This window comes from Vidua chalybeata, chromosome 6 (genome assembly GCF_026979565.1).
Source record: "Vidua chalybeata isolate OUT-0048 chromosome 6, bVidCha1 merged haplotype, whole genome shotgun sequence".
NCBI lineage: Eukaryota > Metazoa > Chordata > Aves > Passeriformes > Viduidae > Vidua > Vidua chalybeata.
Window position 1 is genome coordinate 53,429,695 of NC_071535.1, and position 433,214 is coordinate 53,862,908.

At 40.6% G+C, this 433,214-nt stretch overlaps 2 protein-coding genes across 6 annotated transcripts; one reads left to right on the forward strand and one right to left on the reverse strand.

Annotated features, from left to right (window-relative positions):
• The first annotated feature begins 31,919 nt into the window (after positions 1 to 31,919).
• Positions 31,920 to 35,418, forward strand: DBX1 (developing brain homeobox 1). The gene is made up of 4 exons (XM_053946856.1): positions 31,920 to 32,271; positions 32,749 to 32,850; positions 34,491 to 34,693; positions 35,047 to 35,418. The coding sequence occupies exons 1-4, from the start codon at positions 31,920 to 31,922 to the stop codon at positions 35,416 to 35,418; spliced, it is 1,029 nt and encodes a 342-aa protein (XP_053802831.1).
• Positions 35,419 to 46,774: 11,356 nt separating this feature from the next.
• NAV2 (neuron navigator 2) lies at positions 46,775 to 418,312 on the reverse strand. 5 transcript variants are annotated; one of them, XM_053946232.1, is made up of 40 exons: positions 249,457 to 249,714; positions 193,377 to 193,494; positions 190,093 to 190,145; positions 176,344 to 176,416; positions 171,128 to 171,359; positions 169,492 to 169,560; positions 165,969 to 166,126; positions 147,958 to 149,065; positions 144,545 to 144,657; positions 141,110 to 141,218; positions 138,186 to 138,581; positions 126,429 to 126,551; positions 94,706 to 94,844; positions 89,309 to 89,600; positions 87,689 to 88,391; positions 83,947 to 84,414; positions 82,858 to 82,923; positions 81,607 to 81,651; positions 79,180 to 79,340; positions 76,734 to 76,922; positions 69,860 to 69,912; positions 68,569 to 68,592; positions 68,385 to 68,459; positions 64,930 to 65,013; positions 64,227 to 64,338; positions 63,750 to 63,895; positions 61,799 to 61,807; positions 61,236 to 61,408; positions 59,231 to 59,384; positions 58,614 to 58,773; positions 58,043 to 58,143; positions 56,632 to 56,727; positions 56,314 to 56,482; positions 54,361 to 54,596; positions 53,060 to 53,214; positions 52,523 to 52,594; positions 51,849 to 52,045; positions 51,534 to 51,652; positions 48,188 to 48,391; positions 46,775 to 47,858 (listed from the first exon to the last, which is right to left on the reverse strand). In XM_053946232.1, the coding sequence occupies exons 1-40, from the start codon at positions 249,712 to 249,714 to the stop codon at positions 47,733 to 47,735; spliced, it is 7,338 nt and encodes a 2,445-aa protein (XP_053802207.1). In that variant the 3' UTR covers positions 46,775 to 47,732. The 5 variants fall into 5 exon arrangements, with proteins under 5 accessions (XP_053802207.1, XP_053802209.1, XP_053802210.1 ...); XM_053946234.1 differs by lacking the exon at positions 169,492 to 169,560; XM_053946235.1 differs by lacking the exons at positions 61,799 to 61,807; positions 169,492 to 169,560; positions 249,457 to 249,714 and adding an exon at positions 418,238 to 418,312.
• Positions 418,313 to 433,214: the final 14,902 nt, after the last annotated feature.

Sequence of the window (433,214 nt, forward strand, 5' to 3'; positions counted from 1 at the left end):
AAAAGAACAGCATAATCAGTATGCAAACTAGTATTATAGCCTCACTCGTGTGACCCAGGGTGTTCTGCAGTCATCAAAGGAAAAATAAATTTATTATTATTATTGTTATTTTTATTGTTATTGTTATTACTATATCTAAAATATGCTACAGCCTTTGCAAATCAGTAAAGCAATGGCTGTAGTCTGAAATCTTGTCCTTGGATGAGCATGCTGCAGAATTTATGGGGCTGTTGGTGTATGAGAGCCTGCTTTGAAAATGATGAAGTCTGAGAGACTATAGGTAATTGTGGCTTCTGCAACATTTACTTCTGGGAAGTCCTGATATAGGGCTAGTTTATGGCAAGAAGAGCCTTCAGACTGAGGCACAGGAGGGCTGGAAATGCAAGGGGTGATTTTCCACAGGGAACCTCATTCTGGGGTTACCATCACAGAGGCAGCACAAAGTCGAGCTCAGTGTTTGAAGGCTGAGCCACCACAAAATGCAGCCTAAGCAGAACAGTCACACCCCTTCAGAGCTTCTGTCCAGGCAATACAATGAATCTGAGACAATTCTGCTAGATCTTCTCCCAAATCACACCACCAACATAAAATAATGTCTTTTCCAAGAAATTAGGACAGATTTCCCTTCATTTATACTGTGGCTCAATTAGTCTCTCTGATCCCCTTTGACTGTGGGCTTTAGCACTTCTCTTGGTGCATTAGCATTGAGGTTTACAACTTTTGCTTCAAATTAATCTAATTAAATTAATGAAAGCAAATTAAATTCAACTTATTAAATGTCCTAAACAAAAATTATCCACCAAACTGTCTTACAAGTCACAGGATTTTAGAACCTGAAGAACCTGCTAAAAAATTGGATCATTCTAGGCTTGAGGGGTTTTAATACTTTTCAGTGGACTTTTTATACCTTTGTGTTTCTTGGAAGAAGAAAAGAAATTAATAGACCTCACAAAACTCTTCAAAAAACATCAAAGAACAAAACACACAAACAAAACAACAAAAAAGAGAACTCAAACCCACACAACTTTATGTTTCTCTGACACTGCTGATGTAATTCTGCCAATCAGGAGATAAAGTCACTTGGCAGCAGTAAATCATCTTTTTTGAAGCTTTGAATTTTTTATCAAGCACAGGCATTATGTGTACATGAAGTAGTCAAAAAGAAAGGAAAAGACAGCAAAGCTGGTAATCAACAACAGGTCTCTATTGTGTGCAAGAGTATGGAATTGTCAACTTGTAAAGTTTATTTAAAATCCTATTCTTGTTTTAAACTGCTGAAACAAGTAAGCAATAATTATAGTCAGGAAAAATAAAATAATTTAAAAATTCAGGACCCTGTAGACCATCAGTTTCATATGAGCTGTGAAATTCAAGTGAAGGTCACAAAATACAAGTGTGTGAATAATATACATAAAGGTAAGCAATTCACTTGATGGTTTAGCTGCAAAAATTGTAAATGCCCTTGAAAAAACAAACAATTCTCTTTCTATAATAGAACATACAGAAAAACACGGTCTAGTATACTAGATCTATTCAGTCCTTGCTGCAACAAAAAGGAAATAAAAACAGAGGAATATACTAAATAAAATAACAAAAAAATTTAACTTCATAATTGAAAGAAAATTATAAACATAAAGTTACATCTGTAGCATTCTATACAAGGATATAAACCAGGCAGAATTCATTTGACATAAATGTTTGGATTGAAGAAGCTTCTGCTTGGAACAGGGGAGTGGAACAGGCATTTGCTGTAGTAAAGAGCAACTTGCCAGTGCTGTGAGTCCCCACTGATGAGATTGTGCCAAAGACTTGACTGATACACCATCCTAATGGATGGACTCATTTTCCCCCGAGAATCTTCATGTTTCTCTCTAAAATGTAAAACCCAAGGACTTCTCTCAATGCATATGTTTTTAATTTGGTTATGCTTTGCTGGCAGCGCCCCTTCACATGCATGTTGATTTAGAATATGATTGTGTTGCTTAAGTCTCTTTATGTTTTTGCTTATTATTGACCATAAGTCATGAAAGAATTATGAATTAATTACTTTAAAAAGAATATTTTTATTTCCTTGTAGTCATGTCACACTTTCATCCACCATACTCTAATTGCATACTTTTTATGTACTTTACTGTGTTACAGTGACTTTCAAGCAGCACCATGCATACTTCCTTAGATGTTACCAGAGCTGAGAAAGATCAATAAAAATCCTAATTACTTGGACCCTAGTCTGGGGAGGCCTAAGGCAATGTATTATCAATTCAAGCTCCCCTGTTTCAGCAATGACTGAACAGACTTCTCACCTCTTTTGTGTTTGTGGAGTCACATCTCTGCCATTGTCATTCCAGCCCAAAATCCAGCATGGGGTGAATCCCCACCTTGCTGCTCTCACTGTAGTGGAAGGATGAGAAAGGTGATGGGGAGCAAGGGAAAGGTGGAAAGTCATCCTCCATTCCCAACAATACAGTGCCTGGAGCTCTTTATGCCAGCACATTGCATTCCCAAAGGCCAAAACCATCCCATTCCCAAGAAGCCAATATTCTTTGTGCTCATACCAGTGGTGGTACATAACAAACAGTCATGGGTTTATAGGAAGCATTTACAAAATACTGCTAGGAATGGTCCCACCTATTGATCCTAGACATCTTTGCCCCCACTTGATGCTGTTGAGCCAGGGACAGGCGAAATGACTCGTATAATTTCAGAAGACAAATGAGTGTTTATTCAAAAGCACTTCTCTCTTTTATAGAGAACATCATGAACATTATTTCTATTGGTTTTAGAGTAAAAACATTTCACCTGATTGGTACACTGGACTTAGGTCAATGTGGTAGAACATAAACAATAGGAACAGAAAGCAAGAAAATAGGTGGTTTACATTCTTCTCAGACTTTTTCCCAGGCTTAGCCTGGCAGAAATCTTTCTCTTTTTCTCTCTGACTGAACTGAGAATATCCACACCCACTAGGTCCAGTAAGAATCAATTCCAAGCAAATGTACAAGAGAAAGGTAAATCTGATCATATCAGCCTAGATGAAAAAGCAGTCACTTATTCTGGATACAGGATAGTATTAAATCCTTCCTGTGGTAATTGCAGACTTTGAAGCAAAAGCTCCACAAGTAGCGAAGATCTGTACAGTCATCTGTAAAACCTCACTCTTCCTATTGTCCCTAACAATATTTTGGTGATGTTATCCTTAGTATAGCACTGGAGTAGGTGTCTGAGCAGTTTATGTTTTCCATGGGCTTTTTCTTTTTTGCACTGTACTGAAAGATTATGGAAAGGGAAGAAACAGGACATCAATCAAGGCTCAGCTGTCAGACAAGAGAATAAATATGGGAGTCTGATTTAATTTCATTTTCACAGAGAGTAAAACTGCTATGCAGTTTTGTAGCCCAAGTCTTCCCACAGGAATTATTTGTTAGGTCTTGAAATGCTTTTGCTTAGTCCAGCTTTATGTTTTAGGAGATGCTGACCTGAGTAAGGTTTCTCCTCATGCACACCAGCACAGCAGCATAGGCAGCCAACTCCAACCCTTCCAGTCTCAACTGGAAGTGCTCCATGGGAAGAGATACACAGCTATCTACCAGCAAACAGAGCAGTGGTCTCTGTCTCACACTTGCTGGCTCTATGTTGTTGCCTCAGAAAAGCCAGATGCATTTCTTCCTCTTACTCAGACCTTCCTTTTGATTAACAGCTAAAAGAATTTCCCTGTTCAATCATGAACTGATTAACTAAATACAACTTCTGCTAGAAATGCAGAAGACCCTAAAAACTCAGCATCCTCAGAGTTAGCAAACAAGAAGTGTAGCACATTCTAAAAAGGATTTATTGAAGTCTTAATACATCTTGGCTGTTCTTTTACACAAAATTGTCTGGTGGCTTGGGAAAGCATATTTGCATTATCACATCCCCACTGGCAAGCAAGATTCTATAGGCTCTACTATAGCTTCCACATTCTCCATAAAAATAGACAGGAAAGCTCTCCCAGTCTGGCTCAGTTTACTCTGTGTGTAAGCCAGTCAGGATACATATTTCACCACGTACAAAAGCAATGTCATGTACTCCCTTCACAGAGTCACAGGAAAGTGCAAGGACAACTGTGACAGAATCATCATCACCTCTGTGTCAGAGATCAGGAAAGAAGAAAACAAGTAACTTGGGCTGCAACAAGTCTGAAGTTTTCTAAGGTCACTCAAAAACATCCTGTTCATTATTATGGGTTCAGATAATGGCCAGATCTTCCTGGCACATTAAATCCACATTGTAAAGTAAAGAATGTGATATCCATCCAAACCCACCTGCCTTTTTGTTAGGACACTCTTTGCAGATGGTTCCTGTAATGTACTGGGAAAATCTGTGACCTAGAAATATTTGGAGTTACATCTCTGCCTAGCACTAACCAACACAGCCCCACATTTATTCAAATTGCCTGAAGGTAGAATCATGGAATGGTTTGGGTTGGAAGGCACATTTAAAGTCCTCTAGTCCAACCTCCAAGATGAGCAAGATCTAGCCTTGCAAATATTTGTGTGCCTTCCAAATACCCATAGCCCTAAACATTGCATTCATGCTAAATCTGAAACGTTTAACCACATTTACTCTGAAATCTAATAAACCACCCCTCAGATGCAAACTAGCAAACAGTTAAAGTAGAAAAGCTCTGTGTGACTTTTAGTCTGTTCTAAACGTGTAACTGATGACCAACCCAAAACATACAATACAAATTTCTCCACAACACCATCTTGCTGTGGAACAAAGGGCACTGCAGCGCTCCGCAATTTGGCTGGCTTTTCACGCTTTCCCTATTCTTCTAGGGAAATCTTAAGCCATGAAATTTCTTTTTTGTTAACGCAAAGACATGGTAATGTCAAGCATTCATGACCATAAGCATGGAAAATTGATGAAATTACAGTGTGTTCAGGAAAATAATGCAGTGATGACAGAAAGAATCTCTGCTTGTATCTGTGTCCTGGTGGCAGCTTTTTGAACAGGTGAACATTTTTTCCTTCCTCTGTGCAAAACATCTCTTTGCATGAATACATCAAATAGATGCCCAGGGAGAAAGGTCAAAGGGAAACACTCACACAAATAATTAAGATATGAAGAGACAGTGTATTATTAGGTTCAATAATGTTTTCCACTGTCTTATTCAGTTGAGGTGCACCTTTCAACCTGACACAGGAGTCTGTCTGCGAGGCTCTATAAAAATGGAAAACAACAGAGCTGGGCTTCTTGCAGCCACAAAATCAGGACAGGCAGAGTGTGGATAAACAGGGTATTCCTCTTTGTCATGGTTTGACACTGGCGCAATGCCAGCACCCCCATGAAAATGCACCTTCCCTAAATAAATGCTGTGAGATGTTATCAGGGACAGAGCAGAGCAGGCCCAAGCTTAATAACAAAGGAAAAAAACTTTATTAAACTACTACTAATACAGAAAACACATAAACTAAATCCAGGATGAAGACCTTTTAAAAACCACCCCTCCTCCTCCCAATTCCAAACACACCCAGCCATGAAACATCACCCGGGATTCTTGATCAAATTACCACCCTTCAGGTAATCTATGCTTAAACTATCAAGGGAGAGAGAAGTCTCTCTTGCACCACAGGCCCCCCAGGAAACACAGCTGCCCCCCTGTGTTTCCCTGTCACACATGGCAACCACCCGGAAGAAAAATCTGCCAGTGTGACACTCTCCTTTCCATGTCACAGTGCTCTCACCACCGTGCATGGACAGACTGCTCATAGGGCTCCTTTAAGGATTTGCCACAGACCCAAAGATACAACAGTTCAGCTTCTCATCCTGGGACTACAGTCCCCCCCATTTTCCCCTGGGGCCGAGGGGTCCAAAAACAGGACTCATCTTCTTCCCAAAGACAGAGGGTATCACCATTCCCTCTTCAGCTCTCTTCGTTTCTCACCATTCTTGTGCTGTTCGAAGCTGAAACAGGTCTCCCTGGGTCACCACTGCATCCCCCTAAAATGCAGTCTCTATTGCAGGAGATTTTGGTTCAGTCCATGGCTAACAAGAAAAGTCCAGCTAAAAGCTACTTCTTCGTCTCCTCCCACCTAAATATTTCTTCTTCTAACATCTCAGGTCCCAGACTATCTCTCTTCCACTACAAATCAAGGAGGAGTAATACTTTTAAAAAGCCCTCATTCCCTCGAAAGGGTTAAAAGTTCAGACTCCCTGGACGGCCGATATCTCAGTCCGACGTTCCGCCTCCCACGCTGGGCATTTCCCCCCCCCTTCTCCTTCTCCTCTGCCGGCAGATTTCCAGGTGCTGCCAGGCTCTCTGTCTCTTTCCCACATGGGGGGGCAAAGGCATCTCCGCTTCTCTCCACCCTTCCGTCCACAGGAGCTGGCTCGGTTCCAGACCCTCAGCCCCTCGGCCTACCTGGACAAGGCCGCGTGGCTTCCCCTCCCCCACCCAGCCCATGGCTGGGCAGGGGGGAGTCTGCACTCTCTGACGACCGGAACCAAAAGAGAGAGTTCTCCTGGGAGTTCTTGCTTTTAACCCCCTGTGTTCTCAGAGGCGTGTCCATACTTTCAGTGGTCACTCCAGGTGCCAATATCCAAACCTGACCACTGATTGGTTTGACCCAACTTCCTGGAAAAAATTCACTTCCATGTCAAACCACGACACTCTTCCAGAGGTCTCCACAACCTAGCAAGGGCCACCTGGAAGCTCCACAACCCATGTTCCCCATATTCTGGGCACTCCTGGTTTGGTCCTGCAGCTACAGTGGGATCTTCACACACCTTGCTCCCACAGAGTGGCCAGGTGAATAAATAAATGAATGAATACATCAGGCCCAACAGTCACATGTGACACTATCTTGGGCAGTTCTTGAAAGAGTCGAGAACTAGTTGAAACATTAATTACATTAAGAATTCCATCAGTAACATTAAAGGCTAAAATTAAAGCCAGAAGACTAGGAAAAAAAAGAGTTAAAAGAAATAATAAGGAAAACTAGAGAGAATGAATACAGGTGAACACTTTACTGTAAAAGCCTGCCAGGATCCCCTCAAACTGGGGAGAGCACTTGGCTATGTCCCCATCCAGCTCTCCTATCAATGGGAGTTCCTCCCCACAAAGAGTGTTCCCCTAATTGGTGTGTCAGTGTGCTCTGCCTGGGGACAGAGTCTTCTCTGCTAAAGAGCAAAGCTCACAAGCCCTGTCCCCTTCTGACCAGCACCTAGCTTTCATCAGAGACCAGCAATGTGGAGAACTTGGTCGTAAATAGGAATACTATCCCCTCAAGGATGGGATTGCTTTGCTGGGAAGATATCCATCATAGTAACTTCAGACACTCACATAGAGAGGGTCTCCTCCTCTAAGGGTACCCAGGAAAATGCATTCTCTCCTGTTTTCTTTCCTAAATTATTCTTTCCATTAAGGCCACACCCTGATTTTAAAAGAGTGGTTGCAAAGAATCACAATGACCATGCTGAAAGCATAAAATCAATCTAATATTAACACCATTTCTTCTAACTCAAATTTATCAGGGCAGGAAATACTTCCAGATATTTCTTTGAAATCCTAGCAGTAATATGTAGTTTCTTACAACTTCTCAGTCTTACATGAATTTCTAGATTTCAGATTTTCCACAGAGGTATCTTTTCCCCAGGCAGAGAGAGCACACTCCTGTTTATGTGTCTTTTCTGTGTCCAGTAGGTGCACAAGTATTTAGGAAGGGGTCACAGACTCTCTCTCACGCCCTGGACAGCTCAGCTGCAGCTACTGAAAACACAGTCTGAGGCAAACCTGCCACCATTTACCTCCTCTTTGGGGTTCAAACAAGAGACTTCATGTCACAGAAGCTCAAGCCTATATTCATTAAGGGGAAAAGAAATGCATGACTAAATTTCCCCATGGTTCAGCTGCTGCAGCCTGACACAAACCTAAGCTTCAGTCTTGTTTTAAGGCCACACTTTTGCCACAAGTTTGCTTCTCATTCAGTCTCTGGGCAGGACTCTACAACAAAAGCTGCAGTTCCCTGGCCCAGTTTCCATCTGCGCTCCAGAACCAGCCACCCAAGTCTGACACATCCCAAGGTTTCCTTGCTGGGGATATTTTCCTGAGCTGCTTAGCCAAGCCAACATAGGACTGATTTTCAGGCAGCTGCCATGATACTACTACTTTTATAAATCATAAATCCTTCTTCTTGTCTTTTTAGTTGAAGTAATATCTTAATGATTTTCTGCAAGGGTCTGAGGAACAGGACTATTTTCATAAAATCTGAAATTCATATCTAATCAGAAGGGTCCAGAAGCAGATGTATCTCTCATCTAAATGTCTGCCATAAACTGGAGAAAAGCAGCACCACCACTCCAGATCCCAAATCTTACACAACCTCTGCCTTTGGAGAAAGCAGGAGTGAAACTTTATGCCATGTAAGACAGTCATGCTTTACCTCCCCCGGGCTTTAAGTAGCTTCCCGAAGCATGAGGCAAATACCAAATAGGGAGAAGTGCTATCCTACCCTCCCAGCACATGAGCTAAAGGCAAGGCAGGCTGCATAAGATTATGCCGCAGGAATTGCAAGTTATGTTTCCATCACCGATTTCTTCCTTACCATCACTCTTTGTTGTGCTCATGCTCGTGTTGCCCTCTCGTGGCTGCTCTGACAAAGAGGCAAGCCCTACCTCAACCCACTTGGAGTGAGCTGTGATTATAGATATATTTTTGGAAGTTTAAGACCAGCTTTTTATCCCTAAGAGTGATCCATTATAGCAAGAAATTTTTATGCTGGTGATTCTACAAATATCCTTACATATTTCATAGAACCACAGGAGGTTCTATGGGGTTGGAAGGGACCTTAAAGCTCACGTAGCTCCACTTCCCCTGCCAAACTACACCAGTTTGTCCAGAGCTCCACCCAGCCTGGCTTTGGGCAGTTCCAGGGATGAGGCAGCCACAGTTTCCCTGGGCAACCTGTGCCAGAGCCTCACCACCCTCACAGGGAAGAATTTTTTCTGGATATCTCATCTAAATCCACCCTCCTTCCCCTTAAAGCCATTTCCCCCGTCCTGTCACTCTATGTCCTTGTCCAAAGCCCCTCTTCCTCTCCCCATCCCAGCCTCATCTGCTTCCACACACACCCACATACAGAGCACCATCACCTTTGTGTCATACAGCACATTAAGCACATTTTATTGATTTTGCTGTTTTGCTCCACTGCTTTATCCCAGCACAAAAATTCAAAGGCTTTTCTCACTGACACCAATGAGTTTCCTTGGATCAAGTGCAAGCAAGGGAAGGCCCACAGGTTCTCAACTGAGGTTCCTCTGTCTGTGCAAGGGAAGCCATGGAAAGCACTGTCAGAGCAATGATCCTTCAGAAATAAGAACTGGTCTGTAAGGGCACCACCAGCAAACAGCATCCAGGGCCTCAGGATTTTTTGACAGGCAGTGACTGCCACTCTCCCTTCTCCCAAAAGCTATTCAAGCTCTCAAAGCCCTACAGCTTCCTCTAAAGCCCACTGATTTCACCCGCAATTAGCTGGCTTACCAAATACTCTGGAGATGAGCCTTAATCTCCTGGTGGGTCAGTGATTAAGGCAGAAAGTGTGAATAAGCCCTTATAATCAGAAAGTGTTGTGAAAGAGGACACTTAATATACATGAGGCGTAGATACTGTATGCAAAATAAACTTTGTTTCAGCAACAAAAAGAGCATCAGGATGTGGTGCTCAGGGGAGAAAAGAAAAGCAGTTTCATTTCTGAGAGGTTTTAGTTCTTACTAAAAGCTGTCTAAGTTAATTCAGGAAGATATATAATTGCTGTAGATGGACAAAGTGCCAGAAGAAACGGGATCCAAAAAAATACAAAATTGTCAGAATTAGACAAAACCTGCTATTCATCAATTTTGAGCCCTGAGAATACATTGAAATTATTTTTCCCAAACTATTTCTATAGCAGATGCTGTTGCATTTCTCTCTGTAAACACAAAGAAAGAAAATAGATAAATAAATAATGTTTACAAATAAGCACAAAACTTTAGAAAAAAACAGTGCTGTGTGACACTGACCAAGAAAAAAAAATGCACATAAAAAATCAGTGTGAAAGCACATTAATTTATATCCCCACAAAAAACTAATCGTGAAGAGAACTTTCATATGTTTGCTAAAGCAATATTAAAACTTCCACAGCTAAAGCCACTAAGTAAGCATTGTTTACAATTCGATTCCACCACTACTTAAAAGACTCAGGAAGTTAACTTGAAGAGTTTCCACTTCAAAATTCCCTTTTAAATATTTCTCCCTGTAAGGTTTGACATTTCTTAGAGCTCTCGTTTTTGCAAATACATGGGACAGTCTGCCTGTGGGACAGTAAATGGAATGAAGTCTCTTTGGTCTAGAAGGATGGAAGACGAATTAGAAAATGTCTCAATTCTTCCCAGTTTGTTTCAAAGCAGCTGACAAATTTTTGGGGGGGAAAAAATTAATCTTGTTAATTGGCAAGGCATGACATATTCAAATGTTCAGAATCACAAGTCCATGGCTTTATCCAAACTCACTGTGACATAAAAGAGAATTTGTAACCACTCCCAAGCCTTTCTTTTTGATACTGGGCTGATACTCTTTGAACTCATACATTACTAATTAAAACTTGAACTAAATCTACACCAAGAATGACAATTTGAGGGAGGAGTGTGCTACAGAAACAAGGGCCACCAGCTGCAAGAAAGCACCCATAAACATGGAGTGCCTTGATGAGCTCTTGGGTCGCTACAGGGTGCTAACTCTACTCTAATGAATCACTCCAAATAGAGATACAGTCTTGTCATTTTCTTAAGCATGAGGAGAAAATTGGTGAGTTTAGAGTGAGCGTGTGGTTGCCTTTAATATTTCATAGCATTGTCGTCATCATTATTTTCTCCACCCCTGCCAAAACATATGAAATCTGATCTCAGTCTGAAGCAGTCAGTGGTGGATGAAACACTGGAGTGTTCATAAAGTACATAGGCCAGCTCTCAAACAATGAATTTCATTGATAGGCAGTGGACGTGGGGTTTTGCTTCAGGAGCCAAATCCTCCCCCACAAGAGGAAACATTCTTTTCTTACATGTTCTGGCAAAAAATTACTGTGCAGAACACAGAAACTGGTTAGAGTCTGTAGATTCATGAGGACTGGGAACCACCTTGAGACTTTTTGTGCTTCTGCATTAAGTTGTCTGTGGTTGACACAACTTTGCATCATTCGCTTTGATTTTGATTTAAAGCTGTCCTCAAAAAAACATTTAAAGTTCGTTATGAGCAAACCTCTGCAGCACTTCAGCTGAATTATAGCAGAAACAATTTGTCACAGCAACAGCTGGAACAAGATGTGTCAGCAAGATGAATGTCTTGTTCATGCATACTGCAATGCTGATCGGCACCAGAGGGAAAAAATCAGTCTGTTTCTAGCATATTTTAGGCAAGAAGAAATAGTAGTGAAACATTTTATTTCAGTAAAGATGGGTAAATGTCTGTATCTTATCAGATTTCTTAAAATAATCTCCGGCTAAGTAGAGTCTAAAGCTCCTGAACCAAGTCAAGTCTATTCATTTGTATTCTCAAGACCATGAAATGATGATCAGGCAGATGTTATCCAAATAACCAAAAATCTCCATTGAGGGGGCTGCCTCTTTCTAACAGAAGTAAGTAGAGGAATTTGATTTCTCAAAGTGCTCACTCTGAGTTAATTTTTTAGATTTCATATTTATTTTCTGCAGTTATTTAGCACCTATTTTAATTGCCAAGTACTATCCCTACATAGTCTTAAAAATTGCCTGGGTCTTTATTGCTAAATGAGATTGTTCTCAGCCTGTGTGACAGGCTTTTGAATTGAAATTTCACACACCATGTTAAAGTAACTATGGTTCTGCAGAAGCAGAGCACAGAGCATATCTTTTACTTTCTGGAAATTAACATACACCTCTATTTGTCACCAGGCACTAGACAAGTCCATAAACAGACCAGTCTCTGCAGCTTTTGGCTCTATGCACTCAAAACACACTCACTGAATTCCAGAAAAAGAATAAAAACCCCAACATTTTTGGACCCGTACCAAACATCTTGTGGCCAAATGTAATTGAATGCAAATTTTGCCTGGTTTTAAGTTTTGTTTTGTAACATTTGGTCTGGTTCTGAAATCATTAAATTTTCTGTTTATTCCCCGCAACTACCACCTATTGCTAGCAGCATTCTTACTATTTTTTTCTTCACCTAGCTTACTTACTCTTTACTAATTAAACTTGCTCTTTATGTCTATTCACCTTCTTTATCTCACTCCTCCTCTTAGTACATCTGTGTTCCTTTCCAGCGCAAACCTAAGGCTGGCCCAGGGCATTATTTTCAGATGAGTTTCAAATCATGTGAAATTTGAACTTGACTGATGTGGGAAGTGGATAAAGAATAGTTTGGGAGATAACTTTTTGACTTTTGCCATGACTGGAAGATGAAACCATTGTATCTTCTTGCTCTTGGCTCTGATGTGCAGGACAAGCAGAGGAATAGAGGAAGACATCTCTTTTTACAGCTAGATTTGTTATTACTTCTAGATTAATTAATTCAGTAGGATCCTCTTCATCTCCTTCATGTTCTTTCTGCCTTTCTCTTCATTTCTTTGCAACTCTCAAATACCCCAAACATTAAAAAGTCAATTAATATTACCTTGAACAAATCATTCAATCTTGAACACTAATTCTTAGACCTAAGAGATATAGATACAGATATATAGATATCTCCATCCCATATAAATGTCTGAAAAGAGTAATGAATTGTGAAGCTATAATTCTATTTTTTTAGCAGGATATAAAATCAATATTAAATGCCTTTCTGCTAGCTTTCCTGACTCACAGGTATCACAGCTCAAGATTTTTTCGCTAGCATCTTAATCCTCCATCCTACACCATGGATTTAGAAGGAGACAAGATAACCAGGGCAGCTGCCTTCAAACTTCACGTGCTTCAGTATGCTACAATCACCAAAACTGTAAAATCAGTGCAAACACACAAAGGCAGGCTTGCTCACTTTTTGCCTTCTAAAACTTCATGAGGAAGTTTTGCAAGGTTTCTGCAGAATACAAATTATCACACACACAGTCCAACCTTCCTGCTTTGCTGCTGCTCCTCTAATCAGCTTTGCCAATTGCATCCATGCAGTAAAGATCCTGATTCCCTTGGACTCACCACCCCCAGTCACCAAGCTGGAGATGACAGGGTGGGAGTGTGCCACCTCAGATTGTCTCAGTGGTAAAGATTTGTGGGAAGTAATTGGGATCAAAAGGCATTTGCTTAAATTAGCTTTATTATTATTATATAAAGCCCAAGAAATCTTCACAAGGGAGAAAGTTTTCCTTGAAACTTTGAGCTTTAGGGGTATTCAGGCCCTAAAAATTTCCAAAATTCTCCTCATAATTGGTTTCAATGTACATATGTCATTAAAAATCATCCCCAGTGTATTTGTCCAAAAAAAAAAAAACTTAGAAAATTCCAAGTTTTTGCCCTTTTTGACAGAAATCATTCCATTTTGACCACCTGATGGGCCCTTGGGGTTAATTAGAAAATCCCCATCAAGAGCTCAGAGGCCAATATCAGCTGTCAAAATCCCACATTCCCCTCTTTCACCTCTTTCAAGTGCAAAACAACCTGTGTCTGAAGATGTGCCAGAGAATAAAAGGGCACACCACAACCACTGTGGGCTCTGACTTAGACCTATTCATGGCCTCACTACTATGAATACAGCAAAATCTCAAATGAAAGTTTTAATCTCCTCACTGCATTCAATCCAAAGAGAAAAGGGCTTCCCTTTTAACAATTTCCCTCCTTAAATCTTTTGTGTTGCCGTGCTCCTGAAAAAGCTGAGATTTTGCTCAGCCCCAGCGAGGGCTTTTGCCACAGAAAGCACTGCACCTAACCCCTTTGTGCTGACATAAGAGTAAAGGTCTGCTCAGACCAAAAGTAACTCATGCAAAAGGCCTTCAGAGGGTCTAAATACAAACTGAACAAGATCAGAGTTAAAAGTGCAGGCATCTGATCTCACCCAGTTTGCCTTCCATGCTCCTTTCCCTTGTTCCCAAAGGTGCATGGTAAATACAAAGATGAGAGGGGAAAAACAAACATTGGCAAAAAAAAAATTTAAATCAGATGCTCTAATGCTGGAAGATGAAGACAGACAAGTCCTGTTAATCTGTGTCCTCTGCATCTGTGTCCAGATGAGATGAGATCTCTCTCACATGTTCAGGTGAATACGCCACACCAGAAAAGTGCAGGCTTGTTGTTATCCCAGCCATCACCAGCTGCTTTCCTCTCCCTGCAAGCAGACACCCCACTTACAGGAAAGTCAGTAATAACTTCACTTTGTGCTCAATTTTATGAATGAAGGAAAACAGCAAAGGCTATGATTTCATTAACGGCTCAGCCACGTGCGGGCACATTAATGGCCTGAAATGAAAACGAGAACAAGCACTGAGGATCCTCAGATGTGCTGCTCCATCTTTGGGGCTTTGGGGAGCTTTTTTGCCATTTTACCACACTTTTCATCCCATTTCACTCAAAGCAGAACACTTCTTCCCCAGTGCCCCCGGCCTCAGAGAGCACCACCCAGCCTCAATATTTGTGCCCGGTCCCTCTCAGCCACGCAGAGGCCAGGAGGTTTTCTATCCCTGGAGGGACCGTGCTTGCCCCCCTGCCCAGGACTTGCTCTCCCCCCTTCAAATGATTCTTGTTTTGTTTTTTTCTCCTCGTGAGCAGCAACACCTACATTGTATGGGCAGAGACAGGGAGCATTCATACCCCTCAGAAAGCCATTCACTCCAGGGCAGCTGGAGAGGCTCAGTGCTCGGCTTGCCCTCTTCACTCTTGGATGAGTTTTGTGCAAAGCTCGGGCTTGGGGTCCTTTCCATCCCAGAGCCAAGCAATTAATGAGAGGTGGAAAAAGGAGAGAAAATGTTGCAGGGTTTTGTCTTTCTTCACAGTTGGTTCTTTTTATGTTTGTTTGTAGCTAAATTATGTTATCTGGTTGCCCTGGAAGAATATAAAAGCATACTTGGGGAGGAAAAAGGGAATTATGTTTAATTAATTAATATGTCCTTGGGCTTTTTGCTTTTATACTAAAGGTTTGGAAATAGCACCTCCTATTTATGGAGCAGTGAGTGGAACTGCTGCTAGAAGAGAGACCACTGGCCAAGCAAGATTAGGGGTGTTTTAATTTAGTATTGTCCTACTTCAGATAGTGGCTCCTATCTTTTCAGAGAACGTTTTTGCAGATCAGAGTTCTAAAGATCCTAACAGGCTGCTAACAACTTTTGTCCCCTGAGATCAGTGCTGTACTGACCAGGATCACATTCTAAAGCAGCACTATGGACCTTTACACAATAAAGCCTGTGAAAAAAAGTGATAAAAAAAGTTTTAAAAATATCCCCCCCCTCACAGCTTCACCCATCATCCCATCTCCTTTCCACTTTATTTTCTGTTGATGCAAAACCCTTGGATTTCCAATTTCATGTTATCATCATGCTTTATTTCTATTAGAGATGCACCAAATGCCTCCCACCACCTCAAAATTACATGGGACACCCTTCACTAGGTAGTTTAAATTTTCGTGTTCTGTTTAGTGCACGAGAACCTATAATAGTGGAATAAATAGTGTGGTTTGTTTCTGGTGAGCCAAGCACTAAGATCAATTAATTGGTTTTGTTGGTTTGTTGGTGATATAATTTATCATTTGTTTTTAGGAAAATACTGAAGTGATGTAAAAATATCCATCACTGGTGCAAAATGAAAACAAACACCAGGAATTAATTACATTCTTGGATTTTCCTTTGGAGAAGCTGACTGTGTTAAGCCACTGAAATAGCACAGTGTAATCGTATTGGGATGAATCCAGTAAGGCAGGATCATTTAATGTAAGTGTCATGGTGCAGCCATTTCCTACTGGTGGCCAAACAATGTGCTTCACACCCAAATACAATCACTGCAAAATGATTTTACTGGGAAGTTGATCAATAGAAAATGCTGTTGTGTCCCATATGACAGCAAAATCTTTTTTTTTCTTCCTTTTGCCTTTACTAATACTAAAATAATAAAATATTAAATAATTATATCTTTAAGACTAACAATAAATAATGTGAGAACTAATTACTACAGAAAATAATTTTGACCTGTTGTTTTCCATAGTAACATAGTATTTTGCTATTCAAACCTAAAAATAAAAGTAAGTAATGGCAGATGTTTCTGGATGATTTAGAAGGCTGTGCAGCCTTGTCCTGGTTGACACTGGAACCAGGAATATCCCTGTCAATCCAGAGTAAGAGTCAAACAGTCAGTGTATTTTGTAAAATACAAACAGTGTATTTTGTAAAATACAAAACTCCAAAGAGTTAAACATCCCTTTATTCCCATTGCACAGACAAATGAGGGCAAAGAAGGAAAGAGGAGCCTGGAGGAGATGGTGGTTCACTGTGTCAGGTGCCAATAAATACAGAGCAAATGGGAATCTTTCTTCATAGCTTGTGTAACCAAGCAGAAAGTCTCTCAGTTCAGTTTGAAGGCATGAGTTCAGCTCTTTCCATCCTCTCTCTTTCCTAGATCCTGAATTTATCAGACACCATTAAAAATCATCAATTACATTTCACAGCTGGTATAAGCAAGCCCTAAGTAGGGTAGATATAAATAAGCTGGTAAATTGTGTTTTGTGATCCTCTTTGTTACATAATTAGACACCTGATGGTATAGGACAGCAAATGGAAACCGAGACATGTTGGTCTGGATATACAGAAATATCTTCAGTGATTATTCTCGAGGGGCATTTTAGGTATTGGTTGGACAATTAAGCTGCCAATTAATGATTTGGGAGATATGATGGAAACAAAGTTGTGATCAGCCTCTGGTCACTACAGCAAAGTCAAAATCTAGACTTCCATTCAGGTCTTGAGAACCCTGGGAGGAAAGGCATAGTATCAGCAGAGTGGGATTTGTTGGGATATGCCCTAGCAAAGGAACCACTGTGGCCAAAATTACAACTCACTTGGCCCTATAGCAGGATTTTAACATATATCTTACATTAAAAACAACCCTCTCAGTGAAAGGCTCAAACTCATAAAATTTTATTGCAGATTTTATCCAATTACTTTTGGCCTCCAGAAAATTTGAATTACTCTTCTAGTATGACACAAAGATTAGATTTGGCAGTAATATTCTAAATATTACTCCTTTTTCCTAAAGCTTTTGAGAATCTGTCAGCTCAAAAAAAAAAAAAAAAAAAAAAAAAAAAAAAAAAAAAAAAGCAGGTGGATCTTCTCTCAGAATTGAGTTTGATGAGCTCTGACTATTGTACTGAAGGGAGGTAGAGAATCAAGAGTACCTTTGACTTGGATCCTTTGCTGGTTCTGTAACTAAGTCTGTTGCCATGATTTTGGACTTCCATTTAGCCACCATTTGAACATCACTGCCAAAACTTCCTCTCTGGGTGTGATCAGAGCAACGCTTCCACTCTTCTGTAGTTTCTATATCCTAGAAGAGGTGAATGGCACTTTTCTATTTTGTGCATGCAAAGTGTTTTAGGTAAGATTGCGCCACAGATGTGGCACAAACTCCACTCCCTCCAGGAGAGATTCTCTGTCAAATAAAGACAATTCAGTGAAAACTCTAAAGCTGTCTGTGTCAGTCACAGTGATGGGCACAGGATAAAAACAATAGATAAAGACAAACTGAGCAATATGGCAGAGAATTACCAGGGGATCTGCCTGTTTGCAAAATGTCTCCTGTTTGCAAGTGAACACTGCTGAGAAGACAGAGCCCTTGCTTTGGACTGGTTTAATTTATATGCCCTCAGAATGAGGTCATATCCATATCATGCATGATCTCTATTAGCTTTACAGATGCCTTAACCTGAGAAGGTTCAAGCTCTGTAAGAGCTATTCACACTTGGCAGATTGATATAGTAACTGACAATTCACTGCCATCCAAGTGTATCTGGGAACACAAAGCTCACATAAATATTGTCGAGCATATCCCATTGTCAGTCATTCACTTCTGCCCTTCAGCTTCCTGCAGCCCTGAGAGGAAGATCGTTTCTTTCAGTGTCATATGTCTGACTGACCCAGCAGACACAAAACTGTTTCCTTTTAACCAGCAATGGACTGTGCTCAAAATGTCAGACACAGGTTTGTTCAACCAATAAGCAATGTGAGACATCTGAGGCCGGGTGGACAGAGACTGGGGAGAAAGCCTGGAACAACTCATAGTGATGTTCCTACACTGAAAAAGCTCCAGGAGGAAGAATGAAGGCCTACTTGATGTTTTTTCTTCTGCAGTTTCATAGCTGACCTGCCTGCTTACTCAACCTAAGCCCTTACCAAAGACAACTGTGAGCAGACAGCAGGGTTTTCATGCTGTACTCATGGCTTTCCAGCCCAGAAATTCCCACTTGGTCCTTTGCTCCAGATTTACTACTCTCACCTGAGTCGTCCCCCCCCCCCTCTGTGACAGCTCTCAGATAGGAAGGCATGAAAAAAATAATAAAGGATGAGAAAAACAGGAGAAATAAGTGTGCAGAACTCATGGTTTTCAAACTTAGCCTGGACCAAATTTTCTGGCTGATAAATCTGGTTGAAGAAGGTCAGATGTGCTCCATTCTAAATTTGGTGAGTAGTCTTTCTTTCAATTGCCTGACATGCATCTTTCTCATACACTAATTTAACCTGAAAAGAGTAATCAAATTAAATTGATATATGCTCTTAGCTGCACTAATTCCTTTTATTCTGCCATAACCCCCTGGTTTTAAAAATTGCTTTCTTTTTCCCTTGATGAACTTCCAGTTGAGTTAGTGAATGCAACTGGTTCACAAAGAAGGCAAATGAGTGGCAGAACTGCCACAAGTGAAACCACAGACTCATGTGGTCCAAACAGGAGTGTAATTCCACTTTCCACCTACTGCAAGCTGCTGGCAAAGCTCAGTCTCTTTGTCTAAGCATCACCTTCATCTTCAGCTGGGCAACCTGGACAGATTGGTTTATTGGAAGCACATGAAACAACCTGGGCACATCAGCAGTGCCCACGGAACATTTTACTTTTTCATCCTAATTATTGTCACATGTACTGTTATTTGACAAATTTGACATGGCAGACACAAAAAAATTGCCTCTTTTCTTTTCTGCTGCTCCCCTCTAATGCAGTGAGAGTTTCTGGAAGTAAAATCTGTTCATATCTAAACTGCAAAAATTGTATACTGAGTACCAAATGTACTAGGGAGAAACAAGAAATCCAAAACTAAAGCTTTCCTTTAAGCTGTAAGCACAAGTAATTTAATGTCTATTTCTGGTAAAGTATGGAAAAAAGCAAATCCATTACTTCATTGTCAAAAAACCTTCTTGATTTAAGTACTATGAGCAGTATAGCCAGATCTGATGGAAGGAACAAGAGGGGCTGAGTGAAATTTACCCATTTACATAATTTTGTGTTGCAGATGGGACCATGAGAAGAACCCAGGAGCCTTGGTGCCCTGTACTGTCTTCAGTGCATCAGGCACCTCTTCCTTCCGTGGCATCAAGGTAGACAGAAGTCCTGGATTTGCCTGAAGTGCTCCTGGCTAATCCAGAGGGGTACGTTACATCACTCAGGTCAGTCAGACAGGCACAGAGGCTCTGTTCCCTTTGCCTTCAACTTCCCCCAGATTAAACCATCAGACCCACATCAATCACTGGCTGTAAAAGACATGGAGTAATTGGACTAGGAGGTTGTCAACAGGCTGAGGGCTTCTGTTCAGAAAACAGATGTCTTGGCTTTTCCTTGGTCTTGTTTATTCTTCATAAATACCAGAGCAAGACAGCAGAGTCACCATTCTCTCCTAACAACGTTCTGTTAATCAAGCATGTCATTTGCTTGTATGGCCCAACCTTCTGCAGATCCCAGACATTCCCCTTCCACAAGAATTAACCACAAAAATACTGCAGTGTAGCTGCTTTATGACCATGGATAGGATCAATTTGTTTTGTGCTTTCAGACATTGATCTTGCAACAGCAAACATACAGACACTATAGCAGGCCTTTTTTTTACATAAATAAGGGGTTTTGACCAACACCTTTCCTTTTTCAGTGGCAGTTTGTCAAGATCTTTTGCCTAATTCCCAGCTTTGTAAAGAGACAGCACTGAACTGAGGGACAGCACATCCTTCCCAAATGGCTCTGAAAAGCAATCAGCAGAGTGAAAGCCAGGTTAAAATAATAATTAAACCAGGAGCATATTATTGATGGGCTAAAACCAAAAATGAAAAGGAAAAAGCAAAAAAAGGAGAAAAAATGAGAGAAAGGAAAAAGGCAAAACAAAATCAGGAGTTAAAAGAGGTAACCAAAGAATTCAAGAATAATTATTAAGTTACAAATTGCAGCCTGAACTCAAATCATGGCAGAGAGGATCCATGGGCTTTTGCAGAAATCAGAAACAAGGACCAAGAAGGGGATGAGGCAGGAAGAACCCAATTTTCCATCTTTGCGCATACTTCCAAGTGATCTACAAATTACAGTATTCCTGCCTAGAATGCAAACTCTTCTTACAGTGTCATTTGCTTTTGCATAACTATAATCTGTAACATCAACTTGATTCCCCCAAGTATCTGGATTCAGAGGTTTCATCAGGAATAGCCACTGTGAGCTTCCTCAACTCCTAGCTGAAGGGGGTAGGTGATACATTTCCTATCCTCGCTGTCCGTGATGGAAATCTTTATATTTTAGCAGGAATGACTGAACTCAGAGTGAAAGCCTTGGTATTCTGCAGTGGGGGCAGATTCACCACAAAACCCTGACATCTTTCATCTCAGTGGATGCTTTAAAACTCGAGTGAATCCAAGTAACAGCTCAGCTCTCCTGCAAATACTCAGCTAACTCTGGCAAATTCTCAACTAACTCTGGCAAATGTGGACCTGGAGGTTGCCTCCCACTTTTCATATGGACTCTGCTCCTCTGTAACTCCATCCTGACATCCTTGCTAGAAGTTTCATATTTTGCTTAATTAGGGCATGTGTTTTTCTTGCTGGCAAAATGTCTGCAGACTTCAATAAGAGCAGCTATTTTTTGAAGCTTCTCCCTACTGTGTCTTGTGAATTTTACACATTTCTGTCCTCAGAGGTCACATGATTCAAAACCAGTCTCAGTATCTGTGTGCAAACATAACATTCTTTGCCAGCCAAGCACTACAAGTGTGTGGATAGTAAAGGAAAAAAAAATATAACCAAAATCAAAGCTTACACTGTGTTTTATACATGTGATGGACATGCACAATATTTAGGAAAATTAAAATGGGATGTGATAGAAAAACATTTGTATGACCACACATCTGTGGGTGCACCTCCTCATATCCTGTCCTCTCTAGGGGTGTGCCTCAGGTGTCATCTCCAAAACTGAAATGGAGAGGCTTGGTAGGAGGGGAAGCAAATTTTAAAAAAAACTTTTTTCCTCTTTGAGCCTCTGCTTGGTGCCAGCACTGATGTTAGACCCACTCCTCCCTCAGCACACTGTGAAGTGCATGTGGCCAGCAGGACTGGGATCTTTCATTCCCATGTCTCACAGGATAGCCAGGCTTTCACACAAACAGCACTTACATTTCAAGGGCATTTGTCTCTCCTAGCTCTTTATCTCTCCACTGAGCTCCACTCCAGTCAACATTTACTCTACCTACACATGCTGCAATTTTGTTTAGGCTTCATTTTTATTAAATATCAAAAACTATAAAGGATGCCATTGTTATAATTACAATGAGAGCAACATCAAACACAAAAATGTAAGTGTAGCTAGACATCAGAACACAGGTTTTTTTCAGGAGGGTGTCAGACTCCCCAATGAACAAGTTTAGCTTTCAGTTTTGCACATCAGGGTTGGGGGGAAAATGGCTTGAGGAGCCCTATAGAGGTGCTTTTGCTTCCCTGACTTCTCACACAATATTCTTTCAAATGAATTTAAGGCTTTTCTTGTCCAAATCCCCACAAAAGTAACCACACTGCAGTTTTTCTACTATTATGCAAATAGATTAATCAGCCAACGCTCCAGTGAGAATTAATTTATATTTGAATCAAATGAGGCCTTAGATTCTTTATAACACAACCCCCAGGCCAAGGCCTGGGCTAGGTAGCAACCTCATATTATTCATTTGACGAAATGTGAACTGACATAAATACCATGGCTAACTTTCAATCCGATTACCCCGTTACCTCACATCAATGCTCTCCCAGCCATCAGCCTCCAGCGTCCCTCCTTTCAGCAGCGCAGCCAACAACTGACAACTCCTCCCTGATAAACAAGCACCCACGCTGCCACCTCGGACCCCCACTCTTAACCCATCATTCCTACTCAATGGCCCTTATTCAACAAGGTACTTTATTTTGTTTGTAGGAATCGGGGCACTAAACAACACAAAAATACTGTTTTGCTGGGGCTGTGATTCAAAGCTGCCCTTTCAGAGCTGCTGAGCACTTGAGGCACGAACAATAAACATCCAAAAAAATATATGGGAGCAACGTGTCCAGCCATACATAGATATTTATAACACTCATGCACACAATTTAATACAGCCACTGACATGTGTTATCTTTCATACTCTCCTTAACCCTTAAAAAAAAAAAAAAAAAAAAACAATGTTTGGGGCTACTATGTCCAAAGGTCAATGTAAAGTGAACCCTCATTTTAGACAGCACCCTTATACTAAACTCGTGTTGACAACCACTAAATTCTTTCTATTGCCTTGCACAGGAACTTGTTTTTTAAAAAGGCTTCCCTCCCCCCCCCACTTTAAAACTGTAAGCATTTAAAAAGCCTGGCTAAACAATCCACCAGGTGTGAGAAAAGCCTTTTCTGTGCAAGCAGCTCTGTGTCAGAAACCTACACTTTGTAATTAGATTAGCAAGCAAGGACTGAATAGCTCTGATCAAAACATCCCCCCTCTGCATATTGTTTATAGTGCATAACTGATAACAACTAAGCTTCTCTAGTCATGGTTAAAATCTACTTTAAAACAGGAGTCCTGTGCACTCTGGAATTTAAATGAAGAGGAAAAGAAAACAAAGTGCAAATTCTTAAAAAGCTATACGTAATTACTTGCCTTTCTTGCTTAAACACAGCTTGATTTGAAAACATGTCATAAAACAAACCCTATGATTTAGCAGCAGCTGCTCATGAAAACATCACTTAAAACACAGCTCAGAAAGTTAGAGATGTGGGTTTTTACCTTAAAAACATTCTTCATGGTGAACTCGGGAAGAGAAGGAAGAAAAACCTCTTGGCCACATGGCCCCAGCACTGAGGGACATCCCAGATCCCTGTCAGCAGAGCCAAAAACTCCTCAGCCCAGGAGGATGACTTGACTTGTCTGTCTTTGTTGGATTTTTTCCATGTGGACAGAAAATCTACTTGCGTACTGGAGTCAGTTTCCCAATGTAAAGAGCAAGTTTGAATGTGCTGACTTCCTGGGCACACTAAAGTGGGATGAAAAGGAGTTGCAGTAGGTTAGAGAGCAGATCATGCCTCCTGTTACTTCAGAGCAGAGGCCTACACTCACCTGGATATGATGCTAAATGGAAAATAAGGTTCTCCCTAAACCTTTCATACAAAGCTTATATATTTTTCTTAGAAATAGTGAGACTGTTTCACAGCCCTATTTTGTCTGCCCAGAGTACAAATATCCCAGTTTTCAATTTTGAACACAGTCTGACATCAGTCCCCTTTTGCACTGTGGGGCCTGGGACCAGATGCAAATCCTTGTGTGTACCAATTTTTCCAAAGAGAGACCTCTGATTACTGGTGCTTCCTGATAAGGTCAGTACACCTCATAAATCCCATCATTATTTCATTCTTCTTAAAGCAATCTTTTAAATATTAGGACTGGACAACCAGAACTGAGACGAAAAAGCTGCCTTCCCTTTGGCTAGTAGATACTGTGGAAATAGCAGAAGATAACAAGACCTTCTCTGTTTTTCCTCTCACAGATCTGGAGACAGTTACCATATATACAGCAGTGGATGGAAAATTTTCCAGCTGTCCAGCCTGCTCCTGCTTCTGCTTTAAGTGCAGAAGCAGGGAAAAGGCCCAGACATGTGCCCATTCTGTCCTGGCACAGAAGTCCTGCCTTATTGCTTGAATTCTCCTGAGAGAGAGGGTCTGATCACAGCCAGCAGTGTAGTCCTGTCTCTACACATTCCCCCCTGCTGATTTATTTATCTTTAAGAGCAGGAGATATTCACCAAAAAAGGAGGATATAAATTTTTTTGTATAGTACCATTAGGGAAAGTTACATAAAAGTTGATAGGTGAGGGACTAAATTTCAAGTTAAGACCTAAGGCAGAACAATTTAAAAGACACCAGAGAAATTCCCCTCATTCCAGTACATTCATGAATCAGGAGGCTGCAAATGTAGCTAAAAGCTACATTTCCTCCTCCTGAGCTTTCTGGGTCTGACAAGTCACAACCAGATTATGGGTCCTCAAAAAAAGCCCTGTCCTGTGCCAGGACAACATGACCTTATCAGATTTCATCAAGTCAAACTTTAAATCTGCTAAATCCCACCTGATTCCCCTAAAGATCTTACTAGAGACATATAATTTGATGTTCTCTACCCTCTTACATTTTTAATGGACAAGGAAAAACAGAGAAAAAAAAGATAAAAATCATGACATGATGAGAGCCAAAAATGTGACTGCAACCACTAAAACCTGTTTTTTTTTTTTTTTGTAAAGTAGTTCTCATTGCTACAGGTATGACGAGAAACCTGAGAAAAGCTGTTTCATCTTATGAAGATCCTCTTCAAACATCCTGGCTGTCTCATTCTAAACTTCAGTTGTCTTTGATATTTCCCCCCTTGCAGTACCGAAACAACTCCTGACAAAGTCCTGAAAGGAGACAAGTACATTCAAATTCTTCTAGGGCTTAACCCCACCGCATTGAAATTACCATGAGTTTTGCCCCTGACTTCAGCCCTGACAGAACAAGCAACATTCTCAGGCCAAAGGCATGGGGAAAAGCTTTTCTACAACTCTCTTTGCATGCTCACACTCTCCTTAGTCCCAGAGATTTCTGTTTGTTTTCAGAGAGCTGAAGGCACAAATGAGCAACACACTTCACTGTGTATCTGTCCGATCTCAGGGCCTCTGGAATGCAAGTAGGGCATTTTTCTTCTGTTTGCCAGAAAGAAACACGATTCTCTGAGAAGGGATGTAATTTCTGCAGGCTGGGAAATCTCCCAGGAGAAAGGCCTTGGCTATTTCAAGAAAGATTCTCAAGGTCCAGGATTCATCAGCTTTTCTCAATGATGAAATGGAAGAGCCCTTCATCTCTGGACATCAGGAAGATGCACTGGTTGCAAAGCAAAGCCCAGAAGAAGGGTGGTCCTGTTCTAGTCTCCAGGATGAGCCAAGTGTTTTCTGAAGAGAGCATCTCTTTCTCACAAGTGGAAAATCTCCTGGTTCTGCAGGAATCCAGTCATCCTGAATTTAGATACCTACCCTTAAGAATCCTGAGGCATTATTACTTCCCAGGTTCATTCCTTGGACATTATTGCTCCTTGGTTTTCTGTACCTGAAGCAGCTCGCTTGGTAAAAGCATCCACAAGGGACAACAGAAATACAGCAATTTTCATTCATCTCACTTCCCATTTTACACAAAGTAACTGGGAGCAGAGCACATGGACCATATGGACCAGGGCTTGCTAATTTGGTTCTATGAAGGTGAAATGTGAGGGGTAGTTTGTCATCCTTCTGTCAGAACTCCAGAGATCAAACACACTCCACATCAACATCTACAAGAGCAGCTTAGTATTTCTGGAAACCAAGCATTCTGTCTTTATTAAAGAGGTTCACAGTTACTCTCATCATCTATGGATGCAGCACCTTGTAGACATGGACATGGCTGTGGTCAGTACATGGTCTGTAACTGAACCATTTAACTGCAAACCCATCGCCTCAACGGACAAGGTCACAAATGTAATATTTACAAGAAGAAAACACTAAATGCCCAGGGAATCTGATGATCCAAAAACCTTGGAAATCATTTTTTTTTTTTAAGATATTCCCCCATTTCAGTTGTGAGAGCATTAGAATATCCCCATGTCCCCCTCAACCAGGACACCCAACAAGGAAATTTTGCACTTGTGTTTACTAAAGAACTGTTACACAGTGTTTGAGTTTCCTTTTCTTCCTTATCACACAGCTTTGGGTCCCACCAAATGAATCACAGGTTAATCCCTGTTAAAGGACCTTTCAGCACCTTCACATAGGACTCAGAGAGAAAAACATTCACCCCACAACAGCTATTTTCCCCTCTAAATCATGACGTCTGAAGGTATTTTCACCTAGAAGGAGCAAAGTGAGCCTGCCAGCCTATCACCATCCTTCTGGCTACCAGCACATAGCTTGGGGAGGGCTTTCCACTGGGAAAAGTGCTTACAGGTACCTGGGCTCTCATCATCATCCCTCTTCTGAGTCTCCCTCTTAAACCTTCCCAGAGAGACTTAAACCCAAAGGAAGCGAAGCATCAGCTGGCTGGCACGGAAGAATTCAAGGGGTTGAGGGTTGATGTCCTTTTAAGAAAAGGTACAAACAAGAGAAGGTCCTGGTTTTATCCTACAGGTAGTCAAATAGTAATTCTGCTCTTTCTCTGATACAGAGGTCTTTGTGTGGTGTTCCATCAGGCAGAGGGGTAGAGAGCAGCCTTTAAATACATTCTTGTGGCAGACATCAAGGGAGTGTGTGGGCTCAAGGACCTTCAGTTCAAGCTAACACCAAACTCTCAGATTTTGTAAAATCCACCCCAGGACATACTCATTCTCCTGCTGAATTGTGCTGGGAGTCCTGTCCTCCAAAGAAAGTTGTCGTTCCTGTCTTTTCTGGAAAACAAGGAACAGAGCTGGGTCTTAATGAGTGGAAAAGTTTCAAATCACAGTACATAAAGGTGCCCACTGCAAAGAGATTTCAGTGGATCAGTCAGCAGAGAAATTTGCCACTGCCATAAGCAAAGGATTACAATTCAGTTTGCAGTGAGGAGGCAGAAGTACTCTTAAAAAATTATTTGAAAGACAAAATGATTTTTAATTTTCCTGACCTACTTGACCAACATGAGAGAAATATGTTTTTGAGAAAATAAATGGGCAAGTGTTGTGTTCTGTCATCCTCCTCCACATTTCACCTGCACAGTCTAGTATGGAAACCCGTGGGACAGAAACCACAACTGAAACAAGCACCAACATCTGAAGTCCAAACTGCCTCTGTCCAATTCCCAGCAAGGTTCCACTGGGACAAGAAATCATGAAATTGAGACAGCAAATAAACCAGCATGTTGTATTTTGCAAATCCTAGCTCTCCAAAATGTGCCCATCTTAGCTCATGGAAGGAGTTATTTTTAAGTTGTGTGGTTGTTTATTAGACAGATCAATGGAGAAGAAAGAATAGGGATTGTTCAACTCCAGATTAATTTTTTAAAACAAAGGTGGAGGTTGGGGAAAGGATAAAAGGACGCAATGGACAAAAATAATCAAATTTGGAAGAAAGGATAAAAATTAAACGGGCTTGGAAGGAGTTAGTAAAGTGCAAACAAGACACAGAGACTAAACTAAAGTTAATTACTTTTGACATGATCAGATCATCTGATTGCATTTCAGGCTGTGTGCGCTCTGGGCTGGCCAGCATGAATGGCGAGGGAAAAGAAAGTAACTCTCCCCTCGAGGTCCCTTTGCCAAGTCTGGGCTGTGCGCTCTGTCCGAGATCCCTCTTTCTTTGGGCAGAGAGAGAGAGGGGGAGAGGAGAGAGAAACACAGTTAACCACCTGTCAGGGCTGAGAACACAATAAGGCAGCCCCCAAAAGAGCTTTTCATGCATGCGTAATATATTTGTTCAGCTATTCACTTAATGAAGCTGATAAATGTGATGCAAAACAATAGTCAAGTTAATCTATTTAGTAAAATGTTTTGAGACTCTCAGGCGATGTTAAGGAGGGTAGTGTGCTCGGGGACATTTTCATTTCAATACGCTCATCTCTCCCCTCTTAGGGGGGTTTCAAGCAACCTATGTGAATATAATTTCTTATAAATGTGTCTTTAATGGGTTTAATTCACCCTTGCCAGCTGTTTTTTAGCTATTTTGTAAGAGCAAAACAAACGTGCCAGGCTTGGAAAGCTAGTTAAAATTAGTTTCGGTCACTGGGGCCAAGCTATATTTCCTGCAAACCATCTGCTTGATTGGCACAATAGAAGGATTTTCAAGAAAAGGGGGGATCTAGAAGAGCTTTGAACGAACCAACAGTTACTGTTCCTTGTGCTTGAATTCTAAAGGTGAAGACTTAGGTGTCTTAATACAGCCTCGCCCCCGCAGCCTCCATTCAAGCCGCCGGCGTGGTCGATGAGCATCGTTAGGGGGCTGGGACACAGCAGGGAAGGAGCATCCCTCCCCCTCTCCAGCGGAAAAAAAGAAAACAAAAAAGATTTAAAAAAAAAATGAGTGGGGGGAAAATAAGAAAACAACCTAAAAGGCGCACACACACGCTTGCACCGCAGCTTTCGGGAGGAAGGAGCGGGCACCGTGGGCCCGGGCAGCCCTGCGGGGTACGGAGGGTACCAGCTCGGCCGGTCCCTTGTGGAGCGGCTCCCGGCTTGGGGAGGGAGGACCGAGAAGTTCAGCATCCACCTGGCTGCGGGAAGCGGTCCGGCGGGGGCAGGGGCTGTCCCGCAGAGGGTGTCCCGCGTGGGGCCGCGCCGTGGAGGTGATTGAGACGTCCGTCTCCCGGGGCCGGGGATGCGGGAGAGCGATGAGGCTCCGGCGCGGCTCCGAGCCGCCGGGGGGGCGCCGGCCCGGCCCTGCCCAGCCCTTTGGTCTCCGGATTTGAAGTGGTGGCTCTCCCAATTTCATGCGGATTACCAGCCTCGGACCGGGACACACGCAGCTTCAACCCTCACCTCCCCCTCCCTACCCCTTACCCGCCGGCGGTTTTGGGTTTGGGCTCTTTTCCTTTTTTTTTTTTTTTTTTTTTTTTTTTTGGTGGGTTTTAGTTTGGTTTTTTTTTTTTTTTTTTTTCCGTGACAAAGAAAGTGAGTGACTTTTAAGAAATAAATTTGAAGATAACGACATTAAAATGAATGGCAGGAAACACAAAACTGCCCGAGCATAGGTCAAACGGCATTAGTCACAGGTTTTATCCTGAGACATTAGAATTCCCTTTCTCTTAAATGATCACTGCCTTTGAAAAGAAACTTCCAAAGAAGATCTCTTAAAATAAGATCCTTTCGTCTGATTTCTTGGTTTCTTATGGTCTATCTTCCCTTTCAATAGATGTCTAGTCCCTTTTGCCGTGGTGCTTAAGGAATTCTTTATGAGTGTGCTCAGACGCATCACAAGGAACCGGGTCCACGCGTGCCCCAGCATGCGTTTGACCCAACCTTCCAGAAAATGTCAGCCCCTCTTTTTTAAAACCAGAGAAATTAGCAGCAGTTGGTCTATAGTGAGACAAAATGCCCGCAGTGTATATGTAAAGAAAGGAGTAAATCATCTCAAAGGAAACGTATAATGACTGTTAAAACGAAGTGTTCTCGGAACAGCCCGGGCGGAGCTCATTTGGGAAACGCCGGGATCGGGGGGCGGCTGCGAGAGGGGCAGGGAGCAGGGGACAGAGATGGGACTGGGAGCTGGCGGGGTGCCAGGTAATTATTTTATTGGGAAAGACTCGTTTGCTTTTTCCTCTCGCTACCGTCACGCTCGCCCACTAAGTAACGCCCCGAGAGCGGCGCTTGAGAAACGGGGCTTGAGCTAGCCCCGGAGCGCCCTGGCTGGGGGCGAGCGGGGAGCTGAGCCCGGGGCAGGGCGGGGCAGCCCCCGCTCCCCCGGCACCCCCGCACCGCGGAGCTCGAACGGGGCGAGGGGCAGGTGGCGCGACCCGTCCGCGCCCCCTGCGCGCTGCCCACGCCTTCCTTCCCCTTTTTCTTTACCTGCTAAGTATCGAGACCAACAAAACTGGGGAGCGGTGGGGGGGGGGGGGGGAAACTCCAGGGAGGTTTTATTTCAAAGTGATACTTTCAGACGGCGGACCTTCCAAATCAGGTCTGCAGGTGCTCGTATGCTGGAGGCCGGCGAACAGCACCTGGAAAGCTTGTCAGGATCATAAGAGTTTCCAGGGCTGATTCCGTCCTCTCCGATAAATAACTTTTTGATTTGAATCAAGGGAGAGGTTTAACAGACTTTCTTTCTTCCCTAATGTGATATAAATCGCAGATGCACTTTTATTGAATGGTTAAAGCATCGACATGGAGATAATCAACACAAAACGTCCGGACAAAAACCATCGAGAGAAATAAAGCTGGTTAATAAGATTTTTGAGAAAGCTTTGTGTTAAAAAGTAAAAAGGGAAAACAGCTGAAGGTGACAGTTAGTTCATGGTTAATAGGATAAAGGCTGCATGGTTGAGCTGCACACTTCTGCTTGCAAAGGTTCAGACACACCAAAGGGCTGAATAGGGTGCTTTTAAAACATAGGACATTTAACACATCTGTTATAGTCTTTAACAGAGAAATCAGGTAAAACTACTATCAATAATTGCTTTCATCACGCACCTCCAAAGGAAACTAACTACACTTGCGCCTATTTACATATTTGCCGCCACAAACAAACCCTCTCTGCCAGAAAAATTTCTATTTACTACTTTCCCGTTAGACGATGTCATTTGTCCCTCACACCAAAGTTAGGGGACTCCGGGCTCTGTCACAGAGACACCTTCCTTCTGAGCAATACACCTTCCGAAATCTCGCACACACGCGCGGATAGAAAGCAATATCAGGTGAATTTGGCTGCTTCGAGCCATGGACACCGACACAGACCAGAGTAGCTCAGACAACTTCAGCCAAAAGGATCCAAATGCTTCAAAGTTGTCTTCATTTTCACAGATGGAGGGCAGCGATTCTCACTATTTTGTAGATAAGCTATAGAGGAGCAACAGACTGCGAACCCCGAAGGGGTTGCTCTGGTCCCACAGAGGTGCCCAGATCTCTCCTCAGATTTTGTGGGAGCAGAGTTCTCACTGCTCAAGGCTCACATTTCAGTCTGGGCAAACCTCTCGCTTGAGCACAAGTACACGAGACTTTTACTAAGCTCGGATCTTGAAAGGAGAGGTTGACACCGCAAATATGCCTTATTCCGGACCTTTGATGTGCAGATAGAAAACCATCCCCATCTACACGCACTAATTCTGCCTCATACTAATAGCAGGAGCAGAATATGTTCAAACCACGGTGGGACCCACGCTCCAAACGCGTTTCTCCCTCAACAGAACTTAGTTCCACGTTTTCTAATTTGTATTTTCAAATCCACAAAACCCGTGCTTTTCTGAGAGTCCGCAGATAAGTTTATATGAATATTTATTGATTTATTTCCTAAACTCAGCAGGGGAGCGGCAAATAAATTTAGTGCTTTCTTTAAATAATTCCCTTTCTACGAGGCAAGATGTCATTTGAAACTTTTAAATAGGCATTTAATTAGCCTGTGTGTGTTGCCTCTGAACAAAACCCTGCTGGGAGCCTTTGGAGCGCTGTATTCCAAAGAGGCGGTCAATATGCAAAATTGATGACTACACTTTCTTTGTGGCGGGACCATTGTGCCCCGGTTGCTTATGAAGTCTAATCCAATCATAAATTGCAGCCCCGGACCAATGGAAAAGCCGGGAGCTCGCCCTGAATGAAGCTCAAGTGGAGAACTTTGTTGAACCTCATTGTTGGGGCTGTCACTTTTGAAAGAGCCTCAGCGGGGCTGACCACTATAAAACCCACGGTCCAGGAGGAAGGGGCAGAGAGAACTCCGCCAGACTCGCTGGCTGGATCTTTACCAACCCAGGTTTGCAAAGCAGAAAACAAAAGCAAACAAACAAACAAGCAGGCGAGCGGCCCCAGCCCGGCTCCGCGGACGGCCCCTGCGATGATGTTCCCCAGCCTCATCGCCCCTCCAGCCGTCTACCCCAGCCTCCTCCGGCCGACCCCCACCCTCACCTTGCCTCAGTCGCTGCAGTCGGCTTTTTCCAGTCATTCCAGCTTCCTGGTAGAAGATTTGATCCGGATCAGCAGGCCCGCCAGCTACCTGCCCAGGACTGCCCCCCCGCCCAGCATGTCCCCTCCAACCTCGGCGGCCAGGACGGACTCGGGGACGCCGGAGCTCCCCAGCTCCACCACCGCCGGCTCCAGGAGGATCTGTTCGCCACAGACTTCCAGAAGCGACTCCACTTTCCTGAAGTTTGGAGTCAACGCCATCCTCTCTTCCACGCCCCGAGCCGGTAAGCGGGGGACAGCCCGAGCTGCCGCCGGCCGCGGCTCCGAGCGCTGGGGACACACCGTCCGCAGGAGGGGGTGGCGGCCGAGGGGTAGCGCAGGGACCTGGTTCTGGAAAGGGAGGCAGGACCCAGTCCCAAGCTGCAGAGCCCTCTGGCATCGCTCGGGTTTCAAGGGCGAGGGGCAGCGCTGCCGGCGGCCGGGACGGACGGGAGGAGCAGGCGGAGGGAGGGGTCCCAGAGACGAGAGGTCCCCCGGCCGTGTCTTCCGGCTGACCCTGTCCTCACGGGTGCCGCTTTGCTGGCAAAACCAGCAAAAGTGCCTCTTTCCCTCGGCCCTTCCGAGTTCGGTCTGGCTCTTTTATTTTTTCTAAAAGTACCACAGCGTTGGTCTCCGGACCGAGCGACAGAACCCAGCCTTGCCGTCGGTCGAGTCCAACTGGCGGTTACTCTCCGATTAATTTGATTTTATTTATTTACTAGAAACCTCCCCTGCGTTGCTTCAGAGCGTCCCGCCAAAGACTTTCTCCTTTCCCTACTTTGAAGGATCCTTCCAGCCCTTTCTCAGATCCTCCTATTTCCCAGGTAGGTGTTTGAAATGTCCCTGTGTGCGGGCGGGCCCCTCTGCCGGCACAGCCCCGTGATTTCTCCCCGTCCCTGCGTTCCTCCCGCCGGGGTTATGCTGCAGTTCAGAGGTTGGAAGGAGTACAACATTCAAGCATCAGTCGCGCCAATTTGCTGCCCGATTTAGCACAGGCAGTGACTGCCTGACATTCCCTGCCCGCTCCCCCCGCTGATCCGCAAATTAGCCGGGATTGTCACGGTCCCGAGGCGAGGCTGGTCCCCGCTCCCGCCCTCCCTCCCTCCCTCCCGCCCGACCCGGGGATGTTTCAGCACCACGAGGAGCGGTCAGCTCCCGCCGCCCGCGCTCCGCGCCTCCGCAGAGCGGGCGGGAGGGAGCGAGGGAGGGAAGAGGGAGGGAGCCCGTGGGTGTCCCCCAAACCTTTCCGCGTTACGGGCGGGTCCAGCGCGCTGCGGGAGCGGTGTGACTGCCCTGCTCCACCTCCGCCGCTTCCTTATCCTCTGCTCCATCACCTCCGCCTACTAACCCTTCCGTCCTCCACCTTCCCGAGTGCACTGTCAAAGCATAGGAAAGGAGAGAAAGCAGGCCACGGAGCTGTGATTGTTACAGCACCGAAATATTATGATGCTGAGAGAACAGTTAAAAAGAACCCACCGAAATCTAATTACACAAACAAGCTATGAATTTAAAAAGAAAACAGGGAAAGGGAGAGAGGGAAAAAAAAAATAACCCAAGCTCTTCTATTCATCCTCTGGATAATGGAATTTGCTTCCTTTCTCCAGCATGTGAATAGCCTAACAAAAACAACTTGAGCTTTATAAATAGCTTTTCATGTCCATTTAATGAAAATGATTTGGGGAAAGAGACGATTGTGCCATCAGTATTCTCCGGAGGAGCCTGGCATGCCGTTGTGTTTAGTTTGAAAGTGTAAATCTCTTTTGTTCCAATAATATATGGCGTTAGCTGCTTGTCCTCAGTCTTTTTCTGTTAGTTCATTACTACACAATTACCATTCACGCTTCATTAGCATCTCTGTCTCTCTTGGGGAGGTTCCCCCCCTCCTTTTTTTTTTTAAGGCGAAACTCTGCCCTTTTTTATCATACTAATGCCATTGGGAACCAGGCAGTGTGCTAATTAGCTGCAACTTTTCATGTCTTCGAATTGAATTCTCCAACTTTGGAGCAGGGGGGAGGGAGAGAGAAGAGATTATTATAAAAAGATGAATACTGGTTGATCAAAACTGCATCTGAAGAGGAGTTGTTTTGTTCGGAATCAGAAAAGTCCTCATTTTCATCTCTAGCATAATAAAGCATCTGAAATGATAAAAGCATCTGAAAAAAAAAAATGCTTCTGAGTGGGAGGGAGAGCTTTTTTATTATACCTCTATCTTAGCCGGTACGCCTCGCTTTGCCTTTTCAGGCCGGAGACCTTTGAATCTCCCAACAAAACCGGCCACCATTGACCCATTTTCCACATTTGAGTTGATAGATCTAATCCCGGCGATCACTGCCTGAAAAGGGGACGGCTGGTTAAGCCTAAAGCTCCTTTTCAAGGCCCCAGGTTGATGAGTGCCCGCCCGAAGGGCAGGGAGGGATGGTGGGGCCGGTCCCACTCCGCTCAGTGCCATGTGTCCCTCCCACAGCTGCCTCCGCCGTGGTCCCCATCCCTGGCACCTTCTCCTGGCCGCTGGCTGCCCGGGGCAAGCCCCGCCGGGGGATGCTGCGCCGCGCTGTCTTCTCCGACGTGCAGCGCAAGGCGCTGGAGAAGATGTTCCAGAAGCAGAAGTACATCAGCAAACCCGACAGGAAGAAGCTGGCAGCCAAGCTGGGCCTCAAGGACTCACAGGTGAGAGGGGCCCCAGATGGGGGAGGGCAAAGGGTGTGTGGGGAGCCAAGATCCCCCACTCCCCAGGGGCAGCTTGAGAGAAGCAGGGGAGAAGGGGACGGGGAGCAGGGAGAACACCCAAAGCAAGTTACAGGTGATCAACAGAGCCAAAAATATCACGATTCCCAGCTGGGTGAGTAGGACCAGCCTGATTGCCCCTGAGCTCCCTCCTAGGCTCCTCCAAAGATCAGATTATGTGGCTCCTGTTAGCTTTAGTATGGGCATGTGCAGGGTTTTGAGAGTGCAGCCAAAACCACCTTTTCTGGTCCCTGTTTCACTGAACCGTTTCACTTCTTTGTTGCTTTGTCCCCTAGGTAAAGATCTGGTTCCAGAACAGGAGGATGAAATGGAGGAACTCCAAAGAAAGAGAGCTCCTCTCCTCTGGTGGCTGCAGAGAACAGACCCTACCCACCAAGTTCAACCCTCACCCAGACCTCAGTGACGTAGGCAAGAAATGTTCAGCAGAGGAGGAGGAGGAAGTTCCCCCTGTGTGCCCGCCCAGCCCCCAGCATCCCCTAACCTACCACCAATCCCCAGAACATCTACACCTGAGGGACAGACTGGACTCCCAGATGTCTCCTTCTCCATCCCATTCTAGCAGCCCCAGCAAACCTTCAGACTTCTCAGACTCAGAGGAAGAGGATGATGAAGGGGAAGAAGAAGAGGAGGAGATAACCGTCTCTTAGATCACTTGCCTGCCCCTACCATCACATGAGGACACTGCAAAGATGTAAATAAACCAGAGTGCTATAAATTGAAGAGGTGCTGTCCCACCCCAATGTCCACATTGCTTCTTTATCACAATAGCTGCTTCCTTCTCACTGGTGTTCCTCATTTGTTGCCCTGTGTGGAGATTTTCATGTTCATAATATCTGCCCAGCTTTTCATAACTCTCTCTGCTTAGCAATCAATAGCTGCTCAATTAGCTACCTTCTCCCAAAAAACAGACAGCAGGCAGCTCCTGTCTGTACAGTAGGGAGGAAAGAGAAATTTCCCTGTAGGAAAGGAAACTTCTTCCCCCAGATAAAAAAATCATCAAAAATACAATATAGATGGCGTGACCATTTCTATCAGCTCTCAAGTGAATTTCCAGCTACTGTATTACTTCAGGTGCTACTGAAGACTTGTCTGATCTAGCAACACTTTCCTCCAAAATAAATAACCTTGAGGGACCCAGACCAAGCTCTGCCTCCCTCCTCACCCCAAATGGCACCATGCTTGTGCAACAAATCCATTGAAATCCCTGGAATGACTTTGAAGTATAATGCAAGCATGCCCTGTGTAATGAAGATCTTATATATTTATGGTTTTCATCTTAATTTATTAATCAATATTGTGTTCAAAGCACTGTCTAACCCATCTTCTTGCCCAGATTTGTGCTTATTTTCCACTTTGCTTCTCCTATTCATGGTGTGGACAGAGGAAAGTGGATACATCTCTTTGATTTTTAACTGAACTTTGCTGTCTTTGCACAGCTTATATGAACTGTACACTATTTTGTACACTTACTCTGTATGGGTGTTTTATACCAAGGTTATTGTCAATGATTATAACAATGGCTCAACAATGCTTCTCTCTTATTTTTAATTAAATGGCAGCTAAACTACAGGTGAACGTGGCTGTATAATTGTGTAACTTATAAAGAAACACTTTTATTTTGTATTTTACCATGTACAGACTCTAAATATGTGTATATATTAATGTGGATGATTGTCAAATAAAAAAAAAAGTAGATTTCCAAATTTGATCATTTGGTAGTACTTGGTTTTAGATAATAGGTTGTTGTAGTTTGTGTCTGGGAGAGGAATCTACCTTATTAGTGATTCAATAAGAATTTATCAGTCTCTAATTAAGTGATTTTACAAGAATACTTACCTGCCTTTTAGCTAGGGAGCAACTCTTCAGACATCACTAGGATACTACAGCTTATACACTGGGAGCAGGTAATTAATTAATTAATTCTTACAGGGTAGAGAAACAGAATGAAAGAAATAAATTTTACTCTTCAACCTCAAGTCCACCCAAGGATCATTACTACAACACCAGGCAAATCCGTAACCACCCACCTGCTTTTTGTTTTTACATTTCTGCTATACACTACAGAAATATCAATGGGTTTTGCCTTGCTTACAGGCAGCAGAGTTTTTCTGAAACAGAGATTTCATTACAAAATTGCATTTATTTTCTGCTCCATGATCTTTAATGCCCACCATTCATGACACACCAAAACAAAAGAAACAAATGCAGCAGATGTCCCCCAGATACAGATCTCCCTCTGTGAGAGGAGAGCTGTCTCCCCCTCCACTTCACTGCCACAGCCACAAGGGAAGGTGTGAAAGGAAGAAGAGAGTGATTCCATTTGGAATGGACCTACAAAAATCATCTAGTCCAGCTTCAAGGCTGGCCAAAAATTAAAAGTGTTATTAAAGGGCATTGTGCAAAAGCCTCCTGAATACTGCCAGGCACAGGGCATGACTACCCCCTGCTAGAAAGTCTGTTCCAGGTCTTTAACCTGTATCCAATGGATGCATCTGAGCTGGGACACATTGTCACATTTCTCATCTTCTACCTCTCTGACACCTTGAAGCCATTAGCAATTGATAACATACACTTGATACAGGTGGAATAGAAAAAGAGATGGAAAAGACACAGACAGTATTTATCCCACAAAATATAGTGAAACAGCAAAAGAGCTTGTTTGGTTTGTGTTTGTTGAGTTGTTGTTTTGTAAAAGCCATGCACAAAAGAAAAGCTAAACAAGGAATTAATTCAGTGCTTCCCATAGGCAGACAGGTGTTCAGCCTTCCCAGAAGAGCAGGGCCCCATCACACAGAATGGTAACTTGGGAAGACAAACATCATCACTCCAAACAGCTCCCTCCCCTTCCTCCTTCCCCCCACTTTATATCCTGAGCCTGATACCATGTGGTCTGGAATATCCCTTTGGTCATTTGGGGTCACCTGTCCTGGCTGTGTCTCCTCCCACCCTCCCAGGCACCCCCAACTCCCTCACCAGTGAGGCAGAACAGAAAGCAGAGGAGGCCTTGGCTCTGTGCAAGCCCTGCTCAGCAATAACTAAAACATCTCTGTGTTATCAGCATTATTATTAATGTCTGTATTATTGTGCATTCTGCACAAATCCAAAGTACAGTCCCCTACCAGCCACTGAAAGAAAATTTACTCTGCCCCAGCCAAAACCAGCACATCCAGTAAGAATAAGACTATAGTTAAGTAACTTATAAAGACAGAATGAATTCAAAACACAGCTTGTTTTAAAATCCAGTGGCTACTCCAGAGAGCATAGATGCCATCACACACACTTCAACACTCTAGAAAGGAGCAAGTCCAAAATAAGAACATTACTTGTACAAAACCCTCCCAATTCATTGTTCAACAGAAACTGCTGATCTTCCTAAACCCTCAGCTCTTTGCATTTTCTCTGCACTAGAAATGCTATCAAAAATAACTTCTTAAGACTGCTTCTTTCAGCATGAGAGCTATTACATCTTACACTGCTAGACAAATAGCCGTACTAAAGGAAAAAAATAATGGAATTGTCATTTAACAGGGAAAAATCCTTACCCAAAATGTGACATTTATTGATCCTGTGGGAATCAGAAAACTAGAAACTTCCACAGACACAGAAGAGTTTAATTTGCAGCCTTAGGAGAAGCTTAGATTGATATAAAAATACAATACACAGACATTAGGAAAATCATAAACTTATGTTTCTATAGTTGTAAGAAAGACTATACCTTAAGTAAGAAACTGTTTAAGTAAGATGATGAAATGTTTATAGTGCAGTAATGTAATAATATGAAATAGGTTAGGAATTTAGAGGTTATAATAAAAGCATATGTGTACATGTGAAACAGAAGCCCATTAGGCAAAAGTATCCACAGTGCAGCAAAATAAAGTAAAAGTAATAGGTTAGAAAAGCAAAATAAACCCTGTAGCAACTATCTATTAGTTTAGAAAGTTATATATTGTCTTATAACAAAGAACTTGCAACCACTCTTGAACTATAGCTGACAGCTTGCTCCTTTAAAATCTCCCAGCCTCTGAGACTGATGTTTATCTGAACAATAAATCATTCTTAGCCCAAAACCAGTGCCATCCCTTCATTAAAGGCAGCAACAATAATAAAGCTGACACTTCATTCTTTTCTCCTTTCAAAGTCTTTTTTTTTTAATAGCAAAAAGAACATTATGTGACTACTAAGCACAAACATTTGAGATTCAGAGATACCTTAATATGAAATTAAAGGGCTCGTTTTTATTTACCAACAGCTGTCAGACTGCATCTGTGGCTGCAGGAAGGGGACCTCCTTCTCCAACATTTCCCTTGTACACTTTGAATGAAGAATCCAGAGCTCACAGCTACCATGGGATGACTCACGTGGCACAGCTGCACCAAGGGAAGTACTGCAGAACTAGCCATCCTTTTTGGAGGTCTAATGTCAAAGGCATAAACTTATTCTCTTTCCTCAAATGTGGATAGATACTAGTCACATTAGGAGGATCTAGTGGCAGCTGGGTTGTCCTGGTGTGCATGGCATTGGGAGTTCAGTTTGGGTGTATTTCTGAGAGCAAAATGGTCCATAATTTGCTGTTAACAGCCAGAACATTGGAGGCGGCCTCCCTCCATTCCCTCAGCACTCTCTCTTTGTCTCTATTTTTAATGCAGCCATCTGTATGCTTTGGGAAAGGAGGGAAGGTGACAAAAAGCCTTTCTTGCCTTCATGGAGATGGAATGGTTTCCATAATGACTAGCAGCATCCAGAGTTTTGGAAACTCTGGTAATTCCATGTGTAATACACTCCCGTAACAACCTCTGCTTTAGGATATCAGAGCTCTTTTTAGTGACCCAGCAGTCCAGAGGTCTTGTGTGTATTTTCTTCCTTCTCAGAGACAAGAGGGACATCTCCCAGACTGGGGAATGGATAAGGCAGAGAGGGGGACTTAACTTTGGTGATGTGAGCTCAGGGCAGCAAATTCTCAACTATTTTATCCATTAAGAAACCAGCTAGTTCTACATCTAGCATGTAGAACCAGCTGGTTTTTTAAGGGATAAAATAGTTGCCCTGCACAAATGGGGAAGTGTTTTCACCCAGCCACAGCCAGGCAGACAAGGTTCCTGCACAGCCCTTTACTGGGAGCAGGTTAAGTAAAAAATAAATTAAAATAAAATAAAATAAAATAAAATAAAATAAAATAAAATAAAATAAAATAAAATAAAATAATCTCTTTTGAAGAACACCTTTCATCCAGGAAAGTTTGAACATTGCAATAATCTTAAAGAGGTTAAGTAGAGCACATGATGCAAGACCATAGTTTCCAGAAGCAACCAGCAAAGGCTGAGGGTGATGACAGGACATTAACCACAACCAGTCCTAAACCCACATCCTACAGGAAACTAGCTTGGTTTGAAGAGACCCAAGTTCAGTCCTGGAAAACACTGATAGCATTTAAAACCCTTTGCTGGGAAGTTCAAGGGTGGGTTTGACAACAAGCTCTGGGCTCTGTTATTGTGAGGAGCAGCAAGGCAGTTTCACTGCTGGCTGTGCTCCCTCCCCAGCCTGGCCATGTGCCAGTGCTGGGAGCAGAAGTGATCAGACTGAAGAGCAGAAATGGATCTGTTCCCTGGATTTGCTTTTCTAGCAGCTGCAGCTGCCCCGCTGCTGTGCCTGAGGAGCACACAGCTCAGCAAGGATGGCAAAGGTCATCCCTTCTGCTGGCCCACATCAAGTGACAAAATTGGACATCTTCAGGGCTCTTGTGGTTTTGAACCAAGATTGAATTGATACAAGTAAATAATGTCCTTCAAGCTCCAAAATCCACACCAGCACCACTTTCCCAACCCACATGACAGGGATTTAAGGCCTGGGAAGCCCAGCAGAGTGGGGCCTCACAGGAGTGCCTTTATTTGACATGCACAAGTGCCAGGTGTGCTGCTTTTACCTAATTTTCCCTCCCATGCAACCAACAAAGGGCTAAAATACTTCATAAAATCATACAACAGCACAGGTTGGAAGACATGGAAAGATCCTCTGGTCCAGCCTTTTGTGGGAAAGGGAATCTAGGTGAGGACTATTACCCTGATCAACCATATTTTGGAAAACCACCAACAATGGGGACTCTACCATATCTTTGAGGAGATTGTTCCACAGAATGATTATTCTTTCTGTAAAAAATGCCATTGAGGTAGCAAGATAAATCCTCTCCTGGTGCAACTTGTACCCATTGTTCCTTGTCTTCTCCATGTGGCTCCTTGTGAAAAGGGAGCATCCATCTCCTTTGTGGCTATCCTTTAGGTACTGAACTCCTACCATGAGGTCCTCAACAAGTTTTTCTTCAGGAGGAGACTCAACTGCTTAAGTCTCTCTTCACAGGACAGGTTCTCATACCCCTCCTAGGTTCAGCTAAGCTTAGCCTTCCTAAATACAACTTTGTATACCCCGCCAAGGTTCTTGTAGTCCTTGGTGGTATTTGGCCACCTTCCAGTGGTCAGTATTTATCTTTTTTTGGTGTTTACACACATCCCAAAGCTCTCTGCTAAGCCAGGGTTGTCTCTTGCTCTGCTATCTCCCTCTCCCTTTGTAGGGGTTGGACTGTTCCTGAGTAACTCCCAGCCCTTATAAGCTGCTTGTGCTCTCCATGGATGCTTCCCACAGACCCTCACAGGTGGGCTCTGAGCATATGGAAGTTTCAGGAGTGGAAGTTTCAGTGCTTCTGAAATCTAGGGGTTTTGTCCTATCAGTTATCTTCAGTGTTCTTAGCAGGATCTGAAACTTCACAATGCTGTTATCATTATATCCAAGGCCACCACTGATAGTTATGCAGTAAAGTAAATATTATCAGGTAGGTTGTGAGCACTAAATCCAGCCAGCAATGGGCTGTTCTGAGTCAGCACGTCCAGCATCTGCAGTAGGAAGCATTTCTCAGAGCTTTCCAGGATCCTCATGGATTACTTGGGCACTCCTGTGCAGAAATAGATTGTTTAACAGTCAGGACTGATTTGGGACTGGAGGTTGGTGGTCTGGCAGAAAGTGTGAAGCTGAAAATTGTGCAATAATATTGTCAGAAATCCTGTTGTGGATGGGGTTTAGTGGCTCACACAGATCTGAGCTCATGAGCTTGTTCCTTCCCCACTGGCCTTGGGCTCTGTGTCCTAACTCCTCTTTTGCACTGGGTGGTGCTGGTTCATCACAATCCCGATAAAAAGGCACTCAGGTCTGGTGAGGGAGGCATCAAACGGTATTTGTTAGAGAGAACACTGCAAGATGGGAACAGCAGAGACAATCTTCTGTCCCTTAGATGCTGAGAACCCCCAGTGGAGCAACATCCACACACAGCATCCTGGCCACACCCCACCCACAGGTGTGGGCATTCAAGATGTTACAGGAGGGGGTTTTCTCACAGCAAAAGAACTCTATTAACCCTTTCTGCTGTCAAACAGAAAGGATGTACCCATGAGACCTTCTTGCTGCATGGTTAGACAAAGCCAAGGACACACAGATGGCTCAGCCCCATGCCCAGCAGGAGCTGCATGTCTCTGTTAGAGTGGCCTGAGCTGATCCTATGGACAAGGGCTCTGTGCATCACAACCCAGGTCTGGAGGGCAGCCTGTCGTCGTGGCACAGGGCAGAGCAGCACAGCACCATCCTGGCCATACTCAGGCTCCCTGACATGCAGATCACCAGATCCTTGGTCTACAAAGGGCTTTCAGTCAGGATCTCAGTGGAAGCACAACCTCTTCCCATCTGCCCGTGGATTCCATTTCATGTAAGGTCCTTCAGACTTCCTAATTGGCCAACCCCACATGGGTGCACTTGCTGGAGGAGGAATTACCCATATTTAGCCAGAGCATGGTCTCCACTCCCTGTAACATCTCTCAAGCCTTGGAGCAAATCAGAAATACCTGTGACTGAGCAGCCTGCTCTTACAGGAGATGTCTGAGCAGGGGGTTGGACTAGATGATCTCTAAAGGTCCTTTCCAGCCCAAACCATCCTATGATTGAGGAAGGAGACGGGAACATGCATTTCTGTGTGTGGCTAAGCCAACAAAGATGATGATGGGGAAGGATTTGCCTACAGTCAGCCCCACTGCCAGGGGCAAAGATGGAAGTTGTCCTCAGCTGCTGTGCTCTGCTCTAACCCCCAAAAGCCCAGATTAAACATCCACATTGGAAACCACAGATAACCATTGGTTACCACAGAGATCAATGTCAGAATCCTGGCATCATTTATGTGGTGAAATGGACAGAAAGTGTGGAATAGAGGATGGGGCACCTGCAGGGTATCAGGAGGAATTTCCTCTCTGGTTCTTGAGGCGACTCCTCCAAAGTACCAGTGGAAAAGGGCAGAGGAATAAGAAAGGTGTAAATACGTGTCACAGGCTGCAGACTAAGTTTATAGAATGACTCCAGAGAATTTCCTGTTTCCACTGCAGAAAGGAAGTCAGCACTGATCTTACGGAACTGAGAAATGATGAGATGGATCCAGGAAGGACATAAAATGAAATAGGATGTTGGAAACAAAAAAAAGCAGGAAAATAAAGGTTAAAGAGAAGATGAGGTAAAGAAAAAGTCAAGATAAGTGTACAAGACAGTGTGCATAGAACAGAGAAAAGAATAATGCAGGAAAGGGACAGGGCAGCCAAAAAGGAAAAGAAGGGAAGAATTCCTGAGAGATAATAAGCATTTTGGCAGTCCAGTATGGATTCAAAAATTGTCCAAGATATGGCTGAAGCATTTTCCAGAACTAAGTCCAGGACATGCAATTCTGTGAATCAAAGGAAATTTACAGAACACAGAAAAATGTGCTTGAGCATGTCCAAAGCAATTCTGCCTCTGGAAAACTGCTGTGGAGGACAATGCCCACACTACAGACCACCTCTGAGCTACCATTTACACTGCTGTGTCATTAAGAGCATTTTTGGATTGAACAAACTTGAATGCAGATCATAAGTTTTCAGCAGAACTTCTCTATTTTCTTTGAAATTTTCTACACGTGAATCTGTCCTATCAACATTAAACATTCAAACAGGTGATAAGTGGACAAGGAACTGTCAAAAAAGAAATATGAAGACAGTAAGTCTCCAGGAAAAAAAACCCAAACCCCCTCGATTTTAAGTGCAGAGGTGTTTGCATTTATCCTTTTTAAATAGAGAACTTTAACTTTTTTTTTAGTCAGAGTATTTATTTGTCATGAAGGATAATAGTTTCCTACATGTTTTTACTGACTGTGTATTTATTACTGTATAACCATAATGTCTCTATCAAATGGGTGAAGAGAAAATTGGAATACTGTGTGGAACGCAAAGGTTGTCCAGAAGGGTGGGAGATGCCCCTGGAAACATTCCAGGCAAGACTGGATGGATAGGTGAGGGCTGTTGGCACCTCCTTACAAGTACTTAATAAAGCCTACAAAACCAAAGGAGTGAACCCCACGATCTGCAAATAAAAAATTATAAAATGGTGCTTAGGAAGGGATAAAAAGTTCTGGGAAGCCACAAATCTGAATAAATAAGCATCAATTTTATTGAATCATGAATAATTTAAGACTGGTACAATCATCAGCTTTATTCTCCATGACACAGGGTGGGGAAGGGGTAGAAACGGGGAGAGTGAGAAAGGGGAGGCATGATCTCAAACAGACCATTCACAAATTCCAATCCTAAATGAGAACTGAAAATTAAATAGGGAGAGGAGCAAATGGAAAACATCATAAACGTACACAAAATACTCAATTCCTAGTTTTCTCTTTAAAAATGGCTAGAAAAAATTCATCAAAATGCAGCACTTTTAATCAAATATTTACATTTCTATGTTACAATGAAAAAATGTACATCTTATAGAACATATTTCATAAACTGTTCCACTGGAAATGACTAGATCAAAACAACAACCTTCCATTTAATATCAACAAAGATTTTTTTTGCTTTGTTTTTGTATATTATTTTTTTCTTGAAAGAAAATTGCCACATTTAGACAAGATTTCATACACATAATATCGAAGTTAAGCATCAACAATGAAATATCAAGTTTGCTTCTTTCAAAATGTACAAAAAGGCTAACCAACCCCCTCCCTCCCCTTCCTCAAATAAACCACATCTCATTTATGGCCTGTATCATTCTTGGCAGTTCTGAAGGAAAGAAAATGGTTTATTCTCTCAATTTATAACTCAACACGAATGTTGCATAGAATCTTGCATTTCTTGTTGATATTTCTTTTAAACAAGCCAACTTTGTAAGGAGGAGAAAAAAGGAAAAAAAAAAGGAAGTGTTTTGAAAAAGTCTTAAATGAGAAGAAAGTCACATAAAGAAAGACTTAATCTATGAAAAGTCTTGATAAAAAACTAAGATGTGTGCACAACAGGTAACCCTGCTTCCCAAAGTTTCAGAAAAGACACGGAATATTGTGATGCTCAGAATGACTAGCCTATTCAAAATTGCCTATCTCACTTTAAGTCAAGCTAGTGTCAATAAAAAAGATGAGATAATAGAAATTTCTTCCTGAGCTTAAGCACAGGATTAAACATGAGAAAAAAAAATACCCCGTTCCCCACAAATAAAACACTACTTTAAACATGTCTTTTAGCACTCAGTTAAAGGTCAACTGAGACATTTTCTAGGATATCAAGTCCATTTAAAGCCCTAGCCCTGCAACTGGATTTTTTTTACAGGCACATGCTCTGTCTGCATGGATTCAGTTGGGGGATTAGGTACCAAAATTCACAGTAGTAGCAGGTAAAGTCAGTGCTGGGAAGCAGAATTGTCAAGACTACTGGAAAAATTAACTTTTCTCAAACTCATCATCAGCATGCTATGGATTTGATTCCATACAGATCTAACCCATTTTTTACAGTACCAAGAACTGGATTAGGAAAATTGGCTGAGTAACCTTTGTTATTCTATTCAGTGAAATAATGAAATCAGAGTTCATAAGGTTAAAACAGTAACAACAACAAGCTCTTCTCTCCATCATTAAAATATTTAAATTTTTCCTTTTACAATATTTTTCTTAAAAAAAAAAAGTCATCAGCACTTAAAAGTTGTAACAGGAGCAGATTCAAGACCAGCTTAGTAAGACAAAGTAGTTATATTACAGAAAGTCATGAGGTATAATAAAACCATCTTCTCAAGCTGAGCCACAGAAGCATGAACTTGTTTGTTATGTTCCTTTAAACCCACAAGCTCTTGAAAAAGTGTTTGTAATAAGATTTCTTTCTGTACATTGAAAAAACAGCATATTCCTGTAATTTATTAGAGTTGAAAAGCTTCTTTTGTCCCTCCTGCATGGATAAAACAGCTCTTCAGTGATTTATTAGCTGGGGATTGATATGAACCTGAAACATGATCTCATTTCTCTCCTTTTTTTGTCACATTTAAACAAATTCTAGTATCTCATACAAACAATATTCACAGCAACTTATGATATTTAAAGAGATGACTTTAGCCCTGTTTCTTTAAATAAAATCCCATAATATACAGCACTAATTTAATCAAACACAATTAGTACAAAATAAGGCATCGCTTTTAAAAGTCAGCACCAGAGGAGAGCTGGAAAGGCTCGTACAAACCCCTCCTGAGGAGTGAGGTGTTGGCTGAGGTACAGCTGACATGCTGGGGGTGGTGGTGTCACCAGGAAAGTGCAACTCTTTGGGAGGTGTTCTTATTCCCCAACACAAGTACAAGCCTTAACACTGATCGTGTAGGTGTGTGCGTTCACAGAGGAGGAGAAACCAAACCAGGTTCACAGCTCTGCCACAACTCAAAAGCATGGCACAGCTAAACTCAAAAGATGCAGTACTCAGTACCTTATCTTTTTTTTCCAGACCTGAATACTGGAATACTGCTGAAATGCTTTTTTTTTTTTTTTTTTTTTTTTTTTTTTGCAATTAAAAAGAAAAGTCATGGAAGTAAGTATTGTCACCAGAGTAGCACTGGAATGCCACAGAGCTGAATTTTAATTTACCCCCTTATGGTTGTGTTGATTGGAGAAAAACCTCGGAACAGAACCCAAACAGAACCCAACAGAGCTCACCATACCTGTGCACTGCCAAGGGTCCTCTGGAGCTGTAGGACTCCATGGGGCACAGCCCTGCCACTGACTTCTGTGAAGGTGGGAAGCCCCCTCTCTTCAGGGTGGATTAGTGGGGTGTAAATGCCACAGAAGTCAGTCCAGCTGGTGGTGTAGATGTAAGTGGGAAGAGAATTGGGCCCTGACTAGCAAAAGGCTACCTGATCTTTCACTTGTAGCAGGAGTGATTGCTACACAGTGTTTGAAAAAAACCTGATTTGTTCAGATTCAGACTGTATATATATTTTTATATATTCCTATTTATATATATATAATCTTTATAAACACACAATGAAAGAAAGCCAAGGTCTCAGACTGGCAAGGAGAGCAGCGCTTTTTGTTTTAGTTTCTTTTTCTCCTTTTCTCTTTTTTTAATATTTATTCAAACTTTCCTGTTTTGCAGCTTTGCCTTCATTGAGTATTATTATAGAGGCAAGCGATATTTTTATAGCACCAGAAATATATGAAGCTGAGTTTAACCCACAAAGCTGATTTGTAATAGTCCAGCCCTCACGTAAATGTGTTTGGTCAGAAGCAGCATAGGCAAATATTCCCTCTCCCCTCTCTTTCCAGACAGCACATGGCACAAAGCTATTTGCTTCACAGCTGTGACGTTGCCCCCCACCCCAGTCCCTTCGACTTAGTAATGATGACTATTTTTAATATCTTCAGGATCTTAGGCATGAGAGCTTACAGCAACTAAAAAGAAGGAAACAAAGAAGTAGTGCAGTTCTCATCATCGCCAAAATAAAAACAATAGAAAGGTCACTTGGGTTGCCTGCACCCAGGTTCAAGATTGCTCCAAGTGTCTTGTTCTTGCAGCTCTTAATACTGAGATTCCAGCCCAGGAACATATTCTTTTCATCAGTCTGTGATCAGGGCTCTTGCCAAGTGGAAACAACTTCTGTCTGAGGGAGATCACAATGTTGACTCCAGAGAGGAATCCAGGATGTCATCGTGATGGCTGTTGCTGTTGGAGTCGCTGTCATAACTCTGGGGACTGGAGTAGTTGGCTGCCTCCTGCAGTCTCATTAGCATGTTCATCTGCAGAGGCAAGGAAGTTCATGATTATTTGTATTTTGAGGTAGGAACAACATAAACTCCATGTGACAGCTACAGCGGTGTTCGCTTTGCCAGTGCGCAAGGAAGGAAAGGGAGAAACAAGCAGGGTCAATAACACTGAGACTCAGAACAGAGGTATTGACTGTAAATCATAGCAGCATTCAAGTTACTGGTAAAATGCAGCTTTTCCAGTAAAGGAGAAAATGAGATGACTGAAGGGATTTAGTCTACAGCCACAGACCAGTTCCTGTTTCTAATCCCTAGAATCAAGGCAAATGAAACAGTTCTGCTGTTAAGAAATGAGAGCTTACCAGAGGATCTCCTTCAGCATCACTCACTGGAACTTGTTTGCTGGTGGAGCCTTCCCGGGACACGGAGTAGCCATCAAAGCCCACATCCTCGGGCCGCAGCTGGAGCAGAGGAGGCCACTCGTGGTGCTGGGGGCTGGCTGCCCAGGGGTAGGTGTCCATGACCCACTTGGCAGGATCCTCCCAGGGCGCTCTCCTCCCATACAACTGAAAGAGCACAAAACCATGTCAAATATTCCAACCATCTCATCCACCGACTACTGAGCAAAAATGAACGTGCCTTGGTTCTTGGGCTGCAGGAAACACTTTGCAAGCACGGCTGAACGTGAGAGTTTCCTTACCCTAAACACACACAAAACCTTTTGTCATGGCACTGATTTGGAAGGAGCAGACCACCTTCTCCAAGATTGCAGTGCCCTTCTCTTGGCACCAGCTGAAGGAAGAAATGCCTGAAAATAACATCACCTAATTAAGTCAACTTAAACAACGTCAGCACACAAAAGAAGCCATCAGTGCTGACATCTGGATTGCACTGGCAGGTGCCTTACAAACTGCCATCCATGGAATGTGGAGGAGGAAACATGAGATCTGTCATCAGGCAAGAGTGACGGATGTCAAGGCATAAAGCTTTCAAGTCAAATTTTTTTCGTATTCAACCAAGAAAAAGCACCAGCAGCATTCGTCCATGCTCAGGCTCCTAAGTAGGCAAAGTCTGCTCCAAAAACATTTTTTCTGGATGGAACAGACTGCACTACTGAATCCAAACATATTCTCCCTGTTCTATTCCATTTGCCTTAGCTAGACAACACATTCATTTGAATGCCTCATGACTTCCAAAAGCATAAATACAACTACAAGTTGCTTTAAAACATTTATTTCTACTTTATAAATATCACCATCAACATCCTTCAGCAACTGGAGTTTGTCTCTGACGTTTTGTCACTGTCCCCTTCCTTTATCCCCCTGCACAAGGGTAAAAACAATGGTCTAGCAAAGAAATTTACCAGCTCTCTGATGGATCTAGGACTATCTCCCTTTCCTCAATACTATTTCTCCGTGGTATGTTTTTTGTGGGTTTAGATTTTGCATGCACAAAGTATTACAGTGCTGTGAATACCAACCATTGGTGTGCTGTGAAGCAGGAGGGAGCAGAGGTGCCAGCAGATGGTGCTAGGCAATCTGAAACAGAGCCTCCTCCACAGCCCGGACCCTTCATCCTTCAGCCCTGCTACCTTATCTTCCCAGCTTCAAGATGTGGCAAACCAGATTTCCTGTTTTAACCTTGTTCTCAAATTTACAGTGATACATGTCATTTGGTAAGTGGCAAGGATTTTGTATTTTTCACATCTTTTCTCCTGCAAAACTCTGAGTGGATCTGAGCTCAGGAGAGACTAAATGACTCATGACCCTCTTCCATGGCAACCAGGTCTGTCCACCCCTCCCACTGGCACATTTTCTAGGGAGCAAGTCATGGGACAAGGATGGAACAGGTTGCTCCACAAAGCATGAAAGAAAAATCACTGGAGTATGAGTGACAGTGGCAGGAAACCACAGGGACTCTGGGTCCTCTTTTTGCTGGTGCTACATTCTGTACTGATACACCAAGAAGGAAGAACTTGGTCTTACACAACCTTCTAATTTTCATGTCCCTGTTTTGAAGACAAAAACAAGTCAGCTCCCATGGGAGCAATTATTATAAGGATTCATTTGGCTTGTTTGTATTTGATCCAAAATAATTCTCTAAATGAGAAAAAGAAATATAAAAATAGCTGAGAGCAGATCCACAGAGATCAGAGCAAAATTAGGAGTCCACCTTTCCTTTCTGGCAGGCAATTTCAGGAAAGAAGATGTGCTCTCTTTGTGGGCGTGAGGAACAGAAAATAGCCCCAGATGAAACCCACCTTTCTAGCATTAGCTTGTTTATTAGCACCACTCTGGCTACTCTTCAAGTACTAAAGTGCATTTTCTTATCCATCAACCAAACAAAAGAGAACTTATTTAAATAGGGATGAATTAGTGCAATCTGGGGAAATGGGGCTGAAGGGGATAAAGAATCTAAAGCACAGTGAGAAACTGAAGTCCTTACACCTGGAACACAAACCACTCAAATACACTAAAAGATGGAGATACTGGGCAGAACAAGGAAGCAAAAGGATGGTTTTATCAATTGCTCTCTCTCCACTTCCATTACTAATTTTTCAATGCTTTCCACACATACTGATTAATGACATGAGAGCTCCAAAACCCAGTACAAGGAGCCCATGCATTACTGTGAGTATCAGTTTTCTCCATTTCAAGAGCAAGCAAAATCACCTGCTCTCATTTCTCTTGTTTTAGATTGGAAATATTCCTGGCTCCCATTACCTGCCTTTAAAACAAGTTTCATGTAAAATGGTTCTCCTGTTCTATTTCTGGCAAAGTTCCTGAGTGTGTTTTGTACTCCAGGACCTATTGTTTTCCTTATGTCTAAGAGTCTACCACAATTCCAAAGAGAATGAGGTCTCCAAGTACTGACAAATTTCAAACGGCAGCTGCCCAAATTGTACCCAAAACTTGGAGAATCCAAGTATTTCACGATTTTTTAAGAAGCCATTAGTAAAAACTTAGTTCTAAACCATATTTTAAAGTAGGTGCTGCTGGGTTTATTCTGTGAACAAAGAGCTGGTTATTAAAAAACCTCCTTTTTTTCCGTACCTAGATGGCAAGTCCATAGCAATTCTCTGCTGAACCCTCCTCCTGATTCCAACAAGCTTCATAATCATACAGACACCAAAAACTATTCCAAATTGCCAGATTATTAATCAATTACTAAACACAGACAATCAATGATGATTTAACTTCATCCTCTGAAAGAATTATGAAGGAATCTACTAAAAAAATCATCTTATATACTGAGAAGTATCAAAATGTCACTGATACTGCTCCTATCACTCATGTAAACATTCTCTCCATGCAAAGCTTTGTTCCTATGCTGAAAGATTTGATTTCCAAAGGAAAATCCTGTGTAACAAAGTTAATGATGACAAGCATATTTTTCTGCTGCACAGGATAATTTTAAGGTGTGCTTCTGGAACTCAGTATTGAAAGCTATTTGTATGTCTAACTCCCCCCACTGCAAACATCAGCAGTTTGGCATCTAATCACTTCACTTCTTCTACTCTCTATTTCAAAAGTGCTTGAAGAGACTAATTCTGCCTGAGATTATTGACAATTCTGGTTACATTTTCACAGACATGCAGATATTCAACATGCAAGGTTGTATCTACAGAAAATGTTGCCACTGCTGAGTTTTGCTGTCTTTTGAACAGATGCCATTCTAGACCTATGATTTTTCCCTTTGCCTGCTCACCTGTAGCCCTTCTCTTACTGCCTCCAGAAGATATGGAATGATGGAGTAGTTCCACAAGTCAGTGAACCAAACTCTAGAACCATCTACATCTATTGGACAGGAAAGGAAGAGCCGTGGACCTGGAGAGAGAAATTCAGATATTACACTCAAATCACAAGCACAATAAATATAAAAAATAGGGTGATGACATCTAAAAGTAGGGTTTTAAAGAATGCCTTTTTTACATGACACAGCACAAGGAAGTATACAAAGATATGCCTGATATACAAGGAAATAAAATACGTATATTTACACATGCCTGGGCAGAGTACTTACCAATAGTAACATCAGAGGAGCTGTGAGCCTCCAAGAATTTGTTCAGATGTTGCCAGACCTTGGGAATCCAATCAATAATCTTAACCAGCTCTGCATTCCTCATCCTGCCACTGATCTCTGTTTCAATCAGTTTTCTTCTCAGGAAACGGCCGAGAAAGCCTTTGACTGGCTCAGTGTGGTTTGCACACAGCACCCATCTATGGCACAACAGCAGAAATGGACATTATTTCTCTTCCATGCTACTAAGTGTAACTATTCCTGACTACATTTCTCTTCTTATTCCCAGATTATCAGGATCAAAATGGGCTATTCCAGTCATACATGTTTTTCAGCAGAAGTTACTTTGGAATATTTCACTAGATGAGCCGATATTTGTTGTGCATTGTTTCAGCTGATTTCTCATTAATCTGCTTTGCCTAAATATTGTCGTACTGAAAATCTGTTAGAAAACCAAATATCTTAACAATCCTCTATGAAATAAAAGTTTTATGACCCCAGTTCCTTTAATGACAGCACCATAACCAAGCTGAACATGTCAGGGCAACAACCAGGAGCAAATGGCATTTCTCTCTCACTTTGCTATTTCAGCTGATAAGAACAATTTCAAGTGACTCAGTAACCATTACTCCTTTTCCAGCCCACAAACACAAATGAGAAACATGAATAAACAGTACCTGAAATTATGGTGAAGTTGAAGATTAGGTGTGGAGGAGGTGGCTTGGTTCATTGTGCCAATAATATACGGACTATTGGGAGAAAAAAAAAATCAAGCAAATCAAACTTGCGAACTTCAAAAAACAAGTTTTAAGTAAAACCTGAACATTAAAAAAGGTCATTCAAAACTCTTTTGTCAAAGGTTTTGTAGTTACTTATCACCAAATTCTCTACTGAGATTCTGTGAACATCAAATTCTGGAAGTAAACCAGAAGTCCCAAAACAGGACCTTTCACTACAAATGGGGTTTTACTACTAATGATCTACATCATGAAGCAAATACAACTACTTTTAAATTACTTATTTCAGAAAAATGGATAATTTTATGAAGGAAAAAGATCCCTCTGAAGCACTGTCCACAATATGGACAACTTGGTCATCTTCCTCCACATTACTAAATTAATGCAGACTTTGGTTTTGTGTGATTGGATTTTGCAGGAGCAGTGTTCTGAGTACAGGATTAACATTTGCAATGTGTTCTGATACTATTTCTTTACCATTTGTGGTACTTGCAGTTTAGGAGTCCATTAAAGATCTCTCCTAGGGAGCTAACATGGTGCAAATTATCCAAAATGATGACAAGAGGCATATCCACAGCATTATTTTCACTGTTGCACTGGTCTGCCAGGTTGGACAGGTACTGGCGGAGTTCCTGCAAAGCAGATATAAGGAAGAGAAGCAAAAAAAATTTTTTTTCTTCACATTTCTTAAAAAAATCAATTAAGGTAAATAAGCTCGGTAACAAAATCTAAAGCAAAAGAGTCTGATATCTAACAAATCACACATTTTCTATGAGAAAACACAAGATGTGGTTTTCTTTCTCTTTTGTAGCTTATGCTGACGACTCAGAGACTGTGCCAGAAATCCTATGTGAGACAAGGGCTTAAAGAGGGGTAATATTTTGTAATTTAGTTTGTGTTTTTTATTCATCAATATCAGACCTAAGAGGTCTAAAACATATTTTTGTTTCTTTTCAGGAACTTGATCAACCATACCAAACCAAATTCTGCATTCCAGCTAGATTTGTTGTATCATCTTGCAACTGTGTTTCCATCAAAATACAGATGACAAAATTAATCTAGAACAAACCATCCCTCATCAGAGGCCAAATTTGGACGCCTTCAGTAATGCTGGAAAGAAGGACGAGCTTTTGGTGCTGCTGCTGACTGGTTGAAATGCTCTCAGCAGCTTTAAAGCACGTCTGAAATCATACCAGTGGCTGAACCACAATTTCAACCATCCTTTTCTTCCAGAGGAAAATATGCCGAAGGCCATCAAATACACAGTTTTTTTTTTTCCTTCTCTTTAATCTAGATGATCACTGGAAGTGTATTCAGCAAAACCAGCAGCACACAAAAAAGCAAAGACACGCCTTACCTGCCCAGGAATGTGTCTGCACAACAGCCCCTCCAAACCCAGCACACGATTACAACTGCTGATACCTGCAGCTGCAGAAGCTCCTGACAGCCTGGAGATGCATTTGAGGGTTTTGGGAAAAGTGCCCACATGCAATAGGGATTGCTCAAGTCTCTGGGAATTTTATGCAGGTGTTTAACTTCCTGGGCAATTCTCAGGCTCCTAAACATTTGAAAATTGTGACACCTTTAGGTGTTTAAATACACACCTGGAAGCCTGCTGTTCCAGACCCATAATCAGGTGAATATGAAAACCTTTAAGTATTGTTTCCTTCAGGATAAACATAATGCTTTGAAAATGAAGCTGAGTTCAAAATGACAGATTATGAAAGGTCTCTCATTTTGGACTTGTGGCTGTGCAAGGAGGGTTTGTGCATGCTCACCTTGCTGGATTTGTGGTCGACGTTGAAGGTGGCGATGATGCCCTCGGCCAGCTCCCTGCCCTCCCTGAGCACCATGTACTCAGACAGGCGGTTGGCCAGGTAAGTTTTGCCCGTGCCACTGGGGCCAGACAGGATGATCCTCCTGTGCTCCATCAGCAGGGACACGTAGCGCTGCAGGATGGGCTTGGGGATCAGCGACTCAAACACCAGCCCGTCCAGGCTGTTCTCACAGATACCTGCAGCAGGGAAACAGGCCTCTCTTAGGTGGATTTCCAGTTTTTGTCCAAATGGACCTGATCAAGCTGCTCTTCACTTCAGAGCTAAACCCCTTCCCCACCCCAGTATCCCTTGTGGTTGAGAGAGGCACACATAAAGCTGGAAAAAAAGTGCAGGGGTGACCCGTGGGCTTAGACTGGATCCTCCTGCAGCCTGTTTAAGTCCTCAGCTGCATCCCTAAGGCCCTTTGGAAGCTGCCACACCAAAGGATTCCAGGCCACACTTTTCATGCACAAGCCATCCATTTACAGCATTTCACCACGCATTCACCCTGAATGTACCTGTTTACTTTTGGATCACTAGACAAAGAAAAAACCCAGCTATCATCAACTCCCCCTACTTTCCCAAATGCTTGTAATTAAACTCCTCCTCTGTATGCCGATAGTTATCTCCTCTAACAGAAAACTCCTACTGATAAGCATTTATGCCATGTCAGCAGTCACTTTAGGCAGAATTGGCTTAGGGAAAATACACAGTGCTTCAAAATAAACAGCAGGAAGGGAAGTTGGCAGATCACCCAGAGAAATGTTTGCACCTCAGTGGTTACTTGGAATATTAAATATTTATATAGGCAGCTTTATATCTCAAAGGTATATGCAAGTGATTTTCCATAAATTGATTAAATACATTTCTATTTTATTGAAAACTGTTATCACTTATGAACCTTCAAGGCACAAGTCGAGTCAGTGCAAGTTAAATATAAACTCAAACTGCAGCTTTACAGACACAGTTAGACCTTATGCAATATTTCAGTTAGGCTTTGTGACTGGACAATGCATTTTATATAAGCAGAATATCCTGGGTTCATGTCAAGCCTTAGTAAGTTGATGTATTTCACAGCTTATTTTGTCTTCCTGCTGAATGCTTTGCTATACAAGGTAACCTAGTTTTTACACCAATATTCAAAAATCTGTTTTCAGTCAAATTTCAAAGTTGATCTGAAGAATGTTTGGCACTGCTCTCAAAATACCATCTGTCTGCAGATTTCACTGGTCTAACTTTGAGCAAACTGATATATGTTCAAAATGCAGCAGTTGAGGGTTTTACCCCTGAGCTTAGTTTCATAGTAGAGTTTTCATAAAAAAATTCTTCCCTGAGAAACCAAATGAGAAACACAAATACTAAATTTTTATCAGTATTACAGAATGAAATCAATGGGAATTCTGAAAACCATACATTTTGAGAAATCCAGATTTTAAGGAGTTTTGTAAAATTTGGGCTCCCTCCTTCCTGGAATTTAAGGAGGGACCCTTCAGTGAGACCAATCAAGCAAATGAGTCAAGATCTATTTTTTTTTTAACCCTGCATGAAGGAAATAACAACTATAGCTGTGATAAAAAGCTAATGAAAATTTGACGTTGACTCATTTGGAAAGTACTTTGCTGCTCAAACAGCTCCACTGCATCCCTTGTGGTGTGAGGTCTTCTCCAGGACAACAGAAGATCTGTGGAGAGTGTAATTTTTCCTAGAGTTACAGGTTGAAAACTTGCTGAAATTACAGACTTAGCATACCCCAAGTGCTAGCTTTATCAAATGAAAATAGCAGGAAGTAAATAAAGGGTAGGAATAGGAAAAAGCAGCGCAATAAGAAGTCTCTACTCCTCTGAGTTTCTTGACATGCAAGCTCTGATAAAACTCAATAGTGAAAACTCCACCAGGCAGGTCAGGTGAAATTACCTTTGATGGTAACTGAGATAGTGTTGTTTTCTCCAACCAGGTACCCACAGGGCAGCAGCTCCGGGGTCTCAGCGCTGTTGGTGCGCCTGATTTCCCCGATGCTGTAGCCCAGAACGCTGTCTGAGTTCAGCCCCAGCTGGCTCACGGGATCCACGTGGATGATGTACTCCTGGGATGGGAAAGGGACACGGGAAGTCAGGCAGCACTGGGAGTTTGCTCTCTGCTGTGACAGTGCTTAATGCACAAAGTTAAATACAGCCTGGTACCATCAGAACCCCCCAGGAGAACTCGAGCTCGCAGCATTTTGTACCCACTGACCTTAAACAGGCGTCTTACAACCCCATCCAGAACATCCCACTTGGTCTTCCCACTGACTCCAATGCAGCCTATGAGGAAGGTGCGAGGCCTGGAATCCTACAGGTACAGGAATAACTCTATCAGACAAGTGTGGTTAATGTAATTAAAATGCTGGCTTCCCTGCCCCTTCCCCTTTTACTTCTAAATAATGGTGCATCCTTACTACTCTATATGGTGAATTCTGAATAGCATGTGGAATTCTTTTCACACGGTAAACATTTTCTACAGTGTTGGAGTCACAAATCTAAACGATACTCAGGTGGCTGCGATGTTAAGTTAAAGGTATTTATTAATCAATCCATGAACAATTCAAAAATCTCTGAGAGGATTACAGTTTAGCAAAGAGACAGGAAGTCTCTTAGGAATATTGTAGACAGAAAAGTAGATGTCAAGTTCATTCTTCCACGACTTCACAATCAAAGATGCTACATTTGCAAGGTTTATGCTATTTATTTTTAGAAATTCTGCTGTGGGCACAGAAACCTATATATATAGATCAATTATACATGGCTCTAATGTATACATGGTTCTAGTAATATAGAAAGAGACTTTATATTTATATACTATATTTGATATATCACAGCATTTTGTGTTTTTAAGTTATTTTTAAGGAAGATAAAAGAAATCAGAATAAATATAATTTTTCTGCTTTTCTACAGCTGCACTCACTGTGAAGCATTAATTGAAGAGAAAACTAATTTCTATCATAAGATTTGAAGTGTTACTAAAACTTGCTGTGATTGCAGTCAATCAGCAGCAGTTTTACTGTTTATCCACGGTTGTAATAATTAATGCAGAATAGGTATTTAATGGAAAGAGCTGCTGAGTCCATTTTATGTCTGATCATTCAGATTTTTGTCCAGCCCTCAGGGAGACATGAAGTTACTTCTTAAACACACTTTTACAGGTGCTCAAAAATGTGAGATAGCAAGGCCATTGCTTGGCAAGAACTGTGTAATACATTCATGCATGTAGTACGTTAAACACATGAGACAGGATGCAACTTTAAAATATTTGCAATTTGTTTGGGTATTTAGGATTCTTTCACGTACTTGTGGATGGAAAACATCTGAAAGATGTCATTCCAAACAGAGTACTTGTGCCAGAGAGGACAACTTGAACTAGAATGATATGGTATAGATCTCCCAGTTTGAATTTGTCTAGTTCTTCCATAAGATTGGTGCTTCTGGCATTTCAGTCCCTCTCAGCAGCTCCAAGGAACCTGGAGGTAGCCAAGTGGCTTCTCTATCACTATCAACACACCAATGAACTGTTTTCCTGAGAAAATCTTGAAAGTCCTTTGCAAACTTGAGTTCCCTCACACATTCCGAAGTCACCTACATTTCAAAGCTGGGGATGAAACATGACTCACCTCCTTCCATTTCATCTCGTCCTGGAAGTTGACAACTATTTTGACGTGCCTGCCGCCTTCTTTCCGGGCAGAGCCATCTCCAGTGTCATCCAAGAGCATGTCTGTGGACAGGAAACATCAACAGCTTCACAGCTGGAGCTCAATTACAATGGAGACTATTCTGGTTTATTGTAGTCGAACACAACCCGTCTGGGCGTCACATGCCCCAAGGTAAAACACAAGAAACAGGCTGACTTCCCCGCCACATATCCCCCTCAAAAAGGGAAGGTCATTGAAAACTATTAGCCAGTTACTCTGTATTTTCCTTCCTATGATATATCCCCTGGCAAATGTGCACCATTAAATGGCTTTAAACATGACTTTTCAGAGCTGAGGTCATAATTGGACACCTCTGACCGAGGGTGTAGCAGACCTACGATGATATTTAAAAGAAGGCTCTGTGCCAGCTCGTGACATATTTCCACACCTCAGCTGTTAATAATCCTCATGCTTTCATTTTTCCATGGCTAACCAACCAAGCCTTCCAAGTGCAGGATAAAACCTGCCTCACCACCCTTCTCATTAAACTCACCGAGACTGGTTGACTCCGTGAGGTTCAGGCTGTGTTGAGAGAGACCCACTGAGTGTCTGGGAGAGGAGGAGATGGAAACCTGAGACTGAGCCCTGCTACAGCTGCCGTGGTTTTCAGATTTCAGCCGATCATTCTCTGCTTTTAACTTTTCAATCTCAGTCTTGAAAAGACAAGTCAGACATTAGAAGGCGCAGTGAAAACATGATTATGAGATAGCAACATAAGAAACTTAAGAATAAATGGCAATTTAGCAGAAATGCTGTTTCCATCACATTTTAATTAAAGATTTTAATTATTAAAATGTCCTTTCTATGAAACGTTTCCAAGTATCCTAAAATACCTAAGTATGTGGGACTTCACTAACACTGAAATGCAACTACCTTAAGGCAGAGAGCCTGGAAACATTTTGAAGGCAACAAAATGCTGTCCCCAAAATCCTGTCCCCCAAAATCGTGTCTTGGGTGAAAACAGCTGCAGCTGAAGGCAGCTAAGTCAGGTGTTCAAGCTGACTTTTAGTGAAGGTTAAACACAGCCTTTAGCAAGCACTTAGATCTGTCCTGTGGGGGTGGCTGGCCACACCAGCACAGGCTGCAGGACGTGGGGTGGCTGTTCCTCACCTGCATCCTGTTCATGGCCTCGCGCAGCTGGTCCAGCTGGTGGGCAGAGCTGAGGGCCTCCAGGCGGATGTCTGTCAGCTTCATCTCCTTGTCCCGCAGCTCGTTGCGCAGCTGCAGCACCGTCTCAGCCTCGCTGTCCGTGCACTCCGAAATACTGCAGGACACCGACAAACACACGCTCGTTCCTCTCCTCCTGCTGCTTCTCCAGCATTTATTAGCAGAAGAGGAATTATTCTTTTTATTCTGCTTGAAGCAGGTAGCAGTTTTGGCTTATTGAATTAGTGATGCCATAAATCAGATATTAAACAGGCCATGGAAATTTAGAGTCTGATGAAACAAAGATGTCTGAGGGTTATTTTCTTTTAATCAGCATCTGAAACAGAATTCTCTGAAATCATCTACTATTGGATAGTCTTCATTTTTTTTACGGTAGTTGCTATAAAGGAAAACTTCTAAAGCCAAAATCTAAATAAATTAAGGGGGTGCAGGCATTTAACAGCAGTTGGTTGGAGATTGATGAGTTCACAGACAGATTTAAAGCTCACCAGGTGTGCACAGCTGGGTTTCCCTAAACTGCTCTGGAGGGCTTTGGAACTCTACACCTATTCAAGCATGATAAATTCCTGCTCGCTTTAAAGAACTTACGCTGAAAAAGTTTTCAGAGGCATTTTTCTTCCCTCCACCCACAAAAAAAAAAAAAAAAATCTGAGTGAGTAACAACATTTCAGCACATTTGTAACTGTATCTGTATAAAGATCAACCACACAGCTGCATAATTTAAGGGAGATTTTACCTAACATGTCTTTCCCTAAATCAGTTTCATGGGTTTTCCCTACCAAAAAGTCAATTAGCCAAAACACACCAGTTTTACTTGTGCTCTATCTTCCCCCAGTTCACATATTTACTCTTTGTTCATGTTTATCTTTTTGGCTTCCATAGCAAGGTGAGATGTACCCACATAGCATTGGGTGGCTGATGACAGATGAGATCATAATTTGACTATTTTCTGGCCTGAGAGTTGTAAAGCAAAAACTTGCTGTAGTCACCAGAAACACACTGAGTTAGGCTCAAGAGACAGAACAAGCTTTGAAACAAAGATCATGGGGGATTATCTTCTGCTACTGACATTTCATCACTGTTATACAGCTGGAAACTATTGCTATTGTTATCACCTCTTCATGTGAAAACAAGTGGAGAGGAACTACTCCAATGCATTTGTTCTGAAATCAGGCTGGAAGCTCTGCATGACCTCCCAAGGTCAGGAGGCTGTCTGCTAAATACAGGCTTCACAATACTGCCTGTTACAACTTTCTGTATTTATTTATCCTGCTCAAGTGACAAAGCTACTGATGGATTTAACATAAAAGCTGTTTTACTAAATTTTCCATGTACATTCTAAAATGTGAGCTCATACTCAAAACAGCATGGCAAGGGAATTGTTAAACTTTATTTCACAGGTGGCTGTGGAAAGGACCAGGCAGAGGTGGCTGGGGAGCTACAGAAGGAAAGAGGAATGGATCATCTCCATCTACCAGGCACAAGCAGTTAGATGAGTTCATCTGTATCACTAAACCACAGTGTCTGATTTCCTTTCCTTTATCTGAATTTGTCAATAGAATTGGGAACATATCACGGCAGATTAATACAATATGTGCTATTTTTAGACAAGAGAAACAAAATCCCAGATTTGACCTGGTTTGTTTAATTAACAGCAAGAGATTCAATTAATTTGTCACCTCAAGGTCACCCTGGTTATAAATATTCTTGATACTCAGTACATTCTGCTGAGAGAGCAACTCAATGAAATATTTACACTTCACTACTGACGCAATGATTTTTGGCTTTCTGGACACTAATGGAAAGGCACTGGGTTGGGAGTCAGCTCATGCATCTTTAAATCTCTGAATACATGAATTCAGCATTTCTGTCCTCTGCCTTTCCTCTACCAATGCAGCAAAATGCCTTCCATGGTGTTTTCTGTCTAAAAATTACAAAAATCACTTACAGGGAATTGGAATGGGAAGCTCTCAGCAGTGGTGTTGAAACAGTGGTGTTGTGGTGTGGTAGCTTTGGTGAGGAAGGTAAGGAAGAATCAGTCATCTCCTCAATGTCTGAATGAGAAGATGCTGACTTGGGAGATTTCTTTTTCCCAAAAGCTTGCTTGAAGGAGCTGCGTAACTGAAAAAAAAAAAAAAAAAAGACCATATCATTAAAAGTGAAACCAGGCAAAAAAAGCCACAGAGTAAGAACCCTCAACATGCAAATACTTCAGATGCTACAGCCATACTCACATACACAGTAACATGGATGAAAAATAAAAAAGCTTTTTTTTCCTTAACTATTTTATCAGATTAATAAGGTCAATAGGAGTGGCTGTGGATGCTTCCTATTTTTTAAGAGCTATTTGACAGCAAACTCTGTTCAGTGCAACAAGCTTTACAGCGGCATGGTGACAGCTTGCAGCTGTGCTGGCACAGGGCCCAGCCCAGGTTAAGGGTGCTGGAAGGGTTAGTGGTGTCAATGGGGGGTTAGCTTTGTACCTCCGAGTTTAAAGTAGGTCCTCCTTACCTCATTGACCTGCCGGAAGAAGTGCAAGCAAAAGGAAGTGGGGGAAGGAAAAAAGACATGTTTTAACAGATAAAGCCACTGATAAGGGAAGTTTTGGATTTCTGAGACAAACACGACCAATGATTAACAAAGACAAACAGTTACTTTAAAACCAGAACCCTGTATTTTCCAAAACCAGGTGTCTCAAACCACATTGCATTGCATTTGCATTAACTGAGGAAGACACCAGATCCAAACTCTCTTTTACATTTTCTCCTTAGCTCAGGCAGAGTGCTTTGGCTAAGAGCCAAGTTAATAACGTATTTTTCCTTGCAGGAACAGGTATTTCACCATGTGAAAAGACTGCAACTTCTCTACCTGCCTGCAACTAAAATAACCTTCAGTAACGTGACTGCCATTTTCCAAACAAGAATTAATATTCAAGTCATTAAACTGCTATGACCCCAAAGTTACAATTTAACAGGTAGTTTCAAGAAGCATTTGGACAATGTTCTTAGATATATAGTTTCACTTTTAGGGAGCTATAAAAGTTAAACCCCCATGGAATCAAGGTCTGGACTTGATGATCCTCATGGCTCCCCGCCCACTCAGGATACTCCATGTACACCTTCTAATGCCATTGCAAATTACATACTGTACACAGGCTGGCTTAATATGAGACTTTATTTATTTAACTTTATAATAAGAAAATGTTCCCTTAACCTTCTTCAAAAATAGTTATATGATGAATGAGAAATGTAGGCTGATGTAGGACTATATCCACTAGGTTACAATAACAAAGAATAGAAGGTAAACAATAATTTAAAAAAGTGTTTATCTTAAGCAAGGCTTAATGACTACAAAAGTTTTGTGCCACAAACTAAGGGTTGCTAGAAATTTAAAAGTTACAGCAATTTACTTTGTCAATATACTAACGTACAGTACAAGAAGGATTTGGACAAGATGTTGTTTCCATTCTACCAATTATTTAAGGGCCAGAGTGCAAATGCTTCTTTTGTGAAGCAGCTGGCAATACCAAAAGATACCAAAATGAAATCTCTGAGATAAGAGAGAAATATAAACAAGAACTTGTTAAGGAAGCTCTTCCTTACAGTTCAGGAGTTTCATCAACATTTCTGAGAGAATACTGTGCAAATATAAATCAAGCTTTTACCAGCTCTAACCACATTTTGCATCTCTGCAGATTTATCTGTACACTCAAGAGATCCAGGGAGATTTAAATTCAGTGGGAAGAAAGGAGTGGATTGTTTTACTGGCTATAATAAAGGATCCAGGGACTTCAGTCCAAACTACAATCAAACTAGGTCACTAAGGCAGTTATGGTCTAATTGAAAATGGAGTTGAAGATAATGTACCTTTCCTCCAGTACAGGGTACCTTGTACATAGTACATGATGAGCAAAGAGGGAAAAACGGGAAAGGACAGGTAAGTAATGCAAAAACTTCCAAAAGAGATGTCTGTCATGAAAAAATTTTAAAGATCAGTATTTTTTAATATTATTCTTAGCAGTCCAAGTTCATGCTGGGCAAAGAGTTCTTAAACTGTTTAATATGTTCACTTACAAGAAAGCCCTACGAGAGACAAACAAAAGAAGACCCACAAGAATTATCTTCTCTTGTGGGTTTGTTTTACTTTAATGACAGATACCACATTTTCCTAAAGGGTCTGGACACTCTATTGGCCAGAACTAATATTTGACAGCTATTTCTAATTTAAGACTGGCCTTTTAGCTGTCAAGCTAAAATTCAATCTTATGCAGAGTCAACACAAGGATATACATCACTTACAACTCAATTAAGCCTTCACAGGAGAGTTTACCCAGGATTTAAGCAGTGCACAGTCCTTGTGCTGACCTGCTGCACGAGGCAGGAAGGAGCAGCCGGGTGGATTTCACCGTGCATGTCCTGACAATTTCACAAAAACCTCACACAGTCTGCTAAAACATACTCACCCAGTTCTTCCTCTTCTTTTTCTTGGAGTCGCTCTCGATGTTGCTGCCCACACTGGAGTGGCTGGTGGCACTGTTAATGCTGGAGACACTGTCCGAGGAGTGCTGCCTCCGGATCCGCAGGTCCGTGGGCTGAGCAGCTCCAGGACCTGGGTATGAATGGAGGCAGCAGTGTCAAAATTATCTAGGAAATTTGATGAATGGCATTAATCATCCATTCCTGAAGAAACATTTTGGGAAACCAGCACTCTGACAATCACTTATCCCAATGGATGGATTGCGTAGGTCAAACCCTTGTTTCTCGTGACGAGATTAAAATCTGAGATGCTTCAAACTTCTCCTTCAGCAATTTATCACAGTGTAAATTAGTGGGTTACTCTGGTCTCTGGGTAACTCTGATGGTCACATCAGCTATTACCCAGAGGACTGAGGTCTCATTGGAGAGCCCTGGAGTCTCTGTACGTGGTGCTTGTCTCTCACCTTTGCAGTTGAGCTCAGGTGTGTTGATGACTCCATTGATGGCAGCCTGAGCAGCAGCATTTTGTTTCTTCAGGAGCTCAATTGTCTTCCTTAGCTCATTCAGTTCCGAGTCCTTGAATAAGGGAAAAAAAACATATGATAGTAGATGGGAGAAGAACACCAAAGAAGCTACTTTTCCATCTAAGTTTTGGTAGTTCATAGTGAATTTATGGAATATATATGCATAAGGAGGTGAAAATGAGGTTTGGGATACCAGGGGAAGCACACCCTCAATAGGCTGCAAAACAGCTTGGGTATTATGAAATGCATGTATTCTGTAATGCAGAAATAATGTCTATTCAAGCATACTGTTCAAAAATACAATGCTGCCAGTCTTGTAAGTATTCTTCTTGGCATTTCTTTCAAACATGCCCATGTATGGATGCATTGGGATGAAATATATTACAGAAATATGCAATACTGATGACTTGTGTCCAAAGCAACAATTGATAGGAATAACCTGATTAGTTGCCACAAAATCCCAGTGCAGAAAATTAGTGTTTTATACAAATTATTTTTTACATTTTACTCTGTCACCACAACTGAGGAAGCTAAGTCAAATTGACTTATGTTTGCGACTTTTTCCCCCACACAACTACAGAAGGAGAACAGGCAACAATGCTGGAAACAGAAATGAAGACTTCCAAATCCTTTTGAAGCTTGCCTTTTGTTCTGCTGTCATGGTCAGGCTCTGCAATCGGATTGTCATGTTCCCCAGGCTCTGCTCAAAAGCTGCCACCAGGTGAGCCTGAAATCAAACCACAAAGGAGGAGTCAGCTCTCTTCCCCCAAAAAGGAGTATTTCTGCAGGTATTTAATCAGTCCACCCAGTGGACTGATTGTTTGTTGGCATTGTTTGTTGTGTAAATGGTTCAGAGAAAACAATGCCGCTTAGAAAAGGTCAAATGAGTAGAGCACACATATAGGAAATGCTTGCCAACAATAAAACACAAATCAAGCTTTTGTATAGAGAAGAGTCAGGTACAAATTTCCCTCCAACTAAATCACTATTTTCCTTGTGGATAATTAAGGCAAAAAGATGTTGGCAGTCAAAGGGGTGGAGGTTCTCACTGTGCTTATCCCACCAGGAGAACAGATGCTTTGCCAGATGATGCACCTGCATCTAACTCTCCAATATTTGAGCGCACCTCACTTCCAGCCAAGGTCAGCTTGCTGTATATCATCCAAAATTCCTGCTGCTTGGCCAATTACCCTCTTTTCTTTTCCCAAGAAAGAAAAAAATGTGCTTCCTGGGAAAAAGATTTGACATTCTTCTCCCAAGAAGCACAGAGAACACAGTGTCCATTACGTTAAAGACATCAGCTAGGAATTGAAAATGACTGAGAAGCAAAAGGAAGGAAAAGTAGATTGAGAAGATGGAAAAGAATGTAAGAAGCTGTATTTCTAGAGCCATGACATGGCACTGTTTTATGGGTATTCATGTGCATACATAACTGATCACAGGTGCATTTCAATATGTATTTGTCTCATTAGCCATAATAATCTACACAAACCATTAAAAAATAGCTTTTACCTATTAAAATAATTCTATATGCACAATGACAAATAAAACAGTAAAATCTTTCCAAGCAGAAAAATATATTTTCTCACCTAAAAAATACGGAATACCAAAACCTTTCACAGAGCTATTCCAGACTCATTCAGCAGCAGCACACAGTTGACTTATCCTAAATAACTGTTCTCACAGTCACAATGAAAACAAACATGAGCAATACAATAACTTGGGGATGTGCAACTCTCATTCCCATCAGCTCCTATGAAAATAAGCAGAGCTGAGACTGTGAGAAAATGGCAAAAAGTAATTCAAAACCTAACACTACACACGTAGGAAAATCTAAATATTTATTTTAAAAACACAGAGTGCACAGCTTCTGTTGGGGAGGATGAACAGGGAACAACAAAGCTGATATTCAGGGATCCTCACCAATGCTTTCCAAAAGCAAAAAATAAATGGGCAAGCAGGACTGCATGGATTAGTAACAGATACAAACCCTTAATGCTTTGACCTGAGCCTTAAAAACCAGTTGCCCTTTCAAAACTGGATCTTGCAATTATTCCTATCTCAAAATAATTCAGTGAGCTATGGAAAAAAATGTATCTTAATTTTCTATAGCTGGAGCAAAATGTTTTTCAATTCATGCCCTTGATGGCTTGAGAAGCATCAACAACTGCAGTGTCTGTGCAAGGAAATTCAGGAAAAAAACTAAATTGAAGAGATTAATTTGAATTGTTGGAAGTTTCAATTGCCATTTATTAAAGGAATCATGTCTAAAGGCAATGTCCAAGTGTCTTAACTAACAGCATTTATTAATCTCAATCTTTTTGGGAACAGACCTTGCCTTTTACATGGAAAAAGGATGTTTTCTGGAAAGAGGTGGCTAAAGACTGAAATTTAATACTGGGACAGTTATAACAACATCTCTGTTGCCAATTTATGGACAGATCAGGGGCAGGCTCAAGTCTAAGAAGTTTAAATAGCATGAATAAAACACTGCAAAATTTTAGCAAAGTGAAATAAGCTAAAATGGAATATTATCAAAATAATAAATTATGTGCTATGTTGTTTTTTTTTGGGTTTTTTTTTGAGAAAAGCCCACAAGAAAAACCCACAAAAACCCAAATTACCCCAATCCAAACAAAAACATACAGGAGTGTACACTAAAAACTGTTCTCCACAAAGAGAGTAATAGTAATCACACAAATTCTTGGGCACATGAAGAGCAGCTGGGCCAGGCAGTGAGCAGCCTGTGCTGAGCACCAGCCCAGTGACCCTGAACTGTGGGAAGGAGAATGCAATAAAGCCAAGGCAGAGCCAAATGAGCTGCTCAGCTGACAAGTTCTTTGTTTGAAGGACACAAGCTGGGTTATTTAACAACATCATTAAAAACCTATACAGGAGAATCTGGTCCTGCTTTCCCACAAGTAAAAGAAGCTTCTGGGGGAAAACCAACTCCTGTATCCATCCCCTTTCTATTTGAAAGGCAAATATAAGATTTAACTTTTGAAAGATGTTTAAACTGTTTTCTTTTCCACTTGGGACAGTGACTAAGTGGTTTCATGCAGCCAAAGCCCTTTTATTTGATTTTTCTGTTATAACTGTGTTTTTGGTTTTCTGGCCCCATTTTCAAGCTGGATGAAGCACTGTGATGCCTAGAGTGGACAGCACAGATTTCCCCTTGAACCTTTCCTGTGATACTGCTCAGGTGAAACTTGTCCTTTCCTGTCCCAAGCTTTGCACTCCCCCAATTCCAAGAGCTGATGGACAGGGAAGTCCCCTTCAAGCAGCACATGTTCTGATGTTTATTCAATCCCATAAACCAGGATGTCAGTATGATCTGATCTGCTGACTATTCATCTCCAGCTTATTTTCTCTAGAACTGCTTATTTTCCTTGCAAGCTTCTGTGTTGCAGATTCCTACTATCTGTGACTGCAGCACAGAACACAAAAATAAACTTGCACAGGGTCATACAGTATTGCCTCAACACCTCTGGGATTCCACGTATTTTTTTTTTTTTTTCCCTGAGTGTCTTAAATTACTTATCCCTCAAATTCCTGAAAGGAACAAGCACAAGTACTGTCTACACTGACAAAAAGTCAGGTATCTCAGTTCTTCAGGCTTAACTTTAAATCAGTTTCCAGAGCCCCTTATGCCAATATAATTTATCATGCCATTAACCCACATCTTTATCAACAGAAAAACATAATGCATTTCAGTCCAAGTTTCTATTAACTTTTATTCCTACCAGTTATAATCTTTATCTGTATCTCACCCCAGCCAAATATCAAAACAAGACACTGTTTATAAAAAAAGACTCTGTCCTCAATGATCTTCTCAGGACCTTAAGATGTTTACAAAGGTACAAAGCCAATTAATATTACAACTCAGTTTTTAAAGAAAGATGTAAGATAATTTAGTAGAGCAGAGGACGCTATTTTTGGACACATCTCACACATGCATGCAGTTATTTCTTTAAACCCATCAGTAATATGAACTGAACGTTATGCACATGAAATCTTTTTGTCACTTAAAAAACCTGGGTGGTAATTGTGGCATTAAATGCATTCCAGGTTAATGTTTGCTCTCAGAGTTTGACTCACATTAGCAGTCAGCTGAGTTGTCAGAGCTGACACTTTTTCTTGGGATGCATCCAATTCTCTCCGCAGCTTGCGAATCTGTGGGTTTTAAGAGAGCACTTTAGTGCATCATAACAAGGAGAAACAAAACAGCAAGAACCACAATGCACAGTGTCGTTTATGCTTGTCAAAGAGGATGTGCTCTTACCTCTGACTGGCACTTCTCTTCAGGCTGTAAAATAAAAGGAAGTATGTGAGGATATTACAACATAACCAGCCTGACAAATTTATGCAAATTATCTTTTTGTACTTCAAGAACTCTAATGTGAATTCCCTATTTTGGATTCCCACATCCATATTCGGTCTAGTTTAATCTCCTAATTTATTTACTCTCAAGGAAAAAAAAAATAGGCTGCTGGAGGTACTTCCTTCTGCAGGAAGGAATTTGGGCTCCACCTCAGCCTTCTGACCAGTGCACCTCTGATTTCAGTCACGGAAGCGTGAAGAAGTCCTGGCTCTGTCCATAAGGGACTGCACGAGGCTCTGAAGAACCAGGACTGCCACAGAACTTGGCTAATCCTGGGCAATTCCCTTCATCCCACGCTCAGTTCTCCATGGGAAGGAGGTCATATTTTTGCATTCCAAAGTGATGTGAAAAAAAAAAAAAAAATTCCTCCCACTTGGGTGCTGCCTAGGCACTGTGGCAATGAAAAAGTGAGGACACACAGCCAGTTGTGAGGATGCCAAGTGGATGTACTGACCATTCACTGTGGTCAGCATGATAGAATTGTGGCTACTATGGGCTGTTTCTAACCACAGTTATCAGCTAAGGAGAAATATGAGGTAGGAAGTCACACATTCTACTGTTTCTAAGAAAACATGCCCACAACCAGCCACCAGGAAAATTACATCCTTCCAAACACACCACTGGGGCCACTCGTGAAGCAAGCACAGGAACCTGAAGCTCTGAGTGCTCCCCTGCTATTTTCAAACTCCAGTAAGCCTTATTTTAGGATCAGATAACCAAAATGAATACATACTTGTGGAGAAAATGTTACTGGCACAGTGACTAAATTGCCTTTTTTTTAGAATTATTAATATTTGTGCATTGAAAAGTGAACTTAAACTTGTTTAGTAGTAAATCATTAATATAAGGATGAGATGACTTTATTCAGCAAATTTTGGGATGCTATAAGTAACAAAGTTCAAATTTCCTCATATCTACAGAGGTGCTTTGTAGCAAAACCTACTTAGCAAGGCATAACATACAGACTCAAAAAATCAATGGCTGCTTTTAGGCCATTGAAGTCTGTGTTTAATGTGCTAAATATCACAGGCATCTTCAAGAACATAAACATTCCTGTCCTAGATAGCATTCAGAACACAGTCAAATGGAAACTGCTTTTTTCCTGCTCCTTGAATGGCAAAACTGGCATAGCAAGACCAGCCAATTCAATAATTTTGATGAATAAATAAACATTTAATTTCATTATACTCACTGTAGAATAAATAGATGATGTACTGGACACCAAAGAGAGAGAAGAGCCATGCACTAAAGGAAAGAAAATAAACATAATGAATTTAAGTGCACTAACCACAGGGTGGAATCATCATAAATCATCCACTGTCAACCACCAATCTGCTGAAGAAATACTTTCACAAATTTCATCATCCATCATAAAGTAAATTATATATTGGTACCAATAATGTATGGTTTGAAGCATGCATTGCCAGCTGATACAATCCATAACCTTGGATTTGGTAAAGCTGTTTTAAAATTCTCATGATGCTTGTTTTTTTGGGGGTAAATTAGGTGTGGCCAAGAAAGTTTACAGAAGTTTGATGAAGGTCTGTTCACAGATAAATATTTCTCTGGATAGTTTATACTAAAATTCTTGGAAAAAAGGGCTTACTCAAGATTAAAAAAAAAAACAAACAAGAAATGCAGAAGGGATTACAAAATTAAATCTAAGTATTTAATCCTCAATTTTGGGTGAGATTGAATTTTTTTTTTTTAAAGCAGCAGACCAAGTTGGGAGTGTCCAGAGAAAACCACAACATCCAGCTCCAGTGTGTAACCAGATGCTCCAGGAGAAGATGTGGAGGACCCAAGATAAAAAAACATTGTCTCATTATGGGGCTGTGAATTGTCCTCTAAATGCAGCTGTATCTTCCTTCTGCTGACTTAAGGGAGCTGCATCAATGAGCCCAACGTTCCCTTTCCGTGCAGGGTTTCTTGGTCTTTCTTTAAAGAAAGGACATTTTTTTAACAAGGCAAAGTTTGTTCTCTCATAAAAAAATTAACTACTGTACTATGGATTAGTACTATTAACTACTATGTGAAAACATAGCTACAAAACTTCCTGGAAAAGGATTAGTTTCAAGCAATTTTTGCATTTAAATTCAATAAAGGATATACACTAATGACCTAGATGATTTTCAGAGGTTCCTTCCAACCCTAACTATTCTGTGATTCTCAAGGCTGTTACCATCACTCAGGCATCAGGATTTAAATATAGCATAATTTCATTCTTTATTATACTATTGAAAATAGTACCTGAAGCTATTCTTTCTGCTACTGAAACATGCAAAATTACTTTTCCCTTATTTTTATTTTTAGAAACAAATAGTACTGAACTGAAACTTTCATTGAAAATTCAGGTAACTGAACACAAAACATATGAAATAGCATAAAATCACTTTTTCTTTCTTCTAAGTACTCCAGCAAGAAAAAAAAAGTTTAGAAAAGCTGCCATTTTGCTTTAATTACCTATTGTAATTCTACATTTGTAATAAATGGGTTCTGCTTTCCCACTGACATTATATCCTAAGGCAATACTGGAAAGAGAAGTAAACAAGGTCTAAGCTGGCTTCTGAAGGAATTAAAGACAATTTAGAAAACCCACAAGAAAGTAAAAAAAAAACCCTCACACACATTTGCTTTCTCTGGTTAATCATATTTTCAATTAAAATGATCTTTCTAGTTAGACATTAAGGATTATCCTGCACTAAGAACATTAAAAGTAAGTGGTGTAAGTCAGAGCCAGGCTCTGTCTAATGGTGTGCTCCAACCCTGGCTGCAACCACAGCCCACCTTTACTGAAAAGAATGCAAAGAGGAGACAGATACACAGTGATTACTCCCCAGGCACATCTTTGCACCTTCTGGGAATCAGCAGAGATGGAAATTCCAGGGGTGGAAACTGCAGTCAGACCATTATTTTGGCTGCTGTGACCTGTCTGTCATTAACTCCCTTAACTGTTACTGAATCCATTGACACATTTTGTCTGTAATGAAAACTTCTCTTGTGTTCAGAAATGTAATTCTTTGCAGTTGTTTTAGACCTGCTGCTGAATCAGTCAATAAGTTCCTTGAGTGCCTCCATGCCACTGTGCTAAGAGAAGGAATGGATGACCAATCTCTTCATAACAAACAAAAAGTCAATACACATCCCTTCAGCCATCAATTTCCAAGCTGAAGATTTCTATTTTAACTTTGTGTCACAGATGTTCTGTGCTTATGATTTTCTTCTCACTTTTCTTTACTTGCATTTTCCCCTTAAGATTTTCAAGATGGAAAGCCCAAAGTGAGGCAATATTGTACAAGGTCACAAATGGACTCACACAGGGAATATAATATTATTTTCTGGTCTGCCTCACTATGTTCTTCCTTGTTGAATTATTTTCCTAATAGAGATGTAACCAAAAAAGAGCCCTACCAACTGGCCAGAGAGGAAACAGAAACTTTACCAGGGACTTGGTCAGACACAACACGGAGTTAGCATCAGCTGGAATTTTTAAGATCACATTGGGACTTTAATACAGGAGAGAAGACGCAAAATAAGAAAAAAAAGAGAAAGAACATGTAACTCTGGGAATCCTACTCCTGCCTTGTGAAACACCACCATCACATAGAATCACAGATTTATTTAGGTTGGAAAAGATCTCTAAGATCATCAAGTCCAACCATTAAGCCAGCTCTGCCAAGGCAATCAGTAAACTATGTCTCCAAGTGCCACATCTACACAGCTCTTCAATTCCTCCATGAATGGTGACTCACGTGCAGCATTTGAACATGTACATCATTTCAGATTTCTCATTTCAAGGACAACTAAGGAGTTAATATACTTGTGCAATTTCTTTTTAAAGGATCTGCAGATGGCTACTTGAAGGCTATTTAATTAGGAGCCTGAAGGTAGTTATGCTCTTGATGCAATTCCTGTTTCTTGCAGCCAGCATGCATCTGCATGCAGCCTACAAACCTAAATTGGTCTGGACCTATTATTTTAAAGCACTGTAAATGCACAGGCAAGCATGTATCATTTTTAATGCTAGAAAAGAAAGGCTCTAGCCATGACCATCTGCCCAGAGAGCAGAAAATAAAACTGGTCTTGTAGTCAGTAGTACAAAAAGGAATAACAATTTATATTCCCACAATAATGGATTTAACTTTTTTTTCTCTTGGAGGCTGAAGTATCAGGGTGGAGCCCAGCTCCTGGGGAAGACTGTTGGCTGGAAGAGTATGGAAACTGGAGAGCCAAGAGACCACTGTACGAGCCATAGCGAGGGATGTGGGTCTCCAGGCAACTCTTCAAAATGCAGTTTATTGTATCCAAGGCATTACAGCAGTCCAGGGTCGTGGGCGACAGAGCCTGTGCCTACAGCTGTCAGCTCCAGCTGCAGACAAGCCTGAAGACACTTTAATTTTGGTTACAATGCACTATATACTTTTCTTTGCAGAGCATCTTAATACAGAAGAACCAATCTATACCTATATTTTTACCTATAGCCTATCATAACTACTATAATTACCATATTCATGTCACTATTCTCCAATCACAAAAAGTTAGTATGTTACAGTTTAAGCAAGAAGTTTTTCAGTTTTCTTGCAGTGGAAAATTCTGAGACTTTTTTTCTACTTGCAGCATCAGCAGTCTTGTTTGTCTGTGGTATCTTTCTGCTTGGTAAAAACATCTTCTTGTTTGAGGTGGGTTTATCCTTTGCTCTGGGCCATAAAAACTCCTTCTAACTAACATACCCTTTGCCTTTTTAGTCATCCACTAAGACCGGATCAGCAATTTTTTTCTTATATATCAAAACTTGCTTTCATTTCTATTCCTTCTTCAGATTCTACATTCAAAGATCTTTCTGCCAAGCATACAGATCTGTTAATTTTTCTTGTCAAATTTTCATCCTTCCCAACAGACCACTCAATTTTTATACTGCGTTTTTCCCCTGTGAAGTTCTGGCGAGTTTGGAGGCTGCTCCTGCTGGCACCTCCACAGCTCTGAGCCCTGTCTGTCTGTCTGTCTGTCTGTCTGTCACAAGAGTTATGTACTGCAAGGCTGACCAACCTCCCCACCTACATGCTGTGCTGTGAGAGAACATGACTGTACTTCACACCCAGAGACAAGAGAAGAAAAGGCTTTAAAGAATAAATCCTAGCCCTGATTTGAAGTTAATGAGAAACAAAGGCCTTGTAATATTATGTGGTAGGAAATAATTAAGTAGGTTGGTAAGCTTTAAGACCTGGATTTATGCTTCATTGACACTGGATGATTGTATAAAATCAATTTGTTCATTAACCACAAATTAAAATTTCTATAATACTTTTAAATCTATTCTCTCAAGGTGAAGGCAAACCTCTGCTATATTCAGAAACACTTATCCACTTAGACCTTGTGACTCCCTGAGAAATAAGCAGGAGCTAGTAAGCAGGTAACTCCTGCCTTCTCTACAGCCAGGGAAGTGATGGAAGACCTTTCTCCTGAAGACAAAAATACAGAGACTTCACCTAGACATTCAATCCATCTGGTAAAATATTATTATCCTCTTAGGTATGAAAAATTGAGGAAAATCTGAAAGAGATCTTCAGTACGTCCCTTGTAGGGTCAAATTCCTTCCTCAGATACAAAAGTGGTATTTTCCAACCACTTTCAAATCCATAATTTAGTGGATATTTCTTGGACTTCATGTTTATTACTTTTTTCAAATTAATAAAAAGCACTTAATAGAACATTTCACCTAACTCTTTTCAAATTTTCCTTTTCTTCTTTTTTTTTAATGGTTTGTCTTCAAACATGCAATACTTATTAAATGCTTATCCAAACCAGGCTCTCTGCTGGACAAGAATTTCTGAACTATAATAGAGAGTTTAACCTCCAATGTGCCAAAATGGACTTGCTGCAATCTTGAGAACAGTTAAAAGGCTACAGTTTTTTGGAGGATGTCTTCAATAAAACCCAAGAAAATTTTGCTGCAGTAGCTCTTCTGGTAAATCACTGAAGCATAACACAGATACAGTGACTCAAATTCCTTCCCAGATTATACTGACTGACTGAGCATGTGGCAGTCTTTGACTGTTTATGATCGTTCAGCTTTCTGAGAGCAAACAAAGGTTAATTCCTGCAATGACCCAGCTTTTAGCCCTACAGCATTATTCTAATAATTTTCAACCCCTAATAAAAATCCTTAGCCACAGACCTCTAAAATACAATAAAATGTACTGAATTCTGACTAAATGACTGACTAAATTCAATAACCAATTAATTAATTAATCTTTCCAGAGACATATCCAATACATATTTTCTACCTTCTCCAATGGCAAAAAACATGATGGGATAACCAGAATCTCCAGGAAGGCACTTTGTGGCTCTCAAAGGCTTCTGCAAGCACTGAAGGTGGCTCCCATGCATGCGTGGTGCTTGACTTTTCAAAGTGCAATGCTTGAGGATTTTCACGTGTGCTCACAGCCACTCCTCCTACAGCCACAAGGATGCCTGATGGGCAGCAACTGAACTAAATATTCATTTATAGGTAAATGCTTTTTCTTATTATATTTACATGGGTTCTTTTTATCAGGTGTGGTTACATGTTTGAAAAGATGATGAAGCACTAAAAAGACAAGCCTAGATGTTTCAAAGAACTACTCAATTCCCTTTGGAATATCTGTTGTATCAAGCCAGGACATTCAGCAGAAATGAAAAGCAAAGGCTATTTGAGTACAGTTTAAATACTGAAAGAATTACTGGGATAGAAACAGCCCAACTGATATCACTTATCTATACTATAAGCAGAACTGTGGAGGTGCAAGTTCAGAATACCCCTATTGAAGAAGCACTGATGTACTGCTGACTCTAAGCATGAATTAGTCATTCTGAGAGCACTAAAATGAACCACAGGATATGTTTAAGTAATTTCTTGAACTGTCAAGGTCTAAGTACAATACTTATTTCCTGTGTCTGACCAACACAATCACTGAATAAACATCATCATTCCCTTTGGTGACCAGTGACAGGACCCGAGGGAATGTCCTGAAGTTGTGTCAGAGGAGGTTCAGGTCGGATATCGGGAAAAGGCTCTTCACCCAGAGAGTGACTGAGCACTGGAACAGGCTCCCCAAGGGAAGTGGTCACAGCAGCAAGGCTGGCAGAGTTTAAGGTGTGTTTGGACAATGCTCTCGGGCACATGGGGTGATTGTTGGGGTGCCTTGGTCAGGGCCAGGAGTTGGATCTGATGATCCTCGTGGGTCTCTTCCAACACTCTGATTCTACAATCAGAACAACCACCACTAGGACTACAGTTTTAGCTAACACTGAGAGCTCCACACTGAGAGAGCTGTGTTTGAATTGAGAAGTGCTCAGTTACCAAGCAAAGGCCACCCTTTGTGTTGGAGTTCTGGATACTGAGAATTTTAGACTTTCTGTGCTGACAGACTCTGACTCCTAGGAGAGCACTGTATTTGACCTGAGGCCATGGAAAAGGCTTCCAAAATTGACTGATAGCACTGGGATTACAGGTGTGTAGTTGATTAGAAGTGTGTGATATCATAGGGTGGAAAACTTAAGAGTTTGGAGTTTTAGAATATAGAAATATATATATATATATAAAGTAAGATGGAGGGTTTAGGGTGGAGGCTGGTCACAGAATCACAGAATAATGAGGTCGGAAGAGACCTCTAAGATCATCAAGTTCAATCTACAGCATCACAAAATAATGAGGTTGGTCCTTCTTTACCTTTTTCCTTCCTCTTCATGGGTTTGGGTGGTATCTTGTAATTGGACAGAAAAGTCTGCATTGTGGACTTCGAGTGATTAGTTATTGGGTTAAAAGTGAAAATAATTTAGGCGTCATTTCTTAATTGGATAGTTTAGCCTTAAAAGACCTTGTATAGAAAGATAGTTAGCCATTTTGTAGCTTGTTAGTAGAATGCTGTAGAACTCACGACTTGTAACACAGATAAGAAATAATAAACACTTGAGTCTGGACACGAAACACCATCTCTAGCGCGTCAATCCCGACCTTGGCAGAGACAGAAAAAGAAGCCGAAAACCGGCACCTTTGAGCACGCCCAGCCCCAGGGGACCGTACTGACCCTCCTCGAAGCCGTCGCGGAAGGAGCCGGAGCGGCTCATGGTGCGGCTCTTCTCGTCCAGGGACATGGAGCTGTTGCGGAGGCGCGTGTCGCCGTAGGGGTCGTAGGGGCCGTCGGCGTTGGACAGGCTGTGCGTGCGCAGCATGCTGGGGTTGGACAGGCTCATCTGCGCCGCGCTCGTGGGGCTCGCTGCAAAGCCAGCAACAAACACAGCCTTACTGCCGCGAATGCGGGCTTTCCTGCCCTCCTTTGGTGATCCTCCACCAGCCAAGGTTCTTTCCCCCCTCCCCCATCCTACTTTAAGACGCAAATTTTTGGTATCACCTTCTCCAGGCTTCATTGGTTTTTAAGTAAGGGGTATGAAAAGTAGGCTAGTGAATGTGAAAACTCAAGTAAAATAAGGTCATTTTAAACACTGTCCATTTGTCCGTAATGTCCATGTGTCCTTAATTCAACATACAAGCTCAGTCACCTCACTAACACCTCTGAGGCATGGGAGAATGAAAGAAATCTATCATGTCAGTAACTAATTAATGAATTAGAGAATGAATGAATGAATTCATTAGTTAATGAATTAATTAATGAATGAATATTAATTCCTCATTTTAAGGAATATTAATTCCTCATTCCTCATATTAATTAATTCCTCATTTAATTTGGAACTGTTCTTCCACAAAAATTGTAGTATTTTGTCTATATAGAGCAGGACTTACCTTCTTCAAAGCTTTCAAGTTCTAAGAAAATGACATTTTTCTATGTATTTTAGTCACAAATATGAAGAGCTTTAGTTTCCTAATAGCTGTACAGTTCAGAACTTTCTTTCCACTATGATGTCCTGAGAACTGTAAAATACTAATTTTGCCTTAAAAGCCAATTTTCTATCAACAAGTGTTTAGAGTACAAAAGTACTGCAATCTCACATTTCTCAAAAGAACTTTTGTGCTAAAATTTTGCCTGCTATTTACTAAGAATTAGTTCTTTTGTGAGTAAAAAAAGAGAACAAAATCATTGTTCATCTGGGCAGGTTCCTCTTGGTGTGCTGTCAGTGCCTGTTTCTATATAGACCATCAACTGATACAGACTATTGTAGAAGACAGGATAATTCAGTTCACAGGTGCTTGACTTTCATATCATCATTTGCTCTTAAATTAAATCCAGTGACCTCTCTTAACTCCAATATCTCTGAGCTCTCATCTTAAGAACACAGGAAAACATACTTCCTTTTTTTTTTGGTGTTCATTGCAGTTTGTAGCCAAAGAGCTTTTGAAGCTAATAGAAATAATCCCCAATACTGTACATAAAGAGTTAAGTTACTGGGCCTATGACAACACTTTTGGGTTTTTTTTTTTTTAATTTCATGAACTTTCCAGACAGTTTGTTAGCTGATGGAAATGTAGCCATGCTGTGTGTATATTCAGCTGAAATTTTGCAAAGTGTCAGTTTATTTAAAGCCACTTACTGAATGTGTTTCTTTCCATAATACTCAAGGAAAGGCTCTAGAATGTCATTACTGCAACTCAAAACTACACTAAAAATAAGTGACTGCGCAATCTGCTCCAAATTTGCACAAGAAGTTCACAACTGCAAGCTTAACTATTTTGCACATAATTATTATATATAAATTAGTTATTATATATAAGTTATCATAAACAATATATTCATTTTAAATAATAATATTAATTATTATGGAGGGGCGTTTGAAAGTCATAAACAAACAGGCATTTTCTTTCCAAATGTCACTTCAAGATGAAATTTTTTACAAACCTGAAGAAACTGCAAAGCAACGAAGTCATATTTAACCAGCCCAACAGAGATGAGCACCACTAGCACTTTAAATCAGGTTATTTCAACTGCTGATACAGTCAACTAAAACCTGCAGTGCTTCATGGATCCTGCCAAACAGCATTTATTGTTTCCTTCATTTAAAATGGGTTTATCAAAGAAATTAAGTGAAGGAATGGCAGTTTTTCTGACTTGAAACTCCCCTTTTACATATTGCTTGATTGAGCTTTCTGCAATTTTCCAATGAGCCACTTGAAAAAAACAAAGATATAATACCAAACTGATGAGATTGGCACACAGTAAGTAAAACACTTGGATTTTAGAGAATTATACATGTTGCAACATCTGCAGGCAACATCTTAGGTCCTCTAAGCACCCCAATGTGTGATATCAACCGACAGCTCTACTGAATATTTTACAGAGTTCACAATTTATATTAAGGAATCTGATTACTCCCAGAGAAGCAGTTTCAAAGTTACTGCAAGAATGGCACCTTTGGGCATAGGAGATAATAATGCTAATTAATCACATTCATTTCAATGAGAGTGCTTTCTCAGGTTCAACGTGGGCCTTGGAGCGGCTGAAAGAAAATTATCTTGTGCAACATGATGTTTTCAGGACACACAATGCATTGCTGTGATTATTCAAACAGATAATTATTCACCAAGCTGCGAGAAGTTGAATCTAGTTCCAGAGGGTGAAGTTATGCTGGATCCAGATGAAAATGGAGAATTGGCAGCAGTATCCTGCAATCCTCCTGCTGAATGGGACCGGAGCCATTCCTTTGCATCCTCTTGACTGCGGAGCTGGGAGGATGGAGTATACCTGCAAAAACAAACAGGTTTTTCACCATGAACTTTGATATATTTGACTTTTTTGTTAAAAAAAAAAAAAACAACATGAAAAACAACCATGAGATGTCACAAGGCTTGGGGTGGGAGAGAGAGAGAGAAAGAAAAATGGAAGAATCCTCATATGAAATTAAAGAATTAAATAATCTAAATCAAATAGAATTCTGAATTAAGGAGCTGCTCCAAGCTCTTCCAACATGTTCCTAATTAATTTCACCTCTGCTTGAGGGGAAAAGAAACAAACCACAAACTTCTTTCCTATGGCTTCAGGTGTAACCAAACCAGAGTGAACAAAAAGTTACAGGTAGAAGTTGAGTTGTATAGCACTGTAGGATAAAATGCAGTGTGTGCTACATCATATGATTTAAAACTGTAACTTGGAAAACCTTGCCCTAAGTTATGCCAAAATTCTAACATTATTTAAATATTTTGGTACATCAATAATCTTAGCTGACTTTTTGTGATATTATAACCGAATTCAAGTCAACAAAGCCATTAGCAGGTTTTTTTTCAACAAGCTGTGACCCAATATTTCATATTCCAGAGACATCTATATAAGGCCTGTGGAGACATATCCCATTTAGTTAAAAACTAACAGCATTAGAACATCATGAAGGACACTATTTAGCCTTTTCTGAAGGCAATGAAAATAGCAGAAACATGGTCTATGCCAACATCAGTGGCAAAACATCCCCTGGCTTCAGCTAAAGTTTCATTTATTGTGTCTGTGTGTGAAAAATAAGTATGTCAGGACAGGTGTTATGTGAGCTACGTGATGGGGTACAGGTACCAACAGCCAGAGCACCATGGCAATACTCGTCTGCGATGGAATTCAGTGTCTGTTCTGGCTGTGCCATCGCCTTTGGACAAATATTTATGAGTTACTAGCTCTCCTTCCAAAAACTTAAAGCCTATTATTTGCTGATATTATCTATTTAATTAATTTGATTCCCTTCAAATAAATGCCCTACAGTAAGACATCACTTATTAAGACTGTTTCAAATCAATGGGAACGCTGCAATAATTTAAAAAGTCAATCTGCTTTCAAAAAATACATTCATTCTCCTGCTTATGCCTCAACACTTCAGCAGCAATCCCTGACAATCTGCATTTCTTAAACTTTGCATATGAATAGTTTATTTAGAAAGGGGTTTTAAACAGTCATGTTACCTTAACACACTACAGATTTATTTTTATTGTCAGCATTAATACCTACCTCTTCAGCACTCAAATGTTCTGGTCTTAGAAGAGAGTATTTATTAGAGACATAGTTGAAGACCATAGAAACATTAAAACAAATTGCCATTTTAAGAAAGGTTTTTAGTACTCAGCTTCATGGGACAAGGCTGCTCTGAAGAAGAAGATGCACAGCACAGAAAAAAATCACAGCTGCAGTTTCAAGGCAGTGAGCCCAGATGCTGAATTAAGCAATTCAGAAGCTGAGTTTCCTAAATTGTCAAAGATACCTTCTGTAAATTCTCTAACACATAAAGTATTTAATTAACATAGCTAATAGTAATTCTGGCTAGAATTGCTTGTATCAATGGAAAAAAAAGTATGTTATAAAAATCACTACCTTACAGATGTACAAAATATGTGAGAAAACAACAGCTGAAAGTCCATTTGATGATTTTTTTTGTTATTTTCTATGAGAGTAGAAAATAAGGTATAGATTATAAACCATAGATTAAGGTATTCTGATGCAAATTTTTTAAAATTAATATATCCAATTTAATCCTGAAAGGTTTCGTGTGATCTTTTAGATCTTTTTTATTTATATAACAACACCAAGGTTCCTAAGGTTAAAAAACAATTTCAGGTCATTCCATGTAACAGCCACAGAAACAGCAACATTATTGTTTTTTAATCAAGCCCAGGGATGCTTCGAGATGCTTTCCAGCAATTAAGCCAGCAAAAGCCACAGTTCTTGCTCAAGCAGTGAGGCCACTGGATGAAAAAAGCACAGTTGTCAGTGGCCTTCTTTGAGGACTGAAAGAAAGCAAGAAAGCAAGCAAGAAAAAAGGAAGCAAAAAGGAAGCAAAAAGGAAGAAAAAAGGAAGAAAAAAGGAAGAAAAAAGGAAGAAAAAAGGAAGAAAAAAGGAAGAAAAAAGGAAGAGAAAAGGAAGAGTATTGTTGCCACCTCTTGCAAACTGCGACCATCACCACCAGCCACAACAGAAACACAAAGCAAAGTCCAAAGCCACCACAGAAGATGTTAAACCATGTGGAAACACCAATACCTGAGTCCCTTCTTAGGCAAAGTGTTCCTATCAAGATGTGGGTCGCTGCAGAAAATTTAAAAGAAAAGAACTTCAGAGAAGAACAAAAGGGAAGGAATAAGATCAGGACGAAGGACGTACAAACATCTGCATCACCTTTTCAGAGGAAAAGGTGCTGGGGCCTCCCTAACAGAAACATGCACAGCCCTCCTCACCCAGGTGGGGTTTGCACAAACATGCAGCTGCTACCATGCCAATGAACCACATCTCTTCACAACCTCATTTCACTGTTTCTCCTACCCACAATGAACAAAAATGGCTCTTTAAACATCAAATAGGTGTTTAAAAATACACTTTTCAGCAGGCTACTGGTAAAACCTGACAGAAATATTCAAGTCCAAACCACCTTCCCATCATTTCTTTCAGCAGACACCCTTTAGGGAATGCACCTAACTACTGCAAAGAGGTATTGGAGCCCAGACTGTTTAAATTTCCAAATCTTAACCTAAGTTCCATTAGCAAAGTAAAATGGACCGATCAGTTGCCCAAAACTCAACTATTTCAGTTTATGTTTTTGCAACTGATGAACAGAGCCTGTTAATTTGTTTTTAAAGAAAATACCCCTGTGGTTAAGTAAATTAATTAAATGACAACCCTTATAGCTAAGTTATAGTATGGAACTGATAAAAAATTACATCAGTGAGCAAAAGTGAGCTGGAATGTTTAGATTTGTGTCATCTTTTCCTAACTTTAACATTCATTTGTACTAAGGATGACTAACTACTTGGAAAACACTCATTAGCCAAGCTGCAGAAAGAGACTGACAACACTGAATGACACAGGGACTTCACAACAAAATGGACAGGCCAGAAAGGCAGTGGGAAAAGCAGCATGCCAGAAGAATGCTGAAATGCTAGTGAGAGTTTAGATTCACAGGAAAAAAAAAAAGGGCATGATTTTCAAATTGCCTTTGGCAAAGATATGAAGGGTGGGTTAAAAATAGCTCCCCCAAACCAAAGGACATTCCCAGAGACGAGAGCAACACCAAAAACATGCCAACTGTGCTGTATGCCACTCTCCAGACTGATTTGGGTGGGTAGATGCGTATTTGCAGGGACTCTCACTGGCATGTCTTTGTGTCAGTTCACACCTGGATGATGAACACAGCAGAGCACCCAACTGAGCACAGTCTGGCACAAAACAATTTGCTTCACTGAGATGGGCAACAAAACCTGCAGCCTTGAGCATACTCCTGTCCTGAGACAGCATTACCTGTCCTGTCTCCTGGGCAAAGTATTTCGGCAGAATTTGGGGCTAGCAGCAGGGGAAGAAAGAGGGCTAGAAAGAGCAGTTCAACAAGACAGAAAACAAGAAAAGGAATATTAGAATGAAAAGATGAGAAAACAAAAAGGAATTATAATAAAACACAAACAGAACTACAAACTATCAGAACATTACATTCAGGTGCAATTTTCTCCATTGAGACACAGCTGCAAAAATCTTGCTACCTGAACTCATCACTACACATGAGGACATAGCTGATTTCCAGTGCTTGGAAGAGTTCTACTGCCATCTACAAGAGGCCCCTCAGAGACCACTGTAGAGTTCACTCCAGTGTCAGTTCAGTGTGCCACCAATACAGCTCTGATGCTGGAAAAGCCCTGTTCCCTCCTCCCTGCTCAGCCTTCTCCCAGGTCCTACCCTGTGTCCACACAGGTACCAAGGAATCCCATCGTATACAGAGCTGGGGAACTGATCAGTATGAAATACAATTCAGCTGATTGTTTTTCACTTGGATCCAGCTTCCAATAGGATTCACTAAGCATTCACACGAATGCTTGTACTGAAATATTGTAGTGAACAATTGGAGATGGGACAAGACAGCAGGGAGAGGATGAGAAGGGATCAAGTGACTACAGAGATGGGGACTTTTCTTTACAGCATCATCTCCAGTTTGAAAGTCATCAAATTCTATAATCAAAAAGTTTAACAGAAAATGGTTGACTTTTCAAATCAAAATTGGAGGGTTTTTTAAAATACCACTATCAGCTCAATTAACAGCAGATCTTCGGAAGGATAATCTACGATGCAAAATTCAAGTATTAGGTACCATCTGGTAGCAAAAAAAAGTTGTCACATTGGCTATGACAGCAAAATAAAAACCTCTTCTGAACCCATCCTCCTGCTCTAAACTGGGCTCCTTTTCTGGAATAACTTTCTCTACGTTCTAGTCCTAGAGTTATCTGCACTGTCTGGTAAGAGGCATTACTTGATCTGTATCTGCAGCATTGGCTACTGCTGCCAGGACTTCTTTCCCACTTGAGATACCAACATATGGAAACAAGAGAAAAACCCACCAACCTTTCAGACAACGTAGTCTTAACACTGTTGGTTCGGACGAAGGGAGTCAGAGAATCATCCTTGGAGGCTGGAATCAAGCCACTGGAGGAGTTGTGGCTCAGCCCACCTCCACTGCTCAGGGAGATGTCTATGGATTCGCAGCTGGTGTGAAGGCTGCTGACAGACTGGTATCCAATACCATCCTTGCTAACTGCAGAAGAACTACTGGCGTTGGTACCCCATGTCAAACTGTTGGAAGGAGCCGAGTGTGCAGAACTGGGGCTGGAAGCCAGTGGAGACTGGTTGAGATCAGTGTTTTTACCATAGAGGGGACTGCTGCCCCCACTGCTCAGCACACCACTGCCAGATGGGGAGTCAAGGTTACCCTGCTGATTCATGGTAGCGTGAGGGTTGGAGATCACTACTGAGTTTTTCATATTTTCAGCTGTTGTGATGGGAACTTGTTTACTAGGCTTGCCACCAAAAAGTCTGTAAAAAAGAAGACAGCATGAAAAATACATAAAATGGAACAGTTAACACGACAATATCTTATATTTAATCTTAGCTTCAGAAAACAAGTAATGAGTACATGATCCCAGACTGTATACATTTGCAAGTATACATTTATAATCTTGTGTTCACTGTCCCTGTCAATGAAGCCCAGAGGCAATTACAACAGCTCCAAATCTAGCTCAGGTGTGTCACCTTTGAATCATCAACCAATACTTCCACAAAGCTAAAATACATCTTCACAGAACTAAGATACAACCATATTGTCTTCTGTTCCTTAAGGAAAAAGGACACCAGAGAAACAATCTGATGTATGGAATACTAGAGATTGGAAGCTTACTGACCTGGTAAATTCTGCACAAATCGACAAATGCTCTGCACAGAAACTGCTTTTGCTGGGATGCAACAATGTACTCATACCAAACATAGGCCTGTTTCATTCCACGAGCCAAGCTGGCTGGAGACCATATTTTTTAGTGAAGAATGTGATGTTGTTACCTACTTTTTGGCACCTGGCATTGGCTAGTAAAAAACTAGGTGAGTTCCACAACTTGGGGAGGGAGGGGATGGAGGTGGCTAACTGCAGCATCACTGCTGCCTGTGATGCAGCTGCACTGCCAAGGAAGCAAAGATCCCAGGTCCCTCATAAACAGTCAGTGGGAAACTTCTCAGAAGTGCCCAGGTGCCTCAGTAGTAAACATGCTTCGGACTAAATTATCAATCATTCCAAAACCGATCTTCAAAATTAGGAAGGAAGCGTATCTTCCGCACCAGCTTCAAACACCCACCCCAAAACATGGCTTTTGTTTCTGCCTCTTAGCTCCTGTAACTACCTTTGGAACCTTGGTTTTCCTCACACATACCTGTACGGATTTGCTTTTTTATCATTCACTGTGGAGTACAGTGGGTGAAACCTTTCAGAATAGAGAAGTTCAGAAGTTCAGAACACTTATATACAAGTGCTCCTGAAGACTTAGGGGTGGGCATGCACCAGATAGAACTTTCTCTGCTTTGGAGCATGCCCAGGTTGATGGACACATCGACACTAAGTCACTTTGTCCATCGCTTCCCAGAAACACAGGCTGTGCTAGAGCTGGGCACCTGCAGCACACCTGGAGCAAGCCCAGCAGCAGTGTCCAGGCTGCACAGGTGATTCCTGCAGCTCCAGTGCATGAAACACACTTGAGCTGGGTAGCTGCTGCTACATACTTGCCACAAGGCACCTGGACAACACCTCCAACTCAGAGGGCAGGTTTAGATCAGACATAAGGAAGAAATTCTTCCCTGTGAGGGTGGTGAGGTCCTGGCACAGGTTGCCCAGGGAAACTGTGGCTGCCTCATCCCTGGAAGTGTTCAAGGCCAGGTTGGGTGGGGCTTTGAACAAGCTGGGATAGAGGAAGGTCTCTCTGCCCTTGGCAGGGGAGTCAGAACAAAATGATCTTCAGGGTCCCTTCTGACCCAAACCAGTCCATGATTCCATGGCCCTCAGCAGCTATACCAGCTTAGTGTATTCCTCAAGATATTCCTGTGCCAGAGCATACAACCTCTTCAGCTGCACTGGGGAAACCACTCTTAAAGAAAGCATCCCAGAGCTTAAAAAACCACAAACACCCACACAACAGTTTTATAAGCTGTTTTTAAGCTAACCCCTGTTTATGACAACATATAAATTACATATAGTCGCAAACTTATAGGTAAGTCTGTATCATTACAAAGGTATGGATTCCAATTCACTGTGTAATACCAAAAAAACTACAGGGCCAAGAGGAAATATGCAAAAAATAAAGTCTGCAACTCAACTGACTATGAAAATTAAGATCAAAATCTTCTTTACAGTCATCCTAGAAATCAGTAATAAGCAGACGAGGTCCAATTCAACTCTGACACATTTCAACACATGACAACTTTGACAGGCTGGTGAAAATTCAAGTGTGAAATTGTAAATCAAATGAGGGAATAGTTAAATTGAGCCTCAGTGTCTGCTCTTTGAAGTTTCATGTATTTCTAATGTAGCATTTCAATTACACAGCCAGCACTGCAGCTTTTTAGTAATAAAAAATTCCCAATCACATTCCTACCAATGTGCCTGAGGCACACTGAAATCATTGAAAATGCTGAAAATCTGCATTTCTAGTTGTGTACCCTATAGAAGTGAAAGGCCTACTGGAGTTTTTAAGTGCCATTGATGAAAATTACATGTTCCAAAGTACATGGCTTATCTATTGTTAACCAGGTACAAAATAAAGTATCTTCAATTACCCTCACACAGATTCTTCAAATAAAACCACCCATCTAAAAGCAGTTTACAGCATCAGCCTAAGCTGCCATCACAGCCATTATGCTTGCACTGGTGCTTCAGATGGAATGTGGCTTTCTCACATCACTGGAAGCAGGATGATGGAGCATAACTGTATGGGTATTATGGGCATCACGACAAAATGAAATGCAAAACACTGCAACTTGAAACACACAAGCTACTCAAATTCAGTTGAAAAATAATATTAACAGAACTTTTCACCAATATCAAGGCTTTGATATACACTGCATTAACAAATTAGCTCCTCACCAACTATTTGTTAATGTTAGTGTGGGGGTACTCTTGGAGAAATAGAAGACAGATAGGATTTTTGTCCAAAAAATAGCATTAAAATAAGAAAATTTAACCCAGCTTAGACAGTAACTTTATTTAGGGTTCTTCTACACAGGCTAAAATGTTGAGTCTTGCAACATACTGGGCTAATCCACACAAGTTATAATAGTTTGCTTTGGGTGAATCTAAGCTTGGCAGGCCAATGCCACTGTCATCATGAAAATCTGCGATAACCCTCCAGTTGTTGGTTTACAATTTGATCCACGACTAGAATATTTCCAGGTTTGTTACATATACATCTGTGTAAGAACTCTTCAGTAACCTTCAGGTAAGAAAATTCTTGTGTCTGTGATATCTGCATGGATAAAAGCCTCCAGGTATGATTTCTGCAGTAAGGAGACTCAAATTGTAAGTGCCAAAGCTTCTGCCAGACAGGTTTGTTTTTATTCCTGAATGTTAGACTTCTGCTGCTGTCGTGTGATGTCCTAAGCATCCACAACACTGGCCAAACCGCTTATGTGAAATTAAATGTAAACACCAAGACTTTGAAGTAGGACACTAAATAGTAAGTGCTGCATCAAAGCCAGCCAGGCCTGGCTGGCAGAGTCCTGCTCATTCAGCTCCCACTAACACCACTGCACAACCGAGGAATTTGTTGCCTACCTGCGCAGAGTGGGAGAGGCCACATCGGGGTACTTGACTCCTTGCTGGTGGGTACTCTGAGCTCCGCTAGCAGCAGGCTGTGATGCAGGGTTCACTTTAACAGAATTACATGAAGCCACGCTTTCGTTGTCAGACGAAATCCCTTTCTCTTTATCAGTCTGATTGACTAATCCTGGCAGAGAGCTTCCAAGGATAACCTTGGCAGGCTCTCTGATTTTAGGGACAAGCAACCCAGCTGACTTGCTGCTTATGTTGGAGTCTATGCTACTCGTGCTAGATCTATTCCCAGCTCCACTTCTGCTACTGGATTTACTGGGCCGGGGTAAGCTACGGTACTGCAGATTAGTTCGTGCACTAAGTGCTAAGTAGCCATCATCCTGGTTCTGGGAGCCATCAACACTAGTCTTCCGACCAGTGGTCCTACCCATGAGTCCAGATGACTTGGGGATCTTTCCCAAGGTAGCCGATCTACTGGTGAGAGTTGCCCCACTGGCAGTGATTATGGTCATGCCTATGGCTGACCCACTCTGTTTCTTAAATCCAAAAGTATTAGCATTAGCAGCAGCTGTCCTAGAGTTACTTGTGGGAAGCTTTTTGGATTCATCACCACTGCTGCGTCCTGCATCTGATGGGGAACGTTTAACATGTCCAGCTTTAGGAGATAGTCTACCCTTTTCTGATACCTTGGCGTCATCAGTTTTCCCTACAAAAATAGAAAAAGAATTCTAATATTTAATGACTTGAAAACATCAAGCAAATGATGAAACTCAAAGCAGCATGAAAAGCAAAAGCGTGTTAGCCACTGGAGTGCGGTTCAAAGTTATGATCTAGTCTGCACTGAACTTACATGCCACTCTAGTGAGTTACACATGCAGACTTGCCAAAGGAAGTATGTGGTGCCTTTGCCTTAGAGAATATGAAAAGCAGAACAGCCTTACGTAATAGTGACAAGATAAGAAAAAAAATTTTCCCTCTGTAGCTACCACAGATCAATAATTTCTATCATTACACACTAGTAGTGTTAGGCTGATAGTATAATTTTCCTAAAAGGCATTGTTAAAGCATTTGTACTGTTCAAAACAGTATATAACTTTAACTTTTTCATATACAATTGTGTACAAGACAATAAAAAGAGAGGTATTAAATTATATTGCTTGATTATGCAAATTCAATTTTCATTCACACATCTGCAAGTGCTAAAGTCATTAATACACTTACAAGAAAAGCCAGATATCATGTTTAGTATAAACAAACATACTTGTTTAGTAAGGGGGGGGTGGGAAATCTCCTCAACCATATATATTGTATGCTCTTGGTTAACAGTGACTTCAAAAACTAAAATTATATTATTTATTCTTCACACAGCAATACTGTGCCAAATAAATAGCTTGGCTTAAGACCAGAGTTTTCACGAAAACAACTGGCAAATGTACTAATCTGAAATATACATTTTCAGACAGAAATAGAAATGGGGACATAGAAGTTGCTGCTTAGGTTAAAGCAATGCCTAAAAATACAGACAGGATTACCTGAAGTTCAGGTTCTGCCTCTGCAAAGTATTTAAACTGTTTTCACACTGAACACATTTTTGGCTTGTTTATATCTTATGCCTTTTCTCACCTGTTCCAGGTGTCTTTAACATGCCTGAGGTGGTTGAAGGTTTAGGCCTTGGTGTGGTAATGCCAACCTGAGCTGACATGCCCCGTCGCCAGGAGCCCGTCTGGGAAATAACAGTGTTCTTCCTACCAGAAGTGCTTTTATCAGACTCATCTGACACATCAGAGGGATTCCGCCTCCATTTGGATCCCGGCTCCATTTTTATGCCGCTATCAGATCCCCCATCAGATTTCTTGACTTCATCACTGGACCATAAGGAATTCCGCTCCACCTGGGAATGCTTTTCTGCATCGGTCTAGGACAGATAAGGAATTGCAAGACAACTTTCAGAGCAAGTCTTTCTTTTAAGAAGCTTTGTAAGTAGGAACCATCCCCCTGATTAATCAGCTCAGCAGTCATCTCTGAGTACCAACAAACATGACATGCCTTTGATGAAGAAATGTCACAGCAAGAAATTAACCCCAGCAATGACATATTTTTTAAATATCCTTTGTAAGAAAAATACAAAAAAACACAACACCCATGCTCCTTAGAATAAATAAAGGGGAAAAAAAACCTACTTGATTTATAAAGGACATATTCAGCTCCATGACATTTATAATCCTCCATCTCAAATTTCTGACAAACCCTTTTACTGCAATGCCAAAAAAGCATTTCAAACTTGTGCAGCCAGCCTTCCTTTGTTCCTTCTGCTTTCTTATCTCTTGTCTGGTAATCTGATCTCCAGAGCAGGAGGAGGTAGCTTTTGGAATACATCTGAATATGTGGAATACTGTTAATTCTAATGTAACATGGTAGAAGGACACCCAAGGACTGAAGAAAAACTTTCTAACAATACTCAAGATTGACTTGAGTACATAAATTACTTTAGTTTCTCTTGCAGACTATTTTTCCCCCTACTCTTTGTACAGATTGATTGTGTTACCAGTCTCTTATGGAGAATTTTGCTAAGCTTAATATTCAATAGAAAAATTTCTCATTAGCAAACCTTTGCCAAAATCTCAGATATGCTTAAATTAAATATATTACCCTAGATATATATATGTGTATATTTTATACATTCCCCATGCATTAATATTTCCCACTGCTAATGAAAGAATTCTACTCCTGTCTAATGCTGTTGATTAAATTTGATGAATGTGGTAACACCACAACCAACCATTTTGTGATCAGGCACAAATGACAAATATCCACACATTTGACTCTGATCAGGATAAAAAATTCATAGCTGAAGTGTTCTCCAACCACCACAGCATCATGAAAGAGACTGACTGCAGTTCCCAAGTACGGGCTGATGGGTTTTGGTGAGGTGTTGATGGTGAGGCACCTCTTCTGCCCTGCAGCCTCATCAGAAGATAAATGTGCTCAGAACTGTGCGATAGGCAAAAGGAATAACTTATTTAAAAGGAAATTATTTAAAATATACCAAAGCATTATAAAGCTCACAGTCTTTATTCATTTTGGATCATCAGAAAAACACAGCACAGGAGAAGCTCGAAGATTATTTACCACGCTTTTCAGCTTTTAAGTTCCTAAAGAATGTTTTAAGTTTATGACTTTTCTTTACCTACCAGATCACACTATTAATATTAAAGAATTTAGGGGAACCGTGCTTGAATTTCCTCTGCTTTTTACTGTAACTACTTTTTTTTAAAGCCTGAAAAACTAGTTAAGCGATCAGTATGTGAAAGCTAACACCACATATCACAATGGTCTTTCTTCAGTTGGGAAACAGGGCTTGGGTTATTTATCTACATATTGAGTCATTAGACTAACATACATTTTGAATTATGGATTTATGCAATATTATATTCTTGTACTTTCCTCGTGCTACGCAAATGTTGTTTCCCTCTCTCTCCATTCAAAGAGAGCAACCCAGTGTAGGCTTGAATGGATCTCTGCTTTCTAACTCCCTTCTCTTCCTGTGCCTGCCAGGTTTGGGGCTGGTGGGTCACTTTTCTATTTCTGACTATCAGTAGGTGTTTAATAAATTCACAGTGTAACTGTTCCTATGTCCCGTGCCTCTCCAAAATCACTGTTTCATGCAAACAGCTCCTACATTCACAGATCTTGGAAGAGAGCACAGGCAAAAAGTACCAAATAATCAACCAACAAAGCCACCTCAAAGACACCATTCCTCATGTGGTCACTTCAGTATCTTGTTCCAAGCTCCTTGTCTGGAATTGTGCGTATGCACTGTTAGTGTTCAAGAACAAGAAATACACCTACCTGCTAGCAAAGGCCTTATTCTAGTTTTGGTTGACTAGGAAATATTCCTGTACCTTCTATTTCTCCTCCCCTAATCTGTAAGATTAGTACAGTCAGTCTCCACAGAGAGAACAGCACTGCAAGAAGTCCTCTACCATTGCTCTCCTCCCTTCTATTCCACTACTACACCCACGGCCAAAGCTTTCCTGCAGCCTTTGAAATGCTGCACCTCCACCTTTGAAACCCTCTGGCCAGAGGTGCTTCTGTTTAATGGTAAACACTGAGAACAGCACAGAAGCATGACTAAGGAATCAAAACCAAAACACAGTGAAACCTGGCTTGGGGATTGCAGCTGAAACTCCACCCGCCCAGAAGGGTGAAAGTGGAAATACTCTTGGATGGAGGTCATGGCAAGACACAGTGAGCATGAGCTGAAAGCAAAGCCTGAGCTAGGAGGAAACCACCAGGATTTCTCAACTCACTCATAAAGTTTTGTAAATCTGAAGCTATGAACAGACCAAACCCATCTTTGCTGAGAAGATGTCTTATCCAACTGCTCAGGGATGCTGCAGTTTTCTATTTAAAGGAACCTTTCTACTTCCAATCCTTTTACCTTCACATGATTGAATTTGTTACTTGGTCTCCTTCTTCCATCTTATTTCAGTTAAATAAGTTATTTTCAAATGCCCACCAGGTCTTAACTTCTCCTTAAAGTATGCATATGATGTGACTTTAAAGGCACACTATATGTAATACTGTGATAAAGGTAACTTACCTAATTCTGTGCAATATGAAGGAAAAATAAGAGAGTGCCAAAATTCCTCTAACTACATTAAGTGGTTTGGTACTTGGCATGATCACAGCAGGACATGGGAACGTGGCAAGGCAAATTCTGGTTTCCATCACTAGCTTGTTCAGAAAAAACTTGCAAACTTCTTCACTGCATTGCTATAAAAAGGGGCTACAGCTATGAATGTCTCTGAAGACGGAGTTAATATCATATTTAAGTCCTGTTTCTCAAAGATGGAGAAACTGCAGCTTCTGGAGTATGGGGTACTCATCAGCCCTGAAAATCATCTTCTCAACAGAGATTTTTTTCCTACTGCAACTATGCCTTTCTTTGCAGAGATGATTCTGCCTGAGTTACTGATTTTATCAGCAGACACTGACATGTTCAGACTCTCTCCCTTTGATGTTGCTGCCATTATTTGCCTGGACTCCCAGCTGCACATGTATTAGCTTCAAGCTCCCTCCTCAATTATCTGAAATCCAACTTCTGTACCCTCTCAAAGAGATTGACAGAATCACAGCAGCTCAAAAGCACCTACTGTTTAGGATAACCAAAGCAAGGGACACCCTGAGAAGAAAAGTCCATATCCCTCTGCAAATGTGTGCTAGTTCTTTGTGGCTCACCACTCTGGGAAAGGCAAACATGAGCACTGGCCACCACAGAGTCCTTCAGGAAAGACAGAAAAGGTGTCTCTGCAGCATTCACTGCACCATGAGCTCTGAGGTCTACAATTGGCAGCAAAAAATTAACCCTGCAAGCCACGCATTTCAGCACTCCGTACTGTTTTCATTCCCTTGGCTGACAAGATTCAGGTAGTTTGTTCCACTGGAAATTAACTATTTTATGGGCAATAATTTGCAGATAACAGAATACCTGGAATAAGGATTGTCATTAATGAAAACTGAGGAGAGAAGCAGGTCAGAGATACACATTGCACCAAAAGACTGCGAACACCACTTGTACATTCTTGGCTCCCAGCTTCCTCTGCCAATAACTACACTCTACTGCCTGAACAAGCTCCAGCTGCTTTTCTTCTGGTGTCTGTCTGCACCCTCTTGGATACTGTAATAGTTGTGGAGGAGGAAGAGGAGTTTGTCAACACAGATTTTGATCTCTCAGAGGTGTTTCCAAGAATCTGATCCATCAGAAGATAGAAGTCACATGAGTTTCTATTTTTTTTCCTTAGGTTAATGTTTAGTCACATCTCCCCAAGTCTTCCTTTTCCCCCCCGCAACAGTATTACAATGTTGAGACAGTAACAATTGTCAAAAAATACTTCTGGTTGCCCATCTTACTCTCTATCAGGTACTGAAAAACATGCTTGATAGATCTTAACTCCTCTCAGCTTGTATGGGGCTTGTATTAGCAGTTCCAAGTGCCTGTGCAGGCACTGATAGGCAAACAGAGGCTACCTGGAAACGCTTCATGTAGGCTCAAATATGCACTGCATGGCAAGGGAACAAAGACTACTCTGTGCTTGCACCACAGCTCTGGAGACAGAGCAATACTTCACAGCAACCACACGTCTACATCAAAACTGATGTCAAAAACAGATTTAGGACCCACTGATGAAAAGGACTGGAGAAGATTAAAAGGGGGAAGAAACAGAGGAGCAGGTCATATCGACATCCCTCTCCACTACCTGCAACACTGCCAGGTCACCACATCCCAGTGGCTGCAGCACACAGCACCCGAGTCCCTTGAGCAGGACCAGAACAAAGCTGGACTTTGTAGTCCTGCACTTTTCTCAAACAAAAATCTATGGAATTGGTAAAAAAAAGCAGTTTGTATTAGTGCAAATCTCTGTGTTATGCAGTTTGTTTGATCAATGAAAAACTGTTAGATGCCTTCACTTGTTCCACCCTCTTTGGATGTGTGGTGTCTGAGCACAAACTGTACATGTATCTTGCTGATGGAGGCAAAGTTTATCCTCCTACGAAATGCTGGCAAACACAGAAAGCCTTCAATAACACACAGCTCTGGAAATTTAATAAAATCAATTTCATTTGCATAACATGCTTACATTTCTGATAAAAGTGTAAACAACTGTTGAACTTTGATGTTTACTTTATTGTATTCTATTATTTAAGAGAAAAACATAATACCATTTCAGACCTAAAAAGAAAATCTATATAAAATCCCATTTACATCTGTTTTCTGTGCAGCAGTGCCTTTAGGAAGACAAGACCTGATTGTTTTGACATCACCATGGCAGAGATGCCTCGGGTTCCACACACAGAGGAAATATTTGTAAATACCATGGATGACAAGGTGGTTATTATTGATAATGTCTGTACTGAAGGCTGGCTGTGTGTTCAAGTTCAGCAACCTAAAACAATTACACCTCCTGCACAGAAAAAACAATAAATATCACTATTAGTTGAATAAACCGAAGCTCTTACCTGTGCATCTAAGTTCTTGCGGGAGGAGGCAGGTGTGTTGGCATAGGAGCTGATAGAGGAGCTGGTGTTAATGTCATCAGTACTGAGATTATCTATTGTGTCACTGATCCCACTGCTGACAGAGCTGCTGTCATCCCAGCTGGAGAAAAAGCACAACAGAGGGAGAAAACAAGGGTCAAAAGACAAGACATCATTCAAAAGGAAGACGATTATTTCTACAACCCTTAGCCCACTTGTGGTTGCCAGAAAGGCCAGTGCATGCCATCACCAAGCCAAGGGCATCAGTGACACAGCTCTTCCTGACTCAGCTGAAATGTGTGCCTGCAGCCCCAGAGCAGGGTAAAGTAGTGGCATGAAGGGATATTAGCAGGGAATTTTTTCCTGTGGGGGTGGTGAGGCCCTGGCACAGGCTGCCCAGAGAAGCTGTGGCTGCCACACCCCTGGAAAGTGTCCAGGGCCAGGCTGGATCGGGCTCTGAGAGACCTGGGATCATGGCAGGTGTCCCTGCCCATGGCAAGGGGATGGAACAAGATGATCTTTAAGGTCTCTTCCACCCCAAATCATTCTATAATTGTGTGATCTCCAAGAAGGCACAGCACTGACTTGCTAAGCTGTAACACAGAGATGGAACTTAAATGCAAGGAAAAAAAATCACCCTGAAGCAACCTTGTGTACCTGGGTGTTCCAGAGACCTGGGCAACAACCTGGAGCTACCATCAACAGGATCACCAGCCTCAAAGAACTTTACCAACTAAAAATTCAGTCCTTCAGACAGTAAATAACCCTCCTGAGCTGCATCACCCTTTTCAAGAAAAGCAACTACTCAGGACTACCTTCTTCCAGCATGTGATAGCTTCAACATTTTCCAGTAAATGAGAAATGTGTCACTGGAAGTTTAGGACAAACAAAGCAGCAACAAAATAAAACCAAAACAAACAAACCAAAAACCAACCAACCAAACAAAAAAGACCTTGCCTGAGTCAATTTGACTGTTAGAACAGAAAGAATCAAAATTATCTAAAAATGGAGCCAGATGCTCCAACTTGTAAAATGCCTGTAAAAATAAGCTGCTTAAGGAAGAGATTTATAAATTGGCTTACAAGTGCTCCATCTCCAAGAACAATGAAGCTGGGACTGAAATATTATCCTGGAAGGAGCTCTGTGAAGACGTTTCAGTCCACTGGATAACTATTGCTGGAAATCTGGAAATGTGTATACATATATATATCTATCTATATATCTATATATCTCATAGGTCATTTGCAAAAGGTTAAGAGCTCATTACCTGGCAGCTCTCTAGCTATTTATAACCTCAGCTTCAGATTTTGGGAGCTCCAGACTCTCCTCCCTGTTGCATTTCTGTTTGATTTACAAACTTGTAACAAAGAGATTGCAGAGAGATTCTGGCTGCACAGTGAAAGCTATATTCACAAAACAATATACTGAGCAATTAACATAGGCATTTAAACCTGAATTGTCTTAACCTGTGTTAAGAGAATTGTCTAAAGAAAGGCAACCTTTCTCTGTTTGCTTGAACTTCATTCATAGCTTCACCACTGATTTACTATAGCCTTTCTACATAAACTTTGTCAGCTTTGAAATGGAAAGCATTTCATTTTTTTCCATTTAGCACTACAAAACACTTTCCTGCACAACTTTTAATGCTGCTTTAATAATTTTAATTGCTTTTTCTTACTTGGGAGTACTGTGTTCACCCACAACTGTACAAGGCCTTTTAGGGAACTGAGCACAGCTTGAAGAGCAGCACAATTTGCTAAACCACAAATGAAGTGTGGCCAGGGGGACACCTTCCTCTGCATGGCAGCTGCTCCTTGCTGACTGCTCTGTTTCCAGTGAAGGTCCTCATCAATGTGTCAGCACAGTCAGTTGTGCCCCTTCTCCCATATCCCTGTGGATAAGCCAGCTGGGAGGCTCAGATCAACAGCTCCAGCAAGCCAGGAAAGGAAATCTGGAGTGTTCAGCCACACTGCTCTGCTGGAACAGGGATGGGCAGGGACAGGGACACGCTGCTGGCCCCTGCCACAGGCCCTCTTTGATGGAGCCTTGGGGTCACCCTTCATCTGGCTTTCTCCAGCTCATGAGAATTCACTCCAGTCAGCCCTGACTGACTCTCAGGAGTGTCCCAGTTACAGGATTTCCAATAAGATTTTCCCAAGGGTATTTGATAAACCTGCAGACACTCCAGCTCTCAGATTGGAAAGGAATGCTGCAGTCTACAGTGTTGGTGATGCTACAGTTCAAAGGAAAGAGATAATTTTTTTCCCAGATTTGCCTTCACCTGGATAAAAGGCACAATACAAAATAGAAATCCATGTTAAAATAAAATTCACAGTGTGAGACTTCCTGAATCTGAGAAAGCCAGGCAGGCAGATTTGACACACCAGTTTTATTTGTTGTTTTGAAAAATCTTTTCCAGCATAACTGAATGAAAGATGTGCTGCCCATGCCAAGAAATGTTAGGGGGGGAATTGAAAATCTGGAAAAGGATTGAAAGACTTCTTTGAAGCACTTTCTTATTTAGAGTAGGCAATTAAATATCACAAGGCAAAATATTGAAAGCCATATTACTTCAAAATTTCAGTTCTGAAAACAGGTCCTATAACTGATATTTATTTCTCTTTCCAAATCTACCACATAAAGCACTTACATTTCCTAGGTAAGTCTACAAATAAGGTACCAAAATATTTAATAAAATCTCTGAATAACAAAATATGCTTCTTGTTTTCCAAAGTTTTGTGTAGCAAAAAACTGTTCTATTTCTGAACCAATAATAAAATAACAATCATAGCAGTAATAATATCATCAATGCCAATGCCTTCTGTGCTTAATAGTTTCATTTCCTTCTTATGGAGATGTGGCAGCGGGCAGAAAAAAATATTAAATACAATGATTTTCCTCTGTGTGACTCCTAGTCCCATCCTCAATGTATAGAAACTGAAACACTTCATTTCTGAGCACTCACAATTCTTAAACTACCATAGTTAATCAGCATCTAAAGAATGTCTTTAATGTTAATCATAAGTAGTTTTTCTGGCATCAGCCAGTCCTGTTGGCTGCAGTTGGGCAATCCAAGGCATTATGAAAATATTTGAGTGCCCTTCTGAACTGGGACATGTGCCTGAGGACAAAGGTAGAAACATGCACCTGAATACATTGATGGTTGTGGCTTCCCCTCCTGTGTATCCTGGCCTTTAGGTCCTTTATGTTCTGGTGGAAACTATGAACTATTCCAACTCTTTTCAAACTTACTAATCTGTTACTAAATTAAAAAAGATTAGCTATTCTGAGGTCTGAAGAGAGATGTCTGGATAGATTTTGGGTGCCACAAGCTAAGCAGCACAGCTCTCGTGGGCATGCTGGTGACACTGGTGTCCAAGCTGTTCTGACAAGGTAGGGTGTGTAAACCCACATATCTGTCTAAACCCAGATAGCTTTAGCTTTAGTTAATAAATATCACTTCAGCTCAGTTTCTAGCTAGAAAAAACAACAGCATGTAAGAAAACATGAAAACACCTTAAGAAACTGAAAATAATTTTGTAAACCTGTATAAACCATTACTGATGCTGCCCTTTGAAACAGCACTAGAGAGGGCTGGTAGAATTCACTGAACTCTGTAAACTAAATGCCAATGCACGCCACTTTATGAGCACCCAACATATACAGCTACAAAGTAATGCAGTGAACCCACAGATTCTGGTTAAGGCTGTGGCTCCTCCAGGGGACAGGACCAGTTACCAAACTGAGGCATTTGTTTCACACTGCTCTTGAAACCACCCCAAGCCCTCCATGTAAATAAGTTCATTTTTACCTGGATCCAGTGCCTTGATGGTTAAAGTCAAAAGTGAGGAAGCAGAATGGGGCATCTAACAGCCCTAATTACAGTGTCCTTGGCTCCCAGAGCCCAGATAGCATCTTTGTAATTTAGCTGGTGTAATTAATAATTTCTGATGTCAGCAAAAGTCTACTCAACCCTAACCTGAAGTTAAAATGTTTGGGTTTTCCTTTCTTTATTTGATCAATCACATGAAACTTTACTTTGATTACTGAAAACTGCAAATTAAAAAAAAAAAATTAAAAGTGTATTACATATGAAAATTAAATATCCACCCACTTGCAACCCACCCCTGCCACCACTTAAAAACTCCCACGATGCTGCCTCCTGCTCTCCATGAAACCAAGCATCCCAAGCACCTTCCTCTGCCTCCCCACCTCACTCTGCTCCCCCTAATGCAGCACTGCTACTACACATCGCCCACATGCAGCACCAGATCAACTGCTCAAAGCTGCTTTTTCAAACAGGTTTGCAAAGTTGTTAGGCTCAGACTTGTATTTTTCCACAGTCTATCAGCACTTTTCCATCTTGCATAATCATCATCCACAGAATTGGCTCTCCTCTGTCAACTTGGACAGCACAAAAAGTCATTCTGTGATCATCAGCACAGCCCCTCTCACTGCAGAAATCTTCCCTCTTTGCAAAGGAGTCATTAAAATCCTTCTAAATAAAGCAATTGTTGAAGGCTGAAAATGCACCTTTCTCTACAGATGGGTGTGGATTTTAATTTTGTTGGATCTTCACTCAAAACCACAATGAGCCTCTGAAAAATACATTTGTCTGAGAAAGGGCCTTGGGGGTCTACAATATTTCAAGTGGAAACATGGCAATTATCCTCTTCTATTTAAAAATTTAACTATTTATGAGTTGATAGGTGAACAACAACAACAACAACAAAAAAGATCAAGGTACAAAATGATTTAAACATCACAGCATCTTCAAAGATTTAAAAGGAAAAATTAAATGTGCTATAACATGCGACAGTAAATACCACAGCTTCCACTGTTTTCTCCTGGGATTTCCTGGGCCAGAAACCCAGAAAGCACACACAGACCCTTGCACAGTTTTCCTTTCAAACTGTTCTGAAACTGAAACAATTTGCAAAAGAATGGATGGAAATCTACCTCAAGGGAAGTTCATTTAATTAATGTGTTTTACACTGCTATTAATCACCCACCTCCCCCATGTCTCCAGTTACTCTCTTCTTACATCTCACTATAGGTATTTTAACATAAACCACTTTGTTTCTTACCAAAAGAGGAGCCCAGGGACAGGACTGTTACCTTGAAACACTTAGTAAAGTCAAACCAAGAAAAGTAAACCAGGAAAAATGAATACAGAGCCGTTCCAGTTGTTCTTTCTGGAGCAGAATCTAATATTTTAAAAGACATTTTTTGGTGCAGAGTTGAAGTGCTGGAAGTGTGCTGTGAGCTACTCAGACATTTTCATGTTTAGTGACTATTGGGGTTACTGCCAGCAAGCTGAACTGCAGCTCTCTGTCAAGCTCTATTTAGAATTCATCCAAGATAAGGTTTCAGGATTTACATTTAAAATACCTATTTGTAAAGGGAATAACTCACAGAACAAAATGATTCAGTGTTGAAAAATTTGGGTAAGAAAAGATTTGGAGAAGCTAAAAAACTGCAAATGCTCTTTTCATTTAATCTTCTTATATCAGTGCTAATAACCTTATAAAAATGACACTGGATTTTATTTTGTCCCTTAAAATGTAAGTTTGACCAAGTGATTGACAAACATGAACACAGCTGAGCACACACACACACACACAAAGGACCTCCTAAAAATCCACCTCATCTCAAGGAATTAGAACACCCTAAATTTTTATGAACTGATTTGACTTTCCACCAAAACCCATCACATCCTGCTCAGAAGCTGAAATTCCAAAGGTCCCTTCTTCACCTACACCTTTGCACCGTGCCCCTTCAGCCCACGGCTGTCTGGGGTCACCAGCCAGCACAACTGTATTCAGTTGCAAAACGCCTGACTGGTGGAACTTGTTTTTTTGGCCATTGTTCACAACCAGGGTTCCTCTGGTACCTCCACAGCCTCGGGGAAGGGGAGAAAAGCAAGGCACTGCATGTGACCCAGGTGCTGGAGGAACTCCCAGCTAAGTTTGCAAAATTTAGTGTACAATACTACAACCAGCTGCCAGCCCCTTTTTCTTGCACTCACAACCTAGAAACCATATTTTGCCAGCTACTATTCTGTCTGAAGACTTACTGTGTTTATAAAGCTGTTTACACACCAGCTCTACACTGGGTGCATAGAGCACCCCTTGGCCAGCTGCACTCTCACCTCCCTGCTCTGGAAGCCATGGGAGTGATGTTCATCCCTGGTCATGTCTGTGTCACTAGGATGACTCCAGAGAAAACTGGAAACAGAATCAGAATCTTCATATCACAATAAGGTCAGTGTTAAATCTCAGTCATCACGCTAAAAAAATGTGCTTTGTTTGTTCTGCCTCTGTTTCCATGACAGTAAGAAGTGCTGAGAAAAGTCTTCTAATCAAAATCAGAAATCCTTGTTTATATACAAAGCCTCGGGTGCCTTCCAGAAAAGAAATCCCTGTAAAGTGTCCATGTGACAGCAACGGTCTGAACAAATCCAGAGGTCAAGCCCAGATGACTGTGGATTCAGGGACAGACTGCCTCAGCTCCCAGCAGTCCCCCCGGGATGAGAGGATGAGGGAATGGGGAGGAGGCCCCTGGCAAAGATCTGGGTGTAGGTCACCACTGCAATATGCCTCCAACTCCCTCTTAGCAAGGTCCCAGCCCAAACACCTCCTCACTCCAGGTAGGCAGAGAAGCTGGCATGCCCAGGGGATAGAGAACTGTGAAAACCAAACACAGGTTTGGTTTCTTACCCTGCCTTACTTACCAGTACTTCTTTCTTACTACTTACTTACTTCTCCCCCAGAGAAGCAGATACTCTGGATCACATCACCTCCTCGTACAAAGACATAATTTAAGACTTAAAGAAGGGGGAAGCATCCACTGAACACAGTGACAGTTTCTGACACCCACCTCAAGCTCCTCCAGCACTGGGCTGAGCTGGTGAGAGCTCAGCAGCAAACCAGCAGTTACTGGTACCTGGCAGAGGCTCCAAAACATAATAAAAACAGAGTTAAACACCGAGAAGAAAAAGAATAGATTAGCTAAATTCTTACAGGAATGATGTAACAAAAACATGGAAGGAAAGGAATGAAGGGCAGTATGGAAACAAAGCTATGCAAGATGTATTTAAATTCCCTGCTGCCGAGTGTGCTTTTGAAAGACTCAATGGTCTGGACCCCCCTGCCTCGTGGCCATTTGCCTCTTGATCAGGGTCACTCAGCCACCCACAGCCCCAGAACAAGTTACCAGGTGGGACCACTGGACATCCTCAGCCAGGAAGAGGTGGATACTGAACACCCCAGAGCTAAAGCTGCAGCTGGCAGGTAGAATATGGCTCCTTTGTTTCCCATCTTCTTCTAATCCATCCTAACACAGTATCTACACCTCTGACACCAAATCTTTCAGGTCTGCAGACTGCAACCCCAAGCAAAAAACAGACAGGCACAAACTGAAGACAAGACATATATGCACAAAGACTCAAAGCAATTCTGCTTTTCCCTGCTCAGAAGACACTGCAAAGTTCTACATAAATTTATCAAGGCCAAAACCTGTGCACAGCATGACTGATTTCACACGTGAGAACTGCTCCTGTCTCACAGCAGCATCAGCTGTAGCTGAGCACATGGAGACAAAGATAATGCACATGGTTCTCCCATCAGAAAAAAAGGAGAAAAACAACAGAAATTGTCTTTCTGAAAGCATGACAGCCTGCTGAAATATGCCTTAAAATAAAAGCTGAACTTGGCAATAAAAACGTGTTAATTTGATCACAGGGCAAAGCACTATCACTCAGAAAGCCAAACCACTGAAAAAAACAGTTGTTATCCTACCAGTGATTTACAGAATAAACAGACACATAATCAAGTAAAATACTTCATTCTTTGCTGCCGGGAAGATGTCAGCTACTACCAACCCTGAAAGAAGTTTTTTGTCCTAGCAGAACTGCAGCTTTCTAGATAGTATCAATAAGTCCTGGTTCATGTGAGCCTTTAAAATTAGGCTTATTTGGAAGGAACTACAAAAAGGAAAGAGATCTTACAACCTTACTCAGACAAATTAGGAATCCACCAGAAATTTGCACAGGAGTGAGAATAAGAACTGGATATTATGTACTAAAAAGCAAGTGCACTCTGGGCTGGGATCTGGCCTGAAACAGACTCACACACGCCTTTGTTTCCTTGCAGTGTGAGCTCATTCCCACAGAGGTTCCTCCTTTGCACAGAAACCAGACTTACAGCACTAAAATATAACAAAGCCCCATAGTTTTCTGAGGCTAAAAGCCTGCAACACTAGTGGAAAGATAGCCGGCTAGATTGCAACCTTTGAATATCAATAAACCTCACGGAATCACAAAATTAAGCCAGAAAAAGCAAACACAGCAATAGCTGTCAGTCCTCACATAGGAAACTTTCTACCATGTTATTCAAATATTTGCAATCTATTAAAAATGTATTGATGTCATACAGCATGCAGAGATTGAAAAGAAATAGTGCAGGGAGAAAGCTGCTCAGATTTATCCATCATCTAATGTGTTTCCACTGCCACCAGTATTTGCAAAGCTAAACCTCCTTACTCAAAGGTGTAACACAACACACTCCCATGTTTTCAAAAGTGCAGAAAATCTCTTACCTTGCAATATTCCCCAGCCAAAGCACTTCTCCACCTTGTTGCCCATGAAGAATTCCAGGAAAGGGGCTCAGATTTATTTTACAGGTTGATACCTTCATTAGGCTACCATCCAATGCCCCCCCTTAAATAAACCAGCCTGTAACTTGACTATCTAGGAAGAGATTGGAAAAAAAAGTTGCAGCAAGGTTGTTTTCCAATAGAGCCCTCCACAGAGAGTCAGCAGCTCTGAGAGACACTGGAAAGTAAAACCAGCTAGAAGGTGATCATCAGAAACTTCCCCTGGAAAGAAATCTGATCCCTCAACAAAATTAACCTCTGAAGTGCTGAAAAAGCGAGAGGTCAAGACTTTGTGCTGGGACTAGGTCATCTGTGAAAGCTGTAAGCTGATGGCAGTAACCAGGCAGACTGGTGCCTCCAGATCAGGTACCGTATCCCACCAAGTAAAAGCTCATGTCAGCAACCCTGGACTTGGAGGTACTAAATGGCACTGTTTGATCTCAGCTGAAAGACTACAACCTCTAAAAGCATTTTTTCCACTCTGCTTCTATAGAGGGGTTCAACAATGTGACTGCTGAAGTAAGTATTGTTTTTTGTGAATGTAGCAGGAGACATACCTAAAATGTTTTAATACAAAATATTTGGAATACTGGGTTTTTTTTGTTGGTTTGTTTGTTTGTTTGTTTTTGGTTTTTTTTGTGGGGGGAGTTGTGGTATAGAAAAACATTTTCAATAGGAACGGTAAAGAAAATAGAAATTTATCTACTGGTATCTCCAGCTAAGAACTTAACAAACTGAGACAAGATTTGTAATATTAATCTGATTCTTCTTTATTTAGCACTGTAGAGCAAGGGGGGGTTATTACTTCCTCTTATTTCAAATAGAATAGAGATGACTATTTAGAAATATAAGGTTGATAAAAAATTCTGGTGGTTAACATTCAAAATTCTTATTTTATTCTAATATAAATATTTTCTGACAGGATTCTTCCAAGATCTCTGCATTCTGATGAACATGCGTGGTTTTTTTTTTTTTTTTCCCTAATATGGGGAATCACACCAGCTGAGTAGTGCCAGGATAAATTTCTGTTGCCAGCGAAACCACCAGCGAGGGATCCTATTCTGGAAAGGAGATGGGAAGCCTTTAGGATGGAGAAAACGGAGAGGACATGACACTGTTGCCTTAGCCTCACCTCAAGAAAATCATGGATCATTCAGCCCAAAACCAAAAAGAAGAGTAGAAAAGACTAGTGAGAAGTCAACCACACCATTATATATTTATTAACTCAGCTTGAGTACCCTTATCTTAAATAAAACCTACCTTTTAGCACAACACTGCAATGTTGGTTGAAAGAGTTAAAATGCAAGAATTCAAAGGTTATAAAACAAAGACTTGTGGAGATATTCTGCTGCCAAAACCTTCAAATAAATGAGTCGCAGTCTGAGCTTGCCTTTTTACACTGGAGCCTGTATTTTAGTGGCTACTGTGTAACTATGGCAACACAGAGGACGGTAATTTAGAGGCTGGTGGATGTGACAACTTGCAATTTTGAACAATGCTAATAATAAAAGTGGCTTGGGAAAAGCATCATTTAACACAAATGTTTGTGGTTCAAAATGAAAAAGGCCTGTTCACTTAATTTAAAAAAATTTTAGATTTTTTTTTTCCAGCTGGATGATTACCTATATTATGTCAGTCTGATGACTAAAAAAAGGTAGGAACATGACTCTTGTGTTTTTTTGTTCATCTGCACCTTAGAGTGCAGCCAACCCTTTGTGATGTGCACGTGTACAAATGCAAAGCTGCTGATGTCACTATCTTTGCTGAAGATTAGACAAGAATCACATGGCTTTTTAAAAAGAAAGCAATGTATTATCCATAAAGAAAGAGGGAAAATATCCTCATGGACTGCTATTACTCCTTTTTGGCCTCTGGTGCATTTTAACTGCTACCCTTTACCAAAGAATCCTGCAAACTGCTTCTCATTCTTTATTTTAATTGCTGAATAGTGAGTTGATGTAACTCTCAGATATGACAGGTACTTAAAAGAATCACAACTGCAAGAAGTAAAGCTTTCTTTTCATCCCTAACACCCTTCCTGTCCTCCTCTCACAAGTGATACTTCTCAATTATCTGTCTATGCAGTTGTATAGGAAATTAGTGACTGACCCACTGCTAATGGCAAGTAAGAACAGCCAGAAACACTGAAACAAAAAAATCAAATCTGAAACTGTAATCTAGGGAAAAAAAAATAATCAGGACACTGCATCTGTTGAATCACCAGCTCCAAATAAAGCCAAATTCACAATATTAAGGTACAGCACTATACTAACATTCATCTACAGCCCCATTGTCCTTCCCTTCCCTGGCAGTCCTTCGACTGCAAAGGAGGGATTTTGCAATGTAATAGCCATAACGCTAAATACAGAGGGATATTTCCAGATGAATTTTACATGTAGCAATAATCACAGTTTTATGGGTCAGGAAGTTCAGAAGATTAGTGTGTTATGGCTGCAGTGTACAAAAACGTTTGTGTTAGAAGTTTCACATAGCAATGGGGTGAGATAAGCTGTGAACAGCTTTACATTAAGTTCTTTTATGGTAGTTGAAGCTGGGGAGAAGTAAAGAGACCCCACATATTAATTTACTTAAAGAACAGCTGCTTAGAAAAGGCTGCAAAGTGTCCTAATACTCAGTGTCATAAAATCACTGTGCCTCCAATCCCTTGTTCCTTCCCCCCACACCCGTGTGCTATTCCCATTAACCTCAGGCACAACTGTGATCCTGGTCAGAATTGATCTAAATCTGCTTGCAGCAAAACAAAAACTTATCAAAGAAATGCCTCGTTCCATTTTATTTGCAAAGGCCTAAACCCACAATTATAGGTTTGCATTCTATGTTAAGGCAGCTCAAATCTTGCTGCATTTCAAATACTCCCTTGGAGAACACCAAAATGCCAGACAATTGTGGGTTTATTGCAATACATAAAATCCTTTTAATTTTTGTTCCTCAGTAGCTGAGATCTTTTAGTTAGGTCTTTATAAAATGTCTGCATTTGATAACTGGAACAATTATAAAAGTAACACAAGCTGCACAGGCTGTAAAGACATCTCACTTCACAGTCCTGGGAACCTGCTAGGTAATGTGTGGCGTGAGGCATCTGCCACATCTTGCCTGGAAGAGACTCCACTACCACTGGGTAAACCAATGTCTTAAAATAATCTCAACAGCAATTTTTTAAGATTTCTTTTTCATTTCTTTCCTCCTAAAGGACATTAAGATTATTTAAATAATAAAAAAACCCCAACATTTGTAATACCAAAACATATTCTGAACAGACTCAACACATGCGTTTGAACACACTTCTGTCCTTTGAAGTAGAGCACATGGAACAAAAATACACCTTTTTAGAGTACTTTCATTGATTATCTGCATGAGAAAATAAAAGCAGGACTACAGCAGCACTGCTGCACCATTACAACTCTTACACATGATACTACAGGGCTAAAACTCTATGTAACTACCTAAACAAATGACCTTTGCATTAAAGTAAAGGAAAAAAAAAATCAAACAAAAACCACAAAGAAGCACAACCCAGTGAACTCATTCTAACTGTTAATCCAAGGAAGGTATTTCTACCTGAAATCAGAGGAACACTGGCAGCAACATAAACTCTCAGGAGGAAGTATAGTAGAAAATAAACCCTAGCTGCTACAACCATGTGGGTTTTAAGTGAGGTTCCAAAGGGATCCTGGAAGACAGGAAAAGTAGGACTGGAAAATGAAGCTTCATTTTTAATTCCTCTTATTCTTCAGAGGCACTGAGTTTGCAGGCTGACCAGGGATATGTGCTCTGAAACACTCCTCACATCCTGAAATCTCAGTGGGAAGAACCTTCTGTTGCCTCAGGCTTTCCTGAGAGTAAATAATTGTATTATGGTGGTGCTGTGTGGATTTATTTATTTTTATAAGTGAACACATGAAGTGTAGAATACTTTGGGGTTTTGTTTAAATCACTCAGATGTTATCACACAGAAGAAGGTAAAAAGGAACCATCAGTGTGTGTTGCTGCATGGGCATGTATTCTAATGCATAGGAGCTGGGGAAAGGGGATTCTGACCCCCAGGAGACTGTGAATTTGACCAGAAAACTCAAATACAGGGTAATATTAATAATTATTGCACAATATGAGATGGACTTAGCATCCTCCTCCAAGGAGCTGCTTTTCACTGAGCAATCATTAAGGAATGCCCCAGCTTCCTCCAACAAGGTGACATGCAGGCCTGGTGGAGAAGAAAAGACTATTTGTGTGTGTGTGATGTATGATTAAAAATGGCTTTATAACATTTTAACATGTACTTCAAAGATTGTTTAAAAATGCCAATAGCCTCCACAGAGCACTTGTGTTGACACAGTTGTGAGGCATACTTTTCAGTATGCCCACTTCAAATGAATAAGCACATCAGAGTGAAAAACACAAATGGCCACTTTCTAAAAAGAAAAAAAAGCAGGGAACAGGAGAAAATCCTATAAAAAATGGGGGATGCTTAACAGCAATTTAGCTTGCATATTCTTATCTGAGAGGAATTCCAAATGAATGCTGAATCCAGGGCTTATACTGGATGATCCAAATGTTTACTATAGAAACATTTTGGATGATCCAAAATGTTTCTATATTAAACACATTACCAAGTCTCAAACTCCTTTAGTGAGAAATATTATCAACATATTAACTATATATAATGTATTTGCTTTTACATCTATGATTTCTATGCTAATACTTCCAGATATAACAAATAAACCCAACTAAAATTATATAAGACAAATAGCCCATTAGTAAGAACAGTCTATCGATGTTCTGTCATACAGAACAGTTTGTCCATAACATGGACAAAAATCTGATCTTAAAGTGCAGTTAATGTGGTGAAACACAAGAATGATGTATCATTCCCATTGTGTTAAATGCAGTTTTCTTTATCTCCTTCTCCAAACTATAAAAATCAGTGCTCTTTACAAAGAACGTAACACTGCCAAGCATGATTTTAACACACATGCCACTCACTAAGGAAAAAAATGTAATTCTTCCAATCTAAGCTGCTGAATAGGGTCACAGGCGTTTAAAGACTTAACTGTCTCCTGCAACCATTAAGATTTTAAGTTTGATCCCTACCAAATGGAATCATAAACATAGTGCAGCTGGCATGAATTCTTTTTCTCAGGACTCTGAAAAAAATGCTTTGGGGTGAATCTCTGACAGATGTTCATATTTCATTTACAGTTTGTTTTCTGAGCTTTCTAACATCATGTCTGTGTCAACAAGTAATAGAGTGGAGAACAGAAACAGATATGAAAGAAGCTAGACAAATCATCAGCTAGGAGCAGTGAGGTAGAGAACAGCTCAGAAAGAAAGAAAATTTGAATTACAGGTTCTGTTTTGGCCAGCAGGTACGAGGCTCTGTGTCAGAGGATGCATTCAGGCCCAAGAAGAATATGCCAAGTGTGATAGCTACAGAATTAGATATTTCTGGCTGAAAAAGCAGCTCTCCAAGTGTTTGTAGTATGGTTTTGAGAAGCCCTATAATACTTGATTTAACCTTCCTACCCACGCTCCCCCAATAAAACACTAAAATCATTACTGCTAAATCAATAGCAGTCATTAACCATGTCAGGGCACCCACTGTAAAACCACTACTGTCATCTGTATGTATCTTGTTCAGTTATGATCAATAGAGTTTACCCATCTTAATTGCTTCAGCCTTCCCCTAATTAGAGCTGTCTCTGAATTTACAGTTGTTTATTGTTGCTGTGGATGTTTTTAAGCTTGCACATCCCACTAGAAAGGTAAACTCATTTATTCTAATGAAAATACCACTACTACATCAAGGTAGCATCATTGTAGTGTTTGCAAATCCTCTGTCTCACTGAGTCTATAAACATTCAAACCATATAAACACTTCAACTGCACAATCTGCAAAGAACAAAGACACAAACTCTCAACTTCAACAAAAAATTATTTTCCTTTAGTTTTGAGAGTCCATTTGTGTTTTTTCTTATAAAACAAAAGGATCTACTCCACCCACCCAACACTAGGATGTTCCAAAGACTGTATCTGAGCCAAAAGACATCACTCCTTCTCAGGTTACCTTGCAAAGTATTTCCACTCTTATGGATGTGCTTTTTCATACGATTTTTTTTTTCCTTATTTTTATTCTTTCTGTCCATCAAATAGACTAACTTGCCATTTCTAAATTCACAGTAGACTCTTGATGAAATATAGAATTTTGGACATTTCCCCTGCCTGCCACTGTTATTTATGTCTGGTTATGTAAACTAAGGTTTTTTTTTTTAGAGTTAAAATATTCCTTACACAAAATTAATTGACTCAAACCACTTACCTACAAGACAGCTCTAACCAGTGCATTCTTTTAAAGAAAAGTTGCTCCTAGGTATTGTCTAAAATGCTGACAACTCTTATGGACTCACTGCTCTAGAAACAAAATAGAAATTCTTAATTAAGCAGCAAAAAAGCCCAACCATAAACGATAAGGCACTAAATCTAAACTAATATTTAAAAATTGCAGCTGATGTGTCCTCCATGAAAATCCTTATCTCATAAACGTCTGTGGTAATAACAACTTGCCCAGGTGAACTTCTGACCTCAGCTAAGCCCTAATAAAATCGTAGCTGAAAATCACCTGGGAAGGGTTCTTCAGATCAGCTGCATTTCAGAGAGCTACCCAGCTTCACTCTTGACTGGAGAAAATTTCAGCTGGCAGACTTGCTTTTAACAAAAGGTCAACTTTTTAACTACTCCACCACTTCCATTGCACAAAGATGACTTCCATATAGAGAAAACACTCCTCTTTAAACATAAACATAACAATGAAACCTCTTGCTCTTACTGACCGGGAGATACACATGTTTAGATTGCAGCGGGACGGGAAAACTGATGGCAATAACAACTGAATATTGACATGCCGAGCCACTGCATGTAACAGAAAACAGAGCTGTTTTCTTTTGAAACTGAACTGATTCCAAACGCCTGAGCCTTGAAGGGCCCAGATTATCTGATGCCTGACATCGTTATCTGATACCTGAAAAATTAACAAATTAACCTGGTAATGAACTTTTATATTATATTGTTACAGTTTCCTAACAGGTAAATATTTCTTTCATATACCTTATGAACTATGTTAAATATTTAGTCCGGAATGTCATATAACTCAATAAGCATTTTTTTCAGGGAGTAACTCTGCCCACATTACCCCACCTCTCCAAAGACCCAGGTCGCACCTATTTGTTGTCCCCTGCCCCCAACTCAGAATAAAACTATTACATTCTGTGCTCTAGTAAAAGGTGCAGCAATATTCACAAGCATGCACCTAGTAATTAACCAACAAGGGGTTAATTATTATCATGCCTCATGGCATTATCAGGCAACCTTTTGTTTCATTTTATTTTCTTTACAATCAGGTGCAAGGACAGATGTTGTCAGAGCCAGAAGTGACACTAATCCCGGGCTTCTTCCACAATTGCCCCAGGTATTCCTGCTTATCTCAGGCCTGTCTGGCTCTTTATTCTATCAGCTATTTATTTGCACGTGAAAACGTTGCAATATTCATTTCCATGCTGTATCACTTTACACATGAAAACGCTGAAGACAGGACCTAAGATGTGTATTACTGGTTGTGTGCACAGCGTAATTAACATGCATATGATCTGTACGCAAATCAGGCCATTGGAAATAGTGACTATTAGCATAACAAGCGCTTATTATTTATTGAGATGCAACTCGATCAGGCATCCTGCTGGGGTCTGACATCCTCCGTCGCAAGGGCACCATCTTTTCTTTCTTCGTTTACACATTCGTCTCTCCTCCTGCAGATTACCAGCACGGAAAACAGGGATCCTCCCTCCTGTGCCTTTCTTTAGGGGTGGAAGTCTTGGGAGCTGAATTGCCCTCGAGCATCTGATGCAGTTCAAAGCCCAGCGGAGCCGCGCTCCCCGCCCGCCCCAGCAGCCTGCCCAAACCACCCCTTCACCCACTTCATCTAATTCCCAGCTGATAACAAGTTTAAAGCAGCACCTAGGCTTCTTTCTCTAGCCTTTGTTTTTTTTTTAAAAAAAGGAATAAAATGTGAGAAAACAAAAGCTCAACTGTGCAAAGTCATAAATCTTTCCCAATATCATGTCTACTCCTCCTATCCCACTTCAGAAGAATTTAACCTTTTAATTGTCCCAGCCATAACAGGAAAACACAATTTTACTATTTTTCCGCAGGTGAACAAGGCTTGCTTGCTAGATCATTTCATCAGCCGTGCCTGCTAAGAGCTCTAGGTCACTGCTGCCGGCACTGCTCCACTCCCTACCCCACTGAAGTCCCAGGGTCTCTGCAGGACTGCTTAACCTTTCCTAGCATTTCTGTGAGAGCAAAAACTTGCAAAACAGTTCCTGGCTCAGTAATCCCTTCCCCAGCCCTGCTGGGCTTCACGGCATATGTTTGCTCTCTCACAGGCTACACCCACTGCTTCAGAGATGGCTGCATTACAGAAATGAACTAATTAGCAGGGGGAATGAGTTCAATTATTTATCACTTTGCCAAAACTGAAATATTTGGCCTGAAATTTTCCAAGCTGCATGCCAACCTAAGGATTGACTTTGGTATTGGTTAAAAACAGAACAATTCCCAAGAATCATTAGAAAATAAGACACAATTTTCCTATTGAGTTGTATTGATCTTCCTTGAGAAACCTTGTCCCGCAATACAAAATTCTTATTTGGTTCTGGAAGGCCCTGGAGAACAGAGAGGGTAAGACATGAAGTGAAGGCAAGAATGTGAAAACTGGAAAAAAGAAAAGTGAAAACCAACTTAGATGGAAAGTCTGGAGCTGAATGTTGGGCCTGCTGGAGGTGGTGGATCACTGCTCTACAGTGATAAATGGCTGTGACTCAGGGAACCAGCACAGAATCATACAACACCTTGGGTTCAAAGGGACCTTAAAGATTGTCTCGTTCAAACCCCACTGCCAAGGGCAGGGCCACCTTCCAGTAGACCAGGTTGCTTAGGGCCCCATCCAGCCTGGCCTTGAACGCTTCCAGGGAAGCATTCACAACCTGTGCCAGGGCCTTACCACCCTCACAGTAAAGAATTTCTACCAAATATTCCTTCCAAACCCACCCTGTCATTGTGAAGCCATTCCCCCTTGTCCTGACACTCCAGGCCCTTGTTCAAAGTCCCTCTCCTGTAGCCACTTTAGGCACTGAAGGGACTCTCAGTTCTCCCTGGAGCCTTCTCTTGTCCAGGCTGAACAAACACAACTCTCTCAGTCTGTCTTGATCAGAGACACCTTTACAGCACAATGGTGTCACAAACACAGCTGAGAAGTGTCCAGAAATGTCCAGAAGTGACTGGAATCCTGTCAGAAATGTATTTTGTTCAGAAGAGGCTTTAAGGCACTGTCACACTACCTCTAGTTTGGCAAGCTTTTAGCTAAACCTCTCCAACTGCCAGCTCTGCTACTGCTACAGCAAGCATCTTTGCTTTAGAGAAATTTGGAATTTTTAAATTAAATATCCTGTTGGTTTATGGAAAAATGTGACTTCACAACACTAAGACAACTCCCTTGGATGTCCTTTTAATTTTCACAGTTAAATTAGCTGGGGGAGATGTGGGAGTTCAAGGATTTCAACCGGAATTCTTTCCATCCCACTTCCTGTTCTGATTGCTCCACAATAGTCAAGAGTCCAATCAGAACCTTTCAGTAACTTATGTTGATATTATTTCCAGCAAATAATTTGGCAAGAGATACAGGGAGAAATATTCTTACAGAAACAATCCTAACACAAGAAGCCAAAACAGACATCCTTGCTCCAGTGAGGCACAGCAGAGACCTCAACTAAACTTTGTACATTATGACCTTAATCATTGCATCACTACTCTGTAAGGAAAAAAACAAGACCAAAACCCAAGCCCTTACTTTCTATTTTATCCATGTGCAATAATGAAATAATTCTAAACCTGCCTCTCGTTTCTCTGTCCTATTTTAACATTGGCAGAGTGTGGCCATCTGGTTAAGGCTGAACTGTGAAATGGTGGCTCACTTTGCTATCAGAGACTTAAACTAGGACTGATAAACAGAGCTCTGTTTCAGTGAATTCCTCTAGATTTAAGGAGTGGTCATTGGATATATTTGTTTAGAGACTTCAATGAACTGAACCGCACAAGGGAAGACAGGATGAAAGGACAAAAGTCAGTAGGTGTATCCTGCCCCCCCCCCAGTTAAAAAACCAGATAACTAGTTAGATTAATGCACACACTCATATTCAGCATTTTAACAGGCACACCTAACAAACTGAAGAAACTCCTTGCCTTCAAGATTAATAAAGAAATAAACAAAGATTCATCTGGAAAACCCCTTCTTGGTTATTCCCTCCACTTTCTCTCTAATGTGTGATTGTGCTTTGGTTCAAATAGATTTTTAAAGAAACAAAGAACAGAGTTCTCAGAGATTAGTTTATAAGATAGTAAGTCCACAGAGGCTTTTCTTTTAATCACCCTGTTCTTCTTGTCTGCCTTGAATCCATTCTACTAAAGTTATAGCTACAGTTCATTACTATTCCTGAAAACGTCCAAAGAAAGTTTCATTTGCCTCCTATGATCTTACCCAGTCTTGCTTAGCCAAGTCATAAGTTACCTTTGGCTCTCATTTTTTAATTTCTAAAATAATCCCTTGTTCCTAAATGATTTGATAACATACACATTGCCATAATAAATTCAACCACATCCCCATATATTGCAAACCCCTCATCTTAAGGGTGTTAAAATCTAGAGGTGAAATCAGAGCCCAATGTCAATAAATAAGAGAAGAATGTACCCAAAGTGGGGAACAACTTTAAGATTCAAACACATTTCATGGGCAAAGCTGGGCTGCAGTAATGTGCTGAGGATACAGGTAGATGTGATGAAAGCCCACCCGACAGCACAAAGCATTGTTTGGAAAGAGACGGATGGGTGCAAGGGAAAGCAAACTGGTGGCATAGAGGGGGATCATGCAGGAAAGGTAAAATAACTCTCAGAAAAGAATGACCAGAATTGTGGTAGTGGAGAGAGGGAAACATATGGTATGACTCACAGAAAAGTGATTATTTTATCAGTCACATGTTTAGCTCACTACAGCTGATGTAAAGTCAGCCCATACAAACATGGTGTGAGAAATGAGAATGTCACTAAAATCAAAAATTGTCAGAAGTAACAGCAGAAAGGGACCAAAACTCTTAAGTCACAGTGTAGAAGACATTGATTTTGCCCTCTGAGTGTTAGTGGGCATCACCAGCACACTTTCACCTAAAGGAATAACAAGCAACTTCTTGTTGCCATATGGCATTTTTACTTTTAACCTCTATTAATAAAGAAACGACTCAGTGGTTATAGTTAGAAGCCAACAGAGAATTTCAACAGAAGTTAGAGCATGAAACTCACAGACTGACTTCAGTTTGAAATCAGTCTTTTGATTTCAGAAAATTTCTGTCTTTCCTTTGCATGCACATTTAACTCATTAGAAATGTGTAAATGCTGATTTCTTTCTACCACCTGATCCTTCTCATGAGTCCTTTGCTTCAAAAGTGTTCTCAAAGCACAAAATTAATAAATTCTCTCCCTAGGAGTAGACAGACGATACACACAGTCCCAAAACACAGGTTAAGTGGAATTTAAGGCTTTCCTGGGTGAATGTAACCTCTGGGGACTTGACCTGGCACAGTATACTCATATTTCTTTCCCGTAGGCTCATGTTGGTGATTCTTCCTTCTCCTTTTCCCTCTCATCTTTTTCCATAGAGATACACAGTTGCCTATAAATACATTTCCAGCCATTTCCTGATAATATTCTGTTCATCCCTTCTGCATTCAAAACAGTTTCAGTTCTGCAAATGCAATATTATGTTTCAGATATCCCTGAAAACAAAAATTAAGTCTTTGTGTAAAAATGCAAATGAAACATGAAACTATGCATGTGCATATCAGATGGTATCAAATAACATGAATAGTTTCAAAGAAATGTTTAAGGCATTAAGTCATGTTACAAAGAGTATTTCTAGCTGCAAGTTTCATAACAAGAATAAATCAACCTTGACAATGAACATGAAAGAGGGAATGAAACCTTTTTGAACACTCAAGGTGGTTTGCTCATTTCCCCCAAACCAAAACGAATGAATGAATTAGTTGCTATATCTGAAAATTAACTTAAACTAACAACATAATCAGAAAAGATAAACTTTAAAGTTAGAATTAGATTAAAAAGATTAAAACATTACTTGGGGCTGATGAAAGCACATTGTAGGTAGCTCCACAGTAGCTGCTGAGCTGAGCCTTTGTAAGTTAAGGAACAACAGAAAAAATAACATTGTTAAAAAGAGCTGACCTCAGCCCTTGGACTTTGCTCAGGCACTAATCAGACTTCCAATGTTTAGCATTTATCCCCTGGCTACTTATTGACCATCTATACCTGGACACACATAAACAAACCTCTAGCAAAGGGGTGGTTACTGAGGCTTTCTGTGCTACCCTGCACACGGGTTTCACACATTCCAATGCCACTTACATCCAATTAATTAGCTTCAAATTGCAGCAATCAGTTTTAATAAAATTAGATGTTTTATTTATAGTGAGAATATATTAAAAAAACTTTGACTAATAAAAACAAATTACATGCCTTCTTACAATACTGCTGTAGCAGCATAATGTCACTCCAAGTGTTTCCACTGTGGGGTGTGCAATTACTTATCCTGGCCAAATGTATATTTAACTGCATATACTTAAGCAACATAAGAACATCATGTGGAAGCCTTAATGCCTGTTTATACAATAGCAGAGTGTTTTTAAGCCCCATGGAGCTGTGTAACACTGAGCAGTTTAAGCCTCAGGATGTTGGAGCTCAGTGCAGAAAGATCAGGAGCAAAGTGACTGCTTGTTCTGTGGAGTCTCAACGTCACTGTGAATCTTATTAGCTATGCCATAAAAAGGTCACAAAGTCACCTTATCATACTGCTGAAAAATCCCTACGTCGTGAGGAAGCTGAGGAATTGAGAGGGGCAGGATAGGATCTACAGATAAGAAGTGTATGGACCCCCAGTATGGAATATCTAGTTGGACACCAGGGAAATTATCATGACACCAAGGAATGATCTGACATAAGCAGCAGCTCCAAGAATCCTGGGACAGCAAATAAATAGTTATAGTCTTTTATCCCTGTCCCTCCACTCTCCAACTAGTAAAATGCAGCACAGCTGCTCCACAGAGGGGAAATTTCCTTCCATTGGGCACAGACATTAATTCCACGTGGTCCATATACTCTGTCCTCAGTACTTCTGTCTGTGGACATACGTGGGAAATGAGACATTCCCTGCTCTTTGAAAACCCCATTATAGGTGACAGATAAGACCTGTGTCAGAAGGGGAAAAGAGTGTACCTCTTTGTCAAGTGCCATGGAAACAGGGAAGGAATGCTTCATTTTATCTGAAGACATCTTCTGCTTCCATAACTGCCAGGTCAGGGATGCTTTTACTTCCTTTGGTATCAATAAGCCCAAAAACACCCCCTGCTTACTTCATTACCTTCTAGAAATATAGGAGCTGCCATTCAGGACAGCTGAAGGAGATAACTGCAAAATACAGAGAATTTCAAATATGAGCTTAAAGTTGTGGATAACATACCTTAGAGCTTCTTCTGCTAAGCTGCAGATGTGGATATTTATTGGATATACCAGGGTAGTAGTACCATTCAGCTTCAGACATTTAACTTAACTGTCCAATTTAGGAGTCTCATTCCCGTGTATATGCAATGGATCAAAGCATCCAGATATTCTGAATTCCTTGGAGGGGTATCAGTGGTGGAGACCCTTCACCCCACCTGCAGTGTTTGAAATCTCTTCACTGGAGGGGACAAAAATGGGAATAAATGACAGAGGGAGGGAAGGGAAGGGAAGGGAAGGGAAGGGAAGGGAAGGGAAGGGAAGGGAAGGGAAGGGAAGGGAAGGGAAGGGAAGGGAAGGGAAGGGAAGGGAAGGGAAGGGAAGGGAAGGGAAGGGAAGGAAGGGAAGGGAAGGGAAGGGAAGGGAAGGGAAGGGAAGGGAAGGGAAGGGAAGGGAAGGAAGGGAAGGGAAGGGAAGGGAAGGGAAGGGAAGGGAAGGGAAGGGAAGGGAAGGAAGGGAAGGGAAGGAAGGGAAGGGAAGGGAAGGGGGAAGGGAAGGGAAGGGAAGGGAAGGAAGGGAAGGGAAGGGAAGGGAAGGGAAGGGAAGGGAAGGGAAGGGAAGGGAGGATCTTATGTTGCAGTGCAAGATGTGGCTGGGGGAGTGTATTCTATTGCCATCTGTTACATGTGGGGATGTTACCTTCTGTTAATTTGGCCACCTGTTAAAAATAGGTGGGACAGTTTTCTTTTTCTCTTCCACAACCAATCCTCCCTCCAGAAAATATCCTCTGTTAATGTGCCATTGAGTGTCACTGCATGACTGATAAAATTCCATCATCCCATTGGGAGATGCTCCACCCAGGGGGAGGAGCCAAGCATTCCTACGTGGATATGATCTGAGATATGGAACACCACAGTGGCTTTTCCCCACTGGATTCCCAGAGGAGCAGCTGCCTTTTCCACTGGATTCCCAGAGGAAGATCAGGCCCACTTATGCCACCACTGGACCTTCAGAAGAAAACTACACCATTCTACAGGATCACTGCTCCAACAGAATCTGTCACTCCAGGAGGACTCCAGCCACAATTTAATGGGACTGCTAACAACACCTTGACCAACAGGGTGTCAACACTCTGACTCTGTCAGTGTTGTTTTGTATTACTGCATTTTTATTTTTATTATTTTTTTTATCCTAATAAAGAACTACTATTCTGACTCCCATACCTTTGCCCGAGAGTCCCTTAATTTCAAAACTGTAATAATTCAGAGGGAAGGGGTTTACATTTTCCATTTCAAGAGAAAAAGGCTCCTGCCTTCCTTAGCAGACACCTGTCTTTTCAAACCAAGACAAAAAGAAAAGGAAAGTATGAAAGAAGGAAAGAAAGAAAGAAAACTCCAGCAAAGCTCAGAACAGCATGCATACAGGAAAACACATGCATCTTACATTTAGACTCAGAATTCTGATATAATTTTCTAAACAATACCATTACAGGAAACATTCATCTGCTAAAAAGGAAGCTTAGATCCTGGCTATTAACATTAATACTTCTATTACCGTAGAAGCAAATATTAATAAACTATTGTTATAATCACAAGACAATATATAGCTGAATAGTAGGAGGAAAAACAAATACATATTGAAATTTACAATTAGAGACAACAAAGACAAACAAAGGTCAAAAGGCGAACATTTAGGTTTCCCAGTAATGAAATATTTAGTAATAAACACAATATTTGAAAAAAATGATCAGTCTAGACATTTGCTTTAAAGCCACAATGAGCTTCCATGCTCTTCAAACAGCCCCAAACTGGGATTCTGCTTTGGGAGCCTGACAGCAGTCTGCTCTTAGTTTTATCTAGTCAATCTCCAGATCTCAAACTCAGAGGTTGCTGGTGTAGGTCAGTCGTAAGACTGTGTTGACTCTCTTGCCATTTGACATGGAAAACCAAACAACAAAGTTGCTCTGTGTCAGCAAGCATTTCACATTCTTCGGTTTGTCATGCAAAGCACAAAGACCCTGATACAGTTTAAAATGCCCTTTGTATCTACAGTCATGTTTACCCTTGGAATACAAGCTTAATTTCCCACAAGTCTAAAGTGTTTTGAAAACCACTTCATACAACAGAAAAGACAGGGCTTATCTCTGACAGTGGAACCAGAAATAGAGGGTTTCAGAAGAGCCTCTAAATCAGCACTGAGATCAACTTTATACTTACACACTTTGAGTGGGGTGTATGAAAGGAAGCATCTCTTCAGGAAAATCTAGTTCCAGTGGTGTAGGATTGTGGTTTTGCCATACCTAGATGTAAATTATTCAGCTGCTTGAATGAGGCAGTTTTCCCTGTTTTCACAGAATCAGCACCAACAATTCTGGAAAAGGCAAGGTCCCTTCACCTGTCCACATGCCCAGTGCAGCCTTCCAGGGAAGCACAAACTGTTTGCATGGGCAAAAAGAAAGGCCTGGCTTAGTCACCATGAGTTGCTCCCCTGAGGGCACCTCCCACCTTCCTTTAGCTTTGTAGTGAACAGCAGCTGCTGGCCTAAACATTTTATTTGGATGCTACAGGAGAGATGTAAATATGCCCTAAAATATAAAGGAATGCAGAATGAGAATCACAAATTCAAAAGCAAGGGACATGGCACCAGGGGAAAGATTTCAACAAGAAATGCAGCTCCTAAAGCCTAGGTCCAGACTATCTCTTACATATATTTACATCTAATCAAAACAGGCAATTCTGAAGAGGATTAGAACTAGAGTGATAACCAAGCACTTGAAGATCGCGCAATCAAATGACTTTGGAGGGAAGAGCTTGCAGTTGTAGGGTGCTTTGTTTGGCTGGATTTAGTATGAGTAGAATTCTGAGAAGTGGCACTTTCTCGTATGAAGAATTCTTGAAAACGGCAAAGAACTGCTCTCAGTGTCTTGTCAGCCTGTGGAGCTACTAAACCAGGTATTAGGGAACACCTGAATACCTGAGTAAGAGAAGAATAGGATAATTTTTGGCTTCTTGAATGCACACAGGTCCTTACTGCAGTAAAATCTGCTCTTTTTTTTTTGTGGCCATGAATATACAGAGAAGGAATTGTCCCCAAGGAAAACCAATTCTAATTTTACAAAAAAGTCAGTTAACTAAAAGGCATAAAACTGCTTCAACAGCTAGCTTCCACAGGTCAATCATACATCTACTATTGCTACATGATGTGGTATTTTGGAGCCTGGATAGAATTTTCTACACAAACACAATCTCAGCTGAAGAATTATCTACTTCCTTAAGTCATCCCCTCCTCAAAACTCTCTCTAGCCTTCCAACAGTTTCCAACCTCACTAAGTTGGTTGTTGGAATCACACTCTTAGCTGCCATCATGCAATGAGTAAAATTAGACCAATCCTAGGAAACAAACAAAACTTTCAAACCTATCTCCATTCCATTATGCCTCTCTGAACAGAATTAACACTACCAAATCCTACAGAAGAACTGCCCAGAATAGTTCGTCCAGTGTACCACATGTATAGTCCCCCAAAAAATGTGTAAAAAGAAAAAGGAAAAACATTGTTACTGTGTCTACTGAACAAATTCACACAAAGCTTGTGTTACGTAATGAAAATTTTTGCTTCTAGACCAGAAGAAAACTTTACAAGAAGTTTGTCATCCTTTAGACTACTGATAATACAGATCTGTCAAAGACACTGCTTCCCTTGACTAACCTTGCCATTTTTGTATGTCCTTTTCTACCTTTTGGTAATGCTCATTTCAGCCCCCTGGTACAGCTACTATACCTTTGTTTTGAACTACTATTTGTTGCTTAGCTTTGCAATTACTTTATGAAATCTAAAACCACTTTGGATTGCAGCTTGTGAAAAGATTCCTTGGAAAATAAAAGTATGAGGTATTGCGATTCTAATCAGCAGATCCCAGGGTCATAAACTTCAAAGAATCTTTGCAATGTGAATTTCCCCTGCTTCTGAGAGTCAGTTTTCAAGATAAATGTGGGATCTTTCGAAGACAGAGAGATAGATATCTACAGGTACCAAGGTACAATTTGCATATTTAGAAGCAATAGCATTTTTTTCTAATTTAGTGATAAAATCCAAACAGATGGTCAAACAGGGCAGATGATCTGCTAGGCATGAATCAATCCTGTGACTTTGCTGCTAAGCAACTCGAGATGGGTATATATACACAAACTGCAGTGACTCACAGCAGAGACACAGCAAGCAATGAACACTCAAAACCACTTTTTATCTATATTATCCTAAAAATACTTGGAGAGTTTAAGTTATTTTTAGAAAATTATGCTTATTTATGCTTATTAAATAAGCATAATTTTTTAAAAGTAACTTAAACTCCCCAAGTTTTTTAGGATCCTTATAGAGGAGTGTTTCACTCTTCCACAGTAAGGAAAAGAAATGGGAATAGTGGAGCTTTTAAGTTACCTTAATTGTAGCAACTTAATGCAAGTGCAACTGCTAGGATGTTCTGGAAGTGAAGGAGCTGTGAACTGATGGCATGTAATCTTCCAGGCAGAATGGAAATAGTGTGGCAGCAACTTCCTCAGCTGAGACCTCCTGAGCTCTGTAGATGACTTCAATGGATGTAGTTACTCCTTCTCCTGATAGAAGGGACATCCTCCCTCTGCAAACTCATTCACACACAACACCAGAGGAATCTCCTCTCCCTGCAATTCCTTTACAGGGAAACTCCACAAACAGGTCAATACTCCTGGGAGAGCACTGCAGGGCAGGGAGATGCTGCAGGGGAAGGAGATGAGGGGAATTCCACTGCCATTACAAGGCAGGAATATCTATTTCTACATATTATTATAGCAATTGGGTCCATCTGAAGCTTAAGATATAACCCAGTCATGTTCTAACAATTTAAGATGAAGACTATCCAGTCTATGTGTCTATAGATATGTATTCCAGAACCGTTTTCTCTGGTTTGCCCCTTTTCTTATGTATTGTGCTACCACTGCTAGAGCAGTAGAACTCCAGCAATGATGGGATGGGGAGTGATGGAGTAGTTCTGCTACACCTTCATTTAACTTCAGCTTCACTGTCTCAATTAAGAAGAAAAACTGAGATCACAGTCAGGACTTTGAGCTGTCTTATCCTACCATAAAACTACATAAAGAATATCTTAACAAAAATTTCCTTTTTCTTTTCCTTATATTATTTCCCATTGTCTAGAATAAATCAGCACATGACAGAAAAAAAAAAAAAAAAAAAAAAAAAAAAAAAAAAAAAAAAGCTGTAATATCTTCTCTCCCCACTTTCAAAACAGGCCAGTATTTCCCCCAGCTTGATGACTTGCTTCAGCTTGCTTTTCAGCCCTTCTGAACTGTGATCCAAATCCCCTGGGTTATGAAGGCAATCCAACAATCTCCCTCCACCACCAAGAACTAGCCCATCTTTTAGTAATCTCATCACTGTAGCAGGATTCAAGAAATTAAATTGCAGTTAGTGCATTTAAACATACTGCAGACAAAGGGGTTTACTCCACAAATGTGAAATACTGTTTACTACCTGAGCTGAGACATGTAAATAACTTTAATTGGTTTTTATAAAATGCAAAATAGCAGCAAAATACTACTCTTCAGCTATTTTTGAAAGCCATCATTTGTACCATTCGTACTGCACTTAATGACATTCTTATTAATAGCAAAATATGTGTGCCCTGCATGGAATGTCCTCTGGCTTTCTGTTCCATTTGTGCTTCACTTCAAATTCTTCTTTCCTGTCCATCTCCTGTCCAGGGTCCACAGTCTCCCCTAGGATTATTGAAAGATCTTTCCAAAAGCAGGAAATACTTCTAAAATGCTGACTGCCAGGAAGCAGCTTCAGTCACAAATCTGCCTAAGAGTTAATCTGAATGTGGACTTGTTTTTAACCAAGCTGCAGTCATCAGATGTGATCAGGATACAGACACACTCTTGAAGAGCAAGTTCAGCACTGTTTTTACTGTTTTACCTACGGTCCACCAACACTGTAGCTGCTGGAAGCACCAAGACAACACAATCCACTCTTCAACAAGTCATTACAATCAGGAGTGGGAAGACCTTTCTATGCCTTTATGCAAAGCCAGGTAAATCATGCAACCTCAAATAGAAATGTAAAAGGGAAACAGTCGAAGTTAATCATGCTCAGCAGTAGGTTTTTAAGCACTTCATTACTGATGATTTTTAAAAGGTCATATAGGCCACACTTCCCTAATAGCATTAAAGTTACACTTGACAAGCTCACATTCAGAGTCTCCTGTCCCAGCCACAAGTTTGTGATAAATCAGGTCTGAATTACCTCCTCTAAATAATAGCTTACACAGGTAAGCAACTACAGAAAGATTAATTCAGATCTAATTTACCTACACATATTACAAATTCAAGTTATATATATGAAGGCAAGGGCCAGATTTAGTCTCAGATGGAGCAGCTGTGTCTGACAATGTGAAATCAACTTAAATAACCAGATGGCACACACCATGTCCATGTATACAGAATGGACAAAACAATAGGATATTTATTTCCAACCTTGAAAAAAAAGAATCCAAAACTAAATTAAAAAAGCAATCACAAACTAAATTAAAAAGTATTTAATTGCTTTTTTTTTATTTAAAATGCCTTTGTTCTAGGGAAACTGAAATTTCAGTTTCAGAAATTTCAGAAACTGAAATTTCTTGAAGTCAAAAAGAAAGCTCAGCTGTGTTGGGCAATGATTCCATTAACATTGCAATCAAGCATTAAATTAAATGCCCTTGTTTGGATTTCCCTGCTGCAGGGGAAAGTGTAAATGTAAGGTCTGTGCTTTACCTTACCAGAGCCAATGAGTAAAAGTCTCACAACTAAACTTCTACAACTAATAGCATAAGGAACTAAAGTAGCTAGCATATTGCAAAAGTTCCTCTGATAACTTTTTAATGATTAACCTCATGCTCACAGGTTCAGTCTTTCACACTTGTTCTCCCATGCATTCAATTAACATCTGCTTTGAACAAGTTAAATAGAATCTTAATATGTTTTCTGCATGTACCAATAAAGCAACTCAGCACCCCTGCTCACTGCCTCACAGAATGAAGAAATCAATTAGATACTGCAGTTTTATTCAACTCTTTTTTCTTATGCCCATTTTCACCCCAGAAAATACCTCGAACTAAGATTAATGTTTTGTTTAGATTGCACCCAGCAAGCAAAGAGGAGCTATTTTTAAATCATTGCCCTACTGTCAGAAACCCCTCATCTCCTGTATAAGGTATTATGTTCTAAATAGAAAAGACTAAATCAAAGCAACACATCATAGTATCACCAGCTCTCGGACCAAGGGTAAATTTTTCTGCCATGCAGAGTCTTTATTGTGTATAAAGTCTGTCCCCCTCCAAGTGAACTGAAAGGATGATTTTTGAGCTGAAACAAATGGCAACCTAGGGATTGCATTTCAGTAGGTCACAGCCCCATTCTAGGTGTAATGCATTTAAACACACAAATAATCCCTCTTGTCAAATGTTCCTAATTGGAGTCTGATGTGTGGCATCTTCAGGAAAGGAGTTCAGCAAACAGGAAGCATTGCAAGCACATAAAATATTGGATGGGGGAAGGAACCAATGACAGGAATTTATGACTGGCTCTCCAGAAAAGCTGTTACTTAAACAACAATATACTTTATCTTAGACAAATGCTGAATTTTAAACAGATGCTTTTGCTACTGTGGCAATACTGGTTCAAAAGCCACTGCAGAAGAGGATGACACTTGATTCGTCTCCAGCTGCATCACAAGATGGCAACACCCTCACCCATAGGACCAGCAGTGAGTGCTGGTTGGGTTTCAAGCTACAAATTTCTGAAAGAGATATGAGCTCCTGGAAAAATCCAGGCATATTTTACAACTGGCAAGCATATGTTGACCTGTAATTCAAACTGAGCCGGGATTCTCTGAGAGGTTTTAGTTCTTTTGTTTACATTTGACATCCTGCCCTTTGCTAATATCACAAGGACACCAGAGCAGATTTAGTTCTAAATCCTGGCAGATTTAGATTTAGTTTGCTTAGAAAACAAGCCTAGATTTTCCATCACTTGTGTTTCCTTAGTCATATATGTGTCACAATGAATAAAGTATCAGTAATATCAAGCTCAGTCATGTCCTGGGAATGACTTCTAGATAGCAAAAAGAGAAAAAACCTTTAATTCAAAGATTGAACTGGTCTGAATGTGCACCTTAAAATAAATTTTTTATACTTAGAGGCCCCTCATGGAAGAAAAAGGATATGGCTCGCTCACTGCATCATCAGTAACACTGATCAGGCTTTGGAAGGGAAAGAAGCAGTCATGTGCTGACCTCATTAAAAGCAACAGTATTTAACCCATTTATATCAACATTAACAGAATATTTCAATGGGCTCTTTTGAGACTGCACTCCCATAAATTATGGATTTCCAGTCCTCTAATTCTTGACATTTGGCCTTGACTGTTCATATTGAACATTGAGAATCAATGGACATGAGGAGAGAACTTGGTCCTTCCTCTTTCAAACACTACTAAAACAGGAGTTCAACACTTTCTTGTGCTGCCTCCCATCCACAGAAACGCGGTGGAGATCCCAGCAAAGCACTCAGGAGACACAAAACCAGCATTTCTCCCAACACCTCCATGAACACAAAACCTAAAATACTCCGGTGTAAGAGCCTGAGACAAGAGATGTGAAACTCCAGGCGGCTCTTCAAAATGCTGCTTATTGTATACAGCAGTCCAGGGCTGTGTATGACAGAGCCATGCCAACAGCTGTCAGCTCCAGCTATAGGCAAGCCTGAAGACCCTTTAGTTCTGGTTACAATGCATTATATCTTTTTCTTTGCTGAGCATCTTAATACATAACAACCAATCAGCATCATATAAAACACCTTTACTATTACCTATAGCCCATCATAACCACTATCATTACCATATTATGGTCAATACTATCCAATCACATGAGTTAGTATGTTAGAGTTTAAGCTTAAAGTTGTTTTTCAGTTTTCTTGCAGTGGAAAATTCTTAGACCTTTTTTCTACTTGCCATATTGGCTTGTCTGTTTGCCTATGGTATCTTTCTGCTTTTCCTAAGACCTATTTCTGCTTGATAAAAACATCTTTTTTGTTTGTGGTCAACACATCCTTTGCTCTAGACACAAAACCTCCTTCCACATCGACCTAACCTTTGCTTTCTTAGCTGTCCAGTAATGACTGGCTCAGCAACTGTCAATTTAGACATCTATTGTTCTTCTACATCAAAACTTGCTTCCATCTCTATTCTGCTCTCAGGTTCTACATTCAGAGAGCTTTCTGCCGAGCATACATATACGTGAAAATTTCTTGTCAAACTTCCATCTTTTCCAAGACTCCTGAGAAATTCACATCCAGGCATTGAGTGCCTGGATGGCCAAGGGTGTTCAGCCCCCTACCTGTCGGCGTCACCAAGCCTCAAGGCCGTGCTGCGCTGCAGCGTCTCCCGCACCGTGGCCATGCCTTCGGGCAGCCGGTTCAGCCGCCGCGTGTACAGCCCCAGCCCGCCGTCCGTCAGGTACCTGACAACAGAACACCGTGTTCAGTATTGCAGTAAAAAATTCACATATCGCAGGAGCACCTATGTTGCGGTTTCCCCATTTTTAAGTTAAGGATGTTACATGAAATTAGAAGCAAGCAAAACGTCATTCTTGATTACATTGGCGGTATCCTCCACTGTATTCTCCATTACACCTTGCACGTTCTCTCATCACCAAGACTCTAATTTCAACATAAATGTGATAAAGGATGCTTAAAGAAAACCTAATTTTCATTAAGGATACCTATATGGAAGTAATTTAATATTTGTGAGCGCTGTCATTAATGATCCCTTCTTGCCCAAAATACACATGGTTTGTACCACCCTGAATTTTTCTGCATGGGCTAAAGCACGACCAAAATTTCAAAACTTTTACAAGTAAAGTGCAAAAATCACATTGACTTAATCCCTAGATTTTGTCAATGAACAATATACCTAAAGTATTCCACAACTTACAGAAGTCATCATGGATGAAAAGTTTTTTGCAGCCTTCTTTTGGTTCCTACATTCTACTCTGGCTACAACTGTGACCTAGAGACACCTGCATTTAAAAATTACTATTTACTATTACTATTCTTAGGCATTAATAAGTGCCAGGTGTACATATGACACTTCAGAAATTGCTAAGATAGCACATTTCTTACCTTCTGGTTCAGACAAATGAAAAATTAATGTTAAATTGAACAGAGATGCCGGACAATGGCACGGAGCGAGCCCTGTGTTACTACCATCAGTTCATCAGCTCATGTAGGTGTACGTGAGCAGCACTGACAGCTGAGTGAACACACTGTGAAGATTTTCACACACCTGAGACTGAAATAGCTCCAACAACGCCGGCACTACAGTCGCCGTTTCCAGCACACTGTTGGATAAGCACCATACCCCACAGAGACAGGAGCTGACAGCACTGTATCTCCTCAATTCCTTAGCCACTCTTAGCAAATCGACAGCAGACCACAGAATAATATCCACATACTCAGGACACCTTCCTCTGGCTTAAGAAAGCACACAGCTTTCTCCCTGATAGTGAGACAACCCTCACCCACAGCAGCAAAGAAGGGATGCTCCGATGCTCCAAGCTGCAGGCAGCAGTGTCTCTGCTGGCAAGATCTCACTGTGCACACGTGTTTTATCCAACCCAAATTTGATTCCTACATGTATAAAAATGGGATGGTGAGCAGTTGGGAAGCCTTGCCCAATCTACTGATTAGCATTGCAGTTCAGTGTATAAATTGGTACAGAGCCATGCCAGCAGCAACCCAGGAGTCTCTGTAGAGTCTAACAAAGAGGTTGCCAAGTCCATCAAGTCAGACACAAGAGTATTCCCCATTCAGCAAATCTGTGGGGATTCTCCCAACTCATAAACAAAGACTGTAAAAAGCACGAGGAGCAGTTGCACTGTAGCAGGTAGAATTTGCCTTAGGTTTGGCATTCTAACTTGTGTTTGACAGTTTATAAATATTTTATAATGGAAGAATTTGTTTTTTTCTTAAGCTACTAAAATAAAGGGGAAGAAGAAAAAAATGGAGCTTCAGACCATAGTGTTATACAAACATGCAAAGAGTATTTTGCAAAAGCATCTAATGTACGTGCACCAATTGGTTTACTGTAGCTACATGTCTGCACACGAAACAAGTTTCTTTATGAATACTCTTTGCACGTGTGCTGGAAAACGCAGCTTCTGGCTTTGCTGTCAGATTCCTGGCATATTGGTCCTTTGATAAAAAAGATCTGTTACAGCTGAAATAAATTGTTTTTCATACCTATCACTCAGAATATGTGGAAATAAATCTAGTACTCTTAGGAGTTAGCCATGCTGAAATCAATGCCTTTTCACCAGCATATTTCATCTTCTACACAGAAGCCCAGCGAGCTATAAGATTAGAATAACATTGCAGTAGCTCAAATTGAAAACTGGTTTCAAGCACTGATAAATCTCACATGAACCAATGGAAGATGAATGGCTTTAGCACCTCTGACAACTAGATCATTACACTTTTCTAAACAAGTCCATGTAAAAAAACACAGCCATAAACAATGACTTTTACCCCCATACCAACAAGACAAGTTTCTTACATGCCAGAACAACACAGGATAGAATTCTGAATTTTGAAACAGGCTTGCAGGCTTGTGTAATCACAGTTTGAAAGCTTTATATCTTATTTTTATTTCACATAATATCCTATACCCAGGAATGTTTAATTTGGAAAAGATGCCAAGACCAATGATGCCTGGAGTCCTGCATGCAACAGCAAGGTGAAGGAAGAAGGAAAGGCTCTAGCCTCTAAAGCCTGTGGAGAAGAACACACTTAAAATAAATACACTTTAAAATAAATGAAAAAACCCTCGTAATTATCCATTGGTTAGTACAGAGGAGATTCAAAGCTACTGGTGCCACAAACTTCCAGCCATTGCTTTCATTTCCTTTCCCTTCACCCCTTCAAACTTCAACTGTCTTGGCTTTAAGAAACTATCTTGCCCTTATGAATACATTATTGCTGCAGATTTTTGCTTTATGGGAAAGGAGAATATAATGAAGGCACATTTTCCTAAAGAAAATCTTCCAGTGTTTTACTCAGGGGAAAACAAGACCAAGAAAATATTATCCTGTATATAACTATAACAGTACTCAGAGTTATTGGAATTTATTGTCCTATCACATCCACACAATGTGGAACCCAAGAATATTGGCCTCTCCTCTACAATGACACATTGCAGTCCAAACAACTGTACTAGGCCTAAGTGTGATTTATCTGACTTTTCATATTAAAAATCATTACAAAATTTACACTAAAGCCTTGCTAGCTTCATGACAGCTAAGAATTCTGCAAGCATATTAATTGAAAAACAGGACTTAGAAGTATTCTTTTACCTGCCCCAAAATAAGAAAAAGTTTAAATATATTATTTAGGGAAAAGCATAGTATCCAGACTCTGACTTTTATAGAGATAGGTAAATTGTACAAAAAATTAATCTCACAGATGCTTTATGACTGGTACCAACAGCCAGAGAGGAATGACTGCCTTTAATGAAGCTCAATATAATAATATTTAATAAATGGACAGCGAAGCAGTGATGAGGTTGGTTAAAAGGAATTTCTGATCTTTCCAGGAATTAATGTACAAATACTCATCACTATAGCTTTGCTCTTCATCAGTAAGGAAAAAAAAAAAACATGAAAATATTCAGGTTAAACAAGAGCAGTATTATGCATTTCTAACATACAATTAGGACTTCTAGCCCACTTTCTAGATGACACTTTTTTCGTATTAGAAAGTGGCTCTCTGCCCTGCATTACAGGCATAAAGTAATTTGCTTTGGACAACCTGGACCTTTAAGCTTCTCTTTTCTTTAGCCAAATACACCCTTTATGTGCCTCTCAAATTTTGAGTGCTGTAACAAGCTCCTCCAAGTGTAATATTTTTAGGGTATTTCTGATGCTGAAGTGATTTATTCCCCTTTCCTGAAAGGCACATGGAGGAAACAGGAATGGGTCATGCCAAGGATCAGCAAAATCCAGTGGTCTGAATCACTTGCACTCCCTACTAACTGACAGATGCAGCCAGCCAACAGTACACTTACTTTTTATGGTCTGACAGCTCTACCACTTCATATATATTCATTTCACTCCTTAATGCATGAATATGAATGTTCCAAGTTTGAAAATAGATAGTCAAGGGAAAAGCATTCTTTATTTAAAGATGAGGAAGAGAAGGAGCAGCAGGTAAATCAGCAACACACAACAGACCAGGCAAGCCTACCCTGACCTGCTCTGGATCCTGTAGTTCCATAATCCCAATCCCACAAGCAGAACAGCAACGTGCCTCAAATGGGACCTGACTCTGGCAGCTCAGGTGCTCCTGCCTTCCTCTTGGTGCTTTGGATTACAGGCTGGTGTGGAAAAAGCTCCCCAGGTGTCTCCTGGGCAGAGGACTTGCCCAGCAACCCAAAAGCTTTAAACCTGAAGAAACAAAAAGCTTGAGGGAATTATTTCACATATCAACATCGGCTTTGACATAAGGAAATGTTCTCTTATTGATGTAGCAGAAACACTGTTAACCTTAATGCTTTCCTTTAAATCTCCATTTTCACTAGGCTTCATCTATCTCGTCATTAAAGTCAGTTAAATGAGATCAAGAGGCTTAACGAGCTTTGAGTATCAAAGAACAGCTCTGACTTTGCCAGTGCTGAAAACCCACAGCAGAGAATTCCCCAGTGCTGTTTCTGAAATATGCTGAATGGGATCAAAACCATCCTGTTATTGCAACTACGAATATGTCCTAAATCTGACTTAAAAAGAAATGCTACCCTAACAGCTGGATGATGACAACTGCAAATTTCTCAGTTTAGTATCAATTTGATCTGCATTTTTCATCATAACACTGGCATTAGACCATATGGGCTTTTCCCATGTTTATATCCCCCAAAGTCTTTCCAATCACTATTCTTGCCTGACTTGAATCAGTATTTGGTAAGTACTTGATCTCTCTAGCCAAAGGGTTGAACACAGACACTGTCTACAATTTAAATTCCATTATTGATCCCTGTGAATTTCAACAAGAACATTCAAGAACAGGATTAGTTCCTGAGGTTGCAGGTAGGTGCTCCAATACAATGCCTAAATCCCTAATATTAGACCAAATATTACAGTTCAGAGTCACAAGAAGGCAAACCTATTGCTCAATTAATAAAATTGAATTTATATTTAAGGTAGCTTATAATTTATCAATTAATAGACTTTTACCCATAATCAGTAACTATTTATAATTAACAAACTAATGAATGAACTATGAATTGTTTTGCAGATGCTTAACCCAAACATGGAGTAAGACCTGAACAAATTACTTGCAGACTCAAAAATCCTAATCACTGCTGGAAAGGAGGAGATACCTATTCTACCAACAGGTAAGACAGGAAAAAGGAGAATATGCAAAACTTAGTAAGTATATATTAGTTTCATAGTTTATTTAGAGAAACCTCTCACGTGTAAATCACTAATAGCATAAATGGTGCTGCTTATTCAATCTAGAAGTGAAACAAGTTAATCTCATTAACTACTTAATGCTCAGACCTTTTTCCATGATTAAAAAGAAAGAGAAATCTGCAGAAATAAGTGGCTTCTGTGAAATTAATATTCTTCTGTCTGGAGATGTATTAAAGTTGCCTGGCACGTAAGTCCTTCAGCAGCCATCAAATAACGATTTTTGGGCACCACTGTCCAAGGCTAATTTTTTTCCTATGTCTTCTTATCTTCAAGCAGTCTGCAGGCAAGGAATTTGAAGGACAGTGCAGCCTGTAAGGGAGTTGGGTGGCTGCTGCTCCTCCACATCCATCCCCACATCCAGAACAACAGCTTTTGACAGAGCTTTTGAAGAAACCAGTTTCCTGTGGAATGAGCAGTCTTAGATACACATAGCCAAAAAGAAGCTGTCAATACTTAAAAGAATATTAGACTGAAAGGAAGTGTCTCTCATATGGCTGCAGCCATTCCTGTTCCAGAGGAGAGTCTCCAGTGCATGATCCTCTTTCCAATGCTCACTCCGTCTGTCAGCCAAGGGCACCTTCACCACAAATTCACCTTCACCTCAAGAAGGAGGCATGCTCCACCATAGCTTTTAAAACTCCTTTTAAAATCTAGTCAGCCCAGACAGACTGGGCTGGAGTCAGACTGGAAAGCACTCAAGAGGTCAATCCTTTCAGGTGTGCAAATGCCACTCTGGATCCCCAGGAAACACAGGTGGAAACTCACACCCACCAAGCACCACCACCACCAGGCTGCTAGCAGCTGAAGGCCCACCAGAATCAGGCAGCTGTTCAATGGGGCTTTGCACGTGCCAATTTTGATTTCAATGCCTAAATTCTTTCTCAGAGTCCATTTCAATGAAAATCATAGCACTAAGCTATAGAATAAGTGATCCATTTTTCACCACCCTCTTCAATTCTGTTCAGGAGAGGAATGACCTGTGACTAAAGAGGATTAAGGAGGGGGTGCAGCTTCTGCAGAGGCTCTCAGCAGCGTCACAGCAGAGCAAGAGTAACTCCACCAGTGACTTTGAATTATTCCCTCCTGCCCACTCTTTCCCTGCAGATGATCCACATGAACACAGTGTGAATGACTGCATCCCCCTCTACTGGCTAGCCCCAGACTGGGACCCTATTTTGTCCCTTAAAAGCTGTCCCTTCACTCAAATTACAACAATCTGTTGGTACTGATGCAGCAGTTCAAACACTGCTGAGGTGTTTCTTACAGAAAAAAGCCCAAAATGGGATAACTGCTATTAAATGGTGTTTTGGTAATTGCTAACAGGAGGTTGGTGTGTAGAAGCAAGCAAAAATACAAAACACCACAACTATTGCATTCATTTTATTGATTAACACTACACATGACCTAACATGGGTATCTTACCATAATAATGAAAAAAAAGCTGATGTATAAGGTTATAACTCATAGGCCTACGTTGTCTTCCTATGCTGAATCACACTGCAAGAAAGGTTCTATGAGAGCGTGTGATCTGAAATATCACTTGAGATAAATTATAAACACTGTCTTATTGATGAAGCTGACACAAGAACTACTCCTGAAGTGGGTGCAATATTTAAGAATACTTAAAACAATATACAAAATTCATAATATTGAATATGCTTGTGCAATATCATACTCACGTCTCCTGCAAAGAACTGCAAGTACAGTTCTTGGAATAAGAATACTATCTTTATTTGAACATCTGCCATAATTTTTTCTTTTCATTTTTACAGCACCAAGTCATCTCTGACTTTTAATCCAAACTCAGTTGAAACCTTGTTTGCTATAAAGTCAGAAGTTAATGTTTCCTTATTCCTTTTCATGAAAGTCAAACTTGTGAGTTTGCTTGCCTGACCCCTTCATTATGGGTGCTAATTATCCATATACCATATATAGATACTATTCTGCAATGTTGAAAAGATCATGATGTAGAAATAGTCACGATGTAGAAATAGCCCTAGCAAGATGAAAGGCAGTTCAAATAAACACTGCTCAAACACAGAAGAAAAATAAAATAAACCTCCTAATGAGTCTTAGTCATGTTGAAGTGCTAGAGCCATAAAAGGAATGCAGTTTCACCCATCCACTGCATTTAGATGAAAGCTTATCACTAAAACCATATCATTTAAAGAGCAGCATCCAGTAAATCACTAATACACTGTAACCCAAAGTGTACAGAAAAAATACAGTGGTAATAACTATGGAAAGAAATAGATCAGAAAAGCCTAGAGCATTGAACCAATGCACAGGTTACCCAAATTCTCACTCAGCCCAAGATTAGATCAGGCACCCCTGATTTCCAGCTAGCCACAAGTTACCTGGAGCAGGAACCACTCCTGCTGCAGACAGCTTAGAAGGAAAGGGTTTCTCTCACTGTTACCAACAACAAATTCTCATTAGCAGCAAACTGCAGAGTCCTCCTCCTGTGAAACCTCAGCCCTACAGGAGATCTGTTATACCTCCTGTGACCCTGACATCTAAAGAAAATGCGTCACTGTCTGACTTTTAAATACAACAAAACCAAAGAACACCTGCAAGAATCCTACAAATACCAACTACACTTAACACTTCAACACTCAGTGAAATCAGTCCTCAATTTCAGCTCTTTTTTGCCTCCCAACAGATGTAACTCCTAAATGTAAGCCTACTTCAGAACTCTATTTCAAAGATGGTCGTGGTCCATGCAGGGCACAGTGCTTCTGGGTGAGTTTGAGATCTAAGCAGAAGCAGGGGCAAAGTCTGAGTCCCCATCCCAAAGTGGCCTGTTCTTCCTTTTTAGCATCCTTCATGCATGTTCCAAATTCAACTGCTTCCAGTGCTTGTAAAACAATCCCCAGGGAGCATAAAGGTTTGAATAAACAAGAAGCAATCATAACCCTATGAGGATTGTGCATGCAAACACATTAAGAGGTTGTGGAAACAGAGATGTGGAATGGGAATATATCACCACCAAACCATCAAATATGGGGAGATTAATAAAATAGTAAAATGTAACCCCCCAACAATAACCACTGCACCCACAGGAGGTGACTGCAAAGAGAATTTTAGCACAATGCCCCAACCACTGTTAGAACACAGCTGGAACAGCAATGCTTCTGCAAAAAATTGTTTTGACAAAGGTGTGTTTGCAGACCCAAAGCCATTTCCTGAGAAAACTTGTGACCAGCACTAATCAGTATATCCATGCTGTTAATTCTGCATAGAAAGCTGCACACTTAAGGTAACGAAAACAGGGACAGAGGATTAATCAAATGAAAAGAATTATAAAAGGATTTTTTTTTTTTTTAGACCAACAGCCCTGTTGCTACAATAAGAGATATAAAGGAAATTAACATCTCATTAGAGAAAACTGGGGCTAAGGAGACAAAAAAAAAGGCAGGAATATGTATGTTAGTAGCCAGAGGGAGACTGAAGTGGACAAAAACCTTCTGAATAAATGCAAAAAATCCTTGAGAATGAACATCCCCACCTGGGACAATCTTTGGGGTAGAGAGGGGAGGCAATTCTGGGCTCTGAGGTGCCACCTTCCAATGAGGCTCTGAGCGTCCAGCTCAGCCAGCCACCAAAAGGAGTGAGTTGGGGGCTCTCTCCCCAGCTCACACAAATCCTGCTCCTGTTGCTTCATCACTGGGTTATGTTTTAGACCCTGCAAAAAGGCAACTTCTTACCTTTGATCCACCCCCTGGAAACTTGCTTAGTTTAAGAGCTGTTCTCTGTCCCTTTGGCAAAGATTCTCTTTCTTAACCCTAAGAAAGCAATCCTGGTGTCTGCCAGAGCTCTGCTTGAGCAGACTCATTAAGGGAGGCCAAACGAAACTTCCCATGACCCAGTACATTTCAGAGAAAGCACCAGGATCACAGGGCTAAACTAGTTTTTCTTGGCTATTGGATTTATTTTGGCTGTAACAAATATTTTGGCTTCCTTCCCTATCAGTTTGCCAATGAAAACACAGATCCAAGGTTTTCAGACTCCGGGATTGTAGCAATTCTGAAAAATGACAAAGTGAAACACATACCAGCTAATAAAGAGCTATTCATGCTCTAAATACCCTCTTGTGCTGCTCTGCACAGAGTGTAGCTCGGCTTCTGGAAATGTTGAGCCTGTTTGCCCTACCATTGATCTTGGTGATTTGTTCTGCAGCAAGTCACACGGATGCTTTCTTTACAAGCAACCTCTCTGATTTCTAAGCAGTTTATTATTCCTCTCCCACAAAAAGAGAATGCCATCCTATTTCTTCTTACTATTTGAATTAAACATACATTGGGGAACATAACTTATAGAAAAGGCTACCAAACATCTGTTCACACTGGAGATGGCAACCCAGTGTCATTAGGGGTCACCAAAGGTAACAACCTTATATTTTTATCCTTTTCCATTAATATTGGAATGCTGTTATTGCAATTCAATACTGCAATATTCCCTTCTCAAGGAATCCAGTCACATGATTTCCCTCCATAGACTGCAACCCCAGGCTTGTGGGGCTCCTTGTAGCAACGCTCCCTCCAAATGCCCATGAGTGCAGCAAGTAGAGGAACCCCAAACTGCCCATGTCCAAACCCTGTCCACCAGCTGGAAATGAAGCTGCATCTTTCCAACAGTGGATTTACCTACAATACCAATTCTGTCCTTGGAAATTAGTCAATTACTCCAACAGTGCTATAAGAATTGACAAATCAACTCACACTATTTAGCAAAACAGACTTCTGTAGCTGAAGGCAAAAGATGTGGAAAAGAAAAAGTTACTTGTACACACTTCTTGTCCTAAGAACCTTAAATTGAGATTTCATTTTTCAGTATGTGGCTATTACATGAGTAAAAAGTGAAAAGAATCACACTCCTTTAAAAACTAGTGGGGAAAAAAAGAGTCAGATACTCAGTTAAAGACATCCAAGCACTCAGGGCCAGAAGTGAGGTAGGGTGCAGTATATGACTCTTCTGCTATGTTAATAATTCTGAGTGTATAACTCACTGCTTTGGTGACAGAGCTACCAACTGGCAAAACCATTTTCTTACCCAGAATCTAAACACCACTCTTGTACTTTCAGACTATGGAGACTCCCAATTTTTACCCTGCAGGATGACCAGACACAGAAAAGGAAATGATACACATAGATAAGCAAAGATACAGATTTCTCTGGCTAAATCATTCATAAATTTGTCAGCTTTTCTATTCTTTCCTTTTCCTCAACCTGGAATCTGAATTTTATACACTAAGTAAAGGTCTGCAAAGACTGGGGCTCCTCTCTGAGCAGCAGAAGGCTGAGCTGACACAGTTCTGCCAGGGGTAATTCTCAACTGCCACTCAAGGTATTTTACAGAAACCATGGTGCTACTTAGAATTTACTTTCCTCACTTCCAGACCAAAACTACAACCACAAATTTAAATAAAATTCATAGTCCAGAGGAAAAGCAGTAACTGTTCCTAGAATAAACATTACAAAACCCAGGTGTAAGTTGATTTATATGAGGAAAACACAAGGTGCTTTAGTGATTTGATGCATTATTAATGCAGCAACAGCTACTGGTGTTTCATCTGAAACAGAATTTCATACTGATTTTTGCATCAGCTACTTTACTATATGTTTCCCTAATGCAGCATATAAAGAAGGTGTCTGACTTCTCAAAAAGTGTGAAAATATCCTAATATTCATAATGGACAGAATTAATGACTGCTTCCAGATGGTGTAACTGAACTGGTTAAGTTAATGACAAAGCAGCAGCTGGATTACAGTAAGACACATTATGTCTTTCAAAAAAGCCAACACCACTAGAAATGTCACTAATAAAAAAAAAAATTACAAAAAAGCAAATGATGCAAGATGGTCAGATGGGACTGCCACAAAAAAAAATCCAAACCAAACCAACAAACAAACAAAAAAACAATCCCACAGAAACAAAAAAACAAACAAGCAAAAATACCCACCAAACCAAACCAAAAAAAAAACAAACAAAACACCAAACTACTTAAATCTGAAAGATAATTTTTAACATCAATCCAATGTTAATGTACTTGAGCTAAGAAAAAATTACTTTTATAGTAAGAACTGAAAGTAGACAAATTGAAAACTGACTTTGGAGCAAAGAACAAATGCTTTTTCCACTCAAGGCAGAGATAAAATGCTGATGTAAAACCTTTTTAATAATTGTCTATCAGTTCATATTTCTGCACACTGACTTGCTCTTTAAACGTTTTCAAGCATGTACTACTATTTTACCTAACGGAGATACAAACTCATTTCCTTCCAGCAAACTAGCCCGTCAAAGTTGAGGCAGCAAAAGAGTTCAGCTAAGTACAAAACGTGCCTCACTCCCTCCATCTCGTGGGCACGAATGAATGTTGCAACCACTGTGAGTCGGCCCTGGAAAACGTTTAATCACATGCCAGAATATCTTCACATCTAGGGATACTTTCTTAACGTGCACTTAAAAATTTGAATTTTGTTTAAATCCCTCTGTAACAACGAGCTGTCCCTCCAAAGGCTATTGAAATGAGTAGAATATCTTTGGTGTTGGCTTTTACTTCTCAAAATAACCACGGAAACACAGGGCTATAGACATAACAGAAGAGTCACATGAAGCAAGACGTTAACTCACCCACTGGTGATGTCATCAGCCCTGATGTTCTTGCCCAGCACATCACCGTCGCTCATGTAGCCAGTGGCATCCATGGCGATGCCTTCGAGGTCGATGTCGTCGCCAGCCTTGTCAGCGATGTCCACGTGGCAGATGCCGCTGCCGCGCGTGGCCAGCTGCCGCCGCAGCGGCGCCGAGTACAGGTAGCGCGTGGCGCCCGGCTCCGCGCTGACGAAGCGGCTGGCGTTGCCCCGCGGCGGGTAGCCGTTGCCCGTGGATGGCGCGTCGCCGGCCTGCAGCCGCGGGCTGGACTGGCCCAGCCGCCAGGACAGCGGCGTTGGCCGCCCTGTCAGGCTGAGGATGCTGCGACCGCTGATCTCGGTGGTGACGTTTGTGTCAAACGTGGTCTCCAATGTGCTTGAAGGGAGAGATGTGGATAAAATCACTTAGGGTTTTAGCTTTTATGTGTTTCAAACCATGTACTGCTTTAGTGTATAACCCTAAACTCCATATGGAGTGTTAGTTGACGGTCTTCACATTTTGGTCAGACAAAACGATCTCTCTAGGCCTGAAATTCAAAGACACCTCACTGCCTCAGGCCCCGAAAAGTATGAACAAAAGTGAATTGAGCGGGAGCAAACTGGGCCTATATGACTTCATTACCTGAAGCTGTAATTGGAGAATTAACTGCCAATACGTAAATGGACCAAACTTATGACTGTCTGAAAAACTCATGGCCATCATCCATCTTGGGTGTAGCCTCTGGAAGGCTTCTGACTGCCCAAGGGGTGCCTGTTTGAAGGCCTTTAATAAATACCCACTTTATTCCCTTAATCTTGTCTAGCTTTGTTCCAGGTGGCCACCCCAAGGCATCAGACACACTGGATCAAATGTGGCTCTTACATGGAACACTGTGTGAGATTTCGGGTGCTTCCAAGGCCCTGAACGCTGACCAAGTTACTGACTGTATGTAACAGCACTAACAATTGACTTCTGTAGCACTCGGGGAGATCCTTTCTTTTCACTTTTCAGGTCCTTCCCCCATATTTGTAAAGAGACTCTTGCACCCAGGCCACCAGGTGCTCTACATACATGTGAGAGACTTAAGCAGGACTTTTTAATGGATTATCCATGGTATCAAAGTGTAACTTTCTCATCTTCAAGCACACATAACTCCTTTACACTATGGTTTTGCCAGTCTAGACAAGGGAGTGGGGATAATAAGATGACTAAAGGAAAACCTGCTGAAGTTCTATTTTTCTGATATATTTCCTTTTATTGTCTGCATTCATGATAATTTTAATTCTGGAGATGTGTCCAGCACCAAATGAAAGCTATTCTCTACCATGAAGAGGAGTAAGTGAAAAAAGTAAGAAGAAAGGCAATTTTTTTTTTCTTCAGAATATATTTTGTATACTAACCAATCAATAATGAACTATGAACTGCTTTGAAGATGTTCAAACCCAAACCAGAAAAAACAATAAATGACTCATATATTCATGAGTTATGTATATTTTAAAAAATATTGGTAATATTTATATATTAAATCCTAAAACTGGGACTACACTCTGAGTTTTCAGGCTATGTGTACAGATTGCAAGACTACACCCTACTCATAGCTGAATTGCAGTGAATTTATTTGAGGCTAATCCATAGCTACAACTTCTCTTACCCACATGAGTTCCTCATTTCCTTTCCTGCTCAACTAAGTGCCATCTTTTTTATTTATTGTGGATATTAGTAAAAATAAACAGCATTGTACTATTTCCAATGTAACATATAAGCAAAAACCTCTGTATTCTCTGGTTATAGTAATTAAACCATGAAGAGCTGTCACATTAATTGAAATTTGCAAAGAAAAACAGCTTTGGGAGTTCATCTTTGCAAGCTCTGCTTCAGTTTTAGATACAAAGCCAAAACACAAAGCGTGCCCCCAATAAACTTATGTAGGGCTGGGGTACATAAGGCACCAAGCATTAGGTAGGACCCCAACTTCATTAGGGGCCAAACAGCTTATTCTCCAAAACTTCCTGTTCAACACTGCAAAGATCTAACTCACATAATGTTTAAATGTAATAGCAATCTTTCTTTATTTACAGTATATTTTAAATATTGCTGAAGATTTCCAAATGCTGCTTTACAAAGAAAAAGCAGTTACATTCAGGGGATGACTAACAATACTAGAAGAACTTGTTTGTCCAAAGTTTGGTCAGGAATTTAAGTTATGCACTTGATAATGTGGGTCAAGCACAGTTCACCTCTTATTTAAACAAAATATTACACATAGGGGGAGAGAGGTGTAATGCACTGAAGTTACTCAACAGTAAGATGAAACATTTTAAACTGTAACTTATATTCAAACATCACCTCACACATTTAACAAGAAGTGATTTTTCTTGACCTTTGAGTCAATACACACCCCATCCCATCAATTCTTCTTCATACATCTCAATAACCAGCAAACATTATTCAAATTCTGTACATTAAAGACAAAAATTACAAGATCAGTATCTTCCACTGTCAATGTTAATCATTTTTTCTAAGGATACAGCCCAGCCAGGTGTAAGAAATGTAAAGTAGGAGCAGAATTCACAGAATGACTAGGTTGGAAGAGACCTTCAAGATCATCGAGTCCAACCCATGCCCCAACACCCCAACTAAACCATGGCACCAAGTGCCACATCCAGTCTCTTTTCAAACACACCCAGGGATGGTGACTCCACCACCTCCCAGGCAGGACATTGCAGAACTTTATCACTCCTTCTGCAAAAAACTTTTTCATAATATCCAACCTATATTTCCCTTGACACAGCTTGAGACTGTGTCCTCTGGTTCTGTCAGTTGCTGCCTGGTGAAAGAGACCAACCCCCATCTGACTACAACCACCCTTCAGGAAGTTGTAAAGAGTGGTTTCCATTTTGTTGGGAACCCAGAGGTGCCTTTACCTGTGGGTGACCTGGGTTCCCCGCAAACTGGACATGGTTTCCTCCAGGTTCTGCCGAAGGTCAGCGATGTTCTTCACAGTTCGCAGCCGCCGTGTCTCCGGATCCTCTCCTGCAGGGAAAGGAAGCCATGAGTAAGGACCAGGCAAGGAACAGCACAGAACTGAGCTGCTGCCTATGCCTGACTCAAATGCACTTTTTTCTGACTTTCTAAGCTGGTTAGGATTGAGATTTCATTCCCCTTGGCAGGCACCTGCTGTCATCACATCCTCACTGAAATGAGCTCTGCAGAGTTACCCTCATTGCCCGGGCTGCCTTTGAGATGTTGCTGACCCAGTTTAAATTCTGGTTAACTTTCAACCTCATTAGAATATACACTCCATCAATACCACCCTTTCCATCTCATATATTGGCACAATTAACATTAACCTGACACAGGCAATTTCTCCAATGCTGTGTTTTCACTAGATCTTCTTTGTCCTACAGTAATATCTTTCCATAAACTAAACTGTGCTGACTGGGTGGCTGCTCCATGCTGAGTGATGTTTCAGGTAAAATAACAAAAGGTTTTGCTTGTCAACGTAACACAGTTACTGTTCCTAAAATGTGCTACATGACACAAAGTTGGTGGATTACTTAGTTTTCATGGCAATTAGAAATCCTGTTCTTTAAACACTTTGTTCTAAAACACATTCATGTCCTGCTCCTTAAAAGTAGAGTTTATGTACACAAAAAATAAAGTCTTCCTACTGTTTCAGCATAATTTCATTTTATCAAATTAATAATTTAATTAGTGCTTCAGTATAATTTATTTATGTGCTCTCAGCTGTCAGTTCAGAAATGCTTTGGTTGCTACCTCAGCTGATCTTTATAGAGTTAAATCCTCTAAGAGGCTAAAGAGAAGTGAATTTCTAGTAGTGCCGGCCTATTCTTTGTAAGCTGAAAGCTGAAACAGTAGACCTCCAAAAAACTGTCAAAAAGCTTCTGCTGGGCACAGAAGGAAATTATTTCATTCTAAAGGGTTTACAAATCATGACTAAAGAAAATACTACAGTAAATGTAAAACTTTTCACATTTTGTATCAGTCTTCTCTGTACAATTGATGCATTTTTGAGCTGCCAGGATGCTGGACACCCACACAATTGCTAGTTTAGATGGATATCTGTATATGACACACATCAGAGGTGTGAAGAACCAGATAAAAAAAACTGTAATTGGGACTTTGTACATTCTATGCTTTAAATTTCATGTTTCTAAAAGATGCCAGGTTGGTGGCATAGAAAAACCCACTCACACACTGTTGCCTACAAAGCAGCAGTGCTACACATAAACTAGTGACCAAAGTGCTTAGTCCCCATGTGAGCATTTTTTAATCAGTCTCTAGTCTCTGGGAAATGATCTCCCTGAGTTACAATTCACTTAAGCCAGAGGGTCAAACAATTATGGTCTGGCTGGACTGAAAACATCCACCTAACAAGACTGTTTACTTTAGCCAATGGGTCTCTGGGACAGAAAACATTTTCTATACTCATGGATCAACAAATTTTTGTAGTAAAAAACATAAAATATTTATAGGCCTTTAGCTTAACAAAGGTCACAGTGCTCTTTTACAGATCATTTCTCTCATGTGAAGATGTGAAAGCAAATGGTAGGTAACTTCTTAGGAAAACACACAGGAGACAAACTAAAGCAATTTCTACTGAGATCACTCTTATGCCTAAACTGATACCAAATTTTCACTTAAATGACATTCCACTGCTTAAATCAAAAGTATACTTTGAAGAGAGATATTGGATAGTTGGCTCCTAGAGCTTAATTCTGAAATCACTTAGCTCCTCCTGAGTAGGCAGCATTCTGCTGCCTACTCAACAATTCTGCTTCCATTTTTCCCTACCTATGCTCTCTTTTGTTTTATATATGCTTTTAAATTAACAGCATCAATAGCTGCTATCCAGGGAGAGAAGATATCTGTGCCTTATTTCTTCTAATTCATTTGGGCTGAGGGACTGTTTTGTTTAGTTTGCTCTGTTTCCCCCAAGGCCCCTCCATGGATGCTGCTGTCTGGTCTGGTTGTGCACAGCTGGTGTTTGCATCTCCCTTGTTTGAGTTTGTCAGCTGTCTTCCGCCTCTGGATTCCAAAACTTACATATTCTAGTTGAGTAATAGTTTGTACTTACATAACATCTGTCATTAAAGACTGAAGACCTTTTGTGATCTAGAAGTTCTTCTCAGTTTGCAGGCTGAAATACATCCAGCCCAGCCAATATGATGGTTAAGAGGTAATGCTGAAAAAGTTTAAGCAGCTGGACATTGTGTTTTTTACTTGCAACTCTCATATTTAAATATGAATGCAAAAATGTTCTCAAGGATTTTATCCCTTGTGCCTTTTATCTGCCTTTTAAGTACTTAATCCACCTATGTATAAATTCTACACACAGATATATTCACTTAGGCATCCCTGCAGCCCCTTTCCTCACCAGTGACTCTGCCTCTCAACCTTTGCTTTCAGCACACGGGCAGCATTGATGGAATATGCAATGCAGCATTAAATGAATCTCATTGTGAAACTTTTAGCCACATCACTTTTCCAAGGAGGGCATTTGGCTTCAAACCCCACATTAAACTGGGGGATGCCAAGACTAACCAGATGGAAAAAAACTGAGAGGTTCTATAGATGAGATATCCAGCAATAGCATACAGTAAGCAAAGTCATAAATATTGCTGAAATGGGGACAGGAGGAGATCAGATTGTGACTTTAAAACCACATTTTAGATCACATTAGTAGAATCTAGTATTTTCTAACAGAATATGGTTGCAGAAAATCATTTTATTATATTGGTAAGCTTGATTTTTTTTTTTTTTTCTAACTAGCATATACTTCTTACTGTAGCAGGAATTCTAGAAAAATATACCCGGTACTTTCTAATTTAGACTACTCATATTCTAGCCACAACCAGTTTCAGCTTCTGTATGCTGGACACAATAGAGTGTAGTTGGATTTTGGTGCCCTACTGCTGCAAAGGCTGTTTCTCAAATTGATCAGATTCATGTGAGTGATATTAATATTCCTCCAAACCAAAACATCAAGGAAATTAGCACAGTCTGTTCTGTAAGCTCCAAAATGAAGTTTTTAAAATGAAACAATGCATATGAAATGCCTGAGAATGCTTAGGATCCTTATAGTAGTTTAGTCCTAAAAGATGCTGCACATCTCATTAAGCAGGCAGAATTCCTGGTGATTTCAAGGAATTTGGGAAGCACACTTGTGCTGAACTTAAGCATCTAGAGTTAAAATTTTTGACACCCGGTTCATTGCTGAAGAGCTGAAAGAAATACAATTATTAAGAACGAAAGCAGTAGGAATAAAATCAACTTGCTCTAGCCCATTCTTATTTAACCAGACTATAGCCAGTAATGGGTCATGCTGCAAGACTTACCTGAGAGGTCCTCGAGGGCAGGCTGGGCAGTTTTGACATAAAGAGCAGAATCCATGCTGACCCCTCCTGTGCTGGCCTCAGCTGTTACATTCCCTTCATTGTCTGTCTGAGATCTGGAAAGCAAAACAAAACAGGGATGTGCAGCCACTCTCCATCCAAAGTATCTCAAGTATAACGAACGAGTGCACCTGCCATCAGCCACTCTGTCTCACTCTCCAGAATACACTAGCAGACTGATTTTACATAATTCATTAGTCCCATGTTGAATTATGTCCCAGAAATGGAAACAAGCACTCAGCTGTAAAAAATAAAAAATTCATAGTTGAAGATAGGCTTCACAGCTCATCAGATGGGGTCTTAAAACACTTGGATTTCCGGATGTTTCTTAATTATCAATAACATCAGTTGTTGTGGCTAATCTGATCCTCTCCAATAAAGTCTGTATTGCATGACAATAAAGCAGGGAGCATGTGATGTCATGTTACACTCCTGCTAGGTTGTCTTCAACATCACTTCCATTTTAAGAGAAATGACTGGGCAAAACCAACTTCAAACTCCAATTTATTGTCTGATATTATGGCTGCCAGGTAATGAAATGTGATGTAAGGATCTACTGTCAGATTTGAGTAAGATATTGTGACTCATTTCACTTTACTAATTGTGCTGTGTTTTGCTCATAGAGCCACACCAACAGGCAGCTGGAAGTTCTCCTGCCCAAAGGGTAAGAGCTGCTGTAAAAAAGTAAAGACACTGTGGGGAATTACTATTGCAATGCTCTTAATTTCACTTGACTCTTGCAGCAGGATGCTCTGCCTGGAGTAGGGGTAGAACAACTGGAACAATGCCCTGTTTACAGAGCTGTCTGTGGCAGAAGGAGGAGGGGCCTCTTACTGCTTTTGGTGTTGAATAACACTGAAACTAGCCTGACTCATCAACTCCAGAGTTCAACCTCCTGACGGGGAGGTGAAGATGTGGCAGACCTGGTAAAGTACCTGATAAAGGAACCAACAATGACACCACTGAAAACTGGGGATGCTGGGCTGGCACAGCTGGCCAGGACACACATGACTGATGGTCACTTTATACTATAAAAGCCCAATCCCAGGCTTTAATGACAAGGTCTTCTAACACACCCCCCCTTGGAGTGTGTGCAGAGTCCTCCTTGAGTGGGGACATCCTGCAGGGTGAGCAAAGGAGATGTGGCCACCGTCGTTGGCATGGTATATATAACATCAATCTCTACTGAATAATTGTTTTTAATATAACTTCAACATAATTCCTTTGATATTGTTTCAAAAAGAGTGAATTATATTATACTAGTAATCATGGCTGCCTGTACTGTGTAGTAAATAATTCTGAGAACGATTAGTCTAATCGTTATCAAAATTAATCATTTACTTTCATATAAATATATGGGGTTTGCCACCCTTAATCCTACAGTACAGTTGAGTTATATGAAGTTCAATTACATCTATACAATCCTTCAGACATGAACGAAGTCTGGTGCTAAGCCTGGATCCAGCTGCATCAAGAACTCCTCTCTGATGAAGAGGAGTTTAGAAATCAAGGGAGTCCTTTCTGCATCTCCTGACTCAATGGGAGAGCTTCTCTAATAAAATTTGTCTGAAGGTCCCTTTCTGCCAGTGACAGCCCTATACAAAATGCAGGATAATTTCTTATGTCTTTTGCTTTTAAAACTGCATCAAACCCAAACAAAAAGTCTACAGGCAGCTGAAAAGTATAAATTAAAGTAATCTAACTGATGTCAGAAAACACCTGAGCCTTCTACTACAATGCATTAACAAGTGCATTTTGCAGACTGAAATAATGTCTGGATAGTAAATATAATAATGTGTTATGTTTGTCTTGCAAACCAAAATGATCTGACTTTTCTCTTTCCTTTTAAAGCTAACATGACTACAGAGTTTGGCCTTTTTTCCTCCAGTGCTGAAAATTAAGCACTGTTTTTCAATTTTCCAGCTGCCAACAGGTAGTTTCATTCCTGGTTTTCATAAAAGGTCAAATAAATACTGTGTGGAGTTGATCAGTATGTTTAGCTTATAGAAAATGTATGGACTGCATCTGCCTTTACACATTAGGTGAAGGTATCTGTGTTCAGACTAAAGATGAATACCAACAATGAGGAGACACTGTGGTGATAAACTTAACAACCCATCTCCAAAAATTTCTGCTTCCCAGGTCCCCTGGCATTTAATTCCATACACACAAGGAGAATTCTCAAAGGAGCCAGAAGACTCAAGGGTTGCTCTTGCCATTCTGCATTCCTACACAGGCCTTTGGCATCCCTCTCCTTCAGGTTCATACCACTGACATTCACTCTTATTCAAAAAATGTGACTGACCATTTTTTATGCTACATCGGTCAAGAGATCCAAGGCAAAAATGTGCACAGTAGAGCTGAAAAAACCATGGGACAGGGCAACAAAAATGATCAAAGATCATGAACAGCATCTCTACAAGTGAAAACAAAAGAGGCTAGGACACCTTAGCCCAGTAAGAACACATCTTAAAGAAGGGAAGGAATTGAGAAAGGTCTTTCAGATCATGAGCAGCAAGAAGATGAAGACAGAGCAAAAACTGCATCCTCTTCCTATGAAAGAGCTAAGCAGCGTCATAAAACCCCCATGAGATGGCTGTCCAAACCAAAAATCCCATCCTCTGACTGAGAAACTTCTTGTGTCCTAGTCATGTTGTGTCCTTACGAATCCCTGCTACTGATTTCCCTCTTGTTACTTCCCTACTATCCCTAGGATACTTCCCTATGTATCCTCTACTGCCACTGTCACACAGAAGGTGCTTCAAATAGAAAATGGACTAGACAGAGCTTAGCTGTGACTTCCTTTGGCTGCTCTTTTCCTTATCTCAGGCTTAACACATACAACAGCACAGACTTCTTGTCTGGCCTTACTTAAATGAAAGGTTTTTTTTGTTTGTTTGGGTTTTTGGGGTTTTTGTTTGTTTGGTTGGTTTTTTTTGTTTGTTTAATTTCCAATTCCTACTTATAGTGAGGCAGCTCCACCACTGTCAGCTACAATGAAGACCCCGAGAGTGTCCTGGCATTGTTACAACTTTCAAAGCTATGGTGCACAAAACAAACCTGATACATGTTCTTGTACCCTTCAGAAGAGCAGCACCTGGTCAAGGAGGTGTTCAGATTGCCATCTTTCCTGCTAGTAGGGTTGGACACAACCATTATTCCCCCTCCTGTCTATCACAACTTCTCACACAGTCTTCACCATGAGTATTTGTGAAAATGCATCAATTGCCTATACTCTTGAAGCAAGACACTTCTCCATGAGGCAGCATTTACCTTGCTGCTTCAACCCCCTGGAAGTGTCCAGAATGACCCTTCTGGGCACCCCACTCCCACAGCCCCAGGGGCGTGTCCTGTACCTGTACATGAAGGGCGCGACGGTGGCGGTGTTGGGGTGGCTGTATTGCTGCTGGGGATGAGGTAGCTGCACGCTCACGGTGTTGCTGCCCGTGGTGTGCGTGGTCACCGCGGGCCCGTTGACAGCCTGGCTGCTGCTGCTGCTGTGCAGGCCCCCGACGCCCTTCCCCTCGGAGGAAGCCAGGCTGGAGGAGGAGCTGGAATGACGGCTGTCCAGCTGGGACTTCTGATGCGAGAGCCCTGAGCTGGCTTTCCCGCCACGGCTCCTCTCGCCTTCCTTTGCAGGAACAGGGGCAGTTGAGGATTTCCCTGTGGTGTTTTTCATTCCTGGTTTTGGTATTCCGCTGTGCGAAGGGGCAGAGGCCTCCTTCTTGGCACTGTTCAGCTTCCCTCCTTTAGGGATAAAGCTTGCGATCTTGGAGGACTTTTTTGGCATCTCTGTTGTTGTTGTTAGTGCTGTCTGTTCTTCTTTAGGTTCCGCCTTCAGCTCTAGCTTCTCGGTGATAGATGTTCTCTTTGTAATATCTTTACTTTTATCCTTTTCTTTCTCTTTTTGTTTCTCTTTCTCCTTCTCATTACCCTTTGGAGAACTTTTCTTATTAGTCAGTGCGCGGCTGAAAGTCCTTTGTGCAATTCCCTTGAGTGCAATTTTGGGGCTGTTGGACATCGATCCCAGGTTGTTCACATTCTGGTTGGTGGTATCAATTTCTTCGCTCTCCTCAAAGCTGAGAAGCACCTCCAGCTTTTCACAGCTGTTGTCCCGAGAGCCCGGACACTCCAGCGTTGTCCCGGACACTCCTGCTTTGGAACCCCCTTTGCTGTTGAAGAGTTTTAGTTTTTCCAGCATGGATTTTTGACCGTTGGGAGCTGTTTTGGCGATTTCCGAGGGCGGCTTTGGAGGCTCCACTGCTGGCTGCTTCACGGATAGCATGGAAGACGTCGCTGTGTGCTTGGCACTGAGGGACTTGCTGCGCCAAGGTTTAATAGCAGAGCTGGGCTGAGGGATGGCTGAGGAGTTATTGCAAGGAACAGCACTGCCGCAGCTTTGTACTGAGGATGAGACATTTTCATTCATTCCTGTGGGCTGGGAGGCCGTGCTGTCTGCAGGCTCTGGAAAAAAAAACACAGAAAACAGCCCAATAAAACAACAGAGTAGTACCTCGTATTAGAGTTACTATGAGATTCTTTCTGCAATGAAGCATCAAGAATTTCACACTGATAACATTAAAAAGACACATCAGTATTTTCAATATCAGTGAAATGCAGAGAAAATAAAAGCCAGCTTTCTTTTCCTACCCAGCAGAGCAGCAATGAGCTCCTACTGTATAATTTACATTTACTTGCTGTTTCAAGAAAAAGAAGGAAGAAAAAGAATCTCTTCCAATTCAAACCAAAATGTGTTCTGCAATGTGCTCTCCCTTATTAAGTCCACAATACTTTTTCATTAGCAAAAACACAGCACTATTTTGTAACTAAGGGTTCCCTCTGCTTTTGGCAAAATACTTGCTGTCCAAGTTCGATTCTTAGAAAAACCTCAAACATAAAAAAAATGCAGGAGTAAGGAAAAAAGTAAAACTAAAGTCCTTTCAGTTATTGGGGGTGGGGGTGGTAGTATTTTCACAATGCAAAGGTAGAAGAAAACTCCATGTACAAAAATAAAACCAATTGTACCCTTTTGTAAAGAAGCTAATTTAAGTACTACCACATATCCTAATACAGCTGTAAGAGAAACTTGTGGCAGTAACTGTGCAGCCCTCCCCCACAGAGAAAACAAATCTATTATTTAGTTAGTTCCTCCTAATGTTATTTGTTATTAAGAAACTAGTTTGAGCCTAAAGAGAGCTTGAAAAATCATACTCACCTACCAGTGGCCACTTCTCTGAATCAGTTCCTCTTTGCAGAGTTTCCCTTTTGGAGATGTTACTCTCTCAATTATCACAAATATGTTTTCTGTTAAACTGCTCATGTTTCCAATTAAATTTTGTCATCTGTGTCTGTTTGCCTGCCCAGCAGCCTGCTGGGGATTAACGGCTCTTACCTATATTTCCCTGCCCTCTAGCACGAAAGTAAGCTGTGTACAAAGCTGCATTTTTTTAATTCAAAAATCAACAGCAGTGGAGAGCGTGCGTTCTCGGCAGCAGAAGCAGCCCTGTGAATCCAGCCCTGTAAATCACGAGCTGCTGCAGCCACACAGGGACTGTTTTACTTCACTTTCAGTTGCTCACTGAAGATACGGCTCTGTTAACCTCCCTCCTCTGATCCAAACCAGATCTACTGAAGATTTAAGTCACGTACATCTTCCTGACTTAGCAGAGAATCGAGTTTCTAAGAGTATTAGAGACTCCTTAATAATAAACTCAGCCATTTCACATGGTTATGGACAAAGTGAAATAGCAGGAACTAATGATACTTTTAAAACTATTACTAAAATCAGAAGGTTTCCAGGACTCTTAACCAGTAACTATTATACTGGCTGGTTTTGCTAGTCCTTTTCCTATGGCTGAGTACCCACATGGAGCTGGAAGGAATCAGGAGCTGGATTACAGACACAGACAGGAATCATGCTGCTTTTAAACTCGTGCCAGCCTGCTGACTTCCAGGGTATTGCTCCTGTTTAACACAGAAGGAAAATCAAGCCACCAAATATCCCAAACAGTGATACCATCTGGCCTCTTGCTGCTCTGCTCAAGCCTGATGAATTCAACCCAATGTGTTAAGGAGGACCAAAAAGATAATGGCACAGGAATCAGAGAATCACTAAGGTTGGAAAAGACAATCAAGACCAAGTCCAACCATTAACACCAGACTGCCAAGCCCACCACTTAATCACATCCCTAAGCACCACCTACACCTTACTTTCAGCTCTTCCAGGAAGCTGTGGGAGGAGTCCCAGTGACCCCTAGTGTAAGCAGCAACAGGGACCTGACACAGTGCCCTGACACAGACACAAAGAGGAAGGAAGGTGACAACCTCTTCACAAGATGCCAGCAAAGCTCCTCACTCTGCTTTAAGAAGCTGCACCACTGCTCTTTCCTTCATGCCTCTTACCATACACTGCTGTTTTGTTTTTGTTTTCATTTCCTGAAGTCCTCCTGCTCATCACAGTCCACTTCCCATCCCCACACCACACCAGGCTCCTTTTGCATACTCAGAACAAGCAAGCCTTTGTCTCAGCCTGCCTTCCACAGAAGACGTTCAGCAATGAAGTGAAAGCTTCATGAACATCCCAATTGTGTATATTGTACAGTTAATTTTTATAGATTATTTTTTAAAATAGTAATAGCCCATCTCAATACTGAGATATTGCTATAGGAACTGGAGATTGACAGTACTTTCAACACAAAGTTCCTAATCCACATATCTTCTGGCCTCATCATGCTAAACAAAACTCAGCACAAAGAACAGCCATGCCCAGAAATCATCATAGCTGTCTGGGATTCATTAACATGCCTTGGATGGATTTACAAACAGGTCCCAGGAGGGACCCAATGTACTGATCAATATGGGCAGGGAAGCCTTCACTTGCTCAGAAAAACAGGACTGGGGCAATAGAAGGGTGACAAAAGAAAAATGACCAGTAAGGGTTGTATCCATAAAGTAGAAGAGCTGGTTGTACACCCTGTTAGTATAACATATGCAGGCACAAAAACTCAGCTTGTGGTCTGAGCACGCAAACAACTGAGCAGATTTCTTAGGAAAGAAACCTGCCTTCTCAAACAGGTGCTTCACAACAGTCTGAGAACAATACAGGAAATGTGTGTATGGGATGAACAAAGCCAGCCTGCATTCCCCAGCACTCAGAGCCTACACAAAGTCACTCACCTGAGACTAGAGGGACCTGAGAGCCAGGTCCATAACCTGGCTGTGAAGTCTGACCCTGTCTCAGACATGAGTTGGCTGTTAGGTCACTGCACAGCAGCAGAAGCCACCACATCAAATCAGGGTTCTAACCAGCTCCACCAATTTCTTCTGGAAGTGAATGGAAGGGGTTGCTTGATTTGGGACAATCCTAACAGCACAGATGAATGCTCCAGTTCACAGACCTCTGGGAAAAGATACTTGGCTTAGATCAAGTGAAATGGCTTGTTTTCCAAATTCCAAAGCATTGCTCAAAATTTATTTCCCAGCAAAATCCATAACTTTACAATTTCTCCTTTTTTCTTTTTATGTTTTCAGGAAATTTATTTATTTATTTATTTATGTTTGGTCACTGACTAAAATATGTTTTTCCAAGTTTATTTGTTTATAAACACAACGCTCTCTTTGTCACGATGCGCCCACATACACCCTCCTGTCTGGAAGTGAATTTTGCTTCCGTTGCCAGTGGCGTAGGAGGAGCACAGTGCAGCTCCATTTACAGACATGTCAGAGAAACCAGAATTAAGACAATACTATGAGTGTAACATTAAAAAAATAGAATATATTGCAACAGTAATGTAATTTTCAGAGTGTCCACTTAATGTTTTCCACAAAGTGAATTCTGTGAATACTGGATGCTATGCACCTGAAATTAATAAAAAATATTCACAAAGTCTACAGTTAAGCAGCAACAGTTTGGGAAAGGAAAGAAGGTACTTTCTCACACAGCTGTGGTGGATTTTGGTTTGTACTTGAGTCAAATACAGTGAAACTGGAAATTGAACATCCTCAAGTGATTTATTATCACACCATGAAGTTACTGCAAGAAATTAAAGGTTACCCCTAAAACACATGAAAAATTGCTCCAGCTTAAGAAAACTTCAGTTTTTCAGACTCTCTGTTTCTTCCTTATGAACAAGTGCTGGCTCTTCTACTCCTCTGGCCAAGTTTGGTAAGCAAAAGGAGTTCTGCTGCCAGAATGCAGCTTCAAATGCTGGGTTTCCTAATGAAGCAGCAACATCAATTCGTGGAGAACACATCAGCATGCAAAGAGGAAGGTTTTATTCAGCATAGCATAGACCCTTCTTTGATGAAAAGGGGAGCAGGTTTCATGCATTCAGTTAATAAGCTTATTATTTCCCATGTGTTCCTTTGTGAGGGAGGTATTTTCTTTCTTCAGCAACCTGCATTAACTAAAACTGACTATAAAAGAAATGTTTTCAAACCCAAGCTACAGTCTACAATAAATAACGATCACTTTCCTCTTTTCAAAGTCAAATCTTGGCCTGAAATCTATTTTGTTCCTAGTGTTCCTGTTAAAAAAGATGTTGGTGGTCCAGTTCCAATGCCAACAGACACTGTAGCATGGGTAAATCTGATTTCAGCTGCTCCTGCAAAGACTGAACTGCATCTGCAAACCCACCCGTGTGTGAAGAAGAAAAAAATAATCTGAAGGCTTATGATTTAACTCTTCCACAGAAGTCTTTGAGAGCTTATGTTATAATAAGGTCAGGAGAAAATATATGCAATTTCCCATCATTTGTCATGTTCACGCTAAGTAAGTGGACTTTGATTTGCTATAACTGAAAACTTTCAAAATCCATCATTATAAGCATGAAAGGCAACACACAGACAAAGGATGTTCTCATAGTTACTCTCCTTAGGAGGGTCAAGAATATAATAGCATTTCTACCCATTTTTGAATGAACAAACTTTTATTTTTTATTTCACAACTATGGGAAAAATTCTTATGAAGAGAAATATATTTTAGTCCATCCTATAGATTAGACAACAGATGTGAAAGCAAATCCACAACCAGACTCTAATTTAGGAAATAAAAGCAGCCCTGCTCCACGACATTACAGTGTCAGAACTGCAGAAACCACCGTGACAGTTTCATCATTGCCCACCTAGAAGAATAAATGGCGAATCTTGACCCTTCCCATCCACCCACCAGAAGACACTCCTTTAAAGCACTATACATAAAGTCCTATAGAGAACTTTTTAGCTGAGCTGTTCTCTTCTCCAATGATCATTTATCAAATCCTGTAAGTATGGAAATGCCTGCATTCCTGCCAGGAGCCAACTATAAAATTCCCAATCTTTCCATAACCCAAACCACAAGAAGGTAGAGCAGAACATTCCCAATAAGAGCAACCTGGCACTCAGTCCTTCCTCAAAATAAGCATAACTCTTGTGGCCCACAGAAATTTCCATTTCAATTTCCATTGTAACACTGGGAGAACTGCAGCTGGCAGGAAGACACTGGCTGAGATATCATCTGGATGGGCATGGCCTCCACCCACAGGATAGCTGAAGCTTTCTGTTCTCTCTTCTATTCTGGACCACAAAAAGCCCAACAGAAATTATTTTTTTAAAGCAGAGATTGCCAGATAGGGAAATTCTGTATAATCTGAGAAAAGCCCACACTTTTGCTTTGCTGAGGATAAAACCTTAGAATCATATCTGGAACCAGAGTTGGAAGAGACCTGAAAGATCATCTCCCTGTCATGGGCAGGAGCACCTTCCACTAGACCAGGTTGCTCAGGACCCTTTGTAACTGAGCAGAACTGTTTCCTTCAACTTCTGCCCACTGATTTTCCCTTTAATGGTGATTAAATTCACTGTAACCCAACACAAAAATTACCTTTACTCCATGACATTTTTCTTCCCTTCCGTCATATCTACTTCTTCAATCCCAGTGCTGTAAACTGTGTAACTTCAACAGCAGCTCCATGCATTCACAGAAATGTGTTCTATCTCTGAAAGCCCTCACCAAAGCCCGGGGATATGTCAGAAACTCAACTTCCACGTTTCTGTCAAGCTGCCTCCATTCACACAGAGCTCCAGCACATGGAACAACGGCTCTGCTGTTGGCTAGCTCACTTAGCCAAGACTCAGCATTTTTGCTGAGGTGAGGGAAAATAAAACTGGAGCACAGGCAGCCCCTTTTCTCATTGTCTCACCATAACCAACTAAGACATTTGAATTCCTTGTTGTTTTTGTTTAGTTACTGTAAAATTCAAAATGCTGTTGACACGAATGCTTAAGAAAGGTTGGAGAGACCTCTATTGACACATATCAGTTAGATAATCATAAAAATAATGAAACCAAGTTTACTGTGCCATTCAAAACAAGTTGCACTCTCCATTTTATACTAGACAAATGCCATTCTTGTTAATTCTTCTCCATTTCCTTCTGACTATTTGTACAATTTAATCTCCCAAGACTTCTCATAACAGACTTATTCAAAAGCATTAATGAATTCCAGGCAGGAAGCTGTTATGGAGTCTTTCACTAGATTTAAACTTTGCTGGAGTGGACAATATGTACAGTTAGCAGCCTTGCCCTGACACATCTCTCCTGCAGGCTGTATGAATTCAGCACTATGAAAATCAGTGGTCTGAGAATTGCAGCCAGGAAATATTGCCCATTTGTATCAAAACCAAATGACAGACACATATTGCAATTTATGGTGGGGTCTTCTTCCTAACAGTTTTTTGCTGCCAGTCACAGATTCTTCAGGAATATTTGGTTATGGATGAGGAACAGGCAAACGGCTCAACAGAGAAGCCATAAATGGAAGGGCTTAGGGAGGCTGAAAGTGCTCCTACCCAAGGAGAAGGGGCTTTTACAGATGTGGTAAAAACATGCCAGCACTTGGGGAAGTTTGGGATGTAGCACCACTGCCCTTTGCTTTCCCATGATTTAATAGTGAACCTTTGTTTCCATGGCTGTTTTTCTAGCACACTGCACCCAGCAATAAATTTATGAGAAATTGTAAATATTTATTTTAAAAGGAAACATGTAGGCACTGCAAAGGCCATGAAATGCTGGACCAGCTCTTCAGCTGGTATAAATTAATGTGGTTCCACCACCTCCAATGCAGCTATGCAGATGTACACTGGGCAAGAAGCTGTTTCTCAAGGTTAAATTTTACTTCAAAGCTCAGTATGTTTATCATCATGAACTGTACTGGTAAGAACATGTCACTGGCTAATATTTTTTAGGGTATGTTTTTCCCCTGAAACTTTGTTTAAATATCTTTTTGCCTCATTTCTAAAGCTTATACCAACTATGTTCAAAGTCCTGTGGTCTTGTAAAGCTCCACTTCAGCCATGATTAAGTCTTCAGCCTGGCTTTGTCTAGGTAGAAGAGGACATATTTTAAAATGCCAGATTCAGTCAGCTGAACAGTTGTAAAATTAAGCACAAATATGATTCACTGCATACTCATATCTTGTCCTATAAACATGCCATGCTGCTTGCTATTTCCTGACTGTCTTTAAGCTGTTTGATGGTCACACACCCAACATAAATATGTCACTGAGGATTTACTAAGATGAGCCAATCTTTCAAAACCATGTTTGATTAGAAAAGTGAAAGGGTGCAAACAATACCCCAGGATACACATATATCTCAGCTGGCCAAAGATGAGTATTTTGTTTGACACTAATGACTATTATAAGGGTCACCTTCTGAAACAAGGCAGGAGCCTTATGTCTGGGGAATTTCTCAGCATTAATACATTTGGTAAATTGGAGAAAAAAACTTGAGTCAGTAAGATTTCATTCACTGCGGTTGACTGAAGAGGTGTGTGCTGAGAAAGAAGAAACTCAATGCCTAAATTTAAAAGGTCAAACCATCAGCTGTGCAACTTCACTGCAGCAAAAGGAGTCCCAGCAGAATGCAGCTGCACACTTCATAATGTGGCACTAAGGGAATACAAATGTCACTCAGAAATGCTTTAGGAGTATCACATATGAATCAGAGGTTTGGAGAATCATAGGATAGAGGACAACTTAACTACTCCATGCTGTTCAGCAGCAAAATAAGGCATCAGGTGGAGTGCTGTGTCCAGCTCCAGCAGCCCTCTAAAAGAGACTAACAGACTGGAAAGGGGCCAGTAGAGACCATCAAGACATAAAAGAGATTTATCACATTAAAGAGATTTATCACAAGGAACCTATAAGAAAAAGGATGGAGTAGTAAAGATTGCTTAATCTAGAAGAGAAAAGGCTGAAGGAGATATTTTTAGCCTTCAAATACATGAAGACTCTTATAAACAGGACAGAGATCAAGGAAGAGCAAAAGTATGCCTTATTTTTAGCCACACAGAATGGTTTTTAATGTATGTTTTTAATAGCAACTTTTAATACCAAATGGACACTGGAAGGAATAGAGTTCAAGAGATGGTCACGTCCCTGTCATGAGACGTTTCAGAACAGACTTGTGAGCACCTGTCAGCTGGCTGAATCTGGCATTTTAAAATATGTTCTCTTCTACCTAGACAAAGCCTGGCTGAAGGCTTAATCACGGCTGAAGTAGAGCTTTACAAGACCACAGGACTTTGAACATAGCTGGTACAAGCTTTAGAAATTCATAAAACAATGTAGAAATTTTTTCTACATAGATACAGTTGATTTTCCTTCAGAGCTGGAGCACAGACTCCCCATGTTCTTTACAGATGCAATTCTACAAATATACAGTGTAAGCTGCAAAGCTGTGAAATTTTTAAGCAGAGTTAAAGCCAGGAGCCATATCTGTACTTCAAAGTTATGACTCAACAAAATAAAGTACCAGGTTCCTCAGCATATTGTTCAGATTTCCTCACAGTCCTTCCTTTCTCCCTGTGTTTTTGTTTTTACTCTTGCATCATCAAATTCATGATCACTGTACTATATTCAAGGCAAAATAAATCACCCTGAGCATTTGGTAAATACCTTCAATGTATATTGTATTTATAAAACTGCATAGGGTTACTCCAGCATCTGCTTTTGGTAGTGCACACAGCAGAACAACAGAAATCACCCATTACTCTCGTAATGGATTTAATGAGACAAATTCTGTAAATTTATTTTACATCTGTCAGACCTACAGGGAAAAAACCCTTGGTCAATAAAACCAGAGCATCTCTTGAATGTCAGCACAGAGGAGCACAGAGGCAGCATCCTAAACTCTAAGCAGAATATGATGTTTGCTTCATGTCTGACCTAAATGAAGCACTGGAATATTTTTACAGGGTGGGATGACTGAAATTTAAGTAATTATCATATTTTCACACTGTTGAGACAATCACACTTATTTCCCAGTAAAAATTTGAAAGTGTGGGCAAACTGGTTTCATATTTTATGGACTTATGGCCTCTTTAAAATATAAAATCTTTTCTACTTTTGCAATCCTTTTAATCTTACTGAATTTTGCACAGTCTTTACCAAGTCATCATTTCAAAAGCAAATTTAAGATTCATTCAACATTAGATTCGTTTCTTAAGAAATTATTAAATTCATTTCCAAAGAAAGAGAGGCCTAAAAATAATGCTACCCCCAAGATGGATATAGAACAAGAGTAAAAGTAACTGTTTCAAAAAGTCAAAGATAAGGTAATTTTTTCTAAGCCTATAAGAACATTATTTCCAGTTATGAAGAAAGTTATAGCTACCCAAAATTTTAAATAAACAAACAAACAAATAAATAAAATTTAGCTTATTGTTATCTGTTGCACGAGCCAACTGTTTCATTCTGTAAAATCACTTCCCATCTTTCTGACATCCATATACTATTCATTCATAAGTACAGGGATCTTTCAATCTCATGAACTCTACCTGTTTTTGCTAGTCTCAAGTGAATTGTTAAGATCTTTCTGTTGCTCCTGGTTTCCAAAACTTTCCTCACTTCACCTGTCCCCCAGCCTTCCCAGCAGCCTGGCAGAGCTGGGCCCAGCACCAATCCACTGGCACAGCTGAAAACAGGTTCAGTGATGAGCTGGCAGTTGGTACCAAAAGGGTCAATGCCTTTTCAGTAGCAACTTTAGTGCAAGAGAGTCCTCTGCTGGAAATCCTCAGCCTACAGAGGACATAGGTTGAGACACCAGGCTTAAAATTTCACATTTATAGCCTGTCTGTGTGCCACTGGATCCTGCAGTGACTCACTCAGCAGGGAGCACTGGAAAAACTAACTTTGGGGATTTGTATGGACTCTTCCCTTCTACAAGACACCAAGCACCTGAGCACTTCAGGACTAGCCAGTCTTTGATTAGTAAAAGATGTAATTCAAAATATTACACTTATTGTAACAATGGTTATGTAATAATAGAATCATAGGACAGTGGCTGGGTTGGAAGGGACCTGAAAGATCATCCAATCCCACCTCCTGCCATGGGCAGGGACACTTTCCACTATCCCATTTTGCTCCAGGCCCCATTCAGCCTGTCAATGAACAATTCCAGGGATGGGGCAACCACAGGAAAAGCCATGCCAGTGCCTCACCACCCTTGCAGTAAAAAAAAAATGTTCCTAATATCTAATCTAAACCTACCCTCTTGTCAGTTCCAAGTCATTCCCCCACCTCCTGTCACAAGCTGCCCTTGTCAAACAGCCCATTGTAAAAAGAGTCTGTTCAGCCATCCCAGTGACCTTTTGCCAGCACTAGGTCAGCTGGCTCCATGCCACAGGAATTGCATCCAACATCCCAGCTCCCTGCTGCAACTATCCTGATAACTATCCCTGCACCTGAAGCCATAAAAAGCCTTCTCTTTCCCATTCAGGCTGAATGCTTCTATAAATGGGTAGAAAAAAATTTAAATGCCCTAAGACAAATTTCTATCATGCTTTTGTAAGTCTCAGAGCTCTTTTTTCACCACTTCTACTGGGTTTTGTAGTTCTTATACTGTTACTGGGCACAAAGGCAAAAGCCAGGGTTTTGTCTCTCTTTATAATTATTAATTTATTTGGAGTGGAAAAACTGCATGAGATTAAATACAACGTTTCCAGCAAGGAAGTTTGTGCAATGCCACTTGATCATCCTTTACTTGGTACAGGATCCAATCATTCAGAACATCAAATATTTCATCTCATTTTACATAAAGCTATAAAAGAAGGCTTGTCCTCCATTTTAATGTACTTGAATGAAAGACTTTTCATTCACTTAAACCTTCCAGATCATCTATGTTGATAGTAAAGACAAAAGGGATCAGTAATTTCTCAGCCAAAACTGGAACCTCTGTCTGAACACCAGCTCTAGGCAAATATTAAATTTTGACTCATTATGTCTGATTTAATCTCTTCCAATGGCTAAACACCCCTATTCTTAAAATTTCTATCCAATTTGTGGTCTTAATTGTGTTAATATCAAATTCCTGAGAAATGGATACCCACACACTATCTGTTGAGATAAGAAAGAATTGTTACTACTATAAATGTCACTGCAGGTATCTTGGAGGTAAAAAGGGAACCTTGTAACCTTTCTTTTAGACAAAGAACATAAATTAACCTTTTAAGTACCAAACAGCAGAAGAGATTTTCCAAAGCTCTATTTATGCAGAGCTCTTTCTGTTTTATGAGCATGCCTCTGTTTCAAAGCCCATTTAAATACTACTGAGTAGCTTAGCCTTCAAGACATTACCCACAAGAACTCTGAGTTTTGATCTCCTTATGCACATTTCTTGCCTTGCTCCACATGAAGATGAGAGTTTTTCCCCTCAGTTGCTAAAGTAGCCTTTTTAAATTGAATCTGAGGGTTTGACATAATCCAAATCTGCCATTTTAAATTACCTTAAGCAATGCTGAGTTCGAGACAAGCTCAGTATCACACAGAACCAAGTCATGGAAGGGTATTGTCATGCATTTTTATATCAATACAGGATTGAATATGAAACATTTTTATCATCAGGAATAGAAATTCTAATGGCTCATTTCCAGATTTAGGATTTTCTACTCTTTCACAAGAGGGCATTTAGAGAAATATGGATTTCCTAGTACAGTTGACATGAAGATACTGATTTAACTCTGAAGAGCCTTCCTGCTAAAGCTCTGACAAGAACTGCCACGGCCCCTTGAACTGTGCCCTTGAACTTGGTGCCCTGCCCTCTTGAACCTGATAAATATAACTGCCTACATACAGAGCGCACACATTTTTAGCACACATGTGGCATGTGTAACCATACACCAGTTTGCTCACTGGAGTGGGGGTGACATTTCCTTGCTAACATTTTACTGATGGTAGTCAGTCCTATTTTGATAACACGAATTTAAAAATTTAAGAGGAAAGAAATTCCTTAACTGTCCTTCAAAATGCCTTAGTAACTCTTCCTATTTAAGAAGTTTACACTTAAGAAAAAATTTAAAAGAAAATAATATTTATAGGTATCAAAATGTGGTAACAGTCTAGGTCACAAGAACCCTCTAGAGATATTCCTTCCAACCTTCACCTGAATGCAGGAGATGGGGATAGCCTGGGTAACCTGAGATGAGGTAATCCAGGGCCCTGTCAAGGCAAGTCCTGAATACTTCCAAGCAAGTGAAATCCAACCCTTTCCCTGGATGAACTGCTCCAATGTTTTATTCTTCTCACAGTGAAGAATTTTATTTCTATTTCCAGACTTTGTGATTTCCCCTAAAGGAATGTGTGCTCCTTGAACTGTCGTCACACATCCTTGTGAACATAGTGACTACCCTTTACATATTAAAAGACAGTTATTAAATACACACAGTGTTCCACGTTAAAAAGGTTTAAAGGAAAGGGAAAGGGAAAGGAAAGGGAAAGGGAAAGGGAAAGGAAAGGAAAAGGAAAAGGAAAAGGGAAAGGAAAAGGAAAGGGAAAGGAAAGGGAAAGGGAAAGGGAAAGGGAAAGGGAAAGGGAAAGGAAAAGGAAAAGGAAAAGGAAAAGGAAAAGGAAAAGGAAAAGGAAAAGGAAAAGGAAAAGGAAAAGGAAAAGGAAAAGGAAAAGGAAAAGGAAAAGGAAAAGGAAAAGGAAAAGGAAAAGGAAAAGGAAAAGGAAAAGGAAAAGGAAAAGGAAAAGGAACACACACTTTTCTTATCTCCTGCCCATATGGACACTGCTATTAAAACAGTTATTTATTTCACCTCACTGTCTGAATCTGTAGGCATGTATTCTTGGTTTTTTCCTTTTTCTGATACTATCTAAGAGAAACTTGACATCAACCTACCTTCTTCTGAGTAATAAACATTTCTTTTGATCTCAAGCAGAAATGGGCAGTCTGGTAATACCTTTTTTTCTACTGATATTTTAGTTAACATTCAACCCACAGGAAAATGTAAATTTTCCCAGAGATATCTACTGCCCTCTGTAGGATTATTTTAAATATAATATTAGGAACAAAGTAGAAAAAAAAAAAAAAAAGTAAGCCTGTCACAGTACTGTATCACATCATCAACATGGTGGAGGTGGCTTATTAAATTGATGTCTCTTGGAACTTTGTAATTTCATTGATTTTAAAGATTTGACACAAGTAATAAGAAGAATATTCCCAACCAACACCATCAGACTTTTGAGACTGCAAAGTGCAAACTGAGTGCCTGAAGAACAGTGAAGACAATGGGTATATGAGGGTGTTCAGAGCAAGTCAAAAATCCCCACCATTTTGCAGAACTGCAGGCTGCTTTCAGAGCATGTCTCAAGAGGCTCTACACTGTGTGCAAGCAAAACACTGACATAAACTCATGAGAAAACCTACTGTATCAAGGTCTTTACTAAAGTTGTAAGTTTCACTATATTTAAGTTTCCTTCTTGATACTACCTAAGACACAGTTCTGGTCCTCACTGCCATGGAAGAAAGTAGATTCATGTATTTTAAATTGCATATGCAAATCAAATTTTGGCTGTGTTTTATCTGGTGACCCTGTCAGACAATTAGAAAGACGTGGTAATGTGGAGCCTCAAGATAACGATTAACTGCACACAGGCATAGAAACGCAATGTTTCTATGAGATATTACACATTTGCTTCTCTACATTCCTTAGAAAAGCTTTTGATAACTTAGATGAGTTCAGTAGTGACATGGGAAGTGTCTGATGCCTTTCATGCCATAGTAGACCTGTGGTGTTCAAGGGCATTAAAGGACAAGGAAGTAAACCAAAGCTATTCCTACATAAGCATGGGCTAAGCAATTCTGACAATTCTGAAGAGAATTGGCTCCAGTTGTATGAAGGGATTAGGATGACATAAAAAAACCTCAAAACCCACAAGCCTAAGTGCTCAATTCCCCACAAAACAAAAATACAATTAAGACTTCAATGGCATTTTTCTTTAAAAAAAGCCTGCAACGCCAATTACACACTTAAAAATACTCTGTCTGGAATGTAACTGCAATTATAAATGGCTAATTATTGTGACAATAAATAAAAAAACATACTACAGCACATTTTCATTTTATGATGTAAGGAATGAGGGTCCTGAAATCCCTGTGAGTTCAGGTAAATTCCCTATAAAAGAGAAATTTTGCATATGAACTGAGGTTCTAACTCCAAAAAGCAAGTTAAAGCTATCAGGCCCTAACCTCAAAGAAGGTGCCCATAGGTCTGAACTAGATGTCTGAGTGATCCTTACTAGAGAACACTTTTCTCTAAATATTGAAAGTGGTGTCAGACAGCAAGTGGAGATTGAGAAAAAAAAATACTGAGGGCACAAGGTCAGCTGTGGGGAAGAGAAGATTTGCATCTCTTTACACATTCCTTTGCTAAGAGCATGTGTGCACCTCACATCAAACGTGCATCCATCCAAGAACCTCTTATTTTTCTGCAGTGGTGCAATAATTTTTGATATTACACAAATCCTTTCCTCAAGTTTTCTAGAAAATCAGTGGTCTCATCAGTAAGTGATTTACAGAATCTTTTGAAAAATCTAGGTAATTTATTTCCCAGTAGTTGGCTGTTCTTCCATGCTCCTTTTGCTGTCCTTTTCCTTTCTGATGCATTCTATTTCAATTAATGCACTTTCATCACCACAAGCACAGACCATTGACTAACAAGACAATTTGCATTTGGAGGGAAAGGCCACAGATTAATAAAAGCTAAAAATTACAAACTACTTTTTGTAAGAAATGACTCAAACACTCGAACACTGAAGGCCACCTTCTATCACAAAGTGACCAATCATGCCAAAAGAGGCTGATTTTCATTTCTCCATTTCATGCCTCAAAAGCACAACATCTCCCTACAGGGTAGAGAGGTGAAAACTTACCAAGCCTGGTACACAGCACAGTCATGTAAGTCTCATTTTCTTAGGCAAAACACAGGATATGGGTCAGAAAACCTGAATTGTCTTAGCACTTTGACAATAAACTTTGCCTGGCAATGTTACAATTAACTTCAAAATAAGCCAAAAATTTGTCAGACCAATGGCTTTTGTTTCTCATGGATGCAGACCAACTTTGTGTCATGATTATACCTTTAAGAAAAGTTCAACTTTTCATAAGCCTTTTTTTTTTAAGACCATAATTTATGACTGGAAATTTTAACCAGAGCAAAAGTCTGAGTAGTTAATGCAACTTATGTAGATTGTCAGCCTAAGAGCCAGCCTTGTTTCCTTTAGTCATTTGTAATATTTGTAGGAAGCAGTTCATCTCATGTGCTTCTTCAGCAACCAGTTTATCTTTCTCAGGAGATTAATTACAGTGAGGAATGAGGGTTCCCAGAACTGACTGTCTAAAAGCAGTTGATATTTCAGTTAGTTTACAAATTATTGTTATTTCTCTGTATGCATAAGGACTTCTTTCTTTTTCTTTTTTGAAGACTAAAACCAGTAGTTAACTTTCCTTATTTAGTAATCTTAGTTAACTGAGAAAACAGCTAAAATAGATGGAAGTCCTCTCCTCCATGCAGCATAACATCACAAATCCCATATACAGTAGGGATCATCTAGCCAACCAACCCATGCTGTAGGACTAAACAAACACCACTCCACCTCTCCCCAGTCCAGCACTTATGGGACATGAGCAGAAGACTATTCACAAGAAGGACAAAGAAAGAGACGGGGAGATATTACACAGGAAAACAAGGTTTCTACTGCTTAGACTAAAACCTGTTAGCTTGTTCTTTGAACTGAAAGCCAGACCTAATTCAGATTTAGAGACAACTATTACATGCTGATGTTACAGTTAAATCATTACTGTACCTTCTAAAAGAGTACACATGGATTTGCCAAGGTAGAATAATGCTAAATTATTAGCTTGTTATGCTAATATATTAATCTGTAATATAATTATATTAGACAGAGGTGAATTTTATTTTTCTGTTATACAAAATATGATCAGGGTGTTTCAGAATGTCCCTGGAGAATGCTGAGGGTCCTCTGCTGCCATCATAACTTTTTTGGGGTAATATTCCAAAACCTACTGACACGCAGTCCTAAGACAACAATTTCCAGAGAAGGAAGAGCAGAGTTTCCTGGAAAGAACCAAGCATAAGAACTACAGAGAAACTGACCCAGACCAGTGCTTTTCCCTGGAGGAAAATGCTCATTACTGTTATCAGAACCTCTGCACGGCCAGCGAGGAGACTTGAGCCTGAAGGCTGCCACTGTCAAATCAGTGCAAGGAGCCTGTGCTGAGGCCCAGTGCTGGCCCCTCCTAGTCAGCAGAATGACTTTGGGAATGTGGTATTTGCTGCCAGCCCATGCTGGCAATCTGACCATGGCAGGCTGGAGAGATGCGCTCAGTTCTCACCAGCCACAGCCCCTCAGCCCCACTCTGAGCTACAAACTGAGGCTAATGAGTGCTGTCAGGTCACTAAATTAGTGAATGGACACAAAGTCAATAAATGCCATTCAAAAAAGCTCTGCTTCACAGACAGCATGGCTCTGAGTGCTCCTGATGCACTGTCACAGGCATCATTTCACTGCAACGTTTATAAAACATAGCATGTTCCTGCCTTCACACACAACACAAGAGGATTCTTGAAAATAGATTGGAATTGTGTAACTTTGTCTCTTACAGGATAGTCCATAATAGCGATGGAAATGAAAGCAAATTGTACTATTTATCATACAGAAACTTTGCAGAAATCTTTAGTGGTCGTTTTTCATTCTTGTCAAACTACTCATCAAAATGTCTTGTTTCATGATTAATTCATTCCCCCTTATCTGTGCTTGAAGCAAAATGAAAAAAACATAGTTCACTAGTGCCAGGACTTTTTAAAGTTATTTTCTGGATGTACCTTCAGGCCAGCAAGTCACAACTTCAGATATATTAAAGGAGGACTATACTTTTTTCAAGAAGAGACAGCTGGCTTTTGGATTATAGATGTCATGTTTACAACACACAGTTTGAGACAGTCTTACAACTTCTGGAGATCAACAGAAAATCCAATCTCCTCCAAATGAAGCCAGTATTAAGAAAAATCCAAATTATTAATTGCTTACCTTTGTCATTGCTGCTTGTTGGGGTTGGAGGGAGAAGCCCAGGCTTAGATTTGTCGTAGTTGTTAAAGCTCTGGCTGCGTCGGTTGTTGGCACTGATGGAACCACGAGCTTTGGCCTCGCTGCCTGCAGCGGACACCCTCATGGTGGGACCTGGAAGTCTGGTGGAAGAATTTACAGCATGTTTAAACATAGGTAAAAAGCACTCTGGGCAAGAAACTATGGGACACCATGCATAAGCTGAAAATATAAGGATCAACAGCACAAGTATAGGCTCATAAGGGTCTTTCTACTTCCGTAAGAACAAATCAAAGGATCATCTTAGATGAAAAGTGTATGTCAAACAAGCTGCAGTCTACAGGAAAATGCGCAGGACCCCGGAACCAGGGAAGAAATGATGATGTTTGCCTCTAGATTAGAAGGCTGAAGGATAGCTTTATTAAAACTATACTATATTACATTAATATACTATTTAAAGAGATACTATACTATTTTACATATTTACTTCTTACTTACCTATCTAACTAACAAACTTGTGACTCTCTGCTGAAAGTCCGAGACACAGCTGGATCTGATTGGTCATTGAACTCAAACAACTTTTACTGGAATCTAATTAAGCAATTACTTTAGCTAAACAATCTCTATGCTACATTCTACATGGGGAAAACAAAAGAGCAGAGATAAAGATTGTTTTCTCTTCTTCTCTCTGTGTTTCTCTAAGAAATCCTGAGAGACAGAATTATGTTTCTCTGTCCAGAGAATGTGAATGTCACAGCACTCTGAATTGTTTTACATGAGAAAAAAAGCCCTGAGACAAAATTAACAGTCACCTGCCATAAGTCTGGTGAATCAGAAATAGTTGCAGGTAAATTCAGGGGAGCAATACCACTGGCAAAAGTTTAGGACTAAGTGAGGCATTTCTGTTCTTAAACCGAATTGCTGGACACTTCATCACATGCTGACCACATAAAAGCTATCCTTATTTCAGAAATAACAATTAGATGGAACTTGGCAGCCTTTTCCCTTCTAGAGAAACACATCACATCTCTGCCCTGACAGCTACAAAGCTCAGCAGCCAAGCCCAGCAAGACCTTAACCTGATGTAATTATTTGAGCCTATGCAAAGCTTCAGTACCCTCTCCTAGAGTAACCACATTATCAGTGAGCTGGTATTAGCCTCTGGTTTAAACTGGGCATCTGCCTCTTCCAGCATTTTCTTACCATAGCCTGTACTTACCAGATTTAGCTGATTAACTAGGAAAAAAATGTAGTTATTATGGAGTAAGTAAAAAAACTTTTATGCTTTTCAGGCAAAAAGGAAGGTGGAAGACTTCTCTAAAAAGCCAGACAGAATCAGGAAAGCCAGTGGCATCACATCTCAGAACACTTCAAAGCCAACATTCACACACAGAATCTTTTTGAGGCTTCTTCATGTAAAATACAAAAATCTATTCAAATAACTTGTGTCAATAATAAAGTAAAAGTAAGAGCTCCCAATTGACAGAGAGTGGGGATGCAACTGACCAAATCACCATTGTGCCTCTGAGAGAAGGAAGCCAGGAAGGAACCTGGCAGGGCTTCCTAAATAAACTGATTTAGCCAGGACCAGTGAAGAAATAGAAAATATGGAAAGAAACATGGAGAAAAAGCCAAAATGTCAGCAGCTGCATGCACATGCTTTCAAAGCTCAAAAGAGTCTAAGACAGGAGGGCATCATTCAAATACAAACCCAAAAATTAATTTACAAGTTCAAAACACCACAGCACAGCACATCATGGTTCTGAGGTTGACTTTTAGATCAGTCTCTCAAGTTATCCAGCTTTTTCCAGCACTGGGGGGTGCTAAAAAGTTGTCCATACTCATCATTACAGCAAAGGGTCCATGACAAAACCCCTGAGGGGCTTCATCCACTGCAGAGGAGACCACAGGGGAAGAAGCTGAGGACAACCAGGAACAAATAGAACTTTTTGAGAAAGTCACCAAGACAGGGAAGTTCATGAAAAGTTTATTTTGTTTGACAGGAAATGAGCTAGGTTTTCTACAAGGTACCTCAGCCCAAAGCTGCCATCCAGTTTTGAAATACCGAGTATGGGGCACCCACCCCAGGATGGCTACAAGGGCCCCAGTATGGAAGGGGAGTTTTCCAGCAGCAGGGAAAGGACAATCTTCCCATAGTGATGGATAAGAAAAAGCTCCCCACACATATCCACACAGGTTTTGCAAAGCTGTCACATTTTAAAATAAACAAAGCTCCTCAAACCGTGTGACCACTTAAGAAGTAACAAGTTTTTTTTTCCATCTGAGTCAGTATTGTCACTGCCAATAAAAACACTCTGAGAATAAAAAACCTATGTGCCAAAAGCACTCTAGAAGACTCTAGCCTTTCTCTTAAGGCTTTTTTTTTGCCCCCACTGTAGTTTAACTAACTGGTTTTAAGCCCCTGCTTTTGATATTATGTCAAGACACTCCACATCGGTGTCTGTGAAATCTAACGAAAAAATCACGTTCAGGGAGACATTTCTGAGTTCTTGCTATTTAGAGAGAAGGTACTGAGCTTAGAGAACACACTCTTTTACTACTCTTCAGCACCTCAGTTAAGCAAATATGAGCTGTCAAGCCATAATTAAGATAAAGGAAGAAAATGAAAAGGAAATGTGGAACTTTTAACAGGGATTATTCTGCAGAGATTCACTGTTAGCATACAAGAAGTAAGATGTGGGAAATAAATCGAAATTATACAGCAGAAAAAATAATCTATACAAACTGAATAAAGATCATAAGCTATAGCTCACAAGCTTGGCAAAAAATGTACGGTATAATTTACAAATGTAAAACTATATTCTAGTCTAATATTTAAATATAATAGTAAACTAACACGATTATTACCCAGATTAATAACCACAGCAACCCTTAGGATCACTGAGATGAGATGGACAGATGAAATGGCATGCAAATCATGCTGGGATCCAGGGAGAAACGGGACTGAAGTGCCTCTGATTCACTTCCAGAGAGGTTTCAGGTGCTGGGTGTAAAAGCACTGGGGACAGCAGGGGCTCTGATCAGCAAGAGCCACACAGTGCTGTTGGTGAGTGCTGTCACCTCACAGCATGCAGGTGACACTCTCCTCACCAGCTGAGCCACTGGCCTGATGCAGCTCAGATGTGGGATGGAACTGGGTGATCTTTAAGGTCATTTCCAACCCAAAACATTCTATGATTCTACGATTTCAATAATGCAGGTCAAAATATAATTAATACAGTGGGGCAAGAACTCCCAGAACCATGTTTTGTTCTCAAAAGCAAAAGCTCCTAAGAACAAAAAATCAAATTATTTCCTTGAGGGCCAAAATGCATTCCACAGCTCATTAAAAAAAAGGAGAAAAAAATTAAATCCATCTAAAACTTTCCCATTTCAGCCATTTGCAAAGGCCTAGTTACAAACTGTTTTTGACAGGAACTCTAAACATGCACTCAGAAATATTGCAAAAGGATTATTCATGCTTTGCAGAAGATGAAGAAATGCTAACCTAGAAGACCTTTTCTGACCAAGAGTGAATTGGATGATTTTGCTTTGAGATGAGTCCCTGGGAGATGCACTGTGACAGGAAAGAAAAAGCGGAAGAGAACATTGAACAAAGAAAATTTTGGTTTTTTTTTTTTTAAGCCACTGAACTTAGTAACTGGTTTTAGGGAAAAAGGGGGTTTTAAAATGAATTTCACAAGAATATAAAGCTTCTTGTCCAAGTATGACTTCAGGTCAAAACCACTACAGTCTGAAATTAATTTTTACAGAGTAATGAACAAATCTGCATGCAACCCCCAACTCTATTCCTTTTTTCCTTCTCACTCCTCTATTATATGTATTTTCTGTAGAGTCTGAGCAATTTGACTTTACTTTAGTACACATTAAGAAAACATTGAAGATCTTCAGGATATACATATTTTTCAATTACTTGAAACCCAGCCCAATCTACACAATGGACTGAAAACAGCATCTCTGCATGTTTGACAGAAAACTTGCAGAAATCTCTTCAAGTACATCTTTATTTTACGGTGATTATTTCCTGTTTATACATGCTGTAGAAACACTATGTTTTTCAACTATGCAAAACTATTGTTTACACCCAAATGAGCATAATTTGTGAAGAAAGACATAAAAGCCAAACCCAAATAACCTCTGAGCAGTCCCACTTGGAAGGCTTCAGTTAAACTGTTTATATCCCTCATAAGGCAGCATTTAAGCCAGCGTTCACCACAAGGTGTGTTAACACAAGCAAACCTCAATATGGGATTTGTAAGAACAAGAAGGCTTCATACTTTAGTAATTGTGCAAATATGATTTCTGCTTTTAATTCTCCTTCTTATCCCCTAAACCCTCCCTGTTTTAGCAGTGCAACAGTCAGACCAGTAGAAAGCTGCACATGCATTTACTGTGGTACTGCCTCAGAAGACTGCTTTTATTCCAACCTGGGCAGAGCACTCCTAGTATTAAAGACATTCAAGGAACAAAACCCCTTTCTATTCATCTGTACTCTGATCTAGGAGTGCCAACAAACACCAATGATGAAAATTATTTTTCATGTAAAGCCAGCAGCATATTATTTTTGACCAAAAAGTCTAGATTTGATTTTGACTGCCACCAGGCATTATGAGCTCTATTTCTTTTACCACTGTCAGAGTAACCCTTCCCCACAGTGGAAGGTAACCCTTCCATTTCTTAGTGAGGATTAGAACTTTTGTAATCTGAGAACTGAAGTTGGCTTTCATATACCTAAAATGTATGTTTTCTAAAGGAAACAATGTGCATGCTTTGTGAGTAGAAGGAAGCAAAAGGAATAGTGAGAAAAACGTCCTTTTACAATTCTGTGGTTACTTGGTCCAGCAGGGATGTTACACCCATTGGGCTGCAGATTTCCAGCACTGAGAACATATTTAAACACATGTGTTTTGATTTCCAAAGGCTTGAAGTCAATTGCTACCCAGCATTCCATTCCCAACATACTTTATTCTAGAGCAGAACTAAAGAAAGGAGTTTCCTTGGCTTTTTAAGACCTGCAATGAGAAGAAAAAAAAAAAAAAAAAAAAAAAAAAAAAAAAAAAAAAAAAAAAAAAAAAAGAGATAAATACTAAAAAAACCCTCCAATTTTAAGGAGATTTCCCCACCTGGACTGCATTTCTGGTTGTGCTTTGAACTGATGCTGCACAGCTTGTTGGGGCTGCTGGCATGGACTGTGGAGCAGAGCTGGCACCTGCTGCTGAGGGACCCCCACCTGGCACTGAGATGGAGGCCCTGCTTGCTGGGATGGATGGTGCTGGGGCTGCTGCTGCTGCTGCTTGTACCGAGACAGGCTGAAGAACAGGCCCAGGATGGCCTTTAGATTCCCATTCCTGATTTCTGTAAGGCAAAGTGGAGAAGTCACTCGTCAGCCATCAGTGGGTGCTTTCTCTCCGACAGTGCAGCGGGTCAGCCATTGCATCCCCAGAACACTGTCTGAACTGAGCTTCTTTGGGATATCCTTTAGGATAAGTTTCTTTCTGCACATCTAATTGGCATTACAGTTGATTGCCAGTGAGCACCAACGAGAAATAAATAACTAATCTCTCCCCTGCAGCAACTGAGCAATAACTCACATTTCCTCTGCAGTCTGTGTTAATGCCAGTGTGCTTAAAATGCAAGTCCCTTTAAATCTTTCCTTTAAATTAACATAGCTAAAAACACCAAAACCAGAACCCCCACAACAACAATTGTATTAAGGACAGCACACTGTAAATGATTTCTCAGTCCTAAATTTGCACAAAGAGGAAACTACTTTATTCTGACACGTATTTTTGGAATATCAGAATAATCGTTTCCACTAAGAAAATTTGATGCAAGTTTTGCACTAGAAAATATGGTTATTGAGTGACAAAGCTGTATTCAAACATAATTACCATCTTTGATACTATCACAAGCTGATAAGGGATGGGCACCCAATGTACCTAAAGATAGTTTGACAGTCAATGTATAAACTTTTCAATTCCTGAATGTCATCCTCTTCTATGCCATATCAAATGCAAAAGTGTAAAAGCAAACAGAAATACAAAGATGAAGAGGTGTATCAGACCATGCACTTAACCACTGTATGATAATTAATACACCAGAGGGAAAATTCTTCCTTGCAGACAACCTTAATGTGCTGTGACTTAATTATTCAGCATGTTTAATTTCCTAAATTTAAAAAGTGAATTTAAAAAGCTACATCGAACAGCTGAACTTCTGCCTGTGTTGTACAGATCACTTGAACTAAAAGCTGACTGTTGCCCTGTGAGAAAGTAAGAAGAAAAGGACATGTGGCAAGACACTGGGCAAGCACAAAGGCAAGAACCAGAATTTTCATTTGTTTCCAGTTCTGGCTGAAAGGTTGCTCTGCGTTTGTGATGAGCCCCACTCCATCCTTTACTCCCTCTCCCAGCCACATTTCTGTGCACATTGCTTATCTTTGCTGTATAAACAAGCTTCTGCTCCTAATCCTAAGCACTTTACCCAGCAGATCTGAGGCTCAAGGTTTAAAACTGTTCTTTCCCGTTCTGTACCAGCTCCCAGCTTTGAGCTCCTTGTCTACCTGCACCTCAGTCTACTTTCCCTTCCCAGCCACTAATATAATTTACTTTCTTTCTGAAATTTGTCTCAACCCATGCCTACATCTTCAGAGAATATTAGCCCTTCTCTAAGTGGCCCTGGTCATCACCCAGACCCAGTGGGATTATGACCCAGGATATTCCTTTCCAGATATCCAGACCCAGGATATTCCTTTCCTCTCATACTTCTGGATTCAGTTTCCTAGCCATTTTTTTCTTCCCTGCAGCCTGGCTCCTCCATCAGCACTCTCTCCCACCACTGACCCTTCAATCCTTGTTTATAGGATTATAATTCCCAGAACCCTCCAGCAGCCATTTTCAGTCTTCCTTTGTTTTCTTGGCCAATTGTAGTATCTTCCTAAGCAATGGGGTCCCAATTAATCCTGCCTGTTTCCCCTTTCCCCAGCCCACTCCTGCTCCCATGCAGTGCCATGCACAAACCCAGCCTTCTCTCACTGCACCAGGCAGGTTCCTTCTCTAACCCGCAGGTTCTCTTCAATAATCTGTGTTTAGCTTGGGAGGACAGGGATAGAAGTAGAACAGACACAAAATACAGCAGAACACAGTAAAAAGGATTTCCTTATCTCCAGCAAAGAAGTCAAATTACTCATGGGATCTGTAAGGAAAGTAGCATTTAATCACACGTCAAAGCATAACTAAACAGATCCAGAGACACTGGGAAGCTTAACTGCACAAATACAGGTCAGAGATAAAAGAAATTACCATGGGCCTGCTTGTTTAAATTTAGCAAAGCTATATGCAACTGGAAACTGATTTCTATGTGAAGTGAGAGGCAATTATAACAATAACCCACCTACGATGTGTTGCTGCCTGTTTTCTGCTGCATTTATCAGAAGGGCAACCTGCTTTTGACCAAATAATCAGAAGAACACTTTTAATGAGTCTCTTCCCCTCTGGATTTGAAAAAAAAAAAACATTTTAAATTGGACTTTCTGCAGTACCTCTGTTTCTTTTATCTTAAAAACTGAGGTAATTCTGGCAGTTCTACCTTGCACTTCATACAGAAGGAGTATTTCAAAGATGACTTCAGCCTCACTGCACTCTGCACATCAGCAGAGTCTCAAATGCTTCCTGCTTCAAGTCCTCTCCAGCCCATGGTCAGCTCCAGTATCATACTGACTTAGATAAGGACGTCACCCAGCCACTCTAAATGTGGAACCAAAAATTACTGTCCTGGATACTGGAAACAAACACTCAGACACTTGAAACTGGAATTTGGTTTTCATAGGAAACCCCACAAATCCACTCTTTGGAGATTTCCATCCTGAGATATTCCTGCTGCTGCTTGTTTCCCCTACATCATTGTTCCAAGATGTGTTCAGCTGATCATTATCCTGTTATCCAAAAGATGTGCAGCTGCTTATCTGTGATATCAATTTGAATTTCTACTGCACATTTATGTCCTCCAATATCTTCAATATCTTGAGAGCAAGGAGATATTGTGTGAAGGAGAGCAAGCTCCTCTGGGCAGCTGCAATTCCAGGAGTCTAAAACAAATCTAAGGGCAGGGGTATAGAAAGACAGTTCAAAGAATGAACAATAAAAATTTGCAGCAAAAAGTGAAAAGAGATCTCCGGCTCTCCATAGCTTTCTTCAGTAACTAGAAATGCAGATTTTAGATTTTTAAGAATCTTTGATAAGGGGATGCCTTTTTGCCTCCACATTTCTGGGGAAGGGGAGCCTCTAGCACAGCACAGTCATCATCAGTGATTGCAGATCCTCAGCATCTCCACTGCATAAATCCATCAGAATAGACTCTGTGTCAGTGGCACACACATATCAAAGCAGGATTTTTCAACTCTGGAAGGATATACATGTGCAGTCCCAAATTATTTCAACATTTAGGAGTCATGAAAATTCCAGTTTTGAATCATTAACTTCCCTCCACACTGAAGCTACACTGTTGAAAAATACGTGCTCTTAACAAACCCAGGAGACTTCAGTGATTATTCCCATTTGGAAGCAATCACAACCTTTTCCTTCCTCCTCGATGAGGATCTGCCAGTGAAGTAAATAAAGTTATTTGCAGTTGACCTAGCAGGTCTTGGCAATTTGCACAGAAACACTGGCTTGTTTGGTAACAACATTCCTCACTTTAAATGGTTCTTTGTTCCTCAACACAGTGCTGGAGCAACTAGAAAGAGAAATTCACTTTACTGTTGCATTCAAGTCTTTTAACTTATTTTATAAAAATATATTCATTCCCTCCCCCTCTCTAGTTGTCACTTTCTTCCTTCAGTATTAGTGGTGGAGCCAGTAAATGCTCTCATTTATATGCTGGCAGCAAACATTGCTGGTCTCTTCTTAGCTTCCACGTGATTTAATACACTAATTCCTAGATAGTGTAAAAGAAAGGCAGAAATCCCAAACCAGTGAAGCCATGGGGTAACATGTCCTGCTGGGCCTGACTTGTGACTTGGCCAGAGAGCTCTGAGCATTCATCATGCTGTCCCTTCCCCAGCGTGAGCAACACCATGTGAGCTGCCAGCTCTGTACACCCAGGCAGTTTTCTCATCACTGATCTGCTGTTTCACTTAGATTTTCCCTTCTAGCATGACAGTTAAATCATGTGAAATGTATTTTTACAATATTTCCATGCTAAGGTCAAAATTGGTCTTTACAACCGACTCAGCTGCGTTTTCTTTTTAATCATTTCCTTGCAAACAAATTTCTGCCGTTTGAAGTTTTAGCTCATGCTTTCTTTTCTTGACATGAGAATCCTTCTGATTATAACTGAGCAACTGAGGCATGTAATGCTGGCAGCACTCAGGTAAAGCTTCTCTTTGGAGGAAAATATTTGTTATTGCTGTTCTAATCCAGCATAAGAATACACCTAACATTCAGCCTCCTCTTCTGCTAGCTGTGGTGTACTCAGAGCACTAAATATCTGCTATTTTGCTGCAGCCTCCTCCTCCAAACTAAGTTTGAGAAGAGCCTCAGTTATCAAATGTAACTTTGAAGTTCATGTGATGACACACATTCAATTATTTGTTCTGCAAAACACTGATGGAGATGTCATATCATACATTCAGCTACTGAACCCAACTGCTTTTCCAGCATATTTAAATGAAAATACAAGAGAATGCTGGTGCTGAGGATGACAGAAATCTGTTTGATCTCTTAATAAGATAATAGCTAAACAGCTTCTGAGCCAACAGGTACCACACATCCTGGCATAAAGGAACAGAGTTAACTTAGTTTGCTTTCAGAAAATTCTGATGCTCTTCAAAAGCAGAGTGATTAATTAGAGGTCAAAATGTTTTGTTTTGGCTCAAAACATTTGGATTTGATTGTTTTGTGCACTTGGAAAAATCTATAAAATGAGAAGCAAGCAGGATGGTTGTTCAGGTAAGAGAATAATTGAAGAATAAGGAAATAAATTTTTCTCTGAAAGGGCAAACAACTGACAGCTGTTCACTTATATCTGTAAAATATACACTGATCAATGTGCAAATTATAGAACTGAGATAAGAAATTTCTGGTTTTAAACAGAAAGTAGTAAAGAAGTGACTGAATTCTAATTTGGTCTCATTGATTACTGTTACAAGTCAGCTGTGTAGAAATTAGATACATATTTTATCTACCTTTCACACTGAGATGGGGTAAAAAGAAATAAAGATTGCCAGAAGTTTGAATTGACCTTATTAATCTTCCATTATACTCCATGTTCTAGTTGCAATCACAGGTAGTAATTCAGGTTCCTCATTCAACATGAAATTTTAAACAACCAATGGACTCACCTTCTGCTGACAGCCCCTGGATGTTAATCCCCTTAGCAGCCAAGAAACTCAGGCATGCGTCTATGTTTTCAATCTGTTCAAGAACAAACAAAACAAACAGAAAAAAAGGAGACACAAAAAGAAAATGCATTGTAATAATTATTTACTTCCATCTACTGCCACTCTTGAGTGCACTCAGTCTTTGCATCCCATCAAAAAATCCCTTTGCTCATGATGTGGAAACCATAGCATGAAACCCTATCAGTTACTGAGGTCCTAAATGGATTATTCCATTGATTATAAACTGACTGTTCCACGGGTCAGGGCTTTCTGTTATTTGCATTTGCATGAAGCGGGTTAGCTCAAGCCCCAGTCACAACAGGCGATCGCTGCATTTCTTACTAGAGGGTCAAGGATGCTGTGCCAGGATTCGTAACCTACAACAATTGTAACAAACATGAAACCAAAAATAAACATGGAGGCCATTTGTTTGGAAAGGCAGATTGCCACTTGCTCGGAAGCTGACAGCTGGCAGAAGTTTCCAGCCACACCAGGATTTGAATACAAAAGCTGTAACTGGAAACCCCAGCTGGAATGTGGAATGCGTTCCCTGGCGGCATTCCCCACGAGTCAGAAACACCAGGCCACTCTGGGCACTCGTTGAGGGGCATGTCCTGCCTCTCACAGAGGTGGGACAATGGGAACAACCTTCATGGGATAAAATCAGCTTTCACCAGGTAGGGACTTGTGCACAACAGGTCTGGCTGTCAGTTGCTTTACACAATTATTTTGCTATACACAGAATGGACTCAAACCCTAGCTAAGAAAGTGAACTCCAGAGAGGCTGGACGGGTCAGGAATGTTTTTCACTCTATCTCAACATTACAGTAAGAATCTTGCAGTAGCCTCACACCTGATTTCCCACCAAGCTCCCACTGAAGCTCTGCTGTTATAACCACAAGATGCAGGGAGATGCCAGCCCCCACCCCAGACTAAAGCACTTCCATGCAAAAGCCTAAGCTTGGACACCTCGAGGGGCTGCAAAGAACATTTTAGGAAACACCATGTTTTGTGTGTGGTTACACAACAAACTCTTAGATGATACTGTTGAGCAATTCTTTTATTTAGCCATGGTAATCAGCAAGTGATAAATTAGAGTCTTTGTGTTTGAACATCTCTCAAACATAATTTATTAATTCCTGAAACATTGCAACCAAACACTGCATCCACCATATGGATAAGGAAGGAGACAGACACCAAGCCCCACACTTGCTCTCATATAACTACCTTTATTCTGTGAAGTATGGAGACATCAAAAGGAAACATGAAAAATCCAGCTGCCCTGGCAGCTCCTGCCTGCCCTCAGAAAAATACACAACTGAGGGCTAAGGCAGCATTTCAGAACTTGAGCTCCCAGCACCTGACCTGAGCTCCTTGACCGTCTCAAAGCAATAAAAAAAGTACCAGGGAAGCTGCCAGGAAACCTTCCACATGGATTTCTCTCAGGGTACACTAATTTATTGTCAATAACTATAACAATAAAAACATTTTCTTCTGTCGGGGTGGAGGTTTAGTTATTGGCATTGCTGAACTGTGATTTCAACAATTAGAAACACGTTTATCAACCTCATTATACTTTGAGATATAATATAAAGTACACAAAGTATATAGTACACTTTGAGTGTACTCCAAAACCCAGAGAGGTACCAAAGAATACATTTCCTGTACTGCTCAGACCTTAAGGCTTGGAGCAGGGTACAGTTCAAAGGTTCATTTATCCACAGTTCAATATGATCCAACAATCAATTGATCCATTTCCTTCTTCAGTACTCAACAACCCTTTCAAGTTTCCAACACAGATCTTTTATTGAGGCGACTGGGGACTCGGCTGGAAAACCAAAGTTCAGCTTTTCAAAAATAAACACTACATAAAAGGATCAGTCCATTCCTACTACCTGCACTTAACAAGCTGCATCATTCTAAGAACACTTCCAGACTTCCACAGCTGTGGGTAGATGCTTCCTCTCCAAATAAGCAGGTTAGTGACTAAAGATAAGCAACATCTCACCTTCACTCCAGATCTGCAGTAGCTCTCTCAGTCCTGCTCTGCTTGCTTCTCTTCCCAGGCCCCTCATCTTTGCATAAACTCTCTTTTAGGACAGAGTGAGCAGAAGATTAAGATTTACATCTGGGAGTGAGTTCCTCACCCATGTCCTCATTCTTGGTGCTATATAGCAATCTTCGCTGATGTCCTAATCTCATCCTCTTCAGATTCAGGAAGCCCCCTTTAAAATAATTCCATTTCTCCTATGGGATAACCCCCCAGTTTTTCTGAGCATTGTAGCCACTGAATTTAGGTAATTCATTCCCATCCTCAGACTGATGGATGACTCTCTGTCACAGGTCTGTATCTGAACCATAGGCTGAGTAACCTGGAACCTCACTGCCATACAAAAGGTCAGATGGGCTGCCTTGCCACACCAGTGGTAATGCCTGGCTAAAAACTGTGAGAAACAGGGGCTCTTGGTGCTCTACTGGGATGGAAAACACCCTAATTTCATCAGGCATGACAAAACAAAGTGGGAGTAACAGGGATGTGCAAAAGTACACCCCTTTACATTCAGAAAACAACTAGGATAAGATCCTGTGGGGATGTACAGCACTGCACATATGAGAAATTCACTAAAAGAATAAAACTGAAAGATATAAAGGTGTCAATGACTGTCTAAGATTTTCACAGTATCTGTGATACTAACAACATTACATGGCAGCAAGGCAGGAATGAGAGTATTTGGTGGATTTTGAAGGAAAAATAGAGCTCGAAAAGGAAAACGGAAGGAAATTAGAGAAAATCCAAGAAGGAAGTAGAACACTGAATGCAGGACTGTAGCTGAAATTATTAAAATTTATTGCTGGTAAGAATTCAAGGTCCTTCCCACACATCAATGGCTGGCCTGAGTCAAGAACCCTGACTTGGCTGAATCAGTCTAATGCATCAGAAATCATCTTGCTGTTTGAAGAGATAATTTCCCAGCAATGCAACATGTCATGAATTTCACTCCCAGGAAAAATTCCTGCCCTGTCCCCTGCTGTATTAACTACTAGTAATACAAAAATATTGTTTTATGATGCCCCCAGTGCAGACAGGGCTGGAGATAGCAAGCTATGATAATTAGAGCATTTAGATGTGTGTAGGATAGAAGTGAAATTTCTTGATAGGTCTCAGCTGGATGGCAGGAAAAAATTCTTCCCTGTGAGGGTGGTGAGGCCCTGGCACAGAACTGTGGCTTTTCCATCCCTGGAATTGTTCAAGGCCAGATTGGACAGGGCTTGGAGCAACCTGGGATAGTGAAAGGTGTCCCTGCCCATGACAGGGAATTGGAACAAGATGGTTCTTAAAGTCCCTTCCAACCCAAACCATTCTATGATTCTAAGCAAAACCCCAATGACTCTGCATCCTGGTGACTTCCAACACAAAACACAGTTGCCTCCTTGTAATTACAGTATTCAGCAGCAAATCATCACCCAGACTCTATAGGCCCCTTTTCTGCCAAGTCCACATATTGCTTAAACCCTTTAAGCAGATGTGAAAGGACTGGATTTGCCAAAGGGGAGTGGATATTTTCTGTTTCACTAGTGAGCTACGGTTGTTTTTCTGGCTGACAATTCTGATTTCTCATTTGTTTTGTCAGCAACATTTAACGCAGCTAAAGCAAAGCAGGAAAGATGGCAGCTGGATACTCTCATTCCCTGCCTACCCAAAACAGGGAAAAGCTGTGCAAAAGAAGGAAAACCAAGCACAGCTGCCCACAGTGATTATCTCACTCAGAAACATTACTGGGGTATCCAAAACTGAGCCTTATTAAACCTCCCAGCCAAAATATTAAAATGAATTTGCAATTTTAGATTGCCACATTTAAACTACTTCAGGTGTAATCTACTATCAACATGTGCTATCAGTCCCACATCCTTTTATGATGGGTATTTATTCTGAAATGTCCCTAAATGCCAACCAAGCACAGCTGAGCCCACACCAGAGGGGCTGGCAGCCTCTGGGGTTCCTCCTCCTCCTTTCTTTTAATTAGGAGATTATGAGAAAAAAACTACAACAACACTGTAAAATTAAATTTCTGCTCAACATAATGTATCAAGTGTCATCACTCCCATTCTCATATTCAGAGAAGGAAAACCTACCTGTAAACTTCCTCTTAACATGAATAACCTGACAAAGTGGGAACAGAAGGCATCATGGCTAAGTGCTGCACATGGAGAACTGTCCAAGACCAGATAATCACACAAGACTTTGTGCTTGTCAAATAACAGCAATTTCAATTTCTATTCTTGCCAGTGCTAGAGAGAAAACATGCCCTGGCCTGTATAAGCAGAACAGGATATGTCAGAAACAAATTTAAAAAAAAAACCCAAGCCAAAATATCCCCATCCTGTAGCCTATAAATGGAGACCCACAGGTGGGCACTGACGTGTTGAACATTGACTATATCAGACAAAAAGCTGAGTATGGACACAGCTTCCAGCCAAAGCTGTCTGTCCAACTCTGCCAAGTCAAATACACGAGGTAAAGGATAACCAGTGCTGCCCCGGGCACAGACACAGATTTTTTTTTTACACAAAAACCAGAATTAAACTTATTGTAGGTTCCTTCACTTACAAGCCAGGGTAAGTTTCTCACATCGTGATGCAAGACCTCTGCTCCCAACTTTTACAGTTATAAATGGGGAGTTTTGATGAGCTTATCCAGAAAACCCACTTCTTATACTGAAACCAGTGCTTTCCACGTAATCTGTGGTTCAATGTTATGTGTAGTATATTAATTTTCAAAAGAAAAAATAATGAATTAATATGAAAGCTTTTAAGGCCTCATAAAACCTTTATGCAATATTCCAGCAGATTTCACATACAGTGCAGAAACAAGCAAATAGCCTAAGAAACACAAGCTGTTCCTTAGGACAAAATCTATTCCTTTTCTGTATTTTTGAATAAGGCTTTTACTCTCATATTTTTATATCCTAAAGTTTGGAAAGAGCCTTAAAATCTTGAGTCATTACAGTGACAATCCTTAGAATCTTGGAGTTTTGGGGGAGGAAGGGTTCTCCATTCCAATAATATCTCATTTCCTCTATTTCCTAAATATAATTATATACAAAAAATACCAAAGCAGAACTGCAAATTCCATTTGTCCCAGAAGGATATAAATACTAACTCTTATTGCTCTGTTTAAAATAAATCTTCATTAGCAGTTATCTCATTCAAAATGTATCTTTTTAAAAAGAAAATAATACATTGCTCCCAGTGTTCATCTGCTGCTCCTGGCTACTTGGATAAAACTGTCTCCCAAAATTAAGTTTTAGGATTTTGACATAACTTAGTGGGCACCTGAGAAATAAAATAAAAGACGTAATGGAAGGGCAAATGAAGCTAATCCATATTCTGAAGACAGGTTGTGGCAGATATACCCACAGAAACAAAAATCTGCTCAACTCATGAAGAGTTGAGTCTTCTCTTATAATTGCCTTACTTTGGGTTTTTAAAGACAAGGAGAGTTTGGGCACTAGTCTAAGGCTGGAGAACCAGCCTAAGCCTCATCTCATGCATCCTCTTCTCTTTGACCCTAGTAAAACCTTTGCTATCCTGTGTTTGCAGCTCTTCCTGCAGAAATAATGGGAAAAATATTCAACATTCACTCCCAACATGCCCAGTGTAAATAGAAATGAGGGCAGTAAACCACACTGGCCAAAATTCCTAATGACAAGCAAGAGCATCCAAGGGGCATGCTTGTATTGTGAATGGATTCAGGCCATCCAGGGCAACTCCCAAGGTTTGCCAAAGCTGATCTGCTCAGGGAGAGACACATAGAGGGTGGTAGAAATGCTCCTGCTTTATTCAGCCTTCTTTCAGGTTTGTTTTTTTCAGGTTTATTTATTTAAAACTGAAATTTTCCCATGAGGAAAAACAAAAGTAAAGAGCATTTTCTTTGAAAAATATTCCTGGAAATATTATTTTTTGATTAGCTCTTCAGAATCAGACCTTTGAAAAGTTAAAGTGGGTAATTTGTGAATAAGTTGAAATCTTGAGATGTTCTAAATTATGATTAAGCCACAACAAGCTCAACTTTGCAAAACAAATATCAACAAAGAATCCTGCCTCTGGAGAATCATTAATTTAGGATATAGATAAAACTCACTTGACAATATTTTAGCATATCACAGTAATTGTATTTCTTGGCACTGAATCTCTGTTCCTGTGTAACTGAAAAGAGGAAAAAGTAGGGAGAAGCCATGGCTGTGATCAGCAAACCCATAATTAGGACAGCAGTGACTCTCATGGATGCATTACTTACACCTTCCCTGGCTGCTCACGAAGACCCTTTTCTATCTGGGGCTCCCAGGCTAAAAGTTATGTTCTGTGCAAAGGGAAAAGGGAATGGCTTTAAACTTAGAGAGAGCAGGTTTAGATAAGACATTAGGAAGATATCCTTCCCTGTGAGGGTGGTGAGGCCCTGGCACAGGTTGCCCAGAGAAGATGTGGATGCCCCATCCCTCGGAGTGTCCAAGGCCAGGTTGGATGGGGCTTGGAGCCACTTGGGATAGTGGAAGGTGTCCCTGCCCATGGCAGGGGGATTGGAACTAGGTGGTCTTCACAATCCCTTCTAACCCAAATAATTCCATCATTCTATGATTCAATCTAAAATCTCACCAATATCTAGCAAGGGTGGACTTCTTCCTAAAACATCCTTGAAATTTACAAAAAACAATATTTTTCAGAGTGCACAAATGCTCAAAAGGAAGGACTGACACCAACATCACTCAGTGCACCAAGCACTGGCTGCTCTCTGTCCTCAAACACCAGCTCAGATATTGAAGGCTCTGTGTATCAGTAACTTGAACTTGCAGCAGGAATCCAGAATTTAATGAAACTTGTTTGGAAAGTACCTCCTGCAATGCAGTCGCTGACAGTTGTTCATTTCTAAAAAAGGTCCCTGGGCAGGGAGCTGTGGCCAGAGCCTGTTCCCAGGCGCTGCACTCCCTCCCTGCTGGCATTCCTGTGTCTGCAGGCCTGGGGCTCTCAGCCTCACCTGTTCCCAAGGGATTTCTTCCAGTGCCACCAACACATATGTGCCCCCTCCTTCCTTGCACCTGGATAACATCTCCTACTGAAATTCCCCTGCATAACTGCTCAGAGCAAGTGCAATAATACCGCTTGTGCATGTAAAAATAGCTCTGCACAAAAACCAGAAGAATAAAATGCTTTAGACATGCACTACCATCAAGGAATAGCTAATTAAAATAACCATTATCACCCAGTTCCAGTGTATAAGCAATTGCTGCAAATGAAAGATCTGTGACAAGACACAGAGACAAAAAGTTCATTTCTCTGGACTGTTTAATTCTTTGTAACAGCTGTGATGTGTTTACACAGATATTCCACAGTGAAGAGCTCATCACTGCATCTCCTGTAAAAGAAACACCCAGGCAGGAGAAGTAATTTCCATACAAACAGCCTTAATTCTTATAGCACCAAGCTGAAGGAGAATAATAAATTAATTTTTACTTCTACCTGTCCTCAAATCAACCAAACTTTTTCTTCTCAGTTAGAAAAGGTTCTTGTCCATGATTTCACAGTTTTCCTCATTTATGTCAAGCATAATAAGAAGCTGTGTGTTTGCAAAGTATTGCATAAAAGGTATATTTATGTAATAATTTTATATCAGTAATGGACATGGCAGAAAATTATGTTAGTGGTGCTTCTAGACTTTGGTGTAGGTGTAAATATATAAGTGGAAGCTACAGACACCTACATATACACATGTGGAATGACCCTGGCCCCTCAATCCATTCGCTGTTTCATGAATACAGGGTGGGCAGAACCATAGGTATTCAAAATGCAGTAATTTCATTTAACTGTAGCGTAAATGATCAAATAGAATCTAATTCTGTCTTTATACCGAAGCTCATATATTGCATTTTTTAAAATAAAAATTACTTTGTTGCTCTTTATTGAACCTCACACTGTTTCAGAGACAGATGATGTACAAATTCTTGCATCACTGTAAAGGCTGAAGAATTGAGAGCAGCCCACTGGGGACCACAAAGGTGATTCTTTATGGGACTGAAATGAGAATGTCAACAGCAATGTCTCCAAAGGCACCCTAAACACCCATCCAGTGCAGGAGGCACACACTGCCTTATCACCCATCCTCACAAGCAGAAAGAGTTCTGGAAGCCATCCCTTCCAGAAATGAAACAAATCTCTGTTTGGTGACACTGCCATGCCTCATGGCAGGGAGATGTACATATTGGTCTTTCCTGATCCTGTCCAGCTCTATTTATCCTGTCATTTTCTATGTAGGATGATGGGGGGGCCCAGTGGGGGGCTTGTGGTTTTATTTGGACTGCAAGCTCTGCAGCACAGAAACCTCTGATCCAGCCATGCCTGTCTCACTGATTACCATGCACAAATGGGAAGCATGGCAGCATAACAACAGTCTGGGTATCTGGAAAAAAACAGAGACAGTAAAATCAATCTTATCTTGGAGCAAGAGTCATATAAACTGAGGCTGAAGGACAGCTAAGTACAAGCAACCTGGCAGATCTTCTCTGTAGTAAATCATTCTTGTCTATATCACAGCGTGGGTTCATACATGACCAACAGAAACCCTGAGAGCTTAAAGAAAATTCTTTTAACATTCCAGAACTTGCTGTTTGGCTATGTCCCTGCACGGGCAGTCACAGCAGCTAAGCTGGTGTCTGTCACTGGCCAGGCTGGCACAACACTGGGGGATGTCTTCTCCCTCAGGTGACCTTCAGCTGTGTGGAACTGCACCACAGGCTAGGGCCAGAATACACCCATCTGTTATCATGGTAGCATCAAACCAGATTAAATTTCCAAACATATGTTCCTGGTAAGTTCCAAGCTCCCCAGGCAAAGTGGGAGAAGGCTCAGATGATGGGAAAGTTCCCTTTACTACATTTGCTCAGCCTTGGAGTTGGATTACTTGAAAATACACAGCTATATCTAACCCCTGGGATACATTTCCAAAAATCCCTACGCTAGGAATTCACAGAGAAAAAATGTGCTTGTGATGCTTTTGATCTTCCAGCAGGGCTGCTCCCCTGAATTAGCAGCACATGCCCCGGCAGCAGAGCCCTGCTTGGCTTTGGGACTCAGGGGCTGGAGCAACAGCCTGGCAGATTTATTGCACCTTCCTATGGCAATGTTTGGACAACACTGGTTGTATAAAACTGCTCAAAACTTTTAAAGGAGCAGGTTAAAGGGGGTGCCTGCTCTCGAAGAGCAGAGACAGAATTATTTTCCATGAGAAAACAAGCAACAAATAATATTTTTTTTTAATACAGCAGCTGTTTTTAGCTATTTGTACATAACACAGCAGCTCCCTCCCTTAGTGGGTATTGCACACACACAGAGAGCTGCTTGGATCATGCAGATGGTTTCAGTTTGTATTATTCCTTCCAACCATGAATGTGTGAGCCCAGCTCCTGTAAGTATGAGCCACATCATGGCAGCACTCACATCCATTACATCAATTCATTAAAGTGCCCTTGAGAAAAATAACACAGAAATATGGATGACACATGCCATATAAACAAATTAGCAATGGAGATTTCAACATCTATGCTCTTTAGACAATAAAAAAAAATAATTTATGGAGCTGGCAAATCACACTGAGGAGGGGAGTGGATACCTGTCTCCAACAGCTGAATTAATATTCTCAGTACTGTTCAAGTCAAAACCAAGGTCCCCAACAGGTTGGAAAATTTCCATACAAACTGTTCCTTAGGTGTCATACACTTTACAAAACAGCTCATTATCAGAGCTCATTATCACAGCACAAGAAATCAGTCAAATATTAAAATAATAGTCAAATTCCCATCACTGGAAGTAAGGTTTCCTTGAAAACTAAGTTATTGTACTGAAAACACGATCTTCATCCCAACTTCCATACAGTTCTTGGGAAGAAATGCTGGCTCTGATCTGCAGTCAGTACAAGATCCTTTATTTGCAAGACAAACAGCAGTAGGAAGACTGAGTGATACCAGTTTACCACTACAGCTTGGTATCTGCACAAGAAAGAGATGATTCTTAAAAACTTCTGTCAACACATTAAAAAAAACATAAATACCTCCCTGTTGCTGTTTGAGAGCAGATACTTACAGACACAAAGTGATCTTGAAAAATATTAAAGCCCAAGCACCAACCCACAGTAGGCAAACCACAGTAATTTTCTCCCCTATTTATAGGAGGTGCTGTGGTGTTTGTTAAGCCTACGTGCCTTTCTGCTGCTCCAAATTCTTGTCCTGGGTGTCCCACAACTTCCCCAGACATGGGAAGATGAAAGTCTGGTGTATCCACCCACAGGTTCCCCAAATCTCTTCCTTTTAGCACTTTTCAGCTTTGCTATATTCATACATATATAATGTAGCACAGACAACTCATACACTTCGGGTTTTGTTTATCATTTTACAAATGTAAGTGGTATGAAGAGGTAGCATTCATCACTTGCAAAGGCACCCACATGAATAAGAATAATCTGTAGTACCTAGGAGGGCAGGTACTAACCTCCCATAATCTGCAAGATGCCACGTGTTAAACTCTAAAATCATGCCCTAAACAAGAAGCAAAAAAGAAAAAAAAAAAGGAAAAATATCTCTGTTTTCCTATAAAAAAAAAAACATAGCAGAGATAGCCCTACTCAGGTTTATTCACCTAAGTCTTCTTTTCAGAAGTGTGCAGGAGAGAAACTGACCTTGATTTATTGACCTTCACTCAGTTACCAAGAACTATGCCAACATTTTCTGCGTGTTTTTTTTTTTTTTAAACCCAAATGCTGCGATGCTCTCCAAATATTCTTGGTCCCAGAGCCTGTGCTCCATACAAGTACATCCTCTCTTATCCACAGTATTTTCTGCATGCAGCTGGAACTAATCACCAGAATTACAGGCTTTTGTTTAGACAAATATATACAGTACGAAAATATAGAGGTTTGGGGGAAAAAAAAACCTGAAACAGATTTTATGCAGAAGACAAGCTATAGAATAGTCTATAATAGATTATATAAAAGCCAGCCAACTCTTATCTGGAGCAAAGGAAGACAGGGATACTCCCCTCAGCAGAAGAACCCAGACAAGATGATGATGGGAGGAGAGGTTCTCACCTAAGTGATTTTTCACGGAGCCAGTGGGGTCCTTGTCATGTCATTTTTGACGCTGGGCCAAGCTTGATAAGCACTGATGGTCCCACATGGTTCTGCAGTACTAAACTTCACTTGACAAGGCTTATTAGCAGTGGCTTGGAGCCTGACAGACCCAAGCTGTCTCTAATGCTCAGTTTGGGCCAATTTGTCTGATGCTCTCCAACACAGGGAACAAGGCACAGAGGCCTGATCTGGCTCTGCAGAGAGCTCCCTCAGGTTTGGCACCACCAGCTTGGGACTGTGCCACATGGAAATGAAGACACTTCTTTTCCCCATGTTCTCGGATGGATTTGGGAAGACAGATTTGGTCCAGCTTTCTAAGCTGATACACCTGGCTGGGAGTGAGCTGATTCTTCACAGCTCAGCTCACATGTGTCTGCTCAGGGCATTGGGGTTCTGCAAAGGGTGAAGAGGATGGTAGACGGCTTCCTTCCCTCTGAGATCTGCTGTATTTCTATACAATGAGCAAAGTTAAATCTCCATTTTTTGGTGCTATTTTTTTTTTTTACATCTCCCCAAATCTTCTGATCGTGCTGCTCACCTTTCAAGCACTCTAATATGGATATGGACACTTTGAACTGAAAGATTCATTTGAAAAAAGAGTGGACATTACCTAAGCGTCTGGATGGCCTTGCCTCTGCCACCTCTCTGAGCCAGAGTTACCAGACACAAACACCAGCTCCCACACTCTGCAGGACCCTGTAAGCTGTATTCATAGAGTGCACTGAAATGCAAAGGATGAAGACTGCTGTACCTAAAACAAGCACTGCAACACGTCTGTCCTGTCTCTCTAAACACTGAAAGTAACTACTGCACAAACACCATCTCTATGAAGATTCCTGTGTTCTGCCTTAGAAGAATCATGGAATGATTTGGGTTGGAAGCATCCTTAAAGATCTTCTGGTTACACCTTTCACTACCCCAGGTTGCTCCAAGCCCCCTCCAACCTGGCCTTGAACACTTCCAGGGATGGGGCAGCCACAGCTTCTCTGGGAAACAACACTATTTTTATAGTCAGACAACAAAGAGCTCTGTAACCATGGGCACCTGATAAAAGCAAGCCATAAGCATAATTCTCATTTTTCTCACATGAGGAAAACTGCTGGGGATGCCCAGCTGTGACTGCAGGTCTGGTGAGTGGGGGGTTCAGTCCTACCCACTGCAGCCTCCTGAATGAGCAAGTGGAGTAACATCAGAGAGGCAGCACAGACCAAATGTGTCCTTCCAGCCCTGTCCAGCATTCCTGACCCAGCACATGCCCCCTGCATGCCTCTGGTTATAACTTGATCCAGCTACCATAAGCAACATGCATCCCACTATCCAACAGGGCAGCACTTTCTCTTCATTGAGAATAATGACTTGAAGTGACTTTTTTAGCTGCAACATCCTGGAACTGGTTACAGACTCCAGTCCTGAATGACAATCAGTTCTCATGACACACTTGTGGAACATTAAATTATAGTAATTGTCAAAATTTCCTCATTATTTATACTCCAGACAGCTGCTGTGGCTACAGCAAGAACAGCAACACCCCGTTCAAAGCAGCAAAAAGGAGCAATGATAAATCTTCCTGATGGCTTGCTTTTTACAGAGCGCTTGCTCCATGGTTTCAGCAAGATTGATAACCTCCAAGAAACAAAAAGCAAAAGGAGAAGAGCAGAACAGAGTGTGAGTTTTGACTTAAGATGTCAAGCTCTCCTTAAACCTTTATTTCATTTTACTACATGAGTGGCTGTGCTCATGTTGAAGTCATGAAAGTAGGGGAAGTCAGAAACACTCATAAAAATAAAAAACATTAAAAAACTTCCCACAGAGAACAGTTATCCAAGTGTCCCAAAGCAAGCATTTGCAATGCCAAAGGAAGAGAATAGAATTTATGTTGCAAAATGACTTTTTCCTCAAGATACAGAAGGAAGTAACCATGTTTGAAGTATCATAAATTTTAAAAGCTCTTCATTTAAATGCATTTTAAAAACAATTATTTGTGTTCTTTGTAAAATTCTGCTATACCTTTAGCTTCAGCAATACTCACAGCAAATATATTCCTGAGGTATTATTATACTTTCAATTTTCCTGGACTGATTTTTGGTTCTCCAGATTTGAATATTAAACACAATCAAGATACAAACCAACTTCTTATCTGTCAACAAAATGCATCTTGAATTTTATTAATTTTTTTCATTTCATTCATATTGCTCATTTACTTTGCTTCATTTCAAAAGATATAGAAACTCTTAATCATACTTTCAAATATCTAATTCTTCTATATATTTCTGTTTAATTATGTGATATTTCAGAAATATAAAGTAACAATGTAAAAATAATCTCAATTGTAAATATGTGATAAATTATAAGGCCTCATTCAACTACTGTGGATTACAATGGGGCAAGAACTGTAATATTAACATTCTGAAGATTATACTTTTAGTCTACTACTGTGAAAAATTAATTAAAAATTGGTACTAAAAGTCTCAGACATTGAAGTCCCACCCTGTCACTCAGCCACTCACACACAAACAACAGACCACTTCACTACTCACCATTTGAGACCTATTTTTTGGGCAGCCATTGATGTCTTCAATCTTCTCATTTGCTGAAAGGCAAGAAAAAAAAAAAAAGAGGCAATAAAGCAAAAAATCTAAACCAAGGGCATTTATTCCAATGATCTCCTGAGCACCTGCTGCCAGCTCAGTAAAGGGGTTTTGGATTGTAGCTGTCCAGACCAAGTGAATGTGTGAAACACTGAGAGCCACAAAAAGAAAAAAAGCAGCTGGAGTTCTCTACTGGGTCGTGCCTGCAGAGACAGCTGGGGCAGAAGCCAACTGCTCTGACAACTTCTTGTACAGTGACAGGGAATTCCTTTAAACTACAAGAAAGATGTGAGCTCTGGAAGCTGAATCACTGCTGGGTGGCAAAGCAAGCACTACACATATAGAGATGTTAGCATGGCAGATGGTTTGCTTGCAGAGTGAATACAGGTTTTAAATCCAAATGGAAAATTTATGATTAATAACTAATATTTTTTTTCTTTCTTTTCTTAAAGCACGTATCATGAAACAACTTTTCAAGATTCTTGACCATGGCTCACATGCTACCCCAGCCTGCAGAAGGGCACAGTTTCTACCTTTAAGGTCAGAGGTAAAACAATGAAATCCCTGAGGTGGATAATGTTTGCCTTAGACTCTGAGTTTGCTCTGTTTCACCTTTCAGCCTTGGATAATGAAACGACTTTGTGTTTGAGTCTGAAGAACCAGTTACAACTAAAGTTCATTTTCCCACTGCTTTTTCACTGTAATACAGGCAGGCACTCACATCCCATTTGATTCAGGCATTAAAAGCTGTATTTTCTAGCAGTCCCATGTATTCTCAGGACAGCAATCAGAACTCCATCCACTTCATGGATTCCCTGTTAGGAGGATCACATTTGGCACAATATTCCAGTAGCAGTAATAGCCATGAGAAACAAAGCAGCAACACAGATTCACTCTTGGATAGTTCCAATTTTACACACCCATGACCCAGCACACAATGCAATGAGAAATTGCTGCTACTATGAAAGAGACTGCAGCTGAATTCACAGTGTGCTCCCCAGAGCGGTCCATCAGCCTCCACACACGAGAAGCCCACACTGCTTCCAGGAATGCCATCTCGTATTTGGCCATACAGAAACAAAGATTAATTCATTAAATCCCATTTTCCATGTCCTGTGCACCCATCTCGTAATATTAAATTTATAACACTTTTAAAAATTAATAGCTGTATTCCTATAAATTGGCACCATTCATAACTACTTGAAAGCAGACTAATGAACTTGTGAAGGAGCTGTCTCCGGTTTGGGACATATGTACAGAGACACCTGCAAGAACCCAGGTCACACCCAGTGTGTCTGCATTCATGGATTTAAACACAGCTACTATGTTTATATGGCATTACTAAGGCATATAGTACTTACATATTCTTTTACAGGCTCATAAATTTTGAACTGAAATGAACCAGAATGATGTGAATGCATTTTAATTGACTTGCAAATAGCTGCTTTTGCACATAGCATACCATAACATAAAAAACCCCCTCTCCTGCATTGCATATCAAAGCTTTCTTACTATGTAGTTAGGAAAAAAGCTTGGATTTTGCAGGCTACAGAAAAAGCTGCTTCAATGTGTAAAAGCCCTCCTCATCTTTGTGACAATGAGATGCAGCTGCCTAAAGCCATACACAGCAGAAACAAATTACTTTTCTGCACTATTAAGTTGCTGGATTAAACTCTGAATGTTTAAATATGACCTTTCTTTCACATGAAACAGGTTCTTCAAAAAAGAAATCCTTTCCCTCATACTTCAACTTTTGAAACCCTGCAGACTGTATCTTAAAAATTAGCCAAAATGCAGCCATAAAAACAACAAAAAAAACCCCAAAAAAAAACAAAACAAAAAAAAAAAAAACCACCCTGCAAAGGTGATCAAAGCAATAATTGGGTATGTATTTTAGACTGAATAATTTGAATTTTGTAAGGGTTTTCACAAGTCAGTACTCAAAGAGCTACATTTAAATATTTGGTAGAAGGAACCAAGTCTGCATTTTGATGGTGGTATTCTTGCACATGTGTTCTCATACAGAAGTTTCCTACAACTGTGTTAAGGCAGGGTAGCCAGACAGGCATGAAAGGAATCAACCCCAAAAACCTTTCCTATTAAAGGAAAGGGATATAGGAAGGAGCATTGCTCATAGTGAATACCTACTGTCAACACACAGTCATCAATTATTTCATGGCCTGTTTTTACACCTCTGTAACTGCACAGCAGATCTACAATGCTACTGAGATATAGTGTTGCTCTACAGCAGAGAGACAAAATCCTTTTTAACATATCCCAGTAGAATCACTGGAAGATGCTTCACAGTGTCATCCCAGAACAGGGCTTGCAGATCCTACCTCAAATCCAGAACTAGCTCCCTTACAGCATCTCAAACACACATAATAAATATGCATGCACTGATGTCCTGTTCTTCATTGCTGGCTTCTTCATTTGCATCTCAAATCTGTCAGTTTGCTCCTAACAATGGTTGTCCTAATTCCCATTAGCAGGCTTTCCCATTCTATCCATCTCCATCGGCCCATACACGTGTTTTGTGGCATCCCCAGCACCAGATGGATGAGCCTCTGAAGGAACTAATGAAGGATCCAGGCCCAGGGGAAGAGGGACAATATGGAGCTCTACACAGAGAAAATTGTTCAGAACTTTCATTATCCATGAGCATTAATGCACTAATTTAAGAGAACTAAAGGCTTTGGATAAAATAACTGAGCCTGCACTTGAGAGTTGTCCTAATGGTAAGTGACTTTCCTCATCTGAAAACTCGTTATGAAAGATTTATTTTTCTGCCACACAAAAATTACACTCTTTCTCCTTTCCCAGCTGTATATACAGATCTCCCAAATCCAACTGGAGGTGGGAGGTTCAGCGCAGGAGGCAATATCACTGTGAATTATATTCAGACCAGTACCCAAGAGGTATTAGAAATAGTGAGGGCTAACAGCATCCTAGCAGAAAAAAAATATCTCATGAGTTGGTTTTTTTTAACATTCAGCCATGTGGAGTAATACTGCTGTGTCAGGAGATCTTATCAGCAACCTCCAATATTTTTCCACTATAAGACAAGGCTTTTTCAAATTAATTACCAAAGCCTCCGAAGGAAAATGATCTACATAATTCCATGCAGTTTGATGGATAGCCCCCTATGCTCTCTGTGTTAGTGCAGAAGATAAAAACAGGGATTGTCTGACTGAGCTGGTGGATACTTGGCACAAACACAGAAAGTCACTCACCTACAACTTCGATTATTTCAGCTAGCAGGACTCCATCAGTCACATCTTGCTGTAGATCCTTTATCAATCTCTTGTGACCAGATTTTGCTAGATAGTGATTAGCCCAATCCGTATAAATCTGTTAGGAGACAGATAAACAAAAACTGTTAATCAACCTGAAAAATGAGAATTCTTTGTTTTTCCCAGTATCCAAAAGGCTGGTTTCAGATCACTGCCTTTTTCTTTCCCCTCTTTGAAACAAGTCAACAGCATTAAAATTCAAGGCCTTGTGCAGATCAAGTGTTCAGCTCACTGTAGTATGGATTTTTCTATTCAGCAACCTGACATCAAAGCCCAGGGCAGATGACAGCGAGCTCCTGAACATGTTACAGCTTGAATGGACCATCAGGAGGTCAGTGGAACATTCTACAGCAGCAGTGAGTGTGCACAAGAGATTTCAATTTCCACCCAAGCTTTTTTTTTTTTTTTTTTCCCTTTGACATTTTTTCTTCATAGCTGTTATTGAGAAAGTTTTAAAGGCTCTTTTCCCAAAAACACTTCTGGTGGATATTAGCCATACAGCAGTTTCATTGTGAGGAAACTCCTACACTGTATTACCAAAGAAACCTTTAAAGGTCCTAAATATCCACAAATTTTAATAAATTCCACCTCACAGGTTAAACAGGCCCATTAAATAACTTTTAATCTATTATGCAAACTTCCAGCTGTTGGGATTTATTTCAAAATGTATTACCTGAAAACTAAGCACACCAAGCAGCCAAAATCTCTCTTTAATTTGCATTAAGTACTGCTCATTATATGCCAGCACAACTTATTCAAGATCTCCAAAAAACCTATAAAAACTTTTCATGCTAGGTTATCAAAAAGAAGCTAAATTACTTCATTATGAATTTCTGCTTATGAATTAAATAATACTATTCTTTGCATAGGACAATATTCTGAATTAAGATTTTGTAAAATTACCTATTATGTTCCCAAAAAATAGGGTAAAAACAATTAAATATCAGGATTTTACCTTTTAAACATATAAATATTAATGTTCACCCCTACTCTGAAGAGTGTCTAGAATACTGGAAACACATTCATCCCAACCCAGTCTATCAGTAAGTAGATGTAGATTCCATGTGCTTCCTGGAGCATGAGCCATCCCAACCCTCACAGACCCTACAAAGCCCTGTGGGGATGACAAATGCCTCAACACCAGGCTGTGAGTCACTGACCCAGAGGGAACAACAGTACTGAGTCCCCAAAAACCCAGGGAAAGCCCTCCCTGTGCACTGCCCAGGAAATGCTGGCTTCCTTCACAGCTACTGATAGGTGGAAAGAAAAGAGCACAAGGAGAGGTGTGGCTCTCCAAGCTGAACAAGTCCAGCTTCAGGAGAGGTGCTGCAGCCCCCTGATCATCTCCATGGACCTCCTTTGCACTCCATAGCTCCACACCCTTCTTATCCCACGGGCCCCAGAGCTGAGCAGTACTGACCCACAGCTCTCATTTCAGAGGCATCTCCAGCCTTGCATTTCCAGTGTGGTGATGATGTCCTCCCTCACAGGAATCAAAAGCCAGCTACCAAGTCTAGGGGGATAGTATTTAGACAGAGGAACCTGGATGTAATAGAAGGATTGTAATTTCACACTTCTCTTACACTTGCTGATTCAATGTTAACGTGATAAAATGAAGAACAGAGGTTTTGACTAGAGGTGTTTTTGTAACAAAGTCTTCATTGGAATTTTTTTTAAACCTGTAAAACACAACTGGTAGCAGCCATGAACAAATCACTTAATATCTGAAAGATGTGCTGCTATTTTCCACCATTTATCCTTTACTTTCCCCTTCAGAGCAGCAGGATGTGCATTTCCTATGCCAACAATGTCATGGCTTGAACAGAAAAACACACTGGAACACCTCCATGAAAAAAAAGCCCCAGAGCTGAAAAACATCTCAATGAAATAAAGGCTGAGTACACAGGAGTGATTTCCCCAGCTGAACGAGAAAGGAAAAGGGGCAAAAAACCCACGCTGCACAAACCAGACATTGTGTTCCTTAGCTCCTTTTACAAGAAAACATTTTCCATAACAGGAAAATATTTTAAAAGATTCAACGACTTCAAGGAACTGAGGTTGACTTAACCTACTTTCCTGCCACATGGTTTTAGCTTTCTTATCTAGGAGTGAAGACATACGAGGAAACAAGTTATAAACCATTTACTTTGAAGGTGCAAGGGTCCATCCCCCCACACACCATCCCTTCAATTCAGCTGACAAGGAACTTATCAAACACAATAACTATGTTTCCTTTAATGGGAGGGCTGCAATGAATGTCCTAATTTATCACTGAAGGACTTTCAGAAAATTTCAGATTATACTTCAATGCATCAGTTCCATCCTGGATCATTTCCATGATGTAGATCATCATACAGTCAGACAAATCCTTGGATCAGCCCTAAGTTAAAACAGGAGCAGACTCCTCCTAGCAGAGCCTAAAATCACAGCAAGACCTTGAGAGCAAGTTAGGATTGATTTTTAAGTCAAATTACAGCATGAAAATGCTTGGCTAGCATTGCAAAACTGCTATCCTGTACCTGCTTCCTGCTGCCCTAATTCCTGTTGCACCCAGGAACACCCGATCTTATATTCATTACATTCTATATTCATATATTCAAACAGAACTGCATCAAAGAAATTCCTGAACTCCCTTAATTCCTCCTGGTAAAGGAGACAACTTGAAAAACCCCAAATACCTGCTGCCTGATTCACTGCCTATGATAACACATAAATAAACTCCCTCTGATAGCAAATTATTCTTGTAAACCCCACTTTGGATGCTGAAGTCAGCCTGCTACAAGCAGAGCTTTTATGCTTACTATGAAATGCACACCAGTATGGAGGAACTATTTGTTTCTGGGGTATTTAAGGGTGTGGAATATTATTTCATTCCACCAGTTGATTAGGAAAGCATTTTACAGGAAAATATAGATATAATAAACCTGTGTTTCTCTTACAAATGCTATCACACAACATTATTTTGCAATATGTGTAACATGCAAATTATTATTTTTTAACTGCCTGGGCTATATGTTTACAAGCTCTGAAGCATTCCTAGGCATACAGCATTATCCAGGCTTCTTGTAGCAGCTCCTCATGGTCACCACTGATTTTTATGGCATATATTAAGCAAATCATTGAAACTTCCCAGGATGTTTTTGAAACCTGTTTGTTACAAGTCTTTGTAATGTACTACACAAATAGATTTCTAATGTTTCTTTTCCTTTTCCACAAAAACAAGTAAAAAATGTAATTGCACAATGGCTGCTATTTCTAGACACATGAAATACGTTTCAAAGCACACAGTGTTTTCAAATGTTCAAAACCATGCAAATAATTGGAAAAACAATAATAAAAGAAGTAAGAAAACACTGCTGAGAAACTTTCCATTTCCCTATCTCTGCACATGAATTATGAGTGTTCCTCAGGTATTTTCAGCAAATAGTTATGAAGTCACATGTTTGAATATTCATGTGAAAATTACCTAACAGATGTCTAATTAAAAATATAAAAAATCTTGTGATATGAAATATTCAACCCACTACAACCCAAGAGATATTGCCTTATTATACACACCAGTATGGGCTTCTAAAACTTTTCAGTGATTTCACACAGTACAAAAATTACTGGAGGCAGCTTCCTTACTTTGGTTACAAAAATCAAGTGAACATGGTGATTTGGGCATTACCACCATAAGCAGGTCTTTGTGTTCAAGGCAGGTTAATGTTTAACTCGGGTCTAAGTCCCAGCTTTTGTTAAAGGTGGACTCAGCTGTTTGGTAGCTGTTTTTTCCCTCTCTTGTGTACAATCTTAGGAATCCAATTATCTGGGAACAAATTAAAATCTTATGTGAAAGACCTTTTTCTTCTCACTTTTTCTCTGCCCTTTTGATCCACCAGATTTGAAATAAGAGCATTACAGTTAAGTATCAATTTTGGAAATATTCAGTCCATTATGAGTCATGGCTAAAACACTAAAATGTAATGCAAAAACCATGGAGGTTTGGCAGAAAAGGAATCCAAATTCTAAAGATTTTGAAATCTGTCTGTAAAGAAAAAGGCCTGAACACTATCTTCCATCAACAAGATTGAAGAATTTTGAAATTTAGTGGGGTTTCTCCCTACTGCCCTTTCCTTAGCCTCACACCTGCTTCTTTAAAGCACATTTCAGATGAGAGAGGAATCTTGCTTTCCAGCCAGGAGACCCCTGACATTCCCTGGCACTCCAAGGTTCCTGCAGCATTTCTGGCTGTGATGAGAGAGCACATCCACCACAGCCCAGCACATCTGAGCCCACCTGCCCTGTATCTGACCACTGAATCAGTACAAAAGTACTACTTTTGCAGAACTGCTTGGTTGTTCGAGCCCACACAGCCGCCCCCCCCCCCTCCCCCAAGCACCTGAAGAAGGCTGCGGAGCAGAACTGATCAGCAAAGCCAGGATACAAAGCATGAATAAAGTCATGCGAGCAATGAATCCAGGAAGATCCTTTAGAGACCCAGTATATCCCTGGGGCTGCAATTACGTTAACTGGTATTATCAGTACTCCAGGGTCTCCTTTAAATGGCAACTACCTGATGGTTTTGCCTCTGAGTCAGTATTTTGAAATTACACTCATGAAAAGCAAAGGATTCACAAGAAACTGCTTGAAAAGAATGTCTCTCTTCCATGCACCTGTATCTCTTCCTTGTTTCTCATTTCCACACATACACACAAATCTAGTTCTAATCAATGCCCAAGTAAATTTTCAAATCTTTCTCTCCTTCCCTTACCGTGTCAGTTCTGAACTAATCAGACTGATTGTTTTCTCCCAATAATTATCATGAATCAGGCTTTCATCAATCTGGTAACAGCTGAAGAATATCTTTTTGACATCATGCAGCATAATTAGAGCAGAGCAAGGCTTTTTTCATGATTGAATAGCAGGGTTAGTCACACTGATGAGGTCCCATTGCACAAGAGCCACCACAATGCAGTGCCTGAGCAGCTGCTAACCAAACCACACTGCCTGCTGACCTTCACAGGGAAAACAAAAACCACCCCAAAACCTAAAAATAGCCACAACACACTGAGATGACATGAAGGGGAATGCCTGCAGTCCTTACAACACTGTGGGGTTTTGCAAAAGCCTGTGAGATACTCACTGCTGCCCAGTGTCCTGGGGCTTGCACATGTGGAGTCACAAAATCCCAATTTTTGACTGGCAACATTAATTGCAGTCTCATGCTGATCCATGTTACAGTCCAACACAGTGATCTCATTAACAGATATCACACTGCAAAGCCCAGAGCTAAACAGCTAAAGCCAAAGGTTTTGCTGAAAAACTCATCCCTCTGAAGTATCTCTGGTTCCAAGGAAGCACAGGAAGGATAATGGCTATTTTGAAACTGCATAGAGATTAGGGCCCTGACAATATTTTGCTGAGTTACTGGCAAAAGGACAACAAGGAAGCAAATGGGTAAAAAAAAAAACAAAAACAAAAAACAAAACAAAACAAACAAAAAAAAAAAAAAAAAAAAAAAAAAAAAAAACCAAAAAAAAAAAACTAGTTTAACAGCATTTGTCACAGACCTTTTTTCAAAGTTTTCTTACAATTTGTGGCCTTAGTTGCCCCTAAATGCTTCTTAAACTCTGTAGAAGTCTCTATCTGTACATCTGTACCAAGACACAAATCCCACTAAAAGGGTAGTGCTGACTCCTCCAGATTGAATTAAACTTTGCACTGCCATCCAAAAATACTGTCATGCTTTTTTCCCCCAATATAAGTTCTTGCAAAACAAAACAAAACAAAAAAAAAGCTTGAAAAGCAGGACACAGGATACAGCTGAGGGTACAAAGACAGCAGGACTCAAGGCAAACACACACTGTCCTTAGGGGTGCCCTTGAATCCCCAGTGACCCCCAGCCCAGAAGGAAAGGACACATGAAGCAAGGACTGAATCACTTCTCCTCCCTGCTCCAAGATACTGGAAACATCTGGAAAGCCAGGATGGAGGGCTGGAGCTTTGTTTACTCATTCCCACCCAGCACATTGGCACCAAAGCCAGCTAATAAAGGGAGGAAACCACCAGAAACTCCAAGTCTGAGGCAGTGATGGGCTGAATTGCAGGTGGATTCCTTCCAGCAGGCAGGTGAGACAGCACAATTACCTTCCTGAAATGCCACCTATGGAGAACAGGCCAGGCTGGATGGGGCTTTGAGTGACCTAGTCTAGTGGAAGGTGTCCCTGCCCATGGCAGGGGGCTGGAATGAGATAATTTTAAGGTCCTTTCCAACCCAAACCACTCTCTGATTCTATGACTTGCAATCCCCTAAACATAGCTGTCACACATATGCACATACACCTACTAATTAGTATCTAACATGATGCCAGTATTCTCAATTACCTAAAGTGCTGGAACTTTGGAGTTATCATCAACTATTGAGAACTGAGCTACAACCATCTGCAATTCCCACTCAGTTCCCAAATTTCTGGGGAAACAGAGGTAACGCTGCTTCTTTTTTTTAATTTCTTAAGGCAACTCAACTAAATTATTCATTCTACTCAGATGTGCAAGTGTTTGTTGCAACTGCTTTGAATTATTACCGAGTTGGTGGGGGATATTCTTCTGAATATTACATTTTACTGTACACTTGTGTACATTAATTAGCCTTTGGAAGTTAAATAGATAAATGGGTAATCTAAACACCAGCGGGACTACTTATTTCTCTCTCTTTAAAGCCTTATTCCCAGCTGAGGAGGTCTCTTCTCATGCATATGACTACTATTCAAAAGTAGTATGGGCTGACTCACAGCACACAGAGCCAAGCATATGTGTCAATTTTAGTAGCCTTGCAACCTTTCCAGGAATAGAGCCTTGGACTGTCCACACTTCAGGCACTGAGTGTGTTTAGAGCAAATCTTTGGTGGATACTAAACAAGCACCGTGCTTTCAATTGCCCAGCTGGCACCTTTCCTACTCTTTCCACACTCAACTTTTTACTATATTTAATATAAAAGAGGAGCAAAGAGAGAATTCCTTGTTTTCACCCCAGTTGTAAAGTTTCTGAACCCTTCCACTGACAGGTGCTGCCTACACAGAGGGCTCGATATTTCTCACCAGAGCAGCATTCTCCTCTGGAGCAGCCTCTAAGGTGAAGCAAGGACAGCGATTGTGCCGGCATCCAGCATGCTGCACCCTCAATGCTCCCATTATCCATCCACGTTTGCCACACACAAATCCCTGTCAGGCTGGAGCCACACACACCATGCCAAGCAGGTGGCCACTCTCTGATTCCCCCTTGCAGAAAAAACCCCGTGAAGGCCTGTATAAAATGAGATTGCATTCACACCTGCAGCAATTCCTTCGTGGATCTCAAAGTGAAAGAGGGTTTAGTTTGCTGAGCTGATCAGCAAAGCCCATTCCAAGTCACATTTGGCTGCAGTGAAACAACTGAGCTGATCTCACACCAACAAATTATCATCTACCTCAAAGAACAAAAGCAGCAAATGCACTATTTTTTTCAGTGTTTTCTAAAAAGTTACCTGAAGTGCACAGCAAGTTATTTTCAAATATACAGTTCTCATACACAAAATATACCCATTTACATCTACTACCATACACAAACAGCAACAGAAGAGGGCTTATCTGAAGTGGTGATACATATCTACTCCAAAGTGAAACCACAGAAAATCCTAAGAAGCTGCAGAAGAAAGGGAAAAAAAAAAAAGAAACAAAACAGCACTTCTAAGGCTGAAGTTAGTTACTGTTCCAACAGCACCAGTGCCATGATCCAGGAGCCAAGAGCTGCTTACTGTTTTATAATGGTCACAGGAAAATCTACTTCTCCCACGAACAGGGACCTGGAAGGTCATACTACTTATTGGCATATTTAACGTGAATGTATCTGCTGGAGTCCAGCTTGCTCTTCCTTCTCAAGGGGTCCACAGTTAAATGATTATATATATATGCTGGCATGTGAAGCTTGGGTGGTTAATTTTAGCTGAAGACACACATGCAGAGTGCTCAGATTTCTGACACAGTCAAACTTTACAAATCCCACCCCTGCTGCAGCTCTTCCATTACACCCCCCACTGCTCCCTTCTCTCTGTGTTTAACACAGAGTTCCAATGTTTGGCATCAATTACAGACAGGATCAGTATATTTTATCATATCAAAGCTATTTACAGCAAGAATAAAGTTTGGCAGGTCTTTTGTGTTGGACAACACAAAAGAATAATTTAATCATTAAAAGAATGATTAAAGAAATTGTTGGGATTTTGTTTGACTGTTTTGTTTTGTTGTTGTTTTGGGTTGTTTGGGGTTTTTTACACAATCAGGAGGCTTTCTACCTATTATAGAGACAACCCCCTTCCTGTAAATGCTCCTAACATCTATGGAAATTTATGCTCTGAAAGGAAACCCAAGATTTTGCATGACAAAAAACACCAGGTACACCTCTTTTTAGAACTTCAGAGCATATTTGAAGGTTTTATCCATCACAAATGCAAGCTAAAAAGCATCAGGCTGAATGAGACCTGGAATGGACACACACAACCTGGTGCAGCAAGGGCTGCCTGCTCTCTGGCAAGACCCCACCATGTGCAAGTCAGCCCTAATTCCATGGTCTGACCACTGTTGCTGGCATTCCTTAAAAATACAGAGAATTGGCACTTGTAAGACACTTGGCTGGAATTCTTTCTATTAAAAAAAAATAACACAGCCGATGTTGCCAAGGTGAGAAGCGACGGCTTCTTCATCCCCCCTCTTGCCAAGCTGAAGGATAGATGTCTGACATTTTCACTGTTGATTTTTCAAAAGGCACACTCCTGCCAGAGTCAGATCCATGGGGCTCTTTTAACTGCTCCATGAAAAGCAAACAGCCTGGGAGCCACAGTGTCTCCACATTAGCTCTCCCCCCAGCAAAGCCCCCTCACCCTGCCAGAGGTGGGTGTTTGCTTTGGGGAGGTGGGGGACGAGAGGGGCTTTGATGGAGTTTGAGGAGAACATGATGTACTGTGACATGAAGTAGCTGCTTTACCCAAACAGCGCCGAGGGCTGAGGCTCTGATGTGCTCAGCACTGTGCTGTGAGCAAGAGCTCTGCTGATGCAGACTGGCTGAGTGTGAGACGGGGGGAAGTTTGCATGTGTTCCCCCAAAACCCTGACCACTGGGAGAAGGATCTAACTCCAGGGTGCTACAGCCTTGGAGCCTCTGCTGTAAGCACCCAACACTCAATGTGATCAGTTCCCCAAACTCCATGTAGTCTTGGCTTGTGACACTAAATAAGTCTTCTAAACTTTTCTAATAAAGACAGATTCATTTTTGCTATTTGGAAAAGGTATGAGAGACTGTTCCAAACAGCTGCTGTAATTTCATTGGTATTTTTCACCTGGGGTCACAAATCTGTGTGTTTGCAATATCATCTCCTCTGGGCAGAAAGCCATGGCCACAGGAGGGATCAGAGCAGATGAACCATCACTGCTGGATTGGACTCTGAGAAACAAAAGGCAAGGAAAAGATTCCAGGAGATAATAATCTGAAGAGGGCTGGAAATGGAACCTGATTTGCCATGTAGCATTTTAAGAACAAACTCACTCCTTTGTTCCATTTTCTCTTGATTGCTTAGAGGATTAATTTGTCAAAAAAACCTTCACAGATGTGAAGCCACTCCAACTAAAAGTAAAATTGGTTTCTAAGGCACGTGATAAACTAAACCCATTCAACTCCTAGCAATGTATGAAGATGAAAGTTATCTGATCCAAACACTGAGGCCAGGAAACATTGCAAAAGCTTTTCTTAATTCTTAAAAATCAGTTTGCTGTGGGGATTAGAGAATTACAGAAATTGGCCTTGGTCTCGCACCAAATCCTACCCCTCTTTTAGCCAAGAGGGACCAGCCAACATTCCCTTTTGGGTCTGCTTAGTGCTTGATGGACAAAAATGAGACTTCAAAACCAGGGCCTGGGTATGCTCAAGTCCATATCAACACTGCAGTCACCAGCCAAATATCCTCCTCTCCCACAAACAGACCATCTAATGCCACTCAAAAAAGAGTAAGTCAGCTGCACTTCCTTCCTCACTCTGTAAAATGAATTTAGTTCAGTGTCCAAGGCTTTTGACAAGAGGCAATGCCTCTGGGCTGCCAGAAGCTGGCAAGAAGCAGTGCTCTCTGACACCTGGAACAACATAAAGCAGCAGGCAACCAACACATGGATGAAAAATCACTGCAGCTGAGTTAGGAAGGCCAACAACTTATTCATCACTTTATCTGCCAAGCAAGATCAATGCAAAATCTGGAGATGGAAGGAACAAAAAAGGAGGAAACAAGACCCAAACTTGAGCAAGGACTTGACCACATGATTGCTTCAACCATGTACTCAGGTCTCAGTTACTGAATGCACATTTAACTCTTCTAAACAGGAATGCTGAGGTACTGAACAGTACTGAAGTTGGTAGTTAAAAGAATTACATATTAATTCCATTATTTCTAAAGCTTATTGATGGTAAGAGTAAGAAGGAGAAGAAACCAATTACCTTTCCAAAGACTTTTTCCTATATTCTGCCCATATTTTTAATGCTCCTCCAGCTCCTGGGCACTATCAGAAATGGGACAGTTGGCTAGACAAATCCTAGGTGTGACCTACTTTCGAAAAGCCCGTTTTTATTTTAAGCTGCATTTTTAAGATAGTGAAAAATATTTTGTGACAGCTGAGCATTAATTTGCGTGGCAAAGACTCCATCCCAAAGACACACAAAAAGACCAAGAAACTCAGAAGGACCCAGCTTTTCCCATTAGAAAAGATTATCCCAAGAGCTCATCTTCCTCCTAGCCATCAAAATAAACAACCAATCCTTCAGAAAACTTTAGATAGTTTAAAAAAAACTAAACAAGTGCCAGATCTCCAGCATTTTTAAAATCTGGTCCTCGCTTTTCAGTAGAGAAAAAGGAAATATTCATAAATATTTGTATCAACATACAGATGAGAGGATGCAGCCCACACAGGTGTCTGGCCCTAAAAAAAAGTTTTGTTAATGAGATCTTGAGGTAAAATTCTTGCATTTGAATATACTAACAACCATCTATATACATAGGTGGAAGCATTTTTGGTTTTGTTACGTCATTCACTATATTGCCACACAGCCCAAAAATCAGGCTACAGAAAAAAGCTTCCTCCATACCTGGGATCATGATGGGTTCACCATATTTTACAGGAAACGAGGCCAATTTTATGAATTGTTCCTACTAACCACTTACAAGTTGTTTCTTTTTTCCTTCCCCAAACAAAAAAAAAAAAAAATAAAGTGCTGAATTAATTTCCACAAACATAACAAACCTAATCTAATGGTCTTGCAGTTGGCCATCTGTTTCACAGATACAAATCTAACTGAATCTCCCACTGGCTGATAACTTTCTAAATTACATTAAATTGTCAATGCTGACCCTGCTTCCAGCTTAGTTCCTCCTGCTTCCATTTAGGAGGCTGGGTGTGCTTTCTGTATCATGATCTATATGACAATTAGACAGAAGAAAATTGGCAATAGATAAAGCTACACATTTGGCACTAGATCAGATTTAAAGGGGCAGAGAAGGGCAATGTCCCCAGCTCTGATGCAGACTAAGGGAGTATAGGAAAAAAGCTCTAGAGTGCACATGTTATAGAAAAAAAAAATTGGTTCCCCCTTCTCCACTACAGTTTGTGTCACAAAAACATTTTCAATCAAATGTACTTGTATATTCATAAATAATTAAGAAATACCCCTCTTAACAGGAAGGAGCAAACTTCTGTACCTAAGTTTAGCTTAGCACTGTCTAAACAATTAGTAATTTTTCCCTAAAGGCCATTTACAGGCAGGCTGGCCAAGACCCTGGTTACCAATTCACTGTCTTTGGGATGAAGAATGATTCCCTGCATGATACATGAGGAAAATTCTGCTTTTCCATTGCCCACTGACCTTATGCCTTGTTGGGGAAGGAGGAAGGAGGGATGCTATTTCCATCAGAGCCAGCTGGTGTGGGCATTGCTGCAGGCAGGATGCTCATAGACTCAGTAAACCACTGGCCTGATCTGTGATGGCAAATCCTATGCTCCTAATTAGAGAGGTTCACTAAAGTGACACCAGCCTGTGCTTTCATTGATCTGGCAATTAAAATCAATGCTGTAGGGTTTTGTTAAAAATTCTGATACTGAACTTTTAACACCTCCTTTTACATTAAAAAAAAAATCTGGTAAAGTAAAACTTACAGCAGGCCAGAATGAATAATTTTAACGTATACTTTATGGTTGATCAGGAAGTGACAGTACAGGCACAATTCCCATGGGCACAGGAGATTTGGGCATCTCTGTCTGGGAGCCCCCTCACACAGCCATCAGCCACTTAAAAGCCTCCTGTACCTTCCTGAAAAAAATCATTCAACCAAAAGGAATAATTCTTGCACTGCTCCTGAAGCTTTCTACAGAAATATATATAGATATATATAGAGAGAGCACAGTTCTTTAATAGAACTGTCACAAGGCAGATCAACTGTAGGCTCCATCTATTTCCAGCAGAAAGAGTTTTAACATAAAGATATTTAATGGGAATTTCCATTAAACAGCATGACCTATACCAGGCTAAGACTATTACCAGTTCCTTATGATTTTTCTTCATACATCCCTTTTTAAAATGCAGATGGTTGAAATACTTCTATTATTATTAATAGTCCTTCAAGAATTATATGGCAGCAAGGAGACTGATGAAAAGACCTGCAAGCTCTGGAAAATTTAGAAAGCACAAGGCAATGACAGCAGCCTGTCCTCACTGGGGCCTCCATCACTCAAATTCAAATGTAATTTTACACACACCTACACAGTCCCTTTCTGTTTGATATGCTGCATATAGTTTCCTATTTAGTCCTGCTTTTGCCTGAACACCTACACCTAGGAAAGCGTTACTCCAGCAAACTTCTGTTGCTAAAATTAGCTGAATAAAAGGTTTAGTGAGAAGAAAAATTATATGGAATTTACAGGTAATAAACTCCTGCAACTAATCCTTGTGGTCATTTTACTGGGATTCCTAGAAATTTAACATTTGACCTTTAAGAAAAAATAAAACAACTTGGTGAATGCTCAGTTTTCCTTCCGATGAGAACATTCATTTTGATCCATGCTATAGACGTGGTCAAATGTTCCCATGGGATGAAGATGAAAGCCCACCTATGTATGAAAGTAAGCATGGTTTAAAGTAACATCAGATAAGAGCAGTGGCTTAGCTGCAGATAAAATCAGAGCAATTTACTGGCAATCATTTGGAGGACAGATCCTACACACAAGGCTTAGGGAACATCAGCAACATCAGCTATTCCTTTCTGCCTGGAGCAAGGGTTGGAGGAATGCAGAACAAAGAGCATGCTGCCAGTTTGAAAAAGTAGCAGAAAAAAAAAGAATTATGCACTCATATAAAATGTTGATTCAGAAATTAACCGCAGAGATGCTAATACTAGGAGGGGGAAGAAAAGGAAAAAAGAGCTATCAGGACTGGCAGCATGTTATCCTGATTGAACAACTATTATTTACAGTAATACAGTTACTTATCCAGTTCTTTGTTAACTACAGTTCAAGCTCTGTAATCTTAAAAATTCAGAAATAACAAAAAAAAAAATTAAGAAAGGAAAAAAGAAAGCTGCAGCAGCTGTTGTACCACTACGTTGAGATTTAAGGTTACAGGCCATTTTTTTGCAAAAGGCAGGCTAAGAGTACAATCTAAAAGCTAAATTGTAACAAATTAATTAAGCTATGGGCAAATGGTTGAGTTGTGAATGAAAATTAAATCTACTGTTAAAACAACCTGAAAGAAAAGCAGCTCACCACTTGGATTTGGGGCCAGTTGTTTGTTTGAGGTTCTTCTGGTTTTGCGAGTGGTTATTTTTGTCTGGTTTTGTTGATGTTTTTTGAACGAAACAATTCTATTGCTGAATTTCTTAGAACTGTCATTTTTGCAGTGTTTGTTTTATACCTTTGGCAACACTTGCGTAGAAAATTCTGTTTATGCAACCCCACAATGATTATGAGGTTACAAACTCATTTTTATCTCCACAAATAACCTTCCCAGATACCTCCTGCTGTTTTTTTCCTGAGCCATCACTGCTGGACTCTTGAGGAGCAAGACTGCTAGGCATCAGCCTTTCACCTGTGGCTGCATCTGGAACTAGAACACGCACAGCAGCCTCAGCAAAATGACAAATCCTTCCATGGAATACAGGCTGTGACACCCTGGGAACATCGGAAGGACAGATCCAGGCAGATGACAATTAGTGGTTCTGGGCCAGCTCCATCACTCTCAAACATGGACATCATTTTAAGGAGGTGAGTGACACTTCCAGGCACAAATCAAGGGAGTGCAGGCTTGTGCCCATCAGAGTGACTCTGACACAAAGGCCAATGAAGAAAAAACATCTTACTGAATTATACTGGAGCTGACAAAGGCAGCAGCTGCTCTGCTCCACAGGGCAAATTTGTATCTACAGGAGGCATTGGGAAAAATGGATCCTTAGGAGAATTACTGTCAGTTCATCCTCTCTCGCCACAATGCTGTCTAAGAGATCCCAAAGAAGAAACCAAGCAAATCAGAGCACAATTTAGTTTTTAAAACATGAGAAGTTCATAGACTCAGTCAGTCGCACACAGAGGTATTTCTGAAGAGCATACAGAAACACCAGGAACTAACATTTCCCAGTACACACTGTAAAGAATATTAGTAAGTTGGAACAGTAGTGCCTTCAAAAGATATAGATCTCTTTATTATGATTCAGAAGCTCCTAGAGGATTTGAAGGATGGATGTTTTGGCATGAGGTCCTCAAACCTCATTATTAGTGCATAAGGGAAAAATTTACTACTACTTACAATGCAGTTGGCCAAAGAAATAATTAGAGTGTGAACTAGTTTAAGCAATAACTGGTAAAAATCAGGATTACTTGAAAAATGAGCAATCTTACATACTGAGATATTGGGATTGCACAAAATCAGACAAGTGAAAAAGGCCCCAAGAGTCCATGTGCTATAAAACACAGTATGGAATACTGCTGCTGTTTGGTACGCTAAATCAGGCTTCTCCATGGACTAAGGGACAAAGTCTGTGCAGTTTTATATGCTGACATTTGTCCAGTGTTTTGCAAATCAATAATGCAGAAAGTAAGCTCTCAGCAACACATTCTGAACACATTTACAAACAATATAACTCTATTTAGCATATCTGTTCCTGTATTTCTACACCATCCATTTTTCCTTTTTTTAGTACAACTAGTAGTAAATAGCACATTAAAGTATTCTGATGGTTTAAATGAGTTTTTGTAGCGTTTTAAACACTTGTGTCTATTTAATGTGACCCCTTATTGTTTAATCTTTATATAAACCAGGATGTGACAATGCTTGGGTAAGAGATAAAGGTTAGGGGAGGGCTTTGCACATTCTTCATGGACACCTGCTTTGCACTGACAACATTTTGTTCTCCCAACTCTCTGCATATGCTTGTCTCAAAAAGCAAATAACCCACAGATCAGATTAGAAGCCTGATATTTCCATGAGGGCAGCTAAGACTGGCAGACCTATAAAAGTACTGAGTAGCCCTGAGACCAGCCTCCACCCCCAAGAAGGATTAAACACAATTAGCATCAGGAAAACAGATGTCTAACAAAGTAATAAACCATAACTTTTACATAAGGTTAAAAATTTCCCTCTCCTTTCCTCTGTTCAGCAAATGATCCATGGCTCCCAAATGTATCTCTTTGCTGCTTTATACCACCTTGAGACTCCCTTATTCTCTCATCAGTCAATTCATTGGCAATTACTTGTCAGCAAAAAAAGGAAAAAAGGAAAACAACAAAAAAGCTTGTTGAGCAAATGTCAGAGAACATTAAATTAACCAGTCAAAGATCAGCAATGAACAGCTGACACCAAATTGAACCCAACACATGGCCCCATTCACATTATTGTTAAGCACACATAGCCAATCACTCTGCCTTCAAAATGACATTAAAGGATCTTTATTTTATCAAACAAAAATATTTGCTTGTGCATGAATAGTCAGCCTAACATTAAGTACATCATAAAAAGTAAGCTATTGCTTTCATGCAGTTTGGATTAAAGGTACTGTTTTACCTCTGAGTACAAAATAAATTATTAAGCATTATTATTAAGCATTTTGTCTTTAGCTCAAAGAGACCTGAAGTATGTTTCTCTGTACTTCTATTTGTGTACAAAGTGTATAGTCTTACAGGAAGGCTTCCCAAGCACCCACTCAAGACTGTATGAAATTTCTTGCCTGCTTGGTGGAGTCACCTTACACTCCCAGTACACCAAAGGAGGATGTGCTCTCCAGTGCAGGGCAGCAAAGTCTCCCAGGGCCCAGAGCTCATGGGGACATCACCTGGCCTTAGCAGAATAGGTCCCAAAATGACCCAACAATCAGCAGCACCTTTATGTTTGCTTCTCCCAAAACCATGATTTCAGCTTCTCCCATCAGTACCCACCACATGCCTTCCCCCAAGAGCACACACATCTTCTTCAGCTTTGCTGAGGAGAAATGGCATTTGGCATGGCAATTGCCGACTCCAGAATGGAAAAATCAAATACCACACAACACAAATGCATTGAAGGAAGTGAGAAACCTGATGGCTTTCTCCCCTGGAAGGGCCATTCTGTGCTGGACATGTTAATCAGTTAAGGACAGGTTATGTGGGGACAGAGATAGAACTGGATGTGGATGTGAGGGCAAGGAACCTAATTAAATACACCCATTCTCTCTCAACAAAGGAAAAAACCAACCAGGCAATATTTGCAATATTTTAAACACAGGGTGTTGAAATGGCACATGAAAAGAATCATATTTACGAGAGACTTAGGTACCCAGAGTGGCAGGTGTGCTTCCTTTTATTCCTTGAAAAGGATTTTTTCAGCACTGAGTAAATCTCTCTCTGCCTCTCACACCTCCCACTACTTGTCTTATTTAGGTAATAATTCTCAGACATGTTTATGCTACATACCTCCAGAACAAGAGCTGCCACTTTAAGTTTCAGCAACACCTCACACAACTTGGTTGTGATCTAAGTAAATCAATCAAGGCAATCTACTCAAAATTTAAATAATTTTTTCAAAAGGGCACAAACTTGCCTCCTAAATCCATATTTAGTCATGAAAACGTTTCTACAGAAGGCCAGAACAGACTACTTGTTCCCCACAGACATCTCATCCTTGTCAATCCCAGTATCCTGTATTGTGGAACCTCTCCTGATGTAAATGTTTCACTGCAATGTCTTAAACCAAAATCAAACAACAAATACTTCTACCTTCTGAATGCTAAGGCATGTATCACAAGAGAACAAAGTAGCACCTGTGTGTAGCACCTGTATGGTTTTGGAAGTCTCTGCCAAAACCAAGCCACAGTCAGGTAAGCCTTTGGAAGTGCTGGTCTTTTCACATGCCCTATACTGAATCCACTGGTGTAGAATTCTGAATTATTTACCTGCATTTTGGTCATTAAAAAAAAAAAAAAAAAAAACACAAAAAACAAAACAAACAAAAAAAAACCCTCCAAAGATTTCTTAAAAAAAGGAAACAGCCTGTAGTATGGCAAATCTCTGAATGCAGAGCAGAGAAGAGAAAATCCATTGCCTTACAATGCCCAACTGTTTCACAGGTGATCATTATCACATTCCAGTGTGGGCACAAGGGTGAGATGCCAGAACACCGACACCACTTCACCACTTGAAACCGGATACTCAGGAGTGCTCTAGAAGCACTCCAGTGCTTCATTGTAAAAGGTACTGAATAAAAAAGAAGAGATGTACAATTATTGCTTAGTTCAGAAGCCTCGTTAAACCCTTCCCCACCAAAATCATCCTCTCTCCTTCACTTTAACAGTAGTCACCCTGATAAAAGTTCTCTAGGGTCGTGATTCTTAAACATCGAGATGAGGATTGTTATAATAAAATTAGCAACTGTGCAGATAATCTATAAGGAATTTATGTTTGTCATTTCAAAATAAAAAAGCAGATCCACTACAACAATGAACAACTGTATTTGAAGTAAGACTTTTCAGACAGAAAGGTAACACAGAAAACATCTGAGCAGTCACAGCCTCACCATGATGACCCTAATAATGAACTATCTGCTAATAAAAGAAGGCAAGTACTGGTCGCATGAGAGACTTAATCCTTACTCACATGCAAAATTTTTAAATTAAAGATATATTAAAACCCTTGTGCAATGTGTGATGCACTGGGAAGACTTCACCTGAAACATCTCATCTCATTCTTGCCACCTGTGTTCAAGAAGGAAGAATTCAGACCAGAAATGGTACAGAAAATGACCTTGGAAACGAGGAGAAAGTCTTGTGAAAGAAAACTCTTGGAATTATGTTTATCTGAACGTCATAGTAAGAGGTCGTTTGCCCAGAACACTGAGGAGAAGGAGCAGAGCAGGCAGCAGACATGCTGGCAACATCCCCCCAAAAGCACACAAACAGGCTGTGAGAGTCAGAGCAGATGAAGCTGGAGGAGAATCAGGGGCATCTTTCCACCAAGAATGAGAGATTGCAAGCCAAGTGTTTTCAGATTTTATAGCCATGGAAACGGCGAAATTGTTACATTAATAAGAATACTGTAACAGTAGAGTCTGACATTGATTAAAACAATAAACCCTTCCGTCTCACATGCTATTAAATATCATCTGCATCTATCCCTATGTGGGATAGGATGACTGCAGAGCAAGACTTTGCAAAAAACCACATACAACAGGGAGTAAAAGAAATAGTAAGGCTTTTAGAAAAGTGTATGGAATTTTTAATCATTCCTCAGTGTCCTATGAGGGAAAGAAGTAAATAAACCAAAATCAAGCTGCAATCCCAAAATGCATCCTGTACCAGAACAGGAATGCTTTTTGAAGGATCACCTACCTGAAATCCCTTTCCAGTCTGTTTACTGCCATAATCCCAGAACAGAATTAAATGAGGCTCAAACCGTTACACCTGAATTCTAAATTAAGACAGACAAACATATTAATCTGGAATATTTCAGAGAGCCTAAACCAAGCAACATACAGCATCTACGTATATTTTTAGATTTGCATTTCTGAAACTCCTTATATAAGGATTTTTAAAATGACATCTGCAGTGAAATGTGGGATGCACAGTTTGTAACAAAGCAGTTACAATATGGTGTTTATTTATCTTGACATATAAACATCTGAATATGCAGTCATTTTCATGTGATTGTTTCTACTTTGATTTCTGTAATGACATCAACTCCTTAAATAACTAATACAATTTAAGATATTTAGATTTTTATAATATTTAAATATCTATGTATTGTACAGAAAAAATACACACTGTGCTGGGCTGTCCCTGGCACATGTATGCACACACACAGTACTTGTATCTGGGAATTTAATTGTGTGATACAAGTGCTGTCATAAATTATCCAAGTCACTCCCTAGAAGGTGTGTGGAGGCTTCCCTCTTTGAAAGAGAGCCTGTTTCAGTCCCTGCTGTGGTGATTAGAAGCACCTTGTTGTATTTTGATTGTCTTTACAGAGAATTCTCATATGCTCACATTGTCTTTTTTTTTTTTTTCTTTTTTTCTTTTTTTTTTTTTTTTTTTTTTCTGGTTAGGAGTGCCAAAAAGTCAGATTTTTCTCTATCATGGTCAACCCAACAGCCCTTTTTACCTTTGCACTGATCTTTTGTAAATGGTATCACAACTGTGTACAAGATTCTGGGTGAGGTTTCCCCTGCCTCCTCATAGTTTCACTGCTTTCACACCTCATTATCTCTACTGACACCTGTCAGGAACAGGTCTGCCTTTTGCACAGCCTTATGATGCTGCAGGTCACAGTTGTGCTGTCCTTTCCTGACTGATCCTTGGAAAAAGAGGTTATGTGCTCTTGCAACAACACACTGTCTGCTCACAGGCTTCTGTGTCAAAAGCCTTTTTCAGACATAGCCTAACCTATGAAACACTGAATTATGCTTTGCTATTTATTTTAATCTTGTGGAGTGCCAGCAACTAAGCCTTCGATCTAGACATCTAACAACTGGCTGAAGTTCCATGCTTTTTGGCTTGGAAAAGCTGGGTAACAGGCTGTGATTCGATTCCAACACCAAGTCAATAGTCAGCTGCAAGATAATGCTATGATCATTCCAATAAACTGCTTATAAGCACTAATAGAGATAGCAAAAGCTTAGGGAACTGCAGGAATTCTTTCCCTTACTTAATGAAAAGTATTGCTAACTCAGCTAGCAAAAATAGGCCTATCAAATCATAACTTTGCAAAACTCTTATCATCCCAGTCAATTCTTCTCTCTCAGTTTTTAAGTTAAGCACTTGAAAATCTCTTCCAGAATGAAGTGTTTCTTCCAAATAAGTATGTCCCCTTTGCTGTATGCTCTACATCAGCCCAGAAGGCACATAGAGATAAGAGCATTAAAGGGAAATGTTTAATAGAAGTCATATGTAAACCAGAAGTGAAATTTTACACATAGAGATAAACCTTTTAACACTCTCTTCACAGAGAAAATTTTGAATTAGCTCACTATTTTACAAGAATAACTTTTTTCCCCTTTTTTTTTTTGCATGAGCATGTTTTAAAAATCCAGTGATTTACCCAGCTTTGGGTCTGTTAACTTGTGCAAACCTCAGGTGTTGATCCAGCTGGCACCACTCACCCCTGGCACATGTTGGGGTGGTGCAGAGCAGGAGTCATTCCTTCTTCCCCAGCCCATATGGACATGGTCCATCTCCTCCTGCACCTCCTGACCTTCTGCAGGAACGATTTTCCTGCTCCTTGCATCTCAGGGTCTCCTATGGAGCAAGGGCAAGGATAGGAACACTAAGGGGCATCCACACCCAGAGCCTGTCTGCTGCTGTAGAAATGAGAATTTAGTCCTGCTCAAAGGTTACAGCACAAATACAAAGTGCTCATGCAAACTTATGCACCTTTCTTTTCTCCCATGTTATTCAGTGTTTTAAAATCGAAGCAGAAAATAATTATGGGGAGAGAAAAGTCATTAAAGAATTGTATCTGCTTAATAGTAAGTACCATTCAATTTTTTCAGACTGAAAACAGAAAGAATAAAGGTGACAGTGAAAGCTGAGCAGCCTTCAGTTTTCTCCAGCTCTGTATAATCCATAAGTCTGTTCTCAAATGAGAAAAGGAAAAAGCTACAAAAGTTACAAATAAACTACATTAAATAAAAACCTAAAAATCTCAAATTTTTGTGCATCAAAAACCTGGTTTTGAAACACTATTATGGCACATTTCACAGTAAAATGCTACAGCCTCTGCTGACATTACTGTGGCTCTTCAATCAAGTTTCTTTTACTCAATTCAAAGAAACAAATCTTTCAATACAGGCTTATCCTGGGGTCATTTATTACACCATGTCAGACACAGTTTCATCTTGAGAACACATACATAGGGTTTTCATTCATTAGTTTCTTACAGTCTCAAAAAAAAACAAACGAGCAAACACACACAAAAAAAAAAAAAACCAAAAAAAAAAAAAAAAGCCAAAAAAAAAAAAACCAAAAAAAACCCATCTAACACAAACCCACCAAATCACAAAAGAAAACCCACCCTGGAAAGGTTATCTACTGCCAACATACTGACAGGTATACTGCCAACATGCTGACAGGTTAGTTAACATGTTTTTACTGATACAATAGCAGGAAAAACCTTCTAAAAGGCTGCAACATTCTCATATTTGTATACGTTGTATACACACACTACAAGGCTGGGGGCTTGTAGGATATGTATGAGACAATTTGAACTTGGCAGAAAGAAACAGGATCACATGCTTTTTACAACCCCTCGTGAATTCTCAAAGCCATAAAACAGTGAGTGGGAACGATCCTTGTTTTGATTACATTAGAAAAAGGTGTTTGCATTAAGGCGTGAAGCTGACTCAGAACAGTTAAACAAAGAGTGAGGGAGGTGTTGCAGTCTACCCTGAAATATTGTTAGTCTCAAATGTAAAATGGAAATAAAATCAAAATTAAACATTTGTTTTTAGAAACCCAGGAATAAGGAACTCTGAGGTCAAAATAATTTTGTTTATCAGCTGCACACAGGTCACTCAGCACAAATAGGAGCAAGCTACACAATTCATTCTTTTTCTCCCATGAGTTGGCAATACCTTAGCAAGTGGACATAGTCTATTCAGCAAGAAAATTATCTTGGTTACTGTCTGGCCACTCTTCTGAATATCCAGTGATAACATCAACATGCTCCAGAGAGACTGGCAAGAAACCTGACATGATTGACCAGGAAACATACCAACGATGAAAGCAACCTTGTATTTTGCAGCTAATTCAAGATGACAAGATGGCAGCTGAATGGATTGTATAGTGTGTGACAAAAATTAGGCCACCATCCCCCAAAATTATTCAAGGACAATATTATGAAAAAGTAGTTACCAACACAAAGTTTCAGCAGAGTTTAATACTTATTCCACATTGCACCCTTATGGCAACATCACAATTTTTACGAGTTTATCTAAGTCTTGCAGGATCTGATATTTGGAGATTCTGTGATAACAGCACGCAGATAGATTTATCCCTGGCTGCCTGAAAAGCCCTTTATTACAAATCTGAAAAAAACCCTAAGCTTCCACACTCTGAATCTTATGATTTCAACCACCAAGTGATTTCTGCCATCACCACCCAAAACTCTCAGCAGAATGTATCTGATTTTTGTCGGCATAGCAGCCATAATCAGCTCACCCTAAGCAATGACTGGCAAGCATTTTGTCATTCTTTTTTCCACAGAAACCTCAGTAGACCAAAGGAAGGAGAAGGAGGATAGAAAGTAGAAAGGCAAGGTCTGAAGTATTTACTTTGACACTCACTTAGCTGAGGATTATTTATATATATATATATAAAAATATATATATAAAAGATAGATATGTATAATTAAATAAATAATATATCATTAATCCTTAAATAAATAACATATATTATTTTTATATATAATTTATATATAAAAATAATCCTCAGCTAAGTGAGTGTCAAAGTATAATAATAGATATAATATCTATATAAAATTATAAATTATTTAAATTATTTATATAATTTATAAAATTATAAATTATATGTATAACATAAACAGTAATAAATAAATAAATAAATAAATAAATAAATAAATAAAAATTTAACAAGCTGTGTTTCCTTGATCCATTTTATCAAGACAGACCAACCAAGGCCTCTGGAAGAGTTCTGCACAAAGCTGAGCCAGCACCCAGCAAAGCAAGCCAGGCAGGAGGCGGTCCCACATAGCAAACCTCCGTAATTCCCGAGTTACAGGGGCAATAAATGTCTGCTGCTTGACAGGGAATGTGGGTCATGAGCAGGGGATGGAGTAAAGGATTTTATCTTTTCTGCTCCTGCCCAAGGAATGGGTAAATCCAGAACTTCTACTCTGAGCATCACCTGGATTTCGTTGGACACCACCAAGTATTTGATTTCTCACATCTTCTCTTCTCTGCTTGAATTCACAGCTCAGTCCTCACAAGTGCTGGTGCTGCTTGCGCAGCCCACTGGGGGCGGGTTTAAAGGCCAATGTATATGCAAGACTTTGCAATACACCTGTGTACATAAGCTCTTTCTGCTTCCTAAAGGGCTCTTTGCATATGAAAAGCGAGAGAAACGACTCACTTTAACCTCCCTCCCAAAATACTTGGCTTCAGCTGGAACCAGGCTCGGGCAACCCCCACACAAAGCCGCCAACTTCCACTGCCAGCTCGCAAATTCATTATTCCAGAGGCTACTCATGCGTGAAATATCCGAAACTATCTGATCCCACGCGAAGGGCTGCTGCTGTATCGAGAGCTGAATACTCCTCTAACACGTGTTTATCACCTCATTCCTCGCGAGGAAAATATGTAAAAACAGAGATTGTTACATTACCAGCCGCGCTATAAATTTCTTTGACTGCAGAGCCTGATAGGAAGATGTGCTGGGAACCTTTAACTCCCACATAGACTTCAACAGAGTTTTCACACATAAAGGCTAAAGGATTAGACCTGTCGCAAATCCTGCGGCTTTATTATAAATTTCTCAGGAAAATAAACCTTTCCTCTAAAAATTGCATAAAAATGCAATTTTCTGTGTTTAAATAATCTGCCAGACAGACAGAGAAAACACATTTAAAGCTATCTTAGACAGCCACTGTCTTGAGATTCTTTACATCAAATAGCTTAAAAAAAAGCTGCTGATGAGAAGTCTAAGTTTTGATCAGAGTTTATATCTTGGTACAGACAGTAATTCAAGCAGACAGGCAGATATGTGGGTTTTCTGAGCTGATTTATGCTGCAGGAATGGAGCAACCACACACTTTACACTTACAATGCGCAGTGGGGTTTTTTTACTTTTCAGGAAAGGAGAAGAAAGAAAAGGGGATGGGGGGAAAGGGGAGGGGGAATTTTAAAACAAAAACTATTGAGCAAACAAAACTCCAAATGCTCCCAGGCGACAAAATTATTCCAGCAAAACTGAAGAGAGAAAATTGCTTCCAAGAAGAAGAAAACAATAAGAAAGACAGTAAATAAATGAAGATGAGGGGAGAGGGCTACACACATAACTGATGCTTCGGTTCTTAGTTTTAAACGAGCTTAACTACAGAGATGAAACAGCAAGCAGACCTAAACAAGCCCAAAATATGAATTAATAAGTAACAAATCCGGCTGCGACTCCATAGCAAAAGAGCATCCGCTTGGAGAGCACTTCGGTCCAGCACCAGCCCCCCCACCACAGGTACCCCTGCTCGCTAACGAGAACCGTGCAAGGGGAATTTCCCCTCGATCAGCGGCAGTCCCGGGATGTTCCCGAGGTCCTTACCAGCTTCATGGTGCTGTTGTTCTGCTCCCAGCGCCACAGCATCACGCTCATGGTCCGGCCGGCACCTGCCGCGCCCCGGGGCTGCCCGCGAGTGTCCCCGGGCGCGGCTGGCGGGGTCGGGCCCGGCCATGCCGGGGACACGCGGGGCCGGGCGGTCCCTCCGCGCCGGGGGAGGATCCTCGCACCCCTCGGGGCGGGGGTGACCCCCGGCCGGCCCGGCCCGGGGAGGGGTTTAGCACAGAGGCGGGGAACTCGGGGGAAGCTGAGCCCAGAAACAGTGGAAAACAGAGATTAACCGAGCGCCAAGCCGCGTTTTAGCGAGATGCTTAAGGGTACCGGGCGCATTTTAAAGCAAAACTGCGAATTATAGGGGTTTCTCCCCATTTTGACAGCCTGGCTCTGTTAAAAGCACAGGTTCTGAAGCTGTCGTGTTGTATCCACATTTGCCCGAGCTTCTTCCACTCAAAAGTGGATTTATACTTAAGTCTGCTAGGGTGGGAAAGGACCATGCTTGCCCTGAGTGAAAGGGAAGAATATTCTGCCTTTAAAATTATTCAACACGTGGAGCATCACAGATTGTCTTCAGGATCATAAACAAGCGAATAGGGAAGAGTGTTCAGGATAATTACTGTATCGGAGTTTGCCACATTGTATTTGAGGTACAGCTATTAAAGATCTTTGTAAATGCCAGGCTATTCCATAGGTGCTCTCCTGCACCCATCTGAAACAGCTCCCCTGTTCCCCCGGAGCACCTTGCCCAGCAAGCAGCTCAGACAAGATACTCAGCTGTGGGAGGATTCATGCCTGCTCTTGCCCAAGGTCCTGTGAAATCATCATGAAATCAGTGGGAACCACACTCCTCACCCTTCTGCTCTGCAGAAGGTGTTACACCTGATAAAAGCCAGGGAAATATGGGGAATTAAAACACCTTTGAAGGAATTCCCCAGGCCACCCTTTTCGCACCCTCTCTCCAAATACAAGTTTTGATTCGCACAAAAGGAACTTTGCTGGCTGCAGGACAGGAGGCAAGAAATGACCACAGGTAATAACCCATAGCTAATGGGTTCAGAGCCCACAAGCATTTCAATGTCATTTTCTAATTGTTAAATAATTTAATAATCCAGTAAAAAGATATTAAAACATTAAAAAAAATTTAAAAGGGACCAAATTGTACTCAAAGTGATCACTTTCTTATCTGAAAATTCCCCTTTTGTATGATTTTACTGGCAAGGCTGCTTCATCTATCCACTTGGTATGTTACTGAAGAAATACAATAAATCAGTAAACTGGTATTTGAAATTCTGTAAATATCCTTTTCCATAAGAAAAAACATACATACCTTCTTACTGAAGTCTTTTCCTTAACAGTTATGCTTCCACAACTTAAAAATTTAATTTTTTCAGTTTGTAATTGCTCTCTTGTTCTAGTTTATTGTTTTAAATGATAATGAAGAAGGAATAATTATTCAAACAAATAATCATATATTCCTGCACTGTAAAAATAATTGCCCTACCAAGTCTGGTAGCTTGAATGGCTATGTACAGAGAAAGAGCTGCATGTTGAAAGCACTCAAAGATTTTATGCATACAGGTTACCTTTGAACCACAGAAGTAAAATCTGAATCCTCTTCTGAGAATAAAGAACTCTTGTTCTTTCCCTTCAGGCCAATGTGGACCAAAGCCCTAGCACAGCCAAATCTCCCCAGCCAGCCCTCTACGTAAGCAAGTACCCTGCTGAAAGGTCATTCCTACAACACTCAGAAGAGGGGAAGGTCACAGCCCATTCCAGGGTTTGAACATAAGATGTATGGTTTTCAGAAGGGTCACAGGCTGAGACAAAAACCTGCTGACAGACTCATGAATGAGAGAATGAATGCATGCACTGGGAGGGAGAAGCCTGGGTGTGATGCCAGAAGGATTTTCTAAGAGCATCTCACAGCACCTTGGAGGAGCTGCCAGTGCCTGCGGCATGCACTCCTCGCTGAGCTTCAGTTTGTCCCTTCCCTGCTGCTGGCCCATAGGGAGCATGGCCAGGGCTTCCCATCAACCTGCTGGCATGTCCTGAATATCATGACATGATGGTGTTCTGCTTCCAAAAAACACACCAGCTTCAGGCAAAAAACCAAGGGAACTGAGACAAGTGGAGCTTTACACTTGTAGGATTACAGCCTGTACAAAGGGCCAAGACAACCCACAGCATAAGTCAGCGTTGCCTCAGACACTTCCTAAGCCTCTTAAAAGGTTGTTGATGATCTACTCTGCTAGTTTGAATGGCCAAATACTCTCATTCAGCACTCAACCTGGTGCCAAAATCAGGAACTGCAAGAAACAAAGGAGAGGCCTCAGAAAACGGCGGATTTTTGTCTACCATCACAGGGAAAAACTCCATTTCTGGGACCCAGGGAACAGAGTAGACCCAAACTGCCCCAGCTAAAAAAAGCAGATTAAAAGACCAGATATGGATGGAAGGACTCTCCAGCCAGCCAGGCTTGTTTCTTTGATCACTGTTTGCTGCCAGTTTTTACATTAACTGAAGTGTGGCTCATGCTTGAGTATTTTCTCATTTTATCCCTGTTTGAGCCAGCTGAGCACACTGAATGTGGACAGAGACACCCACATGTAATCAGCCAGAAATATTAATAAAGCAAAGCTCCTGAGGTTAAAGAGTAAGCTCAGTGCCTCCCAATCACTTTTTAAGCTAATTAATATCCTAATTAATATAAACCTGAGAACTAAAATCTGTGTTGCTTTTAGATACTTTTATTTAATGGATTTTCCGAAGCCAGCCTTGATTTGGGATGAAGATCCCTCACTGATAGCGTTGCCACGTGTAACCGGAATTTATTTCTTCCATTAAAAAGTAAGACTTTGGAGCTGCCTTTCATCCTCCTATCTCCCTTCTAGGCTCCCACAACACAGTGAAAGAGATAAGGTTAGAACTGAAGCTGCTAAAATCCATGCATGACCTCTTGCCCCCTGGCAGAATCACGGCAGGAGTTCCTCCCCAGTTGCAGTGCCCCGGCTTTGCTGATGGATCCAGGAGATGCCTTTCCCATACAATGCCCAATTTCAAAAGAGAACAAGGACCAGATATTTGCTTGTGTTTGAATCATTTAAAACCATAAAGCATCCAAGCTCTCTAAGCCTTTATTATGATCTTCAGCAACACATACATGATGACATGGGGTCAATATTAAGTTGAACCTTTAGGAAAGGACATAATTTACAGCCCTAATGGGCATCTAAACTTCCCTATTAAAGTGCTGAACAATACACTTGTTATTCACCAGCAAGCCTTCAATGACACAGAAATATGTGTCCCCAGCAAACCTTGTGCTCTAATGAGACATCATTCCAGTTTCCAATGCTTTCCAAATAAATCTGCTGGCAAAACAGGAGGAAACAGGTGTTGGAGACATTATGAATGAACTCAGTGCACACAGTCATTGTCCATGCAACGTTTACTATAAAGAAAACTTGGGGAAATCCGTTCAGTAATAATTCATTGTTTGCCTATGAAAAATATGTGTGCTAACAACTTGCTCTGCAGTCATTAAACAAAGCCACACTCCTGTATTTACCCATTACTTTTGCTTTTTAAACACATCAACATTTTGCTGGTTTTTTTGGTGGTTTTTTGTTTGGTTGGTTGGTTTGTTTTGTTGTTGTTGTTGTTTTTTGTTTGTTTTTTTTGGTTGGTTGGTTTTTTGTTGTTTTTTTTTTAATCTGGAAAAGAAAGCGTATTAGAGAGTTTTATTAATGCATTTCAATGCATTTTGGTCAAAAAGACTACAATCTTCTGTTCACTGAAAGCTGGGGTTTTATTTGTTTTTTACTATATAACATATGTCTTTCTTTCATGCATTACAGAATGGAAATATCTACAAATTATAATCTTGAAAGCATCCTAAAAATCTTGAAGCTGTCAGTAACAGTATTTTGCTAAGCATGATATGGGAAAGAACAGGAGCCTAGCTCATGGAATCATAACAGATGCTCAACCATTTTCATTCCAAAGAAAGCTCTCAAAATGGTGTTGAGCAGGAGCCTCTGAATACAACATTTTCTAAACCAGCAGAAGAGATGCCTTGCATTGAGTAGCACCATTAGAAGACCCATTGAAGGAGCTGCCCACATGGCTACTCTTGATTTTCAGCAGTTGTTGGGAGGTTCTGGAGGACATAGAGACAGCTGGTGCTAGGTACCAGATCAAAGAGAACGAGATGGCCTTGATAGTCACAACCTCCCACCAGTCCCAGACAAAAGTACAAAAAGAGACAAAAACTCAATCAACAGCCAAAGCAGACAGTATTATTACTGGCAAATGTACATCCTTTCTCTGGAAAACATGTCTTGTTGAACTGGTATTTTCTGCTGAGTTCACAGGAGCTTACGAAAGTGATATCACAGATGTGATTCTGTGAGGAGGCTCTTGCCTCATTTTCACCTGGCATGGTGAAAACCAGAATAATAACAAATCAACCCAGCAAACATCTGGTGGACTGAAAAGGACTTAACTGGTTTAAAAATATTCTATGTGAGAGATTATCTTTACGAAAATAAGCAGCGTGACTGTGTTTCACGAGAATAATTTCCAGCCCTACTTTTCTGAGCAAGCCCTAGAAGGGGCTACGAAATTTGTTGTTGGCACATCAGTAATGGAAGAAGTACATGGTAAAAATAAGAGGAAGATCAAAGCAAAAGAATCTCATCTATACTGACTAGAGCCATGAAAAGGTGTTAACACAGCAGATGCAATCGTGTAAAGAGGAAAACCTAAGAATGTCACAGAGCAAATGATTCTCCATGAGTTCAGTGCACCTGGAGAGAGCATCACAGCTGTGATGTGCCATCAGAATGCTGGGTTTGTGCTCTGGTGTAGGGGTGATGCAATACTTACACATAAGAACAGGGGGTTATCAAACAGGAACAGGCTTTATCACCTGCTGGGTTTAATGCTGGTTGTGTAAAACAGTTCAACAGGTTGAACCTTTGGAGAGGCTTCAGAGAGGAGCCGCGAAAATGACTTAAGGACTGAAAAATGCAGATCACAAGATCCAAACAGCTCCTTTTCATTTGTCAGAGAAGAGTAAGGGCAAATATGAGATCATAACATGAACTAATTTTAAAAAATGAACGCAAGTCAGCAGAAGTCATGTGGACTGTTTTATGGAGGAAGTCAGAGTGAATTATCACATTTATTGCTGTCTTATTTATCATCAAAGGTTATTTCTAAGTTCCCCATTAAAGCATATCAGTCAGCCACAGATCTGTTCCTGCCGACCTTGAATCTCTACTATCACCTGACTCCTGCCAGCAACCCAATGTAACATACAGAAGCCTTCAAGGATTCCAAGGAATATACAAGTAATGGAAACATTCCTGTGCTTCATCCCAAATCCCAGTCTTCTGGTACTCAACAACTCACCAATTGCTGAGTTGCAGTTGCACCAAGAAATACCTGGGTGTCCTAGGGTGACTTTATGATGCTTGTATGCCCAATTGTTTGTTTTGTTTATGCTGGATATTATATTCTGTGCCTTCAAGACTGGTTCTGAGAGTGAAGGCAGGGAGAAGACGAAGCATGGAGTTTGTTATCAGAGACTGCACTCACTCCTCTAAAAGCAACACTCCTCCACATTCTGCTGGACTGTGCTGTCTGGGCATGGATGGAGCAGAACAGGGCCCTCCTTTGCTTTTTAGTTAGTTTAGCTAGCTGAGGCAGAGAAGTTTTCCCTGGACTGGCTTTTTCTCTTTCCCTTTTCTTGGAACTGTTGGAACCTGCTCCAGACCGGGACTCGTGGAGCAGCAAGAGCTTTCACTTTGTGACCTACTCTGGGCAGCAGCCTTTCCCAGAGCCGGAGGGACTGTTAACAGAGCAACCAGCCACAGGAGAGACTTTCTGAATTTGTCATCTCTTCAGAGCAGCAAATGAGCTTTGTCATCTGCTATGGTTCATTTTTTTTGTGCTGGGGACTGCTTTGCCTGTTAAATCAACAGGTTTTTTCCACTTCTCTCCAAGGACATTTTTCCTGAACAGGTTGCGGGAAGGGGCCATGTGGGCTGGCTTTCAGGGGAGAGGGCCTTTTTGGAGGTTTTCTCCCAAATTTGCACTAAACCTGGACAGAGGGATTTTTAAAAATATATTAAATTCTTTATTCAGAACACAATGTGTTGGGGGAAAAAAGCTGCTAAATAAAGTAACAAAAATACCAGTACACTGAATATGGACTGGTTAAGCAATGTTGACAATATTAACAATGCCACTCAGATGATGGAGAGCAGCAAATTCTCACTGTGGTCTGAGGGATACAAGTGCTCAAATCGTCACTTCCAACCACTCTGGTCCCACAGTCCAAAGGTCTGAAAAGGACAGTAATCCAGGGATTATTTTTGCCAAGGAAACCTATGGGTCCTCCTCCAAAAGTTGTAGGGCAGTGTTGTCTTTGGATTGGAGCATAATCCCAGCCCACACTTCCAGCTCTGTGACCTGACATGCCTTTCCCAGTTTCCCAACATGTAAAAAATAATAGTATGATATAATAAAATAATAGTATGATAAATAATTTTGATATCAAACAAAAATAGATTGACTTACTACATTTGAGACTAATTCTTGAGTCATATTCTTTTAATAGGCAGACTAAAATACAGACAGGAAAATGTTATTTGCTCTGTTTCTGCTGAGTCTTTGCCAACTACCCTGAACAGCAAGAATTTTAAATTAACTAAGCAATTCTACTTAAGCAGATGCAGAATAGTACAAAAAGAGTGATTCAATTCAAAAAGTAGTCTGTAGACAAAGCTGCTCAGTGCTTACAAAGGATCACTCACCATAACTTCTGAAACCTGTCCCACAAAAGAACACATACCAAGATTTAATTTAAAAATACCTGTTACTTATAGCCTTGATCAGCCCCCTGGAACACTTGATAACAACTGGTATCCACCAGATCCTTTTGCCAAACTCTTTATACTTCACTTTTAAATGAAGTGGTTGCTAATTCAAGAACAAAAATATTTGTGACCCAAAGAGCCTATGTGGCAGATTTGAGTTGAAATTTATATTATGAAATTTGTATGCATACAAATACAGAAGTACTGAAATATATAATGATTTTATTAGGGGTGCATTTATTGAGGGTGGCCTTCCAGTACCTGAAGTGAGGCTAAAAGACAGATGGAAAGAGACTTTTTACATGACACAGGGGAATGACTTCAAACTGACAGTAGGTTTAAAATGGATATTAAGGAAGAAATTCTTTACTGTGAGGGTGGTGAGACCCTAGCACAGGTTGCCCAGAGAAGCTGTGGCTGCCCCTTCCCTGAAAGTGTCCAAGGCCAGGTTGGATGGGGCTCTGAGCAATCTGGTCTGGTGAAATGTGTCCCTGCTGAGGGCAGAAGGGTTGGAAGAATCTGATCATTAAGGTCCCTTCCAACCCAAGCCATCCTATGGCCCTATTTAGAGTTGAATCCATCAAGCAGTTTGCCTGTAATAGCTGCAAGTTATTAACCTATTATTGGTGGAAGTGCCATAATCAGGTCTTCCCAACTAATTTGATTTCAAACATGTATTTCCAGTGTCCACAGAAGGTTCTGGATGCTGCTGTTCTCCTCACACTTAGGTTTCCAGCACTGCCTTCTGAACCCGTATCTTCATTTCTAAACAAGTAAATACAATGCCCAGACTTGTTCCGAGTTTGTTGACAATGGCATGGAACAATGCTAATGGATTAATAAAGGCCACGCCATTAGTTTTTGGTTGTTTATTAGAGCACCAGCTTTGAAAGCTTCCATGCTTTGCTCATGGCATGGCCCTGAGTCAGAGGCTGGTTTCATCATGGGCAGTCCTGCACAGCTCCCCTTGCTGTTCCTGCTGAACCCAGAGACAGGAGGGAGCTGCTGCCAGCCCCACAGAACCACCTTCTGTGTGCCCCCCTCCCCAGCCCCTAAGGCACAGGTGACTTCAGGGATGCACCATTCTCCCTTCAGTCATCAGCCACAATCAGCTCCCAGAAGGCAGCAATCTGGAGATATAAACAGAGGTTATGAAATGCAGTCCAGTATTTTCATGATAAATGCTTCTTACTCTGGAAGAGCTGGTCAAAGACCAGCACCACTGGGGACAGCAGAGCTGGGGGAGATCTCATCTCTTACCCAACATGGCAGGTGACACGATGAAGAAAAGCTCTTAGCAGGCTTGTAACTAGAGCAAGGCACATTGCCAGCTGCTGCACAGCAACAGTTGGTTTTGAAAGCCCACACATAAATTAATGGGCACGTGGAAACAGAGGAAAATCCCAGCTAGGGATGCCCAAGTACCCAAGTAGGATGCCCAACAAGACTCTCCACTCTCTCCTCAATAAATTCACATTTCATTCAGCAGCCCAACCAAAATTGATTTTTAGTTCCCATAAGAGTTCTGTACCCTCAGTGAACCTTCTACTTGAGCTAAGAAATTAAACTATAGTGAGAAACTGAGAAACACTTTGTTGTCTTTTGGGGCTTTTTGTTGTTGTTTTCAATACAGGGGACACTTGTGAAAAATTCAATTACTTGACATGATCATACATAGCAAAAAGTAATTCTTCTTCCTCTGCATCCTCAGAGTCTGCTGAGTTGAATGCACCAATTCTTCAATTTTTTACAGAATAATACTCATTGTGCATGTCATGGGGGAATGACAGGTTGCAGCCAGAGCAGCACTAATTTGACATTACAAAACAAAGATACAAGGAATTAAATAATTAGAGCCTTAATGACAGAGTATAATGCATGTCTCCTTTGATAATCTCTTGAACTCTGAAGATAAAAGCAGGGTAGAAGCGTGCACACAAGATGTTCAATAACTGAGAGTTTCAAAGCATAGTGGAGCACATTGTGGTGCACCCTTCCATAGTATTCCAATATCTTAAACGATGAGCCTTTTAGAGCAAAAGGTCTCCAATTGTCTGGGCTACTTCTGCTCCTTTTTACCTCCCTTCCAGCTGCTCTTCCCTCACCTCCTCTGCCAGCCTCCCCTTGGCTCACTGCATTTATGGGCAGCTGGAACTTTTCTTGCTCTACTAGTGTATGATAATAGCACAAGTAACAAGAAGTAACTTACTTCATGTTTCTCCCTACTCTTCAAGATCATTAAAAAAATTAATATATATCATCTATTAAGTCCATTGACTGGAAAACAATTTTTCCTAAATTTGCCTCTTTTTTTTTTTCTTAGTTATTATTTCAAATATTATCCTTTCTGCTTGCTTTCAACCTTTCTTTCAGTTTTCATCCTGCCACATCATCAACCTCATCAGTTAGGGGGGAAAAAAACTGAGATCCATTCAAGCTCAAGAGTTTGCAGCAGTCTAAAAGTCAACTAAAGATATTACTTAGCTACTTTTTATCTACTTTTCCCCAGTACTCTGAAATTGAGGACAGAAACAGAAATAATAATGACAAAAAATAAATGAAGATGCTGATATTTATCATGAAAGACTGCTCTAGGCTGTATCAAATATAAATGTAAATTCTTATTCACAATGCTGGATACAGACAGCCAAATCTCAACATATTCCTGCTACTTTAAAAGAGAGCGCTTTCACTAAAGTGTAAACGAATGATGAGCTGCCTAAGATAGGGTTTCTGAAAACAAGTTTTATCTAAGAAAAGCTTTTCTAGTCCCTGGAGTTGATATCCAATTAATGCTTCTGGTACTTTAAAGGCATTATCACTTGCTTGAAAATAAACATAAAAATTCTGCTAACAAAACTTGGTTTGTGTTTTTGATGGATTAGTAAAATAGCATAGAGTTATGAATATAGGCTTTTACTTTAATATTATTTTCTCACATATTATCATCATCAAGGATTACTCCCATGGCTTACTGACACTGTTATTCTTCTGTATCTCAAAATATGAGACAAATAGAAAATATGAATAAAGAAAAAGAAGCTACAGCATGCCCCACTGTAAACAACCAGAAGCATTTTGCTGAGTTCACCTTATATTGCACTAATGAACAGAGCACATCCTCACCTCATAAATGTCAAAAAGAGTTTTATTACCATTCAAATCACTCTAAGAACTGGACTATATTTTCGTGATGGGGCAAAGAAGTGTGTGTTACTTTAATCTGCTCCCCAGACTGGCCCAATCTAGACTATGTCCTATAGCCCAGTCTGACTTGAACTAAATAATTAGCATTTACTAAGATAACTCAGTTATCAGCTTCAATTTGAGATGCCTGTCTAAAAGCATACCATCAGCATTTTGACTGGGATTCACTTAAACTGTTAACACGTTTTCAGTTATAAAGTTCTACTAGAATACAAGGCAATTTTCCCCCCTACTTGCAACATTTCCTATCACTTGTGTGTCTAGCTTATATCTCAGTACTAAAAATTATTGCTGGCCTGTTCTCAATGTACCTTAATATGATGACCAAAGAAAAAAAGAGAAAAATCCAATTAAGATTTATGGGATCTAACTCTTCTTTGCCTTTTAGTTTGACCATGTAATTTAGTATTTCATTTTCATATTCAACTCGTGTAACTAGCAATTACATAAGCTGCAAGGTATAAAAGAATCAGACCTGTTTGATTACATGAAATTAAATATTTCTCATTTTTATTAAGCATTCTTTCACCGGTGTCAGGCCATGCCCCAAAGAGGAAATTCTAATACTGCTTTTAAGCTATTTAGAGACTTTAAAATAGTGTCAAACTATGCTCTGAATGTCCTAAAATGTGGTATTGTGAGCACAATGTTATTTTCAGAGGCAAGGAGCCTCTGAAAACAAGATTAGTTTCCAACCTCTAGTCTGGTTACACAGAGTTCAAATCACAGACCAAGCAAAAAAAAAAAAAAGAAGACTCTGCTGCTACTGTTACAGCACTTCACTAGGGTGAGTAGGAAAAATAAATAAACCTGAGAACAAGCTATTATTAGTTTTCCTCTGCAGATAAATATTATTAATGCTGCTTGGTTTGCTCTCCAAGCACTTGGCCCAAAAGAAGCAGCATTGCACTGATCTGTGCCTTGGAAACTGTGAGGTTTGGTTCATCCAAGTCCCAAGAACAGGAAGGAGAAGAGTAGGGAAGAGGGCGAGGTAAAAAGAGACATCTGCCTGAAGATGCCTTCCAAAAATTGTGTGTCCTGTTCATATAGTTTGGGAATGCATTGTCCTTCTGCCACAGACACAGAGCATTCCTGGACAATAAAAAGTGGGGGAACTCTTCGGCTGAATTGAAGAGGGCAGGTTAGACTGCCTGAGCTGGGGATGGCAGGCTTTGTCTCCATCCAAAACGTTCAGTCAGATATTGTTCCCTTGTGTTAAGTGGGTTTAAATCTAAAGGGCAAGCCCAACAAAAGTGTCCTTAAATAAGTTCATTTCAGTCCACTTTTACCTGTCACTAAGAGCCAGCTCAGCTAAACCCCTCACCTTAAGTATCCTCTGAGCACAGCCCAACAGCACCAGTGTGATTCTTACTTGTGCCAGGGGTGCCTGCACTCCACCTGAGAAGCCCCACACTCACCTGGGCAGTAAAACACACCTAAAACCCATCCTGAACCAGCTCCAGCAAGCACCTTCGTGTCACCACCTTTTACCTGCTGCTTCCAGGGGGAGCAGAACCTGCGATGGGATAAAGGAGACCAAGAAGGTGTCCCCCAGAGGACTGGGAAGAACAATGATCTTCAAACACCTTCTGGTGTGCTGGCAGAATCACAGAAAAGACTAGAAATGTTCAATTACAAAGTCTTTGCAAAAAAAAAAAAAAAAAACAAAAAAAAAAAAAAAAAAAAAAAAAAAACACAAATTCAATATATTTCCTTTCATCCCTTTTCACTGCACACTACAATCACAGATCACGGTAAGCAGCATTTGTGCCACTGTGATCCAATTAATTTTCCAAATACTGTGAGGATTAAGCACATATGAACAAGAAAGAAAAAAACAAACCATCATACATGAGAAATAAGGTCTGGCTTCCATTTCAGGAAATATTAATAACTGAAATTGTTAACAAGTGACTGACAAAAGTTGTTCTGCTTCCTACTGGTTTAACTGCTTCTAGGCAAAATTATGATTACTGCTAATAAGCCTAGAAATCTAATAAACCTTAATAACAATACAGAACAGCAAGTCACAAAACAATTACACTTTGCAGTCAGAATGGTTCTCCTGCAGCCAAAAATACAGTGTGAATGTGGCTTGAAAGAGCCAAGTGAAATTATCACTTGATATTCATGGGGGAAGGGACTTCGCACACAAGGGCACCATTCAGTCGTATTTCAGGTCCTGTTAAATTGTTAAATGTTAAATAAATGTTAAAGCCTGGCTCACACTACCATATTAACTGGAAATCCAAAGATGATAGCTATAAGGACAGTGTAGCTGCTTCAGAAATATTTTTTCCTCCATTAAAATTATTTTTCTTTCATTATGAAGGATCACGGTTTGGGTTGGATGGGACTTTAAAGACCATCGAGTTCCAACACCTCTGCCACGGGCAGTGACAACTTCCACTAGGCCAGCTTTCTTAAAGCCCCATCCAAACTGGCCTTGAACACTTCCAGGGAAAACTTCCAGACCTGACAACACAATGGAGATTTTTCACCCATAATTCCAAGCAAATGCTTGTGATTTTAATGGATTTACATCTTCCCCCCACCCCCCCCCCCCCCAAAAAAAAAATAGAGAGTTTTGTGGCACAGTTCATGGCAGCTACAACAGAGGGGAAGAGACTTTTAGGTCAGACCCCTACCACAGGTCAGATCAAATTTCCATACATGACAAAGCTGATCTTAGCTCTAAAGTGCTGCCTGCAAGATTCACAGCAAAAAACCTATGCCAGTTCTCCTCTGGAAAACATTATAAAGCTCTGAAATATTCCAGCAGATGCATATGCTTTCTAGAGACAGAGAATATACAGATTAAGCTACAGAATGTGGCTTTGTCACTGAACAGGAGGGGCTGAACAGTGATCTCCTTTTTTTCTTGGTAACTACAACTTAATCTGTATTCCCCTGCTAAAAGGATTGCAATAAAATTCTTTGTAATGAAAGGACAATTAAGTCACATTATGTGCAGAAAGTCATCATTTGATAATGATCCACTAATTTCAGCAAGATAAGACACTAATCACTTATGGTAATCAGATTTGCCCTGGTAATGCAGTGACTGGACCCTGCTGCAGCAATTCAGAGATGTTCATTAGCTCTGCACCCAGATGCCACCAGGTCACAGCATGTCCCTGATGGAGACACTCCGAGGCTGGGAGGACACCACGTTACCTCCTGTTCCATTTTTGTACCAGAAAAGGCAGATTCTGGATTCATCAGTCATACTTATTGCATGAGTTTCCAGCCACGCAAGTACTGGTGCCTGGCAATTCAGAATATGATGATGCCCAAAGAAAGGCTCAATCATGTATTTTTTACAACAGCATCTATGCCCAAAATAAATGTCAGTCATAAAATACTGTGGATTTTTTTTTCCGACATTGAAATAATTATTTATAATAAAAAGCATATCCATAATAAATCTAAGCCATATCCAATGGATACTTAATCCCATGCAACTCATCCGGGAAAGCAAAGGAAAATTAGGTGTGCCTTGGTTCTGTCCAGCACCACCAGGTGGCAATAGCAGCCCAGCTAACCCATCCCACAGCACACCAGTACCAACTGCTTTATTCCCCTTTTCCCTTTCACTCAGCCCTACCCCAAGCTTTTTATAACTCAAACTCAGCGTCAGACTAAGCATCTATAATAAAAAGGATCCCTATACCTACTCCTGCTTCATGAGCTAGTCCAAAGACTGGGTCTGACCTAAACAGCTCCCAGGAACCCAAGACTGACACTTCCAATCAGGCAAATCCTGTTGTTCTTGTGCTAAAGGCATAGCTGCCTCATGCAGATATCCATCACAGTCACTTGATTTCTGCAAACTGACACCCCTCCGATGTATTTTTGGCTCAAAGAGGGAACAGCATGCAAGACTCCACTCGTTTCCTGTCCAAACACTACATATATGCCCCAAACCACATGATATATGGAAAAGCAGGAGAAAGAAAAACACTTTTTGATAACCTGGAAATGATAGTAGTATACCAGGCCTGGATTTGAACAGAAAGTTAGATCCAAAGAGTGGTTTATATTTCTCAGATTTCAGCAAGTTCTTTATATAAGTGAGTTAGGACTGTATGGTGTTGCTCTACCAGTCATTTTAAGTTCAAGCAAGAGGCAGAGGTGGCTTGATGCATGGAAATTAATTGCCATTGTAAACACTAGTTGCAGACATTAATCACACTGAATGATGATGCTATAAATCAAAGAGCAATCTGGCTTCACCCAGTATCCCACGACTACAGTTTCTAAACTTCTCAACAGTCTAGTAAACAAATCTGTGGAGTTTGTTGTTTTTGGTTTTTGTTTTTGTTTTTGTTTTTTAATGGAGCTGTAGGAAAAACATAATCTAAGGTAAATCCATATATAAAATTACATCTCTGATCTGACCTCACCAGTATCCTTTCAGGAACTACAACAAGGTAAGCAAAAATGAGTCACTGATCTACACCTTCTTTTCAGACTTCCAGTTTTAAGTGCTCAATTACCTCTGACCACCAGCTCCAGCTCCAACCCAAAAATAAGCATTCCCTCCCTAACAGCCATACGTCTGGCCTGCAAGGATTCACCCACTGACCTAAGTCAAAAACTATTTCATATGACCCTAAAGGTGAACCTAGAATAATTTCCATTGTAACCACTGTTCTCTACTACAATTTTCTGTTAAAAGATCTTTTTAATCAAAAGTCTCATCCATGGACAGGGAAAGGAAATGTGACTAAAGGTGGTAGAAAAAAATGAGGAAGGAGAATTACATTTTCTTGGCTTCCACCTATCACTGTAGACTTCCAAAACTGAGTGTGTTCATGTTTAGGATGGATTTATCTTCTGGTACTCAAAACCCACAGCATCTTCTTATCAGAGGAACACTTGCTCAAATGCAAGTTACACACTAGGACTTTTTGTCCCAAATTGCTTTTAATTTCTGTTCCAATATTGTCTGTAATTCTATTCATAAAGTAAATTATGGCTTGAACTGCAAAATTCATTCTAGCTCCTTCAGAATTTAAACCACTAAATCAGAATATGAAATTAGCCACTGCCTCCAGCTGCAATACATTTCTTATTTCTCATTTTCACCCACACTCATTGGAAACATAGTTCAAATGACAACCTGAAAATTGGTTTTATTCTCAACTAGTACACAGAGGTTCCCCCTCCCTGCCTTTTCATTTCTTACATCCCATAAGCACCAAAAACAATGACAGAGTGGCAGGAGATGAGCTAAATACCCCTCCAAGGTACTCTAAGGCACCACACATCTGAGCAATAGGTGTCAAGCTCTGCAAAACAAAATCAGATACCAAAAACCCAAAACACACTTTAATTTGATTTAATTCTTTTGGGCATTCAGCCTCAGCCTAACACTGCAGCTGTTCACAGCATCCACTGATACTTCTGTGTCATTCCTGAGCCAGAGGGGCAACATTTCCCTTGCAGCCTCTTGAGTGGAAGCAATGCAATGTGGTGGAACCAGTCGGAGCCCCACGAAGAGGGGAACAGCAGCAAGCACTGCACCACTCCAGAGAGCATGGCAAGAGCTTCCTGAGGGAGAGTCCTGCCCATCAAACCTCACTTCCTTTTATGACAGGGTAACCCACCTGGTTGATCAGCTGATGTAATCTTTTGGGATTTCAGTAAAGCTTTTGATACTGTGTCTCAGAGTGACCTTCTGGACAAAATGTCCAGCACACAGCTGGATAAACACATCATATGATGGGTGAGCAACCGGCTCACGGGTTGGGTGCAAAGGGTGACAATGAATGGGGTGGCATCAGACTTTCCCTAATGGGGTTCTGCAGGGCCCCATCTTAGGCCCTCTGCTCTTCAACATCTTCATTAATGACTTGGATGCAGGACTCAAAGGAACTCTAAGCAGTTTGCAATGATACAAAACTGGAAGGAGCCTGCAGGGAGGCCCTGCAGAGAGATCTGGACAGATGAGAGGACTGGGCAATCACCAACCACATGGAGCTCAACAAGGCAAAGTACCAGATTCTGCACTTGGGATGGGGCAGCCCTGGATGTACAGAGAGATTGGGGAATGAGACACTGGAAAGCAGTGTCACAGAAAGGGACCTGGGGGTCCTGGCCAATGGCAAGCTGAATATGGGTCAGCAGTGTCCTGCAGCCAGGAGGGCCAGCCCTGTCCTGGGCTAAATCAGTCACAGCATCGCCAGCCGGGCAAGAGAGGGATCGTCCCGCTCTGCTCTGAGCTGGAGCAGCCTCACCTCGAGTGCTGGGGCAGTTTTGGGCACCACAATGTAAAAAAGACATGAAGCTGTTAGAGAGTGTCCAGAGGAGGCCATGAGGATTGTGAAAGGCCTGGAGGGGAAGCCGTATGAGGAGCGGCTGAGGGCACTGGGTCTGTTCGGCCTGGAGGAGACTGAGGGGAGACCTCATCACAGTCCACAGCTTCCCTCTGATGGGAAGAGGAGGGGCAGGCACTGATCTCTTCTCTGTCACAGGTGACAGGACCTGAGGGAATGGCCTGAAGTTGTATCAGGGGAGGTTTAGGTTAGATGTTAGAAAAGGCTCTTCATCCAGAGGGTGGCTGGGCACTGGAACAGGCTCCCCAGAGAAGTGGTCAGAGCACCAAGTCTGGTACAGCTCAAGAAGCATTTGGAAAACACTCTCGGGCAGCTCGTGTGATTCTTGGGGCATCCTGTGCAGGGTGGGGAATTGGACTTGATGATCCTTTGGGTCCCTTCCAACTCAGCATATTCTGTTATTCTGTGGAACAGGGAGGTCAAGCATTCAAAATCCACCAGGACAAAATTCAGGTGTAATCTGCTTAGGTGACTCTGCCTTGGCAGGGGAGTTGGACTAGATGATCTTCAGAGGTTCCTTCCAATCTTAACTATTCTGTGATTCTGTGATAAAAAGTCAGGCTTTTTTTTTTTCAGACATAAGTCAGGCTTTGTTCTGTGTTCAAATTTGCAGAACTAAATGCAAAGCCAATCTGCAGTAGCTCTAGATCTCTGGAAAATAAGCTATTTTTAAACAGCAGTAGCAATGTGGACTGCATAAATTAGCATAATCTCAGCTTTCACAGATAGTTCTCAGCTGTTTTACATACTACAAATCAACACTCTGCAGATTCCTCACTTCTACTAACGTGGTCAATCATGCATTTCATGAGGCTTAAAATCTCCTTTTTTCACCTACAAAATCTCAACGGCCTTTTTTTACACTCTTCCTTTTCAGAGCAGTACTATCACAGGCTCAGGTTCCATTACAAATCTCACAAGGTTTCATGTTTAACTGGTGGTTCTGTGGCTGCCTAAATGCAGGACATCCTCTTATTTTCTCAGCTGATGATTTTTCCCTCGTGGGCAGATGGCATAGAAGTAGAGTGCAGATGGAAACCCACAGCCCACAAACTCCTCATTATAATTTGAAATAGGGCTGGCAGCTCTTCGATTCTCATATTCTCTTCAAATTATTTTCAGCAATAAAGGATGAACTGATGTTTTCAGAAGACACAGCCAAAAGTAATGATATCTGTTTACAGCTGAGAACCTTCTAACAATGTGATTTCTAATTTCACAAGTTTTATTAAAATCCATAAATCATTACTGAAAAGGACTTCAAATCGAGTATCTCTTGCTTTGATTCAAGTATTACCTTAAGAAGAAAGATCAATAAGAAAATAAGAGACCACACATGCATGAAGGTTTAGAAGTCCCACAGTTAGCTATTTAAGGCAATCCATGGCTCCAGGTATCACTTTACCTGAGCTGCTTGGAATTATAATGGATTTATCTCTGCAGAACACCTGTGAGGTAAGGGAGCTGCTGGTGATAAACTGCAGCAGGCAGCAAGGAGGTGACAATGATGCTGATGGCCTGTGGCTCACAGACTCACCCTGCATCCTCCCAGCCCTTTAGGACTGAAACCCCTCCTGGCAGAAAGGCAGGCTCAAAATGAGGGTGCAATAGAAACTAGTTTTATCATTTCTTCAAGCTTTTTCACAGCATGTCCAGACTGCTGGAACTGGCTTTCCTAACCTTCCGACCAGTTGGAAAAGTCCTAAAAACAGCAAAATAAAAATATCTCTGGTGGAAAATAGCAAGGAAAGAAAAATAGTAAGGATTAGAGGTCAAGCTTGGATCCCTGAAAAGTTTGTATTAACCAATGGAAAAGCATTAAAATAACTAAATTTATCCCTTAGCTATAAAAAGAAAACAAACAATACTTGAGACACCCAAGTGACATGGCTGGTAAGGATTTACTAACACACAGACAGCTCTCTCACGCAGTATAAATGAAAAGCTGGCTAATTTGTTCCTGATCCAGAAACCTGGAGTCAGACTTGATAAACACAAATAGCCTCTTTTGTTCCAAGTTTTGACCTGGTGCCTGACAATCAGTTATTAAACCACAGTGCTCTACCTCAGCTAGAAAGGAATCTTCTAAACTGTCTCACAAAATGGTTTCTGTCTATTTAAAAGATGGATACATGTTGCTTAACTGTATTTTCGGCCTGCAAGAGTAAAGGCTTTTTCTCAGATGGCTGAATTTATTTGCATATTACACATCAAAAACATTCAGATTTTCGACCTAGTTGTGGTATACATACTCTACAAGATAAATAATTTGCCTATATAATGCAGGGCTATAATCTTCCTCAGCATGCAGGTGTGAGAAACAACTGCTCACTTTGAAAATTTAAAAGGTTTATTAAACCTTGACAAAAATACAACAAAAGGAAAAATCTGCAGCACTGTGAACTGCCCTCGTGAGTACCACGTGGCAGGTTCATCTTCAAGATGGATGCTCAGTCTTTTATACCCCTGGGGATTGCATCAGCCAACCCTGGCCCCTCCTAAAGTCTGTCAGTCAGCTCTTCTTTGCCATTTATTGGTGGAGATTGCTTTCTTGTACCTTGATTGGAGGCCAGGTGTTGTCATGCCCACGCCTCCCTAGTAACAACCTTTTCCATTCCCAACTGCCCGATGGAAGGGGCACATGTGCACGCCTTCTTTCTACCTATCTTAGACAACTCAGGCTGTCTGATGGCAACAATACAGAGGGGGGGAAAGGGGAACTATGGGGAGAACAGAGGACATCTAAACTATAATAACTATACATCACTAAAGCTTTTCTTAATATTCACACAATAGTCATCCCTTAATTGCGAGAGCAAATCATCTCATTATCCATCTATAACACAGGCATGCACAGGGACAACAGGAAATGAAAGAATGAAATATTTCATCACCAAAGACAATTTATCTTTCTTGCATTCATGGAAGAAGATTATGGGAGGTCATCTTCTTAGGGGTTTCCTTTTCACAACAAAAAAAGACAATAATCAGTTTTCATTAGGGAAGACTTGTCCTTTCTCCTGCACCTCATGACTTTCCTGTCCCATCCACCAAACACAGCACTGATATCAACCAAGTAACTACACAGTACTGTCTACCACAAAGGTTTATAAAGGGTAATAGAAACGCTCAAATTTGAGATGTAGCCCTTAAGGACCTACCTGTGTCAAAAGAACCTAACACACGTTTTTTCTCCAGATTAATGGCTTGCACTTGAAACTGATCAGTGTCTTCAAAAGTGACTATATGAAACTGTTGTTTCAAGAGAAAACTCAGCTCGAGCTTGACAGAATAAAGAATTTCCAGAGGAAGAGAACGCTCCATTATAAGTGCCTTGAGGAAGCCCTGATTCTGTGAAATCCATCAACATCACACAGCTCATCTTGGCACATTCAGAGTCTTTGGTTTAAGAGGTTGATCACCCAGGGAAAGGCAAAGAGAATTTTGGCAGAGGATGAGATACTGTGCCAGCATTTCTGATGCAGTAAAAGTGACTCTACCACACATCTGCCTCTCTGTGAGAGGCTGAATCTGCCTGTGACAAGGTCAATTTTGAGAAAGGTTGGTATTAAAAGATTATGCTCCCTCCATCCTCTCACTGAGGTTATGCTAATTATTTCAGGAGAGCAAAGGAATTCTTTGATCCTCCAATTCCTCCTTCCTTCACAAGGTGACTCTGGCTGCCGGCACAGCACCCAGAGGAACAGCACAACATATCCTAATTCCATAATTGTGGAATTAGCCATTTTCAACCTTGAAATTTAACCCTAAGAAATGGAGTATGCAGTAATCCACATAATCCAGGCCTCTACACCTGTCCCTCTTCCAACTAATCTCACCACCCTTCACCATGACACATCTTAATTTAGAGTCCTGCCTGCTAAGGTCAGTGTGTAAGTGGATGCTCAGGAGTTGCAACAAGTATTTGTCACATGGTGGGACCAATTGCTTTGTGAACTCTGGGAGACACAGAAATATCAGCAGCAAGCAGAGCCCTTTGCCAGCCATGCACAAATGATCTTTACAAAGGTTCTAGAAGGCAGTGAGGAGAAGGGATAGATAAAGAAATAAATAAATGCATGTAGCATAGCCCTGGATAATGCGATCTGCTGGTATTAAGTTTTCTCCTGAAGGAGTTAAGTATATACCAGCTGCTCTACATTAAACCGAGCTGGCATTTTAAATCATGCAAATTAGGTGAGCTCCCATCCATTTCAGCCCAGCATTTAGCAGCATTGCTGTAAATGATGCAAAGTGCTGGCCAAAGCAAGCCCTGCCATTTCAGCTGCTGTCAGGGAGGAGAGGAGGAGGCAGGGCAAGCAGTGGCTCTGAGTGATGCTGCAGCTATTCACAAGATGGTTTGCAAGAGCCTCCTTCCCCCACAGATATTGTCTGCATGACCAAAATGTGCCCATGTGCACGGAAAGCCTGGGGCTTTTATTTGTTGAAAATGCATTTATAAACACTACTAAGAACCGCTGAAAAATTATTTAAAATTCAACTATTTGCCAGTGGAACACTGAAATTTCATTTCTCTTTGCCTAATGCTGCACAATCAACACTGAGTGGATCTGACAGGTCATTGGCTCAGAAATGCTGACACAGCAGCCAAGGGTGGCATCAATCCCCTCCATCATGTCCAACACCAGTGGACATTTCTCAGACTGCTAAGGGAAGAGATGAAAATCTGTGTTTATCCAACACAAACCCCTCTTCTGCTGAATCTGAGAGCACTCAGGAGGCAATAAAGAGGGCTAAATCTTCCTTAGTTCACACTGTTGTGGCCAAGAGATTAAATTTCAGCACAAAGCTGAAATGGTGAAAGATTTGCTATTAAGAAGTCTAGGAGCTCCACAGACTTTTTTAATCTATTATTTCAGGTTCCTTGTTTACCTGCTCAACAAGGAGAAGATGGAATTCATTTTTGTGTTAAAAATAAGGTAAACTGCCTTGCTGTCCAACCTGACAGACCAACCTACCAGTTGTGGTGACCCACGAGCATGACGTCCCACCACACCATAATGCTTCTTGGTGGTTGCACCACCCATCAGTCCACATGGTCCAAACCCTACTAGGGGAAGGCCAAAAGGCATCTTACAGGCAGGAAAGGAAAATCTACATTGCTGCAGTGTGGGAAGTTGCTATCTGACTGCTTGGAAACAGGATCCTAGGCAACCACTGCTCTTCCTCTTGAAAAGCAGAAAGAGGTTTGATTCAGTGAAATAAAGCAAATTCAGTACAATTCCCCTGGAGATGCTCCATAGGGATGAACAGGATGCTGCTGCCTCCCCTTTCCAGCTCCACACTAGAGGACCTGGCCCCTTTTAGCCAGCTTTCTTTGGCAGTGCCCATCTGGCACATTACCGTGGAGGACTAGACCCTTGTGTGCTCCAGAGCCCATCCCAGAGGAGTAAGATGCAGTGATGCCAAAAATACTCCTTCCCAAAATATTCCATCCCAGTTAAGCCTCAGACAAGTCTGGAATACATGTGGCTGTCCTGAGAAGCAGACTGACCTCTGGTTATTGAGCAAGAAAAGCTCAATTTCTAAGCTATTGCATCAAATGGTCAATGCACTTTGATCTTGATACAACACGTGACATTTTTCGATTAGTTTTGAAGACTTAAATATCCATACATCTGTGGCAAATGGAAAATAATTTAAAACAGAATCAAATTTGTCTTACCAGACAGATCCATTAATTACTGTCACCACCAGCTGCAATCAAAGCTGCACATTGATCACTGTGGATCAAAATGCCAGTACTGAAATTACCTGTAGTTTCCAATAGTGGACACAACTCAAGTGGAGATGGCTAAAGAAAACGGAATCTGCTTCTAAATATTTGTTTCAAGATATGCAAGTATAACAAAGTCTTAGCACCCATATTCACCATAAAATATCACACAAGCTAGAGCAGCAACATGAAATCCCACCAGGGTATTAATTTTGTTCTACCAATAGGCAAGTATATAGAACTAATAGATGGCAGAAAAAGACAATATAATAATTTTTAGTCAGCATTTCCAAAAGATAAGCAATCCTATCAGGGAAGATCCCCTCATTGTGTGAAACAAAAAGCTGTTACTACAACAGTCTTCACGACTGAGAAAGTCACTCCATGAGACAAAAAATACATAAAATTACAATTCCAGCCTGTCACACACCTCTCCCAAGAGCAAAGCATGGGTGTCCCCAGACAGCTGTTCCAGAAGATGTTCTTCCTAAACAATGCCGAGAAATCTAGCTCCTTTGGCTAAAAGGCCTTGTCAGTCCCTACAATGTTATTTGGGAGATGAGGGAGAACATGCAAATGATCAGGGAAGCTGGGTCAATCCTTTTGTCTGGAGAAAGTGTAACCAAGCCAACAAGACCCCAGCACTGAGAAGAGCTACTGCTGCAGCCAGAGAGCAAGTCAGCCTATCAAGGGCTGGTTTAGGGTTTCTATTTATTTATGGATTTTATACTTCATGAGAAAGCCTGGATATGCATGACTAGCTCGCTTTCTTCAGCAGGTGAGACAAACATCTCTGGGTTTCTCCAAGAAGGCTTCACAGCCTTCACAGTAAAGCCAAGGCACTTTTGGATTATACCATGGCTGTCATTACATAAAGGACAAGACAGAAGAAATGGACCAAGACTGGTGACAGGACAGGTAAAATAAAGACACTTAGGGAGACTCCTTCCCACTGTGAAAGAAAGGATATGGCAACTTGTAGCCACAGCTGTAGAGACAAAAAAAATCCACGCAAGGAAAAGGACTTAAGGAAACATCCAAGGCAAGGGATGAACACAAGCTAAAAAATGCAAGTAAACAAGACGTTGTCAAAATATGATGATATGACAGTCCAAAACTCAATACGCACAGGGGAAAAAGTCCTGATAAAAGTGCATTTTCAAATACAGAAGTTGGATACTTTTCCCTTTCAGGCATTGTTTTCCCACACATTGCTTCCAATTCTGAAATAACCAAAATTAAAATGAAAAATAATCCAAGGATAACACACCTAAAAATACTTTCAACAGGCAAAAAAAAAAAAAAAAAAAAAAAAAAAAGGTGGAATCAGAATAAAACTTCAGATCTCAGCCTGTTTTAAAATAAGAAGTGACCTGTTTTCTCATTTACTTTAATAGGTGGTTTATTTGTTTTAAGTTTTAGCAGTTATTTCCATGCCTTTGCAAAACTGAAGAAACTGAGACTGTTTCCACAAACTATTTCAGAAAAAACAATTTACAGATAAAATTAGAGGCATACAACTAAGTGCCAAGTGTTTGACTGAATTCCAGTTCTTGGTGAATGGAAAACCAGCAGCTTCCTGTTACAAAATGTACCAACAGTTCATGTCTAATAATACACATAATATCTAACCATTTATATACTTCAAATATAGATGTTTCTAAAAATAATATTAAAGCAGGGCATTTTTAGCCAGGTGAATTTCTCAGGAGAATGAGATTCTACAGTTTGCTCAAGGAAAAAAATAGATTAATGGGTTAAAATATCAATAGCATCTCTTGATTTATACCAAAATAAAAAGTAGAAGATTTAGCTCCAAAGCTTCAAGAAGCAAAAAAATAAATGGGAAAAAAGGTCAAGAGCAGAACACACACCCTTTCATTAAAGGCCCAACTATTGCTTAATTCACAAATGTATCTTCTTAAACACCACTTATAATATTTATCCTGTTGCAAACTTGGAAAGTTCAAGCAAAATAATTATTGATTTAAGCACCTCCTTAATTTCTTCCACTTTGGTAAGAAGAGGGAACTGGGCTAGAAGCATTAAAATACTCTACAAATTGTTCAGAGATTTAAATCTAGTGGTGAGACAATCTGGAAAGTGAAATTACAGAGCAGACAATGTTTCTCAAAGGACTCTTAAAAGCAAATTTAAACCAGTCAATACCAATCCTTAATTTCCAAAACCCAGAATTTAATCCACACTATCTCAGTAAATAAAGGCTTTCTTTTCTGATACCCTCTGGACAGGCAAAAAAAAGCACAAGTGATGTTGATTTTTTTTGTTTGGTTTTTTTTTTGGTTTTTTTTTTTTTTTTTTTTTTGGGTTTTTGGTGTTTTTTTTTTTTTTAATTCCTAGATACTTGAAACTTGGGAAAGGTTCATTATTTGATTTGCTTATTACACTTCTTTATAATCAGATTTTTTTTCTTCTTGAGAACTAAAGCTCAGGTTCAGCGCCAGCAGATTTCAAAAGCAGTATCTGTTGCTCTCCTCTATTAATATACTTGTACCTCTTTCTGCTTGGTGTCATTGTGCATCAAGTGTCACAGCAGAAGGTGATAAAAATCACTTGCTAAAGCAGGGACAAAAAAGTGAGAGTGTTCACTTAAGAAATTCAACTTAATGGAGTAAACTAACAGTTTCAAGGACAGAAGGAGAACACATGGACACCATATGCATGAGCATTTTGAGCTGTTAACAAGTAGCAGCAAAGGAGAAAGATAATCTAGTATCAAGGGACTAGCTAGTAATTTTCTATAGAGCTGCAGACTTTCTGACCTTGGCTACATTTCTTTGTGCCTCAGCCATCCACTTAACAAATGTTCTACAAAAAATAAGAACAGTATCCCTACCTCTAAGGAGCTTTAGGCACTTTAGCATATTCAAATTTTCAAGCCAGATAGATAGATAGATAGACTGTCACAAGTAAGAGGGGGTAAAAATATTTTCCAATATCATAAAAAACCAAATGGAACTTTGTTCAAAGTTACTTTATGCAAACTAACCCTTTGCATATTCTAAATGAAAACCCAATTATTAAAGAACCTCCTGAATTTATAGGGCAATGTTATGCCTGTTGTTCAAATGCAAGGCTTTAGAAAAGGTAGCTCTTTATTTATATGAAAAGATAAATCACTGAAAAATCCATGTTAATAATCACAATAAAACGACTTTGGAATTGTTTTCTTGTTTTCTATCTGAGAACATTTCATCTAGAGCAACCCCGCCCCCCCAACAATTAAATATTTTTCAGTATGTATCTAGAAATATATCAAACCCACGGCAATCATAAATAGAAGAAGAATTTGGCTGCTTAGTGGCCTCAAATTGCTTACAGTGCGTAAAAAAAAAAAAAAAATCAATCATAAAGATCCAGCACAGGCCTTTTTGTAAGCATGTACTTAGGTACATAACTATAATCATATTAACAAACTAATTAGCACCAATTTCAAATTTATTTTGTGCTTATGTATTTTGATAGCCTGAATCTATAGTTTTTCTTAGCTTCTCCCAACTTCAGTAAAATCTATCCTTTGTTCATATCCTAAACGTGACTCCATTTGGTTCCTTCCAACTGCAAAAAGCAATATTTTATGTGAAAGTTATCAGTATGATTGACCACATTTCTCATAATTTAATTTATAATTAGCTCCGTAGTCATAGTGAGACCAAATTGCACACCACTGAGGCAGCTCATGCGATGGCACTGAACCCAGCTGATGTTCATCTGACTTTAAACTGGGTCCAGATAAAGATTTGCTTGATCCCTATCCCTTCAGCAGGCTGGTTCAGTATGAGAACTGTGAAACCCAGTATCACACACAAAAATGGCTAATGCACGTGAGCATCATTTCTCTGCAATATGCTCCATTAATCTTTCTCTCTATGAAGCTTCACATTGGCAAGACAGCAATACGGAGGTTTAAACAGCTCCTGGTAAAGTTAATTAAAATATAGAAAAAATAATTGCTAACACCTGAACTATGTGGCTTCATTTGGATTGCTAATGGCATGGGCACAAGGGGAGTGAGGGAGAAGAGAGAGAAGAGAAGAGAGAGAAGAGAAGAGAAGAGAGAGAAGAGAAGAGAAGAGAAGAGAGAGAAGAGAAGAGAAGAGAAGAGAAGAGAAGAGAAGAGAAGAGAAGAGAAGAGAAGAGAAGAGAAGAGAAGAGAAGAGAAGAGAAGAGAAGAGAAGAGAAGAGAAGAGAGAGAAGAGAAGAGAAGAGAAGAGAAGAGAAGAGAAGAGAAGAGAGAAGAGAAGAGAAGAGAAGAGAAGAGAAGAGAAGAGAAGAGAAGAGAAGAGAGAAGAGAAGAGAAGAGAAGAGAAGAGAAGAGAAGAGAAGAGAAGAGAAGAGAAGAGAAGAGAAGAGAGAGAAGAGAAGAGAAGAGGGAAGAGGGAAGAGGGAAGAGGGAAGGGGGAAGGGGGAAGGGAGAAGAGAGAAGAGAGAAGAGAGAAGAGAGAAGAGAGAAGAGAAGAGACCTGGATGACGTGTGGCTCATCAAACATCTGATGTGAGCCTAAATTTGAAGTGTGGAAAAATACTGGAGGAACCTGTTAAGTTAATCAGTTTGAGAGCAGTGCACAGCTGACTGAACTCTCTGGAACGTGCCAGCAGTGTGCCACCAACCTGGAAATGTCAGTCCACTCCATTTGTATCAGGGAATTGTAATGGAGCTTCCATACCCTTGTCATTACTTGGACTACAGAATGGGCAATGAGGAAAAAAACAGAGATGTTTTTAACCTCAACAGGTGTGGCAAATGCTTTTGGAGCACACCCAGGTGTAGATGATCTTGACAAATTTAGGAAAGAATCACTAGGTAAAAAATCTAGTGTAAGACTAGAAAATAGGGACATCTAGAAAACCCCAGAACTAGACCACCCCAGATCCAGGCTGCCCAACTCAACAAGATCTTCACAAACTGGGAAAGCAATATGAAGAAAAAACTAGCTGAGCGAGGTAGCTTGATTTCAGACAATATCTAACCAATTTTAAACTGAATTATTTTTTTTAAAAGGGTCTAGGGAAACTGAAAAGAGTTCTGTAGTTGCAAGAGTTGTAGAAATCCTAGGCTTTGCCTAGTTTAGGGAAAGAGAAAAGTGAGGGAGAATATCACACCCTGTGAGCACCTGCTTGCCATGTCCACCAGGAGAGGGCAGCTGTCTGGTTTTCAGCAAATGAATATTGCAAAGAAATATCAATTCCTAACCCCTCCCCTCCCAGCCAAACTAAGCACAATTACAGGTAATTGCTGAACACACATACTTTAAACCCAGGTTAAACAGATGTCTCTTAACTTGCAAGTGTTTTAGTGGAAGAGTGGGACCAACCATTTAGCAAGGTCCTGGTGTCTTTAGTGCTGCTTCAATTACTGACGGTACAAACAGTCATTATTTTTTAGCTTCTCTGGAGAAAGAAAATCAAGAAGTTGGAGAATACAACATAGCAGCAATAAACACAGTAATTAAATCCGCGATCTCCTTCAGTGACATTCACAATGACATGGCAGCAGACTGCCTGCAATGGCATCTTCCTTCTTGCATCTGTATGAACAATTGAACAATTACACCACAACCATAGACTTCTAATTGGCAATTATTTCTTTCTTAAATAACTAATGCAAATTTAGCAGCCAAATGCATCCAACTTTCTCAGAATCACTGAGAAATACCATTTTGTAGATGAGAATCTTGCTATCTACTCGACGCAAGTTTCTCTGGTAACAAAGTTAAATATTTCCAAAACAATTCTCTCTAAATGGGTAGTACAATTTATTGGTGGTGTTTTCAAATTTGACAAAATAAGCAGCAGTGCAACAGTGAGATATTGTTGTGCACAACACAGGGGATTTAATATGGAAAAATAGAGTGTGTATATCAGTAACAGTAAAATAGGAATGATACTGCCATGATTCATCCACCTAAGATTTTTGACTAGCATTTACAATGGGCTTGATGCTAAAACTCTCAGACCTTTCTTTGGAAAGTGACTCTGAAATACTCAGAGGTATGCTTTTTATAAATTTCATAGCTTTTTAAAAAACACACTGCCCTTATAAGGCCTTAAGGCACAAAACTTCCAGTTACATAGAATCCAGCTAACACATGTAAAACCATATCAAGAGGAACAAAATTAGCAAAACATTTAGAAGTTTTCACTGATACCACATTTGTGAGTGGGACATCTTGAATTTCAGCAGGTTTTTTTTTTTTAATTGGTGCTTTAATGAATACCACCTGCAGTACTCATGTTCTCTGAAGAATCAGGTTCTAGAAAGGTGCCACCTGGCACCAAAAAAGCTCATGAAGCTTTGCAGTGGTGTGTAAGTGGCTTGAAAGATGCTAACCCAGCATGAGAACATGGCTGATATCCTCACATGGTGGCTTCTGGACTATGCTCTAGACAAAGCCTCTTCTCCAGAATAATCAGTCCAATAAGCCACTAAATTTTGTATTTTGTAGTGCAAAAAGGACCCACTTCAATGGGATTAAGAACAACTCCCTGAAATACACCCAGAACCAAGAGAATTGGTCCAAGTGACACAATCTCTCTCTCTCATTCTCCCTCCACCCACAATTTTCTTGTGGGCTGAAAATTCTGCATAGGGACCAAGATCTGCAGAGGATAGGAGCCAAAACATTGGGCAATGGTCCAGCTTGTGGATCTAAACTATAAATTCTACTGTAAGAATACCACTTCCATCCCCCACAGGTGATGCCAAGGTGCCTGCCCAGTAAAATGGTGAGGGTCACATTGGTGCTTCAGATAAATCACCCAGAGAAGCAAAGTGATCATCCTCAGATTCTCAAGCTATTCAGAACTGCAGTGTTCAAGTCCAAACCTTACCAGGGTTATTATCAGAAAGCACTTTTGTACCTGAATGCAGCTGAAGGTCTTCCAAGATAAAAGTGCTTCAGCTGCTGACCTATCAGCTGGCAGCTGTCTATCCATCCTGTTCCTCCTCCCTTGGCAGGGAGGAACAGTAGGAAAAGGAACAAACAGTGCCTTTGACACAACACATCTGGAAAAATCTCCCTCTAGATATAAACTGCCATTCCAAATGACCACCTGGAATAGGAAAACCCTGCGTGCTTTTGTGGGCAGAACGATCAAAGCTGGATCAACAAAACTGCTGAATAACAAAAAAATGACTGTGTTTATTCAAGATAATAGATAGTGAAAAAAGCCTCACTGGTTCACACCTTAAAAGGTGCTGGTCATCTGCTCAGACTGCCAGCCAGAGTAGGTTACTGAGAATGCAAAGCTTAAGATTTCTCCTGCTGCTGAAGAAATTAAAAACGTAAAATTATCTGACATTTCCTTAGCCAAAATCTTTCCCTGTTCAAATATAACAAGTTAGCATCAAGACCCTTTCATCATCAGGCTACAAAAAATGGGGTTTGTTCCACATCCTTGTAAGGATTAAAACCACCTTAGTGTTGCCCTTGGTGCTGCAAACAGCTCCCACTGGCAGATCTCTGTGAGCATAATCTGTTACAAGATGAGAGAGTATTTCTGAATAATAACCACTTTTTCAGCAATGTAGATTTCCATGCAGAAACCATGGCATGTGTGAGAGAAAGGGCAGCAGATAATGAGATTTTGCTGATGTTTTATAATCACCAGGACAGACTCAGGCACAAGTGAGAGAGAGCACTTGATTATCTTGTAAGGGCAGACAGGTTGGTCTGTCTGCTGCCACTACCCTGGATCCATGCTTGGCTGTCTCCTTTTCCTGCTCTCAGTCCCTCAGGAACTGCTCCAGTCATATCTGTCTGGCCTGAGCAGCCCAATACGTCACCCTGTCTACCAGCAAGGAAAGTGCAGCCTATCCTGAAATCAGGGCACGCAGTCAAACATGCCCAATCAGTAGGCACACTTGTCTGAAGGGAACAGGGTTACCAGGCCACAGATTCAGAATCTAGGTGGTAGGGATGATCCATTATTTCTCCAAGAAGGAAAAAACCAGGTGAGTCTCTGCCATCATTTCCCTCTCTCAGCATAATGGTATCACCTTCCACCGGGCTCAGATATTGGCAGAAGCAGAGTGTAACATATACGGCTGTTGCCAAAATACATCCCAGGGCTGTACAGCCATCTCTGGAGCACAGCAATCAATTGTGGTTGCTGCAGCAGCCCATCTGCTCTGCTCCCTCCATAGCACAGTTACACACACGCTGTGCCCACGCTGCTGCGGAGCTCACTGGGGCACGGCAGTTCAGGGCAGCCCCAGCCACGCTGACAACCTCACCCTGCCCACAGAAATTAAACCAGCTGAGCAATGGGCATCTCTCCTCCCTATACAGCAAGCAGCACATATGAAAATATATTAGAAGGCTGACACAGATTAAAGGGAAACCTAAAATGTGTGTATTGATGATGTGCTGCATCTATGATGTCATGCATGTATAGCATTATACAGACAATTCCACTTAAGTGTTCATTTCCTACATAATCTGTTTAATTTAGCTGCACTGAATGACATGCATATTGTAATCTAGCATCAAGCACTGCCTCCCATTCACTCCCCACACAGCTACAAACACAGAATGTTCACACAACTAGTGCTCTGGTACAGTACATGACCGAACACAAAACACATTCATGACAACCAGCAATCCTCCCCCAGCCCAGGCACACGAGCCAGCCCTTACACTTAGCACCTACAGAAAGCACACAAAGAACACACCCCACAAACAACATCTCTACCATCTCCCTCCTGTAAATCCCCCTCTAGTTCAAGCAGAGGCGATGGAGAAGGCAGCACAGGCAAGCAGTACATGCAGCCCCATCCCTCAGCACCCCACCACCAGCTCCCTCATGCTGGCAGAATTACACATGCCGCTGTGTGTAATATAAAACATCCCACCACTGCAGACAGATGTTGGCACACACACACATCCCTTCCTTGCAATTCCATGCTATTTACCCTAGAAAACCTGCTGCACACTCTCAACACAGAAATAAATTCTCACATACACCTCCCCAGCATTTGGTGCCTGCTAACCTGTGTGTCAAATCCATTTTCTATCGAGCTACTCTTCCTTGCTGGGAGGCCATCTCCTGCGTTTTCTTGTCCATTGGAAGATTTGAGAGGAATCTGGCTGGAATACAATGGCTTCGTCACCTCCACCTTGTTCCCAAACTTCAGGTAACAGGGCTGTGGGATGGTCCTGGCCGTTGGGACATGCAGGATTGGAGCAGCGCTGTGTACGGGTTTAGGTAGTCCCGACTTCATTTTGGAGGCTACCAGGATGGCTGGCATTTTCTCTTTCTGCTTTCCTAACACGTTTCTGTCAGCAGCAGCAACAGCAGAGACAGCAGGCAAGGAGAGAGAAAATGACACGTTGGGGAAGCTGTTCTGCTCTAAAGCAGCCTGGTTACTGCAGAGATCTCCAAAATCAGCTTAGAATTTAAAATCAACAATAAAACCAATTAAAAAATGTTAAAAAAGAGAAAGGAAAAAAGAAAAAAAAGATGAAAAAGCACACCACTTTCAGTCTAAAATATCCCCCAGCTTTATGCCAGCCTTCCACCTGTTTCCTCTAATTTTATTTTCAGTTCTTTACCACTGTCCTCTATCCTATTTCTGCTATGTAACTTGCTCCTTCCTTTCTCTATCTGACTCCTGCAATTTTCTTGCCTGGAAATGAGAGACTTTCACTCCATTATCTTGTCACTGCATCTCCAAAGTGAGGCAGCCTTTGAAAAAAAAAAAAAAAAAGGAACCTGCTGCTGCATATGCTTCCCCTTCCGTACGCACTAGAGAGTGAGCGAGCAGGATTTCCAGCTTAAGATGTCCTTCTTCAGTCTTAGCCAAGAAGCAGATGTAGCTCAGTGTGTTAATGACTGATGCCCTTGGATACAAGCCTTAGAGAATCAAGCTTCTTAAGCCTAAATAGCTGTGAACAGGACAACGATGCCGGAGCAGAAGGAGAAGCGTCCACTGACAACGATTTTTAAATCAAAATATGTCAGTGGCCACAAAATTTCCCGGCTCCCCCTGTGCTGAGCATAAAAACCTGGACGGGGCGAGGAGTGGGGAAAAGAAAAAAAAAAAAAAAAAAAATTAAAAACGAAAGCGATTCAGCAGCGAGAGGGAAGGGAAAGCAGCCGGCAGCTCATGTTCCCTCCCGCAGTGGAGCGGGCTCCCGCCCGGCGCTGCTCGGCGCATCCCGGGGGGGCCGGGACCAGCCGGGCGGGAGGCGGCGGCTGCCCGGCACCGAGCGGGCAGGGCGGGCCCCGGATTGGTCCTGCCCGCTCCGAGCAGGAACAAAAAAAAAAAAAAAAAAAAAAAAAAATAACCAAGAAATCGCTCCCTCTCTCCGCAGGGGGAGGAGCGGCCTCGGCTCCTGCGGCGAGCAGGGAGACCTGTGGGGCGGAGGGATCTGGAGGGATGGATGGACGCTCCGGACGCTGGAGGGATGCTCCGGGGGCGCGGCACGGAGCGAGCCGGGAACCGGTTTCTTTTTGAAATTTGAAAAAAAAAAAAAATTCAAATCAAAACACCTGGAAGTGACTTATTGTTCGTGGCTGTTTGGGAAAAACTCCCGCTGCCAGCATCAACAGGAATTTGAATAAGCACAGTGAGTAATACGGCCCTATTATAGCAACACTTGGCTTTGGGGAGGCTTTCAGTGTCGCAGGTTCCTCCTCACGCTGCTCGGTGGGTGCCAGGATCCGTTACAAGCCCCGGATCCCGCGTTCCTGTTCATCCTGACACGTTTCAGAGCTGCACATATTCCCCTTCCTGCGCACACCTGCACCAGCCAGGACAGCGGGAGATTGATTATCCCTGTGCAAATCAAGGCACCAAGCAATGCCTTCAAGACTGCATGGGGGGCTCAGCACCAGGAAATACAGTGCCACCGTGCCCAGTTAAGGCTTTGACTTATCCCTAACTACAAGACATACATTGAGGGGTTGGAGTGAGTCCGGAGAAGAGAATGAAGCAGGGAATGGAGCACAAGTCTCATGAGAAGTGGCTGAGGGAGCTGGGAGGGCTCAGCCTGGAGAAAAGGATGCTCAGGTGGGACCCTCTGGCTCTCTACAAACTCCCTGGGAAGAGATTGTAGTCAGGTGGGATTCAGGCTCTGCTCCCAAGCCACAAGTGACAGGGGGAGAGGAAATGGCCTCAAGTTGTGCCACAGTAGGTTCAGATGGGATATTAGAAAAAAATTCTTCACTGAAAGGATTGTCAGGCACTGGAACAGACCATTCAGGGAAGCGTTCACAAAACACATGGATATGGCACCTGGGGACATGGTTTAGTGGTAATATGGCAGTGCTGGGTTAACAATTGGATTTGATGATCTTGGAGGTCTTTTCCAACTTTAACAAGTCTATAATTATAGGAGGGTGCCTCAGAACAATATTCACAAAACCAACATGAGACATGGAAGCAAAAGATGCATTTCAATCAAATCTTCATCACAGTTCCAGTTAATGACTTTATTTCCCTAGTAGGGCTGCTTCCTTCAGCTCCTTATTCCCACCTCATCCACTCCGCAGGTAATGAACCCCTAAGCCAATGCCTGGGTGACAAGGAAAAGAGTGATCCCAGCAAGAAGAGAGTGGTTTACGCTGGAAGGGATCTTAAAGATTACAAGTTCCAACCCCCTGCCATGGGCAGGGACACCTTCTACTAGTCCAGGTTGCTCAAAGCCCCATCCAACCCAGCTTCGAACACTTCCAGGGACGGGGAATCCAGAGAAGCAATGAACCTACACTTGAAATGTTTGATATACACACTGGGTGAAGCGACTCAGCAGGACAGAGGAAGCCCAGCCCCACTGGCCCTGTCCCATCCAGGCTGCAAGCAGTGCTTGGGGAAGGAAAGCTCTATCATGCTCAATCACTCATGGCAAGGAGAGCTGGGACCTGCCTATTTAACACCCAATCTTTTCAGGAAGTTTTAAATGTGCAAACCTCAGGTTTTTAGATCTAAGATTCTTTCAGACAGAAAAAAGAGGCATTTCTTGGATTGTATTGTAGGTGTCTCCAGGATGAAAGGCAGCATTGCTGGATCCTTCTGCAGATGTCATCTTCAATGACTTACCCAAGGTTACAGAGTGACTAAGTGGCAGAACTAAAAAGCAAAGTCAGAAATTGTGCTCTACTTATTATCAAGTACTATTCTTCCTCAACATTGCAATGTAAAATGTAATTCAAGTTCCTAAATAAAGCTCACATGTTCAGTCTTGGCTGTTGGTGGGATTTTTCAACACATCTGCTTTCACATGTACCACTTCTGCAGGCTATTTTGTAGTAACTACAAAAGGGTAAAATTTATGGTAGCTGTTTTTTTTAAGTAACTGCTTCCACCTTAATCTCTTTATCCACCTTTCAGATGGGAAAGCACACATCCCTCATCATCCACTGAGATCCCACCAAGACAAATCTTCTATTGTTCTGCTATAACTGTCCACAATGTCAGCTTAAACACAGCTATATAGAACATTTCAAAACCCTACAAATTGATAAAGAATGTAAATTTACCATCTGAGAGGACTGGTAGTCCTTGGAGCAGAAATGTGTCAAATGCTCCAACACCATTTCCATCGTTCCATGCTGAGAACTCAGCCCTGTTGGACTAGAGAAGGTTGGGCTCCAGTATGAACATCTTGAAAAAGATCCAGGCCTGAAAACCAGGCTAATTTTAGATCTGTAATAAAATATACTAAGGTTTAAAAGCTATTAGAAGATCTAACTGACAGCTTTACATTCTGTTCTTCACTTACACGTTTTATGAGGTTTGGGCCACCAATCCCTGCTGCACCCAACTTGCCAGTTTTTGTTGTTCTGTTTTTATCTTGGAAAACTGGCTAGGGTACGGGATACCAAGCCAGCTACAAAGTTAATTTGACCAAAAGAAAAGGATTCCTTTTTTTGCTCCCTTAACAATTATGGAATCTGATCCTTTGACAATGGTGGATTGAATACTCCACAGTTCCAGCCTACTGAATGTGATTTTTTCTGAATATACTCAGTCTATGATCCTGACAGATATTTTGCCAAATCAGTGGACACATTCTTCATCAAAGCTTAATGTGAATTCCTGATAACAGATTTGAAGAGTGACCTAGAATTACTGCTTCTCTCATGGATTCAGTTTGCATCTAATAATCCTTTGTCATCTAAAACCTGGGGGAGCTTTTATGTTATACATATTTTGCTTTATATATCTAAACATCACAGCATAATGGCATTGAAATACAAGCTGCTGTATCCAGTGGCAGTGCAGTTACATGATATAATCATAAATTATTATCACATTACAGGCTTTATCTGCAAAGACTAGCAACATCAATTTTGGTCTGACTTTGGAATTGACAAGCTTTTGGGTTGTCTGGGTTTTTTGTTTTGCTTTGGTTTTGGGTTGTTTTTGTTGTTGTTATTGCTTAATAAATTAATTTTTATCTGGTTTTAAGGCTAGGATTTTAAAAAGAAACTACTTCTCTTGGACAGTCAAAGTGATCTGGGAACCTGTCTCTTATCTTCTTTGAAAAGCCCAACCAGTTTTCCCTTCCCTGTTTTGAATCACCCAAATTTCTGTATCTAAGGTAGGAGTAAATAATCTTAAAAAAGGTGGCAAATTATCTAAACAAAAAACAAGAGCTTCATTCCTTCCCAGAAATGTTGGGTAAGCCTCTGACTAGGAGAAATTCCCCTGCAGCTTTAAGTCTGATGAGTATCTTTGCCTGAATAACCACAACACCCCCTCATTATCTGCCTGTAGTCCAGGGAGCATCCACTCACTCCCCAGCTGGGGGAATATGGAAGGAAAAATGCTATAAACAAGCACTTCCCTGTTAGAAAAAAACCCACAATGAAACCACAATAAACCCTACTGATTTGGCTTACACAGCTGATTTTGAAGCTCAGAAAGTATCCCTGCTTTGGACTCAAGCTGTGACTGCTCAGCACCATGGAGTGTCAGCTCAAGTGCCAAGACTCTGGTGTTGAGAACTGGCTTAATACTCTCAAAATTTTAGTGAGCAGGCTCATGTGAACTCAAGAACGTAATACACCAGAGGAAACTGTTTGAAAGCCCTGTAGTTCAAGAGCTTGTAGGCAAGTCAGCACATTGCCCAAAACAAAGCCCATAAAGAGAACAAAAGCCCAGGGTTGACTGCTCTTGAACAGATGATCTTTATGAATGAGATGAATGTTTCTGGAACAGTAAAACCATTGAAGCAGCCTCCACAGCTCACACATTATCAATTAACAACAAAATAGGGTCTCTATACCCAAGTGGAAAGAAAATGTCTGTATGAATTGCATGTGGGTATTTCAAGTAAAATTAAAAGCTTAATGAAATATTGCAAAAGATCAGAAAATCAGACCTTCCTTTCAACTTGTGGTTAATATTCATCCTCAACAAAGCCAAATGTTACATTAGCCTAAATGGAAAAACCATGTAGAATTATGCTACCAATTAGAACACCTCATTAGCTGGTCTGGTGATTCAGAACTGCTGATGGAACTGAACTCAAGGCTTGAAAATACCTTGATCAACTGTATCCTCAGCTTCTAGGCATTAAGGATGGATCTGCAATCTCCCAGAAAAATCATTTCAAGCCAAGGTGAATATTCTTAAAATGTCACAGCGTCAGAATCAGAGGGTTTAATTATTCTCTCAAACCCATTCTCATCAAGTTTTACTGCTGCCAGGCAGCTGTCCTATAGACTGTGGGCATGTTCAGCCTTGGCACAGCTCCATCAACTTAAGTGAAGTTATGACAGGAATAAATATGGATCTATTTTTGGTACTGCAGGCATTTTGCACATTCACGTCCATCTTTTGTTCCTGATCAGTGTCAAATACGGAAAAGGCTGATCCCATCTGTACATTCACATTACCATTCTATGAAAGAACCCATAAGGGTGTAGAGGAGTAAAGGTGTAAACCCCATAATTTTTTGTTGTGTTCCTCCACAGGGAACAGTAGAGATTAGAAAGAGGAATGTAGATAGAAGCATTATATAATTTGGCATCCTCTCACCACAGCAATTATAATCTGTACATGTGAATTCTTTATATAGAGCAGTGAGAAGAGGAGGAAACCTTGGTTCTGTTCCCAGTTCTTTTGACAGAAATCTTGTCTGCATTACACTAAATCTGATCTAAAATTCCATTTGTAATCCCCTGACATACTTCTAATTCACACTGGGTTTAATGCCACTTCATTTTATAATGGTGTAAAATTTTTAAAAATATACAAGCCAAGTTCCACCTGGACAAGAACATCTGTTCACTCATTTTCAGAAAATACACAGGAAATTTCACTGGCCACACTAGTGATACAAGCAGATGCTCTTGCATGGTGACAGAAAATGGCACCATTTAAAATTAGCATCTTCTGAACAATGCTCACATTTAATCCCATTTCTGTACCAGAGCGCTGCATGGTTTTGTAATGTAAGCCTGTAGTAGTGCTGCACTCAATAGCTTCATAAGTTTCTATTGTCACAGCAAATGCACACTCACAGCTTTGAATTCATTATGCTCCCATTGCTTTTGGATTTGTAGGCATATCAGTTTCCCACAATCTAATAAAAACTGGGCTCAGCTGTCTTGAGACACTCACTGATAGGGATTCTGTGATGGGCTTTGAAAAGGTCCATCTCTCCGACTTTGCATGTAAAGTTCATTCCTCAGACTTAAACTCATCAGGAACAGGACTGAAAGGGATGAGGAATGCAAGAGCTTATTTGAATTAATGCTTTCTGTGGTGGTGTAAGGTTTAGTTGCTTACTGTTTGTCTGTGCCATGGTCAAAGCAGTGACCACAGTGTAAAGCATATACACATGAATAATCTTTATGATCCTAACAGAGGAGCTCTGTCAGGCTAGCCCATAGCTCACCTTGACTTGCACATCTCTGTGTCTGTGACTGTAAGAATGGACATCATCTCTCCATGCCACTAACAGCACCTGGAATAAATACTGCAGTACCATTTTGGAAGGAGACTCGCAGATTGTGTCTTCCCGACAGAGATGTACATCTGGGTATTCTTAATCTATTAATGTGTCCTTTGTTTCCACAAGGTTAATGGTACTAGCTCCTATATTATTTTATGCCTGACTTGACATTGCCTATGGCTTGGTGTGTTTGGAAAAGCAAAGAAAACATCTGTGACTAATGAGCATATCACAGAAGAAAGGTGATGATGATGATGATGATGATTATGTAAGTACCACAAGCTACTCTTGACTTTAAGAACCATCAAGTTAAGATGAAATATGAAGGAGAGGACCTAAAAAAATGCTCTCTTCCCTCTGCTGCTGTTCTCTCTTACCCTCTCGAGAAGTGGCATGTTAAAAATAGCCACCATTTACAAGCTAACAACCTCACATCATCAGGTAGTCACCTTCTGTAACCTTGCTGGCATGTTTCAAATGAACCTGCTCCATCATCTGGAAGAGTTGTCAGAGCCTAAAGGCAGAAACCATCTGAGAAGCAGAACGGAAGAAAAGGCTGTATTTCAAAGCCTTTTTACAACTGGATCTGCTTAAGCATTCCAACCCAGCCTCAGCTGCCATCAGTCTCTCCCACATCAGCAGTTCTGAACAAACACAAATTGGCCAGATTATCATTAAGCAACTTCAGCTATTTTGTACAGAGCAAAGTTTCACTACTCAAACTAAATGGCAAGGACCAGATTTTCACTTGCCCTAAATCAATGTAGTTTCTCTACAGCCAACATCAGAATTTGCTGTCCAAATTCGAAGTATTTATCAAAATCTTCTTTACAGAATGATCCAATCCTATCATATACTCACATTATCTCCACTCCCCTCAGTACACATTTCCTATCAATTTCTATTTTAAAAATCCTTTTGCCTACTGAGCCCAAGCATCCAGTTCAGCTGGTGCTGCACTGTGCAGTTCTGGAGCCGTGGAATAAGTGCTTGTGGTGCTCACCAACTGCCAGCTGATATCAGGGAATGATGAATACCATCCTACACTGCCAGTTTTTGCCAAGGGAGCATTTCCACAGGGCAAGCATTCAGCAGTAGTTCTGTGCTGGAAGTCACCTGCACTGCACCATAGAATGGCATGAATTGCAATAATATGAACACCAGCTATTTCTGAACATGTTGCCAGAAAAAAATAATATACAAACCTAGATTGTTCACAGTGGTATCAAAGGAAACACAGAAACTGCCTAACATAATGTCCTGAAATGAATGCTGCCTACCTCCACAGCTCCTTTAAAGAGAGACTTGTCCTGAGTTGATGTTTATGGAAAATAAAAGCACACCCTAGTCAGCTAAATTTTGGGGTAATGGTTCTACTGAAATTCTTATATCAAAAAGTTCAGGGAAATTTCTTCTGATTTACACAGACATAAGTCAACCATCAACCCAATAGCCATGACCATTCTTGAGAGTCAACACCCTCAAAACCAACCTCCAGTCCCACTGTGATGATCTAGCATAGGAATTTGATGAGGATTACTTAACCCATAAACTTGGGGGGGGGTGGGGACAGCAAAAAGTAATAATTCATTTTATTTTTAAAAACTACATGTCCATTTGAGGGAGAGGTTTAATTGCACCCGCCGAATACCACACTCAGTTTTAAATCAGAAAGCTTAAATTATCACTTTGCAAGGGAATGTAAAGGAAACAGTTATTCTTTAATCTCTCTATTAACCTAGCACAAAATAATCAAATTTAAAGTGCTGCAGGGCCACTGCACAGCCTCATGTATGGCAGGATCAAGCTTCCCTTCTCGAATTTTCTTGTATTTCCTTTTTTCTCCCATTCTCCCATAAGCAAACTGATAACTAACCTTCCTGTGCTGTTCTAACACTGATTTTTTCAAGCATTTTTAATATCCACCACCCAAAACTGACATAAAAACCTACTCATGAATGCTGTCCTAATATTTTGTTCCCTACCAAATCAAAGGAGGTTCCCACTGTAATGATTAGTGACACATTTATTGCCTTAAACAGCTTTGATATTTCAATATTTAATAAATTTTAATTTTTTTAAGGTGACAGGTTTCCTGCCACCCTGAGTTCTACCCATGATGCTGTACTGAACTCAATGATTTACAGCTACAGTATGAAGACCTGACAGCCTTGCATTTATTTTACACACCCCATCAATAAGATTTTTAATAACACTGCTCTCACTGTCTGGAATATTTTGGGGAGGTATCAGTGTCAAAACACCCCATGGCCATATTGGAAATCTGGCTGATGTTTACCACTGGACAACAAACAACACACTGAAGACATAGCACTGAGGGAGAAATTTTCTGAATTTCCCATTTCCTCTTGAAATTTTAGTAGCAAGGACACTGTAACAACCTTTTTCCAAATAAATGGCATACAGATGATGGAATGATTTTCTGTGTTTTGAGACATAATCACCTCCTGTATGAGAATTAACATGAGCTTTGTTTATTCCAGCAGTAAAACAACCTGTATTCAAGCTTGCCCAGCTGTCTAGAAACTCAACTGATTCCACAGTAAAAGCAGGTGTAGTCAATCATTCCTGTCACAACATTAGTACATTACTGGCTGTTGGCAAGTGGGTCAGCTCGTCACAAGCAAAGCACTTCTCAGCTGCTCTGTTTCCTTCCATCACGGCTGGCACACGAAACAACACCGCTACAGCTGCTGAATTTCAAAAGGCATCCATCTGTTTAACTTCCTAAAATGACTTTAAAGAGTGGGATATAACAAACACATCTGCTATCCTCAGCATGTTAAAAAAGATCATCTGGAAATTAACTGGGAAATTATAAATCTTTTTAGATAGGGATTCACAGTGAAGTTCCAATACACATGTAATATCTGTTCCACCTTCAATTACAGGTGAAAGCTTTGCACCTCTGGCTTGCTGAAGAATCAAGGCAAACTTTAGTTGTAACCAGCTCTGTATCTCCTTATCTCACTGCTGGAGTTTGTTCAGGACCACATCACTGGGCATCCATCTATTCAATTTCGTCACTCCTGAAAGGCTCGACTGGATAAAGCCTTGAGCACTGTGGTCTGATCTCACAGCTGACCCTGCTAGGGGGTCAGCTGTGAGATTAGACTGTGAGGTTAGACTGAAGACCTCCTGAAGGCCCTTTCAATCTGAATTAGCCCAACTATTCCCAAATACAATAAAAGAGAAAAAATTTAAAATTCCATTAGTACCTACTGGAAGAACTCAAAGTAGAAACCAGCTATGAACAATAACCTGATCCATCACAAGAAAGTGCTTAGGCAAGAGGGCCAGCAGAAGACACCAGCAGATCAGATTTTAGGAGGAAAATGTTAGCACATGTTTAAGTGTGATCTTCCTTTCGGTTCTTCTCTTACATCTCTCACAAACACAAACGTGTTATCACTTTGAATTATGTGAATAGATGCTTACATCTAGGATTTGCAATTTACATTAACCTAGCCTGCATTAACAGCGATTTCGACACCAAATGCAAACCACAGTGCGTATTTCACCCTAAGGTACAACATATGTGTAGCCTGCAGCACCAGGACATCTCAGTAAGTTCCTTGGCTGCCTGCTGCATTCTCAGCAGACTCTTCAGGCATCCCAATTTCATCTGCAGAGCGCAGACAGAGCTGGTGGAACATAAGCCAGGAGAGATGTGCATCTTCCACATCTTTCTGGGCACCAGAAAGGCTGGTAGGATCGCAGTGAGCCATGAGAGATCCCTCACAAGGAGCTGCCATATCCACTGGGGAGGTGAGAGGAATTTACAAAAAAGCAGCCCTGGAGAATATGTTACCACCAAACTGTGAAGGTGAGGTGTGCTGGTTAAGGGCTTGTAAACTACAGGCCAAGGCAGACCTTCAGTATCAGGAATTAGTATTTGATACTCAGTATTAGAGCAAAACCTCTGAAGTGCAGCACTTTGCCACAATGCCAACATTATTCTGCACATATACAAATGAGAAACCAATTTTTCTGTGCTGTAAATAGCTTATGCAATTAATAGCAGTTAGCTTTTCCTGTCTTTTTCCAATTAAAGACTCAGGAAAAAAGGGCATATTAAGTTACCTCATGCAATTCTGGACCACCTACTGTTAGAAGTGCAATTTGAGAATGAGCTGCTACTGCTAATTATCAAAATTAAAACCTGAAATAGCAATGCTCACTTTTAAAAGTGAGATGATTTCCTATTGCAGGCATAACTTTCCACTGCTCTCCCCTGCCAACAGTTATCACTTTTGTCTGAGATTTCTGGACTGAAACTTTGAAAACCTTTCAAAACATTTTGGGTCACCATTTTGGGTCTTTCAAAACAAAGCCATTTATTTACCCTTGGCTAATTACCTTTTAGTCTCTGCACAGACGCAAAATATTTGTGTTTCTATTTTGTCTTTTCTTTTAGTTTCAAGACAGCTGCAGCCATTTCCAAAATCATCATCATGTTTCCACCATGATGTTGGGAAAAAAATTTCTCCTGGACAGTACCACTGTTAGTACAACAACAAAAAATTACTGTATGCATATGTGTATGCATATGCATGTGTGCACACACACATGTAGTATGAGCTGAATAAAAATAATAAAAATAATAAAAATGTGGTGATGTCTAATTTGACTTGAGAAAACCAGAACAGCACGTCGACATAAACAGGAAAAGTTTGACACTACTTGCAGCACAGCATCACCAATTTCAATCTCTCTTACCCTGTGCTGAACAAGCATTTCCAATTCCAAGGAATAATTAGCATGCCAAAAAAATCAGAGCACTAGCAAATACCAAAGCTTTAACTTGGCATTAGCAAAGATCAATAAGAATTCATCACTGTAAGCCCACCACAAGCACTTGCTGCCCAAACACACTAGGACAGGCAGGACTGTGCCTACACAACCCATGTTGATCACAGGAAGTCCAAACTTCATTAGGAAATAATTAAATAGCACATATCATTCTTCTAAACATCATTATCAACTTTTTAAAACCCACTGAGAGACTCCTCACTCCAACACCTCGATCTCAGCTGCTGACCATTTTGTCCAATTTTAACACCCTCATATGAGCACACAGTGCCAGTGTCCACCCCAGGCTGGAAATTTTGGAATGCTTTAGCCAAAATGCCAGAATCAAGGTAGAACCATATGTCATCACTCAGCCACGTCTAAAAAGCACCAGTGACCTTTGCTTCAACAGCTCAGGCACTCCAGAGCTTTGAACAAGGAGCCCATGATTGGGCAAGGTACTTATTATGTTTGTGCCAGAATAAAGTTTAATGTGGTTTTTTTCTGAAAACACACACAACACAGCTGATTTTAAAATCACTTTACACATGCTTCATAAAAATGCTTAAATTCAGCAGCTGAGGTCTGCTGAGTCTGTGCTCCTGAGCACTACACTGCTCCCATGAGTGAGGGACCAGGCCCACAGCTGAACTGAGCACTTCCCAGTCCAGGGGGACCAGAAAGAACAAAAGGAGGATTCTGAGCAGCAGGGAGCATAACAAGGCTCAAAGAGAAAACCTGTATGTGGGGCTGAGAGCATGGATTATGGAAGGACATGGAGATGGAAACTAGTTCTAAAAAGGAAGGTGTGAAGAGCAGAGCCAGTGATGGGAACAGGACTGGGATGAACACCCAGATATAAAGAAAGAGAGCATTAGGACATGGAAGCTCTGAACCTGTAAAACACTACACAGTGCATGCCCCAAAATCCGGTTCACGTTTCATGTATGAAGCTAGTAAAATACTAATTTTAACTTTCCCAGTGTTTCGGGCCCATGTTTATGTAACAAAGATTACAGCATCCTCATAACCCACCAAACTTCATCTAGAGATCAGGTGAAGGCACATTACTGCCAATACAGTATTTAGATATTAAACTGATCAGCACTATGCACTAGGAAGCACACACCAGGAAAAATCCATGAGGCTGTCAGGAGGGAAGAAAAATACAAATTTTGCCATTAGGGAGGAATTTAGTTAAGTACAGTAAATAAAGCTGAGAGTCTCACATACCACATACTGTTCTTTCTTAATTAAACATACTATTAAATAACTGGTTGCTAACCCGCTGCTCTTTAAGGCCAGCATTGGAAGAAACAGTGTATGATCATGTCCTTAAAACTGAATCATCATGACAAATGGGCTTTACGTCCCAAGATGTAAAAAGCAAGTATCTGGGATTTTGTATTTGGCATTTCCTAAATTTTGGGTTCCTAACCTTCATATTTCAGCAATCCTAATATTCTTTTAACACTTCATTTGTTCAACAAGTTTGATATTGTTTCCCAGTGTATATTGGATGGTATATCAAAGAATTTCAGACTCTTGCACAGAAGATTTACAGTGACTATTTGCATCCTGGGAAATCAGCAGATCTGCACACAGCCCACACACCCACCCCATCCCAGTGCTCCACACAAACACCCTTGTATCCTGTCCCAACCCTTTCAGCACAGATGGGATCACAAAATATCCTGAGCTGGAATGGACCTGCAGGGACCACTGAAGTTCAGCATCCCACCACAGGCACAGCAGCAGCTGCAAGGTCATCTCTGCACAGCGATGCTGGGATGAGTCCCACACAGCTCTCTCTCCAGGGAAGGAGCAGGCACAAGGCCAGCTCTGCCTGCCATCATCTGAAGAGAGCGAGAGCACGTTACCAGCGCAGCCAGGATCACGCAGCCCTCAGAGCTGCGGAGGCAGCAGCTGTGCCAGGTGCGCTCCAGCGCCCATCACGCCCTTCTGCACAGCTTCCATCCCTCTGCCACAGCCTGGAGTGCAATGTCACCTGCATATGGGTCACCAAGCCTCTGGCCCAGTCCCCACGACAGCCAGGCCCGTTCCACGTGACAGCCTGGCACCCCGTCAGCCAGGCTTGGCTGACGCGGGCTCCCTGGACAGCGAGCAGGCAGGGGGGACAAACAACAGATGGCTTTTCCTATCTCCACAACAATTTAATCACGCGGTCGTGACGCCACTGACGTGCTCCACGCCACCTCCAGTGCCTTGCTGCGAGGTGAGCAAGCTGCTCTCTCCCAAGGGCAGCCCTTGTGACCGGCCAGGAAGTGTTTGAAGTTTAGTCGGGACACGAGCCACGCTCACTCAACTCGAACTTCACAACAGGAACAGAGCACGACAGATCTGACCAGCTCAAGCAAAAAGGAAAAGCACTTGTACTTCAGGAGAGTTGTGACCCTGGAAGTCAAGTATATGGGATGAGCCCAGTGCCACTGCCGAGCTCCCCTGCAAACGTAGGCGAGCTGGCCTGACAGCTTGGCAAACGCCTCAAATCAGGCTGCCCAAAATAGAAACAAGTAAAATTAGTTGCTGCTTTGGAAATGTATTTCTTCGTTTTCTCTTTATGAACTGTAAAACCAGATAAAAATGTCTGCACACTGTCTAGGGCAATGTGACAGCTCTGTTAACAGAAGCACATCAGATATTGAGATGTCACCAGATAGAGATTTCATATAAGCATGGGAGCATTCTCCACCTATGTAATTAATGTTGATCTACATTTGTGTGACCCAAAGCCAGGTTCCTCTGCACTAAAGAGGATGTGGGGATGCCGTAGCTGATATGTGGGCAAATCCAAAAGGAAGGCAAAGGCAGCAACTATACTCCTAGTAAAGAACAAAGACTGTTAAGTGTGTTGTCTTTTCCCAGCCTTGATTGAAATTAGGAAACAAACAAAAAAGGAAACAAACAAATAAAATGAGGAAACAAACAAACAAACAAAACAAAATTGGTTGTTTTGCTAAGTTGGTCAGAACATGGTGTTGATAACAGGGTTCAATCCCTGTATGGGCCATTCACTTAAGAACTGGACTCAATGACCCTTGTGAGTCCCTTCCAACTCCAAATATTCTGTGAATCTGTGTTTTCAGCTCCTTAGCATGACAAAACTAAAAACCCCAATGCACAATAGTTGATTTTATATTTCCTAAAGGGTACAGCTAACATCAGTTCTCCAGGCTAGTCTACAAACTTGGGCTCTTTGACATATCCTGGGGACTTACACATATGGATACAGCAGCAGCTAAAGAAAACAGCTGTAATTATTCCCAAACCTGTATAAATCACAACAGGGGAGCAGTTGGAAGCGGAGATAGAGAGCCAAAGTTTGACAAATGGAAAAGACAAAACCATTGGAAAAAAACCTTTGGGATGTTTAAAGCTAATGAAGAGTAGAAATAAATAAAGTATAATAGATAGGTTATATATAAAAATATCTGTAAAGCAATCTAAAATAACAGCTTTCTCTTTTGATGTTACTATCTGTTTTGAGTTCATGTTTATGGCACTACCAAGCCCCAAACAAATGAGATGAAAAGTGGGGAGGGCTATGCAGATAACATTGTTAGGGAAGGAAGAAATAAAGGAAGGTACTGTTTATCTTTCCTTTTACTCTCAATATTTTGATTCCTTGTCTCATAAACAGGAGGGTGAGGGAACTCAAAAGCTGTTACTGAGATTGAAAACTTAGTTCTGTTCCCTTGATCCAAAAATTCCACAAAATGTGCCTCCTCCTCTCCATATTATGTTTTACCACCTAGCACAAAGAGCAGCGGTTCCCGACATGTGTGTGCACAGGCACAAACCTTTGTGTGGCAGAGCTGTGCTGGGAGCAGACAATTACAGCAAATAAAAGGCAGCTCTGCATATAACAATGTGGAAACAAATCCAATTGCTAAGGACATTGGCTGAAAACAGCCCTCAGAAACAAAGAACCAGCTGCATTAGAGCAATCTTTCATACTTGTATAAAGTAAGTAATTGAGTCACAGACATGGTAAATCCTGGGAGCACAAAGAAAGATCACAAGTCCAAGCTGAAAACTGTCCCAACGGTCCCATATTTCAGCTCCCTCTCTGTTTGCTATTCTTCCCACTTCGGGTTTAAGCACAGCATCAAAGCTCGTTATTAGTCTGTAATCAAGGCCATTAGAGCTCTCAAATTCAACCTGAAGACTCACCGGGCAAAGCCTGACAAAGCAGCAATAACGATCCCCTCTGAGTAATCAGAGTATTGCTCCACACAGGCTGATAGAAAATGGTCCCTTTGTGCCCAGGGGCCTGTCAGAGGGCTCACTTGAGAGAAAATGTTATCTTACACACTATAAATACGTGAAAATAAGATTAGAGTCAGCTGTTGTGACAGCAATTTGCCCTGTCAATACACCCCTCACACTCTGCCCAGGTTTTTAGCTCACTAGTGACTCAAAAGCAAGAGTGGCATTGCCAAACTCCACCACGTCCCTGTGTAGTATCCACTTGTAGTATCCAAGGACTGCCCTCACCCTCACCTGACTTCACTTTGGCTATCAGAGATGGAGTCAAGTATCCCACAACTATTTGGGAACTGTGTAGAACAGGACAGCTTCTTTATTGTCCTAGTTTGGCCCTGTGACATCACAGCGAATGTTAATCAGGAGCAATGTTAACATTACAAAAGTCTCTTACAAAAGTCAACATTTTTGAAGCATTTCCACTTAAAACTAAGTACAGTCACTTCTCCATTTTAACTCCTGCCATATTATTACATATTACTAAAAATCCTCAGCATTCTCTTAGATAATTTGTCTAGATAATAAGTCTGCATTTATTATTTCTAGTAAGAAAAAAGTTACTGAGTGTGAGAAAAAAAACATTTTGTTTTTACATTACTTCAGGTTGCGTGCTTTAATAGAGGTCTTTCCCAGAAAACCTAGTGGTTATTTCTATTTGTACTGTGTGTAGTTGTCTTTGCTATAAATGAAGATCCAAAACGGGTGGCAACTATCATGTAGCTTCTACAACATGCAAGAGGCACACTGCAAAATGTGACTATTGGCCATAAAGCTACTATTGATGGGCAAAGTATGGCCTACTGATTTCCTAAAGAAAACCAGAAAACATTGGCACGTTAGCTCACCTCACAGTCAAAATTTGGCTGGACACTCTCAAGAGCTACAGGTAATGTATTTCCCCTGGGATAAAGTATTTTAAAATAAAGGTAATGGGAGACAACATCCTTAAGTAGTAAGTTCCAGATTTGAATAAGGATGTACAGAAAACCTAACTCAAGTTTTTTAAGCTTTTTTAAGCTTTCTGTTTCTGGAAGCAACTTCCCAAGGATGACTCAGTATCTGTAAAGTAGTTGTTCTTCTCTGAGATGAGATAACCTTGGGGAGATACAGCAAGCACTGAGTGATGGTGTGACAGAAGGTTCACCTCCTTTGTACCTGTCATGGAAGGCTTGACTTCAGCTGCAATTCCTGAATTGCAGGGTCTAGAGAGGTCTGGCTGCTGCCAGCCTGGAGCAGCACCAATCAGCCAGAAGTCATGGTGGGAGGGAAGGAAGCAGCAATGCCTGTGTCCCTGCCACCTGTGCAGAGCTGGGGGGGGGGAAGCCTGCATCCTTCCAGGGCACAGCCCTGGCACCATGCAGTACACTCCCACGCACACTCCCACTCCCAGATGGCCTTCACACAAGCCTTCCAACAGAAATTATTTTAGGATTTTAGCAATTAAGCCACTGAGCCCAGATTTTTGTCTCGCAGTCAGGAGTGCAACTCTCTTAAAAAAAAAAAAAAAAAAAAAGGAAAAAAACCATAAACAGACAAATGTCCCTGCCAAACCAAAAATAATCATAATAAAATATTCCTGTTTCTACAGCAAGTCACTTAAAGCATTCAAAATACGGCCAATGAGTTTGTTCTGCTGACAGCTCTGTGTTTACACCTCCTGCTTTTCCTTGTCCTGAGTCTGTCAAGAAACAAAAGCAGGAATGGAAATCATCTCTGTGCAGGCAAGTAGCTGAAATTAAGGGAAACAAGAGAAGGAATAGTGCAACAAAAGGCATATGCAATGTCACCCCAATTTTTCTTGTTGCTTATGATGTAGAGGATGGCACTGGCACTCCAGTAATTCAGTAGAGGGGAAAAGGCAGCTACAGACCTTCAGCCCTGTTTAATGATGAGTTTCCTTAAGCTCCAGAACCTATAATTCAGGACACTTTCTTTTCAAGACATTGATATTAGAGCACATCACCAGATCTACCCTGCAAATCGATGTATTGAAGAGCTGGTTTTGCTTTAAACCTACTGAAGTGAGGCAAGAAACACAGTGAGCTGTAGAAGAGATTTCTCTCAATTTCTGTCCTTCCTGGAAAGAGAATATTGGGCTAAAAGATTATTCAGATAAATTGAACTGTGTTAGAGACAGGGACCAGACCTTAGTGAGCCCTAGGTAACCACTTGCATTTAAATGCCTGTAGCAGTAAACTCCTGGCAACATAAACATTAAACGGACATTTCTGAAGCCTAGCACAGAAAGACAAGGGCTTTTATGCTTGCCTGCTTGCTTTTAATAGTAGGTATACAATCCTTATATTGTATAATTTTCAGTTTTCTCATTGAAGTCTTGAAAACTGTGATTGAAACTTCAGTAACAATCTGCATTGTCCATCCCATCCCATGACACTGAGTCAGAGACAGGACTGAAAAAGTCACCAGGACCAGCTGTGTGCCCCATTCCCAATGCACACGTGATTCCAGCATCCCATAAGCCAGGCTGTGAGCTGCTGCAGTTCAGAGAGTCATGCACAGGCAAAGGAAACATCTGTGCTGCCCTAAACCAAAACAGCCCCTCTGAACTGCAATGGCTCATCCTCTCCCCATTCACCTCAGCCACCCCACCCCAAATCAGGCCTGGAGTCGTGACCCTGTGCTGTCCCAGCATCAGTCAGCCCGTGACTCACAGCTCTCTGTGAGCTGATGCATCTTCCCATGTGCCCAAATGTGCCCTGCTGTCTGACAAGGCTGCCAGGTTCAGTGAGCAGTCACTGAACAGCTGAATCACCCTTTTCCAGCACTGGCTGCTGTCATTGTCCCAGCTCTGACTCTGTCCTTGCCCTGGTGTCTCACCACATTGGCCCGTGTGGAGCTGCTATGGAAGCTCCTGGAACCCATTAAGGCTGCATTACTGAGGGAAGGCTGTGGGAGAAAGGGTGTGAGCAGAGCTTTATGGGCAGAGGCTTTACCTGCAAAACAAGCAGTCCACCAGAACAGTCAACAGAAAGCCAAACTTTACCATGAGCACAGATGCTCCTCCAAGCATGTTAAAAGCAAATCCTTTCTACTGGCTCTGCTAACTTTAATAATTAAACCCCTCGGTCAGGCTTTTGAGGAGGGGGCAAGTCCCAGTTCTCATCCTATCTCAGCAGTCCCATGGTACAGAGAAACAAGGAGCAAAAATAAATGTGAGTGACAGATTCACATCTGAGGCTGACATCTAGCTATAACATCAGGTAAGTGCAGGATCAGCATGACTGAGAGGCATCAAAGGAAAGGAGATATTGTGCACGACCAATTCTTCTCTCCCTCAAAGGCAAAAAGTATTTTTAAAAAGGCTCAAGGACCAAAGGACAAAAAAATCCAGGTTATAACCCTTTTTCAGAAAAAGACTATGCTCTTAAACTGGACGCTATGCTAAGGAGTAGCCTTATGACACTGAAAGGACTAAAAATGGCACAACTGATAACACACAGAACTCTCTTTTCTATATTCAGCTCAGCCCACAGTTCTGTATACCAGATCACTCAGGTTTGTGTTCTCCTACCTCCAGGCCCTTTGCTCTCGCTCCTTAATCTCCAGATAAATCTCTGATCCTCATGCCATGCTGTCAGGAACAAGTGGCACGAGGCTGGGCTAACATTTCTTTTCCTTTCTGGCCTGCAATTATACAAATCACACCACCACAGCTTTTCCATCACTGCTTGCCCATTTATTTCTTAATGCACTTTACCCAGGCTTGCCCAAAGTTTCACTTCCTGGCAGACATGAATAGTGAAGTGAATCAAGTATCAGGCTGAGAATATTGCAAAGAAACGTTTCAATACCAGTAATTTTTGTGAATAGTGAAGTAAATCAAACATTAGGCTGTGAATGCAGCATGGAAATGTTTCAATACCAGTAATTTTTGCATTCAAGCTGAAAAAAAAAAAACAGGATGGAAAACACTTACTGCCTGAGTTTTGCAAAAAAGTGTGGCTTCTCTCTACCACTCTCAGTGTAAACCATGTATTTTGGGAACAGTCAGCTATTCCCATTGCTCTCAGCTGGCATGTTCCATGCCATAACTCAGCCTCTGCTGAGAAGTTTGCTGACCTTGCACCCAGTTTTAAGCAGTCGCTCTGTCAGTCAGTTACTGTCACCAACATGGTGACAGTAAAAAACCATCACTTTCTGCAAGCCTTCTCCTTCCTCCCTGACAGCCACGAGAGCCAAGCCCAGAGCACACCCAACCCTTCCAGGGGAAGAACAATGTGCTGGTCCATGCAACTCAGCACAGGACGATTTCGAAACATTAAAAAAAACCACTTTGCCATTACAAATGGCCATTTTGGGGCATAAGCCGTAGTTGAGCACATCTTGCTTACATGAGCAACATAGACATTCTGGAGAATATCCATAAGAGAGATGGGAGTCTGGCCAAACACAGGGAGGGCCTTTGCTAAGATGACAGGATGAGGTGCTTAAGCGTATGTATTTGAAGATGAGAAGGCTACAGGGGGGATCTTCTTGTGCTCTGTAAGTACCTTAAGGGGGATCACAAGGATCTGGTGGACGGATAAATTTGAACTAAGCAGCAACAGAACAACATGTGGACAATCCCAGGCTTTAAAATAGAAGCAATTTATATTAAACAAAACCATGGTGGTTGAGCCAAAGTGAGCTGCTATCAAGCCATGTAGCTTTTTTTTTTTTTTGTCCAGACTTCTGCAGCATAAAAAGAATGCAGTAGTCAAGAAAATAAAAACAGATTGCTTGGATAGCAATGTCTGTGGATATGTATGGGATTAGATGCTCAAACACCATAGTTTTACTCATGCATAGAGGGTTTATGTTTAGCATAAGTAAGGAATCTCCTTTTCTCAGGTTACTACATAGAGTTGGACAGACAGCAGCTTCTGGTAGAAAAAAAATGGATATAGCCTTAAGAAACAGATGATGTGGAATATTTTTCTAGCACCCAATTGCACAGAATAATTTCTAACATGCAGACAGAAGCACCAAAGACACTCTTATTGTATCATCTTGAAATGACACAATAGGAGAGCAAGAAGTTAAAATGTCTCTCACCTGCCTGTCAAAGTCTAAACCTCAGGGGCGTAGAGACCCCATCACACAGAGCCTGGTCACTCCCAGAGGGCCACTGTCCCCTCTGCCAACACTGAACACTGCAGCATGATCAAAATACCCCGATCTTTCTTTACCTCCACCTTGCAGATGTTCTTAACACACTTTTACTGAGTGCTCCATGTCCAGCCTGTGTTGTGAAGTAAAAGCAGAAAAAAATCTTTAAGTCCATCATAAGGGCTAATGGTTTTAAACTAAAAGGGGGCTGGTTTAGATTAAATGTGAAGAAGATGCTTTTTGTGATGAAATACTGGCACAGGTTTCTCAGACAGATGATGGATGCCCCATTCCTGGAAATATTCAAGGCCAAGTTGGATGAGGCTCTGTCACCCCAGGAGAGGCTCTGGTCTAGTTGAATATGTCCTTTCCCATTGCAGGTGTTGGACTAGATGACCTCTAAAAGTCCCTTCCAACCCAAACCTGTTATTTTTCCCTCTCAAAAACCACAACAGACTGAAAATATTATGTGCCATGTGCAGAGTGACTTACTGGAATCCCTTCTGAAGAGAAAGTCTTGCCAGTGGCCAAAAGATGGTGTTTTATTTTTATTGGACTGGGAGTTTTATGTTGCCTCCCCGCACCTGTTGAGATGAAATTTGAATCTGCTGCTGCCGTTTCACCTCGGGTGCCTTGACTTCCTTGCACTAAACAGGAAGACCTAGTCAATACAAAACTATTTGCACTGGCCTCCCTAGCCTGTGCTGTGTCTAGATAATTCAGCCTAATGAGGGATTATTTCCTGTGTTCGTGGCTGACAACACCCAAAGACATTCTGGGATTGTGTGGTGATAAAAACTGAACTATATTAAGCTGATAGCACGGAGCTGTTAATTTTAAATAGAGAATAGAAGAGGGAATGGATACTGCTCCATGCCATCCAAGAGTCACTGAGATTTGTGCTTGAGCCAAGAAATTAAAACAAAAACAGGCTTTCTGGTTTAGGACTGACATCTCCACTAAACCCACTGAGCTCCATAAGCTTACCTATGTGCTAAAATGCAGAAGGGTAGCAGAAGCAATATGTGTGTGTGATTACAGACTAATTAGAGCGTGACTTTTGTCCTCACTGGATGCAGCTGGACTAAAACTAATTCTATTCCTAATATGCAACAGCAAAAGTCAGTCCAAACAAAAGGTAAGGGTCAAATCTCCAGCAAAACTACCATAGCTTCTTGGCAGTTTCACCCCCAGGGAGCTGCTGGAATGTCACAGGAATGACACAGTCTCTCTCACAGGCACCTGGTGAGTGTAAGGCCCAACCTTTCCTTGCTCCACCAAAGGCAGCTGAGCCCAAGCCAGAGGGTTTAATAACAATTATCACACATTATATTATACATAATACATATACATATTAATATCACAATTTCACTTCTTTCCCCTTTTCACAATATGGGCCAGTTTTCCACCATCTCATGTGGACATTATGGATGACTAACTTGCTCACCAGCAACTAAATCAGAGCTTGAGCCAATATGCTGCAGAGTGTGACATATTTACAGCCTTTGGGATGTAACAGTGAGCTATCCCTCCATGGAGCAGAAATATCCACTGTGCTTGAAGAAGAAAGATGGCCCAGTGTAAACAAGTCTATGTATGTTCCAGATGAAGGAAATGAAGAGTGGCAATACAGCATCTCCTATAATTCTAGCCAGCTGTCAGTCCAGCTAGGAAAACAACAGGATCAAAAGCAAGCCATTTTTTCCTTGTGTATTCATGCATAGAAGACATTTTCTTATCGTAATTTGCTCCATTTTACAATATCATCATTAAGATATGCAGATTATTAAAGCCAAACCAAATACTTTGGTTATTCTCCATCCACATATCCTCTTCACTGGTCTTTATAGGGCAGATTTTGAATGCTACCTATCATTTCTAACTGCACTGCTGTTCACTTCTACGAAGAAACAAAGAGCTGCATGAGATTAAAAAAAACCCAAACCCTAAACTTTGTAATAGAGTTGTTGGGCCACCTCCTTGGACCAAGTACAGTGCTTCAGACTTGTAAGAGTGTCTTCATGTCTATTTAGAAAAGAATGGGAGTCTGATGGCCCAGCCTCCAGGCAAGAAGCTGGGCAGCTCTATTAAAAATACACTGTTACCTTGAGGAGAAGCTGACAGGTTAATGAAACAGGAAAAGTGCAACAGCCTGGGGAACACAGGACTTCATCCCACCTCCCATCAGCTGTTACTATGCAAAACTGGCACTAAAGCTAAAAAAGCACCACATAAGCTTAATTACTTCCCATAGTTTTGATCAATGTGACTATTTCTTTCAACTACACTAGACATTTTCTCTACTTTTCTTCTGCAGTTTCTACACATCAATCCTCTAGCTGCTGTTTCCAAGGCAATCCCACACTAGAATTTCAATGGTTTGAAGGAACTCACAGGGTCCAGTCATACAAGGCAGGCTGAGTTGGTCTCTAATCCCACTGCTGAAGGAACTGTGAGTGTGAAAAGTGAAAGTATCAAATAAAAAAAAAAGCATGAGTCTTGTTGTACCTTCAAAGCACAAAAATAGATGCCCAGGATGCTTGAAGGCTGCATTAGTTGAGAAGTAAGCTTGAGAAACGATCACCTTGGATGCAACACAAATCTATCTAGGACACAGGGCGGACACAGAAAGAATGATTATTTGAAGGAGATATGATTATGCTGAAAGCCAGGACCAGCTAAAACTCCCTTTGCCATCAAAGGGGAGAAACAGCACTGCTACAGGACACTGAGATCATCCAACGGTGTGTACCTAAAATAGTTCAGGTGAATCACATCCTAAAAATGCTTATTTCTGTTCTTTAACTATAAAAGGAGCCCTCAGACAGTCAGTTTTACTGCATATGTCTACACTGCAAAGGTTTAAAGAAAGATGAATTAATTTCTCACTAAAAGCAGTTCCATCCAAAATCACAGAAGTTCCCTAAGTTATGCAGCAGTGAGATACCTGAGGAAATTACTACCCTGAAACTGGAAATGGGGTCTGCTTTCTTGATAATAAAAGTAGCTATCAGACCTCTTTGTCCATGTTTAAAAAAATTAAGTTTTCACAGTGTTGCTATACCAAAAAGGCAATTACCAATATGTAAGAAACCAGATGACTTGATTCTACTGAAGAAAAATTCCCACGGTGAAGTTTCCACTCTCACAAAATAAATGACAGGAGTTTTAAAGGAGAAAACAGAACAATATTCTATACAGCTACTGACTATTTCTTCAAGATAAACTCAGTTCTTAATGCAACACTATGCACCTCACCATAAATACAGATAAAAGGGTAAGAAGTGAAGAGCACCCAACTGTAGGTCCTAGGCTCTAGAGCAAGGTCAGTGAATGTGAAGAGACACTGCTGCTGTTCATGCTGCATATTTCAATCCAGTTTCCAGATTCCAAGCCTGGTAGCTCTCACAAGCATTAAATTTCCCAAGTAATAGCATAATTTAAAAATGCTCCTAGGAAGGGAAATACATGTGACTGCACACGCTTGGTTAATTCCCAGAAACCCTGCTTCTCTCTATTACTTTTTTGGATGCTGGAGCCTGTTCCTGTAATTCAGAAGTAAACAATTACTCAGGAAGGACATTCAGGCAGAAATCAAGCTGGAACCATGCGAGGAGCACGCACTGGCCCGTGGGTTCCCCAGCAAGCCCCGTGACTCATCAGGGCAGCCTCTGGGCCAGCAGGCAGCGCAGGCTTTCACTTTCACACAAACACCAGAGCCAGCAGGCTGCTCCAGGGAAAAGCATCCAGCCCCGGCACGTCCAAAGCAGGAACCTTGGAATGATGAACAGCCACCAGGAGCCTGCTGACAGGGCAGCCTACAGATACCAAGCCAGGCTTATCACCCCAGCTCAGCTCAGCCCAGGGATCTGCTCAAACCCCTGCCATCAGCAAGGACCTTTGCCTTCTAAGGGCCTGGCTCACCTCAAGCAGTTTCTTTTATGCTTTTCCTAACTTGCAGGAGGAAGGAAAGGGTGGAAGAGGCTTTCATCCCCTCAAAACAATAGACTGTGACCCAACCAGAATATCTTCTATTTTACCAGAGTTAAAAACGATGTTCCACACAGACAAACAGAAAGTGCAGCGTTCTCGTTTCAGAGTCTGATACAGCAGAGAAAGGACAGGGAGGATTTGAGAAGCCTATGCCAAGTTCAGTTCCATCACACAAAGTCCTTACTCCCAGGAATTCCTAGGCAGCTGGCAAGAGAGCACACTGACACTAGGCAAGGAAACAGAGGTGAGATTTCCCTGACATTGCTTGCACAGGTTAAAAGCAATCAGCTCCTATTTCTATTTTGAGCTCTTCCAATCCCAGCTCGTCGTGGGCTGCTTGTAGAATCACTGCCAAGAGCCCAAAACTGTGTGAGCCTGTAATGACAGATCACAACTTGGGACAAGCTGTGACAATGGCTGCTCTGCAAAGGGCCACAGGGGAAGCCCCAGCTGCAACCCAGGATTGAGAGGCAGCACCCAGCACCTGCAACGCTGCATTTTTAAGTACCAATGAACTTCCATCTCGAGGAGAAACTGCCCATTCACTTAAAGCTGCTTTCTGTTTCCCTGGGTACAAGGAAAAACCAGACCCTGCCAACTTTATCTCTGTTCATGAATCACATCCCAGTCTTTCTAGTCTCCTTGACTACAGCTAAATAAAACAGGGGTAGGAATCGTTCACTGGCCGTTAAGTGCCTGAAATAAGGCGACGACTGCATGGCAGCTGGGAAGTTTTATGGCAGGAAATATTGGGATGTGTGTTTCGTGCCCTGGGTTGTGGCATAAAGGGCATCAAGGGGTGCCCAAGGCTTCAGGAGGTTGTTGAGGTAGTGCTAGAGGATAGAGCAGGATGAAGGGAGCCAAGCAAAACTGGTCCTTGGTGGATGTTGCTGCTGCACAGCATAGGGATGAACTGCCCCAGGACCTGGTGAACAACAGGGGATGGACAATTAGCTAGGTTCACTAATTTATCAGTGCAAACATTGCCTGTAGGAGCACAAATCAATGATCCTTGTAGGTCCCTTCCAACTCAGAATAATCTGCGAGTCTGTCACCAAAAAAACAGACCATGTCCCACAAGCTGGACTCGATCTTTATGTGTCCCTTCCAATCAGGATACTCCACGTTTCTAAATCTGGAGATGAGACTGATGGACATGTGGACCTGAACTCTCACAAGTGATGATGAGCAAGGAGAACCTGGCTTCTGAATTAACATGTTGCCCCCTAAATCCCAAAGTAATTTTTGCTTAGTGGATTAAGTAACTCCCATTGCAGACACTGCCTCGTGCAATGTCAGTTTAATTTCAGATGCAGGGGTCTCATCAGCCACTTCAACACATATCAAGAACAGCCTCCAAAGTCTGAGGTGACAATCACCCCTTCCTTCAAGAAACAATCATCTGAATAAGTTTTCATATCATTGAAGGGGGAAAATACTGGCTCTGTTTCCTCCTGTTCTGAAGCTGAGTAGTTTATTCCTATTTCAAATAAATCCAAAAGGGCAAACCATGTTTTTGCTGAACTCCTAGGTCTCAATGAATATGAACTGAAAGAAAGATAAAACCTACTGATGCATTCTCTTAACCATCCACATCAGTAAATCTTTGTACACAAACTAAATGGAGTATGTAAAGCCTCAGAGCAGGAAAACAGGATTATAAATGGATTTTGGAGGAAAACAAATTCCTAAGAGCAAGTTGCACACCAACTTTCCTACACTGCCCTTGTGTAATTAAATCTGTATCCATGGAAAACTAGCACTGCATGAATGAAGCAACCTCTTGAGAAACAACCACATGAAGACTAATAAAACAGGACATGTCAAAATTATTGCCAGGAGATCTCTAAATCTTTGCCATATATTTTATAGCATGTTTGCCTACGGTTGACCCCAGTGCAATATTTATAAAATACAACTGCCAGAGAGCTACAGCACTTCCTTTCAGCAATCCCAAGGTGGCATGCAAGCTGGGGTTTTTCAGCTCAATGTTGAATCCTGGAACTTTGGAGGATGGAGTCGACCCACACGCAGTAGAGATATATTTAAAAAGCCTCCAGCAATAACAATTTCCTCCCCAGGAGCATCTGAAAGTTTTCAGACTCAGACCTAAGCTGTCAATGCTGTGCTTTCATCAGTCTACAGTGAACAGACTGACACAATAATTTTGAATATTAACTAATTCCTCTAATTTCTCAATATAGTTTAAATCCACATGCTCTAAAAGAAACAGACCCCCAAGGCAGCACACTGAGTTATTTGCTCACAGCCAAGAATCTCACTATAAAGGACAACAATGCTGCTTAAAAGTCAAAGGGAACTATTTGTCACTGGAGCTCATTGTGAATGCAGAGAAACATGGAAGTTAATTTTATCCTGAAAACTATCCCAGAATGCGTGGAGCCTGACAGCCACTTTTGGCACCTGAGATGCTCAGAGGAAATGCCCTGCCTTTATAAACCAAGTGTTGCTCCTGGATCCTGGTGCTTTTATAGCTGCTGTGAACTAAATTAACAAAAGTCTCTCATGTAAACATAGGCTCCATCAAATAAATACTCCCAAACTGTTGCAGTACAAGTATTATCTTCAATGAAAATTAAAGTCTTTTCTTGCAATAGTAAAAGATAAAATGTTCTGGGATGTCATCCAGAGGGTTTGGAGGGATCATGTATCCAGGTTACATGGATCTAAGTAAGGTTATTTTGGTTTAAAAAAAATTTTAAGATGATCCAAAAGAAATACAAATTATATTAGGCTGGAACTCCCATCTTCCTGCAAGAAATGTTGAAAACTAGATACTGCCTCTGCCACCCATAATTCTTATACTTCTTGAAGTATAGCACTGTCTCTTACAGATGCAGAGGGGTTTTTTAAAAAGAGTGAGCAGAATTTTGCCGACTGTAAAAGATCAGCTACAAAACCCAACTCAAGACTCTGCACTGCACTGAGAGCTCTGCAATTGAGCAGCTTGCATCTGCTGTTCAGCTGCTTAAGCACTGTGACAGTGAGAGTGCCTCCCACAATAATTCTCTCCAATGTTGGTTCATTCCTGACCAGGTAGGCAACTTCTAATTTTTCAGTCAGGCCATCCAGTGTCAACACTTTACCTGCAAAGTATCTTCAAATCTTATTCCAAAGATCAAAATCTTTGGAATCAAAATCTTCTTAAACTAAGATTTTTCAAAATCCATTTTATGTTCCAAACTCATTTTCTACACTGTACTGCATGTTTCTGGTGGTTTCTTTAGAGAACATAAATGCAAGAGCTATAGCTATAATAACAGCCATGTAGTAGCTATACAGACCCAGTTAAGAAAACATGGTCTGAGGGACTGCATTCTCTCCAAAGCACCCTAACAAAGTCCACAGTGCTGATTTTTTTCAGAAAGAATTATATGGCTTATCAGACTTTTTTTCTTTTCCTCATGGATTTGATTGTCAGTGTCACAGAATATGAGGATATCATCACCCATTCTTTAAGTGAGAAAAATACCAGGCAAACAGACACTAATCCCGTTCTCCTCTGGGGGTTCACAATGCCACCTCTTCCTCTCCTCCTATGCAGCTCACACATGCAGGTTGAGGTGTCCTCCTGCACCTTTCAGCCAGCACATGCAACAGCTGAATTCAGTATCTTCTCCAAGTCCTTCAGATTGCCTGAATGGCAGTAATTGTGTTACACTGAGCCTGTTTGGACTAGCACTAAGTGTGAAATTTTGTCACCCGATTAATACGTCCCTTTGCCACAGGAATGAATAGCAGAGCAATTGGAAATGTTTCCTAGAGAGCAGAGATGTTGTGTCAGCTGCAAACTTCCCTCGCTCCATCCCCCGAGTCAGAGGCTGGAAGTGTTATCTCATGGAGCAACAGGGACTCCTAAACACATGGTGAGCCAGGTTATCCGAGGGCAAGTCTGTTTCAATTACTTTTTATTTTAAAACCTCAAAGCCCTTTGCTGTGCAGTGCTGTACTTTCTGACTTTGTCACAGGATAGCTGCTACAATTTCTAGGTCAGTAGGACTCCAGCACTGCCCTTGGGCTGTATTTTCACAAGGCTCAATACAGATAACGTGTCAGACACACCACAATAAATAGCTCCTATTGTCTGTTACTTTAGGGAGCCATTGGTTTCACATAAAAATATCACTACTTTCACTAACAGATATTGATAGAGGTCTGGAAATGGTTATTCACAATCTGAAATGCATCTGCCTTGCTCAGACAATGAGAAAGTAAGGAATTAGTGACCCGTGCTATGGCATCTGCGTGACACTGTCCTCACGCACACGAGCCAGACTGACCACTGCAGCAGCAGAGCTGGGATGTAACAAGGTGGGAATTCCAGTTCCTCAGCACTGCCTTCAACACACACTGCATTCAGCCTCAGGGCTAAGTTTACAGCAAGAGATATGAAAAATACTGCATTTATGACATTGACTTTCCCCCCCTCCCTTCCCTTTAAATCAGATTAAATTAATGGGAAAAAGCCCTCATTATAGGTGTCATGTCTAATGCAATTCCCAGAGTAGCACTGCACTCTTCCTCCCTAAAGAGAAGAAAAACACACATTGTGCAGCACTTAGAGATGATTCCTTTGTTCATTCTTTTTTCAAAACTGGACTTCCCCTTTAGCTGCTTTGGGAATTTATCACAACCAACGCATGGGACCAGGCTTCAGTCAGTTTAGATTATCTTTCAAAATCCTCACAAAGCGCAACTTCCCAAATCCCAGAGAAGAAAATTAACATTCCATGTCTGTTGCTGAGACACCTGGAAATATTAAGAGATTGTTTCTCAAAAGCTAGGGCAATTTTCAAGCATTTCCCCTTAATTTCTTTATGTCCTTTGTTACTTCTCATCTATAAAAATCCAAAGATCTGAAAACACTGAAGAGCATCTTCCTTTAAAATATGGAAATATACTTGGAGATTAGGATCATTATGATCATCCAAATCACCAGAGACAACCTTGCCAGAGCTAGGTTTCAAGGAAAGCTCATCTCTTGATAGGCAGAGTCCAGGCAGTAATTTGTGTCAGGCCTGATTTTAGTTAGGCTTCTGTTTGAAAACAACCAAATTATTAATTAGCTCATGTACAAAGAGTGACAAAAAAAGCTCACTAATACATGAGCTTTGTCAGAGATCTTTCAGTAGGAGACTAAGTTACATCCCACCAGGGAGGAAATCCTCATGTTTTTAACATTTATTTTACTTTCTGATTAGAAAGAACAGGCAAAGACGTTCTACTGGTACATTAGTCCTATAGAACTGATACATCAGATTTTAAAGAAGGAATTCTAGCAATTGTTTGGTTTCCTTTCCCTTTTCTTAGCTCTCCAGTTCCTATTGGAAATTCCCAGAGTCATACAGGACTATTTCCAGAATGAAGTTCAACAGCTGTGTAACAATCCATATCTTTCTTGAGGATTCCATGACATGGAATGCAAAGTAGGAGAAATCAAACCTGATGCTGCAGGAAGGCAAAATATCACCATCTCTACTCCAAGCTGTGATACTGTTCCCTTTAGATCTTTAGGAGAACAGTTATCCACTTGCTCCACTTACAGCAACCTCTGAAAGCTTTGGGCTTTCATCCTGTTCAGCTTGCTAAAGGCAACACATTGAAAAGCCAGAGCGACATCTTTTCAGGTATGAAGCTGAGTAATTAAACAGCTAAAACTCTTTAGCTCATTTTAAGTCAGTTCTTTCAGAGAATCTCATTTTTACTGTGAAACTGAAGAGCACTGTATACTGTGTAATTTACTAAATCACCTCTGGTTTAGACATAGGAGGCTTTCTGGTTCATAAAGCCACAGTTTTAAATCATAATACCACCCTGATGTGCTGAACTGCTGATCTGTGATGCACAGTTAGGGAGGAAGATCTGCCATCAGTGGAAATCCCCAGCTGCCAGCCTTCCACACATACTGGAGCAGAAGGGATGAATTCCTGATGCAAACCCATTGAATATGTATGTGTTTTGCTAGGGGAGAAATGGAGCAGAGAGTCTGGAGATGCAAAAGGAGCCATAAGGAGCCACCACCACCGTTGCTACCCCTGCACCGACAGCAGGCTGTGTATGGTGGGTTTACTTTTTATAAGACATCTCCACCTGTGTTTCTGGGAAATGTCTACAGGTTGGTAAAATAAAAGACAATGAAGAAATAATCTGTTTTGTTACTGCAGCTATACATCAAAGGGTCAGACTGTCCCAGCAGTCTGCACACACACACCCCACATACTCTTCCTCCACTCACGTCATGTACACGACATATATATTTACATATGTAGAGACAGATTTATTATATACATATTAAAAGGGGGAAATGTGCCTCTCATGCTGTGTCAGTGGACTTGGCTAAGCCTGTTGAAGGCTGCAGTTCCTATTTAATGGTTGATGGAGATTTAGGTAATGAAGTCTCTGGATGAGGAAGCAGTGGTGTTTATGAGACTAAAAAATACTTGGGCTTATCCAGCTTTGAAATGACTATAATAGGACAAAATAGAGGAGTCAAATGGGCAACTGACAGCAACAACAAGCAGAAGCTTTCACAGTTCAAGCCTTAATTATGTGGAATGTACCGGCTAGAGAAGATGGCCCACAATTTCACTAAATATTCCAGCACATCACACGTTCTACTCCTTGTCAAAAATGTTATTTCTGCTCCTCAAAATACAGAAACAGTAGTTATTTTCTGATTACTTAAAGAAAGAAATTTCTTGAATCTGGTTTGATATTCAGGTTTTTTTTCCCCTCCAGGATCTTTCTTGTTTACTTTACTTATTCATTAGTAGTTTCCTTACACACTGATTATAAAGATTATAAAGCAGAGAATGGCAAAGCAAATAAATAGAGATTAAATAAAGCTGCAGCAAAGTTAGGTCTTTAAGAATTAAATCCAACATCTAAACTGCAGAGGCAACTCTTCAAAAGTCACGCTAAGCAGAGTATGCACATTTGCAGTCCAACTTCCATTTAAAGTGGATGACAAGTTTAGCAAGGATAATACCCTTCAAATACTGGCTGATTGGAGAGGCAAGGACTTTTGCTCAATTTGCCCACAGTATTATCCTCCTGGCTTGCTGGGAGTTGATGTCCCGCTGTGAGCTTACCATAAGAGTTTTCCTTCTGAAGTCCCTGATGTGGGAGCATTTTTCTTTAAGACCATGGGAAAGTTTGGAGGTTTTTATTTTAAATCACTGCAGCAAAAAAGTAAAAAAGATTAATCGGGTTAGCTGCACGATTCATCTCGTTGCTTTTGGCTAATTCACATCAGTCAGCATATCCTAGAAGACAGTCTTTAAATTTCACATATGTCCTTATTAATTATTATACCATATGATAAAAGGCAAATATTTTTGAGTGCTGAGAAAAAGTGGTACAGCATTTTAACCCATACACACTTTTTTTTTTTTTCCAGATTATTAATCTGATGTTAATCTACCTTCAAATTTATACCCAAAGATAAACTATCCTGCTACTTTTCCTTCTGATTCCCAAGAACTTAACAATCAGGATACACAGCAATGTATTGATCTGATCTAGCACCATTTCCAGTGCAAACCTCCCCTTGCAGCAGCAGGTTCCAAGCAGATGGTGCCTGGATAGAGCCAATTGATGCCCAAGTAAACCAGGGCATCCTGACAGCTCCAGCCAACAGGCTGCACAACAACTCCCAGAGAGCTTACGAGGCAAAGCCCAGTCTTAGGGAAAGGCTAACACTTTCCAGGGAACTTGTTAGGACTGCTGGGATTGACATGCTCATGGTAATCAAAGTGCACTTGCACTGTGACTTGGAAAAACACAAAAGAATTTTTGAATGTACCTATCACAAAATTTTCCTGCAATTAAAAACTAGGCAGCTCATTACTTGGCAGTGAGAGAGATCAGATATTTGATTTTTCTGACTGGTCACAAAACAGGTTAGTAATTAAAGAAAATTCCTAGTGCTACAGAGGAATACATTATTAATACATCTATTTTTTTCAATGTATAGTAATTACTCTTTTATTGCTCTACATCTCATATTACAAAGATTATTTTCTCCCTTTTATAGATTAACTAACTACATGCTGGTTTGCAGCAGAACATGATTCTTCCCTGTAAAAGCAGAGGGTAAGAGACAGCCAGGGTGACACCTGGAGCACTCCGACCATGACAGCTCCGCCCTGGGAAAGCTGCATGAACCCCTTCTGTCAGGCTGCTCTTCCTCCCACACCTCCCCAGCACAGCCATCCAGCCCCTGTGCTGCAGCTCCAGGCAGGGCAGGTCACCAGGGGCCACTGCCCCGCAGGGGTGGGGATGAGGTTTATTGCTGTGAGCTGCTTTTTCTGCTGGGAAAAGGGAAAGAGCATTACTGGAACCAGGATGGGAGCAGGGAGATGGCCCAGAGCCAGAGCCCAGCTTGGATTCCTGCCCCACAGGTGCCAGGGCAGGACCAGCCTGGCACTGGGCTCCTCCCAATGCCCTCAGCAGGCAGGAAAACCAAAAAACGGGTAGCAGCTTCAATGCGTTCATCTGAACAATCTGCACTCTGCAGCACACTTGCTAAATATTTTATCACTTCTAATTAATTGATGGATTTTTAATTTTTAAATATACTCATGTTTAGTTCTAAATTCTTGGCAAGAAACAAAGGACTGACATAGTTTAGTAACCTGCACTCTGTGAACACTGTACCCACCTCTCCTTATAATCAAGGCCATCACCTTCCAAACCACAGGAGCAATTTCAATTAATTGATTTTTTCGTTGAAATATTCTAAGATACCTGGCATTTCTGAAGCACGACTTGCCCAAGATTTCTATGTATGTTACAAACATGAAGGAATGTCTGCAATACCTACTATATATAGTAGCCTGGGGCTCTTTAACTCCCCAGCACAGGGAAGGTAAGATACAAAAAAACACTGCTTCTACATCCTTAGCCTGCACAATTAATGAGCTGAGACTAAAGCTCCTCTCAATCCCTAGTCTCGCATCTGATTGAAGTACACTGGGGATAATTCTTTTTTTCTTTTTTAAACTTGTTGGTACATACAGCTAGGATGTATCTTTTTTTGTAAAAAAGAACAAAACCAGCCAAACAAGACTCCACAGGGTAGCAAATGGGATCCAGTTTCCTTCTGTTTACCACCTTACTGTGCTCGAGAAGGACTGAAAGAGAATTAATTTATTCTATGGTTTGGGGGGAATTGGAGTTGGCTGCTGGTCCATAACCATATTTATGTTGACAGCTTTTGGGAACTCTCTGCAAGGTCTGCTGAAAAAGAACCAAAATTGATAAATAGCCACACTTACATTCTTGAACATCATCTTTTTGCAGGGGTTTGTCTGCCTGTTTTTGCTAAGACAGTTTCATCATAGAAAACAGACTCTCACAGTATAATCCACGTGATCACAGCCTCAACTGTATATACAGAGATGGCTTTGATTAGTCCTTTTTTCAGTATTCGTGGAGATCAGGTAGGATTTGTACACCTGGTAAGACACACCATCAGCCACAATCAGCATGCAATATGGGCAGGTACAAGCAAAATGGGATGGAAAAGCAAAGCACACGTCCCTGTTTTATAGACAAGAAACGGAGACACTGAGGAACAGCGACTCGGGATGTGCAGAACAGCCCCGTGAAACCCTTTCACCTTGGAACCAACCATTGCTGCTGGTGTTTGCTGCAAAGCAAGCGTGACCCAAAGCATCATCCACAAGCACTCACACTTTCTATATCCTGCATTGTAAATTTCAGGTATTTACACTCGAGTTCTTCCATTTTTCCTACGTCTTTACTGAGAGGCTCCCCCCATGAGAGTGGCTGGCACCATCCCACATTGCGTGCTGAGACAGAGCACTCCTGCACAGCCCTCCAGAGCACTGCCAGGAACAGCCAGGCTGGTGTGGAGTGGCCCCCCGGGTGGAAGCCACTCTGATCCACACTACATGAATAGAGAAACAGCCTTTGACTGAGAAATGAAAGCTGACAGTCAGTCGGACTCCTCCTGTACTCATCTGCACAAGCTTTCACATCCAATACTACTTCAAATGCAGAAATTTAACTTCCAGGCTCTTCACTTTCATTTGGAAAACAAAGCTGCAGCTCTGTACCCCTGCTCTTTATTTTGAGGCTGGGTTTGGCAGAGGGGTTTCTGTTGTTGTTCTTCCTTATTCAGGGCCTCAGCAGCACACTCCTGATTAAACTGCTTTAGATCCAGCAGCAGGCTAAACAGGTGATTTCCTTACTGCAGAACATGCTGCAGGGATGGAGAACAGTGATTCTATCTCTCTGAGTTTATGGCTGAAGCATTTTGGAGACAATTCCTCATGTCCCTGAGGGCAGATAAAAACGCTTCATTGGGTGAAGGTACTGTTAATCCACTACTACCACCATGCTCTCATTCCACTACTAATTGATGCTTGGAGCAGTGATAATGAACTCTGAAATTAGCTGGTTCATCTGTCCCGTGGCCAGGACAAGCTAGAGAAAGGTCACTAAATGGAGCACAAGAACTGAGGAACAGAGCCATGTATCCAAAAAAAAAAACATATCTGCAGTCTCCTCCCCTGATGTAGGAACACTTAGATACTCAGAAGAGCGCTCACACCAAAGTAAACTGCACAGAGCTAAGAAGTTCCCATCAAGAGATATAATGATCCCTGGGCAGGCTGCCCTGCTGAGATACCAGGGATAGAGATCCAGCTGCTAGGAAACCAGCTCGATTTGCTGCACACTTCAACCAAAGGAGATAGGAAGCAGAAACATATGCTCCATCAAAACCAGAGTCACAGCAGGACTCAGAAGTAACCATATGGTAACTGCTTTTAAATATAAAGTGAAGGGCATTCTATTAATGCTGATGGAATGCTGTAATCTCTAGTTTATACCCTTATTGATCTCAGATGCTTGCAAAAATAATTGAGGCAACACTGAATACATTTCCAATTTTGTTGCTCATTCAGTTCTCTTTCATGGTTCTTTGTAGGCAGCTACAATTTCTATGCATGTATTTCTTATCGGATGTATGCTTTTCCCACTTGCTTATCAATTATGTGCATTAACTCCTTAATGACCTGCAGCTTGAAATCTTCAAGCCCTGTTTGCCCTATATTTAGTTTTGACTGGCACAGTCAGAGAAAGAAGTTGCAAAGTAATAGCATTAATAAAGATTTATGAATCTGCACATTAAATTATTTAAGTCTTCACCAAATGAAACTTTTTTTACTGGACTGTGAAACATATGTAAAATCTTAGCACATTCTAGAAATACATACAGCAGCACAATTATTCTGTAGATGTAAACTGACTGAGCAGAGCCACCTTGACTTTGATCACAGAATTACAGAATGGTTTGGGTTGGAAGGCACCTTAATACAGATTCTCTGGCAGCTCATATTCATATCAAAATTATTTAATCAATATTTAGCAGCTAAAGCAGCCACTGTCATGAAAACATGTAAAAATGGATTTGTACAACCTGCAAGGATGATGCAGTACCTGAAATAATTCCAGGGAAAAAATAAATCTTACATCCTAAAACCAACTTTGGGCAATGACTTTTTTCCTCTGTGGCAGCAAACTGCTTAGAGGGAGAAGTGATTTCTTGATTTGCCAACATAATGCTCCTGTAGGAATGAAGCTGCAAGCTGACCTAAAGGGAAAAGTCAGCATGAGTTCATGCACCATTGTTTGAAGAGCAGACCTACTTGCACAGCAAAACTGCTGCTTCAAATCCACAAATGGCAGCCAGACACATGCTAACACAGCAGTTTTATGACACAGGAATACATTAACATTTATCAAACCAAACCACAATTAATTGGGTGCCATCAGAGAAAAAAAGTTTTCCTGCCTGCAGTGGAACAAGAAAAGATCTCCTGTGGATTTGTTCCCTGCATCCATACACACACCCCTCCATCCATCATTAACAGTCCTTGCTCTTTGTCCTTCTCAGGGACATTCCCAGTAATCACTCCTACCACCTCAGTCCCCATTTCCCACAGACCCCTGAAGACTTAAACCACTTCTCTACTACCTTACTCCTCCTGCTGAGACCACTCTCCCTGGCAGTATCTTTATTTCCCTTAAACTATCCAGCATTTCTTCCACATGTTCTTGAGCAGCCTCCAGGGTCCTCACCACAGCCTGAGGTTGCATTTCCCTCATGGAGAAGATCAGTTTGAACACCTTCCCTCCAGACAGACAGTGACCTTCATTAGCCTCACTGAGCCATTTCTAGAGATTGGATACATCTGCTCTGCCTTCAGGTGGATTTGAAACTGGTAAACAGGTTCTAAAGGTACTGGAAGAAGGTAGAGGAGAAAAGATGAACTAGCAGAAAAAGGAGAAACAGAATTATCCTAAACAAATTTAAGTTCCTTATGAAAGAAGGTGAGGTGTAGGTGAATCAGTAACACAGCACTTCCCAGTAAAACAAAAGCACATCAGGAGAAAGGAGGCTCCCTGAGCACAAGGCTCAGAAGAACTAAGATCCCAGAAACAAGCTTTTCTGAGATTTCACATCCATTGCCCTAAAGAGTACAACTCCTACCCAATGCCACTGGATTTAGCAATGTGTTGCAGTACCTCATGCATGCAAAAGCCAGAGTATTTGCAATGACTAACCTTGTAGGTTTTGTCTGCTTTTACTCTAAAATATTCAGCTTGTTCAGCAACTTTTTTTGTCATTCAGGCTTATCTGTTCTGAAGCCATGGGCTGTGCCTATCTTGAAGATTTTCATCATGTTTCAGTTCACCTCCTCCTCAGCTGAGGAGGATTTTTACTGGAGGAGATGGCTTGTGACATCCCACAAACTGGCAATCCCATACATACATCTCTGTCAAAGTGCAGCTTGACGAAGTCCAGCTCTTGATCCTGTTTCATCTCACAAAATGGAACTGACGATAAGAGAAGGGCAAAAGGAGGTTTCTATCCTTTGGCTACTGGCAACTAAAATCCAAAGGCTTGTCTGGGACTTATCAGCCCCTGTGACTCTGCACTGGCCGCTGCCTCTCTGCACGATCCAAAGGCACTGCTAGAGTCACCCCCAGAAACAATTCAGCCTCTGCTGGCACTGAAAACCCAAACCCAGGACAACAATGGGGACAGTTTTGGGTGTCCACAGCAGTACAGGAAAGGGAAGTGAAATCCAAACATTAAATGGAGTATCTACTGGAGCGAAACCACTTTCCCCGTCCATTTGACTGCAGAGCACAGACCTTCACACTTTGAACTCCATCACAGAAAACCACAGCAGGAATTCTTCCCTTTGAATGGCAGAAAGCCATTGCTGGTGGTTGCCTGGGATTAAAGCTGGGGTCTTGCACATCTTTCTTAAAACTACCTACTTAGGGTTTAGATTTACATCTAACAGTCTTCAGCAGCAAACTTTTCTATAAGGTTCAAAAATCATGTATTAAAACACATTAAACTTAGTACTTTAAATGTACTCCCAATTGCATCAACTGACTGTTTACTTTTCCTTGTCTTAGTTCCCCAGAATGGGCTTAAAATAAGAAGGATCTACCCAGGTTAAACAGTTCCCACCTTATTGATATGAGGTCCCCAGGATAAGAAGCCACAGACCTCTTGGAGCAAGTCCAGAGGATGCCATGAAGATGACCAGCGGGCTGGATCCCCCCTGCTGCAGAGACAGGCTGAGAGAGCTGGGGTTGCTCAATTTGGGGAAGAGTCTGAGGAGACCTTAGAGCCCCTTCCAGTATTTAGAGGGGTTACAAGAGAGCCACAGAGGGGCTTTGGACAAGGGCATGCACAAAACAAGGGGGAATGGCTTTAAACTGACAGAAGGCCACTTTAGATTAGATATTAAGAAGAAATTCTTCTCTGTGAGGTAGATGAGGCCCTGGCAGTCCCTTGCCCAGACAGCTGGAAGTGTTCAAGGCCATGCTAGACATGACTTGGAGCAACCTGGTCTAGAAAAGGAGTCCCTGTCCATGGCAGGGAGTGTGGAACTGGATGATCTTTATGGTACCTTTCAACCAAACCATTCTGGGATTCTGTGATTCCATGTAATTCAAGAATTTGTGTGACATGCTCTACCTGTAGGATGCCCTGAACTTGGCTGTGAGCCTGCAGACCACGTACACCCCTTCTGCAGCACCCTGAATTCCCCAGCAGCAGCAGCACATTTTATTAGGCTGACTATATCAAGCTATGTTTTCTCTGATCACTGAGGAGTCATCAGCCAGGAGAGATGGGAGACTCCTGTGAGCTCCTGGGTATCACGAGCTGTGAGACTGCTGGCTTCAACTGGGAGCTACCACCAGCTTAACATGACAGTCTAAAGGAATGAATATAGATTTTTTTTTCCGAAGTAAGAGTTTCTAAAACGCTCATTTCTGAAAATACAGAAAGCTACTGATGTGTTTGAGGTTGTGGGGGAGAGAGAGGTGTCAGCAGCAACTGTCCAAGCTGTACCTGCATTCCATGTGGATGCACCCCTCACACGCTGTCCCTGGAGATGGCTTCCTCTGCTGCACTGGCAGCTGCTCAGAACAGCCCTGGAAGGAGCCACGGGCTGGCAGCAGATGAAACACTTCCCTGGAAACACATTTCTGTCAGCCTGGGGCTCAGCCTCGGCAGAAATACCCCTGCTATCTCTTCTTGTTCTCGCTACTGCGACAGCAGCACAGATAAATTGATTCTTAGTGTTACTAGCTCAATACTTCCACAGGTTTATATGATGGGGGGGGGAGGGCAAACTAGGAATTATGGAGAAAGAAGAAAAAAAGGCTTTCCATTTATTGGATTGTTAGGTTACCGTGAAGATAAAATACGCACATTCTGTATTAGGCCTTTGTTGGCCATGCACGGAGCACAAAGAACTAAAAAAGCACTAATTACTAGGAGCTAAGATTAGTCTCTCCCAGCCTGTGGTAAATACGAAGGTGAGTTTTAATAGCAGAGCAAGAAGATTAAGCAACATGAATTCTGACAAGAGCCATAAGAAAAAGGCGAGTAAATTACCCCTTGTGATCTAAAAATATACAATGAAGAATTCATTATGGCTTCCCAAGAAAAAGCCACAGCTTCTTTCCTCATAAAAATTCAGCTTGGGACAAAGAGGCACTTATCACATCTACTCTGAATTTGCAAAGAAACTCCACACTGATCTCCAAAACTCTCAAGTCCTATGAACTTGTGATCAGGAAAGACATTTGTTAAGTATTAGCAATGCTGCCTAAGTCAATACCCTCGTGGTGTATTTCTCCTTTCAGTGCCTTGGTTCCACTGACACCAGCCGCTGTGTCACCACACAAAAATGCCACACAAGAGGAAAGCCTGTGGCCCACCTCTGAACATTTCCCTTCTAAACACTTATTGTTTAAACTGAAAGAGCTCAATCAGACAGAGCAAGCATAGCTAAGAACAACCATAAATATGCAAGAGCCTCAGCACAAGGGAAAAAGGCATGTTTGTTATGTGGCTGTGCCACAGCTCTGGTATAAGGAATAGGCATACATAAATATCTATAAAAAATACTTCAGACCCTTAAGAACATCTTGCTTCTAAAAACTTCCATGTATGATAAAGTTCAGTAGTTTTGGAGAGTCTGAGCTGTGCTAACCTACAAGCAGATGGAAGCAGAGCTGGAAGCAGACTCAGCAGGGTAGGAGAGAGGGAGAAGCAATGAGGCAGGTTGCAGAAGGAGAATATTCTAATTTTCCAGGAGCAGAAACATTTTTTAGCATCTACACAGATGTTGGCCAATTTACACAGCTCATGAGAAATACAAGTTAGAAAATATTCTGGAGCATTTGGAACAGTATTCAGCTCTTGTGTATTGTGCTCATTTCTCTTTGAGTCTGTTCAGCAAAGTTAACGAAGCACTAACGAAGCTGGTTTCCCTTGGATTTTTGTTTATTGTAGGAATTGCTGGAGTTCAGTAAAATGTGAGCTTCCTTTAAATTATATTTTGCTTGTTTTATGTGGTAGATGCACTGGCAGGTTTAAGAGAGAATGGGCTCCTACTGCAAATTTTTTTGTTGGCAAAAATAACTAATCATAGAGCTCACCAGGGACATAATAGCTAAAGTAGGCAAAAATATCAAACAAAATAAAATAGATTCAGAAGGTGTGAGGAGGACTTGGGCAAGGAGGCTGGATAGGGCAGGAAAGCAAGAGAAAAGACCAAGTCCCACCTCCCTAGATTAGAAAGGATGACTTTGGAAGGGATGCAAGGTTATAATGAGGAAAGCTAAAGGAGATACACCAAACCCACACATAACTGATGACGACAACTCAAGATGAGTATGGACAAATGTTTTCTAATTCATGATTATTAATAAGCTAAAATAATTTGTCTCAAAAAATTTTGTCAATTGGACTGCTGTTTTTTTTAAAATGGGCCATCATTAACAGAGAAGCATATTCAGTATTATTCTCCAAGCTTTCAGTGGTGAAGATTTCTTTAACGTGTCTACAAGAAATGAAGGGGATTCAAAATTTCTGCAATCTTTCTGTGGCTTTGCTACTGACTTATAGCATAAGGCAACAGAAGTTAAATCTTTTCACTCCAGAGATACCAAAGCAGTTTTCTTGTCTAAGTCCAATCAAACTCATTTAAAAATCCTGCTGGATTTGCTTCATTTTCATTCCCACCAACATGATGTTCCTCCAAGACAGAAAAGCAAAATGCAGCTACTCAAGGCAGAAAATTGAGCAACAAGAGAAGATTCAGCCCGAACCTCACCAAAATGTCTATGCCCTCACTAACATTTAAAGCATACACAAAAGGCAATAAACACTAGATCAAAAATATCAAATAATCGAAAATACCAGTCAGCTCAACACACCCAGCAGGCCAAAAGATAAACTGGAATGGAAGAAAATAATTTTGGGATAAAGTTGTGTCTTTCTTATAAGAAATATAATTTAAAATGTATTTCTTTTTAATCAACCCAAAAACTTTCCTTTTTTTCAAATATATACTAATGATGCTTTCCTACGTTTTTCCTCCTTAAATGGCATGTCCTTTGCATGCACTCACTTCATTGATTTCCTGCAAGCAGCCTCCTTCCTGCAGTACATTCCTGCTTTCACTTCTCTCCTCCACATGAAATCTCTGTAAAAACTGGATGATTTTGAAGTTCACAGACTAGAGACAAAACTATCTTGGCACAGTTGTCCACTGTTCCTACCAGACAAGAAGATGCCAATCAAGAATTTGCCAGGCTCACCCCTTTGTTCAGCTGCCTTGCAGGTATTTCCAATTAGAATAAAATCACTGAGTTCAAAGCTCTGTGTTAAAGTGCCTTTCTTGGTTCAGTGAGATTTCTGACATTCACAGGTAACTGTGTGACCTGGTTCAATTTCTGCACCTCTTCCCAGCCACGACTTTCCAAAGGACATGAAGTGCATTCATTTCCACACATTAACCAGCATCCTCTGGCCAGTATTCTGCCTCCATGAAACTGATTCATTAAAGCTCACTACCAGCAATTTAGTAAAAGAAAGATGTATTTGGGGCACAAATAGGAGAAGCAAATAAGAGCAGAATAATTCTTCTGCCTCTTCATCACACCTTTCAAAAAAACCCCAGAGCATTAATCATACAAAGGACACATCCTCCCAGTAACAGCATATTCTTCATACATATGCACACTTATTCCAGACTATAGTTAATTACTTCCCCAGTAAAATTATTTCTGTGCAAATTTAAATAATGTTCATAGCTTAGTGAAATGAAACACATGCATGAAGAATAACTGTACTCCCAGACAACCAGACCAGATGCTAATATTTCTCATTTGTTATGAGAAAAAAAAAATATGAAAATGACAGCATTTCTAATCTCCAAGCCTGAGTAGATGCAGGAAGCCCTGAAACACACAACTGAGGGGTATCAGACCACTTTCTTATGACGTATTGAAGGTGATGCCTACATTGCAGTTCATAAAAACAAATTAAACCGAACCCATAAACTCCTCACTCCTGGAAGTCCCACTGCAAATGTAAATCTGGACAAAGTAGAAGGGAAGTACTTTGTGTGAATCTCAAATTATGTTAAACATTTTTTCTTATAAGTCTCCTTCATACAGGTGCTCACAATTTCACTGCAGTAAGCACAGCCCATGCTAGAAAGTACTGATGATGGTTGCTTAAATACATGTTCTTCCAGCAACTGCAATAAGGGGATTTAAAGACAGAATTCTTCAAGTGATTTATGATTCATTTCTGCATCTCAATCTAAGCACTGAAAAGCTTCCGCCCTCATTTTTCTCAACAAACGTGCAATTTGATGCATAAATGAATATTCAGCTGATGAAGTGAACAAAAGCATCTTAGAGAACACCAGATTGCAAATGCAGATCTGTTTTGGGAACCAGGGAGTGGCAGATAATGACTGTCTCAGTCTGTCATCACTGGGTAGCATGGGCAAGGCTGGAGATGACACAACACCCACAACCAGGGCCAGCCCAGGGCACAGATAATGCCTCACAGACCCAAATGCCACTGCATTAAAAATTGCATTAAATCCCCCTTTGTCAGGCACACGGTAGTGCCAGCCCCACATACACACTGTGATTAACCTAGGACTTCTGATAAAAATGTACATTTTTAGTTAACATCCCAGTGACCTGGCAGAAGTAACAGCCATCCTGATTTACCCCTGCAAGGCAGGGAGCACTAATGCCACTTCACACATGCTGATGGCAAAATGACACCTTTAAACAGGAAAATCTGTACAAGTATGTCCAAATACAATTCCATATATACTTTCCAATTCCTCCTGGGATGTACAAAAATGGTTTTTAAACAAAAGCCTAACCAGAGACACAGCAATTCTGCATGATGCACAGTTCAACACAATATTTACACCCAAGAAGTACATGGCAGACACGTAGTGAAGGAAAAAGTAGGAAGTGATCTTTAATTAAAAGGCTTGAGATAAAATGATTCCAGCTGTTGAAACAAAGTTTAATTTTATTTCTGTCGTGCTGCACTGGATTAAGTAGCTTGGAAGTGTTCACATTACAAGGTTAAAATGCAAACAGTTTGGTCAGGACAGTTTGAGTCCTTGAAGGCGTCAGCTACAAAACTTGGAATGATTTTGTCCATCAGCTCTTCTCCACGTTGTGTCCTTGAGGAATCCCCCAGAACAACACGCACCAATGAGCCAAACAGGATCACTTTGCTTCTTGTTGAAAACCAACAGTCTTTTCAATTCTAAGAGCAGCACATGTACCTTAGGAGACAACATAATTAATGGGGTTTGCCTGCCCTTCAACTTGAAAAACCTTGAGTGTGCAGGTCCAGGCCACACAAAGGGCACACTCTCTATCATTAGGACTTTTAAAAGCACCTCAGATTAGATACAGATAAAAATTCATCCAATACTATTAGACACTGCAGGAATGTTTATAGATATGTGTGCATGTACTGCATCCTTAAACACCTCCCACTGGCCAAAATGGAGAGTTTGAGATTGAGAAAACAGGATTAGATTTTATTAGCCTGGTCCAATACACGGAGGCTGTTATGACAACCTGTGTTACTGTAATGTGGATCTTGTAATAGTTTTGGAATGACCCAGAAATTATTAACAACATTCTTTAATTCTTTATTAACATTCTCCAGATGGCCTAAAAGCCTTTTTTTAGAAACATGAAGGCAGATTTTATTTATTTGAACTCACTGCTTCTAGATCTACCTTATTCATTCACTACAAATGAAGGAATCTTTGCCAAGTGATGATATGGACATCAAAAAAAAAAAAAAAAAAAAAAAAGAAGAAATAAACTAAACTTGCTCTAAATCCTTGTTGTTATTTAGCTGCCTCACTCTCCATGAGTTTCTTAAATGCTGTAATTGCCATTGACCTTCCCTGTCATTTAAGGCTCTTAAACGTGCAGGGAAGGTCAGAGCCAGTAAATTGCAGCACCCTTGACTGAAGCACTGATCAAGGCCAGTTTAGTGCTTGCTTAGTTTAGCAGATAAAGTGTGGCAGTCAGCACTTCTAAATAAATTATACGATTTCCAGATAGTGATGTATGATTTTTATAAACATGATGACTCAGCATCTGAAAGAGAGGAAAAGAAAAAAAAATCTCAGGAGTTTTAAGAGAGGCCAAAGCATAATTTAGCCTGTCTTTTTATTAGATTAAAAATTCCCTAAATAATTGGGTAAAAAACACCTTGAAACAGCACCAGTAACAATCAGAATGGTTTGGCACAGACCAAAGATACAGTGCATGAAAGCACAAGAGACAAGTTTGAAGCACTGTTGGGGAAACACAAATGCTCTGTTCAAGTATTTGATGTGATGCAATGTTTAGAAACTATTACAAGATGAAGATCTGAAAATGACATTTGAAAACTCACTTTATTTACAAATGGCAATTTGCTTTTCTTTTGAATAGATGAGCTTTAAGATCAGGTGAATTATGAAAAAAATATTGTGGTTTCTAGTTTTATTAGGTATGCTTTTGTTAGTGTTTCCAGTAAATGTATCTCCTGTTACCTGTCACTGTGTGATAGCACACTCTGCTCTTTGTTATGACAGCCTGACCCCAAGGAATGTCTACCTAAAATTCAACCTTTCAAAAAAAATTTACATAAAAAACAAAACTTGCCGTAACTTTTGAAAACAGCTGTGTTAGCACTGACAAACATTCCTGGCTGGGACCAATTTTCCCTACACAGTTTAACAGCTCCTGCCTGGAATTTTTGCTTGAACTAAAGACAAAAAAGGAGGTTTGCCAGCCAGGTTTAGCTGCTGTGCTAGCAAAGCCCCAAACATCAAGGTCCAACAGGGTTCATAAATCTGATTAAACTCCCACCAAAGACATGGCTGCAGCTGGAGCTACCCACACCAGGCACCAGAATTTAGTTGTGAAGGCTTCAAAAACAGCCAAGAAGAAACCGTTGCTTCATCTGGCACCAGAAAATCCAAAGATTAGATGAATCCAGAGAGAACTGGGCTTACATTGCTCTGCTGCTCACATGAGGGCTTGTTTTAATGGGCGTTCCCACTATTCCTGTATCCCCTCAGATCTTCCTATCTCACCAGCCACAAATCAGAAGATGCTGTGGTGGGTATGGCACTCTCATAATACTTGACTGATTTCCCCATCAGAGGCACCAGTTATAGTGTTAGGCACCACAGCCTAACAGGAAGAGCAAAAACCAGCTAAGGAAATTAGCTGAGAATTTATTTGTTGAGAATTTAATCTGATAAAAGCCAAAATACTTTACTCCTTTGTGTCAAACTACCAAAGTTATAGATGAGAACTGTTATTTAAGAACATGGTTTACTCAGGTGCCTTGCCATAACTGTATGCTACTTATACATAGATGAATTCAACAGAAATTGGTTCTTGATCACTCCTTAAAATCTTAATATCTCTTTATTTTTGTGGCAACTACTGCCATTCACTCTGCAAATTCCTACCCCTTTCTGCTTGTTTGACATGATCATATAAAAGAAACTGCAATTTTTATACTCAGGTAAAGGGGCAATAATGCAGATAGAGAATTTAATTAATGTGTTTCATATTGAACTGGGGACACTCACACTGATCCTCCTATGCTAGTGCTGTATTTATTCCTTCCCACCTGTAAACCATTTATCAAAATTCCCAAAGCTTACTGCACTTGCAGTAATACATGACAAATAACAGAAGGCTAACTTTAAGAAAAGAATAAGTACATCTTGGCTAGGGCTAGATGAATTTCACACCAACACTTTGCAACACCACCAAGTCTGAAGAAGAATCTGTCCAACTGATGCCTCAGGTTTTAGTTTTTATATTTTTCAGATTCTGTGCTGCTTTAGTGTGTATGTCTGAGCTTCACATTAGGGCGTGGTAAGGTCTCTTCACAGAGCAGGGAGACAAAACAATTCCTTCTCTAGCTGGGGACCCAGCTGAGTACTGATACAGATCTCAGGCCCAAGAGCATAAACAACAACAGAATGAAGAGAGAAAAACAAGAAGGATGGGACTTCATGGGCTGGAGCTGTAATTGGACAATTAGCTCCAATATGCAAATAGACCAGACTTACAAAAGTGAGAGACCCCATGACCGGTGGTCCATTTTGTTGTGACCATTTTGGGTTCACCTGGGGTATAGCCCTGGCTGGGCTCTTGTGCTGCCCAAGGTAGATCTATTGAGCCTCCTAATAAATCCCTGCTTTATTCTTTAGCTCTGTCTAGCCTCTGTTCTAGGTCAGCCTTCACAAGGTACCACCACAGCCTCTGGTCCTGACTTCATCCACTCTTCTTGAGAACAGACATTTCAAGGATTTACCTGTGGGCCAGACAGGGATGGCAAACACTGTCCCTGCAGAGTCAGGCATGGCATTCCTGTGATGGCCAGAAAGGTCCACAAGGAAGAAGGGAGCACTGGTCTCTTTCTGAGGAAGAGAGGAGGCCACGATTCAGGAATACACTTGAGTACAGGCTCACTTTTAAGTAAATCCTCAAATACCAGTTCAGTCAAGAGGAAGCAAAAGGTGCAGATGTGCTTCACCAAGCATGGGTAATATTTCCTTCCCAAAGGTCAAGTTTGGACCTTTTCATATTTTTTTAGCTCCACTGATACCAAATGTTTTTTCAGGCAATTGCGTTTAATAATTTCATACCGTGAAGGGCTGGCATACAAACTTAGCATATCTGCTAACTTCTGCAAGGTGTCCTTGCTCTTGTAACTGCAGATATCATATTTCAGATACAGTAAAGAAGAAAAAATAGTGTTAATAATTAAGAAAAATATCATTAAACTATTACATGTGAAGATTCACTGTCACTTGACAGGACATTCTTCAGCAGATTATTAAAATCTAAGGGATTTACCAGACACTTGAGGTGAAGACTTTTTCTCACACAAAGTTTTAGGAATGGGAATAAACCTAAAAATCACACCCAGAAATCTACAAAACTGTGAACTTTTGGTTGCAGTATTTGATGGAGAGGTTTGCTTTTATAAAAATCCATTTCATTCAAATCTAGAGGCAAACCATCAATGTTTAAGTTTCTCAATGCCTGGGTTTTCTTCAGACAGAAGTTTTGATCACTGTCTTTTGTCAGACATGGAACTTACACACTGAAAGATGACATTTTTCAAGAAAACCTGACCAGATATTAAGCACCCTAAGTGGATTTTGCCTACAAGTCAACAAGTCATAATTTAGAAAAAAACAGATCAAATACTACAAGAAGTAAAAACTCAGTTTTAAACTATTCAGATTTCTTCAACTCGTAGAGAGAAACACAATGTATTTTTCCACTTGGGCAGGTCAAAGCTTCACTTATCCTAATGACTGTCACTGTTCTGCCTCCTGTTCTGAAGAATGTAAGAGCTGCTACAGCTTTCCACCTAGCAAGTGATGTGCTTCAGATTAATCTCAACCCCTTAAAAAAAGTTATGCTTTACCAAAAAAACAGAAAACAGTCTCATTCAGAGACGAAAAAAGCTCAACACCCACAAGAGACCTTCAAACGTGCAGCAGCCCATCCCTTCATAGAGATGACTAAGGATCTAGGAGTCAGCAGTGCAGACCTTGTGGAGCTGCCAGCGCTCTCTCCTTATCAACACCCAGTACGTGGATGCCCCAGGATTCCAGCTAAGCCTCAGGGAACATCAAGATAAGAAAACAGCTCTCTTCCTCCCTAGAAAACCTTCTGTCATCTTGACCACAGAAAGCAAAAGGTTCTCCATGGACACCCAAATATAAAACTTTAACTGGGTAGAGAATTGAAAACTCAACAAACAGATCTGAATATTTACATTTGGATATATACACCCAGTGTATATGTATCTTGGAACAGATTTGTAAATGTTTCCACTGTGTACTGCTTGTAAAATTTCAGGGTTTGGAAAAGTGCCCTGGCTGCTATGTCACTGCCTCTGCTGCCAGGGTAAGAAGGGGGCTAATAAAATAAGCATTAGCAGGAGAGCACAGTGTGAAAAGCAAGTTTGGTAGAAAGAGGCTGCCCTCAGGTTTAATGCTCTTCAGTATCAACCTCAAAAGGAAACGAGTGGGGAAGAGGAGGAGAGAAGAGGAAAGGAGCAGCAGGTGGCTCAAAAAATGATGTATTCAGACCGATGACAACTTTTCACAACAAAGACATCACAACTAGAAACAGAGATGCTGAAAGACCAACTTACATTTTATTGAACATCTGATGTGAAAGATGTTCTTCCAGCACAATTAAGATAAATTTTTAGAAGTCAATTTTTTATGATTAAAACATCATAGAACTCACAAGGTCTAAAACTTGAGTAAGGCTTATTCCGTGTTTTGATTTTTGTCACACTTACCCTCAGAAGTGTTTTCCAAAATGTACTGTGTAAGTAGCTGTGCAGATGCAGGAGGCAGCAATGGAGGTCACTTCCATTTCAGGGAGGATAATGGCTGTGAAGAGGCCATCAGCATCTCTGTAGCCCCACCCACAACCCCACTTGGCATTGTCTTTTCCCAAAAACATTAGAAACCAAAGTTACCAAGCTTCCAAACTTTCAGAGTTTCCACACTGTGCCAAGCACTGCATAGTGCTCTGCTTGTGCTGGGTGGAAGTTGTAGCAGCCCCTGATTCTCACCTGGGCAGTGAAGTTAAAAAAGGCTTTAAGAAAAGACTGTCAGTGGCTTATTCCTGCAAATAACAGAAAACTCCAGTTCCTGTTGTAAGGGCAGTAAAGATTCATCTTCCATTCATCCCAAATGTGTTAAAAAACATTTTTGTCCTCAGCTACATAAGCAAATTGTGACACAGTGTATTGAAAACCAGGCAGTTTTTATGAAAAGGATCATTAATTCAAATGGACAACAGATAGAAAAGAGCCTTTAAAGCTTCTAAATGGTTTATGATAAATAACTATGTGCTTGTACAAGTTCATTTCATTTAAAAAAAATATTGGACGAATCAGTAGAGTTGCACAAGGAAGCAAACATCATCCAATACACATGCAGAGGCCTATCAGAAAATTTTCATTTGCTTTTCTACACCCACTCATGTGCAATTAACTTTGTTTTCTTTTTAAGCTAGGAGAAAACAGCTACAGAGATAGCATTAATCTTTGCTTGACTAATTCCAGATCCATAGATGACCTCTGTACACACTTGCAGTTAAAACTATCATACCAATTGCACTGGAAAAGCATTAACATAGTAATTTTACAGAGATTTATACACCAAAATAAAACCAGAGGAAAACCATTGGAAAAAAGACTTCTGTAAAACAGAGTTACTTCACTGTGTCTGCAGTATGAAAGGATGTACACCACCAACACAGAAATGGAACATTAAAGCCTATTTCATCCAGTGATAATGTGCATTTGTGGAACATTATAAAGTCAGAGAGCTGGTGACTCAAATCTGGAAAAACAGTAACTTGCAAACTTGCACCACAGCAGTTTGCACATGGGTCACCACCACCCTTCACTGTCCTGTAGAACATGAGACTTCAAAGGTCCCACGTTAAACCAGCAACTACACCTTTAATTCTTTACTCTCCCATCACTCGGGCCCACACAAGCATCACCCACAGAACAGATCCTGTTTCCTCAGCCCCTTGCTCCTGCCCTGTGTCATTGCCCCCATCACACCAGCACATGGAGAGCCAGGTGGCAAATGAGAGTGGCTAACTCAGCTGAGGAAAGACCAAAACACAAAAATCCAGCAATTTCTCTTGGATTACTGTTACCTTGTGTCAGCCCATGTCAATGCTCAGCTTCAGATACCCTCATGCTGGCAAAGTGGAGGAGGCAACAGGAATGTGAACAGGCTGCCAGGGAAGGTGGGACTGTTTCTCTTGGCAACAACACCAGCTTATGCCAGTTAAGAGCAACTATTATTAAAGGCCATAATAATTGCAGATAAAGTATCTTTTGAGACATTTTTGTTTGGTTTCCTACTTTTGTTTTAGCCAAAAAGAATAGAAAAGTCAAATTTTAGTAAAAAAATAACCCATTGGAATCCTTCGAGTTACTTTAAAATCAAATGTTGTTCTTTCAGCCATTACCATAAGTGTCCCATGCAGCTTCCTTGGTGAAGAACAGCCAATCTTCCCAGATGCTTTTTAAGCTGCAGAAGTTACTTCAGTACCAAAAGAGACCCTTCATATCACAGGAAGCATGAAAGCCATGTCTCAGGGCTGTTAACTGTAACTGGAGGGAAGGATTCTTCTGGCATCAGAGCAGTGGCAGGAACCAGTGCCAGCCTTATCCTGGATGAGACTACAAAACAGATGAACAAGGTTCTTTATGTTCTCTGTGTCTCATGCACATTTATTCTGGGTGTTGGAATACTACATCACTGCAACCACTGATAGCTACCTACCTCCAGCTGAAGCAGTTCCCTTTGGAAGTAAATAAATTAATGTTTTCACAGGCCAAAATTTTTACAATTCTCCTCAGGAACACAATTCATTACAGAGTCACTTTTAAAGGTGTGTATCAGTCTGAGAAAGGATTTACTCAGCTTTCTGACACTAATATTTCCTATGCAGGCATGTATGCAAGAGCCATTTCCCTGCAGCCACACCAGCACCGGGACCTAAGGTCGTTATGATGTATGCAGCTGCCCACAAAAATGGGCACATGGCCTGAACTGCCACAGCAGTGAACAAACCTCGTGCTGAGCAGCAAAGACAGGTATTTTGCTTCCTCACATTGATGGAGGCTTTTTGTAAAAAGTAACAGGGAGGTGAAGTCATCATCTAGTCTCAATCACAATCAAGAGTGACATTAGTGACTTCAAAAAAACCCCAAACTCCAGTAGACATGAACAAGAACAGTATATGCCAAACTCTTCCCACTTCTAGAATTACTGAATCCTTCCAGAAATTTTCTGCCTCCACAAATGCTACTACCTACAGAGTAATCACATTTTCCATGTTTTTGCGATCCCAGTGCCTCACCCGAACATTCTGTGACTAATGGGCATCTGGAAAATCATGTCCTGTGTATCCACAGATACAACACAGCATGTGGAGAGGTCCAATAACTGCAGCAACTCCAGTGTTTACCTTTTAGCTTGCTTTTAAAAACCATTTCAGTCTTCCATTAGATAATTACAGGTTTCATATTCTCACTTTCAAGGTTTATTTTCAAAACCTTCTGTCACTAAAGCAATTTCTAAGTTATCTACTTGCCAAAAGCAATTTAGAGACTTTCACATGACAGCAGTGAAGTACAGGAAGTATTCCCTTCTTGCATACAAGATAGTGGCATTTAACTACTTTTTCCTCTCAATATTGTAAAAATAAGCATGTAAACCAATCTGCTATTTTAGACCTAGTGAGAAAGTGCCTTACTATTGTAATGATGTTCACCTAAAGTACACTCAAGGTAAATGAGAGATTTTGCACATTCACTACAAGGGTTGATGAAAACATGTATGATGCTGACAAAAGTAGATAACAAGTTATTAGAAGCAATGTTTAGACTGAAAAAATGCATCAGACACACAGGATAAATGCTGCAATTTTATTCTTTTCATCAAGATGTTTAAGGAGCAACACTGAAATACTTGGTTAGTTTTTTCCCCCTCTCATCCTTTATCATAAAATACCAGAAATTTTAAGTCAATATACTCTTTGTTCCTAGAAACCTTCTTAACAGAAACCTTCTACAAAAAGCTTTGAGAGAATTGATTATGTTCAAATTGAGCTGCCTCCATACTCATCCAACTTTTCAGTAAATTGTTCTTCAGATGCTAATATTAAATAGGAGAAAATCCCTCAATTAAAACAGATATCCAAATAAAGACCCTATCAACTCTCAGGTAACTTTTTTTTAACAGAAGATGAATATTACCTTAGGATTCAGGTATTAACAAACAGAAAACTTGTTAAAACCCATTTTCAGATAAGGACAAGGTTGAACATTTCTTGTGAAAAGGACGGGAATGTTTCAGATCGACAACTGGTGTTAAAAATAAACCCCATGATATTTCTGTATGTTTAGACATGTTTAGGTTGATCAGTTCTGTCTAATCCACAATAAATCAAATGCAGACCCGTTGGAGTTTGTGTGTTCACTGTATGTGCACATATGGGTTCAGAATCATCAGGCTGACATCTACTCCATCAGGGAAACACAAAAATGGCCAGCTCATGGCTTTGATGGGGGACTCAGAGCCAGGAGACTTGTATGAATGTCCGAGAGCCCACCCCAAGAAGATCATGTTAGACAAGTTCAACAACCATCAACTAAAATCCCCAGTCTGGTGGAGCAGGACAGCTCTACCTCGGAACTAATATACTTGAAAAATTGCACTTTTTTGGCCTCTTTTGCATTTCTAATTTAGAAAGCAATTCTCCTACCAAGTTTAATCCAGGTACTGGCTGTCTCTTGGGTGGAATGAAGACCAAGCTCTTAGGAAGAGTGTCTGATTGACAACTGAGAAGTCATCCCCTGCTCCACCTCCAAGTCTGAAGGAAAAGTTATTTCTGGGGAGACAATGCAGCATGAGCCAAGAGGCAGTGGCAGTGGGGGAGGGATGGAAGCTGCTCCCAACACAGGCACGACGAGGAAAGGAGCAGAAAGCCTGAGCAGGGTCTCCTTGAGCTCTGGCTGGTCGCACTCCCGACAGGCTCTCTGTGCACAAGTCACAGGGCAGCTGAGCATCCCCTGAAAAGCAGGGAAGGTGGGAAAGCTGCTGGAACTTCTATCAGCTGGGATGCCCTGGCAGCTCCCTCTGACAGCCCTGCTTGGGTAGCAATGGCAATGGTGCAAACCCTACCTAAACCTGAGCACCAGAGGGATGGGGTGTGGCACAGACCTCAGAGGAGGATGGAAACCTTTGCTCAGTACAGTGGTGAGAACCAAGGACCACAGATGTAGGTGAACACTGCTGTCCCCCCACAAAACCCAAGGTACCAACTGCACCTGCAACAAACAACTCCAGCTGAGAGGAAACGGTGAATCACATTTTCTAGCTGATATTTTTAGCTGATATTTGTTTCTTTTTGTTCAATGATTTATTTAAAGCTGTTCTTCAGTCTAAACTTTTCCACATACTACACTAAAAACAAAAACCCGATTGTTGTTCTTTTTATAACGGGCATCAAACTTCTTTTTGCTGTCTTGGTTTTAAAAAGCCATGAAGTTATTAGTTTTTGAGGTGATGCAAAACTAAACATGCTGCTCTGAAAAAGCCTGTAATTAAGCAGGCTGTAATAATTTTTCACTATCTGGCTCCTTTTCAAAGCGCACGTCATTCTTTTGTTCTTCCTGCAGTATATTCTCATGGCAGCAGCAACCATGCTGATCCTAGGCATTAATTACTGTTTAGGAGAATGGAAAGGAGGAGGGCAAAGAGAATGGAGAGAGCAAAGAAAACAACACTACACATTTCCACAAAACACCTCATGGTGATATTTGAAAAAGCAGCTTACAAACACCTACCTACACAGTGTTTGTTGGAGGATTTATCTGCTCCTTTTAAGGATCTAACAATGATCTTTAGTTGCTCAGTCTAAAGAAGATATTGGCATCAAAATCTATTTTTAGTTACAAAAAAAAAAAAAAAAAAACCCACACCAAAAAACCAAAAAAAGCCCCCAAAATTCAAAGCTAAACCAATATACATATATATATATTTACAGAAACCATTTGCCTGGATTATTTCAAAAATGCCCCAGAGAGGTCTGCTATTAATCTAAATTAAGATCTGTTTCTACACAAGAGAGAATAATTAAAATTAGCCTGGGTATTAACGAGTTTCCAATGTAGCTTCTCCAGGTGCAAGTGACAATTTTTAGACATGTAATGACAAGGCATTTAATGCACACAACAAATGGAGCCACAGACTCCTACATCTTGTAACCATGAGCTACATGTTAGAGATTTTCACATGAAGAAGCTGGAATCTGTGGAGTTGTCTTTTTTTAAGCATATTAATAGCTCAGTAATTATTAGTGCAGAACAGTAATTACTTAATCACTCACTAAGTCTGTTTCGAAAGATCCCCACAGTAGCCAATGTTTCCTACTCTATTCCACCCTCAGAATTGCTATTTAAGTTGTATTGAGCAATATTCCCTTTGAGGTGAAGGTTGGAATCAGGCCTGGGAAAAAAATATTATTTGAAGACCATAAAAATTTGATGTGTTTGGCACTCAAAAGAGTACGGAATGATCCCAGGCCCCACAGGGTGGGATTTATCATTGTTTGTGTTCCATATTCAGCTGATGCTCAGAGCCACATCTGCCTGAGCCAGCTGAAGTTCAAAGCTGAGAGCCTTGGCTTACAATCTCAGGTACAATAATGTGCTAATACAGCTATATATGTCTTCTAAATTGGATCTGCCTCATGCTTAACCAGCTCCGAGCAGGTGCAAAACAAGCCAAAGGTTATCTCTGAAAAATCAATACAGAACTAAGTTATTTATACAGATGGTTATAAAGAAGATTTGGTGACCTTTTTCAGTGGAGAACTGAAATTTTAGTGACCATATTAAATTACCATGTTTGAGCACAGCCTTTAGGTTTCCAAACTATACAAAAGCATAAATGCAGTTATTATATATATGTCTCCATGCTATGGTTATGTAACTTGACTGTAATGAGAGAAACCATTGGCACAAGAAGAAACTGAGGAATCCAGAGTATCCAGGAGAAAAATCTGAAGTAAATATCATCCAAAATTCTTTCACATCTCCAGCTGCTTTTCAAGGGACACTATAGTCCAGAATCTGGACTGAAAAAGAAACACAGATGTTGCATAATGTCTGTTTATAAATACTTCTGAATTTGTTCCTTCATGTAGTATCCAAAATAGCATCCCAAGTCCCAGATACTATACGCACATATATATAAAAGGACAGATGTGTGTGATCACAGGCAGCCTTTAAATCGAGTCAAATAGAAGCTTTGTACTCTCTTGTACAGCCTGGCTTGTTCCTGTCTCCACTTTCAACCATCCTGGGGTTTAGCAGAAGGATGTGTGAGCTCTTGGTAGCTCTTGAACTCTGACACCTCTTGGTCTTGCCAGGCCCCTAAATTTCATCTTCAAGAAATTTAATCAAGTTTATGGATAACACTAGAGTAACACATCTTGCAAGGCAGGTGACAAGGGCTGTGAATTTACATCACAAGACAGCAAAAGGACATTCTGCATTTCCCTATGGTTTTTATATCTATATATCTCAGTACTTTTCATCTGAAATAGATTCCAACACAACATCACCACAGCATAAAGCAGCACTTGATTTACAAGCTGTATTCCTGTGATGTGACATTCATCAAGGAAAAGAAAAAGACCTATTTTCTAGGATCAACAGAACAGTTAATAAGAGTATAAATTACAAAAACATTCATCTAAGCAAGCTAATCTATCATGCTAATCTTGAAGCAATAAGTGTAAAATACAACACTTAACAGGCCAAGAATGTCAAACATGCACACTGATAATCGTTTGAACCAGTCTTGCTACGCCAGATCCAACCCTGCCAGTTTTCCATCAACCATAAAACATAGATAGAAACTTAAATAATTATGGCATGCAGAAAATATCATATTATTTGTGCGTTGATAGATTATATATTAGCATAGGAATAGATTTGAGGGATAAAAATTTCTGATGGAAAGAATTCAAATTGAAAACAATTCGTATCTGCTCCAGACTTCTAAATCACTTGCAGCTGGTAAACACTATTACCAGCAGTACAAAGATACCATAAGGTTTTCTTCTGAGGCACTAAAACCTCCTACTGTGAGAGAACACATAACCAATTTGATCCAAGAAAATGGACTTCAGAAAACAAAGAAAAAGTCAGCATTTTCCTTCACAAGGTACAAAATCCTAGAAAAGATATGATGTAGCCCAATACTGTGAAAATAACTGATTTTTTGTTAATGGTATTTGCCTTGCAGTCTTCCTTTACAAAGGATACAACTTATCAACTCACTTGTATTTCTCTTCCCCCCCTTGATTGGAACGGAAAATTCTCTTCTTGCTTGAGGAAACTCTAGGCCAGGGTAGTGCTTCTCAGTCAGTCACAGCTCCCAGCAGTTTGCTGGCCATTTATTGTGTGATTCATATCCAGACTCTTATCAAATATGGGTATGAATCAGCAGTTTAAGGAAAGACAGAAGGAACATCATTTTAATTATTATTTACTGAAAATTAGACTTTCTCATAGATAAAATGGCATGACAAAAGTCAAACAACCTCCAATAAAATGCTATTACTGGAATATCTCTGAAGTCACTGCTGATGAGAAAAAGGTTGCTATTCCCCTAAAAGTGGAGTCACTCTCTTAGTCATCAACCTTGGGCCAGACCCAAGGGGCCAGACTGCATTCAGGTAAAAGACCAATCCAAACCCATTTGTGTGTTAAGATTTGATCCTGCAAGTCAAAATTTCATCTCCATTTCTTGCAGTGCAAGTTATCAACACTGGAACAGCTTATCATAAACCTGGTAATTACTCCTCCATGCGGCTGAAAGAAGCCTCCAAGGGCTCAGTGTGATGAATTTTTTTTTTTCATGCAGGAGGGAACAATGAAAGAAGGGCAAGGCTGCTATACTGGGGGCGCTACAAGCAAGAAAGCTCCGTGTTTCAGTGATTGACCGGGTTTTTCCATTTTTTGAGGAAGAAAATACAGAGGGGAATGAAAGTTCATAAGATGCAATAACTTATTTTTAACTATATTTCTACCTAAAACAATACTGGAGACTTGTGAAACAGCACTGGAATATTCCAACTCATCTGAGGGTCCTGTGTCATCCTTTTTTGTCATCCTGGGTTTTTCACACACATGGTATATGAGAATGCTGCCTCTTAACATTTTAGCCATATACTCTATTAAAACAGACAAACACACACACCCCCCTCCCCAGATAAGCAACAACCACATGATCTTAATTCTTGTTCCTGTGATTGCGTCCTTGGTAGCATAGGTTCAAACTCCAAGAGGTATCCAGAAGCTACACACACTTAAAGCACCACAGCTCCTCTCAGTGAATCAGTGAACAGATTGAAGGTGTCCTTAACAACTTAGAATCACAGAATGGTTTGGATTCAAAGGCACCCCCAAAGATCATCCCCTTCCAACCCCCCTGCCATGGGCAGGGACACCTTCCACTGTCCCAGGTTGCCCAGAGCCCCATCCAAACTGGCCTTGAATACTTCCAGGGATGGAGCATCCACAGCTTTTCTGGGCAACCTGTGCCAGGACCTCACCAACTTCACAGGGAGGAATTTCTTCCAAATCTCTAATCTAACCCTGCGCTCTGACAGTTTGAAGCCACTCTCCCTTGTCCTGTCACTCCATGCTCCAGCTCTATTGTAGCTCCTTTAGGTAATGGAAGGCTGCTTGATACTGTTCCTCTAGGTGAGTTTTATGGGTACATTTCAGACAAAAATAGGTTGAACACCTCTTGGTTGCTCACCAAAGCACATGATGTAAAGAGGGAAGCAAAATTTCCAGGCATTATTTCAAAGGACTCTGTGAGCTGAAGTTCCTCACAGAACTCACAAGAACAAACCACAGGGACAGACATAAAACCTTCACCAACAGAGCCGCCCTTCCATTCCAGATAAATTGAGCCAAAGGCATGTGTGTGCATTAGAAGTGGCTGCTGAATCACAGCATCGGGAGAATAATTGCTCCATCAGGAAAAGTCAAAATGGAGACTTAATAGAATGAGATCTGCTATCAATCAATAGTTTGGAAATTATCAAATTGTTGGTGCAGAGGAAATTAAAAGGCTTTGTGGTCTTCTGATTGAAGCATTTTACTACTGTGGGTACATGCAAGTAGAACACAAAAAGGAATGAAAATGAAAATGGAAGCTTCATTTTATAACTACAGCCATTAAAATAGCAAATTGAACTATATTCCCCTCAGGTTTATTTCATCATAATTTGATTTTTAAGAGGAAGAAACTAAGTATTGCTCATGGATAGAAACACTCCTATCACAACTGAATGTTTACTCTGAATGTACTATGCACATAAAACACTTTATTGACAGACTTTATTCTTCAACTCTTATACATCACTGCTAACCTTCACCAGTAAACAAAAAATAATTAAATATTATAATAAAATTATTTTGAGAGAGTAGAATTAACTACACCTTAAAGTTTCCAGAAGACCTTACATTTTGCATATTGTGTACGAAGAAAGCCAAAGGAAATTGAATCAGCTTTGCACGTTCTTTAAAGAAGACTTAAACTGAAAGACCATACCACAAGTGTTATTTTGTAACTTTAAGTATTATAGATACTCTTGATATTAAAAAAAAATATTAAAAATTTGGTTTTATTTGGGCTTTTTTCCCCCCTTAAATATACCCAAGAATTGGGTAGTTAAACAGGAATATTTCATACATCAAGGACTGCTGGGGGATGGACGTGGTTTTAGTGGTGGACCTTCCAACCTGAGTGACTCTATGACCCATGAATTTACTTGTCTGTAAGGAATGTTTACATATTTACATTTAAATTCATTAAGAAATAGTGATGGATAGTCACAACTATGCTAATTGAAGCTGAATTCCCTCTTTCTGTCATTTCTGACTTTTAAAGCAGAAAGAGCAGAAGATTCTTTATAAAATCCCTTATGAGTTATCACAAAACACATTTTGTGAGGTCTTGAAAAGCTCAGAAGTTCATGCATTTTCATGTCTGAAGAATAAACAAGTGGAAAATGTAGTAATGAATCAAGACATATAAGTGAATTATCTCAAAGGTCACTGTATTTATGTTGCTCATTATACATTAATAAAATATGTTTAATGAACATCCTTCCAATTATGACTGCATCATGTCCCACAGCAAAAGCAGCATTCACAAATGTGTGAATAGGATTAAGCCTCCCCATAACTTCCCAAATTAAGCTTGAGTGTGAATATTGAATCAAAGCCAGATCAGGGCATTTAATACTGCACAAGTACACATTACAAAACAACATCACAAAATACTAAATGAGTTGATAGTATCTATGGGCCTTAACTCAGACCTATTAACTTATCTGTTCTGAAATCATTAGTAAAATGTGGCATTAATAAATGTCTCAGTGCCTTTGCAAACAATAAATGACTCATGATGCTTACTATCAATTATAACAATGAAGAATACTCTGAATGTGTAATTTTCTTTTAACTTAACATCTGCAAAATTGATTTAGAAATCTATGTGGTCCATTGGGCAAGACAAAGAAATAAAACTGGGAAAAAGACGTTTTTATCTCTTCTTCCCTCACTCCACCTGGAAGCATGAAAAAGCCAATCCTAAGAACTTGCTAATTCAGATTGTGCAGGACTTCCTCACAGTCTTTAACAGGTATTTATCACGTGTAATATTTCTATTCAAGTCATCCATGCATAGATTAAGGGAGGTTCAGGCTAAAACCATGCAAGTGAAACAAGCACAAGTGTTTGCTTAATGGGAAAGGACCTAAAATCCAGAGGAAGTTTCAGCTTAACACAAATACAAAAGAACTCCACAGGAAATCTTTCCCTTACTTGAGACTGGAGTTAAATAATTAAACTAAGAAAAGAGTCCTATTCCTCAGGTCACTTGACTTAATTATTAAAATTTCACAATGAAGAGAAATAAATTAATAAATTTCTCCTCATTTAAATAGAAAATAGCCATTTCTTTAAAGAAAACCCACTATACTTGCTATAACTTTTTAAAATTGGAGGTTATATAGTAAAAATATCTGGTCTAATCCCATAGTTTTCTTCCCCAAGACAAAGTATTATATACTGCAACTCCAGAAAAAAGTTCTCAATACACATGAAATTTGTTGAACATCACATTTTCTCAAATAAAAAAAGTTAGCTTCAAATAATTTTAAAAATAGCCATACTCTTTATCAGTAGCTCTGCTACCTCTTTGAAAGAATACTTAATAAAACAAAATACTTGGTTATAAATAAAACAAAACTGACTTGTTTGAATGCTGCACTAACAATTGCAAAAAATAAAACATTCACTGCCTGAACACCAATTAATTCTTCTTTTGTTCCCCAACGATGCTGAGCAACCAACTATAAATTAGGTTAAGAAAACTGCACACAAGCTTTGTCAGGGATGTCCATTTACGAATCAAAACTAAAGGAAACAGGCTGAACTCTGAGGGTGCTAAAAGGCAATTTAATTGCATATACAAATCCTCTAATCCCAAGGACATGTAATTAGTGACTTCCAAGCCTGCACCTCGCTGCTGTCAAAGAAATGCAGGAATGCCTGCTAATTCCAACCATACCTAAGGGGGTCTCTCAGCTGAAAGAAAATGGAAGATAATTACGTGTCTGGTAAAATAACCCACTGTATGCAAGACATCACAGCATTTGCACAAGCCCCTGTGCACGGGGCTGATCCTCTACCACAGCTCTCTGCCATGGCCCAAGGCTGTGATGTCCAGAGGAGGCCACCAGGATGGTGATGGGCACGAGGGGAAGTCACATGAGCACTGGGTCTGTTCAGCCTGGAGAAGAGGAGCCTGAGGGGAGACCTCATCACAGTCCACAGCTTCCCTCTGAAGGGAAGAGGGGGGGCAGGCACTGATCTCTTCTCTGTCACAGGTGACAGGACCTGAGGGAGTGGCCTGAAGTTGTGTCAGGTTTAGGCTGGATATCAGGAAAATGTTCTTCATCCTGAGGGTGGCTGGGCACTGGAACAGGCTCCCCAGAGAAGTGGTCAGAGCACCAAGCCTGGCACAGCTCAATAAGTATTTGGATAATACTCTCAAGCACATGGTGTGACTCTTGGGAATATCCTGTGCAGGGCCAGGAGCTGGACTCAGTGGTCCCTGTGGGTCCTTTCCAGCTTGTTCTGTGATTCTGACATGCACCCATCATCCTGCTGAGCTCTCAGCAAGCCCATCCCATCTCCTGGCCTCCATGTGTCGTGCTTGGCACAGTGGACACATGATGTGTCTATGGTTGACTCACACTTTTTTTCTTTTTACTTTTTAGGAGTAGAATAACACATATATCCATTATTTGGCTCAACCCATCAGCCCTTTACCCCATCAACAAAGAAGCAGACTAGGGCAGACAGCCATATACAATGGGCAAACACTGTGTGATGCAGCTGCTGCGGAGGTGGTAGCTATGTCAGTGCCCCTGTCATTTACTCACAACCCACATCCCAGAGTAGCACAAAGAAAGCACAACTGTCCCTGCCACTCATCTGAAGCTCTCCAGCTAAGCTGAGACAGCCTCAGAAGTTGAAAGACAGAGCAAGTTAAAAATCTGACAGATAAGGTTCCTTCAGCCTGGAGCATCACTTACAGACAGACACAGCTGTACCACAGCCTTGCAACAATGACAGATCCAAGTAACAATCAGGTAGCATTACCAGCTAATTACACATCTCCTTACGCTTTAATTAGACATATGCAAATACACCAGACCTGACCTGCTACATGAAAAGCAGAAAGTGCTGTTTCAACTACAGAGTGCTGCAGAAAACCTCCAGGTGGGATGTGCTGAAAATGTGGATATGGTATCAATACAATGATCGATAAATGAAACAAGAAGGAATGTTTTTTAAATGAGTTATTCTTTTCTCTTCTTCCCATCCATATATATTCTAAGTAGTACCCTGGTGCCACTTCCATTATCTGGCAAAACACTCAACTGGAAAACAAGTGTGCATTTTATGACCTCCTAACCTGGCTCTATGCCAAAAGTTAACCAGACCAATCCAACATGAGACCTGCCTGGGATATTACCAAGCAGCAAACACCTCACAGCACTTCTTCCTGTTCCATGTGCTGCCTTCACATGCACAGTCCTGCCCTCCTCTCACACTCAGTGCTCCCATTAATGGTAAAAGCATTTGTTATTTGGTGTTGATTGATTAACTCTAATGGAAATACTTACACATATCGTGAGAAGAACACATACCAAAGCTTTAAAAAAAAAAAGACAGAGCAAGGTCCTCTCAGGATACTGTGATGAGAAACAGACTAAGAGACCTAGTTTGAAAACAAATACACTGATGGCAACAAGGAACTTTTAACAAGTTGTTTGCCCAGACTCTCTAGTTGACATCTTTCTTGTTAAAAAGTACCTGGGATTAAACACTGCTAAATATATTGCCAAATCAAATCAATTAAAAGTGTTGAAAACATAATTTGTAATTTTGTATTACAGTACATTTGTATTAGTCCTCTATTGTTCACTTTGGTCTGGTAAGAAACCTTAGGAATCACTACCCCATAACTTTAATGCTTCCTTTACATGGATTTCCTTGGAAATCCTTTACATGGATTTACTTGGAATTCACAAGGCAAGTTGAAATCATTCATAACAACTTGGCCCAAGTTACTATTCTGTAACTACTTACTTCAAAATTAACATATTATCTGGAAGCAGGATTGTCGCTAATTTGATCTTCCACAACTTGCTGCTAATGAACAAAGGCAAAGAACCCTGTCAGCATTCATGCTGTAGCTTAATAACAAAATCACTCTCTGGCAGAAAGGCAGCAAACAGGATGCAACGTGGCCTGGGGCTCAGGGGTCGCCCAACCCCCGGCTGCCACTGCCACAGGTGTCCCGGATAGCGCTGGGGCTGATAGGCTCAGCCTGTCTGGGTCCCTCAGGCTCGGCTTCCAGCCACAGGCAAGTTAGCGAGCAACTCTGGAGTGATTTCAGCTCTGTGAATTCAGCTCTCAAGTGATTTTGCTCTTTGCTTGCAATGCCTCGGGCAGACGCAGGGATAGAGAGAGAGAGAAAGCTCTATGCAGTTCTACAGCGGTGTCCTTTAATTTCAGCTCCTGTGAAGGGATGCAGGGACAGCTCTTCTGCCTAACTGGGCAGAGATGGGGGTTGATATAGGGTACCGGGGTGTTGGAAATTGTCCAGTGGCCAGGGCTGAGGAGAATACAACCTCTAGCCTTAGAGAGAGATAACAAGGGTCCGAGGACAGAAGAGGGGCTGCTTTGGTCTAGTCGTGGTGACTAGGTATTTCTTATCTTCGGTGAGCGACCACTAGGGAGGTCTTGCAGGGCCTCTGACTGCTACAAGGATGCACAGACAACTTTTGCTTACAAATCAGAAGTTTGGTCTTGAACTACAAAACTTTGGGTCTTAGCAATGTTAAATAGTAAATTTACCATTTTAGGTACTTGCAGACATTTTTCTACTAAACACTCATACTCTTTTCTGTAGTTTCCTGCAGTGCTAATAAGTCAAGAACACCTGATGTACCCTTTACAAAAGGATTTTCTATTTGTCCATGACAAATTTTTAACAGCAAGAGACAACTTGCAAAGCTCATCCACAGAGCTGCTCTTTTACCCCACTGCTATGATACACACTGATTTTCTAATAACCGATAAAACTCAGTGCCAGAAAGACAAACTGGATCATTCAGACACAGCACAGACCTTCCTATTGACACAAACATGTTACCTAATGATCACTGGAAAATTCCAGTTATCAAAGCTGCACAATCTCTTCAGCAAATACATTATCCATTCAAACCTAATTTTGGTTAAACCATCCCTGGTGATGACTTTGAATTGAATATACTAACACAGCATAAATTTAAAAATATGTTTTTTACAGGCAAATCCAGAAAACAAAAAATGTGGCAGTGGTGGTTTTGGACTCCCCAGTAGCACCAAGGCTCAAACCCTCTGCTGGCCCCATCCCAAGCTGTTACTGGAATGAATCCTTGCACAAGCCTGCTGAGTGTCGCAATCCCCAGATCTCAGGGAAAGCCAAAGTGGCTCCTCTCCTGTTGACAGGATTTCATTTGACTCCAGTGTCTGCTGGCTGTGGCACTCACCTGGAGGCAACGCGGGAAGTTCTCACACCAGGTAGAAACCCAGATTTTTGTTTGTTTTCCAAGGCTGTGGAAAAGAAGAGGCTAATGAAACCCTATGCTGAATACTGCATCCAAATGCTCTTGGACCACTCAAGCAGGTGTGGGTTCACACCTCACCTTTTGGGGATTGGAGTCCAAAACAGGTACTCTGGCACTGAGAAAAAACATCTAAACCACTAGAGTAGTGACTGGAAATCTCCAACCTCTCATTTCTCATGAAAAATGGTGATTGCACCATCATTTGTTCAGATTTCCAAACTGGAATTAAGGCAATTTATTTATTAAAGAGAAAGATAAATCTTGTTTTCTCTTTCTTTCACCCCTTGTCCTTCCCCACTCAACAGAGCAGATTTTAAAAAGCCTCCTTTAATTGATAACCCATGGCACAAATTATGTCAGCTTTCTTCCAAACAAGTATCATTTGTTTTTCATCCTCTAGATAAGAGACACATGCTAGTGCAAAATGGTGAAAAAGCTGGTAAGTCAGCCTCCATAAGTTACAAGTACTGGCACAGACCTTTAGAGTGAGATTAATGCAGAAATAAAAAGAAATATTCAGATTCCCCATGGTTTTGTTCACTAATTTTATCCTTACCACCCTTTAGTTTGGCTAAAGTTTCACGATGTGACAAGGCGAGTGACCACTGTGAGTTGTAGGATGCACGTGGGAAGCAGATTTGTAAGTGTAATACTGTCATGGTTTGACATGGAAGTGAATTTTTTTTCCAGGAAGTTGGGTCAAACCAATCAGTGGTCAGGTTTGGATATTGGCACCTGGAGTGACCACTGAAAGTATGGACACGCCTCTGAGAACACAGAGGGTTAAAAGCAAGAATTCCTAGGGGAACTGTCTCTTTGGTTCCGGTCGTCAGAGAGTGCAGACTCTCCCCTGCCCAGCCTTAGGCTGGGTGGGGGAGGGGAAGCCACGCGGCCTTGTCCAGGTGGGCCGAGGGGCTGAGGGTCTGGAACCGAGCCAGCTCCTGGACGGAAGGGTGGAGAGAAGCGGAGATGCCTTTGTCCCCCCACCCAGAGGGAAAGAGACAGAAAGCCTGACAGGACCTGGAAATTTGCTGGCAGAGGAGGAGAAAGGGGGGGGATGATGCCCAGCGTGGGAGACGGGATGCTGGGCAGAGATTTCAGCCGTCCAGGGAGTCTGAACTTTTAACCCTTTCCGGGAAATGAGGGCTTTGTAAAATATTACTCCTCCTTGATTTGTAGTGGAAGAGAGACAGTCCGGGACCTGAGATGTTAGAAGAAGAAATATTTAGGTGGGAGGAGATGATGAAGTAGCTTTTTGGCTGGACTTTTCTTGTTAGCCATAGACTGAACCAAAATCTCCTGCAATAGAGACTGCATTTTAGGGGGATGCAGTGGTGACCCAAGGAGACCTGTTTCAGCAACCACCAGCAAAGGAATGGCAAGAACAGAGGAAAGCTGAGGAGGGAATGGTGATGCCCTCTGTCTTCGGGAAGAAGATGATCACTGTTCTTGGACCCTTGGCCCCAGGGGAAAATGGGGGGGACTGTAGTCCCAGGATGAGAAGCTGAACTGTTGTATCTTTGGGTCTGTGGCAAATCCTTAAAGGAGCCCTATGAGCAGTCTGTCCATGCACGGTGGTGAGAGCACTGTGACATGGAATGGAGAGTGTCACACTGGCAGATTTTCTCCGGGTGGTTGCCATGTGTGACAGGGAAACACAGGAGGTGGCAACTGTGTTTCCTGGGGGGTCTGTGGTGAAAGAGAGACTTCTCTGTCCCTTGATAGTTTGAGTATTGATTATCTGAAGGGTGATGTTTCATGGTGGGTGTTTTGGAAATTGGGAGAAGGAGGGGTGTTTTAAAAGGTCTTCATCCTGGATTTAGTTCATGTGTTTTCTGTAGTAGTAGTTTAATAAAGTTGGGTTTTTTTCCCTTTGTTATTAAGCTTGGGCCTGCTCTGCTCCTGATAACATCTCACAGCATTTATTTGGGAAGGTGTATTTTCATGGGGGCACTGGCATTGCGCCAGTGTCAAACCATGACAAATACCTCTCCTTAGTAACACTTTCAGGTCAAATATTAGATACAGAGAATACTCTGTGGTATGAAACACACACTATTCTAGATGACAAAGCACCCAGGTATCAGTAAAAAGATAAAAACACAAGCAAAGCTTTTAGTTGCTTGACAACTGAAATCCCACTGATATCCCAAGGTTAGTCAAACTGAACAAGGGGCAGATCTTCAGCTGCAGCTTAAACAGCCTTGAATTCCCCCTCAGCTAGCATGTAGGTGCAATTTGGTGTTCAATGCAATGAGAAGATCCAAAATTCTTGGTATAGACAGAAGCTCATTCAGGGGCTGGTTCAAGTTTGTCTGAAACTGCTCTGTCCTGTTTAGAGGAGAGAACATCTTCCTGACACATTAATTATAGCAACTGCCAATTACAGCAGTGTTAATTTTACAATTATTAATCCTTCAAAGCCATAATCCTATTGCAATCAAAAATATCCAAGGACAATGTCAATGCCTGGTTTTCTTACACATTAATGCAGGTAATAAAAAAAAAAAAAAACCAAAGGCACCAAATGCTACTGAGCCCAAAGACAGAAAATGATACCTCAACATTTCCAGTGAAAAGTTACTTTCAGGTAACCATCTTTATTTCATTAAATCTAATCAGATACTGTACACTCTTTTATCTAGAAGAATAGAAGATAAAATTAGTAAGTGAAACCCATTGTTAGAGATTCGATTTTAAAAAAGGCACAAAATGCATATGAGAATGCTGTGATCTAAGATAAAGGTGAATAGTAAGAGCATGGCATAACTCAAAGATGTGAATCTAGCAGAAGAAATGAAAACCAGCAACAGAATTCTTTGTACTGTGGGAATAGATGAGGCTGAACATTGAGAACAGAGAAGCTATAGTAATATCACACCAGCTCCTTTGGTTAATGATGTTATATTTCCAAAGTTAACATCCAGTTACAAATTAAGGTAGTAATGTAATGGAAGTTGCAATTTAAGTTTGGTTTTAGAGTGATTATCCTCACAGCATAATTACTACACCACCAATGGAACAACATTTTGCTGAATAATAAGATTCTCAGTAAGGTTAACATATGTTAGACATCTACTTTGTAATTTTTCTCAAGAGCAAATTAATCTGCAGCCAAATTATTTCAAATGACCTTCAAATACAACCACAGTCAAATTAATTTCTGTCAGATTCCCAACTCCAACTCCATTCCCAGCTCCTGTGATCTTCCTTGGACTCATGCCTTCTAGTTTGGAAATCCATATTTCACAGCCAGCCTAAATACCAAATACAGTGTGTCTTACAGTTTCAAGGAAGTTACCAGGCAAGTTCTGAAAAGCATTGGCCTCAAAGCCAAGACTAGCTAAAAACACAACAAAGATTGAGTTTCTAACTCAACAATTTTAGGACTTGTATTACATATACTTCTTTATTCTCTTCAAGGCAATCCTATTCAACAACAGAGCACTCAAAAAATTTGCTTCTGTCTTGAGGAAGCTTATCAGCTAGCATTTTCTTGGGCCAACTTCTGTGTGTTTAAGGAAGTCAGGAGTATTTTTAATATGTTACTTTTTTTTTTTAATACAATGTGTAAAAAATGACCCAGTAACAGAGATAAAGAGTAAAATATCCTTACTCCAATTTAATGCTAAGAAGTTCTATAGCTAATGCATGTCAGTGTTAAGCCCTAACAAAGTGAGGGTGTTTAAGAAATTAAAAAGTGCTTATATATTTTTCTTCCCTTTACAAAATAGTTTGACATATGATACACATTCTTTTAAATCAGTACCTGCTCTGCTACTACTTAATGTATTGGGTTTATATAAAATCTGGAGAAAAGTATGGCATTTTCTGGAAAAAGCTTTCAAGATTCAGACAATTGCTCATTCCAGCAGTGTGCAGAGACACCTGTGTAATTTCCTCCTCCACATCCCTATTAAATTTCTAGCTATTATAAATTCAGTAGACCTTAGTAAAAAAGAACAAAAGCTCCCTGGGAATCTTGACAAAAATCCCCCCAAAAAGGTATGAAGCGGAACAATTACCTTTCTAATTGATGGAGCAGCGTGCAAAACCCTTCAAAATGATTGAAAATATTAAGCTATATATAATAGACCATAACAAAGAGCACATAGAGAAGCACGTATTGGCTTAGCTGGTCAGAGCATGGTGCTGGTAACACCAAGGCCATGGACTTGATGCCAGTATGGATCATTGACTGAAGAGCTGGACTTGATGACCCTTGAGGGTCCTTTCCAACCTGGAATATCCTGTGATTCCAGGATCACATGTTTGCTAGAACAACAGGAACCCTGTTGTTCCTGCTCTTGTGCAGACTGGAGATTTTTCAGTCCCCACTTGTTTACAGTGTTGTTTTTTTTTTGTTTTTTTTTTTCTTAGACAGAATATCAGAATCTTTAAACGCAGTAATGACAGGTCCCATGCCACAGCTTCCACTCTTGCCCTGCAACTTTCTCCACCAGGTATTTAGATAAGAGGCATTATCACTCTAAAACAACTAGGGGGGAATATATCTGAAAATCAACAATGAGCATACAGGTGACTGCACAGCCAGCCAAACTGGAAAAAATAGTGCCTCTGCTTTTTGACTCCTTGAATATATTTTTGCATTCATAAAATTTAATTGGGGTTGTTTTTCTTCCTTTTCCGTTTCTCCCCCCACCCCTTTTTCCTTCTTGAAGCCACGACCCTGCTGACATGGGAGCTGTTTCACTGGAAGCAGGCGAGAACGGAGAAGGTTTCTGCAGCCCTGCCTCTCACCTCCCACGCAGCCTGCACCTACCGCACCCCAGCGCGCCTTCCAGCTCCCAGCAGCGCCACCAGAACTATTTACTCAAGGAAATAGCTGTGATAAGGGGACAAAAATAGCCCCTGAAATGATGGAAAGCATTTTGTTGATAGACACGCTGAAAAGAGAGGAAATGAAGCTGTTAGGAAGACGGAGCGCGGAGCGGGAGGCGGCTGCAGCGCGGGGCGAGGCGCGTTCCTCCCGCGGCCGCAGCCACGCCGCCGGCTGGGCCGGCTCCAAGGCAGGAGAGCTGCCCTGCACACAAACAAAACAAAAAAAAGGACATGGCCTTACATAGCTCTCCCATCCCCGCTGCTCCCAGAACCTGGAGGTCAAAATCAGCTGCACCTACAGCTCCCTCCGGGATGCAGGGTAAAACCCCTGTGCGCGCCCCGAGCTCCGGGGCAGCCCAAGAGATTCATTAGGGAGCCCTGTGCATTTCAAATAAAACGTATTTGTGGATCTGGCAGCTTATGAGGAAAGACATTAATGCCGTTTTAAACTGTTTTTGTTGGCATTCAGGGCCTCTGCACAGGGGGAGGGACACAACCAAAACAAAGCCACCCAAGCCCCCACAGTACACAAAGAGAGAAACAGGTGCTTGCCTCATCTGAAATTAAATCCCTTATTTTGCCTTTTAAATAGTATCCATGCCCACATCAGGCAATCAAAACATGATTTTTGTCTCTTGTTTCTTGGAATATTGACTTTTTCAAGGTTCAGTACCTTCTAGGAGCAACAGCAAGTACCATTTATTGCTGCAGAACAGAAATATCAGAGTGACTTTATATTCCAAGGGAAAACAGTACTGACTGTGAAAGAGTGGAGGTTTAGATTGGGTGTTAGAAAGGAATTCTTGCCTGTCAGTGTGGTGGGGCCCTGGCACATGGTGCCCAGAAAAGCTGTGGCTGCCCCTGGATCCTTGGAAGTGTCCAAGGCCAGGTTCGACAGGGCTTGGAGCCACCTGGGAAAGTGGAAGATGTCCCTGCACATGACAGGGGGGTTGGACTGGATGATCTTTGGGGTGCCTTCCAATCCAAACCATTTCATGATAAGATACTGAGATATTGCTGCTCCTTAATTAACTTTTATTGTTTGGGAAAAGTGTTTCTGTTTGAGGGAAAAGCCTTAAGCAGCCAAAAGCAGCGGTACTTTGGGACTTATTCAGTCCAAATAACTTCACTGTGTTTTTTTTAATCCATACCTGAGCTGCAGGAGCTGGTCCAACTGCTCAAGTCAGTGTACACTGCACTGAATTAATGAAGGCTTGCATGATATCTGCAGTAGCTGGTCCATCAGTGATAGGAAGTGCAGAAAGGCAGTAACTGGGAAATGGAGAGCTGGATACTTGACATTTTAATAAAGAGAAGCCACATTTAGATAGTGCATGTGGTAGACAAGGGGATATGCTGCTACTATTTCTCCTTTAAAGTGAGAAGAAAATATTAGAACATAATCTAAATTATTTACATCACAATTTTAAGCATGACAGAAAGAGCATTCTGTTGTGCTGCTGTTGCCTTCTATTAATCCCTAAAAGCAACTGTACAACAGATAGCTTCAGAAAAGATTTTTTGAGCATACGTGTGTAAGTATGAACAGGAAAAATGTTTGCAATTTTTATTTGCAGTCATTTGAAGTAGTAAAAATTATTTTGGGAAACACTGTGTCTCTTCTCCTACACAGAGACCATGCAAAAGTTTAGACGTTAGATGAATATTGTCTTCAGGAATTTATGAATAGTAGCTGTATTTTAAACAGCTACTACACATGCTATTATAATTTCAAAATGATTTCCCTGTAATTTCTGCAAGATGTGGCAGAATTTTAATTACAACTTCTAAGGGATTATTTGTCCATCATAACATGTAGATAATTTGTCTCTCTCCCATTTCAGAAAAATGAGCTCTGAGGCATTCAAGTGTGGGAGCTCCACATCCTACTGAGGGTAGGTAGCTCTGCCATACAATCTCCCCTTAAAAGGCAGGAAATGAAAGGACATTTCATATGCAGTTGAATATATATAAATATATATTTTTAATATTTATACACACACACACTGTTTACCACCATTAAAACACTTCATCTATTGTCTGGCATGATGCATTGTATGGAGAGACTGTCCAGATGAAAAAGAGTTGCTTTCCTAAGCAGAAGTTTATATTGTATAAACATTTCCATATAAAGAACGTACATGGAATTTCCAATGTCTTATTCTAAATGAAGACTGCCCTTAGCTATTGCCTTAACAATGCCCCTAATAATTCAGCTGGGCTCAGCTAAAAACAAAGAAGTCCATGTTCTGACTGTACATCAGATGTGCTGGGAAATTCAAGTCCAACATAAAGAGAGGGAAAATCCAAGATTCTGGACTATGGAGCACTATGGTGCTTGTAAGCTGTCACAGCTCTGATACCTGCCAATATCTTCCACAGGTTTATACACATATGAATATGAAACTCAGGCCAGGGGCACAAGATCCACAGTAAAGAACTAAAAGTTCTAGAGAAAGCCTTCAACATGTGCAGCTAGTCTGTCCCAGAAGCAACGTGTTACCTTACCAGATAATTATGAATATTTGAGAAATACTACAATTACACCCTCAAATCTATGCTTTACCCCTTTAAATAAAATAAAGCAAAAATTACAAAGTCCATTTCAGATGCTTTAATGCATTCTTTAAGTGCAATAGAAACCAGGCTGCCACTTCATCAGCATCAAAGTCCAAATTAGATCAAGGAGTGTTGAGGTAATAACAGCAGCAACAGATTCCCTTCCTACTCCTTTCATGGTTAAGTGAAGTTTGTTCCTTTTTTATTTTCTAAGTATGGTTAGGCGCCTCAAGCATGCCTGTTAGGATGGAAAAAGCGTGCAAATCCCAGACCTAGGACCCTGCCAAAAGTCTCTTTAGACAGTCAAGGCAGCCAGAAGTATTCTGAGAGCTTGCCAGAGTCATATTGGGTGGCTAAAATTAAATAAACAGTTAATAAAAAGATTTTGAATCAACCTAAATAAATACAAACTTATAGCTTAACTGCCTTATCTGCTTTATAAAGGAGGATCCAAGACAGCAACCAAGCCTTTGAAATTCTTTGACATCCACAAGTTCTGGACAGCAGATTTAAACAGAGGAGTACTTGCTATTACTTCTTTCATAAGACAAGGCTTACATTTGGAATAAAAAAAATAAACATTGACTGCTCTAACAGGGATTTCTCTTCTTTAAAACACAAACTCGCTCTGCCCCCTGTTGTCAGCAAATCACACCTCAGTCCCAGCAGCAAGAGGCCAACGACAGGTCCCCAGTGCCAGAAATATCCAGAATTAGCTAAAACAAAAGGCAGCATACCCCAGAAGTATTTTAGGAACACATTTCTGTAAAGTGAAAAATGTCCCTAAATCATTATTTGCGTGCTTGAGGCAGTTTGTTTTCTCTGCTTGGTATTTTTTATTTTTGGAAAAATATTACCATGAACACGAAGTGTACACAACTGGCTGGTGTTTTTTGGATATTAAAAAAATATTAGCTGCTCTAGGAAAAAAAAATTGTTTGAGGAAATAAAAGATGAGTTTTATGAAGGTTCAGAAGTCTTTTGTTTTACTTTACCCCTGAATCCTTATACTGAATAAAGATCAGTGTTCTGAGTTCAGTCATTTAGCTGCAATTGCTCTTCTTAGCTGCAATGTGAGTTTACAGCCCAATTTTGATAGGCAAAACTAGAGCACTGTTTTGTCACTGATGTTTTTCCATATCACAAAATCATGCAAACTCACTGTGGCCAACCTGCAGTGAGGAGATCAAAACCAGATCTGCACCCACCAGGATCACTCAGGGAGCTTCTGAGCTACTTAAACCTTCCCTGGTACCTGGGGAAATGAGGATAAGTAAGGGGGAAAAAACTTTTGGGTGACCAAACATGATCCAAACAGAAAAGGAATAACCAAAATCTTAGATCATAGCATTCATAATGAACACATTGCTATCCCTTCAAAAATAAAGGGCTGATAAAACAAACTCATCAGCGACAGAAATACACATTTCCTACCTCCAAGTACAGTTAACAATAATATTTGCACTCCTGTGTCCTTCTTGGAATAAAATTGTTTAAATAGGCAGAAGGAATGGCTTAGTGGGCTAATCTCAAGTGAAATACTCCTTAAATCCACAGTTTTAAATGCCAGTGGGGTCACTCACTTTTCTTCTTTCCAGGACAGAACAGATGAACGTAGCTCAGGGATAGCTGTGGCTTCCAGGTGGTGCAAATGGAAACAGAGACTTTTTGTAGCCCACCAGAGCAACTAGGAATCAGTTACATCTATTCTAAAAATCAACTTTTGTCTGTAGCCCCAGAATTTATTTTCCAGTTGTGGTCCTTTTTCCCCTCAAGTACCGTTCCTTCCCTTAGAAAGCAAAGGTATTTACCTTCAGTACTCAGGCTTCATTTTCTACAAACACTTCTAAATTTTACTGATCTATTATTTTAAAGCATTTGAGTTGCTCACTTGAAATCCAGACCAGGACTAGTATTTTATATATTTATTTACAAGCATCCTCACTAGCTGCGTGTCAACAGTGATTTTGATCAATCCTACTTTGTGAAACTGTACCTAGCAAAAAAGAATAAAAAACACAATCATAGAAAAAACCAAAATGAAATCACACATTGGAGAAGTCAGTGATACCTACTTTCTATTCATTTACAGTTATCTGCTTTTAAACACCTTTTTGTGCATGTCAATGTTTCCTCATGGGAGAACAGGAGAAATCTAAAGTATCATCAAGAAATGCATGATGCCATTGCCTGTTGTATTAAAGTGTCCATAAATATCAAAACTATAGATCCAATAGCAGTTTTGGTATTTATTTCCCCATCCCTCAGGAGACTGAGGCCGTTGGCACCTTCTAGCTCCCTGACCAGAAAGCAGAGTGGAGATGGATATATAAATTAATGTGTGAGTCTGTTGGAACCCAGGGCACGGGGAATATTTCTGTGCCTACCCCAAGGGGGTCCTGACACTCGGGAAAGCACTGCTTTTAACCTTCGCCTGTGGAGAAAGCTTCCAAGACTTTGGGATGGAGTCTACAAGTGTGTGAAATAGGTAATAGAGAATAGCATAGTTTGTCCCTGGGTGAGAAATTTAGGATTTGGGATTTTAGTATGGAGGTAGATAGGAGTCAAGATGGAGGATCTTGGGTGTTGCCGAGCTTCTTCTTCTTCTTCATCTACTCCATTTTCTGCAGTGCTGGTTGCACATAGTGATTGGTCAAGGAAAGCACAGTGCAGAGGTTACGTGAACAGGCAAGGGATGAGTTACTGGTACAAAGGAAGAAATAAAGTACATTTTAAGAGTTAATTGGATAAAACACCTTTGAAAGACCTTGAAAATGTATATCTTGTGACCATTTTTGCTGTACTTTCTTGCACGCTAAATCTGGGGCAGACGGCGTGCCAAACTTTTGATAAGATAAAAATAAACAGCAACCTGAAGACCAAAAAAGTCCCATGCGTGTCTCAATCCTGGCACAGAACTGTTAAAAAGAGGTTTTTCCCTATCAGGGGAGCCTCGGGGCCCCTGCTACAGAAGATGAGGAGGGTTTATACAGGGGGATGATTTAGTAGATATTCCTGATTACATGCAATCCTTAATTTTAATTGCAAAACATCTGAATTACCTTAAAATCTGCATTATGGATCTGGCAAAAAAGCATTGCACAGGTCTTTGTCTGGCTTTTCCTCATTTGGACACTTGGACTACAACCTCGAATGACACCGCCAAGCAGGGAATCAGAAAGGGACATCTCTAAGTTTGTTGCTGTAAACCAATTAGTTGGCCATGTTTGTAGAGGAAAAATTAAGTTTTAAAATTGGATGGCTGGTTGCTATATGGCTTCTCATATTTTGTCTTATACACACTTTTATTGAGACTACCACTACCACTTCTTTAACTTAGTTTAACGCAATACTGCTAAAATACACAAATCAGGACTTTAACAAGAAATCTGTTTCTGCAGCAGCTAAAGCCAAAAGAAAATGTGACTTTTTGACACCTGAGCAACAGTTTTCCAACATAATTAAGCCAATTTAACAGTTTCCAGAAGCAGGACTAGCACAGCAGCTGCTCCCACAGCATTTCACAGTTCTTTTTCTGCTGTTTTAACCTCTTGTGCAGGCTTGGACAATAAAACCATCACTAGAAGGAGTGTCCAGAGTTCCTGCTTCCTTGAAGGGAAGCAATGAGGGTGACTCCATTCCCCCCAAAAGGGAAACCCTAGAGCTGTACTGGATGCACACACCTGGTTTTATTAGCAGTTCACCAGCTCACCACACAATCCTAGGATGGTCTGGCTGGAAGGGACCTCAAAGCTCGTCTCATTCCACTCCCTGCCATGGGCAGGGACAACTTTCACTATCCCAGGTAACTCAGAGCCTCGTCCAGCCTGGCCTTGGACACTTCCAGGGATCCAGAGGCATCCACAGCTTCCCTGGGCACCCTGTGCCAGGGCCTCACCACCCTCACAGGGAAGAATTTCTTCCTAATATCTGACACAAACCTGCCCTCTAGGAAGAAGGCTTCACTCCAATTCACCAGAGGAAAGCAAAGCACACCTTCTAGTTTCCAGGACAGGGAACACACAGGAACCATAATGCAAAATACTGGAAAAGTTTTTGAGAAAGAAATAAACTAAAATAAAAACTGACTTTAATGCTGGTTCAAAACTACCTGATATTACATTTTGTCACTTAAGGGTACCACAAGTCCAGGTACTTCATTTCAATCATTTAAGAAGCCTAAAATTCAGGTATTTCCTGTTGAAAGCTTTGTTTCTGATTAGAAGCATTTTAACCCAATATATGTATGCATTTATGCTTAAAACCTTTCCTCAATGTTTCATCTATATTTTGATACTCTTATTTAAATTTTCTAGCATTAGCTAGCGTGGTGGACCCTTCAACCTCACTTCTGATACATTTCAATATGGAAAACTGGGCTCAGGGTGTGTTTTTGTTCCTGTAGAGGTAGAGTCAAACCCAGCTCACCACGTGTTGCAGAGATGCCTTTCAGCACACTGTAATTTCCCAACTGCAATTTTCTACAGTATTTATCAAATTAACTCAACAGAATAGCTTTATATGGGATTCCCAACAGATATACACAGCCAGGACTTCTACATTCCCTTTCCCCTGCCATGCTATTTGCTTGTCATTAACTCCTGTCCTGGGAATAACACAGAAGGCAGAGGAGGAAATGATGCCTCATTATTATCCCTCCCCACAGCGAGGGGCCAGAAACATTTGTGCTGCTCTTAGCAAATGCTGTCTCAGTCCTGCAGAGACAACGGTTCATCCCAAAGAGGCATCACCAGCCCACAGCTGCATGGACCACTGCAAAGACTGAGACAACCCTACAGACATGGGGCCAGATGTACAAAAACAGCACACAGCAGTTTGGAGAAATTATCACGGGGTTCTAAAGAGACACTGATTTAATGAGCTGGTTAAAAGATCCTTTTCTGAGGTCAACTAAAACTAAATACAAACAACATCTTTCAAAGAGCAGAAAAAAAAAAAAGTTTCATTCAGGAAAGCCCTGAATCCTTCTTTTCTTCTATGTAAAACCAAATTTTAAGATGTAACACCATAAATCAGCTGGCTAGCCACAGGCATCAGTTGTGTACTGCTTGCTTGGCTGTTTTCCCTCCAGTAATTTAGGAGGGGGGATAAGAAAAAATAATCAAAACCAAACCCAAAGTTCAATAGCAACCCTTAAATATCAAACCAGGCTGGATTTAGCTGTCAAGATCTGTTCCTTGGGTTTGACTTCAAAAGGTGACTTCTGGTGATTTCTGGAAGTCAAGTGAGCAATGTGATTCAGCCACCTCTGGAAAAGAAGCACCTGCAAGAGATGAGGGCACCATCCACCACAGGTTTTCCTGAAAGAAAAACCTCTTTCCCATGAAGAACAGCTGTTCTTCAAGCCTTTGGCTATTCTTCCCCTTTTAACCTCTTTTCAGTTTTAAATGGCCTCTGTTAACCCCAGCAATGAGTTTAATCCAACTTTTCACATTAAAAACCCACAAGCCTGCTCACACAAAGGACTTACCAGACAGGTAAGACCTTAGGATGGGACAGTCACAGAATCACAGGATGGTTTGGGTTGGAAGGACTTTTAGAGGTCATCCCAACAGCAGGGACATCTTCAGCTACATCAGGTTGCTTGGTGTTTCCAAGGATGGGGAATCCATCACCACTCTGAGCAACCTGTGCCAGTGTTTTACCACTCTCACTGTATGACCATGACCACTGTAAGATAATGGCAGCCCAGAGCCATTTCCAGCCAGCTTTTTGCTCCTAACACTTCACTGGCAAGTCAGGCTCTGCACAGCCACTCCTCTGAGCTCGTTTGGGTATCTATAAATTTTTACAAGACTTTTAACTCCAGCATTATACAACACCTTTCAATCCAAAGCCACATTAAAAACTCACCTCTGATTGCTGTTCCAAGTCAACATCTACACAATCTAGTTAAAACACAAATATCCAGGTTTAACCTGCAATTTTAATTTGAAAGTCATCTCTGAGGCACCAACAGTGCTCTTTTCTGCCTGCTCCTTTTCAGCACATTAGTTTAATGTATTTTTTAAAAGTCAGCATACTTAAACACAGAAAAATAACTTGACAAATTTGGGACAGACTAGCAAAAGTAGATTATAGCAAAATACACGTTTTATTAGTGTTAATGTGAAGCTCTGTAAATTATCAGTGTCTCAGTACTTCCAGAACCCAGCAGAGGGCAGGTTCTGCCCTTCTAAGCAGCAACAAAATCCTGTCGAGGATGTCTGCTGCCATTCAGATGGAAAATGTCCTCACCTAACAGACCCACCTCAACAGCACTGGGGAAAGAATTGCAGTTTAAGATTTCCCTAGAGCTACATTCCATACATTTACAGGACAAATTGTTTAACTCAGACCTCCTTCAGTTGGTTTGTGAGTGAAACCAAGCAAGAGCCACAAACAAAGTTACCTGATTCAGCTCTGATATACAGGCAAATTATACATCCAAATGTTAAATACATTTACCACATATCCTTCCCACTGAGAATTCTGGGGGCAGGATAAAGGATAAACATAACATCCCTGCCCTATAACCTTTAGCAAGAAGGGATCATTTTTGCCCTGTGCCATTAGAGTTAAAGCATTTTTATTAGGTAACTGATATATTTTATAAGGAAAGACCATCTCCAATTAGAGACTCATAGGATGTGCATGGGTGAGGGCAAAGAGAATTAATACTTGAAGAGTATCCACCTCTCCTCACAGTCACCTTTAAGGGTCTGTCTAAGGAGGTATTTTCAATATTTTAGCAATGTTATACCACAACATCAGGAAAGCAACTACACCAACAAGGCAACTCTGTCCAGCTTGTTCAAGTCACCTGTGTCACACCTTCCCTCTGACACACAGAGTTCACCAGGCTTTGCCTTTATCAACCCATTTGCACAGTGAACATCCCAGGAACAGTGCTATTGAGGAAAAGTATCCCGTAGAAAATACAAAGATGTTTTACAAATCCACTGGATGAAAACTGCCAGTCTAGATGCTTCTTCTTTGGGTTAGTATTTCTTCTGTAATTTCAAACAGATCCATAATTACTTAGACAAAAAAAAAATGTTTTTTTAACATGCTTTAGTATTAGGACACAAATTCCACTAAGAAGTAAATTCCATTTGAAATAAATTAGAAGTGTTAACTCTCTGCAAATACCTGCAGAATCTGAAACACAGCCATGACCAGGGCTAGGGGAGAAAGTGACAGACTGTGCTCCAGCAGACAGAACAGTCTGAGTTCTGCATGGAGAAGCCTTGGGAAGCACGCCAGGACAGTCACAAGAATTATTTTGAGCAAACAAACCTCTTAGTTTCAATACTGAGAATACAGCCCTGTGGAGGTGGGATAGCCTCTGGGGTATGCTGCCTTGGAGGAAGAAAGAGCTGAGTCAACCTTCCTGGGCACATTTTCTCCTCAATCAGAGTATTTGGAAAAAGCAACAGCTCTAATCTGAGATTATGCCTTTTAGCTGGGATGTACCGCTGACTCTTTTACTCCCCTACCCTTGTAACAGCCAAAATGACTGAGATTCTGTGTAAGCACCTACAAGAGTGATAAGGGAGGGGAAAAAAGCCTCCCCTCCCCTTTCTTAGAGATTACCCAGTAAACTATGATACTTCTAAACTAAAATCAGCCTTCAAATGCATTATCAAGTGTTAATAGCTACCAAGAAAATCTATAAATCTGTAAGAACCCTACAGCATGAAATAATTTAGTTAGCACTGGCACTGTTTCCCAGTAAAAAAAGAAAAAATATATATGCAGTGAACACTGCTGTTGGTTGCAGCTGTGTCTCATATACACGAGAGATTTCTCAAGGGTTTTATGGCAAATGAGCAAGCTGAGGATTCTGCCAAAGGTTATATTTATCACTTTTGGGTGGGTGGAGAGAGACCTGTCTCCAGATTACCTCATGGTTCCTCATGAATCACAGAGAGCACTGTGTGTCAATAAGAGACATCAGCATCTAAACCAGCAGGCAAGTGTTAAACATTGTCCTTCCCCCATTGCACTTCTGCTAATTTTGAAAGGGGAGATGCCAGACAACATTTCAATCAATTTTCAGAGGTTTAAGTAAGAACAAAAAGATTAAGAATGCTAAACTATCAACAGCTATAAGTACAAATTCTCACTGCCACAAGCTCTTCTCACATATTCCATCCATTTCCTTTCCAGCATTGCTGCTAGAAAGTACCCTTCTGTCCTGCCCTCTGGCAAAAAAAAAAAAAAAATAACACGGAGAAACCTGGCGTCACTGATCTGTGCCTCCCTGCCATCTGCACCCCCTCCAGCTGCCCAGGGCTCCCCCAAGTTCCCCCTGCCTTGCTCCCCTCCCAGCACCCCACCCCACTCCCCTTTAGCGGCATCATTAATATTTTACCAGCTGCTAGAGACAAAGAAAACACTCTGGTGACACCACCTTGGGGCTGCTAAGATTTTACCAGGATTGTGAAGCTGAGGGAAATACCCAAAACACACAGCTTATGAATTTGGTACACGGCAAAGAGTGGAAATTCAAAATTAGGCATAGACACAACCTTTTAATCGGCAGTATGGATCAGAAGAAGAGAAATGAGCAGCCAGACCTGAAACAAATACACACTTAAGAGTGCAGCCTGTCACAGCTGTCAGGATAAAATAAATTTACAGGTTATACTTCTTTGAAGCAAATTGCTGTAATATAATTTACTACTTTGAACCGCCTTAGTGCTGAGAATTTAAAATAATCTCAATGAGCATATTGCCTTGTGGTTGTTAGTTTGACAGAAAGTCTGTTATATTATTATTTATAACCAATTAGAGCACTAATTACTGTTTTTACTGCTTTGTTAAGTTCTGGAAAATACTGGGTAAAGGAAAGAGAACAAGCTATGGAGATGGAAGCAGTAGTTTTGATCATTTAATTAGGCTGGCTGTGAGGGTCTTAGAAACTGCCAGAGATGACAGACCTGGGAAAGGGAAAATGTGACACCTCAGCCGTGACTGGAAACTACAGACAACACAAATGTTTAGTTTTTAATTACATGGGTTTGGGAGATTGCTACAGGCTACGACCTGCAGATTCCATTAGATCTGCTGTACTAAGTAGAGTTGGACTCAACTACTGTGTGCACGAGAGGCCGTCAAGAAAACCTGGAGGAACTGGTTTTCTTTCAGCAGATGGCCCCGTCTTCCTCAGAGCAGTGAGCAGATGTCCACACATGGTGCTGGCATGTCTGGCATCCTTGAGCCAGGCCCTTTTAAACACCATTATGAAGTGTAAGAAACTTCTTGCATCTCTGTATTCACATAGACATGCCAGCAAATCCTCCACGAAAATCAAATTATCCTCTAACCTCTACAGCAATCAGATCACCCAGCTCTTGCAGATGAAAGTATTTTGTCAATAAGCAGTTTTCCATGGATTGCTGCAAAAGAGCAATGTTGTGTGAAACTGGCAGACATCCAAGTCATAGATTCAGCTTGATTTTATTTGATAACGCCAAAATCAGTCCCCAGCATGTGAGAATGTAATACCCTGTAAATTGCTTGTTCTTTGGTGGCATGGATGGAAACAGATATCCCTTCAGATTCCTCCCTGACAAGGTCTTGCAAGAGGTTAAACAGCTTTCTGAAACAGCCCATTGTGGGAGACAGAGTCAGCACAGGACTGCATCGAGATCTTCCTCAGAACACTCTCAAAGCAGTAAATCCCTGCCCTTTAGGATTTTAATGGATTTAGTACTTAAAAACTGTCCTGCCATAAAACATTCAGTGGAGTGCTTAAATCTGAACTGCCCTTGGTAGAAGCACCAAACTCTTCTCCAGCCAAGTGACTCCTGCCAGATACTCACCACTATCAGTCTTTGGTCACACAGCTTTTTATACAAGGGTTGGGGCTGGAAGAGACCTTTAAAGGTCATCTTGTCCAACCCCTAAGGAGGTAAGGGACTAAGATCAGGCTGCTCAGACCAGCCTAACCCTGAATGTTTCCAGGGATGGGGCATCCACCACCTCTCTGGCTGGTATTTTACCATCTTCATTTATAAGAACATTCTTTTATCTAGTCTGACCTACCCTCTTTTCAGTTTAAAACAATACTAATTCTTGTTCTATCGATACAGGTCCCATTCAAAAGTCTGTCCCCATCTTTCTTTTAAGCCCCCTTTTAAGCCACTGAAAGGCTGCAATAAGTTCTCCTGGAGCTTCTCCTTCTGCAGGTGATCAACCCCAATCTCTCAATCTGTCCTCATACGAGAGAGAGATCATCCCTCTGATCATTTTTTGTTCCTGAATATTGCCTCTAAGGAACCAGATAAAACTCTCTTGTGAGGTTTTAAACAGGTTATTCCTCTTCTGGCTAGCAGAGCACTGGGCCAAGAGAATGATCTTGGCATTGAATATTTGAGGTCATTAAATATTCATGTTTAAAAAGATGTGCCGTACTTTTAATTAAGTCTGTCTTCAACAGTTTCCAGGTAACTTGAAGAATTGACACTACCAATATAAATTAGTCTGGCAGCATCAGCAGCCTGGTTTTGTACTTTGTACACAATGGATCTATGTATATTGTTCTAGAGGTAATTACTATCAGAATGGTTATTAATAGGTAACCGCTGTTAGTCAGTGATTGTTTCTGTGTGCATCTGTTCTTCCACAAGATGTATTGGTTTTGCATTAAACTAGCTCAAGAGAAGTAAAATGGAATAGAAACTGCACAGGGAACTCCTTGGCAGGAGATAAGCACAGGAGCTAATATTGATTGCATCGGTTTTCCAAAGCACATTAGCATCAAATGAATGCAGCTGACCTTGAGAACCTGCATGAGTCACAGGAAGGAGTCACTTTAGGCATGAGATTGGGTAAGTGCTGTGTTTCAGCTCAGCAAAAGGTCTGGACAATTTTACAATTATATTTTTTTTACCTTGTAGCACACTGTAAATGGCAAAGCTTTTGGTCTGTGCTAACAGTTGGACTCCGTGACCTTAGAGGTATTTTCCAACCTAAAGGAATAAATCATAGAGTGTGATTCTATGATTCAAGACAAAAGCAATAATTCCTCCTAGTTTTACTCACAGGGGTTTCTGTTTCAATGACTGAATACTGCTTCATGCTATTAAAAGTACATTAAGAGAGAATACCTGTAAAGGGATATACTCCTGTTTACTGCCTTTTAAAGGTTATTTCTTTGCATTTTCTGAAATTACTGCAAGATAATTTGCAAGCAGAGAAATAATTTTTTAAAAAATCTTCTAATCCCAGTGCACATTTAGATCATCTTCTCTTGCCTCCGTCTTTTACATCCATAAATAAGGACATAAAACACAAAGAGAAAGAGGTGATTGCTGCTGCATGGAATGAAGGCAAGGAAAGTGGTTTAGCTCATTTCTGGAAGTTCATTTCACAGCTGAATTACTTTTTATTATTAACTTTTCATTTGGTCATATCTAAAATTGTTTAGATTCACATAAATCTGGGGACTTGATTGCCACTGCAGCTCTATAACTACCCAGCTGCATGAGAGACCAGTGGCTGGCTGTGACTTCAGCCTACAGACATTAATCCTATTCTCAATCTACTAAAAAGATGTTTAAAAAAAAAAAAAAAAAGAAATGTATCTTGCTGTTTTTCATAAGCAGCATGAAGCCACCCTTTTGGTGACATACTATGTCCTTCTGTGATTAATAAGTATGATGGCTTGTTAATTAGTTGGCTAATCACTTTCCACCTCTATCATCATCGTTTCAAAGACCAAGTCATTTATTGGCCTACAGACAAAATCAAGTAAGAAAATGTTCATTTGATGTCACAACAAGGTCCACTGATTTCAGCATTTTTTAAAACATCGTTTTCTGCCCTTTTTCAAAAAAATGAATACTTTGCAAAGACAAACTAAAGAGGCCTGAAGTCAGTGTTCAATCAAGGTAACGTTTATATTTTACATGGACCTTTAACATTAGGATAAAGTTTATATTTTTTAAAATTATATTAGAGCAAGAGTAGCATTTCTATATAGAGGGAAATCATTTCAAGAATTACTACTGCCATAAAATTTATATAAAGACAATTTTCTTAGAAGAATGCTATGCTGCACAGGCATGTTATATAAAGCAGTGCTTTCTCCTCCAAGCTCCCCAGATGACTTTCAGGAGTCAGCCCAAATGGGAAAAATTGTGTCATCTTAGACAGTAAACATTGGCCTTAAGTAAGATACCAGGTGGCTTGGAGCTCAAATCAATGATAGCATCCAATTATTACAAAATAAAATGGCCCTCTGAAGATAATGGCTCCCATGGGCACCACAAATCAGAGGGACATGTTTTTTTCTGGCATGTTCTGCATTTTAAGTCCCTACAAATGTTACTAATAACCTGTCATCTTGCATGAAAATAGATGATACCTGCTGAAGGCACCCACGAATTCGTGAGTAAGCATATTATGTGTATTCTCTGTGATGTCTCTTCGCCATCTCCAAACAGATGACCAAACAGCCGGTTTGATAAATTACTTTCAGTGTTGCTGCACGTCTGCTTTTTATTTCCATTTACAAACATGAGAAAGGCTGACAACTTCCCTACTTTCTGTGCACCAGCTGAAGTTCTCGGAGTTACAATATATACATTGTGTGCTTAAATTCCCAGGGTACCTGAATGGTACAGGCACATTTCAGTTTGTCTCTGGTTTCCAGGAAGGCAGATGATGCTTCAATAATGTGGCTCTCTCCTCCCTCTGTGCCTGTGAAGTCCCTCTTTGCTGTTGCAGTTTTGTACATCTATACTCTAAAGAGTTGCTCAAATAGCCTGGAAAGTTTCATGTTTATCTACAAATACATGAATTTATGCCAAGGTACAACACAAATTCAATGGAGAGAGCCTTAAAACTTTGGCAGGAATTTTAAGGTTTTATGGAGGCTGATTGTGAATCAGGTGAGTGAAAAAAAATACCACAGGCCACAATTTGAGTTTGTTGCAATATCCAGAGCTAAGGATTGGGATATCACATCTGTTCTGTGAGTCAACTCAGCTTGCCACTGGTGTAGCTAAGAGGTGGCTGGCACTAGGAGGATTTTCCTGGTTCAGACTGGAAAGAAAAGGTTTAGAATGTAATATGAAGAGGAGGAAAAAAAAAGAGTTCACCACTCCTCAAGTTAATACAATTATTAGAACAGTACAGGAGGAGGTTCCTCTTGCCACATGGCACACCAGCAAAGCCTGGTTTGTAGCAAATTTCAGCATCTTCATTTTACCAATTCTACTCTTACTGCATCCAAAGGGAAAATTTAATTCCTTAAGGAGTCCCACAGGCTGAGCAAAGAGACAACCTGAATTGACTGCTATTAAAAAGAAACTTTAAAAAATATTGTTTAGAGATTACTTGTGCTTGTTGGTACCTTAATACTTTTATTCGCTGACAATAAATAAATCCATTAAATGGCTAACAGAAGTTCTGTGAACCAGTTCCTGTTTGGAAAGCAATGTTGCAATTACACTGATATACTTTCTCAGTATGCAAAGTCAAGCTAATCTTTTTTGTCTCAAGAAAACATCAACTCTTACTGCATTTTATATGGCAACAAACACCAGCAGTTCAATGATACAAAAAAGTCTTATCTCAGCACCATTGCCACTGCCACTGGGAATGAATTAATTGCAAGAGCAAATTAAAATTTAACTATTTAAGTGACTTGAGTTGTGAATACTGTTCCATTGCTCATTTTAGCACTAACACATGAAGCTGCTCAAAGCCATTAAAACACATGCAGTAATAAGACAGAGGAAAATTAAAACAAGGCTGGGCTCTTCCTGCTCAGATATGAGGACTGGTTTGGGTCTGGTTTTCTAAGCAAGCCACTAATGTACAAAATTTGCATACATTTCCCTGAATTTTAAATTTTCTCCCGCCCATCCAGTTACAGCAATGGTTGGGTAATGGGAATGCAGAGGTTAAGATGGACAGGAAGCACAACTGCCTACATTTTACTGCAGAATTCTGTGTCTAACTGTATGGGAGACATCACAGACCATTCTCCTGCTTTCAGGTTATCCAATTTGCACACATATCAGGCATCAGAGATGCAGGATAAGGAAGTCTGGCTTCATGACTGCTTACTGCCATAATCTCCTGATAAACCTTCACTGCAAATGTGAAATGTACCCTCTGCATGATAAGAATATTTTGACACAGGGTTTCAGGCACCCAGATAAAGTTACTGTGTTTGTAGCCTTGTATGCAAGAAATAGGTGTAACAGAGAGCATGTAGGAAGAAAGGCATGACCCTTGTGTCCATACATAAAAACCATCCCACCCTTGTTTCAGCTCTTTTCTTTAATCTCTTTCTCTAAATAATTCTCTCTTTCAGAATTGTTATTATTTCAAACTCTTATCAAAAAAATATCTGCTTCCAGCTTAATTTTACACCGTTGAACCATAATGAGCCCACACATTCTTGCTCAGCTATTATATTTAGACTCAACCCTTTGGATAAAGTATATTGTAATACAATGTATATGTAACTTTCCTCCTACTTCATGTATGCAATATATAAGTGACTAGCAGCTTGCAGTTCTGCTGTTTTCCCTCCAGGCATCTAAAAATGTTTTATAATGGAGAATTTAACTTCAAAGTGCTTCTGTGAATGAGATGCAGCTCTTGATATTTTGCCCTGTTCCATATACAATGAAGCCATAGCAGAGAAGGATTACATCAAAGGTCAGGCAGAAGTTCATTGATGTAGCTGAGTCCTTCCTACATGTCCCTCTTGCCTCAAGTGCAGAAGTGTTATGAAGCAATTCTTACTAAGCATGGAGTATATTCAGGTAAATGAACCTGATCCCTGAAGGATTTACAGGCCTTAAGCTATTTCAAGCTGCAGAGACCTTTTGGCTGGAGTGATTTCTTGCACTCAAAGCAGTGGAATTTATGGAAAAGAGCAGAATTAATTTCTACTACTATTGTCACGGAACACATGCAGAGAAGATGGGCCTCTCTGCCTACAGCAAAAGGGAGGCTGTTTCAACCATGTACCCTGGCAGCTCTGCAGCACCAAAAGGGATAGAAAAGAAACTGCAGCAGCGGTATAAAGCACCTTATTTCCACTGCAAACAATTTTCTTCAGAGGAGGTTTCAGGCTTATATACTGCAGGAGATGAGAAGCCCCTTAGGTCAGCTAGCCTTAGGGAAAAGAGATGGGTCCAAAAGAAGAGCCTGAAATTTCAGCTCTCTTATACACAGCTACCTTGAACAAGTCAAAGCATACGTCAAAGTATCCCACAACAATTATTATTTCTCATTAAGTTCTTTAATTCCCATTAATTCCCTGTTTATTTGTTGGTTTGATGGGTTTTTTCCCCATCATTATTCCTCTTCAGAGAAATATTTCCCAAACTGCAGCTTCCTAGAAGCAAAATGTTTGTTCGCTTTTCCCTCAGTTGAAACACATTTCCTGGACTTTAATAAATAAATAAATGAATGAAAATCGATGGTAACAGATGCCATAAAGCATTGATATCCCACTGCCAGAGTTCCAGCACCAGGTCATGCCCCCAGGGATTCACCCACGGATGACCTCACCTCACTCGCTTCATGAACAAGCCATATATGAACAGGAGAGAGTCATTCATGAGGATGTTACCATACTCAGGATCACAAATTCGTCCAACTGTGCCCAGGCATGTTTCCTTGCACTGCCACAGCACTGCATTTCAAATGCCAACAGGGAACAAAACACTCTGTGCATCACCAGACTCTGCGATCAAAGCAGTCAGCTCAATTTGAACCATGATTTATTAATAAGGAATAAAGAGAATGCAAATAAACTAATTATAAAACGAGGTTTATAAGAGCCAAATTCCCAAAGTAAAACCTTAAGCAATGTTCAAGCAATTATCCATCTAATTAGGAACACATAGCCAAACACCAGCAGCCTGATAGCCAACTTCAGTGCAGTCAACATTTTAAATACAGGCCCCCTGCATGTGTGGTATGGCAGCAGTGCAGGGGTCAGGTGCATTGTGCTCAACCTAAAAAATAAAGAGCATCTGAACCAGTTTAGACAATTCCATCCTATCCACAGAGAACACCAACAGAGCCCAGTGGACACTCTGCCCTTGTATTCTCCAGTGTGCCCTTCACGGATTCCACAGGATGGGGCATAAAGTTCATTTTCAGCTCATATCCTGTTGGATGGATCAGATGGCATACTCTACACTCACATATTTTACTTACAATCAAAAATTCATAAAGTAATGAAAGAATCTGCTTCCAGAAGCAGCAAAGTCATTTAAAATAATTATGTTTTATCGTTACAGGAAATGGAAACACGTCTCAGAAGCTGATGCAGCTGTACTCTGAGGAGATGCCAGCTGTACTACATGGTCAGAAGACCATCTAGCTGTTCTGTCCATGTGCAGAACAACGTTTTAGCTACAAGAGCAATACAGAGGTGATTTATACTAGAGATTTCAACAACTCTTAATTTTTCCATGTGTAAGCAGAAAGGCTCACTAAGCCAGCTCTTTAAATGCTGCAAACATGCTGAGGTCTTTTCTTCATTTTGATGGCATCCAGAGCACCCATTCAGTAAACAATATTTATTAATAATAAAGTATTTAGTAAACAAGAATAATTCAGTAAATAATAATAAAATATTTAGTAAGCAATAATAATTCAGTAAATAATAATTTTTAAAAATAAAAAAACAAAAAAAAAAATTTTTAAAAATAAAAACACCAAGTTTTACAGGTTAAATCCCTCCAATTTCAACAGCTTTTGTCAGCAGTTAGCCAGGCATGACATGCATTTAGAATATCAGTAGATCACTCTCAATATTCACCAAAGCACAGTATTCTGAGGGACAACAGGTCCAGCTACATACACTGCCTAATTGATTTGAACTCCACCAACCAGGTGTTGACCAAATGAGATACTAAGGCCTGCATTTTCATTTTAAATCTGTTATTTCAGAAAGGCACTGGTTCATCCAGTCAGGCTTAGCAGCATCTACAGGAACATTCACTGAAAACCGCACAGCTTAGATAAATTATACTATTTCGTAGTTCAAAGGCACAGAATCATTTGCCAGATTGCAAATGTTATACTATATACAAAGGATACATGCAAAAAAAAAATCTTTAAACAGATTAATTTAAGGGAAAACACAAACAGTATTTGCTATCTTTTAAAACTGTTCACTGAATTCTTATTTACAAAGACATGATGGGAATCTTCAGGGTTATAGCACACAACAGCTGTCTCTATAGAAGGTGCCAGCCTTGATGTTAACAAGATGATAAACTGACTGATCAGTGTTTAAGTAGTATTAAAATTGAACTGAATTATACCAAGATCCAGACTTAGAGAACTGATAAAAGCTCTTACTATTGAGTACAGCTATTGGGCTGGAGGGTGAGGAAAGAAAAGGACAAACAGTAGTGACGGTGTGCAGGACACAGGCCAGCAAAGGCAACCTACTGAGAGCCAAAATAAAGGACACCCAGTGCTTCATGGATGGGAAATGTTCCTGTATATACTTGATATGGATCCCACTGGCTACTGGGAAATGGAGTTGAGACTACGAGGTTCCTGTAAAATGCAGCTGGAAGAGACCTGCACTCTGATCCCTGCTGATGGCCAAGATCTCATGGCAGCTGAAAGTTCTGAAGCAATGGAAATCAAGACATTTTTTAAAGCAGGAAAAAGCCCAGACTGGAGATCCCGTACCCAGTTACTATTTACAACTGCATTGATGCCACGTGCCATGTCCATGCCTAGGAGTTCTGCCTTGCAGAGAAAAGCTGCTCTGAGGCAGGACCACACATTCCCTTCCACAGGCACCAACATCCCTCTGGACTTTACCACAACTGCAGACATCAAAATGTGATCAGTGGAAAACAACCTGCTTTATTAAAATTGGACAAGCAATAGAACATTAACTTTTATGCTTCACTTTCTAAATGCCTGCAAGACCATAACTGGCATGATATTTGACATTTGTGACTGACTAGAGTCACATTTACATTAATGGCAATGCTGTTGAGCCTGTAGTAGAGGTAAGCAGGGACTTTTGTACCTATTTAATGCTTCAACGACACAGAAATAATAAGGGCGCCAACATAAGATAAAAAGGTTCAGCTGCCTTATTTTTAATTAAAGCACAGTGCAGCTGACTTCTGTGGAACAATATCCATCTTCCACAACTGCGCAGAATCGCTTATTTTACTAGCAAAAATTCAAATTCATTTAAGGCTTCTTGACTCAAAGAGATTCATCTCAGGCAGTGTAATGGCAATAGATTCATTCTGCTGGGAGAGACACAGTTTTCATTCTTTCTAAAAAGACAGCAGATAGAACTACACTCCATCAAGTAAATAATTAAGACAAGGAGCATAAACTGAGACTAGAAAAAATGCCGTATGTAAAATTATGTTGTGCTCTGAAATTTGCAGCTTCCTACAGCAGAGGCATAACTCCTGCAAAAACAGCTATGCTGGGCTTCCAAACCTTGACTAAAATCTTTAGCCTTGCGGAGAAGTGACGGAATGAAAAGTATTTGCATAAGCTTGTAACTTGAGCGAGCATAACGTAGGTGAAGCATGGGAATACAAAGCAGTTTTTACCCAGACATAGTTATTCTGAAACACAACGCTACTTATTAATTTTAAAAAGAAGAAATATGTCCTGAGAAGTAATTTAAGACAATAGAGTTTAGAAAAAATACATACACCTCCTACATGTTTTAGAATAATTGCCCTTGCCTTCCAAAAGCAACAGTCCCACAAGGCAATCCTGGTGCAGTTGGTGTTGGGAATGGAATGCTAATCCTGAAAGCACAGTGTCTGCATATGAATGAGCCTCTCTTTAGGTCCCTAACATTTAATAATTTTTGATAAATACCATAAACAGGAACATTTTATTTAACACTGCTGAAACATTTCCTCCCATCTTGGCAGTATATACAAAGGAATGTTATTTGTCTCCCTCATTACAGGCTGGAAATTTGAAAGTGTGTTTTAAGCTAATGGTGGGTCCCAGTATTTTCCATATCAAAGAGAGAAATCCATTTTGCAACTCCTCACATCACTAGTTTGTGCAAGAATTAGGTTGCTGCTGTCTGACCACAAAGTAAAATCAATCAGCAACATCGAAGTTCCTACCTATATATTTCACATCACCACCAAAAACAGCCCCAAATGCTGCAATATCTTTTGCCTACTTTCCACTGCAATCCACTCCATCATCCAGGCTGCTCATATGTCGTAATCTGTTCTTGAGAACTGTAATTGCACAGTGGGAAACTCAATAAACATGTATCTTATCTGAAAGAGAGCCTGGTAATTGCCTGAAAGAAATGGATATTTTTGTGGAAGGATATAAGACAGTGTCAGATGTATTGCTAGCCACTATGTTTTAAAAAATGAAAGAAAGAAAGAGAAAGAAAGAAAGAGAAAGAGAGAGAGAAAGAGAGAGAGAAAGAGAGAGAGAAAGAGAGAGAGAAAGAGAGAGAGGAAGAGAGAGAGGAAGAGAGAGAGAGAGAGAGAGAGAGAGAGAGAGAAAGAGAGAGAGAAAGAGAGAGAGAGAGAAAGAGAGAAAGAGAGAAAGAGAGAGAGAGAGAGAGAAAGAGAGAGAGAAAGAGAGAGAGAAAGAGAGAGAGAAAGAGAGAGAGAAAAGAGAGAAAGAGAGAGAGAAAGAGAGAAAGAAGAGAGAAAGAGAGAAAGAAAGAGAGAAAGAGAGAAAGAGAGAGAGAGAAAGAGAGAAAGAGAGAAAGAGAGAAAGAGAGAAAAGAGAGAAAGAGAGAAAGAGAGAAAGAGAGAAAGAGAGAAAGAAAGAGAGAAAGAGAGAAAGAGAGAAAGAAAGAGAGAAAGAAAGAGAAGAAAGAAAGAGAGAAAGAAAGAGAGAAAGAAAGAGAGAAAGAAAGAGAGAAAGAAAGAGAGAAAGAAAGAGAGAAAGAAAGAGAGAAAGAAAGAGAGAAAGAGAGAAAGAGAGAAAGAGAGAAAGAAAGAAAGAGAGAAAGAAAGAAAGAAAGAGAGAAAGAAAGAAAGAAAGAAAGAAAGAAAGAAAGAAGAAAGAAAGAAAGAAAGAAAGAAAGAAAGAAAGAAGAAAGAAAGAAAGAAAGAAAGAAAGAAAGAAAGAAAGAAAGAAAAGAAAGAAAGAAAGAAAGAAAGAAAGAAAGAAAGAAAGAAAGAAAAGAAAGAAAGAAAGAAAGAAAGAAAGAAAGAAAAGAAAGAAAGAAAGAAAGAAAGAAAGAAGAAAGAAAGAAAGAAAGAAAGAAAGAAAGAAAGAAAAAGCATGTTACTTTTGCGGGGTTTGAGGAGCCATTGTGTGGATTGGTTCACTTGGGGTTTTTTTAGATTAACATTTAGCAAAGACTGATTAAAAGCTTGTAATTTTTCTTAAAAAATGCCAGCCAATTCTTTTTTTGGTCAAAATAAAAACCTGTTCTTAAAGTTATTAAGTATTTTGGAAGCTTAACACTGCAGAAAGAATGCTGGCAGATCAATACATACTCTCACTATCAAACTAATCTTCACTGGCTTCTGAATAATTCAGGCTCATTAGACTTCCAAGCTGTCTGGCCTAAAGGTTACGTGAGATGTGCATCAATCTGTCAGAAAGGTGGCAAACATTATTTCATCCCTCTTCCATCCACACACACTCGTATTTGTACAATAATTATGATAATTTCAAAGCCTTTAGTTAAATCATAATTAGCCTGCAACCCTCTGTCTGAAATATACTGAATATATTTGTTAAAAAAAAAAAAAAATTAAAAACCCCACAACATGCATATGGGGAGCAAGAGGAATACAAACAAAACACTCTTAAATGTTATTTTGTACAGGGCTACAGTGGGGGGGGATTAATTAGGAGAAGTAATTATATATTTAAAGAAACATTAAGAGAACAGGAAAACTGAAGTAACCATATTTGATTTACCAGCTGTATAACTTAAACCTTGCATTTATCAGTGGGCTTTAGATATTCCTGCCTTTTGTTTCATTGCCATTCTACCAGCACTGGCAAAGACTCAATTGTCACCTAACAAGCAAAGGACAACACTAATAGCAATGACAGGCTAATAGCCTATGATAGGCCAATAGCAATGATCACTCCTAGGTACAGACCCCTCTGCTATGGTTAGGAAGTCCTAAATCACACCCCCATAACCTTTTCTTCTGCAGTTAAAAGACATATCACTAAAGAATTACTAATGGATGTGGTCCACATATTTTTATTTTTCAAAACGTTGCCACACCATAGCCAAAAAATAATTCACAGATGATGTTTGAGCTATGGCAGTGGCTCAGTGGCAGAAATTTCAGTCTTGATTGCCCCCAAGGCCTGGTTATACACCACATTCAGGTGCCCACTCCTGATAAGAAGTTTTCTCTAACTTCTCATTGTATATGTAAAGTCAATTTTCCAGTGTTTTCCCAAAGAATGAGCTTCCCCATGCAAAACAGAAAACAAAGCAGAGAACGGTGAGAACACTGCAGCAGCTGGTGCCCAACAGACAGTGCCACTGCTCATTCTCTTATAAAATACTCTCTGAAGGACATTTTATAAAAGTTCAAAGACTGTAAAATGGAAAACTGACCTGAAATTTTAAACAACAAATCCCACCTATAATACTTATAATACCTATAATACTTATAACACCTATAATACTTATAATATAAGCAGGTCACAGAAATCACAGACTTGATATGCAGTGCTAAATTTTATCACCTCCCAGGCTAGATTCAGCTGATTTTCAGTTGATCTTGTAAGAAAAAAAGAGAAGAAAACAGATAAGCATTTATGGTCAATAAGCAATTGACTGGCTTGAGCTAGCAGAAATTATATGACAAAATTCCTTGAACTGTGCTTAGCAGGATGTTTATCACTGAATATTAGGACTGCCAATTGTTTTGGATTATCAAAAGTTCTGGAAACATGGATATAAGGAAACACCTAAGTAAGAGAAACACAGGTTTTCAGAGGCTAGTCCTGAAAATCTCTGTGCCTGTTCATCAGTTTCTTTGCAGGGGGTTAATGTGGTTAACCACAGTCTCCAAATAAAAAAGAAGATGAGCACCTTACCTATTCTAGTGTGAAATCCTATTTGATATTAAAAAAAAAAAAGAAAACATAGTAAATTTTATCTGGAACAATTTTAAAAGAGCAGCACTAACCTTGGAAAGCAGAGATCTTGTCTCCAGTAGACAAATCACACATCATTTCAAGCTATGATTCTAGCTGAATGCAATAAATGACTTGAAAAATTGACTCTCAATTTATTGGTTGCCGAAAGTGAACTGACAGTGACAGTTTCCTTCAAAACCAAGCATGCACTTCCCTGAACAAGGATACCTCTGGTGTCTTGGTATCTACTAAGCTCACAGTATAGACCAGCAAGGGTACTGGCCAATTACCAACTTAGTTGATCCAGGACAAATGCTGGTCTGAAGAAGAAAACAGAAAGGAAAGAGCCAAGTTAACAGCTGTTAAAGGCAATAAGGCTTGTACCACATATCTGCTAAATGTTGACATTTTCAATAGACTCTGTGGCTTCAAACAGCTGAAAGTATTCAAATATTTTCCCTCCTACTGGCCATAAAACTGAGCACAGGCCAGAAGACATCTATTTCCATTTGTAAGGTCTCTTCCACACTGTAGCTTCACATCTTTCTTCCGGTCAAGATGTCTCATCTTACACATGTTTGAACCATCTAGCTGGTGCTGCTAAGTTCCAGGCACAATTAAACTGCCTAAATCCAGGCAGTCCAAAAATCCATCCCTTCTTCCACATCCCACTATTTGGGCCATGCTTGAAAAGCACGAACTCTTAAATTCCTTAAGGTGTTTGAGAACCTACCCCTACAACACTTTCTTCCTTTTCTCTTAAAACCCTATCTTGTCAAGCACATTTGGAATTACTGCAAGTACAGGGAAGATTAAAAGGGGTCTAACCTCCAAGTTTCAAGGATATTTCTGCTCCACACAAATATTTTCAAAGAGCACATTGTACACATGTGTATTCCAGTGGTTAATTATTTTTCAATTAACTCCTTTTAGTTATGGTCTAGGGGCAGGAACAAACTCCTTTTATTACTACAAGTCTTTGACAATGATATAGGTGAAAGTGGGTTAACATCTCATTAATACAAACCTTCTCCAACATGCTACTGTAGGACATTTAACATTTTCACCCTTGATCAGAATGCAAAATTTCATAGGGCAGACTTTTTTTTTTTTTTATATAAAGTAGGCATTTATATCAATTTCTGTTAAAGTCTGTATAACTCCCTGGATGAAGGGCTCAGGTTCTGCACTTCTACTTCTCAGGCTTTCAAAGCACTGAGCTTCTTCCTGCCTTCATCCAGCCCCCAGACTCTGGGCAAGGCTATGACCCCAAGGCTGAACTGACTCAACCCTATAAACCTTCCTTTCAAAATCCTCTACAGCTGTCTCTTCATTCAAGAAGTACTTTCCAATCCCATTACTACTTAAACCCTTCATAATCCAATCAACCTCGGCAGCATCGTGTCAGATCCCTCTGTCAACACTGTAACCCTGTAATATTTCATTTGGGGAAAGCTCAGCACTACTTTCCATTTCCAGGAAAACCATAACTGACCCAGCTTTGTCCTGGATTCATCTTCATTTAGCACAACCCCAATAGAAACACTGACTGGATCTTCCAGATATCTTTATTTTACATAGGGCAAAAAGAAAAATTAAACTTTTCCAGCTATTTCTAAGGAAACAAAACTTAATTCAGATGAGTAGATTGTCTTGCTTTACACCCTATTTTTGTAGTAGGGTTAAGAAACCAGTGTAAGATACATAAAGGAAGTACACTGAAGGTTTACAATATTTTTATCAAGATTTCATTATTTCTTCTATTGATTTTTTTTCTGATTTTAAGTTAACTGCAAACTGAAGAAGATCATAGAGTCATTTAGGGTGGAAAAGAGTTTTAAGATTGAGTCCAACTATAAAACTGCCTCTACTTCTTTAATTTAGTTACTAGAAATATGACCCTTTAAGAAAGAATACATTTATTAGCTTTCATTATTTATGAGCTTTTTCCCTAGCTTTATGGCAAGCTCCTACTTTAGGGTAGTCCAAGACCAGCAGAGAGGACTAAACACCTGGGCCTGTGCTCCCAGGTCCAAGACAGCAAGGATTTTGTAAACATGTGACATGCTCCTGCTTTCCCTTAGGTTTAGTACTTAGCTTCCCATCAGGTTTAGTACAGGATGATCATATCCATTTATCATCCTCACAGTCCAAAAGAGAACACAATCCTGTAACCATAGAAACATAGATGTTCCCGTGGACATTTTCTGCCTATTATATTTTAAAAAAAGAGAAGGGAGCCTTATGTGCTCTCTCCACAACACTGTCACAACCCCAGCTGAAATGAAAAATCCCGTGTTCATTTTAAACCAGTGCATCAGCTCACAGCCCCTTTCCTTCCCTCTCTTCAGAGATAAATACAGCATGGCTTGGCCTGGGAACCTTGAACCCTGGGATCTATAAAATTGTCATTTGCCACAATTAATAGCTGAGCAATCAAACAGAAACTCAACAGCCATTGCCATGTCAGCCCCGTTGCAGAGCAGCCCAACAGTCCATGATGGACCAGGAACAGTTCCCATCTGGAGCAATTTGCTCTTTTTCACCCCCTCTCTTAAAGAATTGCCTTATTAAAATAAGCAGAGTGCAGCTGCATAATACTAGTCTTGGTAGAACTAAACCCTATGAGAAACAGTAGGCATGTTTACCATATAGTACAACTCTAAAAAAAATTAAATCATTATTCACTGTTTGAAGATATGTGTTTCTCATTTAACCATGAAAAGCTACCACATTTAAAAAAATATATTTTCATACTATCCATGGCCAAGCAGTGAAAGCCAAAGCATGCTGACAGAGCTTTCAGTTAGGAGTGATGGAGGTTTAGGAGGTTTAGTTAGGAGGTTTAGGGGCTATTAAAAGAAAAATAACACATCAAATTAGATCTGAGGACATTAGCAGCAGCAGCTGTTTTGTGTGTTGCCAGAAAATGCTTTCACTCATATCTGAAATATTCAACAACCTAAGTACTACACAGTCCCTTTAATTCTCTAAAAACTCAAGGTATTGCCTGGGAAAGGAAAGTGCTTTGCTTCATACACAATTATGCATTTACTAAAGTCAGATGCTTGGAAGAATAATAATCTACCCATCCCCCACCACCACCCTCTGGCAATATAATTTAATAATTGTAAATCAGTAAAGCATTATAAACAACTCCAGGATATACAACACAGGCTTTACTGAGCATAATATTTCAAGGTAATTAAAGACAACAATTGATATAAACCTATAGTCACAGATACTTACAAAAAATGGACACTAGTCAATATTAACATGGATAAATTAGGGAAATTAGGCACAGAGAAGTTAAAATACTAGAATTATACAGCTCCTGAGGAACTTTAATGATGCCTATTTTATGTCTCATGCAATACATCTCACAACGTAGAATATTCCCATAAGCTCCTGAATGCGTGTGCAACATTGCAATGATAAACTTGCTACCCTTGGATCTCATGAGATCTCCAGTTCTTCATATTTTCATGTCAAGCTTTTTCACTACTGCACATTATAAAACATACAAAACCCTTCTTTTTCACTGAGGAACCATTTAGTCCTTAGAACAAAAGCTGTTCTCTGTAATTCAGCCTTTTTCAACACTGCAAGAAAATTCTGTACATATTCATTCCCAAAGTGCCTAATCAGTCAGTATTTAAAAAAAAAAAAAAAATCACAAAGGCTTTTTGAAATTAAAATATGAACTATTTATCCACATTGTGTGAACGAAACTCTCTTGTGTTTCCACTGACCAGTTCTGGACATTGAAATTTTATTTTTATTTTATATTTTAGTTCTGTCCATTAGATGCAAACCCTTTGGGACAAAAGCAAACCAAATTCTATGCAGTTAGTCTAAATTGCTCAATAAAGTTGAATTGTTTGGTGAGCATTTTATGCTCTATATGAAATTGCCACCTACAGACTTCAGGGTAGCTACTCGCAGGCAGCCAGTGCTTAACAAGCAAATTTTACATGTTTAAAAAGGTTTTTGGCTGCCTGTGAAAATCATCTCCCAGCAGAGAAACAAGTGCCCTTGGTTAACTGAAAAGCAACAGGAACAACATCTAATTAAGATCACAGTGGAGCTGCAAATGCTGTGAAGGGACAAATATTCTTCCAAGTCAAATGGTAATAATTCATGGAACCAAATCTTAACACAAACAGAAACCCAAAGAGAATCAGTTCTGCTTAAGAACTATTATGTTCATATTTTCTTTCAAAAGGCCAAATAATTGAGGTTTTAGTGTTTGGTTTGTTACTGCTTATAGTTCTTTTTAGTACCATGAATAAAGTGTTTTACAGAGGTGCTGGTAAGTAGCTAAGCAGTGCATTTGGCAACTTCTTGCTCAGAAACTAAGGTTAATATAATACATTTAATATTAGAATTTGTTGAGCAGTCCCAACAAAAATCAATCAAACTAACAGCAATAAACCCCAACCCCATCATTTCAGCTTTTCATCTACCTTACCAAAATCAAATTCTGCATTATAGCATGTGTCTCAAACATGTTTCTTGAACAGCTGTGTTACCTCAAAATTCCTTTATTGCCACAATAGATACCAAGAAGTTACAACCAAACAAATGTACTTGAAGGCAAAAAACCCTCTCTAGCCTAATAAACCTAAGTCAGGATGTAAATATATCATCAAGAGCTTCACTAACTGCAAGCAGTTGCACCCCATGAGACAGCAGTAACTTCTCCCACTGGATTTTGGCCTAAATGTTTGTAGCATGATTATTTTCACAGGCTTAAATACAGAGTCTAGAGGTTTGGTTTTTCATTTGCTTGCCTGTTTTTAAATAGCACAAAGTAATTCCATTTCATAAGGACACAGTGAAGGCATTCTTCATAACATTTCATTTGAGCAACAGCCTCCCCTGAGTAGCTGCTCCCCTTTCTCAATGGAGCCAATCTCATCACAGAGGTTCCTTCCATTGTTTGGAAACTGGATGCCAGAGGATGTAGAAAACACTAATTTCTTACAGAAAGCACGTACACAGCATTGAGAAAAACCCTAAAGCTCAAAACCACACCGTGACTCTCAGGATGGGGCACAAAATCCAAGTCAGGAGAGGAAGCTGAACAGAGAAGGACAGAAGGGATCCCTGTCCCTTCAGTTTTCCCTCCCAAACTCTGGCCATTGAGTTTCAAGCTGAGCCAAATAACTTTTTATGGATTAAATCTAATGCTCTCACCACCATGCAAGTATTGAATTAAAAACAGCAAGGGACGTACTCCAACTTCTTCTAAGACTTTGGCAATGTTAATACCTTCCCTTCTGAAAACATCCTTGATTTCACACTTAGATTACCTAATTTCATTTTCCAGGGGTTGATTTCTGTTATAGCTTTTCTGCCATTCAGTATTTTCTCACACTGAAGTTAGTAATATACTATAATCAACCCACCTTAATTTATTCCTTTTGATAGGCAGAACATAAAATCTCTATGTCAAAACAATCCACAACCATCACTTCATCCCCAGCATTGACTGAAAACTAAATAGGTTAGATAAAGAAGAACAAATTTTTATCTCTTTATGTCACACAATAGAAATAACCCCCATGTTAGATGCACACCTCAAAGCTGAAGGTGTAACTGTTTTGGCCTAAAATGCTTGCTGTTTTTTTTTTTTTTTTTTACCACCTCCTTTGTAAACCTTGACATTTACATAAAATATTTAACACTCATAATTGGGGGTAAACTGATTATGACCATATAAATGTACATTCACACCTTGAAACACAAAGGAATACAAGCTGTGTGGGACAAGAACTAGAAACAGCAATATTTCATTACACTTGTAAGCCTCCCAGCTCAAATTAGGATAAATATAAATCTAGAACTTGGCCTTTTTATTGCCCATTTATACAGGGTGACATAAACGTTTCAGACTCCAAGGAATCAGATGGAGCTATGAGGACCACCTTTCTGCAAACACTTCTGTGTCCCAGGTGAGGCACACCTGGCAGAGTTCTGGAAATGCTGGTGGTGGGATCACAGCAGTACAGGAAATACTTCCATTCACACAGCAGGAGACTAAAATTGTCTCCTAACAAGTCTTCTAACATCAGGCAGAGGAGCAAAGGTGATGAGATCAGCACAAAACAGATATAGACTTGCTGGACTGAGTCCAGAGCAGGCCACAGAAATGACCACAGGACTGGAGCACCTCTGCTGTGGGGACAGGCTGAGAGAGATGGGGATGCTCAGAAGAGAAGGCTCCAGGGAGAGGGCATATCAGAGAGCCAGGGAAGGACTCTGGACAGCAGCATGCAGTGATAGGACACGGAATAATGGCTTTAAACTGAAAAAAGGGAGGTATGGATTAGATATTAAGAAGAAATCCTTCCCTGTGAGGGTGGTGAGGCCCTGGCACAGGTTGCCCAGAGAAGCTGTGGCTGCCCCATGCCTGGAAGTGTTCAAGGCCAAATTGGATGGAGCTTGGAGCAACCTGGGATAGAGGAAAGTGTCCCTGCCCATGGCAGGGAGTGTGGAACTAGATGATCTTTTAAAGTCCCTTCCACCACAAATCACTCTCTGGCTCTATGAAAGTGTATTTTCAGCTTCTACACAACTTTCCCCTACATCCCCTCCCTGAGCAGAACAGTGACCACCACCAGGGTGGCATCCAGGAGGACCTTTTGCCTAGAGAAGTGAAGAAGGGACAATCCCTGTTGTCAGGACCACGCAGCAGGGAAGAAGGTAAAATCTGCAGGGAAGGCAGATATAGCCCCAGAATGAAGGCAGAGCCAACAAACCAGGCACTTCTGTGTGTTTGGGCTACCTGGGGGCTGCGGCAGTAGGACAAGGCAGGACAACTACGTGCTTTCCACTATCCACCTTGTGATGTTTGGGGGTTTCTACACTTAAACCCCAGTTCTGGCAATACTCAAAGAGCAGGGAAAGTTTGCAAGTGTGTATATGTGCATTTATGGGTCAAAAACGGTAGGTCAGTATTTTATTTTGTTTTTAAATCTTTCTTTCTATCAACTTCGTGTGAAAGCAGGACAGTGGGGGTTTTTGAATGCCTCAGGATTCAGCCCAAGGAGAAACATTTCCTAGGCTGGGACTGGGCAGTCAAGTGCAAGCAGAAAACCACCATAATGAAACATGAAGGGTTTTGATCCTCTTTGCACCAAACACAATGCTCATTTACATTCATGCAGTACAAGATATTTCCATCTAAAATTGGCTTTTCCCCCCATTAGAATCCTACAGGGCTTGATTAATTGCTGCTAATGAGAATGAATTTATTTTCTTAATTTACATGCTACCTGTTCATTTACTTTCAGATTTATTTTTGATATCAAACCATTCCCCTTGGGAAAATGACCATCATTATCACAGAGTCCTCCTGGGAGCACAAAATAACAGCTGTCACTTTGGGTCACCATGGCAACACTACTGTAACTACATCAGATTTGGTTCAACAGGAGAGGAAAAAATAAATATATATATACACACATGTAGATGCAGAGGTGATGGTAATAAGAGATTCATAACACAGTTCAGAAAATTCTCATTTCAGTGACCACGTGCTTCTCTTTCCTTTGGCCAGAATAACTCATTAAAGGTCAGTTCATCCCTTGTCACCAGGGATGCAGTTGTCCTGTGGTGCATTCATTTAAAAAAAAAAAAACGCCAAATACTGTCAGAAATGCCATCATATCACAGGAAAGCAAATAGGTGATCTAGTCACACACTTGGGGTTCCCAAGGGATTTGCCCATTTAAGTCCCGTTAATGTTAATGGGGAATTATGTGCAGAGTATGAAGACATTTGAGTGAGAAAAAAAGCTCGTAAGAGCAAACCCACCATTACAAGCAAAAATTAAAAGATAGCCATTCCTTTCAGTGGGAGAAAGGCTGGATCACAACTCAGATAAGCCAGCTAATCAATATTTATAGACACAAAAGCCCAAAAGGTAAATTCTGAAAATCAAACATCTGGCTTTTTTAGTCTTTACTTCTCAACACAAAGCACTGCCTTTATTTTTTCTCACTTTTTTTCTGCTAGGATATATTTTTCATCTGGAAGAGGGCAAAGTGTTTTACGAGCACTGCATTATGGTTCATTAATGAACTAACAGAATGAGCTCTGAATCTTTTTTCTTACATTTCTTCCTGACAGTTTCTGGCCTGATGCCTTGTCTTTGGTTAAGAAGAGAATAGAGCAGCCTGGGGAGTGGAAGTCTCTGCAAAGATAAAGATGGCTATGAAAAGCTATCTTTCCTCAATCTCAACTGGATGAAGATGAACTCTCCAAAGGCTGCAGGGTGTGTTGGCAGCACCAGGAACCAAACAGCTCCCAAAAGACAGATTTCTCTTACTCTCTTCCTAAGAGAGACACCCAAACATCAACAGTCACGGGGACCAGGTCTGGGATTTGATATCCTGTAGCTTTGCCCTGGGATCAGAGGTTCTGTGTTCTGTTCAGCCACATACACAGGGAAAGATGCACATGAATTCCTTAAAAAAAAAACCAAAACATAACTATTTTCAGTTCACACTCAACAGCAACACACTCATCAGCAACAGATCTGAGTAAAACATCATCAGGATTTGGTGCTGGGACTGCAAGGTCTTCACTATCAATTCTCTGTACCACTACATCCAAGACACAGCTGGATCAGCTTCAGAGTCAATTAAGAAAGCCCTCATCAGAGTTTATTAGCCAAATCACAGCCAGGAACTAAGTTTATATGTACTTAATTAAGGCACAGTAACAACAAAAGTTGCATGGATAAACCTTCAGTCAGAGTGAGAAATTTCAGTTGTTGTCTCTGTGCATTCATTGACATGCAATGATTATGGTTAATAGTTGCTAAAAGGCTTCTAACAAACCTCTCACAGTAATTTATCATAATTAACATAACCTTAGACATGTTTCAAGCTTTTGGTCCTCAGCTCATTATTTATGGGCCTTTCACAATTGTTCCAGTACATTAATTTTTCTATTTTTAAGCAAATCTATAAGCAAAGCCTATCAAGTGCTGAAAGAATTACAGTTCCCAGTTTATAAATGTGGGTAATATACATGTACATTCATAGCTTAGACCTTTTTTTGAAGCAGTATTGAGTCATTAATTCATGATCTACACAAATTATTGGAGTCAGGTAGGGCCTGCTTTGCAAGAAAGGTGTAACAATGCACACCTAAAAAGGAGCAGAATTGGTAGACAGTGGAAAAACTGAAAAAATGTAACAAACATTTAAAATATTTTGCATAAAGGTTCACATTAATAGTACTTTCACATTATTACAGAGAAAAATAATTATGAATGTTGTTCTGTAATACTTCTGAATACTTCTGCAACAGCTTCATCCTGCCTTAAGCTCAAAAATCAGCTACAACACAGAAAAATACATGTAAAGTAGGGTCAATTTCACTTGGAAAAACAGAAATCAATGTAAGGATGTTCAAGTAAAAATTAGCAAGATACAGAAATTACAAATTCAGAGGACTGTAAGTATGACTTTCTGGGGGATTTTCTACCCCTTTCTTCAATTTAACCAGGTTTATCATTCTAGCATACAGTACTGCATGAAGACACCCAAACTAGGAATGACCAAAAATTAGACCAGTCCAAGAATATCCAGAAACTACCAAATCAGCAAATGATTCTGTGATTGATCTGAACAAATAATATGATCCTGATAATACATTTTAACTATCTGATTACTTAAAAACCCTGGGTAAAACTTCAGTTGTATTTAAAAGTTATGAATAAATTTGTTCACTCAGGATAGCAAAGTCTCTGTAAGGAGGCAGCCAAGTTAGAGGAAAGCTGCTCCCCACTACAGCAGTGCCCAAATACTCACTGGAGTCAGTCCAGAATACATCAGACCCATCCCAGAGCCTGCAGCCAAGGTGAACTCTTAATTCCTTCTCAAATTCAAAATATCTAGAAATACTTTGATTACTAGTGAATGAAGAGAAATTAGTGCCCAGAAAGAAGAGCAGTCAGTCATAACCTTTGTTAACAGGACTGGAATTGGAGGTCATGTCTCAGTGAGACCTCCTGCAGTTCCTATTCCAGCAGCCACACAGTCCCTGGAGGCATCTGAGCACCAGAGTGGTAAATCAGGCAGTCCAGTTTATCAGCACATAACAAAACAGAATTAAACTCTGCCTTTCCCCGATTACAAAGCACAGTGCAGTTCTGGGAAGGAAAGGCCTTAACTGCTTTGTAAGGCAGACATTTCACCAGGAGATGGCTATTAGCCAGCATATATCTCTGTCACTTTTTAAAGATAATCTGGTTAAACAGCTACATCTTCTTATGTTTTTGTTTCCACTATACACGTGAAAATTAGCTTAGAGACTAAGCAGGCTAATTTACATTTTTAGGGATATGTTTTATCATTGTGTGCAGATAGGATTTGCAGTCTCTATGCTGAATGCATTGTGTCACTAACCCACACGCTTTTCTCTGCCCAAAGGAAAAAAAAAAAGGACATTTGCATCATGTGAACAGAGAATATAGCCCTGTTTTTTGCTGAAAGAAGAAAAGCCTGGAATTATCACCCCTACCTAGTAAAGCCAGGGAAAACTAAGCAATAATAGATGCTGAAAGCAAAATTTACCCAACACTAATAAAATGGCAGGAGAACGTAGAAACTTTCTTTTTTTGGTCACTGCCTTTGAGACTGGACTCTTATTAAAGATACATGAGTCCCAGAAGAAAGAAACACAGCATAATTTTTTCCCCACAATGGCAGGTAGTTGTAGGTGTAAATAAAAAGGAGTGATTTGCTGAAGGCTTGTTGCCAATCTTGTCACTAGCAGTAGCAAGCGTATGAGAATTGTACTTGGTACTTACCTTCAGGCCAAGCTTTGAAAAGTGAATCTGAGATGTGAAACAGCAAAGCACCAATGTATATTTATCAAAACTCAAGGGGAAAAAAAACTTAAGGAAGGAGATAAAACACAAAAACCAATTTTATTCCATTCTCTTTACCTTAAAAGGAGAAGAATAAGGAAATTATCTCCAATTTACTTAAATTTAATCACTATGACCAAGGAATGTGAAAAGGTTCAAATAGAAGGTACAAATGGATGCAGGTGCTGTCACCAGTTTTCCAGCACTGTTTATCAAGGGGGGGGTTCACCTTCTTTGACCTTCCTTTTCTGATTAACAAACCTGTAGAAGCCCTTCCTGTTATTCTTGGCATCATTTGCCAGGTTCAGTTCCAGCTCCACTTTGGCCTTCTCACCCCCTCCTTCCACAACCACACTTTTTCACTATGCTCTTCCCAGGTCACCTGTCCTGATTTCCACTGTGATTTTGCTTCTTTCCCTTTAGTTTGACCAGCAGGTCCCTACTCAGCCACGCACATAAAGGATCAAGCAAAATGCCTATGCATTCCCACACATCAGAAATAGCATGGTCAGTACCCTGATTTATACTGAATTTACACAACAAAACACAAGCATGCGGGAGAGCTGCATCTTTTGCAGAGGAGAGAAACTGAAAGGTTTAGCAGTTTTAGCCATGACTATACACACATGATAGACTGGCATAAAATTGCAATTCGATTTCATAGACATTTTGTAGCACAACTTGTTCAACTTACAAAAGTGGAAAACTCCTGCAGAAGTCAATCCAGCAACCAAGACACGAGTGCTGGGAAGAAGAGAAGCCAGCTGGTCCAGGTGCTGACAGGAAGCTGAAACCTTTCCAGCCTTCAGCTGGGTGTCACCAGATCACAGAATCAGATTGGTTTGGCTTGGAAGGGACCTCGAAGACCATCTAGTTTCAACCCCCTGGTTCCACAAGACCGGGTTTAGCCAAGCCCCATTTAACCTGGCTTTAAACGCTTCCAGAGATGGAGCTTCTCTGGGCAACCTGTGTCAGGGCCTCACCGCCTTTGCAGTAAAGAATTTCTTCCTAATTTCCAGTCTAAACCTGCCCTCTTTCATTTTACAGATCTTTACTGCAAACAAACAGCATCGACGAGAACTCTGCAATGCAGAGAAATCAGTAATTTGTGTGACAGAGTTATGGGTGCATATGTTTTAATCCTCCTTTCCACGTACCTGCTACAAACCCCAGCAGTCTGCCTCTTTCTGCAAACCTTGCATTCAGTGGAGGATCTTGGGCTGAAATCCACCCCACAACTCCCGACACAAGCCATTAGGGCTATTTATTAAGTTTCACATGTCAATTAGTCACACTTCATGAGATGTTACTGTAGGATTAATAAAATAATATTGGAAGGCAAGAGTTTCATCATCATAGTGATTTAGTACACACATCAGAGGTGGAAGTATAAATAATTAAACCTACCAATCTGAAAGACAAATCTGACAAATCACTTCAACTGCCACCAAAAAGACAATTTCGAGTTCATTTAACATCTAATACCAAAAACACTGACAACAGTATAACACTGTATCAAAATACAAGAAAAATTACTTATTCATGGAGTCTGATCTTGCATGTCAGGTGCCGCATTTTAAATATCATTGAGCTATCTCAAACTGGTTCCCCTTGCATTTCTTTTTTCCATTTTTGTAGTGAAATGGAACAACTTATCCACAAAACTTGTAAGTAAAAAGAAATTCCCACATGTAGCATTTAATTGACCAATTTTGTCTACTAGTCCTTCTACACAATCCCCCTTCTAAGTCCATTTGCTTTCCTGCTGTGAAAATTCAAATAGACAAAGAGGCTTCCCTGTCTCTGCTAACAAGAGAATGTTGTATTTAAGATCTTATTTAAATACAATTACCATATCAGATTCAGTGTTTTTCACTAGGTTATCCAATGTGTCCTTTGCAAAAAAAGTTATATAGGCATTTCAAGCTTAATTAAAGGTTAGGGGCCAAGGCTGAAACAAGAAAATATTTTTTAAACAGAATCACAATGAAATATTGACTGATAGAGGGGGAAAGGCTTTGTTTAGATTCAAAAACTATGATACAGTTTGATATAGTTCACATTAAAGTCAAGAAAAGACATCAACACACAACTTTTCTAACAGAGCTTATGTTCCTGGGAATGTTTTGCCAATTAAACTGGCAACACAGCATCAAACATAAATACATGAGGACACACACAGAAAGATAGCTGACCTAATTCAAGAAGGTGCAATAGCTAAAACACCTGTCAATAAAATTTCAATTACTCAAGAATATCAGCCACAATTCCTGTGACTGGAGGTGCAAGACTATTTAATGCTATTTCCAGCTATTTATGTCTTGCTTCTCACAGTGCCAAAAATGAATTTAAACCATATATTTTAGGCAGCATCCAAAACACAGTTGTCTAATTAGAGGGAAGTACTTCCAGTCCAGGGAAATAAACCCACTATCCATAGGAGCACTAGCAAAGGGAGGCAGGAGTTGCAAAGGGGGGCTGGAGGAGGACCTCAGAAGGGTGATGAATACTGGAACACAGCTACAATTTGTGATAACATTTAACCCTCTGCCCTCAATTTAGGCTCTCTAAGACATTAAATGAATACCAATATGTCAATAAAGCAGGACAAACACAAGCCCAGAGAGAACAACAAAAACCCTGCCCCTAACAGCATCCATCCTTCTTTGTCTTCCAGATTACAGGAGAAGCCACAGAATCAGAAGTCTTTAATCCACCAGCGAGAGCTGCTGGGGAAGAGTTAAAGCAGCACAGCCACCTGCACCTGCGGCAGCAGCAGCTCATCTGCTCTCCCCACGCAGCAGCCCTGCAGGTCACTGCACTTCCAGAAAAAATCAAAAAATTAGAAAGAAAAATCTGTCTGCTAGCCAGTATCTGTCACCACCGCAGCTGTATTACACAGCAGCTGGCAGGGATAAAATAATTCCTTGTTAAGGAAGGATTTATAAAATATGCAGGACATTAACTGAACATACACAGCTACTACTTGAGATTATAAACTCATTAACCTAGACACAATCACTGGGTAGAAAGCAGGCCAGAGAACCAGTCCAATTTCCCTTCATTTTGTGCAGAATTTGCACGATTTGGGACAAGTACAAAGACCATGGTATCAGAACATAATTCTCAGGTTAATGCAAATTAGGGAGTGCAGTATCAATACACAGAACAGAGTCCAACACAATAAAAAACTTAAGTCAAGTGTCGAACTGCCTTAACTTCCCCAAGAGTACAATTGCTACCACCTCCAACATCCATTACTGCAACCATTTGGCCTGCAAAACTCCCTAAGGAAGGGACATTGCCAAATCCCTTCTTCCAAACATGACTATTTGAAGCTGCTTAAACATCTATCATGCCTCTGCCCAAATGCTGCTGTAAGATGTCCAGGTCTTCTCAAGAGCTTCTTTCATGCTGCCATAATCAAGTCTTAGTTTGATTTGTGATGCCGTGGCAGGCTATGTCTTAGCATCTTCTGCATGGATAGGTAAGAAATGAGGGAGCACCAGCAGTTGGCCACTGGGCTTCAGGGATAGGGAGGAAAGCCACCTTTGTTTGATCCAGGGACCAGCTGAGAAGATCCCAGCTGGAAAAAAATCCCTCTCTTCCAGCCTGCCTTGGACACCTGGACTAAGACATGACATGACCCTTCCTGGTCAGGCTGAACATGGCTCCTGCTTGCAGCCACCAGTCCTGCAGATAGATACCTCTTATCACTCCTTAATTAACAGCAGCAATTTGCTCCCAGACCTGTGCTGGGTTGGTTTTGTTGTTTGTCAGTTTGGGGTTTTTTTTTCTTATTTTTTCTTAAGAGCTGACTTGCCCTGACATTGAAGGGCTACATTTTATTCTTCAGCTCCAATTAAAGGCTGCCGAAATCCGTCATGGTCTTGCCTCCCTGCATGAGGAGTCAGCTCTTATCTCTCAGTGGGGGGAAGTGAAAATGGGCTCGGTTGCCTAGAAACCTGAATGAGCATCTTCTAAGTGAAAAGGAACTTCTGGACTGTTAATTCAGGAATGGAGAGTCCAGGCAAGAGCACGGTGCCAGTCACTTAGCTTTCAACACCCACAGCGTGACCCTTTCCCGAGGAGAATGAAGGGGAAATAAACACTGGTCTAAGACTGACAAGAGTCCAGTTTTTTTTTAAACCAAGTAGTTGCAGATGCTGCAAGCAGGGCATCCATCAGTCTCTCCAGGTCAAGGCCACTCCTTGCTGCTGGGCCACAGAGGTTTGCACAGCCCACACCCACAAAGATTTGCTCATTCATTCAATCTGGGTGTGGCACCACATGTACCTATTTGCTGGCAGAGAATCCAAAAATGAGCCAAAGGACACATCACTTATCTGGAAGTGGATACACAATAATAACTCATTACATACAGTATTATCTATTTCAAAACACACCTATGTTTGTCTGCCTTCAGTGAGAATTAATTACAAGTCTTTCAGGAAAACTTTCTATGAAATTTAGTATTAGATCTCAAATGTGATCCCATCAGAAAAGTTTTCATTAGTCAAAGCAAAATCTTCAAGATATTCCTATAAAGTTAACTCAAACTTATATACTGGCCATGCTGACAGCTATGCAATAGAAGTGAATAATGTCAAAAATATTGTTTTGAATTTTAGCTGAATTTTGAGGCTACAAATATTAATGCATAAAAACAAGTAGTGCAAGAGAGTGAAGTGAGGCAGGGATTGTGTTGGTGAAGAGCATTCAAGGTCAGACCCTAATTATTCAAGTAGCTATTGTCAAAATTTGTGGCATGAGGCATCAGCAGAGTAAGTACCAGGTATGGCTGCAGTCCCCCATCAAATTTGAGTCAGTGCACTGCCACAGGAATCTCAGTTCGCCTGGGAAACAGAAGAAGAGACAAGAAGGGAAGCAAAGGCCTATTTCCAGACCTTTTACAACTGCAGGTGAAGTACATTATTAAATAAATACATGTAAGTCTAGAATCACTACAGACCTACAACATTTGAATTTATTTTGCAGAAAAGCAAATAATCGGCCTCAGTTCACATTGCTCTTGTGTCCCTCTGTTGTTTTGGTTGTTGTTTTTTTTTAATATCTTTCCCTATCTTGCAGAAACACTAAAGATAAATACACAAAGGGTTCTGCAGTATTCAGATATTAGAGACCAAAACACAGCTAAGGTGAAAATCTCCCATCAGCACAAGGAATCTGTTCATCTGTTCATCTGCTTGTTGGGGATTTTTTTTTCTTTAAAAATTTCTCTTTCTCCCTCCTCCTTTCCTCAAGTTACTTCATTCTAACATTTTTCTTGATACAACAGACTCAATAACATGCATATAACTAAAGAAACCCACCTGGTTTTGCTCCCTTCCCTGGCCTCTAGCACTGGAAACAAGATCTAACGTCACGTGCCACTAAATCACTGACCTCTGCCTTTTGGAGCTGATGAAAGCTCAGATCACAGCAAACTCAGTCTGTGGTAGTAACTGCTCCCAAGCCAAATATTTTATCTACCATTTATCCTCAAAACCAGCAGGCACAATGCAGAAACCCTGATATTAACCATTGCCATCAGCACTCTGACAAAGCAGACAAAATACAGTAAAGTACAGACCCCGTTCTGATACTTACTCTGCATTCTGCTATCCCTGTCCTAAACTGGACTCAGAGTGGTTTGGGTTAGAAGAGACCTCAGAGATCCTCTCATTCCAACTCCCTGCTTTGGGCAGGGATACCTTCTGCCAGACCAGGCTGTTCCAAGACCCTGGAGCAGCCTTGAACAGTTCCAGGGATGGAGCATCCACAACTCTAATTTATAGCCGATTTAAAACAACCCTCTTGCCATTCCAGGTCATACAGGGAAGACAGCAAGCTCTTCCCCATGCCCTCATGGGGGAGAGACAATGGGCAGAGAGGAAACAAAACCCACTGCTCACTGCCAGTGCTGCATATGCTCTACATGCACCTGCAGAGTGAAAAAAAAATCATACTTCCTCTTCCCTTCTTCCCTCAAACTTCTGAGGGCTGTGAGAAAGCTGCTTGAAAAGAGCAGCACATCCCAGGCTCGCTCCCAGGCTGCAGTCCCAGCTGCAGGCAAGCAATTCCCAGCCTGCTCCCCAGAGATGGCATTATCAGCCTCGGCAGCCAAGGTGGAAGCACAAGGCACGAGCACTGGAAAGGCAAGGAAGGAGAAATCAAATGAAAAATATTGCAGCAGCTGGTCAGTGAGACTCGATTTTCAAGTCTAATCTCAGTTTGTGCAGTCAGTGGGGGAGAAATGGCACAATTTGCATGACAACAGCCAAGGGAACTGAATAGTGGCAAATCAATTCTGCCAAAGAAGATAAAGCAGAATATACCTAATATATTAGCAGCAAGGTAGAATTCAATTCCCATCATGTCTGATGATATTGATTAAAACTGACACTTTTTTATTATTATTATTCCTCTTCCACTTAGGACATGGAAACAACAGAGCCATATAACAATGCAGTTGTTTTACACAAATGGAAACACTTGGCCACTGAAGAAAATAATATAAAGTCCACATCCATTAGGAGTAACAGCTCTAAAAAATATTAGGACTGGCTATTTTAGCATGTTACAAAGACACAGCCTTGCTTAGGTTCAAGGAGGGATTTGGTGACTTTAATTTATACCCAACAAGAGAGATGGAAATAGCATGAATTGCTGAAAGGAAGTATTAGGTTGTATTTATGGATGAGTTTAAAATAATCAGCAAGCACAATATCTCTGACTTCCTTCCAATTTATTGAGAGATTTGACTATCAGTGGTGATTTGCTTTTGAAATTAAAATAACCTTCACAATCACTACTGGGTTGAATACAAAAATTTCCTGACAATGTCCATTTGTCTATAGTTAAAGCAAATTCTTTTTAACTCGAAAAAAATCCTCCTTCCCCCTTTCTCGGTCACCAGTGTTATTATCTCAGTTAATAATCTCATTTTTAAAGATGCTATTACAGCTGAATGAGAAGTGCTGGTCTGACAAGAGAAGCACATTCAGTATGTGAAAAAAAAAAAAAAAAAGGAAGTAGCTCCTAGTGATGATCCTGCTTGCATCTAAGCAAAAAGTAAAAAAGAAAAACCACAAGTTTGGATGCTGGAAAGTCCATATTACTTTTGACTGGAGAATCTGCTACAAAATTTATTTTCAGATTTAGAAAAATTTTGTGTGTGTGTGGTTTTGACTGCAGTGCATGTCATCATAGAGCATAGACACAAAGACTGACGAAAATCTCAGCCAGTACTGCTGATGTCACTGATCTCTTCTGCATAGCACTTGCAAAGGACAGTAAACACAGCTGAATCTTGTCAATACCAAAACTTTTGACTTTATTACCATCTAAAAGAGATACCCACTCGGTCCCACCTTCCCCACTGCAGACTTAAAAGTGTTTCCCTGAATTGCAGAAAAGAGCCAGAAGCTTTACTGAGTGTCTCCTTGAATAATAAACACTTCACTGGTCTACACCAGATCTTGTCCTTGGACTCCACGACAGTGATCTTAACAGAGATGTGCCAGAAAAGGCAGATTGCTGCAGCTCCTGGGGTTGAGGTGTCCTAAGGGGGTGCTGCAGGGAAACTGGAGAAGATGGGGGGGCTCTCAGCTGCGTTTGCAGAGGAGCAGGGTCCCACCCTTGCCCTACAGTCACCAGGGGAACAGACAGGCACCACCCTGCCCTTGCACATCCTTCAGAATGTGTCCTGCAGAACGCTGGGTGTGCTGTCTGCTGGGTATGCATTAAGGATTCCAGACACATACGTGTCCAAACCTGCCCTATAATAACGTTTCTTTCAACGGGCAGCAGCCTTACATTAATATATATTAGTTTCTGTAACTAACTCAAGTAGCGATGTGACACTTGCTCCCAGAAGTGAAATTATACATTTATATACATCCTATCTGTTCTCCCATCTCATTTTTTTACAACAGTTCAGCTGTCACATTCTCTCTTGCACTCCAGAATGAAAGGAAACAGATCTTCTGGGTTTAACAATGAGAAGGCAAAAATAAAAGAAACCAAGAACAAGCCAATGTCAGTAGCAGGGCACTGAGCCCAGTTTATGGATCAAAAAGTCCAGGCACAAGACTGTTCTGCAACAAAATGGATTGTGCTTTTCCAGTTTGCTTTTGATAGCTCCTCAATCCTTCACTAAGTTATCCTGCAGGAAAATGGGTGGTAATATACAAAGATTTTCTCTTTTTTGTTTGTTTTATAATTGAAAAATAGAAGGCCTAAATTTTAGGTAATATTCTAATGTAATTCTGCCACCTCATTCCTACATAGACTCAAAAGCAGCTTGGAATCTAGACTTCATAAAGCCTGATATTTCTGCTCTTTTGGTCTTGGTTGTTGACTTTTTCTTTTTTAAAAAAAAGTCCAGCACTGTGCTGCACAGGACAGAAGCATCCCACACTATCTCCACTAAACAACTACAAATCCATAAGAGGAAACACAAAATACTACTAATTTTCTTTGTACTTACATCAGTTGCAATAAATGAAAAAACAACACTTCTAATGTCATTAAAATATGGTGATGAGTAAACCAACCTGAACAAAGGGAATTAATTATCTGGATGACTTTTTGTATTCACACAATCTGGATGAATAATTTATAGGGAAAATTTCTAAGTTACCAAGAATAGATTTTAGTTCATCCACAGTTTGGAGATAACACCAACTCTCTGAACTATATTAGGGGTTCCTAAATTAAAAGTACTGATTATTATGAGCAACAAAAATGTAACCAAATTTCTTAATTCAATTGGAACACCATATGGGGTTCTTCCTCCACTAGGATGGATGACCTCAACTTTTAGTGTTTAGAGAATCACAGAATATTCAGAGTTGGAAGGGACCGAGCAAGACCATTGATTCCAAATCTTGAATGAATGACACACCCAAGGGTCAAACCCACATCCCTGGTGTTATTTAGTACCATGCTCTGCCCAACTGAGGCAATCTCAGAATCTCTTCATCATCTGCAGAATCCAACTGCACTTCCCTCTCACACCCATCCTAAACCCTCGTAGTCAGTCTCTTTACACACTCTGCAGCTTGTGCCAACCAACAGAGAGAATAACACCAGTTATTTTCTCTTCCTTTTCTTCACTGGGGCAGCAAGGAAGGGGATTTAACTTGAAGTTGCTGAGAACAGTATAAGACAACATAATACTGTGCTAACACCATTTTTGTGCCTTTCCTCAAAATTATCTACATCATTATCACTCCCTTGTAGGGATCACATGCACCCCAGTCCCTAAGTCAGATCACCTTTCTCACCCAACTAATGAAAGAACTGGAAATTAACTGGAGAAAACTGGCTATATAATTGATCTGACTTACTTTAAAGTCACTAAAGATCAAAGAGGGAAAGGTAAAACTCTTTGATCAGGTTTGCAAAAGGGGCAGGACTGTTCTGGCAGACAGCAAGTCACGGCTTTAGTAACTCACACTGGTGAGGAAACTGCACTGCTGGGTCTTAGCACAGTTTTCTTTGCTTTCCTCTGATCCCCCTGCAGCTTTTTTTACTCTGCATCTAGCATGGCATGAACACAGTGTAACATAACCTCAAGCAATATGTATAATTTCATATGGTACAGATCCAAACAGGAGTGATGAAATTTCCTCAAACCCTACTCCTAAAAAATATTCATGCCCTTAAAATCCTGCATTCTTACCAAAGGCATAAGCATATGATTCATTAAAATACAATGATTTCTGGATGAGTAATTAAGAAGGCACATAACAAAGGTGAAAATAAAGGAAAATTTCCAATAAAGATCCAATTTTTTAAAATCGATATTATTGTAATGTTTATTCAAATATATGCTCCCATTCATGACATTTGAACTGGTGACTCAAGACCGGCTATGAAGGTACATTCCAGATTATTTCTGCAGCATCCTACCTCCTGTGAAATTATAAAGGACTTTAAATTATTTTAGATTTAAGTAAGTGGAGGCACTGCAACACAAATCCCATGTTTTGCAGGATGCTTTGTTGTCACGACTCATTTTATTACCGGTCTGTTAGGAGCAAACTATTCTTCCAAGAAATCAACTTCATTATTTCAAAAAATGGTACTTTACTTCGGAACTCTATTAAATGAGAATAATTCCTTTATATTGTGATCAATCAACCAATATACTAATAGGAAGAACCTTAAAAGACTGGAAAATTTCTTCACATACAGAATTTCAAAATATATGCATACAACATATATTAACACACATGCCTCAACATCTCATGAAGTAAATCAAAAAGAATAATTCAGATTAACATTAAGCAGTTTCAAGTAGCATATTATAGCTCATTTTAAAAAGTGTTTGTGAAATTTAGAGATAATTAACTAGTTCAATCAGTTCTGCTTTTGGGTCTTAAATATAACAGTGGTATTAATATATTGCCCCAAAGAGTTAAATTCTCATCAGATTAAAACCAGTGCAGTTAAATCTCTTTCTGACTGAAGAAGAGGGAGGAAAGAGTCAATTCCCTTGTAGCTAATGGAGTTAAATTGGGGTAAATGAAAATAAAATTAAGCCCATTTTCTTGTGTTTGTGCAGGTACAACAAAGTCTTCATCACCTTAACACTAGCAGAAAATGTTCAAGTGCCTTGCTCCTGGGAAAATTAGATGTTTTCAGGAAAGTCAGGGAAATCTCCTTTCAATCAGACTCCAAAGATGAAGATTACAGACATTAAATGGATGGAGAAACAAGGAAAGAAAACCAATGCCGAATAATTCCAGACCACCATGACTCCTTTCACACCTTTGATTTGTAAAATTAAAACATTTTTAGCAGGCAGGTGTGAAGGAGGGACCAAAACTTGACTGACAGCTATTCCCCTCATACCATGGTGCACCCAGAGGCAGAGGCTGTGATGGCCCAGGGCATTTAAAGAGGGCCCAGGACCCTACTCCCATCCACAGCACATTAAGGAGAACATCACCTTGTTCAACAACTCCAGAGTGCTTCGAGTAGCACAATGACAGCACAGCAAAGGCTGGACTTTGGAGAATACAGAGTTATGCAGCTGCTTCTTCCACTGCCTAGGTGACTTCATCAGATTTTCATAAAAACCTGCTCCAGATTCCTGCCATTCTAGCCAGGGGAAACTCAATATATTCTGGAGAAATAATTCTGACCTGGCTAAAAAAAAATCCATGTACATCATTTAGTGACACTGGAACAGCTGACAAAGGGAGGCGGACATGTGGATGTTTTACTACACCTGCGGTGAGCAGCAGACTGGGGCTGTATGCAGGGAAGAAAATACTGAGAAACAACGTGGAAAATCAGAGCAACAGACAGGAAGGAAAAAAATAATAGCTATCCTTTATAGCTATCCTTCAGCATCAGGCAGAGACGTACCTAGAAATACTCCTGCCAGATTAGTTACTGCAACATCCTCAGCCACCAGCTTCCAAAACGGTTGGTTCACTGAATACATTTACAATGAATAATAATCAACTTCTCAGCTTCTTACGACTTGGTTTTTCATGCCTTAATCCTGTATCACATTAATTCAAACACATTTTTACTGTTGAAGTGGCTTAAAAGTGAGGATGAAATGCAAACACAAAACAATGCAGATATAAGAAGTGATCCTGATGGCAGGTTTAAGTAGGTGAAGTATTAGTAAGTGATACTACTGACAAGTGCAAAAGTATTCTATTATACTACTGTGCTCCTTCTTTCCCACTGGAAACTCTAATGAAAACTGATTTCTTGGTTTTGTTTTTTGTTTTAAGCCTCACAATACAAGAAACCACACTTCCAAAGTCCTCCCTCAATTCAGCTGCATTATACTAGTTCCTCTTTTAAATTCTAAGTGTCTTTATGGTTCTGGCTGAGCTTATTTTACTGAAGGATTTTTGAGCAACAAACCAGGCAGACAAGTAAAAGCAGAAAGTTAAAAGAATCAAAGCTTTAAAGGAGTCAAAGAGCAGTCCTGGTGAATCTGCAATTTTCTGGTGCATCATTCTGCATCAGATGAGTAATCCATCGTTTGGGATGGCTTCCAAGAATGGACCATCTGCTCCCAGCATGACCACACTCCTGGAAGCTGCACAGAATCTTTCACCTTCTCCTCGACAGCTCTGGAGAGATGTAATAATAAGGTTTCTAGAAAGAACAAAGCCAGTAAATTGTAAGCTGCTTTGCCTGAAATACCATCTCTTCACAGGTTCAGTGCATCTAACTTGCATTAGTGGCCTTCTGCCACATATAAGGGGCATTTGACACAGAGAAAACAAATTATACTGACTGGAGAGAATGGGATTTTTAGCCATGAGATCACAAGGCTAAAACAATAAAATCACACATAAGTGATTGAGGGAATTTGCATATGTACAGTTTCTGAATTCTTCCTAATTTCACGCACATGCCCTGTCTCAAACGCCTCAAAGAACAGCAGGGCAACCTCAGAATGAAAAATCCCCACATCTATCCCCTGCCCTGGGTGCAAGGAAGGCTACAGGACAAAAGCCCCTAACCTTAATGCTCCTGCAAGGCAGCTCCATGGAATGGGCCAGATCTCTAAGGGCAAAACAAATAAGCCAGCCTCTTATAAGCTGTCCTGCACTGTCAAATTCAGGCAGCTGGCTAAAGACACAGGAAACCAAATTCCCATATCAACAAACAGAGGAGGTGATTCTGTTCCCATAACCCTGGCCACAGCTCCACACCCTCCCCTCTGCCAGCACAGGCATTCACCTGACATCAAAGTAGCCAAGCTTAAGAAACTAAACGAGGATTCAGGTTTTCACTCAAGAGGAAAAAAAATCCTTATGGAGGAGTTTCTAGTAAAGGGTAAAAGGATCCATTTCAACATTTTTGTCAGCAGCTGCCAGCAGATCACCTCAGCTGTATTTTAAAAATACACATAAGAGTTGACTCTTACACAGCTGAAGGTTGCACACAAGGATTTTAACAGCCTGTGGTTTCTAGCTGTGGAGCAAGAAAAATCATGGGATCAAGTAGTTGAAGAGGAGAAGGCTCAACTGCCCTCTCTGATATTAAGAGTATACCTAATGTCTTTGTTGCTTCACCTCAAGACCAGCTGGTTTGAGACCCCCTGAACACGTGAATCTGACATCACCAGAGCAGCACACTCCATACAAAGCTCCCCAAGCCAAGTGGAAGTGAGCTACAAGAAAGCATCTAACCAAGATATTCATAGAGAGTTTTTTAGAAGAGGCCAAACTATTTTCTGAACTAGAAGAAATGGCTTTGGTTGTCAGCATTCCAAAACAAGAGACAACAATCCATATTTGCTAAGTGTGCCCTTAAACATGCAGTTAGAAAGCCAAAGGCAATGCCCACATTTTGCTCACATTTTGCAACTTCCAAGTGGAACACAAGATCACTGGAACAAAACATTCAAGATCAGTTGCCTTTCATCAAGTCAGACAAAGCAAATGCAAGGTGCCCTTAATTATTTCAGATACAACTGTAGAGACTGAGGTTGAAAGAAGCAATTGCAGCATCACACTTCTCTTGCTAAAGGTAGCAGCTCTCACACTTCAGGGCTGGAGGACCCAAGACAGGTGATGCTGCCAGGCAGGGCTCCATCCAGCCCCTGGTCTGCTCCTGGCCATTGACACAAACCTTCCACTGTGCAGCTCCAGGCAAAACGACTGGAAATGGTTTCTTCCACAGCCAAAGGTGAAGTTTGCATCCTCCTGACTACAATACAATGAGGACAAAAAACATTTCCAGAACAGCCTTCTCAGAATTTTCCTGAAGTTACAGGGGTAGGAGATGCCACTTCTGTCAAAGGGAGAAGGGAAGCAGGAGAGCACACCAGAGGCTGGAGTAAGGACATGTGTGGGGAAAAGAGCTCTAACTGCAGGAATCTGGGGTGTAAGGATGAGAAGACAAGGGCAATGATGGAGTTAGGGCAAGAGGTGCTCTAGGACAGACATCCAGCTACTGCAGAAATGGAGTAGAAGAGAAGGGAGAAAGCATCAAATTGTCCATGTATGAAATCAGGTGCTGAAGCAGCAGGAATATGTGCACAGGTGTGATTTAGACCTGGGATTTAGAGAAAAGATGGAGAAAAAACACAGCCACTATTTTTAGGGAGTTTAATAGAATCTTACAGAACATTTCTTCTTTAGCTCTTGTGTCACAAACAGAAAGGAGGAGCTGGTCCCCTTTGTGCCTTTATAGTGTTTCAGTCAGGGCAGCACTTCACCTGACCAGCCACAGTAGTGTCACTCAGTGTCCAGCTCCAAGGATCCTGAAGTGTCAGCCCTTGCTACCAGTCCTTGTTCCAAATCATCAGTTACTGTTCACCTCAAGTATGGCTCAGTACTCTTGCAAAATCCAGTATTTTATGTGTTAAAGGAAAAAAAGGAATTATTTGACATGAGAGATGAAAAATTCAATACAGACTTTTGAAAACATACCTAGCCTGCTCATCACTCTCCTTTCCCTCTTTCACAGTCATTTCCAATAAGCAGCTTTGGAGCTGCCAAATAAATTTCTCCACTGGCAGGAGAACAGGCCACCAGACTCCCCAAGGTCCCAGCTGCTCCTCCCCTATTGCTATCAGGGCTCCCATTAGAGGCAACACATCCTGCTCTGATTAAAACATTGCCTACACAAGTCTTATACCAGCCTCAGTCTGTCAAATGCAAAAGACCTGCTCTTGATTTATAGCAAAATAAATGAGAGGAGGAGGGAGTTAAGAGCTGAAGAAAAAAAAGCTAAATAATGAGGGGATGAAGAAATAACAGAAATACTCAGTTCTTGAGCTGCAGAACTATCTTTCATACCTATAAGCATTGACTCTAAAAGATAATTCATTATCTTTGGAGTCTGAAATCCTATTTTACATTTTAAAAATGCTTTGGTGTCTTAAAAACAAATGTTCTCCATTCTTGGATTAATTTCAAACTACAAGGATTAGCTTATCACAGAATGAGGCATGATCCACGTACACAGCTGCATCCTTTCCAAAGCTCAGCAGAAGGCAAAAAGGACACAATGAATATGCAGAAACCCTGTTTACTGTTATGAGCAATCATCTTATTTGCCCTTCCTTTTGTTATATATAATATTAACACTCATTCTTTGTGCTCTTCTACACTGCTGAGTCTTGATTAATCAATCTTGTAAAAATTTGTCTTCAGTGACTCTTCATCTGCTTCTACCTTTTGAACTCTACTGAAAGCATCCTGATCACAAAATAAAACAATTCAGTACAGAACATATTACTGCCTCCAAACTGGAAGGAAAAAAACCCACAAACAAACCCATTTTGGATCACTGCAGCTCCAAAGTCTACATCATTCATGCACGGCAGTGAGCAACTACCCCCTCACAGGCAAGGGCTCAAAACTGTTACTCTAAGTACCAGCACTGATTGTTTAATGGGATGGTTTGGATTATTGCACAGCAGCTTTAGAGGAGATTAGTTACTACTGCTACAGAGTTGGTGGTTTGTTTTCTGAAGGACCACAGCTGACTATTTCCTTTACTCTTTTCCTCTTAATAGATAAAGCATCAGAAAGTAATAATAAATCTTATTTTACCAGTGTAAATTGTCAGGTAATTAATTTCCTACAAATATTAATGGAAACTACCAGCCTTAAAGCCACACTCATACTGAAATCAACACTGAGAATACAATAGATTGCTGAGGTTTTGGGTTTTTTTTTCAAGACCCCAAATATTTTGCATCTGTCGGTCTTCAAGTGCTACAGACTCTACTGCATCCAAGGATATCCCCATCAAAGGTAACACTTCCTAATCAATACTTTGTCATTCCTTCTCCTTGCAGCTGAACCACAGCACATGGTGCATGTGGATATTGATATTCTGCTCCCAACACCACCTCTGCTCCAGCCCTTGTAGCTGCCCCCAACTAGTAAATTGGCTTTTGCCAGCCACAGTAGCACTGCTCTCCTGGCAGCATTTCCTATGGCAGGGGAACAAACGTGCTCCTGCTCCATGTGTTCCCAAGCTAGGATGCCGATCTTTGGACACCAGCCTTTGGCACCAGGCCAGATGGATGGTTTTTGCTGTTCCTCTGCTTTATGGGCATGAATAGCAAAAGACTATGAACTGCAAAACCACAATATTGTTATCGACTGAAGTAAAAAACACTGGTCCACCTCACAGAAGTGAAACAACCTCAGTTTTAGAAGAGACCTTAGAGAGAAGAACATGAGGGGGAGGAAAAAGGAAATCAGAATATAAAACTAGAGAAATAAATGTAACTTTCCACCCAAATCACAGACTTGAAGTAAATGGAGACACACACTGCTGCACCATCTTAAAGAATATAAGCATGACTTGTATCCCACATTTGTGGAACAGAGTGAGGGCCTTGCAGGTTTAGCATCTCTTCAGAGCTGGGAAATAACTACCCAAAACCCCCTAAAAGAGCTGTGATATCTGTCTTCTCAGCAGTTCCTAAGGTGGTCCCCACAAGCAGGTGTTATTTGCTGAACAGAGAAGTCTCCCACTTCTTCCCACTGTCCAGTATTTATGCCCACACTCCAAGCTTAAATGATTCCCCCAGATCTACTTCACCCATCTACAGCTACGGTTTGTTACCTGAATTTAAAAGATATTAATTTACAGAAATACATGTAATTCAGGCTGGATTTGTTACCCTTCCTAGCACATCCAGGCACAGACACAAAGAGAAGAGTAACCTTTCTTGGACAAGCAGCACATCAGCAGTCACAGAGCCTGCTACACCCCGATAAGATCCTGTGCGCAAATAACAACAGTCTGTGCCTGTCTGGCACATTTACCCACAGAAATCTGGCATATGTTTTGCTGTGAATAATTACAAGAAACACACGGAACTCTCTTATTTCAAGGTAGCTTTTATTACAGCTCCATTCCTGCAGACTTTTAAAATGAGGGTAAGATGACAAGATACGAGACTATCAAAATGTAATTGAGCAAGAGACTAAAACAGATGAGTGGGTAGGAATTAGAGTGAATAAAGTCTCCTCACAAGCTAAAGAAAATCAAACAAAGCAGACACAAAACTGTACTTTGGAAACCTGTTCATCTGTACAGGTATGGATGGATATTTCAGTTTCTCCCTGCTGTCTTCCTAAAGTGGTCTAGATCCTGAAGCTTTATAACATAACCCGAATCTGGATTAGATATTACATATGTAAATCTTGATATAAATAAAGACAGTTTTTGAAACATATACTGGTTTTCCTTTTTAGCAAAGGATTTTTAGGTGAAGAAACTTTTCCAAGAAGAAACTTTCCAAGGACAGGAAGATAATCCACTCAAAACCTTAAGAAATATGCCTGATTTCCTATTTGGTTACTTTAGTGTTGAGTCTGCTCCTGCCATATTTAGAACCTTGACAATTTTTTTTTTTTTTAATAAACCCTGAGAATACACCAGATTTCTCCCCAGGGCAGAGCTAGGAGCCTGCTGTTACCAAGCTCATACTCTGAACATGCACACAGGACTGCTGTGATTCACAATTTTGAAATGCAAACAGAAAGGCCTCCGGATGCTCCATTGGTGTGTGAGTTGAGGTCTTTTTGTTTGGTTGTTTTTGGCTTTGCTGCCTTTTTTTAAAAATAACATTACATTCTCATGCGGTAGCCTTGGAAATCCTGAAATACACACATGCGGTGAAACATTGTTTTCAAAAACCTGGCACCAGCAACGCTTTTTGTGGCACAAAGTAACCAAGGGTGCTGGAGAAACCCTCAGCTGCTCATTCCTGCTCCTCCCATCCTTTGAACATCAGCGTTCAGGCAGACAGGCTGAGAACAAAAAACCAGTTCTCCGTATGTCCCCAAAGAGTGGCTTGTGCCCACACCAGGGGGTGGCAGCCAGCCCAGCAGAGTGGCAGTCCTGCACCAATGCTAGTCACAACAGCAGCATGTGCCCTGCCATGCCTTGGAGACTTCCCCCTGGAAATTCAGGGATTGGTTTTCAAGACACTTCACTTACACTGAAAAAGACTTCCATGCATAGGCTGGAGAAAAAAAAAAAAAAATTAAAGTCTTGTTTGCCCAAGTGGGCTTGTGGGTGTCATTCTTGCAGAGGGATTCAAATCTAGCATAGAGACAGAAACATCAACACCTGACCAGGACCAACCACCATAACCACAGCCCGGTAGGAAGAAAGCAATTTGATAAGGCTGGTTTAACTGAGAGAAGTTGTGATAGGAGACAAGAAATACATGAGGCTTATGCATATCACACTTTTCTACACCATATGTTTTGTTCCAGGCAATTTTTAACAGGATAGTCACTGGTGCTGCAAGATCTGAATTTGGAAAGGGTTTAATCATCCAATTCCAAACATCTACTATGGTAGTGATGAGTTACATGAATCAGGGTTGGTGTCTAATCAGCATAATTAATCTCATTCAGTGCTGAACCCAAAGAGGAAAGAGCTCCTTTAGGCACAGGTAAAACAGCATGTAAGTCATTACTTGGCAGTGACAGTAGAGAGTTTAAAAATGCAAGTCCTGCTTTGTTGTTAGGTTCACACTCAGTCTAAAGAGGAAACACAGATTATTAACCTAGGACAGAAACTTGAAGCAGTCTTTCCCCAACCACCAGAAACAAAGACATCACCGCCACTAAAAGCTCTGCTAATTTGTGAAATACTAGGAAGTGTTCTGGGGACACAATAACCAAACACTGCACTGGCAGAGGCCAGTTCTGTTCCAAGTACTACGGGCAAGGACTCTGCAGGTGGTTTTACACATCATGCTACAGTTCGAGCCTTTTTTGTCATTGATCCCTCACACAGAATTACTCTAAATGCTCTCATTAATATCCACACAAAAAAAGTATGTCTTTCACAGTGCCAGGACCCATTTCAGAAATGTCTGAATTATCCTAAGCAGTGCTCCTGGTTTCTTCATACAGAAATTTCAGAAATCCCTCATGCAACTTCAAAGCTGTATGTCCTAGAATACAGTCCAGTTTCAGCACAACACCACCAACAACACTGCCATCTATTCCTATAAATTTAAAGTAGCAAAAGCTGGCACAGCTACCAGAGGAAACAGCCTGCCCTTACAAACACAGTGGTGTATTTGTTGCTACCGTCACATCTTTCTGTTTCCAGCACCATGTGGCTGAAATAGCAAATTGGATTAATTGACCCAGGGAAAGAAAACATTTTGAGGGTAAGGAAGGTTACCTTAAAGTTTATGTGCACTTAGAGTATATATGAAATTTCAGAGTTTGTTCCAGAAAAACGAAAAACTGTTGGAAGAAAAAAAAAAACAGTAAGACACGTCACATCTGACACCTGAGAGTTGTTCAGTCCCGATTTCAAGTGGCTGTCTGCCAAGTGAGGCAATAGCTGTGGCATTTGGAAACACACATTAGCAGGGAAAGGTTCCCAGCGCTTCCTCACAACATCACACCATCCACAGCCTTAGCAGCCCGCCTGTACACTTAACAGCCATAGAAATAATTGACTCACAAGTAGTGATTTATCCCCTTTGACCTGGTAAGGAGTCAATGGAGCTCAGCAGCAGCAACCAGCAAACTTTGGATGAAAGTATTTACACCTATCACTGTCTCATTGCTTTCCTGGTGGCAAAAAGACATCTTCTGTTTCATCTTCAGAGCACTAATATCTGTCACATCTCATTTTTATTTCTTAACTTCCTTTAGAGCAGACACAAACAGTGAAACTCTCACATAAGCCACTATTACATAGGCATGCAGCGGAAGAGAACTCTCCCCATTGTATTCAGATCAATACCAATTACTACTCCTGTTACAACTGAATCACATCTTGATCAGCTCTTCGTTCAGGAATGTGCTCACCACATTCCTCAGACTTCTCTGCTGAGGTGCATAAACACTACTGGCTAAAGCAGTAGAGAGGGAAGGGAGGAAAAAATCTGTTGAAGGTTCATGCTGGCCACTATCAGGAGTCATGGCAGCTGCAGAGACCCCCATTAGGTAACACCCCATGTGTTGTTGTTGGATGTTGCACATGAAAATGTGAAGAGTTGTTCCAGGTTTCCTACATAACTCCAAATGAGAGATGTTCAAGCTTTTTAACACGCACCTGAAGTCTCAACCCTCAGTTTCTTTTTTTGCCCACAGCTGTGAAATTACTATTGAAAACTTAAAGTGTTTTGGGAAATAGCACAAAAACATTAAAAAGGACAGTTCAGGGAAGGTAAAGGGTCGGTAATAGCTAAAAGTTCTGAGTGTGTATGACTCAGAGGTGGCCATGTTAAGAGCACCTCTGCTCTATGTGGTGTTTTGAAAGCATTTTCCTTTTAAGTGAGAGCATGCAGCTCTGCCTGCCCCTTCCAGGGAAAGAGCAAGAGCTGGACCAGAACTGATCTGGGGCACTTTATGAATAAACACAAGAGTATAGGGGATTTGGACTGGCCTTGTACTCACACAAAAGAAGCAGGGGAGTGTGAAGAGAAGCCCATGGCAGGCATGAGGATAAAAGCCAGAGCATCAGCACTGCCAATGATAAACAGCAACCAAAAGGGCTCACAGCAAGCCCAGCTGCAGTCAGGGTACAGAGAACACAGCATGTCCCCCAAAAAACCTGTGTAGTACCTCTAAACATGATCCTCTGGCCCTGGAGATAATCCTGATGGGCAGTTTCACTACAGCTGGTGCAGTATCACTGGAAAATCTCTAGATAAAGACATGAACAAACCCATTCTGGACACCCCCACGCCCTGCAGCTCTCATGTTTTTCGTTTAGGTATTCGACATTTTTCAGCTCTCCAGATGGGGATTTTTTTTTATTATTATTTATGTTTTGCATTTTCTTGTTTTATTGATGGGAGATGAGGGGAAAGATGATAGCAGTAATGAAAGTTTAAAAATCCCCACATCAGTTCCAGAGAATCCAGGAAAATTGGAGCCTCTGTGTTTTTATCATCATTATCCTCTCAGTAGGTGAGAGAATTCACTCTTCAAGGAGGACTATGAAAAGATACAGCTCCCAACTGGTTGTACAGAGTCTTGAAACCCTAAAGAGGATTTTTAAAATAACAGCCAAGGGACATGGAGAAGCAAAGCAGCAGCACCTGCTGCAGGGGACAAGTACGAAGAAAGATGATTATTCCAGATTGAAAAAAAAAAATAAAGAGATTAACTGTCAAAGGGAAAAAAATAAAAAGAGCCACTCTTAACTCATGCAAGGCCATGTCAGAGTGCAAAAGTCATTTAACACACTTTCAACTTCAAGTGACTGTGCAAGAGGCAGTGGTGGATTCCAGGCTCCATGATTTGTAGCCAGGCTCAGAGGATGAACAGAGGCTGATGGTGAAAGGCAGATCCAACACCAGCATTTTATCTTATTGCCTTTGATTACAGCACAAGACACAACCCATGCCCATCCACTCCTTTTTATTTGTGGGATTTTTTGTGGGGTTTTTTTTGGTTGGTTTTTTTTTTTTTTTTTTTTTTTTTTTTTTTGTTTTTTTTTTTATGTATTTGCATAAAAAGCACAATGCCAAAGGTACAAATCAGGAATGTCTGTGATGCCTTGGATATGCTATCTTGAAGCCTCAAAAAGTTATTTTAAACTGACTGGGAATTGAATGCTAGTAATTAAACAAGAAACAGATGCCTCACTACAAGCAAGAGCAATGACTGTAAGAACAATTACCATTTTGTGAGATAGAGTGCAATGCACACCAGAAAAATGCAGTTTTAATTTGTCAGAGCTAATATTTATCCAAGGTGACAAATAATTTACTTGGTTGATTGCAAACTTCTGGAGCCTTGGGTTGAAGCTGTACACAGCACAAAGCTCCGTTCAGCAGCAAGAGAATCTTCAGTGTCAACTAACAAACAGAAGGAAATTCAAAACCATAAAGAAGAGATTTGAACAAGAAGCACACAACCATAGTAGAGGTGTTTGATGTTGTTCCATATGAACCCACTCAATAACATCTACAGCTACCATAAAAAAAAAAATAACCAGACAACATGGCTTTTTTCTGAAGGATTTCTCAAATTCTCTAATAACATTCAGCCACATGCAGTCAAGAGACTATCAACACTGATCTGATCTTGCCTGCACAAGGTTGTAATTTGTGCTGTTTGTCTTCTGGGTATTACCTACTGTCAGCACAGAACAGCTTTAGGTTTAAAATTACCAGCCTCATTTAATCTCTGATATAACTAGCCTATCTACATTCACAGCCCAAAGTACAACAGCAGTAATAATAGTTGTAATGGCTAATATGCATTTAATTTTAGATTAAAGCAAGACATGACAAATATAGGTGAAAAAATTCCTGCCCTACTGAGAGCATTTGCACACCAGCATTGCTTGTGGTTGTTATTGCACATGCACAGTTTTGCCTCAAATACAACTAGAGATGAAGGTGTTGGGTTTCTGTCACTGACTGTTTCCAAGTCAAGCAATTTATCCTTTCTAGTGGAGCACATTAATTAATCTATCATGTATTATGCACACACCTTCCTTTTAGAACCAAACTGCCACAATGCTTAAACAATTTTTTCTTTGTCATATGGTTCCCTATCCCTATAAAAATCCCCCCAAGTTCTGAGTCCCACTAATTACCATTACCTTATGGATTTGTGTAGAACATGACTGAATCCTGCCATCAAAACAACAACCAAACAGCTGGGGCAATGACAACAATAGCTTAAATCCCTTATTGTCAATTTTCCATTTCATTGGATTTGATAGCACAAGGCAGTGGCAACCCTCTGAAACCAAGCAGGGTCATGCAGGTGCAAGTCCACACTGAATACAACATATGCAGAGGTCATACAACTTAGCTTGTCCCATTCCTTCCCAATTTGACACAAGCTGCTGTACTGTTTTCTTACCCTCATTAAAAAAAAAAAAAAAAATCACCTTCAATTTCTGTAGCACCTTGAACAATTGCAACTCATCAGACATTGTGTATCTAAATAAAAGTTTTTAAGTGTGCATTTAGAGGTATTAAAACAGAAGAATATGAGTTCAGAGATACCACATGCATCACAGGTTATTCATAGACCTAAGGATAGCATGCACTATTTTTCACATGTACTTCACAAAAAGGTTAATTGTGCAATGTATTTTCAAGATCCAATTCCTAGGTTTAGCATATTTGCTACCTCCAACAGATCAAGTAAAACATAGTAACACTTATGAAAATTACCATGCACTCTCTTTAAAGTTTCATTGAGTTCATTACCCTTAAGGTGAAACAGGTGTATCTAGTTCAGGATGCTTTTTTTGCTGAATATACTCAAACTTCAACCAATCTTTGCAAGTCTACAACATAAAATTCTTCAGATAGCCACATGTTTTCTTAAAAGGCCATTTTATAAAGAAAAATAAAATCCCCACTCACACTTTCTGCAGAATGTCATAGGTTCAGCAGTTCAACTAATTCCTTCTGTGTCTACTTGTCTTTAAGATTTTAACACACACATGCACATCATGTAATTGTAGGTACAATACTTCCCCTTATTATTTAATCCCCTGAAGCTATAACTGAAAAATGCTAATATTACCTTGCATGCTTGAAGCAGCTTGTTAAAGAAAGGCAATTTTCTCATGTGTCAAAAGATTCCAGTCTCATGAGATCCTCTGGTTAATTCATAAAGTAATTTAATCATAATTAAAGCAAAATTGCATCTTACCCAACCATCATGTTTTGCAAGACAGATTTAGCAAAAAAATAAGAAGTCTACATTGCTAGCAGGAATAAGGAAAAGGCACATTACAGGAGATGGGGGGAATTAAAGGTGAGAGGCTGTCAGCTCTTTTAGAAGAAATAGGGAACCTCAGAAGGTCCAGGCTCTCCCCAGCTCCCAGCGAGCTCATGGCTAGATGAGCCACTCTCATCTGTACAAGACAGATGACTTATCTGGCATGAAATGAAAATTAAAAATTATTTACTTGGGGAACTCACTCACCCCCAATTAATCACAGCAAGACCAAAGCACAGCTTCTGCTGTTCAGCCCCACAGAGCAGCCAGAAACAAGGTGCATTTTGTTTTTTGATGGGTTATATTCAGCCACAGAAGTAACCACATCCCCAAGGATGACATTAAAACCTAGATAACCGGAATTGGACCCAGTACCTAATGCCAGCTTCCTAGATGGGGTGAATTAAAAATAAATACAGCATGCAAGACAGCAAGCCTCTGCATTAAACCACATCTCATGAAGGAAAAGAGAATAAGCTTTTTATGATTAAATGTTGTGTTCTTTTGTTGTCGTTTTGGGGGGTTTTTAAATTACTGAAAACTGACATGTATTTCAAATACAATAACTAGCTATAATCTTGTTTATAGAAAGTGTCAGGAGTCAGAAAATCTACATTTAAATCATCACATTACTGAAAATTATGGTATTTCCCTCACTGGCAGGTACAGAAGACTGAAACCTCAAGACTACATTAGAATCCAGTGAAAGCCGGTTCAAATGGAGCCCCCAGAAAGACACAGGCTAGATATGGAAATTTGGCCTAATTCTAATGCACACACTGCAGGTGGGTGGAAGAAAAAAAAAAAAAAAAAAAAACAACAAACCACAAAAAGGCCCCAAATAAATACAGAAACAAAAATAAGAACCACTAGAAAACTGCTGTCTTACATCACTTAAACAAACGAACAGCAGCTATGTCAGATGGAACCAAACTTTATACTCACTAATAGCAGGTCCTTTCCAGAGAAGCAGCAACACAGGTGAAATCATATTATATTCCAAGTTTCAACATTTGTTAAAGCTCAATTTTACCAATTCTTTTTTGCAAGAACCCAAGCCTCAAACCACAATGTTCCTCCTGGGAAAAGTCAAAGCCACGCTTTCCCCATGGCTGCACCCGAGTCAGATGAACAAAGCTTTCAGAGAGCACTGATGAGACAAAAAAGATCTGAACAAGAAACCCATCAGCCTCTGGAAACCACCTCCTCAGGGATGCTCGTGACCGAGGTCTCCCACACTATTGTAGATGCCGGCAAACCCAATGGGAGGAATGATGAGGTCTAACTCCAGTTCAGAAGGCTGAATGATTTCTTTATTATAATTATGCTATAATACATTAATATACTATATAAAAGAGGATACTAAAAACTACATGCTACTTTCTCTAATTACCATATCTGACTACTCCCAACTCTCGAGAGTCCAGACACAGGTGAATCCAATTGCCACCAGACTCAAACAGTCCTCACCAGAATCCAATCAAGCAATCACCCCAAGTAAACAATTCTCCCAGCACATTCCACACTATACATGAGAAAAACAAGGAGCAGAAATAGAAATTGTTTTCTCTTTCATCTCTCTCTGTGCACCTCCATGAAAAATCCTGAGAGAGAGAGAGAGAAATGTGCTTGCCACACCACACCTTAATATTTTAAAGCCCTCCCACAGACCTCGTTTATGCACCCAAACTTCCCATTTAGCGACACTCATTTTCCTAAACCCACAGACAGCCCTCACCTTGCTAAAAACACCTACAGCACCACAACAAAGACTTTAATTCACTAGTAAGACTCATGTCCAGCTTTGGATATCCATTTTTTAGTTCACCTGCCCCTTGTTCCTCGCTAATACGAGATGCAGGAGTGGTGGAGGTTTAGAAGGGGTTGTGTTCTTTCCAAACAGGTTCTTTTAGATTCCCAAGCCACTCTCAATAGAAGGAACACCAATTCAAGATACCAGGGCTTCAAACTGCAGAAGGGCCTTCCAGATATCAAGAAAAGCTTGTGATTTGGATATCTCACTGTTTCATCAAGAATAGGATGTATTTCTGACTTTCTTTCTGACAACTCAATGCTGCATTCCATGAACACCAAGAACTTGAAAGGTGTAGTCCGCAAAGAACTAACAACCATGGAAAAATAATACAAGATACTCTCACTCTGCACAGACTGTGACACTTATGAAACGGACCAAAATGAAAACACCTTTCACATCTTCCATTACTTTTAAGTAGAAAATATCCATATAAATTATTTTTGAGAATCATTGTTATATTCAGAAACATTATTTACTCAGAGGTCTTGTTCTTCTCGAAGATTTCAATATAAATAATTACTTTCAACTGTATCAACTCTATTCAGCTATTTCAACTGTAATTTTTAAAGTCTTGAATAGAAGGCCAGTGAGCATTAAAATAACTGGGTTTGATGTTAAGTTGTTCAACTCATGCTTAATTTTTACTGCAAGGTTCAGAGAACCTGTTTCAGAGATACTGTAGATTTCTTTTCAAGAAACCAACTAAGTACTGTGGATATTAAACCTGTGCTATCTGCTACTTCCAGGTTGATGACAACATTTGTGAAAAAATATTTAAAATATGTATTATATTTCCCTGTTTAGAGTGGAGATGATATTTAGAGTTCAGGAATGGTGGCAAGCAGACAAAAGGGACACGAGGTCTCCAGCACATTTGCTGACACTGTCATTCACCCACCTGTAAATGTTATAAAGGGGGATCATGATCCCCTGGGAGATTATTAGCAGTCCACTACACTAAAGGCCTAATAAATCACTGTCAGGGTATGCCTACAGTTATTAATCTTATTTTTGTTGACATTTGTTCCATATTACCTAATAATCTGAATCCATCTTGAGTAACTGCTCTAATCAGTCTTTATGCTCAGCTGCTGCTAGCAAGTTAAACACTGCATTCATCCAGGTCCTTTGAAGGCATTTCAGCCTGACATGTACATTTTCTGTATCGCTGAATGAGGACAGGAACAAGCTCTGCCTACCTTAAGAAAGGAAAAACACAGCCTCTATCTGCCTGAGACACTAGTGATTTGTTTTATTTTAATGCAAATGTTCGCTTTCAGATCAAGGTCACTAATTAAAGATCCTGATTTGCCTGACTGGTAGATCTTTTAAATCAATTGATAATTTATTAACATTGATTTTGGACCCAGGGCACTGAGCCTCTCTTACTTCTCACAATGCATCTGAAAGATGCCAGGAATGAAGTTGACATACACAACAGCCCTACCATGCCAAGTGCTTGCACAGGGGAAATTTGACACAGAAACTAGGGAATATAGAAGAGTTATCTCAGCAACTTAAAGCCTGAAAAGGCAAAGAGCCAGTCCTGTCTTTGACACGTTGTTTAGTCAACACATACATGATTCTTATTTCCAAATCTTAACAGGACAGCATAATTAATCTACACTGGGAGGGAGTTACAAGCTTCACATTCTTCCAGACTACAGCACAGTTGCCCCCTTCCCCTCAGGAGAGAACATTTTAAGCCCAAGCCTGACTTTGTAACACTGTGTTAACAAGGCAGTCCTCTTCACATAAAGGACTAATCCCACAATGTTCAGTGGCAAAACCACCAGGATATTTTTGCTATAATAATAGGCTGCAGTAATAAGCTGATGTCACCATAGCCACAATGGGGAACAGTAAATAAAATTGTGGCTCAGCAATAGCCTTGTCACCAGCTTGGGCACTGGGAGGGCTGAGCCACTAAAGAACAAAGCCACATTCAGTAACTTCATCCTTCCATCTGCAGGTGCACTGTTTCAAAAGCTGAGAAGTTGTTCTGCCTTTACATTAGATGAACTTCAATTTCAAGCCTCTGTTTCTCTAGGAGGGAGGCTCTTCCACACCTTGCTCTAGCCATCTGAAGTTATTTCTCTTGGGTGGCATAAGGAAACACCAAAACCTTTAGACCATTATGCTTCAGCAGTAGATGACAGATGACCTAGATGGGCTTTCAAATTAAGGGCTGTTCATTATGTTCATCTGGAAACATACCACCAAATGATTTTCACATCTTTATTACCAACAAGATACTCTGAAAAGCAACCTTTAACAGATTGGTTTACACAGTGAACCAGAAATAAAAGGTGTATCAGCAACATCAAGGAAAAAAAAAAAAAAAAAAAAAAAAAAAAAAAAAAAAAAAAAAAGCAACACACTTCCCCAAGAATATGGCATGTAAGCACCAGGAAAGGCAAATGTCCATCTAGACAGTCCTAAAAGCAAGTGAAGATTCCAGGCTTGTGTTGTTTATGTTTGTTTCCTACTGCTGGCTGTACTGAAGGCCAAGGGAGTCTCAGACTGGTGCCAGAAGGGATCAGGCTCTGATAACCAAACAGTGACAAATTTACCCTGGCCAAACATCTCACAGCATATACAAGCACGGGCAGGCTGGTGTTACATGATGTCCTTTACTAACTGGGAACCAATGTGCAAAAGGATAAAGCACTTTACTCATCACACAAGAAATCTATGACAGAAACAAGAAATGAACCCAGTTTACTGGCCTAACCCTAACCCTGAGAAAGCATGTTGGGACAGATGCAGGGATCTACAGTTCTTATACTGAACTGAAAACAACAGCTAACGAAAGCTTTGAAAAGGAAAAATTAGATATTTTCATTTAAAGCAAACACCCATACAGTTTAGGTAACTAAAGTGGACTCAGCAATTGAGGGATTAATCAAAGGATTTATTGACCAAAAGATTAATGAACGGAATGCTCCAAATGTTTAATATAAACTAGAGAGCATGACTACTGTCCATTTTTCATCCTTATGGAATATCATTAATACAGCTGTCATCCAGAATTTGAGGCTACATGATGTTTCCAAATCAAGTTTATTTTTAGGTGTAATACCTGCTCTGAGTTTTGGTCCCAAACTAGATCACCCAAAGCACTTGACACCAGACATGGGGATAATGAGTGTTTACAGAACACTGAAACTGAACAGCCAAACTGAAAACAAAGGCTCATAAAACAGTAAAAACCTGCATCACTTCATGTTCTGTAATTTACTCTCACATGAACGTACCATTACATCCTAAACCCATATTTTTCCTGTGCAAAAAGCAAATTGACAAAGTATAGGAACCCTAAAAGCAAACCCACAAGTGGCCTGAGAGTTTGCAATGGTCCCTTATGCACCAGGGTCAGCCAGTGGGGACTCAAGAGACAACCTTTACAATTTACAAACCCATCCTTTCTCATTAAAAAAAATACAGGGAAAAGATGGTGTCCAAAAACACCATCCAAGCCCTGGTGGCAGCAACCTGGCCATCATCTCTCAACTCAAACCCAGCACCACAGACTGCTTCAGCTGAACTGGGAGAACCCACACCTCTGTAACTCTCTCTGCAAACACATCTGGCACCACACAAAACTGTTAAGATGTATGAAATAACATGTCTTGTTTAGCAGCATAAATACTGGGCTGAACTGGATGATGAGCAACAGCTGCCAAATCTGCCCCAAAATAGAGGCACAAAATATTTAGTGATTAGACCTGCTCCCCATAAGGAAAAAAAATTTACACATTTGTGTGAGCAGGAAGCTTTCCAGGGCTGACTTCTATCTTAAAAATCCCAACCATTTCTATAAAACAACATTTTGAGACTTTAAAGGTCTTGCCTTTACTGCTAGCCGTGTAGTACCAAACAGTTTGTAGGAGAATAAAATTATCTCCAAGAAATGCTGCTGTACCAATTGGGACTTTCCCAAGCGGTTCTGCAATACCCCTGTACTGAACCTTCCTGAAATCTTATTTTCTATAGGTTGGTTTGCACTGGGGCTGCTGCTGACAATAGAAATTGAGGTTTCGGAAGTAAAACAGTATCTAATTTACTACTGATTGTGAAGTGCAAAAACGAGAAAACACAGCTTGACTTTAAGAACATATTGCAGCTTTGCTCAGTTGGCAGTATCAGAAACATTTTTCTTTTTTCCTAATTTGCAACCATAAATGTCATCTTTAATAGAATTTCAGTGGTTATTTTAACTAAAATAATTTCCAACTATCACTAAAAAACTGTCCTCTGCAATGAATGTTCTTAAAAAATACTCTGATGTATTCCCTGTTCTCCATGTAAGATGAAGACATAAGTGACACAGAACAGAGGTTACTGAAATTGGTTCCAAATTTTCCAAGGTCTCCACGTGATAAAAATCACTAAACCATGCTAGAGTAAGCAGATGGTGGAAAACACAATTTTTTTTTTTTTTTTTTGCTTCTCTTTTGATCAAAAGATAAAGTGGTGCTTGTTTGGGGTTTTTTTTTAATCAAAATAAGCTGGACTTCTACATTTCCATACAATTAGTCTTGTACACAGACTAGATAGCTCATCAATAGATATCTACAATTCCTGTTGGGATACAAGACAAAGCACAGCCACCCTCTTTTGCCCTCAGTGCCTTGAAGGAATTTGGGACACCCTTATCCTCTTGGTTACTGATTTCCTCACACAGCAGTGCTCTGAGCCTCTCCTGCCACTGGGTTAACTGCATCCAGAAGCAATGCTTGTGGCAGGTGAAGAACTCCCAATTCCCAAGAAAAGATTCTTAGGCAAATGCAGGAGCTGGATATTTTTCCAGCTGGTATTTTCCAGCCTGGTCCAGTGCAGATGCCCACCAGGGTGGGCAGCTGCAGCCTGAGTTCCAGCAGAGCCACTGCAGACGTGCACCTGCCAGTGCTCAGGTAATGCTTTCCCCTTGGAAAGGCCTGTGTGAGGATGCTGGATATTAGAAGCCTTTCCTTGTTGTCTGGATCAAAGCCCTTTGCAGAGGATAGGTGCTGAAATGATCCTTTTTAGTATGCTGTTGAGTATTTTGTTATGGATCACACCATCTGTCCAAGCTAGTGAATGCAAATGACTCCATCAATTTTTCAAGTATAAGCTTAAAAAAAAAAAAGAAAGCATGTGATAGTAAAAAATCCCTTACAAGCACTTTCCACTGCACAGCTATTATTTGAAATCTACTACTGAAAATGCAAGATTGTTTCAAAAGCATGTTCTAAATTCCTAAAAAATATCCCTATTATTTGTAACCTCACCGGTCTTTGTATGAAACCAATACTCCTGGCTTTTTCATCTAAATATTAGCAGATACAGTACAAAGTATTTTGTTGATATTAATGTGCTTACAGCTTATTACACTGAGTTAATTAAAACCTGAATAAAGTAAAATCTGGAAATTCTGCATGTCTAATTTGTCCACGAAAGCAGCTTGGGTAATAACACCCAGCTCTGTAAGAGCATTAGGCTATCACAATGCAGCATATGATTCTGTTCCAGCTCTATTCATTTCCCAAAGAAATGGGAAAAGCTGCATGGCTTTATGGACAAACCATTAGCTCATCATCTCTAGGGAAATGGTTCATCAAAGCATTTTGTCTCCAGACAGATTAGATCTCAGCCTGCTTTTCCTTCAGCAGAATGCAGCAGCACACAGACCACAGAAGGGATGTCCCATTTGGGGCAGCCAGAGCCTGAATTTTTTGGGAGTCAAAAGCCAGCAGCAGCTTATAACAACCACAAGTGGAAAGGTGCTGTCAGAGGGCTGGCATATCCAGCAATTCAGTTCCTGTAGCATTCAGCCCAAAATGTGGGCTTCAGGGAGCACTACAGCACCAGGCTCTCCTTCCAAAGGGAAAGACAGGGAAGGGAAGGGTACCAGCCAGGCTGGAACTCCAAAGAGTCATGTAGAAGTACCAAATACCTCAACTTGGAAGGGACTCCAACTGAATGTAGTATCTTTTCTGCTCTGCCTTAATGCCCCACTCAGAGAAATCCTTGGAATGCCCTTCTGTGATGACACAGTCATGTCAAGTCTGAAATTCCTGTGTTTAATGCATTAAATACATTTTAATACATTAAATAATTGTGTGCACACATGGACAGGTAGACAAACACTGAGCCAGGGTTTTATAGCCACAAGGCTGGAGCATCAGCTGAGTCCAGCCTGACATCACTCACTTGCATTGATGAAGCTGAGATAATTCACACCAGCTGGGGATTGATCCCAGGAGAACCTTGATTGCCATGAGTTATGTTAGCTGCCTGCACCCTCTCCTACACTGCTCTTATCCAGCATGATCTCTCATTATTGCCATGCTAGACCCACTTTGCTCCTAAGACAGAATTTTGCCCCCAAAAATATAAATACTCCAATAAAAGGTTCAAATTAGCATCTGGATGGTATTTAATTGTACCTGTATTGTAACCACCTAAAAAATGACTTTATGAAATTTAGTCCACATAGATCCACCCAAAATCTCACTTTTGTTTAAGTATTTGTCTTTTCTCCTAAAATCCCTGTCTCAAAGCTCTTGTGACTACAAGAGAAATTTAATATGCCCTTTAGAGTGGAATAGAGCAAAATAAGGAAGAGTCTCCTGCTGACTGTGTCACAGTCAGAAGAAAAAAATATTTGACCAAAGCTCAAATACCTCAAATTCAATAAACCCAAGTCTAAAAGCCTTGGACCATTTAATGAGTTATACTCCTGACTAACTGAACTTTATTCCTTCAAATTTTCAGAAATTAGAAGGAGAAAAGGCAAGAAACGACATTTAAACTGACGCACACTTAGTGCTTCTAACGAATTTTATTTCTCCCTTAATTCCTCTCCCAAGTACTCCTTCAGCACGCACTGTGGAGATAAAGTGAAAATCCTGATGTATTGCTTTGGAAAAGCTTGGTTAGAACATTTCAGGGATATGCAGGCTCAAATAGTGTGCACAGCAACAGCGGATCTCTGCATTCAGAAAGGAGCTGAAAACCCAACTCTGATCTCCACCAACAGCTCACAATTTCTGCCAACATCACTTCCTACTCTCCAGAACACAAAAAAACCCCAAGCTGTTTGTAAGCAATTATTAATTCCAAAAGATGGAAAAGGAATAATTGCAGTAAGGATCTACAAGACATGAGCAGAAATATTCCCACATTCCCATACTTAGTTTCCTACCTCTCATACTTCCTGCATCAGCTTACCCAGGACATCAAGTTCATGTGGCAGCTCCTAGAGAGTTAAGGTCCATGTGTTTTTTCAAATTCATATCCCACTAACCACAAAAATGATCAGGAAAAGCTAAAACAACTTTGTAGAAACCATGTACATCACAGCAAGACAAGAACTTCAGGCATTGCTCCTCTGCACAGGGTAGTACAAAGAACTCTGACAAGCTGATGATTATAAATATTCTCTGCAGCTACATCTCTCTTTTTCCCCAGAGATGCAGGAAGAGCACCCAAAGAAAAACAGAGACAGACACTGTTGCCTTCTTAAAGTTGCCAGTTGCCATCAGCTTCTCAGCCTCAGGTCTTGCTCTTGCTGTTGGCAATTAAAAGTCCATTTAAACTCAGAACAAAAAGAGGCAAATTTGAATTTCTGCATTGCTTTTGATATAAATGCTGCAGTGAAATCCATCAGAGCCTCCTACTGGTCAGTTGAGATCATTCTGCTGCTCTGTCTGGTATCAGGTTGTCTCTTCTTTATAGGCTTCAGATTAAATTTACTGACAGGTAATTTATTCCTCTAAGAGAATCAAAACTTGCCACAGTCTTTCCAATGTAACCTCATGGGAAGGCCTCCAGCACACAGAGGTTCAAGCAGGAGAACTGGAATCCTTGGGAAGCTGTGGTTCAACAATGGCCTCTCCCACCAGCTGGAGACCAGCACCAGCCCAGCAAGTTTTCCCTACAGGAAGGGACTGGATGAAGACAGGGGAAGATGGGACCACAGAAAGGAGCAAAACTGAAATGGGACCACCAAACTGAGTGAAACTGAAGCAAGAACAAAAAGCCATGAACAGAGCTAAATCGTGGGCATACCAATGTTTGCAAAGCAAAATGTCACGTGGTGGTAAATAAACAAACATCCACAACTCTCACCTTCTGGAAAAAGACACAAGATAGTACAGTCTATCCCCAAACTCAGCTCTTCAGCTGCAACTACAGTTCACTTGCATTTTGGAGCCAATTACTTTGCACTTCTACAGTAGATAAGGTAGGTGTAAAATTCAAACCCAGCATCTGCATATCTGATCAACCATGAGAGAGTTAGCTATTGATTACATGTAGATTATTATTTTACCACTTATCATTGTAAAGTTCTATTACATTATCATCATGATCATCCTCTCTCTCCCTCCTCCCAGTCAATACAATACTGTAACCTAATCATGCTGTAGAGTAAAAACTGCAGGGAAAGGAACAAAGGAACAAAACACCCTGCTCCCTCTGAGTGCAGTCTGCCATGTCTATCCTGAGCACTGATAAAGGTGCTGATCCCACATTACTTGAAGATAAAAAAAAAAAAAAAGAGTCACTAGGACTAGACGTTAAGTCAGCAGAATAATGGCTCATGAGGCGAGCCAAGAGTCCCCTGTGGCACCCTGGGGACATGCTGGCTGTCCCAAACAAGTCCCTTTCTCCAGCACGACAGTAACACCAGCCCAGCTTTTCTAGACTCTTCCAAAGCCAGACTTGAACAGGAATGAGCTGGAGTCAACCTGCTTGGCTCAAACACTGTTTAAAAGAAGGCCAAAAAATAGTCTCAATTTTTTGGGGTTAACGCACTTTTTTTATCGCAAGCCATTTCAACCAGCCAGTGGAGAGGAAGCTTTCCAGGGGTCTAGGAGAGGCAGAGATTGATGTGCAGTGACAGTGAGCTCACTGGTAAAATTAGAAGCTACGAGCAGAACTCTGGAGGGACAAGCAGAGCTGTCTGGGTGGTACATTGCACCAAAAGGGTCCTCAGCCACAGCCTTCTCCACCAGTGATGTGAGGACAGCTCGTGTATACAAGGACCAGCTGCAAGCTCTCTGTCACAGCAGACAGGAGGGATACTTGCTCTTGCTGCAGATAGTCTCCACACATCTGTCTTAGTGCCTCTGTCTCACTTTGCTTCAGAGCATCCAAGACAAATCTGATTTCCCTAATTTTTTTATCTGGAGTGGGGAAGTGGGAGCATTTAAATTATGTCCAAGATGCATTACAGGTTTATTTCACAACCAAGCAATTCATGGCATCTCTCTATTTAGATAAGAATATCTGAAATATTTTTTCTTAAATCCAAGACATAAATATTACATAGTTAAAAATCCTGCAGTTCATTATTGCCTACTAACTCTTTGTATGCATGTCTTTTTTTTTCCTCTATTTGTACTATAGCAGTTCTTATTTTTTGTGGTAAAGCTGACTTTTGACATTGAAAAACTGTATTATTTGTCTTAACATCAAATCCACAGGATGGGAAAAAAAATTTAAACAGCAGCATATTACAAATGCATAGATGCAAACAACAAAACCAAGGCAGAACCTTCTCATACCATATTTCCCAGATTTAGCTTTGTTTGCCATTAACATAGTTGATTTATATTCAATGTCTTCTCTGTGCTGTTCTGATTTAAACATCATTTTAATTTAACTACCCTTTTTTCTGTGGGGACTTCTTGTTAAAATTCCATTCACAACACAGCAATTTCTCTAAATTACACTGATGTAGGGATGAACCGATCTTATCAGCATCATTGAACTAGCAGAGCTCTTAATACAGGGGGTTTCATTATTTTTGCTGTGACATGACTTGCATCAAGCCTATTTACAAACACTAAACTGGTCTGAAGGATACCAGCAGCCAGACAGATTGACAGAAAGACTTGACAGCAGAGGCTCAAGCTTATGTCTCTGCATTAGAAAATACAAGGAAAGCAAAAGAAGCAAAACACACAGCATTACCAAGAAAAGCTCAAGCAGTTAACCAAAAATTACAGAATTGGGGATGTACAGTTACCCAGATAAACCAAACAGTTTACAAATAAAAATATTCAATAAGACAAACATAAGCCTTTTGCATAGACCCTCCTAAAAGAACAGAGGATTTTCTCAGCAGAAATAAGAACTAAGGCCTCCACCAAGTGTTATTTAATATTCCCTTACAAGTTCAGATAGGCAAACTACAGCAACAGCCAGGAAGGAAAGGATCTCCTTTGATAACATAAAATGGGAAAATAGGGGGGGTTTATCTTGCAACTGTACAAGCACTGATCTTGGACACCAGCAGAACAGACTGCAGTGCTTACTCCTGTGCTCCAAACATGATACTTTCTCTGCTTGTCAGTCAGGAATGAGATAATACAAAAAAAAAAAGGACATTTGTTAGGGGCTTTGTTCAATCCACTGCTGTTTCACATATACAGGTTTTTCTTCTACTTTTTTTTTTTATTCTAAACTAGGAGAGTCAACCTTTTTTTTTTTTCCTTTCAAAGCAAAAGGAAAGCCAAATCTTAGGTAGATAAGCAGAATACTCACTCAGCCTCTGTCCTCCAATATTTCATGATTCACAGTTTACAGTCATAACAGGATTTTGAATCTTGACAGCAGCCAGCATCGTGCTGGTACTATTTAAAACCTCCCTAAATGGCACTGCCAGCAGGAGGGAAGCTAACAAGAACTCAGGTGTTTACAATCCAGAGCAGCAAAGGAAGCATTGGAGCAGAGAGATATTCAGCTGCCAGACTGACCACCTTTCCTGCTTTATTAAGAGAAGAGAGGAAAGATTAAACAAAAATTGACTGGTGGCCTTAAAGTTTCCTAGAAACAGCTCTTCAGAAGCAATTGCAATGATGTTTCAAAAACGTGCCCTTGGAAGACAGATAGAACAGTGATGCTTTAAAAACATGCCCCTGGAAGATGGACAGGACAGTCTCTCAGCCTCCCTCTCCTCCCATAAGTGCAATTCGAGACAAATAATACCACGCAATTGCTTAAGAGGAAAGAAAAGGCAAAAGCTTAAAAGGTCTATCAATTTGCAGTACAAATCTGCCACTAGAAAAAAAGTTTCATCTTGCATGCAGGTGACGTTTGAGAGACAGGTACCCACTAGGTATGCAGGTTAAAGCTCGCCTCATTAAATTTCAATTTTTGGCCACTGCTGACTGACAGTATCTAACTGTTTCTATGCTTAAACTCAAGACACCCAAATCAGCAGCAATTTCATACCATATGCTCCAAGTAAAGATCTACAACTACTCCCACAGTCAAGCCAACTCTGGCAGGAGTTATGAATTTTCTCTTTTTTTCATCCCCAGTTTCACCTTGAAAGCAGCTGAATATCAATGAAATAAAAATACCATAATCCCTTCTATTTTCTGTACACATCACAAAGATTGAGGAGCCATTAAATAAAAATTGCCAATGTGACTAAAATAGCTGTGCTAAGTAATGCAGGAAACCAACCAGAGAGAAACATCTTGCAATTTTGATCAATAGCAATTTCCCCTTGTATGTTTATCCATCAATGTTTTTAATGAAAAAGACCCTTCTTTAGCATGTTCAGTCTCTAGTAGAGAATATAGTGTATTTAATTTTAGTAAAGTATCAACAAATCTCATTTACTAGACACAGGAGGCTAAAAGGGAATTTGAAGGTTGGTTGCAGTAAGATTTAAGATGAGCAGTCACATTAACTCTGTAAGACAATTAAGCTGAGACTTATTCTCATCTACCAAATTCCACTAGAAATTACCATTCCTCTTGAAGTGCTTGATAGCCACAACAGATTATTAATTCTGAGTTGCTGTGGGATTTTAGAAGTGCACCCTGACATCCATCAACATGCACCCCACTCAGCACTTCTCCTACTCTTTTTGCAGTGCCTGAACCAGTTATGGACATTTACCACACACCTTAATTATGCCCCCAGATTAAACAGAATTGGGATGAACAGATATTTACTGTTTACTTAGAGGAAAGTGTGTTAAAAGATATCTCTTGTCTGACAAATCTTCTGTAGTTTCAAATACAAGGATTGCAGAAAAAAAAATATTTTTTAAGCGTACCTTGCCATCCTTCAGTAAAACAAGTCTGTTAGCAAATCAAACTCAACACTGAACTTCAAAGTAACTGTGTACTTCAACAAAATAGAAATAGCATTTATTTACATTGATACATAAAAACAAGCATCTCTGGCTTGTTGGAGGCATTTTAATATAATTTAATAGAGGTACTTTGCAATCTTAGCATTTTGTAATGTGTTAACAGTGCTTAGTAGATTCTTAAAAGGACAAATATAAACTATTAATATTTTATGTGCCAAGATCTTCAGAAGTCTTTGGGGCTATTGATTACTTAAACCCATTAAGTGCTATTTTGATCTTAAATAGCTGGAGATATCTGCAAAGAGATTCAAGCTAAGTGGTAATGGCTATTTTGAGAACAGGCAGTTTTTTGGCAGCTATCATTACTGATAATGAAGTTTTCACTTTAGAAGCCACTAATCAGCAAACAATAGCTGTTAGGGCAGTTTTGTCCAGTTTTGTCCCTTTTTTTTTTTCCTCTTGATTCAAACATGTGTGAGTCTAGTTCTTACCAGGAGCACAGACCAAAAGACAAGCATAAAATTTATGGCATGAGTTTTCTAAATATGTCATTCCTGCTTACACTTCTAGAAATGTAGAAAGCCATTCTAGAAATGGCTGAAGATAAGACTTTAAGTTTGATTTCAACCACAAAAACAGATCATACCACAACAAGGATCATGAAAGAGGGAGTAGCTTACTTAACTATATTTTGTCTACCAATTCTGCAATATTTACTTTCAAAAGAAAGAAAACAATGAATGCATTTCCACCTAGTGAAAAAAAAACATCATCTAAAAAATTAAAATAGCATTAATTCAAAGAATACTCTGAATATCTGTAATTTACATCTTCACTTTCATATTTATGCCAATGGTCAATTCAGAAAGAAATATGGTACATGCATGGAACTGAATGCAAAATACTTCTATTCCTTTGAAAAAATGAAGGCAGGAACTGCTGTCCATGCTTTGACCTGGCAAATATTTAGTCCTGCAGTTAATATATGAAAAAAATTCTTTTCACATTCCCAAAATGAAGTGCCTAAAGAGTTAAGAGAGAATAACAAAGATTTGGTGTTTTGTGCTTGAGGGTTTCTGTTTGTTGGGGGGTTGTGTGGTTTGTTTGTTTTTTTTTTTTTTAACAACAGGAGTGCAAACCAAATTTCACTGAAAGAACAAAGTTTGCCACCTGCCTTACTGAGAGCCATATGAAATCACCGGTGTTTGTCTCCCTCCAGCCTTCAGTGATGTCAAGGTAAGCACTTGAATCTCAGGAGATGGATTTTTTCTATGTACATCCTCTTCTGTTATCCACAGAAGATTTTATATTGTACATGGAATTAAGTCAAGAGTGTGTACTTCACAAAAATTGTCTTTTGAAGGGAAAAAAAACCAATCTGAGTGAAAATATACTGAAGTTAAAAAACCATACAACAAACAAACCCACACCTTTCTTCTACAGACAAGAATTATTCTGAAGGTAAAGGATCACTACAAGAAACTAGGAAAAAAATGAAAACTCACATTATTTTAAGCAGTACAGCCTTATTGTTCTGTATCTGATCTACAACTGACTCCTGGTTGCTACACAAGACAATCTGCAATCTCATACATACTTTTACCAGCACAAGAATTGGGAATAAGTAATTTCCCTACCAAAAAAAAAAAAAACCCTAAAGCAAACAAACAAACAAAAAATGCCATCCTACAAAAGACTAAGTGAGATCAGCTTAGGGTTGGAAAACACCCAGAACAAAACAAAAACTGTGCTATGGAAACTTTAATGTGAAGAATCTCCCCTGAAGTTGGCTCAATTTGTCCCACTGAAAGGCAGAGGAGAACACTCTGCAATGCAGTGCAAGGAGAGGTGCTAACCTCAAACTACCTTAAAAAAAAAAAAAAAAAATCTAAAAAACCAAGCCAAAACCAGAGAGAAAATTGCTTACTCCTGTTTATTGATTCTTCTACAACTGGATTTGTTTTGTTCTATGCAACACAGTGAACTGACGAAGGAAGCTGTATATATCTCAGTAAGATCAGTATTCAAAAGGTACAAAAAAAGGTCACTTCATAGTCACCATTTATCAGAGGAAAGCAAGAAAAAGCAATGTATTACTGCAGCAAAATAACATTACCTATTTCCATACCAGGTTACAAAAAGACCTTGATTTTCTGTAGGTGTATTTTAGTAGCAATGCTGAGGATTGTGTTTATCCTCCAGTTGAGGATTGTTTTAATCACAGCGCAACATGTATTTCAAACACCTTCAGAAAGTGATTGATGATATGAAATTCAAAAAGCTTAACCCTCAAAAAGCAGATAATATGTTTACTGGCTAAAAAACCACAGCAGCCCAGAAGTTCCCTCCATGACAAGAAGCAACTGCATTTTCTTTTTCCTCACCCAGCTCTGAGGTGCCCCCGATTCTATTGGGAATATTAACAAAGCCGTATCTACAGCTGCTCCACCTGTACACACGAAAGTACCTCAATTTTTGTTTTACAATTACCTTTCAGAACAACTGTTTGCCTGTGTCCTGCTCACAGCTGATTCATCTCATTGATCACACTGCACTGTGACACTGACAATGACTCAGTTCCATTTTACTCCAGACTTCTCATTAAAAAATTGAGCTAATTAATGCAAAACAAACTAGTTTATAAGGTTAAAAACAAAGACTTGAAAAGGTGTTTTTTTTCTGGCTGGGCTTAAGGTGGAATAAAGGTGTAGCATTGACACCAACTATGTTTATTGAAGTTTTAAGCACAGTATTTGTTGAAAATGTTACCCCACTACATCTTAACAGCAGGCACTCAACACACAAGATTTGTATTTGATTTTCTCCTGTGATGTACAATCCTTTCTGCAAGTCCCTGAAAGGCATTTGACTTCAGTGCCTAGTGCCCATTTCAGAGATCTGCCTAATAAGAAAATCTTCACTTCACCTGAGAAAAAGGCAGCCCTGATGTCCCAGCCCTCACTTCCCATTCCCAGGTTTCCCTCCCTCAGTACCCTAACGGGAACAGCTGGCTCAGAAGAAATCACAACACAAGCCAATCTCCTCCAAGTTAGGAGTGTTTGACAGCAAAACAGAAAAGAACAAATTGAGCTATTAGTCCCTATAAAAATCCTGCAAAAAAAGCCATCACTTGAAATCATTTGGAAACAGAGATTTTAAAGGGCATCTCATGGATGCCAAATAACAAACTCAAAGCTCTGTTTCTTGCAAGGTGTTTTTCCAGCAAGGACTCTGGTGTTTCTCCTCGGATATTGCATCCCCTCCTCATGCCACAGCACAGAAACCCAAGCATCAGAGCATGCTTCCACCTGCAGCAAGATCTCAGAGCAGGACTGAGCTTCACCACAAGCAGTGCCAGGCCTTAAAAACCACAGGTCTGTTGTTGCAAACTTTGCTGCTCAAACCAAAAGGTTCCCGTGCCCTCCCCAGGAGCTCACTGAGTTATCCAAGCTGGCAGCAGGACACAAAAGGAGGGTGCAGACAGCTGCTCCAGCAAAGCTGCTCAGGTCGGGTTCTCCTTCCGTGCAGGGGCAACGTGGAGAGGGGGGATGGCACACAACAAGGCAGGAAAGGTCAGGAACAGAGAGCTCTGAGATAAATTGGCTTCAGGCTCCTTGAAAAGAGAGAAGCCACCCACAAGCAACCCTGGGAAGAAAGAGGAGGCTGGGTTTTGAAAGCATTTTAAGCCTTGTTAATGATAACTGAGTTATTATATGCATATATAAAATTAAACAAATCAGGGTTCAAACTGGTCTAACCTCCATCCCCACATAACCTCAGATATAATTAGAACCATGGAACTTTCCTAGCTGTCAATCAATTTCTTCCTTCAGAAGGGCAGGGTGCTGCTCTTTTTCAAATAATGTATAACCAGAATATTTGAAATATCAGATACATGACCAAAGACAACACCTTTAAGTGCTCTGAAAGTGCTAAGCATTATTTTCTAAAATAAAAAAATTCCTAAACGAGGGAAAAAAACCCAGATTTTCATAAAAAAAAATTAGGAAGACCCACACACCTTCCACCAAATCAGTAAGCACTGAGACAGCAATAAGAGAAAGGAAACAGAGTAATTTCTTGTGCAGGATTGCTGTTTTGCTTGACACATAAGAAGCAGAGAAATGCTGTTTATGACACCAACAGGAAAGAAGAGAATAATTTTTGATGCCAGGTACTATTGCTATTTTCATTTCTATTAATAAAATGGACATAAATTTGAGACATTTAATGATTCACTAAATCCCACAAAAGGAGGCAGCCTACTGCCCCCAGTAGCAGTGCTTCCCTAGCGCTTGTGCCAAGCTGTTAAGAGAGCAACAAATTCAAGTGCTTTATAAATATTTCTGCAGGACTGTAAATACCCAATTCACTGGGGAATACCTGTGTACACACAGGAAATACCAAAGCTAATGCAACATAAATAGGAGAAAAAAACCCCTGTGTTACCCAGAACTGTTCTGTCTCAAATGCTCTCTCAGGTGTCCACCGTGCATCTACTCTGCACAATTCCATGTTAGATATGGTAACTTAATTTGGAGTATCCCCAGTGCTGAGTCCAGCTGCTGACCACATATCCTCATCAACCTGGCTCCAGCCTCCTAACACCTGAGGTTTTTTTCATGCTGAGATGTTCTAGGATTGCTCTTTTGTCAAGAATTGCGGGCCAGGACTATGGTAAAGGCCAAGGGGAAGCACCAGCATTTGGAGAACTTACAGCCATTCATCACAGCCCAGGCAGAAATGAAAAGTATGAAAGAGCTTTGAGGAATGTGTTTCCCAAATGTTAATTTACACTGACTGCTTTAAGATTACTTGGGAATGATGGGGAGGGTGTAGAAAAAAGAGTGGGAGAAGCTGTTCTGTGGTGGGAAAGGGGTCCCTTCAATTCAGATTTTTGCAATATTAACACCATGGCACCTTGACCATCATCTCACAGCAGGGACTACACAACAGAATGCAGCAGGACTATGTACTTCCAGTATTACAGCCCTTGTTTCCAGTTCCTTCTTACTTTAATCTCTAGCTCCAAAACCACTAATTATTTACAGTCCTTCCCTGACACCTATATAGTGTTAACATTTTTATTCACAAGCTATTGCTACCATCTTCCAACTTATCTTCTCCTTAATCAGTCATTCTACATTTTAGATGTAACTCACTACATGGAAATAGCTGTTCCGAGTGATATAATTTTATCTATTTGTGTTTACACAAAGGACTGTTCATTTCACATTCAGGATCTAACACACAGATAAGCCTTACTGCAGAGGCATAGCTGGGAAAGCTCACTAAATAAAGGACCTTGGGATACCTGTGCTGGTTTTCTCTGGAGTAGAGTTAATTTGCTTCACAGCAGCTGATATGGAGGCATGGTTTGGATTTGTGCTAGGAACAGTGCTGATAATACAGGGATGGATGAGTTGCTGCTGAGCAGGGCTTGCACAGAGTCAAGCTCTTACTGCTCCTCCTGCCACTCCACCAGCAAAGCAGGCTGGGGGTACACAAAAAGTGGGGAAAAGAAACAGGTGGGACAGCTGATCCCAGCTGACCCAAGGGACCATATGGTGTCATGCTCTGCATATTAAGCTGGGGGGCACATCTGGAGTGATGCCAGACAGAAGCACAATTTTTCTTAAGAATGAAAACACAAAAGTAGAGCACTTATCCTACTTCAAATCATTGCTGTACAAAGAGAAATGCTAAAGGTTTCCCAAAATTCATCATTCATCCCATACTGGAAAGAATATTAAGCACACAACAGATGCACCAACCTAGCTCAGACTTGGACATTCACAGAAGAAACACTGTAGATAAAACTTTGACTTTTCCATTACGTACAAGGTTAATCCCTGTTCCACAACCCCATTTACAGGGTTAGCTATCTGAAAAGTAGCAGTCTCATCTGAAAGAGATATCCAGGAAGGAACTGGTTTCTTATTTTCCCCTGAAAACAGGAAATTCTTCCCAGAAGGGGCAAGACAAAGTGTTAGTCCTTGTTGGGGGCTGAAGTAAGTGCAGAGCCACTACAGGTACTCTAAGTAAGAAACACTGCAAACACATGTACCCAAAACTGCAGTGGTAATCAAATAAATTACTCATGCACACCAAAAAAAAAAAATTAAAAAAAAAAATCAGAACAGCCTCTGGACCTCCCCTGAAATACCAGACAGACCCTTGCATAAGCAGTGAGTCAATATTACAGACAACAAGCTTCACAAGAAAATGTGTGCCAGAACAAATCACCCACACTGTGATTGTTGCCATTTCTTTCCAGGTTTCCCCATGGGAATCTACAAAATTTTTATTTACAAGAAGAGCAAACACACCCCATTAGCAAAACTATCAATGACATCATTAGTTTGTTTCTACAGCCCATAATTATGTGCACAACAGACCACAGGGTAGCACCAAAAGCAGGAGGCCATGGATCCCAGCTTTTATGCTTTTGGTACCACAAGCAAGGAAAATACTGGGGAAAAGACCTATCCAGCAAACCCTGAACAACCTCAACACAAAAAAACCCAAACTAGTATCAGCAGAAAGAGACAAGTAACTGCCTGAAAAATAGGAAAAAGGTTACTGAAGTAATATTCTTTACTTTGAATTGCCTACAGCAAGAAAGACCCACTCCAAAGACACTACTCCACCTTAGTCACTCTAAGTGCATTTATATAAATAAACTTAACAATTAGATTGTTCACCTGTGACCACTATAACAAGACTTATTTTAACCTTTTAAACTTTGGGTTTACCCTTTCTCACAGAGAACATGTTTGAGCTTAATCTGAAGTGAATATTAATCCTAAACCTCCAATTACACCATCACACTCTCAGTAAACACTAATACAACTGGTGTTATAAAATAAGGGGCTAATTTTGTATGGAAGGAAGTTTCAAAAAGGCACAAACTTTTGGGAAGTCACAACCCAAATACCCCACTGTACTATCTAGATTATGAGTACAACTCAGCAAGGGGTCATTGCACATCACCCACTGTGATTCTTCACAAAGATTCCACAGAACCAATCCTTACATCTTACACAAAATTAATGGAAAAATAAAGCCTCATGAAGCCATCTGCACAGAAGAAATATGAAAACTATCATTAAGGATACTAGAGTTTCTTAATTTTTGGACAGGGAGAAAATTGAGCATTTTTCTATTTTTAAGACATAGCACTTGTCACTTCATTGTACTTGTGGCCAAAAAAGATTTTCAAGTACAAATTTAAATGGCAATTTTCTTTGCAACCATAACCTTTAAAATAAGTAGGTACTTAATGACAGAGCAACTGTCCAAATCTTCTAGAGACACTGGAATGAGGAAGCAGCAAGCTACAATTTGTTGGGATTTTTCTTAAAGCTCATTATTTCTTCCAGTATTTGGAACAGCTGGTAAAAGTAATCATTTGGCAAGGTCTGTCAAGGGATTTTTTAAAAAGTGTATTTGCTATGGTAGATTACATACTTTAAACCAAAATGAAAGGCTGAAACATACAAATATTTATGAAAGAACAGGGGGACCGTTCAGCCTTCCAAATTGTGCAATAAATATGCATGCACACACGTTAGTTCAGATGAACACATCCCTTCCATTTTATGCTCCACTATTTAATTCTTTTCACAGATCCATCTTCACAACCTTAAAGAGTCATGGAAATGCTGTGGACATGCAACACAGTTCTATATATCATAATAATAATAATGTATTATTAATCATTAGTAATAATAATATCAATGCTATTATTAATAATATCAACACTATTAATAATACAATTAACCAGTAAACCACACACCACCCACTGCCCTGAAGATCTCAGGAACAAACATGCTGGTGCTCTACACTGATGTGAGAAAGCCCTGATGCCCACATCACATGTACCACCCAAGGAGACTGTTATGTTCCTATGTCCACATGGATAAGGACAGCTTTCAAGTCTTGCTGGCATTGTTTGAAATGCTTTCTAAAGTCATGTCGTGAAAACTCAGCATTTTCTTTTCTTCTGGAGAGCCACTATAAATTTCATCTGGGATACCGATTTGCACCGACCAAACAATTTTTGGTGCACAGAAATGATGTTCCTCTTTGTGATAAGAGGGAAAGAAGATTCACCAGAAGTCATTAACCTCTTTAGAAAACATACAGGAGGAATTACTGCAACCCCTGGATGAGCTTGGAATCCAACTGCAATAGGAGACACACACAACATGGGATAAGTGGAGCTGTCTATCATTAGCCTCATTGACAGAGACTCAGTTTAAAAACACCACCAAGCCTGGTAAGCAGCTGCTTGGCAAGACAGTGTTTAGACAGCCAGCTGACTTTTGAATTCCAGCCCAAAAGATGCAGCCTCATTTCTACTGATGTTTGTTGCTGAGCTTTTCTTTTTTCTGCACTATTGTAAATTTATCCAAAATATCAAAAACCAACATTTTAAGCTTCTACTTGTACTTAAGGAATATCACTAGAGTTTGCACCAACTTGTTCTCCAGCAGAAGGCTACAAATAAGATGTTTTCCTGCTCTTAGAAGTCCATTGAAAAAAAATACTTCTTCAGCAACATCCTTGTTACACCATTGGAGGAAAACACATCATTCCTAAGGACACAATGACACTCCCAGCCTTATCCCATCAGTTCAGATGGGCATTGAAAAGTTTTGACTAACTTGGATGCACCACTGAACAAAATCTAATCTTAAATGAAAAGATATAGAAAGAGGAGTGCTAATTAAGTTCTCCCTCTGGTTCATTCCTTGCCATTACAGAGCCATGGAATTAGAGATGTCAGCTGACCCGTGGAATTCAGAGGTACCTCAAAAAGCCTTATTTCAGACTACTTAAACATTCAAACCTTGCAGTAATGGTTACACTGGGAACCTGAGAGGCAACAACCACAGATTAAGTGTTTCTAGATATGGACCTGTTTTCTTTCTATACATTACCCTTGTATTTTCAATGCTATTTAGCAAAATATTCATGATCTTTCAAAGGTCTAGAATGACCATTTAGATCTAGAATGATCCAATAAAACCAGAATACAGCTAGGAAAGAAACTAAAGTACAAAGGTTTTAATCTAAACTCAATATATCCAGTATTTACTTGAAGCAACAGATGGGCCAGAAAATACTTTTTGTGGCTTTCTCCTAGTAGCCCACAACTCCTGGTCCTGTGCCTATACCAGACCTCACCACTAAATAACAGAGGTGCCAAGGACTGTATGTTAAAGCAGGAGAGAAGAACCACAAGAATTTGATGGGGAACTGCTGACAGTACATGATCAAAATTACACTAATTGACTAAACTTTTGGACTAACTTTCAAAATGCATGTTCAAGGACAAGTCATACACATTGTTCTTGACTAAGACAGGTATTTCAGCTACCAACCACACAGGTTAAGCAAGAAGGAAACACTTCTTTATCTACTGGCTTTTTTATTACTCACTCACTGGTGTGTATTTTAAATCAACTCATATTACTAAAATGGATTCCTTTATGTGGTGAAATTATATGAACAATAATACATAAGTTTCTCTGCTAGAATAGCTGCCCCTAGTGCAGCCATTGGAGTGCTCAAATTGGCAATAGACACAGCGCTCATTTGCCAGTGGCATCACACCCAAGCCTTGAATTCACCAAGAAAAAAATTTATTTCTTTAGGAAAATAGACCCTGTCAGAATCAATATCAAAGTTAGCAATTCCCTATTCAACAGGGAATCTTTTCAACTGAATATGAGGATCTCAGACTAAGCCATTAACTTGCAAAGGCTCAGAACAGAGAGCTTCCCAGTCCCACATTCAAAGCAAAGCGACCATCATGCAATTTGTAAATGCAGCACAATAGGCCAGTTCTGCTTTCCAAACCACTGCCAGACTTGTTCCCATGCACAGCAGCACTCATCCCCAAGCATTTTAATGAAATATCAACTATTTCTGATGGAAAAGATATGCACTGTTTTGTGGCTGATATTCATAGGAATTCTCATGTTATTCTGTGCTTCACTCCTTGGCTCTAAGCCATTAATTGCAAATGACCGTGCTGCTGGGGAAAGTGCACCTTTGGAAATGCAAGACTGGAAAACCCTGGAGTTTCATGGCAAGTATTTTTCTATTTGGATAGTATCAGGGCTCCAGCAAGCATGACCACTGGGTATCACCTTTCTCAGGCCTCTCTAGATGTATTTCAGGAGCTTACCCTGGCCTAAAATGGCCAGGATACCTCAAGGACAAGTTTAAAAAGAACAAGAGCAAAATAAAGCCCCTTATGCAAGGGCTCAAATGAGAAAATCCATTTTTTGTTGGAGCATATTAGCATAATCACAATACCTTGCTTTTGTTAGACAGAAAATTCTTCTGTTGATCATAGAAGGAAACTCATAGCAGACTCAGAAGAGTCTAACTCAGACTTACAAATTCCAAGTCCCTGGGAAATAACACAGACTTTAACATCACCACTGCCTATCTCCAGCAAAATGCAAATTAGGTTGTGAAAAAGAATACAAACTCCTTCCCTCTTCTAAAAACCAACAAATTCCCAGCTTTTTTGTATCTCTTTCTCTAGTTTACTGTGCTCTGTTGCTGAGGCTTGGATGAACCACTGGGGTCATGGAGTACAAATACAATTTATGTCAGCCAAAAATTGGAAAGGCTATATCTAAAACCCCCAGCAGAATATATGCTGAAACACAGTGAGCCATTATAAAGCTGTTCCAAGCTCTGCCAAGCTTCTTGGTTCTCCATTTTCCTTGCTTCAGTGGAGAAGGAAGGAACTGAGGCAATTATTGTTCCAAAAACACTAGTGCATCTTTATAGACAGAAAGATCCAGGCAAAACCAGCCCCTTTTATTTCTGGTTTCAGTTTGGTGTGCACCTTTCCACAAAGAAACAATGGAGTGCCTATCCCAGAGCTCTCACCATGTATTTAGACAAACAAAGATGGAGTTTGCAAGGACACAAACTTTTCACAATTTAACAGTTTTTCATTTGCCTTGTGTGTATACTTTTGAAATGCAGGTCAGAGTCAAATAGTCAATGCAAAAGGAAATAATGTGAGCTTTTTTAGTGAGAGCACTGTATTGTTTCTCTGCTGTTCTTATATATCTGCAAAAGTAACTTGTTCCAACTGCGTTTTTCCTCCTTGGAGCACAAGATTTGCTACTCAACAACCTTCCCCTTCCAAGGCTACAGAGAGAAAGGGAGTAAATTTGTATCATTCTTCCTTTGTATGAGGATTTCCACAGTGGTGTGAATTTTGTTTAAATTCATTTTCAAAAATAATTTTCCCTGCTCCTATAGCCCTGTGTGGGCTCATATCCCAGCATGCAGCAGCTTTAGAAAAAACTCGTAGAATATATCGCCTTTGGTACAATATTCATAGAAGGCTCAAAATACTTCAGAGGAAGGAATGACTGAAAGGCTTTTACATAGTCACAATCCTGTTCCATTGAACTTGCATCCCTCCCATCATCATCTCATAGCTCAGTTTTACTGAAATACTCCTGCATCTTCTCTGCTGGCCTCTGCTTTTATCCAGAACTTTTCTGGATAAAAAGCCCCTCTGTTTCTGGGGGAACAGATATCCCCCTCCTGCCTAACCACTTGCATCACTAAGGAAATCATCCCCTTGATTGCCCTAACAGTACATTAGCAGTTAAAAATATATATGTTCTACCACTTAGGCTTGCGTGCCTGAAAGAGCAGATGATGCCCACTCAAGCAGCTTTTCTATACTCAGATCCCCCATCAATTTCAATGCAAATTCCCCACGGAGAATGACTACAAAGACTGGGCTCCTGCAAATATTTCTAGCATAATTCAACTCGGTTAATGAAGTAACCATAACACAAACCAGAAAGAATACCAGTTTAATATGTCAGTCCTTCGCCACATGAATAGAAATTATTATATACACATAGATATCATCTAAATCATGAAACAACTACAGGCTCTGCATTGCTAAATAGTGCAGCTGTAACAACAAAAAAAAAAAACCTTTGAATCTTGAAAGGTAAAGATGTTTAACAGACAAACAGTAGAAAACCTAAACTTCACTTTAGGGAAAGAAAAGTGAGGAAAATCAGCATAGGTGACCTATCTATGGTTCAGTTTCTCTTGAGTAGATACAGTGATATGCAAACTACTTCAATACTAGCAGAAATGAAAAAAAAGTGCTTCAGGTTAAATGCCATTGACTAAAAAAAATAAAATACAGCAAATGAAGGACATGTACTCACATGAAAGGTATCCAAGTATGATAATAGTACCCATCTCTTAATTTCCAATAATCAGTTTTACACTTTTTACACATTGCCTGAGAGATAAGTGCCTAGCACTGAATGCTTATCAGTGCACACATTGGCAATTTCAAGCAGCTTTGCTCAGGAAAAACAAGATTTCTAAGCTGCAGTCATCTCATTTTTACAAGCATCTGCTTTCTTTATTGCTTTAGGATTTAACATTCAAAAGGGTATATACAGCACCTAGTGATTTAAAAGATTTTCTTCCTCATGGGAAAATCCTTAAAAAATATGCTTCTGTGTTCATATGCTTGCACTTCAGTTGTATTATGGAAACTGACAGAAATTAACCTAAAACCTTACATTCTACTCTCATGACTACATAAAAGTAATACTTCAATCTACTACTCCTATCCTGCTTTTCCAAAAACAAAACAAAACAAAAAAAAAAAAAAAAACCCACACCAAAAAAAAAAAAACAACCCACAAAAAACCCACTTGAATTATAGACAATGTGTGAAGTCAATGATATTAATTCCCTAATTAGATATTCTTTTCCCATTACCCAAAAAATACGTATTTGATGCAATGGAAGTGTGCACAACACGTTATTATTCACTGTCAACAATGTGAAAGGTTGCAAAGATAACTACTCATAGGTATAGAATCTGGGCACATAGCCAAAAAGAAAAAAAAACCAAAACACATATATGGATATTAAGTTACCATCAATGGTTACGAATAGTTCTTGGCTTCCAAAGTTCAGCACTCAAACATCTGACATGCTGCCTGGATCTGCCTCACAAAGGCCTTGATTTCAGAGGGCTTTAACTGCACCGTTAAACTGCTCGGGGAACAAGCAGAGCACTGCCACGTACTCTGACCGACAACATGCTTGGACTGTAGACACTCAAGTTAAGGTATTGGAGCCTAAGACTCAATTTTGAACCATTTGCTGAAGTCCACAGTCACATTTTCCACTCAGACATTAAGGATGAAACAAGCCTATTAAACAGTCACCACATTGTTTTATGGTATCTTTGACATTATCTGCAAAGGAGACAACACTACATTACAAATAAAAACAAACAGTCCTTATCCAGCCATTAAACACAAATCAAGACTGAATGCTTACATTATTTAGAGGCTGTAAAAAATTCTAAATTGAAATCCATTTTCTAGTTTAATAGGAATGGATATAGGAATGGAAAATAACTCATAACATAAAAAGCACTCTAGATTACTAATCTTAATTGGCAACAAAATATTATCACTGAAGTTCATCAAAGCAATTGACTTGCAATAGAATAATTTTGGCACACTATTTTCTTTCAGAAGAAAATTAGCCATTCCAAATTCCCAGATGAATTTGGTCACGATAACTGGACACCCCTTGAGCTGGCTAAAAACACGTGCAAGCTTTAAGGAAACATAATTAGCCCCTGTTGTATCCTCCGAGGACCACACTAACAGACTTTACATCACCTCTCTTCAAAAACCCAGCTGGGGCAGCAGCTACAACACACTCTGGGGCACTTCTGGCAGTGTGGGGTTGTTGATGTCCATGTGGGGGTTTGTCAGGGATGGGGGTTGTCCACCTGCCCCCAGAAACAGATGCACCTGAGGAACTGCTGGGTGAATGCAGCACATCTACCAGCATAGACTGTGGGGCACACAGCACCTGCCAGGGCTGAGACAGGACAGACTCTGTCCTCCTCTCTCCCTTCCCTAGCTTAGACTCCCCCATCCCAGACAAGATTCACTGAAAAATAAGAAAACCCATTTTTCTCTGCCCTGAATATTTAAAATACACCTGCTGAAAAGGCTTACCATAGAAGCTGCTATCAGAACCACTACTGCAACCCAAAGAAGCAGGACATGAGAGACCTTTATACTATGCTTTCATCCAAAATCATGAGATCTATTAAATAAATTAGTGGCTTACTTGGAAGATACCTAGCAAGATAAACTAATTAGCATGTATGATTTCTTTATACACACATTCCCTCTTGAGACATTCAAAACCTCTTGGAACAATCTTAATCCTAAATCCTTCTGCACTTAATAGTGACCAGCTTTTACTGCAGAGGAAGTGTTATCAGTCATGTTCCAGCTCCCTACGGCAGAGGAAATGACAGGGAGGAGAGGACAGCAGTTACTTCATCATCTTCAAAAACATGTACACCTGATGCAGATTAGACAAAGCTCTTGAGCTGTCCTTGCTCCCCAGGAGCACAGGGCAGCACCAGAGTGGGATCACCTCCATTTCCACACACACCTCCGGCTCTGTGGGACATTTCTCTCAGCCCAGTTTCTCTTTTCAGAGCACACCAAAACTCTGTACAGACAGGAACTGTCTGCACCTCAATGCACACATGAAAAGCCACTATGGAACAGTAAAAAAACCAAAACTATTATGTATGGAGCAGTACAGTCATTTACAGGCTGCAGAGTATTGTGGTTTTCTTGTGGTTTCTAAGAGGGTTTTTTTTGTTTGTTTAGGGGGGTTTTGTTATTGTTTAGAAATAAGGACACTTCAATTTTGAAGCAGATTTCCTCCTATGAGGTGAATGCTTGCATCACACTTGCTTTCCATGTGTCTTGTGTTCTTTCCTGCAAGACTCAAAGAAGTATTTCTCATAATTTATCAAGATTATCCAGTTCCAACTTCTGTTATACTAACACCAGCAAAAACCCCAAATAAAAAAACAAAATCAGCACTGCAAGAACAAGCCAGTTCTCCTCCACCTTCCCATCCTTCATCACTTTTCTATTCTCCCAAAGATCAGCCAGAGACCTTGGAGCTACACTGCCTAAAAGCCACACAAGGCCATGCTCACAGCTGGATTAATTTGAAAATTATGCCCAACTCCAAAAGGCAAAAAAAAACCCACAACCGAAAAAAAAAAATTAGCTTAATCCAAGAGGAATCCAATAGTGGGAGCTGTGTGTCTCAGATATTCTCATCTGCGTAGGGCAGCACTGAAGGGGTCACCCAAACAAGTCAGCCCTTGTAATGTGAAGCTGCAGCAGCAGCAGGAGAGGCAGACAGATCAGCCCAACCCATGTGACACAATCAGATTGTGAAGGGTTCTTTTGGTTGAACTTTTTAGTAAAGCTCTAGAAATGCTTCTTGCTATTGGAACATAGCCAGGCTGGGCCAATTATCACCACCCAGCTGCAGCACTTCCCAACCCAGATCATGCCAAAACAACCTAGAGAACCAGAGTGGGAGGGTTTTCTCTCGCACATCAGCACTTCACACACTCCCCTCCTGAACCACAGAGCTCCACCTTTCCTGCTATTATTTCCAACTGGCAATTGGAAACTAACGTTCTCCTCTATGAAGATATATGTACTGAAAAATCCAACAGCTACATCTACAAGCCAAAAATATATTACCTACAGATAAAGACAGGTGAATACAGAAGACTAAAAACATTGTATTTATGACATTATTGATCACAATGTATGTTACAAAATCTGGATTTCCTCTTAATGCCACACAGTACGTGTCTTCTTTCTCATTGTGATTCTGCCAAAGTATTAGACACACTGACTTCACACTCAGCCACTGTAAATACAGTGCATGACATTAGACCACCCACCATCAATTCCAAGTTCCAGGCTCTTAGGAAAGCAATTATCTGCTATCTATCCAGAAAGGCCCTTGCCTGTACATGCTTCCATCTACTTTGGCATTTCAATGTGCTGTGCTGCAATTCAGGTTACTCCATAGTTTACACAAGGTGAAAAATCTCCCCCACACTCACCTTTCATCCTCTGCCAGCTGGTCTATTATGCCATGTCATCTGAGTTTTAAAAGGATGCACCCATGTATTTATTTCCCCCACCTGATAAATATTTATGAATATTTTATTCCAGCCCTGACACATACACACTATAACTGATATTCCCTTTAGTTAAGCATCTTAAAGGAAAAGGAGTTTGAAGACAGGCTACTCCTATTGCCAAGCCTGAGCTCCAGCAGTCAGCTTATTAATAAAAATGATGCCATTTGGAAGGTAAATTAAAGAGACAACAACAACAACCCAACACATAAGATTAATATGAGTTTCACATCAATGGAGTGCAGTATTTAAAACCTGCAAAAATTAAATGTTTGAAATAAAGATCTCTTCTGGTGTTTTGTGGTGATATTTTCATTCACAGAATGTGAGCTATCAGCCTGAATAACATTATGCAATTAAGAGATGGCTGATGCAACTTTCATTCATTTCTAATATGTTGATTTTGATCAAGGCTGATATGGTAAGGGCACACTTTCAATAACTGAATTAGCACCATCTAGTTTTTGTTTGATCAGTTTAACATTCATGTTATGAACCAATAGTGCAATAACAGAACAACTGAGGTCCAGTTCATGCTCATATCACAAAAAAATTTTAATACAATCCAACTTTACTTACCCTAAGCCTTGCAAATCTGTGATCTCTCCAGTTTCTAACCACTATCATTCCTACTGTGTTCACAGGATTTACTTTAAAAATTTGAGTATCACAGTACTAAATTGACGACATTTTAAAAATTCATTACCTTGTTTGACACGATACAGCAAACATCAATGAAGAAAACAAGGCATCTGAATTAGGAGACTTCAGGGAGAGACAGTGAAATAACACAGGCAATTCCATCTGCCTTGTTACATTTTTGGAGTAGTCATATCGGATGTATGTTGTTTATCCAAAACAAATCCTCCAAGTTACTGAGGATCTGATAGTCACTGCTGTCATCACAATGAAGAACTGAAAGACTTTAGAAAATAAACTGCAAGCTAAATGCTTGCAGCATGTAGAATTCTCATGTTCCACCTGTAAGTGACATTTTTCAAGCTTACCTTGTCTCTATCAATTTCTCAACTGTTATCAGATGTCAGAAGCTACTCTCTTGCCCCTCAGCTCCCTTGAATACAACTCCTTTTTTTAGTGCAGAAAACTTGAAAAATCGCTATGCAAGTCTGAGTACATATTTATTACCATCAATGTGCGATAGCCTCAAGAGACATCCACGCATCATAATCTGTTAGCAAGAAAAGGAATCAGTCTTCAATACCATGCTATTTTTTCCCTAATGCTGGAAGAACAAGCTAATTTGTAAGCCAGATCATTTCTTTCTAAAGGATGAATGACAGTCTTCTGCAAAGAAGGGATTTTTATAATTCTACCACAAAAAGGGCAAGATTTTTTTTCACTCTACCACAAAATCATGTCCACCCTCTCACTGCCTTTTACTTCCATGGAGATGTTGCAGGAGTCTCTAAGTCTCACAAAAATGGGTCTGGTTCCCATCAGGAGCTGCAGTAGACTCCTGAGCAGTTGGAGAAATGTTGAGGTATCTGCACTGGCTCCATCTCCCCATAATGCTGTGCACAGAGACCATGGGTCACCGTCACATCCTTCCTCTGGGTTACCCTGCATTGCCAGATAAAGAGCAGAAACAGAGAGTGCACTGACTGGCAAAAGGGTTTGTGCAAGAAAAGGCAAGAAACTCAGATGTATTATCCCTTCCAGTCTTCCTCTGCACAGGGAAATTGCGACTTGATCTAGGAAACAATAATAAGGTACTGCATTGCAAAGGGAATTCAGCTTGGAGAATAAGTTCACTTAGTCCAGCAGCCTTCTACAAGTTATTTTAGAGTTAGACCAATATGACCTTAAATAATTTTAGAAGAAAATATCCATTTTCATCTGTAACACACCTATTTTCCTGCCAGGTTCTGTTACATTTTAAGTATTCCTCTTAACAATCCCTTGAAAGTAACACGTGAACCTGAATGCAAACACAGACATATGATGCTTTTCAAGCAGGAAAACCTAAGAAATACACATTTGTAACACTCATCAAGAATTTCTTCATCTGCCCTGCACCAGTAAATATGCTTAAAGTTGTCTGTTGTACTGGATCTACACCTTAACAGAGAAACCTAATTTCTTTGTTAAAGAATATACTAGAGCTTTGCTGCTACTGGAAGCTGTCACTAGTATTTGCTTCTTAAAGTTATGAATTGCTGCAGTGTGCAAACATAAATAAATCTATACCGCATCTGTCAAACTAGACTATAATCAACCAGAAAAACCCCTAACACTGAGTGCCTAAAAATAAATACTGACAAATGCATGTCTGTCTCTCCCTAATGCCTCCCTTTCTGGAAGATCCTTGAGTCTGGAAGACTCCAAGCTTTGTAATACACACAAAAATTAGTAAAGAAGTCTGAATTATCACAGAGACTATTTCCTGTACACTCCTTCCTCATTTTCCTTATTCCCTTTCCTACCACTCCTTTCACCAGGAATATCACAATAGATAGCAGACCTCAGGGATATCAAATTTGCTTCCAGGCACAGACATAACAAGAGGCAATGTCTGACTGTTCAATCTGAATTTCCCAGCTATTTAGGTTTTGAAGTATTTCATACCATGGCCCACACATTATTCCAAGTGACAATTACTTCAAAGCCAGAGGGTAGCCATTTGCATAATAATGAACATTTTTCTAAGGAGGTGTGCAGGAAACTACACGCTAATGAGTCAGAATGTATATTATCTGAAAGTCATACTTGCTTTACAAAAATAATTAAAAACACAACCTCTAGTGTTTACCTTCTTGAGCCTTTTATGTAACAGACAGAGACACCTGTCCTACTAAATGCACAGGACATAGAATTAATTTTTGCAACACTTACTGCTGGCCAAGGGTCTATGTACAAATCACGAACGGGGCGGGTCTGCTGAGGAACACGCCTTGGTTTCCTAAAACCCTCTCATTTTAATGATTCCCACAACACTGAGTCATGTGACACAACAGACACATTGGACTTTTCCCATGTGTAAGGGCTGGGAAGTGGGCTGGCTCCTGAAGCAGTGCATCAGGTGAAATGCACTGAAAACATGGCACAGAAAACATGGGTTTGCTACATCTTAATCACAGAAAGAATGAGGGAAATGCAGCAACTTCTGCTAAACCACTGTAAAAGAAGGGAATGAGAGACAAAGTGCATGTCACAGCTGCAGAAGCATTTCCAGGAACACTCTGGGGGTAAATTTTCTTACAATCTAAGTAGTAACAGAATTTTTTTTACTAAGCAGAGAGTTCTCTTTAGCATCCTACAACCCTATTTAATATCAGAAGATAACTTTATTTTCAAACAAGTGTTCTTATAATCCAAAGAATACACCCTATACTACATCACACTTACCTGTATTTACTGCTTGAGCCTTTTGGTTTCATTACCTTTGAAATTAGACTGATGAAGCCATTAGGATCTTAGATATAAAATCTTCCTTTATACCACAGGATGTGGAAAACTGGAGTAAGAGGCTCACTAATGCACTGAGCCACAGCTACAGCATCATATCCAGCTTTCACTCTTTAGCCCACTCTCACAAGGGCCCCAGACAAGGCACCCTAAAGTCAGCTAGAGGAAACAGAATATATAATCCACCCCAGACTGGAGATTTTCCACAGAATCAAGATGTCTGCCTAAATTTGGAAATATCCCAGCTAATTTATGACCATTAATACTCATAGTCATCCAAGATAAGAACAATAATCATACAGAATGCCTTAGGGTTTTAAAGCCTGTTGTCAGTAGCAGCAGCTGGAAGAAGGGCTGAATTTCTTTCCTACGCACAAGGCAAGCAGCTGATGCATCATCATATTGCTGGGTTTCTGTCCAGCTCTGAAAGATCAGCTATTGATCACTGCCACTGGCAGTACAGCACACCAGACACTGCTGGAGGATTTGAATGAGCAGATCACACCAGTGTAGTCTTAATCTACCATCACAGAAGAGGGTGGAGGGAAAACCAGTTTAAAACTACATGCTATCTACATAGCATGCACACAAATGGAAGCAGGGAAGTTCTTCCAGGCATGAGGAGAGTCAGGGTGCCATATAAACTCCTCATCAGCACTGATGCTCACTTTTTTCAGCCTGGAAATAACCAACTCTTCCATATTATTCATGACAATTTCAGCAAACAGAAATCATTTCTTGCCTGATTTTGTACTATTAACAACAGCATCAGCACTTATCTGCTGTGTAATCTGTCTACATGCAAGCATTTTCAGAGGCATGCATGCCCGAACTTTGAAATAAACCCTCAAGAATAATTGTTCTGCTTTTTGTTCATGTGGGGGAAGGGGGATATCAGGCTCCCCCAAGTATATTGTAAATCACTCCCATCCTCTATTTTTGGTTAAGACAGAGATCCAAAACTGGGCATACTGCTCAGAGAGTGCCATCAGCAAATTTGTAAAAGGTGCCACAGATGTTTTCCACAGAGATTTCCAGAGTCCTATCCTTGTAGCATAATGCTTCATTCACATTTCTCCCATCACTTCATAGCCACAGCATCAGCAGCAGTTGTTTATGCATCTCAATCAGCTCCTTGGTTTCATCTGATCAGCTTCATTCCCTCCCTCCCAAAGAGGCTTTAAGCCACAGTTCATGTGGAAAGCCATGATTGTCCTGCATGGCTTAAGCCACCTGCTTGCACATGGGTATTTCTTCCACATTCTTGGAACTTCAGCTGAAACTCCTCAGTCAGGTTATTTTTGAGATAATGAACTTCACTTGGTATGAGGAAGAGAAATAGCATATGTACCTGTGCCACATATGTTTTACTTACTTTACAAAACAGAGGTAAAGCTCAAAAATGTGGCCAAGCCTAAGACCTCAAGAAATCACACAGGAGCTTTTTTCACTGTACAGTAACGCAGACATGGGGAATGGTCAAGGCAAAGAGATGAAAGACTGACAGCATTACACGAGTCAGTTCTAGTGGAGACTATGCCACAGAGTCGTCAGAAGTCCACATGAAATTGCAGTCTAATCTTTGATTGGTTGACATCACCATAGATCCTCTGTATCACATCCTAACATAAACTTATACAAATTGGAGAAAAATCACCCTTGAATCTTCAAAAGTTCACAAACTCCTTTAACTAAATAGACATTACAGGAGACATCAGCCGAATAATCAAGATCCTTTGTTTATATTATATAAACATTTTTGACAACATGGAAAATTTCTTCATGATCAGGGTCTGACTGGGAGAGGGCTGGCTATACCAAATCACACTCCTATGACTCTCTCATTAAAACCATTGTAGAAAGAAGTTCCAGATGAAATAGAAGAACGAAATACCTTGTAGCAAACATTAAGGTGAAAATCTGCATAACTAAAATAAACACAACTACCTGTTTCTTTGAGCCAATTTCTCAGTGAAGAGTGGTTTAAAATTGTCACAGACAGCACACCCACAAAAAGGGTTACAGAAGCATCTTTAAGAGCAGGAAACTTATGACCTTAAAGCAGAAGCCAAGCCCTGGAGACACCACCAAGGCACATCCATATAACTAAAATCTCCCAGATCTGATTCTATGATTATAACGTTTAAAGCAAATTTATTAACAATCTTAATTACTGTAATAAAAATATAAAATCCAGTCATGAAATAAAATTCTACAGAGATTGTTATGTTGACAGAAGGTTTTAAATATCTGAAAAATGAAGGAGAAGCTGACATTTTCTCAGTTCTCCCACTCAGTGAATTTTTATTGCATGTGTATTTCCATAAAAACCCAGTTAGTTAAATTATCAAAACACCACAACACAGCTTGCTGTAATTTCATAAGCTAAGTCTTGCTGCAATTTATAAGTGGTTACACTTGAGTGCTTCCACACTGGCTCAGCAGCACAGCACCCAACTGCATTAATGTTTCAGCACAAAATTCTGCTAATAAACACGGTACTCAGCCACCATTACCCTGCTTTAAACAACACAAGCCCTCAGTATAAGCAGGTCAATACATGTGAGACTACTTATGCTCTTTAAACTGACTTTGATATAAAGGTAGCAGCAGAGCATCCTCAAGCAAATGGGAAGTTTATCAATAATAAGGCAGGAAAGACACAAACCCAGGAGAAAGCTAAAGCATATGGCTTCAGTCACGGGTATCACAACAACTGCTCCAACAAAAACAAGTCAAGAGAAAAAGACGCCCCCTGAAAACAGTGTTAGTCGGCTTGTAACACTTAAAAACTGCAGCTCACGCGTTCTTCATTCAAAATAAAAATAATTAAAGAAAAAGAGCTGAGGATGTTTACTACCAAGTAGCAAAAGGGGAAAAAAAATACTAGAAGACCACCGCAAGGTCCAGCACCAGATGCACTTTGCCTCTGTGGCAGCATGCCCAGAGACCTTGAACTGGTATTTCAAAGTCCAGGGCGACAATTTTTTTTTACAATCAAAACCAAAAATGCCCCTTAACCCACACACAAAAGCAATCAACTGCCTATAAGCCTGTGAGGTGCACTACTACCATGCTACTTTCTGTGCTGCTGACAACAAAACACAGTCCTTCCTAAAACAGACCAGCCCAGTACACCAGGTAAGAGCAAATAAATCTCTAATAAAAAATTAAAATCACAGGACAAGCAGAGACAATTGTTTAGTTAGACAAGAGAGAACATCTAAGCATAAAATACACATTTACAGAGATCCTTCCAGAGTCTGAATGCATTTCACAATTCCATTTTACTCATCATTCAGTCAAAGAGGGTTCACTCAGGCAGAGCAGAAGACACTTCTGTCACTATTGAACATACACATTTCTTTAGGATGTCCCACTAACTTAGAGCTGTGGACCTGAATGAAAAGTCAAGAAGAAGGAGAAATGAAGGATGGAAATCAAGTGAAGAAATATTTCATTCAATCATCAGAAGAAAATGCATTTAATCAGAACACAGAGCAGCACTACATTTTTCATAACACAGGACATGAAAACGTACCTAACTAGATTATTTTAGCAGCAGTTTTTACCTTAAATCTTTTCTTCAAAGAAAAAAAATTAAATATCTGAATTCACTGCTCATGAGCAATCATCCATTTTCTACTAAAACAATACTCTATATACAAACTTTACAAAAGACAAAAGATCTGTAGCATCACCTACATTACTCTTGTATTTAAAGACTCTGTGCCAAGGTCATATCCTGGAATAAAGCCTGCTCACTATTCACATTAGTATTCATGTTGGTAATCCTGCTACCTTCAGATGGTCAGCTTACACGGTTGTTAAACCTGTTCAAATTCTTCACTTGTACATTACCAGTTACATGGAATTTAGCTATGTAATTCCCACTAGAGCCAACTTAAGATATGTAGATGGCTGAATTGCTATCCCAAAGATTAATATGAGTCCTTTTAAAATCAGTCTGGGAAGCTGTGGTGAGTGAAAAGAACCTGCTTTGGCTGATTTCAGCAAAGTCAGAGGCAGCCCAGTTTTGAGTTCTTGAAGATCAGTCAACTCATAAAAAGCAAAACCCCATCCCTCTAAAAAACAAACACAAATACTAAATCTTTTCTTGCTTTAATCAATACAGCTACTAAGTTGATACTTAAAAATACACTTAAAAGAAAAAACCAAACAGGAAACTAAGCTTTATTTCTACACCACAAATGCAGACATAGTGTCCTATATTCTACTTGGGAAAGACAAGCCAGATCCATCATCGAGGGCTGTACATACACAGACAGATCTCTTACTGCTGCAGAAACACTGAACAATGGTTGACTTTATGTCCATAAAATATATGGTGATAAAAAGGATAATGCACTCACCTGATTAAAAATGAGCTTGGTCTTATTTCTTCCAGCACAAGCCTCATTTTCAATAACAAAAGAGTGTCTATTGATGATTAATTTCAATGGCCTTTGATCACACATACACCTTTCCCTATCAGAAATCTAAGAACTTTAAGCTTAGAAACACTAAAGTTTACATTACCATTCAACTCCATAATAACAACTGAGTTGCATCAACATTATTATTATTCCAAACTGATTTTTCCCAGTAAGCAGAAGTCTAAGGAAAGCTCTCATCAGTAACCTTTCCCTGAAAAATTCTATAGGAAATGAAATGTAATACTCTATTAAGACTTGTTTTGCAAACAGAAGTGAGAGAGATCACCCAAGCATGCAGAGTCATTAAAATGGATCTTACATATATCATTATAAATTTAATAATCTCCATGACGGCTAGAGTTCAAGTTAAAATGAATGTCAGCAAAGCATGACCAATTGATGTTATCCCAGCTGCCACTGAGCCTCACTTGGGGTTATATTATACATTCAGAGGCCCCATGCTGCATGTGCACCAAACACCCAGAGCCAGGAGCAGATGGGAGATGTAGGCTCCCATACCTATCAGCAAGGAGAGACAGACATAATTGCATATTAATTTTGGTGCATCAAAACAATTACAGCATCCTTTGGTGTCACAGGTCACAAATGTTTTTCCCATCACGCCCCAAATGCAGGATAATGTTGTACACTTCAGAAGGGGGAGGAAAAGTGTTCTAGCAGCCTCCAGAAATTAAGTCAATAGACGGATTTTGTTTCAGCCCTCATTGATTTACTTCAGTCCCAAAATGCTTCCTCGAAAAACGTAGAAGGAAGACCTTGGCAGCTTGTCAGTTAATAGATTATGCTTGGTGCAATTAAGATACATTCAGGAGTTTTATTTTGTTCCCCAAATGCCATTTCTCTCCAAGCAAGCAGCTGCATTTTATCCAATTTCTGAAAGTTTTCCAGGCTGCTTAGATTTCTAATGGAGTGACAGAGAAACCACTTTTATTCTTCAGCAGACCTGATGAAACTGCGACACAAACCTCCCTCTCCCTGAAATTAGACAGTGCTGTTGAACAGCAAAATAATAGCTGACGGTCAATTTTTTTTTTTCTAGCTCAGTTTTCAACTGAAATAAAAATCATACAGGGGAAAGGAGCTCTCCACACAGAGCTGAACATGGCATTTTCTATTCTCCATCAACTCTGCATGGAGGACGACATCATTGATTTATACAGCAGAAACATGTCAAGTTGTAGTGTGCTTCACTGGTGCCAACAAAACAACTTTGGAGTCCCAGTTGTTCACAAGCTACAGTTTTGTCTGAGACAAGGACTTCACTTAGGTCAATTTAATGCACCAACCCATTAGGATGGGATAACTCAACATCACCCTGACACACAGAGCTGCCACAAAGCACTTGTGCAAAATAAGGGCCAACATCTGACATTAAGCACGTTCCACTGTACATTTCGATTCAAGCCAAAATTACATCTGGCAACGACAGCAAAATGCAAACAGTTCCACCAGGACAAGGACACTGACAAGTGCACAACATTCTCAGCAAATGAAAACACCAAACATCAAGAAGGCATTTTTCTAACCACTCCACTAATGATATCAACAGGAAAAAAGAAGCTAAACTTACAACAAATCAATAACCTGACCAGACTCAGTAGGAATCAGTATACTTCATTTGCACTGTATGTCTCTTCATCAACAACCAGCCAGAATTCTAGACATTTTTCCCTTCTTTCACTCATATCACAATTTCCCCTTCCCTCAGCTCTTTGCTCCATACATTGGAAGAAGAGAAAGACAAACATTTTCTAAAACATATAATGAAGAGATCTACAGCTGGCTGAGCAAAGCAAGCAGCAAGTGCAAGTGATAAAAGCATTATGTGGAGCTATTCTGCCACTTGCATCTCCTTCAGTAATTTAAGCAGAAAGTGTTCCCACCTTTTGTCACTTACCCTTTTTTGATCTTCCAGTCCATGTGTCACAATCTTTCTTTTCTGATGTTGGCTGGATTCAGAGCCAGATTCCATTTCCCTGCTACAAAGACTCTTCCAGCCTCTTTAAGCTTTCTCTAAAAATCCATAGTATAAACAACAAAAATCTAAAAATAATTTTAAAAAAGGCAAGACAATTCCTTCAAACCTGGTCCATTGTCTTTTATCATTCTTCTAAATTCCTGTTTGCCATCACTGCTCATTATCCTAACAAGCAGCCATTCTGTGAGCCTCTGTATCCTATAGTAGCTCAGGTGAAGGTTTCCATGTAAGTGCCTTACAGAAGGATGGCAGAGCTGAATCCAAACCCAGTCGTTTGTGCCACATTACTGCTCCATCAGCAGCCTTTTCAGTGCATTCCTGGCACAGATAATTTATATGTCAATAAAGGTGTAAACGTGCACTTAATCCACTGTGTTGATATTATCAGCATCCCTCTCATGGGCCGCCTTCCTCCCATAAATCAATGTAAACACTTCGCAGTGATAACTGCCTTTTGCAAATCTAGCAGGTGTTAATTACGTAAAATCATCCATGCACACTTGTCATCTTCCTCTATGTATTCAAACAAATACCTAGAAGAGGGGGGGGAAAAAAAGCAGTTTTTACCAGCTTGAAAGAAAACACAGCTACTGGTGTTCTTTGTCCACCACCAGGAGCTGCAAGTCAGAACTGATACAATAATTAGATGTTTTGAACATACTACACTCCTCATCCAAGCTACTCAAAATGCTTTGATGCCTGTTTAGAGTGTTACCTTGCCTTTGGGGCTTCTTGCATAAAACCAGCCCAGAATGACAATATTGTACATCAGAGCTGAACCTACTGCAACAACGCTGACTGAAGCCTGCAAGGATCAACTCAAAACTCAGCTCTCCAGGGTTCAGAGTCCCAGACCTAAAGCCAAATCCATTATTCTTCTGGGGTCTCCTACCCAAGGATCTTTCTCCACAGTCTGTAAAGTTAATGAGTGCCACCTTCCAAAATCCTGAGCACGATAATGCAGGAACAAACAGGTTCTACTATGACTTGGGAAGGAAAGCTTAACAGGTCAACCAGCTTAAAATGCTGCTCGTTTTTACTGAGAAGCACAAGTTTACTACAAGAGACAAAGAGTCTCCTGAGTTAATTTGTAAGGTGGGATCAATATCAGCAGGCTTCAGTATGCAGGCACCAGGAAAAACACATTTACTACACTGAATTCCATACTAAAAAGGCTAAACATTAAATCAATTTCAGCCACCTTAGCTAAGCATGGTATAAGAGCACATATTTAGCTGCATGTTGTTACAAGCCTGGTAAGCACCAAAAAATCTAAACCTGTGTCCTATGTAACAAAGGAACTAATAAATAAAAACATCATCACTCTCCCACCACTGAAGGATAAACAGCATAAAAAATAGATTTCTCACAACACAGTGGAAATGCTTGTTCTGCATGCTGACGTCCCTTGTTATGCCAAGGCAAAGATCTTGACAAGACAACAGGTAGAAATACTGCTTTTCCCTCTCACTTCAAATGCGCTCTCACTGCTCCTCACCATGAAGCAGTAGGTCATTAAACCAGTTCTCTTTCTTTTAAGAGCACAGGAAAGAACACAGATGATTGCAGCAATGCTTTACCATTTGAAAGTAATCTAAAAACACATCTAACCCATTTTACAGAGAAATAGGAGGTTTCCAATTCTATTTTAAACCAGAATCTCCTCCTGATCTGTGGTTTCAAACCTGCCAATAGCCATGGAAATCAGACAGGTATCTTGAAGGCAATACATGGCCTCTGACCTTAGCAACAAATATCACAAGCAAAAAAAAACCCAAATTTTATAAATATCCTTAAGTCCCACCGAGAAAAACTTTTCCCCTCCAGTGATTTCACTGTGATGTGACACATGAGACTGCATCAGTCACATCGTGTAATGCCATGCTGGAATAGCATGACATAACCAGTGCAAGTAAGGACAACATGAAAGGTCCCCTCAACTAGGGAAAAAAAAAAAAAAAAAAAAAAAAAAAGTTCCTGTGCATTCAATGTTCCAGCTTTAATCATCATGGAAACAGCCTCTCTAGGGAAACACATGAGGATCTATTTGTATGTAGTACTTAGTACATGCCTGCAACCTAAGACCATGTGTTATAGGTATTTAATGTCACTGCCCAAGTTAGCTACATTAAGCTTCATATATTAAAAAAATATATTAACAAGAGGAAAAAAATGCATCCTGAAGCTTAAAGAACCATTTCAAGTCAGCCACAAACCAAAATATTTTTTAATATCTAGACTTCATTTTATTCTTACTACCTCCAGTAAAAATAACTTTCACTTTTTAATCTCTGTGTATATCTGACTGTGGAAATGGATTTATTAACAAATTTAATTTAATGCCAACTAATTAGCATTAAATACAAAAAAAAACTTCAAGAAGAAAAAAAGGTAAGGTTTGTTGGGGCAATCACCACATAGCCAGAGACACTGAAACCAACAAAAACCCCAAATGACCCAAAATCCGTGTTACCCTTTTCTGCCATCACAGCAACATCCAAAGCCCCCAGTCGGGCTCTAGCCTCAGCTGGGTTATGACTGAACATGCTCTAAATAATAAACAGCTCTAAGAGCTCAGAGCCTACACCTGACCATGGCTTAAACGCATTAACAGTCTCAATGAACCACAGGTGAGTTGATAGTCTTAAATTTAAGCCATAAGGGCTCTAGCTGGGTATGTCCTACCAGGATCCATCCTCAACACACAATCCCAAATAGGTCCCCACCTACACAGAATGTCGCTCACAAATACCTCGCTGGATACCCAGATCCTCAAGGACGCCGCCTGGCCGCCAGTCTTCCATTCAAAGTACTGCAAATTAACACAACTTTTGGGGGTTTTCTCATTAAAATGTAAGCAATCTTGTAACAGAAGGAATTTTTAATTCCCGCAACTGCCCGTGTTTCGGGAACAAGCAAGCAAGCAAGCAAATCCACAAGTTCTTTTTTTCACACGGGAAACAGAAGCCCGGCAGCCTGTGAGTCCCGCGGCTGTGTGCCGTGCCAGACAAAACCCCGCGGGTCTGGGGACACTCCAGCCGCGCCCGCCCGGGGAGGGCTGCGGGGAGGGCGCCCCTCTGCCCGGCACACAGCGACAGATAAAATAACAGGAATAATGTACAAATAATCACAGAGGGCAGCAGCAGCACGACCCGCCCGGTGGCCAGCCCCGCCCGCGCCCACCCCGCCAGACCGCGCCGAGGGAACGACCCCGGCGCCGAGCCCCGCACAGCCCAGCCCCGCACAAGTTGCGGCCCCGCCGCCGCAGGGAGTGCGGAGAAGCCGCTCCCGCGCAGCGAGGCTGGCGGTGCCGGCCCCGCCGAGCCGCGCCGTGGATGGGGCAGAGTCCCCCGGGACCCCCTCCTGCCCCGAGCCGCTCCCCAGCGGGCTGGGCTCGCCGCCGGCCGCCGGCGGGGCGCGGGGCTCCGCCCGCCCGGGGCCGCGTCCCTCCCGCCGCCGCAGCGGGCGCGCCGGGACAAACTTTCGCATCCCTCATGCGCGCCGGGCCGGGCTCCCCGCGTCCCGCCGGTACCTGCCGGGGCCGCCGCGGCGGGGCGGGCGGCTCTGGGCGCTGCTGCTCCCGCGGGCCGGCGGCCCATGCGCCCGGGGCAGGGCAAGGGGCCGCCCTGCACACCCGGCTCCGGCTCCAGCGTCGCCGCTCCGCGCCGCCGCCACAACTCACTCCGGCGTCACCAGGACAACGAGCGCCCGCCCTTCGCCGAGCCCCGTCCCTCCTTCCCTCCCGCCCTCCCCGCGGCACCGCCCGCGCCGCCCGGCGCGGGGGCTCCCACGTGGGGCCGCCACGCCAATGGAAGGCGGAGTGCTGCCGGCGGAGGCCGCGGAGAGCCGCTCTCCAGGCGGGAGCGGGTGCGAGGGGCGGCAGGAGGCAGCGGCCGCCACCCGCCGCCACCCCTCCGGCCACCTGCCCCTTCGGCTCTCCCGTGTCACCTGCCCAAAGAAACCCCTCGAGGCCGCGGTGTCGCCAGCAGAGCGCTGCGAGCAGGCTTTTGGACAGACCGTGTCATGTCCCTCGTCAGCCCAGCCCAGCCCAGCCCGCTGTCCTACATCCCGTCCCTGTGCCTTGGGATCCTGCATCGCTGCGGGACCGCGGGCACATAGGTCCGGGGCATGCCACCCGAGGGATACCACATGGCTGTGTTGGTCTCACAGCACTATTAATGCAATATATTGTTGGTACCAAACGTGTCTTGATTAGGTGTGTATTCAAAAAAACTAATGTAAACGTGGTTATCACCCACTCGTTAGTGCAGATCCTTGCATTGCTTGGAACTGGGCCAGCTGCTCCGGAGCCTCGCAGGCTTTAACAAGCCAGAGCTAATAAGCCAGGCTGGGTCTAAGTTCACTCCTCACAGAGCCACTTAGGAAGTTCAGCACCAGTTCTGGAAATTACAAGTAGCTGCACTCCAGAAGGTTCAGCAGAAGCCATCCTTGGTCCAACTCGACTTAGCAGCCTTGGTCACCCTGCCTGGCCCACACATCTTCTGTGGGGGAGCAAAAGGAGTGCTAGCAAATATTATCACAGATACAAAATAAAGGGGGATTTATATCGAAAGCTTTGGCCCCAAACTGAAATGTGCTTCTTGTAGCGGGAGTGCTGTAACTCACTGTTCTGAGCAGAATGTTACTGTCCAAGTCTGGGCTGGCTGGAGGCCAGGGATAAGGGATGAGGGACTGCTCGTGGGCAATCAGCTGGTCACGCTTCACCGCCTGCTCTGACTACAGCCCAAGGAACCAAGGGTGGCTCCTGCCACCACCCTCCACCAGAGACTAGCAAGAAGAGGAGTGGTTCCTGTTCCATGGGAGCATATATTCAGAAGCATCATCAGCTTTCACCCTTCCTATCCCAGCTAGGAATATCACCAGCACAGCTTTTCAAGGCATTTTCCTCATTTTCTCTGTACACTTGCTAATTTGTCCTGTGTGTGACTCCTTCTGTGGCACCTCATTCCTGAGCAGAGAAAATTCAATTCAACCTCAAATAAAATTATGGCTACAGTCTTGCCCTTCTTTTAGCTTTATCCTCAAAGCTCGATTCATCAGAGCTTTCAGGCTAGTATTTGGTACATCTACCAGTAAATAAAATTTCCATCTCATTTAGACCATTTCTTTAGTTCTGTACTTTAAATGTAAAAGTATGTGGTCTCTGTAAAAAGTAACCTATGAGCCTAGGTTGCCTAAGGTTTTCTTTAAGCTTACCTGGAAAAACAAGATGTCACAAACATCTTTTTTTTGTGCTCTTGGGCTGCTGTGGCTCTTGGGACCTTTGGGGACAATATGTCTTGCCGAAAGCTTCTTTGCTATGACTCCCTGTCTGGCCCGTGTTCCTAGGCCTTTTCAAGCATTTTAAGGGACTTGCTGACTGCCAGCTCCTCTGGAAGATGACATTTCTGTTAATGTTTGACCCAACTGCCACTTTTTTTCATACCAATATTTCTCATGCAGACAACAGGAATGAGAAATTAAGACAGACTGGTTCTTTGGCAAATTCAGGTGGTATTTTAGTATGGTAAGAGATGGTTCATAATATATTACTTAGAAACTCTGCTTCTACTGTAACATTTTTATGTTTAGAAAAATCTTCTTTCAAAATATGTGGCTAGAGGTAGAAAAGAAGATTAGAACAGCCTAGTCTGTGATAAAGGAAAATTTCAATTCAACAGGACTGCTGTAAAGGCCCTTATTTATTTTTCTCAGCAGTTACATTCACTCGCTTGCCTGCAGCTTTAGTAGCTGTGGAGGTTTTCTTCTGTAAATTCTTCAAAGTGATGGATTTTCTCTTTGAAATAATGCTTGACTGTAGAGAACTACAGAAGTGTAACCTTTTTTTTTTTTTCCTGTGCACACGTGATGCTTTGAGCTTTGAAAAGATGTGTGTACTGCCACCTCTTTTGTTAATTTGCATGCCAAGAACCTAAAAATTTGCATTACTGGCTTCATGCTCCGCAACTGAAAGCAAGGACAGTGATCTCCCACTCTTTCCAGTTAAAGGTCATCTGAAATACATGTTCCTCTCTGGCTCAGACTAGCGAGACATTCAGCATTTCATTAATCAAAGAAGCACAAGGCTTATTTTTATTGATTAAACGTTACAGTTGTAACAAGAAGCACTAGTGTACAAGGTGTTGCACATATGCACCCTCCCCAATGCTTACAGCTGAGGAATTGCAATTTAGACAAAAGGCAAGAGAAAAAAAACCCAAGATTTTAATCTCTGTTTTAGAAGCAGAAAGTTATGGCACAGAGCTGATGAAGAGAATTTGCCAAGATCACATCTCCCAACTGAATCAGCATCTTAACCACAAGCTATTCCTGCTCTTGTTGGTTCTTATCCTTTTGATGTATTCCAGCCTGTTAGATACGTAAAAGTAATCATGTATAAAGTTACAGCCTTGGACTCTAAAAAGACAATGATCAAAGTCCAAGTTCTCATTGGACATTAACACAGAAATAATTCTCTTATTTAAGAGTCCATACATAACCAAAGGTAATAGTCATTGTCCTGTAAAAATCAGCAACAAAGCACTTTAAATGCACACTTTTAGTCCAGTGATAATGTCAATGAAATCCCACTACAATTCCTATGGAAAAGCAATTTAGTATTTTACAGAAAAGAAAAGATTGCGGGGTGGGAGCAGCAGCCTGGGACTCAGGACTCCTGAATTTGCCAGCTTTGATTTTTTCTAAGCCCACCCTGGGTTCTGTGGAAGTACACCAGGTTCCCACAGGATAAAGTCTAAATGCCAGCCATGCACTGTAAATGTGTTAAATCAAAGATTGCCTTTGACCACCAATTCTATAGAAGTTGTGCTAAACAAGTCTTTCCTCTTGGCTGGAGCTCAGAGGCAGCAAGTCCTCAGTGCCTGAGTGCACACTGACACTGGCCGTGCTTTGGAGCTGTGACCTCAGCATGGACAGCAGAACCTGGCCTGATGCATTTTAATCACCATTGCAATACAAGGTTTCTTCAGTGCTGTGGAAGTCGTGATGCCATAAATCCATGCTTTGCCATGAGCATTTAGAAATATGAGGCTTCCTCTGCAAGGGCCTTTTTCCTGACACTGCTAAATGTCAGAGAAAGTTCAGTTCTAACACATTAAAATATGCTTTAAAATACTGAATATTATTCATACTCTCAAAGAACTAGTTTTTATTTCAAGTGAAAAATGTTTCATAATTAGAAAACAAAACATTCATGAAGAGCTACATGCAATTCATCCTCTGAAGAATTTAAATCATTTAGCTTCAGATAATTTAGCTTTGATCCATAGACTGTAAGAGTCAACATTTCCTGAGGTGTTTTCACAGACTTGAGGACAATCTTGAGTTCATTTGTCTGTGTGTCTGCTGCAGGGTCTGGTAAAACATTCTGTTACAAAACTGATGGTTGCAATGGTAGGAGTGTTTAGATAGCAAAAAAACCCAGGGATGTTAAACTAAAATAGCAAAGCTGTCATTAATTTTTCAGGCTCTGTTATGTACCTTTTAGCTTTTGGCTGTAGCTAATCACTTTGAATGTTCATATAAGTTCCAACTTTAAGCAATGAATTCTTTAAAATGTCTTATTTTGCATTTTTAAGATGTTATTGTGTAATGCATGCACATTAAGAAAAGTTTTTGCTTTTGCAGATAGAATGCATCTTTAAAATCTATTTTGCCTCTCTGACACCCAATATAACCTTTGAAAGATTAATTCCTGAGATAGCTAATCCTTTAGTCAGCCAGATCCTGTCATTCTTTATTGTATTCTTTGGCATGAGGGGGATTGGTTTTCCTTTTTAAATATGAAATATTTCTTTAAATAACATTTAGGTTTGGAAGATGAAATCAAATGCTGATCAATTGAATGCAACAGGTATATAATAACCTAGAGCTGTTTCACCCATTTACCTCTCCTGTGGTCTGAAAACCATTTAGAATAAAGAGAAAGTTCAAACACTAAATTTAAACAACAGCTTTGAAAGGAAAAGAACAGTTGTTCTCTAAGAATTATGTCCCCTATACTTGTTAAAAGGTGGGGTCCTGGACCTCTTTGGTAAGAAATATTTGGTAAGAAATATTTCTTTGGTAAGAAATATCCTCACTCATGGCTCCTAAAGACCAAGAATTTATTTCACAGTGCCTTTTATTTCAGTGTAAATATTCTAGGACAACCCTCTGTCCGCTCTTGTTATTGTTAGCTTGCATCTCTGTCATCCTCAGAGTTGTCAGTCTGTATTTCCATGGTTAGGATGTTTATTTCTTCAAAGTAACTGGCTCCCTCCATGGCCTGTGTCCATGGACAGCCAGCATCTTCCATGGTCACTCATTACTGTAATGAAACACCTTTGCAAACATTAAGTTAGGATTGTGCTGAGCTGTATTTTGGATTTGTGTTGAACACACAATAATATGTGTGTTCACACAATAATATAGATATTAACAGCAATATTGATAATATAGAGATATTTTTGTTATGCCTGAGCAGGGCTTACACAGAGACAAGGCCTTTTCTGCTTTTTGTATGGCCACGCTGGTGAGGAAGTTGGGGAGTTGGGAAGAGACACAGCCAGAACTGGTGACCCCAACTGACCAAAAGGATATTCCAGGCCATGTGAAATTGGGCTCAGAATATAAAGTGGGGAGAAGAAGGAGGAAGGGAGATGTTTGGGGTGATGGGGTTTTTCTTCCCAAGTAACCGTTGCACATGATGGGCCCCTGCTCTCCTGGAGGTGACTGAAGACCTGCCTGCCCATGGGAAGCAGGGAAGTAATTCTTGTTTTGCTTTGCTTGTGTGCATAGTTTTGCTTTCCCTAAGAAACTGTCTTTATCTCAACCCATGAGTTTTTACTCTTCTGATTCTCTCCCTGATCCCACAGCTGGGGCAGTGAGTGAGTGGCTGTGAGGGGCTTGGCTGCTGACTAAGGTTAAACCACAACAGTCCTTTTTTCTCCTCACAGTTTTCAAGATTTGAGCTCTCTGTTTTGCTTGAACAGGACACCTTGAGAGTGCCTTGGGAGAGCTGCATTCAAACAAGTTCTCCAGAGCAATTGTCTGTGTTTTCTTTTATCTGAATGAAATGTGCCTCACAAGTTAGTCAGGTATTCTGCAAAAGGCCATAGACTGCATACAAACATGTTTAATGAAGCTGAATACTGCAAGCATAAGCAGCAAAAATATTTTTGTTTACTTAACATTTATACACACTCAAGTAAAAGCTTGTTATGTTTGGTTGGCTAAGCTTGTTTTCAAAAGGGACCTAGAAGGCTGAAAAGTTAAATAAATCAATATATGCATAACAACACAATCATTCATATTAGCATTCTAGTTAAGTCAATTATTAATTCTTCTTTGAGGACGAAGTGGTGGTAAAACAACCCTAGCCTAATATCTAGTAGCAATATTACAGTCAACTCAAAATTCCAGATTATATCAACACATGCCTATATAATATAGGACCTTTCAGACCTGAAGTTTAAAGAGAAATCTGAATAACCATATGCTTATTTGAGTATTTAAATATGGGTTGAAACTAGCTACTCTCCACCACTGGCTTGTAGATATCTACTCTGTCTGCAAATAAAGAAGTCAGTAAACTTTCCTACTGATTTTAAATGGCTGAACTGGAAGAGCAGGATAATGTCATAGCAGCACCAGCAGAAAGGGGAATTTCTGAAATACATTGGCTCTTGTCAGAAATTAATATGAACTCCACTGGGAAGATGAGACACACTACAACAGTATCTTTTTGAAAACATGGCTGCTCTGTCTTGGACAATCTGGGTATCTGGAATGTTTTAACTGAGCATTGAATGGTGGGGTTTTCCCCTGCTGATGAAGAGTTCTCCATCCTATTTGTCAGTAAAGATTGCAATACCACGAAGCATTGCCCAGCCGGCAATGTTGGCTGTGAACTCGCAATTCTCGTTAGTCTCATTCTGAAGGTCTGGCTTGATCGATTTAAGTGGGCACCACTTGATCTTGCCCTCTTTTTTAACCGCCGCATACCCCCGTCCCGTAAGTACCAGTCTCCAGCCCCGTTCCCATTCGCCCAGTTCGTTCTTGATTACAACCTGTGGGCCCTCCTCTAGGGCTCGAGTGGCCCAGTGCTTTCGAACAGGACTGTCTGCCTCATCTCCTCTAGGGAACTGATTCAGATCAGAACTGTAAGATCAGCACTGGAGAGAAAACTGAAACCTTCTGCAGCAGGTCAGTCTTTTCACACTGACTCAGAAGACAGGAAATTGAGCCTTTCCTCTTGGACACGGTGAAAGATGGTATGGGATGCTTCATGTGGATCAAGAGGGTGATCACAAATGCCTGGAAAAAGCAGCTTTCCACAGATTTTAGTTAGTGGCTACAGCCAAGAGGGATTTTCTTCTTTTAGCAGGCCTGGAGAATGGGACTTCCAATATCCAAACCACGAAGCTGAGGTGGCAACCCTTATTTCCTTGCTCTGAATCTGTTCTTAAATATGTGTACTCCAAGGTCTCCAAAAAGCTTACTTACACTTCCCTGAGGCTTATTAACTGTTCTTACCCTGCTCTCCCCTCTCTCCAATCTTCTTTCTAGGGAAAAAGAAGTTACTGGGAATGGTCATGGACAGTCTTACAGCTTCAGAGATGGAAACAGAGGCAACTGAGTTAATGGATGACCTAGTGGCTCCAGATAGAAATTAGTAGGCAAATATATCCCATGCCTGGATAAATCACTGAGAAACCTGATCTGATGTCCTTGTTTGGAGCAAAAGTTTGAACTAGAGATCTTCTGAGGCCATTCTAACCTGAGTTATCCAATCATTCTATGAAAATGAGGAATCTGCTTTACAGAAGCCAGTGCAGATCTTAGAATAGAGAAGATGGTTCCCATTTAGAAAACAAATTATGTATTTTGAAAAGATCATATTAGGCCAATTATTTTACAGTCTGAAGTGATATAAACCTGATAGAGGAACTTCTGTTTTCCTAATATGAGCCTATAGAGAGAGCAGTGTAAATCTTTCAGCACTGATGCAGTCCTACAAATTTCAGCTGGATATAACCAGGACCACATTTTTAATTGGGAAAGCACAGAACAGAAGATTAAAAACATTGCTAAGAAGTTTTTACATTAACTTTGTCAATATGAAAAAGATTATTTTGAAAGTGGGCATTTGCAACTTCATGTTATCTGTACATCAAAGGAAAATATATTTGCCTTGATTCTAAGGTAAGTTTATATGATTATAAAGATCTTCATGAACAGGTGAGGTAAGGAAGAGAGAGGTTGTGACTTCACATTTTTGCTTTAATATTTTCCACTTCTATACTCTCTTTTATCTAAGGATTTCAAAGCACTCTATGGACATTAATGAATTAAGCTTCACAGCAGTCCTGAGAGAAAAGGTAATGATTTAAAGACTGAAATTCAAAGAGATGAATGGATATAAATGGGAAATAGCCTTCTTAAAATATCATATACTATTCAGACCATATGGAAAATCCCCTGTTTTCCTCTTTCTATCTATCCCATGTGCCTTCAAGGCAATTCACAGTACTGGAAAATTGGTAAGAAGTGTTTACAACTGTTTATATACAGACAGATTGGATGCAATGACAACATGGTAGCAGAAATAAACAGGGAATAGATCAGACTGGAAAAAAAAGTGTTGTTTTTTAATTTCGGCCTTTAGAGGTAACAGATTTTACAGAACACTTTTGTACTGAAATGGATTTGCTTTACAAATTACCACATTCATAGGACCCTATGAAGTCACTTAGCCTAGACTGTAGAGTTGGAGAAATGCTCTCCTGCTCAGAATCAAACCCAGTCTCTGAACACAGAGGGCACAGCAAGGAAAGGAGTCCTAGTTCTCACTGGAATGCAAAATATACAGAACATTTAAATGCACTTACCTCTTTAATGATCAGCTGCATTCCTGTGCCTTTGCTAACCTGACAAGTTTTGTATATAAATAATTCTATTGATAGCTGGCAGAATGAATCCCAAAGGATGCAGTATCACGTGCAGTGATAAAGACAACATCTTTCAGAAAGGAGGCAAAGCCTTTGATGCACAGGGACATGGAATTTCAGGAGGTCTGTGAAGTCTTGCAACTTTTCTTCCCCTTTTATGTTTCCATTGGTCACAGATACACTTTCCTCTCAAGCACATTTGCAGTTCTCCAAGCTGTAAAAATTCATAAGCAGGACCAAAGGGGAAGTGCCTTGTATCTTCCAAGGAGAATATATGCTGTAATCATGTAATGAGAGATCCCTCTTGATGTACATCTTTCATTCAATGCAAGAGTCAACAGTCATGTTAAGGGCATGTAATTTCCTAACTCAGAAGTTCTTACTGTCCTGAGGCATAAGGAAATGAACCTCTTTGCAATTAAATTTTTTTTCCATATTGTTTTTTTTTTTATTCATACTTTGAACAAAGCTAGAAACTGAGAAGTATCTGCTTACAGAGAAAATAGCTTCACATCAATCAAGAAAACCTGCAATTACCAGTGGAAGCTCATTTTACACTCTATAAAAAGCAAACAAGACCTGAGTTATAATACATGCATACTGGCCTTTATTTACAATTATAATAATCAAGATTCAAGATAAACATCTATGAGCATTTTTTCTTTCCTGTAGGAGGGCATCTATCCCTCTGAAACTTCTCTAAAGTCTTAGAAAGTAAAAGCAGATGTACCAAGTCATGCCAAAATGTAGTTTTGTTCAAAGTTGTATCCCTAGCAGAACTCAGTAACCAAAGTCTGTGAGGAGATATAGGAGCAATTTGTAGCTCATAGCCCGAGCCAGGCAATGCCTCTTGTTCTTGTATCAGGAAAGAGAGTGAGTGAATACTCCCAAGGCTTCTTCTGAAAATAAGCAGCTGGGTATCACAGGCACCCAGGCATCCCACACCATTTCCTCATCTCTTTCCACTGAAATAGGTAAAACTGTGTGTGAATTCTCATAAGGATGCAGGGAGAAGACAAAGCAAAACTCTTCTCAGTGCTGCCCAGTGAAAGGACAAGAAGAAATCAGCCTGAGCTGAAATACAGGAAATTCTGGTTCAATATTTTTAAAGTCTTGATTTGGTTTTCTGGGGTTTTTTTGGGGTGTATTTGTTGGGTTGGTTTTGCTTTTTATTTATTTTTCTTTTACTTTAGGTGTGATCAAATGCAGGAACAGGTTGATGATGTGGCTGACTCTGAGCAGGGGGCTAAATAAGATGAACTCCAGAGATGCCTTCTACCCTCAGCTACTCTGAGTTATACTCAGTGAAATACCCTTGAATAGCAAATAGTTGTGTGTTGCAAAAGGTCCAGACTCAAAGAATTTATATTCTTTCTGGCTTGAACCAGAACTTGAAACTTCAACTTCTGCAGCCCAAGCTCTTGTGCCCTGTAGGGATGACTGCTGTTAGGCCAGAAAGTCACATACCCTGAGTCATTCTCCACAGTTTCACAATTAACACATGCCCCCAGTATGTGGATAAGACAATTACCTGATACTTTTATCTTTTGTTTTCTTCTATGAGCAAGACAACCATCTTTGAAATTGGGGCTGTTCCAGCAAAAACTTCTCTTTTTTTTTTTTTTCCCCAAAACCTTTTGTGTAGCAGATGTTTGTGCACCAGCTGTTGTCATCAACAGAACCTGGTTTTTTCAGCTAATAAAGTAAAAGCAAAGTAAAAGCAAAGTAAAAGCAAAAACTTGAACTAAAAGTTTTAATGACCAGTAATGAATATAACATCAAAGCAATCTCTTTGCTCCTGCAGTATATAGATTTTAAGTAGGCAAAATAATACATAGAAAAGGAAAGAAATGGAAGCTTTTGAGAGGTCTGCAAAATTCAAGCTCCCAAACTGGACTTCACCACAAAAATCTTGGCTGCTGGATAACTCTGCGACCCTACAGTAGCACACGCAGATAACAACTAAAATGCACATCAAAGACAGTTTTAATCAGATTCTGAAGAATAAAGGAATAAAGGTAACATATTTGTTCCCAAGACAGGTTAGCTGGATATTGAGTTGTCTTCTTGTTCGCTCCTGCTGCTGTCAAACCCACCTGCTATGATCTTTCCCTTTTTTTGTAAACTGTAAAACTATCAATGGTTGCTAGTTATCACACCTTGTCCTGTTTAAACACCTTATAATCAAATTTTCATTTCAGTTAACAGGAACTGTCTTTGTTTGCGAGTACCTGCTCCGTGCTACTTGAATCAGTTCAAGCAGTTACAGAAAATTAAAGCCCATCCGAACATTTACCAGAATTTACTGGAGTGCCAAACAAACCTAATACATTTATTTTATACTGGTAGTCCCAACCTGTGACACCTTTAAATGCAGAAGATGTGCAGGGGGGAGGGAAGAACAGTTGCAGGTGAGCCCCAGGTGGGAAACGTGCACTGAACACCTCTGTGTATGAACCAGTCGTTACCACAAGAGCTGAATGAACCAGGAGCATGAGAAAGAGCAGGAGCCACAGCATGAGCTGGGCCTGCCCTCTGCAGTGCTCATCACCATGTGCCTCAGGGGAACATCTTTCTGCCCTTTTATATACTGTTAAAGCTGAAGAAGAGTAGGAAAAAAATCTAGAGAGCCTCAAGGTTCAAGGTAACCACAACTGGATGATGTTTATTTTGGCCAAGTTCTTCTTTACAGTCAATGTCTCCTAGGCTTTTTGAAGGAAGGAATCCTTTTCTTTCTTGAAGATTGAAATAAAATAAATACCAATAAAAAGTCTCTATATTTATTTGGTAATTTCACTTGAAATCTAACTGCTACTGCTTTTGCCTCATAGGAGAAATTTCTCTATGGGAATTGCATGCAGAGGCCAGGTTCTTGAACACAAAAATAATCCATACCCTAAATGGCCAGACCAATCCTGTAAATACAAACATGCTTGCCTTTCCCA

Excerpts from the sequence above, each read along its gene's own strand:
- NAV2 (XM_053946232.1), bottom strand. The coding sequence starts at position 249,714 with ATGCCAGCCATCCTGGTAGCCTCCAAAATGAAGTCGGGACTACCTAAA. Across the intron at positions 81,652-82,857 it reads TTGCCCAGGAGACAGGACAG|CGACCCACATCTTGATAGGA; the intron begins GTAATGCTGTCT and ends AATTTTCTGCAG. Across the intron at positions 48,392-51,533 it reads CAGTAAGAGAAGGGCTACAG|TTGTATGGGAGGAGAGCGCC; the intron begins GTGAGCAGGCAA and ends GTGCTCTTTCAG.
- DBX1 (XM_053946856.1), top strand. The coding sequence starts at position 31,920 with ATGATGTTCCCCAGCCTCATCGCCCCTCCAGCCGTCTACCCCAGCCTC. Across the intron at positions 32,272-32,748 it reads CTCTTCCACGCCCCGAGCCG|AAACCTCCCCTGCGTTGCTT; the intron begins GTAAGCGGGGGA and ends TTTATTTACTAG. Across the intron at positions 32,851-34,490 it reads CAGATCCTCCTATTTCCCAG|CTGCCTCCGCCGTGGTCCCC; the intron begins GTAGGTGTTTGA and ends TCCCTCCCACAG.